Here is a 576716-nt window from a genome sequence, read left to right on the forward strand (position 1 = left end):
CAGACGGCTCTGGAGAGGCGGGCGGGCGCGGGGCGGGGAGCGGGGGCCGCGCCGGGCGCCGCGGCGTAAGCGCCGCCCGCTGTCACCGCGCGCCCCCGCCGCGCGCCGCGATTGGCCGGGGCGGCGCGGAGGGGCCGGCGCTGCCCCCCCCGGCCCGGCCCGGCCCCGCTCTTTGTTGTCGGCTGCCGAACAATGCCGGGCCCCGGCCCGCCGGTCGCTGCTCCCCCCCTCCCCCGCCCCTCCGCCCGCCCCGCTTCCCCGAGCGCCCGCCGCCGGCCCCACCTGAGCGCCGGCGGAGGGGGCTGCGCTTGGGGTGCTTTTTTTCGCGGGGGGGGGGGGGGGGGACGGGTTGGTTTGGGGCGTGGGGGGGGTGCCCTTCGCGCGCCGCCGGGCTCGGGAGCGGCAGCGCCGCAGAGCCCCCGGCACAGCCCCCGCACCGGCCCCGGCCCCGCGCCGGCAGCGCCGCCGCCCCTTCACCGGCCCCGCGGGCGGCGGCCGCGGGCGCGCGGAACCCCCCGCCGGCTCCCGCGCGGCCCCGCCCGGCGCGCGCCCCGCGCCTGCGCGCCGCTCCCGCCCCGCTCCCTCCCGGCCCCGGCGCGCGCAGTGCGCCCGCGCGGGGCCGCGGCCGGGGCGGGTCCGGCCGGGCCCTCAGCCCCCTCCGCTCCGCCCGCTCCGCTCCGCCCGCTCCGCTCCGCCCCGCCCGGCGCCCGCGGGCCCGTGCTGCGGCGGGGGGGGCGCCTCCCGGCCCCGCCCTGCCCGGCTCGGCGCGCCCCGGGGCGCTGGGTGACGGCCGTGACCCGAGCGCAGCCGGGTCCCGGCGCTGCGGGGCGGCTCCGGCCGGAGCGCGGTGCCACCTCGCTCCCGGCTCCCCGCGTTTCTGCTCATAAAGAGCCCGAAAGGTGGGAACGCCTCCCGCACAGCTGCTCCAGCGTAGTGTCACCAGTGTCTTACACCCGTCTTAGACGTCTAAACCACTAGAAAATAAATCGCCTCTTCCTTGGACCATGTATGACCAAATGACTTTCTTTCACCTCTACCACCACAGGACCCTTCAACCAGCAGAAGTGTTTTTTTTCTTAAATATTCTGTCATAAGGTCCTCCCTTCATGGGAGGATTAGACATGAAAGTGCCCTCACCGTTGTCATAAAACCACCACCAACACATTTGATTTGTCTGGCTCTTTCCCGTGCCTCTGTAAGCACTCATACTCGGTCCTTGCCAGCTGTCAGGTACAAAACACTGACTTTTCAGAGTAATCATATAATAAGCAATTGTTTTCCAGTATCAGGTGTGACAGGGACAGACGTTTACAAGTGCACCCAGATCTGTTTAGCCAGCTGCCTGTACAAACAAGTGTAACAAGTCACAGGTAATTGTTTACACACAATGTTTATTGCAAATTACTGTCACTTCGTCAGGATGTTTGAATATTGTATAACAAAGCTCCAGTGGATTGTTTTCTAGCAAGGTTACACACTGGTGATGTGCTTTCCTAAGTGCTGAGCTTGTCCCATCAACTAAGGAAACTTTTTGTATTTAAAAGATTACTTATTCTACACATTTACTTCTATGGGCAGCAGTGCTGCTTTCCATTGGGTAAACAAGAGGTTACTTATAAGTGCTCAAGGATTCATAAGACTTATAATAATAAGACTTATAATAATCCATAAGACAAAATAATAATCTTTGTTATTAAATAAAAAAGTACTTTTTTAAAAAGTCTGCTTCTCTGCCATCTTTTTAATTCAAGGAGTCTAAAATCTGTGAGACAGAACAACACTATCCAACAAAACATGTAAACATTTACCAGACAGGGGCAGGACAGGACAGAGATGAGATGAGATGAGAAGAGGGAAAGACACATCAGTGTAGAGAATTAGTATTGTTGGAGTCCAACAGTGAGAGTCATAAATACTGAAATGCAAGGATATGAGGAGAGTGATTGGGTTGTGCTTGGATATTACCTGTTCTTTCTTTTGTTTCTTCAGCTAACTTAACCATTTTTTTCTCCCTTCCCCTTCCTATCCCATCTGCTTAAACCAATCACTCTACTGTACTGAACAAAGAGAAAAAGGGAAACAAGTTATCTTCAGGTTTATGTTTCCTTTAGAAAAAAATTTTCCCAAAGAAGGATTCCAGGCAGAGTTGGCTTTATTTTTAATGTTACGCTAGAAGCACCAATTAAAAACACTTAAAATGCATTTCAGAATGAGCACGATACTTCCAGGGAGCAGGGGGGGAAGAAGATGCATTTCTGGAAAACTAAGCTTGCGCTGGTGTTCCAAGAGCCCCATGAATCCTGTGGAATGCTCCAACATCTCAAGCACTATTATGTTTTTATTATTTTGGAAGACATTTAAGAGCAAACTACAGGGAATAATAACAGTTAAAAAGTTATATTGATGTACCTTAAAAGCCCCATGCACCAACAGTGCAGCCCCCAGGGAGCACAGCAGCTATGCAGTAGTATGTTCATATGGCAACAAGCAACGTGCACCAGATTTGTACAAATCTACTCCCTCCACAAAAGTATTGCTTCAGAATAACTTAATCAGGTCTAAATTAAAGTGTTATCTATCTACAGAACGCCTTTCGTTCCATAAAACCTTGAAGCATGCACAGAATTAAAATCCACCTCTGGGGGAGAGACCAACCATCTACCTAGCAATTTACAGCAACTTAACAAAAGCAGGAAGGGAGGATATATTACAGGCAAATACAGGACTCGTTGCAGGAGGAGTGTAATTCTCAGTCCTTTTAGTTTCTGTTATCATTTCCCATTTGTGACAGAAGTAATAAAATTTCCTTCCTCCAACCTTTATTTAATTAAAGTGTAAGGTCTTTGGGGCCGTGAGCTTACTGTGTGTATATATATACAGCACCCAGCATGAAGAGGTCATGAATTCATCTCAGACCTTTAAATATTCCTCTAAATACAAAGCATTAACAATAATAAGAATAGGATATAATTTTCATTTAGAATAGATGAGTCTTCTGTTTTTGATTATCACAAAGAATAAATTACATGCATCTCAGGGAATAATTAAATTAAGGGTTAAGGGAAAGTATTTCATACCAGAGACTTGTAACTGCTCTATTCTGGTTTTTTATACTTAAGGACACTGCTGCCCACTCTTATAGCTTTTACTCAAAATTCTTATTTTCCATAATATTAAAAAATAATGTCCCAAATCCCACAGGCCAGCTCATCAGTAAGTGTAGGGGTATGGTTTATTCTGAGGCAGTGCATGTGATTACTGTGATAACATACCCAAATTAACCTTTTGCATGTGCAATAAACTGCAATTAGCAATCTGCAGACAAATGACAAGTTCCTTCGTTTCCTGTAATATGCAGCAATACACAAGCCAGATTTCCAATTGAATCCCATATTAACCTACATTCGGTGGCATTGAAATCTCAGTGCACCGTGTCAAAATTTATCATCTTTCAATGATGTTAGCTCCACCTCTTGACAGTTCTAGACAAGATGTTTATAAACAACTCATCCATAATCTGACCAATTTCAGCTGAAAATGTTTATAATTTTTTTTACCAGTTGTTCCAGCCACTTTGAATGCTTTTACTTAGGGATGGGCAGAGCTCTCAAAGCAGTGTGGTTGTGTTAACAAACGACAAGAAATAAAATGGAGATTGAGTATTGAGTGGCTTTGTGATGCCTCTCTGAGCTGGTAGGAGGCTCAGGGGTAGGGAAGCTGCAGAAGTGCCTCTTTCTTTTTTGATAAGGAATGTCACATCAAAAAATACAGAATGGGAAGATGATGTTTCCACGTGCACTTTCATCCCCCAATTCCACACCTCTCCCTGTTACAGAATTCATTTGCAAAATATTTCTTTAAAAACAAAGATCTTCTGGGACAAGTTGTGAAAAGCAATTTTGCTGCAAACCAGAAAAAGTCTCGCACCTTTAACAGTCACCATCAGTCTCTTAAAATGTTGATACAGTGCCGTAAACCTGAACCAGTTCCTAGCAGCTTTGCTAAAGTGCTTGTTTCCAGCATAATAAAACAAAAAAGATTTTTGTAATAGGCACCAAGTAACTGCACTTCCCTCATATGCCTTTGCTGGTAGTGTGACATGAGCAATGAGCATGTGCATGCATGGAGGGGATGAACTGCCTTATAAAAATGCAGTTTTGTTTAACATGAGTGATGGAAGGGAATTCAAAAAGCATAAAGATGCCTTTGTAATAAATCAGAACTAACCAGCCAGATCACCTGCCCACTTTAAGGCTCTCCACCAGGGTTGTGAGTGGCCTCCTTCAGTTACTGTTCCGCCCTGACTCCCGCTCATGAACCAGGGCTATCGCACGGTGTATCTGAATTAAGTGGTGTTTAACAACTGTGCCAAACAGAGCTCGAAATGAAAATCCCTTCTGCCTCTCCTTCGCTCTCCCACGACGTGTTTGGAGTTGCTGGCTCCTGCGAGCGGCTCTCCTCTCGCCGTGTGTCAGCGGAGCGCTCCCCGCCCGGCGGCTGCGGGATTGGAGCTCTTTGTTACCATGGCCCGTGGGCCAGCTCTGCGGCTGCGATGCAGCACTGGCGTCTCCAGCCTGCCAGGCACCCACTTGTGGGCACTGTCTGCTCAACTGGGGCTGCACTGAAAAGGGAAAAAAAAAAGAAAAAAAAAGATTTATATCTGTATGTTTAGACTGAGCTAGATAACTCATAGATCTGTGAGGTACCTCATAACCTTGAGTCTTTTTTAATCGGTTTTAATCTCTGAAATAGTAAATTATAATTAACATTTAATATAATTTTAATCTCTCAAACAGTTAATTGTAATTTTGGTCGTAAAACATGTACGACCTTTACCTCCTCTCTCCTCTATCCCTCACCTCCTACTCAGAGCTGCTACATGAGGGAAGAGAAAATAATTGTCCCTTTAATGGTAATTGTTTATAAACTCCTTTTCACAGAGACTATGTTTATATACAATGCCCAGGCAAAAACCAGGCACAAACGCAATTCCCATAATAAACAAGTGAATAATACATCCCTGACCATAATTCCAGTGCTCTCCAACAAAAGAATATCTAATTCCTGTCACAGAATTGCCTTGTAGGTTGAAGTTCAGCATATAAATACACATGGGAAAAGAATAGATTTTAATTGATAAGTATTAATCATCATTCACTGCTGTCTCTGCAGGAAGCCCCGTGTTAAGACATGTAGTTAATAGTGGATAACCTTGAGGCAGAAGCTCTTGCATCTGTCTCTATCCAAGAAAAAATGTCAACATCAGCCTTTGTTGTAGCAAAATACCCTGACATCTGAATGGAGCTGCTGCTGCTGCTGGAAAATTGACAGTCCCCAGTGTAATCCTTCCTAACGTGGGTCCAGTGCTTAACCCAGAGATGAGGCCAAATTAAAAATCTTTATCTGTGCACACCTGTACTTAGGAATATTTGAAATCTGGTCTGGGTCAGAAAGCTGTGTTTGTGGTGCATCTCCTCCTCTCTGAACAAACACATTTCTCATGTGATGCTCTCACTGTAACCACAAAGCATTAGCACTCACAAGAGCATCATTGAAGATACTCAGGCTGTTCATTGAGAACAAAGCCATTAATGATTAATACCATGCTAGGAGAAAATGTAGCAGTATTTCTTGGCAGCTGAAATGTGGCAATGTCTGTCCTACGTGCAAAAGACTCACAAATACCTTCAGCTCTTCTTACATAAAATGGTACTTATTAACTCTGTGGGAAGGGGAATCAAACAAATCCCCTGAAGTAAAGAGAAGGAGATTTTCACATGTAAAACTGGATATATACAATACATCTCTCTCTGACTGACCCAGCAGATGCAGAGATGCACTTACGTATCACAGGCATTACTGTCCCAGCAGATGCTATAAAGTTGTCACTGACACAGACGCTCACTGTCCCCACAGATCTGTATTTTGGGAGGGAATTTTCGTACCACAGACACTACTGTCCCTACAGAACCACATCTGCTGGCCGAGTTATTGTCTGACATACTCTTTTGCCTCCAGCAGATGTGAGAGAATGCCAGGACAGCAGGCATTTCTGTCACAGCAAATCTCCATCTACAGGGAATTAAACTGCAGCTTAAACTACTGTACTCCCTGAGCCCTTAGTGTGGACAATACTGATAGGAAGGAAGCACCATAAACCAATGAAAATGTAATGCTGGGCACCTAGAAGATCACCATTAACTCTTTCTAAATATGCCTGTGTTTGGGGATATATCAGGAGGAGAAAAAGAATTAATTGTACCCTCCTCCCACGCCACCTTTAACAAGTATTCCTTCAGAGAAACATTCAAAGGAGAAAGTGTCTGACACCACTCTCATATAATAGATCCAAAAAGGCAGAAGTCACTCCTGACTATAAAGTTGACAACCTTAATGCCCTGTAACAGGGACCCAGTGCTAGGTCATTTCCATTTTGCTTTTGAACTGAAAATTTTTTGAGTTTCTAATTTATTAACACCAGAAGATTTGATCCCCAATTCTAGAGGTGCAGAAATAAAGGGAAGGGCTTTGCTTTTAATCCCTTTAATTTGGGCCTTCATCTTTTGAGACTCTGCATGACCTCCTCTCAGACTTGGGGTCCAATGGCAGCAGCAGCCACAGGATGCTTTGCTCCCATGCAGCTGTGCTGCCAAGCAGAAACTCTCCAGACATGAGGAAGAAAATCCTGGGCCTGTGCTAAGACATGACTATGGCTAGACTCTCCCTCTGGAGCAAACTCAGCCTAAGGCCCATACCAGCACATGTACCTACATATAAATAATATGTATGGTATGTGAGCCTGGACTTGGGAGCTGTCTTGGGCCTTTTTTTGCCTGAGTAGATGTATCCTTCATGATTTGGTACCAGAGAGAAAAACCCTCCCCTGGTAATCTGCAGTAATGCAAACCGTACTTGAAGATACACCATCTAACTTTGGAATTCCCCTGTGGGGAGTCTGGGCATTTATCTTTATCTGAAGCATCAAGAGCTGTCCATTGGCAAAGGGAGGACACACAAACTCCCAGGGCAATAATCTGATACAGCACAGCAAAACCTATATCCTTGGAGCAGATTGTGGGAAAGCATCAAGATTTTGGTTGCTCTGCCAAAGCAAACAAGATGTTTCAAGCCCCATCATCTGCTCTGCAGTTCACACCCTTCCAGTGCTATCTTTTTCAGATGCCATGCCACACTGGTTAGTGGCAATGCTGTTGTCATGTGTGACTCATTCCATTTTACTGGAAATTAGAAAACCACATGCTGCACTGAAGAACTGCTTATTTACATAGTCATACAATCCCAGAGAGAACTCCTCCTGCCATTATTTGTATACAGATTATTTCAGAATTTTGGAAACGCAGGTTTTTACAAGGGTTCATCTAGAGGACAGATTAATCAATAGCACATTGCTCTTTCCAGGGTCTCTTATGCCCTTCAGACTTTCCAGGATGCCCCTCTGGAAATGCAAATGGTATTTTAGAGCAGAGTACCTTCGTCATTACAGCATGTGTGGGAAGCAAAACAGAACACAGGGAGCAGCGGAATTGGAGGTGTGTTAGCAGAAGAGTCTGTCATGTATTTATTTCAGCTTTAGGCAGGTGAATTTCACCCACAAAGAACAACACTATCTACTTGGTTTTTTTTTTTTTTTTCCTTTTTAATGGTGTGCCTTTATAAAGCCTCCTCAAATATTTCCTGAACACTTCACAAAGCTACATTTAGTGATTAATGCTCAGTATGAGTGAGATGAACTGGCATATTCAGGACAACAAAAATTGCAGAGATGTCAACAGAGCATTCTTTCTGTGGATTAAGAATTACTGGATAAAAACACTAATGCTTTTAACCAACATTTTATGGTGACAACAAATCAAACTGGATAATTTTGAGTTCTGAAGCACAGGTCTGGAATTACGCGTGATTCAAAGAACAATTTCCTATATTATTTTCTAGTTTTTCTAGTCCATATAAAATTGGTGTTGCTAAAGCAGCAGCACTAGGATCAAAAGTTAGATTTGATTGTGTGTTGACAGGCAAAGGTTCTAGGAATTCCTAAACTAAGAGACTGCATTACCTCTTACATGCAGAGATAAACCCAGTCTTATCTTTAGATGAAGAAACTGTTAAGAAGTTTCAGGCACCAGACATTTATGAAAAAAGAAAATAGAAATGTGAGCCATTCTTTTTTAAAGGTTAGCATAGCTTAAACATTCCTGAAAATATTTATTATCATAACAGACTGGACCTGCTGAAATGTTCTCACTTAGGATTTGGTCTCTGACATTCTCAAAAATTCTGTTCACTTCATCAAATGGTTGCCATGAAAAGCAGAATTTAGCAACAAAAAGGAAAACACAAAGTAGTTAAAGGCCATTTGGAAAAAGACATTTGCTTTTAATGTTACTGACTACCCCTCAGGACCCAGATTAGAGTTCTGTTATGTTTTAAAGCATTGCTTTCAAGCTTGTTGGAAGTGTCAGACAATTTGAATAGATCTCCATTTTAATTTCCAATCTAGCAATATGGAACAGCTGCCATAACTTTGTGCAACGTGGCAAATTCGACATCCTCATCCCTCAAATGACAATCATCAAAAAGGGACTCTGAAAAAAGCATAATATGCTTCCTTTTTTACTGCCTTTTAGTAACTCCCAGTCAAAACTGTACTTTAGATAAAGAACCCAAACCCACAATTGTACTTTTAACTTGCATTGTCTACACCAGGAAGCAAAGGTCTTGGGAGAAAGTTGATGGGATTTATAAAACTATTTTTCTTTCTTCCAGACAGTGAGCTGGAGGTTTGTCCTCATCCTTCTGACTTGCACATCACCATCAGTGTTAAACTGATGATCTCCAGTCAGGATTTCCCCCACAGCTGTAGTGGGAACTCATAATGGAACAAGCCCCAGTTCAGCCTCACCAAATCTGCCTTGTCAAAGCCCCCCAGCTTCTACAGCTCTGGCAGCTGGAGTCAGAGTGTGAACTGAAGTGTGTCATCCTCATGCTTTTCCTGCTTCCTAGCAGGATGAAAACGTTGAAAGGAAGATGGAAATAACAATTCTCAAGGTCTTTGTTTTTGTTTTTTTTCAGACCATGTTAACTCAAGAGAGAAAACTGAATCCAGAGGGAAAGCACCTTGAGAGTCAGATGAAAATCCTTAGCACTTGGGCCCCAGTCTGGGACTATCTAGACCAGGACAAAGGCAGCTCAGCCACAGCCAAGGGAATCTGTGTGTTTGGGATATGGTACATGTCTAAGCACAAACCCATGTTACATGTAGTTTGAGAAGGAGTACTTTAGAGTACTGAAGCATGGATGTGCTGGTCTTATTCCAGGAACAATGTCCCATCTAGCTTTCATTCTGTATTCATTCATAGATTATATACTGTATGCACTTATGTAAAGCTGCCTCCCACTCCTCCCCTTAATTCCAAATAGAAAACTCAAAGGAGTTTTGGGATCTATCACCACACACGGTGCTGTCACCAGTGCACCTCATAAGAAGAAACAGAAATATTCAGGGTCCAGAGACCCTGTTGCTCCAGGATGGACTATTTGTTTCTATAAAAATAAAACACAGTTTAGAAGTCTCTGGCATGTCTGATTTTAATTGCTAAATTAACATCTCTGTTCTTGTTTCTGCAGTGCTTCTCTACTACCGAGTTTGTGGTTTCTTGCCTTCCACAGGATACAACCAGCTTCCGACCCTGAGATTTCCTCCCTTCAATCTACATTTCTCATGAAACTCAAGCTCCAAGAATGAAACCAACTCTCACTAATCTGTTGATTACTTTCTGTTATCAGTGTACTCACAGGTATATTTATAAATCAGGGAGGACACACATGTGGGTAGTATGCATGTCTCTCACTTGAGTTTGCCTCTAGCAGTTGTCATTTAAACCACAGAAAGCAGAACAGAAATATTAAGCTCAGCATTTTCCAAATGGGCTTCAGCTTTGGATGGCTTACTTGATATCATTTACTTCCAGTCCATAAAAATTATTTCTTCACAAAATCAGATTTTATCCCACCTTTTACACAGTCAACTTGGATCTCAAGGGAGCAGGTTAAGAACAGATAACAAAGAAAGGCAAACAGGGCAGGTTAAATACATTTCACCTCTGTCCTAGAGTGGTTGGACATGGCTGCCTGAGACTGGAAGCAGCTGCAAGCTTATGTGATCACCTCCAACACCTATTTCTATCACTTTGCATTTTCTTTCATTAATGGAGACAAGTATTACTTTGAGACAAAACCAAAACAAAACAAAACAACTTAAAGAAGTAAATAGAAAAGCTGCAATAAAGTGAAACCAGGACTCATTTAGATATGGAAGCTTTCTGATTTGGAGGTCTGGCCACGAGTATGCCCAAGCCTTTCTCCACGTGCAGGACAACCACAGCTCCCTGAGCTCAGTGGGGATCTGTTCAACCTGACTCAGACACAGATCTCATCTGCACAGCTCCTCTGGGATCACCAATTCTGCTCCTGGGAAGGGCCAAGTACTGATCACTGCAATTCCTGGCAGTGCAGCTCATGGACACTGGTGGCACAAACACATTAACTTCACCTGGCAATGGGCAGTTCTCCCTCAGCCTGAGTGCACGCCGAGAACAGACTAATCTGCTCATGAAATTATAAACCATGCAGCTATTTGCACTGAAACCCCTGCAGAAACAGCCCTCCCCCACTTCCTTCTCTGCAACTTGCTCTAACAGCAGGCAGACATAAGTGAAAGGAAAAACAATGAGAAAGGAAACTTGGGAGGGACAGGTTAGAAGCAGAAGGAAGAAGCAAAAGGTCTGACTCTGCAGACCGTATTCATGATGAAAAGCATTTGCACAAATAACCCAATTGCATTCTGTGGGACTGCCGGGCTGAGTAAAAGTGCTGCAAGTGCAACCAACAATTGCAGAGGCAGGAAACAAGTAGGAAAAGAAAGAAAAAGGAAGCCTCACATGAATCAGACACCTGCACAGAGGAGAGCAGTCTCACACACCCCAGGAAAAACAAATCAACCACAACACTCACTGCCTTTGAGTTACTGCAGAAATATTTATAGCGCCTTTCCCGACCTCTGCCTTGCTTCCTGGCAGGCAACACCACAGAAGGAATCTTTACCACTGGCATCCCCTTCTTCTGCCAAACAAGAAAGCAGTCCCTTCCCAGAGCTCTGCAAAGGCAGGAAGAGAGACCAGACAGGCTGCATGAGTGGTCTGGTCCTCACCTGGGGAAGGACGAGTGTCAACCCAGGCACACACAGGAGGCAGCGTGGGCATCCCTTCCTGTGTGCTGAATTGGGGAACAGCATCGATTTTGTATTGATTACTCTCAGCAAGGAATAACACAGAAGCCAAGGAAGTGATGGGTTCCAGCAAAACTCCTCGTCTTTTCCAAAGGGTCGCTTCTTTCCTTTCTCTACAAAGCACAATGAGGTACTGAAGAGAATCTGATGCCCAGTAACTGAATTGCTCCTTTTCCAGTGAGCTCTTTCAGGAATTCTCTATTCAAGACACCTTCTATGACAGAGAAATTCTAAGTTTATAAATCATTAGAATAATGCATTTATTTATCAAAAGCTTTTCTCCTAAAATGAAACACTAGAGAGCAATCCAATCATTCCAATGAAGTCATGCATTTGAATTCTCCGGGCTCACAGTAATTGGCACTTTTCAAAATGTTTCCAGTTAGGTTTGTCCATAAGCATGAAAAGGAAAATCAAAATATGTCTCTCTGAGATGGGCTGATGTTTGTGAAACAAAACTATCAAGTCAGGGAAACCAGGGACTAAATTCAAAGCAATGATGGTTTGAGATCATACATTAAAGATGACAGGATCTTTCTAAATCACCTCAAACATGAAACACTTGCAGTGCTAAGTCACAAACTTATCTGAAAAACACACACTACCACCTACTGGCAATTGTTCATATATGTTATTTACATACTGGTAAGTGGCAACAATATGTGCACATTTGATTTGCATGAACTTTGCTAGAACAAAGATCATTCTTCATCTTTACAACTACTACACTTGAAGAAAAATATATTCCTGTGGATGTAGTTCCCACAGCATGTGACTAGTTATTGTTTTCTTTTCAATAAGAACTTAAACCAGAATAGCTGTTCAGTGAAACACTTCCCATTTAAGGTGCTTGTTTTTGCCAGTAATGTAATATGGGGATTTTTTGGCTCATCCATAAGTTGGTAACATGGTCCCACCAGGCTTACAGATCTTCCCATTTCACACCCACTGTCCTGGAAACAACCACTCTTCTGCCCCAACCACACAGAAGCCTCAGAAAGGGAGGATCATGGCTGGACTGAGGAGCTAACACGAAGGGAAGATGACACTGAAACATCTTTTCCTTGGGTGATTCCCCACCTTTTGCTGCAGCTCTCACCTTCTTGCCCTAAGGTTCACAGCAATGCCACAAAAACATCCTGGAGGTAAAAGTGCTGCGATTTAAAAAGAAAGAGGTGCCAGTTAAAGGCCCCCGATGTGCACACCACACACATCACCCTGGCTGAGCTGGGCGATGTTTTTCACCTCCATGCTCTCAGTGGAGACCTCTGAGTGATTGCTGAGGTGGTGCTGCTGTGGATGATGCCTAATTTTGGACATCATTCATCATGACATGATTTGGACATCATGATTGAATATAAAGTTGATGCTGGGACCATGTCAATGTGAAGCTTGACTGAGCCCTCACCTCATCAAAAAGAAAATGTGCCAGGAAAGCCAGGCCCAACTCCACTGAGTCATGCTCCAACCTGATGTGCACTCGATCTCAGTGCTGCTGCTGTCATTTCTTGCATGAGATCAGCTTCCAGAGAGGATTTTGGTATGTGGGTGGCAATGTCACAAAGAGTGGCTGGCCCTGATGTGAAAGCTCCCTGAAGGCCAAAGATGGAGATTGAGAAGAATTGCCCCTGCAGTTCTAAGGGCACCTGCCCACATGACACCAAGGTAAACCCCAGACAATGTCTACTCAAAAGTCAAACCAGCAACAGGAGAAGCTCATTGCCAGCTGTTGCAGCCCTGAAGGAAAAACACCTTTTCAGCATCTTATAAATAAACCATTCTATTCAAGAATGATATTGTAGGTATGTAATTAAATAAACATTTCAAAATTTATAAACTTTTACACATTTACAATTAATACAATTTATAGTTTAATTAGATTTTTTTTTAACCTGAGTTGATTTTCAAATTTTATTTTTTTTTTCTGTTAGCTGAATCCTAGTCTTAAGCTGTGCCAAGGGAAATATAGGTTGGATATTAGGAAAATATTTTTTAAGGAAAGAGTGATCAAGTACTGGAATGATCTGCCTGGGGAGGTGATGGAGTCACCATCCCTGGATGTGTTTAAAAAAACACTGGATGTGGCACTCGGTGCCATGGTTCAGTTGAGGTGTCAGGGCATGGGTTGGACTCGATGATCTTGAAGGCCTCTTCCAACCCAGTGGTTCTGTGATTCTAATTATACACCAGGTTTCCTGCTGGCAGGTATCAGACTAGCTCAAGACAGGCCTTCAGATATGCTGTGCTAATGCCTGACACTCAGAAAAGACACTTTTCGTTTTCTTCAATATGTGCATTGCAAGTAGTATTTTAATTGGGCTCCCAATTCAGAAGGCTGGAATGAGCTTGTGAGTCATTTTTACAAGTTGACTCACATGCTACGAAACTGAAGAACTTGGTGCAGGGAAAAAGAAAAAGCAGAGGGTGGGTTTCTGGATTTCTGCACATCCCTGCCATGGAGAAAGGGTGAGTTTGTCCCTAGCACCCAGCTGCAGCAGCACAAGGGTTCAACCAGTGCTCAGATGAGGCTTTTTCATCTCTAACTATTGAAGGAAGGATGCTCTTGGGAGGCTTTTGTTTCATGAAAGCTGTGATCAAGAGAATAAATAAAGTATTATAATTTTGAGATCCTTTGCCTTTTGGAAAAGGGACCAGTCCCAGCACCACAGGATGCCTGGTTTCAGGGTGTTTCAGTGACTGCATTTCAAGACTAGGCAACATAGAGACAACAGGGAGAGGGTTCCTCCTCTCCTTTAGATGCCAACCCTGCATCTCCAATCTCAAACTGGAGACAGGGTTGGATTAAGTTCTTTTTCTCCCTGCACATCACTAAGGAAATGTCCCACAGCTCCCACTATCCCCATGTGAAAACCCTGATCTCTTCCCACTGCACTGTCTGCATTGCTTGTGTAACCCCAGAGCCTCAAACCATTTGCATGGGTGCAAGGGATGGAAACTCAGAACAAGGCAAGTGGAATCAAACCTATCCTTCCTTTTTGCTGTGTTACCTCAAAAGGTGGTAAACCCTGCATTTATTCACTGAAGCAAGGAAGTGTGAACTGCAATACACAGAAACTGCAAGAAAATCCTCGTCCTTACACTGAGGAAAAGGCTTTTTTGACCTGTCACTTTGCCTGTCATAACCACATTTTAACATTTTTCTTTCCTTATCCTTAGAGGAATTTATACAATGCACAAATGAAAGGCAAATTCAGAGAAGGCAGAAAATGCCAGGGTGTTTTTCATTGTCCCGAGGACAAATGCCAGAGCCCTTCTGGGACATTCAGAACATCTAGTCACTGTATCTTATTCAAGGGAAAAGCCATCTGTCAACAAACTAATCACTGGACAGATTCAGCGACAAGTGAAAATAAAAAGCCAATACAAACATGCAGATGAGGTTCCAGTCAGCAACTAGCCACAGAAAACAAACAAATCCCATCCACAAAGCCTGGCATTTGGGTCCAGCCATTTTTCACTGAAGTCAAAACTGGGGAGGGAATAATGCAAAGTGATCTTCAAACAGGAACTTTCAGTGACTGTGGAAAGATGGGCATGTACCAAACCTGGATCTATACCCTACCTACGTAAGCCAGTAACAGCAGCAGAACAGAGTATGAACACAACTGAGCTCCTAACATGTTATCAATAGTATTATATATATAGTTATATATAAATATAGTTATTAATATAGTTATCAATGTTATCAAAGTATTTAAACATTCAATAATACTGAACAGTTTGACTCTAAGCTCGTGGCTGACTGCAATCTTCACTTTTGATCAGAAACACACTGCCCCAAGGGAAGGACTCCAAGTCACTAATGCTCCTAGTGGCCAGGACTCTATCACCAGTGAAAAGTGAAGCATCTTCCCTATGTGTGGGCCCAACTCTCATATGCTTTTTTTCATGAGTGTCTTCTATGACAAGGGACTTGATGATATGTGGACAGAGATCTTTGCCAGCCTTCCTCTTGAAAAATGAAAGCCCTCTTCTGGGTCACCACAAGTACACTTTCCTCAAGCACAGAGGCACGAAGAACACTCTGCAAAGGAGTTCCTTGATGCTAAATTCCTGTTGTTTCTTTATCTTCTAAGCCTTGCTTCAGGATGTGCATGCAAATGGCAAAAGGACATCAATTGTTTTGATTCTGCACCAAGTTTGCTCTCATATTGGTAAAAAAGATGGAACAGTGGAGGAAAATTGGGATATTTCAGAACATTAGTGTGTGCCATGTTAAACAAACAACTGAGTTAGACTTCAGTTTCAGCAACATGAAACATGAAAGAAGTTCAGCTTAGCACTAGCTGAAATCAACCTGAAGGAGTCCAAACGTCTGAGAGCTAAAATCGTAATTGCTTCCTTAAAGGCATCACTTGAATAAAATTAAATGCATTTCTCCAAAAGCTTCACTAGCATAGCAACTGATTGGCCCTTGAGGATTCCTATAGATACTTGTCATTCAGCATGAAATCAGGTCAGCAGCTAAAATTAAACACCCACCTCTCCCCTGCACCGCATGTGGAGTCATCACTTTTAGTATTGCTCAGCCTCTGCCTCCCCAAATGGGTAGCTTACCACAAGCTTAAAGGCTGTCTTATCAAGGAGCACTGATGGATACAGTCATTCCTGCTCCGAGATGAAACTGTTGGGAATCAGGTTTGCAGTCCCTTTGACTCCATCTGCATTGATTAGCTCTTGGGCAGCCTGCCAAGGCACTGTGCTGCCTCTTACCCTCACCACTGTTAATCCGCCTCAGTGAGGCCTGCAAGCCCTACATAAACTGCAATTTCTCTTCATTAGTGTGGTTCTGCCTGCATGAATCTGATAACATATGGGATATTATCATAAAACAGCCTATTTCACCAATTCATTTTCTCCTTTATGAAGATTATGAATGTACTGCAAGTGCATAGGCAGGATAGAACAGAGGAGTCTACTGTACAGTTTAGGTTTGATTCAGTTTCTAAAATGCAGATAGCCTTCCTTTTAAGTTCACATTTCCCAATAATCCTGTGCTAATATATTATAAAAACTGCTGACTCTCTCTCCCTGGTTTTCTCTAGTTCATTATGGCTGATCCACACTCTGTGTCACTTGCCTGGAATTAGACTTTAACGATGAACAGAGTTAGCAGATGCCACACAATGGAAAAAATGGGAGCTACAGTAACTGTTTAGTCAACCCTAATCACTGCCACAGTCTGACTAAGCATGAACATGAAACATGATCACAGTTTGACTACAGATTATGTAATTTCAAACATATGCTTTATGCCCCCTCACTTCCTGCCTGTTTCAGATAACGCGAGCCTGCTGGAACGGGCAGTTTCTGCACAGCTGAATGAGCACTTTGTCTGGGAATGACACAGAGGCAGGTAGACTCCTACCTGCTTCTGAGATTTATCAATTAGCACGTGCCCCCATTTAATGAAGTCTGCGTGCCCTCTGCTGGTACATGCATGCACTCCTAGGAACATTAACACTCATAAATGGAATTGTTACATAGAGAGCTGCTGCTGCTCCTTGGACAACGTGTGTGTGCCTGTCCTCGTGTGCTTACACATGCAGTATAGAATAAAATTAAATTAAGATCCCCTTTTCTAAACAACACAGCTGTTTTGCCCTTAAAACAGTTAGGTTGGTTTATGCCTCTGTTTTGAGGGCATTTTCTGCTAAAAGGCACCATTCCAATTGCACAGGGCATGTCTCCTGCAGAGGAGATCTTGTATGCACTGATCCCTCAAGAAGTGGGTCTAAGGGGATGTTGCAGAGGACAGAGAACAGAGGAGCCTGCAGCAACCACAGACTTGTTCTGAGCTGCCCCCAAGAAAAAAAAAAATAATTCAGCTTTCCAGGATTAATCCATTATAAAATAGTACACTAACTCCTGACTAATCTGTATCAATTACTGAGTACAGACACATGATGTAAAGGTCATTGTAATAAGCAGTTCACTCCTTAAATTGCTTCCACTGCCAAACTGAGTCAAGATTGCTAGGGATCATTACTAGGGGATCATTAGCTTAACTCATCTGACAACCTCTTCTCAGACCCTTCTAACCCCTCATACTGCCAAACAACAGCAACAGCAGAACCTCCAAGATTATGGAGCAGCTCTTTTTCTCAAGGAAACAAGCAAAAACCACAGGATGGGCAGGGTGAAAGTGGCATCAAATGAAGATAAATATGCCCATAATACTACCAGCTGGAGCCAGTGCCTGGAGAGGTGCTGACAGCTCCCTTCAGTTGCATGGTTCCAGGAGAAATGGGACATACCTGTGCACCATTCATACATGGTAGTAGAGCAGAGGGGAAAAAAACCATCTCCCTGTACCCTAAACCATGACAAATCCCATGAAAAAAAACCTTGAGAAAGAGTATTTTTGTGCCTCAGTAATGGCAATTAAAACAGTAACAAGAAGGCAAAAGTAAACAAACAGCTGAGTGTGTGGCTGACTTCCTGCCCTGGGAAGTGTCAGCAGATCTGCTCCTGGCAGTGCCCAGCAGCACTGGCACAGGTAGCACTGTGAGGCTCTGTCACAAGGGTTAAGCACTGCATATCAAGAGAAGCTGCAGGCACGAATGTCACTGAAAACTGGCTGGCTCAGGGCATATGAAAAGCTGTGTAAATTTTAAATGCTGCTCATGTACAAGACCCAACACTAGGTGTGGACTAGTGACCTGTGCCAGGAAGGTTTGCCTTCGAGAGGAAGATATTGCTTAGATGCACATCAAGGACTTCTATCTATTCTTTCCTTTTAAAATGAACAGTAGTTATTGCACAAATGTGTGAGTACAGACCTGTCTAACTGCTGCAGGACACAGAAATGTCAAACAGGCTGTCAGGAATAGGAATCAGAGTTACATTCAGTCCTGCCCAGATGAAAGCACAGCACAAAAATTACCTACAGCGGCATCTTCTCTATCTTTCTGTAATTTCACTTTATTATTAAACTCCATTCTCACTGAGGTCTCATCCAGACTAGGAGAGGTCACAACCAAACATGGAAGCAAACACAGCATTAAACCCAATTTTATGCCCAATGTGCTGCTATTTCAGCTCTCTTAAAGTACTGTGATCCTCCTGAGAAAGGAGGGGAGCCAAGAGACAGGTGTAGGCAGATATTTTTCAAAAGTGCTAAAAAGCATGAGTTTCGAAGCAGAACACGGCTAGAAAGGAGAGAGGAGGCTCATTAACCCACAGGTACTAATACATTTTGAAACATGACCTATTTTAGAGTGAGAGTACAGAAAATGTCCATGCTGTGGTTCTAATAAAGCCTGTGACAGCAGTAAGGGACACTGAACAGGTACAACAAGCTGTATGCGTAGGTGAGCAGGAGATGGAGTTAGGCCAAACTTCCTACCATAAACACACACATTATTTCTTCAAATCCAATCACAAGCTTGTTAATTTCTAATTCAAGGATGTACACACTGTACTAGAGACATTCTCAGTAACAAGTGTCTGTCCCTATATGGTCAAACTACCTCTCTACAGCTACTCCTGCTGGCTGGTGATGTCTCTGTTAGAGCTGTGTCACCACCAGTGCTGGCAGCTCCCCACAGCAACGACCCAAACTGCATAAACAACTCGTCTATGGCTAAAAACCTCATTCTGGTTGTACATCCTCATTTAGTATTTGGCTGGACTGGAAGACAAGATCATCTCACCTTCCTCTTTCTGCTAAGAAGATACAAAAGAGACACAAGAGCTAGGAAACTGACTCTATTTATATATATATATATATATATATATATATATATTTTATATATATTTATATGTATAGAAATCATGGGCAGATGGGAAATTCTGCCTGACTCCAGGAACTATTTATATATACATATATATATAAAAGTGGTTGTTCTCCATCAGAAACAAGATGCTGGCCCAAGCAGACCTGTGGCAGTCCCAGTACAGCTGGGCTGGTGGAGCAGAGGGCTGTGAGCAGCTCAGTCTCCACCTTTCTTCCCGCACTCCCTGCAGGCACAGCTGCTTGCCCTGCTGAAAGGTGCCTTTCCCACTGGGTGTTTGCAGCATAACTGTCAGAGCAGGTTGCTGAACCAAACAGGTCAGCTGCCAGAGCCAGGGCATTAATTTTCCCATCTGGCCAGGATTAAAAACATGTTAGGTGGTTTTCCTGATTTCCTCCTACCACACTTCAAGCTGAGCACAAACGAAGAGGAAGGGAACAGCACCTTTAGAATGAGGATAGGTAATAAATATCAGAAATATGATTACAGCTTTCAGCTTGTGAGGACATTAGCAAAGATCTTCAAAGAATAATACACTGAGGTGCATTTGTGCAGAACAGTAGCGGGAGCCCAAGAGACCTTTCTAGTTTGTGGCTACCTTAGCTCCTCATTACTAATGCTCTGCTCTGCCTAGTAATGGGTGAACAGTAAGATCCTGGCCAATAGAAATAACCACACTTCAGTTTTAAAGCAGGAAGATACTTATCACTTTTCTGGATTCAGTTCACATCTGGGCATTCAACTCATAAGATTAATGCTCATAAGGCTGCCTGCCAAGTCTATCTTCATTTCTCCTACATGTCTTGACCAAGGAACAAAGAGTTCTATAAGACTGGATTTTATTCTCTTAGTCAAAACAAGTATAGAAAAAAGTTTTTTATTTCCAGTGAACAGATCTGGCTCACTTAGTGTCTTCTCATGTCTTAATCCTAAGATTACAGTGACCTTCAAGCTTGGCAGTTGTTACTGCATGTATCCTCACTACCAATAATCAGCAGCAACCACAGCATCCACTGCAGAGTCAAAGCAAGGAAAAGGTTTCTCTCACTGGTATTTTAAAAAAAGGAAATAGACCGTTTCAAGATTTTAAGAGCAATTTCTATACTCAGAGAGATCTTAAAGTTGAAGTGAACTGGGAGCCCTCACTAACAGAGATGCATTGATAAGCCCAGAGAATGAAGTCCTGTTCCCATGCAAAGAGCAGATACCCTGCACAGTACAAGTTCTACCACTTCCACCTCAATCTTGCTCTGACGTCATGTCTAGAACTGAGAAAGTTGCTCAGTCTCCACAGCCATTCAATCATACTATTCTTGGAATTACATTTGTGCCTTCAGGCCTCAACCAATTCAAGATTCAGTTGTATGAAGCATTCATAACACAAGACAGTCCCTGCCCCGAAGAGCTTTCCATATAAATAGCACTTTCTGAAAGCAAAGAGCTCAGAGTGAAGATTTGCATTTCTGTATCAGCCCGTCCACGAGGATGCTAATTACTGCCAGGATAACTCTGGGTTTATGACGTGAAAATCTTGTCCACTGGGAATCAAGGCTCATATCCAGCAAAGCAGCCATCAGATGATAGTAACTATTTTTAGGCTACTTCTGACCTTTCAGAAAGTAAGGACTCTTCAAAAGATAATTAAAATACTATGTGAATTATGCAGAGAGTTGAATAGTCTGAAGAAAATGAAACTTCATTTATTCTTGCATAACGCCCTTTGTAACACGGTTAGATTCTTTTGGCCCACAAGAGTCAGATTTTCCACTGAAGTGCCAGGATGTAAGTTGGGCTGGTTATTGAGTAATAGAGAGGCCTTTCTTATTTGTGCAAACTTCCTAACCTTCAAGAGCACAAAGATTAATCAACAACATTGAAGAAGATGTTGTCATGAGATCCAGTCACAGAATTTGTAGGGACTCCTGCAGGGGTTGCAATCCTTAAAACTGTTTTGGAATAAAATCTGAGAGATGGGGGCACATACAGAAAACATTTTCAAAATAAAATCCAACAGTTATTAATGATGGAATCAAGGAAGTTCTACCATTGCTGTAAAGCTCTGAAGAGCAGAGTTCTAGTGCATGAAGAAGATATTGTGAGGTAGAAAGAAATGCAGAAGCAGCCACCTGGTACTGAGTTTGGTATCTAAAGGATGCACTGGCTTTCAAAGAAAAGTACTCCTCATTTTGAAAATTACTTCTGAAATCATTGCCAGTGCACCTTTGCACTGGCTTCTTGTGCTTCAGGCTATTTTTGTGCTAACATGAAGTGACATAAAGGGACATCTCTGCACCTTAAAGCAAGGTACTTTGGGGATTCACAGCTGTGTGGCCAAATCAAGCATCCACAAGTACCTGCACCTGGTGTGGTTCCAAGAAATCAGGGGCAAGATTTCCAAAACTTCGAGATTGCTGACCTCACCCTACTCAACACAGATGCTGAGCAAGCTCTTGAAAATGACCTCCCAGAGTATTTGGAAGGATTTGAAAAGTTGACTCTGTTGTTCACATGCTGTCTTTGCCTGAGGCCACACTGAGCTGCTTGTGACAACTGCCGCTAAAGAGAACTTAGCAAAACTTCCTAATGAAAGATGAGTTCTGAAACTCCTGAAGAAGGAAAGAAGCCCCCTCTTCTGGCTTGTCACACAAGGCAGCCTGACATAGGGCAGGGGCAACTTTTTAGGTCACCTTTTTCTGAACTGCAAAATGCCTTTAACTGTGGTTTGCAGTAAAGTGCTTAACACTACCTAGAGGTGGTGCAGCACTGACCGTGGAGCTGGGCAAGTAGCAAGCAATGCTCATGTTAGAAGATGCCTCTCACCTCCCTACAAAATCATTGTTTACCTATCAGGCAAAATCCTCAATCATCTGAGTGCTGAAACATCTGAGGCTTTGCTACCAGACCTCTCAAAACAAGGGATAAAAGGAACAAATAGCCAGTGGGAACCATAAAAACGAAGCAGCTGAATTTAAAGACAGGGATTAGCTGTCTAGATAACCTGGGGTGAGAAAGAGAACCAGGGAAAGCTGGAAGCAGCTGGGTTTGGCTTGTACAGCTGATCAAATAGCAAGTTCCTGGTGAGGAACCAATGGAAGCAGTCATCCAACTAAAAGGCTGGGTGAGATGCAGCAGAAATGCTGCTCCAGCAAGAGCAGGTAGGTCCAGACCTGCATGTAGTCTGAAAGCAGCACAAGCAGATCAGCCAAAGCTCAAAAGTCCTGGTTTCTCAGCCATCCCCACTAAAACTGAACGTGGCACAGGAAAGGATGGTAAAGCAAGTGGTCTGTATGGAATGTTTGCTGAGTTTTCCATGGGCTGTCAGCAGGTCTTGGAGCACTTGAGAGCAGCCATAAAAGCAAAAAACAAAAAAAAAGGGAGGAAACCAAAAACCACAGGCCAAGCTGAAGGCAAAGCAGCAAGGGCTGAGCACAGCAGCCTGCAAAGGGCGCCCCTGAGAAGCTGCAAATGACAAAAAATGAAGTGTGAAGAATTAAGACTTGCCTTTGCAGGATCCAGTGGCTGGGGACACGAAGGTGTGCAGGGAGGAAGGGAAGCAGAACCCGGGCTCTGTGCCAATGCAGATAACCAAGGGGACCAGAGGAAGGAAACCACAAAACTCTGCAGTAAACACAGGGATTAGGAGAGGGGGTAGATGAACCAGTCAGACAAAATAAGTGACCCAAAACCCTCTTCTCAAAACTCAGATGAGATTTGTGTTTTAAAAATATATAGTTCTTTCCTCTCCTCCTGTTTCCTATACATATATATATGTGTGTGTGTGTGTGTATATATATATATATATATTTTTTTTTTTTTTAAACACTTTCTGGTTTTGGCCAGGAATGGGTAAGAAAGTGCCAGGATACTGCTAGAAAATCTGTCTGTTCTCACAGTGTTTCTGGACCAATCAGGAGTAGGAGGGAGCTGGACTCCCAAGAGAGAGTCTGTTTCCATTTAATTTCCAGGCCAGTTTTGCAGACTTACAAGGCTAGGGTAAGGTGCCAGACTTCTGGGTGCTGCTGAAAAAAACCTTGAGCCCTTGGAAACTTTTCTTCTCAGCAGTCAGGAGAAATACTGCAAACACAAAGGGAAGAGATTTGAGGAAACAATGAGGTCACATTAGGAAACATGGAAGTTTAGAGCCTCCTATGCCACCATATCCATTCCACCTCTTTTATTCTTTCCAAGGCTAGCTCTCTGTTTTGTAAGAAAAGCTATATAAGCTTATTTAAAGCATTAAGTTAAAGACAACTCCTGAGTTGCACAGTACAAAGCAGAGACTAAATGCAAATTATTTCATTAATTGTTTAGTGTTCCTTCCACTTCTGTATTTTACACTTAAAAAAACCCAAAAAAAAGGCAAACAAATGGAGAACCACATCCTTGTGTGCAGGGAGATGTAGGTAACATCTGGTTAAAATGCCAGAGGATTTGCCTGGCAAGGGGCCCTTGCAGGCTGCTCACTTACTTGCTAGAATTCCCTGGGGTAGCTGGGGGTGTTTTGGAGAGGCCAGAGAGGAAAATGTTCAGGGGCTGACGACTGAAAGGCAGGAAAAGCCTCCCTGAGAGCGAGCAGAAGCAAAAGCAAAGCCTCGTGGGAATTGCTGGCGTAGGTGTAACTTGTCAGAGGCTTGGCTTTTGCCTCCTCCCGTGGCAGCAGAGCCTGAATCAGGGGGTTCTGACTTTCAGCTCAGTCAGGCTCTGCTCTGGCTCCACAGAACAACCCTGCAAAAAGCCTAAAGAGCCTTGTGATGACTCGGTGTCGCTGAGCAAACAGCGCTGAACCTGCCACTCCAAGGGCTCCTGGAGTCAGCACAGGAATTTGTCTGGCTTTTCTTTAGCACTTCCTTGGGATTAAATTCTCAGGCCTTTTGAATGTATTTGTTTTCTTTCAGCATACCAAAGAAACCACCCATTTAAAAATATTTGCTTTAAAAAAATTCAAACCATCCATTTTCAAAGACAAATCATATTTTCTTGAATTCTGGGGAGGGAAGAAGGATCCATACCTTAGAGTTTGAAAGAAACAGTCAGCTTACCTCTAAATGCAGTTCAGACTTTTATTTTCAGATTTTTATTCTAATGAAAGGAAGTTACTTCAGCCCAACTCTTTCTCTGCTGCCAGCACCACTTTCAGTCCAGAGGAAGCTACACCTATCCCCACTCTCTGTTTACATAACTGGCACATCCAAAGGAGAAGGATTGCAGCAAGATGTCTCATACCAGGCACAGAGCTAGCAAGAGACAGAAAAACAGGATATAAAAGCAGCTGCTTGACTTAAGGTAAGTGATGGCTACACATGACACATAAAACCCAAATTTTGAGAACTCCAAAATACTTCTCAGCAGAAGCAAATTCAGAATAAGCTCACGCTGACCTTATCAAAAGACATTGGAGAGGAATAGTTGTCATCTCTCCTAATATTGTTTCTACAGCACATTTAAGAAACAAATATTACGCTTCCCACCTCTGATTCCAGCAGATACAAGAATTTCTGAATTCAACTGCATGTTTCAGACACTTTCCAAGGTCTAAGAATTCCTGTTAACAGGAGAAACTTATTTGAAGGTACAACCAGACCTAACAGATGTCCACATTTACACCTTCTTTCCTCACTTTCTTCCCTACATGCATTCTTTGCTATGTTTATTTAGGAATTCTGCCCCCTTCCATCCCTCAGTTAAGATACACATCCAGGACTTTCTGTGGTCCAGCAGGTCTTACAAAGCCTCTCTGGAGAAATCTCCCTTCTGAAGGATTTTGGAGCTGCTTTGGAGATATCCTTGCAGGGATTCAAAACCTGACTGTGGATGGTCCTGCCACGGGCAGCCTGCTCCAGGTGACCTGCCTGAGCAGGGGGTTGGAAAAGGTCACATCCAGAGGTTCCTTCCAGCCACAACCACTCTCTGATTCTCTGGGTATGAGCCCAGGACTGTGGGTGACGGAGGACAGACCATGCATTTTACCCACACTGACATTTTTTCACACCCTCCTGCCCTCATTTGCCTCTGCACATTCCTGTACCTCTTTTCCCCAGTGTTCCTTGCTCTGATGTCCAGCCATTTCATCCCCTTTCTCCATTCCCCAACAGTGTTTACCATGTAGGTGAACCCTGAAGACAACTTTGCAACAATTCACCAGGAGTTCCACTCAGACATGGAAAGCAAAGAAAAATCAGTGGAAATTTTGTCAAGATGTTTTGGAGATACCCATGGGGAGACTGTCAGAAAGGAAATGCTGAAAAGCAGACACGCTGCTTAAAATTCATGTACCTCTTCCAACCCTGGACTTGCCTTCCTAGAAGACATCTCATATTTACTTTTTAAGAATCTAGGAAAGTTGTGAAAAACAAGCTCATCAATGCAAGAGACAAGATGGAACTTGGACTGTGAAATAGCTACAGGATTTCCAGTTGCCAGCTATGCTGCAGCATCTCTCCAGTCTTTTTTTGAATCACACAAAAAACCCTACAGGTTCTATTAAAAATTAACAAATATTATACATATGCCTGATTTATCTACAAAATTATTCTAATCTGAAACAAAGAGTGAAGGCTAAACATTCATAAATGTTACAGGTAATGGAAATGTGGGCTGTTAATTTGCAGCACTGCACAGATGGTAGGAAAAAAGGGCACCAATGGATATCCAAAAAACAGCAAAAATGACATTTAATTTAAGCTTAATAAACATATTATAATGTTAGTCATAATATGCATGAATGCTAAAAGGTGGCCCAGAGCTAGGGGAGGAACCAAGGATGAAACATTTGATGGTATTCATTATATAAGGTGCCATTTACTGTCTCGAAAGAAAGCATTTTAAAACCCTCTAAAGATACAGAGCATGTTCTAAAAACAACTTTTGAACATCTGCATCTTGGTTTTGAGATTATTCAAACAGCAGTAGCATCTTTCACCTACTTACTTCTGGGGAGAAGGACAACTACACATCATGATATGTAAAAATACATGACCTCTTTTGTGTTATATGCTGCCAGATAATTACCAGAATCACAAAGCTAGCTTAATGCTAGAATTATTTGGTTGTGTTCAAGTATTGTGGGTTTTAACATTGGCAGAAACGCTCAAGGCCTCCAACCTCCAAAAGTACAGTTTTAAGTCATAACCAGTAATTGTAAATTAACATTGTGAATGTTATTTGGTTACCCCATAAATTCTTTAGCACTGTACTACTTCTTTCAGTACACTGAGCCTTGACCTAATGACTACCCTTAGTGACTCAGGAGTGGGGTTTATGTTTGTAGGTGCTGAACTTTTAAGGATTCTTTGAGCAAAAGCTGTAAGACAGATAAATAATGCATCATTCACTGGGGAACTCAACAGAAACACTAATTCTTTAGCCAGTCATGCAGCTGTAGGCTCCAGGAGACGTAAGGAAATACCTGAATTATTAAACTGCCTATTCTTCCCAATAATTTGAAATCACAGAGTGAATAACCATTTGGGCTGGTTCAGTAATGACATTTACCTGTCTAGGAAGAGAAGAGTTAATGGACACAGCAGATGATGGGCTTTCCCTCGCCCTCCTGGCACCCCAGGGCTGGCAGGCCCTTGCCAGCAGCAGCTGCAGCCTTGTGCTGCTCCCAGCTCAGCTGCCACATTTCATGTCAGGACACATGTCCTGACACAGGGACCCCTCCTGGCTCACAGCTGTCTCTTGTGAGGGACTGCCCAGTTCCAGACACCAGCACTTTCCCCCTGCCCCAATTCTCCTTGCACATATTCGTGTTGTTCATGGTTCCAGCGTGCCCTGGGTATAGAGGGATGGTCCTGTTCCACAGCATCTCTGCTCAGGTGAGAAACCTGAGTAGCTTTGTTCTGGCATTCAGGCTGGAGACCAGGTAATCCTGTGAGTGAGCTGAACTGGTCAGTGAGGAGCTTCCAGAGAGCATTTATAATTTCACAAGAAACTTAAAAATCAATATGGTAAACACGTGCCCAAGTCAAAGACTCCTCTCTGAAGGACAGCACAGATAGCCATCTTCCTAAGTAGATTTTTACTTCCTTTAGTGGAAGCAAAATAGGGTGGATAAGTGCTGGGACGTGTCTCTGAGCGAATTCACATTCAGAAGTGAGGCTCTTATCTCTGCCATCTCCTCTCTGCGATAGGAGCAGGGTAAGCAAAGCCAAGGTTAGATCCTGTTCAGCTCACAATAGCAGCATGTGGTGCCTTTCAGAGCATGAATGCCAGTTTTTTACTGCAGGTGCTCTTGTGGTGTGGCCACGGGAGGAAAGCGATAACTGACATCCTTTTCCATTCAATTTACAGTCAAAAGAGTGTTTGTAAATTAGCAGTTGACTGGCTGAAGCTCAGCCCATATGGTAGCTGTTGTTCAGCAAAGGGAAAAAAAAAGTACAGTACTTAAACCGGAAAGAACAGGCAGTCTGTGCATCAACTGCAGGCTTCAAGGGGGTTCTGGCCCACTTGCATTCATATTTAAATGTGCACGTTCACACTGGGGACAGGGACACCGAGCCTCATTTCCTAATATTGCAAATCACTGCTTTACTTTAGGGTCTTGTGTATTGTACACAAAGAGGGGGGAAAAAACCGTGAGTGCAGATTTGCATCAGTGTCCCATGAGGAATACTGAACGTTAGAAGCAAAACCAGCTGGGAAGTACATAAAGAACACAACACACTCCAGTCTGGTTCCTTTTTCAGAATATTTCTCTCCCTTTTGCCTTCTGATTGCAGTTCTAAGAGGCCCTGGACTCACTGTCTACAGCATGCAATTCTGAATACAAAGAAAACAAACTTTCCAGATCATCTTAAATATATCCATGAGGTGAAATGTAAATCTGAATGGAAATGGAAATGTAATTCTGAATGGAATGGAACGAGAAAAAAAAAAATAAAATCACTGTTTCTTTCCTTTCAGGCTTTTTAGACAAAGATAGGCTGTTATCAGCATTTCCTTAAAAACATTAAAAGAAGTTAAAACTGGCAAATATATCCCACAGAACAGGAACAACAAACAGAAAGAATGACATTAAAAATAAAAGTGGCAGAAGGATGGTTTCAGATTAGTTTTAGCTTGGGGAGAGTACTGAAAAGAAATCAATACAGGGTACACTGGCACATGCAATCTTGCTGGTCTTCTGACTTACATTCTACAGCTATGGAGCTTCCCAAGGAAACAAGGAATAAAGGAGAATGGGCAAAGAGGGAAAGATGGAGGGAAGGGAAAGGGAAGGACCAAATTTCATCTCTTTCACTTGGATTTGATACTCCAGTCAAGTTCTTTTAAACATTTATGATACCACTGGGGACCCGGAGCTGACACATGACTCAAAGGGGAGATGTAGTTATTAAAATTGTGATTAGCAATTACAAATGTGGGGCTTGTGAAATTATGCTTTTCCTGTGTAAATGCATCCCAGGGATAGGAGCTTCACAGAAATTGTATTTGCACATCACTGTACACATTGACAGCTACTGCCAAGCAGCTCCAATTTTTGTCCATTTGCCCTTTAGTTTAGGATAGGACACAGGCCACGTTAACAAGTCAAAAAGGACATGTGCCAGCCTAAAATAAAATAAAAACCAGTAAAAAGCAATTTCTGCATCCTTCCAAGTAGTTCCCAAACTATCTAGTGTGTGTACTTTGCAATCCTATCTTCTTAGGAACTGTTTTCTCTTCCTTTTGCATGTGAAAAGCCACACAAACGTTACAGGAAACTGAATATGCAGGAGAAATAGTGAAAGTGACTGTACACAAATTGCTCTCAGACACACAAAACAGGTGAAAACACTGCTCTGATTTGGTTATTTTAATGCCATTATACAAGGCATTAGAAATTAATACCAACAACACAGAAGACCTGGATTGCTCAAAAGATAAAATGCACAAAAATCAACACATGGAAGGACTGACAAAAGAGAGAGGCTTTCTCTGCTTCAATCCAGCAATAAACCATGGCAAGAATATTCAATTCTTCACACTCTTTGCAGCTCCCACAATCTTGCACCCCCTGCAACACCCTGGATGCTGACATGAAGGTATTTACTAGAGAAACTGATAGGCACCATTCTGAGATATTTTGAAAGAACCATTTGCAAGCAAGCAATCTTGCATCCACTAAAACCCTGCTGTGTTAAATGAGAAAATTGTCTTTGTTGGTTCATGCAAAATTGGCCTTTTCTATGAATAAAGGTAATTTTGCTGTGGCTAAAGTGATATGTCTATTTTTTACAGTGTTTCTGCAATTTAAAAGTTGGTCACTGTGGAAAAGTATTTCCCATTGCTGTTGTGTTTCAGGGTAATTACTAAAGGTATTTAGATCACAGAATTAAAAGAAAACACTGAAGTTACATATGAGGAAGATACACATGTGCATACTATATGGGTTGGCATAGAACAGACATGTAAGGAACAAAAAATGATTATTCAAGGTTATACATTCAAGCTTATCTATAATTATCCAAGTTTACTACCTTTAAAAAGGAGCTTTAAGCAGCTGAAAGTAGCTACAAATCTCACAATATCAGCATTCTGTTATACCATACTGTATTTCTGCAGGTTTCATTAGCAAGGTCAGGAGTCAACATCAGTGATTTACAGTCTGCAAAAAGGATGATGTCACTGAAATATGAAGAACTTCAGAATCCCCAAAGAGAAATTATCGTAACAACAGAGTGAGATCATCGCATGCACTTATCTGCTCCAAGGGGCAATAATCAAACAGACCTACATGTAAAGCCTAAGCTGAGCATTAGATAAAAGCTACAGAGGCAGTATTTTCCCAAGGTAATATAGCAGAGTGCTGTAGATTTTGTTCTGAGCTTCACTCATGAAAAAGCTTACTCTGCAAGGGTCTCAATCCCTTTTTTATTCTCCTGAAACATTACACAGAAAATGTTATACACACATGTGAATAAAAAACCCAGTTCCATTTAAAATAGAAGCACTGATACCTACACAGAACTAAATAAAGGGACTCATTAAAAAGGAGTTTGCCTTTGACCTTTCATGTACGGTTTAATACACAGCTCTTCCCTACACTGAAATTCTGAAGGTTGCTCAAGATCCCAATCCACACCATGAATAGAATCCCCTAAAGACCCTCAACCAGAATAAATACTTAAACTTCCCTGATCTACAAGAGCTGCAACACTGGCTAACTAATGCTAGCTACCAAGACAAGAAAATTACACAAGTTTACGCTATCTGAGAAAACATACACATTTTTATCATTCTACCTTCTGCAACATTTTCCTGTGGATATGGGGGGTAGAAGTTGCTGTGCTGTGGTAAAAAGAAAATCTGTCTTTAAGAACAGATAGGGCTGCTAATCATCTGCAATAGGAATGAGCAATTCATCAAAAATTAAGTAGGCTTAAAATGAATTTGTAACTAAGGTCTCCTCTTATTTAGAAGTGGTGTCAAGTTGTAAGCTCGTCTCTTTCATCTCAAATAAACATAAATTGCCAAAGTTCAGTGCTTCTGAAGAGAAAAAGATGTCCTATCAGTACATTTAATGAAGAATTGCAATTGTGCTCCCACATGAGAGAAGCAGCTTCCTGGACGTGGGTGTTCCATTTAAACTTTTAAGAGGACATCAAAACACATTCACATGAATATAGATCAGTGCTTCCGCTGGGTGATTTAAATACATCTTACAGCTGTGGAGAACGATTTTCTCAGTATTCAAAACATCCTTCTTAAAAAGAGGAATTATTAACTTATTTCTTTCTTTTTATACACATTAACAAAATCAGCCCCACCTCTGAACTCCCACAGTTTCTTAGCAGCAACCCTCATGCTCCTTCTGTTTGCCCTGTCCCTGAACTCCAACACTTGTGCCTGGCAAACATTCCGAGGCACACTGAGCTCAGGGTGAGTGCTCCGTGGCAGACACACTTCACACCCAAGCCCACCTGAAGCCATCACACACCCCAGCACAGAAATCCTGAGTTTGTAAAATCAGGTCTTTCCACTAATAACATGGGTGTGCTGGAAGAAATGAGTAAACCATCCTCTACAAAAACTGCTGACTCGGGGTGTGTCTGCTAAAACACCAGGATAATTTATTTTTATTTTCTTTTAAACAAACAAAGAAAAAACAAGGTTGTTTCTTTAGCTGGAATAGGAGTGTAGAAAATCAGTTTTGGACTCCTGGCCTGGGTAGCTCATCTGTGAGGGTAGGGATGCAGCCCTATCAGCTGATCTGGGGAATGTGATCCATTAGAGAACCATCCTGCCCTGAGGGACCAAACAGAGGGTATGTATGGAAGGCTGCATGAATTAATGCTGCACAGACCGGTAATGACTTCTGATTAGATAATATAATACATCCCTGAGCAATCAGCACAGAAAAAACACCCCAGATTCTGCCACCAGTTTCTCCACTGCTACACGATTCACAAATCGTGCGCTTCCCCCAAGTACGTGTTTAGTTTTTTAAACACTATACAGCAAAATATGTAGTGTTCAGGAAGATATTTGCCAGGGCAGAATGAGAAGAGAAAACACATTTTTTACTGACTTGGTGAGTTTCTGGGATGTTCTCCCCTATTTTTATATCTCCAGAGAAAAGCAGCATGCTCTTTGAGACTGTCACTGGAAGTCAGTGACGAGCATCATCACCAAGAAGTTTGACACAGCAACAAGAGAAAAGGGAATATGGCATGACTGAGGAAGCCCCCATTTTTGCCTTGAAAATATAACTATAATTCATGGGATTTGATTAAATCCATGGAGTAAAAGGGACAGAAAATAAACTAGCTCCCCTTACTTTGCTATAATTCCAAAAAGAAGCTTTTTAGAGTATAACAACATAAAACCCACATCACTCCAAGTAATGGAAAATATATTTTGATTTCAAAATTAACAAATGTTGCAAAATTTCAATCCCTTAAGTATCAGAAAATCATTACTTCTGCTAACCTCCTCTGTAACAACTCCAAAATAATGTTTCTTGTAGCAAAAAGGCCTTGGAACTTACCAAATTCATATTTTCTCTTCTATAATCCTACCTCTGGTTGCACAACTCTCAAAAGTGAAGTTTGCCCATTTATCCAGTAATCATCTTTCTTCAGCCCTGATAACTGCAACAGCATTTATTGTCAACAAAAGCAGAGTGAAAAGCTTATCCAATGACTTTTTTTGCCCTTTTATTACTTATTCAGGATGATTAAATCTGGAGTCATTTCAAATTGATTTTTACATCTGAAATATCAAACACAACAACATGCCATTTCTCTCCCTTTTGTTGGAGTGCTGCATAATTATGTTATGCAAGACTTAAACATTTAATCTTTCTCTCTGTGAAAAGAAGAATGGTCAATTCACAGGAGCCGGTGAGAGGAGGAGAGCTCCAGTTCAGTTTGCAGTCCCATCTGGTATCCCCTGCCCAGACCCACAGAGATTGAGCCTGAGCAGTTCAAGGAAGTGATGACTTGAGACTTCTCCAGTAAAAGCACAGCACACACACACACACTGGTTTGCTGAGTCAAACTGGGGGTTAAGAGAGGATTGTATCACAAGAAAATCTTCAAAAAGTGAAAGCCAAGGTCTAAAACTGAAAATAGAACATATTTTTCCTTAAACATTACCCTGATAAAAAGCAGGGGTAACTCAGCATACACTAAGCAAAGAGGGAAGAATCAAGACTGGCATTTCCCTCCACAACAGCTCAATATTTTAGCAGATTTTCTGTCAGCCTCCATCCCTTCTGCTTTGGATCATGCAGACTCAGATCAAGAATTCGATCTAGGGAAAAAGGCATCGGTTCAGGGACTATTAGCAGCTCTTTGTTTTATAAAGTGACCAATGTTTCCAAAGCATGCAACATCTTTTCTTTTTCAATAAGGATTTTGCAAGAAGCTTATCTGCAATGAAAAAACACACCACCACTTTATAAAAAGTATTACAAAAGTCATTTTTACAGTTACAGTAAAAGACCACAACACAGACATTAAGAGTCTGTCCCTCAAGACCACAGGTCTTTCATTTACTTGGTGGTTTGGGATTTTTCGTTTGTTGTTTTTAAAGTAAAATACTGTATTTGGGGGTTCTTGTATGCATTTGATTTCTTCTGCCATCATGGTGAAGCTGCAAACATTTTCATGTTTTTCTCTAAGCTGGTGCCAACATCAAACTGGAAACTTTTTTTTTTTTTTTTTTTTAAATGAAAACCAAGATTCTGATGAAATACAAGACCTGTGGTTTTTAGGAAAAACAAAGTATCACAAGATTTGTCATAAAAACACAAGGCTGGCAACAGTAACAATCTTATGTACAGTTCCTCGCTATTTATAGGTGCACTCACAAGTCTGCAGACATATTTCTGCTCTCCAGTAACAAACCTAGGAGGAAAAAAAGGCTCAGCAACAATTATCACAGATACCTGTCACGTTATAAGCAAAGAACAAAATGAAAGTGGCACAAAACCCAGATCCTCATCTGGCAGAAATCAAACAGGATTCCACTGCAGTCACATAAACAACAAATTACACAAAATGAGGATTCTGCTCCTAAAACTCTGTAGAAAGTCCTAAAAAACTGTAGAGTCCTAAAAACCAAAGGCTTGGCTGTATTACAAAGGGCACTTCCACATAAAGGGCAGCACAGGGAGGGATATACACTCCTTTATATCTCCAGGGGGTCCCTCTGCCATGCCAAGGCCAGAGCCACACCAGTCCGTGGCTGCACTCAGGGTCTCTGACACTGCACGTGTGATTTGCACTCTTCAGTGATCTGTCAACTGCTCAGCAACTTCCTTCACTGAACAGCTCCTTTGTTCCTTACAAGCTGAGGTTTAAGTTAATATCCACCTCCAACTCTTCTGGTCCCTGTTTTCCTGTGGCTGCCTCACAAGACACCCTCTGGGGGTTAGCACAACCCCACAGCATGGACTGGGGAATGCAGCTCTTTCTCTGATTGTCTAAGAGTGATTCACATATAATATGACAACGACATTGCTCAAGTCCAAACCCCTAATATCAACACTAAATCTATTTATACACAAAAGCAAGAAAACTTTTCAGACATATTTAGAAGATGCAGCTATTTGACTTTTTTTTTAGTTACCTATGAAGAAATGCATAGCTTAATTCTATCTGACCATAGAAATGTGTTGCCTGCAAGCTCCAAAACAGAAGCAGAGCTCAGCTTGTCAGCCACCAGCTCTTTGTCTACACAGTTAAGTAACTGTGACACGGTGATGTTAATCACAGTTTTAGTATTTTCTCTTTGGAAGAAATGATGCTGATAAGCTCAAATACAAGTGACAGCTATCAGAGAGAAGGATGGTTACTGTACTTCCATTTTCTATAGCCCAAACTCTGCCAGCCCAGTTTAGCAGAGGCTTCTTCAAATGCTCTAGGGTGCTCAACCAAGAATCTTAAGAACAAAAGAATAAAGGAATTTCCCTTAGAATATTCTCTCACTTGAGAAAGTAAGCTCTGTCATGTTGTGATATTGGGCCTCCCACCTTCAAGCAGTCTCAGAACTGCATCCCCAGAGGATCTCAGAATACACTTCCATTCAGTTCCTCAGGCTCCACCTGTCCTAACAACAAGATTCAACAGAAGCCATGATTCACTGCGAGGTCCTGGCAGAGAAGGGATTAAAAAGGTTATTTAGAGCTGCTTTCTGTAGTCAGTGAACTGGTAGCCAGGGAATTGCTGCTGTTGGGAATGCCCAGCTCCCTTCCAACAAACTCCCAAAAATGATGAGCCTGCCAGTCTTTTTATTGAAATGATAGGACAGTGAAGGAGACAGACACTTGTTTCTTCACAGAGTCCTTTGTAGAAGCAAGGCTACACAGGAGGGCTGCTCTGACTGGTAATACACTCTGGCTGTCAAGACAGCCTATGTTCCATGGAGCACACTTGCACATTATCTATCATTGAACTCTTCTAGAGCACAAAGCAATCTCATTATGCAATGAAAACAGTTTCTATAAAGGCATCTATGCAAGTGTGATGGGGTTTTTTTCCACAACATTTTTACATTACTCTTCCAGCCTTCCCCTTTCACACCAGCTGCAGTCAAACTACTCGCTGGCCTTGATGCTTACAATGTTGGATGTGATAGGAACAGACTAGACATTGTTTTAACACAGGAAGGTTAATTTAAAATAACCTTCCTAAGCTGTTCATACTGCAAGACAGCAACATTACAAGGAGAAGACATGGATTCATAAATAGGATCAGCTTTCAATCCTCAGAGCAGTGGTAGCAGCACTTGTCACGAACACGCTGTGCCGAGTCTCCAGGGGAAGCGCAGCTTCAGCTGCCGCTAACACAGCTCCTTCTGTCAGTCATTCACAGAAGCCATGCCAGGTTTTCCTACTGAAGAGCCTTGCTCTTGATCTCCTAAAGGTAAATGCTACCATGACAAGAGATGAAAGGCAGAAAATGCTCCATAGCATGCCTGCTACTGTATTTCAGCACCAGTCGGCTTTTGATGTATCTGTGTCCCCCAGCAAATGAACCAGCCTTTGAAATTCGGCTGATTGTTATAAAATCATCATTTAAAGGAGCCTTAGAAAGATTTAAGATAAAAACCCCAGGACTTACAGTCACACCCATGACACATATTAGAGGCAATCAAAAACTACTACTTAAAGGCTGTGTAAGTCCTGCCATAAAAATTTTTTGAGGTATTCTTGTCATCTCAGTCTCTACTCCCACATGACTGACCTTGTCTTTGCCTCCTCCCCTCTGAACAAAGCAGAAATAATATCTCAGAGTGCTCAGGAGACAAGTCTAGCCAAAAAGTTACACTGCCTTCAGATGCAGCAAAGGATTAGAATTCCTGAAGCCATGATGGACTTTGTCAAGGCCTTTTTAAGCATAATTAAGTATGTCTCTTCCTCATGATCAACCTTCTTACAGGTCCACAAAAACAGCATTTAAACAGCCTTGCACAATGGCCACTCCAAACTATAAACCATAAAAGACTGCTGACTGTTGTTTTCCAAATGCCATAAAAATATCATACTGAGTTAAAAAGGCCAGGGATCATTTTGTACTACCCCTCTGAAAAGCATGCTGCTTATTCCACAGCTACCTTTCTAGTTTAACACTGTGGGCTTTTTCTTCTATTTTAAGAAAGTTATAAGCCAGAATTACTGTTTTCATGAAAATATGGCAGAGGGGACAATGAACCATGTAACTGGCATGGAATCATCACTAAAGCCCAGAAGTTTCTTAAGGCTTGTCTCTAACTCTGAGGCCTCTGCTATAGCAAAAACAAACAAAAAAATCCCAAAGAAACAAACAAAAAAACCCCACCAAAATACTCCAAGGATAGCAGTTCACACTGGCATAAATCATTCAGGAAGCAGTGATGTAACAGGGATTTATTCATTGCCTTACTTATTACAGTGCAAAAGAACCATATGAAAAATTCTGGAAATAACTTTCCAGAGATGGGAAAAAGCCAGCACTGAACTGATGATGATGAACAATCTGCCTTCCATTTATAATTCCACCTGAGAGGATGCAGATTTTAGCTGTGCTCTGTGGCCACTTCACAAAAAAATCTTACAGCAGTACTGAATTCCTCTCCTCCTCATGGTGGGGAGCAAACCTGTATGAAGACATAGAAAACACAGGGCTTCTGACTGAAGTTTTATTTTTGCTGCCTGGGAAAATTATTATTTATTGTTACCCTTTTACACCAGCAGCTTTCCTGGGAGAAAAAATGTATCCAGATAATATCACTGGAGAACAGTAAGACATGTCATTTTGTAAGGGTGAAGGACAAGGCTTTTACAAGGCCATGAAAATGCTAACAGGAAAACACTACTGAATTTTGCTTTTTTTTTTGTTCAAATTCTAGAATCAGCAAGTCTTTACAAAGAGAAGCAGTTTCAGTAAAAAGAAGTAAGGTGATAATAAAAACATTCCTCTAAAGGGTGGGGTGTTATACAGTTGGATCTTTGGTAAAATAGGAAATGAAGGAGGAGGGATGAAGGGAAGAAAGGATAAATTAACAAATAAACAAACAAACAAATAAATAAATAACTGAAGCTCCTGTAGGAAAACAGCATCTGTTGAAATAGAAAATATCTGTCAAACAGCCCAAACCACACTATTTCATGGTATCTATTTTTTCCTCCTGTTAGTCATAGTTTGCAGGAGTTTTATAACCATGGAATGATGCAGCTGTAAAAAACCAAAACCTTTTCAGTTTATTAATAGATGCTAAAAAATAAATACTAATTTTTATCTTATCTATTTTTGAGTAGATCCGAAGTAGCACAAAAACAAATCAAAAAGCACACACCACAAGAGAGGATATGACTAAGCCACATCAAGTAGATAAGAGACCAAACTTCAGACACGCTGCTAAATCAAATTGGTATTTACATATAAATATTTTATCTTGCATGTAAACTATTTGTCTCAACACCAGTAAGATCAGCAAGGCCTACACAGACAACTCATGTTAGCAGTGGAAGTGTTTTCCTTCTCAGGGCTGTACTGAAGCAGCACATCACAGATACTGCAGATTTCAGAAAAAAACTGGTGAAAAATAACACAATATGAAAACTACACACTTTTTATCATTATCCCATTATCCCATATCTATGTGTGGTTTAAAATAAGAGATTCCACTCCAAGGACCAATTTCAAAACATTTTATAAATGCCAAAGGACTATGTGCCAACATTACAAGAGGTACTAAAAAGCCCTTATCCCTGCTTTCATCACTGTCCCTCTCCTATACATGATGCAACAAAGAAAACTACACTCTTGCCTGGTTTCAACTCTTGGTTTTCACAGGCAGTCTGGCATGAACAAGAACCAAAATGAATCAGAAGCTGTGTGAGAATTCAAACTATGCATTAAAAAAAACGGTGCTGACAAAATAATCCAGCTCATTCACATCCTCTCCTCCACATGGCTCTTCTGTTTCTGCTTCCAAAGGAAACTAGCAAGAAGCACAGAAAAGTTTACACAGCATTCTGAACCAAACTGAAGTAATGAAGGGAAAAACTCTAATAAAAGAAGCAAAACTATCAGATACCTTCCCTGAAGAATTTAGGTTGATATGATCAAGGCCAGGAGAAAAGTCACTTGAGCTCCCAATTCAAGTTCTGCTGCCAAGTCGCACTGTGGGAGGTTTTAAGCAGACCTGCAAGCTTCTAGTCCCATCTGTAAATGGCACTTGTCTGGCACTAGGTTTAAAAATGAAAAAATGTTTCAGACAGATAGACTTGAGGAAGCCCTCTCTCATCAAGAGTGCTGTTTTACTTCCAGAATTCTCAAGTACAATGTACTTTATTTCCTGCATAAAGTATTGGAAAAAAATGGATGTCCAGTTTCTCATTTATAGTGGAGATACTCCCCTCACCTAGTCTGTGGAAACTGAAGTTTTTAATAAGGTGTGTTCTAAGGAGGGAAAATGAGACAAATCTTGCTCAACTCTTTGCAGTGCTGTCTTCCACACATGCTATTCTTGCCCTCTGATTTAAACAAGAATATTACTGCTTTAAGTAACTGCTTACATGAGGAATGGAGTAAAACAGATAGTTTAGAAATTCCTAATAGGCTTACATCTATTTACATATAAGTAATTATGAAAAGTATGGGTAAGAAAAAATTACAAAAATTAATTTAATAAACAGTCAGAACCATTAAAGAGCTAAATTCAGTGCATGGTTTATTTGCAAGAAGCTAGCTAACCAGCTCTTACTGTAACTACATGTGACAAATCAGAAAGAAACAAATTGAATTGGGAGTTCCTAATCCTTGTGACAGGACGTTCAACAGGGCATTAAATTTTAAAAACTGAGACCAATTGCAGTGAATACACCTCTATTTTATTTCAATAAATAAACTATTTTCTCTGTACAAAAGTTGGAAAGGCTTAAGTCTATTAAAACATAAGCCACAGACAAAGCATGTAAGAAAAATGGTATCAAAGAACAAAGTCCAGATGAAATTTTGCATCTGCTGCATATAAAATACTCCACCCGCACTTAGCTGCATCAGGACACAAAGGGGGCAGACACAGTTACTTATTTCTGCTGAGAGTTCTTTGCTTCTCAGCGTGCTCCACAATTTTTTCTTCCACATACAGCCCCTTTCTCTTTCTCACTGCATTCATGTACTTGCGGGCCTGGTTCTCCGAGTCTGCCTTCTCCCCAAAGTGCAAATATTCCTCCTCAGTTGTTGGGACCCAGAACGGGTCACTCGAAATGATCTGCAAAAGGAAACAAACAAAAAAAGAGTCAAGTAGTACAGAAGTTTATTAGCATATTTCAAGCAATCAACTGCTGAAGTAGAGAAACAAAAGTAGAGCAGATCAAGTTGTCTGGAAAGTCTGCAATCAGCTATGGAAGCAGAAAACAAGAGTTAAGATACATTCTGCAGCTCTTGCCCTAAGAAATCCACAATAACTTTTCAAATTCAGCTGCAATTATCTACAGTTTTTTCTAAAAGCAATTTCAACTGCCCATCAGCAAACAGAGCCAAATAATGTTCAGAAAATTCTCAATTTTCAAGAGAGAACTCCTTATTTAGACTATTATCATACAACAATTGTATTAGAATTTGTCAGAACTGAAGATTTCCGCTCATTTCTGTGCCCTTTATTCTCCAATTCCAATCCTGAGTTGGACAGATGGTTTAAAAATCACTGTTTCTGCTTCTAACGTATTTAGCAGAGCTGTTCTTGGAGCTTTGTAGCCCTCCTCTAAAACAGATTTTAGATCTAACATGATCAGAGAATAACTGGACATCCCTTTATTTCCAGTTCATCCTGCATACCCCACAGTTCTGGGACTACCACAGTGGGTACTACAAAGAACCCTAAATATGAACATTAGGAAGTGATGGAATTGACCATATACTGTTACACAGGTTCTACTGCAAATTTCAAAAATACTAATTTTACTTGATTGTAGATTTCCTCCCAAGATGCACTTACAGGTAATATATTTTTATTAAAAAAAACCCCAAAGGTAATACTGTATTAATTTCTTAAACAAAATCCTCATGGAAAAAGCAGTCCAGACAAGTATTAGTTACTGCAAAAATCACGATAGCTTTAACAACTGAGCACATTACTCTATAATAATTTCTGAAATATTAGCACTAGCACTAATAACTGACAAGGAGAGAACAAATTTTCCTAAATTATCAATTTTAGCTCAATGCTATAAGCTTTTTTTACTGTTGCAAACTTTTTCTTCTGAAAAATCCCTTCAGTTGCTGTATGGTACTTCAACCCAAGCAAAATTTCCTAAAGCTCAGATTACACAAACTAGCAAGAAGGGGAATTAAAAAATGATGTCTGAAGATAGACGATTTTCCCCAGAAACATCACCAATTGTGGAGTTCTAATTTAACACCTCATCTTAAATAACTCCCAACACAACCACACAAATGACACTTTATGGGGAGTTAAGAGAATGACTATGGCAGTCTAATTTGTATTAGGCAGTACTGTAGGCTCAGTCTGGCAAAAATGGGATGTAAAGCTAAACCAACAAAAACAGTTCTAGCTTGCTACAGTTAAGCACATGCATAAACTTGTAAAATTAATTGGGTATTGCTCGTGCTGAAAGTGACAGCCAATCTCAATTATTTACATGGGAAATGACTACGCACAGGGCTGTCTGGCTGAAAACCAAAAGCAAGTAGAGCTTAGAAATAAACAGTCTGAAACTCAGCTTTCCAAATTTCTCTGTGTTTATTTTTTACCATAAATGTAAGGACTGTCTAACCACAGAAGAATCTGCTTGAGTCATACCCACTCTGATGCCTTGCACAGGGCCTCATAACCAATGCACAGAAACTTAAAGGTGATTGCCTGACAGCTTGCATCAATAAAAAAAGAATGGTCCCCACTCTATGAGAGTTTGAAAGTTTCAGTTAATTTATGCACTACAAATACAGAAAAAGGGCAGTGAATATGGCACATTGACTTGATGAAGATGTAGTGATGCTCAGACTGATTATCTTAATGATGAAAGCTACCAGGGACTTCCCCTTTCATGATCTACCTAAAGAGCTGAACAAAAATTTCCAAAAATTTCCACACATGAAGAAGAAAAGGTGATTCATGCTCAGTGGATTTGTTTCAGACTGTACTACTGAGGGAGGTTATACACCTACAAACTGCTAAATTAAAGACTGTTATTATGCCCTTTGATGACTTTTTTTTTTAACTGACAAGAAATGTAACACCCAGAAATTATGCCCAGAGAGAAGCATTGAGACAGTGGTTCTTGAAAAATGAATGTAACAGAGGAGTCCAAAAGTATACAAAACTGAACTTACAGATCTAATCTACCTATAAATATTTAGATACTGTAGTGATGGATGTCTAAGAAAATCCCCAGGTTTGACAGACTGGCTCTTTCAATAATTGACGAAAGACTTGCTCTACTGAAGTTTTCACTGTATATTTCTTCCACTGACAAGAATTCTTTATGCTTCAACAGGTCTCAGGGAAGTCAGCATAACTGACTTCCAGCAGGTTTGAATGTACTATTTAGTATTTATTAACCAGCAAGGGTAAACCTATTTCAGCACAGGTTACAGAATCCTGAGTGAACCTTGTACTGCTACATGACGCAGAGCAGTGCTGTAAAGAGGTTAATTAGGTTTCAAAGAACTACCTCAGAAGCTAGCTTGGCTTATCAACCTGTCTAAATAATTCAGCCACTACACACTGCTTCTAGAGCAAGAGCTGGTGGCATCAGAGTATTTCTGCTAGAGGACCACAGCTACCTAAATGGTGTAGATACACTACAAAAGATGAGTAAATCAACATGTGTGTTACCATGCCGTGGTAAGCAGTGGGAAAGAGGAACCTGGGCCATCATCTTTAAGAAGTCACTGTAACCCTATTATGACACACAGCGGTGTTACTGACACACTGACCCAAACAAAAAAGTAGGAAGTTCTTCTTTTTTGAAAGTACAGATTCTGTGAATGAAGGTAAAGGCACAAACTAGACTGTTCCTCTTTATTCATTTCGTATTAATGCATCAAGGCAAATGTTTATAGCAGGTGGCATCCATCATTCCCCATGCGCTGTTAAAACAGTGCAAGCATACAAAAGGAGAACGGTCCCAAAGCATCATCATCAATTTCCTTACAATGAGAACTGTCAGAATGGTGGGTCTGGGTTTCCTGGAATCAGAGCTAAGAAGCTTTTTAGGTCCTGAGCTATTATTTGTATTCATGGGAACCACACAGGGATGGTTCTGGAATTTGTAACAGAAATTGAGTTTTTGTCTGGATGAAGCCCTCAATGATGAATTAGATTCTAAATGGACCATTCCTCCTGGAATATGGTATAGTTATTTCACAAAGGGCATTTACTGTGGATCCTGAAAGATCCACAGGATCAAAGCAGTACAGACATCCAGAAACATAATTTATTCTATGTTTCATGCCACTTTTAATTTAAAATTATTTTAAATATTTCCATATACCACTTTTTCAGTACAAAACCTAAAACATATAGCCTAAGACTCCTTCTAAAATCAGAAGTGTGATAGCATCTTGACAACACTTTTTGATTCCTAAACAAAAACAAATCAAGAGAACCAGACATTCAACATAATATACCTTCTACCAATGAAAAATCTTTAAGTGACTGAAGCAATTCAGTGAACTTTCTATCAAAGGTCTGCTGCTCTTTCTGCCAGTGTTCTGTGTCTGGGAACCACTGAGCGGGGGGGAAAAGAAAACTACCACAGCCAAACCTTATGTCCCACGTATAACAGGCAGAAGATGTCAAGAGGCACTAATATTAGGAATAAAACTCTGTTAAACAGATGATATTATGGTATTGTTAGCATTATGATAAAGTACATTTTCAAATACCACCATACTGTGTGTGAGTTGGTAACTGGAAAATTCAGCACATCTTTTCTCCAAGAATTTTTCTAGGACTTGGGAATTTTTCTTTTTAACAGCATGAACTAGCCAGTGGCCTGTGCTTATTTATTACTCAACACCAGAATTCTCTGACAGGGACAACATCAGCCTTAACTGCAAACAGCCCAGCACAAACACGATTACTCCTCTAAGTGTACACAACAAAGTGATTCCTCCTTAACACAACAGAGTATTTCTATACATCTGCAAGGTTCTTCTAAAAGACATTCATTTTAAAAGGTGAACTATGAATCAAGATCTGTGCAGTGGATCACTGGACCAGTATTTATTCCATTAGAAAACAGGCATTTTCTCTAAATGCTGCCATATAAAAGGCAACAAAGGAAAATGAATCAGTGCACAGCAGCTGATACAGTTCTTAAATCTGTTACTGCAAACACAATGCCTAAGTAATGGAAATGTTCCTATTAAAGGAGCATTGAAATTAAGGAACATTTTAAATTAATCTTCATTGGTTTATTTTCTAGAAGTCTTGGGTGATATAATTTGTTTAAAGTATGACTATGAACACACCCGGAGAATTCCATTATGCCTAAAAGAAAAATAAAAACTCCCAGTGAAATGCAAGAAGTGTGTCCCATCGCTCACTGCAGAACCCACTCTAGGTATAAATAAAACTGTTTATAATGTAGTCAGCTGGGATTAGGTATTTCAAAAGAAGTAAACACATTACTTCAAATATTCTAACTGAAGGGTATTCTTTAGAAGAAGAAACCATTCTAAAGCAAGATGTTTCATTAAATATAACAACTATTCAAACCAACACACCCAAACAATGAAGTCTCATAAGACTTGTTTAGTAAGAGCATGGAGAGTAGCACAGGCAAAACAGATGTCACTCTCTTTTAGCTTAACAACTACACATTAATTATTCAAGCTATAAATGCTTGTATCTCTATGAGAGACATAATCTGAATACCTGTAATGATAATCAATAAAAATAGAAATACTATGAGCATACTATGTTAATACTGATAGATGATCAAGTGTGTACTAATCCTGAAAATGATTATGTAAGCTAATCAAGCTTTTCAGTAAGACATGACTTGGAGCAGACCACTTGCAATTCAAGAGGACTTGAAATTTTAAGGCTTAATTTGAGGATGATTTATTATTTGCATTTCAGTGTCACCCAGATGGCTCCAATAGTGATCCTGGTCCCATTGTCTAGTGTATTTCACAAAATGATGGTAAGAAACAGTTTCTGCCTAAGGCAGCCTAATTAAGCAAAACAAGGTTGAGAGAAGCACCAAAAGCAAACAGAAGGGACCTGTCTAGTTCATCCAAAAGGTCAGGCAGATTTGGGAACACAGCCATGCTCCTGGTAGCATTTCCCCTACTGGTCCTTACTGTCTGATGAAGATAGAAAATTTCTTTTGAGCCAAATATCATCAATGTGGAAAATACTTTAGCTGGACATGAATAGAAAGAGCAGTCTTACATTATCTGATGGAGATTTTAAGACCAGCAAGCAACATTATGGCCTTTGTGAACTGCTCAGTAAGAAATCCCAAGAAACACTAAATTCAGTGTGACTGGCACTACCACCAGCAGCTGTCAGCAAGTCAGGGAAAACATTATGACCAGAACTTCTTTTTTGTGTTAAAAAAAAATAAAATAAAAAAAAATACAAAAAGAACTATTATGTTCTCCAGTGAATCAGAACCCTTTCTACCTTTGAAAATTTGATGGCAAAAAGGTATTTCAAGAGCATTTACAGTTCAAGTGGTGTCCATAACCTGGTAATGACAACAACATAGACAAAGACTATGCAACTGAAAAAGGTACAGCTGATAGGCACATCTGAAGCGGCCCTGAGAAATAAAAACTTTTTGGGTAAACTTACTTTCAGGTAAAATAGCAGAACCTTGAAGAGGTGTATGTGAATAGTCACCTGCTGTGTTTCAAGAAAACCATATGTAAGACGCTGCTGGTTAATGCTGCACAGTTGGTTCTGTACTGAGCATAGGCAAATTCAAGGCCACTTGGGTATTTGCAGTGTGCTTGCAGACCAGAGAATATCCTACATGAATGTACTGGGTGTGTAGATACCCTGCAAGTAAAAGAAGCATCCAAAACTATCCCATAATTCAGAGCTTCCACTCACAATACATAATGGGGACTGCCATGGCCTGGTTAGATACAAGATCTCCTCCTCCAAGAAATATTTTAATAATGAACATTTACACAGTTAGCTATAAAATAAACTCATACAAGTTTATTTTGGCTCAGGAGCATCATCCTTGTTTGTGTCTCAAACAGTGACAGCTAAACTTTAGCCTTGACTTCAGCCAGGAGTTATTAACAGGAATTTGGTAACTGGAAATAAAGAAGGAGATGTGTGGCTCTACTGCTGCATTTTTTCCTATTACTTAAGAAACATGTATTGAGAAAGATAATTAAAGCCACACCCCTACCACTTTTATTTACTGTTTCAATTAGCTTCAGATGTCCTTGCCAAAACAATGAGCTTTTCATATTTGAAAGGTTCCAGGTTACTCCTCGAATTCATTTATGTGCCTAAACTGTCACTGGTGCAATAATGTATGTAAAATTACAGTTCAAACCTAGAATAGATTCTCTCTCATTACCTCAGCCCACTTCCTGTTTAATGCAAGCCTAACAATCTCATCCAGCAAATTCTATATTAAGCCCCATATTCTGAGCTGTAAAATGACTTACAATTCGAAAGGCATGAATTAAAATTCAGAATATAAAACTTCCACATTCAGAAGTCTCATATTCTTAGCAATTATTACACACAGCCCTTCTCTTCCCTTTCTCCAGAGCCCTGGGGCACATTCTAGACACTATTCTACTTAGAAGGGATAATGACAAAGAATTCTGATTAAATGTGTTTACAGTTCACTCATGCCCCCTCAAGAATAAAAGTATGTTTAAAGCTAATCTTCATGCAATTTAAAAGATGTGATATAACAGGAATACTATACATTTCACAACTTTACAACTAGTAGATGTCTTTGACAATTTTTGCTGAAAATTCAATCACCATCTGAATAGAGCCACATGCATTTTTTTTTGCTTTTAACACAGATTTCCCAAATGGGGTGACAGTTCCATTATTCTAAGGATTGTGCAATCACAAATACCTTCTTGTTCAAAACTCTATGATTAAGATAAAATAACATGACTGAGTAAAAGATTTAACTGCAAAGAACTGAAAACAAAATAAACAGGCTCAAACAAAAACATTAAGTGAAGGTCTATTATTAATTCAAAGTTTAAAGAAATACAACCAGTTCATAATTATCTCAAAGTTAAATATTTTAAACTAATAATTAAATAAGAAAGTTTATATTGAAATCTAAGGAAGTACTGCCAAGTAAACCCAACACACCTAACATTTGCTTAACTTTTAGAATTAGTTTGTTTAAGCTGGGACTAAACTAAAAGCTCCCACTAATGGTTAATTGGTGCTGTCCTTTACAGGCAGGAATAAATTGCATAAGCACGCCAGAAGAAATTAATAAAAAAGGAGTACCTGACAAGACAGACCTCGATATATGTATGGCTCCATCCCTTGGGGCTGGAGCAATCTGAACTACACAAAATCCATTCATTAACTGAATTGAAAAAAAAAAATAAAATATGGCAACATCATTTCCACAGAGACCATAATGGCTTCATTTAAATGTAGGCTCTATCACTGACCTTCCTGTGTTCAGAGTCTACAAATCATGGTAATGAAATACAATAAAAGAGTGAACGCAAACCTCAATTCTTTAAACATACTCTACACATGTGATTTCCATGAGATGAAGTGTTTGGAAGTTAAAAAATCCCCCCAAACTGTCTCTTTCACTTTGTGTACAATGGGGCTAACAACACATTTAAAGGAATTTGTGTAGACAAATACATGTCCCAGGTACTCAGCTAATGAGAAAACACCAGCAGCACAGAGTTCATTCAGAATGCCAAGGAAGGGTTTGGAGAGTGTGCAATGAAAGCAGCAGCCACACGCTCAGTAACACAGTTTTAACACTAAGGCAAAAACATTTTAAGATTATATGAAGTTCACATTATATTATCTTAAACAATTAAATAAAATTAATTATAATGAATTAAATAGTAGGGATTCAAATAAAATGATGAATTAATCATGTTTATCATGTAGATACATACACCATAATTCATCAGTAAAGTGACAAAGTCAAAGGCACACCTAATACCTGATGCAACTTTGTGCAGAATTCAAAGAAAAGAAGAAATAGGAGCTGAGATACATTTTTCATTGTTTCTCTGTCATACTAACACTAGAGATTCTGAAAATTATATTTATTTAGAAATTGTCTTGATAGTGTAAGAGTAACACACACTCCTTCTGCCATCACTGCACAGAGATAACATTTAGTTAGTAGCTTAGTAAAAGGCTTATTTTATCACAAAAATATGTGAGCATGGCCTTCATGGAGACAAAAAACCCCAACCCTCCCCCACTGTCAGATTCCCCAGGTGGAAAGGTGACTGGCTTACACAGTAATTTTCCTACTCCCATTGCATTTAACATACCAGCTACAATTACAATCTCTCTCAGAGGTCAGTTTTAGAAAATGCTGCCAGTTGTTCAAATCTCCCTGTCCTATGCATATCTATAATGATGTGTGAATATTTTCTTATGTGAAATTCATAACATCTGAGAGTGAATGTACATGCCAAGTACAAAGAAGGGGAGGCCTGAGAGCCACAGGGTTCATGTTTTTGCTTAGTGCTGCAGCACAGGAGCTACAAGTCCTAAAGAAACTGGCACAGAGCAATGGTCAGCTGGAATTGACATCCTTCTGGCTAATATTCCTTTAGGGCACTGATGTCAAAGGTTCAGACAAAAGCCACAAAACCTCACCAGCTGCACTTCAGAGGAGACCATCCAGAAGTGACAAGATTACTGTACACAGTACAACAAATACTCACTGGTTTGAGGTACCTGAACTGTAACTGGCTGTAACCAAGTTCCCTATACTCAAAAGACACAGTTTATCTATTTTTTTGTGTGTACACCATCTGTAAAGAGTTGTCTTTTTCTTTTTTTTTTTCATTCTGTACAGCTGTTTTTCCTTTTGTGCTTCTATGTGAAGTTAGACTTAGTTACAAGAAGATTAAATAAATCAATATAAGGGAGGAGAACTAAGTCCTTGGTGCCTGCAATTACTAACACCAGTAAGGTACCATTGCCAACAAGACATACTGTACTTTGCCAAGTGTACTGTTTCAAGTACTCCTTCAAACACTCTTCCCAGCTCTTTTATTTGCATGTGGCCAGTTTGCAGAGATCCTCCTTTTCAATTATCATCCACATAAAATTCCTGACACAGTTACCACAGTTACTAACAAAGAAATACAGTTAGTGGAATATTTTACAGATACTACCTAGGGGGACAACTTAGATGTGGATGAAGAATCCACACCACGTGAACAAAGCAGCACATCAGAGAAACAATGGTAAACAGCCCATTGCTGGCAACTTCACAGAGTGTCACTGACCTCAAAAATCTACAGTTAGTTGTACTCAGAGACTTGTCATTTGAGGTGACAAAATAAATCACAGGATCAAACAAACAAACAAGGATTTTTTCATCCATTTACAAAAGATTCTATTGTTTTCTAACACTAAATAAAGGAACACTTGACCAAAACAAACAAACAAACACCCCCAACCAAACCCAGAAAAATGTAGACTTTGAGGTTCTTCTAAAAATTTAAGGTGAAAAGTTTATACCCACTGACTGTTGCCCTTGAAGCTACTTTTAGCTTCATCAGTGGAGTCTTCTGAGCAGCCCAACAACACAGGTGTGTTTGTCTTGAACAAGGAGCTCTGATTTACAGTCTTTTCTTTTTTCCCCTGAAGATCTACTCTCCACATCATAGGAACAAACTAAGCTGCACTTTCAGCTGATGACACTCCTGATCAGTTTTCCCACTTCCTACTTGCCTTATACCTTCACATTCAACTCTTCATTTCTTTAAGTAACAAGGATGACCAAAAGGAATGATTCTGAGGATACAACTAGTTACTATCAAGAGACTTAATTTCGAAAGAATTAAATCAATTTGATTTGCCTTTTATGCATGCAAATTTGGCTTGGAATATGGAAGGTGCCTGCTAGACCTTAAGAGGTTAACTTTCATATGCATTAGATTTACTGATACACTCATTTTCTGTTAGTGGCAGGTTGGGGCTGTTTTGTGGTTTTGGTTTTTTTCCCATTCCACAAACAAGTTTACCAGAGAACTCATGAAAAAGGGCATATAAATTCAGGAAAAAGAAGCAGTTTCATTTATGAAAAACTCACTTTCTATTGAAATAAAAAAGCATCCCATCTAAACAAAATATAAATACATTTCTGAACAGCATATCTACAAAAAGAAATAATTTAAGTTTTTTTTCCTCATTTCAAAAAGGAATTAATCAAATGGTTTGACCAAAACTTAACCTTTTTTGCTTATTATTCCAGTCTGCCACATCTACAGGAAATAGATTACCAAAACAGATGGAGTGAATAGATATTTTTACCTCCCAGTGGCTGAACACCAGCTGTGGACTGGCCAGGCCACTGGTTCTCTTCCTGATTTCATCAGCAAAGCCAAAGCTTTCTGCTACTGGCAGAACTGCCTTAATAATAAACACATCCGTCCCCTCTTTCATCTCCTCCTGTAGCACTCTGCCTTCCCTTTTGGACAGCACAGCATACACACGACCTGCAGAGACACAATTCTGATCAGCTCACCAACGTATTCACATCCTGCAACGTGAAGAGAAATACATCAATATTTGCTCAGGAAAGTTCAGCTTTAAGTAAAATGCTTAACTTCTTTTGGCTAAAATCCTTTTTTGTAAGTCAATCAATTAAATGGACACACTAAATTCAAACAACATATTCTGCATATAATGTGTAGAACCATCTGCATAACATTTAATATATTATTACTGCTGGATGAATTAATCTCTGTCCATTTCATACAATCGTATGACTGTTTTAAAAAGGTACTTTGCCAGATTATGTAGCCTAACTTGCTTTCTTTCTTATAACCAAATATTTGAGAATCATTACTAAGAAATATTATTGTGGTTTAGGAATTGTATCTAAGCTACTGTTAGAAATTTGCTTGGATCACCATATCCCTACATGGTACTTGTCCCAGACAGTGCAGCGCTATTCTAACCACAAAAAACTAGTTTATCTGAAATTCTACATTTTATTATGTTTTATGAGTTCAATCAGTTTGTTAATAAATTCAGTCTTAAGTTAGTCATAATAATGACTTTTAATTTTAATGACATAATAATTTCAATTTTCTTTCCAAAGTTAATATTCAGTCTACTGAAATATGGTGTATGTCATGATAGTAGTTGTGAAAATGCCCATGTATGGTAGTACATAATACTACTAATAATAATACTAATTCATAGCAGGTATCATGTTCTTAAAAGTATTTCACAGACAAAAACTAACAAATACATTAAAAACATAGTGTTCACCTCTCCCTGTTCCTCTCCTCTACTTCAGTTTGAATTATTTTCACTGTCAGAAAAGTCTGATGGAAAAACTTTTCTATTATGAGAATGCAGAAGACTTCACTTTCCCAGAAGCTACCAGCTTAGAAAGAAGCTGATCAATATGAAGATATATTAAACTTCACAGAGTATCAGTGTATAGAATGCCAAAGGAAAGAATAAAGATACAAAAGCCAGTGGTTTTGACACATGTCAACTGCCAAACCTGACTGGATAGAAGGCCTGCTTTTCACTCCTCCTAATGAAGTTGCAATTTATTAGCTTAAGTTTCCAGAATAAAAATTAAATCCATGAATTTGTAATGAATTAAGTGCATGTCCATGGCTATTACAACACAATTCACATTCATTAGACTGCACTAATTTGTTTGCATGTCTGAATCCTAATTTACACTCATTAAATATATATATATATATATATATGCATTAAAAAGCCATGTTTCCATTTGGGTTTACGGCACAATTAATGAGCCAATGTATATTTATTACTTCACTGTAAACAATCATGGGTTTTGGGTACTGAGTATTTTGGAAAACAGCAATTTATACAGTGTTTTTGAGGTTTAAAAATTGGTACCTTGCTCATAGCTTGATATAGAGATTCAGAAGTACTGTGCCAGTGTGCTTCTGGAACAGCAACATGGAACAATACACAGTCCAGTTTTGACAGCTATTAGTAATCTTACACATTAGAAAAGAGTTTGAAATGCCAAAGTTCCCTGTCACAGTAGGGGATGTTTAGGGTAATGTGCCCATAAGCCCATGGCAGCACACCTTTTACCAGGCCTGCTACAGGGTACCTCCAGAAAAGAACCATGAATCTGCACAAGACAGCTGCTCACTCAAAGGCATTTCTTTTCATTACAGCTGTAATCTTTGGTTGTTGGACTGCTATCAGTATGACTGTGTGCACAACAGCTGAGATTTTTTTACAAGCAACCAAGTATTTAATTATTTTAAGTAGGATATGCTGTAATTTGTGCCATGATCAGTACAGTCAAAGTAAAATTGCTGGTAGCTTGAATGCAACGGAAGTGAAAGAAAATCTTGGTGCATTGGATTAGATTCAGCATGCAAGCAACTCCCATGGAAAACTCCAAGAACAACTACAGTTAAGTGGTGTCATAAGTAGGTCACAAAAACAAGTTTAAGTAGGTGTAAGTGGTAAGGTAATATAAGTGACACCATTTGGCATGCACTGGGTTGAGCAACTTGCATACCAGGATACAGATGCTACTTAAAAACACAAAATTACCACTGGACTGCAACAATAATTTAATATTCCTTTTCCTGATTTTATTTCTGTATTATTGTATTAAAATATCTTGATATGGCATTTGCTGAGATATTGCACTCCCTTAATAAACAGGAGAGGTATCCCATCTCTTCATGGAACTTATGCTTAATTATGAGGCACACTGTTGATACTCATGGTTACTGAAGGTGGTCTTACAAAAACTTCATAGAAAGGCACCATTTTGTATCTTACAAAAAGGTGTGTAGCATTGTTCTTTATGCCTATGGTTCAGATAAACAAGAAGAATGCTGAATTCTTATTCAGAATAGTGTAAATATTACAGGCATTAGAAAGTCATTGGAGAATCTACTGGAGAACTACAAAAGACTCCTGACAAAACCTTCAATGAAGTTATGCCCTCTGATTCAGCCTCATTTATAAAACCTCACCTTGGGACTCAGAAGGCAAATTCTTGGCAAAGGTTTGTTTTCCGGGTCTTACCTAAAACTTCTGCAGTAGCCATGATTTCACATGTGTACATTGCTGCCATGAGTCTCTGTGGTTTTGCCTGCAAAGCATAACGACAGGCTTCCTTCATGGTGGCAATCAGCTGCCCAGAGAAAGGGCCGTAACAATCTGCAAGCAGTAATTCTCCTTTGTGTTTGCTCATCTTCTCAGGTGAGTTTGTGCCAGTTGGGTTCCTGTCCTGGTGCTCATTTGCACCAGGACCTTCATCAATGCAACTGCTTGCTGGAGTATCATCTTCATTTTGGTGATGTTCTGTGGCATCAAGCTCCCCTGAATCCTGCCTACTGTTTGACAGCGTATCTCCAGCTTTACTTATTTCCCATTTTTCCACCGTAAAACAAACACCCATGAGAGGCTCTTCACACATGGGACCTGAAAGTGTAGCCAGCTGAAATCCACTTATTATGCTGTTGTCAAAGTCTCTGTATTTACCTACTTCTTTCACAGAGCTCCCAAGGCACTGCCACACTGACCTTTTATAGCCCCCAAAATTATGTAACAAAATATTAGGCCCACACTTCCGCGGCCCAAACGACCAGATCTGATCAACAGCATTTCTCCACTTTCTTCCCTGAAGACTTTTCTCCAACTTCTGTTTGAATTCTTTGATTCTATCAAGAGTCTTCTGATTGATCTCATGTGTTTTTTTATCTTCATTCAGAGATGTGTTGAGTTGTTCCATAGTTCGAATTAAATCACTGTTTTCTTCAAGAAGTCGAGTTACCTCCTCAGGAAGTGGCATTGCTCTTACACTGAGAGTAGCTTGTTTATTTGGAGTACTAATTGTAACAAGCCCATCTGAATCAACCAGAATTCCTTCAGGAATTTTATTTTGGTCCTCTTTTGTTTGGTGTATGACAGCAACTTTCTGCTGTTTTCCTATTTCTTCATTCACCATATCGACTTTGGGGGGTCTTGTTATGGTCTCTCGGAAGGGTATGATAGGAGCAGATACACTAATCTGCACCTTTGCAAACCTGCAAAATGAAGTTTAAGAATTAGTTTAAAAACTTGAAACTAATTTTAAACTTAAGGGTGGGATGTAGGGTAATGGCCTTAACATGGAACAGATGTTCATGAAGAAATCTGATTGCAACACACATTACTAGGTAATGCTTTTCAAACTCAAATTTTATGTACTTCTAAAAAGAAGCACTGCCTTTTATGTCTTCAGAAATATTTGGAAAGGAACTCAAGAAAATAAAAGCAAAAGCATTGCTATGCTTCTGCATAAATCATTGGTTCACCCACATCTTGGAAACTATGTGCTGCTGTTCTCTGCTCTCAAACAAAACACAACTAGAAAAAAAACTGAAAATAAAGATGATCAAAGGAACAGAAGCACAAGAAGCCTTCAGATGTTCCAACTGTGCAACAGAGACCTACAAAACCACGTGGGGCATGGGAAAGGCTGACCAGGATTAACTGACAACCAAACCACAAAGGGCTCTGGACTGAAAATGACAGAGGCCTGGGAAAGCATCAGTTACTCCAATTTTACTCCTCCTGTCCCTGTTGTTGGCCACACTGCTTACTCACAGCACAGAGATGGACACCTGGTGTGAGCCAGCACATCTGCTCACACAGGGAGATGCACAGAGAAGATGAAGCACTGGGAAAGCTTAACAGAATTTTGCCTGATAACCACTATTATAAAATCTTAATGCTATAAAGGGATGCTTTAAAGTCAAGTGAAACATATTAGGTATGTCAAATATTGTGAAAGATGGCAAGAAAAAAAGGAGGAATTATTTATTATCTCAAAAGAGATAAAAAAACAGACTCAAAGATCAGAGCTGTGTATCCTTCTTACCCATCCATGAGTTCTGAGCAGGTTCATTAAATGACAACAAAAGGACTGACCAAAACTTCCTATGTTATGGTAAATTTTGGCAGTGATAAAAAAAGTTGCAGAAGAAAAGCAAATACAATTGTAAGGTTTATTTCCATGGGAGTCAGAACCAGAGGAGATTTATCCTTTTTGCAGTTCTTTCAAGGATTTGCATCATACCAAAAAACCAAATACAAACCCACCTACATGTCACCATTACCTTAATTCTCTTTGTTTCTCATTCTGAAATGGGTAACTTAATCCCCTCATGCTCAGTATTTGAAATGCTCCTGGGACAGAAATTTCTAAAAATTTCCGTTTTACAATGCAGAAAATAAAATGTTCAAAGTTACAAGGTCTAATTTCTTACTACTACTATATGTTGTCTTGATCCCTAGTTCACCACTTCCTATTCCAAATTATGTGCACTTTAGAAGTTAAATGTTTATACAGAAACAAAGAGAGTTAATTAAAACTAACATTTCAGAGCACAACTTCTCCCCTTCACACTTTAATACGTATTTATTATGACAGTTTAGCACTGTCAGAATTTACACAGAATCCATGAGGAATGGAACAGGACAAGGATCTCATTCTAGACTTTCTTTTCTACAAAATGGGGAGAGAAGGAAGGGACAGCTCTTGTCCCATAGATGCCTTAAGTTTTAGCTTTCATATTTTCCAGGTTTTGTACTGCATTATTATGTAACTCTGAACTTCATATAAAGTGTTAGCAAGTTCTCCTCACAGTTCTGTCAGACAAAACAATCCTTTTCCAGCCCAAGAATCAAGGACACCACTGCAGCTCAGGCCCAAAAAGTACAAACAGCAGTGAAGTGAGGAGAGCAGTCTGGGAGGATGGGACTTCACAACCTGAAGCTGAGTTTGGGCAATTAATCCCAGTATGGAAATGAACCAAAACTTATAAAAGTGTGAAAACTCGTGACCCATTGTCCATCTTGGGTGTAGCCTTGGCCAGGCTCTTGCACTGCCCCAGGTGTATCCTTTGAAGGCCTTTCTAATAAATACCTACTTTATTCCTTTAGCTCTGTCCAGCCTCTGTTCTAGGTGGCCTCTCAAGGCATCACCACAAGCTGGTGTGTGAGGGATGGAAATTAAAATATGCCAAATCCTGAGGGATCTAGCATGAGCTCCATAGTGAACACCTGTTCCCAGCTCCTTTTGGGAGCTGGTACCCAACTGAGAAATCATGAACCACAGTCAGGCAGGACATGGTGGGAGCCCTGCTCCCCTGGTGTTTCTTCTTTCTGCTCACAATGCCACAAGCACAGGGATACAAAATGGTCACTTTTGACAGGCTACCGTTCTCTTAACAAAAGACAAATTAGACGACAACTCATAAAAACCTCCAAAATTATGTACATGAAACATAAAGTTAGGAATGCAAATGTACATAAATGTATGTAAGTCTTACTAGCTGCTCACTATAATCCTATTACCCTGTCTTGGAGTATTATTTTACATTTCTTTTTTTCAGATTTGGACCATTGCCAATAATACAATCCTGCTATGCAAAGTGCAGCTAAAGACAGGCAGTGCTTAAACCCATTAAAATTGAGCAAAAGTATCCATAAATAATACTATACTTTTAGAAATGGTAAAAATATGTCGTGCTAAGTTGTAATGAGAATAACCATTAAAATATACATCCAGTTTTACAAGTGATCCAGTCTAATTTTCGTAAGAAATTACAGTTCTCTGATATTAACTGAAATAATTATGGTACAATAAGACAAACATTCAACCATTCATCACGTTTGCTCTTTGGTTTAGAAAGAAAATGCCAGTAAATGTATGTGGCAGAAGTACCAGAAATGTTTTAGTAAATGAAGTTACAGGAAGCGATTGTTTCAGACATCTGTCCTTCTGCCATTTGAAGAAACATTAGAAGATACTAAATATATTCACGTGTGCTTGCAAAAAATACTACTCATGAATGAGAATAGATTAACATTTGAAAAAAAAATCGGTGAGAAAAGGCACAGGATAGAGTGTGCACATACAATTTTAGTCTTGGTGCTTTGTAATTTTTCAAAGTTCATTTATAAGACATGATTCCCCTCAGTTTTTATTTTGTACAAATGCCACATTACACTCTTAATTAGACTTCTGGAAGTACTGCAATTTGGAATTTCTAGAACATGCCCCAAGTGTGTGTTAGATGTATAGAAGTGATAAGCTAGTGGCTTCTGCCCAAGTGCAAATACTTCTATAGCTACAAAAAGGCACATTTATGACTCAATGTTAAAAACTGTTTGTGGATAAAGCTCTATTTTACCAGAATATAAATCAAAGATACCCATCTGACAGAGAAATACAACAGACACCTACTGAACTAAAAATATTTCTTCCTCCTTGCCCCTCTAACCTTTCTTTCAGGTCATCCAAGCAGCGCTGAAGATGAACTTCTCCTGCTGTCACCAGCACATGTTCTCCTGTCTCCTGGATTAAAACTTGCACACATGGATCAGCTTGGTTTAAAAGCTTCATCCCTCTGACCAGCTGAGGCATATCACCTGGCAAAATAGGGGATTATTAACACAGGAATACTGGGAAAGAAATACTCAAAATAGGATAGACTGAAACTGAAAAATAGTAACACTCCTTTTTATGGAAGCCTGAACACAAATAAGTATTTTAGAAGCATGCAAAAAACTTTCAGTGGGCAATTTTCTGATTATGAGTCATACAGAGCAGCGTGGTGTAAGAGCAGCAACTGAAAACATAAGCTGCACTTAGAATTCATCACCAACAATTTATGTACTGATGACAAAATTCACATCATACAATTATAACCATATAACATCACATTTCAATGGATTGCACATTTTTTGTTTACACAGCTTTACAGCAGGTTTAGTAGAACAAGTCACCTATTGACTATGACTATGCTATGTTGCTTCCCATACAAAATTAATTTCATGCTCATTACCTTCAGCTCATGAACAGCTCACACCCAATAAAACCCCTGAATTTTATCAAAACAAAGTGATTAAAAAATTCAGAACTTCACATTTTCACAAATTATCAAATTATAACCTTTCTAATCTATTACAACTTTTTAAAGTCATCTTTGAGTAAATAATTTCCTTGCAATCTTTCATAACTAAGTAGCATAGCAGCTTCTATATTTCTAAAGCTTAAAATGCTCCAAATACATGAATAATAACATTAACTTTACTAAAATAAAAATAAAAGTATTCCATATGGATTACTCAGAAGGCATAACTGCAAATAAAGCACAGGAAGGATTTTGAAGTAGCTGTAAGCCACTAGAAAGCTTTAAAGTAATTAAAATCTGAAAAGAGGAAAAATCAGGAATGTGAGAGCTTTTCAGTGAACAAATCACAGCTGTCCCTAAAATGAAGGTGTTTAAAAAGAGCTGTCTTAAAGTTAATGGAGAATGAACAAGCACAGCTGAGTCAAATTTGGCTAGATTACATCAAAGCTATGCATAAACACCTCATGTCAGCAGCCTTTCATAATGAACACAATTTAAGGAAATTAATTATGAATTCTTTTTTCACTTTACATACGTAGCAGAGAATACCCCAGGGGTTTCCAGGAATATGGAATATATATTCATACTCAGAAGGAAGAGTGACATTAAACTTGTCATTCACTTGGAGACTATTAAAAGAAATGATATTGTTTATTTACTGCTGAGCTTTTAAGGGTGTAATACAAAAGCATCCTTGAAAAACAAGCAAAAAAATAAATGAAAAGCAGAAAAACTGCAGAGCTATTTCACATGACCAACACAGTTGAATAAAGCTGAATAAAGACTTTCAACTTTGTCTCTGCATTTAAGCTCACAGAGTGATGAGTATTTTTTTTTTTTTTCTTTTGGAGCCTATGCAATCATACAGGAAGATTTTGACATGAGTGTGAAGACATACAGTAATTTTGTAAAATGTACATAGGGAAATCATTTATATGAGCCATTTTTTCACATAAGCAGATGCAGTTTTGAAGCAGGTCTGATGTGGCAGTGCAATGCACCCATGTGACAATGTGTGAGGGCCACCTCAAGACTACACACAGCTCTCTGGGCAACTGCAATGGTCACATTTTGCTTGTCTTCCTGTTATTGCAAGCAACAGTTTTTTCAAGAAACAGGATTTTCAAGAAACTTCTGCATGTATAACCACCCTTCAGGCTTCTGTGCCCCTAAAAATTTAGTTCAGATCATAAATTCAGAAATTACTGAGGAGGAGAAACTAAGTAATGGTGTGCAAGAATGATCCAGCTTCATTTCTTAAGGAAAAAAAAAATTACCCCCAAACTGGTCAGTAGTTCTAGAATCACATTTCTTTAATATTTTGAACTTAATACTACACTCATCAGAACCAGTAATTTCCAATACTTTCAAAACTGCTTTAACAACATAGGATGTACAATATATGATTATCTGTTACTCAAAATATGAAACAAATAGCTGCCAAACCGTCCAGTAGCTCTCTAAAAAAACATGTAAAACATGTAATCTTAGTGTTAGAGTATTTTGCAACTGAACATAAACCCAGCTATTTTGGTTCTACCAATGCTACAACAACAAATGGAAATTGGGCTGAAATTCAAATAAAGCCAGAGATACCCCACTCTGTTTTGCAGGAAGTGGGGTGGGGGCATCAAGGAGAAGCAGTACTGCAAATCTGCTCCACAAGTGTAATGACACATAAAAGAACAGCAGCAGATGTGGAGAACACACAGATCTGTTCACCTTCACAGCGAAGGAACACTGAACTGTTAGCCCATGCAGTGTCTGACTCGTGAACAGCTGTCACAAAAGGGCACAACTTCTCCTGGGTCTCCTCACCTTCTGAGACAGGAGTGAGGCAGCTGGAACAACTCACATTGCCCTCCAGACAACCTATACATTTATTTTATATTGAGCAAGTCTCCGATTCAGTGGCTATCTCATAAACTAGCCAAATCACCAAGGGTGGAAGCTGCACTGCTGCCACACTGAGCTGGTGTTACCAACCCCATGCTCCTTGAAGCTTACTTGGATGTTTTGGCTCAACAGCTACTCGCACGATCGGGGTAGCTTCAAAGTTGAGAGGTGTAAATGGTGGACAAGCAGGTGATGTCGACAGTGTTGCAGATTTCAGCACAAAATCTTGCAGGCCTCCTATTCCTGGTAGAAATTGGGGGAAAAAAGGGCAAAACAACAAAAGATCACCAACTGTCATATGAAATGAGACAAAAAACATGATCATGAAGTTAGCAAAAGGAGAAATTCTAATTACAAAAGGTGGATTCAAGAACTCCTCACTGTTCATACAAAGTATCTGTTAAGACACTTGTCCATAAACTGAGTTCTTAAGTCTAGTGTGACATTTGATATTTAGTCTCACAGTTCCTGTTGCATTTCCTCAGTATTTTAAAAGGCATGTTTATAGCTCTGGAGAACAGAAAGGACATGAGGACTTTTTTCCCTTCTAATATGTCCAAGCCTTTGTACAGCTCAGATTTAATTCTGGTGGTTTGGATTTAGAAAAATTTAGACTGCACGGGGCCTGCAATGGTCATCTAGTCCAACATCCATGCCAAAGCAGGCTGAGCTTCACAATTAGATCAAGTTGCTCAGGACCTTCTCTACTCAAGGTTTAAACATTTATCACAGTAGAGACTGCACAGCCTCTGCTGGCAACCTCCTCCACAGCATTATTGTGAAGAATGCTTTATTTTTCCTTCTTAACCCCTCATGCCCATTTGGGATTCACTTTTTTTCTAACTCGATTCTTGCAAAAATGAATTCATCCCATTGTAAGTTATTAATTCTCATTCTGTATACATCATAATGCTGATAAATTGAAGAAAAGTGAGATTAAATGGTAGTGATAAGAAAAAATACAGAACAAAATATTAGCTATAAATCTGCAAAATAGCTGCTGTAAATGCATACCGAGTTTTGGCTGGCTGGCACATTTAAGAGAATGTGAAATTATTACGTTCAAATTCCTAAGCAACTGCACATCATTCATAATTTAGTCAAAGCTATTAAAACACTACTAGAAGTGTGTGAATAATAAAGACAACAAATAAAGCTGATATCAATTTATACAATCACTTTTCCTGATGCTCCTTCAATCATAAGCAATGAGCAGTGCAGTTCTAAAGCAGTATAAATTAAATGAGCATGTAACTTGTAATGCTACGAGAAAACTGAAACATTCAGCTCATAATCTATATCTGCTTAAAAATTAAATTCACATTGTAGACTGCAGTGCTTCTTTCTCCTTATTCTCTCCTACATGCCCAAGGAGTTCTTCATCCCCACTCCCCATTATCACCCTAATACTTTTCCAGGCTTTTTTTTTTTTTTTTTTTTTTTTGGCTTAGGTTTCTTTATTATGAGGCCAGAAACAAAGAGGGTCAGCTTCCACCCTATGAGATCATGCAAGAGTTTGAGTTCTGGAGAGCCAGTCTGCTGCAGTTTCATCTGCACAATCAGGCTGCTCCTCCAGCTCTGGAGGCTGGATGCCTGGCCAGCAGAGTAATCCAAAACCCAAAATGTCACTATATAGGAAAACCTGCCTAAAAATATCTGGAAGCAGAACAACACTCAATGGCTTTAAATGCAGGATTGCAGATGCTACAAAGAACATAAATCTGTATAAACTCTGTGTTGCACCTGACCTATGACCAGCATGTATTTCCTCTTTTTCACTTATTCAACATGTGGTTTGAATGAAAAACAAATGCTGGATCATCATCACCACCAGGGACTGAGAAAAGGGATGGGTCCATTTTATTCTGATCTTCTCCAGCTGGTAAAATGAAAATGATTTAGAAAGGGAGGTGAACAGCTTCTTTGCACAGTGTAATGTGAACCAGAGAAATAAAGTTACCAATTCTTACTTCAGACAGACTCACTCTTTCCTTAACACGTTCCTGTACTTTTACTATCATAAAGAAAAATGGAAGCTTTTTGCTCTCCTGTTTCACATTTGAAGGTAAAAATACATGAAATATAAGTATCTGGCACCAGTAATACACTAAAAATAAAAATCTCTGTCAGATCTCATGAAAATCTGTTAGGTTGACAACCTGAGTGTTTTAATTGCTGAAGTGTGTGAGCTAGCATAGAGCAGTGTCCAGCCATGTTGAATCTATTTTATTTAAAAATTATTAGTAACAAATGTTGGAAAAAATCTATAAAGGTTCTTGGATACTCTTTTTGCATCATGTGATTACTAAATAACTGCTAATGTGTTTTCTGAATTTTAGAGGAAGAGGTAACATAACCAATTCCAAAGTACCACATGACATATCAATGGAAAAATTCCTCTAATTATGATGATACATAAATCTTAAACTTAGTTATTGTCCATACCACTGAAATTTGCACATACTACCTAAGATCACAGATCTCAAATGTGTATCAATATGTTACTTTAAAGGTCTTAGGAAAACAACTCCAAAAATTAAGCCTTAATAAAATTCTGTGAGATAAAGGCAAGACTTTCAGAGGTTTGTTCTTTTAAAAGTAGACCAAATAACGGCTCAGGGAGAATTATTACACAGGTGGTGAAACACGAGATTTACAAAGGTTCCTCTTTACTGAGTCCCTTCTCTGACTTGCCCTAGAAGATAAGAATACTAAATCAAGTATATTCCTACCTATATCACCAGATATTAGCATAGGGTAGAAGCTAAATGGTAAAAAGAGATAAGAACATCATGACCGAAATTTTCAAAAGGAGTAGGCGTTGTCAGACAAGCTCAATTTACTTTTCATTTCTATGTCTTGCTGGTAACCACTATACCTTACACAATAATTTTGATACCTTTAAAATATGCTTTTCCAGCTCAATTCAACTATAAAGATCTGAACACATAACAGATCAACTTCAAGGTATATAAAATTAGTTTCTCTTGATGTAGAAAGATTTATGCATTTAATGTTCTTTCAAGTTGCAAAAAAATGAAGCAGACAACACCACCATGCTGAAGTTTTTTAATCAGATAACAGAATAATTTAGTTTGCAATGTGAAAAATCAAACAAAGAAGAATGAAAGCTGTTTAAATTTTAACTTCTGCCACATTGTTACTAGCCTCAGCACATTAGTTCAGTCGATCTTTATCTTCTTTCAGTGATGATATCACCACTTAAGAATCCCGGGCTGCTTTGGAATGGAGACTTGTCAAGCTCTGGACTAACACAGTAAGGAACTAAGTAAAGAAGAAAGCTAATGCTAATCTTCCCACTAAGGTTCTGTCTCCACTGAAATCTATCATTTCTTATCAATGATGCCTCCTTAGCAAGATTAGGACCTTACAGTATGTAAAGCCTCTGGTTTAAATGCTCCATGCACTTCACATATGTATCAGTGAAGACCATACAAGCTCCTACATAACTCATGAGAATTATGTAGGTGTGATGCAAACTTTTGTAAATCCCCACAATCTGAAATCTCAATTTGAGCATGTGCCTGTTGTTTCAAAGGGACTGTACAAACACAGTGACACCTCTATAATTTTCTTTGAGCAGTAATACAAATACTTTTATTATGCCCTGTGAGAGACATTTTAAAATAAATATCTTTAAAAGGTGATTTAAAGAATACGTATGAGAAAATAAATTCACAAATCCACCTTAAAAGTATGATTGGCTCTAGATGTTTCCAGTTCATTCTTGAAGTAAATAGGCTAAAGACCAGCTAAAACAAACAGAAGAACAAACTGTATTTGCCAAATAATATTAAAATAATAAAAAAACCAAGGAAAATGCTTCCATATCAATCATCATTCTTCCTCAAATCTATGCAAAAATTTCTCCTTTTCCCAATATCTAGCTTAAGATTACAAAAGATTATACCATTAGCACGCTGTTACCTATTTGACTAATATTGGTTCACCGTAGCCAGATAAACTTTAAGCATCCACCTCCAGCCTTTCATTACTGTCCCTAATTTAAAAAGAAGAAAAAAAAAAAAAGGTATTTTGTACGGGAAAAGTGGCTTTTGGTAGGATTCAACTCAGTTACAATAGTATGCCTTTTACATTTGAGGAATCTTAAAACGTTTTACTAATCACTGGGATTATATGATTGTAACTGTAGGGACAAGTAGCTACTAAAGCTTAAGAATAACTTGAATAATACATTTCTCACCTCAGATTTTAAACATGTTTCTCTTGAATCTGATGGGCACTGCAAAGAGACATCTGAGGGCAAAATTTGTATTTTTTCTATATTAGAAACTGTTTCTAGAAGTGAAGGGAATGTAAATCAAGACACAGACCACATTCTAGTTGAAATTTCATCAACTTCTTCCACAATACACACCACATGTTAGCACAGATTGCTGGTGAGCCTCCTCATCTCTAATTGTGCACCCTCAATTTTTATTTGTTTCTGAGGCAAGTGAAAGTGCTTGAATGGAAAAGAGAACATTGTAAGGCATGTGCATGGTTTCAGCTGCTCTCAGTTCCAATCATCTTACAGAAAAGTTAATTCAACATTTTCTTTTCCCGCTTTCCCAATTTTTTCTTGAGCTGAATCTCTAAAAATCCTCAGTGTCAGACAGACTGTAGAACCATTTGTCCCAATTTTTCCTGAGTTTCAAAACCACAAGTTCTACCTGCGTATGCACTGGAGATTAACATGAATTCAGTTTCTCAAGACAAAAGTGTTCAGGTGTAATTTTATTATAAAAATTTTACTTTTTGGTTCACAGCAGTTGCAGGGGAAACTGAGCCTAACTTTCTGATCAGATGAGAGTAAACTCAGCCCTATTACCAATAATGCCACGACAAAACTCCCGCCCCCCACGGGGCACAATTTGGTAAGACACTGCATGCAATAAGCACCTTTTGACACAAGGAGCAACTTTTCAAGGAACTGTAAAAAAATCCCCTTTACATTAAACATAACATCTTTAAAATGTTACAGTGAATGGCTTGAGCTCTACCTGCATTCAGTCTTCATGACAAAGCTTACATCAACACCGAGTCTGAAATTTGCTTGCTAAAATACAAATTTACCTTAAAGTAAACAGAATTAAACCAAAATCAGTTAACGTTCCAAATCTCGCTTCTGGATTTACAAACTGTTACAGTCAAGATGAAATATTGATTTTCTTAAGCTGCTTAATGAGACCAATAACTACAGAATATGAAAGTATTTCAAATAATCATGTTTTTCTTACGCTACACAATTATTTCATTTATCATGCCATACTAATTTTTGGAGCTCAAGACTAAAGAAAATGATCCCAATTTTTCAACATTTATATTTAAGCGTCATTTTAGCACAGAAACCTAGGAATTTTGTACTTAGATCTGTAATAGGCCCCATCCATCTTTATGTATTATGAAATCAATGCACTTGTAGTTCCACAGGGGAAAAAAAAAGGAAAAAATCTTTACTCCAATTAAAGCTATTTTAACCATTTAACTGTAAAGCATTCTTAATAAAGGCACTGAGCAGCACCTTTTTTGGTTTCATAAAATGGTCAGTAGCTGTCCCCAGCAGTATATATGTAATATATTTTGCTAAGCTCACACATTAAAATTCCTTTCCACACACCAGCTCAACTTGACATCACTTGAAAGCAGCGATACTGAACGACAGTAAATATGTGGACAGATCTTTGTGCAGTGTGACCACACAGGCACTGAACTCACTTCAGCTACAGCCTGTATGTCAAATTAATGCTTCCATTACTACATGTGGGAAGCATTTAGCGCCACACAAAACTCTGCAAGGGTTTCTGAAACACAAACCAAATTTTAGATTTATAATTACTTTAAATAAATTATTTTAATTTGACCTGACAGCAACACATCTGAATTTACTTATTTTTTTAAAAAAATATTACTACCAGAATTGCAGCACTAGTTCAGAATGGTTGCTGTCCCAAATAAATGGAATTTAGGAATAGTTGTTTCAACATATTTACTTTGATAATCTACAAGTATTTTGAAATGTCGATTTTTTGTTGAGGGTTTTTATTTAGTAACAGTAAATGTGCTTTTATAAATAAACAAATGAAATTTCATGTTGTACTGGAAAAGAGATCAGCTGAATTCTTTTGGAGCATCCTATGCAGGGAGAAATTGCCCAGCAATCTTCTAAGAAAAAAGAAAGTTTTCTAGTCATAGCTTTAACTACACTCTCTGAAAGACTCTGTGTATCTTTCTGTGAAGATCAGAAATGTTTCAGGTGTAGCTCTGGAGGTCTCCCTGCACTGTCCATACGTACTGGCCATCTGCTGCTGGTTCCTACTGGCAAAATGAGAAAACTACAAAACAAAACAAAAACCCCAAACAACAACAATAACAACAACAAAACACTCATCCATCAACAAAACTCAAGAAAACACTGAACTGTTTGGTAAAATACTTTAGACTTAGGCTTGATATGAATATCTAAGTTTGCAAAAGGAACATTTACCAAAAGATCCAAATTTCTTCCCTCAAGCTAGCAGAAGAAAAAGACAAATCTCCAGCACTCATCTAGCAAAGACACATTTGATATTTCTATTCTGGACTTTAAAAAGGAGAGAAAGCTATTTAAAACCTACTTCTCTGGCTAGTTGCATTAGTAAACAGTAAAACAATCCTTTGCAGGACCACCATCAAAACATTAGCTGTGCGCACATACTCAGTTCTGGAAATCTATTAAAAGAGGATCACGTGTTACAGGATCGAGAAGCTGAAGGGTTAATCAAAACAATCACTTCTCGATTTATTTCAATGTTTTTTTCAAATATTTCACCTACATGTAAAGGTACAAATATTCAGAAGGCAGAGGAGAGGGAGGCAGCAGCCTGAGAAGGGAAGCATGCTATCAGTTGTGCTCTATCCAACTGAGCATAAAAACTGTTTAACATTAAAAGAAAGGAGATGGAGGCAAAGCCTTTCTACTTGAAATAGGAAAGTTCAACATTTATTTCTATGTAGACAATGGGAAGACAAACTCACATACGATATTTTACTATTTTTATGAGTAGTGGAGCCAAGATGTAAATGCAAAAAGATCTAAGGTTCATTAGGGTTTTCAGCACAATAGAAAACTTAATTCTTCTAATTTCTTGATCAAATACTTCCTGCAACAGAGCAAAATAACTAATCTCAGCTAATAGATCAATAGCATCAAATGATTTCTTCATAAATAAGACTAGTTACAGCACAGTGTACAAACCTCCCAAAGAGCAAATGCCATTTCAGGCTTTATTCAGTTTTAGTAATGTCTCCTAAAAATGGACAGAATTCACATATATACTGTTTTCTTAAACGGATGATTGTAAAATATAACTAACATCTGTTACTTCCCAGAATCAATTATAAGTGGTGTTAAAATTAATGAGGCCTTCAGGCACTGATCTTGCAAAGAATTAATTTTCATCTGTAGAAGTCTTGGAAGTTTTGTCATGTTTGCTTAGAAAAAGCTACATGAATATATTCCTACAAATTCTGCATTACAAATCCCACGTACATGAGGAATTTAGAATCTACACTAGAAGTGTCAATTACAAAAGACAATGGCAGGTAGCTTAAAAGCTCATTAAATTTTGTCCAAACATGTGCTGATTTATGTTTAGCTGTAGAATCCAAATATATGTGATTTATATTTTATCACTTTAAAAAAGAACATAAGGCGTTTATCATTCAATATATCAGATAAATGCAAATACAGACTAACCAGTTATGAGGATATTCCAGACAGCACAGGAAGAAGCAGCACACTGATTACTAAATGTGTACAACATCCTGTGGGAAATGCTTAAGCCATTGACCATTTATCCTGTTAACTTGTAAGACATGCAAGTAACTAATTAAAATTCAATTTTCCAAGACCTGACTCAATGCCTAATGCTCTATTTTAAAGGCAACCTCCCCACCCCCCCAACACATCTGTCTAGAAGTGATTTATGCCGCCTGACTTGGCTGCCTTGGGAAATATGGCTTTGAGTCTTCCAAAGCACCATGAATAATGGACCGTTTCAGTCTGCATTATGCAGGAGTTGATGTTTACTTTAAATACAGTAATTTTCAAGATGGACAAAGAAGAATATAAAATTTTACTTCAAGCTAAAAGAAATCTTTAAGAAGTTCATTTGTAGTTACACAAGCAATAATATTTTGGGAAATAATTAATCAGAAGGATTCTAACCAAATAAAGCACCTTTCAAATGTCTCAGATTAGGACTATTTGACATAATGGGTGTAAAACAGATGGCATGAAAAGGAACATGGATGTCTTAAATACACTTGTAATATCAGCAGCCTAGGAAGTTACTGATAATGAGTTATTTATCACATGTGCCAGTTCAATAGCTAAACTAATTAAAAAATAAACAGAAAATGCACTCAAATTTTTTTTAAAAAAACCAAGAACTAATAAAATTGCTGCCACATGAAAATCTATTATGGGGCCGTTAATGCTGACCTCAGACTGAAAAGAATTCTTTTTTTTTCACAAAATATAGTGAAATAATGGATTTTAAAAGTCAGCTTCTCTTTAAGTAATACTGTCAGTTTGCCACTGAGTAAACTAAGCATACCAAAATCAAGTATATTTAAGACATAAAAATACCCTAAAAGTTAGGAATGCTGTCTATCCTCCTTATCCCCACAAATCTTTTTCCCTGAAAGGAAAGAAGACTCTAATTTTCACCCTAATTTCTGATTACTTCAGTTAATGTATCATCGAGAGTTATTACTGTAATTTGCAGTCTGCATAATTTTGACTTCCTAAAATATTGCAACATATTAACTTCCATTAGCTCTAGGACAAGAAAAAATGAGGAAAAAGATATATAGATCTAAGGTAGGAGAATTCTTAAGACTAGTACAGAGGACCACATCATTAAACCAGGCTTTAAAGCATTCCTGTTTTAAAATGAAGATATTAAATAGAACTAATCTTGATTTCTCATACCTTGTTGAAAAAAAAACCCAAACCAAACAAAACAACTAATAGGATGTAATTTTATTTACATCACATGAGTCTATATGCACTGAGAACACCCCCAACACGGCTGTCTTCATTTGCTACGAACAGGCACAAGCCTCACACTGACCAAAGATACCTGAGAGGGAGTTTGACGCTGTAACACTTCCACATCTGGAAAACCCTGTGTTCTAATTCCCTTTTTTACAGGAATATCACCAGTCACTGATCAATTCATTTGCATTCAAGGATAAAAGGAAAAGGGACCCTACCCCAACAGGCAGTCTGAGAACACCGTCTCAAATTCAGCTGGGATGATCTACAGCCAGCTGCCCCTAAAAAACCAAACCCTGTCCCCACTTCTGGCTCCCCAGCACCAGCATTTGTCAGATTCTGGGTAAGACAATTCAGGATACAAAATAAACACTAAAACTAATCAAATAAAAAGCAATTTTCCCTCTCACCCAATTTGCATTCCCTTAACTATTAACACATTAAGAGGCTGCTTCTGATGTTTTGTCCGAGAACAGGCAATTTAACATATTAATCCCAGTGAAACCCCAATGGCATGATGACACCAACCAGAACACCAGGTTAAAAAACCAGCATCTCCAAAAACTAGTTGAGAGACCTTTTCCCCCTTTCCCATATACGTAGAGGGCGAGCTAACACCTCTACAGTGTGAAAAAAGTGAACTTGTCTCCATGCTGCACCTCTGTGCCCTCCCAGAGGAGGTTAGGCTGGCTGACATTGTGCTGCCTAAGCAGCAGAGCCCACAGAAGGGGTATCAAGTGTCACCCACAGGCAACAGCAGTGGCTCGGCTGCTGCTTCAAGACAAAGCAAAACCCTAAAACATACACAAAAAAAATATCTCAGCTGCTTTTCTGAACAGAAGTAACGTGGCCATTTGGCACTGCTCTGTATCAGCTTTAAACACTTTGGAAGAGGTCCAGATAGATAAACCTTTTTTACTAAAAATGAGAGGCATTTTTGCTAAAAATGCCTGAGCACTGAAATGACTCTTTTTGGTTGAGAGGCAAGGCTTTCAACACAGTATGTCATACTTCCTGACGGGATTGCGGACACAAAAGCATCTGTTAAAAAATGGAGTATGTTTTTAGTCCCATTTCCAAAGTAAACGCAACTCCTGTAATCACACAGGCTCCTCTCAACAACTTTTAAACATGTTGTCAACTTCCACTAAGTTCACCAGTGAGAGAGAGCAGAGGGTTCAGGTGTAATTAAGTTTCCACAAGTTATGTAAAATCAATGGCTAAGTACTGAAGGGAGACCAAAATTGGTGATCTCACTGAAGAAAGGGCAGGCAAAACACGATCATTTTATATCCCGCCTGGAAGCAGCTGCCTGGTGACCAGCACGCGCAGCCCGGCAGCCAACTGGGACACAAATGCAGCTTGGAGGGGAGCTGAGGATTTTAAGGACATCAGTCCACAGGAATCCAGGCTTTGTTAGTAACACTGCTCGAAGAACTTTCTTTTTGAACATGACAAAACAATTAGTCTTTTGTGCAAAAGCTCCGAAAAATATAACCCTCAGGATTCCACAAGTTTTACATCCCATTTTGAGAGCTTCTCAATCATGTGTGCCTTCAACTGCTTGCTCCTCATCAGCTCCAGCAGGCTAAAAAAGGGGAGAAGGGTATGAATGTCTTTATATAAGTGCCATAAGTGATGGAACAAGAACTACCAGCAGGTTGAATTTTCATCTACAGTAACAGGGTTTACAGCCATGCAACTCACACCACTTGGTGACCTAATACTTCAATATTGTACAAATCTTAACATATGACACTTGGAAAACATCACGTCTTTGGATGAGTATTTGTTGCTCAATATTATGTTTCAGAAATTCAATTAGTCACTGAAACAGACTTGTATCAAAGCTGGCATTTCACTGAAACATAAAATGTCAGTAACAGATAGAGTGACTTATGTCCCATACATTAACTTAAACAAATGTAGAACTTACACACTCAGAGTAGAATTTTCCCACCAGTACATTGTCTTGTCACAGGTCTGGCTACATACATACATACATACAAGACAATAATAGTGCACTTAAACCAATATCAAATGTCTTAGAAAAACTTCCCAACTTCAAATTTATTGGGATGAAATTACCTCTTATTCTGTCCAGAAAATCACAGCTGGGGTCTTTACACTTCCTGCAGTTTTCCTACTGCAATCTCACCGTTTTCACACAGACAGGACCAGAAGCAAAGATTACAATATAAAATTCTCTCCACCAAAATAGGTGAGTTATCTACCAAAACATGCACGCTCAAAGGAAGGCTACCAAACGTAAAACCCCACATAAACCATCAGCTACAGTCCATCACAGTCACAACAGAGGAGCAGCCTTGGAAAATATAACTTTTTATTTCTAAAAATCACTCTTGAATTTTGCCCTTATACATAACAGACCTCATTGAAGGGAATTAGGTAGTAAGCAGCAATAAAGTTTAGAAAAGAACCCAACTTCTTTTAGTCTTAATTAGATGCAAAAAGGTATCTAAATTTGGTTCCAGGCATTAATGACAAAATTTCAAAATACAATCAAGTAAGGTAATCAGGTGTTCTGCATCTTAAGACAAACTCAATGTTAACAGCCCTCCAAACATTATTTCTTGTCTATCTATAACTGGAATTTAAAAATTTTTTATACATAATGTTCTTACCCATTCTGATTCTGAAACATATAAAAACTAGAACTGCTGTATAGGCTTGCTCTTTTCAAACCATACCATTTTGACAATGAAATTACAATAATTTTTACTAGCTAAGTAAAAACTGAGTTGAAACTTACACTGCTTGGTTTGCAAACTGCAGAATACTTCTAGTAAATATCACCTTTTCCAATTATTTCCTAAATCAAAAAGCACTGCAAACAATCTAAACTTTGAGCCTAAGCTATCCAGTGCTGCCCCTTTAACACTGTTGTTTAGCAGTGCTCCACAGTTTGACATCAGTTGATAATCCTAAATATAGCTCTGCCTCAAGTCCCCCCCACAGTTCACAACCCAAAGCCAGCTTCATGACTCACAGCCTGACACAGGCCAAACAACCCTCACAACACTTCTGCAATTTCATCTGAGACATGAAACAACACCAAAATTTTGAGAAAATATTTAGAAAATAAGTCATAAAAACACAGCATTTGTTAACAGTCTCTTGACTTTTTAACCTTCCCGTTTGTTACACGGGATTGTGATTCTCTGTGAATCACGTTCCTTCAGCAGGGTTGTGTGCAAAAATGACTCCAAACTGGTCTTCCCCACTCAGACTCCTGTGCTCTCAGTGCAACCCCTCACTGCTTTTTCTGACCTCCTTGAAGAAGCTTTGGTAACAACAGACAATGGAAGCAAAGGCAGAAACACCCAAAGGAATAAATGAAGGCTTCTGTGGCTAGTTTGAATGTAGAAGTAGAGGCATTTCACAGCCACAGATGGTATTTATTGTAAGGATGCTGTGCATTACAGGCACCAGGGCTACTACACAGTGAGAGGAACACTCCTCCACAGCAGGTGTGAAAGCAGGTATCCAGGTATCCTGTTCCTCTCCCCCTTACACAGAGGCCTGGCTCACATAAGGAAGTGCTCCAGCAGGAATTTAAATCACATTCAAGGAAAATGCCCTCACAGATTAGTGGTTTTGCATAAACAATGCCAGTTAAAAGAAGAGCTTTTTCCTTTGCTTAGGCTGTGGTTAACTAAAATATTGTCATATCGTCTAACTTTATTGACATGGGATAACTAAGGCAATACAAATTAAAAGCAGAGGTAGAGTAACAAATACAGATAGAAAGGTGGAATAGAAAGGGAAAACGAGGTTAATACTAAGATTTGGGCCAGGGAGCTTAGGGGGAAAAAGTGTCACTTTCAGAGCCACGGAGGTCCAGCCTAATTTCTACAGTCCAGCTATTACTCTGAGCAGAAGGCAATTAGTGTAGCCACGGAAGTTAAAGAAACATTCAGAGAGCTCTTTTTCATATAAAACAGTAGCTTTTCTCAGGACAAAGAAAGTGTCAAAAAAAAGAAGCTGAACAAGATGTTTTCATGGCAGTGCCTTTACTGAACATTACACTGCCTCTGAAACCTGTAAATTTCCAAGCTGAGCTAATAAGTAGGAACCATGCTGATTGCAGATTTTTGGCTCTCAGACTACTTAGTGAGATTGATTTAATTTAGAGTCAACATATTTGTAGATTTTCTGCATGAAGGAATGCACATTAAAAACCATAATCCAAAGTTTTCACTACACCAACAGTACTGTGAATCCATATGAGACCTTCACACAAAGTTGAAACAGCAGCACTTTCTGTATTGTATGAAAAACAGTGCCCTCTGGCTTCATATTAAATGGGAGTAAGAAAACAGTTTAAGGATAAAACAAGTTAACTGGTATAGCTGGTTCTTGTAAAGAAACATGGAAAACTGCATGACAATTCTCTAACTACCCTAACTTGTCAAGGAATCATCATAACTCAGATGCCCTGAATACTGAGATATTTGATATAGAAATTAAAATATAATTCTTGTCAGACATGTTGTTGTACATACGTTTCAAGAAACTGAAACTCAGTGAAAAACAGAAAATCACTGTATTTGTTCTTTAGAATTGTTTTGTTCAAATTATAACCATGGGAAAAAGCCTTATTCAATCAAATCCACATAAAGGAGTTTCAATTTTGCAGAACCTTAGAAAAAAAATTATACAGAAACAGAGAAGATTAGATATTGAAGAGAATTGTAAATCTTTTATTGCTAAAAAATGCATATATAGAGAACAGCTTCCTGGTGTACTAAAGCTGAAAAAGGAAAAGATTTAGAAGAAAATGCTCAGATGTGAAAAGTAGCAACAAACTAGATTTAACTAACAAAGCCTAGAAAAACCATGTTTATTTGTCCATCACTTCAGGGCACAGAGAGGATAACAGTTTGAGACAAGTAAACTAATTTCTAGATCCAGGTTTCTCCTCCCCTGCCCCAAGTGTTACACATGGCATACTTCAGCAGTGATAAACACCAGGAATGAGAGTATTTTCTATCATTAATACAATTATTTCAGTTATTTAGGTGTCCTGTTAGAGACTGCAAAGGATAAAGGAGCAGGACTGTATTTGAGACATGGCAAGAGAGAAGCTGTGTTAGCAACAGCAGTGCACACACATGTGAAATACATCTCTATGATACAGAAAACAACGATTATCCACGTGGATAACTTTATGATTTCATGTAATTTTTTACACCCTTCTGTGTCTTTGCAATTGCACACTTGAATAGAAGTCCAGCCTAAATGACACCTATGAGGCAGTATTCCAGTTATAATTGTATTTAATTACCTGCCCCCAACTATACTATGAATTGATACTGACAAATGTCCACATTTCACAACTACCTTTTAGTACATGGACTGACTACCTGTGTAATGAAGCTGCAATTTCATTCATCTGATAGAAACTGAACTTTATCTGCCAAAACCAGATAAAGGAATAGCCAGTTGAAGATGTCAGGATTTGATTCACATATGCCATCACAGTACCGAGAGATGTATTTTCCATAAATAACACTGCAAAACCCCAAATCCTTTTAGAATAGAACTTCTTTTCTGCATTGGTAATTGGACACATTCCTAACAGATGTGATTTATGGTGTCCTTTTCATGTCTGAATGACTATACATGAATTTACATGTAGAAAGGCATGTATTTTCAAACTCATTTGTGCTTAAATTATTTTGCACCTATTTCTGAAATGACACTGAATGTTCTCAGTTTGAATTTTAGAAAACCCATGGTCACATTAAATAAAGGAAATGATCCTTCACAACAGGTTTCTGAAAGTTTGAGTTCTACAGCACCAACTTCTGCAAAGGCAATTCTCTAGCATATTTAGTTCAGAAGGAAGAAAAGCTTAATGCCATTTTGTACAGGGGGATAAAAGGTTTAATTACATAGTCTAAATACAGAGCCTTGTTAAATCACATAATTTGTTTAAATTATCTGATTAATAATCTCTGTTAAAAACTGAGCCTCAAATACTAACTCCTCAACAAAAGCCTGTTTGCTGAATCTCTGGGACATGTACTCTAATGCCCTGATGTCCCAAACTGATGTTTCCCACTCTTGATACAGCATTTCAAAGCTGCACCAACAGGCAGGATTTTCTAAGAAATGGAATGCATTAACTTTGAGTAAAAACCTGAAGTCACTGTGGTTCCTCTATTATAGATCCTCATTTAGTAATGGATACTAAAGTCTCTTTAGAGATTTTCCACTAATCAAGGCAAGTTAGATGGTTTGCCTTAGAACCACAACAGAGGAAAGGAGGGAGCAAACAGCTACACTACAGACACCTACTAAAAAATGCTGACATTCTAGTATTAAAGAGGATACTGGCTTTAAAAAAATACAACACACCAAAGGAAAAAAGCATGCTCCAAGCAATTTTTATGATAAGACTGAGGGGTATAGCATTCAGGCTCTTCAAATGAAAACATGAGGTCATTTCCCCAAATGATCACTGAGGTATCTCAGTGTGCTGTAAAAAATCCCAAATGCAACATTGCAGATGTGAGCTCAGCAAATAATCTCAAAACTTTTCCTTAAGTTTTATCTTACCATATAACATTGATGATATTAACTACTTTAAGAGTATAAGAAAAGAGGCTTATTAGGCAAGTAATAAATATGGGTATTTCTGTAGATAACTGTTCTCCCTTTATTTTTACATGCATTTTCATAGAGGGAGAGACAGAAAATACTACACTGATGCTGACTTAAAGACAGTAAGTGTGAAATACTGGGGGAAATCCCTTTCTTTTCATTTTAAACAGACTTCCAAAATTACACCCATCCAACCACTCACAGAAGATCTGGAGATTTTGGAGATAAGCCAGGTAATATCTGACCTAAACCCACAGTGAGCTACTGAAAGGCTGAATAACACCTGCCCCCCAGGGCAATTGTCCAGGAGTCAATTGTCCACTCTGACACAAGAGGAGTCAGGCCCCTCTAACACTGGCCCTGAATTCTGAACAATGAATAGCAGTGTGCTAATAGGCATTGGACAAATCATGGCCAAGAATCACTTTTTTTTTGCAACAAACACTGGGATGATAAACAGACAACTGCCTGCATCTCAGACCCTGTGCCCACTCTATTTCTAGATGTTTATATTAAGTAGCTGCAGAGCATGTGCTTGCTGCTGTGCTCTGAGCTCCTTCAAGCAGCAGTGCTATGAAATTGTCTTGATTCTTCTTAGTCCCACTGCTGCTCACAGGCACACAAGCAGCAACAACCAACACCGACAAGTCTGGGCAGTTTTCCTCCTGGTATTATTTGGGAAACCTCAAGCATCAGCAAGTGGCTGTCTGCATACAAACCCCAAAGAATCAGGAGTGCTTGCCTCTTATAAGGGAAATTATATAGAAACCTAATTTCCATTCACACAAAAGCTCCGTTTTTAGAGATTATAAAAACTGAAAGTTGCTATAAAACTGACATGGAATGTTTCATTGCATTCTCCCCTTTCCTCAAAAATGTAATCATTTGCATTTTTTTGACATAATAATCCAGCAGGGGTCAAGAGCAAATTTACAGGCATTGTTGGGTAGATGAAAGCATTATGACTTCAGCTTAAATAGTCTTATACAGTTCAAATTTTTAAATATGATTTTAAATCCCCTTGTGTTTTAGTGGCAAAACTAAACACATTTGTAAGACCTCATAATCAACTCCTGACAATTAGAGCAGAGAACATTCCAGAAGTACTAGAAAATTTAGAAGTGTTTTTCTTCAGAAAGGATTACTACACTTACAATTTCCTTTTATAGTCTTAATAAGGTTTAGTTAGAAAAACAGAAAAAATACAGATACTCATAAAGCAATTTAAATTCTCAAAAAAAAAGCTCAACCAAAAAGACTCACCAAAAAAACACAAAAACAAAATGTGCTTTATAAGGAAACTAGTAGTATTATTATTAACATGCAAAATATCCTTCCTAAAAACTTTAGCTGAGTTAATAAAGACACATTGTAAAGACATAATAGAGACACAGTGCTAGAACTCTAAGACATTGCATATTTTTTCTTCTCAAGTGATATCTTGATATTAATTAGAAAACATAATGAATCACTTATTTCTTTTGCGATAAAGTTTGTCACGTCAAAGCCCCCAAAATAAACCACATGAAATGGTATGGCAAACAGGGAAAAGGAAACTCAGCAGATCATCAGCAAAATACACTTCTAATTTCATTTGGTGCTAGTTCATTAGCTGTGCACTATGTCATGTTATGCTGCCCTCTAAGCAATACAAATTTCTCAGCCTGCCTTGTTAGAAGCACACACAGCAAAGAGCAGGAACAGCAAAGGCACTCAATTCACTATGGCAAAAATAGAGTTAAAGAAAATGGTTTCAGTTTCCAGCTCTGAAAGAGGCCAAACAACAGATTAACTATTACGTCTTTAGCTCAAAGAAAGGACTTGAACATACTCAATTTTTTCAACAATTTAACTATTAATAAAACGTTAACTGGGTAAGAAAAGAATATAAATACTATGGTGTCAGGTAAATGCAACAGTCCAGGGAGATTAAATATCATTCAACAATAAAATACATTCAATTATATAGCTTTCCCTCAACAGTGCTGGATTACTAAAATCAAATTTAAAGGGCTATTTTTAGCCCTAAAAGGCTATTTTTTGACGTTGTAAGATGGCAGAGATAAAAATTGTAAGTATTCCAAAACAGAAGACAAAGGTTTGAGTTTTCTTTGTTTCATTCAGTATTTTGGGCTAATTTCAGTAATATTCTGGAGGAAGACTGCCCTCCTGCGTTCACTGACCACAGCAGGCTGAGATGAGAAAGCCCCTGCAGCTGGAATCACTTCAAGCTGGTGATTTTATTTATTTTTTTTTTTTTTTTTTAATAATCACATTAGTGATTCAGAGAGTGAAATTAGCCCACCAAATGTTTGCACAGAAATACAAGGCTGGTGAACAGCAGGCCTGTTCCTAGTGCTCTCACAGAAGGTGGTAATGCCTGCTAGTTGGCATCAGGCCTAGAAAGCCATTCTGGGCCTTTAAAATGGCATTGCTGCTTGCAGCTGCTCTTTGCTCTTAACAGAGGCTGCTTATTAAAAGCTCCTAAATTGTTCAATGAAGTCCTAAAGGAATAAAATGCTTGTCAGACACCTTGTAATGAGGTTAGCTGTACTCCTTCACACCAGTTCTCCATGCTACTGCAGCTCTATGGCATCCATCTTCAGAAAGGTACCGAAAAATCCAGAGCTATGAATTCATCATCACCCACATTTCTTGCGCCACATTGTTCCCAAGTCAAGAATCCTGTAAGTGCTTTATAAATAATTAAAACATGAAAGAACACTGTATGGGAAAACCAGCATTTTAGAAATGGAAACACCAAGGTACACAACAGTGTGTCATGTAGGAAGTCTTAACAGTGAGCTGGCAACAGGAGGGACTTCCAGATTCCTGCTTCTAACAATGTCATTTGGTATGTTAAATAACAAAATGCCCCCAATTTGGTAGAACACTTGATATTCACATAGCTAACTGCATTTGAAAACATTCAGGAAATCGTCTAGCCTCCTATGAGCCCTGCACTAAAGCACAACAAATCTAGTGGCAAGGGAAAAGCTTTGCTTTTAACAGTATTCAACAAGACACAAAAAGCACTTCAATAGTCGTATAGGCAGCTCTAAGAAAAATCTAGGTTTTGTACATTAGGAAACACAAGTCCATTGTTATGGTACTTGTGGATGAAAAGGAGCACACAGATCAGTAACTTCAGATGCATGTCATTCTGAACTCCTGTGTGTGCATGCACAACATGCCTTGTGACAATTTTACTCCAATTAACGAACATGTATCACTGAATGATCCTTCAATTATTCATTCAGTACAAACATGGAACTGAGCCAATTTTAAAAAAGTCCCAAATGATTTTTCACTTACACAAGTACCTAAAACAGTGTTTTCAAAAATGTGTGTTGGTTTTTACATCAGCACTTGTTTACATTACTTAGAAATGGTAATCAATATCCAGTATAGGAATGCTAAGCCCTTCATCAGTGTTTTTCTATCTATAAGTGATCATATCGTGCACAATCTCTTTTCCCCCATTTTTTAAATACTTTTTAAAGTATTTACTTTTTTACACTACCTCCAACAACCTTTTTTTTTTTTGCAGAGAACAAAATAGGCATTTTGTTTTCAATTATGGAACAGCAGCAAGAAAAATTAAAAAACAAAAAAAAAGGAGGGAGAAAAAAGGAAGCATTATTCTGAGCATCTGGAGGGTATGCATTTGTTAAATCTTTACTTATGAGCCCAGATTACTTTTTCCTCACATACTGCCTCATGATTTTTCCTTTGTCACTTCAGGGATCACTCAGTTCTTTTTATAGTCCTCAACCACAAGAATTTCACAATTGTTACAAAGTGATGCTTTTCCTGTAATTGTGCTTTTTCTTTGACTGGTTAAAGCAAATAAATAAAGTAAATAAATAAATAAATGTATTTATATACATAAAGGGAGGGAGATTCTTGCACGGGAACAAGCAAATGAACCATCCCATCTTCTTGCATTCCTCGTAATTCAGACTTATTAATAGTTAGTTCAAAACACTTACTGCTGTGAGACAGAGTTTTAATTTAGACTAAATTTTCTTAACATAGAAACATAATTGAAATTATTTAAAACTTGCATATCATAATCAACTCTCTGGAGCTTTCAACACTGTTTCAATTTAAGTTATTGTTTTGCCTCCTGGTAAACAAGCAACATCTTTTTCTTTCATGGAAAGATCTAATAAGTGCTGTTCCCCACAACTTTCATTAACAAAAATATGAAAAAGAAAAATTGTTTATGGTAGTGTTAATTCTTCTATTTGTATACTTGCTTTATCACTCTCTACAGCTTGTTAAACAACACTTAACACTACTTAGCAAACAGAAGGTCTTACATACAACATCCAAACTAAATCAATGTATTCTAACTGAACCATTTCTAATTTTCCTGTTTAGAAGAGAAACCAAGCACTAGTAAGAAGAGCCATGATAATCAAATTGAAGACCAATGGATTTCACACTACAGCCAGGGCTCACCTCCTGTCAAATACAGCACCTCTGGAGATGTCTACATGGCAGCAGGAACTTCCAGTGCCACTGATATTCCCCAGGGAAGTGTTCCAGCAAGAACCTAAACTATGATAATGCTCACCAAATTAAAGAAGCTAAAACCTTTGGATAGCCCAATGATTGTCTGCATTAAGACTTCCTTTCTCTGTTATATTTTTGCTGTAGGAAAGAAGGACAGGCCTTTAAGGAGCATGCTACAGTTAGAGCAGTTTGCTATTTGCACAGATGATACTATGGAAACAAAGACAAGTGTTAATTTTAGTGTCACTAAGAACATACATCAGACAAGCAGGCTTTGGAATATATTATTTAAGTACAATTTCTTTCCTAGAAGTTCCAGAAGGACAGTATTGTCAAAACAGCATTTATTGTGTCCAAGGTCTATGACACTAGACTTTCTTTCCAATGGGTATTCAGGCAGTTTTCTAAAGAGGGAGCACAAACTGTGCCTGAGATGTCTCAGAATCAAAAATCAATTATTTTGAGATAGGGATTTGGGTGGCACACATAATTGTCACATTTAATGTCTGCAAGTACAGAGTACTCCCACATTTGGAATTCAAGCATGGTTCTCGTATACCTAGCTAGAATTTACAGAGCAGAACACTGTTTCTGTTAAGATAACAAGGCCTCAGCCCAAGTGAAGCTGGTACAGAAACTGCCACGGCCCTGAAGACAGGACACAGTGACACAGAGCCAGCCAGCACTGGTATCAGGACATACAGGTGGACCATTGGCAAGAGCAGGGTCACACTCCCAGAACTCTTAGAGCTGATGCCCACAGGGAGGTTTGAATTCAGCACACCCTGCAAAGGCATGTGACATGAGAGAGGAAAATCAGCCATTCCTGAAACAGTGCACCAAGGCACATGATTGATTTTTGGACCAACACTTCCCATTTTTCCCATCTAAACCTGAAGATACCTTCATGGCCCATTCCAATGACTATCATGTTTTTCATTCAGCAGTTTCAACTCAATGCAAGTGCCATTTGGAACCCGAGGGCACATACCTAATCTAATCTAACCTCATCTGCTGCTCCAGTAACTAGATTCTCCTCCTGCAAGGTCTCTGTTCATTCAAAGGAGTACAAAGCACATTCTTGCAGTGCCAGTTAAAAAGTAAAATATCCTGTCTGCTGGCACAGGATGTCTCACAGAGGTGCTGGTGGGGAAAAAGGTGACAAATAAAAAGCTGAAAAGTAAGAGAGTACTCTCTTCTCAGAGGACAATTTATTCACAGACTCCTTTTTAGTTCTCAGAGAAAACAACAATCCTTCTATATTACAGATTCTACGAACTGGGTGTATTTGTCTAAGACAAGGATTTTATTATTTTCAAAGGATAGTCTGACAAATAATTTTTAAACAAAGATTTACAACAAAGACTTTATTACCCTTGGTCCCCAAGAACTTTTTGGTTTCAATCATATTTCACCTCCTACTCAAGGCCTACAAAAATGCATAGTAGTCACAAGTTTACAATGAAAAATTCTGATTTAGAAACAGATATATGGAAGGGTCTCTATTTTGTATTTGCCATATTACTTAAAAATGACATATTGCTTCAAGCTCTTGGACAAATGCTTTTGGTTAAACAGTCCAGCTGCAAACTTGCAACACAAATTTATCAATGCAAAACATTTTGTCTCTCCTAACTTTCAGGAACTCAAAATAATACCAGCAAATCACTTCCCAAAGTTTCCAGAATGGCTACACATATTAGGCAAGAACATAGTATCTCTTTCCAACCTGATGTTTTTGAATTCTGTTTGTATCAGCTTTGCACTTTTGCACAGTTCAAACACACTATGCTTCATTGCCCTTTCGGCTTCGGGTGTTTTGAAATCTCGGATTTTCATCAATTAAAAGGAGAGTAGTATTTTAAGGAAATATTAGTTGAGCACAAGGAATAAGGCATTAAATCTTCTCATCTTCAGTAAAACAACCTCTGTATCAATCTTTGTCTTTGATCACTAAACCTTTGCATAAGCCAGTATAAAGGATAAAAAGGCCACTTATTAGGACCAAGCAGATACTCCCTTGTAACAAACAACATATATGTAATAGCAAAAAAACTCAAACCCTGATGAAAAAAAACTGAAAAAATCTATATTATGAGTCCTAAAGTGGAAATAGGCAGTCATGATTAACTGTGTATTCCTTATGGCAATAACTTAATTATACAGAGTGAAACCACAGAGCTTTCAGAAAAGCTTCTTTAATTTACTGGATAATCCACAAGCAATCTCCTTATATGGCTGGAGAGAAATCACTGCTGTGTGCACTAAAGCTGGAAGACAAATGGCCTTACAAACAGAGATCACTGTTACTAACTGGAATAATAAAAGTCTTGCATCACCATTGTTATACATTCCTTTCATATAAATGCACTGCACTGTTTCCTAAGTGTGATAAATCATCGTCAAATCATTAAACAGCTTATTGAATTTATGTAAATTAAAAGTGCAGCCTTACAGGAAAATGGGAAAAACAAAAGAAAGGCATTTAGGTATTTTAGTCTAAAAAACAAACCTTTAAAATTACATTAGATGTAAAAATCAAACATACAGATTTAAGCTTAAATGCTTCAGGTAAAAATGAAAACTTGCTTTGTGTGATCACTTTACAATGAAGTGGTGATAAAAGATGAAATACCAAACATAGTCTGGCTAAAATGGACTGTGAATACTTATCTTAAAATTCTAGTGAATTACTCTAAATATGACCATTTAGAACTCTTATTAATCAAGTAAACTTTTCTTTATGGAAAAGTTAGACCCCACTAAAGAGCAACCTTCAGCACTAGACTACCAATAAATTCTGGTAGAATGTGATGGTTACAAAAACCTTTCTTAAAATTTGGTCCAACTCTTAACACTAAAGACATAACAAAATTTTCACAATATATTTTTTTTCTGCTGGAGGCATCTCCAGGAGTATTTACTGTTTGCTACACACAAAGACTACATCCTTTCACTTTTACTGAAAAGTGTTTTGGGATGGGTTTCTCTATTTTTTCCAAACTATTAATCATTTTTTGAAACAAAAAGACCATATACTTAATTTATTTTCACACACACACTCAGGCACACTCACACTCTGATAGTTACACACTCTCACTCACACACTCAGGTACACTCACCATTTTAGTACTGCAAATGGTCAACTACAATCAGATATAACTCAGAATTTTAATATCTTAAGCTTCCAAATAAAATTCACCAGCTGCTTATGTTCTGAATGCTAGGCCCATGATAAAGCAGACAAAGCACCGTTAGTTGCCTAAATAAAAAAAATTTCAACCTCAGAGTACACCTATTTTTCATTTACTGTGTATATAAACCATAAATTTCTAAAAATCACGCAGTACTCATTCTAGAGCAAAGCAGCTCAGAATCTGACACAAAAGAACATAACTCAATGATTAGATTGACTTTTACAACTTTGTCCATGGAGAAACTGAAAAAATTGCTACAGCCATAAAAGAAGTAATTTTTAGCACCAGGGTTCAAACAGACCCATAAATAAAACTACACTCATCCACATCACTGGAAAAGTCACATTAAGGAATTTCCACTGTTGGGAAAATATTATAAATAATCCTTGAAATCTATGAAATATGGGAATTTACTACTGCCCTTGGCAACTCCTGGCAGCAATGTTTACTGGCAATTATCCAAGCTGAAGATAATAGGCTAATGTAATCCCTACTTTTCTCCTATTCAAAGTGTACAGAAATCCCGATTTAATTACACTACATTCCTTTTTTGCACATACAACATGCTTAAAAATACTAATGGATTTAAGTTTTCTTATTTATTAATCACATCAAACCAATTTCAGTGTATTTTGGACAACATAAGGATTCAAGTTCTAGGAAATCAAATCCCAGTTCTTACCCAGAACATTTCCTGCAGGCACTTCCTCAAGATCTTCAAGCTCTCTCCCCATAAGTAAGTAGAGGTTCTCCAAAGTGCAGCACGTCATATGAGGGACTGCTGGCAGGTCATCTATGGCAGAGCACTGGGATGACAGCTACACATAGCACAAAACCAGCATTTGGATATTTATCACTCAGCTCTGATAAAAACTTCTTCCACAAAACCTCCTTGCATTCCGAAGTTTAAAAATACAATCTAAAGCATTTTCATCTCAAACCTTAGATGTTAGAAACCAACATACACTTGCAAAAATCCAGACTTCAGGCTAACACGTGAATGTTACCAAGAAGATCAAAAATAATGCTTTATTTGGCAAATTTTAGGTTTGTATTACTTCTACCTCATTTTTCATTATCACTGAAAAAAGAAATGTTTTGAAGTAAATTCAAAAGGATGAACCTTTTTGATCAGAATTCAAAACATTTAACACCAATTTTTCCCAATGCTATTGTGCAGAGAGAATTGCTTTTCCCTTCACTTTTTTTTTTAAACAAAATATACACACATATGAGTGTAAAATTAAATATGTACATTTAAACAAAATATACACATATATACTGGATTTATGGTTAGTTAATACAACACTGTACTTAAAACTATTTTGGAAATGTTACAGTTTAATACAAGTTAACAGACACAATCAGCTATTAGCATAATTCCCTAAATTACTTTGATACTTTTTGGAATTATTCATTTCAACTTTATCTCTTTTGAGTGAGACACATGAAAAGTTAGGCCATCAGTGTTTAAAAAACATCCCAAGTTATTGCAACAGTTCACAGTCACCGCTTACCTTATGCAAAGACTCAGCAGGATCATATTTTGGTCCTAAAACAAAGATTTTTTGCCCTCTTTTCACCACACCACTGAACACTCTGGCAAAAGCAATGAAATACTCCTTGTCTGCTTCCTGTTTCACTGCCTTTGAGGTCATGCTATCTCCTTGACCAGTGAGCTGTTGCTCTTCACCTAACCATTAAAAAAAAAAAAATATTAAGCATATAAACACTTTCTGCTTCATCATTTGGAGGAAAAAAAATAAATTATACATTATATTGCCACATGTGGTGAATCCTAGAGTTGTTCCAGTTAAAACAGACCTTTAAGATCCTGAAGTCCAACCCAGTACTGTCAGGTCCACCACAAACCCATGTTCTTTAGTGTAACTTTTTTTAAATATCCCCAGGGATAGAGACTCAATGACTTCCCTGGGCAGCCTCTTCTAGTGCTTTATAGCTCTGGTCAAGAAATTTTTCCTCTAAACCTTCCCTGGCACAACTTGAGGACATTTCCTCTTTTCCAACCAATTGTTACTTCTGAGAAAAGACCAACCTCCATAACTGTTACCCATAATCCAGTACTGTTGTACCAATTTTGGCTCTTTGGCATTGGAAGTTACTCAGTTTCCAGCAGAGCATCTCCTTGAAGCATCATCTCCTTTCAATGACTCAAAGAGCCGAGATCAAGCACATTCTCAGGCCAAGGAACATCAATCTGTGGCACTACTTCTCCAGTTATGAACTGTCAGTTTTCTTACAAATCCCTCCTCACTCCTCCTTCAGCCCCATGTATTGCACTTTGGACTGGCATGTGGATGATTCACAACGTGGATTTGTGAAGGTGTCCCTTGGCAATGCCAAGACACTACTACTGAACATTTTCCTAGAAAAACAGGCATTAAGGTATCACCTTTTGTATCACCAGTGTTCCCAGTTACTTCAGGTGAGTTTTCACTTGGGGGCTTTTCTGACAGCTCCTTCCCTTGACTTGCTGCCAATTTTTCTGCATGCCTTCGTTTGGCAAGTTCGCGTCGATGAGCAATTTCTTCTTGAGTTAATGGCCTACATCGTATTTCAAAACATCAGTATTTGGTCATGTCATTTATTTTAAAATAAATTAAGTAACAGTAATTAGAATACTATATTTGTCATAAGAAAAAGCTCATGCAGAATGCCTTTTGTCCCCCAATACTGTAATTTTAAGCCAGCTAAAATTAGCAAACTCTTCCTCTACCATATTAAGACTTTAATTTTTCTTCCAAATACACAGAGATCAAATACTGTCATTTTTAATTACTTGTGTTATCTTTATTACTTTAAGGTAATCTTTACAGCAAGTGCTCAAATGCAAGTCTTCACTTGTTAAAGCTCCCTTTCATAAAGTGAATAAGCCCATTAAGGAAAAAGATTTAAAATGGACAACAATAAAAAATAATTTTAATAGTCTGATGTATCCATCTACTCACTAGTACACCCTGCCTTAAAGCAAAGGGCTTCAAAGTGTGATTTAAAGCAATAAATAATAAAAGATAAAGAATATGATCAACATTCTTAATGTAGGGCAATATGATGAGACTTGTTTGTCAATGCAATCATTCCAAACAGCAAAGTGATATTCATTACACATATATGAAATCTAACAGCATTGCCCAAAACTGTCCATTTGTTTTTAAATCTGGCCCTAAATAAAAATGTTATATGATGTTATCTTCTAATTTAATCATTTTAAAGATAGAAAATAAATTCAGACACTAGTCATCTTCTCTTTTCAGTTATTACTCTGTTTCCATTAATTTCCCATGTAAATGAGGGAACCTAATAATTACAAATACTTCTATGAATAATCTATTCTGTTTACTAATTCCAGTATCAACAAATTCTCAACTAATGTGCTGTTATGTGCATACATTAAAAAATAGTCTTTAGTGCTGCAACTTAAAAGCAGAAGAAATAATTAAGTTATGTAGACAAATTTTTTATTACTTTTTATAGAACCAGAATGCTCTCAATGCTGGTTTTGTCTTTTTTTCTGCACTGGGAGCAATGGACATATATTTTGTTTTTCAGCATTAATAAATTTCCAAAATAATAACCATTATATTTTTAATAATGTATTAGTATTCTTAATGAAATCCTAATTCTAGAAGGAACAGAAGTCTTTCTATCATAAAATATACATTTCTATAACACAACTGAATACCAATTCTAAAACTAATTACCAAGTCTTAGACCTTGACTTCAGCTGAATGGTAACATAATCCCACAGCAAAACCTCACCTACACAATTTGTCCTGTGTTTGCTCACACAACAGAGACAAAACCAACAGTCCTCAGTGTTAAGATGGTTTAGGATTTTTTTCAATCAGCTGCATCAAGAACACAGCATTGAAACCAAAAATGCCCCATTAGTAGTTTTAGGTTGTTGAATAGCTTGGACAAGACACTTCCCCTCTTCAATCTCCACACTTACAAACACAGGTCAAGATTTCCTGAACAGCAACAGCAGTAATGAATGATAAGAGGAAGAAAACCACAGGAAGCACTACAGCAGTAGAGTCATTTTTGTTTACAGAAGAACCATATAAATATGATCTCTACTTAAAAAAAAGCACAGAAAAGTGGACTCACTTTGCCATATCAACTATTGCACACTGTGAAACAGGGAAAAACCCTGTTAATCACAGGGCAAAGGTTTTATGTGCAGTCAGTAGAAAGAGTCACTGGTGACCTCCTCTGCTCTTAACTGGATTAATTAGGGGCAGGAAGTCTTGAACAGATTACATAGCTGAGACCAACTCACTGCCAGTAAGATTTTTATTTATATCGTAATCAGGATGGTTTTCTGCATATAACACTTCTTCTGCAAGAGATTTAATTTAAAAAGTGAGACATTTCATTAATCAAAATTCTTCACAAAACTAGAAGAAATCACTTGGAACAGTTACCATACTTATCTTGAACCCAAATGCTCAATTTGAAAGAGTAAGAAAACTATACCCAAGTTAAAAATCGCTATAAAAATTACCTAAGAGAGGCCCCCCCAGGATAAAATGTTACATTTGGAAGCAGAGACTTCCAGAACTCAGAATCTGGGACAGACACGTTGCATGTTATAGAAAAGGAGAATGGAAGATAAAATCACCACTTCAAATTTGTTAGCAACTTAGTTTTTTTCCTTTTAAAAAAAACAAACAACTGTCTCCTAAACAGTCATGACAGAATTAAGAATATGTATCTCTAAAATTTCAAATACTGTGGTATTTCTGCTTGGCTTGTTTATTTTACTGCTAAAGAAAGTGAGGCTTAACAATACAAAATGCAAAGCAGATGGTGGAGAATAAAACTATTTTATATCTTTTTTTTTTCTGAAGGCAGCTGTTCAAAGTTATTTAAAGGTTTGGAATGTCACAAAAATTTCTAGAGGAGATAGATTGATAGGGAAAGTACAGATCAGACTGCTAAGGGTGTCATAAACACAGTCTATATATGATGGCATAGTATACATACAGGGACTATGTATGCATTCCAACACATCTGATTGTCCAAAAATACTTGTCATTTTTGTATCTAATCCTGAGAGTAAAAAAAAAAGTTTCTTTGCTTTTTTCTACTTTTATATGATATTTTTCAAAGTATCAATATATTTAGGTGTCAAATAGCCCTAACCACAAATATTAAAAGTACCTTAAGATTCTGAATGCATTGGTCTAAGTTGCAATATATATAAACACATTTAATATTCTCCTTTTGATAAAAAAGCAGATTGAGTGTAGGTGGGACTTTAACTAGCAGGTACAACCTAGACTTCCATGCTGGCTTCTGTCACCATCAATTTCTATAAAATTAGTCACTCTCAGTAGTATCATTAGAAACCACAGAAAGATAATGTTGTCAAATAAATCCTTACATACAGTTGTAACACAATCAAGCAGAACACAGAACAAGATTAATGCACATAAGGCACTGAATCTACAACAAAACCAGCTTCAAATGATACCATGATTTATTCAATTTCTCTAGTTGGCAAAACCAATCAGAAGTAAAGTCAACTTTGAACAAAAGCTGCCCACACCAAAGGAAGGGTTGGTTCTTCCTTCCCCCTTCTCCTTTTTCACTCCATTGGAAAGGAACAACAGCCTCATAATATTGACAGAAAAAAAACAACTGACAACATGCAGTCACACAAAACCAGCAAATAAAAATTCTGTAGCAGAAAGAGAGTTCCCCTGACTCCAGAGAAATGCTACAGCACCCAGACATGGGAACCTGGCACAAACAATGGAGCTGGTACAGAAGGGTGACCACATCATTACCAACTCATCCTAAACTCAAACGTGTTAAACAAATGCTGTGGAAATAATAAAACTGGAAAGGGTGTAACAGACATGCTATTGACATTTAATAGATTACTGATTAAAGGCATTAGGTTTCAGGTAATGTAAGCAAGCTCCTGCCAACTACTTCTATGATCCCCACATTCCCCCACAGTAATACATTTAGTTCAAACTGAATGACAACTAAACTTCCTCATGCAATCAATCCTCTGAACATGACAGCTCTTCTACTGTTTCACATTATCAAAGACTTCAATCCAAAGCAATTCAAAAATTCAGAGTGAATAATCAGAACAAAATGGCCAAAGATAAATTTGTCTTTGATTATTGAAGTGCTATGTTTATGTTTTTAACCTCCAGACCATTTTAAAAAGGAAACACCACAGTCAAAACATCAGCAGATTTCCAGAAGACTAACAGTCCTGCCAACAAGTGTCTGTGATGCATCTCTCATGCTATGAACAATGGTTTTCAAGCTCTGAGAATGCTTTCTCTCCATACAGCTTTTTCCAGTTTAAACTGCATGAGCTCATGGACAGACGCTGGACTCCACAAGATGTGGATGGAGTAATTCCTGATAACGTCCTTAAATCCATGTAATTTATAGAGAATCCTATTCATGGCTCTGCTCTTCACAATTAAGTTCTAGTAAAATCATTGGCTGCTGTTCTGCTCACCTGGCACTCAAAGAATCCTGTCAACAACATCCCTAAGGACAGCTTAGTAAAGCACAGTTTGCTACATTTCAGCACTGTGTATGTCCAGTGGTGTCCCTAATCCTTTACAAGCTCACCAATTTCTGGATTAAACTACTCAATGTCTATAGAACAATTTCCATTCACAAACTAATGTACATCTACTAAGACCATTTACTATCAGCTCTACTGGAATGAGACTGGTATGCAATTCACAGTAGAAATGTGTTAACACAAAAGGAACAAATGAAAATTATCCAAATCACAACATACATAAAATTTCATACAACAGTCTTACAGGACTCTTTCAACAGGGAATACTCAACTGTTTGTATTACACTATATAGCAGTTATCATTCATTCTGAGACAAGTAATGAAATAAGGTATCAATCCCAAGCTGTCACACTCTGCCTGGGAAAACACTCCAGACAGATAGAGTGACCTCTGATTTATCTCACATGCTGAATTTGCAAAGAAAAAAGGGAAACTTGTCAAAACTCTTCCACAATGTTACAAGCTTTATTCAATCCTAACCCCCAACACCAGAGATTCAAATTTCAACCATTATTCTGTATTTCTTTCTTGAATCAGCAGCAAAGGTCTTAGCCAGATTCAAATGTGTGCTAATACTGAAATCTATTTCATGATAACCATAAAAGGGGTTTTAATTTTTGAAAAGCATTTATTAGTTCTGCAAATGGATGCCAAATTCAGATGATAACCTGTAAATCTGACAGCCCATTCAGATGACACATTCCCCATTCGTTTCTAATGCACGAACTACAATTTAGAACAAGCTACTAATGAAAACAGAACATGATGGGTTCTAATCACACTGAAGCTGCTGCAAGTCATACTGCCTTAAACATAGAAATTAATTTACTTGCAAGAAGATAGTAATTTCTTACAGAGCTTGGAGCTTTATACAGGTTCTCATTTTGATCAATGTCACTTCAGCTGAAGATCTGGCACAAATCATAAGATATTTTTTTCCCAATACACTTTTCATAAAACATTAGAAAGAAAATAAATGAAGCACACTACAATCTGTTTGCTTAAGATATGCTAACAAGCTGTAGCACAAAACAATGAAACAACTATCACCGTAATTCCATGCAGAATTGTATGGGGAAGTATCTATTTCAGGGTGACTCCTAAGAAAAAAAAACAGTCCTGATTTCCTGATTTCAAGCTGACTGAAGAGAAAGAAGAACCTTCCATATTATCTGGAGGAAAATAGCAGAGATATTAGAGGCTTTATATCCCCCCCAGGCAGTAATGAAATATAATTTTAGTGCACTGTGTTCAACAGACTTTTCTTTATTACCACTGGAAAGTAGAAATAGAATTTCTTCAGTACACCATATTTATTTATATTTTTCAGGATTAAAAGATGGACTCAAGGTAACATAAAAAGGTTTGCTTCCTATTGCTCATGTGGCATTACATCACTGCAAGATTAAAACATAAAGCTTTACTAAGTAAGTAGATGATTTCATCGCAACAGACATATAATATTCAGCTTAGATTTTCGTAACATTTTACATTAAATACCCCAAGCAATTAGTTGGAAGCAACTGAAATTAACTGTTAAATATTTCTCTTTTTTCTGGGTTATATAAAGACAGAATTCTGAATCTCAAGAAAAGCAGACTGATACATTTATATGCCCTGTACCTAAATGCCAAGCTTGGCTTTTATTTCTACACCTAATCTCAAGCATTCTGTCTTAGACTAGGGTTCAATGTCACACACCAGTAGAAATGAGAGAAAGAAGCAGCATATGCTGAATGAACACCTAATATTGCACACAGCAATACTTTAGAATAAATAACCACAGGCATCACCAAATAACCATTACATAAAGCAAATGGAGGAAGGGCCCTAACTGGTTCATCTTCTCTGCCCAACCAACAATTTACATTTCTGCCTGACTTGGCAGGAGTTAGCAAATAATTTCAGAAGATCAGACAGGAGAAGCCAGAAGACAGAACACTTGCAATTCTCATTTCTTTACACAACCTGGTAAAACTAATGACATAGTGGTACCATACAAAAAGACAATATTCAGATGATTCCAAGGAAAGGTAAATATAAGCTGACAACCGGCTTTAACCTGACAATGAAGAATTTTCTCAAGAATTGTGCTATTTAAGCAGTAAATGCAAAATCATACCAGCTTTAGTATAGAATCTATTAATTTTAAAATGACCTTCAAGGAGGTATTAGTTGCCAACAGCAGTCTCAAAGGAGGTTGTTTTAATTAAAAATCCATCCTTTGTTATCATTTACTGTACACTCTGGACTTAGAAGAGCTTTTTGCTTTTCCCAACTTATGCTTAATAAGTATTACAAGCAGATGGCAGAAATAAGGCAAACTATAAAAAATGACAAAGTCAGTTTGAATCTTCTAACAAAGTTACAAAAAGGTAACCTTACCCAATACTACCTCACAAAAGAGACACTAGCATAAATCTACATTTTTTCCCCGTCTGGAAGTAGAAGACAAGTCTCGCAAAAAAAAATTTCTGGAGGAAAAAAATCTCAGATTTTTTTACATGCTTTAACATGCTTAAGTCAGTCCTTCCCCACTCCCAAGGGATGCAAATAACCTTATGTCAGTCCAGCAGTCAAACATCAAGATACATAAGAGCAGTTATGGCTCCTCAAAATTAACATGTAAGTGAAACACACAACACGGATTAATGTTCTTCAATAGGAAAATGTGAAACAACTGGTAATAGATATAGTGTAGATATTGTTTCACCCCATGTTCAGACATTCTTATGGAGCACCCTCATAGAAAGCCAGTTTAAATACTGGATCTCACATGCTCCACTCAACCATCACTCAATTCTGTTAAGCACAATCTTCACTGAGGAACTGTAAATAGCACACAATGACCAATAAAATTAAAAATATCCTCAAGGACCCCAGGTACACAATACTGTGTTTTAATTTAAAACACTTGGATTTTGTTTTGTGGAGGTTGCTTTCCTTCATTAGAACTAACCTCCTTTTCCAATTTCTTCAAGAACTGCTTACCTGTAGAATCTTAACCTATCAAGTATTGAGAAATACACATTCAGCTCTATTGCTGTTTTGCAATTCATGGAAGCCAACTGTCGCTTCAAAACAAATGTTAGAGGCTAACTAATTAGCAAAAATCACACAGTGCTAATAATGACCAATTCTCTCAAAGAAAAACACACGTGATTTCATTTGAATATTAGCTAATTAGTAGCTAATTGAATTACTTAATACAAAGGCCAGCAAGAGATACTTTTCACATAAACTACAGAGCAAGACACTAAAATTTTCAATGCACTGAATAAACAGGGAGAAAGGATAATAACTACAATATTGAAAATTTCTGTGTCTGGCATATGTAAAAGCCATCTTTGCCCCTATTTCACTTACTGATCACCTCCAAGACTCTTGATGCTCTCAACGAATATAAAACCAGGTCATTATCAATGACACAACAGCTAAAAAGTGATGGCCTGAGAGCATTGTCTCTGATAACTGGAGCCGATCCCCAGGAAAGGAGACAAAGCAGGAATGGCGCTGCTGTGCCACACCTGAACCAGAGCTCAGACACTTCAGGACAGCACTCGAAGCAAAACTGCACCATCTAGTGTCTGCTCAGCCCATGCACACAGTGCATCTTTTCCCCGAGAGAAAACAGTGCAAGGAAGATTTCTGGTGGAAGATTTGTAGTAGCTTAGTCTTGGTAAGAAAAAATATTTAAATAAATCTAGCAAGCGTGAGAAAAAGGTAAGGTGGTAGTAGTAAAACTGCTTTTCTAGAAAGAAAACAAAAGATTCTAGAAAGAAACACAAAGATTAAGCACAGTCTAATTTAGCAGGAAAATTATCATTTTCTGTGTTACTTTGCTGTACTGTGACAATCCCCTCCAAAATGTAAAATGGCCAATTAACATAGAAGTTGCCTATGAAAATGCTCCAGAAGCTTAGAGGGATGAAAAGTTAAGATGAATAAGATGAACCTCATGCTTGTAAACTCATCAGAAAAGTACATTTCTTCTGAAGAAAAAGCTGGTGGTTAAAGCAGTACACTTAAGTGTGCCAGAAAAATGAGATCTAGATGGACCTACTCCTCAAAGAAAATAGGATGGCTATTAAAAAAACAAAAGGCTGTAACAAAAAATTTTCCAAACCTCCCAGAAAAAAAATCTTTGGAAGTGCATTAATGCTCTTCAGATCACTGTAAAACGTCAGTCAAGATTTGGACAATTTTAATCAACCCATTTTGTTTTGCTGTTGCAATGGACAGTATGATCACTGAGCTGTTATGCCCATGATGGGAAGTGTTCCTTGGTACAAACACAAGCTGCTATGATCATGTCAACCTTGATGAAAAAACAAGGAATTTTTACAACTCCATCATTTCCACCAGACATCCAGAGACTGCTTACACTGCACGGATTAGAAGGATACCTTTGGACAACAGTACTGTTCTCCAACAGATTTACTGTATCTTCTAAAACTGCTATGGTTAAACAAATCACTCCCTGAAGTCATTCAGAAAATCTTTACCTGCAGAAAAGACTTACTGCATTTCAAGATTCAATAATTATTTTCTCAGGTCTAAACCAACTTATCCATGCCTTCAACAATTTTTTTTCCCCCGGGAGTAATTAACAGATCAGAAAGTAAAATGTTCCATTTTCCTACCGTGGTTTATTCTGTGGCAATGCCTTTGCATCAACAGGAAACATTTTGGAAACAAAGACAATAACTGGGGCTGTTCCTTCACTACTGCATTTCATAAAAGCTGGAAAAAAACATAAATGGAAGTTATTTTCACATTTTTTCCCCAAAAGTATGGACAAAGCTATGACTTCACATTAATTTTGTCAGCATTACTGTTTATTTCCAGTTTCAATAGATAACATGCTAAGGACAAACCAACAGGATCGTTTGAATGACTCTCACTGGACCTTCAAGCGTGTTTCACAATAAAATGAGCAAGACTTTAAAAATGGAACCCTTGATAAAAAAATACATACACCCCAATTAAACAACTTGAGTTTACAGGCTGATTTAGATCATAATGGAAAACAGAGAGCAGCAGAGGATTAAGACTGAACACTATTTTATTCAGTACCTCAAAGTATTCTCCTTCCTTCATACAAGTCCTGCAAATATCCAGATGCTCACAAAATCCTAACAACTTCACTGCAACAACAGATACTCCTCAAAAGATGAAAGATTCACACAAAACTCATTCAATACATCGGAAATTCCCATAAACCAATTTTTTCATGTTGAATCACATGAAATTCATACTAGACAATGCCACTCAAAACTTCTAACACAGAAACTGAATCATATTCTCCCACACTTCTCCCGTCTATCTGAAATAGGAAAAGACCACAGAGCTAAGGCAAACAAAAGCACAAGACTACTACTAAAAATTAGCAAAATATTTATTAAATGTGGAAGTCCACTACTTGCTCATAACCAAGAGCAGTAAGATCCGAGTTTACAGAGGCAAATTTCTTCCAATTAACTTACACTAATACAGTGTTGAATACTGTCTGGAGAATACCATGTTTTTACATGTTCAATAAAGGATGAAAAGCCAATTTTGTTACCCCTGGGAAACAATTCCTAACAGCCTATAAATATGACGTTCACATCTCATTTTTAATTGACATTTGATATCTCATTCTCTCAGATTTCTTGCAGCTCTCCTCAAAACACTGTGCTTCAATTAATAATTAATTACTAAATGCTAATCAATACACTCGCAAATAAATCCAAATTCAAACCACTACTGCCTAAAAATGAATGACTTTAACACACAAGTTAGCAAAATATTCCATTCTCAATTACATAACTTCTACTGTTCAGAACTAAAAACAAGTATTAACCTTGTGTTCTTGTAGAACTCCCATTTTCAGAGTCCTGGACTTTATATCACCTGCAGCTTAAGATGTCTAAAACCCAGGAATATATGGGATGGAAGAAAAATGCATGGCCATAAAACTATGACATGTCAATGACAAACATCAAACAAGTTGCTGGAAGTGGAATATCTATAAATTTGCATACAGGTTACTACACATCTTACAGTCCAAAGACAAGCAAAACCACCAGGACAGAAACAACCTTCATGTTAATGGGAAAACACCTACTCACCACTTTTCAGTTCCTGAGTTTCTGGTGGCAAAGAATCAAATGTTCTTGCTCCAACACACATCAGCTTTTCTACTCTCTCTGCTGTGATGTCCAGAGGACTGGGAATTTTATTACACACCATGGCTTAAACACATGGTTAAGGACACATATTTGTATTTTCTTACTGAATGCAACCAACAGCAACACAAATGCTTTCAATGCTTCTTTAATTGAGCATCATGCACTAACTGGCAGCAGCAGCAGCAAATCTGGATTTTCCAGCTCTGCTGTCACAATGCATTCAAGTCTCATTCAGGTCAGCAACAAATTTTTGCCATTTGTCAGGGGCAGAGTTAAGGAGGGGTGGCCCACCCTAAGTGCAGCTGGGAAGCTAGAAACTGCAAAACTGGGACAAGCTTTACAGAAGTAATTCGTATTTATACATTAAATTGTGCACATCTACCACAATAAAAGATATATCATATTATAAACAATGGGCACAGCTGACAAACAGCAAAGGCTGATTTTGAATTAAGAAATTTCATGCCTAAAACGTAACACCAGACATCTGCAGAACCTCATGGACAGAAGACCTATAATTCTATTATAAACAGATCAGTTTCTACTTCAGGAAAACCACTACAACTTGACTATAAAATTACATAATCAAATTACCTCCAGTTTCATAACTCTGTTTCCTAAAAATAAGATGTACAAAAGCACAAAGTTGGCAGAAATGTAAAAGTAATGGTAGATACGTAATTTGTAATGTTATAAGCAAGAAGATGGGTCCAACTAGCTTAGGCACAAGCATTAAAGAAAAACAAAACAAAACAAATTATACCAAATCACACACTGAAATACGCGAGCACACACTGAAATACGCAGCCAAACTCTGAAGTCTGAGAACCACCAAGAGAGAAAAAAAAAAGTATCTTTTTTAAGGATACAGAGAACTGCATCAGATATTGGTAGCCACTGGCTACAAATGGCATTTAGATGAACTTTTGGGTCTGCATGCCGTGACTCCCGGGCACCAATTCTCAATCCCAAAGAGGTGACTATCTTTTCTATTTTTTCTTTGTCTCTGTAAGGAAAATAATAAACATATTAAAAAGCCACAGAAGCAACATATAACCAGTATCTATTATTTTTGAGAATTTAAATCACCAAAGCACATGGAAAGAGATGCCATGAAAACTTTATAGATGTTCTCACCTTTTCATAACAGCCTCGTACAGACTCCAAATGTTGTCCAGCACCAGCTGCACAAACAAAGGTTTCTTTCCTTTTGACTGGTAGAGGATAAAAACAGCTCATTACCAGAAATTCCTCACTTTTTCAATAGGTTTAAGACTGCACTTTTCATTTAGGAACATATAAAACCTTTAGTCAAAATCAAGAAGTCTGTCTTATAAGAATAGTGTAAGGCACAAAATAAACATGAAATTTAAAAGTGGAGGACAAGGGCTTCAATTTCAGAAAAAGAACCTGATAAATATGGCACATACATTACCTTGAGCCTGCTTATCACCTCTTTTTTAACTATTAATCATCACCTATGTAAACAGCAAAAAAGTCATGATGACATGAAAACAGGGAAATTACTCTCTCCTCCCTTAACTTTTAATAGCATAATGCTTCAAATGCCTAATGCTAGAGAAGTCACCAAGGCTTTTCACACCAAGGCTTCAGTACAGCACTCAATGGAAATTCCCTATGGCAAAAAAAGTTTTTTAAAATCCCACATCCCGAGATAGATGTGAATGTATCCTAAACCATTAGCTCTGGAAGAGCTCTTCACAGAGGACCCACTCACTACTCTTATTTCTACACTCTTATTCTTCCTTTCACCTTGTGTGTTTCACTCGTGCTGAAACCTTGAAGCTGCAATGTCCCATATTTAATGAGCACTGTTAGATGAGATTTCCTCCAAGCAGCATTTGAGTGGTCAATTTTGGATTGTTCTGTGCTCCAAGAGAAGACTGTCAAGACTACCTGACAAGGCTGTCCTGGTGACTTTATACCTCCAGTAACACTGAGTCAACAGGCACTGAGGCAGAGTTTCAGAATACACTACAAGGAACAGAATAAGGGGGAAAAAAAGTGAACTCCAAAATAAAAATCAGATTATATTTTTGACACCCTCCATACCTGATCACCTTTCATTATCTTCTTTGCTTTTGTATTTAGATAATAATCTCCCCATAAAGTCTTCAGAAGTACTGCAGGCTTGATTCCAATTTTTTGGCTGTACAGTTTGGCAAAATGTTCAATTCTAAAATCAAAGAAAACATATCTTGATGGAAGTGTAATGTTTTTTGCAGTAACAGCTTATGTGAAAATCACACAAAAATCTCACTCCCACTTTTCCAATTGTCTTTGCTTTAGTTCACATTGTTTAACATTTACACCTGCAAAAATATTTTGTCATAACAAACCAAAAACATCAACAGTATTTGAATGGCTTTGTTTTGTTTCAAGTCAGCTTCAAGGCTTTACTTGAAATAAACATGTGTACCATCCCCTCATCAAAAACTCAAAAGCATAATCAAACCTTACAAATACATTAGTGATGACTCTTGAACTTATTCTTTGAAAGGCTTCCCATGACACATTTAACTATGGTCTAGGACCAGAATAGAAGATGTTAAAAACCAAGCATTCCTTTGAGTCACACTTGAGCCATCAGATGGTGGTAATTATTTTTAATTAACCACTTCTTGCAGTTTGAACCATTACCTTAATAATGAGTAAAGCCAAGGAAATTATACTAAACTGTAATTCCATAACTGTGTTGTAAAGCCAATTGTGCTGTTCAGCAGTCCCCATGAGTTAGCAAAAGCAGCCTGCTTAGGCCCAGAGAGGGAGTCCTCAACATGCTATGGTTTCCTTACTGAAAATGTTCAATAAGCAGTAATAAAAAATATCACATATTTGCTCCTTGTGCATGCAGAAAGAAAAATACACAGTTACAACTGTAACAATCCTGTTTACAGAACAGTGCTAATTATTGATAATATTTTCTTTGAAATTCAGAATTCTTAAGTTTTTACACAGCTAAAAAAAATTACCTCCATGTCAGCAACACATAAAATGTGAGTTCTGAACTAAGCCCAAAGAGATTTTTTTTTCCCAGAAACTACCCGAACTCGCAACTCAGGGAGAACTTCCAACAAACTACATATGGCACCGTACTTTGATTTAAAAATCCTGGAGATGATTTTCTTTAAGGGCTCTGCAGCACTCAAGACATTCCCTGTGTCAGCATCAGCATATCCCTCTAATTGCAATTCCAGGATGAAGACAATGCCTCCACCTCGTGGCCAGCGACCAGAACACGGGCACTCCTCACACGCCTGCTGCCCTCCAAACCGAACAATGTACCCTGAACCAGCTCCTGCCCAGCTGCAGCTTCTGGCCTTATCTGCTGCAGCCTATCCAACAGCAGCAAGTAAGAAAATACTGTTTACCAGGCTAGGCTGGACCCTACTGTGGGCTCAGAAGCTCTTGTGTAAGTAAAACAGGGATCCCTGTCACTCAGACAATTTATACACAGCTGCATATCACAGGAGAATCTAACAAATATCTTTAGAAACATGATGCAACTGAAATATTTCAAGACTAATGGCAGTAATAAATTAAAAAAAAAAAAGTCAGTAATTAAATCTCAAGCTTACCCAAAACCCCAGCCATCAATTGCACTGGCAAACACCACATTTCCATGTTCTGGTGAAAAATAGAGATGTGAATCATCAGTGTCTTCCAATCCAGTACTCCAGTCATAAACCTGATCCCCTGGTGACATGTCTGAAACACTTTCATTTTCTGTTTCTTTTTCAGCTCTTTCTTCTAATACTTTAGACGTAAAAAGTGTTCCAGTGACTGCATTGATCTAGGGAAAGATGTAAAAATACCCTCATATTCATTCACTCTTTCACAACCCTGGCAATTAAAATGTAATTTTCTCACCCTTGGAAACATAAAAAGAGAAGTTTTGTTACCAAGGTAGCATGCCTGTGATCCACTTGGCAATTAAAATGCACCTAATTCTACACATTTGAAGACCACAGGAGATTGAGACTGACATTTTTGACATAAGCACCATGAAGTTTCCAACTCAAAGTCAGCCACACCAGTAGTGAATCAAAGTACCATATGAAACACACTTTGTCTCTCAAAACAAGGAATGATGAAATAGGAACTTGTTTCTGCCAACAAAGCAAGCAACAACAGAGGGCAAAGGGAAACCAGGCAGAGATGTGCTCCTAAGAGAGGTTGGGGGGAAAGAAGTTTGAGGGCAACTTAAAAGACAATTTAAAAGATGAAGAAACTTTATTCCTACATAAATCCATTAATATCAGAAACGGTCTAACATTTGTCTACTTCCAGTAAGTTTAAGCAATTTAACAGAAGAACAAAGTATTCAGCATATTACTTCAAAAAATGAAGACTTTTCCTGGTGACCTGTCAAGAGGCATTTATTTACTACTCTTTTCTCCATCACAGGCATTCTGAATGAACCTCAAAACCAACCAGGAATAAGATGCACCTAAAAGTTAAAAATCAGACTGGATGTTATATAGTGTCACAAAGTCTGCTGTGTGAAATGACATCTCAGCACGAATACCTGTTCTAAGATATTCTTAAGGTGCAGATATGCTTCCTGAGGGGTGAGCTTCAGCTCCACAATCAAGCGGTCGATTTTGTTAATCACCAGGACTGGACGGATATTTTCCAGCCATGCCTGCCGCAGGACTGCTTGAGTCTGGGAAGGAAAGAGTTTTTAAAAAAAAACATTACAGAAAGCCTGACAGCATCAGAAAGACAGAATATTAAAAAAAAAAAATATATATATACATAAATATAAAATTTAATAAACACAGAGTAAAGGACAGATTGACACTCAAACTAGAAATTTGATTCCCACGGGGCACAGTGTTAGTTGTTAAAGAATTCTGCAGAATGGTCAGATTTCATGGCAAAAACACCCATAATAACAAAAAACAAACTATTTAGAAAAGTAAGCCATGAAAAAACCAACCTCATTATTTTGTGTATTCTTTTCCATACCCTGAAAGCTCTCATAACAATATGAAACTATTTCCCTTAAGAGTTTTCTCTATCAAAATATCCCACTCTCTGAAAAATGGCATACCCACTGCATCTCTACACCCATTCACCAGCACTGTTCAGTTTTCCAGCAGAACTATGATTTTTACTACTCACTTTCATACCTCAGGCTGCACTGTCATTTATTAAAAGTTTTGTAAAACTTCTTAGACAGCTCATCTTTTATTTCTATATAACTCACTTCAGACTTTGCCTGCTCCCCTCTTCCTCTGCTTAATACACTTTATTTCACCTGTGGACAGACTCCTTCAACAGCATCCACCACTATGATGCAACCATCACAGAGTCGGACAGCAGTAGATACTTCTGAAGAAAAATCCACGTGCCCTGGGGAGTCTATTAAATTAATCAGATACTCCTGATCACCTAGGATCAAACAATAAATTAATATTTCAGAACAGTTTTCAAACATATTTCTTCCAGCCACCCAGTTATACTGCTTCAGCTATTATTTTTTAATGTCCTGACACTAACTACACTATAAAAACCCTTACAGCACAGTGTAACAGGTATCTCAACAAAGTAGTAAGATTGTACTAAAACTTGGGAGTTTTTGAAAGAAAGTCTTGCCTTTAAGTGACATTAATTCCAGACTTAACATCAAAATACACATATTTATATCTAAAACAGAAGATAAGGCAACTACTTTCATGGCCTCCACTTGAAGACATAATCGAAGATGTTTTTCCCAACCCTGATATGGAGCTCAGTTATCTTGGCTGATTCACTTGCCTAAGTCTCTGCAGAATTACGGCCTAACACTGAGAAACACAAAAGTAAAAGTTGCACAAAAAAATCAACAACAGCAACAACGAAGAGATGGGGAAAATTAACAGAAATACACATTAAAATGTATACATGCCAGCATCAGCAACTTACCTTTCACAAAGTGCAGTGAAATTGCACTAGATTTCATTGTTATTCCTCGGATCTGTTCATCTTCCCTACTGTCGAGGTATCTCAGCTGGGTATAGAAGCAAAAGTAAAGATAGTAAGTTTGTAGAAATATCTTCACAATTCACTTATCAACTATCAGAGTATGATGGTGAGAAAACGAGGTTTAGCAAGACTATAGACAGAACTTCTTTAATGATCAAGAATTTACAATCCCAGCATGTACACACCAGAATTCTATTAAAAATGACAGTGTAACTCTACCTTTCCTGCCAAGCGGCTGGAGATTATTCCATTGCTAGATATAAGGCAATCAGCTAGAGTAGTTTTGCCTGAAAAGAAAAATAAATTACTTAGATTAAATAAATACAAACATTGCAAAAGATGCAACATATAGTATTCTAAGATATCAACATTAATAAAGACTATAAAAGGCCATGAAAAGTAGAAATTAAACTTTCAAAAAACAAATCCAGTTACTCCTGTTACATGCAAACAAATTTATTTTTGAAGAGTGGATGCAAATTTACCTGTCATGACCAGAAGACCAGTTGAAACGACAAACAGTTTATCAGAACCTCATTATAATATGCAATTAGACAAAATACGTGTTTGAAAAAAGTGCTTACTATTTCCACCTACATAACAAACTTGTTCTATTAACAAACGTAGAAAAACATTATTCTGCCTCTCAAAACATATATTAAACTCTTACCAACATTCACCATCACAGAAAACATTCAATTTCAACTGCTTCAAATTATTATAATGTGATGCTATTTTATGTAAAACAAAAGCTCAATCAGGCCAAGAAAAAGGTGCATAAAGCAGATTTACTTTTCTGAATCATGTTCAAGCCTGTTTAAAGTTAAATCCACAAAAACCTACCACTTTAGAGCAGTGAACAAAGTACCTCGTCACCATTCAAGCACACAGGTCTCCTGACGAGGAGGAGCCACCTGCCTTACCGTGATCCACGTGGGCCAATATACAGATATTCCTGATGCCCGACGCCTTCTTCTGGAGGCCAACCATCCTTCCCACGCTTGTGAGCACCATGGCTGGCTAATTCTGCGAAGCGAGCCAAGTGTTTTACTGAGGAGTCAGCTTGAGAAGAGGCTTTGCTTTTTAATTACGCAAACTGCAATTAAAGCTACTCATCGGGGAGACCTCCCGCGACACGTGGAGCGCGTCACGAACCCTCCGCCACCGCGGGGACACCGAAACCAGGGCCGTGCCTGCCCTTTGAACGCGGCTCGGGAGCCCGGCTGGGCGCATTCGGGCTGGCAGCGAACACCGAGCCGCCCGCAGCGGCACAACCCCCACGGCTCCCCCCGGCCCCGCTTCCCCTTCCCCTCCGCCCCTCCGAGCGGGCACGGCCGGCGGCCGGCCCAGGAGGGACGCAGCGCTGCCCTCTCGCTCGGCCGCGGGCTGAGGGCCGCGCCGGGGCCCGCCCGCTGCCCAGGCCGTCCCGGCGCGGGGCACACGCACCTGCGCCCGCTCCGCCGCCGCTCCCGGAAAGCCGCGCCCGCCCCGCTCGGCCGCTGCCGATCCCGCCCCGTGACGCCGGACGGAAGCCGGGCCGGGCCGCGCGCGGCAGCGTCCCTGGTTACCGGCCGGGCGGCCGAGCGGGCCGGCCATGGGGCCGCCGCGCTGCATCTGCGAGATCTGCTCCTGCGGGTGAGTGAGGCAGCGCCGAGCCAGCCAGCGCCGCCCTCCCTCCGCACACCGAGCTGGTGCCAGTACCTGTCTGCGGCAGGGTAGGAGGGCTCTGCAGAGGGATCTGGACAGGCTGGATCCATGGAATGATGCCAGCGGCACAAAGTTCAATAAGGCCAAGGGCCGGGTGCTGCCCTGGGGTCCCAACAACCCCACACAGCGTTACCGGCTGGGGCACAGGGGCTGGAAAGTGCCCGCAGAAAAGGGCCCGGGGTGCTGGGCAGCAGCAGCTGAACGTGAGCCAGCCTGTGCCAAGAACGCCAATGGCACCGGGCCAGTGTCAGGAACAGCGTGGCCAGCAGGGCCAGGGCAGTGGCCACCCCCCTGTACTCAGCACTGCCTGGCATAAGAGGGTAAAGCAGGCAATGTTTTATGGAAAATTGCTATTACAAGTCTATAAGCAGAATTATCAATGCCATAGGTGGAAAAAAAAGTGCACAAATCGGGTGTCCCAAAATAATACGGGACTTGGCCCTTCCAATCTTCAGACATATATATTTACAGGTTGGAGTCACAGCTGTTAATATTTTCAATTTCTTGTCTGTCCACTTTTAAAAGAATCACAAAAATAATCACCCTAGGATTCAAATATTAAGTTCATACTAAAAAAAAAATATAAAATCTAACAACTACATACAAGAATAGTCATCATAAGGTCACAGAGGTGTGCTCAATGTTTTTTGGAAGTATAGAGCAAACCCTATGGTTACAAAGTGCACCATGACCCACAAGTGTCATATCAAGGTCTGCAGAGCAGGTACCCTCTATGTGTTTCTGAGTGGGAAGTCTGTCTACCTGTTTGTCAGCCACTTTTTTTTCATCTGTAGACAGAGGTGTGAGGCAGGCACTGAGTAAAGCTCCTCATGTGTTTTTTTGGCCAAGCCTGTAGTGAACTTCTCCCCATAAATTTCTTATGTCCTAGATTAATGAAGAGTTGGAACACATTGTTTTCATGAGATAACAAACCTGGCTTGGGCTCAAGTAGAAAGATGATGAGATAACACAGTGGGAGAGCACAAAATGAGGTTCAACTCAACCAAAAATTCTCAATCCAAAAACTGAGTTCAATAATATGAATAACTGAATTAAATATGCATAAAGCTTGTGGTTTAAAATAAACCTCACTGAAGTTTTTACAGTCAATAAAACCTTGAGCCATTATTGGTTTAGGCAGCACATTGTGTTTGCTTCAGTGTACAGTGTTTCTATTTTCAGGGAACGGCTGCTTGGTCACTTGGCAGTGTTACCTGGACACTGGAATGCACACACAGCTTAGCAGAGACTTCAAAGCAGCTATAAATATCTAGTGTTTTGTAGACATTATCATTTAGCTCTTTGCAGGAAATTTTATGGAGGTATAATTACTGCTTAATTCTAAAAAATAAAATAGAAGGAAACAATGTCCCCTATCAACAGAATTAAAAAAACACTGAAAAAACTCACAGTGGAGCAAAGCCAGTAAGACAGAACTTCATTCTGCTTTTGGAAATACAGAATATTAAATCTGACTTCCAAAGAAGAATAAAGCCTGTGTGGTAGATGAACTTTCTGTACTCAGGAATACTACTTGTCTGCTATAAAAGATAATCACAGCCTACAAAAGTATAAAAGTTGTTTTGAGACACAAAAATAAATTACTACTTTATCTCCTTCTCAGTTTGTCAGCCTTCCCCCATTACTTCCCCTTTTGTTATTATTATCATAAAAATCTATATTCCTGAATAAATTTAAGTTGAAAGGAGATTTCTCTAAAATATGGGTTACTTAAGCCATCATACTGACCACATATAAATACAAACCCAGTAAAAACTGCCAGATCTCCTATCAAGAACAGGAATGTAAACAACTTTCAAAAACAGTGTCCACCCATCATTTCTCTCTTCCAGACCATAATGTATGCACTGGCAAAAAATAAAAAGAAATTAAAAATAAAAGCTTTGGGCTGTGTTTGTGGAGGGGTAGTAAGTTTTCTATTATGACGAATATTAAGCTTTTCTCATTAATAGTCTAGTTCTCTGGGAGGAAAATGCTTTGTGGTAGAATTTCAAGGGTCTTACTAGCATTGTATAAAAAAAAGAAGTATGTATGCCAGGCCTTAAATAACTTAAAATCTCCAGCATTCTACTAAAATAACCAGAACAAGAGCATTTGGCACAAGAGAGCTGATCTACTGTCACTTTTATTTAGCTGAGATTCTATTCAAACCTTATGCAAGACACAAGATAGTCTCCCACAAAGAATGGAAAGAATAATAATCCATCAAAGCAAATGCCAGTCAGGCATGAGAAAAGGGATATTCTTGCCAAATCAATTTGAATTATCAGTAACTCTGGGGTGGAAATTAAGATAAATTCAAGGAAGAAGTTAAAAATAAACTATCTCAAGGAGTACAGGCCAAAGTCTGAGCAACATATTTCATTTATCAGAGCTGTAATCTGTCTTCTCTGATGATTCCTAGCATTGTGATGCCTTATATAATTAGTTTTATAAAATTATTATCTAAGTTGAAAATTTTGGTTTAGCAATTGGGCAATATTGTAAATTTGACAACATCCTAAAGCAGATTTATCAGTTAACCAAAAAAACCCTAATTTCTTCTCCAATTCAAATCCACAAGGTAATTTTACATTACCCTTCAGGCTGACTGAAAACACTTTCACAACACAGAGTAGGATGTAGGAACTTCAACAATCTCGTCTGATTCCAAGTAATTTTGTGCACGATTAGGGTGTGTTCAGAATTATTTTATACACTAGAAATTATTTTTAACCACTAGAAATGAGTGGTTTGAAGGACATTTTTGATCAACAATGAATTCTAATAAAATTGCAACCTTCTCTTGCCTTGGAGAGGTAAGAGTAGATTGCTTTCGCCTCTGTTTTGTACTTAGCAAGAACTGCAGGCTCACTCTACAGTATTTCTCTAGTATCTATTTCAGTTTGTAGCATGTCCATTCAGCAATACATGGGATATACTCACAACATTGCTTAAAAATATTCAGAATTAAGTCCTTAAAGAATGGTGATCCCAGAACACAGAAGGTGTTTTGGTTGGTGCTTGGTGTTCCAGACCAGCTTATGGCAAACTGAAGATTGTTGAAGTGAAGCTTTTGCAGATGAATAATGTTTGTTTCCAACTCCTTTGAATGGTATGCCAAAAAATATGTGAAGAACATTATAATTTGATAACCTGTGTTCCAACCAGCTTTCAAACCCTCCATTCAATGTCTTTTGTTTCTGCTTATAGATTGTTACTTTTAGATGCTACGTGACACAGCATGTGCTGTTTGTACTTTCTGAAAAAAACATTACTAAGGTGAAAGAGAATTTCATGACAAATGTAATGACAGGCAAACACTGGAGTGAGAAAAAGCACACACTTACCTCCTTGTTTTCCTACGTTTCCTGTTCACTCCCTCTTCTTCCTTTTTCCTTTCCTTGCTATGTTTTGAAATGGTCTCTCAATTGTTAATGGACTTGATTGAAAAGGAGTAAACACCTGAGGCTCTGAAAGGATCTGGATTCTTAGACAGGGCTACTTTATTTCTCATTATTTGAACTACTGGCAAAATCAGGCAGCACAAACTAATAGCAGCTTTAGGATGTCCAGTCTCCAAGAACTTCTTTCAGTGTTGTTTTAATTTTCCCTTTTTTTATTTTTCTAGCAGGAGTCCTTCGTGTCTACTTCTGAATTCTATTTTACCTTGCTTTAATTTATTATTTTCCTTTATGATATTCAGTGCTAGCTAAAATTCTCTGCAGGCCTTTGAAATATTCCTTGGATACCTAGCTTCCTGAAACTTGAATTTATTTGTACTTACTAAGAGCTGTACACTTTTACCCTTCTGGGGTCTAGATATTCTTACTTTTCATTACAGAATTTTACAATACTTGTTTATTTGAAAAATTATTTATTGTTTTTTCCCTTTGCATTGCAAGTTGTCAGCCATAAGTAGGAAGAAAACCTGTCATTATATATTTCCTTGAGGTCAGCCAGAGATGTGCATTGTGGAAATTAGAATTAATGCAACAGTATTTTCAAAACAATAACAAAATTGAAATTTCATGGATCATTAACTGAAAACAACAAGGTATAAATAATTGTCATTTTGTACCTCCCAACACGTTTTTACACAATGGTGTCATTGATAGAGGCATCAATGAAAAGTAGGAGGAATTGAAATAAAATCCATTAATAAAAAGAGATGTTATTACTTCCAAATAAACATGTCTTGGATAGAGAATTTAGTCAGTCTGTGGAGAAATAAAAGGGTTGAAAAATCATAAATGGCCTGCAGAGCACTAGAAATGCACATGAGATTTCACACCACTAAAATTTTAATCAAAAAGTGTTAATCAGTACTGGTGAAAATAGGTGAGATATACAGAAGTAAAAAGATAAGTGATAAGGTAATAGCAGTAAAAAAGAGACAACATGAAACAAGAAATGAAGCATAGGTAGTTCCTTTTCCAAATAAAACGAGTAATACCATTAAACATTACAGACAATAGGAAAGTGCATCTTGGTGGTAGCATCATTTAGAGGACTGAGATCAACTCTGTCCATCCTTTGCATTCTGCACCAAGGCTGATATTTTATTGATGTGTTTTTATTACTTTTAGAATGATGTGCTCTAGGACCTGTGCCATCAGCTCAATATTTTGTGGTTTTATCACTCAGAAAAGATTTTAAACAAAATCTACTGACATTGTGCAATCTTCCCCATTTGTTATTTACTTCCAGTAGACAGAGTATGGGTTTTCCTCTTAAATGAAACAAAATTCTCTGTTCTGATGTGTTTGACCCAGACGCCATCGCTGCTGCCATAGACCCACAAAGATTTATGATGATGGAACACAGCCAAGCCACAAAACTGAGTATTTGGAGAACTACCCTGGCTATGGCAACGTCTGCCCTCCCGAGAGCTGTAAGCCAAAACCAGAGCTCCAACAGGATCAGGGGAGAATGGATGGCATCACAACATTCAAGTAAATATTTTCAAACAATGTTTTATAATTGGTCTGTAAAGTTTTTCATTCTTTGTCTTTTATCCGGGGGCTAAACATTGTATTGCAATCTTCTCAAAATGCAGTCATTGCATCCTTTGCACTTTTTGCATATTTAAAGTTTTAATTTTCAATATAGAAATACAGTTACCACAAAATTCTCATAAAAATAGCAAAGCACGCATACAGCAAGCTTTGCATTCTGTACAGCAGCCTTTAACCTGTAAAGAGAATCAAAAACTGTCTTGTTTTCAGCCTGTCAGGAAATTTAGGTCTTATGGAAAACATGGCAAGCTGGGGAACTTTCTGTAATACATATGTCAAGATAGTGGGAAAATGAGATCTTAAGAAAAAAAGAACAGAGATTCTTTTATTGATTTTTAAAATTCAGATTACTAGTTTTAAGAAAATTATTTGTTTTAAGAAAGAAAACTGTGCTGTCTGTGCACAGACTGATTTTAAGCTTACAGAATTAAAGAGCATCTTTCAAAGAATTAGAAAAAAATACTCAATGTTGTGACAGCAGCATCAGCTTTTACTTATTCCATTATTGTTTTTCTTTTAAGCTGTGAGGGCATCTGGTGAAATTTGTTTATCAAAAAAAAAAAAGAGATGCCAGATGCTATTCTGCCAGACTGGTCATGTGCTTGTATGGACTATTTAACACCCACATATATAATATATATCCTTTTAACATAATGTGCCCATGCAGAAAGAGTGAAATACTGCTTCTGATTATATTCCATTCTCCTCAAGCAATCAGTAAGTGGTACCATTTTTAGTAATTTGAGCTTTGCTCTGCTTCTGCTTTCTGATCATTTCTTTGCAAAATTATAGCAACTGTGAATGGGACTCAGCATGTTGAAAAACTTACTTCACCATCTACCTTTGAGTAAAGACTCCATAATGCATCAGAGACTGTAGATTTGTGTACTGTGGTTTTCTCTCTTTTGGGCTACCCCTCCAATATATGGTGTCTAATAGATTTTTCAGAGTAAACATTTTATTATTTTTCCATATAGTGGAAGAATTACTAAAGTGATGTCCAAAAGAGGAAAGGATTTTTTGACCAGTGTTTTCTTTTCCTCAATTCAGATCTGATTATTTACCATATGATGTTACGAGACCTTCTAGGCCACAAGCAGAATACAGACCAAAGTCGGGGAAGATTGACCTAGGAACCGTATACCGGAGAGATTACAGTCCTCATAAAGTAGGACCAGTGACATTAGCAAGGCCTCAAGAGAGGAAACACACTTCAGAGGCAAAAGTGGATACCATCCCAACCTATCGAGGTAATAATATGTGCTCCCTAGAGGAAAAGAAATAACCAAGATGAAGGTAGCATTTGGAATTACCTGTTAGAAACTGGATTTATTGGTTTGGGATAGGGAACAAAACGTACTAGAAAGCAGGTGAAGATACCCTAAAATATTCAGCACTCCAGTTGGTGAGGGGAGACCTATTGATTCTAAACTAAAAGCCCTCTCTGATGTTTGCTTGGCTAGAAGGAAATTCCAACATACACTTGGTTGGGCTAGCTCAGGCAAAACTGGCTGGAAATTAAGGTGCAGTGTATTTTTCAGGTAGTTCATGTGACTTATTTTTACACAGAGTAGGTTGAAAGTGGAGTTTAGGCTCCTGCTTGTGCATGGTACAGCTTACAAATACATCATCCTAGTGATGATCTGTCTTGACACAAATTATTCTATTATGATGGTCAGCATAAAGGTGCTAAATCTTCTACGTAAAATGGAAGATACTGTATTTAAAACAGGTACAAGGCTGTTTTCTGTATAGTTTCTGTTGAGCAAATAGTCAAAATAGGGCATCCGGTACAATTTTGGGAGTCTGTTTTTATCACACACTAAATAAAAGACAGTTTTGTCTGATCACGAATATGCATATAAAATTATCATTTTCACTTACACCCATTTTCTTTGTTTTGCAAGATTTAATACCAGAAGACTTGGTCTTCATTTTAAAGGAATGGTCTGAAGTAATAACACCTGTATGGTGGAATTTTGGTTTTGCCTTACAGATGACTATAGGTTGTGGAAAGGTGAAAGAACGGAATCCTGTAAGGTGGAGCGTGCATACGAGCCACCTTCCGAGAGGTTTGGAAATCCTTCTACATTTCAAGATGACTACATCCCTAGGCAACCCAATCCCTCCCAAAGCTGTAAACCTTGTGAAACCAAGCTGGCAGAGGGGCCTTTCGATGGCAACACCATCCATCGCACCGCGTACGTTGTCCATGAGATGGAGCCCCTGTTCGTAAGGCCAAGAGAAGAGTACAAGCCAAGCGACCAACCCTTTGAAGATCTCACAACCCACCAGAGAGATTTTAAAGGGATGCCTGGGGAACTAGCAAAAAGCTGCAAGCCTGAAAGTAGAAAAATTGGATCTGATGATCCTTTTAAAGGAACCACTGAATTTCAGGACCGCTATCAGCCGTATTTGGTCACAGCGCCCGAGTTCCACAAACCAACAGAGTATGTTCCACCCACAGACAAGATGGACCTCAAGTCCTCAAACCGTCTTGATTACATTAAACACAAGGTTGCTCCTAGAGCCCCCATAAGACCAGCTACTGGAAGAAAAAACACTGGCACTTTTCAAGGGAAGACTACTACAAAAGAAGACTACCAACCCTGGAGAATTTGTCCTCAAGGGCTTATTAAGAAAGAACCGGAAATTCAAAAACCCACAGGAAAATTTTCTAGTTTAACTACATTCAGGTCCCATTACATACCACATCAGGCCAATCCACCTCAAAGTTTCAAACCTGTACACGCTGTATCTACTGGAGTTCCTTTTAAAGATGAAACTTTGTATCGCACTGAATATACACCAAAGAAGCAAGAGGTCTGCCCAGGACATAACCCAGAGCATCTGGGTTATGTCTATGTAAATACAGATTCTCGGGGTCACAAATTCTACCGCCAGGTGTCTCCAGAACGTTCCGGGTCAGACTGTAGTCCTGTTCCGGAGGATATACCTGCTGCCTCCTAATATTTACATGCAATATTTCAAGCACTTTGGCAAAATAATTGGAAACCGGCTTGATCATTATCTTGTTAAATAACACTAGAAGCAAATTAAATACTGAAATTTTTGCTTTTAGAAATGTGAAGAAAACCAAAGCCAAACCAAAGCCAAATCAAAGCTTATTACAAGGCTAATAAAGATTTGCCAAATGCTGAAGGAACACTACTCCCTACATGGCATCTGTCCGTTTTCTGATTGTGCATTCTAGTTTCTGACTCCCCAGATTTCTTCGTGCTCCATCTCAAGCATATTTTTAACATATGTAATTCTTTGATATTTTCTGTAGTCAAGTTATTGTATTTGTGAAATACAATAGAAATAGAGTCTTTTGCTGATAAAATATTTTACACAGTAAATAAATAATGCTATTTACAATAATCTAAAAATCAGTAATAATCTCAGTTATCTGTAAGACTTTTTTTCTTTGTATTTTACTGTCCACATCACAAGGTAGCATGCCATGACACCTAGGCATTTCTAAAAACCTAAAAGCTTTAGTCATCACTACTTTAACTTCATTCAGATCTGAATTGAGTATAAAGGTCCCACTAAATTCTGGTAGCAATTAACAGGGAGTAAGGTTGCTCCTTTTTTGTACCCATAGCTCAACCACTCAACCACCAAAAGCAGGTCATTAGACTCTGTTTCCTAATTTCCCTGTTCATACTCTTTCAGCCTTATTTCCAAAGAAAACAAAACTGATGCAGCTTGGACACACTGACACACTTAGTGCATGTGTCCTCCTCAGCTGAATCATCTTTAAGACCAGTGTGCAAATTCAGTCAAATCTCATTATGCAACTGCATAGATTTACAGAAAATAAACTCAGGTTAAAAAAGAAATACCAGCTGAGATGCAGAAATCTATCAGCAGCCTGGCTTCAGTCTGTCTGCTTTACAAAGTATTGCTTGTTCCAATGACACAGATACCAATTTTTTTACAGAAATTTTATATGAAATTGTCTCTGTATGAAATATTTAGTATTTTCTCTATGCATATTTAGCTGATTTTGAGAAATCCAGATGAATCAATTTAGTTTTATTTTGGTCATGATTTAAGCAAGTCCCAGTTAATAGTTCTGTAATTAACTGTATTGTCATGCTCTATCACCCTACTCCAATATGATTTTTTTTTCTTCTCAGTATTACATATCTTGTACCCATCGGTGTAGAACAGTATTTGGGTTCTGCAGAATCATGTGGCTGAGCTTCATAAACAAAGTCTCTTATAAAAGGGCTAAGATCAACGATAGGAACATTTTTAAGAACTTGGTCATATGAAAGCAAGAAAGCTGAACTGAGCAAATCAGCTGTGCACAAAAGCATTGCATGAGAGGGATCCAGACATTATTAGAGCATCAGTCACTTTTACAGAACTTTTGTCTTTGTACTGTGTTTTTGTAGTATCACTTACTCTGTTAATGACATGGAAAATCAGTTTTACTCTTCTGTCTGAAAATTACTTCCTGTACCACAAAAGAGAAAATAAACTCCATTGATTCATTCTCTGTCATGCCACAACTGAGGAAACTAAGCCAAAACTTTCAGTCACACCTACCCAGGTCCACATTCTATACACAGTCCTGGTACCTCTGGGGCCATTTACAGAAGCTCCCAATGCCCTCCAGCTCTCCTTTCTAGGGAGGCAGAAATGCAGTCTGAATTCATGAAGTTACTCGTGCCTGCATATTCTGCTCAAAATGGCTCTTCTGCTGGGTCTGTGAGGGAGCCTAGATGCATTTTTAAATTTTCACAGCTGTTTTTTCAGTTCTGAAGTCACTTCCTTCCCTTAAGTTATGGAAAGTCATTTGCTGCCACCTACCAGCACAGTACAAACATTTTGAGAGGAAGGGAAGTGGAGAGCATATTCAGATACATTTAACAGTTCCTCTGCAGATGTGTTTGAAGGCTTTTTTAGGGTGGAGGGGCATATTCCCTTTCATTTTGTCCTTAATGTCTTCCCCTAAGTTTAATAGTGAAAGAGAGAAGCCTTTATTACTCCACAATTGAAAAAAACCCAAAACACTGATTGTGCTTCCAGGAAAAGCATCAAATGATATTATAAACCTTCAGACACTATTTAATACCTGACGTCAACTTTTTCATAAGCAGCAAATGACTGAAATGCAGACCAAATGAAGAGACAGCTGGAAAACTGTCTAATATTTTTTCCAAACTAACAGCTGTTAAAAAAACATTTTATGATGTCATGCTAAACCATGATGTAAAAGCAGGAAAGTAATTAATGGATTCCATTGCTATTCTGAGAGTGCTTTCTGTGCACTCTGCCATCCAGCAGCAGGCTCCACAGCACTGCTGTACAGAGCCTTTGCTATTTTTTATGCAATTCAAAGGAAAATTAAGCCTTTGCCAATATTGTTATCTAGGATAACTCTGAAACACCACCACTACATTAAATTGACCAATACACTAAACTGACATTTATTTTCTATTTAATAAAATTTTTTAAAGCTTTTATTTTTCATACTATTTCTTAGACTAATATTTCTAAAGACTACTTACATATAGTGGGTATTCTGAAACAATTTATTTTTCAAGGAGGTATTCCCATTATCTCACTAAAAACAAAACATGGAGCTGTTCTGTCAGATCTAAATGGATTCTGCTTGGTGAAGGCCCAGAAAAGAAATGCAATTTTATTACACCTTTTAAAGATTCTAGATTTCAGTGAATCAGAGCTGACATTTGGATTTTGGCAAATTATCTTCCCACTTTTTCAGTCAGGTTACATCTATGTTGTCTCTCAATAGCAGTGCAAAGCAGACTGCAGTGAAGTTGACAGTATGTCTGAAAGACTGTTAAGAACTAATCTGAGGCTTTGAAAAAATCCCAGAATTAGATACAAAGTAGGTTGAAAAAATAAAGAATGAAAGCACAATTACCTTGCAAATAATGGTAATAAACAGTCTCAGGGTAATCACAGTGTTGAATAATCAAACTATACTTTATTTCAGAAATATCAAAACTACGTTCAAGAAGCTAAAATCTTCAGTTACTGGAGAAGCAATAAAATAATCTACAGAGGAATGTCATGCCAATTGCAATCATAAACATTTACAGCACTGCTTCAGTACAGCATGCATACTTAACCAAAGTTAACGCAACAAAAAATGCTATGTGTTAACATTTGAAAACTTTAAATATAAAGGGAAAACATGAATAAGAAATTTTGGTAATAAGAAAAAATATATGTCCAAAAATCTTTATTAAACACTGTACAAAAAAATATTGCACTTTTAAATCAGACAATAAATATCTACAAAAGTATCTTACAAATGTTTAATTTAAAAAACTGCTTAAACAATCAAGACCCATTGCTGATTAGAAAGGTAATGATCAGGAATATCCTCTCCTTGCAGTCAGCCTTGGACACGACAATCCACCCTAAACATTTTCTATACAGTAGTGCTACCCTAATTCTCAGTGATGCAAACCCTCTGTGCAGGATGCTGTGTCTGAACTGCCCCCACAGCACTCCCAGCCCTCCACCCATCACACAGCTCAGAGATGGAACAAAAGAACCAAGTCAAAGTGAGCATTCAGGCCTCCAATATGAGCAGTAGTTTGGAAACTACAAAAGAAAAAAACATCTATTTTCTACCTCCTGTGGGCTCCTCTTTGCTTAAAGCCCTAGTCAGACAATCTGCAGTACGGAAGGTGATTTACCCAGGAATACCATGGCAAGAATTTCTCAACTTGCAAATGACTCAGTTAATGGTCATGATAGAAAAATCTTGATGCAAAAATGCTCAAAATAGATTTCTTGCACTTGCCTATCTTCACAATTGATAATTCTTCCTTGGACATTTTTCCTCATTAATGGAGAAAAATGGAATGATTATTCAAGACAAGAAATCTGACAGCTATTTTGGCCAGTTACTGGCTCTTCATTTGATTTGATGTGCAAGAGAACAGTGCTCACAAGTGTTTGTTCACAGCTCTGACAAGGAAACTTCTGTCTCATTTAGTATCAGTACAAAAGTGTAATCATGCCAGAACTTCAATTGTACTTCAGAGATTGGAATTAGAATAGAAACAATAGAACATGACACCTCATTTATTCAAAAGAGATCTATTGCTGCTTTGAAAATTGTATGAGGATCTATAGTTTCCTACTGCATACACAGAAATACAAGCAGGAAAAATTCAATGTACTTCTGTGTATCCATCTGAGAGCTAGTATCCATAAAGCATATCCTGTGAGATCAACCCTTAAGCTCAAGCTGTTTATGAAAATGAAGCTGCTGCCAAAATTTTACAGCTACAAGCCACAGCTTCTATAAATTTAAAAATGGTGTTAAATATGACGAAAAAAAACGAAACTAAAATCCTGGGAGTCAATAGTTGCTGCATTTCCAAAATTTTTCAAAGTATTTTTGTGACTCTTCCTCATAAGTTAAGGACAGTAACCACTAATTGCTGCTTTTACGTAATGTTTTTTTCACTGATGAAAGTATAAATGATGGCCTGCAAAATTTTGCAGATGATATGCCATATTATCTTGCTAATCCAGACATGTTTAAAACATTAGAAGTTACATTGCAAAGAATTCCCAGAAACAATACCTTATCCAGCACATCAATCCACAATACTGTGTTTTCATTGGCCCCACACTGCCATTTAACTGTTACAACTAATGTCTCATTTACAGGAATATACTTCAAGCAGCTTAGTTTAATGAATCTCTCATCTCTTCACTGCAGCATCGTGAACTTGCCATAGAGGACTTATATTTCTTGACATGATTGACAACATCTTTCTTTGTACGTGTTTATCAAGCACAACTTTAGCTGCTTTACAAATGTACAGTAGTGAGTTGTATCCTTGCATTCGCCTTCTGAAAAATATATTTAAACATTACAAGGCTTTATAATGAGGAAAAGAGAAGTAGCAGAACTTGCCATAGTAATTGTAAACAACTGATGGGCTCCTGCTAGCTTTGTAATTATTTTAGTGTGCATTTCTGGCAGCAAGGGATTCAAAGCTAAGCAAGGTCACAAGTGAGAGATATGATCTCAATGCATTCATTGACTCATTGTCTGTTTCAGAACACTATCCCATCTTGGAGGCATTAACAGCTCGCCTAGAGACTTTTGAGTCACAACTGGCACAGTCATGTAGGGAAGTTTGCAAAAAGCTTCCTAAATATCCTGTTTCTAAAAGTGCTTTTGAGGCTTTAATATCAAACTGGCCTACTTAGAGAAAAGAAACCCCAGGATTACGAAGTGCTCCTTGGAGAGGATAGCTTTACCTTTGATGTACAATCAAATGCTTGTAGAATCAATAGTGTACAACTGCAAGTCACTCTCTAATATAACTGCTACAAACTATTACTATGCTCATATTTAAATAAACATTTACATACTGCCACAGGATGTGACATTGCAGTGCTGCCAGGTCACTGGTCTCTTCCTCCCTCGGCAGAACTGCTCAGCCACGGGTTTGTTGCTCTGCCTGTGCATGCAGGCCACTCGTCTGGACTGGAACCCACTGCCACAGCCCGCACTGCAGGGCCTCCAGGGGCCTGTCCGCCAGTACACATCACACACCCCTGAAGAACAGTTCCTTCTGGCAGGAGGGCTGTGCAGGGAAATAAATGGCAGATAAATGTTTGCTTTTGTGCTAAACCCTTATTCACACAACAATAGAACCGACCGGCCCCCACACCCCTGCTCATAGCACGGCCAACTAGACCAGGATCCTCAAGATTGTCTCTGTTTGTGTTTTGAACATCTCCAAAGATGGAGACACCACAACTTTCTGGATAACCTGTTCCATTTTTCCTTAAGTTGAATTCCTTTTATTTAATTTTGTGCTCACTCATCATGCCTTCTCACTCATGAGAAAACATGAGTTTCTTTACACCAGTTTCTTAACCCTGGAATAGAAAAGGTATTTTATCTCTAAGAAAACTCAACTGACCCTGAAACACTGCTGAAATACTGGATGCTGTGTGTTCTTCAGGCATAACCTCTCCTGGGTTCCTGAATTCATCCAGTGTCCACAAAGGGACGACTGTCTCTACCTCCTTTCCCTTGTTTGACACCAAAGAATTTGCTTGTACTTGTCACTGCTTGCAAGAGTTACTTGTACTGCAGTGACAATCCTGTACCTTCAATCTGATCATCTAAAGAATCTAACTTGTAACTTCTTCACACTGTTTACCTCTTTCCTTCATCATAAGAAGAATTTGGCACTGAAGATCCGTTCCGAAGCTGAAGAAACTGATGGTGCTGTGAACCTGCAGGGCGGCCTACACAGCGACCAGAACACTGAAAATGGAGAGGAAAGGGTGAGGGCAGAGAAAAAGAAACACCCAAGTTAGTAACAAGAGAATTGGCTTCCTAGGGAGTTACCCAGCTACACAGCCCAGCCATAATTTTTTTCATCTTGCCTTCTTCAGTCCTGTCACACCCCAGTTTGGGTAAGGCCTACATATTTTTGGTTCTCTCTGTGCAATTTTGCCAAGAATTAACTTTCCTTCCTGTTCCTAGAGCTAAACCCATTGTCTTCTCTCATCATGCCTCATCCCTACTGCTACAGAATTCTTTCTGTAGCTCTGCCCATTACAAACTTGCTTTGCTATAACCTGTATTGGAAATGCAGCAATAGCAGTTCTAATTAATTACTTTACACATTGAACAGTAAATACAAATCATATTAATACATAATATACATATCATGTATCAAGATGAACACAAGTTTGCTGTATGAAGGAAGAAACAGAAAATATAGGAAAACAGACCTCTGTGCATTCTGTGAATTGAGCAACTTCTTCACGTGCTGTTGAAGCACATTCATATATCTTTTTTAGGGTCTTGACAAGTACAGCTATTCAAATTGTATACTAATATGACTGCAATAAAAGCAATAAACTAGCTTGGAAAATGGAATACATCATAATGGCTTAGCTTATAAAATACACTGAAGCTAATACTCTGGTTTCAGGCCACGTCTTCAACAAAAAGAAGTTGCTCAGAGAGCATAAAATGAAGAAACAAAATTTCTAATTGACTAGTCTGACAGGTAATTACAGCCACAGAGCTCCTCCCTTGTGCAAGAGGACAGATGTTCAGCCGCAAGAGGACAGATGTTCAGTCAGTGTCACGACAGCACTGTCCCACTTTTATAATATAAGAAGTTCCAGACAAAAGCTGTTCCTTACCTGTGTTTTGGCCTGTGCTGGCCCCTCTGGACAGGAGATCCCCGTGCAGGGTTTCCTTGCCACAGGCCGGTCCCTGTGCGTGCAGGCCCCCGGCAGCAGGGCCAGGGCGCTGCCGTCGGCTTTGGCTTGGTGACACGACAGCTGCCGAAGGCGAAATCCACTGCCACAAGATGCAGAGCACTCAGACCACGGCCCAGCTACCCACCTACAGGATGCACAGACATTGCATTTATAGCAATTATTGCAGTCCTGCTGGTAGTTGGCAGCAACTGTTTGCAAAGAAAATGCAAAAGAAGCTGTCCTTGTAAGTTTTAGACATGAGAATAGTTAGAATCAGCTTCATTTGAGCAAGGTCTTCTGAACGTGGTTAACTGATGACAGCACATTTGCTAACAGAGGTTACAATGCTTGTTACCAGAATCTGTTGCTAGGTGAGCCCCACAGACCCTGCTGGATGTGGCATTCCAGGAGGAAGGAGAGTGTACTTCTCCATTACTTATAAAGTGGATGGTACCAATTTAGTTGGTACTGAAGTGACAGCTGCCATAATTCATCCAAATTTATTACATCAAAATCTCATCAGATTATGGCTCAAGCAGAACATGTTATTTATTGATTAGAAGCTGCAAATATTTAGTCTGTCTTGGAAGCAAGGAGCAATACTGGGGAGGCAGCAGGTGGTAATACAATCAAGTTGACTTGCTCTTTGCATAAATCTAGGCTAGAAATATAAAATGGACTTTATGTTTACCACAACAGTGATAACAGGAAAAAATGCTATTTTGTTCAGCAATTATTTCATTTTCTTACATACAAACAGCTTATATCCATTCAAGAAGGATTAATCTTTTACAGTCTGCACCCTTGTCTTTTTCTCCCTTTTAAAGCTGAAGTACTTTTGCAAACATTTGGTGCAGTGCATGCCCAGCAAAGCTCAAGTTAAGTACATACTCAAGCCCATATTTGCTTAACTGTACCTCTCCCCTGTGATGGAGAGAAGTGATTAAAAACATGCAAAACACTGTGAATAATTAAGGTCCAGCGCCACTGACTGTACATCTAAAGCCTTTATAATTCTATGGATACTTTCTAAAGAGCTACCTTGAGATGAGAAGATTGTGCAGAAATCAGTAAGTGGGAAAATGGGAAGGGAAGCCTGGACATTCTGCATTTCCCTCTCAGGTCAGTAATTACAGGGAAAGAGAGAGGTTAGAGGCACCAAGAAACAGACACAGAGCTATTTTCCAGGCATCTGGGATGCTCTTCCTGTATAGAAAGCATGGAATATTTCATAAAAGAAAACCAATTTATATGTTAGCATACACCTATGGCTCAAGGCAGATTTAATTATGTTAGTATAGACATGATTGCCTTCCATTGGTGATTACATAAAGCCAAATTAGAAGCAGAACAAATCTAAGCATTTAAAAAGACAATTCAGTTCCCATTTTCTTTAACCATATGAAATAACCAATTTTTTTATGTTGTGAATACTCCAGGGCCAGTGATATGCAGGTCATTTAGTCATGCCCTGCACTGAAAGGCATGACCTTGCCCCAGGACCAACTGCACCCTCCTGTCATCTGCTCCAAATGCTGAGGCTTAAGAGGGAAACCTGCAGCTGAACCTGTGTACTAAACTATTAGTTTGATTTCAGTGTTTTTCTACTGGCAAAACATTAGCTTTCTCTGAGCTGGCTGGAGTTCAGTCTCACAGTTCAGGATTATCTGGTTTTGGCTGCTAATAATGAAATATAAACAATTTCTTCTGATTCATATCTGTTGCTATGTTTTCTGCATTTAGAACAGAATTTAGAATGTACTGGCAAGATGCACTCTCACAGTGTCAGCTAGGGTCTTAATACTTCCCTGCCAACATTTTCCAGTGAGGGACAGCTCCAAAGTGTGTGTATCTCTCACAAATTTTTGCTGATAGTGATGGCCAATTCTTTAAATCAACAAAAAGCACTTGTTTTTAGGATTCTGTGGGGTTTCCTGTTGAAAACCTGGAGAAACATTGTGTTGAGCTGGAATCTCAGTGCAGCTCAAATAGTCTAAAGGTATGGGTTTGGCCTTTGGAATCAGATTGTGATGCACTTGTCTGTGATATAAATATTTTCAGCCCCTTGATCCCCAGTTGACCCAGTGAGCAAACTGGCAGGGAAGAACATTCAAGGAGCACTGTGCTAAGGGGCTTTAGAGAGAAATGAGACATTGCACAGAAAGTATCTTACTCAGAGCTCTGATGGCACAAAGGAGAGGAGGTGGACACAGAGTTACCCTGGCCACTCTAAACACAAATTTTCTCTCTGTGGTGGCACAGATTCCACAAAACAGCACATCCCAGTGTCTCAGAGATCTCCAGCTTAGCTTCTGAAGAGTGGTGTGGTAGCAGCCACATTTGCTGCAGCAGCATGGAGACAACTCAGGTGTTACTTTTTCAGCTGAATCAAGCATTCCCCTACTTTCTTGTGATCCACTTCCACATCTCTCATGCTTTAAGGTTCATGATGAAGAAAACACCACATTTCACAGTCAGAGCATAAAGACAGAAACGATTTCAGGAGGTGGTGAGTGCGTTTTAATACATAAAGAGCACATGGAAAGAGAGCAGAAGGGAGGTTACCTGGGAGGGCAGTCCTCTCTGTTGCAGGGCTGGTAAACAACCACTGGCTTTGGCAGCTCTCTGCATTGTGACTCATTTACTTTCTGTTTCTCTGCATTCATGCACTGCAGGCTCCTGGAGCGGGTTCCTGAATGCCCACAGGTGGCAGAGCAAGGACTCCACTCAGCATATTCCCAGGTGTAATCTAAGAAATACAATTGGAAGCAGTGTGAGAGAGGCACTGTGCATTGGAACTGTGTCACATTTTTATTGATTTGGCAGCATGCTCTGTAAGCTGGACAGACACCACATCCTCTGTAGAAAAGCAAATATTTCAGCACTGTGAAAAGGAGCCATAAGCCAAAGTAGAATTTAGTTCTGTTCAGCCTTTACCTACGAGCATGAAGCCCTCTAGAAGGCAAATGAGATCAGCACATGAAGGGCAAAACCTGGCTCACAGTAGGAACTGATGAGCTTCCTTTAAAACTTTCATAACATTTTTATACAATGAGCATTAAAAAGAGGAAATTGTAAATCAGGCTCTCTAGGTTTCCTGCTGTTCTACAGCAAGTTTATCCTGAAGAAAACTCATCTTACTCCAGACACCTCACATAATTTCAGGATTTAAGAAAATCCTGTCCTGAACTACAGAGAATTATTTAATGTAAAAATAATTTGCCACTGAGGCATCTGGCAAGATGAAAAAGGAATTTGTTTTAAAGAGCATTTTATATTAAAAACCGATCACCTCTAACAATTACTACCTTTATATTTAGTCAAAATTCCACACTTACCCCTTCCTCCACAATTTTTTTTGACACTTGGTAAAAGATGAAGTACTATGCAATGTTGACAGATTTTTATGTGATCACAGAAGGAGTCAGGTTTTTCTATAATAACCAAGAATAATTGATAGCTACCAGCTGTGTCCACAGACTCACTCTTGCAGCACATAATGAATTCTTTAACTTATTGTTTTTCAATGTTCCCTTATTACTTCTGGATTTCTTAAAATAATACAAAAGGGCCTTTTTCAAAGTAGAAATAGTTAAATTTACTGACTGCAGCTATGATGGAGAGACTGTATTGTTTGTTTAACTAGGATGACACTGCTCAGAAGTGCCCTCAAAATGCCTACTGTGCAAAAACCACCAAGGGAGGTTTTACAGCCGCACAAATGCATGGGTATGGCAGTGATGAAACATTTACTTAAGTGTCAATCACAGTTAAAGCTCAGATCTGGAAAATGGAATCACCCCAAAATACTGCCCAACCTGACTGGAGAGGGGATTGGGCAACCCAAAGGCAGTCCAGCTGAAGACGCAGGTGGACAGCTCAATAACTGGCAGAAATTCCAACTGTAATGAGATCTAGATTAGGATCTAGGGCTGGACTCAGATTTTGAAAAATTCTTTTAGGACATTTTCTGATTTATGTTTGATTTTTTAAAAGTAAATTTTTGATAGTAGTTGCTTCTCAGTAAGACTCCTTTGCAAATGTAACCTCCTTCATAACCTCAGGCACTCCAGAACCCTCCCCAGCCATGAACAGTCACCGAGAACATCCTCATACACAGTGGGGGGATCTGACCCTACTGCTTCAGTCCCTTGCAGATCAGTCATAAGCCAAATCAAACTGCTAGGTGAAGAGATAAAACATGCAGAAAAGCTTATAGTGTCAACAGATGCTTGTTTTTAAATCTGAGTTCCTAATTATAATTGGGTTTTTTAAAAGAACATAATTATTTTCTAAACACTTAAAAAGTTTAAAACTTGACAAAATGTTTGCAGATATAGCTGATTGTCCTGCTGGTGCATATGCAAGGTTCTTTTAAAATTCATCCATTTTGAAATTCAGTTGCACATTTTATAACCTACTGATAGAAATGTGGTTTTGTGAGAGTGCATTATGCTGGGGAACCTTACAAGACATTCTTGAGAATTTCACATGGAAATCTGAGTGTGCAGTGTGCTCTAGTATACTGATGTGATTAAGGGTGTTTACAGTGAGATCATTACCATATTAATTGTGATGATCCTGAAATACGACAATTACATTAAAATTATTTCTATTATAATGAAGATATTTCCAAAGATGACCTCCAAGTCAGTGTTGTTTCAGTTTGGTGGGCTACCATGGAGAAGTTTGTTGAAGGAGAAGTTGATAAAACCTGTCTTATTTAAAACTGTTTAAGCAGAAAGATGAATTCTCTCAGCTTCTCAGATAGACCGGCAAGCAATAAGAACCCCCACATGATATTTGGATACACATAAATTGCCATATCCAGCTCTGAGTATGGGCATTGTCTATGGACAATATAAGACCATTCCCATATGTGAAGCTAAACATGTATTTCTGAGTTACTTTCAACACAGAAAAGAAGGTTAGTTATCAGGAAAGCCTTTACAGAGCGAAAGAATATATTTTACAGTTCAAGAATTTGTCATATAATTTTCAACAAACCTTCCTTCTTGACATTTACCCAAACTGACATTAGTTTTGCACTAGCTGAAGTCCGACATTGGAATTGTCCAGCAAATTGACCAGAGTTGGTGTTCACCTCTAGGATACGACCCCCAACCAGGGTTCGGTATTCCAAGGTCTTAACTTCCTCAATTGGACTCTCTCCAAAGAGCCACTGGACTGCATTTCTGTGACTGGGTAGCACCGGGCAACCTAAAAAGCAACAGCAATTTAGCAGGTTTTTCTCAACACACTGGAACATTTGTGAAGAAATATGTACGAGTGATTCCACATAAAGGACATTACTGTTCTAAATAACAGTAAGAATATGCATAAATCCACTGAAGTCCAAGCTATGGCCCAAAATCCTGACTGCCCCTTGAGGGGTATGAGCTCTCTAAGCTGATGTGTACTTACCACACTTTAATTTCCCTTTCAGTGAGCTCCTATAAATTTAACTTCTATAAGAACAAAGTGAAAGGGGGGAACAATAATTTAAATGGAACAAAGATTTCATCCCAAACTCTACAATATGCAAATAGGTCCATAATTAAAGACCTTCTTCTATCTTTTTGGGAAAGGAGTCATAAACACATTAAATGAAATTGCTGCATTTTCACTCCACAGGGCACAGGCAGGGATGGAAATAAATGCATTCATATAGACAGGAAAAACCACAGAGAGCCCAGCTGAATCCCTCCCATTTTTTCAAGTGAAGCTCAAAGAGCAATTACATGGCTTTAGTGTCAGGGTGATTCACCTCACAATGACTTAAGGAAAGCTGTTTTTTGAAAAGCTGAATAAAAGAAATATGATATCTTAATATGATATCTGCATATCTTAATCTAAGGCTTCCTTACTGGTAATTGAGAGCTGAGCTAGAGTTAAGAAATCCAGGTGGAGTCACCAAACCTGGACTCTTGGGAATTGCACTCACTTTTCCCATGGGGCCCCTCTATTTAAATAAAATAAATAAATAAATATTATTAATGAAAAAGCAGCAAAGACAACACACCTATTCTTAGTGGATTGCCAGGTACCACACTGACATTTGTACCAATCCCAGACGCCATCAGGACACGCTTTCTTCTGCTTCCCTTCAATAACTGAGTGTTACTCTCTGTAAGTCTTTGTTCTGTAACACAGTGCATATGATCTCTTCTGAGCAAGAATTAAATCATGATGCCAATAAACATTTCATATCAAAATATCCAGCATGCTAGTTATGAAGCAGAAAGGCAATATAGCAGTTTGGAATTCTTTAGGATCAACTTCATTTATGCAGTTAAATTATCTGTCTAAGAAATAAACTACCTGTGTACAGTGAAACAGAAATTATGTTTATTCAAGTTTCTGAATTAATCAATAAATCAATAAATTTATTGAATTTGTTAAAAAAACAATCCTGTAACAGTGTAAAAACAAGTTTTTTCATGACAACATTATGTATTATTTCATTGCATGCAGAAATTGTAAGAAAAATAATTCTCTCCATGGAATCTAACCAATTCCTCTGTTCCATTAGATGGAATTATGACAAAGTGTTACATTAGAAAAAAGAAGAACATCTTTTAAAATCTCATTATGCATAGAGATAGCATAATGAATGGAGAGTCAAATGCCCATCACTATAGCAACTCCTCCTTTTTATCGTATGCTGGCAGAATAACTGCCAAAAATGTGGGCAATCTGTCAGTAACACACAGTTCTTACCACTTAGTCAACATTTCTGTTTTAATGAATGTACATAACATCTATGACTCTCCTTCCAGAAGGGTTTAAATCTTTTGCTATATTCTGACTTCTGTGGGTCATTTTACATTGGCTCAACACTTTTCCTCAGTGTGCCATTTCTGAATGAAGTCTCCTGCCTGTAAACAGCAGGACAAAAAATGTCTCCACAAAACCACAGTGAGGCCAGTTCCACAGGCAAAGGAGAGGTTGCCTGGTCAGCCCTTAGGGAGTTTCACTGGAAAGGCTGCACAGACTTTGTGCTACTGCTGGACTGCCCCTGATCAGGCAGCAAGTCCTGTAGGCAAGCCAAAAATCTGGTGGGATGTTTCAGACAACACTGAGCCAGTGCAATCTGCAAGTCCTGACAGCAGAAGTCCTCCCATTTCACTGCGGTCTTGCACAGCCAAGAACTTGCAGAATTTGGCCCTCTCCTATCCACTCCAGATTTATTTAAACTAATGTCACATGACCAGGAATAGAATCAAAATTTAGACTCCTGTGAGCAATCTTCCAGTCACGTCATTATAATAATATTCCTCTCTGGAACATCCGAAGTTTTGATGTACTCCAGGAAAACTGAAACCAGGAAGACAGCTTCAGTCTACACTCATCCTCACAGAGAGGCTCCTATTATGTCTTTAGAATGTCCTCCTCAGCCAAGAGACCCAAACATCACAGCCTGCCCTAGGTGTGTGCCCAAGAAAGAGATCTTTGTAGCAGGACTGGTCACAGAGAGCTGTGCTGCACTTTGCACAGCAAAGTGGTGTGACAGCTCATCTTAGAGCCAAATGATCCATTGACTGCAGTGATTTGCAAGGCATGATTGCATTATACAGAATGACATTATTAATTTACTTAAACAGAGGTTTTTCTTTACATTTTCTATTCTGAGAGTTCAGAGCTCATAATCAGAATTTTTTCTTTTCCACTCCCCTACATTTTATTGGCCTGTATAATTAAAAATAAAAAAGAAAGCCAAACCCTAAAACCAGCCTTTGCTTTCATTTTCCTGCATTTTCCTGAAGATTTTTTGAATATCAAGCCTGCCCCGTGTCTCTAGTTAGAAGCACCGGGCCCATTGTAACTTGACAGTGGATTTAGTTCCTAATGTGGCAGGTGGTTTAAGGGCTGATTATTTGTCTCCTAGAATAAGGAAGATGGAACAACCTTGAAGTCACAAATCAAACCATCTGTACCTAGATCCACATTACAGGAAACACAAAATAGAGAACAGATCCGAACGCAATTAAAATTTTCAAATTTCTAATAAAGTGTTAAATATGCCGTAACTGTTTTATGGTTAAACTTTGATTATAAATTGGCTGACTTTTGTTATCAGTAAGGAATTCTCATTTAGCACTTACCAGTTATGTGGAGAACAGATGCAGCCTCAGCTTTTCCGAGAGCATTAGTTGCTCTGCAAGTGTATGTTCCTGCATCTCCGTAGGAAACATTCCTCAGAAATAAAGAGCCATTCAAAACCAAGAAAGAATTGATTTGTAAAACATCTTTCTTCTTCAACCATGTTACATTTGGTTTGGGAACGCCTTTAAAATGAAAATAGTTAAAACATTTATTGTGAGGCATAATCCATAGGGTTTATATTGCTAACTGCTACTGTAGCAAGCAAGAATCCTGAGCTCCTTCCTCATTTCACAGTGTGAAAACCTGAGTAGCAACACTGCAGTAAAACAAGCAGTTTTCACACTCACAAGAAAACCTCTCAGTTGTGAGTCCTATTAATAATTCAGTATCCCACTAAGAGCAAAGATCAAAGGTTAATTACTGCACGTCCAGCTCAGACAGCTTTACAGAATGCTACCAGCTCTACAAAGCAATGTGCTCATGGATCTCACTGAAAGATGTGACACCCCTAAACCCAGTCAGGACCAGCTGATGGAGAGATCTGCACACTACCTTTTCATTCAACCTGCCTCCCACAAGGAAGGAAGGACAGAAGGAAGGAAGAAAGATTATTTTTTTTTATCAAAAATTAGGAAAAAAAAAATTGGGGCAACATTATTTCTCTTGGAAAAAAATAGATTAGAAACTACATGTGGCCAATTTATGCCAAAACACTTGTGACAGCTTCTCCAAGTTGCAGATGTGATTTAGACAGCTTATAGTGACAGAGGGTGAATGGAAGGGATCAGAAAGAGCTATTAACAATCAAAAGAGGGGTTTTCTTGTTAAGCAATCTGTTACTGTGGTACAGAAGCCAAAGGGTTCCTTCCTTCATTCCTGCTATAGTGCTTGAACTCTGAGGGCCTCAGCTCTTGCAGATAACTCATCATTTTCAATTTTAATCAATAAATTACTTTGAATGCTTATTTTTAATAAAATTATTTTCCACTGGCAGACTACCAGTGGGAAAACTTCAACTGTTTTATTTTCCTCAAATATTTGCCTTTAAAAAGAGATTTTGCAAGTTGGCTAATCAGACACCTCATTGATGTGCTCTGAATGAGCTGCTGCAGCAGAAATGCTCTTTCCAAGTTCCAAAATCCTGGGGAAGTCATTGGGTAAGTCGGCATTTGTGGCACACTGGGCAGCCACGGACATGCACAAGGGTGCAGGGATGGGACAAGTCACAAATGAAAAAAACTCTTTCACCTGAACCCTTTTTCTCCCTAAATAAATTGGTCAGTGCTCACTGAAGACTCCTCAACCAGGTTCTGCTACAGGAGCTGACCCGAATGTGGGACATTTGGAAGCTCCAGCCACACTGAATGCTAATTCAGTCTCCTCTCCTCACAGATCATTGTGCAGTATTACTTTACAGATGATGTCTTCATGATGTGGAATGGCCTTTAGGAACAACTTTTACATTTCAATCACTGGCTTAGCACTTCCAATGCACACCTCAAGTTTTTCCTTTGCTGTAATAGGAACCAGATATATTTTTTGGAACCTGCTAGTTCACTGAAGGAAAAAGCTCCCCCCGCCATCTTGTCTAGAAAGGCAGTGAAGAGAAACACTCTGTCTAATCACAGATTTTATTCTAGACAATTTAGCAGCTGTTCTGTGCTTTTAAATTCATGTAGAATTGTGTTTTACTGAATAAAGCTGCATAAAACAAGTTCTGCAGAGTGCACAGTGGTCCAAAAACCAGGTTGTTTTTCAAGTTTCTAGAAGAAGCTTTATGCCACTTTGAAAAATCCATCTGGAATTAGGATAAGGTCTTGGTTTAAGGGTCTTTTTTTCCATTTTACCCAGATTTCTGGCTAAAGTATATAATTCTCAGACATTTTTCCTTTACAGTGTACTTTCCACAGCCATTCAGGCGTATATCCTTACTCTGCAGATGGGCTGAAGAGGTGGCGTGAGGATCTGAGCTGTTTTACCCTAAGGCCCAGAGGTCTGCAGCCAGACTGCCCTCACTGGCACCAAAACCCAGCAGGCCAAGCAGAGCCAAAAAGAAGCCCAAAGCAGCACAGCTGAGATGGGGCTGAAGTAAGAAGGTTTAAAGTCAAATCCCACAAAGCACAAAAACGTTTGGAATGGTTCAAATTTAAACTTTTAACCTGAGCCTCTATCAAACATCAGCCCAGTATCACCTCATGATAGTCCTCCCTCTGCTCTCATGACAGCATTTAGAAATGTATCTCATTCTCAGGATTTAACTGAAGTCAAATATTTTTCTTCCAAACGTTTTATATCCTAGAGCTAACCCAGAAAAATTGCCATCTCTATTCTTCTTAGTGTGCCTCATTCAGAGACATGTAGAGCCTTTTAAAATGCGAACTGGAGTTCAGTTTGCAGAAGACATCTGCAGAATAGCTTTGCCACTCATTTTAAGTTCAAAACTGGGTATCTGTCACACACCTTAAACTCAAGTTATAGCAAATGATTCCTCTTTCTTTCTCCAAAGAGCTGTATTTGTTTCTCTTTAGGGAAAACAAGTGAGTAATACCACACACACAAGTAAATCAGGCCATTACTCAAGTGAATAATGTGAGCACACAAACGTAAATTGTAGGTCTGAGGAGAAGTGCAGACAGAGCCCTGCACCACAGGCCAGCAGCCAGTCCAGCTGTCATGCACCAGGAATCCACCCAAGCCATCCTAGGGGTGCTGGCAGCAAGAGATAAAGAGTGTGTAAGGGGGAGTCCATGGAAAAGAAGCAGTTAAATACATCACACTAAAACCACCACCACTGCTTTACAGGGGCAGTGCACACTGCTGTTTTCCAGCAGCTGATGTTACATGGATACCCTGAGGGTCACCCATAAAGGCGAGCTGTTTGAGCTCAAAACAGCAGTGGGAATAATCACAACACTCCTGCACTGTATTTTACCTCCAAACTATCAAGGAGTCAGATTTTTATCTAGGAGTTAATTATTGTTATGTGAACTGTGTGATGAGCCCCTGAGTTGGCCTCTTCACAGCCACTTTGAGGACCCTTCAAGATTTTGCATTTCATGGTTCCATTTCTTTCCCCAGCCTTTGTATTACATGGAAACCAATTCACTATCTGAGAGTGATACTAATAAATACTGGACTGTGCGCTTAAGAACAACATTTGGTATTTGTAATCAAGCTCCTTCTCTGACCTCTTCACTGACTTTTGGTTAGGTTGCCATTAACAGTATTAAGGCAAATGCTCAGACTGAGTCCTGAACTAAGGAGAAAAAAAGAAAGATTACTTTAGAGAAGAATTCAGGGACCTACTACAGACTGGAGCAGAGCATGAAGAGAGGAAAAGAGAGGAGGACTCTGCATGCTCTGCAGCCAGGACACAGCTCTATGCCAGAAATCAGGGCCTCGAACCCTGCCTTTCAGAGGAACCCAAAACTGGAGGGCAAAAATGTGATATAAAGCTTCCAGAGTTGGGCAGCCAGACACAGTAGAGAAACCACTCAGGAAAAAGGCTGATTATCTCCTAACAGACACCCTAGAAACGGATTAAAGAAATAAAGCTGAAGAAAAAGTTATCCCTGTAGTCCAGCTCCTTCACATTCTTGGGCAAAGCAACACATGCATTTCAAGCTCTTCTGGACAGCTTCAGTTTATCTGTATGTTCATATGGCAAGTGAAAAATCCTCTTCTGCTGTACATCTCATGAGAGACAGAGTTCTTGTTTATATTTTCATTTCTGGAATTCCTATCAGGAGAAACCCTTACTGTTAGAGGACACTTAGAAAATCTAGTTTTAGGTGTGCATTTACTTTTTTGCTCAGGAGTACTTTGCATAAAACTCCATCTCATAACCCATCACAACCCCAGCACACAGTCAGCATTAGCACATTTCAGGTGCAAAACCTTCCACTGTGCAGATTTTCAGTGCTTCCTCTTTAGAAATCGGACTCTGTATTTACTGCTCCTGAGATAAGATTTCCCTTCCCTACAGGTACAGCACTGCACACTGAGCTGAATCTCATCTAGGAGCTCTTGGGAGAGAGCAGGCAAAGTACACAATTCCCACATTCCTCCTGTGACAAGGCTCTTCCAGTTGCACTGTGAAAAGCACCAATTTTCTTACACAGAAACTGAAGGACAGAGTTCAAGCATCCCATCAAAACCAAGAAAAGCTTCAACTTTTCTTCCTAGGCAAGTAGTTAAGGCCTAAAACCTCTGTTTTACTCTTTAGAACTCAAGAAAATAAAAACCCAAGAGTTTAAAGCAGTTTTCTCATCCAAATAGAAATGAAACTAAGCAAAAACAAGCCAAAATGAAGCTGCAACTTTTTTTTTCCTTAAACGAGCTGAAATAACTCTTAAGCTTTGGGGCATATTTGCAGGACTTCATGGAGGATTTTGTCCTCTGCACAAGGTTGAATTTTACTGCAGATGCTTGACTCTCACTGACTTAAAGGTTGACTTGCACAGGGACTCTAAATGAACAAAAATAACTTTCACACTGTCTTCAGGAGCCTTTTTCATTACAGAATTGTAGCAAGAACACTTAAAAGCTGAGTAATTCCTGGTTTGATCCCCAGACAGTATGAAAAGGGGAAGGAGGAAGAGGGAAGAGATGGCCTATAGCCACCTTTGTCTCCTTCCTACCCCATCTCCCTGCAGATGCAGCTGAGGATGAGCCCAAAGATTCAACTCCCCCAAACTGCCAAAGGCTCAGAATCCCTGAGGACAGTAAAGATCCCAGGGATTGAAATGGGAGATCTATCACTGGATCCAGAGAGTAGCAGAATCAAACAATTATATCCTACAGCTCCAAGTCAGGAAATCACTTAGGCATGAGACTAAATCCATCCCTATCAGGGAGTATAATTAAAAACATACTTAAAATTCAGGATGGCTGTAATTGTCCTTCATGAACAAAGATGCATTCCTGAACTCAGACCTTCTTAGTCTTAGAAAAACCTTGAAAATGCAAATCTTACTCTTGCAATGGATCTAAATCCTCTTTGAAAGTTCTTCTATAGACCTAAGTGGCTATAAAACTTTAAAATTAGTTTAATCTATTTTTCTGACCTCAAACACAGGTTATTTTCCACTAGCACTGGAGTAGCTCTACAATACTCAATGTTCCATGAAAAAAGTCATTTTCCACCATGAGTGGCCCTGGGACAGCAAATGTTATGGAAAAAAACTGTAGCTCCGGATGGGACTGCAAAACACGTGTTTTAAAAAAGAAAAAAAAAGGAACCTGCACTATAGGGTGCCCTTAAAATATTCAGTGTTCAAAAACAAATTTCCTCCAACCTTGAAAGCCCTTTGAAATATTACACACCATAAAAACCTTGGCCTACTAACTACTTGCTCTAAAACACTGGATATGTCTTCAGAAATTTTTCCCCCGGCTACGTAGAATCTCATAAAGTATTCTGAGTTCCCCATTCAAGAGCAAGGCAGAACTGTGCTGGCACAAAGCACATTTTGCTGCACTTCACTAGAACTTTGCATTATTTCAGAGGCAAAATTTGCATGTCAGCTTTCAGAGGAAACAATTCTGGGTCAGCTATATACACACAATGAATGTCATCTGATGGTTATTTACCCTACACCCACTAACACCTCCAGAGCACTGAGCATAACCTACAAAGCAATTGCTTCCACTGGTACACCTTCGTATTTTCTCCAGCAGAATTCTCAAACTGCCTTTATAGTCATCTGAATTATGGTTGGGCAATCGACTCCTAGTGAACCCTAAAAAGCCTAAACCTGCTGCTACTGAAATTACCCACGTGAATCTTGCCAGCCTCACCAGGAGTAACAGCCCTGAGCAGGGCAGCAGCAGCAGCAGCGAGACATTCTGGCACTCGGTGTGATCCCCTACCTGCCCTCTGACACTGCCCCTTCCCCTGCAATCTTTCAAAGCCTCACCTCTCCTGCTTCCTACCAGCCATGCAGCAGCCCCTCTTCCTAGGTGGTAGCAGCATCTGGCAGGATTTAGGTATTCTTACCAACATCTGGCCACCTCCTTAGACAGGTTCCCAAAGCAAGACCCCTTCCCACCCCACTCTTGCTATGGCCCTGTCGGATTCTGCTTAGCTCTCTGGCTGTCAAAGAGAACTTAATCTTTTTTCCAGCTGTAGAAATTTAAGGCTAATATTTTTCAAAATCAGGCATTTTAAATAAGGCAACTGTATTAAGCAACTAATGACTGCTAGAGTGAATTCTGCAGTTGACCCCCAACAAAGACTCGGTTGGTGTGCATTAGGGCACTTCCACAACTCAGCACTGTTAGCACAGACTGGTTTACCCAGCTGCTGTAATTATACTTTCACTTTACTGAATAACAGTTCTGCAGGGACCACACTTTATCATCAGGCATTTATCATCATAAAGCAGATCCATACACATGTACTCTGAAAATATAATTTTGTCAGAAATCAAAGCACTATACAAGAATTGCTATCCTTAGTTAGACATGAAGTCCACTAAATTCTGCACTTTCTATCAAACAATGGGCCCATGGGGATGTGTAGGCAGAGCACAAAAATCATGGCACTTATTGAATAAGCCTTCCTCAACATACCTTCCTACCTTCCAGGACCAGAATTAGCCTTTAGATCATGCCTGTTCCCTCCACTGCTCTTCTCTCTACCTCTTCTAGCTCTTCTATATCATATTTTGAGATGAGATCAGCAGATTGCAAACAGGATTCGCCACAGCTTTAAAGAATGGCCAATTTATATTTTCTATTATTTCATCCATTCCTCTGCCATTAGTTTTGACTTGGACAGTGCCCAGCTGGTGCTCCATGGAACTGAACCACCACTGCACAGACCTTCCTCTGACTGCCAGTCCTTCAGGGACAGCCACATGCATTTGGCTGCCTTTAGGGTTATTTGTTCTATATGTACATTTATTTTGCAAATATCAACTTTGAACATCCTTTGAGTTCACCTAGATTTTAAATGTTACTTCTGTGATCATCCTGCTGCAACTCTTCACAGGGAGTTTTAGATACATTAGCCTTTATAAATCTTCATTGTTCACAGTTTTAGTCAACTGACTGATCACATTCCTTTCAAGAACTCTTATAAAAATGTTGAGCATCCCAAATCCCAGAACAGCCTTTGGCGGCACCCTACTCTTTCTTCACTGTAAATTTAACCACTTGCTCCTCTCAGTCATTTAAGCAGGTGCTAACCACTGAGGCAACCTCTGCCTTAACATAATTAAAATTTGTTAAATTTTGCCTAGGCAACTTCTCAACAGCTTTTTGAAAACTGAAGTAGGAACTATTTGAAGTTTTACCTTCCTCTAACACAATCCATCTTAACCCTCCCTGAACTAGGAATTTAAAGGAAATTTCTTTTCAAATTTATTTTCTTTAGCAAAGCTGTGAGAGAGGAAAAAAAAAATCAGTGCTGTAAACAATTTCAATTTATGGATTTCTCCCCCATCTCCCCGAGGCTCTATCTGCCTCAGAAAGTAGTGGAAGGCATCAGGCATGTGTTTTTATAGAGACCTAGTAGGTACCAATGTCCCAAAAGATACCCAATATGTGTTTGGAGGAGGATTGCTTTGGACTGTGCAGTCAGTCTTGCCTGGACCCTCAGCCACAGTGCCCATTAGTATTGGCAAAGAATCAGGTACAGGCACACCCTTCACTTTAGTTATATCCAAAGGATTCAGTTTTCAGGTCCCCAGACTGTTACAAGACACAAAGCAAAGCACAATTAAGCTTTTGAACATCTTTCAGTCCTTCCTACTTCAGCCTGATCCAAACAAAAACTCTAATAAAGATGCATTTACTGTAAAAAGCACAAGAGCAAAAGATTTTCCTTCTATTATACTAATTATAAATACTGTCATTCCTTCCTCATAAAATAAATCTGTACACACTTCTTTAAACATTTGAAATGTATTATTAATATCCTTTAGAACATACAAAAAAAAACCCAAAAGAAATGAAGAGCCAAAATCCTATGCTTTAAACTTCCATATTTCTTCACTCATGTCTTTTAAAGGGGTTAAGCATAGAATACAAAGAACAGCATCACAGTTACATTTGGAATAGTGTGGGTAAATGAAGCAACAGATGGAAAATCAAAATCTTGATTTTTTCTGGATGCGTTTCAAGTTCCAACACTGACAGCAAGTACTCGGTCCACCTTTGTGAAAATTCTGTGCAAAAAGATACAACAGTCTTTGTGTTTTTCTCACAATTTTTTATCAGTATGTTATTATTAGAGAGCCAAAATGTATTCATAGGAATGCAGAATTTGGATGAAGGTGCAGATTCTACTTTTCAAGGCTTGTGTGCCAAGACATTTCAGAGCAGCAAAGAGAAGTGTAAACAACCTCAGCTCAGTGTGTGTCACTTCCCTGCTCTCTCCAGCAAGGGGCAGACAACGCACATTTTACTCATATTTCCACTTTTTCCTCTGTTCTGCTTCAACTTAGAACTTTCAAAGTTTTTTCAATAAATGGAGTCTGACAGTTTTAGTTTATTCTAGCAATAATCACAAGACTTTTTTTTCTGCAAATACAATAAATGTTATCCAAGAGCAATTTGGAGCAATCAGTATTGATATTTATACCATGTGTGTTGATTGAAAAGCTCTTGGCTGTAAGAATGGAATATGAATCTATCCCGAATGTATGAATATCTTCTAACGTATGCTCGTGTGGGAGCTATAAAAGTGAGTTTATTATAATTAGTGGAAAAATAGTCTTGTTATAAACTAAAAAGGGAAAAGAAAGAGATACCATCAGTTTGAACAGTTCAGCTAACTTTTTTATTCTGTTCTTTGATGCACTTCTGTTTACTAGGCTACACTGGTCTTCAGTAATTCAAAGGGCTTTTTTCAATCTCAATATGATTTTTAGAGTGTGAGAGAAAGGCTTTCAAAAGGATAAAAGAACCAAATTAGCAACAATGAAAAAGAAAAAAAAATTGTACCCAAAAGGCCAATGCTGCACAAAATATTAAACTTTGCATCTTCAATAGGTCAATTTCTTTGCAGAAGAAACTATGGATTGAACAACTCTAAAAACATCTTCTAGGTTATTCATTCTACAGAAAAAAATCCTCAGAGGTCACTGCAACCAAGAAATTTAAAAGCAATTAAAGAATTCTACTGCTGACATGGCACTAATACTCTTCATACACACGGACTCTTTATTCATTAGATAGTTCTTCTTGTGGAGAACTATTTTGGGGGCTAGCAGGAGCCTCAAAGACCAGATGTGACACCAGTGAGAAATCTGTGTGAGTAATGTCTGTGTGGAAGGATCCTGAAAAAGCTCCTGGCAGAATGTGGAGAGCACAAAGACTCATCCAGTGATGTTTCACTCAGTGGAACTCACAGGGCAAGCACATCCTCTGCAGAGCAGTCAGGAAGGGCAGCGAGGAAGAGGTGCTGCAGTTCCAGCCAAGGTCTCCCTGACTCTACAAGAAGAGCTCTCTTATCATTACTTTTGCAGGTCTGATCATTCACATCGTGTTTTACCAGCATTCACAATGAAGTTCTCATCCTCCTACACTGCAAATGGACATATTTTTGTGTCCCACCTATCAGACAAACGTATCAGCATAAGGTGCTATTAAATTAAATCTTCTGAAGTCAGTGGTTTATTACTTTCCATTAAGGAAAGGAGAACAGGAAAACTCTGCTTACATCATTGCAAAAGTTTTTCTGCTTCTAGACTTAGTGACATTTTAAGACATGAAAGCTCTATTTTATTCACAAACAGTAATACTTACTTCCCTGGCAATGACAGGAAATAAAGCAATTAGATAAATCATTTTCTAAGTCAACACTGGTGTCTCAGCATAACTAAAGTTTGGCTCACCAATATATACAATTCTAAAGCATTTGGTAATCTACAGTCCCATGTGAAAATATTAATTTATATTTAAATTGCTAACTGCCTACCCATCCTAACAATATTAATATTAACAGTGTGACATGAACTCTCTGCTGAATTTGAGATGTAGGTCAGTTATGCATGGAGTTGCCAAACTATAGTTGGAAAATATTACTTCATCAAAGAATTAGCCTTGGTACAACGGTGAATAGCAGAGCCACATGTCCTAATATATGTCAGCCTGGCGCCACTATTGTATGCAGAGCTATTTGCATATATATATTTCTATCACTACCCTGGTTCAGTATCAACACCCTCTGATATGCATTTCCCAGCACATAAATGTGAGCAGCAAACTGGCTGCTCTGAGGTCGTTCTGTGCACTCACTTGCAACGTTCGTGGTTATTTGCACTTTCACACATCATCTTCACAAAAGGCTGAGCTCAGCTTATTAAATGTTTGACAGAATATTGCTGCTGTGACTGAAATCTTACACTTTAAACTTCAGATAGAAATTGTAAGATTAAAAAGAAAATAGGTACCTTTTCCAGCAAAGGGTTAGGAAGATAAAATGAAGCGGTGAACTGCTTAATGCACGTTAATTCTGATTAAGATTATTCCTCCTCCACAGATGTTGAGGTAGAAAATATGTGTATTCTCTCATAGCTCGGCACTTCTGCAGCTGCAGACTGATGGATCCAAAAGGTGAGTTTACTTCACCATCAGGTTTAAAGTTCTATTAGGCTACGGCTGGAGATTTCATTTTCAGTTTTAACAATAGTCTAGACAGATGTGCATCTCCAACAGGGATGAGGAAAGTTCTTTGATGAGCAAGTCAGCTGGCCACACTCGCTATTTCAGCAAAGTACCCTGCACTCTGGTGGGCTTTAAGCTCTGTAGTGTAGCCCTCAACCACTTCTTGGAAAGAAACCCCATTTAAAGGAAACCCTGAACACACAGATGTGTATTTAAATTGAAGTGACAGGCAGAAAATAAATAGATGTGGGTGACATGAATAATAAAAGACTAATGATCAATGATTTTCTGCCTTCAAGGGTAATTTATTTCAAGATATAAGGTGAATTTCTGATTCTAACATTACAAGCAACGTCAGTGCAGTTCTTACTTACCTTTCACTGGACATTCAATCAAAACATTTGCTCCAATTCCTGCCACGATTGTACCTCCAACAACTGCAGAGAAACTTCTGGCTTCCAGATTTGTGATATTTAACACAGAAGACAAGATGACAGGCACCTCTTTGAAATTAAAGGGATAGTAAGTTTTAAAAGCTTTATTTAACTTCTAAACATAGATCTTGTATTTAAATTTATCATGTTTGGAATAGAATTCAGTCTGCAAAGAAGCAGCCAGAAAAGACAGGTGGAACACATACAGGTGGACTGAGTTCACACCTGTTGTGGTTTTAGAGCAGCAAGACCATCTTACTGCTGCCTATTAAATCAGGCAGAGTTTCATGGGTTGCCACTAAAAGAAACTATTTCACACTGCAGTGGGCATGGGTGTTTATATGCATGTATTTATACACATATATATGTATATGTGCACGTATATGTATATATATATGTGTGTGTGTGTAAAAGCCTGATTTTGTGAAATGGCACTATTTTACCTGCATGCAACAGCAGTGATGTTTCCATATCAAAACCAGAGTCATTAACAACCAGACATCCATAGGTACCAAGTTCCTTTTGAGTAGGATTCCGAATCTGCACTTTTCCCGTGGTGTCCAGGACCACCCTGCACAAAAACCAAGGAAATACAAGGGTTACTACCCTGGGACAAACCCAGCTCAATCCCCTTGTGAGAGTTACAGCAGCAAAGCTCCTTTTTTAGGAGTGTGCAGCTCCAGAGCAGTCACAGCTCTGCTTCCTCTCTGGTGGCAGGAGGGGAGCTCTCAGGGATACACACAGGGAGGATTGTTCAGATCTCCTGCTCCTACAGGGCTGTGTCCTACTTGCAGCCCTTTGAAGGACAGTGCATTTGCTACCACAAACCAGGATCCCCTGGGAACAAAAGTGTGAATAAATCAGAATACCACAATTAAAAGTATTAGGCTTGGCAAGAAATTGATCTCTCCAGAGCAAGCTTGGTTTTCAGCTGGATTGGGGAATTCACAAATCTGTGGCCTGATCTGACTTTCAAATTACTATGGGGTTGGGGTTGTTGGGGCTTTTTTTTGTTTTTTAATATCATCATTGAATCTAAAATCTTCCAGCAAAACCTCACAGGTGTTTTGAATACCTTGCCTGCCCTCTGAGGGGCAAGGTATTACAGACAGCATCACAGGCTGGGGAAGAGGCTGAAAATAACCTTCCTGCTCTGGTACCTTTCCCAGCACTAAGTGACACGACTTGCCATACACTCAGCACATCCCAAAAACCTGCAGCTGGTGTTTTCCCACACTGAGTACATCTACATAATAATAAAATAGTACTAAAAATACTTGTGTCTCAACAAAAGAAGCCACCTCATGCATGGCTCAAGTACATCCTTCTTTACAAACCTGACAGATAAAGACCATTTACCTCCTCACACTCTTTCAGATGCAATGCTAGTAACATCACTTTTGAGTCTACACACATATGTGGATTTGTGTATAAGAAACCTTACTGGGAAAAAAATTAGGAAATAAACCTAATATATGCCTGAAATGCAAGAATATCAGTCTGGACTAAAATTAGGAAGCAAACGTACTTGTGAATAAACAAAACACCATCATATCCACAAAAATCAAAGTATCACTTGCTACAAATTAATGGAAAATTATGTGCATTTCACAAAGTAAACATAACTGGTGGGAGCTACATGGTTCCAAAAACATTTGCACTTTTTAAAATGGCTTAGTTTGGGTGTCTTTGCTTTAATTGATAGCCCTGCAGAAGTATATTTTTCTTGGCAGTGCATTTAATCAGTTAAATATGTTGAGAAATATCCAAAAGTGCCTTTATCATTTCAGAACCGTTTTTTTCATTACTCAAGAGCTAGCTATAATTCCAAGAGGCTCACACACAAAGTTAATGTTAATATTACCAGGTGAGCTTCTAATTTATCAGCACTCAAGTAGAAGTATTTGCTCAGTCTTGAGCAAACATCTGATTGTAACAGCTTGCTGTACTCGTTTGTCAGCTCTCAAATGTGATGGCAATACAGGTTCTTTATTAGTTTGAATTTCACTGTCTTCAATAGAAATATTTTAAAGTATTGAAAAACATCCATAAAAGCTCGTATTTTTCTTTTTCAGTTGAAGTCATGCAGCTCCACTAATACCCAAATGGTTTGTTGAGGAATGAGGGTACCAGTGATATTTTCCCTTCTTAAAATGAGTTAAGAGCTAAGACTTCTTTTCATCTATACCACGGCAGATGTTTTTAATGTGTTCCCACTGTATTTAGTATCTGAATGAACCCAATAGCCTCTCTAATTTGAGGGTAAATCTGCTCTTTTTCTGACATAACTGAAATGATTAAAGCACATCAAAAAATATGGCCAGGACATCCAAAATACTTCACCTTATAAAAATAGTCAGTCCTCCTATGTAGTATCCTGGAAATGTCCAAACACTTGGATGTCAGTAAAGCCAAACAACGTGACAGATACTTGAAAGAATAAAAATAAATTACTTAACTAAAAAGATGGAAGGCCCAGTGGCCATGCTTATCTCATTTTTACAACAGTATGTTCTAATATTGCACAGCAGGGTGGATTTTTTCCGTCAATAGCAACATAATAAGTCATTCAAAAGTAAAAGAGAAGCTATTTACTTACTTTGCAGAGGCTTTTAATGTCTCGCCATCTTTTGTCCAAGTATATTTCACTTCACTAATACCAGCTGTTTCACACAGTAGATTGACAGCATGAGTATTCTTGGTCAGAAAAACTGTATTTCCAATTCGTACAGTTACTGTTTTGTTGAAGGAAACTTGAGGAATTTCCTTTTGCCTCATAATAACTGGAACCTTCTGGTCAAACATTAACTTATCAACTGTTTTTGTGCTGAAACGTTCAGATTCGTTTGGCGACTTGCCTGTGAGTTTTGAGGCAACTTTCTCATCCTGGGCCTCTTTCCATTTTTCAGTAGTTGGTTGTGGAGGTCTGGATAACTCAGCAATCAATTGGTAGATGAGCTGGGACGCCAAGTCATCGCTGACTTCTCCAGTTTCAATGAGCTGACTCATGTTCCCTATGAGCTCCTCAAACTGTGCTGTGTCCATGCTGTAGGCGCCCTGCAGAGCTGCAGCCTCCAGGCGTTTGTTCCTGAACTCACGAGAGCCAAAGTCTTCTGCTGAATTGCTCCCAAAGCTTTCAAGGTTCCGCAGGAGCGGCTGATCATTCACTTGCCTGTCACCCAGGTAGAGCTCGTTCTTCTTGCTCCACATTTGCCACATTTTGCTCATCTTGTGCCATTTGGCGCCGAGGCTGTTGGCCTCGTTGTGATCCGGGTTACTGATGTCGCTGGGCTGCTTCCGAAGCGGCGGGGGCTCGATGAGCCTGTTGTCAGTGCCGATGAGTTTGAGCACAAAGGTTTCGTGCGCAGAGCCCGCAATGCACCGGTACACCCCAATATCCATGGCTTCGAGACAGTGGATTTTCAGAGAGCCTGACTTAGTGATGCCAAGCCTTTTGGAGTTCTGTAAGTGCTGTCCATCTTTCTCCCAACGGATAAGGGACTTCTGGAACCTTCGCACAGGGCACTTAATTACCACAGATGTTTTTGGGAGTAGGTAGGCTCGGCTTCCTATGGTAAAATTAATGCGCTTCTCTGGCCTTGTCTGAATATAAACTCGGTGAATGCTGACAATCTGAGGTCCATGGGCAGAAAACTTTGCTGGAAGCTTGGGCTTGATCTCTGCAAGAAAACAATGTGTTGAAAAGCATCTAGTCATTGGCAGTCATGCTTACAAAATCTGCTTTTCACAGAACACTTGAAACAGCTTTTCCTGACTTTGTTCAAGTCCAGACTGCAACACACAGAGCTTTTATCTGAGTCACAAAAATGCAAAAATATGAACAACATGAAACCATAACATTCCCTTGCTTCGGCCAAGAATTCTATTCCTTCTTCCCCAACTCTCCTAACAATAAAAGGATACAGGCAACACATACCTACGTGAAGGACATAGATAACGTACACATATATGAAAGGATATATACATGTATCGTATATTATTCCATATATAAGTTCTTATTACGCTTATACTTCCTACTGCTGCCTCAGAAAAGCTAGGCATGTTGGAAATGAAAAAGCTGAATTTAAAAAATGTGAACACATTATCACTTTCCCCACATTTGAGCACTGTTGAGTGCAGAATGACTTAAATTAAACAAAATCTAGCCAAAATGTAAGGTTCCCCTTGACTCTTATTTAAAATGTTGGCTGGCTGTGCTGGTTGCCTGAGTCAAGCCAAACTGATAGCAGCGCAGGAGGTGAAAGAAACAGTCAGTGAAGACACAGTACACGCAACAGGCAAAGACACCCTGTAATCACAGGCTGAGGGTAATTCATTAGGGTTGAAAGATGAGTTGCTGACAGTGTTGTGCCAAGCAAGTAGGGAGGGAAGGGAGGAAAGAGAGAAATAAGGCATCATTTTGAGAGGCTGAATATAGTCACCAGATAAATTACGAAAGAATGCAATAACAGCATAAAGCTTTGTGCAGGCTGGGTATAGAGACACTGGGTTTTATGAAGCTCCTCCTGCACTGAACTGCAGGCACCTGGATGCTGGAAGGTTTCTAAGGAGCTGCCTGGATGAACAGCACCACAGACAGGCTTTCCCAGCAGAGCTGGGGAGGCACAGGGGCACTGCAATGTTTTGGATGACTCAGTGCTGGCAGCACCATGCCTGCTTTGATCAGCAGAGCTAATCTGGCAGGGAGGAAGAAAGCGCTGCGGGAGTGAGGGCAGCACCCCCCAGCCCTTCCATGCCAGGTCCAGTCAGCCACACGGGAAGAGTCGGGAAACAATGATGTTGGTGGTAGAGAACAGCCCAGCTGTGTTCAGTGACCCAGCGGTTTGGTACGTGACAGAGGGAAAGCTCAGAGCCCGCAGAACGAGCTGATGAGCCAGGAAATGGACACACAGATCACACAACACTGCTCAGCTCATCTGAACCTGAAATCAGTACTGCTTTCCACTTGGGAGCTACTTAAATAAAAAGACAACTGCACTGATGGCACACAAATGATACCCAAAAAAGCTGCATATACATGTGCTCCAAATATGCTGTGAAGAAATAGGCGAAAAGCTAAATGCTTCGAGCATTCAATAAGTGTGTTCACTATAGGAACTATACCCTGGAGTGCGTTCTTATGCTTATAAAACAAAATGGTTATTTTCAATGTTTTGGGTAATGAGTTCAGACCTGTGGGGATATCATGGTTTCATAATTACACAGCTTTTAAATTGGGATTTGTTATCCAGATACAAGGTTCCCTCAACCATTTCACATGGTACAACAATTAAATTGTTTTAGGCACTCAGTTTACTAAAATTATTAAAGTAGCGTCCTGTTTGTAATAAGTTATTTGGCCCCAAATATTTATTTTCAGGGAAGTGTTCCAGTTTATATCTTCCATTTCCAAAATCCAACTTACAGACACAGTAAGTGTAACTTTAAACACACAAATTAAAATACTTCAGGCTGTGGTCTGTTTACACTAGTTATTCCAACTTAGAATTAAACCCAGTGCGTACTTATAAATATGTTAACAAGTCTCATCCATTTCATTTCTTTAAAAAAGACAGACCACTAACTCTCATTAGCAGCTCAACACTAAAGGGTGTGTGTGTTTTTACTGGTGACTGGTGAGCAAGGCTGAGAGTGAAACAAAGTTCAGAGTTCTGGATGGCAGGCCATATAAATATATAAGGTCATATGAATGTATGAGGCCATGTAAGTATGCATTCTCTAGATCCTTACTGTCATTCAGTCTTGCAGCTGGTGAGGTAATGGACTGTTTGGGAGAGTAAAGGCAAATCTTAAGGAATATGTGCTGGAGCCATTGGACCTCATTATCACCAGACACAAATCCATCTGTATCTGTGACCTGTAATGGTCCTGAAGAGCTTCAGCTGGGTTTCAGATCCTGCTGACCTCAGGGCTAGTCTGGTGTTATTTCCTATTTCTCAGAGCCCAGAGTCAGGACTGTTTCTACTTAATAAGCACTACTAAGTCAGAAAACAGCTACGATTACCAGCCTCAGGGTAAAAGGTTAAGACTAAAATGACTCAGCATTGTCATGAGACAGTAAAAAAGGCACTCATCTGAGCCACAGAAGCATCACCTTGAGGAGGGAGATTTAGAAACTGCTCTCCAAGGCAAGAACCCCCAACAGCACTCACACCACGCTGCTCCTCACACATCCACATCACTCCTTCATATCCCTCACAGTACGCTCTGTTCCTACCTTCTACTCAGCCCCCGTTCAAGGCAGCCTCAACCCACGGCTGCAGGAGGAGGAGATGCCTCCTGCATGTTCCTGGGAATCCAAAGCCTGCTGCTGTCCCAGCCCTGGCTCCTTCTGCAAGACTCAAACAGGAACTACAGGTCTGGACCAGCCTCACACCTTCCCCTGCCCTCCTGCTGCACTGTGAGAGAATCACCAGGCAGATCTCAGCTGCAAAGGCTTCCTTACTCCAAAGGGTGGTGGAAATGGAGGGAGAGGACAGTGATTCTCTTTATGACTTTGATCTGCACCCATTCTGGCTGATGGTGCTCCCTCTGCAGCCCCCTGCGCTGCTCTTTAGGCACTGAGATGGAAGCTGACATGGTAACATTAATATCAGTCTGAGCTAAGCAATTTGCAAACCAGCTCCACTGCCATTCAACTATCCACAATTAATTAAATTCAGATAGATATGCAGCTCAAAATATTTTATTAAACCTTATGCCAAGGACATTCCTGAAAGTCCACAGGGCTTTATTTAAGTGGAGTTTTGAACCTCAGGATTTTGGCATGCTAGTCTGAAATGCAGGCCAGGAAAAGAAGTTTCATATTATGTATGAATCAGTAATTATTCTATTTCTTATTTTGTTTTGTGAATAATTTTTAAAGCAAAGCTTCAAAATGTATAAAGTAGCAATTTCTTCACAACACTATGAGTTGGGCCAAAACATGGCTACGTCTGACCTGTGCTCAGAAGCAGGCCATTGATAAAGGCTTTTTGTTTTTCCCCAGCTCAAAAGTAAAAGCTCTTTTTCCCCCGTCTTTTCAGCACCCTTCTCCCCAAACCTGCAAACCAATACTCTCCTTTATAAAGGAGGGGGAGCACAGGTTCAGACATAAGGAACCTGTGTTTAGATCTGCCTATTCTAAATCAGCGTGTGTAGTTGAACATCTGCATCAGAGAGGTTTTTCCATCGCTGTTAAACTCACAGTAAGTGTACCTACCATCAGCATCACAACCCAATTGTGCCCAAACTGTACAATTTCCATAGACAATCCTTTGAAAAGATTCTTATATAGACAGTTATAAAACAGCAAAATTTTTAAAGAATATCTGTACTGTCACCACTCCCTTTACAGCTAATGAGGCCAGGATTCTAATTTTTACAAGGAAAGATAGAAATTATACATAAAATTATCACTGGCACAGAGTTCCAGGTTTTGAATTCCACCATGTTAAGCAAAATGTCCAGTGTAATACAAATGTACAGTGAAAAGACAAGGCAGTAACACTGTATCCTTATCTTTTCTAATGTCCTTTGTAATTGATGTTAAATTTATGAATTTTTCTTTGTTTTTCAAACAGATTTTTTTGTTATTCCAGTTGGAATAGTGTAAATGACAAAGGAAAAATCAGATCAAATTGTGTGTAACAGTGAGGGTGAGAGATATGTACCATAACATATATTCAAAAACTGCTTCTTGAGATCATAACCTTTGTTTCTGAATGGCAGAAATAAAAATAAAAGCAATCCTGTTAATACTGGTATAGTAATTATGACACTCAGTTTGTGCCTGTTATGTTGTGATAGTACAGGGAGATGAGTGAATTAATGTGTGTAGAGATTTCTCTTTATAAACAGATCATTCCAAATCAGCAAGGAACCAGATAAAGTCACATACTTACTGTTGCAGGCATTCATCTGACAAGACCTTACAAGCAGTGAAGGAGAGAGACCACTGCACATTGATCCATTTAATGTGACATATTGCCCCTTTGCTGTTAGGTTTTGGCAGGCAAGTTTCCTTCTCTGGATTCCAACACCGCAGCTTACTGAGCACTGTGAAAGGAAGGATGCAGTCAAGCTAAACTTGGTGCTCCACACCACACATGCTAATTTTAAACTAGTTTGTTTTGTGGTAGTTTTTTTTAATTTTTTTTTTTAAATTTTTTTAATTCTGGAAGAGTACACACACTCTGCTTCATTAGGAATCCTTGTGTTATCTAGTTGTTAGATTAATATTAGTTATGAAACTCTCTCCACTTTTCCAGGCAACAAGAATATAAGATAGGCAGTTTTTTCAGCAAGCAAGTAATGAATTAAAAAAAACATGACAGTATTTATGCCCAGCCACGGGCAAAACAGAGCAATGAGATCTGGTACCTGACAGAAACAATTCAGCAGGTTCTAAACAGTCTCTGGCAAGTCTCTCAACCCTCTCTCTTAGGTTCTATTGCATGAAACTGTAATTGCAGCTTCTAAATTCAATTTTCTAAATAATTTTGAACGGGAAGTGGTAGCAAGCTTGCATTAAGCAGGAAGGGAGAAGAATATATTCCAGAATAATGCAAAGATTTGCTTTTTGGAAGCTGCACCATGAAATTATTGATAGTTAAACATGTCTGGTAGAAAGCACGCAGTGTCCTTCAGTGACTGAAGCGCTGCCCAGGAAGGGGGCTGTGATCAGTCTGGCTGCAGGCAGGGATGCACAGTTTAGCGCAGCACAGGCCTTGTGACAGCTTCAGCTGCCCTGGCAGCTCCAAAAGCTCATTCACACAGGCAGAAACCTTCAGAGCTGTTGTTGTAATGGAGGGTTTTGGTTCACCATTATTGAGGTTTACTCACCTTGGACCATTCTCCAAAGACCAGCTGAGGAGGACAATCAACTCTTGCACATGCTTTACTAGTTGGCAATTTGGGTTCCTGGCAGGTGTCGTCAGGGTGTTTCAGGAAGCTTCCATCCGTCAGCAGCTGCTTACAGGACACTCTGCGAGTCTGAATCCCTCCTCCACAGGTACGTGAGCACTAAGGAGGACAAGAATTAAGTACAGCATTTACACCTGCATGGACATCTGTGCTCTCGGGAAAATGACATCTACTTTCATTGAAAATTCAAGCAGCACAGAAAATTCATCTGTTAAAATATTTAACATATTAGAGATGAGGAGAACTGGAGTTCAAATGTCAAACATATCACCTGAATGCACAGAAGTGGTAGAAATCTTAGAGAAAAACGTGCATATTATGCACATATCTATGTCCCTCACCAGTTAATACATAAAAGAAAAAAAAAAAAAAAGCAAGTTATTGTGTTTAGAGAGAGCACAGAGAGAGAGAGACGATGTATGGAATAACAGGTATCCAGCTTTCTGAAATCCTAACAAGGACTTCCACCTCATCCTGTGACTACCCATCGGCACAGGAATCTAAAGCAGTGCTTTTGGGTTGGTTTGTTCTAATGCTGGAATTTGAAACACACACAGGAGGTCGGGAGCTGCCTCCTGTGCTGGAGAGTTTCACAACCCTGGCCAGAAGAACGCATTTAAACCCTTTCTGTGACCCAGCCATACCTGCTGCCATTCCTCAGCGTGCCAAGCAGGGGGACAATCGATCTGGTTACAGGCTTGTAAAGAGTGAGGCTTTGGGTCCTTGCAGAGGCGGGCGGCAGGAGCGGATGCTCCGGGCTGCTGGCAGGACACGTCCCTTGTCTGGATCCCCACCCCGCAGGGCGCCGAGCAGCGGCTCCAGGGACCGCTCTGCCACCTGTCCCAAAAACACAGCCAAAACTCACCTTCAGCAACACCCCCAGACTGGGGAAGGAACAGTCTTATCCAAACAGAGCCTAGCAAAAAGCACAGCTGCAGTTATTGGTCAATGGCTAGAACACCCCTTGGGTTTGGCTGGAGCACAAAAGTATAAACTGGATTTATAAACTTGCAGGTAACAAGCAAATGCAGAATTTATTAACAATAAACTGCCATTGTCAGACAAGTTTAACTCCAGTATTTACCTTTAGAGTGCTCCTCTTAAAAAGAGCCTGTTGGCAACCTGCTGATGTTTACATTGATAAATGTAAATATGTAAATAGACCTTTCTTATATTTACAAAACTTCCTTTAAATGTATATATACTTTCTATAAAACATCCTGTTCCTGTTAACATCTTCCCTAGATTTAACAAGAGCAGGTTTCTGCAAATACATAGAAACAATTAAAAAAGGATCTGGGATGTCAGAGATCAGAAAGGGCAAATAAGTCAGCACACATCAAAATTTCACATACGGCCCTTTCAAGTGACCAAATGAACTCGAGTTTTTCTTGGATTTAGACTGGGTTTGTTCATTCCCCAGAATCTCCAAATAAACATAAGAACTATGTGGGGTTACTAAAAAAGCATTAAATTAAGGTGCCTTTAAATCATAATTTCGTATTTTTTTTTTTATTCAATAAAGATAAAAAGTAAATACCTTCAATTTTTTTTTTGGTGAAATATCCTAAAAATTTTCCTTCTACCACTAGGAGAGTTAAAATTCTTTTTCCAACTCTGGCAGATATTCAACATGGAAGAGATTTATTTCAGAAAATGTCCTCTATTTCATCAGTGAGATATGAAGAGTGGAAAGGGAGTGAACAAGACCAAAAAAAGCACCCCAATCCCAAAACCTTGTTGAAAACAGAAGTGAAATTCCATCCCAAAAGCATGACCACAGTCCTGCAATCTGAACCCTTTCTGAGAAAGCCAATGTTTATTTAAGTCCCATTAACCCTTCCTTTGCCAGACATGATTCCATTACTGCAGGGTACCTCGGGGGACAGAGCTTTGTGTTGCAGGTCCGAGTCATCGGGGGTGGCCTCTTGGAATTGTCACACAGGGTTTCATTGACACCTTGTTTTGTGTCCACGTGCAGACACATGGCAATGGCTTCCTGTGTGCCTGCATTTGAAAGGAAAGCACCCATGAAACACTGAAGGTGGAATAGATTTCTGTAAAGCTTGCTCTTGAATAATACTCAGTAAAAAAGCCCTGAATTAGATACCAGGCTTAGAAGTAACACCTCAGGTGAAAAGGAATACAGAGACAGTTTACATATTTAATACTCAGATGGTATTTGTGAATTATATCTTTACTTCTGTGATATTTAAAAGTCTTGATTTGACATTCTACTACTCTGAAAACCAATTAGAAAATCAGGTTTTTCTGTCAGGCTATTATTACCAGAGGCTGCATCTGCTGGCTCTGTAATGATCCTGAACCAACTACTACCTCCATTGCCAAAATTGAGGTAAAAGTGATTCCTTCTCACTTACCTTGACTTTCATAAAGGGCTAAAGATCTGAAAAAATTGTTATAAAAATGCAGAAAACTTGCAAAGCTGTAGTCAGGAGAAACGTTCTGTGTTTAGTCAGCCATTCTCAGTGGCCAAGAGATGCAATGGTTTTGCTGAAGGCAGCAAATCTGACCCAGCCTAGAGCTTTCCTCACTCGTTACCATTCTTGGCACCTTCTGATCTGCAGTTCTTGCTACCTGGATCTTATTACTAAAGCATGCAAGATTACTAATGCTCAAATTTCTGTGAGCAAAATGAAACGTAATATAAGTTTCCTTTAGAACAAGACAGCTTAGTGAATACACATTCAGTGAACTACTTCTATTTTAAACTTATGCAATTACCCAATTTTATATATCATATTTTTTAGTATGAAAGCCTTGCTCAATTTCAAAGCTCACTCACATGCACATAAAATACAAGATGGTTGTGATGTGCCTGGTGGATTCTGTGTATCTGGGATGTTCTCTACAAGCACTGCTAATGATCCAAATCCTATAGAACCAAAGAGCTGAAATCATAAAATACCTTTATTGTTTCCAGGTAAAAATGGCACTTGAAAAGTTATCATAGAACTGTATGGAAATTCCTTTCTTTCATATCTTTCACTTATCTTCAGGGATTTTGTGAGGACACTGCTGACCACCAGCCATTCTGATTCCAGCGGGCTGGAATACCCGACACAGAAGGTTCCACCCCAGGCCAATATTTCTCTCCTTTGCACAAGCACTGTCATTTTGTTCATAAACCAAAGATGTTCCCTCCATCTATAAACAATTTTGCCTCATTCCAGTGTATCGGCCAGCCCAGGCCACAATCCCACTTGAACCAGTCCAGCTGCTTCAGACACCTCAGCAGGGGCAAACCAGTAGCGATTCTCAGAATAACACGGATTCCGATTTCCTCCAGGCTCTCTGGTACACCTTGAGACCCCCTCTGGGACTCATTTGTAGCCCAGAAAGACCTTGTTATATAAATGTTTTGACTGCATCTACAAAGTGATGAATTTTTATAGAATGAAAGACCTGACCTTAAAAATGATTGATGACCTATTCAGTTCTCTTGTATCAAAGTATTGATTATCAAAGTATCGATAATTCTGTTAACGTAGAACACGTGCATTGTGGGAAAACAATCTTACTAGTCAGACTGAGAATAGATATTTAACAACAAATACCATGACTGTAATACAGACATGAAAATGCCCAAAGATGACAAAACAATAAACATTTTTCTTATATAAGTAGGGGAATCAAAAGCTGTTGTTCCAGTCAGTTCTCAAGTGTTTGCTTAACAGGAGTGGCTTCCCTTTCCCCTTACAAAGGAAATGCACATTTGGCTGTCTACAGGAGAGAAGGAAGCATTTAGAGTTGGGTTCTGACAGAAACAGATTTGCCTTACTAGACAAGTAATCAAGTCCATGCCAAGCATCCACATAATCTATATTTTAGGTCATAATCTACCCTATGCTGCCAAGCTTTAGCTTTCCTGACCTCCCTGTGTTGCTGTGAGAAAACCAAGGTTATGCTTCTGCTCTGGAACAGGTTGCAACACAAAGAGTCGTCTTAATATCTCACACAAAGGAGGGGAATGAAATGAAATTCACCTCAGACCATCTAAATTGGCAAGAATCTCATGGGAACTTTTTACCTTGGTGTTACATAAGCTGAATTGGCCAGCCAAATGAACAAAAGGCATGCCATTCCAGGTGATGGGGTCTGACTACAAATTGCCACCTGAAGTTCATTAAGCCATTCCTGCCTTGCAGCAGGACCAGCAGAGCTTTAATCACATTAAGGGAAGAAAATATTGATGTGTGGTGTGTTTTTCATTTGACTGAAGTACAGAGCACAAACTGCTTTAGCAATTCTTCCCCACAGGGGCCTCAATGAAAGTGAACTTGCACCTTGTTTTGATGCTGTAAGTACAAAATGGATACTAAAGGGCTGTTAAAAACCTACCACGAAGTCCCTTCCCGTTCCTTCATTCTCAGTTCAAGAACTCTATTCAATAAATAACTGCACTTAATTGATGTTAAATTTGCTTGAACTTAACTGTCAAAATGTCTTCACAATTAATCAGATTTCTCACCCCAAACTATAATTTTCCATTAGCTGGGAACTTCAATCACAGATAAACTTATTCTATGTCAATTGGAAAATGGAAAAAATCTATTATTCAAACAAGCAAAGTTTTATATGTATGACTTTCTTGGCTTATAAAATAAACATAGTAGATAATTTAACTAAAACATTATGTATGCAGCAGGGAGCATTAAGTATTTTTACAGTAATCTGATGCACTATTGTAGTAATTACCCTACTATTCAGTGAAACAGAATATTTTCTATTTTAACCCAGCATTCAAACCACATACATTTACATTCTTTTACAATCTTTTCTGTGCAATGAAATATACAGTGCTTGAAGCTGTGTTAAGAGATCAAAATGTTTGAATTAAGCCCAGAATTTCTGTTCCTGCATTTTTAAAGTACAAAGAAAATGGGGGTGGAAAGCTGCTGTGCAAACATTAAGAAGGTGGATATATTCTCTATACCTGGAAGAAGAAGGACATTTATTTACATCAGATAGTCTCAGTTTGGTGGCTTATTCAAAATATGTACTATAAGCTGAAAATAACTCAGAAGAAATGCTAAATTCTGCATATCCTTGAGCCTCCCTGTGCATCTGTTTTATACTTCTCTGAGAGTAAACAACATCTGCAGCTTATGAAACAAATGATAGGAGTGACCAGTTATCAAGGTGACCCCAACACAAGCTGAGAGCAAATTCTCTCAGCTTTATATGTGACTCTCTGAACTGTCATTCTTTTTTTTAGAGCCCTTAAATTTGGCTAGAATCCACTAATATTCTAAGAATTTCAGGTTTCTCATAAATAAAATGGTAAACTTTTAGCCCTTATGGTCCAGACAAAAGCCTGAAAACACGACTGCAGTCAGTAGTTATCAAAGCCACAGAGGCTATAGAGGAAATAACAGGAAGTGCATATGTTATTTATTGCTTAATCTCATCATTTTTAGGCCAATGTAATGACTTTAGGTGGTTTTGAAGCATATGGGATGTAAATATTAATATTAATAATAATAATAATAATAATAAGAATAATAATAATAGCATTTAACAACCAAAATCTGCCTCTTACAAATAAAGGTATATTTAAACAAGAAAATGTTCAGTGATTTTTAAAATAAAAACATCCCTTTAAAATATTGTTGAGTAGTTAAATGATTGACAAGACTAAAGAAATGCTATAGATTGCAAAAAAACCATTTCTCTTCAGGCATATTCTTCTTTCTCATAATGATCATTGATTCCCAACTGATGATATTATGTAAATTGAATTTACAGCTGGGACTCTCACATGGTGGCCAGAGTTCTTTAGAAGAAATTAGATCTTTCAGATTTAAAAGAAAACAAAAACAAAAGCAAAGAAACCCAAAAAACATTCAGGGAAAATGAAGGCAAATTTTGTGATCCCCAAGCACACAGCTGGCTTGTTTTCAGTTTGGGATTTCTTCAGGCACTGAATAAAAAACCAGATCTTTAGATTTCAGACTGGTTACAGAGCTTCCTACGGGTATTAAAGGTGATGTCTGCCTATGACTAACAGGCCTCCACAACTTTTATTTACACTCATGGAAAGACTGATGAAGGAAGCATTAATTATGCTAAGAGGCATAAAACAACTCAGCTGCTCTCAAAACCTCAACTAGTTTGGCTCTTCACATGCTGTGTGGGAAGGCACAGAGGTTTGGTGCAGAAAGCACACAAGTGACCCCAGACTGGTGGGACTGCTGCTCTAGAACTGGAAAGATGAGGTTTAGATAATGCCTTGCAGATCACCCTTTGTAAGCCTAATACCCAAAAAAACCCAATGTTTCCATCTGCATTTTTTCATCTGCTTTGCAGAGGGACCAGAGGAGACTGAATTACAAGTCTAGTCTGTGTGAGGATTAAAAAAAAGGTGCAAGTGACAAGCTCTGAAAGAGAGATTCGGACTTTGCTCAAATAGTGGCTATAAAAGCTTCCAGCCTACTTAGACCCTGCAGAATTTTCCCTCATTCAGAAAGAGTTAAGCAGTAAGAAACGGGGGTAGGGAGTTCCGAGGATACAGAAATCCACAGGAATTTGTTTTAATAGCCACTGCTAGATGCATACATACTAGAGAAAAAGTACCTAATATAATTTACATTGCACTGGGTTATTCCAAACTCAGACAACATTTATTTCTTATAATGAAAGAGTTCATCTAATTGAAATGAGATTTGAACATAAAACTTAGCAGAAATGGATCAGCTCCTTTGAACTACACAATGGAAAAATAGTAGACAGTGAGATCATTAGTTAGTACATTGCAGTGAGTTGGAAACAGAAGAGATGTCTGGTTCCCTTAAAACTATTTATCGGCAGGTAATTTTTGGTCTGTTTGAAAGCCTTTGCCAAGGCAGCCAGAAAACCAGAGCTGATAGAAAGGAAAAATCACCTAACTAGCACAGCAACATGGGGGCTTCTGAAGCTGCTCATTGATAAAATACCCTGACAACTTCCCACATTTCCCAGGAGCATCATGTAAGGAAAATGTCTAGACACAGTACCAATGATACCACAGAAGTCTTAAAAACACAAACAGATATTTTCTTTCAAACTTCTTCAAGTGAGTAATTTCTACTGCATAGCAAAAAAATTGTTAGATTACTTGAACACCTTATAGGACAATTCTGGGTCAGGGAACCTCACAAATCCGTGAAAGGGTCAGAAGTCAACAACAGAATTCATACTTGGCTCCCTCAGGAACAACATTAAGCTGAACATGAGATTCTGCTCATCAGTCATTCTGAAGTTCCTTCCAATCAAACTGCTGTGTTTAGTGCAGGCTCCTTAAATTACCATCAGCCTGCACACCTAGTGCAATTTCTATGGGGATGATTTTGCAAGGACAAACACACCCTTGAAGATGCAGAATGCAAACATGTACATGTGAAATAGCAGGCAAAGACTAGAGATTATTTCAGACTACTTATCTCATGATATCCTCAAAATTCAAAAACCCTGGGCTTTTAGAACACCTCTGGCAATGACATTGGCTAAAAATCAGTAAAGTGGATTTAAGATGGCAAGAAAATGGTTGTATGCTACAAAAATCAGTTGAGATACCAGAACTACAGATTTAGAAATAATGAAAGTTTTCTTTTGCTTTGCAGTACAATTTCCTTATTTCTGAAAACATTTCTCTTATTAAAATAGGAAACAGACACTCAGCCACAATAGCTGTCACTACCATCTCATGCTTCTACAAACATACTTGGACTACAGTCTCTCCTCCCTAGTCAGTCTTGATGCCCACTGCAGGGAATGGGATGTTCCAGCTTTTGTGATCACAGGTGCTGCTATTCCTGTGGAGCAACCCCCTCGGTAAGCAGCAGTGTTAAATGATAAAGGAGGAACTATCAGTCACTTACCATCCTGCTGAGGGCATCCCTCCCAGCTTCTGTCTTCCAGCTTTGAGCTGGTGAATAGCACAAAGCAGGCTGCTGTCTGCAAGCTCTATCTCGCTCTCCACTTCCAATTGTTTCTGTTTTCCCTTTTTCCTACATTTTTTAATTCTTCTATGGGTACAACTGTCTTCACTTCCCACTGATGTCAGCAATCCTGTCATATATAGGTGTGTTCACAATTCCACTGCCTCCACTTAACACTTCATAACTCACTTGTGCTCAGTCCCAAAGTACAGTAAGTAGTAGCAACACCAGCAGCCTTGTCTGGTAACATGTACTTACTACGACAGGGAGATTCGATTACATCCAAGAAGGAATGTGCCTAACTACTTGCAGACAGATGTATGGCACAGAGTTCCTTTGCAGTGATACAGTGCACCCAGACCCAAACCAGCTCCCGTTTGATCTTCACGCCGGCCGGGCTGGAAGCAAGTCTCCCTAATTACAGCTCTGTATTCGTACTGTTCGGCAGAAAACGGCAGCATTTTGGAAGAAAAGGAATAAGCACGGGAATTTTTACTCTGAAATCACACAATTTTGGTTCCTAGAAAAAGGTAGCTCATCTAAACACTTCCACCACTGATGCATCAAATGCAGTGGTACCACAGACGGCCTGGCACTCCTGCAGCAGCAAGGTTAAAGCAAGTTGCTGTATCAACTTCCTGCACCTTACTTAACCCAGTGACTGTTTGCTGAAGGAAAGAAAGTGGTTTGAAATGCTCTATTGATAGCCAAAAATATGTTAAAGCTTGTAGCTGTGGGTTTTCCTACAGATCAACATAGTTACTTTAGGGCAGTGCTAACAGGAGATGCAACAATGCCAAACAATGCCAAATTCTTACAACACAGGATAAATTAAGAAAAAATAAAAGGTACCTCCAAGACACGTGGCTGAACATGGAGTGAACCCAATATATTCCCAGTCATAAATCACACTGCCATCTTCAGCATGAGGGAATTCTGGTGTGTAGGGGACAGGATCACTGTCACAGGACACCTGGTGACAGACTCGTTCTGTGGCTGGCTTCTCATCTTCACATTCCTCCTCAGGCAGCTCAACCTCGGTCTGAGTAAACGCGAGAAGAATCCGGCACTTCACCTCTCGCACCTGGATGCCACTGCCACATGTGGCACTGCACGGAGACCAGGGCTCAGGGATAAACCTGCAGATCATCACAGCACTGTCATTTATTCCATGTAATGTGTCTGCCTGTGCACAGCTAAAGCACAGCCAACACACATAAATGTGTGTTTATACACAGAGCAGACAATACATAATACTGACGCTTAAATAGAATGCATAATCAAGTATCTTAAGTCGCTCACTTGACTCTCACATCCCAGACCATTTAGCAAAACTCACACAAGAAGATGTAGGAGAAGAGGAGAAAGAATCACGGGGAACAGGGAAAGCTGTACCCTTTTCTGAGGGAAAAGAAAAACACCTAAATCTTCTCTCAGTCTTCTCCAGCAGTGAAAAAAGAAGAGACTCAAGGAAGATGTATCCATACAACATAAAATAGCTCCCCAGGTACACAGACTTGGGCATATGCCAAAAGTATATTTGCAATCTGCTTAAATCTGAGAGGTCCTCACCTTATTTCATACTAATAATCAGCAACCAGAGAGAAGAGAAGCACTTTTCAAATGGAACCATATCCAATGCACACCACTGCAGGCTCTCTTCAGATTCAGTCCTGCAAGCAGCCTCTCATCTTCAATAAAGAGGTCTACCAGGCTACAGTTTATCATTTTTATTAGAAAGCATTTATGATCCTAACGAACTACAGTAAAATCTTGTTTTACAGGTCATGAATTTGTTATAATATTCTCTGACTTTGAGGGTCACATTAATACCTGATAGTAATTTTCAAAATAGCACTAGAGCCAAGGGGTTGAATTTCATTAATAAAGTCATCCTGTGTGACTCTGGGGGGTACTTTATAATAAATCAAATACAGAATTTCCTAGAACTTTTTTCCCCCATGAAAAGGTTGCAGTTGCTCTTTATTATGTGTCCAAATGTAGCTGATGATCAAAACACCAGCAGGAGATATTTGACCAATAGCAGGAGGATAATTTGATCAATGTTTGGAAAGAAAGATCCAAATTAGGATTCAAAGATTTGGCCCTTATCTTGGGTAAAGAATTATTATTCCCTTACTGCAGGAAAACTGCCCTTACAAACAAAAGAACAGTTGTGTAAGACAAAAATCAGTATTTACACACTGCATACACAGTAAGCACAGAAAAATATCAACAGTGTGGTTTGATTCTGTGCAGTTTATCATCTTGCCAATAATTTCTTGCCAGTATACACAGAGGAAGAATCTAATAGAAGAATAGAAGGCTGGATAACCTGCAAGGATACCCTAAGTCAGTCCTTGGGATAGTCACCCAGGCCATGACTGGGACAGACCCCAAAAGAGACTTTTTCCTGTGGAAAAGAGTACTCCCATTTCCAACAGAGGTTAAAAGATTAACTGGTTATTCTTTAAGGAGATGTCAATGAAATAGCTTTACAGCTCTGCTACAAAGATAAATATATCTAAGCCCACCAAAACTTCCTTGAACTGTTTCAGAATTTTTGCTAGAGCTCACAACAGACTTCAGGAAAAGGCGCACTATCCCCAGCTCCTCCTGACACCGAGAACTCCCAGTGCTCATCCCTTCACAAGTCTGAGCACCTTCCAACATGGCCAGATTGATTTTTATTGGAAGATACTGTTAAACAATGGATGGCTGTGTCCTACAGTGATCAAATCTGAGCAAATGCCAGGTCAGGAACAATCTAACAGCCCGCTGAGTCCGATGGCACAGCTGGTGGGAGCCAATGTCCAGATGCTTCTGATATAAATTCTAATGACCATTCTGTGGGAACAGCTGCAAAGGAAGGCTTCCTCTTACCCCAACAGGCAGAATGAGCTTAATCCTGGAACATCAGAGCTCACAGTCTTTTCAGACAGCCATGCAAACTACCTAGGGTGGCAAGATCACCCTCATCCAATGAAATGCTGAAGGATGAGCCTAACTTAAGCATGTTAGCTGTGCTTTGAAGTCAACAGGATGTCAATGTGTTCAGAGGGAAACTTGTGCTTAAGTGCTTTATTGGATCAAGGCCAGTTTGCATAGGCTTAACAGAATGATTACTTTCTTCTTCTGTGTTAAAAAAAAATAAAAAATTAGGTCCATTTATACTTATGTACCTAATTGGAAAAATAAAATGGATGGACATTTATAGCTGAAAATATTTGGTTGGTCTTCTAACCATACCTAAGTTTATAGTCTGAAAGTACTAACTTCTTTTGATAAAAGCATGACAGCGTCATGCCAGATGTTAGTGTACTGTTAGTTGAGTGCATTTAAACATTCTAAAAAATAATGTATTTCAAAAACATTCTTTTGAAATCTTGTATAAATTAAAGGAAATTTTGAACCACAGAAATCATTTCACTTAGCAACCAACTGATTTATAAAGAAAATCAGAAAATTCTAAGCATTTTTTTCTTTGACTTATAGCTAGGCTACATTAGAATTGAGGTTTTTGTGTTGAATATTAGTGTCTGGTATTTTTTCAGTGAAGTGCAAGATAAAAATGAACAGAAAAAATACTTTTTATTGTACCTTGGCATTTGCTAAACCTGTCATGTGACTATTTACCTACTGAAATCCTAAACTATAAAACTTCTCCAAGGATGATCATGTTCAAGTCACACTAAGTACCTTCAACAGATGCCAGTGGAGACTGCTAAAAGCAGAGCAAGGAACTGACTGAACACTGAGAGAGCTGATTTTTATCTACATTTTGAGCTCAGGCAGATGGGGCTTTTTTTATTTTTACTTTATCTTGAACATGCAAAACCAAAGCCTGTGACAGGTCATTAAAGCAAACTCCATCAGCCTCAGATGTGAGGTATTCATACACATGGTAATGCTTTGGACACAATACTTCCCTGAAGTAAACTCAGTCTGTCTTGGGCACACACTCAGAGTCATCTCAGGTCAGGATTAAGGGGCATCAAAGTACTTGTACCACAATCCTTTGTAGATCATCAGCAAATTATAATGGACAGGATAGTGGTAACTGAAAATTCTCTGAGGTCTTTAAGTACATAGACAAGACTCCTCTTTTTTTTTTTAAAAAATGGAAAATGCAAATTTGAGCAGGTACAACTTTTTATAATCAGAATTTTTACCCAGTCATTCTTCTCAATGCTACATTAAACTAAATTGCTCCTATACTCATCTGAGCAGGTATAAATAATGAAGACAGTACAGCTGCAGCAGAGGGCATGTCCATGCTGCACTGTTATCAGTCCAGCACTAATGGAAATGTGCATTCACCTGGCACATGCTGTAAAAGCAAGTGTAGGATGACCTGGGAAATGAAGCAGTGACCTAAACTACTGATGACAAAACTGGGACAGAGCAGTCCAACTCAACCAAATCAAATCTGAACTGAAAACTAAACTCAGTGCAGTCCTCTGCAGCTTGCTAAAGACTTGGAGAACATGGTGTCAGTTTTTTATTTTCCTCATGACCATTTTCTTGCTTTCAGTTAAGACAGGAAATGCCTAAATAATGAAAAAAAATAGGCTGCTCTAGCAATATTTCCAGTCCAGTCCTAATGCACCAAGGTCCTGGATAAAAGTCTAAAGAGGCATCTAAAATGTTGGCTGTTAGTGAGCAGAACTTCCATGAGAAACACTGCATTTCACATCACTTCTTAGCTCATATTGCTGAAAAAATATATGTTTTTAAAAGTATTTTTGGTTTTCCCTAAGCAATGACAGAGAAAGGCAGCTGAGGTGCCTATTTCTTTAACTTACAAGTAATAAAAAGGATGTAAAAACTTGCTGGAGCTTCTCTGCGAATCCCCCTGTAATTAAGAAGGCTCAAGGGAAGAACATTTAAAATAATGATTGGTATCAACTGTCATCACATTTCCACAACTAAAAAGGTCAGATGTACATTTTTCTTGGCCTCACTTTAAGGACAGTCATTTTTTATTTTGCTAATAATAATGAAAAAAGAAGCTTTTGAACATTGCCCCTCTATGTAAATTCAGGACACCAGCCGTGGTAGACCACAGAGGCAGAACTATTTATCTTCCACAAGCTACTTTTGGCATATGCATCACTTTGGGCTCTAAAACACAGCTGCATTTATTCTCTTATTCATTATCAACTAAAATATCACACAAAAACATAAAGAGAAAGTTGTCAGAAAAGGATGGATTAGAAGTTGAGACTTCATATTGTGGTTTAAATTTGGATGACAACAGAATAACTTAAATTAAAAGTGATGGCATTTCACCAAGGAAATCATAAGTGTCCTGCTAGGCAAGGGTGGGCTATGAGTTATCACTGTGCCATGTCTAAATTACAGAAAACAATCAGATCTGAACAAGAGGGAAATTTTGTTATAATTTATTCTGGGAGAAGGAACAATTTATTGTCACAGATTCTTTTTAAATCTTAATCCCTGACCCAAAAAATCTGACTCTAGCTGGAAGGGACCAGAGCAGTTTGGGCATGAGGTTTAAAGCACTGATGGAGAAATTCTCTGATTGCAAACCATTATTATCCACATGACCAACAGACAATCTACAAAAAGGAATGAAGTCAGGCATCACTTGTTTGTCATTTCTCCTTACCTGTCACCTTCCTTAGAAGACTAAAGAGAGAGCAGTTGGCAGCACAAGACAGTAAAATGAAACTAATGGGGAATGTGGCTACAGTGTTAGAGCTGGGTCCCAGGAGAGTGGAGGCACAGCCCCCCAGCACAGAGGGGAGTCATCAGCAAGAGGTGGCTGGAGAAACCTTTCAGACTTAGGTGAAGGTGCTTCTGGAAACTGTGAAGGAAAGTCTAAGGACAGCATGAGGCTCATGAATCAAAGATGAAAACCATCTAAGCCTCCAGAGTCAAGTGGAGAAGAAAAAGGCCACAGTGGAATATATGGGTCACAGCTGGGAGGAATGAATAACTGCTGTTGCTGTCAGGACAAGGCACAAGGCAGCCCATGACAAAGTTTCCAGCTCAGCTGGGTTAAATTCTGCATATCCCCTGAACCAGCAATTCCGTCCTCCCTGACTGTTCTGTCAGACTGATGCTGAAGGATCCTAAAAACCCAGAAACTGCATTAGCTCATGGTTGCCACAGCAGGATTTTTTAATACTAGAGATAATTTTCTTTATAGCTTCATGCTGAATCCTCTCTAGAAGTGACCTCATATACCTTCATTCTGCTATTCTGACACTTAAGAGACACATTTGATTGCATCATCCCCCTTTGACAATCACACTTTGTTTTTGTATCTTTGCTACTACCCTGCCTGAATTCAGGGCCACTTATTCAGAGAGTGAAATAACCACTGACAGTAGGTTGACACTTGACTTGAGAGGCTAGAGCAATAAAATTTTAAACTACAGTCACCATAACTACATAAACACCTGTTTGGCAAGAAGTTTCTTCTGTGAGTCATTGCAGGTGTAAAGATTTTATTACTCATGGTCACACCTGTTGCTGCATGGGTGCCAAAAATCAGGAATAGCTTGATGGAAGAAGAAAAATAAGCATAAGGTACACTCCACTATCAGAGCAATATAAATCCCAACTTCATTAAGCTCATCTAAATGATTTCAAGCTGACTTTACTACAAAAGAGTGCAGAATTCAGCAAAGCACAATAAAATACTGTTGAAAATCTCACTGTATACAAAGTTAATACTTTTTAGAAATTTAAATACTTTAATGCCTATATATTGAATATATTACACATATAAATGTGTGTGTATGTGTGTGTGTATGAAATGTACACAGGGGAAATAAAGAATTGTGTGGGTGCCCTAACATACAAGGGTCAGGAACAAGTATAGCTGGATTTAAGTTAAGCTTTCATCCCCGGGACTTGCAAGGCTTAACCTCATCAGTTTTTAAGAGGACTCACAAAATCCAGATGTTATTTCACACATATACACATGTAAAATAGCACAACTTACCCCCATAGATGCGGCTAAGCACAGAGATCAGCAGCTTTTTCTCACTTTATGCATTGGTCTCACCCCCCAAGGAAATCCTGGCAACCCTACAAAGCACCTCTTCAGCTTTAATACTACCACTACATTCTTGAGGTAACAGCTATGACCAGGATAAAACTAAAGCTATTTAATTTATTTCTGCTGAAGCATCTCCACATGCATTAATTAGGGCATAATTAGGCTAAATCAAGACCCCTTTGAATTCCTGAATTATATAGGGGCACTGTAATAGTGTAGCTCTGTCATCCAGAACGGGAGCTCCAGAAGCAAAGTTATTGAGATGTAAAATCAGGAACAGCTCACCACAGGACTCATCACCCATGGAGGGCCAACTGTCAAAGCAAACTGCACAGCAACAATCATTGCAGAGATCTGCAAAACACACTGGAAATGTTTCTTCACTGTAAAAGGCAGTGTACTTACGTTGGCTCTTCTGAGACTGTTATGGTCTCTTCCATTCCATGGGCCTGTTTAAACCATGGCAATTTTGCTTCCACAGGACTTTTTTCTGGTAGAGGAAAAAAACCCAAAACATTCAGTAATTTCTCCAAAATCAAAGCAGTATGTAGATGTTAGCATTAGTCACCTCAGAACTTCACAGTTTACATTGTTTATTGATCAAACGCTTTTGTAGATGTACAGGATAATAAAATAAAATTTACTAGAAAGCTTCATCATGCTCTTTGAGCTCCATTCTTTGTTTTAAATATGCAGAACTGGAGAAGGAAAAAGGAAAGTAGTTTGAATATAACTTAATGAGCTGCTGAGTCACACTGAGAATGCTGACACATTTAATGAAAGTAAACAAGAGCATCCCAAGTGTCACATGGAGTTTCATTCCCATTTCGTGTTACTGATCCACTCTTCCTCCCTGTGTTAACGTCATTTATTCTGGTATTCCCAATTTGACCAGACTATATAGATTTAGTTGGCACACTCACCTCATGACAGTCTGGCCACATTATCAGCAAAAAATATCAGCAGGGCACTTTTCCTAGCACCAATAATTAAAGTGCTTGTTTCTGCCAAAACTGAAAAAAGTCCTAGTAAATTCCAGCTTCTGGCATTTCTGAAAAAGGTTACCAGGGGCTTTTAATACTCTGAACAAAAATGTAAAACAATAACAGACCCAGACAAAATTCCAGTTACCTTTTGGCTTGTAACACGGTATTGGCACGATGCACTCCTCTTTTATGTGCAGTTTGAGTTGTGGATTGCAGCCCCCGACGTGCTGCCCGCGGTGGTCGATGCACAGCACGACGCGGTAGCGCAGCCCACGGCCACAGGTCACGGTGCACTGCAGGAGACAGCACAGCCAGCTCACCCTGCTGCTCTACTGCACCTGCACACACTGCTCACAGGATGGCACGGGCAACAGTGAGGTGTTCGCTAAAGTTCTCCCACAGAGACGTACGACTTTGTCCCTGCATTGCTAGGTGGGCAAGGAAAAGGTTGATGCTAGAATAAAAGTCTAAGTGTTGGGAATGCAAGTGATTTCTTGGGGTTCTGTGAAGCTTATCTGATTGGCAGCAGTCTGAAACAGAAGTGGCTATGCACTGAGAATGCACTGTCTCACTGCGGTGATTTTCAGTTAAGGCTAGGTCAGGGGAGCTGCATTTTCTACACTCTTGTGTCACTGATGTCATCCAGATGAACTAAGGAATTACAGGAGTGCTGACCTATCTGACTGTATCGGATAACTACAGCCAGGAGAAGCTGGCTGATGCTATTGTTACTATAATGAAAGGTAAGAATGCTGGAAAATCACCCTTGCAGACTTGCCAGACCCTGAGACAGACATGCCTTTAACTATTACAGCCAGTGAAATACTACATTTATCAAGAACTGAGACATAAATGACCTGACTGCAAAGGGGCCTGACCTCTGTCTCTAACTTCTCTTCCATGCAAAGCAGGAATTTAACCAGCACAAAGAATTCTACATGCATTTGTCTCCACACAGACACATTAATGTTTTGATTATCAGGCACAACTGCTTAGAGCAAACTAAACCCAGTACTATTGATTATCTTTCAGGGCTATACTTTTCTAACAGTCTTGTGCTAATAAATACATGGTAAGACAAGACCAGAGGCTTTCTTTAGAAAAAAAGACTGAAGGTCCAAATTACTTCTTAACTTACTTGAGACCACTCCATTGCCACCCATTTAGGACAATCAAACAGATTGCAGGTCTGAATGACTTTGGGCTTTGGGGCATACATGCATTTCCATTCCTCCACTTGCAGTATCTCTCCGTGAATGGTCTCCTCCACACACACAAAACTTCTCCTCTGAATACCACCTCCACAGGAAACCGAACACGCAGTCCACGGGTTATGTTCCCACCTGGAAAAGAAACCTCATAAAGCTCTTTCTTATTCCACTACCCTCTATTAAAAATGCAAAATATTGAGTCCAACCTTAGTGTCAGTTAAAGCTCACTGGTAGTTTGGTTGCTGGATTCTAACCACATGCAAAAGCACTGGCTTACAGACCTATCTTGCATTATTCAAGGCTTAAATTCATGTGCAAAATCAGAAGCAGAACTGCAAATGTAAGTATATTTCTAAACATAATTGAAATTCTTATTCTCATACATAAGTTAGAAACAGTGAATATACCGAGTTTGATTACTAGAATGAATTTACTCTCAAATAGTCTAAATCACCTAAACAGAATATTTTTGATCATTAATTTACATGATCACATAGACACTTATTACCATTGTCAGAGACCAAGAAGCCCCTGTATTTAAGATCCTGTGAAGTCTGAAAGACAAAGACAAATCTGGCTGTCCTGACTGAGGGTGTTATTACTTACAGGCTCATCACTGCTCCCATCACTCAGATTACACTTAAAAATATGCTCCTGAAGGAATTTTTATGGGTTTTCTAATAATTTGGGTCAACCCAGCCATTTCATACCAAACTAACTTCACCTATAAGGACTGTGATGAAATTAAATTGTGGCAGGTACCATTTGGCTGGCCACGACTGCAGTTCTACAAGAGTTTTCCACCCTCATTAAAATGCCATTGAACGACCTTGTATTCACACTTTCCAGCTTGCTTGGAGCAAAAAGCAGCTGCTCATCCATCTCAGCTGCTTTGGCTAACTCAGCTGATTGCTCCTACAGCAGGGCAATGCACAGATTAAGGAAAATTTAGGATTAAGAAAAGCCTGTGAATCAGCAGAGCTCTAGGGTAGTAGCCTCCAACAGAGAGATAATAAACTGCTGGGAAGAAATATCCTCCAAATGCACATCTATTTACAATCTTAAACCTAACTACAATAAATATGGAAAATGTTGCATCATCTGAAGTGAGAATAACATGGGTGCAAATTCAATTTCATTCACCTTTTAGCATGAATGCACATTTAAGCAATCACCTCTCAAAAAACCCTAATTTCAATAATGTCCTGCTCCTGTCACATTTAGAGGTAACAACCTTCTATCAAAGCTTTTGTCTTTTTGTGGTTCCAGTGACCCACACACAATATCTCCTCACCCTTTGCCTCCTATTTCTTGCTTTCTTTCCATCACCCTCCTGAATGAAAGCCAAGCCCTTAGAAATGACTGAATCCTGCAGTACATCTTAAGGCTCATCAATGTCTTCTTAGTTAAACCTTATCTCTATTCCTGCAGAGGCTCAGAAAGAATCACCAAAGTAGTTATATCTCTTCTGAACAAGGGCCTCAGCAAGTACTACAATATCCCACCAAAGTAAATTAATCAAGCGTAATTAACTTGGCTATCATAAAGGAAGTCATAATATCAGACTCAATGAAGCAAAGGCCTATTTACAAGGGTAAATTTAAGCAATCTACTTTTTATGATGCAGCAGGTAAATTAAGGACACTTCCTATTTTAAGCAATTCATTAAGCTGCCCACAAAAACATATTAATTATGCTTAAGCTGAATAGAAGAATGAGTATGAAACACAGAGCAAGCCATGGGACATTAACTATGGAGTCTATACTCAAAAGCACTCTGAATAAAGCTGTGTGCTCAGATACTGATATCATCATATCATAGTATCATAACAAAACACATTTGAAGAGCAAGAGCTATACTCTTCTTTGACTTTAATGAATGGCCAGTGTTAACTAATTTTATTTAAAAAAATCAGGAACTAAAGAGCAATTAACTATCTAATGAATTAGCAGCTCGTTGATTTATATATGAAAGGCTCACTGTGCTGTATGTAGCATAAGGTTTGAAAGTGTTTATAGCATGAAGCTTTATAGTTGTTTTTCTTTATCTCATCAGTTTCAAACACACTCCAGATCCCATACTCCCACAAGCATTTTCAAGATGGAGTGAGGTCCATGGCTACTGGGGAAAAGGGGGGTCTTGGGCAAGCAGTCAAGGAGATACTTTCCAGAACCCACAGCTGTCAAGGGATCCTCAGCAGTCCAACAAGTCTGAAATAAATGGAGGCATTCCAAAAGCTTTAAAAGAAAATTTTCATCCTGGGAAATTTTTCTATTTATTTCAAAAGAATTCTCCATCTGTAAAAATATTTCAGAGGGGCATTTACAACTCTAGCCACACGAGAACTCTTTCAAGATCTTGTGGTGTGCACCACGACTTTCCCACAGCTTCCTCGTGCGAATGGGAGAGCGCGGTGAACACCACAGGACTGCAGGGCAGCCTCCACATGGCCCTCGTGTTATGTAGGAGGTGTGATGTGGGACTGCTGGCAGAGGTGAAGGAGTCTGTACAGCTTTGCTCCAGTACACATCCAGTATTTTGGTTTTCCATCTGCTTTGCAAGAACAATCCTGGGTCAGCACACAAGAAACAGGTAAGAAAAGAAAGCAGAGCCAGCACAGGGTAATGCATTCCAGTTCCCTGCCAGGCAACAGCACAGACAAGTCCTGCAGCACTGAAGCAAGGCTTGCATCCACACTGGACCAGAGTCATCTCCTGATACAGGTAAACCAACTTTCAGCTGCTGTTTTCCTTCAGCAATTCCTGCAAGAAAAGGTGTTTCTACATCTTTTTGGTGTTTCCTTACGAGCCCTCCCAGTACAACAGAGCCCATTTCCTCTCTCCTTCCTGCTGGCACCAGCTCTGAGCCCTGCTTGGCTGCCTGCTGTTTTACACTCCTTACTCTGAAGCATCACCCAGGAAGACCATGATACTTTCTGACAGAACACACCGAGGTGCTGAAATGAGGTGGGCCTCTGTCTGCAGTTCTTAGGGTTTGAAACAAGAGAACCTGCCCAGAGCTTTATCACAGACATAATCTATCTGACCACAGTGTCATGCAAACGTGCTGAGCACAGTAAAGCACAGAAAGGGGGATTAAATTTCTCTTCCTAGTGGTCTCCAAGCCCTAAGTGGTTCAGAAGATGAAATACTCCTGTAAATACATTAAGCTGAGTTCCAGGAGATATCTGAAGTACAAAAGCATTGGCAGAAGAAATGGAAAGGGAGAGACACAGAATATAATTAGAGAACTCTACAGGATAAAGCTGTAGAGAAAAAAAAAATCCCCATCTATACATGAAAGCCAAAGAACAGGACAGCAGATCCACAAGGAAAAATTGCTACAGAAATAAACTATGACATTTATATAAGCTGTAATCAGTAGCTCCACTGAGCTGTGCAAGTCTATGATTTCATTCTTATTACTTCATATCTTTACTTCTTTAGAAAAATACACATTATTCATTACATGACATAATAAAGCAGAGGTTCAACTCAGATAAACATGCAACTAACTCATCAACTATAATTCTTTATATTAAAAGCAAATGTGGCTCAATACTGTTTAATCCTAACATTCTTTATAAGGCATCTAAGGGTTTCTGAGAAATTTTAAATCCTTGTAATTGATAAAGGTGTAAAAAGAAAAAAAAAGTTACAAACTGTTCTCTGATGATATAATTTAAGAAAACATATATTCCAACAATTTGGTATCTTGAAAGTGACATGTCATCTTTGATGTCAATAAATAAGACTGTAGATCTAAAGAGAAGGATCAGACCTCTCAAGAGAAAAAGAATTCCCAGAATCCTGTACATAGCAAGATCTGTTCTATAAAATCTCATACACTGTCAAAAGAAAAATCTTTCAACACAAGAATTCACATATGCCATTTAAAGATGATGCTCTTCTCAGCACTACAGCCAGAGAAGGCTGAGGGGGACAACTGTTTATTTTAAAGGCTTCACATTGGTATTTTCAAGAAGAGCATATTAACCTCTGACTGTTAAGCTAATCATCCAGAGCACACTAAAATAAATCACAAGCTTCAGAGATGTTTACAGGACTGTTGTAAATTTACCCTCCTGTATAGAAAAAAAAATCCAAATATGTTCCATTATCTTAGTACTGAAATGGTGTATTTGCAGTGAAAATGTGCTAAAGCTGACACATATGCTACCCTGATTATACATACCGAGGAAGTGGCTGGAAGTGATCATAGGGCATGATTTCTTTAAATCCATCACTGTCAAAAAAAATAAATATTGCATCATTATTTCTCATACCCAAGACTGTACATCAAGTACATTTATGTGATCACGCTTGAAGTAAGCATTTCCCAATGTGAAATGCAGGAATCTTACTTCATTACACATGAGCATTATGGCAAACCTTATGACTTGTATAATCTTACCTTTTCTGCATGGATAAAGAACTATTCACCATACAGCTTCTCTATTTTATACCACCATAAAATATTAAATGAGCAAGCCTCCAGCAGAGAAATTTATTATCGGTGACCCTTTAGGTCTGTGTGACTTCATTAACAAAAAAATACTCACTTACTTGTATCTGTAACAAAGACTGCTGAGGGACACGAGTGCCAGTGAAATAAATGCATGACAGGATTCATCCTAGATAGGTCTTGAACGCTGCTTAGGTCCCTTCTAGAGCTGTTTATTTGAACTGCATAGCACAGAGCAAGCATAAAGCCTTACTTTCAGTGCTAGGAAATATGGTATTATATCCAGTAGTACTTTCCTTTTCCTGGCTGTATAAACTAAATTTGCAAGATAAAATATAATTACGCCTTTTTTTTCCCCTAATTTTCTCATTCAGCTTTGGAACATTTGGCACCCATTGCCATCAAGCATTAGTGAAGTCTTTCCACTTCGTACAGTGATCAGCTCTCCAGGAAAAACTCTTGAAAGTCTGCACATCTATAACTGTTAGAGGTCACTATCAACAATTACGTCCAACAGGAACGAAAGGAAATGGACAGTTTAGCTATAGGAAATGAAATCCATTGAGAGTGTTTCCTTTTCTTGCGTATAACTCTAGCTCAGCCAGCTGGCATATTAATGTGAGGTTCTGGGACTTGATACTGTGATGTTATTTTAAGATTCTTTAGCACAGCCAGGAAACCTCACCAGACAATCCAAAAGTTAGTTTGAAATACCGTAGTGCAATTCAATACAATTTATGTGTACTATAGCCTTTACAATTTGGCATCAATATCCTGTGGCATTTGTACCACAAGGATATTTACTTTGAATTTTTTTTTTTTTTCAATGCCTAGTTTTAAAAAACCCAAACAAATAGACCCAAGCTTTAATTATTAAATTGCCAACAATACAGTACCACTGAAAAATCAAACTTTTATGGTAGGTAAATAAATAAACCAAGTTAAACTATATGCAAAACTTGCACTGACTGGAGCTTCTGTCTGGCTGTTGAGATGGCAGCATCAATAAATCCAGAAGTAGGCAAACCCTCTGTCCTCCTCACACAACCTCACAAGATCCTCATACTAGTGCTCTACTACTCAGCAACAGACAAAGCAGAATTAGCCCTTGAACAAACTGATATTTACAGTATCTCTGTATAAGCAAAATCTTCTCTTCTGCAACACTGAAGTGCCACAAATCTACTGGCAGAGGTATCAGCCTTTAACACATGCAATAACCAACCAAGATTAAGTAACCTTAAAGACAAAAAGAATTGAAATTAAGTAAATACAGTTCCTTCTTCCTTATTAACTGCCTGTGTCATACACAGATTTATTTGCCATACAGACCTAGAAGGGCAGGGATCCATGTTGCATTCTTTCAGCTTGGGCTTTGGTTTCTTGTTTTCTGGATGATAATGACAGTAGTGGTCAGGAACAACACGCTTCAAACGAATGTCCACACATTCAGCTGAATTGAGCTGATAACCTAGTGCAGAAGCAAAGTTAATTTTTGAAATGGAGAGAAAGTAAAACAGCCTTATCTCCCCATGGAATTAATTTTCTGTCTTACTGTTTTTTGGTTTGCTTTTAAAGAATGAAACACTGAGCAGAAAATGCACAAGCAGACCTTTATTTAAGGAAATTCAGCACAGCAATTATATTAACCTGTCTTAACAGTAGATGAGCTTCCAGCTCTTTATTCTACTAATATTCTAAGAATAAAGGCACACATATTGCCTTGTGATGCAGGAATACTTGTACTGCACCAGCTCACCTGTCACAAGGCAAAACTATGAAGCCATATGGTTGTAGTACATGTTCCACAGTTTATAACTTCTCTCCTCCAAGGAGGAGTTACCAGTACGTTGGAGAGCTACATTACACAGTCATTCATGCTAAAAGAAATAAATACTTGAGACAGAAAGCCAGAGGAATTGAAGATGAGGTCCAAAAACATTGCTAAAGAACTGCAGAAAACCAAGAAATAGGTTCAAGAACATTCCGAGTTGAAGAGCCAACTAAAGAAGACTTGAACTAACTACTTGGTGAAAAAAAATAATAAAATATGTGTGGAGACTGGTTGCAAGAATGGATCTGAGTTTTATAAACCACTAGGTTATTTTTTGGCTAAGAAAAAAAGAACCATTCAAAAAAGCTTACTTGGACTTAAACTGAGGAGAGGAGGAGGATGTTCTGGTATGTGCAAAGAAAAAAAGTTTTAGACCACAAGAATTAAAATCAAACCAAGTCAACTAACTAACAGCACAAGTCCCAGTGCCTACTGAAAATGTTAAGTATCATGTATCAGTGGCTTCAGTTGTGTGTCTCTTGGCTGATCCAAAGTGTCATCATGCATGAGAGTGATAACCATAAAGAAAGAACTAAGCAGTTCCAGTGCTCACAGCATCTATGTTTCAGTTCTTGTGAGTACTGAAAGGACCCAGAAGAAATGTCACTTGCAAACAAGAGAAACAATTTTTAAGCACTCCTGTTCACTGAAGCTTGACTGTGCTTTCTGAGATGCCCCTTCCAACACATGGAGATTACAGAATTAAAGATAGAAGCAGCATCCAAGTGAGGAATGGCAATGCACTAATTCCAAATCTCTGTCGTGAGGAACTTTTTCTTTTACTGCCAGTATCAGACGCCAAGCAGACAATCTGGACACTAAATCCACTTTCAGATAACAGGTTAAAGCCAGGCAGCTGCAATACATCTTCCCTGCATGCTCAGTAACATGCTGTTCTTAACACTACTACTGTCATGGCTGAGCAGCTCCTTTTTCCTCTTCTTCAGTTCCTGTCCTCCCTGAGGACTGCCAAGCCTCTCTGATAAAGGTACCAGTTTTATATTATAGGCAAGCAGCCACAAAGGAGGGCTTTGAACACCCTGGATGATTTCAAAAAGATTGACATGTAGCTATAATTTTCAAACCATAACAGCAGTCTGAATAAGGCTGGATTTGAGCCAATATCTTTGAAGGTAAATATGTCCCTTGAGCTATCCAGTGTTTACATGCAGTCCTCAAAAGTAACTGTGATGCTTTATACTTCTTTCCTTGTCAGACAAGTTAAGGAAAAAAAATTATAAACACAGTGTGATGGAATCATCAGAGGATATGCATTGCCACTCACAACTCCAGCAAGAATCACACTTCATGAGGCCAAGTCTCTCGTAAGATACAGTAGTTTCCTGTGGGACTGCCTATCATACCCATATATTGTCTGCATTTCAGATTACAGGGAGGTGCAAGTGCCAAAACGGATGGTCCTTCAAAAGATCCCCAGACTCTGCTTGTACTTTAAACATCTCTCACTCTCTTTATTCATGTCCCAAGTAACTATTTAAACCATATTTGCACTCTCCAGAAAATCCCTACATCAGTATCACCAACATCCTGGTCTGTTTTCCAGGTGACCTGGGAAATGCTAGCTGAAGGGAAACTGCTATCTGCAGTGTCAAACACTCCTCCTACCATGAGCTCACACTTTTTTTGCAGAATCAGACATGACAAGCAGTGGGCTGGGCTGGATGAGTTGTAACAGAGTGAAGCTACACTTCATCTAAGCTGTGTGCTTAAACCAGGATTAGATGCTACGGTACCACATGTGCTGCTCTAGCCACCATCAGGACTAAATGTCTAAGATCAGACAGTCAAAGGCACTGCTAGCAGATGTTCTTTAAATTCAATTTACTTATTCTGCTTTCGGTATAACTAATTTCTCAACTAAATGTTCAAAAACTCTCCCTCATGCATACTACTGAGGAAATAAATGCTTCTTAATCTCTTGATTTTTCTTATTTTAAAATCTCATCATATTTATTTGCCTAATTTTCCCAAATATTCACTATGAGTTGCAATTTTCCATTTTTACTTCTTAGCCAATGTTCTTACTTAAACAAAAATCTGTTATGGAAAAACATGACTTCCAGTAACAACATGTAAAAACCCCAATGCTGATACCAGCTTTACCAGCCTGCTTAGCTGCTACTCTTTCGTTTATTTTGCTGAGGAATTACCAATGTGCAGAGAAACACAAACATCTAATCACTAAAAATGCAGAACAAAGGCTGTAAACCAGCTCATTTTAATCTTGAACTGTTATCACTCCTGAAGAATTGACGTTACTTACCTCCTCCACACGTCACTGTGCAGGGGAAGAACTCTGTTTGTCTCCACTGATGACTGATGGGTTGATAGAAGAAGAACTGAACCACACTCTCTTTTGATCCAGAGTACCTGGTCTGAAGAAATTTCCATTACAACACATGTGTACACTATTCTCAACTGCTCATGCCATTTCAAAACAGAGTTCATACATAATAGCAGTACAGAGTAAGATGATAACAGACATAAAACCTATAGAAAATCTGGAGTAGCCATTAAATTGACGTTCCCAATAGTCAAACACTTGAATGTTGCTTTGTTTTTCAAATTATTCAAGGCATTAATGTGACCATTTGATTATCTATCCTCAAATAGCAAAGTTCTCAACTGTATTCTTCTGGTTTATCTCTTTGTTAGCAAAACATTTAAAATTTGCTGCAGAAAGAAGTCTGTAAGTGAGCCAAGCACACTGACTCATAGTCAGGCATGTCTAGCTGGACATGATACTGGAGATGCAAAAGGAAAATTACTGAAATTCTATTTCTACAGTGTGACAGGTAAAGACAGGTGGTCTGATAATACTGAAACTTCTGTCACTTCCAATGACAAACTGTATTAGTGTCTTCCTTTGGCAGTCAAATATTGACATGTTTCTACTTATAAATATCTCAATGTGTGATGCAAGCCACTGGTGTGTGTTCTGGACAGAAAAGAAATTTAGAAGAGCTAGAAATGGTCAGTGACTGGATTGGAAATGACTGAGGGAGATGGTAGGGTGCTGCTGGAAGCAGTGCTCAGGTTCAGTAGGTGGCAGCCTGCAATTGGATTAGCTCAATCCACTGCACAGGGTCACACTGTTATTCTCCCAGCAGTATGTAAAACAAAAATCCTGCCCATTTTTACCATTAAAGATCCTGTGGTACTTTCCACACAGGAAAGACATTAATTGCATAACAATTTGATGGGATTTGCTTAGCATAAATGATCTCTGGGCTGCAATTAGGATTTCTTACTTGCTAGCCAAAAGATTTTTGTATTGTTACAAACTGATGGACAGCCACCACAGTGTTGCACCTATTTGCAATAACTTTGTAGATTTGTACATTCACACACCCCACCTTGATAATGAAATCTGCTCCAAGAGGCCCCATGGTCTTTATGATTTCCCTGTCTGTACTCTTCTGAAATTCAACAGTTGTATTTTCAATGACAAATGTTCCAGGAGCATTGAAACTGTGCTCTCCCTTTTCTCCTTGTAGTGTTTTTGACTCTATAACTAAAGAAGAAACATGCAATTAGTAAACTTAAACAGGTTTTTATTTTCAAGAAAGTCATTAAGTAATGTTTACAACTTTGCCTTGCAAGTACCAGCTGCAAATATGCAGAAAAAACACACCCAGAGGATCTGTGAGAATACTAACAGCTTCAGATTATAGGCTGATAGATAATTGCAAGACAAGTCAACACAGGAATATCTGTCTGAACACACTATTCTTTCATGCCATAAGCACTTCTGAGACAGTTTTTCCTGCTCCAAGTGCTCTGTAACACTTGATATAAGCAATAGCTTGAGCAGGAAAAGCTGAAAGAAACTCAAAACTGATAGAGTCAATACAGAGAAAAATACCTCATACTTCCATGCAACTCAAAAGCCAAGCAATCTGAGCAATCAGTCTCCAGAGAAGTCTGAACGGTGCCAAACCCACCTGACACTCCCCTCAGTACCTGTATCACTGTACCAAGATCATTAACTTGGCTCTGGGTATTTCCCATGTGAGGAAAAAGCAGGGCCAGGAGGTGGGCAGCTGCAGCACGGCCGGGGGGAGGGATGGCCCTTTCCCAGAACAGGTGGTGATGAAAACCCTTTCTGAGCTGTTCTCAATCCCTTGGAAACAGATTAAACTAACAGCCCACAGCCTCCAGAAGACAGATGAAGCATTTTAAGGTTAAATCACTTCCAGCAAACTGACTGAACTGTAAGTGGACAAAGCTAAAGGAAGATATTCATAACGAAGGTAGAATGTTGGGCTCTGTGTAATACAGCACAGAGGCACAGCAAGATGCATGACTTGAAATACACTGGTCTGGTTACAATCTACCAGAGCACTGCATGAGAAAAGCATGAATCTCAGATGAGCTCAGGCCAAGCTAAAAGGAATCTTTTGATGAGCTATAAATACCCTCTTTCTCCCACTACCTTGCCTTTTTTGGTACTTTAAACAAAGTTACCTAAGTCAGGCTAGACCATTTAGGCTAAAAGCATCTGGTTTTACCTGCACTGAAAACATGCTCTGAATGCTGCCATCCATCATTAACTGTTTTCTTCCTTCATATTTTTTAAACAAACATGCATTCTGGAGCACCCCAACAAAGAGAATAAAGAAATTATAGAATGAATTAAATTCCTTGAAAAGGTACCACCATTATCCCAAGCTTATAAGCATTAGGTTCCACTGTGCTCATAGGTATAACAAAGATCACATACATGGCTGGAAGGAAGTTTCAGGAAGGATTTGTTTCTAGGAAATGACTTTATGTTAATCACAGGGTATGAATCTAGTGGTAAATAAAATCTACTTTGTCAAAGAGAAAATATAAACCTCTGGGAATCAATGTGCCCCACTGCCCAACACATTTCCATTAGGAACAAATAGAAACTAATCCCAGAAAAAAAACAAGTATTTAGATGATTACTACATATTTCTGTTTGTCACTTTTACGGAAGTGTCCTTTCCTGACTGCATTACAAAATATCCCTTTACAATATATGGAAATCAGAATTCTTGGATTAAGCTTCTGCAAGCCTTGATACCAAACTTACTGCTTGATCACAAACACTGCTTAAAAGTGAGTAATAATGCATGGTGCCTGTTATCATCTTATTTTTTTAAATAAGTGTAAAGTCAGATTTCAAGTACTTCCAACTCAAAATAAATTAAGATTGTGGGGAGTACAGGACCCCTTTGAAACTAGCATTTAAGATTACAAGGCAAGGCATCCAGCTGGTGCAAAAAGATGATGAAAATGTTTATTTGGTGACCTCAGCTGCATTTCTGAACAGTCTTTTTGCTAATTTTCTTAATAAAAAATACTTTTGATGTTTTTCTAAGCAGAAACCAAGAATACTGTTCAGCAACTGAGGAGACAGTAACTCCCTGAGAGTTGGCACACATTTATATTAGAGATACACTAGATGTGGATGAAAATCATGTGTTTATTTGCAAGGTCCAGCTATGGAGCCATGGCCTGTATCTCTGGAGGTCACACCTCTGAAGCTCAGAACAGCTGCTCAGATTTTTCCTGTGTCACACAGGGAGATGAGGAGCTACTCTGCAGCACAAAGGATAACCTCTGATGCAATACATTCCTGCTCAGCAGTATCTAGTGCTTGTCATCACAGCTTCTAAAACAGAGCAACACCAAGGATTTGGTGCATTTAACATACATAACACAATGATGCTTACTGGGGAGAAATTCCTCCCTCAAAAACTGTTCATTTATACATTTCAGAGAAGTAACTGAGAACAAAGGTATGATCAACTGGTTTCACGACAAGGTTAAGAAAATAATTCAACAAATATGTATTTGTTCTGCAGAGTCCTGTTATACTAAAGACCTGGGAAGTTTGACTTCAGGAGTAAGCTTCCCCATGCTAAATCAATTCCTTGAGACTCTGGTTGTGAAGGGTCACATGGACAGGGAATTCTCTTGAGTGCTCCCTTGTTTCTGTGCCCAACAGGACAATCAGCAGTGCCAGACCTGTAACTATCCATGCTTAGTTACTTCCTCTCCCTTGACAGAAATGGCAAATGCCTTGCCCAGCTAAGGACAGAAGCCCCATGGCTGAAGCCTCCCATTCCCTTGGTGGCAGGAAGGAGCAGGGCAGTGTGGCACAGGAAACCCACTGCAGGTACCTCCCTGTGTAGAGAGATGCATGGAAGAGTTCCCAGGGAAACAGCTCCTGCTCCCAGTGCAATAAAGAGCAAGTATGGTGCCCAAAAGCTGTTTCTTTGCTGTGATTCATTTGTAGGTAGCACAATAGAAAACATTCTTTTCAAATTGCAATCAACAAGCAACACCATGCTCCTCTGAGCATGTCAAAGACAGAGCAGTGCACAAACCACAGCTAAATGCTGTCACCTGATGCAAATCGCTGTGAACAGAGAAAAAATTGACAAAAAGAAAAACATTTCAGTTCCTTTCAGTAACGTTTAACCTCCCTAAGTTCACGAACTCAGTTATCTAGCATTAGCCACTTGTAAAAATATTAGCTTCTGGTTTTCCTGTTTCTTCTGCTGGAGGATTAATTTCAGGGAACTTTCAGTCTTTCTTTTGATTCTAATGCTCTTAAAACAACTACGAGAAAAGTCATAATACAGTCCAAATCAAAAACAAAATCAACACAATGAAACACATTTTATTCAGACCCATTTTTGTGCTAATTACTTGGTTATTTTCCACCAAATCTTTCACCAAACCCAAGTAGGCAGAAGTACAGGGGGGCCATATTTGTTGAAAACTCAAAGTAACATCTTGGCTCTCTGACGAATCTGTTGCCTGTCTTAAAGTGCCTGGAGACACAAAGGAAGTACTTATTCTAACTAGCTACAAAGAAATACGGTCCTTACTCAAACACTAACTGCTGGTTGCAAAACAATGCTCAGAGCATTTGTTTCAAATCTGTTATGTGCTACATCTCCAACCACATTTCCATTTTTGATTAGTCCAGCAGCTGTGCTTTCCTGGAACCAGACCAGATCATAAACCCAGGATGAAGCACCGCTGAACACAAGATAAAGGGAAAAGCGCCAGACACTCCGTTGTGCTCTTCAAGGTTTTGCTGTTGCTGCTGACTTTACTTGAAGGACAAATATATACTGGCAACAGGAGGCAGTATAAAATGTCAACAATAAATAGTCTCTGCTTCACCTGTTAAATTCAACTCCTTGCAAGCCAGGAAAAACATCACTGGCAAATGGAACCTGTAATAATAGGGGATTGTTTTTAAAATTCTGGCTTTAATTATGCCAGCACACTGACACTGAAGTTGATGAAGCTACAGACAAAGGATCATTTGGAAGCTTCTGTAAAGTGACAAGCACCCATGAACACATACAGTGGGAAGGTGGAGAAGGACCCCTGAAGCATCAGCTCTGGGAGACCTGGCAAAGAAGCCAGAAGTCATTGTCACCTCTCTCCCCACCACAGCTCTCAGTTGTTTTTCACCTCTGCAATTTTAATTATAGGTAACAAATGTCTAAATCCTCGCAGATTTGCAAACAGATGTGCTGGTGGAAGTGGTTAAAGGAACATTTCACAATTCTCTTCCAGCTAGAGAGTGAACTAACAAAGGTAATGCCAAGCCACAGCTTCTTTACGGAACCACCCTGGGTAGGAAGCCAGGAGCGCTCTGTACTTAGTTACTGAGTTGCTGCTGCATTCCTCAGGAGCTTTCCAGAAATCCCCCAGGAGCCACTCAATCTAGTACTTTTTCCTCATACAAAGCTGAAACAACAACTTCCTTCTGCAGAACTACTTAAAGTCCAAGAATCCTGACCTGAACTGGTCAGGATCACTCCTTCACACAACCCCTGCAACAGTTTTAAAGGAATATTATTTATTTCAATATAAGTTCAGCTTTGTACATTTTTTATATAAGCATTATATCTAGAAGTTATTGTCACTCTGGAGTTGTTCTGAAGAGTGAGTTTTATTTCAGTTTTTTTTCTTTGAAAGGATGTGAGTATATTTTTTGAAAGCAAACAAACTGATGAGAAATTTTTAAATAAAATGCATATTTTATTTCTGTTTACATATCTCAGAGCTGAAGTTCTTTTTATTTCTATGATCCAGACTACATCTACCATTTCTACAAATAAAAAATTGTTCAAAGTTAAATGAATAGTTTATTTAATTGCTTGGTATGGCAGCACCACTTACCATTGAAACCATTCCTTCCCTATGCAAACTAGGCCTATGGATAAAGAAATCACCATAAATACTGCCATCAGCCTTATATGAAAATATTGGAAAACAACTGTCTTACAGAATAACAAACTGTTTCTCATTGGTGGTATGTAAGGACTAAGAGAATGACAAGGAAATAGGACTTCTGTAGTCATTCACCCTACTTTATTTGTATCTACATCACTTGTCAGAGGCTTCAACTGAAATCTGGTGCTGAGTTATGCAAGGATTGTTGATTCCACACATAATCCTCTGTAAGGATTTTTTTTTTTGCATGTTGTTTAAGAGTGTACTGTATTTGAGATGCCTTGTATTGGTTTAAATGGAAGGAATAGAAACCACCACTAGGTATTCTATTTCGTTTTACCAAGAAAACTTTCCAGTGTTCTCTAGGATGGTATCCAGGCTGGGTATTAAAGATGGGAAGAGGAATCAAGGTATCGAAGTCATGATCTTATCCACATTTTCCAAAGTTTGGATGAGTTTGGATACAAGGTTCTGTTTTTATCTTCTGCCTATGTATAAATACATAAAACGGCTCAGTCATACCAAGGTGTGCTGGTCCTTTCAGGGTAATTCTCACACTGCGACTCCCATGTGGTACAGCAATCACAGTTTCTTCCCCTAGGAAAATTAAACAACTGTTTTAGAAGTTATCTTTCATCAGGGAATTTGTACATCACATAATTAGACTGAAAACTGTCAAATGTGTCTAAGAAAATATTTCACAGCTTTCACAATTTTTCTATTAAAAATAATAAGCTATTTTATTAAGTACAGTGTACTGAGTCTGTTTGCTACGTTATGCAACTATTAAGACCTACAAATGGACTTGTAAATCTTGCTTTCTCTTGGAAAATGATTTTCTCTTAACAATAACGACTGAAATGTCAGTAGTGTATTAGGAACATATTTACACTCCTTTGTCCTAGTTTTATTTTCTAATCACTGAATTGACATAAGGAATCTGCTAAGTAGTCCTTCCCCCTTACAAAAATCTGCAGCTGTTCAGTCCCGTTTTGCCCACACCTCATTTCCTGCTGCAGGTCACAACTTCAATAAGTGGCAGGACTTACAGGAAATAAATCATCTACTTAACACTAACCCTTAACCAATTACAGACCAGTTAAGAGAAAATATATAATAGCTATAAGGTATATGTTATAACGGTGTCTGCATCTAACTTACCATATAAGATCATTTCTTCCAGTAAGAGGCTCAATTTAAAATGAACTATAAACCAAACCAGCCCTTAACAGGACACGTCAATACAAAACAGCTTTGGGCTGCCTGAAAGGCCTCCTCACATATAAATGTGCAACACACTTACTTCAGTGCATTTTACAAAGGCAGAAAGCTATTACTTCCCATTTCAAATGTAGGAAATCTGCGATTTGCCCGAGCAAACTGAGTTACCAGTCAAACCAACAGGGTAGAGACCCTCACACCAACAAAAGCAGTGCTCTCAGCAAAGGATATCCACAGGGATATCCACAAGAGGAAGAGAGAAGCATCCAAGGAGCTGTCACCCACTTCCATCATGGCCCAGCTGTGTATCTTCTGCAAGGCAGGCCCTGCCACATGTGCCCTCTGCAGCGACACCCCACACAAGATGCTCTGCTCGGTGATGGAACTGATGCACATTCAGTGCCTGGTGCAGAGGAAGTTCCATTTTGCAGATTCAAACAGTAATGTGTGTTGAAGGTCAGTGATACACTGGCTCCAGAACTACCCATAAAATATTTAGAGGAAGAATAGTTGAGTTTAGTTTTAACTAACAAATAGTTGAAAAATGTTTCTTTCCACTTTAAACAGGACCCCTTTATAGTAGATGCTAAATTATCAGCTTCTGGTTTACATCTCCTTAGCATAAGTATGATTTCCTGCCAAATGTTCAGAATACTTCAAGCAAATACTGCAATTATTTTTTCTGAAATAAACACCTTCTTATGTTACAGTTTTTATATCGTCAATTTCTAGGAAGGACATTTAAATATAACAACTTATTTTGGATGTAATAAAATATGAGCTTTATTAATTTCATTCTTGTGTATTCCACCAGAGTGAAAAATACTACAGTAAAACAATAATACAACTAAGGAGTCCTGGAAAAAACATTAACTACTGAACCACTTAATATCTTTTTGCATCTTGGTTTTTCATCAGAGGAATTGCTAAAGATAGCCAGGAGGTAGTGGGTGTGTGTATCTTTAGAGGAAATAACTACTGAATTCACATGTGCTCGACAGTATTTGAGGGAAAGCAGGTTTGAGAGGCCCATCTGTCCTTGCTTGGTGGGGAATTGAATCCCATCCTGATAACAACCAACAATCAGTCACAGCACAAACCCTCAAATAAAACCAGACTATGACCAGCTCAGAATGCATGAACTGCTGCTCTGAAGGAGCACCAAGGGCAGCCCGTGCTCCACGGCCACAGCCCTGCTGTGCAGATGTGCACAGATGTGCAGGGCTGCTCCTCTGGAGAACAACCAGGGTCGTCCTGCTGTGCTTCCTGCACCTCCCCACAGGCAGCTCCGCTCGCCCCGGCAGACCCTGCAGATCCCTTTCCAGGATGCCTCACATTCCTTTAGCAGTACTACAGACATTCCACCCTCACCGAAGCACTCTCTGATATGGTCCACAAGTCTCATGGGGGTGCTAAATTTGGTGTTTCTCTGCAGCAGAGACAATATTACCAGAAAGTGTTTTATTTGCATTAGAGATGACTAAGCTCGCCACCACAGCAGCAGTCAACCTCTGCAGCCCACAGACCTGTCAAGAAGTCTGACAGCAGGAGATTTTTGTAACCTGACTGAGATAATTATGGCCTAGGGCAGTCTTTCCTTGAGATGAAGTAAACTATAGGGGAAAAAAAAAATAAAAATAAAAGGTTTTTTGATTTCTGAACAGAAATGAAGGTTTGGAAGAAATGGGACAACAAACTGACCATAAAGGACTCCTCCTTCTCCTAGGGACATCTTCAAAACAATAGTTATGGTTGTCCAGGTCTGGCTCCAAAACTATATATTCCAAAGGTCTCCAGTTCACAGCTGAATGTAATTCATATTCTTAAGGAAACACAAGGCTCTGTAAACCCATTTAAAATGGTTTTGCTGTACATTTCCCATTAAATCAGTAGGGTCCACACTGCTAAAAGCAGTGAACTCTTACAAAAGCATAAGGGGAAATCGCTACCCTGAAATCCACCCTGAGAATTTTTGATTACTCTTTTTTTCCCCCTTCCAGTATTTCTTTGAAAGTTAATTGCTGACCTTTGTCTAAAGCTGAAAACAAATTAGCTCAAAATCATCTGGAACGTGCAGAAACACTAGACTCTAACATCCAAGCTGAGATTAAGGCTCACCTGAGCCTTAAAAAACTGAGAAATAGGTGAGATATTGTCTCTCTATTCAAACGCTCCTTTCAGCATAGGGGTGCCCAGCAGAACGTGAATCATCTCCCTCCACTCTCACCCAGACACTCTCTCAGCAAATGTGTGCACACTATACACAGCACTTGCTGATTAAGCTCCTGGATTGCTTTTACTTTAGATGGCAAGGTTTGATCCTGTTTCTATGGTGTTAATGTGGATTTAGATTTTGGATCTCAATGAGAGCAAGATCAGACTCCCTGCTATGGTAAGACTGGGAGCTAATCCCCAGGATCAAAATAAAGGAGCCACATTCCTAAACTCAATCCAATTCAGCAGGTTTTATTTATTTTTCCATGTGGGCCATGGTGGACCCATTTACTGTTTCACATATGGGCCAGTTGGGATTTTTCCCTCTCTCCTCTTATAGCAGGCCAGAGGCTTTATTTCAGGTCTATAAAAAAGTGTTTCTTTCAGTGTATTTGCTCAGAACTTATTTGCTGGCTCCCTGGTTCTGATCGAAGACCTTTGTGCTCTCAAAGTACAAACAGTAATCCAGGAACTACAGCACACAGGAACTAAAAAATCTCAAAATATTTGGAATCTTATTGCAGTGACTTCCTTCATCCACTCTGGCATCAGGCATGATTTCAGAAGGCACTGCTGCTGGGCTTTGTGCTGACCTGCCTAATGAAAGGAAGGCCAAATACATGCACTGGAGAAAACATAGAAGACATACAGTAAACAGCCCCTCAAGAGAATGGATCTTAAGGAAATGCAGTGCAAAATAAGTAATGAAATAGCCAATGTTCTTACACAGAAATTTCTTCAAGACAAAAGGGGCCATGAAAGTTCAGAAGGAAGCTTCATGCTACCTCTAACAGCCCCAAGTAAACCAATCAAAGTAAAGGGATGTCTAGACTGAAACAGTTGGTGTTGAAGACCCAGCATCCACACTATAAAATTGCAGGTGCCTTGTTGGGACTAATTCTAGTCTGATCCCAGGGACTGGATATCCTGTAGCTGCTGGAGAACACCAGGTGCTTTTCTGGAACTGATCTTCTGGTTTACCTTGATCCAAAAAATTCCAGTTTATGCTCTCCAAGACCATCATCTCTGTGATGTTAACTGCTGAACAGTATGTCTGGGCCATGATGAAATTTGCTTCAAAAAACATACTCCTTATCCATCCTGGAACACTATGCACTGGCATTCTATCCCTCCCCACACACAGTTTTCCTGCCAAACCAGTTCCAATTCCCTCTTCTGGCTCTACACATAGTTGATTTTTCCCCTTCCTCTCCAAGTGTTTTTGACAATCCCCCACCCAGATTCTTTATCTAATCTCAGTCTTCTCTTCCTCTTTTCCTTGATTCAGTGTGTCTGTCCAGCCAGTCCTACATCCTCCACCCACCTTCTCACATCTGCCTTTCCTTCACTGCATGAACTAATGGCAAATTTTTCTGTTCAGCTCATCTCATCTTTCCCTCTCCTCATGTGATCTCATCACTCCCTGTCGTAAGTCTGAAGCTCAGGAGATTGGAGGTTTTCCACAGAATCTCTTCTGAATGCCTGAATGTGAGGTAGGAGGCATCATAGAGGTCATCCCATGGCACCTGGTTCACACTGCAGTAAAGCAGAAAGCAAGAGCAACCTCAAGGAAAAAGTTGAATAGGTTATTTCTGGAAGAGCAACACATTAATGTATTCTAAGGAGGCTGCACACATGTGATCTGTTTGCAGTCAGAACTTGTTACAATCCAGAGAACGCTTAAAAGGATAAGTTTTCAGAAATTTCAGCTGTTAACATCCAAGAAGATTCCACAGAAACTAAAGAAAAGGTTGGGGGGTTTTTGTAAAGGTTGTAGTAAAATATGTGTTGATGTTCAAGACATTGCAAAAGACTTATCCATGACCAGAAGACCATTGCCTGCCAAATTTCAAATCCCTGATCTGCGATCAAGTCCAACAATGGGGGGATGTTAAAACATATTAAAGAAAAGGTTTCAAGAATGTTTTGACAGTGGGAAACAACATGTTTTTCTCCTCTGTATCCTTGGAATATGCCGAGCTGTTTTGGCTGAATTTTCTCCAAAACACATAGCACCTGGCGTGAGAAGTTTCTGACACAACTGTCTAATTTTGGCAAATAATCCTTCATATAAAATGAAGTATCAGACAATTGGGGTTGCTAGGTTCATGTATATTGATTTCAAAGAGGGAAAACAATGTGAGACAGGAAGTTGTTACAAAGTTGAGCTGGCTGATGACACAGAAGAGGGAGCTGTGCCAAAGGTCTCTGTTTAGATAAATGACCAAAGAGAAGTTAGGATTTTGGTTAAGCATGCTTGGGGATGATGACATACATCATGTGAGAAGAAGTGACCAATGGTGTATTACACAAGTGCCATAGGAAATAAAGCACACGGCAAAAGGAAATCCAAACACTTACAAAGCCATCGCCAGTGGAAGCTTTCATAAGAAGCTCTTTAGCAAAACATTAAGAAAGGCAAAACTTGCAAGTATCTTGCAAGTAAATTGCAAAATCTTGTTGTGTGGGAATTAAATAAAACCAGACTGGGACAAGTCCGTGCCTTCAACTTCACCCCGCATTGAACCAGCATCTTTTCTTCTTTGCTGGTACCAGAACCAGAACACTTTCCTAGCATTTCTTGACAGCAATGGTGCAGAAAGGAGATATGAGGGCCCAATCCTAAAAGATTTCCAAGTGCACCAGAGTTAATGGGAGTTCCATGCATTTAGTACTAGAAACTTCAGGCCCATGATATCTCATTTCCCAGTGGGATGGTACATTTTACAACCTATTACACTTTTTGTTTGAATATCGTTAGTCAAACCTTTAATCATTTTACCAGAATGTTAGAACCTGGCTTGCTGACAGAAGTTTAACTTACTTTGTCTTTCAAAGGCAATTAAGTGTTAGTGGAAAAAATAAACTTTTGAAATAACTGTTCATTTCATATTTGCAAAACAGTAAGCTCCCTTTCACTGCTGTTTAACTTTCTGATCAAAGACATTGATTTAATGTAAAAATATATAAAAAAGATAATAAAACAAAATTAGTCCTTCATGAGAAATCATTTGCTATCAATGCCTAAATTTCTTTGTTTTAAAATACAGACTAAGATAACCAAGCACTTTTATTTTCCCTTAAGCCTCTTTTTTATACTAAAATCTTTGGCTCTTGCCTTCCTTCCATTTCTTTAATTTGCTTCATTGAACAGTAAAATTTACATCCTGCTCACAGCCTTAATCTCCTTCTTAAATACATGTCTGTCATGTGTCGGTATTTTCTCAACACTGGTTCTGAAAGCTTCCAAATGACTCTTTGGAAGATAATGTGCCTCCCTTCACTGATATTTTACCACAAAGAAAGGGTGACCTTATTTCCACATTTCATTCACACACACAGGATGATTATATGGAACTCACTGCATAGTGTTGAACAACTTGACCCAAAAAAATATTTTGGCACCATTGCAATAACCAAGAAAAACATCAAGTTCTGAATTTAGTAGCACGTGTACTGTTTTGCTTATGCCAGTGGTAATTCATTCATATCATCCAGCCTACTGCAGTGCAAGATAAACTCAAAACTTGGCAAAACTGACATCTCTCCTCAGAATAGTCTTTCTTGGTCTTTAACTGTAAAGACTCTTAAAGAGATATTGAATTATGATGGAGGAAACAACGAACCATGGGAATTCTTCATAAACTTCAAGGCAATGGGAGACCTTCCACCAAGTGATGTCAGCTGTAGTCAACTCTTACCTGAGCCAGAATACCACAAGTGAAAGTAATATTTTCTGTCACAAAATGACAGTTTCAAAACCAGATCCCTTTTATCACTTTGTCTTTACTATACTAGCAGCAATTGAATGTGAAACGTTTTATTTCATTTATCATGAGCTATCCAATCAGAGTCACCAATCCAACAAGTTTATTTGGGCTGCCTTAGCACTAGCTATGGTGTCCCCAGGAATCATCCTTCTTCAGGAGAATCTCTGTTGCTGTAAAGCTGGAATAGACAATGCAATTCCTTTCAATTCCAGTTGACCTTCACATCAGAAAGGGAAAGGATATTTTGTGCCTATATATCTGTATCTATCTATACATAGACACAAAACAAATACAGCTTGGAGACACTACAAAAATATTTGCTTTACAAGTGCTTTCTCTATGCTGACCAGAAGCTCTGAGTCTTTGATATGGAAAATAAATAAAAAGTGGCCCTCCATGGAAATTCTTTTTCAGCTCATTGTAAGCATTCAAGACATTTTTTCACCCTTTCATGATGAGAAATTTTATGAATTACTGAACTACACTCTTCCATCAATAAAAAGACCTCTAGTCAAAGCAAGACAAAGGCTAACACTGATAGATCATCTAACATGTGAATAAGGCTTTTTGACCTGTGTAAAAATTATCCTATGAGTTTTGCTGCTACACAACCAGTCACTTTTTAATTTAGGTTGTCTTTGCTATACAACTGCATTGAATTACAGAAATTATGCACCTGCACAATGGTAGCCAACACCCTTGCAGGGCAGTACCACAGAGAGACACCACACTGCAAGGCAATGAGCACTGAGGTAACAAATAAACTACCCCAAGTTACATCCAAACTGAACCAAACTGCAAACAGTGGCATTAAAAACCCCATGGGAATAGTTATTTATACTGCAATAAGATTTTAGCATGATTCAATGTACAAAGCTCTTTCAAAATCAGGGCACAAGTGAAATCTTTGCAGGCTGAAATACAACAGTATTAAGATAGGCAGCTGTCAGAGGCAGGTGCTTCATCCATTAGAAAGAAAACCTGGTTGCATTTGAACTTTGAGCACTGACTTGAAGAGCACCCTTCTATCTGGTGACTTTGCAGGAAGGCAATTAACCTCAGAGGCCTCATCTCCACATGACAAATGCTCGTGAAAAAATACATACTGTGAGTTCAGAAAAGAAAAAAATATGTGAGGCAACAATTCATATGATAAACACATGGGACATATGCTGTGAAATTCCAGGGAACATCATCTGTGAGGGTGGAGAGCACCAGTGTCAGAGGAGAGTCTTAGTATGGAAAACTTTGCCTGCATATCAAAATAGCCAGACTCTTCAGACTCCAGTAAAGGACCTAATTCTAATACTCTTCCTCCTTTATATTTTATATTTTCAGTATTACTGAGACCTACAGAGTAACTCCCAGTAAGATGTTAATTATTTTGAGAAAGAATGGTGAAATTTGAGCCAAACACACAAAAAAGAGATGGAAGTATTAGTCCCTTTCACTTCATGCTTTTTGTACTATACAAGTAGTAACTTGCCCCTGAAGTTCAACTGTCTTCAGACACCACCAAAAAAAACAAAACAAAACCGAAAGCTAAACAAAAACCAAAAACAACAAACCAAAAAAAAAAATTAAAATCAAAGTTAATTTGAAAACCAGCTACTTTCAAATACAGGCCACTATTTCAATTAAACCATCTGTAAGATGTTTCCATGATTTAAAAACTTTGCTCCAGCATCACATATAATGCAACATGAGGATACCCTCTAAAATAAGATGTGCATCTTGATGGTTATTCCTGATAGAATGAATTTAGTAGCTCTATAGAAAAAAATGCATATCTCAAATTCTTTCCTAGCTATACCCTAATGTGTGGTATCCCTCACGGAATTTCAACAGCCTAATCTAGCACAGACTGTAGAATAAGTAGCTTTGTAAAACTGCAAACAAGTACACAGTTAAAAGGTCACTGCAATATGCATGCTAATATACAAGCAGAAAACACAGTCAAGGAGAAATTACCATAGCATCAATTTGCAACCTACTTTTTTCTGGTGAGACATGTGCCTTAGCTTGTCCCCTCACAAGCCTGCATGTTGAGCCATCTCCTGCACAGATTCCACAGTTGTCTTCCTTGGCATTGCTCCCAAGTTGTCGATCACAGCCTACTGCCTGCCAAAATCAACACCACAGTCAGAAGGAGGGCAAAGCTGTAGTAGACATGCTCAGGTTTCTGGAATTTTATTTATTATGTTATCCTTTTGATTTTATGAGTTGGCCTCGTTCTATCAAAGCATATCTTGCCATTTAGGATTTTAAAAGCATGCTGTCATTTCCATGATTTTAATGATGAACCACAACAACTGATATATTAAGCTATTCAAGCATAGGAAATACATGAATCTGTTTCCCACTACTTATGTGAATGAATACCATTGAGCATTATTCTTTCCAACGCAAGGCATAACTATGTTATTTACACTTTGGTTTTCATCACCTGTTTAATTATGTCTGAGATAGGATAAATGCAATTGAATAACCCAAGTTAAGAATTTAAAGGGCACTCAGCCTCCAGCTTCATGGACAGGGAACTGAGGGCAGTGCTAACATTCTAGTGTCTTGGCCATTCAGAATTTAACTGGCACTTCTGCAGATCTATTTGCCATTTACATCAATGTCAATTACATACACATTTGCTAACTAGCTTTTAAAAAACGTGGACCATTCACTCCTCACCTTTTGATTTTTTTTCTGGTTTATGAATATAAGACCCATTCTATAAAAATTTCCAACGATTATTATAAAAACACCTAAACTTAGACACTGCCAAAAATTCAAAAGAAGAAATTTTAAAAAAAAACCTGTCAACTGAAAATCCTCCAAATTATAATGAAAACATTTTTCCAGGTTTTTCTTTTTCTGCATATCAGTCAACTCCACAAGAAAGATGGGAGTGAGAATGGAAAGACAAACAATAGACAAAACTGACTAAAAGCACCTTCCTGATGAATGGAAGATAAATATTTGGCCTCACCTATCTTACTCTTCACCATTTCATAGAAGAATTTTTCAGGGAGTAGCAAATGCTGAACAATGTGATAAAAAGCTGATCTCCAGCTTCAAGTTTTCTCAAGTCAACCTACATGCTTCTTACATTCACATTTCCCTGAGAAGGGCAGCTAATTTGTCATGGGTGTACGTATTTAACAAAAATCCAAACTGACAAATGGATAGAAAACCCTCTGGAAACTCACAGTTAAAAGCAGTGCTAGAATTCTGAAACTGGCCAGCACACACCTCTTCCTATATAAAAATGCTTGGAAGGGGCAGTCTCAGCTGCCAAGATCCACTGCATCTGTGCTGTGCCAAAACTGACACACGATCCCCTTGGAGAGGTGAGGATCCAGTCCACACGTAAGAGGCAGGGCTGGGTCTTCCAGTCTGAGTTAACACAGACACACAAATCACACACATCCACTGCCAAACACGGAGAAACGCAATCTTAAAGTTTCACATGTCTGTGGAAAAGAAAACAAAGCAGCCCCACCTCCTCCTCCTGCCCCTTTCCCTTATTTTCCCAATTCCCTACAGCCTGAATTCCCTTTAGAGGAGGGCATTAATGGGGACAGTTTAAATGCTTCAGTTGAGAGAGCTGCAGTGAAGGCATCTCCTTGCTAAGGACTTCAGATTTACCAGAGAAACATACATTAGCAGTAGGAAATTATTTTATTCCTGCAGCTGAAGGGGATCTTCATCCTATGTAGCCCAGCAAGGAATTAATTTTAAAAAGAAATAAGCCACTTAGCACTACCAGTAAATCATTTCCATTTTAAGAAAAACTCAGTTGTAAAAATAAAGCAAATTTAAACGTGTATGAACAGATGCTTATTTACCACAGAGAAAGAATGTGGGAACACTGCACTATAACATAGGCATGGATTACAGATTGAAGTATTTGCCCTTGAAGTTGTCTTGAGCTTTAGCTCCAGGTTCATTATTGACATCCAGAAGAATATAAAAAAAAAAAAAAAGGTTGTAGACAGATGACTTTAAAAAAAGTCTGTCTTCACACTTTATAAGCAATTAACATTGAGAAATGAATGAAAATACCATTTAAGAAACAGCAACTGACCGGGCCACTCTGTGAATCAGAAATCAGATGAAATTTCATGGGACATAACAATACACATTTACCTCAGCACTGACAACTCTTTCAGTTCCCAGCTCCACAACAGACTTTCTTTTCTGACCTTTGAAAACTCCTGTTCTTTTCCATTCCAGTCCATGGAAGGGATCTAACTGCAGATCCCCAGCTGATAGAGATGTTGCATGAATTAATCTCCTAGAGTTTGTGAAGCATGCAGATGGAGACCACACCAATGGTTGAGAGAGTCCATATTTCTCTTTGGAAGACTTTAAAAGTAGTTACTGCTCTTCACCGATTCTCCTGCCCTTATTCACATAAAGATACTACGAGAACATGGAGGCAAATTCTATCACTGCAAGTGTAATGTCTCAAACACATCTCCATTTCATACTGTAATCTCCTTTTCTAAATACTAAAAAACTGTTTATCACTCATCAATTAATTTCAAAAATAAAAATAAGTTGCACAAAGTGACACCCTGTGTGGAAAAGTGCTATTTTCCTTAGTTTAAGCTCTTGCATATTTAGCAAGATTTGCATATCATAGCCGATATCTTGCATATAGGCTAAAGATGCTGCAAGTCTTTAGTGGGAGGAGGGCACTGAGCAGGCAGAGCAAGATCACCCCATTAGGGCCCACCATGACAATAACAAACATCCAGACTGGGCTCTTGCACACAGCCCCTGTGAAAACAAATTCCCTTTGGGTGTAACAAGAATTACACAACTGTGCAAACACAAGGCATTATTGTGTCCCACACAGAATGTAAGAGAAGACAATCAGCACAGCAGCATATTTCAGAGGACTGTTTCATATAATATTATTGCTTATTTTTTAATAATACACAAATGCCACAGAAATAAAACAGGAGTGCTAGCTGCAAGGGACTTGGATGTGGGAAAAGGTTTACAGCTCTCCTGACAGCAAAGGTGGTTTGTTCAGCTAGATGCATTCACCCTCTGCAGGTTTTCTTCTCAGATTATGTTTACATCAGCTGTTGCAAATATGAATATCAAGCAATTATATCTGGGAACACAACTTAGAAAACAACTCAAATTAAAATCATAATTTTGACTTAAAGTTAGCATAGAACTCCAGATTTTGTTTAACATGAAGCACCCAAAAATTCCACGGGTTTTTAGTGACAAGCCACAAATTTAAAACTAATTCAAGAAGGAATCTTCATGAGTGAACATTGGGATGGGACATATTTCAAACCTCAGACTACAGCCTGCCTTTTTTATCTGTTTGTAAACCCTTGATGGGCAATTTCTCAGGTGTGCTGAGCAGCCACAGATCTCACCAGAAGAGGAAGGTGTGAGGTTTCCAGCTTGGGAAACTGGGTCTCAAAAATATATGGCATTGTGACACCAAATATTATGAATTTAAGGTGTTCATATTTTGGCCAGTAACTACTGGAAAAAAAAAAAAAAAAGGTGTTTGATGAAACATTTTGAAGACAGTAAATACGGTTTTTGCAAATAAAGCTGCAACAAGGACAAGAAAATGATAAATGGCAACAGCCTTCCTCTGCTGACCCACCACCTCAGCCAGCCAAAGGAGCTGATGATTTTCACAATTAAGGCATTTTCTAGGATTAATTTACCCCACATTGCTTGCTGTTTACAGAGCAAAGGGATAAGCTATAAATGTTACAGGCAGACTGGGAAAACATCTGCAGGCTTTTAGGGCATAGTCAGAAAGAGTATTAGGTGATTTTAACATAGGCTGAATAAACGAAACAAGTGATAACACAAACTGTGTAATTGAAGAATTGGGACCCTGTGAATTTAAGAAATTTGTTATCATAAATATCATCATCCCAAAAAATGATACAGGTATTGCAAATGACCAGGTTGTAATTGAGCTCCTCAGACAGCAGGGAGAATATTCACCAATAGGTAACTAAACAAACAGCAAGCAGAAATTTAATATAAAAGGATTATTGAAGAAATGAGCACTTTGTGAATTTATAAAATTGTCCATGATGGGGTATCAGTGAATTTGGATATGGATATTTTCAGAAACAGGTCTCCAATCCATTACTATTTTTGGACAGAACCTGAATATGTTACTTGTCTGTTCTTACAAAGGAAAAAAAATTAAAAAATAAATATGTAAAAGAATTATATAGTTTATAGAATTATATATAGTCTTCTCCCAGGCAGTCTTACAGGCAGCTCAGATAGAAAGCATCTGGTTAAGCAGTGAACAAAACCACGCATCTGCTTCAACAAACGCTAGCATGGCAGTGCTGTTGTGAAAGACAACCCTGAAGGGTGATAAATACTTGGAGCATACTTAAAACAGGTCATGTAGGTTCAGAAAGGCAAAGGAAGAGCAAAAGGTCAGGGTATAAAATACAGTAAAATAGATGAAAGAGAAGAATTAAATCACTTCTGATATGTTAAAAGTGACTTTGGAACATTACAGATATTTTTGCAAATATGAATCCAAAAATCACTCAGAAGCTCATGTAAAGCTGTTTCTTTAGGTCATATCCAATTAGTAGTGCTTCAGCTGAGGAAATGGACTTAAACAAAGAAATTAATGTAGCATGTTAATTTTGATTTGTGAAGGTCCAAGAATAATCTGTTAAATTCAAGAAGATTCCTTTGTTTAAGATGTTTACAATTAAGTATGATAAGGAAATGGACAGGACTGCAAGGTGACATAATTTTACCTAAAATTCCAATATGCTAAAAAAGCAGCATAGTAAAACACAAGGCAAATCCTCCTTTTTGCCCTCCTTCTCTCCTTTCAGAAACTTCTCTAAATAAATACAAGTGCAAACTTGGATTAGAATTGCCAGTGCAGAGTCTGATACAGGATCCAGCTTTAAAATTTCAGCATTTGCTTGTTAGACCATTGCTTTAGACCTCCTGAACTGTGGCATTAGCTCAGCTGGCCACCCACCTCCAGCTGCAGGCACTCCCAAAATATGCACAGCCTCTTTTTGTAGAACTCATTCTACAGCAGTGAGTTGTCAGTTATAAACTCAGATATACACGTTTCAATTATTCAAGGAGGTTTCAGGAATGCCAATGACTCAAGATTATATACTTCAAATAAGTAAGGCGAAGATACACCTACACTTTATAAAATAAAAATATTTCAGAGATGAGTAAAACCAGACATCTGTATAACAAGCATCATATAAGTGTTAAGTGTCATTATTACTATCAAAAGCATAAAATCATATACAGCAATATAAATAATGATTAATATTTCTCTTTCAAAGTGAGCTTTCCCCCTTCTAGGGTCCTCTGGAGCCAAAGATCCAGGTATAGCCAGAGAAAACAAATATTCTAAGCTCTCCTAAGAGAAGCAGCCACAAAAGAATAAATCACTGCTATTTTTGTGACAAATACATAAATTCTATGAAACATTAAAACTGAAGCTGCACTAGTGCCATTATTTTTCTATCTACCGTGTCTTAGACTAAGCTCTTTAGCAGACATGCCATTTAAATATTCAGAAATGTATTTTATAAATACTAAATAATTTTCTACTTTGACTAAAAAATTTATTATTGATACAGACTCTAATTTATCAGTAATTCCATTAAAATTATTAGGCAAGCTTTTTTTTTGCAGTGTTCTATGTTTACTAGAGGGACTGGCAGCTCAGTGTCAGGAAGTAATGCCCTTTATTAATGTGATTTGGTTTAATAAAATGTAAGTAGAAAATCAGTTCAACAGTATCTCAATATGACATAACTACCATCCTTCTACAGCTGCTGAGCAAACCCCCAGCTGTCAGGAAAAGCCAGTTGAAGGCTACTCTGGGTACATTTCTCTTTGTGTGCTTCCATTGGCCTAGCTATTTCAAAGGATGCACACAATGTTTACTCCAGGAACAACCTGCAAGTGGAATTTCAACACAAACATACAGATGGCATTTAGTGAAATTCAGCTGAAGCAGAAAACCCAGAAAATCATTTAATGGGAAGTGCCCAACGTGCTTAAAATGTCAAATAAGTACTGTATTTCTGCTGAGCAGGGAACTGCTCTGCAGAATGCACAAACAGAGATGATAATTGTATTTCTCACATGAATGTGATAGAGTTACTGCACTGGAGATCCTTCCCCTCAAGGGCTGAACAGTCTGTAATTATCTCAGTACCTGTTGTCCAGTGGTTTTTATTTTCAAGCTGGCCACCAGCAGCTCTGCTGAGGGGTGGCAAAGGCTTTGTGTTCCAGGTGCAAGTGCTTTCCACTGCCTTTAAAATTTGTCAAGATTTGCAAAATATAGTGGGAAAGTAAACTATTACACCAAACATATCCAATTAAGTGATCTGACTGCCCAGCCACTAGGATAGCAGTATTTGGACTGCTATAAATCAAGTTATTTATTTCAGGCTTACAAGAGATGAAAACTAAGATAAAAATGGAATAAGAACATCTACATACTTTTAAAGGTTATCAGCATTGCCCAAAACACAATATAACCTCTAAATTACTTCTGACAAAATTGCCTTTTCCAAGTTTGTGCCTTGACTAAGAAAGGACATGTTTTATTTCAGCATTTAGTAGCAAAGGAAGAAAACAGTGAAAAACCCTTACATGCTCAAAAAGACAAATCTTTATTGTAGTTTATTAGAATCACTCAATAGGGAAAATTGAAATCCTCTGTGTCTTGCTGAGAGAAAAGATATTTCTATTTCCAAAAACACAGACACTCACAAAATCCAAAACTCAGATAAATTAAGGTTGTGCTTCACTGCATGTACTATCACAGTACAGAGATCTCATTGCATCAATGTCAGCTATTTGCTGCATTTTCCCCTCTACTTGTCTTAGCACAGAATTCAGCACAGGCAGATGTCAGGACTGACTCTATCTACACAACAAACAACTAATTTTAAATATGGCTATGGGAATTCATGGTAATAAAAACATGAATAAAAAATCTGTCATGTGAAAATCTTGCTCTCCTTTAGTCAATATTTTCCATGTCTCTTTGCCCTGCTGTAAAACCTTTCTGTCATTCAAAGCCCATCTATTCATGGATTTTGCAATCTCTGCTCACATCCTTCACTTTGTGATAGCTTCAGCTAGCACTTTATTCCTACACAGATAAAATATGTCCCTGGAGAGAGCATAAAGAAAAAAGCTCCCACTGTCTCTTTCCCATGATCATCATCCACAAGTAATTGATTCTGACAAGCAGAGGGAGAGATACCAGAACATCCCTCCAATCAAGCAACTTACTTCTTCCTTTTTTTCTTTTAAATTTACTTTTAAAAGTAGTGTGGAATCTTAGCTTTCAAACAGCACTTTCAAACCCTAGTTTATCCACACTGAGGATTTATCTTGGTCTGAGTCATGATTTTCTTCTCACATGGTCCTGTCTCATAACTCTTCAGTTATGTCTGAGCTAACAAAGGCCCGATTGTGGCAAGGGTTCTCACATCTCTGGAATCAAACCAGCCCAGGACAGTAGCAGCCCAGACAAGCTGACACAGGATTCAGCATGTGTTAATTAACAGAACAAAGCCCCTCCAGGGACCTTGTGCACGTACTGAGGACCAGCCGCGAACACCCCAGCCCATCTCCTCCCGACCCATGGAGCTGTGGTCCCAGCTGCCAAGGGGCACGGGCAGCAGCCGTGCTGGGAGGAGGAAAACTTCCTCTGTTCAAGGATTTTCAGTTCCTCACAGGTAAGAAATCAGGCAGTAAAGGCAAAGTGTGTCAAAATGCAAATCTCAGAAGGGAGGTGTAAAATAACTCAGAATGATGGGCACAAGGAGACGCTCCATGATGTTCGAATTCCTGAGCCATCCATATGGAGGAAAAGAATGTAAAGCAATAAAAAAACCCCAGAAAATAAAAAAATACAGTGCATAAAATTCACTGCATACTAACGGGCTCCTAAAAAGACTTTCCACATATTTCTGCTGACATTTTATATCTGAAGGCAAGAGGCTAAAGAGTGTTCCACAACTCTGTAAATCCACTTCCATCAAATAAAACAAAGTGTTTCCAAAACCTTTAACTCTTACTACAGGATCTGTCACATGCTAGAGGAGCTGAGAGATTATAGGACCACCCAGCAGGAGCAAGTACCCTTTCCCACATGGCCTCTATTTAAAAAAAACACACATACACACAACCAGAGGATAGGACACAAACTCCCAGTGAGCTTCTTGTTTGTGAGAACGCTTTCAAAAAAGAAATCAGTATATGAAATCAAATTACTTTGCTCCTTTTCTGGCTGGGTTCAGCCAAATCTGCCTTGCCTGGTGAAGTTAGCACTGGGAGATTTGAAAGTTACTAAGACTCTACTTCAAGATGACACCCAAATCATGAGTTTTTCTGCTATCACTGCTCACATGATTTAGGTCCTTGCTAGCCTGGGAAGTAAAGTCACATTTGCACTCAGCTCACTAAAACAAAACAAAACTTGGCAGAGAACCACTTAAGGCCAAAGAAGTATAGATAAGAAACTGGAGATCAGAAAAAACCCACTACTCATCTGACAAGAAACAATAAATTTCCACAGCAAGAAATCCCTATAGAGTGCATTCTCCATAAGAAACAGTAAGAGAGAGAATGAGATAAGAGCTGAAAAGAAAGACCAGTTTCTAGCAGCAGTGGGAAACTGCAAAATAAAAACAAGTGATCCCAAGACCTTTTCAGTGTCTGAGAGCACCCTGTTATTATTATTTTATTTATTTATTTATTTGTTTGTTTGTAGAAGTCCACCATTGAGTTGCCAGCAATGTTGCAAGGGAACCACCAGGCCAAGGTGGGCAGTGGCATTCAGAGTGGGGCAAGTGCAGCCTTTGAAGGGTGGCTCCATCATCTGCTGGCCTGCCAAGAGCTTCCACAGATGAGAAACCAGCCCCTGAAGCTAGGAAGGGTGACAGGTCACGTAGGATGTGGCAGCCCCTCCTTAGCTCAGCCTCATCCTCCAGTGGGACTTCTGGAGAGCCACCAACATCTCCCAGCTGAGCTGCAGCTGGAGTTCCCCACTCCCAGTTTTATCACCCCTGTCACACGTGTGCAGCCACATGAAGTTTCTCATATGCAGCTCTGAGAGCCAGAAAGTTTTGTTGGATCTCCCTGAGCCACTGCCAGTCTTTCTGGGCAGGGTCCAGCCTGCCAGCTCTGGTGCAGTAACATGGAGACAGAGTACAGCCATCTACACAGGGGTTCCTTCATGCTCCAAAATGCACTTTACTCTGTGCATGTGATAATTAGTGGTACCCAGGAAAGAATGCCAGGTTTAATACAAGAGCTGGCTTGACACAGAGCTACCTCAAAATCAATTCTTCCTATGAATCACTCAAAGGATAAAAAGAAGAAAAAGGCAACACAGACATTTTTTTCCTAATTTTTAAGTATTAAAGAAGAAGATCAAGCGTAAGAATCAATTTTGGGAAAAAAAAAATTGTTTTTTTAACAGCTATTCAGGAATTAACTACTCAGATGAACATGTGTTAGAAACATGTCTACAGTAACACAGGATGGAAAGAAAACCTTCCTCTCTAAGTCTCTGCACACCAAATCCCCTGTGCATCTTGGGCTGTCTTAGAACATATTTACAGGAAAAAATGTATCTGCAGGAACCAAAAGAGAAAGTACACAAAACAAGCAGTTTAAGAAAGCAACTCGGGATAAAAGGAGTCAAGATTCAGAAGAAATTAATAATCTGCTATAATTTTAAGCTTAAAACACAAATAAACCTTATAAAAAAAAAAATAAGTGCAAGAGTCTTCCAAGAGCTTACAGAAACTGTTTTCAATGAAAACTGACAGATATTTACATCAGGCATGAGAGTGTTTTGGTGGTGATACCTACTCGCCATATGATGACATGTGACAGAAGAGAACTGGCATGGCAGAAGTTGATGGCGCTCCACTTGACATGTGGGATGTGTTCTGATGTCAGCTAAATTTATGCCATATGCTACAAAGCACAGTGTAGTGTCTGCCTTTTTTGGAACACAAACAACTTGCTGACACTAAATGGAAAGTTCACTGCAGGATTTACATCATCCTTGACCTAATTGTGACAGCCTAGGACAGAACTACTCAGGCTGCTCCTTAGGACTCCAGATTTTTTGGGTGATGCGTGTATTTGCTGTCCAAACACATTACTCCATATTAGGAAAATTATCATTGTAACCATTTCAGGTGCTGGCACAAGTAACACCCCATTCTGCATTCTGGTAGAAAAAAAGAAGGTCTGCACAAATTAAAAACAAACCCCAAGAAGAGGCAGGGCCCCAAAGCAGGCAGAATAACTGGGTAAATGTTGCCCACATATGTGTCTGACATGCAGATGTTTCTGAATGTCTCCACCCACATCCAGATGGGCACAGCAGGAACACATAATATGAAAAAATGTTTTGGGAGTTATGCAGAGACTAGAAAAAATATCAAAAGTGTGAAAATCCTGGCAGTGAAGTTTTGACCTGTCCCCATTTAACACAACAGCCCCAGATATTTGGGTTGGTAACAGAAGCAGGACGGTAGCAAACTAAAAGATGATCAAATGGTTTGACTGAGTTAAGCCTCAAGCAACCCCAAAATACCTTACTAACTTTCCCAATAAACCCTTTCCTGCTCTACCATCTTTAGATTTCACCTCCTGTAAAGCCTCACACCTCCTACTCAGAGTGCAGCTTTGTTATCTCACAACTTTTTTTTGATAGAGCTTATTTAGCTTGATTTGCTTGATAAGGGAAGTGCAAAAGATCAGAACTTTGGAGAACGAGAATTCACCATCTTTGTAAATTCAGATGCTGCCAAGGTGAGAGCTTGAACAAGAGGCAGAATTGGTGATGGAGCCCTACCCTAGCAGGAACCAGAACACAGATCAAAGTGAAATCACGCTGGGGAGGAGGGGAAATTGAGCCAATTTAGAGACAATAAATGAGCAAAACCAGCACCAGTCTCCTTTATATCAAGTCTTTGGTGCTCCCAGGCACAGAAGTGAAGATACCCACATCAGCAGTGCGATTTAGATGAGTTACCTGTAAAAACCCTTGCCAAGTAATTTGCTGGCTGTGCCGATTACATGTCAGAAGCCACCAGACGGATCTTACAGCAACAATTGTGGAAAACCACGATGTGCTGTCCCTCTCTTAAGAGCAGTTGTCTAAATTATCATCTTCTTCTGGGAAAGACTAGGAATCAATTTGTTTTCTTTTCCTGCTCAAACAGGAGTAGCACAAAGCTCTGTGCTGGTTCCTGAAGAAGACTCCACCTCCCACAGCCCCTTGCACAAGTAAGAAATCTTTCACTCTGCTCCCAAAAGAGTCTGCAAAGTGGAAAAGGTTATTTAAATGTAGCTTCATTTAAGTTTATTGAATTCTACTTCAATTTTTTTACCTTAATAATATTATCCGACACTAAATTATCAAATATATACTTTAAAAAGCAAAAAATTTTCCAATTGTGCAAAAACATCTCAGGAATAGCCAGTGACTTCAAGAACATAAAGAGAAAACAGTTCACTCTTTATGAGTTTCAACAATAAATTTAAAAAAATTAATAAGTTGCAGCACAGGACACATTATAAACATGTTTGTTCTAGGCTTTTTTCCTGGAGATGTTACCACACACTGAAAAATATTTTTGTGAAATTGGAAGAAATAATGAAAAAAAAACAAATGACAGACAAAGAAAATAAACTGATTCTCATCAACCATGTAAGAGTTCCAGTTCCTGCTTCTGGAAAGATTAATTTCTTCTGCACCTCTTCATTTATTCTAAAAATTAATTATTTACATTTCCAAGTATTTAATATCTTATGTACACATGAATACTACAAAATGCTAAGAAGAAACATTGAAAACACCCCTTTTAAATATACCTCCCAACTGTTCTTCATGATCTTAGATCCACTCTGGGCAAAGAGAATTTTATGCCATGTGTGAAAGGTGTTTGAAGTCACTGTGGGAGACACTGGCAACCCCAAGCCCTTGAGAAGCCCAGAGCTGCCTTAGATCCAGCCTGACACTTAGGCTGCTACAGGCACAGACAGCAAAAGCTGCTGTAAACACACCTCCTAGAAAAGGCTGGGCAATCCTCCTGGCTAAAATCCTTTTTATTAGGATAGGAAGCGTCACAAAGAACAAGACACAAGAAATATATTATTTGGCAAGTGCTCCCAGAGTTTCTAGAAGTATATCCTATTTCAAATAGAGGGCAACAAACAGTGCTGAATCCCACAGTGAAGTTCTATTGACAATCGAAGTCTCTCTGTGAGGAATTCTATTTCAGAGGCAGCAGATGCACCGTGTGTTGACATGACTGGCATTGGAACTGCAGCATACACAGAAGTCACATAAAACCCACAGCAAGGTCCAGATCATATTTTAATGTTGCTATAATCCATGCACCAGTCTTCTGCCAAATGTGTCAAATTTTCCTCTATAATAGAGCTATTTTTCTCACTGGGCCATATCCTGCATTTCTGAGTCGCACACATTGTAGACATTTAACAGAGCAACAACCACTTGCAGAGAAAGAAAATTAATTGCAATAACATGTCCATTCTCTATAAACTGCTCCGTTCATAAAACAAGTTTGCAAGATTGCTTTGTTAATGAGACATGGGCAAGGCAAAGCAAGCCTCAAATATTACAACTGTCTGCTTTTATACTAACAGTGTAAAGTCAATAGCATAACTAATAAATAATAAATATACCTAGATATGTATATCGCCATTTAAAGATTCAAACAATCAGTTCATGCAACCACAACATATAGTCACTCACCCATACAACAAGACAGGCCTATATACTCACACCTGCCATTTTGGGCTGGATCCCATAAAATGTGCAATTTTCTCCTTAACAGAGATTACATGAGACTCAGAAAATGAATAAAATTAAATGGAAGGCTCTGCAATTCCATCACATCCTCACAGATATACTATATTTTGGAAAGCTTTAGCTTTCATTAATTTTTCATTAATTTTTATATGCATAAATAGAAGAGTGAATGAATTTTATTGACCTTTTATCTATATAGATAAACATTCATGGCTAAGGCAGTCAGGAGGTTCTGTGTCTTCCTGAAAAGGTAAGTTACAATCCATTTGACAGCATTTTCAGATACATCTAAAATGATAAACAGAATGAAAAACAATCCCAAGCGTCCACTGAAGAGCAAAGTGCCTCACAACAAAGACCCCATTTAGATTTACACTGTGAACATACCTGGCAAATTCCACTGATGCACATATCCAAGGATTCAATATTGCAACGAGTACCATCTAGCACTTTTGGGGCAAGCTCCACAACCAAGTTCTTTCCCAGAGCTTGACATTTCAGGGCACAAGGTGCAGTAGGATCATTATACACAGGGATCCACTCATAAAAGTGTCCCTGGTATTTGACATCATTGTAGGCAGAACACTGCTGTGCTCTAAAGTCACCAACATCTGAAGGACAGTCCTGAAAACAAACCAAATATTAATTCTTTTTAAACTAGGGTAAATTTATCTGATGAATAACACAGAAGCTCTTCAGGCAGGCTTGGTTCAAGAACTGATGTGCTTTGACAAATATGCCACACTACAAAGTTTTACCGTGCATATTAAAAGAATTTGTTGCTTAATTCATTGCTTGGAGTGTAAGTACAGAATATAATGCATATTCCAGCAATAACAACATAACTTATATGAGAGGATAATTTAAAATGTTAATTTTTATGACACCAGGTAGTACAGTTAAAGTCTGGTTCTATAGTAAGAATTAGCTTCTAAAGAAATCTGTATCTTTTAAGTAACTACAAGGTGATATCTGATATATTAAATATTTCTCTTTTCAGTAGCTCTTCCTACTAAAGGATTCCTGAGGCCTCTATACTCATTCATCAATTCATGTGTCAGAATAATGAAAGAGGTATTAATGCTACATATAAATAAATAAATAAAATGTGTCAAATTAATTGTTCAATATTGCTTGAAAAAAGCACAAGATTTAGGAGGAAACACCAGAACTTTCAGTACTTAGTCCTTTAGTCTAATTACAAAACACCTCCACCTCATGGAAGCAGCAAGGCTTATTTTGTTGGAATAAAATAAACTTCAAACATGTAACAACTGGTTGTTTATTTCCAGTCCTAATGAGACAATTCCCTACGTTCTCCCACACAGAGCTTCAGCATACACAGCTGAAAGACCAACTATGAGAACTGCTTGAAATAAAATGTTCTAAAATATTTTTTTCTACATAAAGCATTGCACCCAAACAATGATGTTAATATTAAACTATGGTGACAGGAATGGAGATGAATACTGAGTGATTTGAAAATAACTTTGGTAAAGTACTGGCAAAGGAGTTATTGTGTCAAACAATTCCTCACTGCAGACTTCATTTGAAAGAATGTCCAGTGTCAAGGAGTCCATACACCAGACTGAAAGGATATTCTTCCAAGAATTCCAACTGCACATATAAGCCAGATGTGAGGCTGATTTTAAAGTTTTGTTTTCATTGGATGGAAGATTGAAAGATTTTGATGTGTCAGGCGAACTCATGGAACTTATTACAAAGTATTAGTTAACAACACTGATCCCAAGCACAGCTTCAACCTTATCAGCAAACTGAACCTTCCCCAAATAAAGCTGACAAAATAGTAAGTGAATTATACAGAACTGGAGAGTAAAACACACAGGAGAAAGTTTTGAATTTCAGCCCAATGCCCCCAACAATATTGCACTCATTCTGGTTTTTTTTCACCATGACAAACAGTAGCCTAGAACTATCTCTGAATTGGTTGTAATCTACATAAAATACCTTCTAAAAATCAGTATTATATCTACTGACCAACACATGGAGCTTTTGCAGCTGAGCAGTGAGCCGGTCACTGAACTTCCCCAGCAAAACTTTTCAGCTCTGTCTAATGCTACACCTTACAGTGACAATAATTCAAAATGATACTAACACATTTTGTATTACTTTTAATCTGGGATAATGCTAGTTTTAGCCATATTTTTTGAAACTATACAGTGATGGAATAAGACATGGAGTATTTTACCTCTGCAAAATCCCTCAAGTGAGAGCTTCTACAAACATCAAGTAAATACTGTGAGAAGCCACACATATTTACAGCAGTGTCACTCCCCAGAAATTCACCAAGTTTGCACTGGTGTAAATGAGAGCAGAATTTTGGCTCTGACTTATCTGTCACCTCTCGTTTTCCACAATAGCAAGTCTAAAAAGCAGAGAGGACTTCAGAGTTCATATGGATACCATATGGCTCCCTTCCACCGATGCAAACAGAGGAGCAACTAAGGATCAAAAAATATGAAGTGGACATTAGATTCAGGTAAAGTTAAAAGCAGTATTTGGGAGCAGTGTTACTCAGCCATGCACAGCTCCATTTTCATCACAAAGAATGAAAGAATAATCTGTAGAGCAGGCAGAGTGACGCCCTTCAGCTGAGGTCTGACAGGCTGTTGTTACAATCCTTTATCACAGGGTGTTGATGCGATGCCAAGACACAAACACCACAAAGTCAGGATGTCAAACCCTTGGTTACTGTATGTTTCTCATTGATTCAACACAATGCAGCTCCTTCCTTCCACTCGCCTCCTGGCTGCTTCAGAGCAAATGAATTCTCATCTCCCTATTCTCTTTTGGCATCTTCAAAGAACCCAAAGTGATTCTGGCAGCTCGATTCACATGCCAGCTCCACCTGCTTTATGTTTGAGCTCTGTTCAAAAGCAGGAGCATAAAAAGAGCATCACAGAGAGGTATCAAAGAGCTGAAATTATTATCATTTGCATTATATCAGAGTTTGGATGGCAACCAAGTCCAGATCCCAGTCTTCCAGGGAACAATAAATATTTGTGTAATGAAAGGAGTTTAAAGAGAAAGACAACTAAGCACAGAATGAACGCAATCAAGACAACAAGTAAACTTGTAAACATCAGTTTAATTCCATTAGAGTGTGTTGTAAAAGTGAAAGGGAGCTTAAAAAATAGAAAGGAAAAGGCAGAGCAAACATGTGAGTGGTAGGCAAGGATGAACCATGTTGAGGAAGTGGGCACGGTCATAATATCAGACAATGGTGTGGGGGACCCAGCCCTCATCCTGTTTGTGTGTCTCTGCTTTTAATCTATTTCAGACATCACTTCATTCCACCATTCCCTCTTTCCTCACAATATTTCCCATTTTTTCTTACTTGTTAAATTTTTTTGCTACTAATTTCAGGATTTCTCCAATTTCTTAATTTCACCAATAGCTTTTGTCTCACACTCAATCCACTGAACCATGGCCAGGCCATTTGTAGGTTCATACACTGCATAAGGAGCTGAAGACATATCTATGAGGTCTAACACATGAAAATGTTGGCAAAAATAATCACACCCAGACCTTGCAGTGGAATGAAATGTATTTATGACATGACTTATGAACATATTAGACAGATCTGAAAAAGATGCTTTAGACATGACTACCATGAAGATTAAAAACACACATATATATATATTCCCATTTTTTTGGTGACAGATGATTAAAAGCTACTGCATCCAAGGGCTGGCTTCTTATGAAATGTATCTTTGAGTTTTGGCAATGAGCACCTTCAGCCTCTGAAAACAAAGCTGACCTGGGAAATCTGTATCTTTGTAGGCAATGTTCATGTACAAAATATGAAGGTTGCATCAGACCCTGTGACTCTTGCCAACAATTACTCCACTGAAAAAAGCACAAAAGAGAAGAAAATTCCCAGTAAAAATGATGACACCAAAGAAAGTCTAGCCCTTTGTCTAGTTTTATTCTTTGAATCTCATTTTCTTGAAATCCAGCCAAATGTGATGAAGTCATTGTTTTGTTTTCTTTTTGTAATTAGCTTCAGGTTCTGTGTTTTTCCTACACAATTTTAAGGCCACTTCTAAGCTGAATCAAGACACCTGAGCTGGAAACCACCCCAGCCAAGGGAGCCTTATGGTACATCAGCATTATAAATATAAACTAAATAAATGAACAGATTAGAGAGAAACTATGTAACTCAAGGTGAAATATTATAGTCTAAAGTAGACGCAGTACAGCCAAGATTTTCTGAATGGGATAAATTAGCTGGTTAAGTGGAGGCTGGGACAATTATAGATGAATGTGTTGAACAAGTGTGAGCATTATCTGCATATAATAAAAGTTTACAGTGGAATTAAACATGGGGCTATTTTTTTACAAAAAAAAAAAAAGTGTTTTTTCTGACTGTAAAGAATCACTCTGGCAAAAATATAAGTGACTTTTTGGCACACAAGAATGTGAAATTTATGGGGAAATGGCCCAAATAACTTGTTCTGTGAATAGGACCCTAAAGGATTAACTTAAACACTTCCACATAGTGCACATCATAGCATTAGAATGTAACACTATATACAAAAATTGAAATTTAAAAGAAGGGGGCAAGAAAGACTGAAAATCTCATTGAACAACATACAATGGATAGTTTATTTCTCTAAAGTCTCTATATGGAAGGCTGAAAGCATACATGCAGGTTTAGGAAATCATGCACCTGGCATCTCAGTTATGATAGAAAGATAAGCAGGCTATACATAAGCCTTAATCTTAGCAATTATTTTGTTGCTAAGACCTTGAATTAATTTTTATTGAAATATCACTAATATTATTCTGGAGCTATGCTTGAGTTCAATGAACTTACTACTATTCCATTACAAATCCACATGAAACCAATTTTCTGGTAAAATGATTCTTGTTCTTTTCATTAGAATGACACACATATTAAGTTGTGCTTCATTTGTACTCCCCAATATAGATGTTAGTGGTGTAATGTATCATGTAGCAAAATTACATTTGCAGACAGCTTTACACTATGTATTTATACCAAATGTCTCATGTGGTTACCAGTAATACCTATTAATATGGAAAGAAGCTAGTATAAACTCCTAATTTTCAAACTACAATTTCACTCCTAAAGTGAGAAGCCTTGATTAGAAATAATGCTTTTGGGAAAATTATATCATTTGAATCTAAACTGGCCCAGTAGTATCAGATTTACATTAGGTGTAAGGTCCTGTTTCAAGGTTAACTCAGATCTAAATTGGGTTTTGAATTCAAGGATGCCAATTTCAGAGATCAACTCTATATTAACAGTGGAAATCTCATTAAATATATTTTTCTCAGGAGTTCTTCATTATCTGACCTATAATCTAGGAAAAACCATTCCTGAGAGATTCTCACTGTATCTGAACTGAAATGGAAACCTGATCCCTTTCAGACATGCCCCAAAAGCAGAACTGTAAAGGCAGTTTCCTGTCTGGAAATTAACATTTGAATCATCATAAATTCAAACAGATTCACATACAAGGTGCCTGCCACTTATCACTTAAAACAAGTCTTGAAGTCAGAAAACAGGCTCCAGTGACTCAGATAAACTCTCTGGGAGTTCAGAGAGGATATGAGAATCATCTTAATTTTCTCTATGATGAAGCATAAAGTGCCTTCATTTCCATCAGATTCCTACTGCATAAATCTTAAAATGAACAGGGTCCACAGCTGCCCTTTGATATGCTAAAAGCATATAGACCTGTGCAGAAAACATGCCCAGATGGACCCCACCATCCTCGCTCTGTGCACTGGGCAGCTGCCCAGGCCTGGGGCTGGAGGAACGAGGTGCACTGAGGTGGCCTCTTTGTGCTCCTGGAGGAAGCTGCACTCTGGAAATCCCAGCATCCAGAAATCAGAGGTGTTACTGCACCCAGTGCATACAACCAGACATTTAGATAAGCACTGGAGCACTCAGGGACTGTGTGTTCATTGCTTACATCCTGACTAGCTGCAAGTTGCCAAGTTACCGCACAGCTTTTAAACATCGGGGAATCTTTGCAGGTAGCATTTCTATTTATGAGCTCAGGCCATCGTGCACCAAGATGCTGGGTCTTTTCTTCTGAAAGGGCAAGGGACAGGGTTTGTCTCCAGAATCTGGTTTTTGTATGCCCTGGGACTGATTCATTTATCACTTCCACTTGCTTCTGCCAGCGGGAACTTCGGCTGCGAGCTGCTGTGGTGGGAAATCCATCCAACCCTGAGGAATGAAGCGTGGAGCAACCCAAGGTGTGAGCAAGCCTTGTTCTCAAAGAGGGCAGGAGCCAACTGGCACAGCAGACACTGGAGGTGTGGCAAACTGAAAAGCAGGAATGGTCAGTTCTCCTAGGAGATGCACTAATACAATATATTTACTGGGCAACTTCACAGGAGAACATGTCACACTCCACAGCTGCCTGCTGCTGGCAAAACTTATGGGATTGCTAATGACTGAGCATCACCTGAGCTCAGACACCTTTGGGTGTAATCCAACCCAAAGGAAATCCAGGCCTCACCTTGTAGTATTATTATTAATTACTTATCTGCCTGCTGTCTTTTCTGGAGTAGGACATATGGAAGGTACTGGAAGGTAAGCCAAGCAAGGGGGTGAGTGCAGACCCTAAACCTGAATGACTGTGTCTGCACACATTATACAGACCAGCAGTGCCACAAAGTCCTGCCTGAGCTGCTCAGCTTGGACAGCCTAGACCTGGGCTGAAGGGCAGCAGTTTGAGCAGCACAAAGCACAGCTACAACTCAGTGGAACACGAGTCATGAAGTTTGCTGCGCGTGAATGGTTTTCATAAAAACCTGTCTGTAAAAATGAAATGCGGCTGCATCACAGTAACAGCAAGTGTACTGTCAAAACTCCACACTCCCTCATGGCGATGGTCTGTGCCAGTGCACCTAAATGTGCGTGTTCCTGCACACAGACATATAAACATCTGGGTTTAGGCAAACAGAGGGAATACAAGGAGTAATTAGTCTATTTAAGATCTGACAGGGACCAGGCACCTCTGTTCACATGAAGAGCGTCACCATATCGGTCACAAACGATCCAGAGCTCAGTTTAATGTTTCACCTACAAGACAGCACCCCCAGGAAAACCACCTGCTAGTTTAAGATGAGAATTGATCTGTTAATCCTCCAAAATGTGCAACTCCTAATAAGTGATATAAAACATTCTGAACCACAGTTGGCACTGTAATTTCAAAAGAAAAATGTCCATCTGGGAAGTCTAAACTTGAGACCTCATGGTGTCATGCAGACTGAAATGTTTAAAAATGGTAATAATGATGGAAAGAAAATTATGCACCATAAGGTTTTAAATAAGAAGCAGCATTTCTTAAACCTTAACACGTTTTTTGAATGAGTTGAACAGGATTAAAGGCCAGACTCACATTACTACTGCAGGTTTTGTATCGAATATTCCGACCTTCACAGTTCCTAAAAAAAAAAAGAGTAAAAATGGTTACAGTGTACAATAGCAAAACACAACCTCTCCTGTTTTACAGCTAGTTATTCTCTCAAAAATTAGACTTTTATTGCTACTGCCCTACCATAATCTGGACTCAAAATACAAGGTTTAAATACAAAGGGGATCTGGGGATTCAACTCTTTACACTGCTGTCTCCCTTCAGCAAAGAACGTCTGACTTTCCCTGTAAGCCAAATTTACTGCAAACCTTATGAAAAACACATTTATTTTGTGAAAAAGGCATCTCTAAGCCTGATCTATGCTGATTGCAACCAAGTTACTTCTAATAAATGGGATGTGACCTAGAGGAGAAAATCAGATTATCTGATTCATAATTTTAAATTAAACAGAATTTTCATAGTCTGCATGCAAATGTTCCCTATGTATGTGAATCCTGACATCAAGGCAATTCAGATCCTCAGTCTGTTGTTAGTAGCTGAAATAACAGGCATGTAATAGAGTCATGGTTATTTATTGTGGTCTCATAAACCTGGGGAGTTTGGGTTTCACACTTTTTTTTAAAGATACACTCTGCCAAACTTCTCAATAACAAACCAGCACTTTTGCACAGCATCATATATTTTTCTATGTTAAAAATGGTAATACCAAGCCTTTGAAAGAACTTAAAACATATTTCAAATGACTGGACAAGAAATTGTAATTAGTGATTTCTCTAAAATCAGGAATAGTGTTCTGGAATAATCCCTTTATACCAAAAAGATGTGCCTTACATTAAAGAATGTGTGAATATATAACTGATAAATGGCACCTCTTGGATTTAATTTTCTTCTTCTTGCATGAAAATTGATAATATTTTTTTTTATAATGTGTGAGAGGGACTGAAAAATAGCATTTGAAAAGGAAAAAAATGGATGCCTGAAGTAAGAATTCAGTTCAGCTGAAGGCAGAAGTGTTAAAGCTCAAGGTATTACAAGCCTCAAATTTCCAATCTTTTCCAAGACTTACTGCATCACAACACACAAATTAAAAATGTTTATGATACACACAAATGTGAAAACTTTGTTTCACAATTGTGTGCTTCCCAGACATTATTACAAAAATCAAACATAGAAAAACCTTTTAAACTATGCATTTGTCAAGGAATGGAAAACACATGTTTTTCACAGGGGAACACATTAAAAATATTAATAAAACCACAGTGGAATTTATACTGCTACAATTTATTGAGCTTGTTTCACAGTCCCTAACACATTGGTAGAGTATCAAGGCTTCTTGCTGTAACTATTACTTTTCTCCAACATCTTTGCACATTTTTCACTATAAGAAACAGGCAGTGCTTTAATCAATCTTCTTTAGCTCTGTATTCCATACAGTTTGCCCTTAAGTAGCACATCACACTCCTAGCCTTCTTTAAGAAAAAGTGACTTCCTCCCTGATACCACATTTAACTTAAAAAAATCCCAACTAAATATAAATGTAAACACAATCATCAGTTTTAAAAATGCTTAAGAATAATTCAAGTAAAACAAGCAATTATGGATGCCAGTACAGATGCCTCAAAGCTGGCTGGGATCTCTTTTTGCCTGACTACAGGCCTAGTGCATTACTCCTACTTTAAGGATTGTACCAACAAGTCCTACTTTAGTCCAGTTTTACTTCTGAGTTTAAAGGCTTTCACTGCATGCCATGCTCTCTACAAGTCACACTAAGACTTATACATGAAAACATACGGCTACCAGGACCACTGCATAGAGAGAACTGCCAGGGAAGAACCAGAGAATCAATTTGGTTGGAAAAGATCTCTGAGATCATCGAGTCCAACCTGTGACCTGACACCACCGGGTCAATTTAGCTGTGGTTTAGCCATGGAGTGCCAGGCCCAGTCCTTAAACACTTCCAGGGACTGTGACTGCCCATTCCAGTGTCTAATCACCTTTCTGTGAAGAAATTCCTCCTAACATCTAACCTGAATCTCCCTTGGAGCAATTTGAGACTATGGCCTCTTGTCCTGTCCTTCCCTAATGTAAAGCAGCACTTGACACATCCATATGAGCAGCAGGCACTTAAACATTATGTCAAGACATGTCCAAGTGCAGGCTGATTTGTGCACAGGTAACTCACCATTTGATTTGTATTACAGTGAAAAGGACTCTCCTCTCTATTTGACGGTACTGAATAAATAATTCCTGCTATTCTGCAATTGTATTTCATGTTAGAGTTCAGAGTTAAAGCCAAAATTATTTGTCTATTACAAACATGTATTAAAAGCAGTATTTTATAACACTTGATCTATCTTACACAGCACTTGGTCTCAGAAACAGAAGCAACCAGAAGAGGATTGGAAATGTGCCAGAGCTGCAGAAGAGCCCCCACACAGATCAGCACGTGGCTTACCTGCCATTTAAGCATCTCCTCAGAGAGTAGGAGGCTCCCCCTCCACAGGTCCGTGAGCAATCACTCCAGGCCCCCCAGGCATCCCAGGAATCATCCTTATCTTCATCTGAGCGGGTAGTTCTGGAGTTCTAAATAAAAAAAAAGAAAGATAGAAAAGAGGGGTAAAAAAATGTTCACAATATATTTTACTGCTTGGCATTAATATTACCTATTACGTTACTTTGCTGCTTATTTACCATATTTCAAATTTACTATTTTAATGCATAATAATTATATGGGGAAAAAGCAGAGTCTTTGAAGATCCAGTGGATATGATGTGTTGCCTCCTGCCAAAGGACTGCTATGCCCTAACACGCTATTGCTCCCAGCTCCACAATGTGCTGGGCAGGAGCTGAACAGTCTCAAGCACACAGACAAGGCATCACGTTCAAACACATGATGGGCCTGTTACAATGAAACTAAGGTTTTTAGAATCCTATATTACACCCATCTTAAGATTAAAATACCGATTTCTCAAACCACCATGGTGATAGTTTGCACATAAAAATACCACTAACATAAAGTAATGGCTTTTGGTATCATTATGAAAGTCAGATTGTGGATAAAAGTGAGTTACTTTTCTTAGGTGGCAGAGCATATTGACCAATATTTACTCTGCCCCAAAAGAATTACAACTGGGGGAACATGAAAACTCAATTCAAGCTTTAATAAAACTACTATTTCCAGCCAATTTTTTTATTCTCGTTGACTTCAGTGGTCAGCTTGTCAAAGAAAAAAGAAGGGAATTGTTTATAAGAGGGTAAACGTCTTTATTTGATCTCTGAATTGCAGAAGCTGGTCTAAAAACATCAGTGGCTTCTTAACTTTCTTGCTCTTATAAATTGACAAATTTTACAACACTTACTGTAAAGCTTTAAAAGCACTCTTAGGCCAATCTACCATTCCAAAAATGATAGAGCCCAGCTCTGCCAAGATCCCCGAGGAATTTTCACACTGATGCTGGGTTTACTTTATATCAGAAGCCAAGTCTGAAATGTCTGACACTGAAAATGGAACCAACTGCCTTTAGTCTTGACAAAAAAATCTCAGCACTTCCCAAGCCACTCCGCACACAAAAATAAATCAAGACGAACAAAACAGTCACTCCTTTCAAATTTATGGGTGCAAAATTAGTTTGTTCTCTGCAAGCCCAAAGCAAATGGTTGGGGTTTAGCATGTTGAGAAATTGTGACATTAAAAATAGAAATAAACTTGTGATAATAAAAAAGCAACACATGCCACTCTTTTTTAAAATAGCTAGTTTCTTTTGACAAAGCAGTGACAACGCCTAAAATAATCCTAACTTCATCATTGTATTAAAACCAGCCACATGATATTAACAGACAGAATGTCATCTAAAGTCCTAAACAAAGTCCAGTTGTTCACTTCCCAAACTGCTTTGATAAAAGCCTTTGTTCTGAACTGTATCTAATTAAAAAGCTGTAAATACTGTGATGATCAAAGCAGAACTTTATGCCAACAAAGCCTTCTTTAGAATCATTGACTAATGCAGTGCCCACAGTGTTGATTTAAGCTCCAGCTAGTTCAAGCTATTTGTCCCATGGGAAAGAGTTAAAAGCAGCTTGCATTGACTTAGTAATTTACTACCAAAATAATATTGATTTACTAGCTGTCTGGTTTCATAAACTCTACACATTACATTTGTCTTCACCATGGTACTAAATTGAAGTAAAATAAAGAAAAGATCACCAACATCATGATTTACACCAACAAAGCCTTGGAAACTCGTTTTGGAATTAAATGGAGAGCTAATTGCAATTGGACATAGAAGGATATTACTGTACATCACGACTGCATTCCCAGCTTGCTCAACTTCAGTTTTTCATGTTTTTATTGTCTTCAGTGATAATTCTAACACAGTTCAGCAGTGAAACATTGGACCATATTAGAACAGTTTTTCATTTAGTGCCTTAATTTTACAACAGATGAAGTGCAAGACACATATCTGCATATTCACTGTGGAAGAATTTATGTATCAGCACAAATGTAAATGTGTGCATGGACATGCACATGTGCACCCATGATGTTACACAATAAAGCCACAAGTGCTGTAGTGAGCCCAGATAAAATAAAGCAGCTATAAACACAACCTAGATGGTTTGCTGCTCTTTACGTAGAGCTGGATGGGAAAACACGTCACTGGAGGGAGTTATACCACATGTGAACACAGGGCTGGATGCAAACATTGCAGTCAGAGCAAAAGAACCCACATAAACTTTCTGAAAAAACCCAGTGTATATGATAAAGGTAAGACTCAAAATATTTCATCCTAATCTAACTCATTTTGAAAGCAAAGAAAGTCACAACACAAAACACGGACCGGGGCAATGATTACTTGAATCAGGGGGTAAGGGAAAATAAACTTTTGAGTTTTGAATCACGTGGTGACAGAGCCTCAAAGATTGGGATGACAGTTTGCCAAGGCTTCCTCGAGGTCTGAGGAACCAGTAATGTGCAATCTGAGTTCTGTGCTGACAGCCCTTAGCTGACAGCGCTGTCTACAGAGAATTTTACTGGAGTGTGGAGCTGGTAGATTTGAACAGAGAGGAAAGTGTTAGTGCCAGTTTCCCTGTTTCCATCCAGGGCTCTGTTTTTGCTTCTGTCACATATGGGCACATACTGCACCACCACGTTCTGCAAATTACTGGTGTGCATACTCTCATGCATGTTCTCCAGCCATATTCTCCTTGCAACATTCTGCTCCAAGTAACCAAGTATAGCAGAAGTGGGCACTGAGGTAAAAGAAATGAGATCCAGATGTTAACAGGGCTGATCATTACTCCAAAACAAGGGGATTTTTACTGTCACTCGTAGCACCCAGTAAATAACAACAGCTACATTGACACACATTACAAAAATCAAACACAGTGCTGTCAGATGGAGAAAAAAATGATTTTTTGGCCAAACTTTTGTTTGGCTGTTATGAAGGATGACATAATTGTCTTGAATTTGGTCATGCAGACTTCAAAGGAGAAGTGGTGCCAGAGAATGAAGGTCAGTTTATGCAGTTTTATTATTATTCAGACATCTATTACATAAGGCTTGGATATGTAAATGTTTAGCATTCAGTGTAAAAAACATTCAGCTTCTCAGCAGAAATTCCCTGATACCTTAAATGTTTGTTTTAGAGTTTTTAGCATACAATTTTTCTTTAAACACAAACACAAGGCAAGTCCATAGTATTTGACACAAGAGTTATGCCAGCAGTACGTGCAATGAAAGAAATGTAGAGACCTGGCACACAGCTTCTTCTGCCGGACTGCCCAGGTGACAGTCCCTCTGCCATGCACACATCAACACAAATCCTGCCCTGTGACAGCCCCTGAGCACCTCCCCAAGGCAGGGAGCACAGCTCTGTCAGGTTCCAGAAGAGATTCAGTACAACCTCTGGGCAGCAGATGCAGCAATGTTACACTGATCATGCCTGGGGCTGGGTGGACACACGAAAATCTATTCAAACAGTTAAAGTGATTTGAAAATAAGCCTTTGTTATTTCATGTGAGGACTAGGATACAGAGGAATATTTACCAATACACCTGCTATCATGCCAGTGTCACTGCAGCTCTCTGGGTGGCAGTGCCTCTGTTTTTCTCACGACTGGTTACTAAAGTGGTTTGTATTAATTCACTAAGGCTTGTCAAATCTAAAAGAAACACCAAAAGGAGATAAGGCACAGTTATAGCATATTGCTATTCAATAATGCATTCTTTATAATTGCATACAGAACTTAGGTTCTTTGGATTAAACTCATCCAAGGGATGGAACCTGTTGAAGAGTATAAACATCACTTCTGTACCACTGAAGGTGTAAATTAAGCAATAGCCAAAGCTCCATGCTGGCCTTTCTCCCAGGAGTGAATTTCATCCTTGATGGTGTTTTGAACAGAGATGAAGCATTTCCTTTTCATTGCTTCTGCCCACTCTCACAACCCATAAATACTTTTAACACTGTCCTGACTTTCAGAGTCTTCCAATGCACAAGGTTATTTTGCTCTTCACTAATCTTCATGTGCAGCACTGCACTGTGCCATTTGCTTCTCCTCATACCTACAACAGCTCCAAAAGGAGGTAGCACAAGGAATTATGGCACTGAAGGGAAAATATCCTGCCTGAGTAGCTCTGTGATGCATTTCCCAGATTCTCATTTCCAGACACTACACTTGGTGGAAGAGGTATCAAATTGCACTGATGACTGTATCCATGAGCAGGAAAGAACAAGTATTTACCTGCAGATAATCACTGGATGTGCTATTCAGCCTCAGAACTGTATCCTTCACTTTTAACTCTGGCTGCTATGTCTAGAGCTTTGCAACAAGCTACGCTAGAAATCTCTTTCACTGCTAAGGTCACATACAAAAATTATTTACACCTCTATTCTGTGTTCTAAGTGAGGTGTAGAATGCAGATTACAGATCTAGGAGAAACTATTTCACTTGTAGCAGCGACTAAACAGAACAGTCAAAACATATTTCCAGACAAATAGGAATTATTATTAAAAGATCTTGCACTGCCTGGTTTTAGCTTAAAAACTCCTCTTGTTTCCTTAAAACAGATTTCAAGACATTTCCTGATATAATTCTACTATTGCTGAATGGATTATATATTACCTAATTGTGCACTGTATAGGTCATTGAGTTTAATAAATCTTTTACTTCTATGTACCAAAGTAAATTATGTATTACTCAGTATGTTAAAAAGAACATATCTGGAATTTTAAAATCCTGGAGAAAAAACAATGCATCATTATTTTAGACTGATAAAAAACACCTGGGAGTAAATGCAGCTATTTTAAGCAGATGTTTAGAATTAATTAGTTTTCAAATTTTTAACATTATTTCAGTTACATTACCTACTCCTTGCACTTGGCCTCAGCACTGCAAACTCACTGCAAAATGGAACCTGTGCCCCATAACAACATTTCAGAAACACAAGCTGGTAAAGCTCAGTAACAAGGTGAATTACCAGCAAGGAATCAGCCAAAAGGCAAACGATGGACTTACTGAGCTACATGAAAAAATACATCTGGGGGCTCAGATGGACTTTAGACCTCTCAGTGCTGAATTCTGCAATATATTTTAATTCTACAGAAGTTTTGAGTAAATTCAAATTTTGGAGAATAAAGCATGCGCAAGTGTCACACACAGGAAATATTTACAGCATAATTCATTTTCATACTAAATTGAAGGCGAATCTCAGCATGTTTTTCAGTATTATACTGCATCCAAGTTTTTCCGTTGTCGGAGTGTTGCAAAATTTCATATTGACAGCCCAGGCCTGCTCTGCAGGAGTTGTCAGGACAGAGTTGGATGTTTTGGCAGGTGGAACAGGGATACTTGAGGCTTTTGGCATCCAGGAAGGGATGAAATGTTGCTTGGCTGTTTGGCACCTATAAGCTAGTTGAGGCTTTTGGCACTGAAAAGGGTCTGTATCCCCTCCTTCCTTCTCTGTAAGCAGTAAGAGAGGGAGCATGGAATTTGTGGGCATGGAGAAGAAATTGTGGATCCATCCACAAACTAGCCCAAACAGAAAGCAACTGCATTAGAATACCTGACACGTACAGCTCTTCCTGCATCTAACCAAGGACAGCACCTACACATTCCTGCGAAGAGGAATCAGTATTGAAGTACTTCAAGCATAATTAAGTTGCTATTTTTCAATTTCTGAGTTAATGACAGTGTTCAGATGGGTTTACTAAAACTCCACACAAATTCTATTTCACTCGCCGCTGACAGATTTGATGACCTATACCAGAGTCCCAGGATACCTTTTTATTCCATTGCTGACTTTGACAAGAGAAGCACTTGCTTCTGGCCTCTCTGAACAACAGCAAACTGTTTTATTTTCTTGGGTGATATTCCATAAATTACTATTTTAACAGAAAATTGTCTAGAAAAGAGAGGACCTTCTTAAAATCCTGATCAGCACATCCTGCAAATACTGGTGCATTACATCACTGGCAATGCACCTGAAAATCTAGACTGAGTTGCCCAGGTTTACAGTCATGCTTGTCCAACCAGAGCCATACAAGCTCTATATCTGCATATCTGCAGTGGTAAATATTGTCCCACATTCACCAGCATTAGAACATAGAGAAGATACTCTCCTGAGAACAGGGAGGAGGGCTATTCACTAACTTTGGGGATAGTCAGGGAGCCAGACAAAGTCTCTAATCAGCTTTTAGGTCCAACCATCCAGGACAGCTGCCCAGGATAAAAAATATGAAAAACTTGTCCCTGAGTTTCCAGTATTTACATGTCTTCCAAGATTTAAAAGTACATGTGACTACATAGATGGAAATATATAAATCTGAACTCTCAATGCATATCCATTCCCCTGCCCCATCTGAAATGGAAACCACACAGAGAAATGTTTAGCATCATTCCAATTCCCTCCATTTCTAAGTGGTCTGGAGAATTAGAAGTTGAATATTTGCACGTGTAGCTGGCAAATGGCTCAAAAGCCACAGACCCTGGAAAACACACAGAGGTTCTGAAAGGAAACATAACCAATAAACCAATATAAATTGTAGCACACTCTACCACTTTCTCAGTAGCCAGCCTGAGGCAAATAGTCGCCGGAGTTTGGAAAAGAGATAAAGGCAGAAATTTAAAATGGGAAAAAAAGAAGGAATGGGATGCTTTAAAAAGTTTATTAGAAACATGATATTCTCTTTTAAAAAAATCATCGATTACATTAACATTCCCAATGAAGAACTTAAAAGTTATATCCTAGCATTTAATAAAACAATTTATAAATTATCAATTAGAAAACATTCTCCACAATATGGTATTTAAATACTCAGCCCTTGCATGCAGTTGTTCAAAGAAAACTTGGCACAGACACAACGAGAGCATTTTCATAATACAAATACAATAAATAGTCTTTAAACTTTTTCTCTGCAGCTTTTTAAGGTTATGCATTATGTCCATTTTACGGACGAGAATCTGACCTCAGGAAGAAGGATGAAGTGCTTTGTCAGAGCAGCACAGCTGAGAATTTTATCTCAGTGCCCATAGGCAGATTTTCATGCCCCTTATAGAGCTCTTCCACCTCCTGTTTTGCAACTCTCAACATTGCCCTTTCAAATATGGGCATCTATCTACAGTAGGTACAAAGCATGAAGGGGAAGACAATCTTCAAAACATTTTGACATGTTAATTATCTCTGGGCCTACTTATAAATTTGCATTAACAAAATATAAAGGTCTATTTCCTGGAGTTCATAAAAGAGTAATAATGCACTAAAGCTTTACTGAATGCATATTCAAAATTTGCACCTGGATACAGTGGATTTTTCCACCTTCACACAGCACAGCACATGTTCCCCATCCAGCACAAACAGTGTGACAGGTCAGCCAGAGTCCAACACGCAGAATGCCTCAGGTGCATAATAGAAAAAGAGATTCCAGTTTCTGGAAAGTATATCTGGAATTATTTTTATGAAATAACTTATTAAATGTATTTGCAAACATCCAAATGAAGGTTCTTTTAACTGCTTTGCCATGCAATTTTTAAAGCTGGTCTCACTTCAGCGCATGCAGTGGAAAAACAAAAGTAACATGGAGGAAAGGATGGGCATTATGTCTGTGAAAGGAGAGGACCATCAGCTTTCAAAGATCACACAAGGGCACATTGGTGTCAAATATGCAAAATCTTTCCATTGAGGCTTATTTTTCAGAGGTTTTTTCCCTGCTGTCATATGAAATTGCAATCCTACTTCTGTGATGATATATTTTTCAATGCTTTTAAATAATGCTTTCCATGTAAAAAGCCAGTAAAAAAAGGAAGAAATCCTACATATTTCTCCTGAGAGTCAGGTACCTATCACAGACTCATCTCCTTTCGATAAAATTCCTGTGCTAGTTTAGTAGTCCTCACGTCCTTCTTGATGTGTTCATTCACTGGAGACACACTTGACAGTATTTGAGGAAGTCATTCCAGGCTAAGGAGAGCTATGGCAGGAATGCTATCAGCTGCTGAACCTCTGGATTAAAATCAATAAGGCAGCAAAGTGACACTTCACTGTAGGAGAAAAGTGACAGGGGAGAGCACAGGGGGACTTGTTTCTGAGCCTACAGGTGAGCTGTAAGAACCACAATCACCATCACAATCTGTCCTGCCGATTTGTGGTGCTCCAGGTGGCCCAAATTACTCTGAAGTATGAGAAAGGCTGTTCTGCTTCCAGGAATGCTCACAAACCCGAGTGTACTCCCCCCACACAACGGCACCACCTGCTCACACAACCTGATTAATTATTGCATTATGCTGAACTTGCTGAAGGGCTGATTTTCCAAGACTCTTGTGTACAAAACTTACAGACAGGGTATGGAAAAGTAAATCAAGAAGGAGTGTGGGCATTTAAAATTACTTATGGTGCATACTATTTTCCCAACAGTTTATATCATAAACAAGCTTTATTCCATCACAGTGACACATGAGGTATTTGATTTAAAGCAATACCTAAAAACCATCAATTAAAAATACACAAGTCTTTGACACTTATGTACAGTACCTTCAGACACACGCTTTTGAAAGAAAAGTCATGTTTTCACTGTTTGGTTAAAACATTTTTTTCCCCTTTTTTAGGAAAATGTTTAGAGAATTTGCAATTAAAAAAACCCACTGAACCCAACCCTTTTTCTCAGAAAAAAAAAATAAAAATTACTGCACCTCTAACTTTTAAAAGAGCCCCAATACATGTATTTTAAAAATTTGTTTAAAATAATTTTCCTGACTCAAGACACTGTCTGCCAAGTCCCTGCTAGAAGTGAAATTTTATGGCTAACTGCCAAGCCTACGTATAAAAGGAGTTTACAGGGGAAATACTGAAAGAAGAATAAACTGTAGCAAGAGCAGCCAGTATAGGAAAGTCTTTCTTGTGCATTTTGTCTATGAATAATCTCCAATATTCATAACCCTGGACACTGGGATATTGTACTCCTGCCTGCCTCAATTTCATACCAGGATTATCCATAGTGCCAGACCAATGATTTGATTATGGGTATTTATACCCTATTGCTGATATGAGGCATCCAAACTCCTCATTTGTGAACAAGTGATTCTACTCATGTCTCCTGCCTCTCCCTGTTATTTAATACTACATGTAGCACTTTTAGTGGTAATATTTCTATAAACGTAATGCAAAGCAGATCACAAACCATAAGCAGATAGAGCCTGGCAACAGAACAAATGTCAAAAGGAAAAATATTAAATCCATATTGTTAGATGACAGCCATTATATGAATCCTAATTTCCAGTTCTATAAATGGAGACAAATTCATAAATTTTGAGTTTCAAAGGAATTATTTTATGCTAATGTATTTGTTAACCCTGATTTTTAAAGTAGATATCACTTTTTGAAGAGCCATTTTAAATTAATATATTGAAGGATAAGATTTACTAAGCCTTTAACTGAAAAGTAGTCTGAAATTCTGCCCAAAGTAACTCTAAAACTTGTCAGCCTGATTACGGTGCCTCTTTACTGTGGCATAAATCAAATTCAGCCAGATGAGTTTTCTTCTCAGAGAAAGCAGTTCTTGCCCCTTTAACCTTGAGCTGATCTTTGAGTTATATTAAGCAATGGCATAACTGATCTAAAATCAAAATATAATTTCAGTGTTTCTTGTTATTATTCCACTTAGAGACAAATTCAATTTTTAAGTTTGTTCAGCCCCACTGGCTCCAGCTGATTTCCTGCCCTTGAAGAACAGTTCCATCATTGTTTGGAAGGGGTTGCTTTACACAAGGGCAGCCTGACTTGAAGATGTTGGGAACCTTCCTTGGTGGGCACCTGCACCACTCAAATGGGTCCTTAAGCTGCTTCTGCCTTAAGCTGTAACTTCTGTTTGATCTCTGGTTATTCACAGTCAAAAAGCTTGTACCATTTCTGACATCTCAAGCATCCTCCAGCTATGTTCCCTCACAAGCAGCAAAACAGACTTAAATTTTGTTAGGAAGGGTTTTGGGGTTTTTTTTTAGATAATTAAAAAATAAAATAAAAAAAACCCAACCAACCGAAAAAGCTCCCAAACATTAAAATCTCCTGCCTATATCCCATCTTGCAGAGCATTTCAGTATGCAGAAGTTCTGAGGGCAGCTTTTTAATGTAAGTTACATACAGGTTAAAGAAAGACTGCTGCTGAGAAAAAAAAGGTCCATGTGCAGAGAAGTTTCCCAGAAATGTATTTTATGTGGGATTAAAAATGTAATATTCTCTTGTCATTCCTTTCCACTTTAAGTCAAATAAAATATAATCCACTGAAACTAATTTGATATCTGGTGAATAGTTTTCCTTTTACTGATTTTCTAGCTTCCAGCTTGGGGAGAAAAAAACCTGTCTGGGGAACAGTTACAATGGCAGCACAGGTCTAGATCCAATTCCCAAAGAAGCAAGAGCAAAAGCCACTGACTTCAAATATAGGAAGATGAGGGCTTAATTACACATGTGGGGTAAAGACATATATTTCCCCACTTGGAAAAATGTTAGCACAACTTGCTTTCTCTTCTGTGTCCAAGTTCCTGGCTTTTAATTCTCCAAAGACAGAATTATCCAATGAATAGCATTCATGGGAGAAAAAGACAATTTCATCTATCTTGAGTTCGACTCTGATTTCGTTCCAGATCTCTACTACTGTGTATGTTTCACCACAGTATCTTTAGCACTCGGCACAGGGCAGCAGGACTGGATATGGAATATTCGCATGACTCTTTCCATATCTGTTCAGTGCCAGTGTTTCCTATTATCAGTCCAATATTTTATGGTTATTGTATTAGCTTCCCAGCAGTACCTTCTCAAGTTCTGTAGCCTGAAACCTCCATTAACAGATGCTAAATACAATAGTTGTTTTTCACTTTTAGATCTTGTGAAAGCCCATAAAAATGAGTGGTCAGTTTGTCCAATTTTCTGAAGAAATTTTCCAAGATTTGAATGGGCAACATATAAAACCACTAAAAATACTCTTGGCAGCTCATTCATTTGGATTATGTTCCTTCTGCCAAGCCAACTAATGAATAGCTTATTCCAAGATAGGACTTCCGCATGAATTTTTTGTAGTAAAGGTAAGAATATCTATTTATAAAATTCCCTAGTTGCTTGTATTTGAAGAGTTTGGAGAAGGGAGGAGTTTGGGGGGATTCTGAGGGTTCTGGGTTTTATTACTAGCATTTGGACTTAAGGAAAATGTGTGTAAATAAATTAACTAATAAATTCCTTTTTTGCTTTTCATTCTTCTATATGCTCTGGTAAATGAAAGATAACCAAACTATCACTGTCAGGAACTTAGTGAATAAAGCTTGATATAAAAGCCATTGAATTTCATGGAAAGTATCTCACTCACTTTGTTGGGCTTTGTACAGGACCTACAAGAACCCCTGAATTCCATATCAGATACAGCCAAACTACAGACGTGGATGTGATTTCTTACACATATGGGCAGATAAAGATCAAAGAAGAGGAGAAAATCTCCTGCATTCTTTCCTCACTTCATTTCTTTTACCAGTCTCCCCTGACTATAAAGTATTTGTTTACAGTCTAGAATTATGCTTCTTCAAATACCCTCAAAAAAGATCCACTTAAGAATACATTTTTATACACACACACAGATTTTAAATGGTGTTTTGTTCAACATATTTAGTATAGCAAATTCCTTTTTTTTTTTGCCATGAAAGAGAGAGATATCTTTTATGTCTTTTCCCATATTCCATATACAAATTTATTTTGAAAGCCTGAAACAACTTCCTGCATGGTTGCACACATCTTTTTTCCACTGAAATATATAAAGTTCAATTAAGTGAAGCTTTCCAGAGAACTAGGAGATCAATGAGCTATGCAGTCCTCAACACACAGTTAACAGATTTTATACGAGTTTATCCACTGTCAAATTTCAAACACTTTTGAATGTTCCACATTTTATGCCATTACTTATTTCTCTTCTTAAAATAGATCCTCAAAAGGGGCCTTTTTTCCTTAAGAAAAGATCTTGCTCACCATTTATCAGTCAACTCAAAGAACACAACACAATTAGTTTATTATATTTATCTTGCCAAGCACAAAGGCAGATCAGCACCCATGTTTTTTCTTCACTGATGCACTACATCTATAAATTCCATAGTTTTTCCATGGACATCATTCAACTCTATTAAAAATTATCTGAGTAGCAACTCATGGGGCGAAAAACAAAGAACAAGCTTCTCAGCCTTTGTAGAGATGACAAATAGCTAATGGTAAAAGGTATAAATTTGGCTGGTGATCTCATTCTCCTTTCCCCTTTGTGTGTTCAAAGCCACAGCAGCAGCTAGAGAAGAATAACAAACAATAAGGGAAGCTAACTACAACAATAAGGAAATGCTGGGTTTGGAAGGCTTTGCAATCCTGGTCAACAAATAGATTTAAAAACAAGCTAGACAAATTTCCACCAGGAACAGTTCACTTGGATTTGATCCTGCATGGAAGCCAATTACAGACCACGGTGTCTTCCAGTGCCATTCTCCTTTATCTGTACCAGATACAGTGGTGGGGGAGGAGGTCTAAGGTACAGCTGCTCTGAAGAAGAAATCAGAATTCAGAACAAAAAAGTAACAAAAGGCCTCCACTGTTTTAATCCTAGGCCTTGCAATGTCTCATGTTTGGCTCAGAGACAAGGTCCATCACTCAGCTATCTGCTCTTTCCGAGATGTGTGTCCTGGTTTAGGCCTGCCAGAGGGAGGCCACTTCCAAAACACACTATCCCACAAAATATTTCCCACTTTAAGCAGCATCCTTCAAATCATCTAACTACTGTTTTGCTCTATTCTTTTATCACAAATCAACTTTGTGTTTCTTATTTAATATAAAAGCAGCTTGGCTGAATCAAGTCTTCTGTCTTCTGGAGGCTGGCTATATATACCTATTCCCAGATGGTCTGTCTGGAAACAGATGTATTGCACACCCAAAAAACTACTTCTCTTTGGGGGCTTTTAAGCTTGCTGATGAACAGTTCCTGCCCCATTTAGACCATTAACTTAACTCCCAAATCCTCATTTCCACTATAAATACCACCTATTGTACCAATATATTTTCTCATTCTCTTGGCCACCATGGATTAACAGCTTTCTTTAGAAACTACTCGTGAAACACTAGGAAACATCATTAACACAGACAACAGTTGCTATAAGCACATTCTTCTTCACTTTGCCTCACCTGAGCTCTCAGCATTTGCATGTGGCCATGTGTAAGGTATTGGGCCATATTCTGTGTGATACCAGAGAGCTACAACAGCCCCAGAGGAAGCAGAAAGAGTGAAGAGGGGTAACCACCTACCACTCATCTATTTCCTGAATCTGAGCTGTTGTAGGGGCCAATCCCTCCCCCGCCCTTCTGACACCTCTTGTTGCAGCAGGTCACTGACCTTTCTGAAGGCTGCCTTACAAAGGATCTGACCTTAAATTAGGCTTTACATTTGTGGTGTCCACAATCATAAACCTATAGCACTACTGGGCCAAAGACATTTTCCTCAGCCTCAGCACTGCTCTTCTGTACATTCTGGGGCACCAGGTAAATCTGGAATAGTCCCACTGCTTTTATTTCAGGTCACTCAAATAGTTTATTGCTTTTGACAACTGGGTCTCCTGCCTTTTAGGCATCCATACTGCTAGAGGGACAGTTTAATACCATCTATACATTGTTGGTCTGGGTCTTACACAATCAGAATTCATATTAGATGCCAATAGAGGGTTTTAAAAACGTAACTATGAAAACATGAGAAGGATCTTAAATCTGCTTTGTGTAATTTGGCTGAAGTTATCATGTTGCAAGGGGATCTATTCATAGGCAATCCTATGGGGTTTTTTTTCGCCTAGTTCTCACTAGGGAATGTTTTGGAAGAAAAGTATAAAAAGACATTGTTTCCTTATTATATAATACTCCTGACTTATGCCAAGAATATTCTCATCATAAGCGCGTTCATAATCTCAAAGACTGAGCTATTGCATTACTTGTGTCTATACAAATAATAAGCTTCTAAAAATATGATTCCTTGACAGTTTTTGAAAGGTGACTTATGTATGATTAAAAAGCTGTGTGCTTGTGTTTGCATTTCTGATTTGTAAATCCTATCCAGTAATTAAAATCAGATCTCAAGTGTGTCTGCACACATACAAAGCGAATACAAATCTAAGTCAGAGATGCATTGAGGGAAAATACAAAAAGCAAATTTTGCTGGCATATAACTCTTTAGACACTACCAATAATTTTCCCAAGTAAGAGGAAGTTCCTCAGCTAACAGTAAAACTGATCATGTTTTAAAAGGAAATCTCTCCTAAAATTATAAATATAAAATGCTAATAAATGGATTGACAAATAAAAGAGCACTGAAATGTACCATCACACCAGCCATATTTTGATACAATGCATAAACATAACACCTGAAGCAGCTAATAAATTCTCTGTTGGAAAACAGGAATAAAGCACTGATTTGCTGTTTGAGAAAAAAGATGGGCTGATCATGTACTCTGACCTCTTACAACACCAGCAACAGAATTTCCTCTTCCTGCTTTACTGAGCAACACAACTCAAATACGGGTTTTTTTTCCAGTTTTTCAAATGGAGAGAAAGAAATACATCCTGGGTTGGAGTTAAGGGATACTTTCAACTGCATAGCTAAAAATTTTTATTATATCCCCAAATCCTAATTCAGAACCCAAGCTATTCCTTAGTTCTTGACTAAATCAATCACTCAGTACAATTTGCATTTGTCTCTTAAATGACACATTTTTTTGCATTTACAGTTATGAACTCATTCAAATCTGCTCCTCACAAACAAGTCTGCAGTAAAGAAGTGTTTTACTTAACTGACACAGATGTCAGTAAAAGATCTCAGTCCATCAGTACAAAACCTTTATATAAAGTGAGAGAACTGAAAATTTACCCAGATAATAAAGAAGTAGCAAAAAAAAAAAAAAAAAAGAAAAAAGAAAAAAATACTTTCCTGGTTTTACCATGTTTAATTCAAATGTTGTCCTTGTCCACTATGCAGAATAAGAGGCTCGTATATTTTGATGGAGCCTGGCAAAGGACATATTCCTTAACAAGACTTGTGACTAAAAAAATTGGATAGGATGTGTAGACAGTTAATAATACTTCTGTAAGAATGTGTGGCAGCTTTAGAGGACAATATTGTGTGAGTTATTTTACCTCTTTAAAGGAATAATCTTTAACTGGAAAAAACATGCACAGTTTGAAGGCCAGTGACCTCGCCACCAGTCATGGTTGGGTACCCAAGGGAGAAACAGAGTTTAAAAAATGCTTATGCTCTACCAATTCTCCTGTTTTATCAAGACCCTGGAGTAGGGGCACTTTGTAACAGAGCAAGCCTCTGCTTCCATCATGCTCCTGGCTGAGTTTGACAAAAAACTAAAATAATAAAATAATAATAGTAAAAGTTAGACTGCTTCTCCAAAACTAATTTTCCACCCCTTGCAATGCAAAAACCTGTGCATGAAGAGAGAGTTTCAGATTTCACTCTTGCTGCAATAACTGCTCCCCCATTCAGTTTCTGGGCCTAGCTGAGAAACTGGGAAGCATCTTCAGGAACAGAGCAGAGATCTCTGTGCTGTGATCATACCACACAGTGCTCTAGTAGTCCATCTGTGCCAGAGAGAGCCAAAATCCCCACTCAACACTGACTGTAAACCCAGCTTGTCATAACGTTAACCTCCCAAGTGAGAAAAAGAATTGTGTTTAAAAAAACATGGTCCTCTCTGCCAAGCAATCCCTTTAACTGGCCCAGTTACTTTGCATAAATCCCAGCAATGCTAGGGGAAAAACTCTAAAGATGGACTACGCCCTTCAGTAATTCAAAACCACAGAGCAAAGATATCCTGTTGTAACATACATGGTATTCCAGGATTATAATTTTTGCTTTGAGCCACCTTTCAACGTAGACCAAATGGAAGCAAACCTCATTCCTGAGTGCTACGAAGCCAGTTTTGTGTCTCTCACAATTATGTTTGAAACCATAATGACAGATTACAGGAAATGAACATATGGACAGGGTGATTTATAAACACTTTTAAACAATGTAACTTTTATCAGTTCTGCTACATCAATCACCAATCTAGGAACAATTATTTTTTGTATAAGATACTCTCAAGAGTGGTCAGGACAGGATTTGCTGACAGCCTATCTTAAAAACAGAATTATAAATTGCCTTCACTTTCTGTGCCAAGTAATGGTTCCATACAGATAAGGGAAATCATGTGCTTCTCACAAACAGGAGAGCATAAGCAGGGAACCAAGAAAACTTTTCTGTGCACACCAACAGAGAAGCAGTCCTGTCAAACAAACCTGATGCCACACCCTGATACCAGGTGTGCCTGGGAGGCTTAAGGGCAATTATGAAACAGTTTAACTTTTGCAGAGCATTTGATCTGGTAGGCACAGCTTTAAAATCAAGATTTTCATAATCTATAATTCATATGATAAATTAATGTGAATGAGTGGCAGATTTCAAGTAACTCTTGTTAAGGAATCAACAAAGGGAACTAGGAAGTAGGTACAATTACTAATTAATAAATAAAAATAGCTAAGGTGTGCACTCAGTAAGAATAAGAAAATAATTATAACTGCACTTACAAATGATAAAACTGATTTTGAAAAGCCCTCCACAATTTTGGTTGTTATATTTTTATAAATTTTTGAATTATAATAAAAATGGCCTAAGGGCTAAGACAATGTCTTACCTATGGGCCTTCATGAACAGAGACAACACAGAATTACAGCATTCAAATATCTCCCCATGAGTAAATCACAGTTACTAGAAGTTTATTTACATCCACTAATTGTAAGACAGTATAACAAACCAGCCACTGGAAGCTGAAATTGGACAAATTCAAATGAGACACTGGGCACACAACTCTCACACTAAGCACAAAGAACAACTGCTTGTCTTGAGGCAAAGGTAAACTGGATTAATCAAATATACATAAGGTCACAAGCATCACGTAACAGCAATTTTCCTTTCAACTTCTGTGACTATCTTAATAATATGGAAAACCAGGTCTAATGTAACGTTTTATTATGGGTGTTCCTGAGAGCTAGAAAGAACCACTGAAAAAACTGAAACTGCAGGAAGGAATCTTAATCCACAGATTTTTAATACAAAGATCACTGCAGCTGGGACCATACAGCAACAACAGGCCTCCAACACAGCAAAATGCATAGGTTAATAATGGCTTTCAGCCTTAAGGCTACTTTCTAGAGAACAGGAGTAACCAGGGGATGGATCTACCAAACTAACTGATATAAAGCAAAAAGACTTAGAGGAGGAGAACATAAAGAAAAATAAAAACTAAAACCAACAAAACCACAGGAAAAGAATAAGCATCTACAATGCAATTCATAAACTACTTCAAGATTCCAAATCAAAATTTATAGCTCCTTATATCAGGCTCTCTACTTTTGAATATCAGATACTACATGTTGTCTAGGTAGAAACTTAAGAAAACAGCAATAAAAACTAGTTGTATGTACATATATACATACAACATAAAACAAGAAAACCCCATGATCTTAGTCTGAATCATGTCAAAATTTCAGAAGTGAAAAAACGTCTTCAAAGAAAATAATTTTCAGCACAGTCTATGTCCCTTACTCTAATCCTTGTTACTAGCAACTTCTCAGCAGAGGAACTACTGGGCCAATTAATTTATAGAAAAAAAGAAGTGTCGAATGAAATTATCCACGCTCCTCAGATAGCAAGGAGACAGCAGTATTTTAACGGAGCAGCAGAGGGCATCGAAGCATAGTAAAGCTCAAACATCCCGGAGAAGGGAAGCTGCCTTTAGGTGACAACATATCCAGGATCCAGGCACCTACTCTGATGCCTGATGAGGAGCAGCTACGAGTGTTCAGATAAATAACTTCCTGACTCAGTTTCCCAAACCACAAGTGAGATTATGTGCAGCTAATCCTGACCTGCAAGGCAGGTTTGTGTTTCAAAAGTTGATGTGGAGATAACACTGACCTAAGAGGTAGCTGGAGATAGTCCAGTTAATAATCTTTGAGAGAAAATGTTAATTAGACAATAAATAGTATCACTGCAATATATCCTTTACAGCTAGCACAGTCTGTGCTGCACAATGCAAAACCAACTGTACCTCAAACCATACTTTGAGTTTTACCACTTCAAGTAGTCAAATCACAAGGTCTCACATATCAGGGCACAAAAGCCAAGTGTGTAATACTTCCTTTGGAGAGTTTCCCGAGGTAGAATGGCCTCATTGCTCTTCTCTTTTGCCTTCAGACATGTTCCAGCACTTCTCTTTTGCCTTCAGACATGTTCCAGCAACATCCTCTGCCTGTTCCAAGATGACCATCAGCTAAGGGGAAATATTTAACTGCAGCTGAAATGGGCAATAAGAATATAGCTGGAGAAGAAATCTAAAGAAAGCTGTCATAAGTAACCTAGTTGGAGATTCGGATTTTGGTTATAAACTTTTAAGAGTAAGATTCTGGTCTTCATTTTTTCTCTTCAAATGCTATCACACACAAAAATCAAAATGCAACAGCTTGTAGTTGGCCAGTGCTTTTCTATATTAAACCTACACACACATAAAAAAAAAGAAGAGTAAAATATGATAATCTGTTTTAGCAGGGAAGTGGCTAATAACCTACACAAGAAAGGGTGAGGAGGAAGACAGATGTTTCTTATTTTCTTTAAACTGTTTTCAACCTTTTTTTTATGTGCTTTTTTGGAAAAAAAAGAAAAAGCATTTTTATTTCTACAATGTACAGCAACCTCCCACAGAGATGGGAATCCCACAGGAAATTTCTATCACTTATCTGCTACCTAGATTTCTGTTCCATGAACTTGATTTACTTTGGATTAATTTACATTTTCTGAAAATGAATTATTCTGACATTCATTTTTCAGCACTCCAATCATGGACTGCTACCCTGCAGCCACCACAAGCAGGCTCACACAGCCCCAGAGCAAAGCTGTTGGGTTGTTAAGACTCTTCTAGGACTTTATACAGTGATACAACACCAGTTTACCCATAAATGAGGGTTGGCACACAAGAAGTTGTCACTGACTTTGTTGTGAGGCCTCACCAGAAGTGTAGGGAAACAAGCAGACAGTAGAAATCCTTTTACAAGTCCTGTCTGTTCTGGTTTTCACTCTTAACTAACTCATGCTTCTGGGCCAGGAGAAGACCCTATCCTAGGCCAAAAAAGGAGATTTCTCAAACAACACACTCAAAGGATAGCCAGGTCTGCTCTCCATCATCCACATTTTCCTCTGCAATAGTAATGAGGTGAGAGAGATTTGCAGCCTCTCAGACCCGAGTGCTTAGCCTGTCTGGAGGCCTTTGGCAGCAGCAATCTTGGGGCAAACTGGTAAAGAATAAAGCACCACGACTGTCTTGCAAGATGGTGAAAACAAGTGTTTTCTCCATGTGTGAGGTAGGGGCTGTAATACCCTAGTGACACTTTCCCTGGGAAAGGCTCAGTGAGGAAAGCCTCTAATAATCTTTCCTGTGCTTGTGCAGTGAGCCACACATCAGGGACTGTGTTGTTGAGTTCGTTTGCTGCATATTCTTTTCATTTGACAAGGGCAAACTACTCCAAAAAGCTATTTGTTTTCTTGCTCTGCATACACCCAGAATACATTAGCTTAGTCTTCCCAAACCTCAGCTGAACTCCTGAGTCAGTTACCAAGGTTGCCTACTAATATTTCTTCATTCAGAAGATAAATTGTACAAGCATGGTATTCAGTTTTCAATGAAAAATCAGTTTACCTACGAAGCCGCTCCCTATTCACCAAAGGAAGCAAGAGCAAAATTGAATCTTTTCCGTTTTACAAAGACCATCACTGACCTTTTCAAAGCATATTTTGGGATTGAATATTTTTAAAATATATATACAAAACCAGTTAATTTCAAATTCCCATCTATAAGAATTTATCTAAATTTTTTAAAAAAAGCATTCTTATTCAAGAGATGCCTTTTCCAAAGAACAGTGACTCTTATCCTTCACAGGGCAAAAAAGCCCATGAACTTCTAAAAAGCCAACTGTTTTGTTTCAGGAACAATGACTCCAAGTTTGATCAGGTGAAAAGAGGTATTTCAGAAAGTTGCCTAGCTTTATTCTAATTACACACAAAAATTGCTATATGTAAGTGGAACAATCTGGTTTTGAGCCATTTATGGTAACCTATCAGCCAAAGCCTCAGCTGAATGCAAATCATCCACAAGACAGAGCACCAGAAGTGGAGATACGAGATTAAAATAACAAACTGGGTTATTTCACTTTTGTACTGTCAAATAATGCTTCTTCCAGAAGCTTGTTTAAAAGCTGTGCCCCTAAAAATTGCTCTGGGTTATGTTTCTGATGATTTTTGGCACCAAACCCAATGTTTCTCCACATTAACTTATTAACAATGAATAGAAGTAAATCACCAAGTTAAGGGAAAAAGTACTTAGTATGTATTTTGAAAGTTTATAAACCACCTTGATTCCTTCCCTTGGCTTTTCTCCAGAGAAATTTACTGGGGTAGCTGAACTGATTTACTACCTGCAGGGGATTTTAAGGTAGGTCCAACTTAGACACAAACATGAAAGGTATCTTGGTCTCATCGTAAGAACTGTACTTGTAAAGGAATGTACAAAGGTGCTCCTGGCACAGGGAAGAAAGGCTTGAAGAAACTCCAGGAGAGGGAAGACTATCAGTCCTGGCACAAGGACAAAGCAACTCTTCTGGCCTAATGCTGCTTTCAGAGCAGAAAGAGCACCTTTTACAGCAGCGGGCTCCTCCTGCTCATTCAGCACTACACCATACCTGGGCCAGCAGTGACAACTCCAATGTCATCCTCATCATCAATGGCATCTGATATGGGGGAACAGAGAAGGAAATCAGGGGCATTATATAAAAAGCTGAATTATCTTCCATTGTGAATGGTGAGAAGACGGAAAAGAACACAGATGTTTAAAACAGTAAACAAGAACAGCTCTTTACAGAAGAGACAGAGGAGTGTCTGGGTCAAAGTATGTCCCAGCAAGGCAGTGAGTGTTAGAACTTGCAGGAATAATTAAGGAAAATGATAGTATTGCCAGGTTGAGACTCCCAAAAGCCTAAACCTATACCAGAAAGTCTCTACAAGTTTCACAACTGACTCCAATGACAACAACATTTGTTTCTTAAAAGGAAAAAAATGAGAAACAGCTGTCCCTGGCTTCAGAAGCAGGTGTGATGCATCACTTCAGACAGAAAAGAATGAAAAACCTGATGGGGAAAGTTATATAACTTGCAAAAATACCAAAAAAAATCCCCCCAAAAAATCTAACCAAAACAACACGAAAACAACACGTCAACCAAAAAACTATGAAGAGAGTAGAGAATATTTCATTTCAACTCTATTAAGTATGTTATATTTTTTCCCTTCAGCTTGCACATCTGACTCAACTTTTAATTAAATAGCAAAAGAAAAACTTTCCATTCTTTTAAATGTAAATTTTAGTCAAAATTTATGTTACCATATCTTAGTTACAGCTTCCATAACTTCTTTATTACTAGAGTTAATTAAAATTAACTTTTATAAGGAGGGTAACTTAATAAAAAAGAACCAGTGAGATAAAAATGTAATTGAAATAAGAACCCTGAGATGGCCAACAGCAAAAATTACAAAAACACAAGAATGCTGAGCTAAATTTGGTAAGCTGAACTTCAAGGTGACAGAGCAAACAAAGAACCCACAGTGTCCACAATTTGGCTATGAAAAGCAGTACAAGAGGCATTACAAATCTTTCCCTCTAACCTATTAAATTACGTGTTTGTCATTCCTAATTAGTTTTGTCATTGAATATACACATGGAGAAAAGATTTATTAAAGAAAAATAATCTTACGTACACACTGGATCATTTATTCTAATTAAACAGCATTCCAGACAGAAATACAGTTTCAGCTATAGTCCATTTCATCAATAGAAGATGAAAACAGTTCAGATGAAAGGAAAAACAGAAATATAGGCTCAATTCTACAACAAGAGCAACATGGGGGTCACTAGAAGGAACAAGGGTTTCCTGAGCACAGCAGGAATGCAGCTTTTACTCCGGCTATTTCAGCAGCTACCAGTGGGTTACAGGAGGTTTTTGCAGAAAAGATGTGGTGCACAGCTATTCCACTCACGTGCAGTTTGTGTCCAGCCTGGGGACAGAGCTAGGAGCAGCTAGCAGGAAGGGGCACTTCACTGGGAATAAATCTTATGTGAACTAGGGCTCCCCCCTCCAGTATCCTCAGTATTTTGTGGTCTTCTGAAAATATCATAATTTACCAACATGAAAGCAACTACAACAACATGCTTCAGGCACATTCATTTTAGAAGAGAAACCTGAAATCTGATCTCTGGTCTCAAAAACAAAAATTAAGGTTTCCTGCATTTCACTTTCAAGAATTTCCTGACCATATTCAAATCTTAAACATCCCTGACTGGGATGAAGTATTGTTCCACCACGTCAGAGAGTGATAAGACAGCAGTGTTGAACAGAACCTCCTCTGACACCCAGCAAGCAGAATGATTTCTGCTCAGACTATTAAAGAGCTCTTGCTCTAATGGGCAGTGTGACAGCACCAGAAGCAGTCCATGTTCTGGAAGGCACTTGGAGAGTTAAAATAATAAGCTTGCATTAGCAGCACTGATTCTTCTGTCATTGCCACTCAGTTTTAATAAAGTACTGCTCACATGTCCACCGGTAGCTCCAGCTCCTGCACAACCTGACAGCAGGTCCTTCCAGGAGGTACTACTGTAAAGCAAACCAAAGCCAAATTATTACTTCACACTAGTTCATTCCACCTTAAATTAGCAGGATCATTTTTTTAATGAAAGTTTTCTTAGCTTCTCTTGCACTTGGGAGAAAATGGATACAATAAGCTGGTTAACACACAGCATGGCTTAAACACTGGTGCATGTTAAAACTTCCAGGCTGTAGTAACAGCTCAGTCCACAGAGCATCTACCAGAAGTATCCACCAAAATAACTTTCAAGGGTTTTGTTTTCATTTTGCAGTAATTGCAGCTTTGGAATCATTATAGGTCAATACAGTCATCCCTATGCAAAAAGCCTAAGCAGTTCTGGATGCAGCAGACCCCACAGATCCTCCTCAGCCTCTGTGCGGTTGCCTAAACACGCTGCAATACACCATTAATTCAACCACTTTCACTCTGTAATACCAGTCAGGCTATTCCAAACATAAAATAATATATAGTGTTATTAGCTTGGAAAACAATTAATAGTATATAATTCTTCAAATTTGAAAGGCTTTTGCTTGCTTGGGTTTAATTGTACCTGTGGTAAGCATTCACTACAAAGACCTGTACAAGTTTCAAAAGATGACACAATATATTGACACAAGACTCATTAAAATTAAGCTGACAGAAATCAACACCTAAAACTGGTGAAAAGCTATTTTAAAATACAGCAGAAGTCAGACAGCAAGAGAAAAAAATGCAACCAGTTTCATTGGTAAGCCCAATTGATGCAGAGCACTGTTATCAGGGCAAACAAAAATTCAGAAAGGGAAAAGTGGATATATATTTGGAGAAGCTGATAAGTTAGTGAGTACAACTAGAAGGGCATCTTTCCCACCATATTAACAGCTCTTTAAAGGTTTTAAAAATTGGACTGAAGTTGATGATCACAGAAACAGAAGAGGAGGTGATTTTTTTCCTGGCACATCTTTAGATGTGCACAGATTTTGCTTCTTCAGTTTCACACATGTTCAGAGAGGAGATATCAAGGCAGAGGAGTCAAATAACAAAATGGTAAATGAAAAGACTTTATGAATTCTGGCTGTACAGATAGCTTTGTGCATCTACTAGCCTCTTGCTTTTTTTTTCCTATTCTGCACAAATTTTTCTGCTCTTCAAGCCATAGTGCAGTATTCCCAGATTTCAGCCCTACATCTTACAAGTAAGCCCTCCATCCCTCCAGCACAGAAATAGGTTTTTTCACTGTGCTTTAAGTATTACAACACATAATTATTTGCACTATGCTTTGCACAGATGTGATAAGCCAAACGTGACTTGTAATCACACACAGACAGTTCAAGGGTATAGATGTTGGTATAGCAGAAATTTACAAAGCCATGCCCACTTCAGGGAGCAGCACTGACATTCTCAGATGGTCAAATAGGAACACTGAACTTCTCTATAACTCCTTCAGTGAATATCTCCATTTCCAAGTAAATGTAATTGCCAAAACTGACGGACTCTCCAACTCCCAATGGTCTGTGCCTAAGGGGAACCATAAATATACCACAAAGGAAGGCACTACAATATTAATGATCTGGCCTGTCTCCTCCTATTTCCTTGCTTGGGCTCTTACTATGTTCCCCAAGAAACACTTACAGAGGCTGAAGTCATTTCAGCCACAGAAGAATACTGCAAGGATGCTCAGTTTGGTTCAGCCTCAACTTCTGCAGCACAATGTCTAAGCACACTATAAGCACTATTTGGCAAAACTCAGTCACACAGGTTTTGAACTTGGAACATTTGAAAGAGTTTATAATATTAAATTTAGAAAGAAAGCCCAAGGAGCAATGAAACAGTAAATTAGGATGGTGCATATTTTCCTATTATATGTGAAACTATTTGCTTTTGCCATAAAAGGGACTTTGCATATAGCTCACAGGGAACTTGCATACAGCCATACTCTCCAATGTGCTCCAGCCAATAGCAAATTCCCTGCAATCAGAGATGAGTCAAAGGGAAAACGCTATCCAGAACCACGTGCCAACAGACGACTGATTATACATCGATCCCACCGGCTGCTTTGCAGCCAATTTAAAAACCAGCAGCATCAGAGCCAGCCAAAGCAGCAAACCAGTGCCAAGTCAGTACTATAATTGTTTGTGCCATTAAGCATAAAGAATGCCATTGCTTCCTAATCTTATAGAGAAAAATGCAGCATGGGAATGATGACAATTACTGCATGATAAATTATTTTAAAAGCCCTGTGCTCTCATTACATCACTGCTCACACATGAGAAAAGGCATTTTGAGAGTAGTCTTATTTTTAAATCTCCCCCCAAGAAGTGAATTATGATGTCATGGATAAAGCTTATTTAAAAAAAAAAAAGGGTTTTCAGGGATGGTTCCTGCTTTGTTTTCTCCTATAACACACAACAGCATATATAAAAATAAAGCAGGAGTGAAACATGGGCACATCTCATCTCTGAATTTGGAGAAGGCATTCAGCCCTGCCTGGTGCCAGGCCTCCTAACAGAGATACTCCAGTAAGCCAGGACAGAGTAGCAGTGAAGGACCCTTACTCAATGCAGTAAAAATACTCGAGAATGTTCTGCACCATGCACAGAAACACCTGATGTGAGAAGCTCTTTTGCCTTCTCTCTGCTCTGCTGTTACACGTACCCATTATGGGTGCACTGCGCTATTATCCCTATGCCTGGTGGGAATCTGTTACAGATATCTGTTAGAGTAAGTGTGTGCCTATTAGTGCATGTGCTCTGTGAAGTGAACCAAAAGCATTGCTACGTTTTTACATGTCTGTGAGTCTAAGACACAAACTATAAACTCTTCTCCAAAGGGAAGATAAGATGAGAAAATTTTTGATGCCATAAGCTGAAGTCAATTATGTTACCTCACCCTTCACTATAAACAAGAAAAACATAAAAAGAGCAAAGGGTCCCAAAGAATCTTGGCAAATTCAAGTTTCATACAGAATACTTATTTACTTATTTCTTATAACTTAGAAGTCTACAAACTCTAAGGTGACATAAAACATTTAGTATTGATTCTTCTTTTTAGCATCTAAGGGGATAGAAATCACTACCTCATTCTCCTCCAATTCATTCAGGGAAGTACACTATCTCCACTCACTTTGAACCAATAATTCTAGAATAAAAGATTAATCCCTATCACTAGGAGTCTTCCCAACCCACATTTTTCAGCAGTTAGGTGCAATACATGGTTTGGATTTTTTCCCTGTTCCACTATCCCTTTGAAAGGTTCCACAAAGCCTACTCATTTTTTAAAGACTACATCTTGATTCATTTCCCTGCAATGTATTTTTATAGGTGTACTAGCACCACAGTTCTCCAAGCTCCATAGTCAATGGACTTTGGAAGAGGAACAGTTTTGTCTTCTCATATTGCAGGAAACCCTATCACCCTTCAGAATCAAAATATATAGATCTTTAATATGAACTCCCACTAATTTCAGTGGCTATTTTTGTTCTCTCAGGAGCAGCAGCACCCAGCCTTCAGGTACCCAGACCCCAGTATCAGTCCCTCATCCTACTGCCGGAGCACTGTTCCTGTCCTATGGAAGAGGTGCCACATACAGTGCATTTCCATCCTGCCTGTATTAATCTTTATTTCAGCACCTACTTAAGCAGAAATGTAGATAAAAGCATTGTTTTTGCAAGGAGCAAGAACTCCTTGAACAACCTCTTCTTGTACCAAGTGAGGGTAACTTCATACAACTTTAATTATTCCAAAAACAGAATCCCCAGCCCTCAAAGATCCATGCCTTCCTTTCACTCCGAAGTCTTTGGTAACATCCTATGCAATACAGAGGAATTACAGTTGAATTAGAAATTTGCAGAAATATTTTGCTGTCTCTGGAAATACCAGGACCAATTTGACAACACTTACTTTTAGTGTGTAAACACTGCAATTTAAAGTACTTTCACAATCAACAAAAGGCTATTTTCCAAAGGTTACTACCAAGGACTTCAGTGTTTAGTTGTTCCTTACGAAGGCAGAAAAATAGCAACTATCTTAGATGTTATTTGTGAGGGTTTGATGCCCATATATGCCATGTACATAGGCAAATTCTATACATCTGCTCAAGCTGATAGGATCACCCAGTGAAACCTACTCAGGCCAGTTAACATAGAGATTATCCCTAAACTTCAAGCTACTTTTCAAAGCAAAAGAGCAAAGGAGAGCTCTCCCCTGAAACCCCAGGTCCTTAGCACACCAAATTCAGCACAGCAGCCGATCTCAGTTGCTGGATCAGAGCTGATGCCTACTGGAATCTCCCTCTACAAACCTTGGAACATGGACTTTAGAACCCAAAAGCCAGGACACAAACTGTCAGCCTGGAACCTTCCCTGCACTCTGTATCCATGCACAGTACAGCCACGCACAGGGATGTGTGCAGCTGAAAACCCCTGCAATCCCACTGTCAAGTGAAAACCAAGAAGGAAAATAACATCCAGAAATGCACGATGATCATAAAAGTCACAAAGGCTGCAAAATTCTTTAACTTTGGAATTCCTGAGCCTATACATACTACTTCCCCAATCATTTAAAACTGCCACATTGGGGTTCTACAGCTCTTTCACACCAACTTTGTATGTTCTTATTCACATATTCAAACCAATTACTCAGAATCCTTTGGTCTAAAAAGCAAATTATTTTCTTTTAAATTCTGAAAGCATTACATCACATTGCTTATCTAAATTCCTTTATGAATTCAAACATTAGCCTAGTCACAATCACAACATTTATATTTAAGACTCTTTTCAGTCATAGCTTGTTCATTTTGTTATTTCAGTAGTGTTGTCTCAGTGAAAACTGACTTCACTCATTCAGTTCTCCATGAACAAAAGCTAACTATTAAAGTTTGTACGATAAGAGAGAGCTGGTTTATAAATCAAACTGAAGCCCATTAGTGAGTGGTTTTGAACAAATATGTGAACAACTATTGCCTTGAAGTCAGTTCTTATTTTCCAATGAAGTCAGACTATCTCCAGGTGATAGTTTTAAAAGTAAATTACAGAGATAAGAGAAATGTGTTCTTTAAAAAGGAATCATGAACAATTATGTACTTTCTTCTTCATAACACTGCATTAAACAAACCCCAAAGCTTACCCAATAATCACTCATATGCAATAAAGGCCTGCTACTTATGAAAACATACTACCAACAAAAGACTGCCCCATTTAATTTTGCCATGGACTAATAACCTGGCAAGAAAGGAAGGTAGCTCTAAAAAGCTTCCTACAGATCAGTCAGTGGGCTACATTTCTAGTTGTGCCTTAACAAAAGTCTTCTCACAAAGCAGCACAAAACCATTTGTCATTGAAACTGCTGCAAATCCCTAAAAACACATATGCATATACACTGCCTCTGGTCTCCCATCAAGGACTCCTAACATGAGCCTGAAATGAACTTAGCATCCAAGTAGATTGACATCAATTCCTTTCAGTATCACCTGAACTCTTTGGTTATCAGACCATACCTTGGCAGGAGGGGGTGTGTTAATGCCACATCTGTTTCTAACTGACATCTAGTACCAATCTGACATATTTCATTAAAGTTTCCAACAAATACATATGAATCTTTTAAAATATCAGTTTCAGAAAAGTTAAAGATCTCCCAAGTCCATTACTCTGCCATTTAGAAACCACAGAATTTCCAGATTTATAATAAGAAATATACACTGATGTTTTTACTCTCATAATATAACCCACTAAAAATCTTAAAATAATGTCAAAATAACAAATACACAGAAACCAGTTCCATTGTCCTCATTTTTGTTTAATGGGGCATATGCCTCTAGAACTCTTCAAAGGGCAGTGTTCAGAGAATGGTTTAAGTATTCTGTGATAACATAAGCAATCTATTAACTTTGTGATGTTTCACCCAGCCCAGCATCTCACAGCACTTCACAAAAGCACTATCTAATTACACAGAGGAGATAGGGATTAACAAATCCTTCCCTACCCTGAAGTCCTGCAAGGCTAAAGCATGCAGAGTACAGTTTACAGTTGTTTGGTTCTAAATCTGGAAAGCTTAGCATTTATCACATAACATAGGATCCAGCCCTCAAAGCTCTGTATCAACATGAGATGGGTCATGCTGAATACATGAGGGAAACTTAAGTCCTAGTAAGAGTCCAGACTCAAAAAGGATCTCAGCAGTGAGACACTGAGAGCCAGAGAAGTCACCCAGACCAAAGGGGCACACAGCTAATTTACTCTGTCCATTCAGAGCAAATGTGAAAGCCCTGGGCATTTATCTGCAAACACACAGAGGATGTCTCAAACCCACTCCTTCTTCAGGCCACAGATAAAACCTAGTCATAATAGCTGGCCAAGTTTTAAGCCATCCATTTTATGGCTGGCAAACTCTTACCTCAGTTCAGCCTTAACAGTGATTTCTGCTCAAATGTGAGCAGACACCAAGTAGCTCAAATGGCCTTATCTACAAAGTGAAGATTTCTAAGCAGAGGAGTTCTGCTACTTGTGCCAAGTGGATCATCCCTTTTTCTTCTGAAGGTGAATGTTGCACAGGTCAATAAGTTTCTGAGTTAGTTAATAAATAATCCAAAAATATAATTATTTCCAATTAAAAAGAAATACAAGTGTTAACAACTATAAAGTTATATTAAAGCATTAAGAATAGTAAAAAATGTTTATTTTAATATGATTCTCTCCTTGGCAGAAATGGGGAATACCAAAATCACTCCTATAACTAGTCAGAATTATATGAGAGCAACTCACTGGCAAAACATCTAAGATAAACAAAGTCTTTTTGCTTCCATGCTTCTGTGCTACCTTTTATCTTTGCTATGACTTTAGGCCAAAATACTGCCAGGTAAAGTAGAGAGAACAGCTCCTGCACAGGACAAGGTAATTCTGAATGAATGCCTAATGCTGTCTCCCTGCAGTGTTATCAAGGACCTCTTCCACCTCAAATCTGTTCAAAATTTGTCTCCAAAGTAAGAACAAAAAGGCTTTTTCTAGGAGAAAAGGCTGTTGCCCATGCTCCATCAAGCTCAAATCAGCAAAAATATTTGAACTGTTTTAATCACTCTTCACAAAAAGTCAGATTCAGCTGACACATAGCTAAGCTTTAATGTCCCATGGCTATGAGCTGTCACCCTCCTGCCTGAAACCTGGTGCTTAACTGCACCTCAGAAAGGCAAAAACAAGCCTCGAGACCCTCTGGATTAAAACCCTAAGCATAAAGCAAAAATGACATTCAAACATACATGGGGGCATAAATTTAATGTACTCAGCTTATACCTGATGATACTTTCATGGCACTAAGTACCATCAAAAAGTGTAATGTGTCTAATAGAGTCTAATTTAACTGGAAATCAGCAGTGCCTCACTTCAGCATCCAGTCTCAGAGGCAGAATTGAGTCAACTCAACTCTGCTTTTCCAGACTCCTAAGGGCAAAATCCTGTAATCACTGCACATATCAAAGCTGCATTGTAACAGCCTTCAAATTGTGAGCTATAAAACAACAGACCTTCATGTAAAGAAATAGAAAACTGTTTCATTATTTAAATAAGTCTCATTGAAGTCAGCAGAAGCATTTCCACAGTCACCTCCCAATGCTTTTAACTTTCAGTATTTGGGACCAAATCCTTAGACAGAAAACGTAAGGCCAGACAAAACAACAGAGATGGACAAAAGGAGGGAGTGGACAGATCTGCATAGTACCATCCTTAATGAAAAGTGGAATTTAATTTTAATAAATTATATGTATTCTCAATACCTTCTCCTTTTTATTGCTCACCTATTTTTGTGTGCTGTGTGTAACCTTTAAAGAGTAAAATAAGCATTTTCTTGATCCACAATGATCTTTCAACATGGTTGTCAAAAATTTACCAATCAGGAGGTTCAGAAGTTGAATTTTATTAACATTTCCTATTCCATACAGGGAAAAAGAGAAATTGATACCTTCACTTGTCACACAAAAAATGAATGGCTTCAAGCAATTTTCATTTAAGAAATTATATCCTCTGGACAATACTTACAACAGCAGGAACCGTCCTAGTGTAAGCATATAAACCTATAAAGTTACAGAGCTATTGCCAAACCAACTTGAACAGTATATGGATGCATTTGCATTCCAGCTCACTGGCAAAAAAAGGCTGGAAATTTTCTTCATCTATGCATGTCGTCCATGAAATGCTGGGTAAATGGAAGGAATTTTATTCCAAACAAATAGGTTAATAACCATAAGAATTGCTAAGAAAAATTATTGTAATGAAGGAAAAAAACAGCCAAATGAGCAATGCACAAGTAGTTCAGCAAGTAATACAGGTTAGGGATGTCCCTGAATCTATTATAATTTCATATATTGTTCAATAAACATTTATTAAGGCACACAAAAACTCGTTAAGTGTTGGAGATACCACTTCTGACTGTCCATGTGTTAAACACAAATATGTGTGCATGACCAGCATGGCATGCATTTCCCCACAGCTGGTACCCCAAACAATGCAGTTCAGGACGGGAGCTCCTGAGGCTCACAAATACAGACGTGTGGCAGTGTCACATTTCTGTGAGTGACTGTGCATCCTAATGAGGGACATCAGCCTGCTGCCCCTCCCAGTGCTGCTGCTGGGCTGCTGCTCCAGGACTTCACTCAAACTGTGCCTAGAACCAGTCTCTGATTTCCACACTGAGATTAACTGAAGGCCCACACAGCTAGTGGTGTGCCTAGAGTGTCCTGAAATACTATTGCTTCTCCTTTCCTAGCCTCAGACAGTGACAGGCAGAAGTCCTTTCCTCAGCCACTACAAAAAAATCAACTTCTTAAAAAAGAAACTGTTCATTTCCCCATTTAGGCTGAGAAACTTTCTCCGTTATTTTCAGAATGTTTTTTTCTGTACTAGACCTCAGAAGCACCAGTAAGATAAAAGTGAGTTCTACATTATCTTGTTTCAATAATTACCTCCAACAAGAAATACTTGCTGGTGGCCCCTATGTGCATGACCATGCACTTCGTCTCACCACTCCTCTCTTCTGGGTCATGCAGTTATTATTGTATTATTCTCATACATATTCTCTGTTGACAGTTTGTTCCAATTTTATCTTATCTTCATTTATAAGAAGTCTAATGAGCCCAATCCTAATTTTTGTTTGGTTTTTTGTCCAACACATTACTGAAACTCTGGTCTCAGGCAACAGTGTGGGTAATGTTTTCTAGGCTAATATTCCTCTTTTGGCACCGCCAATTATCATCTTCCTCTCCCATTCCTTATTCATATCCCACTTCACACATGATACCACATCTCCTCTAAGGTAATTTTCATTATGGCCTTATATCAAATAGCTTTACCAAAGTCTAGATAAATGAGGCCTCTCTATTCCCCTCATTTAAGGAAAACCAAACCAAAAATAAACCCAAAACCAAACCAAGCCAAAGAGGAAAAAGCCTGTTCTCTTCAGTTTTTACTTACCTTTCTGTTAATTAAAAAGCATTCCAAAGCCTTACACACTTAATACCAGACAGACACCACTACAGTTTCCCGTCTCTGTCTCCTGTGTATTTCCGTACCACATTAGTTATTCCATAGCCACTTGGGACCACCCTTATTTTGATAGACTTGTTAAAAACTCCTGCTATTAGAGACATGATTTCATGTGCAGTTCTTCCAAAATTCTATACAAAATTCTCATCAGATACCCCCAGTGTGACTGCATTGAAGCTGCAGGAGTTTTGCCACCTTCTTCAAAGATACCAAATAATAACCAATTCCCAAAGACAACAGTACACATTATACCCCGGTAAAATTTGATTTACAGAGTGGTTTACATGATTGCTACTAGCATTGTTTCATTTAAAAGTAAACAAGTATTTCTTAATAAACAAGACAGTTTTTCACTTCAAAATAATAGCATCTGGGTAAGTGTGTGCAATGAATACAAATGGCACACAAACATTTTGTCGTGGTACAAAGTACTTAGATCTAGAAACATCATTTTAATATTGCACAGTATAACTCATTTACCAAAGATACATAGGGAAGTTAAATAGGGAGTGGAAGAGTAAATCCTTCTGTTTCTGGTACTATTTCTTACCCAAAGCTTAAAATGTTACAAAATCTTATACAAAATGGTCTTTAACAGATAGAGCTGACAATAATCACAGATTTCTTCTAGAAAGCATAGAGCTGTGTTAACATGATTATTATGTTCCAACCAAGAACCATGCACATCCTTCATTTTACATCTGAGAATATGCCTCCAACTAAATCCACACTATTTATGTAAACAAGTATCTACTCCATATGGCTTAACTGAATTCACATCATCTCCAACTGTACAGATAACAGGGACATAACAAGTTCAGTCTGCAGTTCAAGCACAGGATCAGATATTACCCCAAATAAGCAGTAGTTTATGCAGACAGCTAGCAGTCTTCAAGATTTGTCAGTTAGACACACCCCCCCTTCCTTTTTAAATCCCACTGTATTTTTGCTTGCTTGTTTCCAGCATATTCCAGTTTTAAATTTACAGCAGTGAGAGACTGGGCAACATGTTACTGTGCAAATCACCTGAGACTGTGGTGCTAAAATCATGTTTCGCCTTAACATAATGTTTGCTTTAGGTGGACACTTTGTTGTTCTAAATATGCTTTACTTATAGTCTGGAAAAAATGAAAATTATTCTAGTAGGAACACAGCTGTCTGCCACTGGGGAGACCCATTAGGCTACTGGAGCTCTGGAAGACTTGCCTGCAGAACACGTGGCACGGGCTGGGCAGAAGAATCAGGGAAGAACTGAGATCAAACCAAACAATGGCAGCAACTCCAAAGGCAAAGCGCTACTCAAGAAATTCAGCCTGAAGGACTTTGAGGTAACTGTTAATAGCCTATAACCAATATATAGGGAGAGAAGTGAAAAGTGAGCAGGTTGGCTAACAACCCATCGAGACAATCTCTTCAGAGCCCTGCTAGAAAGTATTGTAATGGCAGATACCACAGAAGAGGAATCAAACCAAAGGGAAAAAAAAAAGTAGAAAAGATCACATCCTGTGACAAGAGGTACTAAGTTCCTCTCACAATAATATCTGTTCTTTTCAAATATGTTAATTTTTTAAGCACTACCTAGAATTAGATTTTTTCACTAATATTTTGCATACCAGAGTAAAGCAGTAGATAGCAGTAGGGATTTCACTGGCTATCCCCAAACTCACAAAGATACAGTTTGGCTAAGCAAAAGAAAACATAAGAACGAGACAGACATTTTTGCAAGGCAATCGCTTATTTTCTCTTCTCCTATTTATAACTATTAAATATTTCTATACTGTTAGTGCTATCAAGGAAAGAACAGATTATTCTGTTCTTGTTCTCTATGATCTCAGCCTCCTAAGCTTCAGTTGCACCATATGCACAGACATCTGCACCACACACACAACTTTATAGTAAGGTTTTGTTGTCATTCCCACCAGCTAAACAACAATTAGTGACACCACCCTGCAGACAAATCAGCTTTCTTTGTCAGCTGCAGTCATTTCAGATCTGGCCTTTCCACCTCCAAATCCAAACTGCTACCAAAATGCAGCTGCAAAAATCATCTGTCCTCCCTCTCTAGGTCCATCTTCCCCTGGATTCTGTTGGCCCTATTCCAAGCCATATTCAAGTTGCTTGTCTTCACCTACAAGATCTAACATAGCAGTAAATAATATAGAAATGACCACAACGTGCTGAGGAACTACCAAGTCCTTTCTAAAAAAAATGGAGGAATAAGACCTTCAATTACACCCGTCTCCATCAATTACAGCCCACTCACGATTCACACCCTGTCCCCCTCCCAGTGCACACTCCCTTGCCCATGCTGTCACTCCCAATCACAAGCACAATTTCTCAGACTCCCCCACTCCAGCACCCACAGGAAAGAGGCAGATCAGAGGGAGAAGTCCACAGTGCCACAAAACAGAAAGGGAACATGTGCAGAGCAGCACAGCCCCACACGAAGATGTTTCAGCAGCCTCCCTCCTGGCTGCAGGCTTCCACCGTGGCCTGTCCCCAGGCACCCGAAGGGCTCTGCCCACTGCAGGACACAGCAGCCTGTCCTCCTCGGGGCTGGGCTGCCTGCAGAACAGGCAAGGTTTAACTTTATTTTGGGACAAGTGAAGGCAATCTGAAAGCAGCAGGACCTGTGAGCGCTCTGTGGGACTGGTGCACTTACAGGGCTGCAAACAGAACGTGCCTTCAGCCCATTTTCAGACCTTCTTGCCATGCTCAGGGCTGCTCTTAGCAGGTGGCTCTGTCCTGATCCCTGCCTGCAGCTTTGTTGGGCCTGTCTAGCAACACATTCAATTACAATTTGGAGATTAGATGACCAAAGATTAACTAAACGCTAAATAGAAAAATACTCAGGCCTTCTGAGACATAAATCTTGCAAATATGGCTCCATAGAGCACAAGTCCAGATTCCTGAATAGTTTATTATTCTGTAAAATCTTCACTGTAAAAGGCTGCATATACTTGAAATTTGCAAAGGTAGCAGCTTAAGTTATTTCTAGTCAGCTCATAAAAATCTGTCTTTAGCACTTTTTTCCGAAGAAAAAAGAAAGAAACCCAGACATACTCTAAGCTTAGTGAAAAGATAAGACTCTGGATATAATACCAATATGACTTCACCTTTTATTTTTTAAGGGTTCGAAACAATACTGGATGAAAGTTTATATGTAAGCATAGGGGATCTGCCAAAATGAAAGTGAAAACCCAGCAAATTATATTTCAGACACCTTGACATATTATGCACCATACATGCTGTCAGCTTCACTGTCCTTTCCTTTGCTGTAGGCCGAATGCTTGAATACCAATCTTATTAAACTACAACTCTGAATTTATCCACTATATATAACATTCCAGATGTCGTACCAGCTGGGAACAGGCCCTTAGGCCATCTTTGGTTGATCTCTTAGTCGCTTTCCAGCTTTTGCCAGGCATTCATCCAAAAATATGAAGGAAAGTGCTAAAAACAGATGTCAGAGTTAATGTTTTTTTCTTTTTTTCTTCATGGTAGGAAATACAGAAAACTTGCACCCTACACCTATTCTATGAAATATGAATGTTGTCAAAAAACCCTAAGTTAATTTTAAATTAAATCACAATGTAGCAGAGTTAATTTTTACACTATTTTTCTGACTACAGGCCAGCCTCCACCAGTCTGTTCTTTGAAAATATTATGTGGTCATTTGGATTTTTTCATTAAGCTGGAAAATCTTCTGATGTCGTCAATCTGCAAAAATGGTTTTGAGTCCCTCATTTAACAAAAATAATGGTTAAAATGTAAACTAGATTGATTGCAATTTATGGTAAGCTTTATGACAAGGCTGGAGTAATGGGCGTTATTAAATCAGTACACATCTGAGCTATGAAAGGGGAAGACCTGTTGGCCCCATCATATTAGAACAAATTATTTCAACTTCCACTCACTGCAATACCAGCAGGAGATGTTCAGATCTTCCCAAGAGGTGTTGTCTCTCTTTGGGGTCCTCACAGGAGTTTAAGCACAGAATTTCAAAGCTGAGGGCTGTAAAGGAGGTCCTGATCCTGCTGACACGTTGGAACGTGCGGCCCCTTTACTCACAGGGTAGTTCTGACGTACGTGGAAGTCCTCACAAGAATTAAGTTTTCTCGTGCCTAAGTGCTGGGCTGTAGACTCCAAGGTCTGTGCAAGAGGTAATCTATTTTATCTGTGCTAGACAGGGTCCCAAATCTTCTGTCCACACACACCAGAATATTAGCAAACATATGCAGAACCAATTCTGAGAAAGGCCTCGTGGAGCTGCGGCAGAGCCTCCCCTCAGCATGCAGGGCCCTGGTCTCTCTACAGCAAAGTACAGGAGGTATTTCCATTATCATTACACCTTACAAGGATGATAATCTCTTCTGACACTCTAAAGACATCCCCTTTAAAATTAATTTTGGGGCAATAGCCTTCGTTTAAAGGAAGTCACTTAACTGCATTGAAAAAGGACAATTTCTAAGAATTTCCTTTTCTTTGCCTCACATTCATTAGAATGCAGAGCTGAAAGTATGAGAAAAACAGACTATCCTATAGCTTCAATATTGAAGAAGCAGGAGAAGAATGAACGTTAACTGGCAAGTGCACTGCAAAGTATAAAAATACCTGCGAAAAAAAAAAAAGAACAAATTTTTTTTTCAAATGGAATAAAAAGGGCAGGACAAGTTTAAAACTTAGTATTTTAATAAGAAACTTAAGATATAATTGTGATTCATACATTAGACTGCAATACTGCCATGAATACTTACCACTGGAGCCAGCACTAAAAGGTGGTAAAATTTCATGGTTTATAGTCTGATATTTGAACATATTTTATGTCATCTATTAATAATATCAAAAAACATTCAAGCCAATGCAATACTTTTCTTTTAAGTGAAACTGATGCATACCAAGCCCTTTTTTTATAAACAGTAAAAAAAGGTATTTTGCCATATGTTGTGTTGATGTTATGAGACATTTTGCGAGCTGCCTGAAAGACCACAGCTTGTTTCTTCAGATTTATACCTTATACAATCATATTACTTAGACAAAGGAAGATCACTGACCTATATGCTACACATAAAGAAAAAAAATGTGTATTTTTAGCAAAGATTTTGCCTGAGAATGGAGCAGTAAACTACATCTTGTCAGCATTTTTTTTAAGTGATCTGAGCACAGCATAATTACTGAAACAGATCAAGTATTTTGAACACAGGATTAATTTCAACATTCATGGTGTGTAAATAGGTTTGCTTGTATAAATCACAGAAAACTCTCTGATCCTCACCAAATCCAGAAGCTGGGTAAAATAAAAGAAGTTCACTGTACAAGTCTTCACACATCATTTGGACACCAGATTTGAAACAAACAAACAAACACCACTGAACTTGTCTTTTTGCAGAGAGCCGAGGCTGGAATGATGCTGGTGCTTTGCAGCATCAATCCCATTTTCCAGTAGTTCCCTGATTAAACAGTCTGTAGGATTTCTTTTGGGGCACCTGAATGCAATCTGCCTGAAATCAATGGCAAATCTCTTTTTGCAGTAAAAAAAATGAAGGGCTGATCCAAAGTCTATTGAAATTAGTATGATTTTTGGACCAAAGCCTAAATAATCAGGTAAAGGAGAACATATCTTGTATTTACAATTGCAACCATCTCCCAAGGGCTATTTTAAAAACTACAAAAACATCCCACATCATACAGCAGCCTATTACTACTAATTTTTCTCACCCATGTGCAAATACTCCAGTCTGCTTCATGAACCTGTAAATCAGTTAAAGGCTTGGTGCCATTTTAAGTCTTTTTTCTCTTATGCAATGTAAAAATGTTAAATGAATAAAGGCTTATACCATCAAAGCACAAAAATATCTTATAGCATTATAACAAAAACAAACAAAAAAAGTTTACTACCAATGAGATAATTTTATAAAGCTAGATTACATAGGCTCAAGTGGAAAGAGGTCAGGTTTTACAGTCTTAAGAGTATTAAAAAAAGTCCAGATTGTTTCCACTTCTCAGAGTTCTGACTGCCTTTCCTTCCAGACCAAGAATCAGCATAAGAGTTGCGTCTATAGGAAAGTGAGGGGGAAAACACAGGGAATAAAAAGGAATGTTTGATTTGCCAATCATTCCACAAAACGTGGAACCTACAATTCGTGTCAAGTACATTACAGTACTTAAGGCTAATGTTCAAATACAGCATTACTCTTTATCAAAGACGCTTCTAAACACTCAACCAAGCACTGAGCACCTTCAGCTATTGCCTCAAATCACATGCAAGCATTTTTTTCTGTAAACAGTTTCAGACATGCAAAAAAATCCACTGACATTCACAGGACATCCTGCACACTGGAAGTAGCACCCAAAGTTTGAGTGTTTTCTTGGGGGAAATGGTTTAAAGGGATTAGTAAATAGCAATAGGTTATGGTTCAATCAGCAAAGCAAGCAACTGTTTTATATAAAACAGAAGAAGAATGAAGAAAAAAAATCAGAGCTTCCATAACATGAAAAAATGAGTTACAAATTCCATACCCTTTTTTTTTTTTTTTAAATACAAACTCTCCCAGCTCTGCTTCTCAAAGCCATGCACACCCTCTGTACCCCTAAGCCTCCAAGCCAAGGCTCAGCAAAAGTGCTGGTGGGAAGCTACTCCTGCTCCTGACACGGACAGCACCAGGGTGTTTCCCATTCAGAGAATTAAAATGCCTCAGAACCTACAGCTGCACAACCTGCAACACATTCTAAGCTCTGAAAATCAAAAATACAGTTGTCAGCAGTGATCCTCTCAATGAACCTACATTTACCCTTTCTCCTGTTATTGCAAAAATCGATAATTAATACTTCTCATTTTCTTCTGTGTAAGCAAATAGCATTTGAAGTCTAATAACTAGTAGAAATAAGTTAGGTTTCACTGGCAATGCTGACAGCTATTTTGAAACACTACAGAGCAAAATAACTGTTGGAATCATCAAAGAGATTGTTCTTTAGTTGTCCTAAGCCTGGGTCACTATGCAAGTATTAATGATATCAAGAACCTTTTTATCTATTTCTAGAAAGAAAGCCAAAAGATGCAGATTTTTAAAAGGTTTTTCACTTCATATTCTACATTAGTGGCATACAAATCCAAAAAAAATTTAGGTTCAAGTACATCTCTACTAAAAGGGTCCTTGTGACATTCCACCTCTCCTATAAATAATTTTCCCATGCTGGACAGGCCTGAAAGATGACTGTTAAGGAAATGTGGGATATTATCTACATGCTCAACAATATAAATCCTATTTAAATTACCCACTGCTTTGCAAAACAATGTAATTCTAGCAGAAACACTTTAACATGGGATTAATCATTTTATCAAGCAAGTATTTTTCTATTCATTATTCTAGGGACAGTATAAACTGGAATTTCTTTCATTTTTCTACTAAGGCTTTCTATGTTACATGGAAGAAGCTGCTATAAATTCTCATAGGGCTTTAAATGTTATCTGTGGCAGAAATGGCACAGAAAGAAAAAAAATCTGTATCGATCATATTCATCCTTCATGAAAAATTCAGCAATACAATTTTATCTTCTCATTTGTGCAAAATTTAACAGGAGCTCAATAAAATAAGAAGTTCAATAAATTTAGCTGAATAAACTAAATTCAATCTGCTCTTTCCTTGATTAAGACCAGTGAAAAAACATGGTTTCAAAACGTTTGTGGTGTATAAGCAAAGTGATTAATGTACCATTAGGCTTTATCAGTCTGAAACATCCTCTCATCCATGTATATCTGAAGAATGACTTTCCAGCTCCAAGCACTGCATTTCCCACAGTACTTGAAATATATCTTTTTGATTTAGAAGCACTTCTCTCCTGTATCTCAATGAACTCTTATTGATAGATGATAGCAGCACCACATCAGGGCTGTGTAAGCATGGGATTATTTCTGTTAGCTCCAGACCTTTCAGTCTTAATTTAGAAGGCTGAACCTAAGCCTTTATCAATGTCAAAATTCTTGGATAAGAGCATGTGCCAACTTCTGGAGGTTCACTAGGGGCATGAGGAGGTCAGTGTGAAATTCACATGGCATTGTATCAATCTCTCATGGTTTAATCATTGGGCTCCCCTAAAGAATGTTAAATGAGCACCTACTCTGTATTATGTTAATTGTTCAGGTGTCCTGTTACTAGTCCAGTGTAGCAAAATTGAGGTAAAGAATTTACAGTAGAATATTTGCCCAAGAACACATCTTTCTGTCTGCTCCTTGCAAAATGAAAGTTAAAAAAAAAAAAAAAAAGACAAAAACCACATTTAATCTATTGCTAGAAACTGAAGAACATATTTGGGAAAACTGAGAATTGTAAACATTAGAACATGAAACACTGAATGTGAGTTTAAAAATTTAAATCTTTTATGAAAAATATGCACAGTAGAGGTGCTAGAAAAATAAGGTGCTTAGTATTAAAGTGGATTTTTCAATATAGCTCAACCTCAAACAGAATAAACACCAATTTTTGGCCCCAGAAGTATGTCTAAGAAAAAAGGAAGAAAATCAGTACCCCCTGCATAGCCTTTTATCATCCACCAGAGCAGCTTCAATATCTGTCCAGCACCCAGGGGAGCAAGAATAAGGGAAACAACTAAAAGTTTTTGTCCATTCTCTTTTCTTCCTTGAGAAATCATTCTGGGGGATGACCTTGTAAATGAGGGGTCACTTCTGCTACCGGAGAGTCCTCTGCCAGCTGCTGAGGTCAGAATCACCACAGCCACAGAAGGGCTCCAGGCCCAGGGCAGTGAGTTTCACCACTGAATTTGGTGGAATAGGATTACAGCTTTGGAGAATGTATTTGACCCAAACTGAAATGATATAAAATGTGTTTTCTGCAGAAACTGTACAGATTCCCTGTGAAGGCTGTAATACTGCACAAGGCGAAGACCTGCTGGCTTCTGTAAGTATGATTTACACACAGAGACCTTTGGCAGGGCTGGGGCTGAGGCAGTAATAGAAAACAAGTCTTTAATTCTTAGTGCACAAAGAAACATGGACTGCAAACAGCAATTCCACTATTTTCTCTGAACAACAAAATGCTCAACTAAAAATGGTAGTGTTTAATAAGTGCCAGTTCCCCATTCTGTTTGCCAATAAACAAAAGTACTTAAAAACAGTTCTCAGTTCACTAAGCAACCTATCACACACAAGTAATGATATAATTACTCATGCATATGCTGCTCACACACTTCCAGCCAGTAATTAGCCTAAACAAAAGTATTGTTTGAATAGGATCATGCCTGACTTATGCAGTACCAGCTTCTCTAAGAGTAGTTTTGCCTGAAATTGTAAGTGGTTTTCATTTTCTCTTAATCCTTGCCTCCTTTCCACTCCAAATCAGAAACACATTTCACTTGATTATGGAGCTAACTTACTTACCCAAAAGAAAACAACCAAAAGACATAACCTGAAAAATATGGACCAAAATTAAACCTGTGAACAAAAAAAATAAAGGTATACATATATTTAAAAAAAAAAGGAATAGAATTAAAAATATTAGGTAGCACCTAACATTGCCTTTAAATTTTCAGAGAAACACCAAATGATGCCTTTTATCTTCACACAGCCTTACAAACACATGGCTGTAAACTCCTTAAATACAATTTAAAACTCGTTACAGACATCTGTGGGATTAGCATGGAGTACCACAAACCTGATCTAGCAATTTGTTACTTACACAAGTTGTCCCAGCTAAGAGAATGGAATGGCTTGCAGGATTCAAGTCAGTGAAATTGGTGTTATTCTAATACCAGCAGACTGGCTGAGCGAGGACTGCAAGGTCAGTCCTGCACACAGCAGAGAAGGAGCATTTCTAACCCAGTGCTGAAATTCCCACAGCCATGTATTAGTGGTTGCAATTCTGGTGCTTGGATAAAATTAAGTTTATCGGTTCATTGTCCAAATACACAAATGAAACCACCAAGTGTTCGGTACTGGAATGTTTTCATTATAGAAGAATGCCTGAAATAGTTTGTGGCCACTTGAAAACAGTTTGTTTATTCAAAGCAAGAATCTCTAAATGAAGAGCTAGACATTGAGATTCAAGATGTTAAGTCTTTTTAATAGTTCTGAAAGATTTTTCAGGGTATCAACAAAAATGGCTTGTCAGAGAATAACACAAGTTTCAGGCTCCCTCTCAAATGGAGGGTACTGAAGCTTCATGTGCATGGGTAGCAAGTGAGCCACCAACTACAAATCTTCCTCCCTTCTCAGGATTAGGGCTTGTCTTCACTGACGTGTTAATTTGCAGTAATGTCCCTTACATGACTCATCTCCAAGCCTGAAAACATGTGGCTCCATTTCTCTGGTGATTTAGATGCAAACTACCCGGCAAAGGAAAAAAAAGGCTCAGAGAGAAAGGCAGAAGCCAGCAAGCAGCTGATTCTCCAAAGCAGGCTGTGACTCAGGTACCACTCTGGAGGGTGGCAATCAGCAGCAGGTGGAATGGGGAAAGAGATGAAGGAAACTGTGGGAAAATGGCTGTCAGCCCAGCAGCACCCATAAAAGAGCTTCTGTCCACACAAGAGTTTCCTTGGTGTAATATGAAAAACTTACAGGACAAACACAAACAGGTATTGCTGTCCGACTACAAATAAAAAGGTGGAGTAAGAGGTTCCATCAGTTTATTTTGATATTAATTTTTGAAGGAATTCAGATCTTGGGTTCCACTGCATTTTTTCAAATTAATAATTTAAATGCCATGCTCCTTTTTCCCCTGAAAAAGCAGAAGCCAAGACAGACTATTTCTATTTGTGGAAGACAAAGCTTAAATGAGAATATTTATTTTCCCAATTTTGGCATTCACTTTATAACAAGGCACTTTTCTAGCAAACCCAAAGAAAGACTAGTAATTAGATGAGGTGTAGCAGTTGCAGCCTGGGTATTACAGGTATATAATGGTACAGAATTACAGGTATTGCACATCTAGTTGAAAACAGACTGAGCAGTTTCTACCTTACCTTGCATAGCTAAACACAAGTCTGATAGGACAGATTTTCATTAATACTTGTTTAGAAACATTAGATTTCTTTGCCAATATTGAACTAGTTAGGACCATATATCTAATTCCAGAATCAGGCTATCCTTGTGAGTTTAAACTTGTAAACATCATGAAATTTAGAAGAAGCAAGGTCAACTAGAAAGATAACTGCTCAAGCAAACATTTTCTCACTTGAAAGATAAACTTATTTTCTTTTTTCTTTCCCATTTTTTACCCACACCCCCAAGAGAACTCCTAGCCAGCCAATCAAAGTGGAAATGTACTTCAAACACATTCAACCCAACCAAGCTTTCACTGCTGTCCTTCTTGGTGGTCCGTCATATGGAATGGTTTTAATACTTGGAAGCAATACCTTAAGTGTCAGAAAACAAGAACATTTTATTTCTGCAAGAAAGCTTTCCAGTACTACTAGTATTTTGGAAAAGAAAAAAAATTCCTTGTAATAGATTAAAAGGTGAAAAGCCAAAAAAAAATCAGAAAGAATACTAGGAAACAATTCCTTTTGGCAAGGTTCAACATGTATCTGAAAGTTGGAGAAAGGGCTATTACTTGTATATTTATTTCATAATTTCTTTTTTTTTCATGTATTTATTCAGTTATTTAATTATTTTCATGAATGGTAGGAGGAGTCTTATTTTAATCTCAAATTTCTAACAGCAGTTGAAGTCTTTGGTTATGCATCATAATCTATTTGGTACCAAGTCAGGTTTAAACTGCATTGACTCAGCAGAATTTCAGAAATGCAGGATGCAATGCACTGATACAAGACATCACTTGGTGAACAATACAGGAGCCTTCAGAAAAGGTTCAATTTAAACATTTCTACATTTCTGTCCTTTGGGATCCCTCAGAAGTATTTGCTTTGAATCACTGTTTTTCCCTGAAGATACAGCAATAAATGTGTCAAAACTCAATGTCCCACTCCATGCAGGTGTCACCCCAGTGAATGAGAGTCAGAATTGAATCAGATCTTCAAAGGTATTTTCCTCTATAGTCATAGAAGTGGTAAATAAGATAGTCACTGAATTTTGAAACTATCTATCCAGAGAATTTCATCTGCATGTAATTCTTAAATACACACAGAGCAACAAAATATGCAAAGAGGTTAGTGCAGTCCTGTACAAAAATGAGAGCACAGTCTTGCCAGATTAAACCAGAACAAAATGTACTATCTTGCATGTACAACACGAATCTGTGTGTAATTCTGCTGGGCTAGAGCAGAGTACAGTGTGTTCCTATTAATATTTACTCATCTTTCATTTCAAACTGTAAGCTTGTCATTTCAGATAGCAAATACTTTTGAATATTTAAGTAACAGCTAGTTCTATTTTACTGAGATTACTTACTAACAAAGGAATGAATGATTCTGATTAAACTGGCTCCCTGCTTGAAAAATATCACACGCAACAGCCAAAGAAAACCCCTTTGAAACATTCGTGAGTTTGGAGGATGTAAGGAAACTAATCTTGGATCATGACGATGATGATGCTGCTATATAAAAATATTATCCATCTATCCCTGGAAACTGTACTGGCCTGGATAAAAGGAACAGTGCAAGGGGGAAAAGGGCACACTTGGGAAGATAGGGATAGATGGTTTTCCCGCAGGTGTCTCAACACTGGTTAGCCAAAAGAACAAAGGTTGTGAGCCACCCTCTTCTCCACCTCCATACCACAGTCTCAGGGACCTCTCTCCCCATTTATGTATTCTGTTCCTTTCCATGTACACAGGAGGAGGAATTGCCTCCACAGCAGACGAGATCAGACTGACCTCTTGTTTTACTGGAGTCAGTGCACAAGGTTACTACAATTTTCCTATTTTCAGGTGTAATTTGGGATGTACAAGAACACCAGGAGGATTCTGTAGGGATGCCCAGAGGACACTTCTGGACATCAGGGAAAGTCAAGGAATGTATTTCCCAAAGGCCAGCAGCCCTTCACAGTGGGACAAAACAGAAAATGAATTGCTAAAACTAAATTAAAGAATTAAGGTCTGTGAGAAGATGCTGCTGCATTCTTTATGTGGTAAAGTTCCAGTGCTGATTAAATTTCTGTGCTAGATAGGTTAAAATGAGCTTTCAATGTATACACATTCCCCTCTTTTTATTCACCTGTGTATTCTTATCACATTTCACAACTGTCAAACATATCCATTCCAGCTTATAAAAATTCAAGAGATTATTCAATGAATGATTCACCCTCTGGTTTTAAGACTTCCATCTATTCATACCAGTAAATGTCAAAAGAAAGAGTTGCATATAACACAGAAAAATCTAGTTTTCTAACCCAGTTTGACCATGATACAATTGAGTTTTGTATTAACATTTCAGCAAAAGTATAATTATAACTGTATATTACTACAAACTTATGATTACTTTCCTAGAAAATCAAGGAAAATCTTTCTATTCACCAAAGAAATCCTGGTTTACTTGCAGGAAGGTAAAGCTAGAGATAGGGATCAGTTCCCATCTGCATTCAATGTATTCATAACTTTTAATAAATAATGCTTAGGGACTGAATTTTCTTTCAAAAGAAACTACTGCTAATACAGTTGCTTTTACTTTCAACATTTTGATGTTTCAGCACCACTTTCAGTTCCAGGAATTCAAACTTAATTTCATACTGCTAAGTGTCTGGGAAGAGCAGGCTTCAAAACTAAATCACATTTATGAAAGAACAGAAGCTGGCCATATCCTAGATCCAATTCAGATCTCAATGGAATTAATGAAAAACTTTCCAGCAAATGGAATTCTTTCCATCAAATGGAATTGGGCTTGGAACTGGCTTCTGTATAGAGCTATGCTGGTATTTGAGGGTTTTTCAAGGGGATTCATTTTGTTTGTTTTTTAATCAGCTATATTATTCACATAGTTCAAACAGTCTAGTCAAAGACTCAGACTAAGCCTCTGTTATATTTGATTTATCATATTTTTGAAAATGTGTTCCAATAAATGGAAACTATTTTGATCAAAGTGTATAACCTTTACAGTATTTTTCAACTACTGTCATTAAATGCAGCCTGAGTTGCAGCTGCATTTTACTGTCCTATAAGTTATTGCTTTCCCAGGTGTTTGGTCCAAGGAAGGTCTTATCCAAGAACTTTTTCTGTTGATAATCAAGACCCTCTAGGGAAGCAAAACTATGAATTATTGTAAACAATCAAACTAAATTCAAATAGTTCACAGTGGCTCAGCATGCCTTCTATTGTAGCTTCTCTGCTTCCTTTTATCTATCTAAAAACATTGTCAATTTAAAGCTTAAATAAACTCACCTCAGCTCTCTCTTTTAGGATTGTGATGAGCAAACTATTTTCTTCAAGTAGCTCCTGCAAGGAGCCCATCTTTCAAAATAAATCTGCCTATCACTGACAGAACCATACCTTGTGATGCAGGGAAAGTTTGGCTCTTCTCTCACTTCTTCAGGGAGTGTTTCCTAACAAATTCCCTCCTCTTACATTAAGAAATGTACTGTAAGTGTCTATGAATGTAATTCAGACAGTTTTGATGTGAAATTCAACTGACTCCTGGAACACATTGTGTTATGAGTAAATTTCCACAGCACACCACACATTTCCTAGGTTTACTTCAGATCTTTTGCCAAGATGAACAGCATTTCTTTCATGTTGCTTTCTTTACATTTATGTCTATATTCCATGTTTAACATAATGTTTCTATGGGTCTGGAGAAAGCATTAAAAATTTTTAACTTAAAAGAAAAAATTGTTTCTTTCTAAACACTGTTCCATCCATTATTACATTTCTATTTGTTTCTTTATAATTCACTCAACTTCCCCATTCAAAAACTTCATAAACTAATACAATATTCTGACTTTTCACAAGGTGGAAAATGCAAAATCTGCCTAACACAGCTTTTTCCATTAAATAAAACAAGTTAAGTCAAGCAATTCATAGAAAGGACAATCTACACATTTTGCAGATTTAACTATAAACATCTATTAACACATCACTAAAATATTGCTGCTTTTGCCTCCATCACAATCTATTAATATTTCTTAAAAGTTGTTTTACTTACTATTTATGCAACTAAGTTCCTTAAAATTGGATTTTGCATGGTGTGTTATCATTCAGCTTGCTACAAATTTGATGTGCCTTCAAAAGATAACATCTTTTGATAACTCTCCATCTTAATCTGTTTCACAGTAATCTTTGTCTCAGAGTTACATGAATCAATCCATCTCTGTAATTTTCACACATAGCACACTAACCTGGTCATCATAGCGGTAAGTGAGGAACTGCTCCCCCGTGGTATCCTCAAGAAAACTCCCCTGTGGAGAAAGTGCAAACTCAGGCAAGAAGTATGCACCTTGGGACTGCTCTGCTCTTGTCTGTAAGAAATTCAGAAAGGTCATGTTATACCTACTACAAACACAAGTAATTTTTTTTAAAAAAACCTATGCATACAATTACAAAATCTAACTTCTGGAGGAAATAATAAAAAAAAAAGTGTTGTGTTTTAATGCACGGTATTTCTGGGTGGATATTTTGCTGTGATGGAGACATGCAGAGGTTCAAACCAAAACAATATTGCCTCAATAGCAGAATAAGCAACTAAACCAAAGGAGTGGTGGCTTATCCAACATCACTGATCAAAGTCATTCAAAAAGCAACATTACACTTTCTTTTTCCTTGTACGCTTCACCAGAGAAGTGGCTGCTGCAGGTAACAAACTTTTTGGTTAAACACAATGTATTTATTTTTACAGGAAGAAACAAAAACAGAATCGTAGACTAACTCAGCTTAGAAGATGTCTTGAGGTCCCACCTAGTCCAGTAGGGTTACCTGTGAAGCCATCACGCTATGAATTACTTTGCTATCTTGCAGGAAGATATGACTGCAAAAAAAAATGGGGAGTGGGAATAACTGCAGTGAATACAGGCAGTGCTCCATGTTAGTTCAGGATGCTATTCACAACTCGGGAAGAGCACTTGAGAGCACGCTTGGAAACAAAAAAAAAAGGCTTCATTTCAAGCTACAGAGGAGTTAATTCTGTCAGAATCATAGCTGGTACCTCCAGCTGGGCTGTCTGACACCCAGGCTTTGATTAGAGAAACAGCTTTTGCTTCGAGGATCTGTGCCTGGTCAGCAATCACAGCACACCTGAAGTGTGCTCAACACGCCGAGCACTCATCTCACTGCACTGGAGGTGTCTCAAGAAACCCAGAAATGTAGAAAATGTTCTGCACAGACTCTTCTGCCCTTATTCCTCCTGCATTCAACACTGCCCTGAGAAGCCAGCTGGTTTGCATACTAGAGAAAATAAGCAATCATCTTTTGAATGCAGAATACTGAGTCCAGCAATGTAGTGAGGACAGGGCAAGGAGATAAACATTACCTTTCAAAAGGCTGAAACCTTTTGGGGCAGAAGAAAGAGGCCTGAAATGTGCAAGCTACTGCTGGACATTTACCAATGAATAAATAGGGGTGTAATTAAACTGTATATTTTGACATTTACACAGCAATTTCACAAGAAAGCTGGCAGTTGCCATCGCCCAGTTTCTAGACTTGGCTAGAACTGTACCAAATATAGGTGCCAGCTAACTAAAGATTTCTAAAGTAACCAACATAATTTAAACCAGTTTGTGGTGGAAAAGGAAGGTAAGACCTACTGCACTTTCTTGCAGTAAGTTCACCTTCTGAAGCTCTCAACTTATCTCATGAAAAGCAGATGGCACATCATTTGCAAGATGGTCTGGAGAAGCTTACAGTGCTTTTGCTCACTCTGTTGAGAGCTGTCAGCTTCTCAGACTGCAAACCCCATCAGTCATGACAGCATCAGATTAACATACTTGGTTTAAATCAAGCAGTCTTCATATAAACTAGAAATAGCTTGCAAAGGACATGTCTAGACTAGGGTAAAGGTCATATTTCAGCATGCAAGACTGAACAAGATTGTAAAGAGGATTTTTTTCATCAGGCCTACGTAGGAGCGATTCACATTCACACCATATTATCCTTACATTTCTATAAAGCTTACTGCAGCAGAGATCTCACTTTTACCCTTTAGCCAACAGATCTTATTTATGCATAATTAAGCAATAAAATATGGAGAACAAATTTACATTTGTAAAAACTGTTTGTTTCCCCATAAGGCCACCAAAAGAGGTCCACAGTTGTGCTTCCTGCTGAATCTGAGCTGGCTGCAGCTGATGTGAGCCTTGACATGTGAGGCATAACCCAGACATGAAAAGGGCTGACATAATCTGGCATCCTTCCCCACTGGTTTGAATGGGCTATCGATAGATCCTGTGTCAGGGAATAGGGCAGTGATGTAATCCCATGATTTCAGCACACTCCTAATGGATAAGAGATATGCATTCTAAATCTCCAGTGGCCTGGGTTAAAGTGTTTCTCATTTCTACCTCAGTTCTGCCAGGTGTAAAACAATTACAACATCTACTGATCTATCTTAATATTGCTAAGTTTAGTTTATGTTTGTAGAATAGTTTGGGAAATAATCCTGTTAAGTGCTAGTGCTTTATAACAATATATTTGGAAGATCTGCCTCATTTACAGGCAGAAGAGAATCAAAATTACCCCACCATACTTCTCAGCTAATTGTATGTATCACACTGTTGCCTAATTTCTCATAAACAAATTTGTCAGTAGCAATAAACTTGCTTGTATTTCTCATCTTTTAATTTAAACATTTCAAATACAAAGTCTTTGGACATTAATCAGTGTTATGCTTTGAATAAACATGCTAGTATTTGGAGCTGAAATAGCAATTAACAAGAAAAACTAGGGATTTCCAACACACATTCCATTTTCTTGTGAAAAGCTAATGAGCAGCTAGGCACTTGAGGAGCAAGAGAAATGCTTGCTAGATTCAGACAAGCAAAATCTGGCTTCCAAGTACAGAAAAATTCAGTGTAAAATGCAGCTATTTTGTAAAGTTACACATGAGGGTACAATGGAAACTGATTGTCAGCTGCAGCAATAGGTACTGCTGCCTGTCTGGTATAAGTTGAGTAAGAAAGAATACAGCCAAGCAATTAATTAAAAATAAAAAACAAACACTAAGAACACACTATCAGCTGTTAATGTTGAAACCAATGAATTTCATCTGATAAAAAACCCAAACTGAGAAGTTAATTTTTAAGAAACCAACTCTTCAAATGTTCAAAGAACTTTTTTGTATCCACTCACCCAAAGAGCAAAAAACCCTCTTGATGCAGGCGCCTTCAGATAAACTGCATGTTCCCAAGGCACTGTCATTCATACATTGTACTGAACACAAAATACAATGTTTCCACTTAGTCCATTTTATTTCCCGCTGAGGAATCTACCAATGCTCCTTATGAGGCTTTTATATTTCTATGGGTACTTTGGCTTAAACGTAATTCAAATTTCAACAGTCTGTGGATTTATAGTATATTTGAGATCATCTCTGAATGACTTAGCTAATCTGATATAAATTCATGCTTTAAAGTAAAGACTACAAGTGCAAGTTTCAGAAAACAATTACATTTCATACTAGTGTTTTAGATCTGTTTAATGGCCAGTTTAATCTCAATAGTTTTAAATTAAATGTGTCAAGTTACAAGTACACTTAAGATTTAAAGCAGGCATTTTAAACCAGTTTTTATGATCTTAAGTATATGAAGACAGTAGAAGGTGATAACGTAGCCAAAGCAGATATAATACTAATCACTACATAAAATTCATTGAAATTAATACATCATGTAGCAAGAAAGTATGTATTACCTACTGACAAAAAAGAAAATATAAAAAATTGGAAACAGATCAGTGGTTGAAAATCTTTCTAGTCAATTAGGACATGTAACTTATTAGTCAGAAACTGAAAAATTAAGGTCTTCCATGCTACGTTTTTCTACCTATGTGATCAAAGAGAGCTATCCTGATCAGCAGAAGTGGGAAGTTTGAAATGGCACTGGGTTTATTCAAGCCTTGGGCTGGAGCACAGCTTTGATCTCAGGCTGTGGTTGCTTCCTCACTCACCACTCCCCACCTGAGTGCTGAAAGACCAAATTACTCTTCCACCTTCAATTGCACAAGACACAAATTGCCTGTATCCAAGCCTCTGGTTTGTAGATCTCTTCCATCAAGAGCTGCACGTTGTTTTTGCTGCTGCCCGGTTCCATTGCTCTGTAGAGCACTGACTAGAAGCACCTGAGCTGCTGGATTTGATGGTTTTATTTCAATTTATTATTGAGAGTAAGAGGAATGGTCACTGAGTGCTTCCCAGCCAATACTGCCATATTAGCAAGCGGCAAGGCTGAGAAGGACTGAACTCCCACACACAGCCGAGCATCTCCCAGTGACTGAGCGCAGCAGGCACTGCTGGGGCACAACTTCTGGTTCCATTTGATCCAAAATGAATCCCATTGGCACATTCTGAAATGACCACACAATGCAAAATACTTTAACTGTTCTTTTTTTTTTCCTTGATACCCATAATTCACATTAACTATTGCCATTCCATTCCAAGGGAGTGTCAGCTCACTGACAATTATCAAATCACTAAAATGTAGAGTTTTCCTATTACTAAAAATTATAAATATTAATCATTGGTCATTCCTTCCAAGTTAGAGAGTAACAATTTCATCCAAGGATTTAAACTGGTATTTTCATTTCAGATAGACTTTAAAAATATGGTTTAGTCTACAGATCTTGGAGATAATTTGATACCAAGGCCAAGACAAAGCTCAATCAAACCTTGTAATTGCATGCTACTATTCTACTTAATCACAACCACCAGTGGACTTGAAAGTAATTGTTCCATATTTATATATAGACAGCAGCAGCTTAAGAAAGAGAGCTTTCTTCTACAAAATCCAAGCTGTGAAGGTCGAGAAGACAAGAAAACAGAGATGCAATGTCTCAAATAAATGACTTGAACATAATTAGAAACAAAACATTAATATTTCAGATACAGAAAAAAATTTAATTTTAGAGTTTCTTGGCACAAAGGACCACAACCAAGAGAAAAGTAACAACTCCACTATAATGTACGTTTAACACATATAAACATCACTTATACTTAAATCAGTCATTCCCTAACTAAGTCTGTGTCCTTTCTAAAAACTGGGAGCACAATGACAGCAAACTGGAGTAATGCAGATGAAAGCTCCAAAATTATTTGTTTCAAATGCTGAAAATGAAAAATACCATGTTCTTCCTGAAACTGCCTCAATATCTTGCTTTTAAAAAGAAACACAGACAAAAGACAAATGGTCCAATCAACTAAAGCTTTACAGTTATGCACAACTGCACTACCCTGCCCAAAGTAAATTCTATAAAGAAAAGACAAATACAGTGAAGGCAGTTTGCTTTCCATAGTTTTGTGGCTTTTTATTAGTTCTTGTTGGAAGTGGAAAATGGGCAGCGTTCATTTCCAAAATCATTGTTTTAGGGAAAAAAAAAAAGATGGGAAAAGCAAAATGAGAAAAACTATCTGCATTCATAATGACTTGTAAATACATGCTTGTCAGATTAATATGCACAGCAAGTCCAATCATATACCAAAATGCATGTATTCCTATTTAATTCAAGTTAAATATCTGTCTCCTAAGCTGCTGCAGCATTTGATTTACGCCCCAGGGAAGTAATATACCAGCTAAGTAGCAGTTTAGTTTAATGGATTTTCAAGGACTCCCATACAAAAATGTCAGATAGAGCACAGCACTCCAGCTTCATCACAACATGAAAAAGTCTATTTGCAGATAAACAATGTCACATCAACAGTTCAGAACTTTGGATATCTCCAGAGCAAGCAATTTTGACAAATAAATATCTAGTAAGAGTCAGATTAGCTTTTGTCATGGCCAAGATCTACAAAAACAGCTTCCTAATGCTAGACACTCTGAAACATTTAAAGACCCTGCAAGTGAGCCGAGTTTCCACAGAAACTGCCAGCAGCTCAGCATTTCAGCAGACCAGGCCAATTATTTAATTATTAATATTAAACTAAGAGACCAGCATTTCAAATCAGAACTAAAGTATAAATGTCATTTCTCCCAGAAAAAATGGAGGACTTGGCTGAACTGAAGTCAAGCACTTCTTCATAGAAGAATCCTGGAAGAAGTTGTTGGCTGTCAGATTTCATCAGGGAGGTCACAACTGAGACAATCTGAACCACTGAGTCAAAAGCTCTCATAAGGACAGAGTTAGAGTGGGAGACTCAAGGGTTTTTCTTCCATGTTTCATGCTCTGCATTAGTTAAAAGCAGACTTAAAACTTTAAGTCTGATTTCAGCCCAAATCTAATGACTTTTCCTCTCGTCTCTTATTCTAGGCCTGCATGAACATGAAGAAATAAAACAAGTTTGGAAAATGTGCCTCTGAGTTGAAGATGCAAAGATAAGCAAAAGACAATTCTTAAATATTTTGGAAAAGCCACCATTTTTCCAACACAGTAAAATACTGCCAGCAAGCAACTTAGAAACTGATAGTCCAGCTATTGTTTGAAGTGTCTATCACTGAAAACTGAATCTAAGCTGTAACTATAATCATATTCACAGCTGCAAGAAAGTGACTGCCTTCATCATCTCTGCTGCTCCAACCATCCTGTGCCCATTCAAGCACTCGGAGTCATTCCAGTCACTGGAATGTGCTTAAGATCACGTCACCAGAACAAAAGTGCTCAGCCTAAACTTTTCTTCAGCCTCTCAGTTTGTACAACCTTAAGCCAACACTGAAACAGGAAGAACAATGGAGATAATTTAGTTTTTTAATTAAGATCCCATCTTTCAGACATTTCTACCACCATTTTTCTTGATTAAATGTAAATACGTTTTCTTTGGCATAGCTTGGGCTGCAGGCTGAGATCAACACGTTTTGAAATCTTTTTCTGCACCCTCTAAAATTTATACTAGTGATTAAGCTTTTGGATATTTATCAACAATTACTTATGTTTTCTCTTGCTATTGTCTGGCTAAAAGATTAAACATTTCACTGAAAGGCTGCAGTAGGATTTAGCCAAAACTTCATTTACTTTCAAAACCCAGCTTAAATATCTGTTTGGTTCATATTCCTAAAAGACATATGAACACTGATGTTTTCCTTCTTCCAGTGAAGCTTCTTCTAAACTCTGTGTTAGGCAGACTCTGCCTTCTTTCCAAAGAACTGATCAGATGTGCCTAAAATTTGCTCTAAAAAGAGCAGCACCAGCAGACTGAAGCTGCTCCCAGTGATATCAGTGGCAAAGTTCCCAGGGACCTCCTCCCAGAACCAGGGCCCAAATCCAGCTGCAGCAGGACAGCATCCCCTGCAATTTAACACTGCTAGGTCTGTGAGCAACACTGCTTACTCAGTTCTCTCTAGTTTTGTACCAGTAAGAGCCAAGGGGGAAAATTCAGTGTCCAGACAAGATAACCCCAGAGCAGCTCACTTCCAATTACTGTCAGAAAGTTAGTGACTGTGGATCAGATCCTGCTTTCAAAATATGCAATACCCAATTATTTCCCCAAGTCTTTAGCTTAGCCTTGGGGAATGGGGAAGGGGCACAGCCATGTTTTGATCCAACAGAAAAGCCATTTTAATAACGCATAGATAAAACAATCTATGCTGGTGAGCGGAGTTTCTACCTGCATGTTCCTCAAAGCTTGTGCTTTGGGGGAATGGGAAGGGTTGGGGGATATTTTCACTCTTTTTTTACCATCTTTATTAACTCGCCTCTGTGATATAACAGTTAAAGGAAGGAATATCTGGAAATGAGATAGAAAATATTATTTCACTTAAACCTCTTTTTAAAATCTTGAAAGACAGACATAGGTGACTGAAGTCTAAAAAGATTTTATCACCTCTTCCACCATCTGTTCCACTATTCCAGACAAAATCTTCTTTGTATTCTTTATTAAGAAACCTAATAATTGGTAAAATTCTTGTCCTAAATAAAGTCCTTTTAGTATTATTGGAGTATATTCTCATGGAGCTCTATCTTTTATTCATTGACAGTTTCTAAGGGTTCTCATGATCTCCACAGAAAAAAAATATGCTACAGAAGTACTATGAGCATCCTTAGCAGAGAAACCAGGATAATCTGTAATTTTTTTTGTTTTTTTTTTTTAACTTGCATGTTGCAGTTTAACCTGACAGGCAGCTAAACACCACCCAGACATTCCCTCACTCATCCCTGCAGCCAGATGGGGGAAAGAATCAGGAAAAAGGTGAAACTTGGTGTGAGATAAAGACAGCTTAATAGGACAAAAAAAGGAAAAGAAAACAGTAATGATGATAAAAGAATATACAAAGCAAGGGATGGCCAGTGCAATTGCTCTGTATTTGCTGACTGATGCCTGGCCAGTCCCTGAGAATCAGCCACCCACCCCTGGCCAACTTTCCACAGTTTTATTGCTCGGTGTGTCCCCATCCAGCATGGGACATCCACTGGGAACTTGGAGTCACCTTTCCTGGCTGTGCCCCCTCCCAGTTACTTGTGCACCCCCAGCCTCCTGGCTGGCAGGACAGTGTAAGAACAGGGAAAGTCCTGGACTTAGAGAAAGCGCTGCTCAGCAATGACCACAGCACCATTGTTCTCATCCTAAATCCAAAATGCAGCACTATACCAGCTAGCAGGTGGAAAATTAACTCCATGTAGCCAAATCCAGGACGTTTTATTAGTGTCCTTTATCATGAACAGCACGTGGTAAAGGATTTCTCTTTTGTTAAGCTGACAAGCTGCTGACACCTGCACTCCTTTGCAGGAAAGTGAGAACTCTGCTTGTCTATGACCACAATTGCAGGTCCACTTACATACTGGAGGAGACTGGAAGAACAGTCTTTGAGGAACTGCAAATCTCTGTACAAAAGGCAAGAAAGAAGCACAGTTTAAGGCTATGTAGGATCAGTGTCAGAGCCAGTTGGATAATAAACCTCAACAAATCAACACATGCAAGATTCACATTGCTTAAGGAGCAAAGGAAAGAATGAAATTAAATGAGAAAGAATACAGGGTCATTCCTGTAATGGGTGGAAGAAACCCCCACCATGAAGGGACAAGACACCCTAGTAGCTTTGGCAGGCCATGCATTAACACAGAACTCAGCATAACTCAACACCACCACCAAAAAATGATGAACAGAGGCCTCAAAAGAAGAACAAGAGGCTGTGGAACTCTAATCCTTTCCTAGTGAGATAAACAGCACCAAATTGACTTGCAAGACCAACATCACCCTTCTCTAATAAATTAATTCCTCCTCATCCCCTTTCCCAGTATCCAGACTGGATAACTAATAATGCTGAAGAAAGGTTACAAGAAAGGTGTGAGAGCTCCTAGGTATCAAAAAGTTGCAGTTAAACAAAAATCCTCCTAAAAATTAACATGAAGCAAAAATTTTGGGCAGGTGAAACTTCATGGCACCATTTGTCAACAATTCTGCACAGCACTTGTAAAATGCTTCTTGGTTCTCACCTGGCTACAGTGACATGCTCACACTGGTGTGACAGCAGATTTCAGGATTTAATGAAAAAAACCATCCACTACATATGACCAACTTTTCTTCATGCAGGTCTCAACAGCCCAAGGAAAGCAATACAGGTGGTAGCAATTTGTATATTTATATGTGAGCAAAATGGGACCTAGAACTGTGAGGTACAGCAGAAGAGTGTTAGCCACCATCAGATAAACAGGATAAGGATGAGGGAAATTAGGATACAAGACTTCACACAATACTTATTTCCCACACAGTATATTATACAGAACTAAAAAATACATTTAGTTCTTATATACTCCAGTATTATTGCACTATTCATCAAGACTGTGATTCAAAGTCATCAATATCCTCATTTACAATGGCTGCTCTCAGGAGAGTCTGGGACTTCTGACTCAGATTTTCCCAACTCTTTTTAATTTAAATTATAACCTTAATGTTATTAATATTATGTTAGTATGATTATTTATATTTAATTTCCTTTTGAGTTTTTTCTTTAATAGTGATATAATTTGAACTGACAGAGTAACACGCTTTTCATATACTTCAGTTGAAATTGTGCCTAAGGGCAGTGAAATTCTCATCCATAAGCTGTTTGAAGAAAAAAAATCTCTGGCACTCAGGAGCCAAACACCTGCTAGAACTAGTGGCGGATCCAGATTTTTAAGAGAATTCCTGTTGCATAATGAAAACACAAAGAAGGGAAATGTGTGGGGTGATGGAATGGCATTAAAACCACAGCACTTAGGGGGGGAAAAAAAGAATCCTAAACTGCTATACACTTCAGAGCTAAATGCTGAAGATTTTGACATTAAAGTTGTTCATGAGTGCAGTCAAAACCAGAGACTTCTGTCACGTGAGGAAACCTGAACTGTGATTCTATCATACATTGCAGGGCACTGCCATGCCTCTCATTGCTAATGACAGGGAATTTTCTCCCTGCCCTCAATCTCTGTACATCTGCTTCTGATTCAGGTGGCAGGGAAAAATCAGCAAGTACTCAACCCCCAGAAAAGGCTGCCCTAGCACTGGTAATTTTTCTTCATTGCATACTGTTTATACAATGTTGTCATCAGCAACAGTGTGGTGTTTATCATGAACTAAACAGGTAGATTAAATGGATGGAATTGCTCTGCTACTGTAAATTACTTCAAATTCTCATAATAAAAATTGACATGGAAACGGGCAAACTCTCAGCCACCAAGAACTGGAATCATTTCTCGGCAAGAAAACACATCTTTGGCACAACTCTTTTTAATAGCCCAAAACTGAAGTAGGGGAACCCAAAGGACATGTAACTGAGCAACTCTGACAGGTCAGAAAGATAGAAAGCTTCTGATAATCCATATCTACCATCAGAAAGTTTCTCAATGACTGAATAGTCCTGTAAGTGCCACAGGAGAGCTTGGGCTAACACTACTCTTCATCCACCTTTCTCAGCAGAGCACCGAGCGCTACATCTTGTCAACATTTTTTAAAAGAGGGGCTGCAGAGAGGGGTGTATCCCAAAATTCTACTTACAAAGACAGACCACCCTGAATAAGAGTGTAAATAATCAAAGTGGTTCTCCCCCCTGTTACCTCTAGCTGACAAATCCTCTCTCACCTGGAAGAAACCAGACTGTAGAGAAATGCCCCAGCCAGATGTTCACTCCCAGGCTCACTTAGGATTTCCAACAACTCAGCACATGAATGCGTTCACCATATGGTGAGGAAAATGTGATTTTTCCACTGTTAGTTTTCCACTACTTCTGATAATTTTAGTGATATTAACCCAGTTCTTTGTCTACTCTTCTTTCTCCACTGCAATAAGTCCCTTTGCAGGGTTTATGGACTGAGCAGCCTTGCACATTGAGTTGGTCAGGCACATTTTCACAATGAGGAAGCAGTTAAATGGTCATGGTTCTGCTGTAGGAATGTTGGTTTAAGGCTATTAATAAGGCACATGAGGTGAATGCCTTTCAGCCAAGCTCCCTCCACGTGTGCACACCTGTTTCAGCATGATTTTAAAAAGAAATTCCCGAAATAAACTGTTCATAGCACGCAGTTTCTAAGTCTCAAACACATTTCTGAAAATACTCTAAAGGTTTTAAGCTTTCTGTGCTTTACTGGTGTCAGGAATTCTGATACACCAACCATGAGGCAAAGCATGCTACTTCATAGTAAACCACTTTTCCCTAAGAAATTACTTCTGTCTTATCATTCATCTGCCACTTTGAGATTATTGACAGTGACTTCCAGTATCATCATTCCCACCTGATGTGCTGAAGCCTGGGAAAGCTGAAATGGTTTCCCAGACTGAGGCCCAGTGTTCAAACACTGCAACTCACTTCTCCAAGCACTCTAGCTACATTTAAATCTCAGCTTAACTACTCCTTCAGTGATGCCAGTCTTGATATTTATAACCCATCCATTTTTCAGCTTCCTCTCACTTTTTGCAAGGGAGAAAGAGTGGTTGTTCAAGTATATTTCATCTCTCTCTCTTGCCAGTGAAAGCATCTCAAGCAGGGCAAAGTTTTAACTCCGTTGTACTGAGCCAGACACACTATGCAGCGTTAAAAATTAAATGCTAACTAGAAAAAGGTTCAATAACTGAAAAAAAAACCAATAATGCAACAGTGTAAGAGGACATACCATTAATCTGAAGATTGTTCCCTTCCTGGTCACAACTCATTTACCAGCATTAACTGACAGCATTTCACGTGTACACTCACTAATAAGCCACCACTTAGATTACTCTGCTTTAGCAGCAAACCCCAGAGCAATTAAAAGCTCACATGACAGGCACTGCAGGCCTCTGTTCAGTGACAACTGTTAAGACTAATGGTCATTAGTTTAATGACTCATTTTTGTCCTTCTATACAATGTGTACAGTAATGCTGGAGGACTGATATGGTGAAGGGGAAAGGGCTCTTACTGGGGTGAGAAAAGATAAACACAGACCCTGCTGCTGGAAAGAATGAAATAAATCCTCTGAATGAACCAGAATTGCTGAAATGTTAAAAGACACAGCTGAGCAAGTCAGACATAAAATGAAAATAGAAATTTCTAATTCAGAACAGGGTGCCTACTCTAATCAGGATAGCTTCAACTCTACAACTCTATCACCTGTCTTCCATGCCCAGCAAAGAAATTATATTAAGCAATTTTAAAATGATCCAGGTGATTACAGAAAGACATTCAATGAGCAGATAAAGGATAAGAAATGGACAGCACTTAGGAACATCCGTAATTCAAAGGCAAGACATTGTCTAGAGTTTTGGAATTTAAAAATGTATGATGCCCTATTAAATGCGCTGCATTTTCTTTAAATATTTTAAGCGCCATGTCTTCCTTGTGACTGATCTCATTATATAGTAATTTTAGTCTTCAAAGGTCAGTATTTCAAATGCAACAAGTGGCAAGTAGAAGCGAGTGAAACAGTTATCACAGAAGGAACAGGGGAAGATGGGCCCTGCAATTGTATTCCTACTCACCCATCTTGTATTCTCATTCCAGCAGCTGAGTGAATTGCTTCACTCTGTGTGCATTGCTCTGGGAACTTGGCCCCCACATCCACAATACGTGATTTGCCAATACATACCACCTGCATTCTGAGGGAACGGAAGATCTTCCTGTGGAGGAATATCTTCCCATCCTGTGTGGGTGTACAGAAGCAGATGTGTGTGTACAGTGGATAGTTCCCAGGACAGATGAACTGAGACATGTCATAAGTCATGCACTGCTTTCCAATTATGATTATCTTTCTACAGGAAATTTAACAGAATAATTTTACTCCAAATATCACTCTGGAGTTTATGATGGCATAGCAGATGGACAGTAGGATAAATGGTCATTTCCTTCTCTGTGCCAGCAGTTTGAAGACGCTAACTGGAGGAAGTGATAACTTTCCAGCAGATACCAAGATATTGGCATTTCACTGGACCTACCAGCAGCTGAAACTTAGAGATCCACAACTGAATACGAAGCACAGACTAGTTCAGCTGCTGGGAAACCCTCCTGGTTGAACAGTAAAGGCTGTGGAGGGACTGACTCTTATTGCTGCTGCTGGTACAGTCAAATCTCTTAACATATTTGCCTTCACGCAAAACAAGCAATCAGCTCTAAGTGCCATGGACATCCTTTACAAGATGACCCATTCGGCCTCTCCTGCTCCAGCCAAGTGGAAAACACCACTATTTTGCTCAGAAGTAGGATGACTACTAAGGAAAAGCTTTTCAAAAAGATACTGAATTCTAAAGAGTACACATAATCTCGGTTTTTCCCCTTGACCTTGTCTTTTGAAAAACTCATGCCTCTTGTAGGACATGGGATACTCTGCTGACTACTTTTAAAACCGTAAAGGCCAGAGGAAATGTCGAGTCTCCTCATACATGCCTCATGCCCAACCAGTGGTGAAACATCATCTACTCTTGTGTATCTAGCAGCTGCTCTTTTACCACCAGCATTTGCACTTAAGGTTAAACAGAACTCTTGACAGCATAGTTTAATTTTAAAGATTTACAGAGGGGCACTATTCCTACAGAATATTTTTCAACTACTCCTGAGCACTTTTGGAAGGATCCATGGCAATAACCTCCCCTGAATTTTCTTATCCACAGTCAGCTCTTAGTTTGCCAGTACAAGCTAAAGTGAGCTCGGAGGCCAACCCTAACAGCTCAGTATCTAAAGCTTTAGCATGGTTCCAGATTCTCATATGTTTGTCTTTAGCATTCTAAGACTTTTCAAAATACAGACAGCATCCAAGAACAATGGACTGTGCAAAGGGAGGGAAATAAATTCATCTGTCCTTTTTTTTAATTGTAGAAGATTCCTTTTGCCCTACACATCTATAACTTCTCAGACTAAAGACAACCACAACACAAGAAACTACTGAAGCTGGAACCTTCACAACCTGGTGAATTTGCAGCGGTGTGAAATACTGTGATCTTACTGATTCAGCTGATCTATTCTTATCCTGAGTAATTATACATTTCTTCACATTATCCACTGCTTTGCAAACTGAAAACAATAAGAGTCTCACTGTTAAGCCATGTTGGAGTTGTCTGTGGCAGTATTCCTATTTTCATTTGCATGTTTTATAGGCCTGGTTTCCTCTGCACCCTACACAGAGTAAAATGCTATTATAAGAAGCCTAAACAGCAACCATTTTAAATAAAAAGATCCAAATATAAATATTAACCTGTGTATTTCTCTGCAAGATTGGCTGCACTTGGGATTATCAGTCCAGAACATCTCTATTTCAGAGCCCAGTTCTTTTGGCCAAGATAGACGTTCTTTTATTGTGATTACAGTGAAAAAAGCCAACTTGCTGGCCTGACTCAGGCTGTAATTATTCTGTGTCTTTATACAACCTTTTTATAGTTCCTGGTGGAAAGGCTGAAGGAAATCCTACACAAGGTCTAAAATTTTTTGCCCTCTAACAGAAAACCATTTAAATATGACTGAATGAGATTTATCCCTTCCCTATATGATTGCTCTTTCTTAGAGTTAAGATAATTCATGCAGCAATTTCCCACATTTTGTGTTACTCCAATAAAAATTGTGTGTACTTCAATAAAAAAGGTACTGACTGCAAATTGTTCTATAAAAAATACAACCAATTTTGTTTTTAAAAACCCTGATTACCTATTTATATAAAACCCTCTAAGAAACAGCTACACCCTTTAAAAGGAAGTGTGGGGCAATAATTAAATCTCTAAATCAAAAGTTCTAGGCCAAGAATATGGTTTCTAAATCTCAAAGTAGTCTAAAATTCTATATTTCTGCAATTTACAAACACAGAGTCATTCCAAATTACCTAAAAGTCATAAGAATCCAAACCAACATCTATTCTAAATCAGTGTGTCCTGTACTACTACTTTCTGGGAGGCTCGGGGCCAAAGACATGTAGGAAAGGGGGAGTCTCCCTCTCAGTTATTTGCAAGGTACAGAAATTACATCTTAAAAAATCTAGTAATGTAACAGGAAACCTTGTGCTTGAATCCTCAAGTCTACTGTGAGCAAACAAATAGAAAATCAGGGCACCCCACTTAAATAAATAATCCACCTACTGCTACTAATTATATTTTTCTCTTCTCATGTAGATGAAAAACAGCCAATTTGTACTATTTTCAGAATAATATTCAAGGAGCAGAGGAAGTTATGTACAGCACATTTTAAACTAAGTCAAAATACAGAAACTAAATTCAGATCAGTTGAGAAAAGTTTTAAAGAAATTAAAGTTAATAGAATAAACCCTCCTCTGTAAATCTCTTCTTATAATTTCCTTTAGTTAAAGATAACAACATATTGGATTTAAGTCCATATATAACATATCAAATGCTTTTTTTTTCTACAGAGGATCTATTCATAGCAGTTTGTATTTGCAACATATGCAGCAAATTATACTATTAAACACTTAATCCCAATAAAGTTTAAATTTCACCCCTAACAATAAAGCTTGTACAGTTCTTGCTCTACTTGAAATCAGATTCTAGAAATAAACAATTAAAGTCATAGGTAGGGATAATGACAATTACAAATTGAACATTTGAGTTATATTTGAAATACAGCTGCTTATGTGGAAATGTTCTGATGAAATATTAAGAGTAACCATTAAATTCTTTGCAGTTGGCAAATAAAAAATCGAGTAAAAATTACCAAGATGTAGGATATCAATATCAGCTAGCTGAGAGCCCTGCAATTTGGCTTACATGCCTCTGAAAAACTTCAGAGCAGCCAGGACTGACCCCACTGAGAGCTCTCTGCAGCTCCAGAGCCTTGGGGAAGGGCTGAGTACCTCACCAACCCTCACCAATATCCACAGAAGGAAAAGTCCCTTCTGCAGCAGGGATCCTCTGGTACTGACAGCCCACAGGAGCTGCACTGCTATTGCAGCTCCCCAAAAAGAGCAGTAGACACAGATGAGCTACACCAGCATTTTAAAAGCTGAACAGAGCAAGTATCGATGAAGAGAACTGGATAAATTTCAACACAAATACCTGCACAGAGTAATAAGTTGCTGAAAGCAAAACCCATTAGAATCAAGAATGCCCCCAGAAATCTAAATTTTCTTTCTACTCATGTGCTCCATACATTATTTCTGACCTATCTGGTGTTAATTATGCAGCTCTGAATAGGAATTTTTTTCTAAGCTACTTTATTAAAAGAGTCATTTCCAACACAAAACGATGCAAGCAGGCCCCTATTTTACAAAAGCTATCATGCCACTGCAAGACCCAGAGCAGGCATTCAGCCTAGCAAAATGCATCACCCTTAATATAAAGCATCAGTCCTCATTTTTCTCAACCCATGTTCTTACTCAGCTTTTCAAAAAGTTCTGATTGTGTCTAATTTCTCAGCTAAAAATAATGCTGGGTTAAATCATTGTTTTATGCAGCAGCACTGTAACTTATACATAGGGAAGAGTCCATGAGGAACCTGCAGGTTTCTAACACTTGATTCAGACTAAAATCCAGCTAGAGACAATCTCAGTTTGCCTGAGACTTTGTTAGTGCAATCACATATGCTACACAGGCACGTATTTCCATATAGCATACACATAGGAACAAAGTTTAAAGTTTCAGCAGTGAATTGAGACACTGCACACCTGAAACAGAGAGTTGTATTTTTCTAGGGTTGTTAAATGCCCCTCATGAAAAGACGTGCTAACTTTTCTCTGCAGGCGAAGGAACAGACTCTTTGACAGGTCCTAGGTACTTCTGATTTCACCTAAAGATGCAGATGTAATTTCTCAGAGTACAGATGTCTAACTCGTTCAAATCCATCTCTCCCAGACACTGAAAAAAGAACTGGGTCTTTCAATAAAAGAACAGGTTAATGGAACTGGACCTGTCTCCTATCAGCTAGGGAATCCCATTATTAAAGTCAGTAAATTGCTTCAATAACATGGAATAAATTCATGAAGGTGTTCAGAGCAGTCTGATTTTGGGAAGAGCTGGGGAAGAACTAGCAGGTGCAAGGATGTTGCACTTAGGAAACTTTCTCAGGAGACTGGACAGAGTCGATGACATGGGAAATTTGGGTTGCCAACTTTCTACATAGTATATAACTCTGGGAAGATTAATTGGATTATGAAGGTCAAAGAGAGAGGCCAGTGCATTATTGAAAGATAATCAAATTGATCTTTGCTAATTTTGTCTGAATGATTAGTCTCCAGATGAAGAGCTAGTGCCACTTTTTTATTGCTGATAGTCTTTTTTTTCTTCACTTCTCAGCTCATTTATCTCACAGACTCATCTGGAACTAAGAAATCACATTAGTGTAAGTTTCCCACAACCAAAGGGTTGGTTTTGTGCAGCCAGCTAAGCTTTCTCCACACTTATTGCAGACTTTTCCTGGGAACGCACACTTTCCTTGGGAGAAGATCATCCAAACTCAGCATCCTTACTCTGAGAATAAGGCATTCTTGAACAGAGTAAGACAATGCTGAGTGGCAACAGTGGAACCTAAAGGTTGGCTGTGACTACTCTGACCCAGACATGCGCATAACTGGTTAACGTTTGCATAATTCATTCACATTTTGTGCCAGAGGAATCTTACTCCATGAGTTAAATTTTATTCATAGCTCAAGTCTACATGCAAAATAAGACTGGGCTATTATGGAAGCAAAGACTTATAAAAATTGAAAACTCCCTTTGAAACACATGCTTTCCAGTAAGTGCAGCTAGCAAAATGCAAAACACGGTCAACATTCCTACACCATGATGTCAATTTTCATACGCACAGACAAAATGCTGCTACATGTAGAAATCAGCTCTGTCTTCCTCACTGGTGGTGTACTTGTGTCTCACTTGTCACTCTCAGAACTTCACCATGCAGTGAAGAGAGCAACCCCTTAAAAGATTCAGAGACATCTTCTGAAGACAATAATTCTGACAAAAACCTGCATTGATTTTTTAAAGAGTTTCCATGTTCTGCTTCAGTTCTCCTGAAAAACAATGCACTGGTCTCTAAGGACCAGTTTTGATGTTTCCCTCTAGAGCAGTCCAGAGGAATTCCTGCCAACAGGGATGGAGAGTAATGCCTGATAAAATGGTCTTCAGTGACACAAAATAAAAAAGTGACATGTAAAAAAGTGGAAATCACTTCAAGTCCTGCAAGGTTTATAAGCAACAAGAAAATTATCTTTATTATCTCTGCTTTTTTTTTTTTCTTCCCAGAGATACAAATACAGTCATTTTTCAAGAAAGCAGCTGCAGGCAACATTGAAAATGCCATCTGTCCTTATGATGAAGAGATGGACTGATTCACACCACACAACAGGAAATATGATAGCCAGCTAGTTAGCACTAATAAAACTCAGCCTCTGTTTGCTTCCTAAGGGCAAGTCTTACTCCAGAAAAACTCCCACTGATGTCTCAGGCAAAGTGTCTGCAGACTTCACTTGTTACTCAAGTGCAGAATGCTGTACTGTTGAAGTAGAAAGCCTGAATTTTATAAAATAACGTCTCACTTGTGGCACAGCAACCTCATGAATGATCTTTTTTCAGACCTGAGATCTTGTAGTGCCTAGAGTACAAGAGCCCTCATACTATCACTGATTTAAAGTGAGCTTTTAGCAGAGAAGGGATGATGAGACACTCAACAGAACAGCTGAAGAGAACTAGGTCTTTTCCTCAGTGTTCTCAAAGACTGGCCTTTACATTTGAAATAGCAAAAAAGAAAGTTTATAATTCTTACATTTCCCCCATTTCTAAATAGTGGCACCTACGTGACACATTACAGATGGCTCACAGAGGTCTAAATTCAGCAAGAAAAATATGCAATTACAAACAAATGCATCACCAGTGTCTGCTAAGGACATAATTCAAGCAAGTTCAAAAGATCAGAACAAAACCCACATGTTTTGTTATCCCAACTAAGGCCCTTCTCAAGATGGTTATCTACAGGAAGAAATTTTCTCCAAGAAAAGCTCAGTGTTCCAAGAACCTCTCTGTTTCCCTTGGAGAAACCAGGCAGGTTGGGGGTTTTAAAATTAAAATTAAACTCTTAATTTTTACTTAGGAGTTAAACAAAGTTTTCCCTTTTATTGTCACACTGCATAAGGGAAAAGCTTTAAAAGGTTGAGTGTTAAGAACAGGTGATGCTAACAGGATATTGGAATGGCCCATGAGACTTACAATATTAAGTAAAATGTATCTGCCCACTGATCTAATTGCTTACTAATTTTCAAATCTATTCCCACCAGATAACTAATGGCATTTTAAGCCCAGCTCCTGGCATTAAAAATACATTTATAGTTCCCTTCTAGCAGAAGATAAACAGCTGCATGGTAAAACCCCATATGTTAAGATAGCATTCTGGAGCTTTTCCTTATAGTTTTAACCAACCTATTGTGTTCCAAATTTAACTGAAAGAGGGAGGAAAAGGAAACAGGAAAAGCACTTGGGTATGCAGTTTCACACTGAGGGGAAGGCAAGTGCTCTCTCATGCAGAGAAAATATCTGAAATATTTGTGTTTTACAGAAGAACTGATCACATAATGAAAGTGGAACTTAAGCCAAGCCCTATTTAATAAAATATCAGAAGCTGTTTCTCTATTTGTCTTCCTCAAGAAAATACTAGTGTTTGTTCAAAAATAAAGTTTTTTTCCAGTAATTAAGCCTGAATTTCCTTCCATGCTTGAAAAATCATTCTAAAATTCTAACATTTGAAAATATATCAGAAATATCCTAAAAATATTCACATTAAAAAATTAATAACAATATAAAAATAAAAAAATATTCCCAGCAGACACAAAGGAGCTCAGAATGTAGACACCCATTTAAGTTTAGAGCAATTTCTCACATCCAGGACAATCATCCAGATACTCCTGGAGTTTGGAGCATGTTATTTCTTTGTTAATTTCTAAATGACGATTCATAAGTGCCAGTAAATCCAGAACTGGTTCTAGTTCAACGATGCTCAAGTGTAGCCCCAAGGAACACCAAAATAACCTAAGAACAGCTGAACTGATTCAGACCAAGGAACCATTCAGTCTATCAGCTTGCAACAGCAGCCAATAACTGGACACCAAAAAAAGCATTTCCAGTGCAAGAATGCTGCAACACCTTCCTGGACTCACCTTCCCAGCCTGCTGGAGTTCATCTGTATAGTACTGTGAAGGGGATCTGCCCACTATACATCCTGTCTCCCCTGACATCCATGGAACCTTCTATTCAAAAAGTATGGGAAGGAGTGCCAAATATCATTATCCTTACATGGAAGAAACCCACATTTCATTGTTTTCCATCTCCCTCCTAGTACTTTTATTTAAAGGCACTCAGTTCTTACACTGAAAGAAAGAAGTCATCAGCTGATTCCTGCCTAACCTTTTCACCCCATTCATAAAGGGATTTGAACTGTATACAGTGCACCAGCACAGGCAAACCAGGAATTCCTACAGTGAAAGAATTATGCTCTTTGCTTTATCTTACACCTCCCTTTCACATCAATTCCTAATGTTCAATTAGCACTGTTAACTACTGTTCTGTGTAAAGACCTGAGAATCACCAGTCTAGAAGAAACATGCAATTTGTTAGTCACATAAATCACCTAATATTCATATAAATAAAGTTATAAAATCAGGGGACAAAACCAGAGCCTGTTCAAGCAGTCCCATCCTTTAGTGGCTTTAGCAAAATCCCCTACGTAGCATCCAGCTCACAGCCCACCTCTCCATGGATAGATGGATTCTCTGTCCTGCTTTCAACACGAGTGTTGATGAGACCAGCTGAAGAATCCATAATATGCCACATGTACCTGGCAGTTTACAACTAGGATATTACCTAGCAAGCAGACAATACTCAAGACACTGTGCTATTGGGCTTTTCAGCCCACATCCCTATTACTCAGCCAGGGAACAGTTTAAATGTATTTTAATACTCGAGAAAACAAAGCACCAAATTAGTAATGAGACCTTGAAAGCATCTAACAAGAGAGGACTCTCAGGAGAGGAAGACAAATCATATATTAGCATATTTCATTCATTATACATCCACAGAGAGCCCTGAGCTTGTTCAGCCTTCTGCTTCCACACCACTGCTACACCACAAGAGGCTGCAGTAGTCAGAAAGAAAATATCCATCAGAAGAGGCAAATCTGCATTTATCAAAACCAGAACTTGTCTCTTCACATTTCTCCATCCCAGCAGACAGCCTGGAACAGCCACGTATATAAGCAGGGAAATTGCAACAAAAACAGGGGGGTTGGAGTTAGTTAATTTCTTGCTGAATCAGCCAGCTGGGATTAAAGCCAGCAATCTTCTCAGAGCTTCAGCAAGGTGCAGGCTAGGAAATACTTATTGCCAGAGCCTGAGAAAACACAATCCCTCACTCTTCACATTCTGTAGCAGTGCAGGTGTGTCCGTGTCACCTTACTTCATTGGTTCTAAAAGGCAGAAGATGAGGCAACCAAAACTCTCCTCCACACCTTGATTTACCATGCAGCAAGCCTCTATAGGTCCTTTCACATTTACACGCTGTAAATGTTGCCCTGTTTTGCTTGCATGCACTAACAGGTGACCGAGTCCTAGAAATTTTAAGCAGCTTCAATTTTTGGCAAAGAACCTGATGACAGAGAAAAACACCATTACATAAACACAGAAATATATGATTCTACATATAAACAAATGTTCCACTTACTTAATGCTACAAATCAGCTTTATTAACCAGTTGGGACCTCCCACCAGGACACCAATGACAATCATTAGCATACAGCAACAATCTAGTAACTGCAATCATAAATGCAGTTTTAATATTGTTTCACAATTTTGTTGAGCTTACTTGAATTCACTGTGTTTCCAGTGCATCCAGAAGCATGACAAACTGACAATTCTTGGAAACCACATTTCTCAAAACAGACTGAAAATATTGTTCCCATTTTCCCTCCATAATGATGTTAAATCTAATAAATACAAAATTAGAAACAGAAATAACATTGTTGCTAAACACTTTATGTAATATGCTGTCTGGAAGGGATTTATTAGGCCAAGTTCACAAAAACTGCCCTCCCTTTGTAAACACGTGACACTTGTACTTGCACTTCTCAAATATTATCAAATATGCACTTGAGAACTAGAACCTACACATCAGAAACCTATTATTTCAAAGGAATTTTAGGGTGAAAGTTTTGGTTTGATCAGCTAAATATGATGAAAAATATTTAGCCAGACTATTTAGAAGTGCCTAAGGCACCTAATGCCTGGCTCTCATTAGGTTAATTGAAATTTACCTTGCTTTGAAAAATCCAGCTCAGCACTTACAAATGCATTTGAGTACTTAACAGTGTTTGTGTTTAATGACTCAGGTCTTACTTAAAGTCATCAAAACAAAGACTCCACAAACCCTTCTGAAAATACTGCTCTGTCTGCATTAATTTAGCACTCTTGTGTGGCTGTCACCATCCAATATGGAGTTATAGAACTGTCCTTCCTCCTCCAAGTTGGAGTGAGGGCATTTTGAAAATCTGACTCTTAAAAGCAGGACCACTTGACAGTCCACAGTCTTCAGCTAACATCAAGTCCTCCCCTTACAGGAAAGAAAGTTATGTGCATGATTTCAAAACCTGAAGCAGCTATTTTCTATCACCTGCAGTAAAGTGAGTGCATGGAGCATACCAGAAGTGCAGTGCTGTATGGTTCCTACCTGGCTCTTGGTAGTCTCTCTGCAGCTGCCATGGCTATCTCCAGCATCCTTTCTGGAATGCTGTGCTCACTATCAAACTGTACTTCAGAAACAAACCCATTCTTTAACCATGCACAAACTGACCCTGTTGTGTGGAGATTTTGCCTAATAAGAATTCTACTGGAATTGTTCAAGTGTGGCTGTGTTGGACTGCCCACAGCCACAGAATTATTAACTGTACAGAACTGTAATAACACTCAGATTTGACTAAAGTACAATATTTGCACAATAAAAAGGAGTCTGATTTTAAAATGTATGTTCTTTTGAAGCAAAATGCATTATTTTGAATGGCTAAGTCTTGAATTCTGGATGAAGAGTAAGAACTTTAATATCAGTACAATCAATCGCGTATTTTCTGTGATGCAAAGAGAGGAATGGAATTTGGTGCACTGTGCAAAACTGCCACCTCAATGCCATTTATGGCCCAGTTTGGTAAGGAATATGAAGGATGCAGCCACATCAAGCAGACCTGAATGAGTAATTATCAGTGACTAAGAATTCAAGTGTCTTCTAAACCAAAGATCATCGTAGAGCCATTCTTTTGTTTCTTGACTACTCTTTCAAGAGAAATTAGAAGTCACTGGCAGTTGTTAGAAATAATTCTTATTCTTGAAGCTTCTCTAAGCGTACCAGACTCATGGATATCTGGTTTTGGAAACAAAAATTTGCAGCTCTACACACAACTTATCTGAGAATTTCTGTCCAACTTTCAGTGTAGCTTCACAAGAAATTATCATTGTAACAAATAACTTCGATAGTAAAGGGGTGCCTTCATTGATGACATCTGTACTCTTGGTCCTCTCCCATAGCTGACTTTTTAATAACACATTTTAAAAAGTAAGCATTGATACACAGTTTGTGTCTCAAGTCACAAGACACATGCATCAACCTTTCAGGCAATTCCACTATTGGATTGTAAACTGAGGGTAACAGCAGTTCAGATTCTATGAGCACTGGCTGAGCAATCATTATCTGTCATAAATTTAAAACACATTCAGAAACTTAAACAAGTTTTCTGGTAATGCAGTCACTGAGTTGCAACCTTGTCAATAGCAATGAATATTTTAAGTCAGAATACTTGTACAGAGTCTCAGATGTATTATTTGTCTTTAGAAGCAGCAACTCAATCTCCACACTAAGAATAAAACCACAGGCCTTTTGAGGCTGATGGTAAAACTCCAGATGGGTGCAAAATTGCCACCTGCCTACAGAAACAGAAAACTGCTTCAGATTTAATCAGGACTTGCCAATCTCACCCTGATACTTCTGATCAAGGTTACTGGAGACTTAAGAATGTTGTATGGCATGCAGTTCATAATCTGTTTTCTGGACATCAGTGTGCAATACATTCAGAGACTGTAAAACAATAATCCAAAGGTTTTCCACAAAGATGGTCTCCAAGTCCACTATGTCATATAATGGACATCAGATTTTTGGCCTTGCAAAGCTTAGTTTTAAAGACATTTACTATGTTGGTAGTTTTTGGCAGATTGGTTATGGCAGAATCATTTTGAAGACAATAATGTTTTCAGTATGTATATCCTTCATTTCCAAAATATCACAAATAGAAAAGACCATAATGCAGGCAGGAATTGCAGGAACATAAATCATGGAAGCAACCAACAGTTTATTGAATGAATATATGACCTATGAAACTTTCTCTCCCACAGAAACCAAGACCTAATGCTTCTTAAATATCCAGACATGGTGTCTTTGCTGTTACTCCCTCTGCACACATTACCAACCCCATGGTCTTTGGGGGAAAAATGTACCGACTTGTAGAGGGTCTAATTTGGACTATAGGAACCTAAGAAAATATCAGCATATTCCTGATTTGAAAGCAACATACCAGAGAATAAATCTAAAATGAATCCATGTGTAAAATTTTTGATATATATTTGCCCATACAAATCTGCTAGCCATCATTTCTTCCTGCCAGTAATCCATTCGTAAGACTATAAAGATATACAGTCCTACATACATTTCATAACAAATATAACAGCATCTAGCTGAATGATGTAATAAAATATCATCACAAGGTTAAGAAAGAGTTGATTACCAGGCTGAACATACTGCCTTTTCAATTACCAATATGAAGCAATGTGTACTCAAGAGATCACTTCAAAACAGCAGAACAGCGCTTGGACACTTCTACTTTGTTAGTTTAACCATCTCCAAAAATCTGTAGAATTAATAGCCCTCCTGCTACAATGTGAGGAAAAATGAGGAGCCTTTTAAACAATATTTAGCAATAAATTCAAGGCTAGGGATGTAGTTAACATTCCCAAATACACATAATCTGTAGAATACAGTAATTTCTTTGGATAGAGTCATCATTTAAATCTTTATAAACAATGAGTTACTCCAAGATGCTGCTACCATTTGATAGACAAGTATCTTGTTTGTTTTCAAGAAAAAGATACATACATAATCTGCTTGTATTACCACTGGCTTTAGACTAATGTAGTTACATTAATTTCATTTATATTGGCACATACAATAAAAGGTCAGCTCTGTACTTGCAAAAGAACATGGCCAAGCCTTATTCAAAAGTGATCTCTTCCCAAGTGATTTATGTCACTGCTCTTGGTCACAGAGCAGATTTAACAATTGGGCATCTCAACAATGCTCAGGGGTAAACAATTCCCTGGGTTATGCGAGGAAACCTAATTTACCTACTGGTATAAAAACTAATTTGCCATTGACAAAATAATTCCGTCAAATTTGAGACACAGCACATCTGCAAGGGCAGATAATTTTGGAGCCCAGCTGAACATCACACTGCTTGTTACCACATTGAGAAGAACCAGAAAGGGCTCCTATAACCAAAGTTAAGTTCCACTGGTTCTCAGGAACAGCAACCTCTTTTTCACAGCTTCTCATGGTAAAGTTTTCTTTGCATTACATTCATACCACATTCCCACCACATTCTTTTCAAATGGTCATTTTTTCATTCTGTACCTGCCTCAAGCAGGATGAAATTAATCAATTGCACATAAGTGATATGACATAGACTTGTGACCTTGCCCAGCATCCAATTGTTTCTAATTGATTAGCTCCAGACATAAGCACTTTGATAGCCAAAAACAACAGAAGTGGAAGTTATGGTACAATATTAGAGTAAAATGACTGTGTGTGGTCCATTTAGTATGGCCCCAAGCAACCAATTAAAGAATTAATGGTTATTGGATACCAAAAATGTTATGTTAAATAATATAAGCTATCTTTAATGTGCTTAAAATTGTGATAAAATATCTAAAATTTAGGAGCAAAAAGGCTTCCTACAAGATTGGGGTTAAGTGCTAATGACTCAAATATGCCTCACAGATTACAGTATTTTAAAGGACAATCAAGACCATAAAATTTGACCTGGATTGAAGTGTTCATAAAGCTACTCACAATAGCCAATTGATTACTACAATGTGTTTGGGTTGTTTTTATTATAGAGAGACAAGTGAAGCTATGCCAAACCATTTGTGGAGAAGAGGAAACTATGCCACTACTGGTTCCAGCTCTGCAATAAGAAAAATATGAAAGAAAAAATAAACAAAAAATTCTGCAAAAGCAAAAAAAAATGGTCCCTTCATAACCAAGAGGTCCAAGACCAAAAATGACACTTCCCTTCTCTGAGCTTCTATTCTTATATTGAACAGAACTATTAAGGGAACTTCATGAACTATTTTCTGAGTGTTTTATAGGGCTGGTTATTATGGCAACACTCAATTGCTTGCACACAAAAATACAAGCTGAACAGGCATAGCAAATCTGTAACATTTTTGTCCTTGCATAAGAAACATGCAGGCAAAAAGCAGATCCCACTGTGGCCTTATCTGCTCAGACATGTGTTGAATGCACTGTGTTTTACTGCATAATTAATACAGATGTAAATTTCTACTTTAATGGCAAGTTCTTTACTCAAGTAACCAGTGTACTGGTTAGCTGCAAGCATAATCCACAGAGGAGTTCACCTGCTGCCAAATCACTCACAGCACACAGAGCACTCAGCTCTGAGGATGCATTGGAGCCCCATTCCCACTATCTTGAACTTCAAAGTCCACCATAAACTGATCACAGCTTACTCAGCTGTCCAGTACAGTCTCCTCAGTTCTTCATACTCCTTTTGGTTTTATTTTTGCCCTCTCTATTGTTCTTCAATCCAAAATTCTTCAGGATGTATGTGTATATAATGCCCAGAACATCAGGCTCCATTTTTTTAGCATTGCAATACTACCAACGGTACACAACAACACTGATTTTATGTAAAGATTTTACCTTTTTGTTGAAAACTACTACAGTGCTTAAAAAAAAGGTTCCTATTCATTTAAAAAAGTAAATCTCAGTTTATTTAGCCAATTTTTTTCCTAAGGATTTATGGATTTGTGTGCATTTAAGACTGAAGAATCCTTGAAACATTTTGTGCTGTGGGAACTCTCAGTATAGAGCATGACATACTGAAACAACATCTTCATGGCACACCAGCACACGATATTTCTTGAAATACTCACTTCTTGGAACTGATCAGGCTCATGTGTCAGGCAATAGATCAGATGGCTGCTATGGTTTTTCCTCTATCGTTCCTGCACTCATTGAACACGGAGCAAACACCATTTTGGGCCACCTTCCCTGCCTTCCCACTTTCTAATGCTTTAGATATTTCTACCCAGGTATTTCTACAATCCTTGTCACTTACACCACCTTAACATTTATCAGGTGCTTAAACTCCTGGGGGCAAAGAACAATTGTCCTGCCTAGAAAGACCCACAGTATTACACATCTGGCAAGATCTCCCTTTGGTCACACTTTGGTAAAGTCAGGTACAATATATTGAGCAAGGGAGAGAATATTCATTTCCCACATGGATGCCTTTGAAAGTTTGGTAAAAGGAAAATGCTCCCTTTGGGAGACTTTCCATTACAGAGCAGCTCCTTCAGCAGTTTTCTGTTTTAAAACAGCAATGTGAAATGTGCAGGAAGATCACCTGATGCACGACCAGGAATGACAACAGCAACAAGTTCATGACCTACCTGCAGATGAGCATAGAGAGCAAAAGCAAGCCAAGTGATCTCCCAGGACAGCCCAGGGGTTTTAGGGCTGGCCATCCTCATGCCTCGGGGCTCTGCTGAGAGAAATTGTTTCAAGTTACAAACAAAATCGAGTAGGCTCCGCCAGAATTTCAATGACTAAAGCAAACTGGGCCGGCCGCTGGAAGCAGTGCAATGCAAACACCGGAGTGCTGTGCTGGCCAGAGCAGCAGGAGCGCAGCGCATGCCATGAGCACAGCCTGCAGGGTGAGGCAGCTCCAATTAGGGCACAAAACAGGACCAAAATGAGAGGTTCGGGGAAGCAGGCAACAGTGGACAAGTTTCAGTATCTCCTGAAAGTAAAAGAATTTATCAAATTGGGAATCTCTGACATCTTGATCTCTAGAAGGTAAAATCCAAGGAGCATAAAATTTCTGATGTACTTTCCAGCGCTTTCACCCACTCAAAGATGAAAGCCCAGACCTGGGATTTCAGCAGTCATTTGCACTGCCTTTGAAAGCTCAGTGATTAAACAATCAGGGCTTAATAAGAGTTTAGGAAAAAAAAAAAAAAAATCCGTGGTGATCATCAAAATTACAATGTCAGCATGGGCTTAAAAATTTAAAATTGCCAAATACCCTATCATGTAATAATATTACTAATTCTGTTAATTCCTTGTGTCAATGCACTTTATCGCCTTATACTATACACGACCAGAGTGATCTCAAAACAGTGCAAATTTTATGCACCCCGATAAACACAAACAGCCCTCCCCTCAGCCAACACCCCGCAAGTTTGCCAAGTCACACAGTGAATGCAAACTTCTCCTCCAAATAAAGTGCTCCTTTCTAAAAAAGCAGGCATCCCAAGGAAAACTATCTATCCAAACAGCTCTTGCACCTGTCAACTGAACATAATTAAAATTCCTTACAGAAAGAAGCGTTTTATTCCCTCCCTCCAAAAACATCCTCGAGTTCCCCTCCCTCCCAAAACCATTAGCACTCCTGATACTTTTGTCATTCAATATAATATAACTATGATAATAAAAGAAGGAAGGTTTCTAACTTCCCCTCCCCTGTCCAGGCAGTGCCGAGAGCCCCGAGGGCCGAAGCCAGCGGGCTGCGGTGTTTCCCAGTGCCGGTGTCCGGGCTCTCCTCACTCCGTGCCCTCCCGGACGCTCCCGCACAGCGACCCTCGCCCAGCACCGCCCCGGCCGAGGGAGCCCGCTCGGGGCAGAGGCTCGGGGGCTGCCCTGCCCTGTCCCCGGAGCTCACCCACCTGGTGCGGCTCGCCGGGGAGCCGGGAGGGCGGCGGGGAGCGGGCCGGGCACCGCCGGCGCACGGGAGAGCCTCGCCTGTCACGGCACCGGGGATGCAGCATCCTGCCCCGCCAGCGGCGGCCCCTCCCTCACGCCAGGCTCCAGCCCACCGCCGCGCCTCAGCCAAGGTCCTACAGGCTGCTGGCAGGGGCCCGCCCCCGCCCGCCGCAGCCCGGCCCCGGCCGGAGCCGCCTCCACCTGCGGGGCCCGGCCCGGCCCGGCTCGCACCCCCCGCACAGCCCCGGCCTCCCCGGCCAGCCAGAGCGGGCTGCCGGCCAAGCGGGCCCGTCCTCCCTCCCCCCGGCTGCCGAGGCACTGGCGACGCTCCGATGTCGGGGGCCGAGACCCCGGCAGCCCGGGAGTAAGCGGTTCGTCTTCCCCCGAGGGGCGAAAGCTACCGTGAAGTCAGCCCCCGAATCTGATGCAAAGCAGCTCCCAAAACCACAACCATCCTGTGTCTCATCTGCAAGCAACTCTCACTATACATCTGCAAATCTGCTCGCACACCGAGTAGGTCTTTAATCATGCTGCCCTCTACAATATTTTTAGGTTTCCTACTGTAAATCTGGCGAATATGTCTCGTACGACAGTTTTGCTCTCGTTCTCCCTCTCAGCTTCGAGCTGCTAAGCAGGAACGCCAAAATCCTCTACCTTTACACTACGGCTTCCACTGATGTTCCAAGCTTTCGTCGAGTCCGCTAAGAGCAGCACGTAGAGAAAGGGCTCTGATCCCTGCCACTGAAGTTAAAAATATGCTCCAGTGAACTAAACATAACCGATGAAGAGTTTGTTCAAATATGTTGCACTGGAAACTTTTCCAATCTGTTTAGGTTTCTCACCAGCACGGGAAGGCGGCTCCTCTATGGTTAGGAACAGAGCGCCCTCTGCTGAGCGCAGGGGGAGCCGCACGCCCGGCCGGGAGCAGAGCGGAGCCTCCTCGCTGCTTCCTCACAGAGACATCAGCGCTGCCCGTGCCGCTGCAGCTCACAGCCTGCTCTGTGCCAGGTGTGCCCTGAGGCGAGCTGTACATTACATCCCAGTCTGTACATTACGGCAATGGGCTGTGTAACAGGCAAGAGTGCTGCTAAGGGCCCGACCTTCTATTTTTCTAATACGGCTCAGCTGAAAGTGTATCAGCTTCCCGTAAAGCCTGGCTTTCCATCCATTTCAGTTGCCACAGTTACTTGAGCAGTCCTTTAACTATGACATCAGCTATTGTTAACTACCTACAAGTATATTAACTACTAACCCTGCAATTGTTGTCTTCCAAAATTATGCAGGCAGCATATACTTCAGACTTGATCACAGGTGATTTTAAAGCCAGAATTTAGTCATTAGATCATCTAACATAGAAAGTGCATTTTCCTTTGCAAAGGAGATGAAGCAAACTCTCAAGACCTGCTATCTTCTTAGGAATGTACCCAGCTGGCACCATCCTTACTTAGAATATATTTTCTCTTGTAATTAATATATGCAAGTGTTATAAACATTTGTCCATCTGCAATAAATTTAAGTGTAGAAAAATTGTGTACTAGAAAACAGTAGATTAGCTCACATCAGATTCATCAACTCGAGCGAGGCTGCTGTTCACACACATATGTAATTCCTCCTGTAATCCTGGTCCCAGGTTAGAGATCCTATGTCTGAATTTTTACAGCACATAAAGAAACTGGAGATAAGCACCCACAAGCATTAGCCCCCAGGGAGATTTCAGAACGCAGTGTTACAGTAAACAACACAACTAACTCGTGGTACCTACCTTGGAAAGTAGAGATCAGGAAGGTCTTACCCCAGCTGCTGAAATGACTGAAGTGTTGTTAATTCTATTCTCCCCCATAATCCATGTGTCTCATTTTGTTACACTGAAATCATCCTTTTTGCAAGGAGGATGAGCACCCAGAAAATAACAGTATTTGGAGCATAGAAGTAGCCTTAGCCTAATACTAGAAACTGTACAGTTTTGGACAGCACTTTCCTATGTGAAAACAGGGCATTTTCCTGTGTGAATCTCATTCTCATTGAATGCTGACTTCAATCTTTTCTATCCAATTTAATTTTTTCACCTCAGTCTCACTACACACTCCTGTAATTTTAGTCTTCTCTCCAAACTTCCAGTGAATCTGGAAACTTTGAAATTTTGACTCCTGTTGGAGGTCTTCATAACCTCTTCTGCTGAGCCAAGCAAAAACTGAATGCAACTCGGGTATCCAGGCAAGATGTGATTGAAAAGAAGCACTTCAAAATTCACAGCACCTGCAGCTCCACAGCAGACTCTTTAACACACACCCTAAAGTTAAAAGGGACACAAATTGAAACGTTCTTGTTGCCTGATTTTCAAACCTGGAGAAGTTTGTCAGCAACTCTGCAAAAATTAATTAACCACTTGAATTTAAAATAAAACCTTTTTTTTTTTTTTAAGGAAACATTTGACTTCCTTTTTGCTTACTCTGTCTTGTCTGTATGGATTACAGACTCCTCAAGGCAGAATTTCTGTTCTTTGCCTATTACATTGTTTGTACACACCTGGTCCAGTGTCAAGTGCTTTAGGTATTACCTTAGGAGCAGTTTTTACCACAGTCTTTAATTCCAATTCATGCCACATTAGCCCAGCAGTATCAGTATAAGATTTTCAAATAATAAACTGTAGAAATGCTTTTAACACTCAGTTCAGATTGTATTTGTCTTTTGCTTTTAGCAAGGCTTTTTTATTCCACATGTGCTTTGTTTTTGCTGGTCTCTGAAACATGTATAATTTAAATTACATGGAAAATGACAACTCTAAAGCCTTTACTGTTCATAAAGTTGTGAAATATGGGCATTTGCAATTATTATTTCATTGAACACAACGGCAATGTCATCCATCTGTACAGCTGGCATGGGCTCTCATGAGGAAGAGGGTTGGAAATATGATGGTATAATCTTTTGTTTTAAACAGACTTAAGACATGTGTCTTCACTATCAAACATAACCAAGAAGTATTTTGTAATTTCTTGATTTATATTCAATTGTAACAGAAAATTTCAACTTTCACAGTACAGGCAAGTGTACAGTACTCAACAGTACAGACAGAAGTGGCAGTGAAAAAAGATTCTGCAAGATACAGCTGCCGAAGGGCCAAACGGAAAAAAATAAATCTCTGGTCTGGCAACCAAAAAGCCTATGCTAAATCACATGATAACCACCAAATTTCACTCCTTGAACATTAATAGAAAACCTTCCTATTGAAAAGAGAAACCAAACACTTCTCTCTTTATCTTTGTTCTGAAATGCAGGTACTCATACCTCTTCAACAGATTCCACTTATATATAATTATTTCCCCAAAACAAATTCAGGTAAGAAAATCTGATGATCATGGAGGCCATTCTTTTATCACAAGTCTTTGCTGCTCAAGAGAAAATATGTTTGGCCAAACTACAAATTTAAAATCCATTGAAACAGTGCAGAACAATATTTGGCTCATAAATCAGCATTCTGAATAACTTATAGCAAAATTGGAAGTATCCTGCAGAGGCCCCGTGCAGAAACTGCGTTTCGGTTCAGTGTCTCAACATTATCAGTAATAGAGTTGCACCTGATTGATTAATGAAAGCAAAATGTTAAATTCTCTGTAACTAGAGTAATGAGAACCCTGACACAGTCTAATCAGTTCTTTGGCCCCGCATTGTATGTGCACAGGGTGCTTGTTTACCCTGAAATAACAAGCCCTCCAGGGCAGAGAGCAATCACACACTGTCACCCTTCACAAATATGTTATACACTATAAAGAGTAAAGCCTCTCTGAGTATAAAGGTGCAAAGTTCAGCCATAGCACCCTGTCTTTTATTTCTTGGTGTTATGGAACCCATTGCATTCCATGCAGATCCTTGCCCTGGGCTTTGGAAACAGCTCCATCAATATAGTAAGTGGAAAAAAATCCCGAGGCTAACAGAAAGAAAAGCTACTTATGCATAGATATAAACATTATAGAAGTATCATCTCCCTCTTGGTTTTTATTCAAATGACTCTAGAAGTAACCAAAACAATATATTCAAATGGCCATTAGTTCAAGTATTTTAATAAATACTTGCTCTTTCTTGTCTTTCAAATTCCTTTTGGTGCTTAAGCAAAACAACTTGTGGCTCATTTGCATATTTATGATCTGATACAGTAGGAGCAAACTAACACATCTTCAAATGGCACAAACTTACTTTTTGTCCTAATTCACAGCCTTAATTAAAATGTTAGAATCAACATTTTTAAATAAACTTATAATACACTTACACAATAATTTTTTGGGTTTTCAAAATATATTTTCAAAAGGATTTAGGTGATTATGTTTGGCATAATTATAAAATATGAATTTGTATAGATAAAGGTTGAATGCAGATAAGGCAAAATTAAAAACTTATTGCAGAGGTAAAATATTTTATCTACAAATAACTATGTGTTAAAAGATATTCTTTCTAGCTTGCAAAATGACATAACTGTGTGAGACTATGGATATGGCATACTGAATCCTGAACTTGTCTGCCATTTTCTTCTCATGCACCAGTGAGAATGACCTGTTTTCTTCATTCTGTGATGGCCCTTACCTCTGTGATTGTGGAAAACAAAATGTCATTGAGTGCTATGTGGAAGAGGCAATATTTGGTGAATAAACAAGGGCTCTGAGGAAATCAATTATATTGCAAGTCATGAGCAACAGACAAAGGTCAGCAGGACCTGCCCTCACTGTAATGGCTCACTGGGGAAGAGCAAGAGCAAAGCAGCTGGCCTGTGGGCCACAAGATGACTTGTGCAGGTGACTACACAAACATCCACCACGATGCACACCAATGTGGAAATGGAAGAGAACATAAGCAAAGAGCAAACAGGGAGAAGGAATAGAAAAAATAAAAGGTTGGAAGAAACACTGATACATCATTGGGATGAATACTAGTGGCACACAGAGTGAGGCTGTGGAAAAAGAAGATGAATGCACACTTTATTGTGCACCTTCACACAGCGAGCCGGGTGCTGGGCACAGCAGCACCAATCCAGGCCAGGAGTAACAACTGCTTCTGTGTTTGTAGCCAAGAGCTGAGATTGGGCACTGGCAGTGGGAAACCAGGACAGCCTGAGCAAGGATCTTGCCCAGTGTCACCTACAGGCTATTATCAAGTGTATTTTCTGCATTTCATATTCTACCAAACAAAATCTATTGTTTACTTTTGCATCAGGTAAGGGCACAAATAATTTTTTTCCCCTGTTACCAACTTATAGAATGCTGTTGTTCCAAAGCAGACAAAAGCCATTCTAAGCCAACTGACTTGCCCTGCTTAATTTAACCAGGCAAATAGAGGCATAGGCTGGAGTACTGCAGAGGGGGACCACTTGTGCAGTGATGTGCCCTACAAATGCCTTTCCCATCTCCGTGTACCACCACCAATGACACAGAAACTGCCCTTTAACCTTTCTGGTGGGTGATCTCTAATTTTATCATGGAAAACTACCTACTCTGGCACCATGGCAGCCATTAGCAGAACTCAATTTGTCCTCATTAGCTCTGGTCACATATGAGTCACTAACAGCTCTGTGTAAACAGACTGCTTAGGAAGGTATTTATCAATACATTCCAATACCTCAGGGTAATAGCATTTGAAACAGTATTACTGATATATGTACTAGGTCCTTAAAGTATTATACTGCCCAGTGATATCTTGATTTGCTTCCAGTGGGTGTTTAGGAAAAGACCCTCATGACTTTCAGAGCAGAATAATATCCAGAGAAAAACACTAGAATGCTATACAATTTTCCATTGTTTATGCTGATTCTGCATCTATGCCTATATTTTTCAGCACAATATTGTCACAATAGTCAAGCCTGACTTCTTACTATGTACAGCCCCAATTGCATTTAAGCCTTGAAAAGTAGATATGAATTCAAGCATTTTGTATTGGGTCACAAAAATTGAATTTTAAAAAGAGATACTACTATCAATAAACTTCACCTTACCAAAGTACGTAGCAGTCATGGCTGTAACAAACTGTCATCCAAGGAGTGGCGAAGTCCAGCTGCTTCCCAAGGGACAGAGAGCCCAGAGGGTGGGCAGGCTGCAGGGCAGGAGCCACTGTCCCATTGCTCCTAGGTGAGACACACAGGAGGCTAGAGGGGACAGTCAGGGTGCAGAGAACACAGGCAAAGTTCAGTAACCAGGCTGGTACAAACCAAACCAGAAAGTCAGTACATGGGCCACCACTGCCCACAGCTCAGCAGAGCAACAAAGAGCTCAAAAGAGAGGTTAAGGGCCAGGCCAGAGCTTAAATGGAGATCCTGCAGCCCTGAGCAGCAGTGTGGGCAGAAGCATCAGCTGAGGCTGGGCAAGGTCCTGATGACTGTTAGTGCCCTGGGAGCCCTGACTAAGTTTTGGGACCAATACAGACACATTGCTTACACCTGGCTGGAGTTAGTTAGAAGATACTTATGGAAAAAGCTAACAAAAATTTACATTATTTTTTTTCCTGCTTTTTATTGTACTACTTCATTGCTGTATTCTTTTTTTCCACCTAATTTCACCAACTCAAGATCAAGGACTTATTAAGATACTTGAAAAAAAAATCCACAATGTTTTTTATTCCAACTTTGTGGCATCTACTAATACTATTTAAATCTCCCATATCTACATTTTACTGTAAAAGTACTACTTGTAGAATAATTTTTAATGTGATTTATTCTGGGATATGTACCTTTTCCCACATTCCTACCCCCCCATCTCTTAATCCTGGAACATTCCTAATATCTTTATACATGAAACAGTAGGAAAGGATGGCACAGACTTATCTCCGCAGGAATTCCTCAGCTATATTTGTGGTCTAAGCAATACAGACTATCAAAGAAGATAAATGTCACAAAGAGAAGAATCAGCAACAGACTTCCATTATGCTTTTCTTAAGTTGCCTCCTTCTGTTCTCACACAGGGAGTGTAGGTAAAGAACACAAAAGATAAAACTAGCTCAGACTATTTTTGAACTATTTCTTTCAGCTATTTTTGTTTGCATTATTACAAAGCCTTGGCAGACAAGAAAAAGTATTCTTAGAATAGCAGATTTCTTGCTTTGTCCTGCATCTGTTCCAAAACCATACAATGTATTTGAACAGCTGGCCAGTAACATGCAATGATCAAGCATGGCAATGACACACAATCACAGTGTTCTTTGTAGATGACTGAGGTTTCAAAGCTGAAATAAACCCTCAGATGTACACATCTTTCAGGTCTTAGAGGTACATGTTCAGATTTAAACCATGCTTTTTATTTTTCTTGAATTGAGCTTTCTATTGGCAACGAAGCACAAACAAGTACTCATATCAAAATAAAATGCTGGAACAGCTCTGCAGGAAAGAATTTCCTGGTGGTGTTGCTCGGACAAGAACAAGAGTAGCTTAGTCTGGCTCTGTGTCACTCCCATGCTGTATATAGCTTTAGAATCTTGAAATTATGTTTTGAGTTTTCATAAAATTGTGTAAAGATGCTCAGAAAAAAAATCTTTGTTGGGGATTCACACCTTAGTCTGTATCTTTATCTACTCTGGAACTTTGTATCCAGAGGTATAAATAACTTAACTCTGAACTCCAGAGCTACACTCTTGGGACAAACTATGTTGTTCTCCTATGTTACCTGCCTGTCTACCTATAAAGAAGAGCTTGAATTTATGCCTACAGTCTTCATCACAATCTATCTTTACATTTAAAAAACTCTAAGAGGATGCCAAGATTATCTTTCTGTGTAGAAAATAGCAGCTTAAGACAAGATCTTAATTGACATTTCTTCTAACTGCTACAACACTGTAATTTACAGTTATAGCAATGTTCAGAGATTTTTATGCTCATACTGAATAAGTTTCCTACAGTATCTGCTCAAAAATGGAAGGGAAAAAAAAGAAATCAATTAGCTGGTGGAGAAAATTGACAATTATCACTCTTCTCATCACTACTAAAGAAGTGCTGAAGCAACCTTCTTACTAAATACTGATTTTTATTAAATGTAATTAGTGTAAGGCTTTAAAGACTGCTTCATACATTTGTCTTCATGCAGGTTCTCTTTCTACCTCTATTCTTCCTTTTGCTCACACATCAGATTTTAACCAGAATACTATATTAGTGGGATGGCTTCTAGGAAAGCTAAAAACGCCCACAAAGAGCAGAACAAAATCGGTTATTTTCATCAGCTGAACAATTTGCAAAAAAAAAAAATCCCAGACACAACAGCCTGACGCAGCAGCATGCTGGAGAGCGAGCATCACTGCAGCCGTCATGCATCTTCCTAAAGCTGCGATTTTGGGTTCGCCCCGACCCCTTGTACCGGCCTGTGAGAACGTAGGGCTGCGGTAGGTTTTTCCTTCCCCGCCTTCTCCAGGAAACACTATTAGACTGATAAGATGCAGCAGGGCATCTTAAGATAAAGCAGAGAGAGAAGAAAAAAAAAAAAAAAAAAAAAAGCAAAAAAAAAAAGCGTTCTGTACAGGGCTCGGCCGGGCCGGCCGCGAGGTGCGGCCCGAGCCCTTTAAGCTGCCCACCGTGGGCGCTGGCCGGCGGCAGCTGGAGGCTATTTATACTGGGCGGCGGCGGGCGCTGGGTGTCCTGCGCGGGGCGGTCCCGGCGCGGCGGGGCCCGCAGCGGGGGCTGCCATGGCCACGGCGCTGCCCCCCACGCCGGCCGGCGGGAGCCGCTCCGCCAGCCGCGCCGCCGAGTCCCCGCTGAGCCCGGCGCGGCTGAGCCGGCTGCAGGAGAAGGAGGAGCTGCGGCAGCTCAATGACCGCCTGGCCGCCTACATCGAGCGGGTGCGGGCGCTGGAGGCCGACAAGTCGGCGCTGCAGCAGCGGCTGAGCGAGCACCAGGCGGGCAGCGACCGGGAGCTGGGCTGCCTGCGGATCCGCTACGAGGCGGAGCTGGCCGACGCCCGCCGGGCGCTGGACGACATCGCCATCGAGCGGGCCACGCTGCAGGTGGAGCTGGGCAAGATTGGCGAGGAGCACCGGCAGCTGCACGTCAGGTCGGTGCTCCGGCCCTGAGCAGGCCTCCCTGCCCGGGGACACCCCGGGGAGCCGCCTCTTCGGGGCTCCTGCAGGGCGAGGGGAAGGGGATGCTTCTGGCGGGAGCCCTTGGGTTGTGGGAGGAGCGCGCGGTGATGTTTTATGTCCAGGTCGTGCAGGCTTGATAACCCCGAAGGTGTTGCCCTCTGGGGTTAGGAGACGTCTGGATGCTGAAGGTAACCATGCTCCATGCTGGAACGATGTTACTGAGTACCTCTGATGCTATGGGGTCACATCAGCACCTGCCTGATGGGCATGGGGCTCCTGCCAAACGTGGGGGGCTGAGTGCCCTTCTGGGCTATGAATACATGGCTGCATGGGTTTGGGCACCACACCTGTGTTTACAAACACTCAAGATGCTGGCAAGTATCTAGAAAGTTATGAAAAATGTTTATATGGAGTCAGAGTGCATCTTTTTTTGGCTGTTTAGTTCAGACTTTGCCCAGAGGGGAATACAGGGAGAAGATAGTTCTGGGAGCAGTATGACTTACCTGGTCTAGGCTGGTACTGCTCAGAAGTTTTTGTAGTTGCTTTTAAGTCTGAGAAGAGCTGCCTGCTGTTTTAGCTTGACTTTCTTGTAAGCTGTGTATCCTGAGGCTGGAATCATCATATTATCTAGGCTTACCAAGCTTGAGCAAAGGCACTGTAAGTGCTGTCCCATCCTCTAGAAAAAGGAAGAGATGTGTGAACAAGTGCCTAATCCCAACAAGCTTCCTCTATAGAAATACAGAGCCTGCTAGCACTGCTTTGTACCCCTATATCAGTTATAGACTTGTAATAATTTGGATGTCCACAGGCCCCTTACATCTTGTTATAAACCTGTATCAGAGCAAATTTAGGCACCAGCTTCTTTTAGTGCCTGGAGGAAGTATTGCCCCTTCATAGACTCAGTAGGACTCAAGTAGCTGTTCTAGTTGGGAATAAAACATGTTTTTACTGTAAGCTTCTGTTTTCAGCTGCATAGTTGTTGGGCTTGTCTCTGTCATGCTGGGTTTTGGCTCAGAGATATGTTTCATAAATCTAACCAGCCACTTGAGTGGACAGTGAGGAGAGGGGTAATGCCTGTTCTAAGACTTTTCTGCTGCTCTTTGTGTTTGTATAACTCTGGCTTTGTTTGTAAAGCTTTAGACTTGGCAGATATGCAGTCCTCTAGACCATTGGGTTGGGTTTTTTTCCTTTACAGTAACTAGGTCTTAGAAGTGGTTAACTTTACAGCCTATGGGAAATGATACATGGTACATATTGGTTTCTGAAAGGACTCGACTGAAGTCCTAATATTAATGTGTTTTGTATCTGGGCTGCCTAACTGCAAATGTCTCAGATAACTTGGAACAAACTTTGAGGGTATTGTGTCCTTAGATATATACACCCTTTAAATAACCTGGTGGCTGTTTAACTCTTATAGAATGAAATGTCACCAGATAATTTCCCAACAGCAGTAACTATTGGTTCTTAATAATAACTAAATAAGAGACTCAAGGTTTTTGACAACAATAAACTGCATTTGGCTTTTTCTTAAACAATGGTGACTGGAAGCAGGCCAAAGATGTTTGAGGAGGAGAAGTTGTAGATAAGCATATTGGTTGAATTCACAGCCTCAGGAAGGTCAAAGCAACTGCACTAACACAGCAGAGAAAGACAAGACCAGTTCCTTTCTGCGTCCTAGTGTGGATGTGCATTTTGCTCCTGAATGTGCCACACACAGTGTAGCAGCTGAGGTTGTAAGAATGGATTCTGTACATGCTGCTGACATCCTCTGGCCTTGACAAATAGGAGTCTGTTTCAAACATACCTGAAATCTTTTGGTAGTTATTTAAATTCTCCAGATCAAGCCTATGTGACATCCTGATTTACAAGGAACATGATTGGCAGTGCCTCAAAGTTTTGCTTGTAATTGATAGTCTGTAGGCCACACTTAGCTCTGGCATGGTTGGTATATGGAATGTTGCAGAGTACTGTAACTGTCACTGCTTGCTGCATAGGGGTGTAAAGTGGTGTTCTGAACCCCAAACTTGGATTAAAAGGGTAGTAAATGCTCTTGTCAAAGTCAGACTTGTTGCGTTGTTGTTGTTATTAAAGATGAAATGTCTCATTCCAGGCTTCTTTGAAAATAATATTTTTCAGGAAAGAATCCAGGAAACCTGAGCCTGGCTGTCAGATGCTTACATTGGAAAGTGAACTGTTAAAACAGATACTAATGGAATTTCAGTTTTGCACACACTCTGATTGCAGAATGAAATTTTTATTACTGTAGGATGAAACAGTCAATATTACATAGTGTTATTGACATAATTAATATCATATGTAATATAGTAAATGGTAGCAGACACCCCAAAAGGAAGGTAAATAATTAGTACCTAGAAAAAAAAGAAACCATAAACACTAAAACTGGAGTGTATTATCTTGTTTTTCACTGTTAGCAGAGCTATGTTTCTCTTAGAGTCTGAGTAAAGAGTAAATAACTTCTAGCACAACACATTCAACAAATGCCTCTGAAGAGCAGGGCTGGAAAAGGCCTTGAGCAAGCACCTGACGTTGCCCCATGCCCCAGGCCTGTGCTGGAACCAGCCATGCCTGCATCTCTTCCAGCAGATTTGTGTAACCCTTATTTTAAATTCCAGATGATGGAGATTCCAGAATATCCCCCCCTAGGCAGTGTGCTTCAGTGGTGAACTGTCAGTTTCCTCTCCCTAACATCTAACCCAGGTATTCCTCCCTGCAATTTAAGCTTCCTGTCTTTTCCACAATAGACATGGAAAACACATTCCGTAACTCTATGCAGCAGTCCTTCACATATTTAAAAATGCTTCTGTCTCTTGTCACTTTTCGCTTCTCTAGACTAAACAACCCTTTGTATTTTCCAGTCTTTCCTTGCAGTTCAAGCTTTCTAGAGTTGATCAATCCTGCAGAATTACTTTGGACTCTTGCCAACTGGTCTCAGTTGTCCACTGGAAAACTCATTGTAAGAGCTGACACAACTTTGCCACTTGGCAGAACTGATGTGGCCAAAATAGAGAACTTCCTTTACTCTTTGTAATCTCAAATATGAGTTTTGAGCAGGGATTCTGACTCTGGATAGTGGGCAGGCAACTGCAAGGATATTAAAAGTTGGAGCAGTCTGGGGAATTATCACGGTGTTCTTTCCTGACAGGAACTCGTTGTGGGCTCTTCTCGCACTTCTCCACTGTGGGGCCAATGGCAACTGAAGAGTGTTGGCCATCCAGGGGTACCTGCGGTTCCACTGCCCCGCTGTTGGTCTGGGGATGGTCTCGTCTCTGAGAGCAAAGCTCCCCTCACCCTTGTACCTCCACGGCTGCAGGAGGGAGGGAGTCGCTCGCTGCTGAGGGGCTGCAGGAGGCAAAGCCGCAGCGGGGCAGCTCCCCGGGCTGGCCGCTGCCCGCCGGGGGACAAAGCTCCTGTGTGCTGCGGACAGGACATCCCGGGGCACGGGGAGGAGGAGCGGCACTGCCGGCAGTCCCAGCCGCGCTCCGCCCCGTCAGGGACCGGCGCGGCGGCCCCGGCTGCCCTCACGGCCCTGCCCGGCCAGGCCCGGCCTGCCGGGGGCGTGTGGGCTCGGGGCCCGGCTGCCCTCAGGCGCTTCCTGCGGGGCTGGGGCCGCCTCTGCTGCGGGGGTGGCCGTGAAGGATCGGCCGGCCCCGGTCGCTGAGCGTGCCCGGCCCTCCCCGTGCAGCCGGGGGCCTGTGCCGTCCCTTCCCTCTCCCGTTGGGAATGCCGTGGAAAATAGCTGGCTTCCGCATGGGCTTCGCACTGAACGAGCTGGAAAATGGGTCAGGAATCTCTCTGGTATAACAAATAATGCCTGTCGGAGGGCCCTGTCTGGTTTGTTTTGTGCTCTCACCGTGAGCCTGACAAACCTCTCCTGTGTTTAACCGCAGACCCCTCTGAAGGGAAACGCATTAGAACAAACTCTGCCTCACTAGCTGCACTTAACAGCGTAAAACTCTCCCTTGTAGGAATTCCAAAAAAGAAAGTGATTTAAACCTGGCCCAGGCTCGTGTGAGAGACCTCGATGCCCAGCTAAATGCAAAGGAAGCTGATTTAGCAACAGCCCTGAATGAGAACCGGACTTTGGAGAATGAGCTCCGTGAATTAAAGGATCAAGTACTCAGTGTAAGGCTTGCTATTGGAAGCTGAACTTTGCTTTTTGCTCCTGGAGTTTTTTGCTTGATTTCTCTCAATTAGTTACTGATACTTAAAAGCAGAGAAAGCCTTGTAACTATGACAGTGACAGGCAGACAGATTTCCACAACCTTGCTAACAGCAAATGCTGCTGGTGGTGGTTTCCTTAAAACTTCTACCTGTTGTTGTAGGTACCTTTAATTCTATGACCATAGGATGTACTGTTTCTTGTTCTAAAGTTAAAGCAAGATGAAATGTACTGCTATAGTCCCTGTAGCATTTTCTGACATATCAGGGAAGTGTATAATACTGAAAGTGTATACTAGTTTGTCAACATAGGCTGTATTTGGAAGATTAAGTGTCAAAAAATTTTATTAGAAGTTTGGAATAATTACAGTTTTAAAGGGGAGGAATATATATGGATAGTACAATTGATTCATCAGAAGTCTACTTTGAGGAGTCCAATATAGGTGGTAGGATTAAGGGCTGTTCTGTATTTGCCTTGTGGGAAATCTGGTACATAACAATTAAATAGGATTCTATCTGTTGCTGATATTTTGATCCCATGACATAAGAAGTTACAGAGAGTAACCTACTTCACTCAACCAGTGTGTTTTGATTACTGTAATTAAGTTGAATGACCTGTAACAAATGGGCTACCTAATTTGAAAAAAAATACCTCTTAATTTTGATAACCCTGTTGTCTGTCTTTTCTAGCTGAATCTGTCACTGGAGGATACTAAAAAGCATCTCCACAGTGAAATGTTGAGGAGGGTGGACCTAGAAAACCATATGAAAACTTTGCAGGAAGAAATGACGTTCCAGAAGCGCCTTCATGAAGATGTATGTTTTAGCTTATTAACATGGCATCTTTTTAGGCGTCCATGATCCCTGGATGCACTTAAAGCCCATCTTAACATTGCTATTGTCTCTAAAAAGGTAACTAGTAACCTATGGCAGCCCATCAGCTCGTAAAATCCACCTAACTAGGAAGGCTCAAGAAAGTACCCAACCTCATGTTAACTGGGATAGTACCAATAGGTATCTGGGATATAAGAAATTTCTTAGGCTGCTCTTCTAAAGATAACTGAAATTCAAATATATTACTCTGTGTAAGTGATAGTGCATATATTAGTTACTGTTAAATGATTCCAGATGTTTACTTGAAGCCTAAAGTAAGTGAAGAAGTTAAATCTCCTTTAAGCAGCTTGTTTTCCCAACTTCCTTAACACTTCTCAGAGGTGTCTGGTAACCTTTGTGAGAGAAGTCAATACATACAACTAAATGAATAGTTTCCATATGAATGTAAACCAACTTCATTCTCGCTGGTAGGAATCTCAAAGTGTATGGCTTGATAGAGAATTCTAATTTTTCTATCTAACTGCTATTATTTTTTGAATAAAGCAAGAATAGGTGAAATAAGTGCTTGAAGAAACTGAACTGTATATGCATGTGTTCTAAGTTAAAAAACAAACTATCTAGTTCAAAGAATCAGTCTTACAAATTATTTACTACATTTATTAGTTTAAGCAATATTGGCAGTGAGGTGGAAAAACAACAGTGAGGCAGCAAGGTGGATGTACCAGATTTAACAAATTAGTAAGATATGCATAAAGATGAATTACTGTGTAATCAATGATAAATCTGCTTCAACAGGGAAGGACTTGTGAAGCTGGTACACTAAATCCAGTTTCAAACTGTATTGGCTTGTTTATTCTGAGAGATTTCTCCTCTTAGGAGCTCAAAGAGACAAAAAGAGTCCATGAAAGCAGGATAGCAGAAGTAGAATCTGGTCGTCAAAGGGAATTTGAGAGTAAGCTCTCAGATGCTCTGCAGGGCCTCAGAAAACAACATGAAGAACAAATTCAAGGTTACAAAGAGGAGATGGAGCGAACATTCAGTGCAAAGGTGAGTTTGTAGTAGATGACAGTAAAACAAAACTGAAGTTCTCTGCACCTTGACATAATTAAGGTCACAGTGGCATAGACAGCGGATGGATGGAGCCTTGCATTCGCTGCAGAGCTTCTTGGCATAAGTTAAGGAATTTCAAAGCAGTGTTGAACTTGACAGTAGGATTCTGCAAACTTTTGATCCCAAACAAAACTGGTTCAAGCATAAATACAGGGAGTGATTAAGAGAAGTTGATCATATTTCAGACTTCTGACAAATTCAGGACCAAGATGTGTTGTTTGTATTAAGCAATTTCAGTCTTGAATAAAACTTAACTTTTCCTACACACCAACTTGCATGCCAACTCAGGGAATTCCTTTGGATGACTGTGTTGCTGTTTCCACTGAAAATTCTGTAAGTGCCTCTTGAGCACTTTATCCTTTCTTGGGACATTTCAAAATTGAAGTATTTGTAGAGCAATTCAATGCTCCTTGTAAAGATGCAGGAACTCTTTAATAGACCTTTTGGAGAAGAGTGATAATAGTTTGATTTGTACACCCAATATCCTGCAGCTCTATGCTTTGACAAGCAGCTTTTAAACATATTCTCCATTGGTCTTCTGGAGAATCAGTTTACTTAATATCCATACAGAGTCCTCATACATTACTAACTGAAATATCCTAATCCAGAAATTTTCACTACCTGATTATTGTTGACTTTTTCAGAAAAAAAAGTCCAACTTGTGTAAACCTCCCTGGAGAGCAATACAGAACTTTCTGACCTGGACTTTATTGGTATCTGCACACCTCAGTAAAAGATAACTACTTCTAGGTGTAAAAGGCAAAAATTACTTGGTTTTCCTTCCTCCTTTATAATACATGCTAATGTGCAACTCAGAACTAACAGTGACTTATCCACAGGTGGAGAATGCCCAGCTAGATGCAGCAAGAAACAGTGAGTTTGCCAATGCTGCTCGGGAGGAGCTGATGGAAACACAGAAGAGAGTTGATACTCTGGTGTCTCAAGTTAATCAATATCAAAGCCAGGTTCTGTCTTTATTTGTATAACCTTATAATTACTTTAATTTACTCTTAATTCAAAATATTGGCCTCTTCCCTCTAATCTTCACTTACGGTTTGATTTATTTATTCCCACCCCCCCTTCCCTAATTTTAGAATGTTGCTTTGGAGAGCAGAATAAAGGAGCTACAGAATTTGCTGGATTATGATCGTGATCTCCATCGAAGGCGTATGGCTGAAAAGGAGGAAGAAATGGCACAAGCTCAGAAGCAGGCACAAGCACAGCTAGAAGAGTATGAGCATCTCTTAGATGTGAAACTGGCTCTAGACTTGGAAATAAATGCATACAGAAAGATGTTGGAAGGAGAGGAACAGAGGTAGGCTATGATAAGACCTTCATTATGAGAACTTGCTTCATTCAAGACCTCTAACTCTTTATCCTTCAGAATGTGGGGGGGACAAGAAACAAACACTGAGCATGTAATTAATATAGTAATTCAGTTACTGAAGCATCATCTTCTGTAAATGTTATTTATATCCCATATGTACCATATGGTATAATAAGACGAAGTAGCTTCATAAATCCACCTGATAAAACTCAAAGGTCCATTAAGCATTCCTCAACTCTCTCAAAGCTTTGTGCTACATCTTAAAGAGCATTCAAGTTCCAAGAATGAAGCTGGGAACTTGGATCAACTCCTGTCTATGCAGATGTGGTATCTTGCATGCATGGTGAGAACATGAACTCTCAGTACATGCTAAGAAGGGTCAAAAAGTTAAAATTACTTTTGCTAAAGTTTGTGTCTGCTGAGACTTTAAAGGAATACTTAGTGCAGTTGTGAATCTTCTCTTACTGAAATAAGCTTGCTCTGAACTCTGAGGCTATCTTCCAAACTTAAGAAACCACTTAGCTACTCTTGCCAAAAAAGGTAAAATTTTGTATTCAAGACCCCACGGAAAGCTTGGATATAGGAAGCTGTTAGGCTTGGATGTAGTGGGAGGGTAGGCATGAGAAGAAACAAAGCACATCAGATACTCAGGTGAATGTTATCTGACTCTCTTCTAGGCTAAAGCTGTCACCCAGTCCATCTTCACACAGCACAGCAACTCAAGCAGCAAGTCAGGGGCGACGATTCCTGCATGGGAAGAAAAGGAAGATCAAAGAAACCAAAAAGAGAGAGCATAGTGCTGCATTTAAGACAATTCAGCATGTTTCAGCTACTGGAAATATATCTATTGAAGAGATCGATGCAGATGGGAAATTTGTCAGGCTTAAAAACCACTCTGCTGAGGTACTTCCATTTTCAAGACTGCATTGCAATGTATGACTGCCTGGGGATGGCTTTGGTTTAGCGACAGACTAGACGCTGACCTTTTGGTACTGCAGGTGCTCTGTTCCCAGGGATGTCTGGAGGTGCTTTTGGGTGGAGGTGCAGGGGGTTCTATTATGCAGAAATTGAACACCTTCAGCAGTTTGTCATCAGATTCAGGCTAGCACTACCAGCATTACTGCTTACCCTTGATGAACTATATAGGGAGCTCTAGTAAATTGGATAATGATGGCTTTGTGTTAGTCAAAAATACTTAAAGCAGCTGAAAAGGTTTGAATAGAGTTGGTGATATCTAATCTATGCAGAGGGTTTATCTGGCCAATTAGCTAATTCTTCCACTAGTTTAGTTCGCAAATCCAGAACTATTAGAATTCATCATCAGGACTTCAAAACATATGGATTGTAGTTTAGCCATTTCAGCCTGAAATACAGAATGACCTGTGAAGTTACAAGGTGTTTATATGTATAAATAGAAAGGTGGCCACGGCAAACTTTATTTCAGAATCTCCCTGGTAAAGAGTACCATGACCCTCCCATTAATGGAAGGTAAGAGAATAGGTGTGGCTTAACTTGACTAAGATTAATCCTAAAGTATAGGGAGAAAACAGGGAGGTTTTAATGGAAATGCAGCTGCTTCCTCAAAATTGTCAAGATACTTGGATGCTACACGAGTGGGATTAAAACTGGCCCATGAGTCTGGAGAGAACCTTGTATTTGTATTACATAGTGTTGCTCTGTAATGCTGAGAGAAATTTCTTGTCCCACAGGATCAACCTCTACATGGCTGGGTGTTGAGACGACGAATTGGAAGCGTGGCAGATGTTACTTACAAGTTTCCTTCACGGTTCACTCTTCAGGCAGGCCAAGAAGTTACAGTAGGTATTGGGTTTGTGAAACTTCCTCAGAGCTCTGTTCTTATGTTACATGTCAGATTCCTGTAGAGATTCATGTAGAGATTCCTGTAATATGGAAAACTAAATAGATACTCCAAGTGTCGAAAGAAAAGCTTTTATGTAGAGATAGGTATGGAGAGTCCCTGTTTCAGTATAGGTATGGGGAAAATCCTTAAAGCAACCTGATCTGAAATGCTAATTACATTTCCTTTAAAGCTTGGATAATCTTGGATAATCCCAGACTGGAGTGTTCTCTAATTGTAAACAGAATTGTTGTATTCTAGATTTCTAGATTTTTCTTAGGGTTTCCCATACACCTGTGATTTGATAAAAGTTGTGTAGAGACTCACACTCTTACTCAAGTCTTTAGTCTACTCCAGGTTAGCAATGCTGAACTCATTATTTGTAGTACTAAGTGACATACTAGCTCTAAAATCATACTCCAAGTACATGTAGATGATGATCAAAGAGTGAACTCTATACTTGCTGCTCCAAACTGTGGAGGAGTTTGTTCAACAGATCTGAGTGATCCCAGGTGAAAGGCTCTTGCACACACAAGTTGCTGCCCTGAGCATGTCTGTGACTGTGGCTTGGCTCTGTGACTCAGATGTTCTGTATGGCCAACCAGGGCTACCTCTACATTGGACAGAAGCTGTTGATAGCCTTTTCTGTTTTACAGTCTTCAGCTGGGAAAAGCTTTACCACCATTCTTGGTAGTCCTGAAAAGAACTAACTTGCCAGGGATTACATGGTTCAGTTTCTCCTACTGGTTGTCTTTGGTATTAAAATACTTACATAATTATTACGTTAGACTGAATTGTAATCTAACACAGAAAAAGATTCTTCAGAAGCTCACTGTAAATCGGTTGCAGATCTGGGGTGCAGCTGCTGGTGTAAGCCCAGGTCCTAGTGATCTGGTCTGGAAGTCTCAGAAGTCTTGGGGAACTGGTGATAATATTGGTGTTACACTCATCACAGATGACGGTGAGGTAAGTGAAACAATAGAACACTTCTGTACTGTCCTAATGCTAAATTTGTCTGTGTTTAATTCCTGAGGGGTCCTAATGGCAATTCAATTGTATTCTAGGAACTCGCAGAGAGGAAGATAATGCTTGTACCCAGAGAAGAAAGTGAGCATGATGATGATTATGAAGAAATAACTGGAAGTGAAGCAGAGTTTGCATCTCAGGTAAGCTGCCTGAAGTTTAAATACATGCTGTCAGCAGTCATTCAATGGCCACTTCTTTTCCTTACTAAATGAAAATACTGCTTCAAGTACTCTTCACATCCCGCAACTCTTAATGTTTTTCTTGATGTCAGACCAAAAGAAGAAGAAAAAAGAAATGTTGTTTGGTTTCATGATAGTGGTTCCTGTGAGCATCCTTAAGCAGGTGAGATGGTGAGAATCATGCTTGTCACCTCATAGAAAACTTGCTTCATCAGTAGTGCTGCAGTCTCTTGTCCCACGTAGGATGTAGCTTGCATGGCTTTGCATCAGAAATGCAACTAAAGTTTTGCTTATTCTCTGAGTATGATCAAACTCATTAATTATTTAATATCTTATTACTGACACACTGGAAATACAACCTTTAATGTCCGTTTCATCTAAATATCTCACTGTGAGTTAAAGCTGTCATCCCAGAACAGAATGCAAACACTAACTACATCTCTGGGACAAAATGACTTTACACTCCAGTGTCCCTGGCTTGCTTTTAAGATGATTGCAATGTGAACTTAAGGTCAACATACTTAAAAACTTTTGGCTACAAACTTGCATGGTGTAATACCCTGTGCAAGACTATCCAGCCCCTGCAAATGGCTTTTGACTGACCATAATACAAGTCTGAACTGATGCATTTTGGATGCTCCTACTGTACTTTGATATGCTCATTAGCTATCTTTAATTGCTGATGTAGTCTAAACCAATTAATAAGGGCTTTAAGTTGGTCCTAACCAAACAATTATAGACTGTACTTGTTGGTTTGTGTCTTGACCTGAAATGGTACTATAGTAGAAACTCCAAAGCCTGAGAGCAAGGGGATGCTTAGCTAAAAACTGTCCTTCCTGCTGACAAATGTTCAGCTACCACAGTTCTTCCAAAAACTGATGCTACACAGTTACTAGGAGGAGTCATATCTTACTGAACTAGGTTAAAGCCCCCACCACCCCTTCCTAGATATTTTCATAATGTATCTGTCTGAAAACTAACTTAAAAGTACCTTAGACAACTGTCTTTCTGGAAAAAAATGTACCTACACAGGCAGTTACTGCCTGCTGTTTATTTTATTGTCCTTTTAAACAGAAAATCTGGATAAATATCTGTTAGTACAATACCATGTGGCTTAAAGGATGTTTATCAGTCTCCTGACTTGCATGCACATTCTTGTAATATTTTCAGTCTCATTTAGGATGGTGAGACCGCATTAAACAGGCTATTGAGAAGGTCTATAATGCTGTTCTGCCCTTTGGGCTCTTAGTGATACAAGCTTCTTTTCATGCTCAAGAGTAGGGCCTCTCCTCAAGGGTGGCTTCTTTTTATTTTAAAAGGCATTTTTTGAGTTCACTTATGACTTCTTTAATAATCAGTGATGGAAAGCAAAAGTAACTTTTTTCCTTACACTTCTAATCTGTTTTATCAGCAACTTTACAATACAGTTGTGTGCCATTTATGGTAAGAGTCAGTTCTCATACTTTCAATCAAATTTTAATGTCATTCCTGTTTGCTGAATTTCTATCAAACTTTTGACATTAGTACCTATATGCTTCTGCTGCCTTGGTAGTACTGAAATGGCTGCTTAGTAAACAGAAGTTAACTTACTGCATGCAGTAAAATAATGGGAAGAATGCATGCTGTGCTTTAAAGGAAGGCAGCGTTTCCATGTTTTGCTTCTGCTTTTACCATCCTAATGAGAGCAGCACATATCTGCATGCCACTTGGGTCCTGATGCTTGGGAAGTGAGATAGTGATGGGCAGTCTGACAGCCTTCCATTAATGAAGGCACAGGCTCATGTATTGCATGGACTTAGACTTGTGTAGTTTGGTTCATGTACTGCCTCTTGAAAATCTGCTTTGCTTTATTAATAAGTAACTAAACCTACAAAGTGCTAAAAACCCTTCCTGCCTATATGAGGATCAAGTAGGTAACCAGCAAGAAATATTAAGTTTGTACACATGCTAATTAACCTAATGTTTTCATGTTCTCTCTCTGCAGCAAAATGAAGATCCCAGCTGTTCTGTCATGTAACATGGACAACCATCTGAAAACACCTCTCAGTGCTAGGTGACATAGACTGTATGTGTGTTGGTATCTTCTGAAATTTGGAATTCACATATTCCATCTGATGTCTTTGTGAGAAGCATTGTCCATAACATGATGGAATTTCCTACCTTCTGATACTGGACCCTGGCCTTGGATTCACTGATACACAAAGAGCAGTAGAATACAAGCTCCATGTGAAGTTATTTTTTATTTTTACTTTTACACAAGGATCTGGTTTCCCTGACCTGCTGAAACAGAGGAGGGTACAGAGTTTACAAAGCTTCTAAACATGTGCCCTGACAGGATCTTAAACACTTGACAATGAACATGAGGCTGCCTCAGCTTTCTCAATATTCTGATAGGGTGTTCTCCAAAGGTAACTTCTCTTTCCAGCCTGAGTGGGAAACATGGGACTGATGACACCCTTGCACCTTGAGCAAGTCTGAAGTAAAACATTGTCCAGAAGAGTAATGAGTGTCTGAAATGTTTCCTGCTCAGCTCCTGATGCAGAAATACATACTACATGGTCTGAATCACTTCCTAGAGTGAAACACTTTAGAATTAAAAGCAAATTGTAAAAAATATACAAAAGTTAAAGTTATAAAATTATAAAGTATAAAGGTATTAAATGTACTGTTTCTGTAGCCCAGCAGCTGGAAGTCCCTGTTTCAGTATTGTATATTCCTAGATGCAGGGTATCACAGCAGAGCTGTGCCAGCCTTAACTTGGAAAAATGTATCCTGGAAATGTGAAAAAACATCTCATTCTGACAGAGCAGGTACTGAGACCAGTGCTGCTAGCACTGTTTGATTGGTCCAAACAGCTTTCTAAGGGGCTAGAGAGAAAAATATGCTAGGTAAAAAATCAGAACTAGAAAGCCCCAACTGCAGTGAGAAACATCAAACTCCTTGCTCTGGGAGCCCTTATGTGCTAAATCTCTATGCAGGCTGCAGCTGTGTCTAATGGGACTGCTGGGGAAAACTGGTTATGGGCCAGTGTGCAGCTCCCTGTCACTCTGGTAGCTCTGTGCTCCATGGAAAGCCTGTCCTGTAACCCCCGGGAGGGGACAGTCAGCCTCGGGGCCACTGCAGTCACTCTGTCTCTCCAAACTGCTCCCCCACTGGCCCTGGAGGAAAGAAAGGGCTTTGAGCCACATGAAGTGAACTTCCACCTGAGAGCAGGAGGGAAGCAGCTGAGCCTGCAGCTTTCTCTCAATGCTGGAATAGTGTTTTGATTGTCTCTTACCTTGCCAAAGTGTTCAGTTCCAAATTCAAGACCTGCTTTGTGTTAGGATGCAGGTGTTAAGGTGAGGTTTTCCTTATGCTAGCTTAAACTCTTACATTATTTAAAAATTCTAATTTTGAGACATCAAGAGTAGATGCTGGTTTAAGACTTGGATTTTAGCAGATCCAAATTCTTGTTCCACCTCAAACAATATAAATAGCTGCTGCTCTAACTTTGCTGTATTTATCTTCATTTCTTAAAACTTTTTTATCTATTAAAGATATTTTTCATGTATATAAAAGCAGTCTTGGATTTAAGTATTTGTAGATTAAATAATAAAGGTCTGTCTGTTCAATTATTTCTGTTGAGTGGTTTAAAACACTGTGAAGTAGTAAAATTGGTAATTTTAGAGACTGTAGAGTGAAGAAATGTTGAGCAATGCACTCTGCTCTCCTGTTTGTCACTTACTGCAACTGGAGCTGAACTGCTATGTGCTTAAGAGGAATCTTCAGTAGCAAGCTTGGCTGTAAAGAATTAAGTTCTCATCTATTTGTCTTATATAGAGAACAATTAGCAAAAGGCTACATGTTCCTCCAGGGCTGCTCACTTTGTTTGGTCACTACTCCATTACTAAGCAAAGCAGAGATGGTAAACAGAAAAACAGTGATTCTATCTTCATTTGGGTAAGTACTTCTGATGCCAGAATTCTTCCTTAATTTTGAAGCTTTTCTAGTATTTTTTTAGTTATTACATGTCTTTCCATCACTGCCTATTCTCCCCTTTCTCTTCCTTTCCATCCCTTTCAACTAAATATAAGAAATAGAAATGTACTAACTTCATTTGTGTGCAGCAGGCACCAGTGCCTTTCTCTCACCCCTTTCTCTCACTGGAATCCCATACCAACCCTATGGAACTAGGAGCAGTTTATACTTAATTCTGAGGAATGTCCCTCTTCTGCTAGAAAAAGATGTTAACAGACATAAATGCTGAACTATCAATAGAAAAAGGGCAAGATTATTAAAATTACAGTGCAGAAGGTGTCATCAAACTAATACTTTCCTTATTCATGTATTTTTTAACTTGGCATTGTTTTTGTCACTGAAAGCTGATCTGTTCAGCAAAAGTGGCCTCCTGCTCAAACAAGTGCCAGCACCACCAGTAGAGAAGCAGCAACCACTCTTCTTATCCCACAGAAATATTTATTCAGTTTGATCAGTAAATTATACCAATTTTCAATGCTGAGAACTTGTACTTAGTACAACATCATCTTAATATTGACAACAACCATTTTGCCTTTTGTCAACATACAATGCAAAAAATGAATTAACTTGTGCACAATAAATTACGGTGTGATAGATGAAAACAGCTCAATGACATCAGTAACTTAGGAACTGGTTACAGTTAGCTTCACTAACAGTACTTTTTAAAATGGTTTTCAATAGTAAAATCATTGCAGCCAAAGATAAAAAAAATCCACATACAATAATAGCAAGGAAATGCATTTTTGGAGCAACAGTGAGCTACCAGTAAACACTTCATACAGTGATCTTCAAGGCACAAAGCAAAAAAACTGGGTATGGGTTTTTTTGCAAGTTGACAAATCAGGGAAGGTGAAATTTTTTTGAATATAAAATAAATACATTTTAAAAAGACGCATACAAAAGTCAGTAAGTCAGTCAAACAGCAAGGCTTTCACAGAATGCCACACTGACAGAACATTTGTGAATCCATTTCAGTCATGAAATCATGTTCACAGCTCAAATGACACAATCACTGAGGCAAGGGAACTATCACTTCAACATAATTAATGGGGAAGAAGCCAGACTCTCCATTTAACATCCCCTCATACCAATTCTCATCAATCTGATTGGTCAAAGTTATGATGTCCCCTTCCTTAAACCCAAGCTCGCCTTCATTTTCTGGTTCAAAGTCATAGAGAGCTTGGCAGCAAGGCTGATCCATGTGCACTGAAGAACCTGTCCCAGTGACAGAAAAAACAACCACATTAATTCGAGTTTCACAGCATCCCACCATCCACTAGGCACAAAACAAGGGGTCAAAAACGCAGCTCTGCTGTCATGTCAACAGCGACAGCTTTTCCATTGCTTATATTCATTAACATCTGGTGCTTCTACATATAAAATACAAGACTACTGACAATAAGTTTCAAGCATAATTGTTTGTCCCCTAAGTTCAGATGCTACTCCTTTCATCCCTAGTTGCCTTCCCTCTCAAAAGGATGTCTATTTCCAGCTGAGGGTTTGAGTAATCTGTTGTCAAAACCCATGTGCTCTCTGTGAAGCAGCTGCCAGAGGAATCGGAAGGGCAGGAGTTGAGGAAGCAGAAGAGTCAACAGGGGAAATGACAAGGAATGCTTTAAACAAATGGCACTGCAGCACATTGATCCTGTGGGAACACCTACCAGAGGGCAGGGGCCCCTGTTCTGTCCTACAAACACAGCCCTGCAGCCTGAGGCAGACACTTGGATTTTCACACCACATGTGCCCTGGCAGGAGTGAGGCTTCCACCCTCACCTGAGCAGTGACAGTTCTGGGTTACTGCTCCCTGAGCTCGTGTGCCCCAGACCTTTGTCTTATACCTCCTCCATCTGAACTAAGGCAAAGGCTATGGCAGGAACAAAAGCACCTGTCAAATTATTTTAGGGATGAAAACAGTTTTCTGATACAGTATCTGGCTGTTCTTGTGATTATATTGTTTATCCTAAAAAGATCTTAATTCCAAATCACACATTAAAAAAATACATGAATCTTGTTAATACAGTTAATAACTTTTTAAAAGATATTCTCATGGAGGAGTGTTTTTTAGCTTGGATTTGTGGTACCAATGTATATGTAGCATTCATATTTATGAATAATTAGAATATATTAGAATAATTTACGTTCAAATTGTACAGCTCAAAGCTGTGGTCAAGGACTAGTCCCTGGTTCAACTGTAGTTCAGCCATAACAGATTTTTTAACAACATATGTAATGTATCCAAGTACAGGTCTGGTAATTTGAAATACATTTATAAATCAAGAATTGGAGAAAATGTTGCTGCCTTGTAAAGAGAAGTACCACACCTTATAGCATGACACTTCTAGAACACTAGTACTTAAATTATTCAGGTTGTCATATTGGGAACATTGCAGCAACATGCAAATGTTCCAGTCTTGACTCTCCCAGCTATCATTTTTTACTGGGTAAACCTGAATGCAATTTATAATGCAATACAGATATAGCAGCTAAAATGGCAAAAATGCATTTTTATCTGTTAATCATGGTAATGCATAGGAAACTATTAAAAACTAACTGCTTGGGCATTTTCTAGCTAAAGGAATTAGGAGAAGTCTCTAAAGGAAACCAGGTAAGAACCAGTGGTGATCACTTAGTGAGAACAGGCAGGTGAAAGCATCTTTTTAATTGACAATAATACAATTGGCGGCAATATCTGGTGTTAAAACTGGAAAGCAGGAATTGCTTTTTTCTTTTGTGGGTACATTTTACCCTTGATAGCAACAGAAGAGCGCTTTTATTTATAACAATGGAAGAGAAGTGCCAACAGAGACTAAGCAAACCTTCCCAGAGCAGCACTGTCACAATGTCAGACTCATCCTCTCCCAGTGGAAGGCTCAGGGTAGTGACAAAGTCCTACAAGAACCAACTAAATTAGAGCTACTCTAATACACTGGTACAGGTGAAAGCTTGGTTGTCATATATTTGCTGAAGGACTCCAAGCAGAAAAAGAGATGATGAGCCAGTTGCCCAACAAAAATGGACTTATGTTTAAAACCAAAGATGGACTGATTGTGTTTAAAAATAGCCAAGTTACTTTCAGCCTTTGCCAAGGTAGAACTGGTACCAGCTCTCTGGAACTGTCAACAGCAGAAGGCAGCGATGGCAAAAATTGACAGAGTTCCTTGCCTTCACCAGCTGCTCTGATGGGGCTAATCTGTTACTGCAAGCCCGTTAATTTCTGACAGTGAGGTACCTGATCTGAGATGGATCACATTTGGTTCATTTTAAGCTCCAAAGAACTGCAAAGAAATGTCTGGCAGCCTAGAAAGGTTTTTAAATAATGGCCACAGCCAGCACAACCGGTTTCACTCCAGGCTGCAGGATCAGTCAAAGTCTTCATTAGAGTCAGGCAGCTGCTGCTACTGTGTAATCCAATGAGACAAAGCTTCCCTGACAAAGGTAAGGGGGCAGCACTGCCTGACAGTCTGCAACACACACTGCTTAACATCACAGAAGTGCTGGCACCACTCCAGCCTTTTGCTGTCTACTTGCAAAAATGTTGCAGAGGTTTCAGCTAAATAAATTGCACTCTTCTATTTCTGCCAACAGAGTTTATGTTAATTTGCAACTCCATATGCACCTCCTTTATTTCTCCAGTTTACTTCCCTGTCACAGTCAAAAAAACTGTCATTAATTTCCAAACCACTCAGATCTGGACAGCACATAATCAGGGTAAGCAAGAAGCTGTCTGTGATTCCTGGAGTGTTACAGGATGAAACCAAAATGCCATTCAATGATGGTTTGGGTTTTTTGTCTGTTTTCCCCAAAGGGAGTGTGCTATTGCCTGTATTTGCATCTTTTTTGCCTTCTATACCATGCTGTATACATCAGGTAGCAAGACTGTACTTTAATAATCACAAACTGGAAGCTTGCTAAAATAATTAATCCCAGTCTCCCTCATTGCTGAAGTGAGTAAACACTTAGATGTTTATGTTAAATTCCAGCATGTGGCAAGCAGATCCATGTATTTCATATCACAGTCAAACCTGACAAACAAACTGAGTGAAAGGCATGATGTAATACAGCAATTAAAGAGTTCTAAAATGAGCCAGATGATGCTCACAGCTGCAGCTCATTAATGAGGATAACAATGAATTAGAACTAGAGATTTTTTTATCTGCATTTACTTGAAGCAGCCAAAAAACTCACAACAACATAAAAAATTAAGTTTATGTGAGTGTAGCCCTGCAAATGTGTGCAAGTCATAAGTAGTAAATAATCCTCACATGTTAGAGACTATACAAAGGAAAATACTAATTCTGGTCCAAGAAGCTGATGGTTGAAAAACTTTTGTGGAACATGGGAAAAGTAATTTCCATGCTCAGAACTGTACCATGGCAGTTGTGCTGAATGTGTCACATCTTGCTTTGAACAGTCCTGCAGATCATCATGGGTTTGCTGAATACCAAGACACTACTTACCCTGAGGGACAGTGTCAGAGAAATGAAAGATCTTTATTTAGATAGGGTCAATATGGAAGCAGAGAAAATGAAGCATGGAAATACTTGTTTGTGTAGGATGGGGAGCTCAGCTTCCTAAGAAAAAAGAAGGTGATTATAATGCTATCTCCCCATCTCATGGAGACTTTAAGACATTTAGCAGTTTTGCTTAGAACTGCCTGGTTCTCATATCTAAATCACAGATAATAAAAAAAAAAAATCTGTTTCATGATTTCAATTTTAAAAAGGGACAGAAAGGTTTTCCCATTTATGAGGAGGGCATATTGAGCCCACTGCAGTTCACAGATATGCATATGGACAATATTTGAGTAGGAATAGGAAAAGAAAAGAGAATGAACAGTGATTTCAGTGATGATTTGTACCTGCTGGGGAGGTTAAGTACAGCATCCACAGCTTTTTCAGGAGGAAAAAAACAAGCATACATTGTCTTTCTAATGTTATTAGTAACACTTCAGTATGGCAACAAGTATTACATATATACTATTTCTCCTTGTCATCTCTTTTATGGTGGTTTTATTTCTTTTCCATTTTGACAGCACTGAGTGAAGCAGTGACAACCTCTCATTTAGTGATATGCAAACAATTGGTGCAACAGTCCATGAATGGAGTCACTGAGTGGAAGTGCCTCATTCCTTCCCTGTCTTAGTGACCAGGGGTCATTTATTTTCCCATTTTCACTGAATTTCAGCTGAGATTTTCCTTTAACTAAGTGGGCTGGAAGCAACCTGGAGAAGTCATCATCTGTCTTTCTCCCAAAGGCAGGATTGATTATCCTTAAAGGACATCTTGGAACAACTGCTGGATGGCAATGATAACCACTGTAATGTGGTTTGACACACTAGTTTATATATATACAAACACTGAATCTGAATCTCCTTTCTCCCCTGCACATGCAAAACAGGCAAAAAAAAAACCCTATATAACTTGGTAAGTAGTTGATAGGGCCAAAAAGTTTTAGGGTGATTTTTAACAACGTTGCTGTTTTTGCTACTTTCATCCAGATGTGCTGGATGAAAATACCAAGTTTACTGATCCCTGCAAACATCTCCAGTGCTTTGGATGAAATGTGACCTTGTGTCACAAGTCTTAGGAATGACTGGTGTGACCTGAGAGAATGTGCAGAGGGGGTTGTCTCCCTCCATCCCACATTTGACAGCAACACAAAAGCTCATCTTAGCATTCAGGCAGCACAAGGAACTTCAAACAAATCAAGGAATTAGATTGCACTGGGATTTATGCTGCAAACTGCTGAAAATCCCCTTCAGTATGGATTGTTTAATGGTTTCCTCTTCTAGCACAGTGCAAGAAAATTGAAGACATTAGAAGGAGCATGAAGTTACAGCTCCAAGCTTTATTCTTTCACTTTTAGTTCTCTCATTTCTCTCCCAACAACCTTTAAAAAAGGAACATGACTGGAGGGAAAAAGAAATTGGAGAGTTAGGAAAAAAAAACAAACCAACAAACCTTCAGGAAAAGATCCTAGATGCCATGCCAAGCACAGAAGGGAACCTTTGGCTTACTACTTCTCCTCTCTTTTCCCTCCAAACAATGTTTCTAGAAAAATCTCAGAAGAAAATCTCTTCTCTTTGCATATTGTCATATGGGTTTTGTTTGGGTTTTTTTGTTTTTAGGGGGGATTTATTGGTTTGGTTTTTAAACTGGGCTCATCTCATCATACAACGTAGCTATCAAGGAGACAGGGCAACATAATTTTATTAATGAGATGAGGAAAAGCTATTTCAATAAGTAGTGTAACACTACTGGTTATTACTATTTGCACAACTTTCAAAATTGGACTTTTGTTTTTTTGTGAAATCAGGGCCTAATCAAAGGAAAGGGTCCTAAGCCCCCACCAGCAGGTACCTGAAGTACTTCTGTTCACTAATGCACAGACTTCAGTGCATGATTTAGGGGACAGTAAAGATGTTAAAACCAGTAAGGGTGAGAGTCATGTCTCTGAATTTTACATAGCTAATATTTGAGATCCTGTACAGATCATTTATGTTCTGAGACTGTAGAGAAAAATTAGCACCTGGAGATACTCCAGCCTGTGATCTAACACACCCACTGCAGGCATCTGTCTTTGCACTAAATGAACTGTTTTCTGCAAGTGCCTCTCCCTCTCTCTCCTCCCACCCTCAGTGGCAATTCAGAGACCTAAAAGACTAAGGAGAATACCACACCTAAATTACAGATGGGTGAGAGTCTGTTGAGAGGAACCCTGCTTCATAATTCTGTTTTGAAATCTGGGAAACAATCTGGAGTCAGATGTACAGATACTTATGCCTGATGGATCCACTGTTCTCACGCTAGGAGAAATGACTCAAGTAAAAATCAGGCTAAACATCTAGAGACATTAATTCTGTGGTGACAGACTCACCTGATGATTTTATGGAAGAACTATAGGCAATCCCATTGTGCTGCTGATTATCACCAATTTCCAGAGTTGTAGTTATTACAGGCTTTGGCTTATATTCACGCTTAGGCCGACTAGATGCTACATTTATTCTGTAACAGAGAAGAGCAGCAAGAGATTTACTTAAGAAGAAAGAAGAAACAAATACTTACAAAACTTAAGCTCAGGTTATGTGCTTTGCTGTTTGAAAGGTAGAGTAAGAAAATCTGCTGGTTTTGGTTTCAGGCTTCTTTTGGTCAGTTTGTGTTTTGGTTTGATGGTGTTGGATTTTTTGGTTGGTTGGTTTGAGTTTTTCTGGGGATAGTGTGTGTTTTTACTAAAAGCTGCGCAATTCTCATGCAATACTTGAACTTCAACAAGTCCCTAATTTATTTAATACTTTGTTCCTGTTGACAAAGGCATAAAGCTTAACAGCCTGAGTTTGAGAAGTGATGAGCACCCACGGCTGCCACTGAGTTCAGCACAAGTTGCAGGAATGAGCTCTCTGGAAAGCTTAACTGCAAATGACATACGGAAAAACACATCCAGGACAGAGGCCCAGGGACTGCATCTCACACATAGCCTTCTTATTAGGGAAGACAGGAAAAAACCATTTAGCCAGCAAAACTGTCTAGCACCCCTCGCTGTGTGTGCCCCAGCTGAGAGCTCCTTGTCCTCCCAGCCCCTCCAGCTGGGATAGCACAGGGTGTCTGCAGACACAGCTGCCCTCATCCCGTGCTCACAGCTGCCATGGCCACCCTGAGCTGAGAGCCCCCAAGCAGTTTTCCTGACTGCCTACACCACAGTGGCACTCAGGTTCTCTGAGTAACACATTAATGACAGCATTTCTCCCTTTTTTCAGGCTAACACAAAGTACCTGGGCCTTTCATACGTGTGTTACATCACAGCTCTGTTCCTGGCCAGCTGGCTGGCTCCTTACTGCACTGCAGAATTTTGTTATACCCCTTAATCTCAATAAAAACAGGCCAACTTCCAAGCAAATCCTCCAAAACTCAACTCGTAACATCCAAGTTGAAATAAACCTCTAAACAAAGGGAGGCTGTCCCCACTAACCTCTACAGATGGGAGAGACTCTGCACACACTCGGATCTCCCTGGGCAGATCCTGTGTTACATTAAAGTCTCCCAGCACAGCGAGAAGCTGCCAGGTGGCAGGAGTTTAAAGCCATGGAGCTCAGTCTGGCACAAAGCACAGCAAATGTGCATCTGGGAGGTGGTGCTACAAGATCTCTTGCTTCAGTGACTTTCCAACATTATGAACCTGGGCTGCAAAAAGGGTTCAATATTTTCTGAGGGGCTCCATCTTACCGGTTTTGCAGCTTGCTCTGCAGGTCCTCCAAAATGTCTGTGGATTGTTTATGGTAATCAAGTGCTGCTTCTACAAACACAGCCAACTGGCTGACTTGTTCTACCTGAAAGACAGAGAGGAAAATAGCTGTAAGGGCACTGTAGTACATTCAGCAGAAGGATAAACAAACAGAACATTTAAAACAGACCTGGTATCTCAAAAGACCACAGTACCTTGTAGAGGTTATTGGAAAAGAGCACATGTGATTCTATCAAAGAAACTGCCAGTTGGAAACTGAACAAAACTGAGGTGTAACTTCTAGTTCACTAACTTGGGGCTGGGTCCTTGAGTCATTTCCTTTCACAATGTGCAAATCCCTTCTGCTTTCAACTTCCAAGCCAGCTGTCTGTCAACACCCAAGCCCAAAACATTTAATAGGACATGACCCCTTAGCAGGTGAAAGTGGAGCTTTTCTGATCAATGCTGGAAGAAATTACACTGTGACAGCACTTATGACTCAGACCCATTAGTGTTTATTATCAATGTTTACAAAGTGCAGTTCTGAAATGATCTGGACTTACCTCACTAGATGGCAGCATTTATAAACTGATAAATGAGACATGATTTATCTACTTGGATTTAAAACATATTAGCCAATCATTCAAAAATATGAATGATGAGGAAAGGAAGAATATGAAGGAGAAAGAAAAAACAAAAATTTTTATTCATGAGGTAACAAATAATCTCATTCCCCTAACACAAGCTGAAAAGTTCAAGCTGTATGGGGTATGGAGCAGTAACAGATATCTGTCTTCCTCAAGACAACATTAAGAAGACAGACCCCAAGAAGTCTGACATCTTTCCATTCCATCATGATGTCTTCAGACATTGGATCATAAGAAAATATCTGAGTAAACTTTCTACAAATGTTTTATGGAACCATGGCAGTTTTGTGTTATACTTTGTCTGCTTTTACTCAGTTAAAAAGATCATTAAAAATTCTGCCAGGACTCCAAGAGCGCCAAACACTGTCACATAGCACAAAGAAATGAAATTTCAGAACCAAACCAACAGCTGATACAATCCCATCACAGTCAGAAGAGAGTAATATAAACAGCTGAGGACAACACACAGAGTGCCTGGGGTTTGGATGTGTGATCAGAGAACATGGATAAATGACTGTCCAAACAAGACAACTAAGAGCCAGGAGAAATATGGAGCTGTGGATTAGAAGAGAGACTGGGAAAGAGCCAGAGAAACTTGAGGGACAAAAAGCTACTTAGGAAGATGAACCTGGGACTGGCTGTGTGGGAATGGCAGGAAGATGGATCTGATAAGAAGTGCATGCAAGTGTCGATGTGGGAGGTCTGGAACTGGCTGTGCAAAAACCTGAGAAAGGTGGGGATCGGATTGAGCCTGGGAAAGGCACCTGGCAAGATGGCTGGGAACCAGGGCTCAGAGAACAGACTTCAGGGCAAGAAGACCAAGAGAGGGAGACACTTGGGGAACTGGAAAGGATCAGAAGGAAGTCATTGCAGTTAAGATCTCTGCACACATAGTGAGACCATTTGGGGTTAGACAACAAGGCGGTAATGAGAAGTTCTGGGAGGACAGACAGACTGGGTAGCATGAAAATGGAAAGAGCACAGAGTTTTCTTCAAACAGAAACAATAGGAAATGGGTACAGAAAAAACTTCAGAGGGATATCCAGTTCACCCCCTCCCAAAGGCAGAATTACTTACACTAGAATATGTAACTCATCCCTCTTCTGGTGGCTGAGCTCAGTTGAATTCCTGCCCTCTTTTATCCTCAGTTTGGTGCTCTGACTAATGATAAACAGTACCTGAAACTTTTCTCAGCTGCCCCTGCAAGACAGAATTCTAAAACACACATCCACTGCAACCAGGCAACTAGTAGAGCCTAGAGTGGAACACTGCTGAAATTGCTGATAAGAGCATGTTCCAGCTTTTGCTGCCCTCATTAACTTACACTAGTAAAACAGCAAGAGGGATAACTGCCTTATGCTATACACTGCTGTAACAAATGTGTCCCACTTACAAACAGTTCAGGAGCTACAGGCTGCTTTATAACTGGGTGTGCATAAAGAGAGAAGCTGCTTGCAGTTAAATATTCCCACTTTACAGCTCCTCACTGTTGCAGTTTGCTAACAGAAGGCAGCACACTTTTTTGTGTGTTTTCTGTGATGCTGCATCCACATGAGAAGAGAAAACTTTGGAATAGGCCCAAATAGGCCCAGCTCTCTTTTCCTACAACCCCATGATTATGCAGGAGAAAGCACATCCCCCTATTCCTCTGTGTGTGGACAGAAGAGAGGATTATCCTGAATGGCCACAGCTGCTCCATATTCAGACACAATTTCATGATGGACTTGGACTCTGAGCCAAAGCCCACATACCTGAGTCCAAGCCACAAATTCACTCTATGGACTTTGCAGAGCCAAAGAGTAATAGTAATGATTTTCCGAGGTAAAATCATTCAGAGACTCTGTATCAGCAGTGAAGTTTTGACTAAAAGTGAGCTAAAATTCAAAAAGCTCAGATGATACATGCCCTTGCTTATACTTTCAGCAGCAGGTCTTGCCTATATTAATTTCCCAACCTTCGCCCTCTCACTGACCAAACTTCATTTTACTCTCAGCTAGTCCTACTTGAGACCACTGTGGCCATCTTGTCTGACTCACTGTATTTCCAGAAAAATCCCCAAATTCTAGAGTTCTCACATTCTCTGCTGTACATCATGTTCTTCTTGGACAGGGGATTTGAAGTGGGAAGAGGCAGAGTTTCTGTCCTGTGAAGGATGGGACTGGCTTTAACCAATCCCACACATTTGCCCCTCCAGGATGTACTGCAGCAAACAAAGATGCAGCACAGACTTACATCATTTTCTAAGAAATTGAACATGCTTCTTTCAGCCAGTTCCTTTGACTCTTCAAATTTTTCTACTGCTTGTTTAACTTCTTCATCCGGTATCTTTCCGAAACGCTTCTTCTTATAATCATAATCCAAGCGGCGCCCTTCCAGTTTCTTCAAGTGATGCTAAAAGAGACAGAACATTTATGAGAAGGACCAAATGGGACATGCCCAAACAAACACATTGTGATCTAAGGAAATACCAGTGATGGATGCAAACATATGAAGTCTTAAAGAAACAGAAGGCTCAAGGACTTGTATAGTCCATCCCTTTTACCCAAGGCAGCACCAGGTAAGTGTAGGGCCACATACATGAATGAAATTTTAAATAAAGAGCCCTTTGGTAGCACTTGGGGTACTGGCAACCTTGATTTACCTGTCTTAAGACATCCACCTCACGGAGTTCACTAAATGTGCAACAGTACAGATTCTCTGAGCTGTTCAGAGATGCAGGATCCAACCTAAATATTTGTGTGTTCCCATATTCTACATGCAATACAATTTTACATCTTGAATTATCTGCAATATGACAACTAAAAGTTAAAAGGCTTATATTCCCTCATAAAGCAGTGCTCCAACATATCATGTATTCTTGCTATCCTTGTTAGGTATCAACTTGACACTTCTATCTGATAAAACTATGCAAGCTTTTCTGTTGCCAAAAATCCTGGGACTGACAGACTCACAGAATGGACTCAAAGTGACAGTACAAAATGCTCATTAAAGCTAACATCAAACAATTTCCTTTCATCAGTTCAGAAGAACACAACTGAAAACAGCTATGCTTCAAAGGAGACAGCTACAGACATTACTGCTACCTTTTCACTATGCTTTCCACATTCATTTATGTGTAAACAAATAAAATAACTTTAATTTCTGCCTTTAACTTGGGTTTTAACTTGCTTATTACCCAAATCCATTGGAATCAACAGACTCAGAATAAGACTGCCTGGATTTCTTTGAATTGTCACTTTGTAAACAAAAACACTGAAAAACTTAACTCTAAAGGTTGAAAATGTGTTCTGTAGTGTCCTATATTTTTCCAATAGTGGCATATGGCACTTCAACATTTTATGACACTATTCAGATGATTCTGTGTTTGCCCTGAAAAGCCTTTTTTAACAGTTATATTAATTCTCCATTATAAACAGCTTTAGGCTGACAGAAATGGTAAGGTAGGATAATCACTAGCAGTATATCACAGCCCACTCATGTGTTCATAAGCATTAATAAAAAATGTTCATTAAAATAAAACAGCAGAAAAATAAAGAATATGATTCTCTTCACTATGATTGTACTGCATATATTGTAAGCAATATAGCAAATTGAGTAAGTTAGACAAAGGAGAAATAGTCAGGCATTGATTCTAAGCAGATTTTATCACTGTTTTGCTAGAGACAAAATCTATTACAATAAAATTTATTTACCTTATTGCTTTCAAGGAAAATATCTCAGGGAACTAGGGTTTGATTTGACTCTGATTATTGCTAAGTGAAGCTCTACTCTGGAAAACTTACCCCAATCTCTTTTAAATCTTTGTCCTGCAATAATTGTAGAGGATCAATAAAATTTTGTTTGACATTAATATCAAGAGAGTCCTTCACTTCTGCCATTTGCTTCATGCTCTCACCAGCATCCAGCAGTGCAAGGCCTGTGGTAAAAGAATAGGCTCTTATATCTCAAGATATGTAAAAGCAGAAAATTTGTGTTTTAAAACAGCCCTTTCAAATAGGTATCTTTGTATCTGCTGCAGTCCCAGGAAGAGTAAAAAAGAAAATAATGCAAGCTATACTTGTTCTCTATACAAAACTGGAACTAGAAGATTTTTGTTCTGAATTGCATTTTGGAGTTTCTTTTTCCCCGACAGATATCAGGGGAAAAAGATTTTTTTCTCCCTACTGTATTTGCATAGGTCATTACTAAAAAAAAAAATAAATAAAAATTATTCAGTGTTATTGTTTATTTCTTCCTACAAGAATTTTTCCCCTTAGTTTACTTTTCAAATTGAGTATAGCCATTTTTATATAAAGATTAAAAGAAATAAACTGCATTTAAGAATCACCCTAAATTATTTAGGTTTGGCAACTTAGAAACCAAAATGCTTAATAATAGGGATGATCAGACAGCATCAGTAACAGTGTTATCAAACCCACCTGCAACAGAGGCAGACAAATGTGCAGGAGCATTCTGTTTCTGAGCTGTATCAATCACCCCCTGATCCCTACACTTAACTTTCCCTCTTACCTGCAATGGCCAACTACACAGGTTATGTCAGTGAGTAATACTTTGCAAAGGACTTTATGCTGAAATATTGGCAGAGGAGATGCACAAACTCACCAAACATAGAATCATCGCCCAGCTCTCTGCCATACCGTATCATGCAGTCTCCCAGGAGTCCCTCTGTCTGGGGGTAGCCTGTGGTTTTAACTTGTCCTCTGATCTTTGACATAGTGTTCAGCATTCCCAGCTTGGCTCTGTATGCTAAGAGGAGCATAGAAAAATAAAAACATCTTAAGAAGTGATAAAACCAGTTTTAAAATTAATCTATTTAAAGCAATAAATCATTTCAAAAGCAAAGTCACAAAGCTCATCTCAGACTGGTAATTTTAGTCAATTAGTCCACCCATAGTCCAAAGCTGAAATAAGACCCCATTCAACAATATGGGTCATATGAAACTAGCTTTTATTCCCAACTGAAAAAGCATCATTTCTCCAGGCAAATATTCACCAACACTCACGTTCCTTTAAATAGTTCTGCTTGAGAGCGCCTTGATTAGAAATATTGCAGAAAGCAAATGCAAGATACAAGCAACAGCCAAAGCCAACTTCCTCTCTCTCTCCCCCTCTTGCTTAGAAGAACTTAGAACTCCACACAGAAACATCACAATAATGACCTAATTAGCTTTTATTTACGTAAAATTAATTTCCAAGTAATAAAATACCGTTCATCAAAATCCAACACCTACTGTTCCTATCCTACCTGGATTTGGCTGAAGATACTCTGTGGATTTGGACAGAAGCTCTGTTACAGCTTTATTAGTAACATCAATTTTCTGAAAAAGAAAAGTAAGTCTACTATGAATGTTAAAAATATACAGAAAGGCAAGGACAATTAAAAAAACCACATAATAATTGTAAAAGCAGAAACTGCCAGTAACATTGTTTAATGTGCAACACAACTCATCAGTCAATTTAATGTAAATTTCTGAACATGGATTTAAACTAAAAATCAGAATCTTTTACCAGGAGATAATCTGGCCCAAGTAGTCAGACCTATCATAAATTTTATCAGATGCAAAGGCTTTGTGATATTTACAAAGCCTCACTAACACCACAGACTTCTCTAAACTCCCCCACAGGCAGGGGAAGGTTCCTTCTGATGCTTTGCACCCTTCTTGGAGGAATTTCTCTTTCCTGTTGAGTGGTATCAGTGGAACCTGACCCTCTGTTCACACAGCCTTTGTCGATGTCTCTTTTCCCTTGGCTGAGCTGACAAGGTTTAAGGAAAAATTCCTATTTATCCTTTTATCTTTCTGTTTGGAAGCATATTAGAGGATTTCTTCCCCCAGGTAAATCTACATTATCTTTCAATCACTTGAAACATGAAATATTTTTGATTCTGTAATAGCTTAATATTGAATAAAATAACTTTCTTACCCTTTCCATCTCTTGGAATTCCTCATCTAATTTTGTTCCTTCTGCTCCACTTATTTTTTCACTGAATAACTGTAAAAAGATAAATTTAACACACAAAATAAGGGATTTTCATTTAATTACAGAATAAATATAACTGAGAGGAATTGACTCCAGATCAGAAAATAGCCAGCATCCATTTGAGGTAACAATGCAGGACAAAAGCAAACAGTCTTGGAAGTGAAGCACTCCCTTCAAGAAACAAGCAAATAAATGATTTCTCATGCTTGAAGAATTTGTACTCTACTGGCATGAGGTACACTGCAGATTCCAGCACAGAGTCTGGCTGCAGGTAAATCCACAGGAACCTTTCCAAAGGTGTCTCTGCAGCTCTGTGCTTCTGAGCACCTTCTGCCCTGTGCACCAGCAGGCTCAGGGATGTAACTCCCATTGCTGCCGCTGGAGTTGTGTGCAAGTCTGTGGAAGGAACAGACTTGTGAAAAATGCTTCACTGTGACTCACCTGTGAGACTGAGAGCCTTTATGATCAAAACAAGAATGCCAGCTATTCTTCAAAAACTAGAAGCACCAGTTTCAGGTGGATTTCAGCAAACCTTCTGAAAAGGCTAACCGACTTCTGTGTGAGAACTCCAGGCTGTCAGACCTGACTGTGGTCCTCACTGAGTAAACCATGGCCAGGAATCAGCCACGGAGCAGGACTCAGCCATCTGCTTCTTGCAGTGCATGGTACCTGCACTGTGACAACATGAAAAGAAAGCCAGATCCTCACCCAGTGTGAAACAGCCTTTGAAAGCATCTCTCCACTACAACAGTGATTTAACTCATATTCAACATTAAATTCCTTCAAAAATACCTAACATTTCTCTGTTTTAATTGGCTTTTATCACTGAAAGTGTAACTGTGTAGTGTGAAATCCAGGCCTAGCTCATTGACTGCTGCCAGTCCGCAAACCTGTTCCAAATAAAGCATTTTGTTTGTCCTCAGCACCTTCTAAAAGGGAATTCATCTCACTGAATTAGAAGGGCCTTGGGGACTTGCATAACCTGAAAATGGGTCAGGGCTCTGAGCAGTGCAATGGCTCCCTGTTCTCGGTCACTGCCTGCACGGCACAGGTGTGGGGGGAGGACACTGCCCTGCCAAAAAGCAGCAAGGAGTTGATGAAGCAGAGCTGGGAGCTCAGCAGTGGCTGACCTTGCATCAATATCACCGCTACCACACAGTCAGAGAACAGTCCTGCTTAAGGGAAAAGGTGAGTTCAAAGAAAGACCTACAGCTAATTATTTCCATTGGCGTTACAGCAGCACTCACAATCTTCATGCTTAATATGCCAAGCAGCACACACACTTGTCAGGATCATTTCTCTTCCAGAGCACTGAGAACGAGCACAAAAGCAGATAAAACAGATGGAGAAGCCCAAGTATCAGTGAGTTCCTGTGGGTCATCATCTTGCTGCTGTAAGACATGACAGCAAGAGAAGTGACCTGAGGTCACACATAAAGCAGGACACTGCCCTGGTCTCTGCAGGAATGTCTGAGGAGTCCTTGAGCAGATGGAGAAAGGTACATGACAAGGCAGCATGAAAAGCAGGAATTCCTATCAGTAATTCTGCAGCTCCTATACAGTAACAGTTTCTGTCTCCTTTCTGTGTACTGTTAATTAAAAAAAAAAATTCAAGCCATTTTCCACAGCTTCACACATGTCTTCATTCTCCAGCAGGCAAGGAGGAGATCTGTGGTTTCCCAAAACCCTTTTCAAAGGCTGAGTGCAGTGGGAGAATTACACTTAAGTTGCAAAAGCCACATTCAGTAGCAGCCCATAGCTGCCCCATTACAGATTATCCATTTGGTGGAAAAAAAAAAAAATTTAATTTATTTTTTTTTAATAAACTGAATTTTTTGTGAAAAATAAACCTGAAGAAGTAATATGATTGCTTGACTGTGAAAGTGTAATCAATAATAAAGTTCTAAATCTATTTTACAGTGACTTGTGGATGAACTCCTCAGAGCCAGCCACAGGTTCTGCAGATACCGTTTCATAGACTCTGAAGACAACCTAATACACACCTACACCTGAGGAAAAAAGAACTGATCATAAAAAAAAAAAATTGTTAACATGCTTTCCCAATTCTATGCAAACACTAATGATACTGCAATTTCTGGCCCAAGGACACATTTCAATGACATTTACCCTAAGCTCTAATGTCCTTTGAAAAACAACGCTCCATAAAGAACGATTCCTTAAAGTCTGTATGTTGTCTGAGCTACCAACACTAAAAATTGGTGTAAAGTTCTAATGGTTATAATTAAATTTTACACCTCTACAGTTTATTTCGTATTGGTATAATTGGGAATAGCTGTATTAGTCTCGCATTTAGGAACAAAAAAGCTTTTGTTCTGATCATACTGAATTTAGGAGCTGTAAAACTAGCATCACCCTTCTCACAATTAAAAGTCACAGGATACCCAATTAATTATTGAAAATGGATGCACAAAGGAGACAGCTGCTGAGTTTTAGTTCCCTGACAATTTGCTGAGCATCGTTTACATGCATTATATCAAGTTGCAAAATGCTTTGAACATAAGCAGAGGATGCCCAGCTGAGGGGCTGTGTAGTTATGTGGGAATATCTATCAGGCTTCACAAATCACCCCATCAAAGACAAAACTGCTGCCAGCACACAAGATGTGTACTTCAAGGGAGTTTGGAATTCCTTCTACAGGAAGAATCCTTCACCTCCAAATTCAGAACCTGGGCACCATGGATTCAGCACCATTTCACAAGACAGGGCCACAATTCACGGCTATGAAAAAAACCAGTTCCCACCAGGGGGGCACCACCTCTTTACTATCCCACTGTAGGTCAGAAGCTAAAGCCTTTCATTAGTCCTGCTTCTGGTAAAGCTAACTAGGCTTCCTCTGGATCAAAACCTGCACTCCTAACAGCTGCAATAGGAAAGATTTCTTCCTGTCAGGTACCTGTTCAACTCCCTCTATCACACTTATGTTAGAGTTAGTGAGAGGAAGAAAAAAAAGCAACAAAGATAAATTATGAACATGAAAATACTTTCAAATCAGCCATTTGTATAATCACCTCTCATTTCAAGTTACATATGATAGCAGACTACCTTCAGTGGTAAAACTTGCATGCTCTATATAATAGACCTTTTTGCCTGAAGAAACATTGCTGTTTGTACACAAATGCTCCTTACTTGTTACTTCTTGCTAGATCCTACTGTTCTTTTTAAAATTGAAAAATTAAATATGATGTTGTATTATAAACAAGCTGAAAGTCTCTGGTGGGCTTATGTAGAATTTTATATGAATAAAAATGTGGAATAAAACAAATAGGCTTTGAAAGAAACCCCTCCAGATATTATGATTTCTATGTTAGTTCTGTATATCCAGCTACAATTCAAAATGTGACCTGCAATTTTGTTACAGTCTTAAAAGACTAAATATTTAATCTGCTAAGGCATTTATATTCCAAGAAATTCTCTGAGAATTTTTTTTATACAAATCTAATACTGAGATTTTGTTCTCATGATAGTTCTTTGTTATTCTATTTTTTTTCAGCTAATATAATTTTCTTTTGAAGTGTTTTGTTATGATGAAGCATTGCCTCAACCCTGACAGCGTTCAAAACCTGGAGATGGCCTTGAGCCATCTGGTGTAGGGGGAGGTATCCCTGTCCATGGCACGGGGTTTTGGCACTGGATGATCTTTAAGGTCCATTCCAGCCCCTTACCACTCTGTGATTCCATTAACACAGAACATAAGCTGTCCATACTTTAAAGTAAAATATACAGCTCACCAAAACGCTAAACTAAAAATGTCTCAAGATTTAAAATAAAAATACTGAAAAATTATGTTAAGAATATTAATATTTATCCCTATTGCACAGGAATAGTACATTTACCCATTGTTATATGGATTAGAACAAACAAGCTTCAGAAAAAATGCCATATTTTACTAATGCTTTCTATATCATATCCAGTAAATTACACTAGTTTTTCATATTTCACTATAGAAGGTTACTGAGTATCAGAAGCTGCCAAAAATATCCCAGATCAACAGAGAGCTGATAAAACTCTCAAAACAATTACCCTATTTTTTTTTTAATATATCCACTGGGTATTTCATAATACAAGCCATTACTTGCACACATGCTCTGACCTTCTGTTTTTTGCCCTTCTTTAGCAACACTCACGAACAAGGATTGAACAATCACAGTTCTTTTGTTGTTATTCAGCTACGGCTGAAAGAAGTGGCTGGCCAGCAAAACTCTCTTGTACATACCTGGCCAGGAAATCAGCCCATGCTATTTAAAGGCTGAATGAAATGTATCAAATTCTATTAAAGGCTTAAGGGCTTTTAATGACTCTTTACAAAGTTATAGCATATATTTTGTTCTGAAGGACTAGCTGCTGAAATTATCTGTTGAAACTTTAATGGGGTAGAAAATTCCTACATTTGTCATAAATATGCACACTGTCAAACCCATGAGGCAAAACCTAGATTTTTTTATTCTGACAAAAAAGCCAAGGCTATGAAAAGATTTTAAATTTATTTCCCTCTCTCTCTAAAAAGGAAGCAAGCAATCTACTGGGAAAGTGAATAGATTCATCCCAAAGTTAACACATGGAGAGCCAGGAAATAATGTAACTGTATGGCTAGGTTTCCCCTAGAAACAGAACAGGGCCAAACTGCACAACTGCATTAAATACAGCTTAGATACAGTACTTAGTACAAAATACTACATTCCAGTATGGTTAACGCATAGTAGTTACACTTCTCTTAATAAATCATTAAAAGTTCCAGCGATTTTCCCTGCTGCCATGTAAGTGTTTGATTTGGTTTAATGCAATGTGACAATACTAACAGCTTCCTCAAGGATCTTATTTAAGCCTGTAATAAACAAAGGGAAGAATAAGGTAGCTGGAAGACAAAGTCAAATCTCCTTGCAATGTTCAGCATCCTGAGGGGAGGGAGAGATTTTCTTCTTTGTCCTCTTCCAGAATGATCTATCAGATTACAGACCAACATTTCATCTTCTTTTCTTGATCAAAAATAGTTTAACCTCAAGTATCTGTAATTCCCTGTTTTGTCCTTCCAAATTCTACTACAATGCTATGCATATTACTTGTTTTTGTTCTTTTCTGATTGCTATATTTCATATAAATTGCTAACTCTCGCACTCAAAAAGTGGTTACCACTACTTCACGTATTGCAGACCACCAATAATTTGACCTACAACACTTACACAACTACTACAGCTTAATGTCTTGCATCTTAGTAAGCCTTTAAAGGAATACACAATGGCAGCGCCAGCTGCACAAAGTTTGCCACCATGATAGAAAAATATTCTTTAAAAAAAAGAATAAAATATTCTTCTTTACCAACTAGGTGAATGGGCAGCTATTAGGCAGCCCTGTGATTGACTTCTAGAGATTTTCTAAAGGTCTGGATGCTCAGAAGAAAAAGCAGCACCCCACACTGAGAAACTAAACTAAGATGCACATTTTCAAACACAGATCTAAACAAATGGACCTTGGGTACAAAATCATCTGCAAAGGAAATTGGGCAATATATACCTAAATAGGTATTTTCTCCTAAAATACCCCTACAACAATAAAGGAAAAAAATCATGAAAGTGTACTGGTATTTGGACCTCTTCTTTTAATTAAACTGACATAGCTCATTCTATCCTAATGCTTTGGAGAAAATACAAATCCCTCATTTTAGAGGTTAAGCACTCAATGATGGCAGGAACTCTGGAGTCACCTCAGTACATTGTGTTTTCAAAGAAAACAAAAATTCTCTTGCTCTGATGTACTTTAAAGGAAAAAGATTTATTCTTCCCTCCAAAATAAATAAAAGGTCTACTACAAAGTGCAGATGTTTCAGTCACACAAGTACGGAGCACTCTGGCTCTCCTCCACCAAATCATTTAAGTTCATCCTCAGTAGGTACTAAAGTGCTTTTCTGGATGAAGCCACGAGTGCTCAGCACCTCACAGTGTCAAGCTCAGTGTCATCACCTTCATATGAAGCATTTTGTAACTTTTTCTTCTACTAAACTTTCAGCTAACAGCGGCACAGATTTCCCCATAGCATTTGGCAAAATGGTAGAAAATATTTCTGACAGCAGCAGTGGGAACTGGGGATTTTTTTAAAAAAATTAATCAAGCAGCTGAATTGGGTCCTACTGCTATTTAATCAAAGGTATGGTGTGTAAGAAGCTGTGCCCGAGAAGTCAAATACTTGTTATTGCTCGCATGGCTGCATAAGTGTTAAAAAAATATCTTAATTTAACAATGTGTATGCACAGGTATTTCAAAAAATGCAGCTTTCTCTTTTGGTAACGGTTCATACATAATTATAAAACTTAAAAACATTTGGGAATTTATGTGAGACATAAACACATTAAAAATTATAATCATATTGAGGACACACAGTTCAAGCAGCATTCTGTCAGTATCCATGGCAGAGTACACGTCTATAGAAATTCAGGGAAACAAAGAAGTGTTGCATAAAATTGGATGATTCACCCAGAATTCATTACCTATAACAAGCAGCTGAACCAGAACGACAGAAAACTACATCCATGGGTAGAGGAATTCACATCCTAATGTTTCACTGAAAATATCTATTCTCAGATATTTAAAGTAGAAACATAAAGAACTGTGGGACATGCTTGTACTTCAAAGACACCTCATGACTATGCTCATACTATCAACTTCCTTAGGGATTTCTGATGGACCCAATAGCAAATCTTGTCCCAGCAGCCAACAAAATTAAAATACAAAAAATATTACTATTTTTGTAAACTAATAAGGATTTTAAATATATGTAGAGAAATGTGTTACATTTAAAGACACACCAAGATAAATATTAAAATATTTTTTACATATTTTCTCATGTTGAAAATTTCATACAACTTATGAAATGTAAAAATTGAGCCCCATCTCGTTTTTTAGAGCCCAGTTTTTGGTAGGAAATGCCTTTACACAAAAAGAAAAAACAAACCAAAACTCAGGCCATCTAAAGGACACCAGGAATCTCAAGAGCCTGTTTCCCAAGAAGGAAAACATACTTTTTCTACCAAGAGATCTCTGAATCATACAAACAAAGTTAAGAAAATGCATGGGTGTACTGCCAGAGTGTTTATATTCACAAGAACATTCCTATCTCACTAATACTTATGAACCCACTACTACTTTATTACTTGTAACTTCTCAGGCAAACAGGAGCACCGAGATCACAGAATATTATTTTTAGGAAGACAGATGAACTGAGTTACACAAGGATGCGCCAGCTAGAGAGGAATAGAAGAGAAAGGTGTTTGCAACGTGGCTTGCCTGGGAAGGGGGATCCAAGGGTACCCCCAAACACATCTTTCCCATATGGAGATGTTCTCTGAGCTGCCAGGGGAACACGAGCTCGGCATCAACACCTCACTGTTGAAGGGTCCTGTGCAGCTCTACACCAAGCATTATTATTCAATCTACTTTCCAACATGGAGCAAACTCTTCACAGCCGAGCATGACCCGAAGAAGCCCAGCCAGGCAATCAGCTGAGACCTCTACAGTCAACCCTCAGCTGCTAGCATCAACAGGAATGGACCCAGTCCATCAAAACTCCCCGTATGCTCCCGCAGAGAAAAGTGCCCATTGACACCGGGGAACATCAGGCCTGCAGCTCCCACACGGAATCAATGAACAGCCACAGCTGGAGAGTAACAACAGCACAGCCCTGGCAAAGGCTCAGAAGTTCTGCTTAGTTCTGCCCAGAACAGAAGCTCCAACAGTGCAACCCATGTATTCTGGATTACAGAAAGCCCTGACAACCCTGGCACATACAAGAAGACTGAACAATGACAGCACTCACCACCGATGGAGGAGTTTCAGCAGGCAATCCAGACACACCTCACAATCCAAGATGTCTTTCAGCAAAATCCCCCCAACCCATCAGCTGGAGGTTCTGCTTTCCCACTGATTGTGTGGGACACCCATACCTATGCAGACAAGAACTTCTGCTGCTTCCAACTCTTTTACAAACAGTTGTGCTGTACCATTTAGTGTGAATTCTCCTAACTTAGATCAACTTGTATGAATAAGACTGCTGAAGACAACTGGGGACATGTAAATTAATCAACTTAACAGCCTTTGCTTGGGAAACCCCATCAAAGAAAAAGGAAAAGGCACAGACCCCAAGAACATGACAAATGAGGTTACTGGTTGAGGAATGTGGCTTTTCTTGAAAAGGACTTACACAATCCAATTAAAAAAGGAAGAAAATAGTTTAGATTGTTATTAGTCGAGCAGCCTGCTTTTACATAGTCTAAACAAAAGATTCTGCCATGTGGGAGGATTATCACAACAGAAATTTTTCAAAAGAGAAGGGTGGCCATTTTAACCAAGCTAATGAGGACTTTACACAAAGATCTGCCACACAATGTCTGTGATGTGGGTGTCTGACCAGACCTCTAAGTTCCCAGCATCCTTGCAATTCTTTCTGCTGACAGGAACTCTAGGATGCATTAAATAGTTTTCGATTCCTGCTTTTTCAAGGAAAAAGAAAACAAAAAGGAAACAGACCTGAGTATATTAAAGGTCTTGACAGACTGAAAAATTCTGTGCATGTACTTTAGAAAGTCATCATCTCTCAAGAAAGCAGCAAAAGATATAGTAACACCTCTTGGTCTCAGAAAAGGTCTACAATCAATTAGGTAAGATGAAGTACCTGGCATTTGATAGCCAAGTCATCTGTAAAAACAGGTCAATATGCCAGACATGGTCCTGCATTTTATAAAAGTCAATAATAACACCTCCTGAAAGATTTATTAATCAATTTGATATTTGCTATATCTGTTTAAAAAAAAAAAAATCTCATTTCTTTGACAGCGATACTGAGAACTTACCACATATGATTCCTGTACTCTTCCTAGTTTATTTCTTGTATGTAACTTTTTGCCAGAATTAGGCACAAAATTACATATGGCTTGGTTTGGGTGGTTTTTTTTAAATTAATTTAGTAACAGAAACATCAGACACTGAATTCTAGCTCTGATACCACTTAAAGTTTTTCTACAAGTAAGTCTACGCCAGAAATAGAATTTTAAGTAGGGTAAGGAATGCTGGGCACTTGATGTTCCTTAGTCAACACTCAAAATCCTGTACCCAGCTGATCTAGTCTGCACACAATCATGCAGCCTTTTAAATTAACCTTATTAACCAAATCCAGCCAAAGTATGTGTAAATATAGACTGTGTAATCTAGACTTACAAAGACGTCTGCACATTGAGAAGGGCACTGTCTCTTGCTCTAAAGCAAGTATGTCCTTTGAAAGGTGTTAGCATATTTCAGAATATTTTATCCTCACAATGTAATGGACAGCTTCACTCTTTCTGTGACACTCCAAAGGTCTCAAGTGTCTCATTAAAACCAAGCCTGTGCTACTTGTGCTGCTTTTCCATGTCTGAATTCCAGACTTTCTGCTCTCAGCAAAAGCCAGTTTTTAGCCGCTGCTACAGCTTTGGATGCTTCAGGAAACATGGGGAACAAATTCACACAGGCTGAAACACACATCCAAGCATCCAATACAACATTAATGTAAGGGAAGAAGTAAAAGACTAAATACTTATTTTGGGTTAAACTGACTTGTCCTTGGCCACAGAGTAAACAACTGCTAACTCTGAAATGAGAATGCCAGAGTCCCAGATCTTCACTCTTTGCCCTGAGGAATGCAGTCTTAAATAAAATATTCTATCTCCATTTCTGAACAGGCAAAACAAGGGAAAGTTTATGGGACACAAATTATGTTTACAGGACACAAATTGTGAGTTGCACAATTATTTATTATGGGAATAGAATTTATTTTGAGAATGTAATTCCAGATTTTGTCACCAAAATTAAGAGATGAATGTACAATCTATGCAAGAGAAATTTTATAATTTAAGTGTTTATATTTATTTTCCATGTTAAAATATGTATGACTAGATGGTCAAGTTTTCAAACTTTTGAGTGATAGCACTTAAATTCTGCAAAATGATGTGTCAAAGGACATTCTTTTCCATGCAGGTCAGAAGGCCCAAGGATTAACAACTTTTGCTTCAACAAATACAGGCAAGTAATGAAAAACAAGAATAGAACATAAAAATTATAGGAAAAGAAGATACAAGCATAGTGGTATTTGTGAAATAACTCAGTGTTTGGAATGCTATTGCCTGTTGAATTTTATGTGGTTTTTCTTCAAAATGACAGAATTAATCAACACACACATGTGCACATACACGAGACCTGGATGCTTTTGAACACCCTACCAAAGTGCTTATCTAAATATCTGGGCATGTAAATATTTCTTAAGAGTCTAACCCAAGAGACACATAGAAAAGCACACAGGGCTCAACACTGCCAAGATATGAGCTCTGTTTCATTTCAGATTCTAGTCATAAACAGCTGAGAGCAGCTAAATTACTACTACTGCATTACTATCACTTAATGTCTTCATTTCAAGAAGTATTTTGTCCTTGAGTTTCATCTGGCACAGCAGAGCAAAGACTTCTGTTATTTACATTCAAAAATAATTGCCGGAGAGGTTGTGGGTGTTTTCTTAATCAATCTACACATCCAACTCACAGAATCATCTACTGATGACTAGGGAACATGCAGCTTCTTTAGGGCAGCTTCTGTGTATGGTCTACAGTTATCACAAAGCAAACACTACAGAAATTGCCAATATTTAAACTATTGCTTGGCTATGGACTTACCTGTGCATCTTTGGACCCATCACTTGCAAACTACAATGTATATGGCAAGATCCACAACACTGTGGCCTAATACATTTCACACAGGATTATGAATTTTGAAAATCAGCAAATACTTTTTTCACAAAAATGAGCTAGATGCTTAAAAAGTACACAGAAAGTTGAATACTCTAGAAAGAAGGCAGACTTGCACAACAAAGCTCAGATTGATGGCTCCTGGCTTGGCAGCACTCTGCCAGTGCAAATGAAAAGATAGTTTTTTCAAAGAAACACTGCATGATTATTTGCAAAGCAATGGCAATCCTACCTACCCAAAAGGCACATGTAATAATATTAAATTATACACAGAAGTCCCATTTTTACAGCATTCTTTTTTCCTGCAATGAATGCACTGATTTCTTCCCGGAGTCCACTATATGCCTCCTTTTGTTACTTCTTAAATCCCAGTTCTCTGCACTTCCAAAATTAGTTCAAGCTGGCACATCTCTCACCAGTATGACCAGTGCCAGAGTTTGCAAAAATGAAATTTTGAAGGAAACCATGGCAGATCTTACTGCTTTTGAAAGGGTATATTGAATGTGCCATAAAAATTTAATTCCAAGTCCTATTTAAAACATTAGCACTTTAAATTCCTGTATTTCATTTGTGAACCTATTTGAATTTAGCTCTATTTTCAAAGGGGTTTTCTACAATTTCTTATTTTAGCCTGAAGATCCCAGTTTCAGAGCCGTTGATGAGAGGTGGCCTGAAAACATACCAACCACCACAGTTCAGACACTGGAGAAGAGCTGGAATGGAACATGCCTCTGGCAAGAAGGGGTGTAGCAACTCAGAGCATTCCCTAAGCAGCCACTTAAGGAACCAGTACCAATTTAAAGACTGCTGAAGCCCCTGTGCAAGGCTGAAGTACAAACACTGCTTGCTTTCCTGGGAGAGGCAGCAAAAGTGATGCTCCTCTGTCCCATCAAGGTTAAATCAATGCCACAGGTTCAAACACCAGGACAAAGGCTGCTCTTTGTTAGGCTATCATCATCTCTGAGATTGAGAAAGGGAAGAGTTTGGCTTGGTGCTCAAAAATTGAAACAAGAAGGAGGGAAGGGCAGAGCAAGGAAATCACTTTGCCACTGACTGTATCACACACACCTCACCTGCAGCCTTTCCTGGCAGTGCTCTGGGTATGCTCAGCTCACCTTGCAGCACAGGAGTGCAGAGCTGTCACTGTCACCCATCTCTTGAGTATTTCTACTAAGCTTTGTAAGTTTTTCTCTCTCACAGAGACATTAAGCTAGCTGTGTATGTTTTCTCCTCATTCACTCATCACTGGTACCTTAGCACCTTTCTTTTTTCATTTTAGTCTCTTTTCACTAGTACTGCTTCCCTTTAGTTTCTCTCAGTTGCCTCACTGCTCATTATCACTTACCTCTCTTTGCCTTAGGTTTCTTTCAGTTTTCATTTTGTTCTAACATACCTAGTTTACATACAGTAAACTATATAGTTTCATACATATCTAGTTTCAATGTTCTAGCATTGTCTCTCCACCTCTGCTGGATGTATGGCCTGCTCAAAACCTGAGCAAATCTCATACATACACACACACTATTTCCAGAAGAAGGTCTAATCATGATGTTAGCTCCAACACTCAGCCTAACTCAGAGAGACCAGAATTATCCAGCTGTTGTTCCATTTTTGTTGCATAAGTATCACAAAAAATGTTCCCACAGCTAGGAGCAGTGGCTTGATAAATTGTTCAGAGAAATGATACTTAGGCAGGAAATGAAACATTTTAGAATGACCAGTTACTTTGTGCATCTATGGATAATAACAACTCTTTCAATCTTCCATCCTAAATATTCTCTCTCATAAGCCAGCCCCTCCTTCCCTTTTTCCTGATAGTGTCTCTTTTCCTATCAAGAGATGCATATACTTTTGTTCTCTTCAGTGCTCTGTTCAGGAGTCATTTATTGGTACACACTCTCATGTTCTTTTATCAAAGTACAAGGCTGGTTTATCCTGCTAATTTATAATTTCAACTCAAGGTTAAAAGAATAAAGAGTCCTAGGACAGAAATACTGTAGAGAACAGCCCAGAGAAGATCATGTACTTGCTGTTATTTTGAGAAGCAGAAAATAACAAAAGGAGCAGGAAGAAAACAGCCAGAAAGAGATAAAAACTACCTTTGCTTTCAAGGAGGATTGCAATAAACCTTTCCTTGAAAACCCACTTTCTATCAGCTTTTCTTCTTATCACAGGTAAGATATGTACCCTTTATGACTCCACATTTCATTAAATTTGACCTTCTGCCTTCAAATTGCAAAAACACTTTCCCTCAGATGCCCGGACACCTGAACTTAAGAACACAACAGATAAGCATCACCACTTGCACTGACTGTGAACACTTGCCAAATGGTTTATAAAGTACTGAGTGCCAGGCTTAGAAAATGCAATACACCTTAGTTCCACCTGCACCATTTGAAAAATTTTGAAGAGAAATCTATCACTTAGACAAAATATCATCAGCATGTATTAAACCCTTTACTTTGTACATGGGACGGTACAGGAGGTACAGGGTCTCCTCCTGCCTTCAGGCCTGTCAGCAACAAAACACTTTTTGATTTAAGCTTTAGGTGAGACCTATAGCTCTACCAGGCAATGTTAAATACATGAGCTAAAAATATACAAAATGCTTAATTGTATATTTTAAATTTTTTTATTTTAATTTTTTTTTAATTATATGTTTAATTGTAGCAGAAAATGATTAAAGGAATGTATTCCACCACTTAATAAACCTAAAGGGCTAAGTTTTTTCTCTTAGAATGCATACAATATTTGTTTTGAGATAATTTTCTTTACAAAGTTTTTTGACAGAAAAATATTAAGCAATCAGTAATCACATGCAGCTTATTATGGCAGGACTCTCAACTGTAGTTGTAAAAAGTGTCTTTTATTTCTTTCCATAATATAGAGCAGCTTTCTCCACTTCCTAATTATACGCATTCCTTATTCTTTTTAACCACTAACACAGAGTTTAAATATTAGCCACTGAAGAATGTGAAAGGAAATGTGTTGTACATTTAAAGGAAAAAAGAGCAGCTGTCATAAAGCAGACGCCTGATTCCAGCCACAGAGACCAAGAAGAACATCTCAATGGCAGTGGCCCAGCGCTTGCTCCAATAAAGAACAATTCCAATATAATTCTTCCCCCTCTGTCCCTCACAGTCTCTTCACCCAGTGATTAATGGAACTTGTTATGAACTTGCCCAGACAATCTGCTGAAGTAATATCATTATCCTGAAATTGGACTTTTACCTCTGAGTCCTACAGGCTCTTAAACCAGCTGAACTGGGGCACAGCCACTGCTTCTAGCTCTGTAATTCTGAGACACATAGTGATTGTCTAAAGTCTTAAATGCTTTAAACTCAAAATCCCTATCAAACTTGGCATCCTTCCCAGGTAAGTACACTGGCTTTCTGAGAGCACCCACTAACACTGCAATTTTCACTTTAACTGCTTGACCACACCAGTGAGATGAAAAGGTAAGAAACAGGCTTCACAAAGGCACTTCTAAACCACAGTGCTTTTCCACTTGATGCCTGTGGCAGCTACTAAACTTTGGAGGCAGCAAAAACATGGAGAAATACCTGCCAGAAACTGCGTCCATCTCATGGCAAACTCAATTTTTCAGGCTACCTACATGCCACCTATTCCTCCTTGCCTATAAATTCAATTTGTGGCAAAATCCAGACACATTTCAACAACAAAAATCATATTCCTAAATACAGCCTTCATCTCTGTGCCATTGCATAAACCATGGAGCTCCAGTAACTCTCTCATACTTTCTCCAGACTTGTTCCAATTCTCTGCACAGAATGATTTCCCACTGCCCTTTGATGACTTCAAATGTGGTCCTTCCAAGCAGCACTAAGTGATCTTTCCTACTTATTGTAACTGTTCAGTCAGAACATAAACAATTGTTCTGAAGCAAGTCCAAACAAATACAGCTCTGAGGTGAGTATTTCTACATATGACAAAACAGCCACTCCAGTTTGACTATACTTAAGTCTTTAATCAGATCTAAAAAAGTACTGAAAAAGGAGAGTAAGATTCTGAACCCTGAGAAAATGGAGGCAAATGGCACCAATCACACAGATCATTAGCATTAAATGGTACATACACCAATGCAATGCTGTCTAAGAGCTTAAATTAGATGCATACAGATATTGAAGAAAACCATTATCATGGACAAAGGAAAGTCTTGTTCATATATGAATGAAGTACAAGACTCTAGACTCTATAATGTGATTTTGCATTTCTATAGAGAGTGACTCATTTCGCACCAGGCGGCGACACGTCACACTGTTAATGAGCATTTTAGTCCAACTTGTCTGCTACAGCTATTCTTTAGCCCATGCATTGTACAATAAAAACTACTTTGTACTGCAAAACCTTGAACTCTTCCTGACAAACTTCCACTGTTTCCTAAAGAACTCAGCAGTGATGCTTACACATGCATTTATACATCTGGAAATTCAAAGTCATCATTATTGTACACACATCTAAGGAAAAACATCTTTGTAAGAATTCAAATCTAATAAACTAACCTATCTAAATTTTTGGACACAAACACATTATTTGCTATGACAGTCTACTTAAAAAAAATGTAAGTGTCAGATTCAAGACTGTCCACTTTTCAGAAGAAAAGACACAGGTGCCTTTAATGAGAAAATCTGATCACATTGAAGTCTCTCACAGTAATTTAGATTAATTGACGTAAGAGTTCAAATAGCCAAGAACAATGACACACCTAAAACCATAAATCTCCATGCTGACAGAATCCCACTTTTACTTCCATATTTCATTTTTCAAATCTAAAATACTGTGGTTCCCTAATCTGTTTAAAATCTTGTTTGTGAAGGTGAGCATACCCTAAAAAAAGAAATCTAAAGCCATCAAAGGGCCATAAAAAGATACCTGTAGCGATTATCCTTCCTCACTTTTCAATTTCACTGACCCCTCACTCACTTCCAAACTCTTGGCTTAAAAAAAAAAATTCTAAATTTCTTTGAAAAGTAAATTTTGGGATTTTTTACTCTAAACTATGGTCTTCCATCTCATTATACTGGCAGCTGCTTCTCCAGCCAATATAGTAAGACAGAATGTGCAAGAGCACTGCAGACAGGCAGAGGTAGTGGGTGCATCCCACAGAGACAGCCCATCCTCCCCAGGGTGACGAGGACAAAGCAGCACCTCAGTGCCTGTTGGAACCAATTTCTGCCTCTCTTTCAGCATCTTGTTTCAGGTACAACTGGGCAATATTTCATCCTGTTTGCTCTGCATGGAGAGGAGTTGGAGCTGTGAATGACAAGTTACACACTGCATGCATTCCACTGGCTGTTACCACATTAACACTTCTTCCCCCCTCCACATGTTCCAAGTGCAAAATTTCATTTGGCAGCAATACCATTCTGATTTGGCCTTAAAACAATCCCCCTTTCTGAAGTTGTTCCCTGTGCTTTTAAGGAAGGTGTGGCTTCCTTTTGACATACTCATATATACCCAATACAAATATGAGAAAGGGCGACTACTAGAAACCAAAATCCTTAAAATCAGAGATTTAAATAACCCCTTTATACACTTCCTTTCCAAATAATATAAGAAACTTTCATTTTATCTTCTTAGTCCTCACTCCTGTGTGATTTGTTTCTATATTGAATGTCTCTCATGACAGTATTTAAAAATAGCTTTTACAGATGCTAATAAGTAATTGTCATAGAAGTTCCTTAAAACGTTCTGTTTTGCCCAGAGTATTGAGAGAACCACATTTTTTACTGATTAGCTTGCCTCTTGCTACCTTTAACATCACCCTAACCTGTGTCTCTGCTGTACATCTTTTGTCTCAGCAGTACTTACCCCAGCTGAGCAGAATTTCCTTCCCCAGACACTCTTCTCAGGTGAAATAAAGGCACTCTTTCCTCCACTGAAGAAATGTGCTCCCTCTCCAACAGCATTCTCAGCCTTTCACTGAAGCCTCTCAGACCTCACTGTGTACACCCCCACATAGCTTGTGGTGCTGCTTTCATCAGGAACATTGCTTTTACCTACATCCAGGTTGATCAACATTTGACCTAAACCACTCAATTGTCCTGTTTGGATTCTGGGCTTGCTGCATTAGAGATAGATCTCTTTGCCCTCACATGATATGTTATCATAATCTCAATATTCACCATTAACCCAGGGTAAGCTGGGGTGAGGGAGAGTCATTGTGGGCTCATCATTCAGAACTTCAGTGAGATACAAATCCCTTACAAAGCAGAGTTTATTCTACTTTCTGAACAAAACATTCTAATAATCATTAAGGTACTTTTCCATAGCTGCTTAGCCTTCTCTAAAACCTTTTCAACCCTGTAGAGACATTCCCTCCATCTCCCTTGAACTGGTAGTAGCAACTCTTGTGTGCTGTGAGCTCTTCAGTGGGTTAATCCACCTCAAAGCTGCTCACACATTGCAGCTGGGTTGATTTTGAGATGGATAAGCTGCCTCTAACAGCTCAGTGTGTGTGATCACACAAGCACCCAGAGCTGACTCAAGGAGGTGGACAGGACCTTACCCTGAAGGTAGAGCAAGGCAACCAAAACCTAGAATTAGCGTGATACAAGTTGCCATGGAACTTTATGCTGCATCTGATGGCTTCCAGCTGTTAAAGATGACTGCACATTGTTCCTGCACATGCAGTGGAAAGGTGTGTGTACAATGAGGGGGTCTGACTTCTTTAACAACCTCTCTGCTCTAAATCAGTATGCTTTACTTTACCTTGTCCATTCAATACCTCTTAATTTCTGCTAACTTCATATGACAGCTGCAACTGTCACCAGTCAAGTGGAAATCTACACTCTGCCTTGTTCTAGAGAATGTTGGCATATTGTCGTAGCTCTGGAATAGAGCACTACTCTGATTCACAGCTCCTAAGAGGAACTGAATACACTTCGTGTTCCCAGAACATTATGTGACCAGTTCCAGCACAACACCTTGGAATTAAACCCAGAAACTTCACTCTGTTCTCAGGTTAAACTACCCTAGCTTATTTAGGAAGATGGCTCTCACTGGCCCTTGCAAAAGTTAACCTTAAATACATCACTGATTGTAGCACAGGCCTGAACTCAGGAGGGACCAGTCAGCTTACAGCACATCAAGAGTTACAGACCTATCCACAGATGTAAAGCTGTACAAGTATTTTACAACTTACTGTAACCATAACCCAGCGTGGCACCCTGTACCTGGGTCCTGCAATAAGTCTGACTAGGTTAGAGTTGCACTAGAATAGCCAATTGCACCAGTTATCTGTGAAAGTAACACGATTTGTTGGTATTTCTTTAAAAAAAAAATTAAGAAATCCTAGTTTTTCAAATAGGAGAGATCAAGCAACACAAAGATCATAGCCTGCATATGCAGAACAAGAAATTAAAATCCTTAAAACATGTAAATATTTTTTTCTTAAAACATGTAACTGCACTGCATAATTCATGACTATCCAACTTCCTTCCTGCATTCCCACCACCAGAGATTTCTGCTTATTTGATGGCTTTACTGAAAATCCATTTAAATACAAATCAGCTGATCTAAAAGTTAATTTATTTTTTTTTAGGCTAAATACATTGGACCACCTTATTAGGACACCAGGCATGATTAGAAAGATCACTTACACACAAGTGATGTCAGAGAGCCCTGTCAAAAAGCAGGAAAAAGTCATGGATAACCTAATTTGATTTCTGTAAAGCCAGAATATACTCACATCACCTTTGCTGAAATCACACCTATTCATTTACATTCATTACCAAAGCAGCTTATTTGAGTCTTAGCAATTTCTTAGCAAATAGTTTTAAGAACCAGTGCAGACTAAGTACAGGAGAAATAACACCGACAAGATGTGAGCATTTCTAATAGTGACTTATAGCTTCAAGCTCAAAGCTTATGTATTTGGGACAAATATTTTTAAATCTGTCAAAGTTCAAGAGCTCAATACCAAAATATATGTTGCAAATATTTAGGAGTATTAGTTTAAAAAGTTACTATATGACCATATATTTATCTAAGGGAAAAACTTCCTTGGCAGTGCCATAGTTTTAAAGTGACAGTTTTAGTGAATCCATTACCAGCAAAAATGTGGTCAAGATCATTCACTACTGAGCCCCAGGCGAGCTGTGCAGACGAAGCAGAGTAAGACTGTCAACAGAAGCTGTACACAGCCAGATACACCAACAGTCAAAAATTGTAATTTTAAGTTGATTTGCTTTACAATTAACTTCTCCTCACATTAGCATGCTATTTCTCATCACCACGTCTGCATGTTTATCAGCAAGTCTGCTTTTTCTGCATGAAAAGTGACAAATAAGCTGTTTATTGCTCTTTCAGAAATTACTTTCCAAGCAGTAATTTTCACAGAATTCCATTCCACATAATCAAGTCAAAAATTTGTCCTTCAATGTTATTAAACTGCTGCTTACGTGTTTTACCACTTAGACAAGCTGTGTGGATTTTAAATCACTATAAAATGGACCAAGAACTCCTTCTCCTATTCTTACTTTTTACTGCACACTATGTTGATTAAATGGCATCATTTCTACTTATCTGAGCTGCCAGTCCCATAGCTTCCTGTGCTTTTGGTACAGTGTGAAACACCCACATTCTTCTGCCACACAGTCAGCCCCCATTACTTGCTACTCAAGGCAATCCACTTGGTTCTGCTGTACTTGGATTGCACATTTTCCCTTTGAATCAGCAAGCATATTGTCTGCACTGCTTGAGAGGTTTCTTGTTTCTTTTCTTTTTTTTTTTTTTTTAAGGCATTTTAGTTCAATGTTTTCTCAAGTCTAAGTTCCCATCCAGTATAAAAGCACTGTGTAGTGCTTCCAATTCCTGGGTATACTACAAATGCAACTGAATTTTTAATGGTCTTAAAAGTCTCATTCCTCAAATATTTTGAAACATCTATCTATGTGCTCCTAGAAGCACTGCTCACATAGCTAGGATCCATGGAAGCCCTTAGAAACACTTCCCATGAGAAAAAAGAAAGAAGATATCTCACTCTTTGCTAATGCAACCTATGCTCATCATGAATTGGAAAATCTAAAGGGAACAAGTCTCAAGCACTTTCTTATATCAGAAAGTTTAATAATCCATGCTCCTTTCATTCACTTAATAGAAAACCTCTATGTATCACAGTGAAAAGTGAAGAAAAAAACCCACAACCATTATTTCATCACTTTGTTCACCATGACTAGTTTGGAAAGGAAGTCACTGTACATTTTTGCCTTATTTTCGTAACTCCATTTCAAAACATGCCAGTGGTTTTAGGCAGCAAGACATTGTTACACATAACACCACAAACTCAAATGCAATTGGGGATAACAGGGCTCCTCAACTCCATTTCTAAGAAAGACACACACTGTCCTGGATCTCCACAAGGCACAATTCTTTCTGCTAGTAAGAGTAGCACTGCAGAAATGCACCACTGACTTCATCCATGGGGACAGAAAAGAGCTTCCCTCAGCATGCATGCAGAATTGGCTTACATTGTTATCAAATTAAACAAAAGACAGAGAAAACTGAAATAATTTCCAAGTATAATTTACACACAGAATACAGACCCTTGCAGAATTCCCCAAAGAGCTAGAAATCACTAGTGCAAATGAGGTTAAAAGTCTCTGTCCTCCTCTGGGAGGGCACATGGCTTTGCAGCAAGAAATTCCTACAAAAAAGGCAGTATATCCATCAGTAGCAAAACAAGCCAAATCCCATGAAACAGAAGCCTTTAACCCCAGCTGAAGAGATCACTGAAGGGAAACTCTTAACCATCAAACTCACAATGAAAATGCCATGATTCTTGCATTCTCCATACAAAACAAAGCAGTAGATATGGTCCTTTGAATCCTAGGTAGTTACTACAACGTACAGGGGAAAAAGGCAAGTATGGATTATTCAGAAGCTAAAGCCATAAAATGACAAACAGTTAATCTTAAAGGTAAGTAACAGCTGCTATGTTCCAGTGCCTCAGGCAGTCATCCAAGCAGATCACACAAAACACAGAATTCATCCCAAGATCTTTAAAAATATAATTTTCTTTGGAAGAAATTTCAGAAGAGGAGACTGGAACTGCTGGTTCTGAATTGATGAAAGGTCTTTGATTACCAATTTCTTCATTTAATGGGTCTCCTTCCCCCCTCACCCTGCACACATCTATTGTGACCCAGATGCCAAGCTGGCAGGTGCTACATTCTCTGCAGGAAAGAAAGACAAAGCGTTCCCGTGTTTGTGGCATTCTCTGACCATACAGATGGCACAGGCACCAAATTTCACTTTCTAGCTCTCTCAACAGGATTGCAAAAGACAAAATCGTAATTTTGACTCAAAACATTGACTTTGTGACTCCAAATCCAACATTTTGTTTATGGCACAAAGAACATTTCATACACACACACACACACACACACACACACTCATTCCCTGCTGAGGAGATACTATTACCCCAAAATCCCAGTTTCTAAAAGATTTCTTGCCCATTCTAGAAGGGTATTAAATACAGTAAGGGTAATTGAAGATACCATGTTTCAGCCTTGCCAAACTTTCAGTCAATGAAATTACATCACATTTGTATGGAAACTTTAAGCCAAACTCATATCTACATGTTGCATTCATCAATGCATTTGCAAAATAATTTTAAAAAACAATAAATATTTAAAAAAAACAATAAACCCACAGTGACTGAACATTGCATCTGTCCAGTCTAGAAGCACATAATTTAATTTGGTTCTGTCACTGACCAGTTCTTTATCCTATGTCACTTTCTAGTACCATATTTATTGGCATCTGTAAGAAAAAGAATGAGAACAGTAAGACCTAACAGCATTTGCAACACACAAGGGAATAAAGGGGCTGTTACTACCTAGGACCATTAACACTTGTTTTTTATATTTAATTTCTTTTTTTGCTTGATAAGAAAAAAAATTTTAAAATACCTTTTCTTTTTCACCTTAGATCTGTAACATGACTGCATAAGAACAGAAACACTGGCAATCATTGAAAACAGAATTTTAGATCCCCTTGATTTCCTTTGAGTCCTGGATTCTTAAGTCATGTTCAGCTGTCAACCAGCCTAATTTCACTGTAGTCATTACCGTTCATTAAACACAAGTACAGTATCAAAAATGCACCTTAATTAGGGTAGTAAAGAAACAGAATTGATTCTCCTCAGAGGCTTGGCATTGTCCTCTGAATAGCAAGTATGTAAGGCCAAGTTATTTTTGTGTTTCACATGCACAGCCGCTGCCATCTGACATGTTGTAGGAAATTAACTGGTATATTCTCCCATCAATGCATAAAACCCTTAGTAACTCTGATAACAGAAACAGTGAAAGGACATTAGGGCACTAGAAAATCAAATTGTAGGTGTAACCTATTTGAATAGCTCTTCTCTAAGTGAACTTGTGAAAAATATTGTTAAAATCCACAGCTTCAACTCTCAACTAGTTATAAAACTCCAGCAGTACCTTCCTGTCCTTGAACAGAAAAGAGACCAACAATGAGAACTCAGCACAATATAGAATTAGACTATGGCAATAAACTGGGGTGAAAGTGGCATTAACATAAACAGAAGCACTTTGTCCTCAACAATATCATTATAAGACCAAGTTGGGGTTTTCGATGGTTTTTACAGAAGCTGTGAAGAATGGGATGCATTTTCTATTTGAATTACATGTGTGTTTACACAAAGCGCAGGTGCACTACAACTTCAAGTAACTCCAAGTGCTGCTAAATAAAATCTCAATGCAGTGCTGCTGCTGGGCTCCACTTGGCTGTTTGTTTTTCAGCATTGCAGGAGTCTCAGGAGCCTGCACTGCAATGTATTACCCAGCATGTGCCGCAGTGACTCAGGCAACAGCAGGAGTTTGGGATGGAGTGCCAGCTCTCAGTCGAACTTCCACGATGCCTGTGTAAAACTCTACAGCAAAGCCAAGAAGCTATAAAAGGAGATGAATTCAAGGAGAAAGTTCAGCTCCCATTCTATTATGCCACTCTCTATTCTTTTGCAACGCCATTCAGACTTTCATGTATTAAATATTTTATTTATAAAATAAAAATAACCTCCTACCAAATTGCATCTGAATCTCTGCTAGGTTTCCAAGTTACTGCATTATGATCTGGCAGGCTCTGGGAGCTGCATTGTTAAAGGCTGCAGAGCACATGACCTCTACCTTCTGCTAACTTGTAATATGCTAACTGAAGCACTCAGTTTCTTTTTTGCTACACTTCTGCCTTACTGCCAGGCTACCTAAACAGCTGATAAATACAACTGTAGAAGTACACTTATTTATTTTAAAACATACTAGACAAGAAACTAAATTCTAATGTCCTTTTCACCACTGTCCTTCTTCCACAATTCTGTAATATTTAAAGTGAAGTAATTCCAATTATCTAATAAAAACTAGGAACAGGACAGAAGCTTTCTCTGTACTACTGTCATGGATTTATCATGCCCAGCTCACAGTGACTGTGAAAGGACAGTATTTCTAACAGACAGATAACAGCTTATAGTCCTAAGAAATAAATACAGCTGGATGTAGGCAATAAAGTTTCCTTTCATGTCTCATTGTCAAGTTTAAGTTCTCTTTGTATAAAGTTTACGAAAGCACTTCCTTTCCTATCAAGCATTTGTGTAATTGAAGTCTTTTGTGTATTAACTCCATGTCAACACAGACTTTAAAAAAGGCTTAAATATTATATCTAGGCTAGTATCTACAACAGAAAACAAAAATAGTCAAGAGAGGAAAAAAAAATCACCAAAATACATCACCACCACCCCTAATTACCTAACAACAAAATCCAATGACACAACTTATTCTGTCTGGGGAGCAAGGTGGTCTTGATGCTGATCTGGTCTTCACTCCAACAGATTGGATGCCACATAAATCAATAGAGAAAAAGCAAAAATCTAGGACACGGGAAGCAGAATTCTTGCAACTGTTGGTGATAGCTGAAAGTTTAAAAAATAATAAAAAACATAAAAAGGCCATTTAAAATTGCTTTAAAATTGCTTAAAATTGCAGCACTTGAAAAGAGAAATGCCATTCAGGATACACAAGAAATTAAAACAAAGAGCATATTATTAATATATTTATTACACTAGGTTAAATCACTTTCAGAAAGCAAAATAGTAACAGATTTTGGTTGTTTTGGTTAGAAAATCTACTTCCCCTTAGGCTCTATCTATAGACAATAGAACCAGCTCCTGATTCACACTCTCTTGGAGCCTCTTTCTTCACTGACAATAGCAGATGGTTTAAGAACCCAGTCTGCTGAGGCTACAGTAGCTGTTGATGACCACATTACAAATAAGACATTCACAATAATTGTGAATATTGGCAGTTGTGTTTCCTCAGAAAAGCATTACTTTCTACTACCTCTGAGAAACCAAGCCTAAGAAATACAACATGAATAAGCTGTTGAGAGTGAAACTGCTTCTATACACAGCCTTCAGCTACAACTAATTAAAAAAAATATATGAAAAATGTGTGAATTCAAACTCAACAGCAGATTTCCTATGCCAGTATCATGGCTGAGCTTTCAAAACACCCTAAGGGAGTGAGGTTCTGAGCTCACCAGCCTCCAAGAACTTTGAAAAAACTACACATCTTTACACAGGGATCCCAGCCTGGCTGTGGTTTTAGAGCACAGCAGAATCTAGAAATGCATCCAACACCTATTAAGGCTTTCTTATTCACTCTCTGTGCTTCCTGCTTTTCTAAACTCTAAAAACACTCCCAGTATGCACCAGAAGATGCAGTCATCCCACCACTGGGTTATCCCACAGGCACAGCCACCACGAGAACAAGGCCTGCAGAACCAGCAGAAAGAGATACACACACCTACATCAAAAGCTTTCAAACTGAAAACAGGAAAACAGATCAGATCTGGCAGAGGCTGAAAGTAACAGCACACAAACTCTCATTGCAAACACACCTCCACAAAACTTAATTAAAAATTATATCTGAAAACATATATATTAAAAAAAAAAGCTGAATTTCATGGGAGTTGGACATGAACTAATCAGCCCTGAGAAACAACCTGCCCTTGTTTATCAGCCAGTGAGAGGTGGTAAGATACTTCATACATTGTGCTTGGTATTTCATGAGTCAAATGAGTTATATTCAAGGTTTCATCACTGCTATTTAATGGAGAGAATGGAAGTGATCCTCATTGCAGTGCACTTTCAACTAAAGAACTTCAGTTAAACTTATAACCTAAGAAGAAAGCATAGTAAAGGAAATTCTAATAACATGAAGGGTGTTATCACTACCTAACAGACACACAAACTTTGAGATACATCCAAGCTTCGGGTTTATCCATTCCATGACACCAGGGGAAGCAATCATTAGGGGACAGATAATGGAGTAGCACTGCAGCTTTGTACACTGGAATGTACAGAAAAACAGCTCAAACTCTACTCCCTCTGGGGCACGGACCTCACTGCAGTAATTTCAACAATAACACAAGAGCTGCCTTCTAGATCTCACCACCTGACACTTCAGTGAAAACCAACAAACATGCAATTTTCAGTGGGAAAAAAACCCCAATTGGGTAAAAAATTCTAGGGGAAAACCATCCAAACTTCATTAATGGAATTCACCATTCCAGCTCATGAATTACTGGATTACAAACAGACAGACCCATGGTGACTTTTTACTACACCAAGTTTGCAATAGCTTGTCATGCCTGATTTTTGCAAGGGCATTGGTAACCATGAAAAGTTAGTTACTGACCTTTCATAAAGCAAACATTCATTTGCTTATGTGTAACTTCAGACAAGCCAAGCTGACAAGCACCGGACAAACATCACAGAAACCTCAACTACATGTATAAAATCATAAGCAATTTTTGTTTTCCTGGACTCCTGCACTTAGAATTTAGGCCTACACACAAAGGTGATCACCACTAGTCAACACAAAAGCTGTACATAGACACAAAGGCTTTTTACAAGAAAAAAAACTGAAATGCAGTTCTTTTGCAACAAAAGCTCAGTAAGAGTAAACAAAGTTTAGAATAACTCTGATGAGTTCTTGAGTTATATGAGTTATATGAATCTTTACTACTCTATATTTCATTTAGAATTGTAATTTATTTCCACTGAACAGAAGTCTATTTTAGTGTGGAAATAGTATATATATCTTGTCAATTTTTGATATTTATTCATATTTCTGAATGAACTGTTAAACACAGACTGTCTTAATACACTTGCTTCAGCCTTCAGATATTTTTGTCCTTAGGTTCTGTCAGCTTTCAAGCATTATTCTTATTGCTTAATCACATGTCCTGACAGTAGTCTCATTCCCTCCAGTATTCCTCAATGTCCTCTGGGACATTTGCCAGTTTTTGTCATCTGCCCCTATTCTCCTTTGGGAACACTAAAGGAATTAATTTCATTCTTCCCCCAAGCAATGCCTGTCTCTGCTGTTAACAGTGACCACTGGCATCTTTCATCCACTCAATACACAAAGGTCCACGTCTCCTTAAGTGATCCCACAGTACTTGGAAATTTAACGAGTCTTCTGTCGAGAAATACCTCTCACCCTCTGCATTTGCTTGCTTTAGCATTTTGTAGAAGAATTCTCCTAAAAGATGGAATCCCAGTATCGCCATTTCTCATGTTCCACCTTATTTCTGATAGTTCAACAACTTTATATATCTAGGCACGACTGTGTCTCTGTGTGTCACAGATAAGCAGTTTCATTGTTTAGACATGGCTGTTTTGATCCACTACATATATATATATGTGCTATTTCTTCTGTTATTTTCCCACTTTTATTTTGCCCAACATCTTGTCTGAATTCTTATAGAATGAGCTCTTAAGAAGTGTGTTATGTTACTTTATGTACAAAAAAAAAAGAAAAGAAATTCCAGTATCATATTCCTGAACTTTAATTTCCTAATAAATACATTTCCATAATGACAGGCTTTTTCAGTCAACTGATTTAAAACTTCTGCATTTGAAAATAAGTTGAAACTTTACCTTTGACCCACCCTGAGAAGAAGAATATTCTTATGAGTTATGCATTGCAGTTCCTTACTGTAGTGAATATTGGAAGTCATACCACACCTTTCCAATAAATGCAGTAAAATTCAATATATTCTACAGCTCCTTTCTGCTATTACTACTCCCTTTATCAGATCACATCCATCCTTTTGTTTGTTTGTTTACATGTCATCTAGGCAGGATTAAGTAACCTGCACTGTTACCAGCTGCTAGACAAGAGGATTCTTGCTGTGGTTACCTCTTGAACTTCCTCAGTTATGTATCTTCTGCTTCCTGAGTTACAAGCTCACTAGAGCAAAGGCTGCATCACTTTTCCAGCAATAAGATGCAAAACAAGCCAAAATCTTTAATAAATTGTCCTTGAATTTGTTTACTCTACAGGTCCAGCATTTTCTCAAAGGAACAGTGAAAGTTAACCAAAAGATACCAATTCACAACATTTTTCAGGATCAGGACATTCCATGAAAGAGTACACTGCTGAAACATTAGATACAAATATTTAGCATCTCTGTATCCAAACAAAGTGCAGATTCTGCACTTGGGCTGCTGACAAGCTACACAGCTGAAAGAAGACCTAGAAAGACAACAGCCAAGTACTCAATGAACCTTTATTTTCTTCACTCTCATCAAGACAAGAGCAGTTGTCAAATTCTACTGAATAGGTTAGGAGCACTAATTTTGATATTACCATTATTATTAATGACAGCCAGCAGAAATACGTATCTCTTTGATTTGGAATGAGCAAGAATAGCAGCTGAGACTTCCAAAAACCTTCAGTGGAAGAATCCCACTGCAGCCACATCCTGAAGCCCCTGCATCAATGCAGGGTTTGGTGCTGGCACCATCCTGCCATGGAATTCAACCAGTCTACCTGCTTGGCAGAAAGGCGTTTCTCTCTTTAAAAAAACACATAAACTATTAAAGCAAAGCACATACAACAGAGAAAAGAGATAAAGGGATCAGAAGAAAAGGAAGATGCACTCTAGAGAAGATGAAGAGTACAGCAGCCGGAAAAGGAGGGAAAACTCTAGAAACATCTGATACCCTCTACAGGACAAATACATGGCATTCCAGGTAGGATAATAAACCAGCAATTCGTGGAAGATCAAAACAATGAGCTCTTTAGGAGAAAGCTGGTACCAGACAGGCTGTAGCTTTAATGAGGCCTCAAAACACGAATGCGAACCCATCACTAAATAACAAATGTTAATAACTAAAGGAAAGACCTGAAGCCCCGAGCAAAAGAATGGAGCGGGCAACCTCCTCTTGTGAGAGCAGCACAGAAAGCTGACAGGCAAAAACACAAGCACGGCAGCCGGAGGTAACGCCGAAGGAAACACTCCCCGGAGGTGCCAGGGTGATGCTGCCACAGACGGAGGAGGGACCCGCCGCCTCGTGCGGGAGCGGGCACCGGGCGAACCGCCCATCAACAGCAAAGCCCGCCCGGGCCCCGCGGCCGCCGCCCTACCTGGCTGGCTTTGTGAAACTGCTTCTTGAGCCCCGCCACCGACATGGTCCCGCCGCCGCTGCCCCGCGGCCGCCCGGGCCCAGGGCCGCCCGCGCCCCGCAGGTCCCCGCGCCCGGCCCGGCCTCGCGCTGCGCCGCCCGCGCGCCGCCGGCAGCATCGCCCTCCGCGCGCCCGGCCGCCGCCGCCCCATTGGCCGCCGCCCGGCCACATGCAAATAGCAGCGGCAGCGCGCCCGCCCATTGGCCACTCGCGGGGCTATGCAAATGAGAGCGCTGGGAGACGCCCACGCTGCACTGTCGCATGGAGACAGCGGCGGGAGCCGGGCGGGGGCAGCGCCGGCCCCGCAAGGGCACGGCGGCGGCGGGGAGAACCCCCCAGGCCACCCACAGGGCACCCACGGGGCACCCTGCCCGCGGGGAGCACCCACAGGCCACCCACAGGGCACCCACGGGGCACCCTGCCCGAGGGGAGCACCCACAGGCCACCCACAGGGCACCCTGCCCGCGGGGAGCACCCACAGGGCGCCCTGCCAGTGGGGAGCATAGCTCCGGCACCAAAAGGCCAGTCAGCTGCCTGGTTTCATCTGTCTTATTTCTAATAAGCTGAAAATGTCTCATTATGGGTCTGTCTCATTTCTTGTGGTTCAACGTAGCTTCTCTGTCTGAGCTCATTAACCTCAGGTCTTTTATTGTAGGTGGTAATTTAATTATAGCTCTTAAAACATGGGAGATCTTGCTGCAGTCCAGAGCACACCTGGCTGGTGCTGTGCCCCAGAAAAAATCCACTTGGTAGTGTGGCTCCATACCTGCAGTGATGCTGCTCAGGGCTCCAAAGGGCACAGTCTCTCACCCAGAAGAGCAGATAGGCTAGAAAGAGCTCTGCTGAAAGGATGTTGTAGTTGTTTGGTTGGTTGTTATATGAGGGATTTATTAATGATATACTGAAATATGACTGTGTATCAGGAATGTGCTAATATAAATTAGAGATGTGGTTCTGCCCTCATGGTAAAGCAATGCCAAGCGAAGCTTAGATTCTGGGGAAGATAAGCTCTATGATAATGCTGCTTGATCCTGGCTGTAAGGATACTTGGGGGTTCTGATTCAGCTGAAACTTATGCAGGGACCTGGGGAGCAGCTCATAGATAAGCTTTGCTGGCTGCAGCAGGGCTCTCTGTTACTCACTGTCATGCTCACTGCATTTTGATTAGGTTGGGAAAGATATTTTCAGAGTGCGTTAGAGTTACTTCTTTAGAAGAAAAAATATAAGACCTTTCATACTGGTTGTTATACTGTAATCTGGGAGAAAGGAATCACTGTTCCCACTTCTTAGAAAAAAATAATAATAATTTTATTATTTATTTATTTTATTTATTTTTATTTTATTATTTATTATTACCACTAAGAAACAAAGTGTAAAGACAAACACATTAATAAGTTAAGGATCTGGCTGTTACTTGACAAAGGACTCTCTGTAGAGGAGAGGTGGAAGAGAAAGCAAAGGGGAAAGCATCAGTAAACATTTGCTCTGGAAGACAAACTGTTAGGTGAAGACCTTCAGGTTTTTGGAAATGTTTGAAAGAAGCCTGCTATCACCATGTTATCTAGTTCCACCTGTGTCTAGGGAAAAGAGCATTTTTTTGCCTCCTTACAAGTAAACATGTTTATGTCACAGACACCTGATTTCAGCAGTTGTTTCTCCTCACTAATTGAAACTGGCAGCAAGATGTTAACTGTCAGGGCCAAATTAGTTATGGCTTAAATTAGTGACATGTTTATAGACACTTCAGGTGAGGAAATAAGGCCTAAACTAGGATATTGGAGCACCATAAAAGGAATTAAAGCAAGCTCTTACTGTGCTATGGAATTAGGGAGACAAGGCAGCTTTGGCTAATCTTCAGCTTTAGGAACGGCTGGACCAGAGTAAAGAAGGAAGGAGTTTGAAATAAATTGCTGTGGAGGGGAATGAATGGATTATGGAGTTGCTGTGGCTGTTAGCTGTAAAATTGGATTAGATAAAGAACTTTAGTAAGGCTGTATGTCTACAACCTCTGTTTTTTAACAATCCTGCTTATAGCCCGAGGATAGCAGCCATGTTGTCTCTGCTGAAGTACAAGAATTTGTAAGTGGGAAATACCCTGTGGAAACTTCACTTCATAGCCTAATTGCTCAATGATACAGACAAGGTGAAAATCTAATTAAATTAAATGCCAACTTGCATAGTCCAGGTGTTGATGTCTTGGTGGAGGTACCCTTAAAGACACTGGTATTCAGTTCAGATACAAGTAAAAGTTATAGCTTGTAGCCAGCAATACATAGTGGTTGAGGAATGTCTAGAAGGCTTTATAATCACAGTTATATCTCATGGAAAAAAAAGGATTGTTATTCATGGATGAAAATCCTTAAGTTTTCTGCAAAGTTAGTGATTTAGTTTATAAAATGAGAGAAATGAGAAATAGTACAAAAAATTTGGGAAGTGATTCAGATAAATGCTGATATGATGAAAAAAAAAGCTTCTATTAAAGTTGTAGAAGACAGGCTAGGGCATAGTACTACAAGGACAGAGTGAAAAATGCTTCACAGAGGGGGCCTTCAGGGCAAAAGTTCTAGATATCTGGATATTTAAACAACAATTACAGTTCTACTACTCAGGAAACATTAAAGTGCATGAGAGGAATTCCTAATGGCTTCAACATGTTACTGAATCAGGTGTGCTAAAATGGACAATGGAATTTGTACAAACTGAGGACGCCTAATGGGGCTCAGATCAAGGTAGTGACTAGAAAACATGCACTGACTACTTACATGGGCATACTGTGCTTGAAAATTAGTCCTGCAAAATTCAAACAAGATAGAGTCTTTGATAAAGGTTAAATTTATAATTCACTTGCATTTCAGTGTAGCTAATACTATGGGAAAAACACTGTCATCAGAAACTCAATCTAAAGATATGGCAAGCAATCTCATAGGTGTTTGGTTTTCAATGAACAAATCATCTTACCTGTAACAGCTGAAATTGCAGCAGCAACCACATGAAGTATTAGGTTTCCAGCAAAATAAAAATTAGAAGTATTTTTAAAATTCTCTAGAAGCATCTTAGCATTTGAAATTACTTAGAATTTGAAGCCAACTACATCCACATTCATTTGAATGTCTCTTAGAAAAAATGAAAACTGTCACTAAAATATAATCTAGGTCTTTGGTGGTTACTGCCATAAAAGAAAACATAAAAAAGGGAGGAAAGATGAGTTTACAATGAAACTCTATTGTATTTGATTCTGGGCCATGCTGACTACATTATTAAAGCACTTTTTTTTTAATATTTAGGCCTTAAGGAAAAGATAAATTTCAGCGCATCAGTAATGAAATACATTTCAACACAAGGCATTAGAAGGAGACTTTGGATGTACTCATCTGGACATCCAGGACAAGTGCAACTACAAACAGCAATGACCAAGACGATCAGAAGTGATGTGATATCCATTTACGGTCTGTAAGGATTATCAGTATGTAATGAAAGTGCAGATTGCCTAGTTAGTTTTCATGTTAGACAGCAAAATTGTGGCAAGAGAACATACTTGAAACTTGAAAGTTATTGTTTAGAAAACAAGCATTTTGAAAAGATGATCCTCTAGGAAAACTATGCCATTTGGAAAGAACAGTTGGCCAGTAACCCACTCTACCAGAGCAAACTTAAAGAAAGCCTTCAAAATAAAGCAGGCTCAGATTCATCTAGGTTGACAATCCTAGGAAAAAGATGGGTTACTAAACTCAATCGACACTGATTCTTAAGTTTTGATCCAAGCAAATGATGTAATATAAAATATAGTATTCCAGAGTGAAATCCAAAAGACTAGAAGAATTGGTGAAATTAGTCCCAAATGTCATCCATCTCATTATTTTACAGATGTCACAACTTGGGAGCTGACAGTGTGAAAGCAATGCCAACAGCAAATGACCCCAATAACCGGAAGAAAATCCTCCTGCAAAACATGCCCAGGATAGTAAGGATATCTCATGTGCCTGTTTCAGCAGCCTTTCTTTATATTCAAATGAAATAATTATTTATAATTAAACAAAAAGAATTGGTGATATGAAGATATGTTCATGTGCAGAAGGCAAACAGTACATTTTTGTTTCTAGAACACAACCAAGCAGTTCTGTATATCAGCACATTCTGCACAGATCAACTGGCTCAGGTATTTCTGACAGGGCTTTACATTGCAGTATACATTTCATAAGAAATCATGAGAAACGGAAAAGAACAGACAGTTTTCTCTCCACAGCCAGCACTGGCCAGCACTTGGAAAGCTCCTCATTCCAAACGGCCGCTGCTGGCGGTTAGAGCAGGAATATGTGACCCTGGGGCCAGCAGACACTCTGGCTAACCTACTGCCGTTGTTTAGGATGCTTATGTTTGCTCCCCAGATCTTCTAACTAAATGTAGCTAGTGAATTATTTTTGGCATATGTGACTGTTCTTCTCAAGCTGACTTTCCATATGCGTTGCTTTACCATTATCCAGATCTTTGCTTTTCTTGTCTCCTTCCTGTGTTTGTATTCCACATGCTTCTCCGTGATACTGCACATACCTTCTGTCCTCACTTTGCTAAATCTCTGACTGTTCTGCAAGTGTCAATAACAAAACAAAAGTTTGTTAGGTCTTATGCCATTAAGTAATAAAGATGGTTCTAATTATGTATTTCTTTTAAAAATACATATAAACAATATAGGTGAGTTCAAAATCTAGACAGAGAATTTTTTTTTAAGTTACATATGCCTATACTATAAGTAGATACTCTAATTTTAAAAACTCAACAACCTACTTTTTTGTGTATGCAGCTCTGTCATTCTGAAGCTTCTAAAAATTAGCAATCCTAATCTTGCAAATGATACCATGTGGATGGACTCCTGGACAGCTCCAACTTGGAGGTCTTGTAACTTTTAGGTGCCTATGTTGTTCCTGTTCTTATTACTAAAAAAAAAAAATAGTTTTGTAATTAACATATACCTGGCACTCAGTGCTCTCAGATGATGCTAGACTGCTCAACAAAAATTAGTTATGTATATAAATTGAAATAAAGATGTGACTGTCCAAAATTACTCCACAGTGGAGACAAACCTGAAAATACTGGAGCATTACTAATCCAAGATACCAGAACATTTTTATTTCCTCCTTACTTGCAGTTTTCAACTTGATAAACCATTGGAAAAAACCTGTAAGATGTTTTCTTTTATATAAATCTATTGCCCTAAATGGAAACATTTCTATTTTCTGACCAAATCAGAGAAAACATCACTTAAACTTCAAATCTCATCGTTGTCAGTGAAGCAGCAGTACTTCAGATGAGCAGCTGGTCTGGCTGTTTGATCCCTTTGTGGATGTGTTGTCTCCAGGGACTGCATTCCCCCAAGCACAGATCCCTGCGTGGGGCTGCTCCGGGAGCAGCGTGGGAGCTGCAGTCTGAGCACAGCAGTGGGAACCGAGCCTGGGTGCCAGCGGGAGCTGCTTTATGGAGGTACAGCAAGGTAACAAATCCACCAGGAAAGGCTGGGCTGGAAAAATACAAACCCTTCTTCTACTGGAAAATACCAAAAAGAAATGTGTGGCCATTTCTGAACTGAAATTTCTTAACCTCTTTTCTGGGGAAGGAAAAAACCAACCTTTTGTAAAAGCCTATTTAAGAGAAAAACAAATGTTGATGGTATCATCAATAAGCACGGAAGGAACATCTCTCTTTGAGGTGGCCTTTCTAAAGTAGCTATGTTCCTTCATATTAAAGAGTAAGGCAAAATAAACTTTTGATGAGTCATAGTAATGTGGAGAAACGTTGCTTTAATTTAAACAGATGGCACCTGAGTTCTCTGTGCTGCTGATTTGCAGGTGACAAAATAAAGGTACTGATTTTTTGCATACAGCTGCTTGTGTTCATCAGAAAATGCTGAGACTGTCATGGCTGAAAATGCTAGCACAAAATTTGAATTTGAAATGTTGCTAGAAGAGTAGCACTAGCTTCAGAAAGGTGTGAAGGATATTCATAGTAATGTTAAAATTACTGTATCATAAACTACTGTATCATTCAGTTTCAAAGCAGAATGTCGTACCATGCTGGTGTAAACTGGATCACATTTGCTGTCTGAAATCCAATCTAGAATTTCATGTCACTGTTATTCATGTACAGAACAAAGGCTTAAGTAACATCTTAATAAGTCCTGATCTTTATAATGATGTTTTTCAGTGGAAAAAGGCCACATTGAACAACAGCACATACTGCCTTGCCTTGCTTAGAAAATGCAATGCAAGAGCTTTTAAAAATCTTTATTTATTCAGCTTTATCTGAGAAAAAAGTATATAATCATCAAGAAATCTGAGTAAAAATTTGCAAGGACACAGATTTCATGTATTGAGAGGAGACAAATAGTAAAATTAAGTGAAAACTCCAGTGGTTTATCTTATCCCATGGGTAAGTAGATGCTTAATTCTATTTTAATTGATTTATATTGCAGAACAGAAAATTTCATCTACTCTGTGACACACAGTCCTTATATAATACACAATGTGGACATTTCAAAGAGTTTGACTGATTTTTAAAAGCAATTTGAATATCAGTAAATATCTTGTAGCAAGTTTGTGAATATTCAGGCATACCTGAATTTAACAAAACTTTTACAACATAGATGTTGTTTTGCTTTCAGTGTAATTTAATAGGTCTTTTGGGATCTGCCGTGTTTGAACATCTGGGAAACATCACATGTTGTCTGTTGATCAATGAGGCAACAGGAAAGGCATGATGTGACACAGATGTTAAATATGGCAATACTCCATAGACCAACTGGATCACAAATGGGAATGATCAGACTTTGAAAAATCTGATTAAGATTCATTGACTGGATAAAATTCAGCTGGGTTTTTCCCCCTCATTTTTTCTAACTGTTCTTATAACAGTATTATAGTGGGTACTATTGTGGTCAATGAATTATTGCAAACTGTCTTATTTGGAGGAACAAAACGACATAACTGAAGACTAGGACTTTTACTATCAAATACTTTACAGGAAGATGAATATAACTTGCCAGATCCCTGCTGTCTCATCATGAAGATTAATGTCTACTACTGGATAACTCTGCCACTTCTTGTAAAACAAAGACTATAGAAAGCAAATTTATTGCATTAGTTTAAGCCTCAGGTAATTGACTAACTTCCACTAAAGTAAGAAACCTTTTTCTCTCTCATATGCAAAAGAGAAATTTTGTGTATGAGTTTCTTTAACTTTTACCCAGGAATGCCACCTCCTGGTTACATATAGAAACACCCTTTCAGAGGAAGAGGAGAATAAAAGCAGCTTTCATTCTGTAGTTTCCATAAAGCCATTTCAATTAAATATATGTTAAAAGTGTGTGAAACACAGGCATGCCTCCTGTCAGACTTCCTATCTTGCTCAGTGAAATGCAAAGGTACTCAGATATTTACTTTTCTAAAGAAATGGTGTGGTTTAAAATAATAAACACACCTGACACTGACTTTCTGTAGAAACAACCTTAAAACTGTTGTATCTAAAGGTAGCAGCTGAATCAATATCAGGAATGAAAATCTGACCTTGCTGAAAGCTGACAGAACTTTTGCCACTGACTTCAGTGGGGCCTAAACTTTCAGCCTGTATTTTTTAAAAGTTGCTCTTATGAACTGGGTTCAAACTAGACGTTTTAAAGGAAACCAGCCATATTTTCTGCAATTCAGTGGGCACAGGATTTTAAAGAGAAAACTGCAAAACAATGATGGTAAAGGTTTTCAGAGTCAGGGATATCTCCTTCCCTATGATCAGACCAGATTAACTGTTGCTTTTATTCCTTGTACTTGTCCAAAAATAGACTTGCTTGGTGTTGCTACTACAGGAATATATTACTTGAAACAATCATATTATTATGCTGCAATGGATTCCCGAATCAAAGCAGAATTCTACTCTGGCTGCTAGGATGATATACAGACAGCAGGACAAACAAGCTAGGGAATTTCTCTCACCTGGAAAGCAAATAAGAAGCATTTCTCCAGTGCATGAAGAAGATTATTTGGGTAGACAGCAAATGAAAGCCCCTACAATTACAGATTACTTTAACTGTACTGCATATAGCCTTCTCTTTTGGTTTTTGGTTGGTTTTTTTTACCTAAATATTACAGCTGTGTGATCTCTTGCAGACTTAAATCCTCAAGTTAATAGATAAAAATAATTTCAGTTAGCCCAATCCTACACCTAGGTATTTCAGAGAGAAATAAGTTCCTTTTCGTTCTGCCCATCAGTTTCTTTACTCCATCAAGTATAACGGGGTAGAAATGGAAATGAATGCTGCCAAATCACTTACCCTTAATGGGGACACTGGATTGCTTTTAATTTGCCAAATCTGTGATTCTAATATGTTTTAATGTTGTCAGAAAGGCAGTAATTTCAAAAATTCAGTGAAACAGCAGCTATTGGAAGAGGTTAAAAAATAATGCTGTTGTATCTTAATAATGGATATCTGGCATGTTTGATAAACATTTTTGTTACAATTAAAAACTTCCTATTTAAATACAGAAGATACAGAATGGAGATTATGAATTTTATTATTTTTCATTTTTAAAGTTATATTAATTGTAATCAGTTTTGATAGGCTGCAGATGTGTGGCTCTTCTACAAAAAAATAAAAATAACATGAAGCTTTATCAATTTTCTTACTCCCTTCTTTGGAGGAAGAAAATAAAAGACAGATTAAATTGAGATTAAGCTGTATCTGTGCTGTTCCTACAGTGCCATACTTGCTTGTCTTTCCTGATGTGTCATCTTGAAACCCAGGCAGCGATACGTGGAAAGCAGGTACCCACTTACTCAATCCATCTATACAAATGTCCACAGAGTTTGTTATTTCTCTCGGCTGCCTCCTGAGAAAGCTGTAAGAAGCCATTTATAATTTTGACATGTATACTAAATTTTGACAAATATTATAAGTAATGGAAATCACATTTGTGAATCCTGCTATTTTTTTTTCTTTCAACTTTGACTTAAAATATTACAGGGCTTCTAAGATTCTTAAAGTACCATGCTTTCTCTTTAATGAGGGTGATTATGATCATGGTGCCAAAGAAATGACAGCCTGTGTTGGGTGACTTTGTGTGGTTTTTTGAAGAGGAAAGCGGGGTTGAGGAGACAAGTGCTCAAGGGAAAAAGAGAAAGATGTTCCAACATGAAACCGTTCCAACAATTTGCTCTAATATTAGTGATACTATCTTCTATCTGTAGATGGCAGTGATCTCCCACTGCCTGCTTCAGGAGGAAAGGGGGAATGGTGGTGGTGATGAAATCCTGAAATTAAAAACCACTGTGCAAAACAGATGTGGGGAAGAGAAGTCATAAGGTATGGGAAAGTATATGCTTTATTGTATTTCATTTGTGTGATGAGAAGATGTGTCATGCCATTTATAATCTATAAATTTCTTTACCAAAGGATTTTGAGAACAAATTCCAGAATACTGTGTTTTGAAATTTATCTATGATTAAAACCCTTTGTTGGCTTTCTGGACTTCTTGTACGCACCTTATACACTTCTCATTATTTTAAACATGTTTATTCAAATAATACCTGCTGTTTTCCTTCCAAACCCCTCTGGGTACTTAGCTACCTCCTTCATCAGTTGTTCAGCAGGTCTATTACCCATTTAATTTTTAGCTGTTTTTCTCTTGACACTTGCATTAGTTTTCACTTTCATTCAAATAAAATGCAGTAAACAGTGTAAGTCTATCTGGATATACTTCAATGAAGGGTGAGATGTGAAGCTCACTGAAATCAAAGAGATCTTATTAATTTCAGTAATCTTGCGATCTTGCCTCTCAAAATCTAACATGCTTGGTGACCAGCAGAGATAATCTTCAAAATACAACATAAAGTCACTATTTTCAGTTATGAATTGTTTTTATCTCAACAGTTCTGCCTGAAGAATTTCAAAATATAATATTTTTATGAAGATCAGACTATAAAAACTACATTTTAAAAGTTCTATTTCGAGTGTCACATGGGCTTCTAGCATCAGATTTTAAATGGAATCTAGACACACAAATGCAGATGAGATGTTTAATAAGATTTCAAACACCGTCTAAATAGCATTTTAAAATTTGCTTCTGAAGTTTATAAATATCAAGGAGATTTTGGGTATTGTGGGGATGAAGATGCCTACAATGCATGTATATGCACAGTGGACACAAAGTACCTAAGCCAGTTATTTCTTAAGAGCCATTGTTTTTAGTAGAAAGTGAATCACTGCAAAGACAAAAAAAAACCCCAAAATATTCATCTGCTTCTAAGGCAACCCAGCCTAGTTGGTATGAGCATCAGATAGCTTAGAGTGACTTTGAGACATTCCTCAGCAAATCATGAGCAACTCTCTGTTTCAGGCCCTTCTATTTAACGCTAAGCCATTTCATTCCTTGCTGCAGAAAGATTTTGCAATATCAACACACCTGATCTGCAGCCACTGTTGTTTCGCTGCAGTCGAGCAGAGGCTTGTCATTAGTATGACCAGTGGCAATTTTGACCTCTAGTGCAGAAAGCCCGCATAAATTACTGTGCATTGCCTAAATCCTTTTTGGAAAGCTTAGCTGGGAGTTTTTCCTTCTGCACAGGAATGTATCACATCCAGTATGTTCTGGAGCAAAAAGGACACACACTCTCCATCCCAATGGCAGGGTTTCCACACCTTCCAGTAGTAAGATAAAACCATCTACCTGGCATCACTGTATTAAAGCTTTCTATGAATGAATCCTACATTTTCTCCTCTGAGTTCTGTCACCTCTTTCTTGCCATGCCAAATGGCTTTTCCTCTTCTTTACTGTCTACACTCTTCAGTTCTTTGAAAAGCAGCAGGAGTTTCTCTAACTGATCTGTCATATTGCTAAACTGCAGTTCTAAAAGTTAGTTTTTTTAATGAGTGAATGGTTGATCTTTATATTTCATTGTCAGAAAAATAATCTATTAATATGTTTCCAGTAGTTTCATAATATGAATTCTTAAAAAACAAAAACAAAAAAACAAAAACAAAAAAAAAGGAAGGAAAAGGCCAGCTAAGGAATTGTGTATGGCCTTATTACCTATTATTTACAGATCCACACATGTCTATATCCATTTTTTTCCCTCACACCACTGGCAGGGCACAGTACAGAAAATTCATTTTCTTCACCTGCTTACATTGTTGTCCATCCAAAAAAGAAAATTGTGAGATACTGAATGAAACCTAGGTTTAATATCTCTACTCATGCTCTAGATACACACAGATCCCTTCTTTGGGAGTTACTTTTGGTCACTTCACAAAAATGTCAACATTGGAATTTTTCAAGAAACACATTTAGTGAGCTGTTGGCTCAGTTTGCTTTATATCTACTTCCAAGATTTTTCACAGTTTGAACTCAAAGTGTGCAGGGACTCAGTGGAACTCTGCCATAGCTTCCAGTGACACTGCCTGACTTGCAGTGTTTCTGTCTATCCTTCCTCCCTTCTGCTTCTTCCCATTCTCATTCTTTTGCTCCCTCTATTCATCTTTCTAATTCATTCCACATGCCCTTGAATATGTACCATGCAAGCTGCTGTTTTGCATTCAACATTTGTTTATCCTGGGATTTATCACAGTATCTGACAATCTCATAACTTTCACAGATTGTTATCCTCCTGAAGCCTTTGTGAAACAAGGAAGTGTGTGTCAATTTACAGGTGGGGAGTGGTCACACTGTAGATTAAGTGAGGTGCTCAGAGCCCTGCTTAGCCGTGGGAGCTCTATTCAAGTATTTCTTGGCTCCTGATCTGCTGTATAGATTGAACATTCCTGTCGAACTACATCTCCTGCAGTGCACCACAGTCTCTTTTCGAAGTGAGGACAGGCCATTACTCCAGTATTTTTGGCTTCTGGAAGATACAAATTGGCTGGGGAGACTCTTCTTACATTAGAACAGGGACATGAGACACAAATTCAGAAATTTCAGAAAATCCCATTGCAACTTTTCAAAATCAAAATTAACGGATGGGTAGAAAAGAGAATGTGTGTGGGAATGGGTTCAAATGTCTGAGTGTCTGACCTACATTTCCATTCCCCCAAAAGAAACCAAAGCATCCTAAAAAAAAAAAAAAAAAAAAAAAAAAGAAAAAAAATGCATGCAAAACAGATATTTTACTCATAAACAGTTAATGATCTTGTTAATGATCCAGTTAAAAATGCTGGGTTCTGAAGAAAATTCTGTAATCGCTCTAGTTGTATCATAGACTGGAAGAAAAGCATGTGTCTAAGATTTTATTAGTTATCTTGTACTTCTCATTTCACAATATCTACTGTAGATGTAGCCAGCATGCTTTTTGCAATAAAATTCACTTACCTGTACATCCACACAGTAAGTCTCTTAATGCTGGTCCTAAATTAATTTCTTTGGAGTTGTCAAAACCTAGGACTGTGTATCCATGTTTTACAGCTCAAAGGGGAGGCTTCCAAAGCAGTGAAAGGAAGCCTCACATAAGGACTGAGACTGGCAACACGTGAAATTTGGGTGCCAGGTTTTTAAGTATTCTGATTTAGCCACAATGTGAAACTCCACAGTGAGCTCTACAAATAGCTCTGCTGATACTGAGGTAGTGACCTCTGAGGCTTTCATGTGACTGTGCTGCCAATGGGTTGCCTGGTCCACTGGGGTGCCACTTCCCTTTGATTTATCTTTGAGTCTGAGGATTTTTTTTTTTCTGTAGTAAGAAAATCCTATTTCAAATTATTAGAGCTGGCCCCAGTGAATAAATCCTAATAACTAGATACTTATTTTCCATGGATATATGTACTGACTTTAAAACAAGCCTCATGCAGATAGATGTCTGGATTTTCTTATTAATTAAGGGAGCTGGGGAAGGGAAGAAAAAGGGGAATATATAATATATAATAGCTCACTTACCTGAGGAAAGCTGTGCAGCTGGGTGTGATCTGTTGTATAATGCAGAAAATATGCATCTAATCAATTGTACTCTCTTGGAACCTAAAACAATTGGTTTATAGCAGACGTTATCATACAAACTTGGTGATAAAATAAACATTCTGATTACTTCTGCACTTTTCTGCAGACCAAATACAGTCACTATATAAATTAAGTCTAAAAAAGGATGGAAAAAAAAAAAAAGAGAGAACAGAAAAGTAACAAATTAAATGTTTGTGTAAAGCTACTCTGGTAGTGAGCCTATATCTCCTATTCTTGGGATTCAAACTGCTTTGCCTAGTGAAAATGTTTCAAAACTGGCATGCAGAAAGAGCCTGAATTCTGCTGCAAGCATAACTTCCACTGAACTGTGTAAAAATAAGGCAAGATACAATGTCAACACTAAGAAGAAAAGGTTAAGTTAGAGTCCTTGTAAATTTGATGGGTATTGCACAAGAAAGCCTTTTTTCAGTAAATCAGTTTAGTGCTTTCTTCTGTTCAGTGTTAAAAACATTGCAGCAAAATCAAAAGTTTCTAGATCTATCAAAGAACTGTGAAAGTAGCATTTCTACAGGCTACAAAAGATATTTAAAATCTTATCAGAAATCTCATCAGGGACTTGTTCTGCATGCTGAAATTTTGCAAAAATTGGCTCTATCACCTCTATGCCCAACTACCTAAAGTCACCCACAAAACTAGAGATGTATTTTATTTATGTATTGTATTTATGCTCAATGTTTTATACTAGAGAGAGGCAGTAAAGGAGAGTAGTGTCATCACCACCCTCTCAGCAATTACAGCTGCAGACTGCACAGTCAGATGTTCTGCAAGGAGCTCAGTCCAGGTAGTTTCAAGAAGTGTGTTTCATGCTAAGCACTAACAAAAATAACCAGTATTAGCTGTTCATACTCTGAATATAACACAAAGGCTATCGCACCTCAGTGGATTTTTCCTCCAAAACTTCCTCAAAAATTACCTTTTGCACAAAGAAAACGAGCAATGCAGTCGGTGTGCAAAGGCTGGCAGTCTCCCACACTGAACTAGGCTTGAGATGATGCCAGTTACTTCCATGATGGGGTTTTTCCTTATTTTTTTACTCTCTGAGCAATTCTCTTTCTCAACATTTTTGTTAATCTACTTTTTGCATCGTATTTTCAAGTACATAAATATATAGAAGCATTTTACAGGAGTTCCAAAGCTTCCTGAGAAGTGACTGACGTTTCTAACTCTTGGAGTATGCACACTTAATTAAAAAGTTCTCCCCTTAATATATTTTCTCTAAATAATGGAAAAAATATCTATGTTAAACCCCATCCAGGTATGTGTGTAAACTTGAGAGAAGAATGCAAGGGAGCTATTTATAAAAGGATGAAAATATTAAGTATTATTTATTTAGTGCCAACTATATTCTTGGTTCTTATCTGTTCTTACAAGCAGCACTCTGTTCATATATGGAAGAAGCAATTTGAAGCCACAGCATCTGAGCTACAGTAATTTTGATATAATGGCAATGAAAAGATGCCAGCAAAGTACGTTTTATGTGTATGTTAAACTTAGCTTTGGTTGACAGTGTGCCCACTGCAAAACATACACAGTACCTATAGGAATGATAAACAGAGCTTTCTCCAAAGAAGATTTTATTCACTTCTGTTGTAACTTAGTTATTAATTTAGTGTATAATTTAATCTATCAATTCCTTATCTATAAAAGGGATGCATCAGGACTTCTCTGAGTCGTGTCCAGGCACATTTCAATGTCTTCTGAGAGGAGCTATCCTGCTACTGGTGTTGCTCCACCCCTGCTACTCCGCAGCCCTAGTCAAGACTGGGGGCTCAAACTGTAACTGTTATATCCAATATAATATGAAACATTAATTTTATTATGGTAGCTGCAGGCATTAAGACTTTAAACAAAGAATAAAAAAATACTACTATTTGACATATAAAGAATATGAAGGAAAGGCTTCTGGAAATGATTTAAAATACCTTAGTAATAATTTCTGAAGTTCTAGACATATTTACTATGATCACATCCCTCTTTAAGTCTTGTAAGCCAACACCAGCTTATTAACTTTTAATATATGAAAAATATGCACTATAGGAAATGTAATGTTACTAATGAGGTAAAGATCTCCCCCCTCCCTGTTATTTCCTGTCCATCTCCGTGGTAAGTAACCATGTATCTCTGTATATGGACACGTACAAGATAAGTGAAATAGCTACTTACCCATCTCCAGTCCCAGTGGACCTTGATTAGCCAGTAAAAAGGCAGAGGCCACATCAAACCAACACTCTACACAACAAACCCAAAGAAGTGCATTAAGATTCTGCCCTTGTAATGCCAGCTAGTGAGATTTTCACACATGGGGAATACTGAATAAGACCTTCTAAAGCTAAAAGATCTTGCAATTGCATTTTGTCCCATCAACTAGTAGTTCCCAGTCAGATAAATACAAAGAAATCTGTAGTGAGAACATAAAGAAATACTCCCAGAAAATATCTCAGATTTTTAAAATCACAGCAATATTCCCCTTGTTAAAAAAGCAGATGAAATGTATTTTCTTGTTAAATATTGCATTCATAAAAGAGAACTTCTCATAAAAGAGAATTGCACACAGATTTCAACTACTTTTCTGCGAGCCAAATACAGACACAATTTTTTTTTCTGATATAAAATGCAACCCTTCTGCAACCTAATCAAAAGTTAGACTGCCAGATCCCAAATGATACTAAAAAAAAAGGTTGCATTACATTTCTAAGGGTCATTATTAAAAACATGTGGAATGTGTCCTCCAGTACCTTTGGAATTTAATTGCACACTGTCTGGACACTCAGGGTATTCCTCTTAGGCAAGGAACAAAACATGCTGATGTTAGAGGCCACACTGAAAGCATTCCTCCTGCCCATCCTCTTGTCTCCAGCCCTCCCTACTGCTCTGGCCAAGCCCTAAAGAAAATCAGCACAAGAAATAGCATGATCATAGAGGAGTGCTTGAAAATACTGTTGAAAATATGTTGATTTCTCAAGAGTAAGAAGAAAAACTCAAGAAAAACTGGCTTAAGTGACTAGTCCAAATTTTAAAAACCCACCCAAAGCAGCAAACCAGGCAGAGCAAACCAGGCTCTGAATTAAAGCCAACTCATGTGAATTTCAGGTCAACCAATGGCTTATAGCAGCTCCACAGGGATTAGAAGCGCTGCCTGCTACTAAACTGAGCAACCCTAAATGCAAACTCACTCATCCATTGAAGTCATGTTGAACATCTACTGGAGCGTGACTTAAATCAATACATAGAATTCCAGGTACACTGGCAAAAAATTGTTTGGCACATGAATCCAGTAGGAAATGATTGAAAGGGGTAATTCAGAACTCCCTGGTACCTCCTACTGTTTAAACTTTTCTGCAAAAGCTGATTCAGTACAAAACTTGCAGCAGTTCCACCAGCTTTAGATTTCCTGACCTCCAGCGAGTGGGAAGCTTATTGCAGTTTCCCTGGAAGTCTTAAAACACATCTTTTTTTGGAATGGCACATGGAGCATTTTGTCACTATGAGAAGAGCAGTGCTGTCTGTTCCGAAATTTAGTTTCCATACATGAAATAATATCTGGTACATGCCAAGAGTGTCAGGGAATGTCTATGCATGCAGTATTACAGCATCCTTGCTCTGATTTACTGATACTTAGTTTCCTAAGATTAGCCTATCCAGAGGGATATGGAGTTTATTTATAAGCTGTAGTATAGCTGCTCATTATTTATTTAAAAATCATTCCAATCATTTATTTTATAAATCAATTAGCTTCTACTGATTTCCTTCCAATTTACAGTGAAATATCTTCTGCGTGTTGCTATTCTGCTTATTTAAGTTGGGTAAATGTCCTTTAAATCTAGTCTTATGCTGTAGGATGATGCCCAGAATTTTTTCATATTAACATAATATTATTTTTCGATAACAAATATATTTTAAAATTCCCTTGAAAACTTTAATAAAAGGACGATGAGAAATCAATTAGGGCCATGTTGATGAATTAGGAATTATTATTATCTTAGCTTTGCTTTGAAACAAACAGAAAGAATATGCAACCAAATGGATGAAAATACCATCCATAAGGAAAACAATTTTAAAAAGGTAGAACTAGTACCAATGTACAGACTGTTCTGTGAAATCATATTTCTGAGCTTAAGGAAACTCACTGGGATCTGGGTCACTGGGTTAGAAAGAATCATGTTAGCAAAAGAAAGATTATTGTCTTTCTAATTTAGTATGCTTGGCAATTAGGGGAACTTGATTTCAATAACAATGCTTCTTATATTATATAGCATGGAGTTATGCACACTGCAGCTAAAAACAAGTTAAATTATTAACAAATAAAGGGGGAGAAATGTAAATCTCTGCTTCATGTCTTAACTTCTTCTGCCCATGTACCTCACAGTGGGAATTCTACATGGACATAATATATAACATATATCTACATAGAAAAAATAGTTTTTAAAAGCAAAAATCAAATTTGCTTTTAATCTCCCTTTATGTCTCTTATTTAAAAAAAAAAGGAAAATTTGAAGACTTCAAAAATTAATGTAATGATATCTTAGAGTAAAATTAGCTCACTATAAAAGACACAGTTAAACTATAAAATATATAGCTAAAAGTCCTGAAATATTTTATGGTTCACCACCTATCATAAAACAACAGCAAACACACTCTGCTGCCTTAACAACCAAATCTGTTCATGTAAAATAAACCCATGCCATGAGTGCTACACTGGATTAATAGACAGGAAAATCAATGAGTTTCCTCTTCTAAGCAAGAATCCCTTGTAGCTCCATGACAAAATCCATTGCAAAGGAATTAATATTCCCATAAGAAACTTCAGATGGCATAACAGCAGCATTGCAAGGACATTTGAAATAGGCTGGAATGGCAATTTATTCCCAATGAGTAATACTGGCTATTCCTACTGCATGGAAGGTTTTGATTTGATTACCTCGTATCTGGATTATATTTTACCTTGCAAGACTCTATGATCTCACAGTGAATGATTACAGGAATTCATAAGTGTTAAGGCTGATGAGATATTTAACTGTTCATGTAGTTGGGGAATATGATCCATATTTTACCACTGAAGGGATTGAGGTACCTCAAAAGTTCTTCAGAAATGGGTACTGCACATCTCTCTCAGGTTCCACAACTGCGCCTTAGCCAAATGACTTGCCCCTACCTGGTGTTCAGACCACACCTCCCTAACAGGATTTCACAGGGTTTCACTCTTTTGTCCAGAGTTTCACCCTAAACAAATGTGAAATTACAGGTACAATTATCACTTTTTGAGTCTGCAGAGACAATTTTGTAATGCATCTTGCCTCAAAATTCCTTTCACTGATATTTAAACTTTTTTATCTTTTCCCTAGAGTGGAACACAATCATACTTCAATATAAATTGCTACACAGAGCAAAAGCAGTAATTTCTCTTTCTGCATGAAATCACCTCTGCTAGGATATTCAGATACAACTGCTATATACTTACAGGCCTAAATAAAACTACTGATATATTTCAAACAAACTGGTAAAATTATTTTAATGTTGCTTGTATAGACACGAAAATCAGATGCACAGGTAGTTCTTCTGCTCACTACAGGTGAAAGGCTGCAGACGGGTGTATGTTTTAAAGAACTCTGAGATTATTGAAAGAAACAAAGATTTCAGCTCGCACTAGATCAAGTCTGTGACCAACAGGGTGAAACTGAAGGTATTCAACTTCTGCAAAGCTGCAGGGGCACAATCACTAATGAACAATCTAGTCCACCTTGGGCAGCTGGGGATTTTGTAGTAGTCCTCACCAGAGCCAGCAATTTTTATGATTTCTCTTTTCTTTGGTAAGGTCCCCAAAAACTTACATATTTTGATATAAACCCAGTCCCTTCTGCATCATCTGACTTCTGAATCAGCCCCTCAAAGAACACTGCATTGGCAGTAGGAACTGTGCACAGAATAATCTTTGTTCTCTGCCATATGCCCCATGTGGGATTTTAGAAAATGACTGATTGCTGCATGATTGTTCTGTTTTCCCCTGTAGCTCTTGGGCTATATATCTTCAGGTGTGTTAAGGTACCATGGTAAAATGCCAGACTAAAATTTGCCTTAAACAAATTCCCAATAGCTCTGATATCACTTTTAATTTATATTATAATTTCTAAATTCTGGTTGTTCCCTTGTGACTTTTTTTTTTTTTCCACAAGCGCATCTGGAGCTGAGAAGCAGTTCTGTGCAGGAAGCAACCATGTGTATTAAATGACACCCTTCTGTGGGACTTGTGTCCCAGTGCAATCTGACCCCTTTCACCAGAGTGGCCAGTTGAGTCCCACGGGTTCTGGGCAGTTCTTACTGTTTTACCTAAAGCAAAAAATTCCTGGGAGTGTCCACAAATCTAAACCGGCATCTGTTCTTTTCCTGTTGTTTCTTCTTTGAAAATATAAACAGAATGTTAATTACTTTGCCCTGATTTTATCCTGCTGCTCAGTTTGTTTCCTTTTAACTTCTGAATCTATTACCACCTGCCAATTTGTCTAATCCTCTATTCTGGCAGATGTAAGATTTTAGCTGAGATTCCTGCAATGATCCTGAAGGAAAATGAGCCATATTCCACTAGGTCAACAAGACTCAGAAACGCAAATCTGTTACAAACATTACTTCATCATTTGCAAAAATTGGAATCTGCATACAGAAACTTACTTCATGATTTTGTTCATGGATGCATTCAGAGGAGCTTGACGACCTCTCACATGAAAGAAAGTCACAAGATTTGTGCCTCCAACACTTTCAGTATCCTTTTCATTTTTGTCATTTCTTAACTTTAAATAATTTGAGATTCTTCCCTAGTTCTCAGCACACACAGAAGAAGAAAGCTGAATCAGCGTTTTCACACGTGCTTAACTCCATAATTATGTGCTGTGCTAAATTAGAGAGCTGTGCTCAGGTTTCATATTACAAGGATTACTTTAATTCTATAAAGGAAAAAAAGAATATTTTACACTATATTTTAATAAATAATTAATATTAACCTGCATCTATTAAATAAAGGTTCAAACTTGCACAGTGCCGTAAGCTCCCACTGGATGGTGTTTATCGACTTGCAAAATCAGGACCTGGTACAATGGTATTTGGAGAGCACTTCTGTTTCATACTGTGCCAGTTCAATATTGCTAACTACAGGTGTTTAAAAAGCATAAAGTGGTCTACCAAATATCAAAAGATTAGCTTTATCCTTGCCAGATCTTTAAGAAATAAATAAATAAAATTTGGGCTCTGCTTATTTGCCTTCTGGTTTTTGATACTCCAGGGTTCAGCTGGCTCATGTTTTCATGTTTTATCTCTAACCATAAAGGCGAGAACTCTTTTTTGATGGAAGCTAAAGTTTGCATCTACTCACTAGCCTGCAGGAGCAGACTTTAGGAAAACATCAAATATCATTAACGCTCATGGGAAAATCGTGAAAATGGGCTATGCTGGTTGATAACTTACTAATTTACAAATTTTAGTAATAGACATTGGTGCTTTGAACTACTGATGTGAATTAGCCAGGTTCTACCACTTACTTAATAGTCTATGTTCCTTGTGGCATTGAAATTACTGTGGCTTAGAAACAACTGAACTACTCTACAACTGAGCACAGCGCTGCTTGCCGTGTGAATCTGGAACAGATTTACTCATAGAGCAGTGGGGGATTTACATTTTATGCTGGAATAGAAACAGTATTTTAAGAGTAGATGGAGTATCCTTAGACTAGTTACTCCAATTGTTTCAATAATGAAACTGCTGGTTTCCTCTCCTTTTATAGTTCTTTGCCTTCAACAAGAAGCTCCACAAGGTGCAATTTCATGCCACAGATTTTCATTGTTTGCTATTTGATGGGTGAGACATAGTCAGAGGTGTTTTTTGAACCATTTTTAAGATGGAACTTTAAACCCCTGAACATCTACATCTTTTGGTCTGTCTTAAATACAGGAGCTACTGAAACAAGTAGAAAATGACGTAGATTTGCTGGAGGAATGAATAACTGAGTAGACAAGAACTAATACGCAATTGGGCTCTACTGCTGATGCATCACAACATTGTTCCCATAATGAACTTCTGAACTTGAATGAAAGACTCAAGAGTTCAATTTGAAGGCTCATTCCCTGCCATTTTTGCAACTGTCTAGATTAATTACCTCAAGAAATGAAAACAAATATGAAGATCTAAAAAGTTTGGACCCATTTTTACTCTGTGTGCTGTGAAAAGAGTAACTGAGTTCTTTTCCTTCATAAACAGATTTAGGGCTGTAATTGGCTGTTGAGTGACATAGAAAATATAAAATCTCATTCTATACCTCATACCTTACAACCTATGACTCCATCAGTTCAAATGAGACTGCTGTGGTAATCACAAATCAAAATCAGCTGAAAATGAAAGGGAAAACCTTTTTCTCATTATCTTTTAAAAATCTCTTGTGTTGCTAAGTAGCTATAGAAAGTAGAGAAGAACTACACATAAACCAAACTAATTTAAACACGGTGCTTTTATAAATTGAACTAATAACAACAAAATGCATTTCAACTTATGAGTTAATTAAATGTCTAGATATTCTCTTTACTGTTGCATTCATTTTTACCCAATTTTAGGATGCACAAACTGCCATGCTTAAAATTACAATTGAGGTACCAAATCACTATTCATGTACCTCATACTGTGACAGTGCTTTGTGAAGCAGTCTCAGTATATATTCCTCTATTGATAGGTGCAGCATATTTGTTTCTAATGGTTTTTAATTACTATTAGCAGCTGAATAAGCAGAAAACTATTCACTCACCTAATAACATGTTAATATTTAATATTTCAAATATTAAGTTTTCTAAGTATCAGTGACTGAAAACCCTGGTACATTCATTTCATGCAGAATCATTTCACTGAGGAATGAATACCCTTGCCTTCAGTTCCCCTAACTGGCTCTGCTGGACTCCCTGGCTTTGCAGCCAGACATCTTTAGCAAAATGTGTCATGGTCCATCACTGCAATCCCACTGGAATTTCTATTAATAACCAGAATCTTTTGTTGCTTATTTCATACTACCTATGCTAACACAATTATTAGTAATTTTATATGACTATTGTATTAGAAAGATTTATGCTTCCTTACACTATTATAAAATCTACATTTGTTCTTTATAAGAAAGTAGGACACTTTAGAACACTTATGTTCGCATGAAGTCAGCAGTAGATTGGAATGTGCAGAGTGCAGGTTTGAGCTTTTGCTTTAGTAAATGCTAATTACACAGGTATTTCCTGCATGAGGAATTCCTCTCTCAGAAATACAGAGCTGGGTTTTGGCAACTGATATTTTTAAGAATTTGTTTTTCACTTTCCTAACCAAAAAGGATTTTTTTCCCTCAAAGTTTATTTATTGCTTTGGTTTGTAAAAAAACAAAAGTACCCATGAAGTACATTCCCAAGATTTTGATTTTCAATCTGGAGTCCTACTGGGTTTAGAATTTCACTGAATATTTGAGAAGTGTCCTGGCCAAGGAAGGCTTGCAGAACTAGACACTTAAGCACAGAAGTATGTTCAGTTGCAAATATTAAAAAAATGCACTCGCAGCTGTTCACACAGCAGTGGTTGGAGTACTGGAGAATGATACCTTGATATGTTTTATGACTGTAATGTAGCTGTGCTTCAGGCAGAAATTCTTCAGAAGAATGAGGAAAAAGAATACAAAATTAAATGGTTTAAATTAAAAAAAACCAAAATTAGTTACTTCTTTGTTTTTTTTTTTTTAAAGGGGAAGAAATAGTACTGGAGTTCATAGACATATATACTGAAATAGAAATATATTTTCATTTGGGTACACTGTGAAATTCTGCTTTTATTAAAATTATCTCAAGTAAATGCCATAACATGAGAATTAGATACGATACTAGTTTAGAATTGATTTTGTTTCTTTTTTTTTTCATAGCACTCATGATAATCAAGCTGTCAATTGTGCACATTGAAAAAATGAGTGCAAGAACTCAGGCAAGACTAGATTTTCCAGAGGGCTTACAAAATGGAATCTGCATGTCTACTTGCCCAGTGCCTTCTTCCACTTTTCCTTTCACCCATTTGAAAGGAGCACCTGCATTTCAGCAGAAATGTGTTCTACCAAAACCCACCCTACCCCAACAGCAACCTCGTTGTGCATCTGATCAGTGTCCCACCAAGCCCAGCAGCCCTTCTCCCAGAAAAGCCAGTATTGACTACAGGGTTTTGAAGCCAAGCAATTGATTTCAGCAAAGACCTCCTGAACTGAAGTTGGCTGTTTCCATGCAGTCTTAGAAAATCTGGTTTCAGACTTTAGAGATTTAAGACGTAGAAGTTGGTTCAGAGAAATTTGTTAATGTTTAGGTACTTTACACAAATAGAAGTCTCAAGTTTAATTTATTTTTACTTTTTTTTTGTTTGATTTCTTCAATACCTGCTTGGAAGAAATCATGACTGCCAAGACTGAGCACTGATACTAATTAATAACTTCCAATGCAGTATACATCAAACACTGCAGTTAAAGAAAATCTTCTGGTTTATTTGCTTTTATTTCAGGAAGAGAACACATAAAATAACTGAACCCTGTAAATAAAATAAAATTATAAATTAAGATAAAATACCACCCTTTTTCTTTTTCTCTATAGCCTCATGCATTCCTTTCAAACATGAAATAACTTCTGAAGGAAGGATGGCTGTGGTGAAAATCAATATTTTTCCTCTAGCTGAGCCTACTTCAGAGAAAAGTCAGATCCTGCCTATGCCCTCTGCTTGCATCTAAAAATTTTAGGTTTCATTCCCTGTGGTAACTATCATAACTATACAGCTACTTCATACAGTATATATTGACTTTGTAAACTGTGGTTGTTCTCTGGTGCGGGGATCAGTATTCTGGACTGAGCACTCAAGTGTGGAAACAGGAAAAGTCTGACATGTTATTAGATGCGTCCTTACTCATGCTCTTTGTAAGACTTCCTACATATCCCTGGATAGAAAATCAATGGTTACGTATGAAGTAGCTGTGGTTACCTATTGGAAAGCAGCAATATGCTTCTTGAGTTTGTGAAAGAATCTTGGCTTTCTTATATAGCAGTGAAGTACTGCAAAAGACAAAAACAAAGTTGACTAAAGAATATAATAATCCTTAGTTTATTGCAAGAAGCAAGAATGAGGAGGAGGTGAAGACCTACATACAAACAGTCCCCTGCTAACTACAGCACAAAGGTTTGCCTTTGAGCAGAGCAGAATCTACTTCTGCAAAACAAGAAAAAGCTAAAGGGTAATATAACTAAAGCTTAAAAAAAGTGACTGCAGAGGAGAAGAGAATTAGAGAGAAAGGTATTTATACACAGCAGCAATTAATAAGTCTCAGCACTTAAAGGAAGCTATGTACAGTGTTTGCACTATTCTAAGTTTTAAAAAGTCATTAAACAATATTCTAATTTTTCAGTAGAAAATTCAGTTAGAAATGGGGCTTTGTAAAATTGTCAAATAAGAGATGATTTCCTGCTCCAAAGAGCTTCCTATCTAAGCATCATTCAAAAGAGTCAGACAAGAATATATTACTAAGTGGTCAATTGGGTTTGTTTAAAGTTCTTAAATCAAACTGGTCTTAGCATCTGCAGGTTATCATGAACAGCACTGAGCTCACATATAATTGTCACAGAGTAGGCAATTACAGCTTTGCAAGTCAAGGTCTACTCCCTCGCATTTCAGATGTAAAAACAAGGCAGAGGATGAGCCTTGCCAGCACTACGAGGCTGTAATGTCTAGTTGAGGAATCACATCCTAATAAATATGATAGGCCAGATTCTGCCCCTGGTTATGAGCCTTTGTCAACCCACTGACAACATTAACTACAAAATAATATAAAGTGACACAGGGATTAAGCATTTTTACAGCTTAGAAAGCAGTGAGCTCATCTTAGAACATCCAGGTATTCTGGGCTTAAAGTACTTACCTCTTGCAGCTGCGAAATGCTCTTTCTGTAGAGGATACACATTACATAGCATGCAGGTGGCAGTCATATCCTATCACTATTGAAAAAGCAGTTTATTAAGCATACACAGTGTGACAGGGAAATGGAAGATAGCCAGGAATTTGATCTTACCTGGTGCTCTGTGCTGCTGCTTCACGGTCTCTTGCCATGCTCAGAAGTCCTATGCTTTGTATTTGCTTCAGGCCCAGAGCGTCAAAGTGTATCAGTTCTTTTACAAAGCCACACAGCATCAGTATGACATGTGAAACTAGCCAGTTCTACAGCTCTTTACACTTCAAATGTTTTCATGATATTGAGCCTTACAAGAAGAAATGTCAACCCAGCCTGATCTTTAAGCCTTTCACCATTGAATCAACGTACATGTGTCACAGATATTTAACAGTAACTGTAGAGATGGATGAACGAGTTTGTGGAAAATCCTGACCCAGCATGCATTTGTTCCAAAAGCCCTCCCAACCCTCTCTAAAGCTCCTGTCACATCAGTGAAGATCTTATTTCTTTGTTACTCCTTGCTAATTTCCTGGTCATCATGCTGCAGATGTAGTAAAACCACATCCATCATCATAACCAAACCCTATTGCTGAGTCTACACAGCTTAATTATAAACCTTCACTTTGGTAAGGTAGATAAGCAAATACCTACTGTAAGGAACAACACACATCCTGCTGAAACAAGCAGCACATGCTAGAAGTGAAGAATGTGCCTAAATACTCTGCTGTATTTTTAATCTTATAAAAAAAGCCATTTATTCACAGGAAGTAGGTGAACTCTGAAAAGGAGGAAAGAAGAGGAGTCTGGTGTTTTGGGAAGCATGGGCCATCAGTGTATTTGCTGTCATTTCTCTACATTCTCTGTTTTACCATTCCCTATCTTTCCTTTTCCATTACTTTTTTTTCCAGGTTGCCTTCCCCTTTACTTTCTGCTTCTCTCCTTTCGCTTGCAGACTCCATATCTATAAGGACTTTGCTTTGTCACTTTGTCTTGTGCAGAATTAATTTAGTACTTATCAATTATTTTATGTTATTCTGCTTTAAATGTGTGAGTTCCACTGTCCAAGCAGGAGCAAATGACCTGTGTGAATGCTGGTGAGCACCTTGTTCTCTGTGGCTGGCAGGGTATAAAGCCTGTCACTCTTAATTGCCACCATAGATGACCTTTAAGCCTGAGTTTTGAAGTTCAGTGATGAGATATATGGTATTTCCCGAGCTATTTGCACATGTTTTAACTGAAGATTGTGTATATGTGTATGCAGCCATGGGTCATTACACAAAGTGAAACCACCAGCTTGTGTCGTAGGCCACCAAACAGCTGATAATGACTCTCGGCTATTACTAACCAGGGTCACATTCATGCCAGTGACCTAGAAGAAAAGGGCTCCATATCTCATTGCTAACATTCTGAGCTCTCCAGTCCCTCTGACCACTGCATTCAGGTCTTTAAGTAAAAAAAAAAAAGAAGAAAGAAAAAGCATATCAGGAAACTAAACCAGGTATTTCAGTAAAATGCATATGTGGTATATGACCACAATAAACACCATCCAGAGAATGAAATAATTCCACTCACAATCTGATAATGCATTCTCAGCATACAGATGCCTTCTTATACAAAACAGCTAAAAAACTAGCAACTAGAAATTAGTATGATAGAGAAGCATCTTTAGTCTATTGAGCAAACAACAAACATTTAAAGGAATTCCTAAATACTTTTTTACTTGGCAGCCCCTAACTTTTCTGAGTGAGTCACTCTGGTGTGCTCAGTAAATAAAAAGATTCACAGAAGCCCCTCAAGTGCTTTTTAACAGAAGAAAAGGCATTTCAACATCTTCATTTGGTCATACCCAGATAAACTGTAAATTTTAAAGTAATTTCTTTTTCTTAACTTCAAAGATAATAATGAAGGGCATTTGCAAATATCAAAATAGGATCCCATTATTCAAAAATGAGATTTTAAATTCTTTTCCCCCATTTCAGGTTCTTGTGCAATATTTTTGTTTTGTATTTTGGGATTGTAAATAACTGTTGTAAAGTCTCAGGATATTTAGACAGAAAGGACTCAAATCTGCAGGATACCTTTAATGTGATAGTGATCCAGCAAAGAAATTGCAAATGCATGCTTCAATTCAGTTAAACTGCGGATTGCCAGAACACATTTTAGGATTTAGTTCTAACAGATCTAGGAATTCAAGGTCTTTAAAGTCTATCTAATTTAAATAAATGTATACACTCAGCTTTTTATTTTCCTTAAGATGATAAATAGTACAAAATCAGGAACTCGAAGTTCTTTCCCACATTATCTGTACTAGAATATAAAAGATTTCTAATGTAAATGTCCTAAAGTTGACAAGATACTCATTAAAGTAGGAGAATTCATAGCCCCTAGCATAGCAGCTATGCCACCCTTGTATTTTTTAAATACTAAATCCTAAACTCAGGCTTGGTATGTAAGCAGAGAAATTAATTTTAAATATTTTGGTTTACTATAGATTTCAATTATTTGCTTCATGAAGAGCACATTTTTCAGGTATTTATTTGGGCTTTTTGATATATTCCTTCTGTAGCAGGCTATTAGCTACCTTCAGTGCAAAAAATGTGTTGAAATTTTGTGTCCAAATTAGTTAATTTGCCTGAAAAGGAGTGGGAGGGGAATAGTGATAGTAAGAAAACTCTTCATGTGTGTTGTTCCAGGCATGATAGCAGCCTTGCCAAATCCAGGTGTTCAAAAACCAGAAGACAGTTCCCAAAACACAAAATTGGATCAAACATCACAAGACTAATATCTGTTTGTTTTTCTTTTGATTTACTTTATGGCTTCTCAGATTTAATTTTTAAATGAAAGCGGAGATTCTTACCTAACCACAGAATTTTGGAAGCTGTGAGTTAAAAAGAAGAAAATTACACTGAGAAGTTCATCTGCTCCTGCTTTTGCCCACCCTCTGTTGCTCAACATCTACAGCAGACCTGCAAGGAAGGAACTATATGAGCCTGTGAACCAGAGCTGCACCACCTGGACTCCCCAGCACATTGTGAACCTCTGGGCTGCCCGCTAATGTAGTATCAAGCATGGTTTGTGTTGAGGAAGTGCAAATGAAAATTAGTGGCCCATTGAGATTGGTCCTGCAGGAATCCAGCAGCACTAGCACACCATCCTGAACCTAGTGTGATTATTTGGGTTATTAGATAATAATAATATTAATAATATTATTAATAATATTTAGATAATAATAGATAACATAATAAATGTGATTACTTGGCTTATTCAGAGAATTCATTGTATTTCTTCTGCAAAGGAAGGTCTGTGAACTCTGAGTCTAAATTTCACACATTTGAATGATTTTGCCTCTAGATAACCTAAGCTGAAGGAATAGATGCATGAAATCTCAGAGACTTCCCCTGAGTTCAATATAGGCACCTACAAGTTTGTGATCTGCCTATGAGGATTCCACTGCACATCTCCACAATGTCAAAATTTTTCCCTGGATGCTGGTGTAATTAGACTTAAAACCGTTCCAGAGTCAAAGTCATTTCCATGATGCAGAATGTGGAAGGAGAGGCAGTGTGAATATGCTGACACAAGCAGGTCTCCTTGACCCATTCCTGGGATAGCATTATTAACAGTGTTTAGGAAACTATCTGATCTCCAAATCTGTTTGTCTCCTTCAGTCTAGTGAGTACACACCTAAATAGTGCACTAGTCTAGTCTGGCATTCAGAAAGCATTACTTTGTTCCTAACCTGATCATCCCAAGCTTATGCAACCGTGTTTTCTGTCTTTCCCACTAACTTTTGAATCTATTGGCCAATCTCAAATAAATTTGATAGAAGAGCAGCGATCTCCAAGATATTAAGTTCTACCCAGCTACATGAAAACTGATGACTAGATAGATGACTGGCCTCATTAAGAGAAAAACTGCAACGTGAACTTAAAAGTTCTGTTTTGTCTGGCTCACCAGTTGGACAATCAACACACAAACAGCCACAGGACATGCTGCCTCTTGCCCAGCTAGTAATTAGGTACAGCACTGAGACCTCAGGATGCTGTGTATGGACAGCAAGAGAGGACAAGAAAGCACAGGTGGAATATTTGAGGTCCTGGATAGAAGAATCATAAGGTACATGAGAGGAAGCACCTGATGTCACTATCGTGGAGCCTTACAGAATCATAAGATTGAAAGACAAAAGTGTAGACATTGACTCATGACAACATTCTTCATCACCAGGAAGGTGTGTAGTTTATGATTATCAATAATGTGCAACTCTTCCTTTTTGATTTTTGAGACAATAATGCATATCTGAGAATCAGATCTGTTAGATGCTCAGTCAGAAATCAGGTCATCTATATGCAACTGCAAAAACCAAAGACGGTACGGTGAGAGCTAAGACAATATTCTCCACAAAACATTTATAACCTAAACCAGAGATTTTTCACAGTGCATTTTAAAGGCAAATCCTTCACTGACCGTGCTATGTCAACCCTGCTGCAGACTGTACCATTTCAAAGATGTCACCAAGAACAGGACTGGGATTTAGAACATTTTGCAATGGCAAAATAGGGACTTTCCACTGGCATTCATTGTGCTGGACATCATATACACAGGTTACCTTCTAGGTTAAACAGATGCTTGAAGCTACACTACATCACGTATCTAGGTATTTTAAGAGAATCAAACAGAGTCTACCTGATGCCACTGTAATGCTCTACGATAATATAGATGTAAACACTGTGGGAATTAATAGCTCTGCAGCAATATGTGACTATATTAACTTATTAAGGTATTTGTTGTATAACCTAAATACAGGGGTCACAAAGAGAAGAATAAATTCCCCTCTTCAACTATTATAGCACTGTGCATACTATTCTTTACTCTCTGACAACCGTGGATATTCTTACCATGACCTCTAGTTGTTAGTTTTCAGTGTGCTGAACAGAACTGAGGAAAATGCACTAAGATCACAAAGGTGAAGTTACATTTTCATTTGTTACCCTTTCTCATCCAAAGCTTCAATTCTTCCCAATAGAATAAGGAAAAATGTAGAATTGTATTATTTTCTTTGCCCAAAGATCCCAGGCTGCAGATGAACTGCAATATGACAAGCAGAGCTATCATAAAGGAAATGGTCATGCAGGGGTTTCTTCTGAAAATAGTTCTACTGATTTTGACTGGGGTACCCAAGTACCTACCTGGATACTGTAGTCTCTGAGTGCTCTTGAAAAACATTTTTGATACATGACACACATGGGTAAACCCACTATACTACATGACTAAACAACAGGGATACTTTTCTTATGATGACTTAAAAAAAATTATCATCATGCTATTTTCTCCATGTAAAAGGAAAGCAATGACTGTACAAATACTTCAGCATACAGTAAGAGAATAAAGGCAGGAGTTTTGATCTACATCTCTGACTCATGTTCATGAATTCATTAACCTCAGTGGACTCATTCACCTCTGTTTTCAGGGTAAAAACTATTCTCAGTGAAAGATTAGTCTGCAAATGGTAACATTTCCCCAAACTCGTGGCTGACAAAAGCCATTTCATTGTCTGGTATATATTAGAGTGCCGTCAGGGTTGCTGTGAATTCAATCCCTCCACCTATAACCATCAAAGGACTGATGTTCCAGCTGGAGATCAGCAGCCATGCACACCAGTGGCACTGCTGGAAATGCTGTATAGGAGAAATTCTTATACAATAGGAATCGACATCTGGAGGTACCTCTGAACTCTGTTCCTTTGTGCCCCTGGAACAGCACATTCCACTCAGAGCTCTTGAGCAGGAGTTAGCCCCTGATTAATTTATCCATCTCAGTATTTCTACTGGGTTCATCAACAAGATAACTTGTTAAGAAGTGCTTAACTGCTTATTCAGTTGAGCATTATTATTGCCATCAGCATTTCTCATGGATCTTTCAGTGAATTTACAATTAACCAGTGCTCAGCTTGAATCCACAAAATCTTGGCATGTACCAATAGCAATGGGGACAGCTCAAAATCAACAATTTTAAATAAATATCACTACAGTGCACAAAAATCTGTATTTTCCCAGAGCAGAACAAAAAACATAACCTACTTGTTTCTTTTTATAGTCCATTAAGTTATATCTACTGTACTTCCTTATAATAAAAATACAATCTGGTAACACTTCCCCTAATAAATAGCAATGCCTTCAACAGTCTTTACTACTGTAAATTCAATTCCTGTAATGACCTTAAGAAAACTAATCATGCTGTAGCTTAAACACTAGTGTCATCAGTCACTTCAGTCCTGGTTTGCAGCAAAAGCATCTCCTCAAAGTATGGAACACCACAACTCCCACTGAGCTCAGTAAGGCTGGCATGGTTTTAAAATTTTTGTTTATGTGTAAGAGAAAAATAGATCAGTCTATCCCACACACATATATTGTTTTCTTGAGGAAAGTTCAGCTCACACAAATAAATGTTTAAATTTGCAGGCTCTTTTCTAAACTATATTAAAGCAGATCATATTCTGACATATTTGCTCTTGGAGCTTCCTGACCCTTGAGTGTTATTTTTGATACACAGCTGCAGATTTCATTTATGCAATCTCAGTGTTTTGGGTTTGTATTAATGAAATCTGTTAGAAGTAATCACCTGCCTTTTGCTTTTCTTCATCTTGATCTTGTAGATTAGCAGCATGAAAGAGAAAATACTGACACAGAACTACTAATGCAAGTGATTTTTGCCATAAAATGTTTTTTTGTCATCAAGAGCCATCAATCTCTTTCTCTGCAATAAATTCCTGCTGCTTTCTAGATTGTGACAATCAGGGCTTGTCAGGACTATCCATGTATAAAATATTTGTGCCAGTCTTTTGCCAGCTGGCAGTTCAAACCAACATAGCTCATTGTGAAAATGTTTTGCCTGGATTTTAAAATCAGATCTAGGGTTAAACTAAATATTGTACCAACTGTATGTCTTAAATCCATTCATTCCATCTGACCTGCAAGTACACATCTGCTGCATGTTAGCCTTACCCTGCTGTCTGACAGTGGCACACATTTGAATCCTCATCATTTTGATTAAAGACTTGGTTTTGTTAGGATGTCATGTACAGTATATCAAAGGAGATCAGTAACCAGTCTGAAAGTCAGATGACAAAGAAAACAATCAGCACATGCACAGTTAAGCAGAGTTTCATGAAAAGAAGGCTTAACATAATGAGTCATAATTTGGAAAAGTGTCTGTAAGTGGTCTCAGTACTCCAAGCTCATAGCAGACAGTTTAGGATTTTAGAAACAGTTACTAAGTACAGACAATAACAAGAGGTGTGTTGTCATGGGCTCTGTACTACTATGAGTACAAATTGGTTATCTCAGATCATCAAATTGTACAACATTCAGATTTAGGACAGGCGAAATACAATATATTTCAAAACATTTGGTAATAATCTTTTTTAAGTCTTGGAGATTTGTTCAGCTGTTCAGTAAATTAACGTAGAATAGAAAACCACCTTTCCTTTAATCAATGGGTAATGAAGAGCATTTGTCTCTTACTTGTAAGACTATCTAAAATACTAACTCTGTCTTTGTTTAGCAAAAATATTCTATTCTTTTGCCTATCACATTAAAAAAAAACCTGCTGGTTAGCCTTCCTGACTGATTTCTGGTTTAAATATCTTAACATATTATGTTTCCTATTTGTGTTTATTAATGTATATATAAGTGCATCTGTGTCTGTGCTTCAAGATCATTATCAATCATAGTAATGGCAGGGGAAAAAAGAAAACTTCTAAGCCAATTCAAGAGCAATAGTGTTCCAGTAAGTTCAAGGTCTGCTAGGATTAAGGTTTGGCTGATCTGAGCCACCTGTTCTTCAAATGGATACAGAAAGATGCGAGTGTAGTTCCTGAAGAAGAGAGCACGGATTAGCTGGTCTTAGGAAAAGACAGATCCAGATATTTGCTGAGCAGAAATGGTCAGTGTTAGCTGCCAATCCTACCAAAACAAAGTTTAGGGTCTGCTGTTTGTAACACTTACTTTGATGGTTACCTCTCTACATGTCTTTATGTGGTATTTAAAAGGTAACAATTATTTATGTAAGCTCTTTATATACATATACTTTTTTTTTTTTTCCTCAAGGTAGACAGGAAAATTGGTTAGAAATCTTTCAGCTAACTTTAAAACTTTATTATAAAATGAACTAAATTGTTTTAAAAAAAAAATCAGTTTTTTTAATGATTCACCAGTCCTTTTGTTTATATCACTCCAGGATTTCACAAGTGACTAATTCATAATCACTTGAGCTGTCCACTGAAGGATCAGGCTTCCATCCAGTGTACATATGGCACTTGTGCCCTCAGGCTTAGGGTTTTAAAGCCTGTAAAGAAATGCAGTCAGGCATAACATAGACTACCTGTGACCGAGAAACATGTGCTCATTAAAGAACACCTCTGCAGGAGAGGAGCAGCACAGAGGCTGGGAAAGCTGCAGCAGGGTGGATTTCCTTGGATCACTGTGTTAAATGCATTTGGAAGGCAAAAAAGCACAAGTAGAAAGACGTTACAGGAACACTCCTACTAACTGGAAAATGCTGATCTTGAACATATGACCAATGTATTTCCCAGGTTTCCTTTTAAAATCATCTGTGTTCTTTTAATGCACTTAAAGGCATCCTGTGTTGTATCTTCTGCACTGACGCCACCAGAAAATTTTCCATGGTATGCTAGTATTTGTGCATGATCTTCAGCAGGAAGCTCTCCTTTGGTCTCCTAAGCCATGTGCTATTTATTATAGAAGTAGCATAGGAGCTGATATTTTCCCAAGCAATTATGTGAATGGGGACCACAAGCTCCTTAGCCTTTCAGTAAAACTCCTCTGAAACACTTAAATATTTTGAAAATTTCAGCAGCTGAGTTTTGAACAAGCTTTTTAAAAAAGCATGAACACAACCCTGTACTTAATCTTTATGAAATAAATATTTTACTTATTTTTGATACTCCATCCCTCTGCATTTTAGACCAGGCTGTAAGAAAAGATAACTCTTACCAATTTGAGCTCATGAGGATTTGTAAACATTAATTTACTAAGACAGTAATAGTTTCACTGTGATTTCATTGTAAGGACTTACTGAACATCTTCAGTCATAAGAAAATGCAGATTGCTATATCGGTGAGACCACCATATCATAAGTGATTTTGACTTGTCTTGTACATTTCACTGCCCTAAAAAAACACTCAAGTATCTTATCAGAAGAGAATCCACTGATTAATAGGATGGCTGTAGTAACTTATTTTTCTGTTAGTGCTTGTTTAAGCTCTGTTAAATCATTCTCTCTGTCTTCAGTCACTGTATTGAAGTTTGAAAAAGACAAATTGCTCTTATTAAGCATAGTTTTCTTTACTGAACATTGCAAAAGAATTAAGGTGATCTTTATTGCAATGGACAGCATCAAAATTATAATACATTTTAGGCTCTTATTCACTGTACATTCACTAGTACTTTTCCATTCCTCCTCAAGTTTTTGTTCCTTCATAGTGACCACAATCAGATGTCTGGTATATTCCTCCAATGTATATCCTCCTCCAACGTATATCCACCTCCAACATTGTTATTTTCAGGATTTTCCTTTCCCAGGCCATTTGACAGATTTTGTAGAGAAAATAGTTTTAAATATCACTGAAATCTAATAGTCATTTGCTGTATTAATAGACAGATAAATCACAGGTTTATAGTAACAACACTTTTTTAGGGCAATCTGCAGAAGCAACATCAAATTTGTGTCAGTTTCAGTGATGTACAAGAAACATGTGCTCATATTCTTTAGCTATCTTATACACTACTTTCTTTACATCCATGTAGAACAAATAGTACCATGGCTGTACATGGAACATGAAAAGCTTTCCCTCAAAAAGCAGTACAGAGTAGTTCCATTTAAAGAATGAGGGGATGAATCAAGCCTCCCTCATTTCTGGGAGATCTGTCACATCTATTTCCATTAAAAGAACACTAGAACATGAAAATGAGCCTACTGAGCCACATCAAGAGTCTCTCCTGCCCTGTATCCTACCTTGTACACAAATGGATGCCGAGGGAAGAGTAGCAATGAGACAAACTCCAGAACACAACAGTCTCAATGCTGCTGATGTACTGCCTCTGAAGGCCAATCTTTGATTAGCTCCTTTCCCAGTGAGCATTGCCATTTACATTTAATCTCATATTTTCTTCCAGTTTCTACAGTTTCATGTAGAACTTTAGCAAACTGAAAATTGTTGTAGGAAATTAAGTTCCCACAACAACAAAAGCAAACCTTTATCATTAGCAAAGCAGACTGACTCTGGCAGAAACAAAGAACTTTGCAAACACAAAATTAATTCCACAACATTGTGAGATAATATGCATCTATAAAATGCAGTTTTCCAATTTTCTCTCTTTTGTCCCACTTAGGAAAAAACCAGAACACTTCAGCAGCAAGTTTATGGAAGCCCTGTTACAACAAGAGGCTTTCAAAGGTACATGCTCGTTCTCGTACCTGGTGCTCAGCCAGCAGATGGGGCTATTAAAGTCACAGGAATGAAACAGAGAAACACTGTAATTTGCAAAATTAATGAAAGTCTCTGAGTACTAAAGGTCAGAATAAAGTATACTTTACAGCTTAGAAGAGATCTGAATGCAGTCAATGGTACAATAATTTACTGTATTTTTTTCCATGTGCATATGCTGGAGAGTGAACCAAAGGTATTGCACATACTAATTTCTTTTGTATGGGTGGAATTTTATTGCATGTGGTGAGGTCCACTTATATCAGTGTGACATTTTGCAAGTAAGATCTAAAAAAAAAAACCCGACAAAAATGTGTCATAAATGCACACCAAGTATTAAATCAGCATAATTTCAGTGTTTTGAATTGCCATGGGAATAGCTGAGTTCCCATCAAGTTAAGTCTTGCAGAGGTAGCAGTCATGCTTCTCTTTTCCTAATGGTGCTACCATCACTCCCTTCCCTGTTGACTATTGTTCAGGTATAATTACAATATGCCTGCAGAAATCCCATTAAATGTCTAGCTTTTGTTTGTAAATTATATGTATCGTAAGGTTTATGAACTGATTTGAGTGTAAAAATTCACAGAAGAATTCCAAGTCAAGAGCCTTAGAATATTATTTTTCAATAAATGAAAATAGCATGTCAGTATTTTAAAATGGAGATTTGGGCCCTTTTCTCTAGCTCTACTGAACCTGCCTTTCAAATATTACAAAGGACAATTGGGCATTGCCCAAAGGATGTCTGTTTGCAAGCAGCACAGCCAGCGAGCAATTTATTTATTAAGGGCACAGCAAACATGTCATTCAGCTGTAGACTTTGCCCAAATCTAAACACAAAGATGCTGTTGAGGATCTTAAATTCTTGGATTGCTCCTCATCCTATCAAAATATATTGCTAGAGTACACTATTTAATCAAAATTGATTTGAGAAGTGATAGAAGCAGAAAGAAGTTTCTTGTTTAAAAATAAAATTTCATCTGCTCAGAGATCTCAACTCACATAGGATGCTGAAGAAAAGCATTAAAAAGAAAGCAGCCAAGGAGAAATGAAGTGATGTATTTCATAAAGTATGAGGTCACCCTGCTGTCTCAGCAATCTTGTCTGTCTCTTTTTATCACTGTACTTAGGTATTACTTTTCCATATATTTTATGTCTGTAAGGTTAGGATTAAATACTTGCTGAAGGGTGTAGGGTCCACCAAACATTCAGACTGTCCAGCTGCACAGTAGTCTGCAGCTGAGATTTGTACTTTTATAAAATTTAAGTTATCAAAATTGTTACCTGGTTTCTTAAAGGGCAAGGAATACACGACAATTTTAAACCCTGCTTCTAATGTCTCTCCCTCATGTGAGTTTCAAAAAATTTGGCTTTTATACATCAATTAGTGTCTGTATATTGAGATAGAGAATTACATCCAATAAATCTGGAATTAGTACATTATTAGACATAAGACCAAACCCTGGATTTTCTGTAGTGTTCTAAATTTTAGCTCACTCTAGAGCTGAGAAATGTGGAAATGCTAGTGCTGGTACATCAAAGCATTGGAAAAATTTAATCAACAGCACCTTCAAGCTATTATGCATATCAAGTGGCAAGATAAAATCATGAATAACAAAGTTCTGCAAAGTGGTTGCACAAACAGTGTTGAAGCAATCTTATAAAAGCGTATTTCTGCTGGACTGGACATGTCCTTTGCATGGAGGACACCAAGCTCCCAAAGGAAAGAACGTGTAGTAAACTTTTAATGTGTGAAAGATCAAGAGACCAACTCAAGCAGAAGCAAAAAGATGCCCTGGAAAAAAAGAAAAATTAACCTCACCCATTGTGACACAGGTAGCAACACATGTGGCAAACAAAACATGTCGGCGAGACCCATTAACATCTGGTGCAGAAAGCTTGGAAGAAATACACACAAGCCAAGAGGAGAATAGGGTAACTGGCAAGCAGAGAGAGTGTGAGAGTGGGAGCACGTGCAGGGAAACTGCAGAAACAGCCAGGAAAAACGATCCCAACGTACGGAAGTTGATGTCACACAGACTCGTGCTTCTTTCGTCTTCAGAACAACAGGCACTAACCGACGATGACAAATTCACATTTGGACCTTCATGCCAACCCTTAATCTGTGGTGCGGCAGCTAATGTTATTCTTGGAGCTAGACAGAGTCTTGCCTAACTAGCAGTAACCTAAAGGAGTGTGTTCACTTCCATTAAAAAATGTGGGTGGGGTGAAATACATGGGAAAGAAGCAATCATGAAAGCGATCCATAAGGAAGTTCATTTCTTGCTTCTAAAAGGGTTTGGCAATAAGGAATTGGGGATTTTTTTGATCAGGGAAAGATCCTTGTACTACAAAAAAAGAGAGAGACCATTTACTACAGTAGATTTGAGAGAGAAAGGGTTCCAAGTCATCCATTTTTATAAAACAAATAATCTAATTTTTTTATTTTCTCCTTTTCCCCTGGCAATGTCTGTTCCAATTCTTTGTTACTGAGTTTAGGAGACTCTTACTTTCATAGGAGACATGAAAGAAGGACATTAAGTTCACGTCACATCTGTGAACATGTTGCCATGTCAACAGGCAGTACTTTGTGGCTTAATTATTGATTGACTCATGTTCCTTTAGGACATAACACAAGCAATAACAGCACACTGAGCAGCTTTTCTAGCTTAGATACCTCTTTATGCCATCTAAGAGGTGTGGCACTCCCAAACCAGGCATGGGTAAGGTCTGTATTGGAGCTTTAGTATAAAAGACCCTACCACAGCCAACTTGCATAAAGAATATGGTGGTCCCAAACATACATAATTACTTTAATGACATCAATAAAGGGATTAGAGACTTTGTCTTTTAGATAAAAATCCTTAGCATGCACAACTCCAGCTCAAGAAGAGCTTTTATAGGTAATACACAGATGAGTTCCTACAGTCACTCGGTCATTCAACAAGTCAGATACAGCAACCAGAACAAGTTATTTCCAGGCATAAACTGTGAAGTAAGAGACGGTAAAAATGACTGCATTACGTAATCCATGGCAGCTGTTCATGCACACATTGTTTTCCTGTGGTGGGTACAAGGTTGATTAACCCACTTCCATTGACCGTCAAACTACCTAAACTTACCTTATGTTTACCAAGATGTAAAAGCACGTACCCTAATTATTAAGCATGCAGTATCTCATCTACAAACTACCACCCTAACTTGCCTCACACAAATTTGTTCCTACAGCTACATTCCAGTTAAGTTCTATATGCACAAAGCAAGGGCCTATAAACAGGCAGAGAGGAGCACTGAGTAGTTCCAAGAACCCTCAGTAAATTTTGAGGGAGATAAGCAGAATGGGAAGAGAGACAAGACATTTTTAAGATGAAATATCTCAATCTGTTCCATTTCACAGCTGGGTAAATCAGTATTATCTATGCTGGAGTCTTATGAAGCCTCCTTTGCAAGAGTAAATTCAGATCTTGTATTGGAAGTACAGTCAGGTAAGACTCCTAGGAACTCAAAAACAAAGTATAAGGGTTGGTTCTGTGAAAGAGGATATTTAAACTAGGAGAGACATACAGAAATGCAAGGCACATTTCTGATCAAAAAAGAGATTTTTTTTTACAGTATAGGTAGTTCCTTCGAAAATTTCATCTACCACTTACAAGTTTAAGCTTAGCATCCTGGGAAGTGGATGCACAGAAAGAGGTGGGCAGCATCTTGGAACATCCTTTTGATGTGTGTGGTCATTTTCTCAACTTGGTAAGCTTAATATTTCAAAGTTGTAGACACGGTTGTGCTCACACACCATTTGTCACTACTGTACCATTACATATATGCCGTGGGCCAAAATAAGTGCTTCTTTCTACTTAGTTCTTTTTCTGTAACAGATAGAAATAATTAAGATAGAGCTTTAATTTATTAAGTTATATTTGAACTAAGCAAATTTTAATTAGGAATATTGCACCATTTTTTAAGGTTTTTTAAAATAAATCATGGAGAGAGAACTCTTCTATGTTCTTTGAAGTAATTTCTATATAAAATAGTATTTCTTACAGATACATAAGTTATGTTAAAAGACATGCTTTCACAATAAACTTTAAATTTCTTTTCTAATTAGACTGTATATTTATTTGGAAATGCATTTTGCATTTGTTGACCTGGCAATATTTGCTATTCATCACTTCACTGATTTTTGGAACTTACTGTTTCCTATGAACTATCATCTCCCAGTCAGAAATCTCATCTCATGACTAAGAAAATACATTCGCTCCTCAGATCTGCTGATTATCCTCCGTGGCTTGAATCAAGTCTGTCCAGGCCTCAGAATCTCCTCTGTGAAATCAGGAAAAGAACACTTGCCTTCTGCTTTTGTTCCACAGTGTCTAGAAGGGGGCTGAGACAGTTTCAAAAAATACAGCATTCAGCATAGTGGGATTACAAACGCTGTTAAGAGTTTCTTAGTGCAATAAATGAATAATAATACTCCTGTTATAGTTTCAGAAGACTACATCCATCCAAGCCATTTATGTAAATAAGTTAACTTGATACACAGAGGTGCTGCAACCTTAAAAATTCTACTTCCCCCCCACCTCTAAAAATGACACTTCTAGCTCCTCATTGCTCTTGCTTAGAGCTACTTTTCAATTTAATGAGCAAACTTTTCTCTTGCCCCTTCACTCCCCTCTCTTTAAGCATTAATCTCTGGGTGAAACATTGTCAAATGACTCCTGAAAATCTAAAAATATAATGTCCATGCTACACCCTATCTTGGCAGCGTTATCTTCAAAGAGTTCCAGAAGGCTAGTGAAGCATGACTTTTTTTTTTTCCCTAAACCATGTGTATACAACTAATCAGGCTGAAGGATGCTTTTACAAGATACTCCTTCCCCTAATCTGTTAAAATTCTTTCAAATGTCTTTCCTACAGATGAAATGAGCCTAGCTGGTCTAATGCCACATGGTAAGATCTTTATTAAAGCAAGCTTAAAGTGAAATAAAGTAATGATAGAGAAGAGCATGTAATTTGTGAGGGCTTGACATACACTGCTTGTGGAGATGTAATAGTCAGAAAAGTCCTCATTTGCCTCAGAAAGTGTTACCATGTCATGATGACTCAAACTTGCTTCTGTCTTTTTAAACATTGGAGTTACAATGGTTCCTGGCCACCTTTAAAGGAGCACTCTGAGTGCCTGGGCAGAGAGAAGCCCCCAAGGAATCTCAATTGTTTTATATGACCTGAAGAAAGCTATATTGCAGAGTACTCCTGTTTGCTACCTTTGTTACAGAGATAGCCAATAGAAAGGAAAAGGGCCACAAACCTGCTCCCCACAAAACTAATCACTAGAGTCAGCAACTTAAATGCAAAATGCCTTCTGCTTCCTCTGGATTAATATACCATTGACATTAGCAAAATCAAATCAATATCATTGAAAAGAATATATTCATACACCTTAATGAAAAGTACCGTTCATTCATTCATATTTTCTTCTTATGCCACCTTTTTTCTGCACTTAATATGGTCCACTGTATGATGCAGTTTTCCATCTGCCAACAACTAAATATTGAAGTAAATACAAACAAAAAGTTTGTGCTCCTGCAATTCCAATTTCACCATAGCCACTCACATTAATGGCCCCACAAAGAGAAGAATCTCTCAGCTGGCTCAAGACAGAGACTGTAGCTGGCATGGCCTTCCTAATGAGTGATAGCGTAGCCTGACATGTTCACTCCTTAACAAAGGTACAAGAGGAAACAAGATGAACCAGAAGTGAAACAGAACCGTATCATTTTCAGCAGTATGATTAGATTGCTTATTTCTTTACAGCTGGACATGTATCCTTCTTATCTACTTACTGTGCTGAGCCAAAATGCCAAAAGCATAAAACATAGCTGTATGAGGTCACTGTGGCACTAGTCAATTTTTTTACTGAAGAAAAAGAAAGACATGCTGTTCATTCTATTGAATTTATATACTGACAGATGATAAAAATCCAACCTCAACCAAAGATTCATGCAGGGAGACTCCTCAGTGGCTGAACAAAAACGTGCAGCTGGCATAGATCACATGATTTTTTCCCTAGTGAAAAGTTCTATTGGTTAGAACTGTGATTAATTACTCTTAAATGCATTTTCAAAATATTCTAGAATACAAAACATTTACAACTTTGCTTATCAAATGCTATAGCTAAAGTTTATCATAAAGTTACAATACAATAATTATTACATGACAAGGCTAACTGATTCCCAACAGAACTACCCCTGTACCTTTTATTCTTCTGATAAGTAGAACTCTTCTTTTTTCTAAAGTAGCTCTAAACAAATTATGGACAAATGTTTCTTCTCCCATATGCAGTATGCAATAGCATCTGAGTGACTATAATTGAGCAAAGTCATCAGAGCTGGAGAATAGGAAATAACATGAGGGTGAATGGAGTCAGAAAATTATCTGTTCTAGGATCCAGAAGGTCTCCTTGGCTGCTGGGGTCTGCAGTGGCAGTGTATGAATGAATTAAAACAAAAGTAAGAATAAAAGGCAATGCATTTGAACACAAACTAATGAAATCTCTAGCCTTAGGTTTTATATATATCCTTGTGTTTTTACTTCAAAGTAGTATTTAGTCATACTTAAAACTCAAAGACCCCCAAAAATAAAGAATACTTTACCCAGGATTGTATTTAGTACTGTGTAATTTGAACCTCAACACAACAAAAAAAGGTTGCAAGTGATTACTGATGAAACTTTCTGTGAGTATAGTTCTTCATATTTCCTCCTCAGCCAAATATTAAAATGAACTGTGAAGTTTGGTTATTTATTTGATATTGAGTGTTAAGCACTCCACTAGGCCCAGCTGTTCTCTCAAATACTTTTAAATGGGCCTTCTTTGGCTTATCAATTTCTTGATTTAGCAGTCAATTTGTTTACTTGTGCATGTCTCTAGGTGTGTGACTATGTTATATCAACAGCTATAACTGTTGCCTGTGGATATTTTCTTGGACAAAATGGATGACTCAATGCCTCTTCTCATATGAATTCAAGGTGTGGTCACCTACTTCAGTGTGTTTCTGTCTGGAGTAGCAACCTCTTGTGACATGCAGCATAAAATAAAAGATGCTTTTGCTCTTTCTGACCATTCTTTCACATTCCAAATATTCATGGTGTCCTATGTCAACTATGTCTGACTAAGAATGTCATTTAGGAAGTGATAATTTTTTCAGGAATATAATTTACTCACAGTTTTGCTTAGGAAAAAAAATCCTCCTTCATCATTGTTCTTCCTGCTCAGTAATCTAGACTGAACTCAGCATACTGCAAATTTTTGGCTTCTTTTCCAGCTGACCCAGAAAAGGCATGGAGAAGTCATCTTCCTCACAATGAATGACAAATTGGAATTTTCCCAGTAGGATGATCCAATATGCAGATTCTGGTAGTAAAATGCAATATACTGGACCAAAATACCTTACAGTGATCAATAATAAAAAGGCTTGGCTTTTGTTTGCTGGTAGGTTTCTTTTTTTTTTTTTTTTTTCCTTTTCCAGAAATCCATTCTGAACAGTCAACAGTGAGGTACAGGAAGGCAAAAGCTAATTTAATAAAACTTTTCTGGAAACCTTTAAACAAACAGTTTTCAAAACTGGTCTGGAACTCTGAGTGTCCTCTCCTAATCACTGCTGGATTACTCACTAATGAAGCTTGTGGAAGTAGATCCATTGCCTTGCCTTCACTCTGTCTCTTTTTATTGATCAGGATCCCTTGAAAAGTAGAAAGAACACACCTGGAGACTGCAGCTGTGGCTATACCTCAGGCAGAGCTCTCTAGTGATGGGATTGTGGTAGCTAGCACACACATCTCCATTTTAATATACGCTTGTTTCAAAATAAACAGAACTGCTCATAACATATTTGCATTCCCAAATATTCACATTGATTTTGGCATAACAGCACCAGTATTCAACATAACACTGGGGGAAAAAAATGCAAGTAAGCATCTCAAACATCCCATTTTGATTTACTTTCTTGTGGACTAACATCTGTAGGTGGTCCCGGTGCTGAATTGAGACTCTCTGTTGTAGAGGCTAGCTCATAACTCCAGGGTTTAACATTACATTGCACCATGAAGGAAACTAGTTCACATTCCAGCCCTTTCACTAAATAGCATGGAAACTGTATACACTGATTCCAGGTATAAAATTAATCTCTTCCTAGGGCTCACTGGACTATTAGTTTGGCAGCCTTTCAGCACCATGCTTTTAGAGCATCAACACATTTCAAAGAGGAAAGTAATGTGTCTTCAAATTCCTGTTTACAGAATTGAAGATTCTTTGATTCTGTTTCAAAATCATGATGATCATGACATAAAACAGGAGAGCTGTGTGTAAAATGAGTTGCCTGTAAGATCTCTATTATTCATACATATTTTAAACCTTTTGAATTTGAAAAGATCCATTTACTTGAAGCAATATTTACTTCAATATTTTGGTAATTGTATGCTACACATTTACAAAAGATTCATTTAAGAGACTTCTTCTGTTTGTATTTCCTACATTATTATTGCAAGACCAAATAAAAAGTAGCAGTAATAAGTTCACGTGTAGCATTAAATCAGTATGATGTTTTTTTTCCCCAAAGGTGCTTCCTTTCTTAATAGTTATAACACTTGGCACTATAGAATTTCAGTATAGACATTATAGATACCAAAACCTCATATTATGTTCTCAGATTGCCCGTTGTAATATGCTTAATTTATTTAATTATTTGAACTGATTAATAAGTTGATTCTGTAAACAGCTTTTTATGTGATTAACTGCGGACAGTTGGTTGACATTAGTTACTGCTTCCACTAAGACTCAATAAGATTGCAAAGCACATAAAGTGATTAAAGGATTCAAGTTCTATGCATCATATAAGCATCTAATTATATTTGCTTGTTGCTATATGAAACCATATACAGTGGTAATAATTGAACTGTAAGGCTGTAACCACACCTATTCAAACTGCTCTTCCAGAACTGCATAACAACCTTTTAGCCTGGACAAAAAGATACTAGTTATTTTGGCAAAAAAGGTGCTAAAGTATTTTTTCCCCTGTGCTTTGTGTGTATAATATGCACAGATATAGTTTGTGTATGTCACACAATGAATACACCATAGTCTCTTTTTATACAGAGTGATTTGTAGGATCTGCATCTTTGAGTCACTATTAAATTATTTTATCTTCTTGGGAAGATAACTCAGATTCAGACAACTACTAAATTTTCTGTTTCTTTCACTGATGGTTCTTCTTAGCTGTGGAAGCTTCTAGAAAAAGAGAAGGAAAAGGTTAATTTTCTTTTCACTTGCCCAAGTTTTACACTGATGTAGCTTCGCACATTGCTGTGGGATGACTTCCCCTTTCCACCGCGCTAGAAGTCCAATTCAGACTTTCCATCGAACTCTTGCTATGCTGGCTGACAGGAAAGGCCACCTCTTGACTTCTTGGAGCAGTCAAGGACTGTTCTCCTCATGGTGCCGGAGCAGCGGCCTCCTCCAAGGCCGGAGCGCTGCCTCCACGTTCACCGTGGCCCGCCAAGCCTGGCGGGGCACCCGGGGCGCGGCTCCTGCCCCTCAGCCCGCGCTGCGGACACCGAGGGATGGGGCGGACCCGGGGCGCTGCCCAGGTGTGGCGGGGCGGAGCGGGGTCACAGCCCAGCTGTGACAGCCCACCTGTGACTGCCGGCCCGGGGCGGCAGCGTTAAATAGTGAGGGGGTAGAGCTGCCCGTCCTGGGGCACCGGGGGCGCCGCCGGCGATTCGGGTCGCCTCAGGGCTAGCACCAGCGCCGGGCGCCTTTTGGTCCCGTCGGACATGGAACCTGTGAGTACCGTCCCGGCGGGCGGCTTCGACCCCTCGGGGTTATGTAGTGTTGGGATGGGAGGAAGCCCCCCTGGAGCCCTGGGCCTTGCTGGAGGTCCCCCGCTCCTGAGGGGCCCGTGCGGCGGGGCCGGATCGGCCGCGGCCTCCCCGCTCCCACCGGCCGCTCGTGGCAGCGCCGCCACACCGGGGAGGCTTCGTGGGGCGGCGGGGACAGAGCGGCCCCGGCCCCGCGAGAGCGACGAGCTGGCCCTGCCCGAGCCCCAGGGAGCACGGGGCGGCTTTTGGCCTTGACTTTTTGTGTGTATGTGTTTTGGGGTTTTTTTGTAACTACCAGGGGGCACGATTTTTTTGCCCTTTCCATTACTAAGCTTGGGCGTTGCGCGTTTAGGTGATGGTTAATTGCTGCCTTGTAAAGCTTTTGATGGCAGTCGGGGAGGTGTTTCCGTGGTACTAACTTATTGAAATAAACACGTATGTTTACAAGATCAGTGAGAAATTGGCAGTAGTACCACGTTATCATCTGAAGCCTTCTGGAAGACCCTCTGGTTTCATTTTACTCATTCTGCTATTTAGGGTAAATTCTCAGGTTTAGCTTTGATTCTTGAGCTTTCAATGAAATACACCAACTGTATTTTTGTGTCATGTGAGTTAGCTTTTTAAGGTTGATTTCCTCCTCCATTCCAACATACCGTCTTGAGGTTTGGTAGTGCCTTTTGTTTTTCAATTACCAAGAGGCTGGAACACAGTAGAGCTCTTGAGAGCAAGCCTTCTTATAATGCTTATTATTTACAGGTGAATATGATTTTTTGTCCTGTATAAAGATGTCTACAAAAAAGCAGCTCTAAAGGATGTGCAAAAATGCATTAATACCTTTGTTTCCCCTTTACATCCTAATATATTTGCTCTTAGAATATTCTCTGTGATTCTTCTTGTGGCCAAATCAAGGATAACATGTTACCTTCCAAAAAATGAATGGCTTATCTGTGAAATAGATGGTCTTAATTATACCATTTCATTTGATGTATGTTTCTGTTAGTCAGTTTTTCAGTTGCTGTATGTTTGCTTTGAGGGACAGTTTTGAAATAGTCAGTGTTTTTAATCTTTCAGGGATGCTGGATGCTTCTACAAAAAAGGGGGAAAAACTGCCACTCCTCTGACTCCTTTATAGTCACATGTGAGTAAAGGAGTGGATAAAAGATATTTAATTAGCTGTTGGTGTGCATAATGGCTGTCTTCATTCTATTTTTTTTAATTCTTTGTTATTTGTAAACCATTGTAATTAGATTAAGTGTGATAGTATTAATTCCAGCTGCAATAGCAAACAAAAAATACAAACATGTGCAGGATTTAATGATTTTAGGTAATAGAGCAGTCTGATAGTCATATGTGCAAATTTACAGCTGGACAAGAGCCTATGACAGATAAATCACAAAACTCTATTGTTCAAAGTCAGAATGACAAAGACAGCTTTGGAAGCCTTCCATGAAGGGAATTCTTAGTTGGGAAAGAAGACTGGATGTAAGTTTTGAGCATTTTGTGAATGCCACAGACCATTCCAAATTTGTGACCATCTTGCTAATGCAGAAAGTTTTGTTTGAGGGAAGGCAAATGCAAAAGGTGGCAAAACCAGGTTCTCAAGTTAGAAATGGTGTTTGCCTGGACAATCTTGAGTCTGTTACCTTCTGTATTATGGAATTCATTTAATTTTTTCTCATTATGTGCCTTTCCAGGGACATGGTTTGCTCATCTCGCATAAAAGGATAATGCTGACTTACTGCAGATCTTTGGTTTGTCTTCTGCCCTCTGTAATGGGATAATCAGATAATCATACTGTAAGACATTAAACTGAATTGTGGTGCACAGATACATGCAAGTCCTTTGGCATTTCTTAATGGGAAGTTTCAGTTTTGCAACATGTTTTGTGGAGTTTTTTTTTCAATGTGTATTTTGATGTTATTTTTCACACAAGGAACATACTTTAGTAAAACTCATAGAACCATACTCCTTGGCATTATGATGGAATTCAAAGGGCAGAGCCTATTGAAGGAACATCACACATTGGATCTTCATTTCACTGGGCTTATTGGTAACAAAAAACAGACTGCTGAAAGGATAACTGGGGAGAGAGAGCAGACTTCTCTTTTGTAAATGGGTTTTGTAGCTGTTTGCTGACAACTTGTTTGAGAAATCTCTATTCCTGAGCTCTTTACCCTTTTGCATCGGCCCCCATCTGTTCTTGTCCCTTCAAATCTGTCACCCAAGTATGTTTCTTGTCCTCTGTTCTCCAGGGAGGGGGGAACTTGCAGAAGGAAATTTATTTTTCTTCTTTTACACCATCTGAATGTTTTGAATCTGTTGTGTGAAGGCATTCATTCTCCTCTCTGTTCTGGTACCTGTTGTTACACTGGCCACTTCCTTCAGCCAGTAGAAGTATTTTGATTAAAATTTATGTTCAGTCACAGCATACCCTGCAGTCCAGAGCTTCTGCAGTCTCTCCTCCTTTATAAATGTTTGACTTAACCCTTGCTTTACCACTGGGGTAAGGAACTATTCATTTTCCCACACAGGGAAGAGAGGGAGGAAGGTGCACCGATGAGTCAGAGGTGTGAAGCACTGGCAGGACCTGCACATGAAACCCCTGGTGTCTTGCAGACAAGTTTTTCTAAGATCACAGAGGGAACTGGGCCAGGGGCTTGTATGCATGTGTTCAGCTTACATCTAACAAACGCTTCTAGTGCAAAGCACTCAATTACATTTGCATTTCTTTCATTTTAGTCCAGAAAAGTGTCTTGTCACTCAGAATATTGATTCTCACAGTTGGCATTTTATTCATCTTAGTATGCATAGAATTTTTTTTATATATACTTCTGTGCCTATTTTTTAAGTACAAGCATGTTTATATGTATCATTATTTTGGTGTAGACTGTTTAGTAGATCATGATGTAATTCAGTTTTTTTGGTCTATCCAACATTGCTTCATACTTCCAAAGTATCTTACACCATGACCAGAAACAAATGCTGGTTCATAATGAAAAGTAATGTATGATACATGAAGTGTCAGGCAATTCATCAGGAGTAAGGAGGAGATGGCCCTAAGGCAAACAGTTTGCTCTTTAGAATATAATGGTTACTTAACCCTTTAACTCAGTGAACACGTATATGAAGGACAAACAGGAGGAAAAAAATCCTTCTCAAGAAGAAATACTAATTCTGTCTTGAAATGCTTGTACATGAGAGCAAACCTTCATCCCATCACTGCTGATATTAATGAGCAATTTATTTAATTTATAAAAACTGCATCTGAATTTGTTTCTTGTGAACTGTGGATAGTTATTTCAAGTGTTTTTAACATTATTGGTGGCATGTTCCCCAAATGAAAAATAGTTGCAGACATGTTAATGTTTTTCTGCCCAAGTCCAACCTTGATTATTGGATATTTGTTTTCAACAAGAGCTGCAATAACTGTATTACTCTGTGTGATTTCTTCCACAGATGGGAACCTAAAGTGTATTCCTTAAACCCTTTAATGAAATACTGATACTCAACTTGCATCTTAACCTACAGGAAAGCAAATCGGAAATAGTCTTAGGAATTGCAATAATCATAAGTACATTTGTTGATAGTGCAAGCCTTACTTATTACTGCTTTCCTTTTTTTTATAACAAGCTACACACAAACTGGAAATTTGAACACATTTTGCACAGGAGTAACAAATGCCTATATATCTGCATTCAAATTCACAGAATAAACCTGATGAAGAATAGGGGCCAGTCCTACCCTAAGGGCCATGACCATTTGCTTGCTGCTTATAGCCATGGATGCTTTCAACTGCAGTAGTTTACAAAGAATCTTTGATACACTTCACATCTACTATTGTTATTATTTTGAAATAAAATTGGTTTTGCCTTTTTATATGAAGTGGCATGCATTTATATTTGCTGATGGTTTTTAGCTGCCGTTTAACTACTGGTAGGTCAGTATATGCTTCTAGGAATCAGTATGTTTATTTTGTTGCATTTTTTCCCTTTGGTATGATATTTACAGAGGAAAAATATTTTTAACCATGTTATTCTTTTGCATGGCTGCTGTTTTTATTTTAAAGTAGCTGGTTTAGACCCAGACTGAACAAAGTACTTAAACACATGTGCAACTTTGAGCCCAGGGACTATTCACAAACTTAGAAGCTGCATGCAAATTTATGTCCCTGGGGCCAGATCAGACCCAGAGAAAGAGTTGTGGAGTTTGCCGTATGCCTTTTGGATTAGAAATTCTGTTGATTTAAGGCCTGAATAGCCTGTTTGCCTGAAGGGCAGTTAATGGGTATTCTGATTCCAAGAGGGTAAAGCAGTGTCCCGGGTCTGAAAACGTGAACATAAAACTGTTAAGAAGTTTTTACTGTGTCATGTTAGGTATGGGACCACAGCATGGTATGAAAACTGGAATGTTATCTGATGCTAACCCTTAACTTCTAATTCCTGTCTTTAAGGAAAAATAAGGATGGATTTGCTAATTGTCACTAATAGCCCTCTGTCTGTGCTTTAGTTAGTCAAAGTTCCTGGAAGAAAAGTAAGTTGGATTTTTTCCCTCTGACCAAACAAAAAAAAAAGTAGAGCAATTATTTAAAAAAAGGTTCAGCACAAAGTCTTCAGTTACTCCTGAAGGGGTTAATGCAGCAAAACTTTTGGAGACATCTGGCAGAAGCTGTGGGTGTTGGGTGTGGCAGATCCCAGGGCCGTACCAGTCTCTACAAGGGAGCTGTCATCCTCCTTGATTTATCCTTCCCTAATGTCACGGGGTATGGATGTTGAAACTGTGGCTAGAATGTGAAATACGAAAAACATGAAGATTATGATTTAGTGTCTGGGGAGGCTCATTGTTGGCCTCTGTTCACAAGTTGTAAGCATTGGAGGTAGCTTGACACAGGTTACAAAATCTGGTATGTAGCACAAAAAAAAGGCAAGAATATTTTGGCGTTTGGAACTCCTACATGTGTTAGTGCACAAAAATGAGTGACGGCAACAATTAAATCAAAGACTGCGCTGATGATATATTACATTGGAAGCACATTGAAGGTGCTTGTAAATAACATTTATTTAAATGTGCTTTCTGGTCTTTCATTTGCAAATAAATATAACAGGAACAGTAGATGAAAAAATAAGGAATTAACTGTCTTCAGTAAAGATAGTTTTGATAAATAACTGATAAATTAACAGAGCTCAAATATAACGATATTGTGTTCATGGTTTGGCATCTCTTTGAATCTGACATTGATAAGAAGCTAAGGTTCAGAAAAAATTTGCATTTTTTCATAATGAAATTGATTTTTTACTTTACTTTCTTCTATCCTGACACAGTTAAATACTCTGTAATTACAATAGTTGGACCAAAGCGAGTACTGTGGATTTTTTTGTCAAAGTATCCCTATGTAATAAATGTTTACTAACTGAAACAACTTTATTGCATAAAATTGTTTTTCTTGTTTCACTTTCTTAAAGCATAATGATGCATAAGACTGTACTTTCATGATGGTAGAATATAGATGTCTTAGTCATAGAAGCTGTTAATACTTGAGTGTCAACTTACAAGTATCAACTAATCATATCTAGCATGTAAAACATTTTCTAATATACCAGATGTGATGTGTATAAAGTCTCATGGGTGAAGTTCTATTCTTTTGGAATATATGTATTATTTGGTTGGATGATAATTCTGTTATTATCAATAAATGTTGTTTATTTTGAATTAAACTGCTCTCTGCAATTCAGTTTCTAAAACAGCATTTTTTTGAAAAATATCTAAGAGCTTAATGTAATATGTATGCTTGAATAAGCTGTAATTTAGCTAGTTGATGCAGAAATTCACGATTAATAAGTACCAGATTAGGAAATGCATTTTGTTGGATTCAGGTATGAATGACCAAAGGATTAAAGGGTATTTGTGCTAGGGAGAAAAAACAGTGCTAAATTTCTGTTGAGGAAAAAAAGAATTAGGTTTTTAAAATACAATGTGTAACATATAAAACAATATGTTGTTTAAAGCCATATTTATGGGTTTTTTCCTGTTTTTTGTTGTAGTTTGTTTTTTTGTCATCTGATTTGTTGAGTTTGCAGTTATTTTAAAGGACAGAAGTAGTGTTTTGCTGTTAATGATGTATTTTAAATCGGTTGGATCTTTGCCAGAGACATTTCCTCACACTGACAGCTGGGAAGGTGTTTTCATCTTAATGCACCCGGATGTATGAGAAAAATGCTACAGATGAGTTTATACACTCAGGAATATCTGTGAAACTACTGGCTTTAGACATGATTTATCAAATGTGTATAAGAAATTTGCAGAATTTTCTGAGGTTTGGAGTAGGATTGTGTTTTGAAATGTTGCTGACATTGTGTTCCCTCAGAAGTTCTACAGCTGGAATTGTATTGGGGTTCCACATTAACCTGCTTCAAAGCAGAAAGTAGCTGCTTTTCTGATACCTTTATACATTAGTCTGTCTTGTCATTGCTTTATATTAACTTTGCACAGATCTAGCTGATGCAATAGAAGCTGAGAGGCAGTGAAGATTTAGGTATCAAATATGTGTTACTCAGTGAATTATCTTTCTGAATATCTCTGCAGTCTGAATCTTGTTTGGGTTACCAGGTCATTTTGTTTCAGTTAGAGTGTTGGGATCTTTGTATAATCTTACCTTTACCTTCTTATGTTGTCATGTAGTACCATCTGAGCTCATCAGCTGTAACTGTATGAGGAAGTTTGGAATAGTGGAATATGGAGCCAGTAAGATTTTCTTGTAACAATGTACTGGTTGTAAAAATAAAAAAGTAGGATCACAGTATTGTAGGTATTCTCTCAAAATAATATATGTTTGGACTAGTCAGGACATCTGGAGAGAGTATGAAGCCAGAGAAAATTGCTCGGCTACACAAGGCTAAATGAAAATAAGGAAGACAGCTACATGGATTCATTATATATGCATAAACCAAGTGAACAATGTGATGAGCTGTAAGATCAGACAATGATGTGCTAATAAATACTGTAAGCCTACCCAGCATCTCTCATAAACACAGTGTGTTTATAATAACATAAATATTGGCATTTTTTGGAAACAGAAGTCCTAGTTTTGGTATCTTGCTGTCTGCATGAAAGTAAAAGTTTGAGAAACCCTGTACCAGCAGAGTCTTCTGCTTCCTTTGGTGTCTCCACAGTTGTGTATATGAGTGGCACTACTGTCTGTCAGACACAAGTTGTTACTCATGCCTTGTCATGATCAGTCAGTTGCCCTTTTTCATGTCCAAGGAGGGTTTTCCTGTTAAATACAGGTATGGGTTTCTAACAACCAGGCTTCTCTGCTGTTTTGCATCATACCTACCTGCAAAAATGAGATCAGATTCCTTTCCACATATGGATGGCTTCATTTAGGAGATAATGTTGAAACAAGCTAAAAATTGTCATAGATAGTAGGATTGTTCCTGAGAGGTACAGAAAGTCTATAGGCTAACAGTTTGAAAGGCCATTTTAATTATAGGAAAGGATCTAGGCAGACACAGAAATTCAGACATGTTGGAAGTTGGTTTCCAAAATCACCTATTTCCAAAGTGAGTACACCTCTTGAGGAAGTTTTATGTATTTATTAAGAGCTTAGTTTCAGATTATGAGAAAAACATTTGTACATCATTTTTCACTGAGTTGTTTTTATTTATTTAGTCTACTCACTGCCTTACACACTGCTAATGAAGGATCTATAGACCTAAAGTGAGGGTGTCTTAATTCTTATACCTATCTTCATACAGATACGAAAATTTCAGAAGGATGACAGCTGAGAAGAGTTTTTCATTTTTAAAAGTATTGCACACATCTCTGAATCTTGCTCTACTTAGCAAAGCAGCTTTATTTGTGCAAGGAAGGTAAAATTTTTTTAGAACATGGGTTTTTCTCATGCAAAGCCCATTCAAGACCACGAGTATTACTGCTGGCTGTGAATAGGCTTTCGATCATTTGAGTCTTAAGAAATTAATCCTGTTTGGTTTATTCATCTTTTTTATAAAGACACTGAATCACATGCTTAATTTGGAGCATCCAGTTTTGTTTTCTTTTTTCATAATGATGCTAAAAACAACTTGTTTTGTTGTTGTTTAGAGTACGTCTGTGGGAAAGTATACAGGAAAGTATAGTATATAGCCTACTTCAAGTCTAAACATGATTGCTAGCATATATACAGTGAAATGAAACACCTTCAAGATTTGAATCTAACCTGTCTGTCAGTTGCCACATTACAATAATCTAAAATCCATAGACCTTCCTTGGGCCAGTTACTATTAATAATCCAGAATTTGCTGTAAATTTAAGATGAACATGTTATCTTTGGTTTTTTGGGGTTTTGTATTTTAAGATGCAACTTCACCATAACTGAGAATTCTGCATTTTTAGGGAATAACATTTAAAGTGATAACATTTTGAACTTAAGTGCAGGCTTTTGGGACCTTCTGGTGAGCCATGATGTTCGTGACCACTGTGATAAATAAGATTCAGGTTGGAAACTACTTACTCAAACTGGAACTGTTCCTCCATTGAATCAGGGAAATTACTCCTTTGAGTAGCTGCTCAGCAGTGCGGATAAGAGATTCACAATCTGTCTGAAAAACCACATGCATATTTTCCAAGAGTGTTGCACATTAGCTTCTGTTCAGTCAAGCAGTTGCTTTCTCTGTGGCTAAATCCTCCTCGGTTTAAAGGTGGTATTCTTTGCTTTCTGTCTTAAATATTACATAGGAGTTCTGTCTGCTGTTAAAAAGCTCTTGTTCTCCACGCAGATGTATCTGTATTTCAGTGAAGAGGGAAGTGATCCTTGCGTATCTCTTTCCTCCCTTGCCATAGAAGTGGTTGGGGGGGTGGGGGGGTAATGAATTGCTGGTAGAGGAGTTTGCAGTGCTTACATGAAGTGTGCCACTATGGAAGTTTGAAGTTATTTACTTTCAAGATGAATAGTTTTTAAAGAGATGGGTTAAACATTCTGGCTAATATGCAAGACATTAAATCTCTAAAAAGTCATTGTACGTATCATTTGAAACAGCATAACCCCCCCCTCCTCCATCTTAAGTTTATAGCAACAATAAGCCTTGCAGATGCTTTTCCTGGGAATTAAGGACCAGCTGGGGTAAACAGACCTCAAACTATCCTCTTAGCCAGTCATTAATCTTCAGGGAAAGCCTTTGCTTTGATCATTATTGCTAAAATATGCCTAGTGCAGCCTGGGCTTACATGCCAGTAAAAGCAAAGTAGTATTTTGCCAAAACATGAATATTCTTTTGTTAGTCAAGTAGCCCTATGTCTTGGACTCATTTTTGATGTGTGTAAACATGCTTGTGTATACGTGTGTGCACACAAACAGCCGTGAGGGCATGAGTTTCCCAGTTAAATTATTCATTCTGCATTTATAGCACTCTAAATGAAGTGGGGTGTCTGACTCAATGCTATTGTATCGATCAGCTTTTCGGTTAGCTTTGCTTCGTCTCAAAACTTGTGAAAGGTCTTGGATCAAGCATCTTTGATCTTAAAATTGTTAAGAAATACTTTGCCCATTTTTGACTTTATGAAGATAGTTTAAGCTACCTCAGGATATCTCACTGAGGACCCGAAAGGATCAGGAATTGTGCAGCATGATTCACCCCAGCCTGGCCTTTCCTGGTGCAGGTTGATTGAGTGTTGTGTTGGTGCTCAAAATTAAATAGCTGACAACTATAAAACTAATTTTTTCTTGTCTTTTTTGGAAGAGACTTGTTGCTATGCAGTGTGTGTAGTAAATAATCACAGTTTTCAGAAGTTAGCTGTGGTACAGTGTTTCTGTATACAGGTCACAGAGCTGAAAGTCCAGCAGACAGCCTTCCTGAACTTCCAGGCTTCAGATTTCCTGAAGTGTGGCAAATACAGAACTCTGAGATTGGAGGTGCCATGAATCACTCTGCTTTCCTGATGAGCTTGCCCATGTTATCTGTTAGGCAGTGTCTTCTAGTCAACAACTAACAAGAAAACAGTGTGCATTTCAGGTATTTGCTGCTTTTTGCAAAATGGCCTGTATATACTTAGTCATCTTGAACCTGGGTTAAGAAAGATATTCAATGCTTGCAGCATTGAAATGTAAAGTTTCACTAGAGACAGCAGTTCTTTGTGAATGTCTAAAAACATCCCAGAATTTAAGAAAATATTGGTATTTGTTGAAGGAAGAAAATTCCCTCTTCTGTAGTTAACTCTGCTTTCGGGGTGGGGGGTATTGTTTATTTCCTCTTGTGTTGCCTGTCAGAAGTAGAGGTTGTGTGGTGCCCTGTTCCATGAGGCATCAGGCACTGCAGCAACATAAAAGAAGGTGCATAGAGTTGACAATTGAATTGTATTGAATAGATCCAGAAGAAGGGAGCTGTTTCACAACCTGTGTCCTTTGCCCTAAAAGACTTTTGGATCTTCCCCACTACCGCCAATGTTGATTTTCTTTGTTCTGTGTTCCCTAAGGGGAATCATCAAAGTAGCAAGAGAAGGAAATCATTCTTATATCTTCTTGCCAACAGCATTTTTCCCTATTTTACTATAAATGAGCACTGTGAAGGAAGTGGAGCGGGGGGAAAAATAATTCTGCAGATCTTAAACACCCTGAGCAAAATCTCAGCTGTGGCAGAGTGTGAAGCTTATGGTTGCTTTTGAGAGCCCTGATGGACCTTCTTGCAAGAATCAAGCAGCTGGAATGAAGGCTCCTGCTGGTAGAGGGCTGGGTATAATCAATTACTGTATGATCTGATCAAAGATAAAAGTATATTATATACAGCATATGTAATGTGAACTTAAAATACTTTTTTTCTATGTTTAAGCCTTATATTTTAAATTGCAGGAATTCACCTCTATGACACACTGCAATGAGCTTTAATGGGCAGAAACCATTGCACTTCATTTGCTCCCCAGTGCAGTTGCCCATGCAATTTTTCATTATTGCATGAGAAGAATATTTCGGAAAAGCAGTCGATACAGTTGCTTGATCTTGTGTCTTGGTATCAGATTTTTATTTTTTTTTCACAACCCCCTCTCCCAAAAGTACAAAGCAATAAATAGCTAGGCATGGTGCTCTGTAAAAATAGGTTTTTGACCTCTCCATTTATTGGTATACTTTTAACCTTGCAGGTTTCTAACAGCCTCTGCTTGGTCCCACTTCACACACTGCAAAAAGAGAAGTTACTGTTAGTGTAGCAGCAGTAGTGTTACTTTATTTTTCTGAAGAGTTTTTAAACTGTTTCTCATCTATTAATGGAGGCTAATCAAAGTTACTGGTTGCAATTTATCTCTTTGTATTTCAGCTCAGGCTGACTACTTTCTATTTAAAAACTTGTTTCTGCTGTACAGTGTAGATGTGCAGGCTCCTAGTATTGAAGTAACTTCTCTGCCTCTATAGACACCTCAGCTACAGTAGGTAAGTAAATCCAAGTGTCCAATTTAAATTCATTACAAAAATTGCATTATTATTGTTTAGCTCATTCCCATCATCCCTTGAAGTTACTTTGCTTTTCTTATTAGTAGACATCCCTGGATGTCTCAAGCCCGAGAAGTCATTTGAGAATTCCTGTCTGTTTTCCTGTGCTGCAGGAAAACTGTCTGCATGTTCCCCAGTTTCACAGAACCATTGCCAGCATTTTTCTTTTGCTTCCTAGCAACTGCCAATTTGGCAAAAATGAATGTGTGGGACCTGGAACTTTCTAAACTGCAGGAGATGCAGAAACAAGGGTCTGTTTATATTGCATGGATGTGTTTTATAGTACTTGAATAGCAAAGAGGTGTCAGTGTCACCACTCTGCCAGCATGATAGATCAAGGAATAAATTTTCAGGGCAAAAGATATCCCTTCTCTGTAAGAAGTGTTTGTAGAAGAGAGCAAAGGCAGCATGGAGAAACCACGACTACGCAATGTGTGATACCATTTCTGTGTTTAACTAAAGGTCTTCCGCCTGGGACAGTGTGCCCTTGCTGCAGTCAGGAGCAGGGATGCAGATTTAACAGGGATGGCTTTAAAGAACTGCTTTATTCAGATACAGCATTTTCAGATAGTCATGGCAAGATAATCTTGTCACTATAAATCTGCCTGCTCACTTGAATTTTGCAGCCCACACTCAGCTTTGTGCATCTTCCACTACATTGTTTTTGGTTTAAGATTAGTCTGAGGAGTGTTGGCGCTCATTGCCAATCCCATGGAATACAGTGTGCACGTGTGAAAACTGTCACACCTGTGCCTCATCCCTCAGTCCAGTGAGGGAAGCCTGTGCTGCTCTTGTGGTCCTTGCCCTACTTCTCATTTTTAAAAGGTGGTTTTTCCTTCATCCCTAAAATTGCATAGATAAGTCTTTGTGATCAAACTAATCCCAGTTGCTTGTTGCTTTTTTAAAAGGAAAAAAAAAAGAAAAAATAGGAAAAAACCCAAACAGTACAAAAACACCCCCAAACATATGGGCTTTTGTTCTCTGCATTCCTCTTCTCTACTTGCCTAATCTGCAGACATTCTTCTGCATAGTATTTCTGATAGGAACTGGGAAGCAACTTGCTCTGCACTGAGAATTTATAACTAAATGTTCTTTTTTAGTATTTTGCTTCTTCAAGCACATTTAAATTTTAACATTTGAAGCACCTGATTAATTTTTTCAAAATGTTGGAAACAAATTGTCCCCTGGCTGAGATCTTATACAAAACATTTCAGCCTGCAGCAAGCTTTTCTGTTTAATCTGGAGTTTTAGTACACCCTCAAAAAATCAGGTTTATAATTGAAGTGACAGCACAACCCTAATTGTAGCACTACTGGCACACCTCCACAAGCAGAAGCATACATTGCTGCCATTTTTAAGAATAAAATTAAACCCTAGTATGTTGGGCAGTGGACTTTATGCTTCCTGCAGTTTTCTGCAATGTTAGAGAAATCTGAGAATTACAGTTTGTCGCATTAAGGATGGGCTATCTACAATTGGCATAAGGCAGTGATTCAGTTGGAGGCAGTGGTACTGTGTAGATTAGCCTGAGGTAACAGAGTGGCATAATAAATTTTAAAAGTGTGTTTGTAACATGTAGGGAGCTTCTGTTTTTTCAGGTGGAATAGATGAGTATGTTTGATAGGTTTTGGGTTTGTTTTTTTATGTACAATAATACTGAAAGTGTCTTGAAATTTCCAGTCACATTTTGTACTAAGAAACATCTTTCAGTAAAAAAAAAAAGAGCAGCTTCCTTAACCACATTTCATGCCAACTTATCCTTTCTGTGGGTTGTTGAAGAAAAATAAAAATGCTATGTAATCTTACATCAGACCTAGAGGGCCTGAGCTGCTGGGTAGTCCCAAGGACACGATATCCTGCCAGTCAAATTTTACATTGTATAGTGACAGATTTGGGTGAGAATAGACCAGTGTCCTCTTCTCATGTGTGTCTCATGATACCTGTTAGCATATGAAAGTGCAATTCTTTATATAACCACCTGTAATTCTCTATGGTGTAACACATCTAGCCTTGGGATTCTAGGTCCTTGGCAGGCACATATTGCACGTTACATACTGCCTGTTATTTTCAGTTGTCAGGAGTGACAAGTGGAGCAGAGTATCAAAACAGTCATATCTTAACAAGTGGGGGGGATGAAAAAGTCCTTTGAAATGGCTTGTATTCAGCTCAACAGCCAGAAGTTATGGCTGTGAGCACAATTTAGGGATCTCTGCTAACTGTTCTCAATTAGTTGAGGTCTAACCAGGCTAGAAAAAACACCTTTCATGCTTTCCAGGTCTGCTGACCTTTGCCTTGCACTTCTGTCATTATAAACCTTTGCCACTGCCAGCAAAGCTTCTGCCACCACTGGTTCAGTGTGAGGAGCAAGATGCAGACACTCCCAGCCTGGCCCCCTGTGAAGCCAGCACAGGTCCAGCAGAGCTGGCTTTGTTTGGGCTGTACATGCACGGCAGGAGATGCCCACTGCACAGTTGCTGGAATCTGCACATCTCCATGCTGTGTCCCAACCCTCCATCCTGTTTTTCTGGAGATGTGCCAGGGACACAAAGGCACAATTCTGTGCTATCAGTTGGACACCCCTTCTCCCTGTGACGGGAGGGAAGCTGATGTGTGAGTGTTTGCAGATGATAAATTGTTAACATGTCTTGGAAGAGTCTCTTCTGGCCTAGACTGAGGTCTGCCTGTGCAAAGAGAAGCTAAAATTGCGGATACTGTTGCTTGTACTGCTTTTGTTATAGGGACTGATAAATATTTTGTCATTTAACATCTGCTAATCTAAGACACCCCACAGGTATCCTCTTAAAAGGGCACATAAATGACAATATAAATTCATGTGGTTAGCACTTAAGGTAAATCTGCATGTATTTAATAGTTCAGTTGCACGATTATGTATTTAATATTGCATTGCCTAACATTCTTGATAGTTATGCAGTAAGAATCCTGCCCTTCAGATCAAATAGCTCTGTATTTCCACCATCGTCCCCATGGGGAGTTGTTCAAACCATATTTGGCTTTCCCTTGAAGAGAAAATGGGGGGCACACATGACAAAAATGATTGTAAACATACCAGTCTGCATCACTTCCACCAGCAGTTCTCACTGGTGTTATCTCTGACACTCAGGCTAACTTTTTGTAACCATCATGCAACATCATGAGTAATAATCTGTTGTTAACACACTGTCCATCAGAAATGTTTACTCACAGAGTGACAGCTAAAACATCTGGACTACATACCATGTTTGATCTGAAATACCAGACTCACTCTGCTGTAACAATGACAAAAGCATGCCATGGCTGGGCAGTTCAAAGTAAAAAATATAATGACTGTGTGATGTCTGATGTGATTTAAATATTTATAAAACATTGGCTATTCTGAAATACATATTAACAAATGTTGTCTAAAAATTAGTTTTTAACATCTCTCATAAGTGCATTTTTATGGTGTAATTGGTACTACAAAGTTAGAGAAGCCTTTTTTGAACTAGGTTTTCTAAGTGTACTGTTTAGTGAATGGGCTGTACAGTAGAGTGTAAAATATACATTAAGTCTATCTTAGTGCTTCTAAGCACCTCTACCTCTAGTAGAGGTCTTGTGTCAAAGCGCTCAGTTTTGAAGCACAAGTATCTCCACTGTCATCAAAGCTGTATTGATGTAAATCAGGGATAGAAATTGCTGTATCCCATGCTTTAATGCAGTGAAGGCTTCTCAGACATGGACTAAATCTTTTGCAGATGTAAAGGGGGACTCTGTAGACAGGCTCTTTTACCACCTGGGTGCCTCACACAGGGCTTTCTGTGAGATGCAGTATTCCTTAGGGAATACTGCATCCATCCTCTGTTATTTGCCTTTCCGGGTGACACCCAAAAGGGGAAGGGCAGCTTAGCCCCAGCCTGCCTCAGTCACTCTTACAGTGGGTCCAGAGCAGTTCACTTTGCCAGTGAAAATAACCTGCTGTGGATTTGGACCAAACAGAAGACATTTGCCCTCAAGCTTATTGAGTGGATAAGCTAACTCTGACCATTTACCCTATTCATACCCCTGGTACAGTCAGAGTTGCAGGTGCATTTTCCTCTGGGAAGGAACTGTAACCTGTATCTTATCTTTTCCAGTAGACTAATGTTGTACCTACAGAATACAGGTGTAATACTTGACTGTGTGTACAAAACAAAGCTTGCAATCTTAATAAGATTTATTTTTGAAGAAATTTTAGCACTTAATGAAAAGATTGTTTTGGATCAATTCATTCACTAAACTGTTTCCAAGGACATAATGGGTTTGTTTCCTTCCAAAAATCTAAACCATTTGTATGCTTCAAACTGAGAGTTTGTGTAACTTACCCTTAAGTAAAACTCACAAACAACAGGTTTTTCTTTTAGATTCCTCATGAAGGTTTTCCTCAAGATTGCCAACCAAAAAAAAAAGAAAAGGCTCCTCAAGTAGGTATTTCTTTTCAGAATATGAGTGGAGGAGATGACAGTAAAGAAATAGCAATAACTGGCGTGGGCCAAGATGGGAAATAATGATTATTTCTCTGTATCAGCTTTCGCAGGATGCTGTGTAATGAGGTTTTTTTGTAGGCTGAAGAAGACTGAGATGCAGATGTTTCTTGTTTAAGGTGAGAAATCAAATAGTGCTTGATGGTTTATTTAGAATGATGCTGTAAGGCAAGAAAAAGCACTCTTGCATGTCACATGAAGAAAAAGATCAAATAGACACTTCATGACTGGAAAAATGAGTGCTAAAGGAGCTTATAAGACAGAAAAAGTAGTTATACAGAGTTTTCTCTCAATTCTTCCTTTAATGATCACCCTCCTTGCTAGAGGAGCTCCACCTTTAGACAAAAATAATCATGAAAAGACTGTAAATTATATAAAATTATCCTTTGAATCTACTGTTCTTCATAAGCCTAAGCATGTCATTTTGCAATTATTATTCATCTGAAGAGGAAAGGATATTTGGGTGGGTTTTCTCCTTTGGTCTTTTACACCCTAGGGGAAGAGCTGTTTGAGGATTTTTACAGCATTCAATGGTCTACAACACAGTGCACAGGAAATACTACGTTAGAGACAAAAATTTAGAGGTAATTTTGGCATCTAAGGAAATTAGAGCATTACTTTTAAAGTGATTCTGAATTATTAAATATCAACAAAGATATTTCAAAATTTAGAAGTAGTGTGTAGGTATTCCCTGGAAGGATCTGGTTCATCTCACAGGCTGAAATGAGATCCTTGGAAAACTGGAGCCCTTTTTCCTAAAGAGCCTTGAAGCAGTGTCATGGTTTTCCTAACTGTAGTCACGATTGCTCTGGCAGGAACCTTCAGCCTATCTGCCTTCTTCTCATTAGTACATAGAAGAGGATGTTAGAGTGAAAGCAACTGGGGTTGTGGATCCTTCTGCATCAGAGGAGCAGCTGCGCTCTAGGTTGTCTGCAGGTGAAATGTTTCCAGAAAATGCAACTCTTAATTGCTGTCTTAGTGTCTTGTAGTTCTACAATTATAGATGACTGCATGTCTTGTACTTGCTCTGGTTTGTGCAAGGAGATATCTGTGAGAAAAGCTGAAATACAGTGAACACTTTGACCTTGAAGTTCCAAAATCTGAATTTGTAATATGAAAATGGAGCACTGCCACAGCATTTTCATGACCTCTTACTTGCTTTCTGCAGGTTATAGTGGTTAAAGTAATGAGGAAGCTGAGAGATACTATCTTTTAGTTCTCTGCACAGAAGGTACTCCTCAGCTTGTACTCAGCTGTTCACTATATAAATTGGTGGAACTATGTATGTGTTAAAGGCATACATTTGATAAATATAGTAAACTTAAAACTAGCCTTGAGAAAATGACTGAATTCTCTGGGCTAACAAGAGTCCTCTTGTTTATGTTTTCATATATTTCATTGGACAGTTTTTCTTTTAAAGCCAGCTGTCACAACCTGATGTTTCACAGCCTTCACTGTTGGAACACGCGTGAGTTCTGGCACCAGTCTACGTGGAATATCTGTTTGAACAAATGTAGTATCAGGGCATGCCAGCTATGGCCAGTTGCATTTAGTTAGCAGTTGCTGAATGTACCTGGAGGGTCGGCATTCAGCAGGGAGTGAAGTCAATTTTGGCATCTTTGTAATAATGCTTTGACTTCAAAACTTGTACCTCATCACGTATATGAGAAAAAAATGACTGTTCTCTCAAAGCCGAGATAGCTTTCTTGGCTATGGGACCAACATAACTGTGAGGACTCAGTTTGCACTTGGGTCATGAAGGACACTGTAAAGGTTTAAGTGAAATGCAAGTCAAGCTGAAACACTGATCCCTAGACCACTGTAAAAGCCCCCAAACCATTATCTGCTCCCTGGGTTGTTTCCTTCCACAGATTCTTTCTAGTTACAAGAGCATGTCTAAGACAGTTTCTTGTTGCCCGCAATTCAATTCTGACATTTTGAGGGAGCAGTATGTACATAAGGAGGCCAATAATGTATTAGAAATACTATAATATATATTGTGCCTAAGTGCAGCCCTAGCATTCAAAAGTGTAGAAGGTTCCCTGAAATAACCCTGTGAGGTCACAGCTTCTTTCTTAGGACTTAATGCAACTTGTGTGCTATGGCATAAATAGTCCTTTCTGAAATAGGCAATATGTTCATCTTCTTTACAGCTGTGCAAAGTTGTGACACTTCAAACTCAAGTTTGAAGTGAAAGAATCCAAGAGTCTGTACTAGACTATTTGCACACAGATCAATTTGTTATTAATCACACTCTGAGGGACTGTGCCCTATGTGGAGTAAATGATTGTCAGAAAGCTACAAGCACATCCAGATCATTTTGCAGGAATAAAAAAATCTAAACTGTAACATATACTAAATTTAAAGAGTAACATATAAAGTATTTGGAAAATCAGTAGATTCCAGTCAGTGAGTTAATGTGGGTTTTAAGAGAAATACTCTTAATTAATTGATTCAACCTGTTACAGATGTTATGTATACACGTAGGAGAGATAAGTATTAAAGAAAAGGAAATATTTCCTTCCACAAATGTAGGAAGGCTGGTCCTGACAACTCCCACTGACCTCATGGTCACATTCAATGAAATAATGGATCACAGTTAATTTGGGGGCCTGTCTGGTGCTGGGAACAATATGGAGCAGAGTACCCTCAGGGTGGTTCTGCTGAGTGTTGTTTGAATACTGACATTCCTGGGAAGCACAAGTGTTGCTCCATCTTCTGTCTACTTTAGTAGTTCTGGTTGGATGAAAAATTAGATGCATTTATATCTGATTGTAACACTCCTCTTGGGGTGCAAGAAAGGAGCAGGGATTAGTTTGTGTCCTTGGAAGAGTGCAAGGGTTGTAAAATCTTGACTGGCCCATTAATGTGACAGAAGGCTAAAAGAAGTCCTTGTTGTTTTCTTTCCATTCTATAAGATAAAGGAAAAGCCATCTTGATCTAAGCATGTTGAATATGCTGAATCATGACCGTTGTCAAACCACCGCAAGGGAAGAAGCTGAAGCTTCAAAGCAAACCGTGGAATTGCAAGCTGCAGGCACCAATCTGTATCCAAAGATGCCAAATCTGCTTTATGTTCTGGCGTGTAGAAGGACCACTTACAGCAAAGTTACAAAATTCTGCACAGTTACACATAGATAAAATCTAAATTTGAATACCAATATACTGCTCCTTGATATTTGGCACTGCCTGAACCAGTTTGGGGCTGATTTGCTTTGGGGAAGTGGCAGAGCTACCCTTGCATAGTTTTGTCCTGGCTTAAACCCTATGAGGAAGACTCAATGCAAATGTGACTTTACTGCTTCCAGGCTTCATCTGGTACCTGCAGAAAGGTCTGCAGAGCTGTGTGAAATCTTGCTGTGTGAGTCAGCACTCTGCTCCATGCACTACTATGCACTTTTGACATGAGCTAACATTTATGTGGAGTCCATGGGCCAGGAGCTATTTTGCAGGAGTAATCCCACCAGTTTGCTTGACACTTGTGCTCTAATTACATCCTCAGCACTATTGTTCCTATGCGAGTGCAGACCTCCATGATACACCTTTTGTGAGCAGCAGTTACTTATGGAAGAAAACATTTGCTAGGATCAAGCACAAAGACAGGAAACTGTGGTCACGCTGAATGTAAGCTATCAAGTGTGTATTTACACCAAAGTTGTATTGAATATGGCATTACAGAAGAAAATCTCTGGAAAACAGAGCACTGAGAGGTTCCAAAACTGGCAGCAGTTGGGTCTTATTTCATTCTTTAACCTCTTCCTACATAGCTCTTCCATTGCCATGTAGAAATACTGGTTTACATCCACAAGTAGGACAGGCCCTTAAAATATTTATTTGGGATATTTCAGAGCCCTCTGAAATAAAGCAGGACTGTGTACACACATCACCATGTTTTGACTGGGATGCAAGAGAGACAAGTTTTGAAAGAACTTTTTTTTTCTCATGGGTGGAGGGAGATTTCTTGCACTGCAGAGCTAGAGGATTTTGTTGGTGGATATAACACACTGAGTGCTACAGAATGGCTTATTCTGAAGAAGCAGGAAAATTATAGATATGGTTTTTTTTATATTGACATGTGTACATTGCAAATAAAATCATACAGTGAAATTTTGATGGGAAAGTGAAGAACTTTGTCAAATACAGTTTAGATTTCTGGCAATCATATATTTTCTCAAATTCAAATGACAATGTTGTGTCCAAGGAGAAGTCTTTAATTTTCTGTCTATCTGATCTGACTGATTTGCATACAAAGGATTCATGGCAAAAAAAAAACCACTTAAATGTAGGTATTTTTATTGGTTTAAAAATACTTGTGTCTGCACCCTTCATTTCAGAAGATCAACATCTCTCTCAAGATCTGTAGGTAGATAGCAATTACAAAAAGTGGTTTGCCCACACATACAGTGGCTTAACTCTTTAATAACAGTTATTTTTGTAAAAATAAAAAGGCCTGAACATATCTCAATCAATACACTTTCATTGTTCACAGAATTTCTTATTTTCTTAAGCCCTTCAGGAGCATGAGCTGGTAGCAGGATCATAGCAGTATATCTGTGATGCTCCCTCATGTCCACTCACTTGGGGAGGAAGAAGTTGTAAAGCCTGAAGAGCTCTAGTTTATTCTCTCCAGATTAGTCCCAAGAAAGAAATGAGCAGTGAATGCTTCTATAGCACATAATACAGAAAAACAATGAATATCTTATGAATGAATAATAAGTTAATTTTACCCTAGCTAATACTGAAGGAGGCATATGGTTTTACATGGCTTTATATGGTTTTATGTGGGGTTTTTTTAATATGGTTTTCTATGGCGTTTTAATATGGTTTCATATGGTTTATATGAGGTAGCATGTATGGTTTTATATAAGCCATGAAAACAAATGCTATCATGTGAGCTTTCAATGGTATTTAGGTAGTGCAGAGGTCTAGTTTGTCTTAGACTAAAAAAAACTTCAATTTGATACCTGCTGTTTCATTGTGTTCTGTTGTTTCACTGCTGTCTTTTCCCTTCTAACTCTGTTTACACTTTTGTTAGGTTGCACAAGTATTGATACTGTTATTTTGTCTCCTGTGGAGCCCACTCTTACCCAGACAGCCAAAGACAAAACTTTGGAGCACCACCAGGGATGTCTTGAGCACCCTTTACTTTCGTTCCCCTCTTAGTCTCTTAGTTACTCTTCCATAGGAGTCACAACACATTTATTCCTCTTGAGGAGTAAAAGCTTTTTGAGTATGGAAACTAGCATTCAGCAATTTTTTCACAAAAGACATGAGAAACGGAGTTGTGAAAAACCGTAGTTCTGGAGCCCTACTTGTCTTATTCATTTTCTCTTGGAACATTCAACTGTTCTCTCCTATTTTTTTTTTCTCACTAATGCTCCAGTACCAGAATCAAAGAATTTGCCCTGAAACCACTCCAAAACGTGCTTTGGTGGAGGAAGAAAAGCTTCTGAAGCTATGGAAATGTCAGATGGGTGCTCTTGAGGTGAAAGGGCAAATTTGCTAATGAAGACTATGGATGATGCAAAGTATTGCAAAGCTGATATGCAGGAGGTATTTAGTGTAAGGGTAGTTGCCAGAAGTCTTTTTTAGCCCAGTGTAACTTCCATGTGAGGACAGCAATGAAAAAATCAAAAAACTGAAAGAACCCCAAAACACAACCCAATTAATTAAAAACCTTTTTTATAAACATAATTTAAAACATTCTTCATTATCTGGATAGGATTAATACAGAGGGCACAAGTACATGTGTATGTCTGTTTATGTGCATTTTTTTTTTGCGTTTTACCTCTGTTCCTGGCATTGCTATCTGTGCCCTGTGTCTCTTGTTGCCTTTCATCCTGTACTTACATAGATTTTAGTTTTGTGACCTTGTCTTTTGTGATGCAGATGTTTGATTCCTGATGCAGTCTCTTAGTCCTACACTTAGTCCTACATAGCAGGGAAGCCCCTGCTATGAATCAGTGCTAATAAGCAACACTTGTAAATGGAGAAAGGGGGGGGGGGGGGGGGAATGGGTTGTGACAAAACTTCAGATGCACTGTGGCTGTTTTCCCCCTTTAATCTGGCATGAGTTTTCATAACTCTTATCTCCAGTGGTTCCTAAGAATTAACTTTTAAATGACCAGCTATCATGTCTTGCAAAGTGGATTGCAAGATGGCCTTTTCTTAAGGCAGAAGAACCCTGCTTATTGTTTGAACTTGAATATTATTTGAAGTTGGGCTGGTTTGTTGTTTTTTTTTTTTTGGCCTCTTGGGCATAAATAGAGCAGGTGTGTGTTTGCCACAGGCCACAGCTCGGGAAAGCTGTGTCAAAGCACAATGAGGTCATTGTGAAACATCAATATTCTTCCAGAGACCTGGCTGTTACAGACAGGAATACTTAAGAAAGATCTGTAGACTGGATTGCAGATGATAGACAGAAAAGACTTCAAGAAAAATCTTTGTCTGCCTAATTGTGTTTGCCCAGTGAGAACTACATCTTATCACCCACCTCTGAACAAGCTGTTTGAAGCAACTGTGTTGACAGTGAAGTGGGTTTGCACACGTCCAGTGTTGGGTTGATCTCTGAGTGCTAAGGAGATCTGGTTTCTTTAAACAAATCGTTCTGCATGTGAACAAGGTGAATATTTTCATTGTAAAGTGTGCTTTGACTTGAGTGTGTCGGGAAATACTGTACCCACTAAATGATTATTAAATGGAAAGGAGGGAGGAGTTCCCAGGCATTATGGAGCCAGGTTCTACAGCTGGACTCCTTGCTGACACCGACAGCACTTAGCCAGGGGTGGAAGAATATGTTGTATAACTCACTGGCTCTACCAAGTACGTCTTGGTACTCTGCAAATAAACTTTCTATCAAGGTATTTTTGGACTTCTGCCTCAAACCAAGCGGATAAGGAGCATTTATGGCTCTAGCAATAAAATTCTGCAGATGTTCTTTTTTGTATGTGCAGTACTAAAAAGGAAAGCTGTGCTATGCTTTTATCAGATCAACTTGAAATCAGTACAAGTGTAGCTTAGGGTTGGGATTTATGTTTTCGCAGCAACATACCTTTTTACTCCAAGAAGGCTTTCAGTGTTTGTGCTTAAAGTCCCACGTTAAGGCCCCCAAAGTGACAACAATATGGTTTTCTTTGTGAGATTTGAATGTCTGGATTAGGTCACTTCACTCTTTAATAGTTTTAACCAGCTTCAACTTGTACTGTGGTGACACACATCTGCTGACTCGATGGATCAGTGCATTAAGCTTCAGGCTGACTGGTGGGCCATGCTTGAAAGACTTTTGGCATGTGCTGGTGCCTGCATTTTTCACCCTTGACTGAAAGCATATGCTTCATACAATTGAGACAGTGTTAGCATGTGGGTCTCAGGCAGCCTCCTACACATCTGGCAGAGCCTGGCCCTCCTTCCAGGTGAATCATCTCTCCTGGGAGGGTGGCTTGCAGCACTGTGGCATCTGCAGAGTGGCAGGAAGTGTCTGAATTCATCTGAGAGTGATTTTTATCTTCACATGCTTTTCCAATTTCATCAGGCCCCTCATGCTACATTCCAAGTGACATGATTAAACCTGCCAAAGACAAAGGGAGGCTGATTGATAAAAATTATCTCTGACCCTTCACAATCTGTCATAGCTTAAGATAGTAGTAATAATAGTAGTAATGATGGAATGAAATAAGTGTTATGCAAAGGAAGTTATTATTGTTTGAATAATATTCTGTAAAACAGGATTACTTCCTTGCTTTTTGTTTCCCTTTTATCAGCCAAATTAACTTGTCAACAGCATAAAATAAGAATGGACTGCATAGGATTATAAACTTTACATTAAGTGGCACTTTACTGTGATTTCTATTGTCTTGGTTTTATTTTAAGGTTTAAGTTTGAAGGCACAATAAAGATGCAGACCAACACCAAAGGATCAGTTTTCACAGTGGAGGTCAGGCATTTAGGCAGAGGTGTTTTTTAACAAGGAGTGTATGGATCTATTTTCTCAATATGAAAAGAAAATCTTTAAAGGGAGATCCTAAACATGACTGGTACTACACAGCAAATAGAATATTTTATAAGCACAGAACATAAAAATATTTTTATTCTTTAGTCTGCTCTACTGGACCAGGCACTTGGGTTATATTTCCTTCCAACCAAACATCTGGACTGATACAGATGATCTGTAAGAAAGGAGATTAACTCTTTGTACCCTGAGATGTGTTATAGATCTATTGCATTTGCTGTCATTTCAGTATTGCCAGCAACAAAAAATTCTTATAGAAATATCATCAGTCTCATCTTCTTTAGAAACTACCCTTTATTTTGCCAGAGGAAAATGAAAAATACTTAGGCGAAAAAGCATATAGCTATTTTGAAGTACAAAAAGTAGCACATCTGTGTAAGTTACAGTGCAAAGACAACTATGCAAATTTAGTTCTTGGTTACTGTAGTGTTAATGACGGGTAATTCTGTTGATTTCATTTGAGTTATTCTGAATTAATGTATCTAGTGAGGGCAGAATCTGACCCACTCGGCTTTGATGTGTGCTCTGCTCTGTCAGGAGCTGCGAGGTTCTTTTGAACAGATGCCTGTATTCTGCTGATACGCGGGGTCATTAAAAAGATCAAGATGACCAAGGCTGAGACGTTCAGATGGTTGCAGACAGCTGTGCTTTGCCTCTGCTGGCTACACGGGGTGGATTCTCTATGAATTTTCCCTCTGAGGTTAGATGTGTGGGAGCATTTTGCATATTGACCACTGCCAAGCCCCAGCCCCATGTCTGGATGTACAAATCTGGGCAAAGAGTACAAGTTATGGCTCTTCCTGAGAAAGGTTCCTGTGTATCATGTAGAAGGAAATCCATGCAGGGCTTTGGCTAGGGAGGCTATGAGAAAGTTGCAGGGCTTTTCCCAGAGAGACAAGGTGGCAAATAAATAGTTGCTGAGTGTGTTGTTTCTGTACTTAACAAAGGTTTGGTGTTTAGTGTGTTCTGTAAGTACAGGACTTTGCTGTTTACTGCTACCACAGCAAAGCAGCTGGTCACCAAGCAGCTGAGTCAATGTAAGCCTGAAAGGTTTTCTTCCAGATATTTTTATGGAGGAGTTAAAATTGCACAGGATTCTAAGATAGCCTCAAATGATTGCAATGAATGCTAGCTATCAATTTAATCAAGATATAATACTTCAAATCCTCCCAGCTTGCTAACAACAATCTTCTTCGGGGCTCTGATAGTTGTACCTTGCTAAAACCCAAAGGTTTATTTTTACCTGTGCAGTGTTGTTTTCATGCCTTTTTATCTCTTTACTGCTGTAATAGGTACTTTATTTCATTGTATGCTTCAGTAGATTGCACCAGTGTGCATTTGTTCATTTTGTGATTTTTTTCTTTCTTTCAAAGCCTATTGGAGATAAAAAGTGAATGATGTTCTTGTGTATATACAAGTACATATGTAAGCAGAATGGAATCATCCAGCATAGTAAAGATGGGGTTTGTTTCTTAATGCAAACAAAGTTCTGCAGCTAAATTTAGCTCAAAATACTGACTGCTTGAAATGAGAGCAGAATAAAGCTGTACTTCACTGTTTGGGTAGTGAAGCACAATCTGCCTTTTTTTTTAAGAAGTCATTGCACACTTGGAATCTTTCCCAAACATGTTTCTGATTCATGAGCTCTGTTGGTGAAGGCATTGGGATGGAGCTCTAAAGAGCAGAGATAGATGCAGCCATCATTTGGGTATAGGTTGGCAGAGCTACTTAGCTGTGACTTTTCCAAGTGAGCCCAAACACAAGCAGTGCCCTCAGCAGTGCTGTGGGGTGGAAGGAAAGGCTGTTGCACTTTCCCCCAGCAAATCCCTTCCAGCTGAAGAGTTGACAGCCCAGTGATGAAACTGGGCCACATCTAAAGCACTGCAGTAGAGCCCTGTGGCAGGGCAGCTAAACAGGCTCTCATTTGGACCTGTATGGTTTTCCAGAAGAGGAGAAGGATGAAGCTGGCTGACACTTGATCCTTCTCTTGGAAAGCCTCTTTCATTAAGTAGCTGCTGATAGGAAGTGTCATTTGGCAGTTCTAAAGGCTGGCAGTTGCAGATAGGTCTCTGTGAAGGCTGTAGGCCAGAGGGAGCCCAGGAGGGGATGCAGGTGGAGGCATGCTGAGGCAAAGCCTGACAGGACAGCACTCGGCAGGCAGACCCGAGTGCCACTTGCCTGTCTTGTCCATTCTGCAGCGAGACAGGTAAATGTCTGATCTTTAGAAATGCTGCAGTGACTTGCACTTATGACAATCTGTCCATGTAGTAGTCATTGCCTTTTTTCCCCCCACCAGTTACAGTGCAGGGGATTTTTTTTTTTAATGAGTCAGCGTTTAGCAGCTTACACAAGAATGTAAAGACATACAAGTGCCGTACTTCTTGCATTCATTCAAGTAATTCTCTTTGAGATAATTGTAATAAGTCATAAAGATACACTCCATTTGTAGCAGAATTGTTCTGTACCTGTAATAAAAGAAGTGGAACTGCACATTTTCTCTGAGAACAAATAGAGCTGTTTCAGAATTCCTGTTTTCAGTGTTCCCTACCTGGCTTCTGTTTTCTTTTGGTCTTGTGCTCAAACTTGGAATCTCGCTTATACAACAGGGCTTTCCTTCTTTTCTTGAATGCTTTAAGATTGTCAAGGTAAGTTATTTTAGATCAGGAAAGGTTGGGATATATACAGTTGTTCATATATATTCATGTGTGCATTTAGATGTCCAACAGTACATGCTATTAACAATGAATGTATGCTTCTTTTTCTTACTCAGTTGCATGGGTTGAGAAATGAGTGGTTGTGAAGTGACACTGCATGTGTAATTTTAAGGTAATGGAGAAAAATGTAACATTTTTGATGTATTTCTTGGCACTTGTATTTAATTGTAACCATAACAATGAATTGATTACTTTGCTAAGTGCAAGGACTGTGCTAAAACTTACTCTCCCATGTCTCCGAGTGCCTTTGCCACTAGGCAACGGCCTTTTTCCAGCTTGTGTTCTCCTTGTCTGGTAAATAGGTCTGACAAATAGGTGCTGGGTGTGTGTGTGCATGCATGCACATGTGCATGTGTTTATTTTACTCTCATTTAGAGCCATTAAGAACTTGATCCCATAAGGTTCTGAGCGTTTTTATTTCCTGCCGGCTTTTCAGGGGGAACACCTTGTAGAAGGCATTTGGTCTTGATGATAACACTCATTGCAGAATGAAAAAATAAAAGTGGTGAGGGTAAGGGGGGAGATGGGAAAGAGTGAGTGAAGGATCGTGACCAAAAGCACTGAATCCACCGTTTTCTGCCTGCCTGCCTGGTGTGTTTGCTGCCATTAGATTCATGGCAGCCAACCAGCCTGGAGACAGGACTTTGCACAGGTTAATAGGCATGCACGGCTTTTATCTGCCACTGCCCTCTACTGAATAGGAGAGATGATTTTTCACCTATCTGTTTCTGTAGTAATTTCAGTCTTGAGGTGTCTGAGACTCCATTAGACCAGACAGTAGAGGTCACATACTTCTGGACATCTTTTATTTTTTGCAGGAAGTGATAAACAGCCTTCTGTCATGTAATGCAAAGGCATGGAGCTTGTAGAAAATACTCCTACTAATGTTCAAATCACATCACCATTTAAACCCCTTATATTCTGTGCATGGAGAAATAATAGCTCTCAAGTTAATGCATGCAATGTATGCCTTGCTTTAGGAAATGTCACCAATTCTTGTTACATAAAAAAATCAAAACAAAACACTAGGCAGCCTGTAAGTAGAACAAAGTTTAATTTTCATGTAATGTTCCAGTTTTTAAGAAATTATTTTAATCAATTAAAAAGAGCAGCAGTTGTAGTTCTTAATTTCTTTGCTTTAGACTGTTCAAGACAAAAAACTGTATTTGTGGTTTTTAAACCTCTGACATGGAGCAAAATAGTGACTGAAGCTAAATGTGGTCTAGGCCTCTCAAATACTGGGGAAAAACTCTTTCGGGCTGTCTCACTATTTCATCAGCTTTCCCTTTAACTAAAGTAAGGGACACAGTTTCATGGTGAAACAACAGAAAGCAGTAAGAGCTTAACAGGGCCCTCCAGGTAACATGAAAGAGTGCCTCAGTCATCCTCTGTCTTGTTACTCTAAACACCAACTGCATTGTCTCGAGTCGTTTTCCCTTGCGGGAACACTTAGCCTTACCAAACACAGCTCAGCCTTACAGGTACATTCCCACCAATTAAAGAGGAGGGGTTCCTCACAAGTGCTGCCAATGCACCCACCTAGCTTGAGCGAGGATTGCCAAGTACAACAAACAGTGCCAAAGCGTGTGGTGGTTTTGGGCTCAGCTCCAACGGGGACCAAGATGAGACACTCAGTCACAACTTAGCCTTTACATAAAGCCAAATCTTTGTATATTCCTCTGGATTATACTTGGAGCCATCCTCATAATGTAAGGTATACCTGGGCGGCTTCTGGCCTCATCTCCTGGCAGAGCTCCAGCCTGGGAAAGACTGGGCAGCGGTGCATGCTTTGGGTTGAGGCTTAGTTTGGGGCTTACCAGTTAGGTCGGCAAGTCTAGTTTGTGGCAATCAAAATTGAGCTTCTCTCAAGTTTTTCAGCTGAGAAGCATATGAATTTGAGGCTGTGCAAAACACCAGCCTCCCAGAAGAGAAAAAATAGGTACCTTCCAGTCTCGGATCTAACAAAGAACTGAGGGTGGGGTTTGGATGAAGGTTCAGATCTGTATGGTCTGTTTGGTTTCAGCATTGTGGTTTTGGACCATCAGTAGTGGTAACATACGAATGATTTTTCACTCTAAAGAGCACAGTAAAACACTATTATACTTGGTAATCTTCTTTTTTATATCTTGCCAAGTGAGGACTGCTACACTGCAGCTGGCATAGTGGAGGTGCCTGTGTTTTTGCCACTCTTTGTTCACAGGGGAATGAGGACAGTTTTCTGTACACAGTATTCTGCCTTTCCCTTAAAACATCTGAGTCACACAGCTGTTTCCCAGTTAAATCACAGACTCAATCTCACTGTACATTAAGTTGTGTTATGCAACACAGACTGGCAAACTTGTCCACTGATACAAATTGCACAGAGGAATCTGAAGATGGACAAAATCCCATTCCTCTCAAGGGTTTACTCTTCTTTGTGTCAGTGACACTTCCATTATAAGCCCCTGCCTTGATTTGAAAAAGGTTTGGTTATAGCAGGCTCTGCCAAAGAGTGTTTTAGAATCTTCTTAAACCACTGTAACAGAGCCTAGAGTAAAAGATGTTCCCATGTATACACCATGACACCTTGGGCTGCCACAGCTGTGAACCTGCCTTGCCAGGCCTCTCTTAGTGCTGCTGCCACTGCATTTAGACCCCCAACAAAGAGGAAGGCACTGGGTGCTTTCCACTGCTGCTGCCTCTCCCTGCTTTGCTGGCAGAGGCCGCGTGTCCTGGTTTACATTGGCAGAAGCCGGCATAGCTCAGGGATGAATTTAGCCCTTGGCACTCCTTAGAGAGCTGACTCAGATGACTGCACTTGAAAACTACAAGCTGGTCTCTTATTTAATTCTCCTGAATGTCCAGATTTTATTATTTAAAATGTTACTTCTTGTAAAGCTGTTTTTGTGTTTAGTGGGACAGCCTTGCTGTTTGACTCCCTGGGCTGTCCTGGAGTTATTACAAGAATAGAGTAGTAATAGTTTTCACCTATACAGCACCTTATCCCAAAGGATCTCAAGTTCTTCACAAAAAAGAAATCAGACCTGATCAGTGGACCAGATGATAGATAATATCCATTATTTTTTATATGAGAAAAGGAAAGTATGGAAATTTTAAGTGGTGTGCTCAAAAGCGTGTAGCAGATTAATTTCAGAACTCAACTAGAAGGTAAATACCACAGTTCCTTCCTCTGAAATCTGTGGGCAAAAGGATGACCTCTGGATTTCTTCTGCCAGTTGCTTCTGTGAATCACATTAATGTGCAGCTAGGTCAGTTTGTGCCTTGGACTTCTTTTGAAATTGAGTGATTATTTCTGAATTTCAGCTCATATTCTGAATTGAGTGTCCTTTTGGTCTTTGCTTTGAGGGGGAAAAGTTTGAAAATGCCTCCTGAGAATAGATTTGGAAGGTATGGTAGTTTCCATAGCAGCGATTCATAGGCAATAGCTCTGGAACATACCTGCACTGCTCAGTGTGCTGCTGGCAGTGTCCAGTGCTACTGAGGGCTTGAGCCACGAAATCCAGAAGTGGAAAGAAGTGGTCGGAATTCAGCCAGCCTGTCTGAACAGATACCCTGTATCTGCTGTGTATGTGTTGGTTGGGGCTCAGAAAGGACAAAGGAACCTGTGCTGACAAATCTACAGCTAGAAAGCAATCCTCAATTAATTATCAAATACCCTTAAGTATAAGCTTGGGAAGACTTGTCCTGTCCCAACTAGGTGCCAGTGTCACGTTGTATGCATGGTTTGAGAGGATTATACGTTACGTGTTAGGAGGTGTCTTTTCAGCAACCAAATGTTATCTGTGCCTGGGTCTCCACAGAAACAGAGACTCCTTGCACTGTTTCTGCTTACTTGCAGTTTTGCAGCATGCAGCACATTCCTTAGATTTTGAGGCAGAAAAACTGGAGTTTGCCTTTCATACTGTGTGAATTCTTTGGCTGTGGAGAGAGCCCTAGACAAAGACAGGAGGAAATAGAGATTAGCTTCAGAAATAAAATTCTGCTGTCCTTGTTGCCATTTCCCTATGAAACTGCCTCCTGCCAACTCTGCATCTGACGCACAATTTATATCGGAAGCAGAATTGGTTGGGGCAAGTTTGTGACTGTAGCTGGCATTTCTGTCACGCCTTGTGCTGAATGCACAGCCTCTCCCTGCATCCTGGGTGTCTGAGCACATTAGGAACATTGAGGGGAGGAGGGCCTTGGCAGTGAGTGCCAGGGGGGAAAGCCACAGGCACACAACTGCGCAGCCTTTGTGAGCAGAGTTCCCTGTGGCTCCTCTTGGAGGACACCTTGTTAAAACTGTGGTGGACATGCCTGAGAGACACCATTGATCTATGAGTTATGATCTAGCTGCTAATGTGAGACTTCTGTGAAGCTACAGAAGTTTTTGTCTAAATTGGTCTTCCATGCAACATGCAAACATACCAACTTCTTAAAAAACCTTAACAGAAGAAACCAAAATCACTGGATTAGTTTGCAGTATAGGGACTCCATTAGCTGTTCTAATGACATTTCACTGAAGAATTACCCTGCTATTCAGTAGTGCTTGAGTTTGTTTCTTAATCCAGTTACCTTGTGATTGCTCTTTAAGGTTTCCCCTTCCTTTTCTATTCTTAACATGCAATTAAAATGAAACTCTCCTATATTATTACTGTAAATAACATGGAAGTAAGAGAACATACTTTTCAAATATCACTGCTTTGCTCACTCCTGTTAGCTGAACTGTATTGCTTTGATAATTTAGTTGACTTTATTGAACTTATGACAGGACATGTTTTTTCCTCTTAGTAGCAGAATAAGTAAATGTTCAGTAATGAATACATCTAATTGTGTTTGTCACTGCCATAAAGATGGGGTTTGCTGTTGCTTTAAATAGCCATGCAGGTCTCTTTGCTACATCTACTGAGGAAGACACAAACAGGTTTGGGGAAGCTGCTAAACTACAGAAGTCTTTCCATTTTGGAAGTTTCCAGGTTTCTGCTACAATTCATTCTCAGTGTTAAATATAATCTATAATATTAAAGTACAAATTAATTGGGGAAAAAAAGGCACTTTCAAAACAAAATTTCCATTCAAGCTAAGTGATTAATTCCAACTTTTCAATAAGGCTGTCTAATATCATGCTGCTAAAACATTTGGTTTAGACTAAGTTCCACTAAAACTCTTGCTATTTAGAAAGTTTTTGATGCTTCTGTGACCTGCTTTAGAAACTTACTGAAAAGTTTTATGACTCTAAATTACATAATTCTATTGCTCATGAAGTTTGAACAAATGACAGTAGCTGGATCCTAGGCAGGCTATGCTGCCAAACTGCATAAATGTCTTCTGAGCCCAATAAGCCGTGACTTGGACATCCATGGGCTTTGGAGTAGGCTCTTTGTGCCTTAATTCAGGGGCAGCAAAGCCTTTGCAAAACTCTGAATTGAGGTTCTGTAAAGATGGCTGTACACTACAAAGCTGGCCAGATGTTTTTTGTGATGAGAGTAAGTATCTGGGACAAATTAAGGTGGATTAGTCAAACTACCTTTATACAGTTGCCAAGCTTTCAAAAGTGAGGGGCTGCCATTAAGCTACAAGACCCTTACCACAGACAGCACCATGCTACTGTAACTGTTATTTAAAGGATTGCAGTGGGAGGTATCTCTTTAATAACCATATTAGTACAGAGTTGCTTAATGACTTCAGAGGCAAATAGATAATTAAACCATTAAACACTACAGAACTGAGAACCATGTCCCCAGTGAACTTCAAAGTTGTCTGTCTTCTTAATGGACTGTGAAAGCCAAGCCTGGGTCTGAATCACAATGTGAAGTGGAAGGAACCATTGGAGAATATAGAACTAGATTCTTCAGCTTGAGCCATTCTCCTGATTAGTCAGGTTTTTGAGTTACCTGTTTTGTAAACATACCTGTAGATGTTTACACAAGAATAACAAATTTCCGTCAAGTCTTGCACTATGAAGGGCATTCTGCGTATATAGTGGTTTCTGTCTTTGCTTTCATGGGAGAATAATATGGAGTTCAATGGGAATATACTGTGAGATAGAATTCTAGTGCAGTCCTGCTTCTAGACTTAAGGGCACAAGATTTCTAGTACTGCCGAGTTTTTGTAGTTTTTTTGTTAGCTTCATTTGTGTTCTGAGATAGGCAAAAACTATTCAGAAACTGTCTCACTGTAAGGAAAGGTGGGGGTGTCTGTGTGTGTGACACTGAGAATGGAAAAAGGTGGAGACTTTAGTGCAGTCTCCAGTACTCCCTGCAACTTCAGACATATGGCATACTTTATCTTGTGAACTTAAAGAACACAAATAGCAACAAGAATGGCAAATGGCATAAATCTCAGATTGCAAGATTTGCAGTAGTAGGGATTTTGTAAGAAAACAAGAAGCCATGGCCAAGATTTGATCATGTCACTGGAACACATATTATTAAATGCACGTTTCTGTTCTAGTATATGCATACCTCTTTTTTTGCAGGCTAAAATTGAACATTTTGATACAGTTTTAGCGGACCACAGTGTTTGTAAGATTAAAAGGCAAGGTCATCAGGCCACAGGGAATCTTCAATTTCATTCTCTGAAAATAGGTGAACATACTAAGAAGTTGTAGGAGAGTTTTTATAAGTGAGTAAATTTTACCTCTGTAACAAGACTTTTATTTCTTGACACTAGTTTTTATTAGATATTTCAGTTTTCAAATAACATTTCAAAAAGAAAAAGCCTCTGAAAAGGACCCTTGCCTGTAGCAGGAAGCATAATCTCCCCGTTTCTCTTTCTCTCTCCTTCTCTCTCTCTCATTATATGCTGGCATGAACACTCTGACATTGCTAATTGCCTCCACATTACACTGGCTGAATTCCAATAGTAGTGGCATAAAAATTAATGAACAAGACAGAGCTCACACATAAGGAACATATGGTGCAATAGCGGTCAATTGCATTCGAGTTTAAAATAATGTCTTGAGAGAATCATGATCAAAGCAGTTTCACAAAATGAAAAGGGCCAGATTCTACTCGTGCTATGTATCTACGCTACCTCACTGTCCTCGCTGAGAGTGTGAATGTGAACAAGGAGATTCCCCAAACTGTAAATAGAAAATGCCAAAAAGTTGTTTCATTTGCAAATGTAGTAGGAATTTCCCCCACTATTACTGTGAAAAATAGTGTGAGTTAATTTTCTGCTGGGAAGCAAAGCTCGGGAAAAAATGTTCTTTGAAACTGAGAGAATTCTTCAAAGATGTTATCACTGTCTCTGCTAACAGTGCCTTCACAGTGCAAGCTATGCAGTTTACAGAAAGGTGACACAGTTATTTCCCATTATCCTAAAATGTGCAATTTAAAGTTAACACAAGTTAGTTTTATCTGTATATATGCTTCTCGCAAAATCCAGATTTCAGGGCAATTAAGATAGTGTTAATACAAGGTACTCTCAAGATTCTTTCAAGTTGAAAGCTTGCTTAAGATTAATGTTAAAATTCAGGTTTTATTCTCTTGCCAAAGTACATGCTAGGTAACCTCTTGTTAACACTAATGGGAGTTAAATATTTGCACTCAGAGGAAAATAGACCCTAGATATGATACAAACTGCTTATATTACATAATATAAATAAGCATTGCTTGTTTAATAGCTTTTACTGCCTTATTGTGGAACTAGCTGGTACAATTGCATTACAAGGTCTTACAATATAAATTATTGATTTTTATTATGCTGCTGATTTCCTGTCGTGTTCTTTGTCTCATGAGATTTGAACACTAACTTTAAGTTATATGGGACAAGTCCTACAAGAGTTTAAGGAATGACCCAGATAAATCACTGTATCAGTGCAGAGTCTGTATCCACGGAAAGGAGCTTTGTATCACTTCAATGCCCGTTTGCTCAGCCAGATGAGGTACTTCCGCCCATTCCCCAGGTTAGAGTAGCCTGGGTGTTGCCCAAACTTAAATGTGGCTGCAGATGGCTCTGCTGGGTCATTACTGCCACTGGAGAGAGCTGGAATGCAGAAAAGCTCAAGCCAGTCCCCAATATGCCTCCTGCTACTCTGCAGGAATTTCCTTGGGGCTAACTCACGCTGGCTCAGAGCCATTTCTACTTTAACTCCTAGAAGGATAAAGAAGAGTTAGGACAGCTTACTGGGGCACTGGAAATGAATGGTAGACAGTATTTACTTGTCTGGATATGCATCTTACCTGTATTTGAATTTTTCTCTGCTACTTAAAGAAAGTGTTTCTCTAAGAATTACTGAGCTATCCTTTTGGTAATCTAATCCTGAAGCAGTAATTGCTTCTCAACTGGATTCTCAGAATATGATACAATGTTGATTTCAATTGAGCTTTTATTTACTTATTTGAAAGTTAAATAAAATAGTTGCTTTTAAATTTTGAGCATAGTTCTGGATTTTGCTTATGACACATTACAAATCATATTTTAAAGGAAGAATCATGCAATAGCTGAGAGCAGAGTTCAGTGCAATATAATGGCTTCAGTATAACCTTTACCATTTACAATACAATTAGGTGCTATTCTCCCACAATTAATGGGCCAGATGACACTCCCACTTATTATAGTAAGCTTCCTGATATGCATCTGAGATAGCTGAGATTGATACTGAGACTTAGGGAAATGCCCTGTTCAGCAGAGATGCAACAGGGAGAGAAAAGCACCAGCTGAGTTGCTCTTTCTGCTGTTCTTACCCCAAGCTGGTTTTGGCCCACCTTGTCTTGGTCTATACTTGAGGAAGCAGCCTCTCTCTCTCTTTTCTCCCTTTTCATAAAAAGAAGGCAAAGGGTACTAGATGGCTTGTGTTACAGAGCTTTTCCTTCTAGCACAGAATTTATTTCCAAGATGTAGAATTGTGAGGATTCCTTCAGTCATCCCCCCAGAGTCACAGGTTTGGTATCTCGCCAATGGCATGTAATACGCTTCCTGGCATGCTGTAGGAGAAGTAAAATTAGTTCAGAACTTCACTTTACTGTTGCGGCTTTTTTTTTCCCTGTGCTATTTGAACATGCCTGGAAAAGGATCATGTTTAAGATTTATTAACCATTTCATTTCTGAGTGGGCCATAGGCTCTCAGCCTGGTTGTGGACTTGTACAGTTGTCAAAATCTGAAGACTGGGTCTTGTTGCTTAATGCCAAGTGCAAGTATCTTTCATGCTTTGTTCTACTTCCTTGGTATGGACTAAAACATTGAGAGATAACTGGAAGTGACCTTAAAAAAATCCTTCATTTATGTAGTTTTTCTTACAAAAATTTATTTTTTGGGAGATGGGACTTCCAGATGTGGTTTCAAGGTTGCTTTTGTAGACAAAAAATAAAAACTAGAAAATTCAAGTAATTATTGTAGGTTGTTTCCCTTAATGTTTTCAAGTGAATGTAAAGCTACATGAAAAAATCCTCATAAAAAAAATTATTACAACTCAGTGATTATTTTATGCTAACAGATAAGTGATTATTATATACTAATAGATATTTCTCTAGTTTGCAAATTTAGGTGCAACTTAACAAGTTTAGTGGCAAAAGAAAGTTTATCTCAAAGGACTTCAGCAAAAAACTTCATTTAGGTATTGGGACATCGCAACTAAATTCTTTGGCATTTGCTTGCTTTTCTTTCCTTTAGACAAATTTTTTTAGTTATGTTATGGGTATGAGTATTTGTTTAATATTATGAGGAAAACTTTTTATATTTTTTTTTGCTATCCTTCTTACACATTCCCTTGTCATTTTATGGTGTGCTGCACTGTTATCTCAAGAACAATACACATCACACTGTATGCATGTAGTTGAGGGCATGTTTATATGAGAAAGGAGATTGTTTCTGTCTTGCTGTAATCCATGTTTGTACAACTCTTTCAATGTCTTTTAATTGTTTTGAACTCTAAAATGAAATGACTTCTAGATAAAATGAGCTTTCAGCTCTCTCCTTTTGTGACAGATTCCAGAGCATCTCTACCTCAAGGCACGTTTGGTCACCATTTTGCCTTTGTGACCCTTTCTAACCTGTACCACTCAGCAGGCTAGCACTAATGTCAGTACTGTTTACTTGGGCAAGACTGATAGCATCCAGGTGGATTTTCCAGTCCTCTTTTTTTTTGCTTTCCTTTTTTTTCTCCTTTTCTTTATGCAGCCATGGAATACATACCCTAACCAAAGAGTCAAGCAACAGAGTGTTTTGCAGATCTGCCAGGTTTTTACTTTACAAATTAGTTAACAATATAATTTTCTTTTGCACAAACACAGGGCAAAACCTCTACTTAGTGGGAAATGGCATGGTTTAACTAACTTTAGTGGTGTTATACCATTCTGAGGTGTACTAAAGATCTGGCTTGTAAATCTGAATTTTTCCTTTTATTTGACCTTTTCTAAATAAATTTTCTTTACACTTTGTGGTCAGCTTGTAGTCCTCATTTCTCACTGAAATACTGAGACCAGCATACTTCATTGAGTTAATCACTTGTATGCTGGTTTAGTGACACCAGTTACTCAAATGCCTTTTCCCTGCTTTTGTTTCATTATTTCATCTAGATGAACAAGCTTGTTCAAATTAGTATAAATCAGTCCACTTACAGTTTTTGACACAATTTAAGTACTGAATTACTGTCCTTGACAGCTGAAAGTTGCACATTCTCTGAATTTAAGACTGGAATGTAATTCTTGGCAATTAATAATAGATCATTAGAAATACTCTGAAAGTATCCACAACTGAACTCTAAAAGCAGTATGAGTGATCAGAATCCTACTGAGTGCTGCAGCAGCGCCTGTCAGGGAGAGAATATTTAACAGCGAGTGCTTGCCTTCCTCTGCAACACCAGCTCCTCCAGCCAGCATAAAAGCAGGGTGGGAAAAGTCCCCGGTCACATCCTTGGGGACCAACCTCTGCAAAGAGCTTAAATACCATTAGTGTGGCAAACTGTGCTGGGTACTTCTCATAGTCAAGTACAGGAAGTCCAGCATAACCCCAGTGTTCAGCTGAGGTTACATTTCTTTAATGCACAGAGATCAGGAGCTTGCCACTGGAATGCGGCGGGAGGCTCCATCCTTTGGCTCCAGCTGCAGAGCTCGTGATCTTACCTCATTTCCAGATAACAGCTAATGTGGTGGCTGTTTTTCCAAACCTTTAACTGGAGCTCCATACTGATACCTGTGTAGGTTCCTGGTGGAGATGAACAGATGCAGCCCACTGAATTTGAGAGAGAAGTTGCTGAATGAATTACTTCCCCATTCAAAAAAAAATACAGATTTGTCAATAGGCTCAAATCTCTAAAGATGAAGATTTGTAAACATATTTTACTTCCTCCCCTTTGGTCTTGAAAGTGATTTCCTGATTGTAGGAGCATTCCTTTTTGTGCTCATCTATTAGTGCTGCAGCATCTTTGTAGTGCTGTCACTGAGGGTTTGTGCACTGATGGCCTAATGCTGAGATGTAGAAGCACCCCAAAAATAGCAATTTGCTGCTCGCCAGCTTTAAACTAAAAGGAAAATGATTGAATTTGTTTCTGATTAAAATTGCAGAGCTGTTTTACACATAGATGAGTCTTTCATTGTCTGTTCTACATTACCTTGGTAGCTGGTCTGTTTAGAAGCTGAAGTTTCCTGCAGTAGGAGAAAAAAACCTGTTTATTGTGTCTATTTTCTTGTGAGTTACATATGCTTTTCTTACATTTATGGCAGTTTATTGAAATGCAAAGTGAACCTTAGAATTTCTAATGTTTGTAGCATTTGTGGACTTGTTATAAAATACCCATCCAAGAAAATAGTTAATAATTAAGTCTCAAACTAAAATTTATTTACCACAAAATAACACTGTCTTGTTATTACTTACTGTGTCTTTGTGTAGGCACACAGTCACTATTGCCACTTTAGCACTGATAATGTACTAGGAGCTAAATTTAAATAAGTTTGAAAGGGAATTTAAACTAAGAAATCAGAAGTTTTATGCTATTACCTTGATCTGCTAGTGTTTTCTTCAGTATGTCTGGAGGCAAGAGAGAAGGAAGGGAGAAAAGATGATGCTTACTGAAGCTAATCTTCCTAGGCCCCATGTATCAACATTTCTGTAGAGTCCTGTGCACAACTAGGCAGAATATCTGCTTTAGGCTCCTGCTTTGAAACACCCACAGAAGGAGCCTCTCCCTCTGCCCTGCAGATAGAGGAAGCCTGGACAGAATAAACTTTCAGAATATCCTCTGCTGATGCTTACTAATTGTTAAAGAAGTCAGGAAACTGTTGTCCTAAAAAAAGCTTACTCAAGTTGCATTCATTTCAATGTATGGTTTTCAAAACTTTACAAGCAGTTAAGTAATGGCACAACAGCGTGAGGCTAGCTGGCTCTGAAACAGCCCTTAGTGCAGGCCAAGGTATCTCTTGATTCTGCAATAGGGCAGATCCCCACACAGGCAGTAGGGTGGAGAGAGGTATCCCTGCCTGTAGTCACATAATTGCCTGGCAGAAGGTTGGAAATATGATCCAAAGTCAGCATTCAGCTCATTAGGCCAAATCCTTTGGAAAACTGTCTAATAAATAGAAATAGGTCCAAAGGTATTTGAGCTTAAACTTGCATTAAAAATTCTTCCTTTGTTATGTAGAGAACCATTCCAAAAGTTTTGTAGTTGACTGCTGCTGAGGTGAGTTACATTTTCACATGTAAGATGGATTCAGATAATGTTTCTGCAAAAGTTAGGTGTTTACTTGCAATGCTAAAATGGGCATTTTCTCAGAAGAGGAGATAGTCTGGTTTCACTGCTACTTCAGAAACTAAAAAAAAAAGAAAAAAAATTTAAATTACACCAATAAAAAGGTCTTGCATCATGCCTAAGGTCATTAGCGTCTGGCTTTGGGAAGCTGCCAAAGGGAATGAATTTCAAAGACTGAGACTATTAGCTGAGAGCCTGCCAGTCCCAGGAGGTCTTACCTCAGTCTTAGAGCAAGAGCTTCCTGGCAGATCTTAATAGCTGTGACAGTACTTTGAGTGCAAGGATATCACTTAGGAGTGAGTCTAGAACTACACAGGACTTGGAAGAAACTTTTGTAGCGCAGTGAATGGCTCCAGGAAGCCACCCGAGCCGAGCAACCGGGCAATGTGCAGGTGTTGCCTGCTCACAGAGGTTCTCTTTGCTCCAGAGGAAAACAGATGCTTTTCTGCACCTGCTCTACTTTCAGCCCAGCTCAGAGGAATGCACTGCATTAATCTTGTACAGAGGTGACCAAGGCAAGGTGAATCGGCAGGGTCTCTTCCCCAGCCATGAACAGGCATCTCTCTAGATGAGCGCTGCTGTATATAAACCCTCAAGCCAAGAATAGGCAGTGCATATGTATATCAGGCAGTGTTCCTGCTCAGTCCTCCAAATACTTCTCCAGCCAAAAACCCCAATCTCTTGTAGCTAACATGAAATTACTCACAGTCAGATTATTTCATAAAGTTCCCTGTCTTTGTCAGGCACTGAGGAATGGATCTATGGCTGCACATTATCTGCCTGTTAATGTGGCACTGCAGATGAAAATAGGTGCCCATCCCTTTCAGTGGCCTTTGACAGACACAGTAGGGAGGTCAGAGGAATGCAGGCTCTTCTGGGGTACCAACAGCTGCTCAAGGGTGTGCTTTGCAGCACATACATCCTTCTTAAAAGGGGAATGTGTGTGCATGTCTGTATGTGTTTTAGCACATACGTAAAACCAAAAAGAGCTTGGACTGAGGCATCCAGGAACTACCAAAAAAACCCCCAAGTAATAAACCTCCCAAATAAATAAATGAAGCAAGCCTGCAAGTCAAATGCATCACTGTTGTAATTCCTTTCTTGCAGTGCTTTGTGTCCCTTTTCCAGTGTACTCCTCTACTCAGTGTCAGTTACTGTCCCCAGACATTAAAAAGCTGATGCTCTCACCATGTTACTGATGGAAGTGATGGAAGTAATTTACTGATGGTAAAATGGGTGAGCATAAGCACAAAGGTTCACCAAAACCTGCCTTGCTTCACTTTCAAGTTCACCCTGCTGTTGTTCTCGCTTATTTTTGATAGATCATTGGCAATCCAGGTGTAAAAAGAAGTGCATAACATCCCTTGCATGGCTGTGTAAGTGTACAAACATGAGACATATGTTCCAATAGTCTATTGGTGTTGCAATACATAGAGATGAAATACATCTTCCTCAAATAAAATCCATTGTTGTTCTACAGAGAACCTGTGGCTCATCACTCTTCCACATGAGATCATTGAACAGCAGAATGAATTTTGCGAAACATAATGCAGGTGACTAAAATGGGATGGATTACTGAGTTGTTCTAACCTCAGTAATGATGACTGGTCTCAGTTCAGTTCTCATATGGATTCATTTTAGCTCTCACATTGCTAAAACTTGCATCTTTTTTCTTGGATTTTTTTTTATTTTTTCCTGATAAATGGAATAGTGTTCAACAGGATCAGGGAAAGCAAGGATTTGAGTGAGCTGTGAAAAGAAAACACATTTTTCTTCTAGTTGGATCTCCAGGGCAAGATTTGGGTGGTAGATGGGACAGGGTGGGAAAGCATGAACTGTCTGCAGGCTCCTCAAAATGTCTGTGTGATGCCTTTTCTCAATAGCTAAAATAAGACATAATTTTAAAATACCTGCTTGTGCTATCATAGGCCCTGTGGATTTTGTTGTATGAGTAGCCAGAGAACTTTTTGCAAGAAGTAGAGAAAAACTTTCATATTGTTTACATTTGTTCAGTTGGGTTTTAATTGCAGGTTCAGTGGCATCCTTTATGCAGTTTCATCTGTAAAGTAAAAATTTAAAAGTGACACACAAGTCAATTACGTAGTTAAAAAATGTTGACAATGTTTATGCATAAATTTAGCTTTAAAGAAACCATCTGAATCTGAAATAAAATATTCTTCACAAAAATGAAGCAGTTTGATCCAAAATAAATTGATGAAGAGGTGCTCAAATACCTTTTCCAAACTGTAACTGGAAAATAACTTGTCTATCTTTTTGCTGTTAATATAAGTCTAGTTCATTGTTCTTAAAAATGTAATTATTATAATTTTCTTTTCATCTGAAATACTGATAGGCAAGTTAGAAGGAGATCACTCCTGCTGTAGCTGCTTGGGGCCAGGTACTGGCTTTGCTAATTGGGTGCAGTTTTGCCTAAGGCAGCACAGCAGGATGCTGGACCTAGTGTCCCCTCCATGTTCCCTACATGTGTGCTTGAGTGTTGCTTGGGCTTTGATTTCAGAGAGGAGGAGCAAATGCTCTTTAGTGTGGACGTCTTTCTTTTCCCATGATCACTGTTACTTTATCAACTCATTTATTTGTCAGTCATGTTTCAAAGTCCAGCTGAGTATTTAGAGCTTGGTAATTTCCAGTCCTGGGTATGGTTGTTAGACACCTGAGATTTGCAAGAACTGCAGGTCTTTGGTAAACACTTGTTTCAAACTGCATTTATTTAGTAGAGAGATAATAAAGCAGGTATCTGTACTGTACTCCTGGTCACAAATGTTGTTTACATAGACTCCTTGGGCCAGTGTTTCTGATAACTGGCTAGGTGCGATGCAGCACTTTAATTGGTACATAAAATAAGCAGCATGTTCCATTGCTAATGGTTGTACTGTATTGAGCAGTTCCTAATTAGATTAAAGAAGCTCTAAATACTGGCATTATCACAAACTGGCTTTCCAGCTACTTGTCTACGTCACAAAATGTGGATATGAAAGTAGCTTGCATCCCCCCTTCCTTGTAAACACGTGTTTCTCATTCTGTGAGGCAAACACTTCACAGTGAATGTCATCCAGGTAATGTATTTTGGAGAAAGCATCTTGATAAACAGAATATAAAATTTCTATGGCTAGAAACAAATTTTTAGAGCTTTCTAAAGAAGCCTATTTTTTAAAATAGATGTATTGTGAAGGCTTTTCTATTCCTCTTTACAAGCCAATATAATATGATGGCTCAGGACAAAGACATCTTTTTCTAAGTGTATAGAGGAAGAGAGTTTGTAAAGGCAATTGGGACTATACCTGTACTCTGCTGGTTTTATAAGCAGCAGTTGCCACTCACTTCCTAAAATGGAGCTCTGGAAAAAGTCCTATTCTTGGGAAGAGGATGAAGCCACAAAACTGACTGAATGACAGGCTATCTCTGTCCCAGGTTTATTGTATAAATTTGGGTAAATCACAAATTTACCTTATTGATCAAGGGAGATCATGCTTTCAGTGAGGGTTGTGATGTTTTGTTAGTGGGATTTTTAAATAAAATGTGTTGAAATTACGTGAAAAGAATGGTGTCAGAGGTATATGGAGTTTATTACAGATCTGGTATAAATTGTGCTTCTGGGAACAAAACAGATTTATAGCAATGAGGATTTGAATGTATTCAGAGTATAAAAGGGTGCCTCTTTAGTAGTCTTTCTTTACTATAGGGAAAATTAAAGATCGCACCAAGTATTTAATTTCTATTTGAAATTGTAACAGTTTTTTAATAGAGGTTGTTCTGACAATACCACAGCCTCATTTTAGCATGAGGGATTTCAGAAGAAGGTAGCACTAAATACTCAGGCTGAATTTAGTGTTTCTTCCCTCTTCAGGTTTTTGTCTGTGGAGTTTTAGTGCTCCTTTAATCAGAAGTCAGAGGCTGGATGCCAGCTGCATCTCCTGTTTGTGGAAGAGACAGTTCAAAAAGAATATTCTCTTAATAATCTGTTGGACAAGGAGCTTATGTTAGAGCCATATCTGGGTGAAGAGTTTAATGCAGAAAAATTTATGACAAGCTAGGGGCTTTGGAGCAAAGCATGTGGCTGGACTAATAAAAATGTCTCACAGTTACTGCTGGAGGGCTTGATCCTGCTTCACTTCAAGACAGCGACACAAGTCGCTGTGCAAAGGCAGGATAAAGTCTTTCAGCTTGTGGACACCCTCAGCAGGAGGGGACACCTGTCCCAGCCATTGAAAAAGGCATCAAAAGTAATCCTGAGCTGCCATTAACCCCATGCTGCTCTGGTAGGGCTGTTGCAGGGTAGCAGCCTTTACGTGCTATAGGGCAGTGACCATTCAGCTCTTCTCTCTAGGAGCCCCAGGCTCCTTCTCACCACCACTGTATGGTTTATTTTAACACTAGGACAACATAAAAGAGCAAAGGAGGTTTGTGAAAAGTCACACAAACCGTGTGTGTGTTTAGTATACCTGAAGGCTCGTTACTTCCTTGTGGTAATCCTGCCAGGCCTCCTCCTTCAATCACTTCTGTGTTGGTCGGGCAGTCAGCTTCCTGCAGATATTTTACCCCAAACCCCTGCTCCATAAGAGACTTCTGTTTTACACCTGCCACCCTTCTAATAATTGTATGATTTCGCACCTTGTTCTAGCCCTGGCACTCCTCCAAACAGTTCCCAAACGTGCACTAAAAAGTGGTTGGTCTTGGAGCACTTTTCTTCTTTTCCACTTTTCATGCTATGCATGCTTCCCTATTATTTTAAACCACTGTATTAATGGAGGGAAAGCCCAGATAACCAGTCCAGGGCTTGAAAATTATTAACAGGGCAGCTCTGGTTTCACCCTAAAATAGGTTTGTGCTTGCTCAAGTGCATTTCAGGAGGCATCAGTGATAAAATTTAAGGGACTTGGTAGCCAATACAATACATAATTCACATCAGGTTTGTGTTTCTTCAATTGCTTTTCTCTGTTGCAACACTCAAATATTCCCACAAGTTATTTACTTCCCAAAGTTGCTAGCTGTCTGTGGCATCCCAGCCACTTAACCAAGTCTAGTGTCCAGATCACCCAGATAGATACAGCTTGAGCTGACAGTTTAGCTCCAGTCTGAACACATTTAAGCTGATAATTTCTAGTATGCAAGTCTGTTGTTAATGCTGCCTAAATACCAGGTAGGAGAGGTTCTGTTTTTTCTATACAGTCTCCTGTCAGAAAGCTGAGACAGGGATTGGCAGAAGGAGGAAAGGGGCTGGAAAGCCTGTAAGCAGAGAAGGGCTCTGTGCTGGAAGTCTGCTCTGTATCCTGGGTTCAGGGGAAGGCAAAGTGGTGAGGAGATGAGAGGAGGGGAACTGCGGAGGCTGCCTGGGCAATGGGGCAAGGCAGCATCGGAAAATAAATGAGAGCTCACGGCAGATGCCAATTCCTCAGCCAGCTATTCTTGGCAAGGAATACAAAGCTTAAAGCAAGGCAAAGTTATATTTATTTATATATGTGCATGTGTATGTATATATATGTATGTATTTTATTTTTTAAAGGTTTCTCTTATTTCCAGGTTTTAAATTATTTCAGACGCTGCCTCTATTGGAGGTGCCACAATAACTCAAAGCTTCACAGAGACAAATCTATTATAGCTTATATCACAGGAATGCCCAGAGGCTTCTTGTAGGGACAAAGCCCCATTGTGTCAGATGTTATGGAAACATCATGTATATCTTTGATTTACAGTGGATTTTGAATCACCCTTAATAGTTTAATATTTTTCCCATCAGTAAGTTTCAGTTTTCATGCTTTGAAAGGGGCTTTGAAAGGGCTTTTCTAGGTTTGGGCAAAAATTTCTGTAGATCACTTCAGCCACTTTAGCATACAATTTCTATATACCATCATTGGCAAATACCAACAGTAGGGAGTAAAACTAGATATAAGTGATTCTGAAAATGTATCACGTGGGAGATTTGAATGTAACAGTAACTGTAAAAAGAGTAGGAAAATGAGAATTCTTTTTTTGTGATCTTGGAATTGAAATGTCCCTTTGCTAGCAAAGTATTTAGACATTCTGTGACCAAAAATGAAGGAGGCAGAAGTGTGATGAAAACACTGAAGGATCTTTTGGAAAAACTCAGTGTAACATTTTCAATTAAATATTACCTGTTTTAATTTTTCCCCAGTAGCAGTAGGATTTGTCCTAGCTGTTGCTAAGCTGTTTTTTAGGATATGATAATCTAACAGACACTACATTGACTGTACAGTATAAAATTTTCCAATTAACCATACCAATAGTGGATGGTTGCTTGCACAATTTAACAACAAGCTCTGTAAATAATCTTTGGAGGCGACTAGGACTGTTAATTTATTTTAATAAGTGCTTCTGCAGAGTTACAATTTTGACCAGGAATGGTAGTTTTATTCAATATGTGAATACAGTAACTTTGAATTTGTTCAGCATAATAAAATAGCATCTGCTATGCATGAATGTTGGAAGACATTTGGACTGTGACTGCATAAAGTGATGGTTTGTGTTAGCCAGAGTTCCAACATTTTTGTTAATGCCATTCACATCATCAAGGTATCCAAAGCTACCATCTAGTAGCCAGGCAGCTTTCACTGCAAGTTTCTCACATACTATCCTTCTGCACTCCATTTCTAAAGTCTTATCTCCCTTGTCCATAGCCAAAAGCTACTAACTTGGAACAAAGTTCAATCATGACCCAAACATAATGAAGAAGGAGAAATCACAAAAGATGGAGTTAATGGCTGCGGCTACCGCTGTGGATCCTTTTGCCACAGGCTCTGAAAGTCTGGAAAATTAATCAAAGTTCAATCAAGGATGTATGATATTGCGGCTGCTGCTGCAGCAGTGTCTGGTGTCACCTGGGAGCTGTCCATTAAAAACAGCTCACTGCAAACCGTCCTGGTATCGATGTGCTATCCCGGTTGGAGGGGGTAGTCAGATGCTACTCCAGGACATTGCTATACCTTCTGTTTTCACTCTTGGGTAAACTTCAGAAGTTTAACACATTCTAGACATAAAAAGAACAGGCATATGTCTGGAGTAAGTTAGTAAAAGAGGCAGCTTTGAAGAAATCTACTAATGGCGGATGGGTAATGCTTTCAAGGAAATTTTCTTGGAAATGGCACCGTAAAATAGGAACTGAAATTTTCTCCCAATCAATTAAAAGAATATGTAGATGAGAAGATAACTGAGAATTAAGGTTTTGGTTAAAGCATAAAGCTGTAAGAAAAGTCTTTAACGGAGTTGGGGGACCTGGTAAATAAACCTCTATGACAAGCATTGATTGTCATAGAGACAACAGTACTTTAAGTATGGTTGTTAAACTCAACTGGTCAGAAATTTGTAGCTGATGAGCTTGCAAAAGAATCTAGAGTAGATAAATTAGTGACTTTTTTTTGCAATAATTCTTCATCCAAAATTTGTTTAAAAAATACAGACTGTTTGCTTTTTATTTCATTGTCTGGGAAAAATGTGTCCTGTAACTTGTTTGATGTTTACGATTAAAACTTGGCAAGAGCTGTAGGCAGGGAAAATTCATCTTTCCTTTTATCAGTCTGACACTGAGACATGTCCTAGTCATCTCTCTAATACTCTAACACTCCCATGAAACAAACAAAATTGCCACCACTGGTATTACTGCTGTGTTACTCATCAGTTATTATATGCCGTGGTTTAAACGGTTAAAAACCACTACCTGGTATTACAGACCAAGGACAGAAAAAAGAGGAGAAAATAAAAAACAAAGCCATAACCAAAAGGAAGGAAGAGGCTGGAGGCTTTGAAAATAAATACAAATCTCCATAGAATAGGTGAAGGATCTTCTGTATTGGTAGGATTCATCATCTTTTGGGAAAAAAAGAACAAAGAACATTACTGTTTCAGGTGTTACATTGCCAACTGTCTTTAACCATGTGAATGTGAGTGGCTACCAGTTTTATGGCAGGCATTTTATTCTGACTTTGACACACCTCTGGCCCAATGTCACACCCTTTGGCCTCAGGGCACAATCGTGGTTCCTGACTGTTCCTCTTATGACAACACCAAGTCTCTGGAATTCTGTCTCAGCCCTTTCAATCAGATAGCATAAACATGTCTGTCTCCCCATTGTATTTCTGCCTGGTTCATCAGAATGGTTTGACTGAAATTACTGGTATTCTTTTGATAAACCATTAGTGTTAGAAAGGGGTTTGAATTTTTTTGTCAATACTAAATCTTGGTGACAGGCAGAAACTGCCTGTTAAAACTTGTGTTGTAATTTGAGGATTAAACGCTGCACCTCTGAGAAACATCAGTATCAAAACTGATTTGCTTTAAGATCTGCAGTTTGACAGGGTAGATTCCTTAATAACAGAGTTAGCAATTAAATGTTTTAAACTCCTCACAAGATTTGCAAGATCAGAGGGCAGTTGGTAGATTTGTGCAGAAAGGGACATGTGCAGCTGATAGAGCACCCACCTTAATCCCTGACAGTGAAAGACTTCAACTCCCATTATTGTTTGGTTATTAGATAAAATTAGAAAATTGCATTTTACTTGCTAACACCTTTCTCATCATTGGGAAGTTCTCAAAGAATTCAACTTCGCATATTCTTATTTTTTGCTAGCACTTTCATGCAAACCCATCCCAAACTAGACTGATCGTTGAAAAAAAAAAAATGGGCAGAGCTGCCAGGAACTTTTGGAGTGTTCTTGCTGCAGCATTCCCATCTCACTCTTTATAGCCCTATCTGTAGCTGGGTGGGTATCTCGTACATGTATATGACATTGTATATGGAAAAATTATGCAGTCTTACGCCACCCATTTAGACAGAAGCTGCATGCTTCACAGCAGGTAAAAATATTTAGAAAGGTAGAGAACAGAATGAATAGTTAAGCCTATTTTCTGTCTCAGCCCAGAGTGGGGGGCAGTGGAAGGAAGGAACAAGAAAGAGTCCTTTAATGCAGACTCTCCAAAATGACCTAATAAACCTAATTTGGAGACTTTATAAATGCTTTCAGGTCCTAGAATGAAATTGGAAGCATTCAACAGAAAGGCCCAGTTATGACAGAATTGTGTGAACACACCACTGTGGCATATGTGAATATGCTTTCATTAGGAGCAATAAAATGTTGTACTTGTTTGTCATCAAGTGTCTGCTAAATGTCTTTTGTTCAGTGCAAAGCAGCATCAAAGGGAAGAAACTGGAACACCAGAAAGTGAAAGAGTGGAATAGAGTAATACTTCAAGGTTAATGCTGTCAATGGGTGAAGTGGTTTAGTATATAACTCTGATGATCTTAAGATACCTCAAAAATTTTTTACACAAAGAGTGAATAATACGAATTGGAGAATCAAAATATACAACTGCAGAAATCATTGGAAGCGGAGGAAGACTTTGGTAGGAGGATCATCAGCAGGACTATCTCAACTAGTAAATAGTAATAAGATATGACATGAACAAATGTACTGATTAGCTCAGAGGAGTCTAAACCAAGTCCTTTGGTTTATTATGTTTCATGGTTTAAAGCTATATGCTTTAACACCAGTATACTAAAAAGCTTTTGTTGTGTGATACATAATTATGCCACATTGTATACATATGCTACTATTAGTGCTGAGAGATTTGCCTTGAAAAAGGCTGTAACTTAAAACCACCAAACTTTATTAGATGCAAAAAGGATTACGTAATCAAATTTTTCAGAGGCAAATACACTGTGACATAAAGCAACCATTAATAAGAGTTAAAAAGAAACTTACTCTCCAGGCCAGTCCTAATTGTTAATTGCAGTTTCTTGATCTTAGTGGCAGCCAGTGGAGAGGCACCATTTCACAGGGATGGGTCAACGGTACTGGTGTCAGTGATGTGTCTCTGGGTTTGTCATATACACTATTTTAAATGTTAGCATTTTGTAATTACTTCACTACTGTTTTGGGCTACAGGCAAGTAATGCAATGAACAGATGAAAATTTGCTGAAGCAGAGGTGCAAATGCAGAGAGTTCAATAAACTTATCTTGCTGGATTGAATATGTCTAATTACCCTAAAGGGGATAGAAGCATCAAGATGAGGTAAACATTTAAGCTTCAGTTAAACCGCTAGCAGAAAACAGTTTTGGACACTTTATAGCTTAGGCTACCTTACAAAATCAGCCTGTGTGAAAAAACTGAGCAAGAAATCTGTGCTTCTCTGTTGCATAGTGAGAACTGGAGTGCCCTAACTGTCCTTCCACACATCTTAAGAAACTTTATCAAGTGCTTTATGCCTTGAGCAGGCTTGTTTGTAGTTTGACTAGTGGTCAAAACCTGTGCTGCAGCACACTCTTTAAATCTCTTTTCATCTTCATGTACATGGGTTTGTTGGATTTTAAAAAACATTGAACTTGTAAGTAGTTTGAAACCCACAACTCTTTGTCTTGCTGACAGGTTATCACTTCTCCTTATTTTCAAAGTCTGTTTCTTCTTTCCCCTCCTACTTCCACAAAATCTTGTGTCCCTGTAGTCCTGGACAGCAATTCCTACTCCTGTTGGCTTTTCTCCCTGAAAAGTGACCTGGAGCCCAGTGGTATGATCATGGGGCTTCACATTTCTTCTGAGAAATATTTAATCCACACATCTCTCCAAGGCAAGTGAGCAAAGCATTAAATTAGTGCTAAGATCTTTGCCAGCACTGATTTAAGTAAGAGGGACATAGTGTATTCTGTGATTGGAATTTAGGCCAAGCAGGCAGGACATGGAGGTTAAGGCCATTGTGCAGCAAGCTCTGGGAGGAACAGCATGAGGCAGCAGCATGTGGTTGGGGAATTTAGAATTTACATGCCTGTTTGCCTAGAGAATGCAGTGGCAGAACAAACCTACTCCCAGTGTTTAGTCAATGCTTGGTAATTTTCCTGATACTCTCCTTAGAATGATTTTTTTGAATCAAACACCAAAATTCATTATTGAAATTTAAGAGTCGGGAGAAATCTATTCTTGGGGATTGTATTGCACTTTGTGCTGTGTGACTCAGTTTTGTTTGTAGTGATTCCCTACAGTTAGTACCTATTTTTAAAGTACCCTAGATAATAAAATCAGTTAAGAGCAGCAGCTTTTTGTTTATAGTCAGTTCCATGTGTTGGAACTCTTCTCAAAACCATGAGTACCTCCTCCTGCATTTGGTTAAGAAGCTTTAGCACTTCACAGTCATCCCACTACATTCATGCTGCTCTGAGCACACAGGCTGGGACATGGAGAAGAAGGAACAGGCTGGGGCAGGTGGGAGGAGAAAGCTGCTTTCCTTGGGCTGCCTTGTTACACTGTGATTTTTGGTATTTGTTATGACATACATGGAGTTCAGACCTGGGGACCCTTTTCCTTTGCCCTCAGCGTGGTTCCTGGGAAGAACATAATGAGATGCTATAGTTTCCACAAAGAGCTTAGGATTTACATAGATTTAAAACCAAAAAAACAGTAATTCAGAAGCAAGGAAATATAAATCAATTTAAATAACTTGCCTGAGGTCAAATAGCACTTCAGTGGCAGAGCCCCAAGCGAAGTCCAGGACCTCTGTCTCAAGGCTGGTGCCCTGTCCCAATGTCTGTTTCTTTTCACAAGAAGCTGGTTTTTCAGGAAGCTGAAGATTTAGGGAAGTCACCCTCTGCTTTCCATTTTGGTCATTCTTAAAGTACCTCTTGATAACTGCTCTGTACAAGTAAGCTTGAACTATGAATCAGCTGAAATTACTAAAAAACACTCATAATGTACCAGTATTCCTTTAGAAGTTGACCTGCAGATAAAAATGGTGCCTTGCACATGTCACATTATGCTAGGGATCACTGGATTCTGCTAAAAGTCACACAGGTAGTAAAACACTGAAAAATTACTAATCAGAAGTAGTGAACAGTTTAAAAAGAGCATGAATGTGCTCCCATTAAATATTCATTGAAAAAGCTTGAATAATGAAAACAATGCTTAAAATAAAAGACTGTTAGTAGATAATTAATTAAGAAAACAGTAAATTGGTCTTAAATTGTTTGCTATGGATAGCTAGCCCATTTAATAAGAATTATCATCATCCAGGCAAATGGCACATAGCTAGTAAATAGGTTTTTCTTGGGAACTCGCTAGAGGGGAGAGCAGCTCTCCACACATCTAAGTTTTAGTCACTTATCATTTTGAAGTCAATTCAGAGCTTCTGGCAGTTTATGTAATCTTAAGCTACTCTTCTCACCTTTGTTGCAGAATTCTCAATCATGTTGAGTCCTTTTTAGTTAACATCACTGCTTGATTCATTAAGAAGGAAATACAATTTTAGTAACAAGGTGTGCCTTTGGCTTTGAGTTAACATCTTGAGAGAGCAGCTAGGTTTTGTGCCCATCACAGGGTAGATGCTTTTAAAACTTTGCTATTAAGAATCAGTTCAAATAACATGGTTTTGGCTGGGCACTTTTCCCACAGTTTACAAGGCTGGTGATAATCCATGTGTCCTGCCCTGTGTCCCCAAGAGAGAAGTGCCTGGGGCATCTTGCTAGGCCCAGAGGTGGCACTGGAGCCTCCATGTGGCGCTGTGTTGGGAATGGACCAGTGGCTGACTCTTGCCACACTTGAGTGCTTTTTGCCAGAAGGATCTGTCTGACCATTCTAGGAAACTCCATCCCCCTTTCTTTTTTTCTCTCTTGTTCAATAGTTTAGCAGGAAAAATAAGGTATAGAGTGGAGAAACCTAAGGATTTAGGAAAGCATATGCTTCCTGTCATGCTCTGTAGGACGAGATTCTGGGATCACGTTGTCCTTACCCTGGTCTGATTCCAATTACTGCCACACATTTAACATTAACTATACTCCAGTATTTAGCTAAGTGTGAATTAGGTTCTCCTTAAGCCTTGTGCATTTATCAAGTGAAGAGTAAACAGGATTAGTGGAAGACAACTAATAAACCAACAATAATAATATGTTAGCTGCCTTCTCCCTACAGCCATCTTATTTCCTGCTGCCTTTCCTATGGGATTACAGGTATTCATCAGCATTGTCAGATGTTGTCCTGGTATGTTCCTACAGGGATTCCCTCTGAGTTCAGTGCAGCTTGCTCATGTCTTTAGTCTGCAGTGTATTCCTGAGTTAGGAGAGTGCAAAGAAATTATCTACAGGAATTAAAAGGAGAGAAGTGTTTTGTCCTGGGGGGGTTTTTTGGGTTTTTTAATGGGTGAGAAAGGACTATGACAAAAATTCTGCTCTAGCTCATGAATGCAACCCAACACCTGAATAACTGAAACCAGATTTTGGCCCAATTACTAGAAAGTAATTCTTGTCCTGTCTTTATGACCTGTACTGCTGTTAATAGGAAGCTTCAACTTCATAAAAAGGAATAAATTTCAGCCCTAACTCAGAAGTCAGTTGATAAGGGGAAATGTTTTAACTTTAAAAAATACACACCCCACTCACTGAACCTTTGAGACCTGCAAATGTTAAAAAGAAAAAAAAAAGTGCAGCAGCTGCAATTTGAAAAACAACACTGATGCTAAAAACAAGTAATTTTACTCATAAGTACCTCATAGCTTATTTGCAGATAGTTGTACACTCTGAGAAGAAGAAAAAAAAAATAGTAATAGGCCCTAGGTCAGCTGCATTGATTTAATGCATTACTTAGGCTGCCAGAGCAGAGGTAGAATCTCCTCGCACTGCATTAGGAGCGCCTCAAGCCTCCGTGACTCCTTTTGATCAAATCTCTGTGAAAGATGAGTGTCATGCCCTCTTCAAGCCAGCTGTGAGGGGACTGCCCTGCGACTGGAGGAGCGCGCTGGAGCACAGCACTCCGGGGCAGCGAGGTGAGAGCTGGCTGCAGAGGTGAGAGGCAGACACAACTTCGTACTGTAGGTCTGGAGAACACCAAGGGGGAGGATCTTATTTCACTCCCCTGTGCACAGCCTGAGCATACATCAGACCTTGAGGTGCTCAGAGTCAGACAAGAGTAAAGAGGCGTGTGATGGTTCTTCTGCCTTAGTACTTGTACAGGCAGGAGTCTTTCCAGTACTTCTTTGTACAACTCACTGAGGGAATGGGAAACTGTTTTATAGCTCTGGAAACATAAGCACAGTAAGAATGTCTGAGGTAAGGAAAGTTCTTTGCAGTTCTATATGAATGTATGTTTTTGCTGTGCAACTTTTTCTTGTGGCTATGCACTGTGGAGATATAAAAAATGTTGCAATGGTGTTGTTTTGGGTAATGAACAATGGAGATGAGAGCTGTAGGGAGCTGTGCTCTCCATTTCTTAATTATGAAAATATACTGTAAAAGTAAAAAACTAGTTTCTGTAAAAATCTGGGGGTTTTTTCTGCTGTACACTGTAAACAACTGTGTGACTTTCCTGTTCTACAGTAAGTAATGCAGAATTACAGCCTGATTATAATAAGCAGAGCCATCACTTGTGTAATTGTTTTCCAATTGAAGTAGTAGCATGTAAATCATAAATACTTGACAATGTTTAATTGTACAAGTCCTCAATATACATTAATAGCAGTAAAATCTGTGATTTGTGACTCAGATGTGTTTTGAGTCAAGTGCTTTAACCAGATACATTATCATTATCATGATGTATAAATGTACTAGAGAGCAGACAACAATGTAATCTCACTACCAAGTTCTTTAGAAATTACCACTGAAGTGGAGTGTAATGTATGCCCTTTATATACAATTTATTTTTGACTGTTTAGCACCCAGAAAATAAGGCCAGCAATTCTTTTCTTAGGATCAGTCTGTTTGTATTTTGGGGCGGGGGGGGAAGGGGGAAGGAGGTGGGTGGGTTTAAGTATGAGTGTGTGTGTGTATGGGGGGGATCTGGGTTTTTAAATATATTGTTCTAATTAAGTGTCTTGTATTGTGATGCATTTAACTTATTTATTTGGATTTTTTTTCATCACATAGAAAAATAAACATGGATTAATTGTCAGCTCATACATAATGAGGTTTTGTTAGATGTGTTTAAGATACAGCATTTTACTTTCTGGTTTATTAATTGGTCAAATACTTCCAGTCCTCTGTGTAACGAATTCTTGGTTTAAAAATGAGGAGAGGGCAGATCACTAACCCAGGGGAGGACTACTGATATACACAGGCTGTGGTTTATCCTTCAGTAAAATCCTACGGATAAAAAGTGACACTATTTTTTTTTTTTCTTTTTCTTTTCTTTTTTTTTTTCTTTTCCTTTTCTTTAGATATTTTTCAGTTTGAATAACCTGGGAGCCAGGCAACATTCTGATATTTTGGGGATGTGGGAGAGAGAAAATAAAACAGACTAGTTTTGTTTTAATTTAAAACAAACCATTGCTTGAAAGGCATTTAACAGTCAATTTTCACATCTGATCCGAAGTTGGATTTTATTGTGCTCATTTAGTTGAGATTGTTGTTCAAGCAATTCCATATAAATTTTTGTAATTCATGTAACTACTTGGCTTCTTGAACCTCGGGAGCTGATTGTTTGTCTTATCTTTTGGTGAGCTAACTCTGCGTTATGTTGCAAAACCTTGGGGCATGTTGTGTTTCTTCGTGTTCCTGCAGTCTGCAAGTGAAGTCAGCTTCATTAGTTTCATGATGGCACATCAGTACACATGGCTGGTGTTGCCGCTTCCTTCAAGCTACTCCCGGAGCATGATCTGGGCTGCCTTGGTTTGGATAAGCTTGTAAGGATTTGTCAGCCAGATGTGACAAGATTGTCAAGAGGCAAGTAAAGAAGGAGATCTGATATTAATCAGTGCATAGCTTGGAGCCAAACTTTCTCAAATGCAGTGTAGTAACATGTTCTTCTCATTTACTGCTTCTCTTTGTGGCTATAGAACTGCCACTGTCTGAGTTTGACGGTTAAAAGGGATGCCAGCTAATAGTCTTTAATTGTAAGGATACAATTCTAGGTGGGAAAAGATCATATGCTTCTATTTTTAACATCCTTTTGGAAAATAAGTGCAGTTTGTTGTAAGATATGCAAGCGTTATGTTAGACAAGAGTCTCTGTTTCTGTCCTTTGCTTTTAAAACAGGGAAATTGTGGCTCAGGTCTCAGTGCTGGAGGTGGGGGAGTCTCACTCCACTCCAGGTCATGGGGCAAAGTGGGTCCACCATTATTTTAACTACTAACAACAGTGTGTGTTGGTTTGCTTTGTTCTAGTGATTAGAAAAATATACCGTGAAGAATACCTTTCTGATTGCTCCTTTTACAGAAAAGGGAAAAATACGGACTTTTGAAGAACATATCGCGTATTCAACTAGATTTACCATTATGTGACTAGTATTGATAGTGGGGTTTTTTAATGATCAGTATAATTGTGCAATTCTGTTTGAATTAAGCACTAGAATTTTGAGCAATTTGCAGCTCCATCAGACTTTTAACAATAAGTGAACACATAAGAAAGTAACAAATCTTATGGAAAATACATTTTTGTTATACTTCATATACATATGGATTTTTGCTTGATTGATTTCTTAAAAGTAGTTATTCTGTTTATTCTTTAAACTACTGAACCAGTTATAACCTATTCAGTATTCTAAGAATAATGGTATCTGCAAACATATCCAAACATTCGGAAGAGCTGAATTTTCACAGAAATAGGAAAAAATTATTACAAATATAGGGTCACTTCATGGGCTTTTACTTGAACTTCTGCCTTCTGAGGCTGCAGCGAGGTTTGGCTTTTGATACCAAATGTCTTGACTTTCAGCTTCCGTGTTTGTTCGTGATACTGTTAAAAGATCTGTTCCTACATATTGAGCGTGTCATTCCATTTCCAATCCAAGCCACTGAATTATTTGCAGTAATAAGGACTTCATTACAATGATGCTAAGTACACCTCTGATAAAAACAGAAATGTTCTTTTTTTCATTTTAGATTACAGCTTTCGTTACAAATATGTGTTCCAAAAGCATTTTGGGGTGATTTGGCATTTACTAAATATTTTTCATGCAGATTTGAGCTGGAGTTTAGGTACGGATCTTGAATTCATTATTCCGCAAAATATCCACCAAAAGTAAGGAAGAAAAACTGGGTTTTTTCCCTCTGGGTCATCTCCTGTCCTTTCTGGTTTCAGTGGTGCAGGAACCCTCACAGTTCCTGTGTGCTGGAAGCCAACAGGTTTTGTCCTAGCAGATGCTACCGTTGAGGTTTATAGCAAGTGTCATTGCTGGTCTTTTTAGTTTTTATTTCTTATTGTTTTGTTGGTGTCATTTAAAAAATCCTAGAGATTGAAATTTCCATGTTCAGACTAAAAAAAAAAAGTTTTCTCGAGCGAATGAGGAAAAGTGTCAGTTTTTAACAGACTTCAGTCATTTTAGTATGAAGAACAATATTTCATTCCACACTTTAAAACCATTATAGAATTTAAACAAAGAGAAAAAAATAGAGAAAAGAAAAATGCTATTTTTTTCATCAGATTTCAAATATAGAGTATCATCAGTGAGAAATAGGTATTTTTTCATGTAGTAGCTGATGCCTGAAAGCCAGGTGAAAATTTCCTCACCTGTGTTCAGTAAAAATGAATACCGCGTTTTAAATTGTGAAATTACCAATGGAACCACACTGTTGCGTAAAATATTGCATAATTGTAGCACCATAGATAGTATCGTGTGTGTGTGTACAAATAGTGTTTGGGTTTAAAATTTATGAAATTGCATTAAATGCAATTGTGTAACACTAAATATTTCAGAGAGTTATTTCACTATTATTCTTTAATCCATGTCTTCACTCCATAACAGAGAAAAGGAAGAGATTTTAAGCATGTATATTTTATAGCTTTGAGAGTTAAGCAGCAGTGCGAGGAGCTGAAAAATTTAGGATTATCTTTAAAACATTAACTCATCCACATTTCATACATGCACCATTTTATAAAATAGGTAAAGAGTTAAAAAGCTTATTTTAAAGTCCTTGCAATGTTATATTCTAATATTCCTCATTTCTCTGATACTTATGCATTTGAGTTAATAACACATTTCTTGCTGGCATAGGGGTTGGAGTTAAATATTTAATTCAGTTTCAGTTCATAGCTAAATCTGTAGCTTCAGCATTTAGTATAGCATGCTTAGCATGTCAGTATGGGTAAGTAATATGTGCACAATTGATTTGTTAGATTAAGTAGCATCTAGTGCTGTATCGCATAAAATTTCACACCATTTCTGTCCAGTGACTTATCTTTACCCCTAAAGTCTGACCAGTTTTTCTATCAATATGCAGCAATCTGTTACTCATTTTTGAAATGCACTAATAAGAACAATTTTTTTCCTGTAAATTTATTAAAAAGGGGCAGTACTTTAATATCTTGTGATAGATACGCTGCTTAAAGCCAGCAAAATGTTTCTGACCTATGCAGGCTAGGGCAGTTATGCTGTGGGAACTGTAGTATCTCAGTCTGTTTCAGAATCAAAAGTAAATAACTCTAAAATAATGGTAACATGATGTTTTTCCTTCCTCAATTTGTATTTCCTGTTTTCACTTCCAAGCCAAACGGTAAAAGAGGATCTGCCTATGTCCCTGAGGTGGACCGAGCTGTCTGTCAGCACTTACCTGTTGTTAACAAGTGAGATGAAGTGCATCATAAGCCAGTCTATCTACAGCCGCACTGCTGAATGGCAAAATGAAGTTTTACTGTCCAGTGCTTTTTCTTTAGAGTAGCACTCGAGTGTGTGTGCTCACTCACACTCACACACACATTCTTCTCTCTTTATAATTATTTTGACAGCACCATTAACAAGAGTTGCCTTAAGGGGCCCCGTAGGGTAAGTGACATGCACGAGGAGAGATTTTCATCCCACAAGTTATGCTGTGATTAAAATTTGGCCTTGTGGCGTGGCTGCCTTTTTCAGAAACAGCTCCTTGTGCTTCCTCGCCCACTGCAGTGCCCAAGACTGCCCCGAGCTCCTCTCCCTCAGCCGCCAGAGCTGCCATGGGGATCGAACCAGCTCTCGGTTGTGAGGCTGTGTTTAGCTCAGTCTCTTGTCTCAGCTCCTCACTCCTAGGACTCTTCTCACATAGAAAAATACAGAAAAACTTTTAATGAAGTGATGACATGGGGACTGTCTTCTAAATCCACAAGAAAAGTTGATTTGACGGAGTGGTGGCATCCTGTGAAGGTGTTACCTAATTTCACTTCTATCTTACTGAGCTTATTCACTCTCCTCATGTTTTTGTCTGTTTTTGAGGACATTTTAGTCAGTTTTTACAAGGACAATTAAACATTCTTAACTCAAAGTACTCAGCTGCCCCCACAAGAGAGAGATTTGGTCAAATTCTAGGCCAAAATTTGTTTTGTTCAGCCCTACTGAGGGAGAGGGTAATGGGGCAGCAACTTGCTGCAGGTTCTGGGTTGTAAATAGCCTGATTATATATATTCTTAGGCTGTGGATGTTTAAAAGGAGGGCAGATTTTGGTATCTGACCCCGAATAAACAGTATGGATATATACATAAAGGTCCAGATAATTAATGGGCTGTATTCCATCGTCTTATCAAGAAAATGTATTCAACTTGTGGCCTTTGTGTACTTCTAGAAGAAAAATCGTAACACAATTCTCCCACAGCACAGGGGTAAGTGGGAGCTGAGCGGCAGCTGCACCAGCCAAAATTTTCTGTAGAATAGGTGTTAAGTTCAATTTAGAAATCCATGGTTGGCTTCTGAAACAAAAGTTTTTTGTCTGACTTTTCAAAGGTTCTTGCACCTCCTCAACTTGGTAGGAATAGATGGTTGGTGTGAATGAAAACCAGCCAGATTGCCGAGGAGTCATCATCAGTTTAGGAACTGAGCTGTGAGTGTAGCTTTCTGTTTAGTGACACTGTACAAAGCAAATTGTGGCCCACCTCCACCTTTCCCATCTGTCTTCTAATTGCTCTCTTAAGCAGGAGACAATAATTTTGCTCAATTATTTTACTAATAAGAAGTTTGTCTTATGAATTGTCTCAGGCCAGCATTTTTAATATGTCTCAATGGAGAAGGTCGGAGCTATTTGGTCAACTGTTTACTCTGTCACACCTGTGTACAATTTTTCTCTACTTAATTTGAAGCTCAAAATACAGAAGATACCATATGTTTTCTGGACACTACAAGCTGCAAAGCTCGTTTGCTTTTTAGGAAAGTTGTTTGTTGTTACTTACATTTATTAGATAATTATTAGTAGCAGCTGTTACTTTGTAAGAAACAGGTTTTTTGATATAAGGCTGTGGAAATATGTTCATTCAGTCCAGTATAATTAAAAAACTTATAATGACATTTTTCTTATTTTAATAATTTAGTGTAATTATTTAAATATTTCTAAACTTTAGAAATAACAGAACTTGCAGCAACCAAGTGTAGTGGATTAGGTAGAAATGTACTTGAATGGAAATCCCTTTGTTTTGGGGGCTCAGACTGTGAAAGGCAGGCAGTGTTTCTGTGCTGTGGTGGTGGGGAACTTTCCAGGACCTTAAACACATGACAGAAGGAACCACCACAATGCTGAGCTGAACACGTGCAAGTTGCAGCAAGTTGGGCCAAGTCTTTGTGCAGAGTAACTCTCACTTGGGCCTTGCTGTCAGACCTGTGCACATCAGTGCTCTGCAGCGTGCTGTTCCTCCCTTTTCCCATTCCCAGGGTGTCTTCCCAGCTCCATTACAGGCAGCAAAGGGCTTCCATATTCTGTCCATCCTCCAGGCATCTTGTTACCTCTTTGAAGTCAGCATGTCAGGAAGAAGAAAATGGCCCAGAGCCTTTCCTTGAAGATGCTGCAGGGGCCCTGCTAATGGTCTCCACAGGCAGATGGGATTCAGAACTTTACTAAGCTGGGAGTACATTGAAACTTTCAAGAAACAATTAGAGATACAAGGTGCTTAATCTAACAGATTTAATATCAATGTGCATTTTATGTCTAATTGTTGGGCTATGTCTTCAACAAGTACTTACACCATCTAGAGCAGCCCAGCACATTTTGTGATTATACATGGAACATGCTGGCATATATTCTAGTTCCAGTACACAACAGAGAGCACAACAGTGTATCAAAAACTGAAGTCTGTTTTCAGGAAGAACAGACCCAAGGGCTAAATATACACTATAGAGTGGACAGGGGGGATACAAATACATGTGGGATGGATAAAACCCCAGATACTAGTCTGATATGAATAAGCAGGATTGTGATACAGTGAAAGTAAGGTGAACAAAATGGGAATTGAGAACCTGTTTTAAATCATGACAAAACTGACAGACAGTGTTATTTATCAGCAGAATATATCCCAAGGGAAAGTGGCAGAAGTTGCCTGACAAACAATGGACAAAGCAAAGCTTTGCTCATTGTATCATGTGGGAAAGGATGGCACTGAGAAAGATGCTTATGATAAGGGGTTTTTGATTTGTCTCTGCTTTTAGTGGTTGTGCAAAGGATTAAAACACAAAAGTAATCAAATGTAACTCAGTGTGGAAAAAGGAACTTATTTAAACTCTGGAAACACAAGAAACCTAGGGGATTATAATAAGAACAGCAAAGAAAAGAAGGAACAGAAGGACAACTTCACACTCATTTATAGTTACTGTTCCCTGTGAAAGGTGCACACAGATTTGGATTTGGCCTTTGAGTTAGCTGTGGCTGTCCTTTTAATTTAAGGATGGTAAAGTATCTATCCCTTTACTTCCCTTGCAAATATTTTACAAGGAGCAAGCAGGAAAAATAACCTGACATATGTCCCATGTTTAATTTTATTTCTTCCCCACTGTAAATCATTCCTCTTCCTCCACAAGTGTTGTTACTGTGGAGTCACTGTGGTTCTATTCTGCAAATATGGGATATATCCCACTTCTTTCCTATAGGATTAGTGCTCACCAGAGCACATACCATGGTGGATTACATATATTCAGTGGGATTACCACTGATGATGATGAGATGGCTATAGGAGATGCAGTTTGTTGTTGGAATCCCTCAAGAGAGGGCAATGAAAGTGTTATCTGCTATAGCTCATCTAATGAACGTTTGTCTCATGTATTTGTTTCAATGTAACTCCTGTTGGTAATCCTCATAGCGGAGCAGAGAAGCTCTCAAGCTCTTTGTGTGATGGCAGTAGCTTGAAAAACAAAGCAGCAGTTTTTAAAGTGAGGAAAAACTGTGCAAAAAAGGCAAGGGTTTTTCTTAAATGCCAGAAAGTGTCAGGAGTGAGGGTGCTGACCTGTGCGTTTCTGTTGTTAAATAGCACCAGGGTAATCTGGGACTTGCTCTTCCATGTTACTGGTGTCTGCACTTGCAGCCTCTGCATGCAGAGACTCAGAGCAGCTTTCCAGCATGAGCACATATGTCCAACTCAGTCCTGACAAGGTCTTCAGTATTTCCTTGCTTCTTAATTTATTTCCCAAGCCAAAGTGCTGTCAAACCAGAACCCACTTAACACTGAATGAGATTGGATACACTTACAGTGCCCTTCTTGTCTTCCTGCTTTTTTTTAAACCTGTTGTATGTTGCAAGTGAGCATAGGTCCTAGGAGACTTCTTCAACCTTACTTTGTGAAGTGATTATATACCCAGAATCGGCATGAGTATGTCCTATTAGCCTGGGCTTTTCCTTAGCTGTGAGGGCTGTGAGCATGTTGCAAAGAAACATTCAGGAACTTTTGAAGCATAATTGAAGCCACATCAATATCTGGCAAAAAAAGAATGTGAGCAGGCGTGACTTTCAGGCAGCAGATGGTAAGATTCAGTGATTAGTAGTTGAAGTTTTTCAGTGACCAGTTGAATGGTTAATGTCTGTCTTGTAATGAGGGATCATTTTTATTTAAAGTTCAGCATTCAGATTCTCACGGTCATGCTGGTAAAACCACAAAACGTTTTGATCAGTCTTTTCAACTCTATTTTTTTAGGAATTAAGAAAGTTGGGCTAATAATGGATTAGGAAAGATCCATTTGTGAAAGGGAGAGTGGCTGGAAAGCAATACCAAGATCCTTGGTGATAGCATAAGATTTAGTTTTTTTAGACCATCTGCCTTCTGTTTCTAGAAGATGAAATTAAATAATGATGTGAATGAAAGGATTGTACTTTAAAAAATTTCCACTGTAATTTCCTTCTACATTTCCAATCCTTTAATTATAATTTTCAAGCTTTGCATCTATGCAATACAGAAAGTTATTCCTTTGTTCTGCAGAGTGAAATTGTGTGTGCATTCCACTGGCTAGGAAAATAAAGCTTATTAAAAGACTTGATATAATTACACTACCTTAGAATAGGCGTATTAAGGGTAGTAGGATTAATGGGCAAAAGACAAGGGTATTATTTTCATGAAATTTTGCTAAATTTATTTTCAGTAAAGTCTGCTATGTGTTAATTTGGGAGATAATCAAAATGCATCTTTTACAAATACCTTTTTGAGTTGAACAGTGACAATTTAAAATTGTAATTCACTGATTATTTCAGAAGTTAATTTTTCTCTCATATATTCTCTATGACTATATTATATAACATTATTATAAATATTGCTAGAAAAGCTTTAGGAGACACAGACTGTGACAAACACAAATGAAGGGAAATGTTAAAAACCTGAAAAATCACAGTTGTTTCTTATTAGGCATTCTTTAAAGTCATTTTTTAAGTCAGCAACGGATCCCCCATTCAAGGGCAGACCTTTGATATGTTAGCAGGATGCAAGCTAACTCCTGGTTTCCAGAAGCAATAATGTGACTTGAGAGAGGTTCAGTTCAATATTTAGAATAGAGGAGAAACTCTATTCCCTTTGTAACAGCTGCTTTCATATATGTAGAACAACATGCCCTCCTTTTACTTGTTCCTGTTTTGGCATGTGCAGTCTTCTACACATACACAGGAAAGCAAAATAAACACGTGTACCATACAGAAGAAGTCTCTTACAGAAAGCTATGAAATGTAAAATTTGGTGTGGTGTCCAAGTACACAAATTAAATAGAAAAAAATAGTTTTAAAGGTCAGTGGTTTGTGGAACATGTCCAAAGGAAAAGGAATTAAAAAAATTTTGGAATCTCAATTAACTTATCATCATGACAGCTTTTTTCATTGTGCAGATTTCTGTTACTTCTTGCAGAAAAAGGAAGTACCCTTTTGTAATTTTGTCTGAAGGGAATGTAAAAGATGCATTTATGGAATGCACTGTACTTTACTCAACCTAGCAGGGTTGCCTGTGGAAGGGCTTCAGTCCAGGCAAGTCACAGAATATTATGTATGCAGAGAGGCAGAAGACTCAAACTGCTTTATTGTTTTATAGCTTGTGGTAGAAATGAATCCGCAGTCAACTATACCTTTTCTTCCCCCAACCTTTCCATAAGAAATTTATGGTGTTTTATTGTTAGATGGAAGTATTTAGCATCTGAGTGAAAATATATCCTCCATTAAAATGAAGCAATTGACACTGCGTAGGGTATTGATGTGTATTTTATGACTTTATGGGGAGCACAGAGCTTTTCTCAAGAACACAGGATTTTGCAATGGATCCTTTAAAAGATTAGAGGCAAAGTGATTCAGAGATTTCAAGAGCCCTCTTGCCACTTGTTCCAATTCTTCAAATGCAGGCAAATCTCAGCATCAAGTCACTGCAGTTTGGAGATGTGCATGTAAGGTAACTCCTGGATAAGCCAGATACTGAAATTTTAAAATCTCACTCCAAATCCATTACTGTGAAGCACTAGACATCCAAATGTCAGAACATGCTTGTTTATAGTAACCTTTTGTATGCAGTGTCCTCTTCTGCCCCGAGTCAGACAGATTCTTCAAGTCTAAAGAAATGCCCATTGCAAATCTCAGTGAAATTAACTTTATGCCATGTACTTTTGAGTTTAAGTGTTTCTTGCATCCATCTTTCTTAGCAAGTTTTTGCACAATCTGGCTTCCTTGTATGTTTTCTGAAGTACCAGTGTGGGAATGCCATGTTTCCTTTTTACTTCAAATCTTACCTTAATTTCCTATGGGTATTTTGCAGAGTGGAAGTCCCCATTTTGCATAAAACCTTAGGAGAGGGAACATTAATTTAAAAGCAGAAAAATGCAGACATTTTACAATTGCATGATCTGTTTTTCTTTATTATTTCACTGAAGACTTTCTGCACATCAGTTTCTTTGCTTTCCCTCCCTCAATAAATATTCTGTTTATGCAGGAACTATACTCAGTGCCAGATCCAAGCAGTGCAGAATCCTGCAAAAGCTTTGCTCTGTAGCAAATCCCTCTTGAGCTTTAACTAGGACCTCCAAGTTTTCTGTTTGCCTTCTCCAGCAGATGGGCACATACAGAAGAAATTCTAGGAAGCGAGTTTGTATCACCCCATTGATTAGGGACATCTGAATACTAATTTGGTTTGCATTATAGATGACCTTGGTGAGAGTAAAGTGATGTACAAATTGAACTGTGCAACTGGTTGCTCTCTGTGTGCTCTATTTTGCTTTCAAGTATTTCCCTTACAACGTGTGTCTGTTTAGTCTTTGAAGAGTTGGGGTACTCTTTGGTGAACTTTGTTACTGAGGAGCATTAGTGAACTCCTGTGTCTTTGACAGAATACAGATATTCCATGTGAATTCTGGGTGTGTAGGGTATGACATCTGTGCAGAGTTGAATTGCTCGTTAGAACTTGCTATATTGCAGTGGAGTTCCAGGAAAACCGAGAGAGGGGGTATTTTCATCTGTACATCTGTTTTTAAAGCTCCCTGAGAAAGTGATCCTATATGAGGGTCATAGCTTAGATGAATTCATAATTTATAACAATAATTATTATGAAGGTACTTCAGCCTAAATAAATCCACAGAAGTGTTGCTATGTATATTGTTAAATATTCTGCTTCCATATCACTGGTGTTTCTGCTGGTGACTTGACTTTTTCAGGCAGAGGTAGCCTTGTATAACTCAGGCTTTGCCTGGATTACTTATATTGCACGTTGATAGGTCTGTGCTGGTATGTTAACTCTGTCTTCATGTGGATTTTATGGGGGTACTGTAGATGTATAATGTGCACACTCTGAACGGTGCTTATATATTACCTATCATGCTTTCCATTGATCTCCAGGCTATCCGGTGCACTCTCGTGAACTGTAGTTGTCACTGTTTCAAACCTGGGAAAATAAATCAGCGACAATGTGACCAATGCCGGCATGGATGGGTAGCACATGGTAATATTTGTTTTTACAATCTATAGAAAACCATTTAGGATCCTCATAATTATTATATACTTCTTGTGTCACTCCTCAGCCCCCACCCCAGTATTAATTGCACTCCATTTTCTCTTTCTCGGGACTCAAGTTTATTTACATTTTGTGATTTTTATTTTCAGCCCTGAGCAAACTAAGGATTCCAAACCTCTACCCATCAAGCCAAGTAGAAATAGTTCAATCCAATGTTGTCTTTGATATCAGTAGCCTCATGTTGTATGGAACCCAAGCCATTCCTGTGCGCCTTAAAATTCTGCTCGATCGGCTTTTCAGTGTTCTGAAGCAGGAAGAGGTGATACAGATTCTCCATGCTCTGGATTGGACACTGCAGGATTATATACGTGGATATGTGCTACAGGTATTTAAAGTGGCTTTTAAAATAGAAATAGGACAGTCAAGTGGTTTTCTAGCTTAATCTTCTCGATGGTTCACAATGTGTTAAGAGTGGTGCATCTGAAAGGCAGTAATAGACTGTACGAGCTTAATGCCAGAAAAGAAAAAAGTGTATTTCTGGTGATAGCTCTCTTTTTAAGTTGGACTTAATTGAAATCTTTCTACTTGCTCAAATATAACAACAAAGGTAAGCAAAAATAAAAAAGTTACTGGTAATGTATCAAAGTAAAGGCTTTAGAATTTGTTCCAGTATTATTTAAACAGAGAGTTTGCTTTTATCCAGCAGAATAAAACATTAAGAAATAAACTTACCATTATTTAAAACACCAGGGACAGTATTCGTCTCTGGTAGTGCTACCAACCTTACTGGAGCTGCAGCCAGAGTGTATTTGGCCCTATGTGCTTACACTGATGTTAGTCCTTGCTGCTGTGGAAGTTACCTTTTATGTAAAGTAATATTATGATCTTACATTATGACATGAATCAATATTTAATGGTCTTGATAATCTTGCTTTTTAGTGTTAGGATTAAAAATATGGAATCAATTACCTTGAACCTCTATCACATGAAAAATTTATAATGTTACGTTCTGCATCATCTTAGAAACTCTTACATGCACTGTGAAAAATCTCAGTAGGCCATCAAATACATGTTCTGTGATAAAATATTTATTGTAGTTATTGGGAAAAGTTAGGCATAGCTAGAGTTTGAAAGAACTCCAACACTGGTGTAATTACAGCTGTGCTCTGTGAAAACTGGCAATAGATCAATATAGGTTCATTTGTTCTCTGATCTTAGTTGCTTGGAAGATTATTAAACTTGCAATGAAAGAATGCTTGACTTAAATGAGGACCTAAATCTTGGTCTGATTGCTCCATCTCTGCTGTCTGTGCTTACAGGATACTATCTGTTGTTCAAATAACATGTCTTAATTTTTGTGGAAAAAAATATTTTATTGGAAAGTATTACTGTCAGTTCAGGAAGAAATAATATCACCAATGTGGTACAATTTGGAAGAAATTATCACAGAATTTGCATTAATCTCATTAAATGGAATGTTTTCAATTTTTGGCTAGAGAAGAAGTTTTAGTCCCTGGAAAAAATGAGAGATTTGAAGGGAGGTGGTTTTTGTTTGCCTTAACTAATGTCTAACTCATTTAAATATTTTTGGCTTTAGGATGCTTCAGGAAAGGTGCTGGATCACTGGAGCATAATGACCACTGAAGAAGAATTGGCTACTTTGCAGCAGTTTCTTCGCTTTGGAGAAACTAAGTCCATTGTAGAGTTAATGGCAATTCAAGAGAAAGAAGGGCAGTCGATCATAATACCACCACCAACTGCCAATTTGGATATTAGGGCATTCATTGAGAGCTGCAACCCACACAGTCCTAATTTTTCTGCTTCCTTGGACAAAATGAGTCCCACCAACATTCATCCCTTTGAGAATATTGTAAATAACATGGCTTTCATGCTGCCATTTCAGTTTTTCAGTCCGGTGCCTCCACCTTTGATAGGTTCACCACCAGAAAGACATTTGATTGAGCAAGGTCAAGACCATAGCAACGAAACCAAACAAGATCTTCAGATACCATTTTCTGAAAGCAGTTTTTTAACTTCTAGTTCTGCACCATTTCAAGTTGAAAATGAGAGGAGCATAAATGGTCCAGATGTCACTAAAACAGAAGATGATGCCCTTTTGAGTGATTCCAGTTCACATAATGTAGCAGCCAAGCTTGAAATGACAGCACTATCTCCAGAAAACAAAATGAAATCTGTTGAAAAAAGTGCTGGGCCAAGGAAAGGGCGTGTCTTCTGCACTGCATGTGAAAAAACATTTTATGACAAAGGTACTTTGAAAATACATTACAATGCTGTTCATCTGAAGATAAAGCACAAATGCACCATTGAGGGCTGCAATATGGTGTTCAGCTCATTGCGTAGTCGAAACCGTCACAGTGCAAATCCTAACCCCAGACTCCATATGCCAATGAACAGAAATAACAGGGATAAAGATCTAAGAAATGGTTTGACCATTGCTGGACCTGGAGATAGTAAAAGGACAGAATTCACAATTTTAACTCCAGACAGCAGAACTATTTCCAGCTATGCCAGCTCTTGTACAGATTCAAAAGGCCAGGCTGGATTTTCCAGTATTGGACATAACGGTGTCCTCTTTCCAAACCTGAAGACGGTACAGCCTGTTCTTCCTTTTTACCGTAGTCCAGTCACACCAGCTGAGCTTGCCAATACTCCAGGTACTCTTCCTTCTCTGCCTCTTGTTTCTTCCTCCATACCAGAGCAGCTTGTTTCCAATGAATTGCCATTTGACATGCTCCCCAAGAAGAAATCTCGTAAGTCGAGTATGCCCATTAAGATAGAGAAAGAAGCTGTTGAAACACCCAATGAAAGTAGTGATGTTGCCAGTTCTGAGGATGAATCACGTCTGCAGGGGGTAAGCGATGGAGAGCTTGAGACCTGTGAGCATAAGATAGAGAAGCGGGTGACCGACAGGGTGGAAAAGCACCCCCATTCAGGTAATTCATGGAAATCTCTCTCTGGGGTAGAGGGCCCAAAGTATTTTGAATCTGTCTTTGCGCCAAATAACAAATACATCGAGGATATCTCTGAGAATGAATTGCAACACTGTGAGAAAGAGGTTAAACCAGAAGAAAACCAACCATTAAAAATAGTTTCCCATGAGATTATATATGAAGATCCAAAACACCACCACAGTGATGTTATAAAACCAATGACTGAACCCCCCATGTATATTAAAGAGCAGTCAAAGCACAGGATTCCTAAAAATGACTGCCCTGAATTGCAACACCACTTGCTGACCGGGGGCTTTTTCAGCACTTTGTCAAACAGGGGTGCTGCCATTCCTTGTTTTGAAGACTCTAAAGATATGGATCATGTCAGTCAACATGCACTAGGGATTCAGAAGGAAGAAAGCCGCTTTCATTGCGACATCTGTAAGAAGACTTTTAAAAACCCTTACAGTGTAAAAATGCATTTCAAAAACGTACATCTCAAAGAAATGCATATTTGCACAGTTGAGGGCTGTAATGCTGCTTTCCCTTCTCGTAGAAGTCGAGACAGGTAAGACAATTATAAACAAAATTGTATTTATTTTGCCATCACAATGGAGCCTAATTTGAAATTAAAATGAGTGTTTGAGGAATGGAGCCTACAAATATTTTCTGTGTATCCTCATATAACAGGTATGATAACTTATCAGAACATTCTTGAAATGGAAATCCATTGAAAGAAACATTTCCTTTCCAATAGACTACAAGGTACTAAATAAAGTCATGAAAATTTCCTAACTGATAAAGACTGCAGTAGTTGAAAGAATACATGAGTACATAAAGGGAAACCCATAAGGGTATGAATTCAGCAATTTTCCAGTAGATGTATGTGTGGACTTACACGTTTAATATGTAGTTTCATGTGTATTTTGATGTATACAGTGTTTTTAAATGAAAAAGCAATGAGATCAATTCAGGAAATCTTCACTTACCCTTGTCCATTATTTACTCAAGGATTTCAAACAGACCGGTGTGAAAAAGCCCATAAGAAAAGCAAGATTAGTCTTTGTCAGCCCAAAATTGACATTATGCAGTGGTAGTCAAACACTATCTGGTGTGTATCCACATCAGTAGTGCTTTTCTGTGAGATTAAATACTGATTTCTAAACTAAAGCATAAGCTTGGTTCAGTTTAATGTTCATTTCAGTACTGTATTGCTGTAATTCATTTTATTTCAGCCTATTAAGCTCATCAATTTAGAAAGGAGAGCTGAAGCTTTATTGTTGACTATCAGTAATGTATCTGAAGCAGTAACAAACCTATTCAAGTGCAACGAAGTGTTACAAGTTTTCCAAGTCTGTAGCGGTGTTAGAGCAGCTTTTGGCTGCAGGAAGCATGCCTGGATAGTAGTTCAGAGTGACACGAGGTTTAGATTGTCTGTAATCTGCTAGGAGTGCTGGAGCCAGCTGATGCAATCCAGAGAGAGGATGAGCTGGTCTCTGAGGACTGGCCACTGCATCTGAGATGCACAGATTCATCTGCTGTTGGCAGGGCTTCATACCCTGCTGCCTGCATCTTCCCAGATGTGAATTCCTCTCCACTGTAATTGCGATACGGGCCACAGAAAAGAAGGCCAGCAGTAAGATTTGTATTCACATGCCAGAAATTCCTTCCCACACCAATATGCTGAGATAAGTTTTAACATAGGTGCTTTTGGAAGAGGGGTTAAAAAAAAAAGGTGAGCTCAGAAGACATTTCACATGCTTTGTACAAAACAATAGTTATTTGGAACAACTTTGCAGAAGTTTCTAGATATTAACATAGAGTAGTGTGACTACAAGCACTAAATATTTCTATGCCTTTTTGAACAATCCATGTTTCTAATTAAACCATGATGGCAAGGAGAAAGACAAATGTTTTGCCAATATTACAATAAACTCTGTCTTCTAGACAGAGCCTGTAAGTTACCAGTGAGCTGATTGATAATATTCAGTGAGGAGCAGTGATTCTGTAGGTTTTGATGGTTTTAAACTGAACATAGAGATGCCCATTTGAAAATTGCAAGCTGTGTATAATTCAATTTTCATTTTTCAAGGAAGCTCCTGACAAAAAAAAAGGCTCTGTACTGATGTGTACAGCTTCGTTCTGTACATGGTTGCAGTACTTGAGATCATCAACATTTTTTGCAGACTCAGGTGTCAGTCCTTTTGTTCTTTGTCCATTGGGAAAGAAACTTGTTTTTTACCCATCTCAGTTCAGTTTACAGGTTTTTAGTCTGTCCTCCACCTCTTTTAGGTTTAGCACTAGATCTAGCAGAGAAGACAGCTATCCCCAATGCAGGAGAGAATCTGAAACATTGATTGCTGTAGAGTTATTGCTTACAATCTGATATATGCCAGTGCAACCAAGTTCAGAAACCCTGTCATACATGTAAATTGTCCACTTGCACTCCCAGTGTGGCAATTGGTCAAATCTGAAGTATACAATTCATGCATGCTACTAAATACTGATTTTCCTTTTTTTGTTTATGATCATTATGAAACAGCTGTTAAGTGAGGTGAAACACTTTCTTGCTAAGCTTGTCTTTGTTCTTCTAGACATAGTTCAAACCTAAATCTTCATCATAAGCTTCTGACTAAAGATACACTGGAATTCAACAACCATTTCAATGCAACATACCTCTTGAAAGACATGGCTAAGGAGTTTTGCCAAGATGTCTCTTTAAAACAACATGTTGGACATACTTCTGTAATCTTCAAAGGAATGAACAGAACAGGCAGCTACGTTTTTCCAATGAGCAAAATTGCAGAACCCTGTTCTGAGAGCTACGGATACGATCCATTAAATGATGGAGCTGTTCTGGATCTAAGCACAACTTCCAGCGTTAAGTCTGAGAGCAGTGCTCATTCTTCTTGGGATTCTGATGGAGGAAGTGAAATATGCACAATGCCCTTGGATGATAGTGATGAAAGCTGTGAAGGACCCAGCCTAATGCCCAATGATGAACTCTACCAAGACTGTACTTTAATTGAGAAAGCTAATCAAAACTTTATAAATTTACCTTCCAGTTTGCCAATAACTTGTCATATATGTCAAAAAACATACAGTAATAAAGGAACTTTTAGGGCTCATTACAAAACTGTGCATCTCCGCCAGCTCCACAAATGCAAAGTCCCAGGTTGCAACACAATGTTTTCATCTGTTCGCAGTCGGAACAGGCACAGTCAAAACCCCAATCTGCACAAAAGTCTGGCTGGGTCACCAACTAGCTTACAGTAAGATCAGACTGATCTTAATTTATTTCTGCTAAGAATTAATCATTTCAATTAAGGAATGTGTTAACATTAGTTTCATTTAAGCTCATTTGACTTCTAGCTCACTCAACAGCCACAGTCAAATTTTCTCCTGTGTGTGCTCTCCAGCAGTTTCAGTTAGCAAAGCTTGGTGCTGTAGTTTTTGTGCAATTGTTTGGTTTGATGTTGAACAGCTACAACTTCTGTAAGGAAAAGAAAACATCTTAGAAATGGGGGAAATATGGAGACATTAACTGAAGTGTTTCTGATACCTGTGAAGTATTACTTGCCACAATAGGAGCTTCAAATGAGGACTGTCATTGCTTGTGTTTACATGTTAAATGGGTTCTTGTGTTGTGTAAGAAATGAGTAATGATTGGGGTGAGTTTCCTCTGGTTGGGTTGAGAATTTTGAGGTTACCATTTTGTTCCTGAGACCTTAATCTGAAGCTGACTTGCAGTCTTAGTAGAACAGAATATATGTACTTAACCGTATCCCAAAATCCAAAGGAGAGAATAAAAATTTGGGAACACTGCATACAGTCCAAATCTTCTGAAAATCTTGCAGTCCTTACTCTGTGAGTTTGCATTTCACTTCGGTAAAGATTACAGTATTTTGGATTTCTTAAAATTCAGTACCATTTTCTTTGCATGAAAAGGGGCTACTTAACTTGTTTGCAGAATAGCCTGAGTAAATCTGAGACATTCTAATAAATTGGTAGAAAGAATGAATAGGTTAAGCTAAAAGTTCTAAACTACAGCAAATGCATCCATAAAATAGGGGGGAAAGTAAGCCCTTTAATGTAAAATGCACTTTTTGAGTTCTACTTTCAGGAAGATAAAAGTTTTGTTAAAAATGGGGCAGGGGGTGGGGGGGAAGAGAAAAAAAAAAATCCCCAACCAAATATCCAAACTGCTTAGGAGTTTGATGGTGCAATTTTAAGCCTCTGAAAGAAAGAGATAAAATGGACGCAGTAGATAGATACATCTTTTCTGAGGCAGCAGTTAGTTTCTCTTACCAGTGGGGGATAAAATGTGTTGATCTTTGTAACAATAGAAGAACGCTTATTCTCATTCACACCTCTTTTTTTTTATAAGAACGTTGTTCAGTATCTGTTAAAATGTTTCATATCTTTGTAGTTGCCCCTGTAATTAACAGTATTCTGCATTACATTCTATGCACTTAAGAAGACTGGCCTTGCATTGTATTTAAAAACCCTTTAATATTTAATTTGTAGTCACATCATACAAATGCTGTGTGTGTACTTGTGGTGTGTCCTCTTTCAATCATTTGCAAAGAGGAAAAGAAATAAGAAAGCAAGACTTACAGTACCTTTTTTACTTTATTCCACCAGTGGAAATCTGTTGATCAGTTCAAGTATGCAAGCATGACATTGACAGCACAATCTGTACATATTATACCAAAGTGCTTACAGTATTTGTGGTTTCTAGAACTAGTCTAGTTTTCCAGTATAACTGGATCTTAGTCTTTATTCATTTTTGTGACTTAATAAAAATAGACTGAAATTCAGGATTTCATATGTATGTAGAAAGGATAGTACAATGCTATTGCCATATGTCTTGATGTTTAACTTATTCTAAAAAATACTATGGTATTGTAACCATTTCATATTGTATAAAAGAAACAAATGTGGACTGAATATTTCACCAATTCTTTTGAAAACTGGTTTGTGTGTGAGTATGGGTTATGCAAGAAAAAAACATGATGCAGTTGTAAATGTTTGTGCTCACTCAAAATGGTTTCCATGCATTGTGTAAAGTAATCTTCTATTTTTTTAATTTACTGTAGGTTTATGTGATATTTAAAATAATCCATTTGTGCTTGAAGCCGTCAGGAAAAAATATTAGCGTGCAGAAAGTTGTGCCATTGCTTTGAGGTTTTGTGTTCTGGGGGGAATTGGTGTTTTGGTTTTTTGGGAGGAGCAGGGTAGTGTTTGTTTTGTTGAGGTTTTTATTGTTGTTTTCTTTGGATTTTTAATAGAAACTCCTATCAGTGGGGGTCATAGTTTGAAAGCTAAGGGCACAATCACAGGAGACACAATTGCTCCCAGCCTTTTGATAGTATAAATCAATTATTTCTTATCCAGCTATTTCAAGCTTTTTTTTTTTATATATAAATATATATATATAAACCTCTTTGTTTAATCATTAACTTTTTTTTTGAAACAAAATGTGATGTAAACAAATGTTGTAATGCCCATTTATTTAGTTTTCACTGTGTCAAAAAAAAAGAAACACATTTGTATACCCTAATAATTTTGTATGTGTTAATAAAAAACAATAATAATGCCTCTGGTTGATTCAGAAAACTAGGTCTTTTTGCTTGAAATTACTGCTAGTCTTAATTTTTATTAAAAAAAAAAAATCTGAGAACACATTCTGTCTGTAGAGAGCACTGGTTTGACAGTGGTACTAACTTATTCCATAATAAGGAAGTGTCATTATTTTAATGAGCCATTAGAAGTAATGTAATAAATGTTGTCAGATACTTTATTGATTTTTTTTTTTTCTTTGTGCAGTAGGCAAGGGTAGAGGTTCATTTAAAAGCTGTCAACTAAACAGAAGGTAAATGTCTCATCATTGAGAACTACACTGAAAATATTTTGTGCCCGCTTTATTCTTTATACTTTGGAAGGGTTTGGTAGGTTTTTTTCTTATTTTTCAGAAATCTGGACAGGATGGGAGATTTCTCAGAATAGGCTAACTGTTAGTACCCCTAGAGCAGCATATGTATCTCATGAAACATTTGTGTAGCTCCCTCCTCCTAATGACCACAATGTGGCTGGACCAAGCTTTGACATCTCCTGTTAGTTTTAAATACGTGTGATGCTTATAGCAGCCCGTATCACATATTCACCACAGATGTTGAAGGAAGTCACCTCACTTCAGAATAGTAGTACCATTATTTTTGGAGCTTTTCAGAGTCAGTCTGGAAAGCTGCAGCAGCTTCCCCTGGCTGGGGCTAAGTTCCAGAGATGTTCACATCTGCTATCTGTGAGTATGTGCAGTTGGGGGCTCAAATTTTTGCCTGAGATTTGAACTGGGCTGGGCATGCCCACCCTTGCTACTCAAGTATGTTGCGTCTTTTTTATTTTTATCTTTTTTTCTTCTCCCTTAGAAAACAAGAGCCTCAAAAACTAGATCCTGTCATCTTTCTGTGACTCCAAAGGAGAAGGCACGGGTGCACACTGCGGGGTAGCCAGTCCAAGCATCCAGTTTCAGAACACAGGTATTTTGAATAGTTTGTGGTAGCAAATCTGTGTCCCTCTGGAACAATGAGTGTCCTGGTGCTTACAGGAGTATTTGCAGAAATCTGTTTTGAATGGAGTGTAAGGGATCTGTTTTTATAGCCCCAGTTTTCTAAGTACTTTGAAAAGAACTGCTGCAAAACCAGAGCCTGTTGTTTCTAGTGAATCTTTACTGAAGTTATACACTGCAAAACCCAGCAAAGTGGAGAAACAAGTTCTGAAAATACCTGTCTGATGCCCTGCACTGAACAGGGAAGCCTAAAAAACAGCTAAACTACTTGGACTTAATCCAGGGATTTTTAAGTAGAGTGCCAGGTCCTCCTTGAAAAGGGTTCACAAGCAATTTCTGATTAATCAGCAAGCATAGATTAAAGAAAAGCAGCTAAAGTGAAAACACCTTTAGAGTTTGAGATACAGCCCATAAGGATTGCATTCAGCCTGCAAGTGAGCATTCATTTCTAAGCTGAAATGAGAGTTCGAGCTGGGAAGGAGACAACAGTGGAATGAGAGGAGGAAGGTTGGATCAAAGGTTTTGTTCAGAGCAGCATTTACTGCTGGTCCCCCCCCGATTTGAAGGGAGGGCAAGACAAGGTTTGAAGCAGAATTAAGTATGCATAGCATGATTGAGTCAGCTTTGGATGACTTGGAAAACTTTTGGAAAACTCTTGAACTGATCGCTGCCTACAGAGATTTCCACATAACCTCAGAAAGCATGTTTCTGTTTCTGAAGGTAGACTGGCTTTTAATTTCCCCTTGCCTTCACCCCTCACTCCCTGGCTCCCCTTGCCTTTTGGCAGTCCTTGGATTATAGAGGTTGCTAACTTGGAAATGTACTGTTGAAACATCACCCTGTTAAACTGTAGCCCTGTCAGCTCCATTCCCTGTGAGCACCCTCCAGCTTTTACATGTGGTCTGTAATGAGGCAAAGGAAAGGTAAAACCATGAAGTGACAGTCCCTCTCTGGTGTGCACTTCATCTAATTCTGCACTGGTTTAAAGCTTCATGGAAGCATTTGTAGCCTTTTATATTGTGTCTCTGTAGCTCCTACACTAAACTGTTAAAACTGACTGTGAATTACTATCCATTATTGCCTGCAGATGCTGGTGTTTAATAAGCACAGAAGTTGCTTTGACTGCTGAGTGCAGCACTGAAAGAGTTTGTCAAACTTGTGCTTGCCAAAGTCTCTAGCAAAACTCTCCTTAATTTGGACTGTGAGGAGTACCATATATCAGCATCATGCTACGAATTTTGATTTTTTTTTTTCTTTTCAGTAACTTAAGGCCAATCCAAACATGTCTTAAGTGTCAGCTGATTCTTTGCTTCAGTCTTTTAAATCGTTTGTCATTAGTCTTCTTGTTCTGTAGTTTCTGCTCATTCAGTGTAGGGATTTCTAAAATGTTATTTTTATAATATTGCTGCTATTAGCACCTGCATCTGCCACCCTTTAGAAGCTTGCAAATTTAGGGAGAGGCAGTCATTCAACAACTGTATGCTCTGCAAGTAATTTTAAGTCTGAGAAACTGTCAGGGTCAGACTGTGGAATTGGTTACCACTTTTTGGAAAAGCATGTTGATGGCTGCTTGAAAAAACATCCAAATGGACACACTGTGTCCTAGAAGAAGCTCAAGCCTTCTATGTCATACGATGATATGAGAGGGAGCACTCTGTACTTTTGAAGCTTCCTTGCCCTTTTTCAGTCTTAGAATCAGACTGTAAGTTCTTAAGATGTGTGACACATTTCCTATTCACTCCCTGTCTGTACATCTCCTACCACAGGCCAGTGTTTCTCAAGACCAGAAGCCCTGTCTGCCCTTCTAACTTAAGCCTAAAGCCAGTGAGGTCACTGTCAAGGATGAACTGAATTATCCTGGATTGTTCTCACCTCCTCTCTGTATCCCTTCAAATTCAGAAGCAGCTACTCCTAACATTTGTTCAGTCACAACAATAAACTGCAATGGCTTCTTGATTTTTTAGAAAAGAGGATCCCATAGTTGCAAGTAGTGTATTACTGTTATGTACTGTGCAACTTGCACTGCAGTAAAAGTTAGCAGATGGAAATATTTCAATCTGAATTCTCATTTTAATCCCAAAATGATTATTTTTAACTATAGTCATTATACAAGCTGTTTTCTAGGAAAATATCTTATTTGAATCTGCTGATTTATAAGAATGACAATATGTATATGTACTTCATGCATAGGTGATTTATGCACACATATATACCAATACATAGTAAAATTGCATATGCACAAGGCTGCATATTCATGTTAAACCTAATTCTGTTCTCATTTATGGTAATGTAAGTTGGGAGCAATTTCAATGAATTCTGTAGAAGTGGGCTTATAATACTGGAATCATGTCTCAACAAGGATTGTTAGTTACATGTGTGAGTAAATGGGCTCATGTTGGCTGCTTGCAGTGCTTTATAACTGCTAACTTACTAAAACAAGTCAAAATGTTGCACTATGAAAAAAGTCTTTACTCATTTCTATGCCCCTGTCTCCACTACAAATGATTACTTTGCAGGCAATATTCCTGCATGACCAATGTAACAACTGTACTAGTGTTATCTTTGCTGGTAAGAGAGCATGAAACAGATCCTGCACAGATATAAAACACTAACTCTGAGTGAGCTTGGCCAGTTTAGGCAAGTTCAAAATCTGGACAGATATGCCTTATGACATTCCGACAGTCTCCAGCCAAAAATTCTCAAAGAGAACAAAATGTGTGAGTGTATGGCATATAGAGATGTGGAAGAACCAGGAGCAGCCAGAGTGACTTCAGAGGAGACGCTAGGAAAACAACATAACTTACTGGAGAGGAGACATGTTATTGCTGCTCTGGGAAGCCAACATCTGCACCTCTGTGTGGGATGATATAAACCTTACGTTGGATTCCTGAGCACAGAGAGGCCAAGTGCGAGAGGTACACACAGGCTTCTGAGGCTGCAGGCAGCTCCAAGGGAGTGTGCCCCAAAGCAGCAACTTGCCTGGTGCTATCCTATGCAAAGTAATGCAAGGCTTGGTAATGATATCTACAAAAATGGGGGCTTCTCTCTCTTCAGAAAGTCAGTGTGCAGCATTTCCATGTTTTGCTAATGGCCTATAGATTGTGAGCCTCTTTGCCTTCCTCAGCATATCCAGGAAAAACACCTTTGAGTGAAACCATCTATTTAGCTTTCCCAGCACTCTGCTTCCCCCTGCTTTAGCACAAAACACCTTCACCCTCTGACTACAAAGGACAGTTGACAGTTTGTTTTGACGGCTAAAGCTTCTGCTGTGCCCATCCTTATATCCTTCAGCTGCTTCATCTCCTTCATTTCCAGGGGAAGTGGGGGGTTGGTGGTGCACCTAAATTTTTCTCACTTCTGTGGAGTTTGACAAAAATCTCCAGTCTCTGTGTTTCTTATTCTCCATTTTACCTTGCACAAACAAGAATGAAGAAGAGCAGTAGCTGAACAAAAAAATGGGGGACTGCAATTTGGAGAGCAGCCACAGGGTGCTTCCAAAGGGAGAAGGAGTGCATGGAGCACAGTTACTATTGTGGGTGGCATTTGTGCACATTTTTGGTTACCACCTTCCACAGAGAATCTTTGATGAAGAGCTCCTTCTTGAATATTATTTGTTTCAGAAAGGGAGATCTTTCTTTGCTGAAGGAAACAGTAGGAACTGAATGGAGAAGAACCCATTTTGGAAGCTATGCAGGCATGCACAGCTACTTCTAGTGACTGGATGATGCCAGTGCATGGGAGATGAAGCAGAAACGGAGGAGTATCTGCATATTAAAATGAATGGGGAAATTTCTGTTTTCTCTGTTCCTAAACTTTTCCTGTTGCATTTGGGAATGCTACTCTACCTTCTTTTTCCTGTATTCTGCTATGATTGTACGAAGAAACCTCTTTAAGGGTACAGTTGGAAAGCAGTCTGTTTCTCACCTGTATCTTTGTAACCTGTATCTAACCTGTGTCTGTGTATCTTTATCTTTTTATGATGAAGGGGTGGGGGGTTTCCCCCTATTCAGACCATGCAGTTCAGCTGGAAACAAAACTCCAAAAACGGGTGTCTGTACTCACATGGAGCTGCCAAGACACAGTGTGTAACACACACTCTGCTCTCTCGCTAGTGCTCTTGAGCAGATGTAAGATGAGTCTGGTGCATGCTCTTCATGCAGAGAAGGAGAAGGCTGTCCACAGGTAACTGAGCTGGTTGGCATGAAACCTCCAGCTATAACTCTTAACTTTCTGTTTAAAATTAAGCAAAGATCAGCAGATGATGAATTTTACTGCACACTCAGAGCAGTAGTTTTTGACCTTAATAGAAAATCATGACAGTAACACAAAGGCTTGGGTGTACACTGTGATTATTGCAGAATATTTAAGAATCTGGTTCCATAAAACCCTTTCTGTATCCCTATGGAAGATTATTGCATGACTTTATATTCCCTCAGTCTTTAATTTATTTTTAAAAAATCTTCAGTATTCACAATCACTTCCTCCATTACTAGTCTTCTGTTTACAGCAATATATGTTACTGGGTTTAGAGTTAAGGAGTAATAGCCACTATTTGGTAATCTATTCTCTTCTTTATAATGCCCTTTTCTCTGACTGAAAGAAATCAATTAACTGGCAGTTATTTTGTTTTGCATGTCAGGCAATTATTGTAGGGAGTGGATGATATTTAAAAAATTTTTGGCCATTTTCTAGGTCTGCCCTATGAGGACATGTTCAGCACAGGTATATCCTGCTGCACTCTTCTGGCTGGAATTAGAACTGGCCAGAGGAACCTTTTCATTGCTAACAGCAGGAGATGATGCTGGTTCTGCCACATGGTAGATGCCTGTGTAAAATCTAACAGAGACATGCTTTAGAGAACTAAAATCTAAATTTTGTTTCGTTTCAAGTGGTTCCTAGCAACAGTACCCCAGACAATGCCTCATTAATATGTATTCCTTACATCACCCTGTGTTTTGTCCTGTGAGGCCTGCTGGACATTGTACCAGACTAAGGTCATGGAGTGTGCAGCACAAACCAACTGTTACTGCCTCAAACATCGGGGTAATAAATGCACATGATCATGTTAAGTAATGGAAATATATCCAATGTTGCACATCTGGTTTCAGGGATGCATTAACCAAGACAAAAACAATAGTCAAATAGGGAAAGGAGAATAATTTCCAGGTCAGTAATAATAACTGTTCACACAGCACTCAGGGGAAATCAAACACACATATTTGCATTCAGATATGTACTACAAACACAAGAAGTCTGCATATCCTTGTAGAAAAGCATGCCAAATTTTCTTTGAAAAGTTGTGGTTTTAATCACATTAATTACATGTTGGATTTGGGCAGAAGACCACCATCATGACATTACATCAACAAATTTTTCACTAATATAAATACCACAAAGAATCCTGCAAACTGAAGTGAGTACACTCTATCCCAGAAATCTCTGCAGGACATGGTTTAGCAGAGCACACAAGCGATGTCACCCTACTTGGCACCCTGCTTCTGAAATTTAGAGTACTTTATGGAGTAGCAATGCTTTTCTAGAAGGGAAGATTTCTGATTTCCAGTTTCTCGTTTTGTATTTATGATTTCTATCTTCGTATTAAATCACAGCTCTTTCTTGGATGTATTTCTCTTGTCCTTTAGCATGGATGTAAGTAGAATCCCAAAACTGCACAAATTCTGTGAACAGTAAAGAGTGCACCTTTTTCCTAATTTAACATCAAAGGATAGTCTCAGGGCATTTTTAATGAAGATAAAAATGTTTAATTCTGCATACAGAAAATGCTTTCAAGTGAAACATACATTGCAAAGAGAATGCTCCCTCCCCAGAGTTTTGGCCTTGCAGCCTCTCAGAAGGCCCAAGACTGAGTCACAAGGACAGTTTGAATGCTGTTTTGTTGCTGTTCTTGTTAGAACAATTATATGCTGCCATGTTAGCAGAAGGAGGTTACCATATGGAAGAAGCAGCTAGGGGTAAGTGGATATTCAAGATACTTGTAAGCTTTATAGGAGCTGTATTTGACCTGGAGGGTAGCCCAAGTTTTTGGATCCAGGTGGGTGACCCTGTGTCTGTCCTGGTGCAAGTTTCGGTTTACAGCCTCGTTGTGTCTTAAGGACTAGTGCCTTAATGTATACAAGGGCATGCACCCAGGGTTATTTTCATTGCAAACTTCAGGGCTTAAATGCACCCACAGTATGGTTAGGTGGGGCATACTTTGAGGTTTTCTCTGGGTGATACAATGACTTTTTCATCCCCCTTTTCCAACCTAGGAGCCTGGCACAAAGTGCTGTACACTTCTTAGCAGCTATGTGGCTTCTTTACACCAATGCAAAACTTCAGAGCTATAATTCAATTAAATGAAGAAAAAGGGGTTTTACTTTTAGTCCTGAGAATTCTTACAGAATCTAAAGCCAAGTAGGAATTAAAAATGTGAGAAAACGATGCAAGCTTAGAGAAGCTAGTGCCACCAGCACATTACAGTAAATGTGGTTTGGTAAAGCTCAGGTATTCATCATCATATTCTACCAACCAGCCAGCCCAAAACATAATGCATTATAATTCCAAGTGTTGTTCGTATTCCATTTTTATCTGTTATTTACAGTGTGAAAACCAAGTGCAGTGTTGAATCCTTACTCAAGGACCACATTGCAACATCTTTCTCATGTGGACTGTGACATAAGGAAAGATTATTCACATAATCAAATCATGGCTTTCCTATTCCCTCAAGCCTTTTGCCCTGAAAAGGTGACTCCCGCTTATAGAGTGCTAACTTTGAGTAGTAGCACACAGCAAGAGTACATTATTTTTTAATCTTTAAAAATGAATACTTTCTGTGCAACACCATCATGCATGAATTGACAGGGACTGTTAGAATTAGTGTCCCATCAGTCAAAAGCCTTGAATTCACTCCTGCAGGTAGCTGAATTAATGGAACTCATTAATTTTGTAAAAGAGTTAAATAATGGCAGCATTATGCCCAATATCTGACAGGTGGAATAAATATGAGTTCTCTTCTTCTGAAAGTTTTAAAATATTTGCTGCAATCTTAATATCTGTGGCTTCAAAAACTGAGAGCAAAGAATTTTAATCTCATTTCTCATGCATTTCTCCAAATTGTTTGACAATGTTTTTGCTATTCTTGAGCTTTTTTTCTTCTGTTTTATTGTACTTTGTTAAAAACTGGACCACATTCCAAGTTTTGAAGTGAGGATCTTGGATAACTTGTGCACTTCTGTCTTCTGTTAATCTCATATGCTGCTCTCACATATGTATTTCTGCTGAAGTCAATATCTAGAGGGAAAAAGTCTTCTTTTTTCCAGGCCAATCTCTCTCAATAGAAGGACACTTCTAAATGTTTTGCTGTATCAGATATAAAGCAAAAGGACAGATGTTAGGGAAATATATGTGGTAAGATGGGTCTGAACCTCTCTGCTATAAAAGAATTTTCCTAAAAAGACCAAGAAAAAAATACTCATAAACCCTTTTTACTGGTTGGATTATAGCTCATCTTCCCTTGTCCATTCTTGCCTAATATTAATTTCATGGAGGTAACTGTAGGCTACTGAAAGTCCATAAATTTTAGAGCAGCAGAAAAGGAGGGCCCTGGCTCTTATTTAGAGACTAAGCCAGGACAGAAAGTTCCTCCATCTCTCTGCTTCTTTCACATGAAGTGAACAGAAGAGTCACAAAGCAGGACGAAAGCATCGTTTAGTTGATACATTTCTTCATTCTGGTCCATCATATGGGTCAAAGCTGCAGAGCTTTTGAGCTGTAAGGAAATAGTCTTTGTCATTTTTTGCTTAAAAGAGAATACTGGTGTCCTTGGCTTTAAAGAAGGGAGGGACAGTCTTCTCAGATGGAATTTCTGATACTGTTGTGACTTTTAGATAATGTTTAGAGATTCTCTATGTCCATAGCTTCAAATTAAATGTGTCATTCCCAGACAATCCTTTCTCCCTCTGTAGCTTCTTCCAGGGCCTTTCAGTTATAATATGCTCTGGCAGGGTAGAAAGAGGAGGGAGTTGCATCTTCAATGTCATCCAGGCCTGCAACAGCTATGTAGGAGGAAAGAATCAAACTACAAAGTATCAGAACTGGAACTGAATCCTGATAGCCAGGTCTGCCTGTCATCTCACCATTATCATAATCACAACACATTTCTTCAGCTAAATGCAAGGTAGAAGGAGGGGTTAGATTATGGTGCATTCCCAAAAAAATGAACATACCATCTTAAATCAGAGACAATACTAACAAAACAAGGATCAGCTTTAGCTGGAATGTGGGTATTTGCTGGAAGAGAAGGAGCAAAACATGAATCAAAATCTACCCAGAGTTTGCAAATCAAAGAACTACTGAATTACAAGTGATTTTTTCAAAGGACTGCAAGAATTTCTTCAAGATTACCAAGGGACTTCTGTCTCATGGTGAATTATAAGCAGAAGACAGGTGCAGGCATTGATTTGACTAAAATATTCCGTTTCAGACACAGTGGAACTTTCTGCTGTTTGGTTAAAATTCTTTGCCCTAAATCACAAGCAGTTCCTCCTCTTTCACTTATAATAATTCACTTATAATAATCCAAAGGGATTATTATAGCAGTGGACACTGAGTAAGTGAGCACATTATCAGTCTGTGTATCCAATAAATACCCCTTCTGCTATCTGTGCATGAACAGAAGGGAGTGTGTCAAAGCTAAACAAAGAATTACAGTGCTCTTGGAATTCAGCCTGAAATCACTTCCATATAATGCCACCTTAACTCCAGTATGAGTTATGTTGTAGGTTCGAGTAAATTTTGCTCCTTGGCTAAGGTAAGTTGTAGGCCTTGTGACAGGTGTTGCAAAGAGCATTAATAACTTTTCTTATCTTGCAACTGTTATTTCTTGTGTTCTAAGGCTGAATTTGTTTTCAGAATTTTTCTCAGTGCAATATTTGCACTTTTCAGTACTGCCTCAATGCCCCAGCTTGTAATATTTTGTGGAAATTAAGGTGCTGAGAGCATGTATATGGTATGTTTTATGACATGAGTAGGAGCTGCTAAGAAATTGTAGCTTGTAATTCTTCAGGCATTCCCCACAAAAACTACTGCTGTGAGTCACCCCACTGAGATGGGTAGGATCAGACATTGCACATGCTCCCATGGTATTTGTCTATCTATCTACTTTCTCTTTAGAGAGGCTGCTGGTGGTGCCACAGATGTGCTGGACTGGTCACTGGCCTTGTTTCAATTTCAGATATGGAACTGTGGCTTTTGAACAGCTGGAGAGGAAAGGAATGTGCACCTTTCACATCTCAGTTGAGAGACTACACCAGGATATATTTGAGATGATTTCAGGGTGAGCAGCCATTAGCAGCATTTTGTTTTTGTACCACATTGACTGTAATGTGCCACACAAGTAGGTGGTGTGGTTGTACTGTGAGCTGGGGAAATCCTGGTGGTTCTGCTGCAAGATTCTCATGTCGCACCATCCTCTGCCGTAACAAAACACCACTAAGTGGCTTGGCACAGAGAAGGGTGTAAGGTTCTTTCCTGAGGTGAGGGAAGGGAATTCACCCCACCCTGATGATAATGTTTGAGCTTCAAAAGAGACTTCTTAATGTTTCTTAGTAAATGGAGGTGCTGCACAGAGCAATTAGAGACCAGACCTCAAGGTAGAAATGTTTAATCCTTGTTTTTAGCACCTTGCATTTTTTGAGTGCATCCCATAGAGTGAAGTAGATTAGTAAGTAAAATAAAGATAGGGGAATGTAGGCATAAAAATAAATAATTTTGTCATAAGCAGATGGTACACTTGTATTAAAGCCAGATGAGATGCAGAGATACTGTATCCTGAAAGCTAAATGTCTCTTGGAGCAGTTCCCCTGAGCATAGTTAGATGTCAAGTTAGGAATCACATACACTCTGGGAAGACAGAAGTTTATTGTCCTTGCTTCAAATGAACTTACCTGTTTTGCATGCAAAAGCATATTTACAGTTTAATAATTCTCTCATGAAGCACTCTTAATTCTCAAATTCATTGAAACATTGGTTTTGATAGATAGGCTGAAGAGAGTTATTTAAATAACTTATATAAGGAAGCCTTTCTTGAAAATCTGTGTATGTAACAGCTGGGTATTACTGCCCTGCAAAGTAGATGATGATTTCCCAGGCACTCAGATTTGGGAAATCTTGGGTTTGTTTCTTACTCCTGTGAAGAGACAAAGCCTAACACTGACTTGGGAACCCTGCAGTGCATAAGCAATCATACCAGACTGTAAATATTAGTAGACAGAGACCTCTGGTGGAAATTGTTCAGTACTTCAGGGAAATACAGATCTCTGTTTTGGAACAAAGCTTGGAAAACCCTGCTGGTGAGAAAGGTCAGAGGCCTGAGAAGGACTACATTAACAGCAGCATAGATATTTTTTTATGTGGCTTTTCTTTCTGTCCTTTCCAGAAGAGCTGAAAGACTCTCTTTAAAGAAAATAAACAAACTAACTTGGATCTGTAGACAAGTACAGCAATGGCAACCCTTCCAGCTGCCTCTGGGAAGCAGCAGTCCACTTGAGCCAGCAGTGCCTTGGCAGACTGCAGTGTGTCCGTGGTGCTGGGGGTGCACCTTTGGCTAATGCAGGGACCCCAGGGAGAGGAGAAAGTCCTTCTGGCATCTCCACCATGGTATGGCACCAGCATGTGCTGAGGAGCTTCAGGGAGAGCCATTACTATCATTGCATCAAGAAATGATCAGCAAGATGTTGAAACCACAGTTCCTGTACTAGTCTGCAGAAGGTTCCTCATGGATATTTTATTTTTGTTTTTTTATTTTTCGTTTTATTTATTTTAAATTTTTAGAACTATTATTTTTATTTTTTTATTATTTTTTACTCATTTTTAGTTGTGCTGTTGGACACAATGGACAGCTTGCAGTACAGTGCCAGTGCCTCAGCTCACAGCAGGTTGAATAAAGCTAAAGCAGGGCTTGACCCAATAGTTTTTCCTAGTAGGTTGCAAAATTTGGTAGCTGTCGTAAGTATTGGCTTCCCCGTTCTGAAAAGGACTGGTTTTTCTCTGGGACAGCTGGAAAGAAAAAAAAAAAAACAGCAAAACCCCCAAGGTTCAACAATTGTCCACCACACATAATTCTGAAGAGTTCCAAGTTCATCTCTTAACAACAAGATTCAAGCTTAAAAATACAGGAACACTTCTGAACATCCAACTCGCAAGCATGTGCTTTTATTTTCTCCCCAAATTCATAAGTGTTCCCAACAAAATGTCTAGAAGTATAAGCTGATCAGTCAGAACATTGATCTGGTATGGTACAGAGCTACAAGCAGTATAATCAATGCAATTTCAGGTAAATTAGGCTATAAAATGGCCCCTGTGAAAAGTTTAGAAGTTAATGGAAAGATTTCTATTGCCTTCAGGTTTTTGATTGTGCTCTAAGAGAGCACCTCCACCAGCTGCGTAGTACACATACATTGTAAATACATTTCAGCAGTTTCCCTGGGCATTTACAACTGCAGTTTTCTCTGCTTTAAACTCAGCAAAGTGTAGCTGGTGCCCATGTGTACAAGGAATGGTAGTGTACTTTTCAGTGTGACAGTTTGACAGACATCTTGTAGAGGTTGGGATATTATTTTCTAAACTTAAGCTTCCTAGTGGAATTCCCATTTCTCTTAAAAAGAAAAAAAAAATCTGCAAAAACTTTCTTGTCCTACCCTCAGACCAAAGCCCAGTTTAGAAATCCCAACTTGGTAGTATTTTATAGTTACCCTGGTTAAAGTTTCTGTTTAGTTAGTTTTCATACATATTCTTGCTCCTACTGACACAGTCAGTACTGAATACTTGTGAACTAGTTCAGTCCACACATGTCTTCATTTAAAAGAGTATCAAGAGTCACAGATTTTCTGTTTAAAGAAAAGAATCAGATAATCTTGGCCTAAAGCTCTCTATCCAGCATCCAAAGTCCAGCCTCTATGTCTAATTGCTTGTTCAAAATTCCTTTTCAGTCAGTTTTCAGACTTCAGTTCTACCTCATTATTTGACAAACCACTTCTCACACCAATCCTAAATATATCTTAGGAATTCCTGGGCTGCTTGGCTTTTGATTTTCAGAAGAAAGCATGGGTCTTATAACTTTTGTCTTACACAAAGAGCCTATTGACCTAGTCACTGATGTTTAATTACATTCTCTTAATACCTCCTTCTGAAAACATTGTTTGACTCTCCTTGGATCTACACGAACACTACTTTTCTGTGGCAGATAGAATATGCAGCCTGGAATACTTAAAATAAAAATAATGTATTTTAGGGACTACAGAGTTGAATTCATACAGATTAGTTTCCCTGACATGCCAGGATAAGTCACTCAAAACTAATTTACATTATTTCCTACCAGTCATAAATAAAATTCACACTGTGATAATCCATGCTGTGATATTTGGCCTGAATGCTGTTGGTTTCTTCAGATGCCATCAGTTTTTATAACCTGTCTGTACTTAGATTTTGTGACAAACCTTTGTCACAGACATAGGCTCCACTGGGCTATGTGTTAGACATGTGCAGAACAAACAAAGTTTCTGAATTTTTTATGCACTCCACCATAATATTTTCAAAACCACATCTTTACTGAGTTTTGTATTGCTTATTCCTGGAAGCATTCAGATCTGCATTGACATTTTAGGTAACTTAAGTACTCTGGTGGCCATTTTAGTGTCAAGGGAGAAACTATACATAAAAATGTTCCCAGTGTTTGATTTCCATGTCATCCTCAAAAATATTCTGAAAGGTCTGTTAATTCAAACACAAAATAATTTGAACATATTTTGGCATTACAATCAATGTTCATAAAGAAACACGTGGCCAACTTAGGCTAGTCGGAAGAAAGCTGCAAACTGACTCCATTATTTTACAGAGGATCAAGCTCTAGGCAAAAGTTTACTTACATTATTATGCTCAACTCTGATGAAATCATTGAGATTCCAGATGGAAGGAACATGTAGCCCATCAAATCCTTAAAAATACCTGTTGTTTTTATTAGTATTTTTACCTGTTATGTACATCATTAGCATTGTAAGGAAAACAAGAGTCATAGTATATATATTCCTGAAAGTAAGTCAGCTTTAGAGAAAGCCAACATTATCTTCCTTTCACCCTACAATTAACAGGATTAGAAGTACAACAGAAAACAAGAATGTTTAGAAAGTATTGGAGGCCACTTTAAAAGCATTTTTATGTTACAAATGATCACAGAAGTGAATATTAAAAGATACATAGCTGAATTTTGAAATTGTAGAGATTTTGGCAAGCAAGCAAGAGAAGCCCTTTTCACATTGTGTCATCTGTTTTTACTTTTACACTAAAACAGCCCTGCGGTATCCTTTTAAATAGTGCAGGAGCCCTCAGCTGGGCCTCCCTGACTTGTAGTGCAAAACCCACCAAAATGTAGAAAAACCTTACCTTCTAAATGGCAAGAGCTGTGGGTTAAGAGTGCATTTATGTATGCCATAATATAGGGCAGAGTTGTGTGATTTGTATAGATTTTACAGATTAGAAATGAAGCCAGTTTTGTCACCATATTGACACCTTCTCCTAGATGAAGAATTCAGGGCAGCCCGAAAACAAAAGCCCAGCACTGGGATTAATCAGCATTTATAATGGAATAAATTAACATGTTAAAAGCAAACCCATCTCCAGCAGTTTTGTTAGCCAGGAAAGGGAAGACTCCACTAAATCCAGTAGAGATTCAGCTGTTGACACTGCCCAGGCATATCCCAATGCACACTGACAAAAAGTCAAGGGATGGCATCTTTCAGCATTTTGAAGTCAGAATGTCTAGTTTGCCTCCATGGGATGTTTCCTATGGAGATGTCTCTACTACAACATTTGTTCTACTCAGTCATTTATTCTTGGAGTTTCCTGTAGGACATCTGAGTGATTCAGTCGGTATATGGAGACAATATCAATACAGCTCCAGGCCTTAGGAGCATGACAGCATAACCTAGATTCTCATCAATTGCAGTAATAATTTCACATGTTCTGACTTGGCTGCTGCTCATTTCTGCAGCAGCATCTCCCAATGCCACTGCCCATTCCATGAAGGACTGGAACATACCATGCTATGTGGTGGGGCAGCAGCCTTTGACATGCCATGAGTCTGAAAGCAAACATTTAGGGGCTCAAAGCCCTTAGTTTTTAAGTGTTCAAATCACAAGTTTCAAACAAATGAGCTTGCAGGAGTACTTCACTGAAAAAATGAGGGGAATGGAGCATTTGTCCTTAATCCAAACCAGAGTGGTTACTGACAGAAGGACACTTGTAAAGGATCAAAGCTGTTGGCAAAAAAAAAAAAAAAGGGGGGGGTAGATAAAAGAGAGGGCACTGCAGTATCCTCATTCCTACAGATACTTTCCTGTCTGCAAAAAACTGAGAGACTTCACATAAACATTTTTATTGTCATGTCACATGATGGTGCTGCACTGAAGGTGATAGATTTCCTGGCAAATGTTTGTGTGGAAAGGCAAACATATGGTGGAGTGATCTACTATGAGATGGCTCTTTGGACCTTGCCAGTCCCCCAGGAATGCTCAGGATCAGTGAGAACCAGTAGGTGTGTGTGAGAACATGTGTGAGAGAGTAAATTAGTTCATATTCAGTGAAATAAAGGAATGTCTGATGTCTGAGGGTTTACATTTGTGTGTATGATTTGCTGCATACCATTTTACATGATATATGTATACAGTTTAAGCAACATGTAGTATAAATTTCATCTACCAGTTTTTCATTAGTATTCTATAAATGTGCAGAACTACATAGTATTTTTAAGACTGAAATTCTGTCCAGAGAACTCAAAAGCAGAATCTTGCTGGTCGTACAAGAGAGCAGTGAGCGTTTACAGGAGCTTCACACTCAGCAGGCTTGCATGAGTCTGTTTCCTTTCACTGCCTTGTGCAGCAGAGAACCGCATACACCAGATACACAGTGGCCAAATTATTTCTTGCATTGCCGTCAGCAAAGTTTCACCAAGACAGGGCCATTTGGTCTATTGACCTTTGTTACAACTACAATTAATGTAAACTACATATTTGATGAGAAATTAATTCCTTGCTTTAATTTGACACTTTATTAACCTGGGGAAATTAACACAAAATAGAACCATCTTTTGCCTGTTCATTTAGAGTGCCATTGCTGAAACAAACAGACAAACAAATTACACAAAGTTTATGTAATGGCCAGTACTAGAAGTAAAATAACTTACAGCTTATGGTTATAGAACATCCTGCTGTTACTTGTTTCTATTACTACCCTGAATCTCAATTCTTCTTATCCCCTGTTAATGTTAATTTTGTGCTATGTGGACAATACTGACATCTATGTAAATAGTTTATATTGGTTTGAATCCTTCTATATTGGATGCTGGAGTCTACATCCTATGAGCTCCCTAAGCTACCACTGTAAGGTAGAAACTGTCCTGGAAGAAGAGGACACTGCATGGGAAAGCAAACTGCAGCTCATTTCAATTTCATACTATTGCTGCCTGAGATTTGTCCTTCCCACAGAAGTATGGAAAAGTAGATCTTTTCCTGTGGCAGGTCCAAAATAACATGTAGGCCCAGAGCTCTGCTTAAACAGAGGCTTGTGGGACAGCACAATTTAACTAAAAGTCTGCAGTGCCTAATCAGTAGTCTCAAATCTTGCCTTTCTACTGATCTTCTACTAGCCATGCTCCAGAAGTTCACTCTTGATCACTGGATGACAAAAAACAGCTCTTAATGTTCAAACTATTTCTCCTCTTTAGGCTCCCACTTGGCAACAAACTCTGACCTTTATCTTCAGAGGGCCAGCATCTGCCCAGTAGAGCAAGCTGCCAGGCCCTCCAGCTGCCATGCCCCATGAAATTGCAGGGGGAGGATACAGAACAAGCAATAACAGAGACATTACATGAATGGACAGAAGATTTGGGTCTTGCTTTTGGTTCCAAAGTTCCTGCTCAGCTCTACACTGGCATTACACCCTTTGAAACTTTTAGTGTAAGACAGGAGCATCATGTCCAGTGGGAGTAGCAGTCTATTAATACCTCTCCCTTATAAGATTACCTTTGCCAATTCTGTTTGGCTGCTTCATCTCATGATATTCACTTTGACTTTCTTAATACTAACCAGCCTAAATATTTTATGCTTGTCTTCCAGCAATATACTAAGTCCTTTGCTGCTACTTCTCAGTGAAGATAGGTTATAAATTTTCTTCTGAAAACATTTTTCTTCTGAAACACTGTAGTTCTCTGAACTGCAGTGGGAAGGTTTGAACTGGAGTTCATGTTCCATAAGATAACGTCCACTTGAATGTGACAGCTAAAGAAAATAAACAAGTGGACAGAAACAAGCTATTTCCTTATGAAGCCTCTTTGTTCTAATTACATAGTAATGCTGACACTTCTCTAGAAATATATATGTTTCCTGGCTTAAAATGATGTCTCTGCAAATCCCTGCAAATAATGCACATCTTCTAGGATGTGTATTACTTAGCAATATTCATATTGTTTTTGTATCTTACTGCAATTTTACGTTTTAGCAACTTGGTTTTTCAATGATATAAATCAGGAGCAACTTCACTGCATCAAAGTAGATAAAGTGGCACAAAGAGCAGCAGAAACAGACCTCTGACTTCTAAGAGACCTAGTGCATATTGGCTGTTTGCTAGCAAGTGCAGTAGCCCTGATTTTTTATTGTAATATTTATTATTTATAAACGTGTAACTTTCCAAACTCAGAAGAAGAAGAGGCCTTCTTTGAAGAGGGCAGTGTTGAGAAAAACAAAGTCAGACTGTGGGGAAAAAGATACATTATACAACAAAGGATCACTGAAACACTGGGCAAGGTAATATTAATTATACATTTTAATCGTAATTGTTATTAAGGATGCTAACTTCCTTTCCTCCTCCACAATCTACTCCTGACATTTTCTTTTCAGCCGCTGTACCTCTTAATTCCAGGCTCCTATGCTAACCCTCACTGAATAGAGGTGTGGCAGACCTAATCAGCTGTCCTAGGTTTTCTGGGAGGGATGGAGTTTTGAGAAAGGAATTCAAAAGAAATGAGCTTACACTTCTTAAAAGGACATGTCATGAGCAGGAGTATGGGCTGCAGATCTCTGAGAGACAAATAGGTGAGCAGGATATTCAATTTGATTAATGGAGAAACAATCAGCATATGGCTGCCACATGACAAGATGTAAGTAGGGAGGGGCAGACTTACGGGCCATCACAAGAAATATGATCTGGAGGTAGAGGGTATGTGGAATGTGTGAAGAAATGTGTTTTTAAGAAGTTCTCACAGGAGGCAGCTGGAACCAGTTCTTGCATCGTGCAGGGTGGTGTGCTGATGTTTAAAAGTACACATGAGGTTTAAGCAATAGCATGTCAGACCAAGTGTGGTGATGGTGGATTCAACCACTTCGGTCCCTGCATCCCAGCCTCCCATCATGCCCTAGAGAGGAAAGGAATGGCTGCCCAGAGAGTGGATTCCTTATTTGTTGGAAATGCTGGAGGGAGAGAAGGTAACTTGCCCTGTTTTCTGCCTGATTAACAATAACTTACTTCCCCTGCAACCCATCAGTTGTAACATCATCCATATCCACTTCCCCAGGCACTTCTTCATGGCTGTTTTTGTCCTGGCACCCAACATGGTCATCACCCTCAGCATCACCACAACCACAGAGCCTGAGCACTCTTCTCAATGCTTCAAACCCAGTAGCATCTCAGTCCTTACCCCTAGGTCCCTTTGAGCTCATCATCCAGAAGCCAGGGAGATGATGTAGTAAATCTGGGCAGGATGGGGGTGGTAAGGTGAGGAAAAGGTTCTGATTTTGGCTGGGATATAGTTGGTGTGTTTTGGATTTGTGACCAAAGTGGTGCTGACCACACAGGGATGTGGGGGACTTGGCTGCCCACTGGAGTTAACCCACAGCAAAGAAGGAGCAGGATGCTCAGTCCGGTGAGGCCAAGGTGTAAAACACAGGTATGACAGGAAGAGGATGTTTCCAAGTGACTCTTGAGCAAAGCAAAGTGCTTATAAAGAACAGCCATATCCTCAAAGGCACTGCTTCACATGAGCTGCAGAAAGCAGGCATGTGGATGGGAAAGGTCAAGAAAGATCTACAGAGGTCATATCTACAGAGAAGTGCCTTCAAAGAGATGAAAAATGCTCATGGAAAATGGAAGACAGAGACATTTGTATGCAGCCTAGGTAAAAGACGTGGAGGGGATGGGCATAAGACCCTGTTTTGCAATTTAAGTCACTGAGAGTTTGGGGATGTTGCCCATGGAATAGAGAAGGATGAGCTGAAGAAAGTTTCAGAGGTGACATGCTGAGAGTTTTTCTGCTGATTTCAGCACAGTTGGGATGACAGTCTTGTGTCATTTAGTTTGACTTCTATTAAACTCTTGCTGATGCCAACCTACCCAGGAAGAACCTCCTGACAGAATTTTTTTTTTTTTTCCCTGTGATAACATTTACACATTAGACTGCAGCACAACAGATGAGATACAGGGGTTGGGTTTTGGAAGTGTGAATCCTTGAGCAATAGATCCATCTCATAATCAAACTCTGGTGCTCTTGAGAGGGGTTTTATGGTACAAAGCAGAATCAATCTCCAGAAATTGCATGCTAGCTGCATTATTTCTTTGTTTCCTGGCTTCTGACACTGTCATTCAGGTGATACAAAAGTGAAGTTACAAATCTCCTTAAATAAATATGTTCCGCTGTCCATGTTTGGATGTAATTATTCATTAAGTCACATTTCAAAAGGCATTTTGATGAATGTACCAGAGGCCATGTGAGAGAAATCCTTTTCTCCAGTATTTATGAGGGGAAACTACAATGGGGTTAGTGTCATGAATCTGGAACTAAATTTATTGTTCTTGTCAACTCTCAACGTACTTCTCACCCAATAAATCTCTGAGACTTTAGATGACACATCTGAAATACTTCTCCAGAGGAGAAATATCTGTTGCAGGTTTTCTTTCTTAGGTATTGTGAGTTTATAGTTTTAGAGGTGGAGTTTCTCACCTGGCCATTTGAAGAAGCATTTTATAGTTTAGCGTATCAAATGGAAATGAGAGTCACTAGTTTCATTGTAATGAATTATGTCTATAACAAGCACATAAAATTATGGGAAAAGCAAAGTAAATTGTGCAACTTCTGTCCATCAAGATAATCTTCATATCATGTGTAATGTTTATGGAAGTACTAGATTTTGATGAGTGTTTCTCAATAAATGACTGCTAAAACATTTCACATGCCACAAGAGAAAATTCAAACAGTGAAGTTGCAAAGTCAGGTAGTTAATGTTGTGAAATACTCAGGTTGCTGTAAGAGTTTGTGATACAATCTTTAAAAAATTTCATTCTGATTTGCCCCACCACCACTACCCCCCCTCCCAGAAAGTCTCAGGCTGGTTACCACTGAAGAGACTGGTAGGTCATAAATGGCTTTGAATGCAGTGTGGATTTCCACATAAGCTGATGAGCTGACTGACAGCACAGTGACAGGTCATTAGTCTCTGTATGGAGAACTTGCCAGCAGAGAATGAGATGTACTGGGCTACAGAATTTTGTTAGATAATGTGCAGGTTTTCTTGATTTATACTAAGATACTCTGAAACCTTTGTCTTCTTATACACATATCTGCTTTTACCACTCTTTCTTAATCCCTTTCTGCTTTTCCTACATCCTTTCCAGGCTTTAGTTCATGCTTCCCTTTCCGTTTTCCCCAGTTCTCTCACAGGGAGCCATTTTTCCTCTCATGAGCTTCACTTCCACAATCATCTCCAGCATGAGCTGAATCACATTCACTTTAGCCTAGAGCATGTTTAGTCCAGACAGAACATGAGACTTGTTTATTAATCCCTGTTGAGTGTGTAGAAATGCTTTTCAGACACTTGAAACTCAGCTACATTTATATGGTACCTGGAAATTTGGTAATTTTACAATTATTTATTTTACTATCATTGTCAGAAGAGTTTATATTCATTGAAATTACAGTTCTAATGGTTAAATTATGAAAGATATGCAAGAAACTAGAAACAGAGGTTTGAGTTGGAACATGTTAAGCAGCACTGACTGTAGGCATCTTTTGCATTCTGTAGCTTTAGCTGAAATTCCTGTAGAGAACAAGGAATGGCAGCAATGCATTCTTGCTAATAACATTTCCATCCCATACAAACCTTTCCAGCTTAGAGTGGAAAACTCCCAACCAGAGAGAAAGTTAATTTTAACTGAAGTGCTTCTATCTCTCCTTCCTCTAGGATACATGTTCACACCTCTGCAACATGTAAAGCAATCACCTTAAAGATTGTCTAATTTAATATGATTAGGAGTGTATAACATAAGAAGATTCATGAAACTGAGTATAGATAACTTGCTCCAGCTATGATACACACCCTTCTCCCTTCTAAGCTTATTAAAGAGAAAGCTTGAGATCCCCTGGTGAGCTGCTTATCTCCAGTAATTAAGAATATCCTAATGGGCATGGTAAGTGCCTTTCTATGCATGTTGGGATGGACATAAACCATCATGGCTCTTTCTGCCTGACATGAAGTAGCTCTGCGATTTCCGACTGTGCTCTCAGACATGTCTTGCACAAGGCAATGGCTCAGTTGTGATTCAAAACAATTTCCTATTAAAATATTTAACAGAGAAGCACTACTTTACTGTGGTCATAGGCAAAATACTAATCATGGTAATCATTACTGACACATTTTTACATATAAGAAAAGGAAATGCAGAAGGAAAGAAAATCATATCAGCCATAGGTAAGAAAAAGTAAATAGCTTTATTTCATTACCTAACAGTAAAGTTGATTGTACAGGTGGCCATGCTGCAGAGCATTTGCAGTCTGATCTCAGAAGAGATTTCAGCAGGGAAAGCAAAAATTGTAAGGTGTCCAGGAAGAGAATGTTAGAGGCAAATGTAATAATCCATGTTTCTTCAGTGGACACAATATAGGCAGCTTCCCCAAAAATGGCATGTGCAAGATACCAGCATGAACAGGATTCACATTCCAGACTGTCTGCATGCAAATAGGTATGTGCAAAACCATGAACATGGAGAATTTAATCCAAAACTTAGGTATGTTTAAAAATTTATTCAGGACTTTGGAAGGTTCTTTTGAAATTAGGCCTTTTTTGTCCACATGCTCTTTTCTTAAAGATTGATCTACACTTTCAAATCAATGAAATCCTTTCAGTATGAAAGTTTTCAACTGGGAATGTGTAGTTATTCTTTTCCTCATATAAACTGGGGAGAAATGGTAAGAACTAGCTGAAAGCTTCTCAATGACAAGAATACTGTTTCCTGGTAATTATTGGAAAAGCAAAATTCAGTAGTGTGGTAACGACTTCAGAGCAGTTATATCCGGCTCCTTCTGTCCTGGGTGACTCAGGGTTTCACTGCTGGCCCTGCCACCTCCCTCGTGGTCCTGCTGGGCCGCTGTCATTACCATCTCCTTTGCTCATACTTGTGTATACTGCCCTGCTCTGGAAATAGAGCACCTGTCTGGCAGGGGGAGAAGTGAGAGACAACTTGCTATGATCATTCTGGGGAGATTGAGGGAGAAGGAGACACCCATCCCTGCTGCAGGTCTCCCTTGCTCCATAAGGACATGGCTATTGCTGCCTCTGTGACCTGCTGATCTTTATGCCCAAAGCAGACATAGCTCTTGGCTTCTCTAGACTTAGGACCTGGTCTATGTACATGCAGTGCATATTTCAGCAAGCTTCTGCACCCTCCACTCACTGTTATGATCTGAAACTGCTCTTGAAGTGTTTGGAAGAAGCTCTCTTTGCTCCTTTTTTCCACTTCTGTATGGAAGGAGTAGATGAGCTCTCCTTTATAAGAGAAGAGAAAGGAACAGCATAGAGGTGACCTAGCAGGAGCTCTCAGGCCTTGTATGCTGTGAGGGGTGGCTGAGGGGGTTATGCACACTACCAAATTCCTTTGCGTTTTGTGCCAATGTTCTTTACTTTCCTCTTAATGTGTGGAACATTTGATTTGTTTTTTCATTTGTCAGCATGGAAATTTGTTTCTTCTTCTCTACCTTTTCCTAGCATCTTAACCATAGCTTGATGGAGGAACTACCTGCTGAGTGTTTTAAGAGTTTTCAGCTGGCCAAACCTGAACAGAGTTCTTACCTTAGCAACTCATTTATCCTTTGGAGTCTACTCATGAGGAAAAGTGAGCTGCATCTTTGCATGTCCATGGGATGAGTTTTCTTTGGAGCTCTAGTATATGATTGTCTTCACTGAAGACCAGAAATGTTATTCATTCACTGCATTCTCTGCAGATACCAATGTTGGGACAAAAGGAAACAAAAATGTGCACATTGCAATGAGATGTTTCAGTTCTGTATCTAGTCACTTCGAATGTTGCTATTTTGACCTTAGCAATACATTGTTGTTCGGGTGTGTACATAGAGTATACAGTTTCCTTTTGCAAGAAACTGGCACGCATCCTGCTCCTTTCTGATTTAAGGTCACTAAATAAGTTACTAGAAAGAGCTGTTCATACCTGAGATGAAAAGCAAACAATGCATTAAAAAAAAAAAAAATGCAGCTCCACCTCTCTAGTAAGTATTCTGGAGGGAAGGCTGGTTTGGGAAGGTAATCCTGTGTGTGTAAGACAGCACATAGGATTATTCTGGAGAGAGTCAGATCAGAGTCCCCAGCTCCTCTACTCAGAGGTTTTATATTACATTTTTATGAAGGGAATTAGGTATCTATTTAAGAGGATACAAAATCCTATTTGATGTGAAAGTGTAAGTGAGATGTTTGGCCAAATGTATATACTGCAGGTGGCTGCATTGGCCACCCTGTTGCTGGTAAGTACTTCAGAACAGGTAAGAGCACTGAGCACAGTGATGGCTAATTATCTAAATGCTTATCCAGCCTCTGGAATTCTTTTTCCATTATTAGTCTGTACTGATACCTGAGCTAATGATTTTACAGCAGTGCTTCCACCAGCAGTGAAGTGCTTATCCTTTTTTATGACCCAGAGTGAGAACTTTCTCAACTTACATACTAGCAACAGCAGCATTTGGGCTCCAGAGCCGCATCTGGGGGTACCATAAAAAGCAAGTCTTTTTGGTCCTGAGCCAGCCCAGGAACAGGTGCCAGGAGAAGCATTTATTTATTTTTCTGCCATTACCAGCCATTGCAGACGGGAAGTGCTCTCTGTGGTCCATCTATTCCCTCCCCAAAATGTGACCCTGCAGTCTTCAGCCATCTATTCCCACCTTCATCAGCCGGAACTGCCTGTGGCCAGATGCTTTCCTTGGGAGTCAGGGAAGTACCAGGCAGTCTCCCTAAACCCAGAGGACAGTTGCTATCTTAAATGCAGAAGTGGTTGAGGAACCTATTGCTAGAGTTTCAGCCAGACCTGCAGAAAAACCTTTCCTAAACTTTGCTGCTTGTGGCCCACCTTGCAGGTGCCTACCTAGTTTTACTAGGTAAGTAGTACTTGAGTATAATAAATGTCAATAATAATTGATGTTTGAACATTACAGCTGAACTGATAACATTATGATAAAAGCAGCAGTATCTGAGATTTGTGAGTTACCAGGACTTCCACGGAGAAAAACTGGCATCACCTGGCAAGCAAGAGATCCCAAGCACCCTGTGAGGGGAAGTCACCATTGTGAAGCTCCCAAGATCTTGGGATGTGGGTTTTAGTTTTAAGCTGAGAAGGCAGATGGAGGGTCTGGTGGGGAAGAGGCTGGTTATAGAAATTGGGACAACCTTGTTCTTAGGAGCCAGGCCGTTGCCTAGAGGCTGCTCAGGCTGCTTGGCATGGGGAGGGCTCAGGAGGGGTGAGAAGGCACCTGGAGAAGCCGGTCCGTGCTGAGCCTGGGCCTCAGTGACAACGGGGGCCGGGGCACTCCAGGCCCAAGGGCCGGGCGCCTTTGGCCGGGGGAAGCGGGCGCCCTGCTGCCAACACCGGCCGGCTTCTCCTCGCCGCCCTGCCTCCATGTCGGGCGCGCATAAAGAACCATGTCATGCTTCAGCGGGGAAGGGAGGGCCGGGCGGGACTGGAGCGCTCTCTGCTCTCCTATTTTCATAGAAACCGATCTGTGTACCTAGAAAATAACAGGAAGGGAAAGCGCGGGGGGAGGCGCGGGCGGAGTGGGGGGGATAAGAAGATCCTGTTTTCGGTCGCTGCCCGAGGAGTAATTCGTCGGAGACGGCTCCATATTCCCGGGGCCGCGGCGGCTGCGGCGGGGATGGAGCGGGCGGCGCGGGCGGCGTAGCCCAGCGCGCACGGGGGGGCCGCGGGCAGCGCCGCGCCCGCCGCCGCCGCGGGGCGAGGGCTCCCCGGCCGCCCCCGCCCGGCCAGCCCGCTCCCTGGTACCGGGGGCTGCTGGGGTTGTGTCCAAGGCCTCCCCCTCCCCCGCGTACACACTCACACACACAGACACACGCACACACACTCACACTCACACACACACACACACCCCATCTCCTCCAGCCGCCGCCGCCGCCGGAGAGATCGGGGATCGCCCGCGGCCCAGCCCCGCTCCCGGCTGCGCCCCGTGCCCGGGCGCATCGCACCCCGCGGGGGCTCGCCCGGCTGTCCCCGGGGCGGCGTGCGCGGGGCGAGGGGACACACGGCGGCTCCCGCGGCGGCTCCCGATGGCTCGTCCGCGGCCCCGAGAATACAAGGCTGGAGACCTGGTGTTCGCCAAAATGAAGGGGTACCCGCACTGGCCGGCCCGGGTGAGTACCGCGGCGCGGGCGCCCGGCCCCGCCGCCGCCCCCCCCCCCCCCCCGGCGGGCGGGCAGCGGCCGGGCCGCGGCCAGGAGCCGCCGGAGGCCCCGGCTCCTGCCCCGCCGGACGGGGGGCCGTGGTGCGCGCCCACCCCGCTATTATTGTGCATCTTTTCTTTGATCTGTAGATTTCTCCCCGGCCCCCCGGGAGGAGGAGGAGGTGGAGGAGGAGGAGGAGGAAGGGGGAGGGAGGGGGGCGAGCGCGGGCTGTACCTGGGTTGTTATCGCGGGGAGGAGGCTTGGGGAGCCGGCAGCCCTGCCTGCATGAAAACGATGCTATTTATTATGCGCCCTCCCTCGCCCCGGCCCCCGGCTCCCCCGGGAGACAGAAGGGCCCCCGCCGCGGCCCGGGCAGGGTAAGGCAGGGCAGGGCGGCCGCCGCCCCCGGGCCACCGCGGCCCAAGGACCGGCCGGGACCGGGGACCAGCGGGGAAAGGGCACGGCCCGGGGGCAGGGACAGGTCCGCAGGGGGCGAGGCCCGGTGTCAGGCTGTGGGTGTCCCCAGGGCGGCGGGCTCAGCTCGGCTCGGGGAGGTTGGGTGAGGTGAATCGGGGTCTGGCCCAGGGCAGCTCCCCGGCCCTGGTGCCACCCCGCTGCACCCAGGCTTTTTGAGTCTCCCGCACCTCCAGCCTCACCTTGCCCTTTCCTGGGCTGACTTTCTTTCATAGGCCTTTGTCATTTTTTGTTGTACGCTGCCGTGATACAACTGAGGTGCAAAGGCACCGTGGTCATTTGACGGTCAGATAAGCGCTGATTGTACTTGAACATCCATTTCTGGTGTTGCTACAATAACGCAGGGCAGAGCTTTCCCTGGGGGGTCTGGTACTGGAACACTTGCATGGCCTGTCCCTTCCCTCCTCTTTGGTCACTGTTGTGTAAACTCTCTAAGTAACACGTGTTGTGGGAACTCTTGGCAGGCACCAAACAGTGAGTCTGTATTGACTTGTGTTCCCCGGCCTTGCTGGGATGGTTGGGTAGTGCTTCATGCCATCATTCGCTAGTCAAGGAAAGTTGCTGTTCTTTGTAGACTACAAAGAGCATGAAGATAGTGAAGAGTTGTATGCAACCTGCAGGGAAACATGGATGAGCAGGGTAGAGATGGACTGACATTTAGCATTACCCTTGGCAAGACAGCCCTGGAAAAGGATGGGTGTAAGTGCTGGAAAGGTGTCCTGAGCAGAACTGGGAAGCAGAAGAAGTGCTGTTGAACAGCAGACATCATACAAGGAGGGAAGGCCAACACAGCAGGCTTAAGCAAAGGTTGGTGAAAAAAGAATAGTGACAGGGTTCTAAACATCCAGAAGCCTGGTAATGAGGTGGTGCATGCAATTATTTTGGCAGAGCAGGCTAAAATTAGCATGCAAAAGGCCGAACATAATCAACAACGGGTTGTGGTTTTGTAATTCTATCATTATACAGGTTGGTGGATATACTACCTAAAAAATGGCAATTTATGTCAGTAGAACAGCATGAGCCGCTGAAAATTGACTTCTTTCCTACCTCTGTCATGGTTTAATTTACTGTGAAAATTTTAATGTGAACAGTTGAGACCATTACCACGTTGAAGCATGTTAATCCCTTTCCTTTTTGAGCCTTTGTAAAACTCCCATTTGTTTACTCAGAAGCAGAACAGGGCCTTTTGTTTTAATGGCATTTTCTTTCCTTTTAAAAAATCATTATATGCCATCCAACTGGTCATAGCTTTTGACTGCGTTACTAAATAGGTACCTGAATGGCAATAATATCCAACAAAGTACATCTTGACTAGGACAAAATAGGTGTGCTGTTCACATAACTCACTTCCTTTGTGCATTCTAACAGGATGTAAAGTTCAAGTGAAGACAAAGCAGTCTCTAGTTTTAACATGACTTAGCAAATAGAGGCTGAACCTGTAGAGAGGCCAGTCTACCATCAGGTAGGAAGAGAGCTGTCAGGAGAGGGGAGCATTAGTACTGGGCGTTAGTTCAGCTGAGTGTGCACAGGACGCGCTCCTGTACCTTGTAATGCCGTTACATACAACTTCATGGTAGATCAGGCTGATGTCTGCCTGAACCTTGTTAAAATTACAGTTCATGCCACCTTTGCTAGGACTCATCTTGGTTGCCAAGTTTTGCCTGATGCACTTTCTTCAGTGAAGGAAAAACCTAGTGAAAGCATTAGTCTTTATTTTGCTTCTCAGAAAACATTATGGCAAACAAATAAGGAGAAAAGAAATATTTGAGTTGAAAATGCAGCTCAGATACTTCTGATTAACTGAATGCCTTTTATCTAGGGGATTCACTTGCTTCCAGATCCTTGAGTGGTTGCTAGCTACTTCTCTATTCATTATGCAATTAGCATGTTTGATCTTTGAATTCTCATAAAAACTTATCTGTTTCCTGCTAATATAGTAGCTTTAGTAATATGAGTAACAATACATTTAAATGGCAGTGTTATTGCCCCTACCAAGTGGTGTTTGGCATTGATGAGACCTTTGGCATGAATTTCCTGTCGAGGGACAAACTTCTTAAACTGTGTTTAATAAACCTGCAAAGTGTTAGAGCAGGACAGAAGTGATCTGCCTGCCCTTTAATGAAACACACAGACATAACTGACCTGGCTCAGAATCAGCCCTGTATTTCTGTGCACATGGGTAGTGTCCTGCAGAGGAGGTACCTCAGATCCCAGAGGCTCCAGCTCAGTGACTCCTGTCTCACAGGGACGGTGCTTGTGGGCTCAGCCAGTTCCACGTGCCACAGCACCGCAGACAAACCCAGCACAGACAGCCCTCTCATTCCCTACATTAGCTTCCCACCCCCTCTTTTTAGAGCTATGTTGATCCAGTGATCAGAAAGAACAAGCCTGGCAAACCTGACTTCCCTCTCTGTGAGTAAAGAGAGAAAAAACACGCAGAAAGTGGCAAAATAGCGATGAAATGCACCATTGGAAAATTGCGTCTTATAACTGATGGAGTGCTCTGGCAGTCAAACTGCATTTAAAGTTTCTTTGTGGATTGGTCTTGAATTCATTTGAGAAGGACAGAATTTGCCACACTTAGCTAAAACAATAATGGCCAGATACGTGATGGCTGAAAGAGGTCACTTAGGTCTTGTTATCTGGAAGGGCTGCTTTGCATTTTGATATCACATTCTCTTGTGCGAAGCCAAAATTTACTTTAGCTTGACTGGAGGACAACAAATAGGTTTAGAATTATATTTTAATTATTTTAATTATTATTTATATAATATTAAGTTTAATAATAATGGTAAAGTTAATACAGTTTGGTTTATCATGGTTTTTATATTTGTCTGTGATGTCTGTTTTCTTCAGATGCTCATCAAAAAGGCAGAATAAATACAAACTGGCCAGGTCATCAATCCAACAAATAAGCAAATGCGTTTCCAGAGAGCATGCAAAGAAACAGGGAAGATGCCATTGTGGTTAAAATATAGAAAATAAGAATTTAATTAGTTGTACATTTGATGAGTGGTCTTTGCCTTTGAAGCACTAAATCCCCCTGTGTCTTTCTTGCTTGTTTGTAAAAGACAGTTAACAACTCTTGTCCCTTTAAAAAGGTGTTGTGGAGACAAAATCCCTAATGTTTATGAGTTTCTTTGATACTGCTGTGATAGGAGCTGTATTAGAACACATAGACAGAAAAATCTCTTTCTTCAGATGCCCTAGTTTATCTAGTATAAATGTCCTGATTTATTGAGAAATTGCCCCTTGAATAGTCACTCAGATGAGATAAAAGGGAAAAACTAGTAGTAGATTCAGAAAGATCAATAATGGTGTTTGTTTTATGAGTGACCCTGAAGAAACAATAGGCACTTAGTTGCTGAAATTAGCTGCTGATTTAAAAATAGGAAGGAAGCTGTTAATGCAACTGTAGGGAGCAGAGAAAAAGTCTGGAATGACCTCAATAAAATAAGAACATGCCCAAATAAATGGGTGATGCCATTATTGAAAAGAAGTCTAGGACTGTGCAGCTGGGGAGACAAGAACTGTATTTGGATAAGCAGCAGGAGGTTGTGTAGGGATGGCAAAGTTTATTTGGGATAGTACAAGAGACCCAAGCAGGTAAGACAATGTATTTTGATGTAAAACACATGGATGTTTAAAGCTGTTTAGAACATGTTGTGCTGGGAGGAGAGCACAGCATTTAAAGTGTTGGTGTCACACCATTATGAAGGTGTATTTCCTATCCTGTCTGGGTGAAGTTCCTATTTCCTGGGCTCCTGTTTGTCTTGTCCACTTCCTTTATTGTAACTCTGAATTAACATGTACTTTAACTCCAGATTTGCTGCTTAGCTAACAATACTCCTATGAATGCCGCTGTTAAAAAACATCTGGCAATAGCAATGGCAGAATGAGATTTGGGGCACTTCAATGTATTAGTTGCAAATGGATGTGAAATTTTCAGTATATTGCTTGGAGTAATACATAGTAAATGCTGTCATTTTAATGGGAACCAATTGCAGTGGCAGGCTGAGCCATCGTAATGTACTGATTACATGGTGGTTTTTAGCTCAGTATTTTCAATATTGTTGACTGTGTCCCCCTTCCAACAAAGCAGGAAAGTAAGGCACATGAAAGTATAAACAAAAATAATTCAAGGGAATGGTTTAAAGGTAAGCTTATGCCTAAAGACTGTTAGACGAGAGCCTAGAATGGCTCATAACACTACGGTATCATAATGTAATATAATGTTAGACACTATTGAAAGAAATAACTACTAAAGAGAAACAGAAGACTTTCAGTATCAGTAAAAAAAATTCAAAAATATATTTTGGTCACCCCTATGCAGGCATTTTAGTAAATAAACATCTGCCATGCTATTCAGTGAAGTGTGGATGGAGCCAGCGGGTTGATTTTGGTTCAGGCGTAGGTGCAGGACCAAGGCTTATGTTCTGACATCATTTGATAAAGTACAAGGTACAGAACCAACTTTGGTTTGTTATAATGGCCAGTATGACAGCTTGCAAATATCAAACTCTCCAACACATCATAGAAGAAAGGTTCTGCGTTTTAAGTGTTTGATATTTAAAACAGACCATTTGTTTTTGTATTAATAAAAGAATAAGGGAAGGTGGGTTTTTCCCTGGCAGAGTTTATCTTTCTTGGCAAAGAATGACAGACAAAAATCAGATTAGATCCAGAAAACTTCAAAGGGTCCATTGAAATAGACAACAGATCTTTCTCTGTGTTTTTCTGCCAAAATTTGGTCTGCAGTCTTTTGAGCTTTTCTTCTTGGCCATTTGGGACCTGTCCAGTCCTTCACCATGTGCTTTCCTCCTTTCCCCCTTCTGGTTGCTCTGGTTTATGACCTCACTTTTGCCATGTTACTAAATATGAGTCCCCTGTGACTTCTCCTTTACCAACTCAGAGCTTCTTCAGTCTCTCTCCCTCTTTAATTATGTACCTCACTCGACATCAGTCCTTGGAGATTTGCAAGCATTTTTTCCTGGCAGGTCTCTGTTTGTTCCTTTCTGAGATGCTGATCACTGCAAAGGTGTGGCTTATCCTAGGAACTGATGGTGAGGTCGTGGCTTCTTCAGGCAACACTTCCATGAGTTCTGCTCTGGTGCATGGGAGAAGAGAACATTTAAGGCAATTAGTCCTTTAGGGAATTGTTTGTAATTTTTAATTCTTCTGCACCACATTGACACATGTTGCTTAGACAGCATTTAAACTTATTTGCAGATACCTGGTCATATCCTAGAGTAGGGATGAATGCATTTTCACTGACTTAATCAATTCATTGAGTACTGATTCCTTAATTTCATAAAACAAAAATGACAAAAAGTGAAGTATTAATTCTCCTACTGTTTGGAAAGTAGGGAACTTAAGTAGCTGATAGTCTTTTTCTGTCCTCCTGCAATCAGTTTTAAGTGTGAATTAAAAAGATTTCATCTGAGGATTGTAGCATAAGATGTCATCCTTTTTATATATGAGGTTGAACCATAGCTTATAGTAAAACCTTTGCTCTTGTTTGGCAAACAAATAATTTTGGGGCCAAGATGTTCCATGTTTGTTATTAGCACAGCAGGGATATATGGGGAAACATCTTTAAAATTCAGTTCTTTAAATGTCTCTACTGGTTTTTTTTCCCCTTTTTAATTAGTTTAAATAATTAGCCCCAAATGTGCAAGTCTGATCTTTTTGTGCATATGACAATAGATGAATACATTTTCTCCTGCAGTGTCATGATTTTAAGTCCAAATGAAGCTAGCACAGAATAAAGACAGTTGTCTCCGAAATTTTGAGGCAATAAGCAACTAAAGTTTTTCATACCCATACTCTGCAGACTTGATAGATAATTTTCCTTGTTACTTTGAAGCCACTGAATAATTTTCATCAACTGATCTCATGGAAATTGTTGGATATGTATTTTGAATGAAGGAATAGTGCCCCTTTCAGTGAAATCTGTAGCCTGTCAAGTCAATCTGTATGTTGCTATTACAAAAAGATAGGAGAAATATTTTTTTCCCCTCATTAATTGACAGATCTCTTTTTTCATTGGGTGAAGAAGCTTTTAGGGCCCCCAACCGGAATGAACGTTTTGTAGACAACAAAATGAAGACAGAGTTTTCAGGCTTAACTCTTAATTTCCTGATTTTCCTGTCATATTAACACATTAACAAGTCTTCCTGCAGTCAGGGTAATAAAAATCTTGTAAGCAAGTGATTGCTGACAGTAAGTACATAGACAATTGTCATTTGAGGATAGGTGAAAGAACTTCCTGATAATGCTGGAGAAGTGATAACAGTGGGGAGAGGCTGGACATTTTAACTGTTCCAAATGATGGTGCTTGGGCAGCAAAAACCTTTCCACTGTGTACTTGAGAGGCACGAGGGAGAACAAGGCTGCCTGAGGCCTCTCAGTAATACTGTAATTTGAGTGATAAATATAGCAACAAACACTGGGAAGTAGTCGTTGTGGAGCAGGCAGGAAGAGGTTGTGGAGATGGGTTTCTAAAGGTGTTGGGAGTTAGCTGACCATCAGTAATGTGCTGTTTCTTTAGGTCTCTTGGTACTTTTCAAGGCTGCCCCTGTGCCATCCATCTCTGATCCCTACCTCCCATGGATGTGTCCGTGCGTTTGAGACATGCCTGTCCTGTGCACAGGTACACATGGTCCCCTGGAAAAGATTAGATGTTTAAAACACAGGTGTAGCACATGGGCAGGGCATCAGCTGACTCTGGACTCCAACAGAGGCAGCATCAGCAGCCAGTAATTTGGCTGAAGCACAATGGAGCAATGAGAATGAACCTTTATTTGAAAGATTCCAAGAAATATTTGGCAAACAAGACAGTATCATGAGGTAAAGCTTTTAAAACTTAAAGAAGGAAACAGATCCTTGCTTCCTCCTCTTGGGAAGGTCTCTGCAGCACTGGCTTTGCACATCTGAGATTGTTTCATTCATTTGTGTAGCAGCCAGTTCTAAACCTGATACTGAAATTGGATATAAACTGCAGATTCATTTCATTTTCCTTTCTTCTACTCAGACTGTTTGACATGACAGGCTTGATAATACTTTTGCCTGAAGGGTATGTGAGACCTGACTTTGGGGATTGGTTTTGTTTGTTTGTTTGTGGGTTTGTGGTTTTTTTTTGGTTCTAGAAAACAAAAGGAAGGTAAGAAATTTAGGTAAATACTGCAGTATCTTAACAAAACAATGAGCTTCCCATGTTATGAAGTAGCTCCTATTGCCCCAGTCTGAAGTTTCCCCATCCTTCAAGCGGTCTCAGGTCAACCCAAATATTATCCTTGGCATCAGTGTTCCTCCAAAAAGACAAGTAATGTCCTTGAATTTCTGAAGGATTTTATCTCTGCCTCCTGGCCTTTTGTAAAGCTCTGCTGAAATCTGAAAATGCCTTCAGAGTCAACATAAAGGGAGGACATGATGTACTCTGCTCTGGGCCACACAGAGCCCAACATTAGAAAGGACAGGTGTCCAAAGACTTTGGTCTCTGCCTTAGAAAATACATTTAAATCTCTTTCAGCTTTCCAGCAGCAGATTGAAAGGTTAATTAGCATACATCTGTAGCTCTGACAATGCAAACTGGAAACAACTGTTTATTTTGCCTTGCAGCAATGTGTAAAAAACCTAGAGAGAGGCTGTTTGCCAGCTCTGGTTTGGCTGCTTGAATATAAGACATCATATAACAAAAGAAGAAAAACAGGGCAAAGAATTATCATACACGAAAGAATTTCCTTAAGACCATCAGTTAACAAAACATCCTACATGCAGCAGAGTAAGGAGGGCCAGGAGGGAAGGAAAAAATTCCAGGCTGTAGGGACCTTACAGATGTCACTGTGGTGTCACTGATATCAACTAGGAAACAGTGTGTCAGCCTTTAAACTCGGGAACTTTGACCTTCTTGGGCTTGGAAGGCACCTGCCTATGAAGCCACTTAAAATACAGAGTAAAACTACACTGAAGGCAATGAGTAGAAGAAACTTTAAGTCTGGGAGAGCTCAAGATACAATTGCACAATAATGCAAACTATTTCTGGGAATCAATCCCATATCAGACTGGATTACTGAATGTACTAAATATAAGTACATATTGAAACTTAATAATAACACAGGGAGTGACCTTACAGAGATCTGTAGCATCAGTCTAGAGATGCAGTCCAGGTGGGAGAAGCAGTTCAAAGAGAGGAACCAAAGCTATAGTTGCAAAGAACAATTCTGGAGTTGCTGATTCTTGATATGCTGATGTGTTTCACATACAAAGTCATTGGAACCAAGCAGCTCTTTTTTGCTAGTTTGTCTTCAGCTTCACAAAACTTATATTTTACAGCATTCAAACCTCCATAAAGGGTTATGGTCAACTCTTTCTTTTAATTCTTGGAGGACAGTGTATCTTCCTCAACTGGATCTCTTCCACGTGTAGAAAACAAGAATCCAAGTGTCCATTCCTGACTGTTTCCCTAGTCTCTAAGCTGTTTTTTGGTAACTAGGAGGCAGGTCCTGCAGCTCCTCTTCCACTTAATCCTCTGGGAGATGTTTGGATGTAGGGCACTTACAGTTCACCTTTTCTATGCACTGTGGGTATCTTCTGTGGTGTGGGACCAAGGGAGGGAGGTGCCCATGGAGCAGAGTTTGGACTCACATGTGCCATGGGTTGTCTGTCCTGACACAGCAGATAAGGTGATGCCAGGAAGTGCAGCACTGTACCTTGAAAGGAGATTTGTATCCTTCCTTCTCTTGAGTTTTGCTTTTCTCTTTCCTACCTCTGCTTGTGCAGAGACCAACCAGGCACAGTGGCTGAGGGGAGGCTCTAAAGCCAGCACACATGGAGGGCTGTGTTTGCCACCCCATAGGAAAAGCAAAGCTGTCCATGTATGGCCTCCTTCCTTTCTTGGGGCCAAATTGGTTGCTGAACACTGAATCTACCCCACCAGCCTCGCTGATTGTTTTTGGTGTGTGCATTGCCCTAATTATCTGTGTATTTTTCCTTAGCTCCATTTAACATGTTCCTAGTCTGTCCATCCCTGTCCTGCACAAGGGCTGGACCATTCTCCCAGGTGCAGTGGAACCCTTGGGGCTCTCTGCCCACGCTGGCAGGACGTGTGTTTGTATATGGGATCGCTGCAGAGTGCCACGACCTCTGCAGCACACTGGCTATTCAAATGTAACTTGTTGTCCACTATTGGCTTCCTGTAGTATTGCTGCTTCCAGCTTTCTCTCTCTGACATTGCCAAGCCTTTTCCCCAGCTGTGTTGTGTTTCTCCTTTTGCAGACTGAATTCCAGTTTACGTGCAGCTCATATTTCTCCCAGACCCAGGACTGTGAGTCAGTTGTCACTGGGTTTACAATCACTGGGTGTAGGGAATGCACATTTCTGCATACACACCTATGATCCTGAGACTATTTTTGAATATCTGCAGAGGTTTCCACCTTGCTTTCCCAAATGCCACTTCCAGAACATGGAAAAAGGTGCTGAGGGAGGCAGATCCTGGCAAGAAATACACCTAAGCAAGGCATCTCATGCTAGGCACTGCTAGGTCCTAATGTTTTTGTCATCTTTTTCTTAAAGTAATTAGTTGCTTGTTGGTTTTCAGCCCAGATATCATAGTTTCCATCTGAGCCAGTGTAAATTTGTATTTCTTTAAGGATTTCTTCAGACTCTATTATCTGGAATCCAATTAAGTAGCGTTCATTCAGGATTAATCACATGTGGAAGTGTTTGCAGAACTGAAGTTCCTGTGTTCTTAGCGGCCTACTATTACTGCTGTATTTCATTATCCCCCAGTAGGAAAGGGCTGGAGAATTTTATGTGCTAGTTTCCCTGCACAGACCCACTGCAAGGCTGTCCTGGGTGTTGTGGAACAGCAGGAAGAAGATGATACCTTATCCCAGTACTTTGCTCTCTAAAGACCATGTCCCAAAGGCAGAGAATGAGTTTGACTGCATAAAGATTCCTTGATTTCAATAAAACTGCTTACATATGTGCTGCCATGCCTGTAGAAACATAAAGTAGGACCATAGCCTACGGGAGAAGGCAGACGTTCATATTAAAAAAGAAAAAATAAAATCTGACATTCCTTACTGCAATGCCTCTCCAGATACCAAGACTTTTGAAAGATATTAGTGGTGCAGCAAACTCAAAAGATAATTCTTTTCGTATGGTGTCTGGATCAGGTGACTTGCATATGTGCACATTTTCAGGTACCCCTTTTGCTGCTTTTTATCAGAAGTTCTTTTTGAAAATCTTCCTCTTGTGCAAATTTTATTTACCTTTGTCATGGTCAGTATTTCGATCACAGCTTGTAGAAGAAGGTAGCACAAAGCTATTAGGCCTCACGGTTAGAATTTTAATGTCTGCAAAGTAGTAAGTTTGTTCTGTCTGATAATATTTTGTTTTCTTTGCATTTATTTGTGAGATTCTGCTTTTGGAGCTTTTTAATGTTTGTAAGGTAGTGGGTCAGTTTTGTGAACGGATTTTTTGAATTGGTACTTCTGGTAAAATGACAAGAACTCCTTGTTAAAAGATGAAAACAGATTAGAGAAGACACATTTGTCAGATGGGGCTCTTCAGCATTAAAATGCTGTGAATGTTTGCTCCTTATCTTTTAGAAGATGCTTTATGCCTTCTCCTGCCTTACAAATGAATGGATTCACCTGTGTATATATAATTGCCATGTTATTGTGCTGGATGGGATCTGATCATACAAAGACAATGGCTTTGTTTATGCTGCCAAACTGTATGGCCAGCTGTGCTTGCTGGATCAAGCCTCTAGCTGTTAACGTTCTAGAAGGCCATAATAATAAAGATTTTAGTGGCAATATGTTCAGAAGAAATGCCAGCTTCTTTAGCATATGTGGGAGCAAGGGGAACAATTTTTTAATGAGAAGCTTATACTTTTTCTGAAACATTTGCTGCTAGATGATGGTGTTAGTTTGCTTGTCAGATGTCAGATAGGCAGTGACCTGCTATAATGGCAGGGGTGTTTGGGTTGGAACCAAGGCAGATTTATTGAAAATGATGCCATCCTGAATGCTGCATGTGAGGCTGAATTGGGGATCTTGACAGGTGAAAGCAGTGTGAACTAAAGCACTGTGGTTGTGGAGCGTGGTTTGGACACATCATGTGTCATCACCATTGCATTAGAAGGTAAAGGCAAGTGACAGAATTAAAATTTTCAATACTGACAGAAAGGCTTTTGGTCTATATAAACACTCTGTCTGGATCCCAGTACAAATCTGTATGTGCAGTGTTCCCTAATGTCCTTCCTAGTTCCAGATGTGTGTATCACTAACCAAGTCCTCTTTGTTTGTAATTGCCTTTTCCATTTATTTGCACAAGATGAGTTAGAATAATACGCTGGTTTTTTATAGCTGCTTTTTAAAACAAAATAGCAACCTGATTTAAAACGTGCTTAGTATGGATGCCATCCCTGATTCATAGGTTTTAAAAATTTAATATTAATGTATGTGAGAAATAGTACAGTTCCACATATGTAATTTGTTCCTTGACAGCCTGGATCCTTAAAATTAATCTTCTGGTTACCTCTCCAAGACTGGGATAGAAATGAGCAGCAGTGATGGCCAGAAGGTATAGAGATGGAAAGGCAGAGAAAATCAGAGGAGGAAAGCAGGTTCTGGAGTAAACTTTGTGACATAACTGCGGCTGAGTTACTGGGCTTTGTAGGTAACTTGTGTTCATGGCAACACCATATTCTGAGAGGTTCTTTGAGAGTAACACAAAATATTGACATCATACATCATTCAGCTTCATACATCTATTCAGCTTAACATACTGGATAGAAACAATGGATATTAAAAAGTAACTCTTCATCCTACACAAATATAAACATATAGGCAACTTCAAGCTCATGATTAATCCATGTGAATTAAAAGACTATTCATATGCTTAAAAACTTGTATTAAGTGGTTTTGATGTAAAATATATTCCTTATGATGGGCTGTCACCCTAGAAAATCTGGCCACTACCATATTGATGTATTCATCTTGTCTCTGACATTAATGCCACTTATGTTTCTAAAAATACATCTTTTTGTCTTTCATGTTTTCATTATTTCATTTGAGTTATATTTTTCTAACATGGTTTAGTAATTAGGATTTAAGTTCATAGGTCTACAGTACATAATGGAGTGCTTTGTATGATTTAATATAGTTTCATTCCTGAAAGCTGCTGCTTGAGTTTGGGGGGCTGGGTTTGAGAAAAATGTTCATTTTAATAAATAAGATTGTTATTATTTTAGGGACTATCTAGGTAAATTTCACTAACATAGTATTTAGAGTCAAAACTAAATGAAAATTCTCATTCTGAGGTTTTGGAAGCAGAAAAATGGGTATGACTTGACTTGGAAAACTTGTTCCCGAGTCTCTTTAGACAGGAGGATTAAAATTCCTAAGAGTTTAATCTAGACTGGGGGACTTTGCAAAGAAGGCATTTTACACCCTAACAGCAGCTCCTGGAAATACGGGTAGAGACTGAAAGCAAACCCAGCAAAAATACCAAAGCTGGGTCTGAGTGCTGCACAGAGACCACTGTGACTCCGTGAATCTTTTTTCTATCCATGGTTTTAGCAACCCAGATGACACAGGCAAAAGTTCCATCTTACCAAAGTAGTGTGGGGGTTAATGGCTTGTTTTGTGGCATAGAGGGTGGCTGAGGCTGGGAGGGTAATGGGAACAATTATTTACACACAGTTGTTAGGTTTAGGGCAACCAGGGGCTTTCAGAGACCCTGAGCCCTGCTGCAGGTACAAGTTTGCTGTTTGACAGCAGACTACACAGAAAAACCTGCCTTTGCAAAATTATTGCAAATCACTCCATTTCATTGCCTTTGCAATTAGATTTCATTGCTTCTCATTGCCCCCAGCTCACATACATGTTGTTTTTTACGTGTCACTTGCATCACAGCAAAACACCTGACTGCGTGCCAGTGATGCTCGGCCATGAGGCTCGTCCGTAGCCCCAAATACGGGCTGAGGCCTCTCCCAGTCCTCTGTCGACCCCTGGGCACTGTGAGTGCTGAGGTTTGGTGCTGTGAGCGTGGCTGTGCACTCACAGCAGGCTCCAGATCCACCTGCACCACACCGGTGCCTGCAGAAGCGTTTGTGTGGCTGCGGCGCCGCGCGTGCAGCTCGGCCGCACAAACGCGTCTTGTTTGTGCCTGCAGAGGGCTGGGTGGGTAACAGGGTACGTCAGCCCAGCATCCCAGGAAACACAACTTGATGTTTGAAGGAGGTTCTTAAATCCTGCAAATAGATGTCCTGGTGTGAACACATTAAGACTGTGAGTCTTTATGTTCTTGGGTCCACAGAGAGCAGCGTAATGAAGACAAATACATGCTCGGCTGTGTCTCCATTCCCTCTGGAGGACTGGTAGGACACTCATCTCATTTCTGCTGTTGTACCTGAACCTCAGAGGGTTGCAGTATACTTTGTGTGGTATTTTGTGTTCTTTTGCCAGGTGACAGGAAGCATTTTCTGTATGCAGGCACTTGTTCAGTGGCCAGGAGTGTTTCAGGCCCCTGATGTTATATCCCTTGTCACAGAGGAGACAAGCAGGAGGGTTTTCTGTACCCAGAAGCCCAGATAATAGTGGAATAGTGGAATTTCCAGTCTCAAGCTTGAATCCACCCTAGCAGGAGCCAGGGGCTGCAGAAAGCGAAGGAGACTGTTCCTTTCTTTGGTATGTGTATGTCCCCCTGTCACAAAATGGAGGGTTGTGTTCTCTGTCCACTGATCATGTTTCCTTACCCAAAACAATCTTAGCCACAAGTCATAGTGTCGTTAGGGTTCTGTATATTTTTTTGGGAAGATGGACCCCATCCACAGGGATGTTCTGTATTCTTCAGCCTGGAAATATTGTGTAAATCCAATTTTTTCAACTGACTTTTTTGGGGTAGAAAATAGGAAAATAAATGGTAAATTAAGCCAGCCAAGTTTAGGGAACTGCAGTCTTTTGGAAAATTGCTTACCTTTTGCTTTTAAGTGTGCTGATAGGGGTTTAAGGACTAGCAACATTTCTTTTAAAAGCTTGGACAGTGGAATATGGAGCTTTGGGCGATACAAACGAGCCTCAAGTATAAATTCAGTTGTGTGTAGTTGACCAAATGTCAACGCTCTAGGCCAGCTGCATCTTATTGAAAGTGTTTTGATCAAGTTAACTGGCAAAAAAGTCCTACCTCATGAATATAGCATTCTTCCTTAAAACCAAACAAAATCAATGAAATAGTAGCATTCTAGTGTAAATATTGAGAAGCAAAAAAATGTTCCTCAGTCTAAAGAGTTCTTTTACCATCCATGCACTCCTTTGAGCAGATGAGATACGGAAGGTGACAGGGTTTATCTGAACATTTTGGAGAAGGAGGTGATGTGATTTTTCATGTCTCCTTGGCTTTTAAGAAGAGAGTAGGAGGACAGAAATACAGTGTTTGTGAATGTCCAGTCCCTGAAATTTCTCACTTATTGATGTTTTAACTGGTTAATTAATTTTTATCTGCTGTATGTCTTCTAAACACATTTTTATATGTGCATTTCTTGCACACTTGTATATTTCAAGACAAAAATATTTGTGGTAAGATGGTAAAGTAGGATAACAAATTTTGTCATCAGAAACTGCTTTCATTAGGTGCTGGTGGGCTCACTCTGATTTGCTTTGGTGGATGTACATTGCAAACAGTATTTTGATATCTGAGGAATAATTCAGATGAAGGAGAACCAAGCCTTCACTGTGCTTAAAGGGAAGGAAAGTAAATGTTAAATACCTCAGAGCCGGCAATATTTGTTTAAAATAAACAATCTCTCCCCATCCATACACAAATAAAAAGTAATTTTGTGAGCCATGAAACTTAAGAAGTTTACTTTTCTCTGGCTTGCTTTTGTGTGGATTTCCCAGTGTCTGATGTTTTGATTCAGCCTGTGTTGCAAGCTGTCTCTCAGCATATGGACTACTTGTCTGCCTATCTTCTGTTGGACAGCCTATTTATCACAAAACATGGGAGAAACTTAATATCTCTCTGGCCTTTCTCCTTTTGTCTGCTTTGGCAAAATTGTCTGATGTGTCCCTGAGTTATTGCAGATAAGAGTCAGACTGAAAACAGTGTGATCACATCCTTTTCTTTCCTTAGGGAAGATACTGGGGGGAAAAAAGAATCCTAGTGGTAGCACCATTGCTTCATTCACAGTAGCAGGGAAACACTTCACTTGGAGAAAACAGAGCATTTCTGCAGCAGCCCGACTTTGGGGTGTACACTGGGAGGATTACAGTTTGGTAGCATGAAATGCAACACTGACAGAGCTGGAAGTATGTGTTATTACTAATTCCTCTCATTTTAGCAGTGGCCCTCAAGTGCTTTATAAGGAGAAGAATCCCATAGTCTCCATTCATAAAAGTGAGACCAGAGGAGAGGCAGTGATTTGTGTGGCCAAGGTCATCCCAGGGGCCAGTGGCAGAAAGAGGACTTGTCTTTGTATCTCCTTAGTCTCCCCTGACAGTCTTCTGTCCACCAGCCCCAAAGTGCAGAGAGGACTTGAATCACATGAATAGATCAGTTATCTACAAAGTCATGCATATAGATACCAGTCACGCAGAACTAAGCTCTGGCCCCATTTTCATTCTGGAGATTAAAGCAGCTCTGCAGAAAGTGTATTTCAACTTTCTGTCTTAAAAATATGCTGCTAATTAGGGATGTAAAGGGGCTGAACTCAGCTACAAGACTGCTGATCTTTCCTAGTGAGACATTGCTGCCAGCATTATTTGGACTCCAACTAACCCTTCATTGTCTTCTATCTCGTTGAGGTCTTGAGCATGCACAGAAAAAAAAGGAGGATTGATGTCTTTATATTGTCATTTCTGGCTGTCTGCAGGATACCCTTCAGCCATTTTCAGCAGTGCTCAAAAGTATGCTCTGCTGGTTTTAATCTTGTTTTGCTTTTTGTTTTTGCTGGTGGCACTCTTCTGTGCCCAGAGACTTTTTTAATTTTTACTTTTGTAGCTGTGCAATTCCACCTTATTAAGTTGGATTCTGCTTCTAGTCTCACCCTTCACAGGGTTATCTTTTTTAATGGGTGAAAAAGTGCATATGCCAGCATTCCCCACTACGAGTTCAGGTATGTGATGTACACTGGGGAGTAGTGCTCTGCTTCAAATATCAGTCCTGATACATGAGAGAAGAAGTCAGCAGTCTCCAATCAGCTTTAGTTGGATTGCTCTTCAAATTAAGCACTATGGAATTTGAGTCACCGTTTTTAGCTTGAAGCAGGTTGGATTTTTTAATTTATTTTTTTTTCATTTTAGGATCCTCTGGGAAAAAAAAAAATTAATATTTTACATCTTATAGAACAGTATTTTAAATAATGGTTTAGAAAAGATACTGCTATACTGCTGACTCCCAGTCGCATTAGCTATTAAAAAGCATAATAAATCCATTGGAATAAAAATGTTGTAGTAAAGCAAAATATCCTATTTTAATAATGGATTTTGAAGAGTATTGCTTTTATCCATCTAGAGTTCTGCTAATAAGCTAACTGCAAAAGATCAAGCTGCTCACATGTGTTGGGCAATAATAAGCAACTTGAACCACTTTTCAGCAAATACCACAGGCCTCTGCTCGACTGCTGTGCTGCGACTCCAGGGATTTCAGTGGGAGATACGGATCTCAGCAATGGTTCTGTGTGCTTTTGCCAATCACAGGCACTCACACTATGTCAAAACAATCAGTGATTACTGCTCTGCAGTCTTAATTCCCTCTTTTTGCAAAATAAAAGGACTTGTTCTTGTGGTTTTGATGCCCAAATAAGCATCCCCCAGATGCTGATGTAAAGTTTTCTATGCTGTAAATAGGGACCTGATGGGTACTTTTGCATAACACCTTTTTAATTTTGGTGTAAAATTCTGTTGCAACGCAGTAGGACAGGGTCTGGTCGAAAGCCACCCCGAGAGCCTGGAATTCCTGTTTCTGAACAGCAGCCTATGGACAGCACAGAGGTTTTGTGATGCCATAAAACACGACACCTGCTGCCCCTCCAGCTGGAAGGAGATACCTCTGAGCTGCCCTTCCGCCTTGCTGGGCAGAGCATCCCCTTCCTCGTCCTCTGCAGTAACATCAGCCCCCCAGAGCGGCTGTGCAAGCACGGCAGAGACAAAGCGCGCAGGGCTCTCCGCGTCTCGCAGAGATATGGTTCCCATTCTGCAGGGAATGTAGAGCTCTGCAGAGCACAACACCCGGGAGGGGGTGCAGCTTCCTCTGCTTCTGCACCAGCCCTCCCAGCGAGCTCCTCCGCCTGTCAGGAACATGCCACGTTATCCCGCAGGCAGGCACGGGGATGATTTGTGCTTGCGGGAGCCGCTGCTGTCCTTTCTCGCTGGGCTCCGGCTCTGCAGAGCCAGCCCAGCCCACCCAGCAGCTCCCCAGGGTCCCCAACCTCTCATGGCAGCCGGGAAGGGAACACTGAGGTGTGAGGACTGCCAAACCCACCCTGTGACAGCCGGTGGGAAATACTCCCTGAGAAGTCAGCGATTGCCCGGCGCCGCCGAGAGCAGAGCACTTGGGCTGCACACACATCCTAAGCGGTGAACTACAGCGTAAAGATCCTGACACGTTTCTTGCCTCCACGTTGGTAGTCACTAGCAACACGGCTTGATAAAGCCCCGTTCTGGCTGGAGAGGACCGAGGTGAATTTTCTCTTCAGTGTTCTTGACCCTAGAAGCCTGGCATTTGTTTACTGGAAAAAACCTCGCAGTTCCATCTTTAAAGCTCTGCTGCTCGGTTGGCAAACAAATGCTGGGCAGTGCAGCTCTGCTGAGGTCGTGCAAAAAGAAAGCAATTGTTATTCATTAAGCAGATGACAGCAACGGGAGCTAAGGGGATAAAACTGGAAATCTGAAACCACCTGCTTTAATTTTAGCCATAATTGAAGCGGCTGCCCGTGGTGTTGCTGATGCATATATCAGATTTGCACGCCGTGTGCTGCTCACACTGATTTCTGTGGCAGCAAGCTCCAGCCCGCTCTGGTTCAGGCAGGGAAGGAGCTCCTGTTTGATTGCAGGTTATAGCGGGTACTTGAGAATCTGTTTGTTTCCTTCCAGGAGCAAAACACAGTCGCAGTCTGGCTCTCTGATAGACAGATGCTTTAGTCATTAGTGAGGTTTCTGTGACTACAACACGGTGTTCTAGTATGGGTGCTCTTCCCTCTTTTGTTCCTGGTTCAAGGCAGCGATGCTTTTTTTGCTCTTGTGCTCATGCGCTCATTCTCTTCCTCTCCCTCCCTCCCTCTCTCTTTCTGTCTTTGATCTTGCTGATATGGGGGAAAATATCGGATCCAAATCTGCAGCATATTTAACCAAAACATCCTGTAGAATGGGAATAAATTGTGACTTGAGTGCAGCAGCAGGAGATTGCAGTATGGTTGCTCATACTGCTTGCTTTCTGCTACAACAAAACAGCAGCAATTGTCATGGAGTGCCGGAGTTGTTCTACAGCTAAATAAGCACGTAGGGACTCCACATTCACAGAGGGCTAAGGTGGCTTTACTGGGAATAGGGAGACTGAGCAAAGCTCTCCTCTCACAGTCTCTAATGCAGGGATTTGTGTGAAAGAGGTAAAACGGGAAGAGATCTTTCCTAATGGCAGAGAGGGTCTCATCCTTCACTAAATTCCCTGGAGTTTTTGCCACAGAGTTCAATGGCCCTAAGATAACACTGTCACTTTATATCCAACCTTGTTACAATACTAGCAACATAAGCCCCAGAGCTGGGGAGCTCACAGCAATGTCAGTGAAGTCAGGAAAAGTCTTGACCTCAGCTGCAGAGTGAAATGTTAGAGTGGGAGTATTAACAGTCTCTCCTTTAGCTGTTTGGTGCAGATTTATACTGCATGTGTTTATATGTGTATGCCAACTCCCAAAAGCTATGAAAAGCTTTTTTATGGTTTCCTGTGATGATACATAGTCAGAAGGGATACTTGGATGAATAAAGAAATACGCCACAAAATGGGGAGCAGGTGAGCTGTGTGACAGATGTATGTTCTGTCCTTTGTTGATTTGGTGCTGCTCCTTAGCTAACAGTATAAAGTGCTGGGAATGAGACAGAAGGCTTAACTCCACTTGGGATACTGCTTAGAGATCCTCACTGCTTTAGAGCATAGCACATTGTGTGATGTAAGATCCCCAATCCCTTCTGATCAGCATTCCCTAGTAAGCATGTCTTCATTCCCCTCCTTTGCTGATCATTTGCAGCTGTTTACTTCATTTCATGAGAGATTCTGAGAGGGCTGAGGCAGTAACTGGGCTGTGCTGCTCTGTAATGCAGCCCAGAGCTGGCGCCGTGTTTCAAGTGGCCAAATGAGATTTGCACTCAAGTCCCAGCAGACACTGTTTGTCTCAGTCAAAGGAGTCCACATTTTTCTGGGGTCTGGTATCTGGACATCTTCCTTGTCACAATAAAGAGGAGGATGACTATGGCATCCAGACAGTTGATGTTACCTCTTCCTTTACTTGGTAAAATCTTGGTAAAGATTCTAAAGTTTACAGCACAGTCTTTTTTTCCTCTGCCATGTAGATACCTCCATCTTTAAGGAGGCATAAAATGTTTTGCAGACAAGCAGTATCTCCCTGACTGGCTATCAGTTTGGGAAGGGACTTGCAGTGTTTCTAACCTTAAGTCTTTTTATCACTCTTGTAATAAGTCTACTACCTGTATTTAAATAATGAATTCTGAGCAAATAGCAACACTATGGGCGCTTCTTTAAAAAAACAAATAGTTAATGTTAGAGCTCTAAAGTAATATTTTCAACAGCCTTTCCTCTATGTACTCCTGATGACAGAGGACACCAAAAAGCCTGTCATGTTGTTTCAGTTTCTCCCTTCACACAGCTGAGCTGAAAGTGAATGCACGTGTTCATCCTTCACCAGTGTGCATCTTCCTTCTATGTGCATTTCAGTAATAGATTCTCCTTTCATTTATCAAATTATTAGCTTCGTTAGGTACAAGAAACAGGTAATTGCTGTGGCCACAAGGCATGTGACACTTGTGACAATCCTGGATTGTCTCCTGCAGACTGTGCTGGGCAGTGGGTGCATGGTGACACATGACCCAGTGTGCCAGAGCCCCACCACACACACCCTGAGGGAATGGTTTGGAAGTCCTCTCAGATCTCTAGATTTTGGTGCAGCTTCAGAGAATGTTCTGGTTAGACCTACAAGATAGGCATCCATTTCTTCTACAGAAAGGAGTCCTATGATGTTACAGTTCCACATGTGGCTCTCGTTTCTCCATCCTCAAGGGGTGTCCTTGCAGAAAGACCAAAAGGGTTTGAATTCTTACAAAAGCTCATACGCCTTTGAAAGCTACGTAAGCAAGCAGATGCTTTACTGTGAAAGAGGACATCCTTTCAAAACAATCTGATGGTTATTAATCAGTAAGAATTCAGTGTTAGGGGTCCTTCAGCAAGAAAAGAAAAGGAAAGCACATGTGGGTCTGGCCTCCTGAGTAAAAACCTGCAGGTTCCATCCCTGTGCTCTGCTGAGGAGCAGATTTTGTATAGCAATGTTATGTCAGCACTTTGCTCTCAGTTGCAGTGACATTTGGCAGGATTTGATATGCTTACGTTGAGGCTGAGTTGCCTCAGACCAGGCACCAAGCCATTCACCTGCTCACTGGTGCTGCCCTGTAGATATCTAGATTCATTAGCCAGAGAGTTCTCTGGACACTTAATTTCACACACCCACATATGCTCAGAAGTGCCATTTCTGGGAAGGCAGGCTCTTAGATCTTATTTAAAGCTTTGTTGTGTTTTTGGTTTATGTGGGTAGGCACCTGGACTCTCTTATTTCTGTTGCAGAGGACTACAAAATTAGACATAGACAAGATTAAGTCCTGGCCCTCACCTCCTGCGTCACAAACAATGCTCACCCAGACACTGGGAGAAGGGGTCTGGACACTGCTCAGCTTGAGGGGTTTGTTCCAATACCAGCTCTGTCTCAGGAGAACACCCTCAGCACCCCTCCTGTCACTGCTCTACAGCTGTATCCTGAGAAATATGAGGCCAGGATTAAAATGTGAAAGAAGAGAGAGGGTGGAGAGGGGAGTGGTAACCAAAGCCAGTTATCAGGGTGCTGCAGGGGAAGGAGAGTCTCTGGCCCTTCTCCCTGGTGTGCATTACACATTTTACGCTCTGTACCACCATCACCACAGGAAGCACCACTGGGAGATTGTCCAGTGTTCCAGCTGCAGAGTCTCAGAGATATCATCTGTTCCCTATCCCTCAGAGATAGCATCTGTTTGTTGCAGAAGTTACTGAGGTGGCTGTGTGAGACAGGCAGGATTACCCTCTGGGCTTCAATGCCTTTGGTGAGGCAGCATCTGAAGTTAACACTTAAATTAAGCAGACTTGATTTTATTGCCTTTCTGTATTGTAATGCCCATGAAATCATTAAAATCATTTGTGTGTGCTCCTGGGTCTTCAGTACTTCAGTCATATTCTGACTTTGTATGACCTGCCTGCCTGAAAAACCAGCAGCTGTCTTCCCTTCCCCACCCCAGCACACAGTGGGACTTCCCAAGGCTGCAGGATACCTGTGCTTGAACCTCCATGGCTTGGAAGGGACTCTTGGATGAGGGACACCACTTCTGGGAATAATCTTTTTTCCACTGCTTTCTTTCTTACAGATTGATGAACTTCCCGAAGGAGCCGTGAAGCCTCCAGCAAATAAATACCCCATCTTCTTTTTTGGGACTCATGAAACGTAAGTGAATGAACGTGACCTGTTCCTTTGAAAATGTCTTTTTCCACTGCAGCTGACAACATTTCCTCTGATTTTATTGGAACAAATCCTGACTGAAGCCATTGGGAGCCTAGAGATAGGTCCTGCAAGCCCAACTCATTTGTATTAACAAATGGGAGTGAAAGCTGAAAGTAGCTGGGAATGCTGCTGCCTTCATGGTCTACCATGAGGTAAACAATAAAAGCCTGTGTTTCCTATCAAGAAATGTGTTGCCATGAATTCATTAAAGGGTCAAAAAAAAGCCCTGAACTCAGAGGCAGGGGCAGACATTTTTTACTTGAATATCCACGACAGCAGAGATCAGGCTCTTGTCTTTGGACTGTGTGAGAACTCACTTGGTAGTCTGTGATATGAAAGGAAGCAGATCCCAGAGTCTCAGGCAGTCCTCACAGAGCTTTAAAATATGTGCATTCCCAGGAGATTTGTGCTGGGGATATTGTTGGATGGAGCTCACAGATGTGATAGAAGAACTGAGCTGGCTGAGCTGATAGGGAAAGAAAGGAATCATAGCACAAGAGGTAAGTTAGGTCTCATCATTATTGCTACCAAGTACAGAGCTTCAAGATTATAATGTACATGTCTCTAGTTTGAAATATGTCTGAGTCACATTCCATTTTACATGAAATATTTTAATTTTAAAAATTTTCCTTCCCCATTTTCAGGTAACCTGTTTTCTAGAATTCATTTAAAACTGGAAAAAATGAAATTCTGATGATATTTTAAACTCAGTGTTAGAGGCTTGAAGCTTTATTAAAAATTTATTGTTTATTTTTGAATTTTAATATTATTCCAGAACACAATAAGCTCCATAGCTCATACATCACATTTTATTAAAAAAAAAAAAATCTTTAAAGGCAGTTTCTGGTTTATAGAACTCATAATAGCATTTCTTTAGTTAAAATAGTTCTTCCCATTGCTAGAATGAAACAACCTGGTATTTTGATATATTGTGGTCTACTAGTACTGTCACAAAATAATCTGAGAAGGATAAAGTTCAAATAAACTTCTGATGCTTTCAAATCAGAAACCAAAATACAATTATTTTTTGAATGGAAACATCATTTTTGAGAAAAATTTAAGAAAAAAACTGACCACTTTTATTCCAAAATGAGTGAATCCCAAACTGATAATCTCTTTTGGATTTTGTGAGCTCATGATCTTACTGTAGCATCTGAAACAGGAAAACATTTTGTAGTTCCTACCTTGTAAATGAAAAGCCAAACTGTTAAAAATGAACTGTAGATTGCAGCTCCTTAGTTTTATAGCAGAGCAGTAGATACTTATACTCTCCCAGTGGCAATGAATGCATCTCAAGCAAAGATGTAGACAGTTTTTCAGTTTTTACTTTACACAAAAGGCTGTAGAAACATTTCCATACATTACTGTTGAGCTAAGGTAACTCATACCAAGTTTCACCCAGTTTTCCTTTTGTGTTAGAACTGTTTGTTTATATTTTTGACAACAAGGAGACATCTCCTGGTATTAGCAAAAGTGTAGATAACATAATTTTTTAGTGTAGCATTTCATATTAATATGACGTAGTTTGGAAATCGCTGTTTGGTTTTCAGGTAGAAATGCATTCTTGGCTTTGAAATTATATAATTAAGGTATTTCTTAATATCCAACTGAGTGTGGATCCCATGCTTTCTCACGTGGAGTTAGAAGGAAGCTCTTTCCTCAGGGACTTGTCATCTGATGCATTTTTAGCGACCAGCTGGCTCTGCATTGGCAAGCTGCTTGGCCAGTGGGATGATTTAAGTGAATGGAACTTTGCACATCCATAAATGCTGGGCATAAATCAGGCATTAATCTGAAATAATGATTGCAGAAAAGAAGAAATATGATTCTGTGATTAAGGTATTAGACTGAGACTGAATAGAGCTGATTTTTCCTCTCTGCTATCAGTTTGAGTTTGACCTTGGACAAATCTTTGTGCTTCAGAAGCCCATCTGCAAAAAGGGCAGATTCCCAACATCATGGTGAAGTTAAAACAATAAATGTGTTGGACATGGTGGAGCTCCACAATCCCACAGTAATGGAGTCCAGAGCGTTAACATGAGTTGTGAGGATCATCAGGAAAGTAGGACAGTGATTATGGTGAAGGATACTGGGACTTGCTCAGCTCTGGTCATTGATGACACAGAATCTTTACTTGTGGGAATGAAGGGGTCCTTTTGCCTTCATTGTTTTAATTTAACTTGCGATTACAATTTCAACATCATGATGCAGAATACAGTAGATGTAGGCACCCAGCAAAAAGAAAGTTATACTTTCTTCAGTTTAAGAGCTAAGAAGAAGTTAGTGTTTTACTGTAATGTGTGTAGAAAAAGCAAGACAAAACATTACTCTTCTTTTTTTTATAATTATTTTTCCCTGCATTGTGGTGCTTGTTCCTGAAATTAGTTGGCCCAGTGCATAGCTGACTTAGGCAGCAGCAAAGCACAAAATCTGTCCTTTGCTGTGCTGTCTAAAAAACTATTTGGCCACAAGCACCCTGTGTGTCTCATTGTTTCCTTGTATTACTCATCTGCCTATATTCATCCATTGTTTTTGTTCTTATATGAAATTATAAGAGTTTTGGGAAAGAGCATTTTTATTGTGTTTGTACAGAATTTAGTATGCGGGGGACTAATTTCAAGAAAGCAGCTCCCAGGCTTACTGGCAGTATAGATAATGATAAATGCCACTGCTTTTTTTATCCCAGAGTACAAGGGATAAATTTTGGCTCATGGGTCCTAGGCACTACCTTACATGCTTAACTGTTCATGGGGCACTTTTGAGGCCTTTCTGGATTTAAAATACTAGGATTGGAAGTTTGGTCCCTTACTATGGCAAGCAATGACATCATAAACTCTTTCATAAACTTTCATAAACTGTTCAAGTGTCAGTTCCCAGCAGGAGTTAATAAAATAAAGATGTTTCAGTTGTTTCTAGAGATACTCAGCATGATTTTACTACATCAAACATTGGGATGGTGAGCTAATCCATTAAACCAGACTCACAGCAGTAACTGAAAGGCAGTGTGACAAATAAATAAATAAATAAAACTAGAAAATAAATGATGGAATGAGCAGAAAAATAGGGAAAACATTTGCACTGTTCATGTTTTGATTTTTTTGAAGAGGAGAGTGATAAGTCCTTTTTTGAATGTTACCTCTGTTAAAATGCAGTGCGTTCCTGGGGCCCAAAGACCTTTTCCCATATAAAGAATATAAAGATAAGTTTGGGAAATCGAACAAGCGAAAAGGATTTAATGAAGGCCTGTGGGAAATAGAAAACAACCCTGGAGTAAAGTTTACTGGATATCAGGTAAATGAGTTTCACACCTATTCCTCCTTATCTTTCTTGTTTTCTTCTTTTACTGCTTGTCAAAGTGAGCATTTTAAGAGTGATGTGTAAGGTTTTGGTTTTGATGGAGGAAGAAAGTCTCACAGCTCTGGTAATTGTGTAATGTAAAGACAACTGTGGTCTCACACTCTGTGACAAATGGAACTTCAGTCATACTGCAGAGCCTTTTGCTTTCAATGATATTCTGGGGTGGTGAAGTGGAAAATTCTGCAACACATTTAGTTAAATTAAAAATGGATGGTTTTATTTACTCCTGTACAAACATGAATAATTTCTGACTTCTTCTTTCTGTTGTTTATTTTTATATCAGGCCCTGTGTATTTTACACAGATCTTAAGGTCACTGCCCTTTTGATTTTTACATTGGTAATGTATAACACAGAGTGTCAAAGCTAAGAGGAGTGAGGAGGTGGAGGGTTAAGCTGCTGTTAGGAGACAGCTGCTGCTGTACAACAGCTCTCCCTGTTGGGTGTCCAGAGCAGAAAGTCAGTGAAGCTGGAGGGGGAGAGGAGTAGTTGGTGGGCTGTATAAAACAAAGAACTTTTCTCATTAAAAAAATGTGGTCCTTTGAAGGCAGGAATCACCTCCAAAAGAAGGCAAACACCTATTACATTATTATCTCAAAACCCTACAAGCCAGAGATACAGACCACCTGCAGAAAAGCTGCTGCCTTTCTCAGTTCCTGTTTCATATTTTCAGCCTAACACATGTTTTGCATACACTTGGGGATTTTAAAAAAATCCAGTGAATAGTTTGTGGGAGATGGGCTGTCAAAGAGTGCTCAGCCTGCTGGTCAGGGTTTGCTTTCCCAAAACACAGAGATCTTGCCCTTTGAGGGGAGTGTAACAGCCATCTTCTTGCACAAAAAAGTCTCTCCTATTGCAGCCAAAGTCTAAAAGTTTCTGTAGTTTTTCCCAAAGCAGAACATGCCAGGTCTCTCCACTGAGCAGCCTTTAGTTCTCCTCCAGCAAACACATTTTTGTTATCAGATCTTCTGTTTCTGTGTAAACCCTTCAGAACATGCTATCCCAGACTCTGCATCTGATAACTGAGTTCAGGTGGTGACTGAGAAAATTGGCTTTGCAGCCCGTTTTCCTGATAATTGCAAAAATAACCTGAGCTCTTCCTAACTATAGCAATTAAAGTGTAAGATGTCCATTTTGACTATTTCTATCTTCAGTGCAGAACAAAAATCAACTGTTAGGTATTACTGATATTTTTATTGTTTATGTTATTATTGTTGTTGTTATTTTAAAGGCGATTCAGCAGCAGAGCTCATCAGAAACTGAAGGAGAAGGAGGAAATACAGCAGATGCCAGCAGTGAGGAGGAAGGTGATCGGGTAGAAGAGGATGGAAAAGGAAAAAGAAAGAATGAAAAAGCCGGCTCAAAACGGAAAAAATCCTACACTTCAAAGGTTGTCTTCTGACTTTTCCTGTTGTTACCCATGGGCATTTATAATTGGAATACTCTTCACCTCATGGAAATTTGTTCTTCCTCCTTTGGCATTTTGATTCTGAAACCGCAACAGTGGTGCTGAAATAGGCAGAGGGGAGTCTCTTTCTTGGTAGACAGCCTTGGTGAGACCCCAGTTGAAATACTCTGCCCTGTTCTAGTGCCCACACACTGAGAAGAAGGTGAAACTATGGGAAGGAGATCAGAAAGGCTGGAAAGAAAACCCATGCAAAGATGGATTGATAGGTTTGATCATCTCAGATAGATCTCTCCCCAAGAAAAAGGAAAAAAGTCTTGAGAGTGGGCCTCCTGAGAGTCATGAGTTCAGGTTTGTTTCCTGTCCTGGAGAACTGAAGCTTCCCTCTCCCATCTCCCAAAAAGATCTGGTATGGTCAGATATGTTCAGCTGCTCCTCTTGTAGCTGAGAGTAAAATACTTCAGTCCAGAATAAAGAATGGGAAGGAGGAAGAACTAATTCATTAAGCAGGGAGTAGGATGTTCAATTTGTATACATAAGATCTGCACTGTAGTACCTACCAGCCCTTTAATGTCTTAAGTAACAGTGTAGATCACAAGCTAAGAGTAATGTGTCTGTCTCACAGTGGCTAGTAGACATAATCCCCTGAGAAGTGCCACCTTTGGGTTCAGATAAACTTCTCACTTGTCACCTGGGTGAAGGGGAGCAGCATTATAGTCACCTCCTCTGGTTCTGTGTGTGCCTCCAGAGTGGCACTTTGCCTGAAAATTTGTGGAAAGTGTGGCAGAGTCAATTTATTCACATTCATGTTATTCCCTTCTCTGAAAGTGAAAACTAATTGAAATGAGAAGAAGCAAGCAAACAATCTGATCCAGGCACAGTTTGTGGGAGAGTGTGAATTTTTTGTGGTTGATCCACCGAACAAAATGTATTTTCACCCCTTTTGTGTGTTTTACATTAGAAATTCAAGTCTGGTCTACCATCTTCTTTCCAGAAGACTCTGGGCAAACAGAGGATTATGAAAATGGTGGCTTAATGCCATAATTTATCCTTTTGTACTGTAGAATTGCATAACATAAAGGGAACAGAAAAGATGTATCAGTTCCACATGGCTCTAATGTTAATATATTAAAGCTGACAGCACTAAAAAAAGTATGGAAAGCAGCTCTGCTAATGTTATTCTCATTTTACATCTCTGTGTTTAATCAAAACTTTTGTCAGGCTGGCACCATCTGTTTCATTAACTAACAAAACCTACAGGTGACCCAACACTAATACCCAGCTCCTATTACTGTGTCTGTCTTTCAGTCAATTGAGCTGCCAACCTGTGCTGAACACAGAATCTCACAGAAATTTCCTTCACTTGTGGCAGTAACTCCAGCTACTTCACCTGAAAAATGCTTTTCACCCTATGTATCCTCCCCAGTATTCACCTTGAACAGGGAAATGCATGATCAGACAACATTCCACATACATTTCAGAAGTGCCTTTCTATGGCTAAAGCTTAGGTTTTAATTTTAACTTTCTTGTTGATCATTTCAGAAATCCTCCAAGCAGTCACGGAAATCTCCTGGAGATGAAGATGATAAGGACTGCAAAGAGGAAGAAAATAAGAGCAGCTCTGATGCTGGGGACGCAGGCAATGACACAAGGAACACTTCTTCAGATTTGCAGAAAACCAGTGAAGGGGTAATTCCTGTAATTCACTTCCCATACACTTTGCTCCCGGGGGTCTTTGGAGCCAGGGATGACCTGTGTGTACCACATGCCACCTTCTTGGCTTACATTTCAGTGCTCAGAATGTGTCTAGAACAAAAACATGGACTTGGTGCCTGCAGTAGTACAAATTTTGCTCTAGAGAAATGACTGAAAAAGAGCATTATTTTTGTTCTGACACTTGCATAGATGTCAGCTGAGAGGAGCTACTGAAAACCATGAGCTGGAATGATGCAAAATTGATGTGAGAGCAGAATCAGACCGTTTGCATAATGCATGTTGGCTCACTAACAGGGGGAGCCTACTTACCCTCTCACACTTGTTTAATTTGTGAGGTCCCAGTGTCCTCTTCAGAGTTCATGGGGGTTCATGTGCACATTACAGACTCTGCACACTGCAGCTCCCAGAGCAGATGCTGCCCTGGGCTGTGACCTTACAAGGACAGGATATACAGAATGTATATCCAGAGCAGCTTCATACAATCTCCTTGTGTGTTTGTGTCAATTGTGTGTTCATATCAATATTTCTTTGTTGTGACTACAACAAGACAAGAAGGCTGCTGAGCAGGGGGATTAGCATGGCAACTGGTTACTCAGCCACCTTTAACAACCTCTGCTGTTTCTGAGCCTTTGGAGCAGCAGAAGCCTCTGCTCCAGCACTTACAGCTCCAACTCAGATCCAGTCCTTGTGCAGTTCCCATGCCAGGGCTCTGCCACGTGGGCAGCAGCCGGGCTGGGCTGTAGCAGGAGCTGAGTGACACGAATCCCCAGGTGTGAGAGGCAGCCAGCCAGCACAGGCTATCATCTGACACTGCTGAGGTGCCCTAGCACCCAGCTGCGTGCTCAGCCACAGCCCTTGCTCACAAAACACAACCTCTGGGGAGCTGCTGCTGCCTCCTGCTAAAAGATTCCTCCCAGAGCTTCCTTCCCCCATATCTCTCTGCTTTATAAAGACTTTGATAGGTAGCTCATGGGGTCACGAGGAAATGTGCCCTGAGTGTCTCCTATTCACTCTGAACAAGCTGCTGGCTTGAGGCAGAGACATGCAAGGAGACACTGCCCAGCTGTGCCCTCCCAGCCTGTCACCCACAGGGTGTCAGAAGCTGATGAGTGTGGCCCATGTTCTGCCTAGTGAGCTCTGTGACACTTCCATGTCTTCAGATAGGTATTTGAGTGGGAAAACTGTTTGTGAGATGCATCTGAGGTAACAAGAGATTCAGCAGGGCCTGCTGTGTTTCCTGTGTTTGTAGCAGTGACAGGGGATATGTCTGTGAACTTCAGACACATTTTCCATGTAAGGACAAAATGCTTACTGAGTTAAGTCAGTCACAGACTAAGTGGCTAAAATGTCACACAGGATGTTGGCTTTGTGGCTGTTAACATTCATATGGCTCTTTCTTCTGGGTGTGACATGCTTGGGAGGTGGAATCCAGTATGCTACAACATTGTGATGCTTCTCAGCATTTTTAGGATTACAGGTATTTTAGCCTCTGTGCTGAAATATTGAAATACTGAAACACTGAAATACTGTCAACAATCTTATGCTTCCTGCCAGCACCAACTTGAAGAAATACTCACAATCGATACTGCCGTACCCATGTGGGGAGATGGCTCTGCTCTGAGTTCTGCAGCCCCAGCACTCAGCCTTGAACTCATACCAGAGCAACCACTCTGTTACTAGGTCTTGGATGCTTTTAACATTATGGAAAGGTGGAGTTTTAGTAATATGGATTAAAGAGACAATGGGCATGTGGTTTTAAGGGCAGAGATAAAAGCACTGATAAGTTTGGAAAAGTTCACATCCTGATCCACATATTTCACCTTGGGTATTTCTGCTGCAAAATCATCATTTCACACATGAATCTCCAGCATTTCATCGAGGTTTTGTCAGTAGTGCAATTCTCTTTGAGGACCAGGAGGGGACACTCCATGTCCTGCTGCTCCTCAGAGCCACACCAAGTGGCTTTTTTGAAGGTCTGCCTTCAGAAGACACAGGGCACTTGGGGGAAGAGCAGCAGGTTCTCTCAGCTGGTGTTAAACAGCAGTCCTGCAGCGCATCCACACTGGCCAGCTGGGCCACGGGGCTGGCTGTCCTGCTGGACACTGCAGCCACGTCCTGCTGGACACCCAGACTGAGGCTCTGCTGCAGGGCTCTAAGCTCCTCCAGCCCACACTCTTGGACTTCTCTGCTGTAAAAAGGAAGGCTGAAAAAGACCGACATGTGCCTGCAGAGTTCTGTTCACACACATGAATTCAGAAGAATGTCTCGATCTGCTAAAATTCACCACCATAGATGGGATGATGGTCTCTTTAGAGTCACTCAGCTCATGAGAAGAGCCCTGGGCCAGCAGCAGGCAGTGTGAAGAGAGTGGGCTTCCTCCCCTGTGGTGTGCAGAGCCCACTGCTCCGCTGCCCCAGGTCGGCTGCACTGGGACCTTGGTGAGGGTGAGACAGCGCCAGGACCCTCCGGAACGGCACGGGGTGCAAAGCAGTGCTCACTCAAAATAAGGTGTAGAAAGATACCCTGAAGGCACAGACAAGCAAAACAAGGGTTCAGGGCCCTGATCTCGAGGAGAGGCGTGTTTCATCCCCATGGTTTTGCCACTGTGACCAGCTGCTTGAGAGCTGCCTGCTCATGGAGGCTGGGCCACCTCTGGAAGGCACATGGGGCTGGGCCACCAAGCTCTTCTCTTAATAATACTATTAATAATGAGGTAGTAATTATCTTTTATAATGCCTGGACTGTAGGCTGAAGACACATTTCTCCTCCTCAGATCAGATGGAATCTTGCCTTTTAATCACACTCTTACCCTCAGCATTATAGGGATCTTCTCGAAGGGCTAACAGCTGAAGTCAAATGATTGCAGGAGCACCTTCACCTATATTTTTTAATGAAAATTCTAACCTCCAGGTGGTAGAGGTAAGCTTGAAAATGCGAAGTGATGGCTTCCTGAAGACTCAAACCCAGAGCAAATAAAAGTACTTTCAGAGCTATTATATTTTTTTTTCAGACAATTTCATACTGTTCAAGGGCTCAACTTGTGATTTTCTTTTTATCCCTTGGGTAGACAAAGGTGCTTTCTGTTTTTATCTCCATCCCTTAATTTCTGAGCTGTTCTGCAGTAGTACTACAGGCACTCTCAAGAAAGAGACATTTTCTCAGACCCAACCATAGTTGGTAATTGTGTCCCATTACTACCTGTTTTTCAAGCTCTTTCCTTAACTGCTGTTCTTTGTCTGATTCCTTTCCCAGAAAGAGGCAGAGCCTGAGCCTCAGGGGTTAATCATCCAATATTAATTAACTAACTAACAGCTAAGACAGCCCATCCCAGCATTTGCTCAAATCTTGGTCATAGAATCACCCCAGAACTGTTGTCTGCTGTTTAAATACTAAAGTGTTTTGGCTTTCTCAGAATACCATGTAAAGAGAATTTTCTGTGGAAAGGTATTCATGGCTCTATGTTGTTTACTTATTAGTTAGCTCATAAATCAGTGAATTCATGGCAGCAGATTTACATTCCTCATTTAAATATCTGGTGACTTGTGTCTTTAGTTCTTGACTGGCCTAACTCTGAATCTTTGTAACTAAACACCTAAACTGCTTTTTACTTTTACTCTCTGGATGGCCATGTACTCATGTTTGAAAGCTGGCTGTGGTCCTGGCCTTCTTAGAGAGTTTGAAGGTCAGGGTCAGCACACAGGGTATGTGGCAAGTTTTCATTTTGCTATTCACTGTTTCAGTGAGTCTGGGCAGTGTGCTGGTAAAGGAGGCATTTGCTTGGTGTACAGGTGCAGGAGGTGAATGATTTTACTGTCTTCAGAGAAGAATAAATTTGCTGGAAATGAAATACATTTTCTTGCTCCTGGTACAGCCTGAATATTAAAATGGAGTAAAGGACTGTGATCCTTTTACTCACACTGACAATCAGTTACCAACTGAGTCAGTGGATCTATTTGTGGAGGCAACTGCCAGCATGAATAAGGGGATCAAAATCTCGTCCAAAGTATTGCCACCTGACACCATTGCATTTGGGAGAACATACTTAAAACAGCCTGTGTCTAGGCTTTTTTGTTGTGGTGTTCTTGTGGGGTAGCAACAATCCCAGTTACTGCTGTGAAGTACAAGTGCAATGGCCAGAGAAACACAGGTTCACTGTGTCCTTCTGATGTGGTTTTGAGATGTTTGGTTACTTTGCTCTTCTTCACTTACCAAGAATAACATTGGTCAGGCTGCATAACAGGTGTGGGGGGCTATCAGCATTGAAAGCATAGCATTTAGGGCTCGGTTCAATGTAAAAGCATTTTGTACAAAAAATGAAAACAGAGTATGTTTTTCTGTCTGATTTTATTTTCCTGCAATTTGAGGCATGCTAAAATTTACCCTTCAGAGCAAAAGATAACATTTGTAGGAATGTGTCTAACTATTGCACAGTAAATATTTCTATGTAAAAATCAAATAGTGGCATAGTATATGGTGTAAAGAGTTGTGTTGTCTGCTGCCTTCCAGTAGCTCAGAATAATAGCACTGCTGGCTAAGGACATGGGACATAACTCAGAGGAATCATAAATGTCTGAATGCAAGTTCAGATTAAAGCAACCAGTACAGATGAAATATTTGCAGCTCTGTGTACATCAAATCCCATAACCACTTTGACCTCAAACCAGCATGGAATAGCAATTATTGTACAGAGCAAGTAAACAATTATCCTTCTGCCCATGCAGTTTTAAAGTACAGGATGGCTGAATTAGTTGCCAGACACTGTTAAGGAAGAAATTTTCAGTGCCAGAAAAACAGCCGGCAGTTTGTGGGTTTAGTTTTGTTCCCTGCTCAATTTTCTCTGTGCTGTCGTTGATAACAGAAACTTTACACTCGAATCAGTCAGATCCTGTGCTCTTTGTGTGCAGCAGCGCTGGGCAGCATGGCACACATACCATAGCTTACAGTGAAGCCAGGAGACTTGTTCAAACAAAGATGTTTGAGAGTTGATCTGTTTCTGAAGAGATGTGAAACCATGGAGACCAGGGGATGTGCTCAGCTCTGCCGCATGCCCGATCAGCGGCTGCGGCAGGGCCGGCAGCGGGAGCTGCAGGGCACGGCTGGCAGCGAGGCCTCCAGGGGTTCTCTCTGCTTCTGGGAACCAGGGACCTGCTGACTTCTGGGGCATCTGCACTGCACCCAGGAGGCAAAATGTGTGTCATGATGGAACATGGCACTGGAAACTGTGAAAACCCTAAAGAATGACTTGCATTATCTCTCTTTGTCGTCCCTCCATGCCCAGCAGCTGTGTCTGTGAGACAGTGTGGAGGGAAGTATTAATGTTCCCAGCACCCCACGTAAGAATGGTCCTACCCAATCTTCTGGACATAGCCCAGAAGGGAATTGTGGTTAATAATTGCAAAGGTTTCATAGTCTAAAAGGACATCTTTCTGTGCTGGATCTGAGAGTTGCAGCATAGGAACCAACTGTGTTAGCAGTGGGAACCTTAGCGGAAAGCAGGGCTTGATTGACTGATCATGTGTAGTAGTTGTAATGGTGTCTGAATCTGAAGGGAAAGGAACAGCAGTGAACCCCCCCCAAAGCATCTCTAAGTGTGATCTCACTGACTCTGAAACAGGAGAGGCCTCTGGAGTGTGATGTACTGGATGGGCAGCATATGGTTACACCTTTTGGGGGAGTCAGGGCTCCGGTAGTTCCTGTAAACCATGGCTGCATGCTGAGCACTTGCTAATAACCCCTGATTGTGTGTTGTTAGTCAGGATGTACCAGGAGCTCCCACACAGAAAGCACAGGTTTCCATTTTTACTGTTCACAACCACTTGTCATAGGAGAGAACTGCACTGTCCAAACACGGGGTAGTGTTGTATTGTAGTAGTTGTAGTGTTGTAGGAGAAGGGATGCCTTGGTCAGAGGTGGGTGGTGATGGTACACTGCATGCTGTCATGTTGCTGGCTAATGTAACATGTCCCAAGGCCATCAGGTGAATTCTGCCATCTCTGTTCAATTTGAGGAAACTGAGGCTCATAGATACTCACCGTGATCATGCGCAGAGTCTGATCCTGATCCCACTAATGTCGGGGAAAGCAAGAGCTGACCTTGACTCAGCCGTGGGAGTTCCTTCCTTTTCTGTCATCACCTTACAGTGAACTGGAGCCAAACTGTTTCCTTTTCAGAAGCAGCATTTGAATCCCTTAGAGATGAAAATGTTTATCTTTGCTCATGCTTGCTAAGCTTTTGTGTATTTGAACAAGAGGGTGTTCCTGTGGCTGGACATCCAGGAATGCAGCAGTGCCCGAGCTCCTGCATGAAGCCCATCAGTGATTTAGTGCAGTGAAAAAACCCACCTACATACATCATTGGAGCTGCCTATTGAATACAGCCCTAAATGTTTACTTTTAAACTGTGCTCCTTAATATTTTGTAGTGTTATGTTTAGTTGATGTAGCAAAGCAGTTTTCTCTAGAAAAAGAAAATTGTTTGAACAGACCAGGTGGTCACTTGTACCTGTGACTTTTAAGTGTGGAAATATGCCATCAGTTGTATCAAGTTTGATGAGGCATGTTATTTCTTACATTAAATGTGACTTTTTTCTCTTTCTCTTTCAGACTTAACCAACAAAATGACTGCTGAATATTAAGGGAAAATACAAGAAGGTTACATGTTTGGTTGTCTAATATTCTTGGATTTGATATGAGTCACCACATCTGTTCATTAGTACCATCAACAGCATCCCAGTTTGTATGCACATTATTCACATTCCTATCTGTTGTGTTTGCAGAAATTACATTTTTACCCTTTTTTCTAAGGGTTACTTTTTGATTTTCATATTATTTGGTTGCATGAAGTTGCCCTTTTTCCAGTGGCTGAGGTTTATGAAGATATTGCATACTTGAACATGTTTTAGATTCCTTTTCTAGACAGAAAAGGCATAACTCTAAATTATATCATTCTAAATCAACATTTTTTAAACACAACTAAATCTTAGAAATTAGTCCCCTGCATACAATGCTACAATAATCTTCCACACACAAACATAATTTTAAATTTTCCTATATCCATTCTCTCTTGGGTTTTGATCAGTTTACAACATAAAAGAAAAATTCTTCTTCAGCTGAAATCACCGCCAAGTTCAATAATATAATAAAATACCTTTCCTTATTAGAAGTACCTAGCTAGTTATACTCTTAATACTTCTCCAAACCATGATGTAATGTACACTATCTGACTTAGTTCCTATATGTGGAGTTAGTGAAAGTCTTTTTGTGTTTCTTTAGATTAATACAAGGATTTTTCCAATGCCAACACAATTTGAAATCATTCATTTGGATGCTTTCCATTTTTAAGCTTACTGTGATATACAGCCCTATGGGAAACCAAAACAAAACATCAATTTTAAATAACGAAAGGCTTAAAAAAGGATGCTGTCATTCTGGCTTTTTTTTTCCTTTTGGAAATAGAACTAGACTAGTAAGTAAGCATTCCAAATCCATTACTCTGTGTACATTATTGTTGCTATTGTGATAATAGAGATTTTTATTTATTTTTATGCCAGCTTTTATTGTGAAAACATATTTAGTCTGGTTTTATCAATCCTTGTTATGCTTGTCCTTGGAACATCTTTTGCGTATTCAAGGTTTGTAGTTGATGAGTTTACTGTAAAAAACTAAAAAAAAAAAAAAAACAAAAACCACAAGGGAAAAAAAAAAACAAAAAACCACCAAAACAAAACAAAAAGGAAACAAAAAAAATGTATTGTTTTTACAGAATAAATTTATTGGAATGTGTATTGGGAGTAAGGTTTGAGGTTGTAAGCAACTAAGTTAGCGTCATATTTGGCTTCATACGTGTAATAATGTGAGGTATTAATGTAAGTCAAGTATTAAAGCAAAACATTCTGTTAACATGAGTTGACCATAATAGATACAAGTGCAGGTGAGATCTTTATTTTTTCTGTACTTTGCCTTTTCTGGATAACAGGAGGTCATTAAATTCACCTTGAATGTATTCAAAGTTTCTTTAAAGACACCAGAAGTAACATCAGAGGCTCGAATACCTGTTTGTGAGCCAGCACGTCCTGTGACAGCCCGGCAGCGCTGGGTTTGTTTCCGTGGGAAGAGGCACTGGGATGGAGCTATCCCAAAGCCTGAGGAGCTGCACCAGGGATGCTGGGTGCCAACAAGCATTGCCTGAGGTGAGCTGTGGTTGTTTTGAACCTGCCCCTTTGGCTGGAGGTGTAAAACCTGGGGCGTCTCCTCTGACTGCTGGTGGGAACTGCACGGCGGTGTTCAGCAGGAGAGTGTTACAGCCTGAATTTCTCAGTGCTCTGAAGGTCCCCTCATGCAGGGTGCAACACACAGCCATGTGAACTGCTTCCTTGTTACTGATTAGGCTTAAAAATAAAATTCTTTCAATCAAAACACCAAGAAGTCAACATACCCAAATAAAGTGTTTCCAGTTAAAATGTTTCAGCTAGTTTCATCTGTGAGAAAGGCACTAGGTGTACTGCTTTTAATATAAATACACATAGAAGGCATAGAAATAGCTGTAATTGCAAATAGAAGCATAAGCTGCCCAAACCAAGGTCGCTGTGTTTGCTGCTGCTTGTTTCTGAGCCAGCAGCATTAGCCAAAGTAGCTGCAGAGACACAGCCAAAACCCCTCCTCTCTGGAAATGCACGAGCCAGAGCCCAGTGGCTCACAGCCCTGAGCCCTCTGTGCCCAGCCCACAAGTGCTGGTGAGCACCTGCTCGGCTTCAAGCAGGTGAGCAGTCCTTGCAGAAGTGAATCCTGAAGAGAATTAACAAAACTATATGATTTGCTTATCATATATGGAGTCTTACCATAAGAGTTGATTGCTTCTTAAAAGATTTCTTGGGATTTTTAACAAGGTTGACCCACAAGACATACTTTTTGACAAATAAAACATGTGCATGTGACAGAGTTATGTATGTTAATTTTTCATGCTTCATAATGCTGACCTTCATGTTGTGCAGTAGCTCTGTGCAGGGACTGCTAGCACTGCTGTTCTTCAGCGTGCGGAGGCTAAACACTGACATCATTATTATTATTTAACTTCATGCAGTATTTCTAAAACTGTCAAAGCAGCTTACTTAAAAATAGCTGTGGAAACTGGCAATCCACTGCTGCGCAAAGTCACAATGTTGAGAAGTGGTGCTAAAGGCAGTTGTCTTTATTTTCCCTTTTTCAGTAGGATAAACAAAGCAGGCCGTGCGACTACACAGTTGTGCAATTTTACACATCTTACACTCTTCGTCTGGGTTCCATTCGAGCAGTTCAGTTACATCCCAACCCAATTATATACATAGCCAAGGACAGGAGCTGGAAACAGTTCTGCTATTCTGTTTTTTCTTCTTGTTTTGGTTTCATAAAAAATTCTGGCTTGTTGACACATCTGTAAGCGAACAGCTGGGGAAGAATCCCATACATTATGTTCAATATCAGGAAAAACTCTTTTGCTTCTTCAGGGACTCTGTAGATGTAAGGAGTTCGAGCATGAAGAGAAGCACCAATATGGGAAAATTGAGCCTGTGGTGTGTATATAACACATATATTAAAAAAAGGTAAAGTTGATGTATATTTTTGGAAAGATGGCATAATCTGCATGCAAGTCTGCATCTCCAGTGACATTTTCCAAGCCAGCCCTTATTCTTATTTCAGAATTATCCATCATACTTTTGCACAGTGGTATAAAAATATAGTCTAAACTAAAATCATTAATATCTTGGTGTATGAAGCATAACTGGAACCATCAGTGGCATGGTAAAAGGTTTGTCTTATGCACATGGTGTCACTGATCATTTCATCAGGATTCCACCCCGGCTTTCTGGGTCATAACTTGTGATAGAAGGCCCATGATCCTTCACCAGAAAAGTGGCCACTGAAGGGCACATCCCTGCAGAGCCCAGACATGGGTAGGGCTCTCACCCACCTGCTTGGGAGGGATGTTGGGAGTTAGGCATCAGTGGGAGCAGCCAGACACTCACTCTGAGTAAAGTTAGAAAGGAAAGTCTTGGAATCTGTGTTAGTTCTGGTTTGGGCTTGGATTTTTTAATTTTTAACCCAGACTGCTCCAGATTCTGATCTTAGAACTCCTGATGATTTCAGAAAATGTCTGCAATATTTGGGTTTTGGGCTGGAGCTGTTCTGAAGTATAGACTGAGCATACAGTGAAGGTTATAGGCACAGACAGACTTGATGGCCTGAAGCGTATTTTTAGCATAAACAAACATTTAAAGATAGAAGTGTCAGGATAGTTGGTGTCTTTTGTTTCCATCTGTTACCTGCTATTTCAAGCCACAGCTCATTCACATTAACTATTGTATGTCCAATTTTTTTATTACTATTTAGTTAGCAGTGGAGGAGATCTGAGAAGATAAACATCAGTTTGATCATAAGGAGAGCAGTGGGACACCAGGAATTTAGAACACAGAGGAGTACACTATGGCCAAATCACATCCTCTGCTCTGGCTTCAGCAGGAGTCATTTTGGCCTCACATAGAGCAAGATTCTGGTCACAGCAAAGTAGAAAGGGAAATAAAGTGCAGGTGTTTCAATACACCACCCTAGCAAAAGGTTAGGCTGAGACCATCCATCAAAAGAGAAACGGAAATTGGTTTTCAGGTGATTCCAACCACCTCAACTGAATTGGGAGAGCTCATTGAGCAAACCTGAGCCAGGAAACAAAGTAATCAACGAAATCAAATACAAACACACTTCAGCAGAGTGCCACTTAGTATGTTTCTGTAAATAGCTATTGCACAGCAAACAGATGTTCAGGGGCACACTGTCAGCAGCCTTTTTATATCATCCTGGTGATTCACTCTGTCTCTTGCAGCCCATTTGTTCTCACCTGCCTCGGGCAGGCCCTGCCTTTGGCACCTGGGTGGGCTTGCTCAAATCCCTGCTCCCTCTCCTGGTGTGGGAGCCTTCTCAGCCCGGGCAGAGCAGAAAAGCCCTCTCATAGCACAGGGCAGCAGATTCCCAGACAGAGCAGGCTGCAGACAGGAGGCTTGGGCTGTCTAATGTTCCCCCAGACACTGAGAGCTTCTAAGTTGCATTTCAGAGCCTTATCTGGGGTGAAGAAGCTGCAAAGCTGCTACTTCTCTGTGGAGGATTGTGAGGCCTGCCTGTCTGTGAGAGTGGCCAGCTGTGCATCAGAGTAAGTTGATAGTAAATTTCTCATAATTCATAGTAAGCTTTGTCCAAAGGGGCTGTAAGGGATTGCTTCTGAGAGACCCAGAACTCCCAGAGCCTCCAAGATGCCCGAGTATCCAAGCCTTACTGTGTGGTCTTGTCTCTTACAGGAGTTGTGGCACATTGGTGAGCTTTAATTGTTGTAAAACCAAAAAGCAGTAACATGATGTCCTGTCTGTAACCTACAAAGATTTTAGTAGTTAATGATGCACCATATAATGAAGTTATTGCTTATTAGGCTTGTTTTTCACTGTAACACATGGCTTCTTTCATTACCAAGGAGGATATTTATGTCTGTAAATTCTTTTTGGTTTTTTTTTTAATTTATTTGCCTCTGCAAAAATTGTGTTATGCCTTTAATCTCCTGTGTTTCTCTTCTATTACTGTTCTCTGCTGCTACTTCTTTTTTCTTTCTTTCACCTCTTTTTTTTCTTACTTGGAGCAGGGGATATGTCTTAAAAGTAGATCTCTCACTCACCAGTAGCCCAGGCCTGCTCTTCCTTCAGGTATCAGGCAGACTGGCACCAAACCCCTAATTCTGAGCTGTCAGTCCCTGCAGAGCTCTGTGCCTGTGTGCAGTAGGGTGGGCACAGTGAGAGAAACCTTGAGTCTATTACCTCACCGTGATTGGGGTCTCTCAGAAAATAAGCCATTCCTCGGTGCTTTGTTACTGATCCCCTCTCCAAGTGGAGAATTATGAGGCTCCAACATACCCCTGAGCCTTGGCTGAGAAATCAACCAGATGAGATGCTGCAGGTAACCTTCTAAGGTAACCTTACATGCCTGACATCCAGCCTTTGTTACCCCGAAGCCTTGGCTGCTCTGCTCCTTGGGCATTCCCACAGCAGCTGGAAGCTGCCTGGTGCTGGATGTGGCACTGCCCAGCTTGGCAGCTGCAGTCTGTGTCTGCCTGCTTCTCATTCATCTGCTTCTCTGTATGAAGCAGTCTGAATTTGGATTTTTTACAATATTTTTTGCCTTCTTGCCTAATCATAGGCAATGCTTCCAGTATTTTTTACCCTGAAGTTAAGGACAGAGAAGGACCCAGAAAAAGGTTAGGTGTCCTTCTTCACTCTGTGCCTTCTCTCTAAGGCTGACTAAAATCAGGCAAAGACTATAACTTTGGAAGGGTTTGGACCTGGTTTCATGAGCCAAGAAAGCCATCAAATAGAGGGGGAGTAACCTAGAAAAATCCATTCCTTGGGTTTAGGGTCTCTGGTAGACAAGAAGCACTGCAGAAAGCAGCCACCAAAAATGGCAGGGTTATGGAAAACACTAAGAGGGAGTAGAGATAAACTTTCTACGTTTGAGAAAACAGAGAAATGGGCTGCAGAGAGTTGGTGAGACAGAATGATTTTGGCTAGCAAGGCTGTGACTCTTCATCCCTTCTCACGTGGCTCACTTGCATAGGGAAATACCAATTTCATTAAGTTCAGAGGCTGTCCCAACCTTTTTGTATCATCAAAGCTCCTGGTACTTCACTCATCTGAAATTCAAAGAGCTCCTCCTGAAGCTTCAGAAAGTCTAGTAATTATTGGGTCACAACTGATTTTGGAGTCTGAATGTCAGTAATGGAGTCATTCAAGCTGAGAGTTGTTTGTAATTCTGGAAATCAGTAAATGTGTGTCTGTGTGAAAGGCTAGTAGGCACTTTGGAGGTTCTTAGTTTAGATGCATCACATGGTATTTTGTGACTTGTTTTTGTAAAACGTACATCATAATGATAGAAATAAAAATAATTAAAATCTCCATGTTCCCCATCTGTAGGAGCAGTGTTCATTCCCAGGGAGCAGTGCCCACTGCTTCCACCATCAGATACTTGCCTTTTTTGGACCTTTGTGTGTCAGAGGAAGCAAAATGTGTTTTGGTAACTACATATGTTTTAATTATCAATTAAACAAGTGTTTTAACTTAAGATAACAGTAGACAAACCTGCAAATGTATTTTTTGCCTCAAAATGACAAAACACCCAAGTAATCTAGAAAGAACCCTCAATTCATTCTCACATTTTACATTCCAGGTTGGTCACAGTTTACCAAGTCAAATCAATTAAATCATGTTTCACTTGTAGGATGACTGAGGTTCATCCTGCAGTGCATTAAAGTAAAAATGACAAAAAAACCCTCCCAAATGTCAACTACTGTTTTTTGAAGCAAGAAAAAATATGAAAAGTACACAGCAACATAGAGTTCTCTTAATCAGTTTCTGTCAGCCCACAGCATTTGCTGGTGCCAGGATGAGCTTTAAATAGTGAAATGGGAAATTTTGGGTGTTAGTCTAATGTTCAAATGGACATCCTGAGGCCAAACCACAAAGAACAACAGAGGGATTTTAGACTTCAGCCACAAAGTATAGCATTCACACATCTAAAATGTACAAAGGGCTGTTTTAAAAAGTGATTATTTGTTACAGGAAACATATAGAAGGGGAAAAAAAAAAAATAACCCCAAACCAACAAAAAAAATCACCTCCAGACTGGGAGGCTGAGCCTTCTGGTAAGTTTGCAAGGTTGTGATAGTCGGCACACTCTGACTAATGATTTACTGTTTGTTGAAAAAAAAATCTTTGAAGGAGAGGTTCCTTTCCCAATTGTCTGGGCAATTTACAGAACCTGACAAATCTCAGTAGAGGACGGTTCCTGACACAGCCTTGCCTACATAGCTAGCTTGTGCTTTTTTTTTTTTTATTAGATTTTGGCCAAACACAGTTGTAGAATATTTGATACCTTTTGATCATCTAAACTTCCTCATTAATGTTTGCTAGATTCTGTTTTGATATTACATGATAGTTCAAGATTCTCTATAAACTGACAGGGAAGAAAAAAGTCCTAATCTCTGTTAACTGTTCCCAGATAGAAAATGTCACTCCACCCTTCTTATTGGGCAGTTAAAGTGGATTGTAGTTTGTATCCATGATTATCTCAGACCTGAGGAACCAACTGTTGGTTTGTGTTTGTCTCATAGTGGTATTTGAATTACAGTTATTGCTGTATCCCTATGTTGTCAATATTGTGGCAAGATTATTGTGCTTATTTTCTGCATTTCCTGGATGTTCTGAGCACACACATTTCATTTCCTATGTACAGAACAAACCAATTGTCCCTGTGTCTCATCTGTTTAATGCTCATCTGTCTGTCATAAGTAATTTACTAGTTCCTGTTGAATTGTTTTGTTTTGGTCAGCCTTCTCATAAGCATCAGCCCCATTTAGTAATTAACTGCAGTTGTTTATTTAAGAGAAACAGAATGGAATGAGTAAAAGAAATATGATCACTGTCTGCCTTTGGCAACACAAACACATCTGGGTGGTTCGTGGCCCAGGAGGTTCCCTAAGGTCTCTCAACATCATCCACTGATGCCATACATTTTGTGTGACAAGGAGATCTTATTTCCATTTATATATTTCAAACTACCTACTTGGCCAACACATATTATGGAAACAATGTATCGTGCTGTTGTGTCATGTTTGGGTTTTGTTGGTTTTTTCTACAACTGACTGTCACAGCTTTAAGATGGGCTTCCTTCATGATCCCAGCTAAAGAGTGTGTGGTGCTTAATAAGGTTTAAATGAGCCCAATAAAAGAGAGAAGGAGAGAAGTCTGCTAAAGCAAGGATGTGGTCATCAGAGGGTAGTACATTTGATTCTTCACCCCCTTAAATTAAGGGGTTTTTGCAGATACAAAAGGTGGTCTGGATTACATCAGCACAAAACCTGCATGGGCCCCTTATTGATTCTATAGGTCTCTACTTATTATTATTTAATAATAAGTAATTTAAAAGTGTACATTTTGCAACAAAATACCTGAGCTAGTCCTCCAGCATGTATAAGGGTCAAATCAGGCATCCAGGAGCAACCAGGCACCAGCAGGCCATAGAGAGCAATCACATAGTATGGCACCGAGTAGAACATGTACGCCAGCATCTGCATTTCAAACACAAATATTAGTTGCTTTGCAGTGTGAGGGAGATGCATTTAAAAATCAGTCAGCTGCTTACTGAGAAGTTGAGACTACTCAAAACTACACTTCTGGCAGCAATGATTCCCAGGCTTTTTTGTCACACCTGGATACCATTGACTGAATCAAGCTACCCTAAGGTCTCTCCTAATATTGGTGGCTGTTGTCTCCTTGCCCCATCCATATCCACTTCATCCAGGACATGTATTCCTGCCCCTTACCATCTTGAGAGCATGCCAAAATCCATGGCCTGGCTTAACTCCTTGTCCATACAACACAGGGAACCTTTGTCAGGCTCCACTGCACTCTCAGCTGGGAGACACATCCACGCCCCCCCTTTCCCAGAAGGAACTCATCTAGCAGCGACACTTGGTTTTTGCTCGTTTCTTTACCCCTGTGTCCTCTGACTGCTTTGGGGCCTGTCCCTGTGCAGCAGCCAGGCTTGCAAAAGAGTGTCAACATCAAATACTACAGAACTGGAGCAACACAATCCCTCATCTGCACTGCTTTTTGTATGAAGTGCCCTTTTTCAAGAGTGTGCCAGTAGGGACAGAAGTGCAATATGAGCTTAAGGAATCTAGTCTTATTACACTCCTTCTTGCTCCATAATTCCAGACTGAAAGCCTACTTTACCTTTCTAAGGAAGGGTAATGAACATAAAAAGCATGCAGATCTGTTTCATGGGCTGTATTAAAAGAACCCTGAGTAATTAGATGTGTAGCTCCATGTAACCAATTTGAACCTAAGTTAAGCTTATCCCAGCAAGGTGTTTGTATCCTACAATGGCTAGAATTGGTACTAGAAAATACCCTTTAACTTGCCATGAATGAGAATTCCCATATTGATCTTGTCATCTCTGAAACCCATGGCTTTATCTTTGCAGCAGTTTACAAATCACTCCTTACCACTCCACAGTTGGTGCTTTACCTGGAGCTTGGGATAGGCAGCAGGATCCTTTATGTAGGGCTCGTGCAGTTGAATGTACAGCCGGCAAAGCTCAGCAGGGCAGTCCAGGGCAATCTGAGAAGAAGTTTTAAAACTTCCAGTGATCAATTTGTTCTGAAACAGCCAACCTGATGTGTGTTACCATCCTGAGAGGTGCATTCACAGTCTGCAGCACAGCTACCCTGGAGCTTGCAAAGGTGATTCATGTGATCATCAATTAAAAGGTGAAATGCAGCCTCCTCTCAGCCCCTGCTCAGTGGGCTCGTGAGGAAATGCTGGCAGCCTGCAAGAAGATTTTGACTGGAAAAGAATTTAGTCAGTTGGCTATGCTGCTGTAAAAGTATAATTGCTATTGATTTGCTCTGATAAATAGCCTTTGATCCCACCAAATGAACTTTCCAATGGAAAATTGCTCTAAGAGTGGAAACTTCAGGATAAGCACCCAGCTTTTAGGTTAGCAAGCTATGGATGTAGTCCAAGAAAAGAACTGCACTGGGACAAGGTAGCAGTGGAGAGCAGTGCATGAGACAGGTGTTACTTAAAGTAATAAATTTTGAGAGTAGAAAAGCAGAGATTATTTGATTTTACATTCTGATAGGAAGAAAAAGCTCCAAATGAACATGGAAAGATTGCAAAAACAATTCCTTTTCATAGTAGGCCTTAAAACTACTACAGAAAATTCTGCTCTAGATTGAGCTATCCACGTGAGCAGCTGTCCCTGGGCGTGTCTGTGGCATCATTAATGCCTGAGCTACAGGGCTGAACTGTGAGTTTTGCACAGCTTAATTTCATGTGCATTTATTGTGTGACTCTGAGGGGGCAATGCAAACCTTTACAGTCAATATTCCTCTCTGTTCTTTCCAATATGGACATCCAAAAAGGAGGTCTGAGTGGACTAAAATGGATTGGGTTTTATGAACTTTTGCACAAAATTATGGTTCCTGCACCTTACACAGAGATGTTCAGTTGGTCTCTGTATGTATAAGCAAGGCCAGTAAGCAATTCCTGCTTGGTGAAGGAAATATATTAGGAAATTACCACAGTTTCAAAACCAACAAAAAAAATTCCTCTGAGAAATTAAGTGGGACTACAGAACCAAGTAAGACCATTTTCCACAGTAAAATTACAGGTAAACCAGCTGATTTAACCTGTATCTGTGGTGTTCTGAAGTAACATAATCTGTAAGATCAATAAGAAATAAAGCAGTCTGACAAATTAGAAGAAAAAAATGTTTGAGAGGCAAGTTTTAAGAGAGACAGGAATGTGAGCAGCACAACTATAAAAGGACAATCTGCACTAGGTAAATAAAATGTTGCTGGGTATTTATCATCACCTTCTACTTGAATTATTCTAGAAAGGATCAAATCTACAAATCAAGCAAGCAGGCAGTTATCTGAGATGCTTAAACATTTGAGCTGTGCTCACTGAATGATACACAAGTTTCATTCTGCTTAAGACAGAAAATGCATTAGAGCTGACAAGGGAATAGGTTTACCTACTACTGGATTTACTCCTGAAAGCATTTTCACTGCTGCTTCCTTCCCTCAGAAATTTTAATTCAATCTACTAAGCTTAGAGAGCAACCATTTTTAAAACTTGTCTCTTGGTAAGTAGAAACAATGTGTTGTTCAGGTAACATGGATAATTTTTTTTCCTTTTAGGTGGAAATGTTCTCTCTCTCATGCAGTGTAAGCTAACTTGGTTTTGTATATAATTTTAAATATGCATTACTGCTTGGAAACACATGAATACAGAATTATGTTAGTTGTTTTGTCTCCATGTTGGCCATAAATGGAACAGACCAGAAAACAGTTTTAGGTGGTGTTGATTTTCTCTTGGGATGCTATTTACCCTGGTGATTGTGCACCTTCTTTTGAAAAACATGCTGCACACAGCACAAAATGGAGAAGCAAAGCACCAATAGTTACCATGTATAATTTATCCTTTTATATCTAAGGCCTACTTGAACCTAAATGTTACAGGCTTTCCCCTGACCACAATGTATGTGCTTTTTCATACACACTCAAATTTAAAAGTTCAACTGAAAATTAGCTTAAATTATTAAAATATGTTCAACTTACCATGCCCCTAAATATGCAGAACCCCGTGGCTAGGATGAGGTATGCAGCTAACATTAAATCTATTGGTCGTCTTAAGAGTCCTTTCTTCTGGACTTCCTGAACCACCTGCAACACAGAACGAGTTTAGGCAGTACATCCTGGTCCCATGTCACTCCAGACAAGTATTTCACTCCAGATCAGTCACTGCAAAGAAGGTGGAGTGGTGGAACATCATGAAACATCACATCTATGCACTGATTTCAGAGACAGAAAGATTTCCACCTAAAAAGGTGGCTCCAGACTTTACAGCATGCAGTGAAGAAAATTAATCTGAATAAAGTCTAGAAATGGATGGATCCAACTGAAGCCATTTCAATAATTAGTGTCATTTCAAGCCACCCAAATCAAATGAACACTAACTGTGCAATCACCTAAGGCTTTAAAGCAGAGTAACTTCTTCAAAGTTGTCTTTTTGTAATTGGAAATAATTTGTTTTCCTGAATGTCCCTCTGTAGAAAAGCCTTAGAGAAATGTAGGTTTGTCTCAAACATAGTGAAGTTAAATCTGGTATGCTTTGTAAAAGGACTGGGTCCATCTCATTATTGAATGCTAGTTTTCAGCAGCTTCTGACACTATTAAAATTAATGAACTATCACTGGCATAAAATAAAAGCTTTTCTGTGGCTGGTTGAGTCCTCTGCTGAGTTCAGTGAGCAAACAATGTATCTTGGTGTGCAATGCAGAAACAGAGAATGAAAGGTGTGAGTATTGAGCATGTGGAAACCTTTCCTTTTCTTCTTCTGCCACTGAAGGCTGTGCATTCCTGGGCTGGCACTGAGGCACCTCCAGCATCAGGCTCTGATCTCGTGGCTCCTTTCCTCAGCACAGGAATCCCCCCTGCTGCAGGGCCAGAGGGGAGGGGATCACACTCTGCACAGCCAAGGCCATTTCGATGTCTAACGGGAGCTTGGGGGAACCAAAGGCATCTCTTTGCCTACACAGTAAAACCTACAAGGCCCATGGAAATAATTTGAGCTACACTTTCTGCACTGTGTAGTCACAGACAAAATTATAAGCACATCAGAGTATCTTTCTGTAGCTCAGAGGGAAAACTTCCCCAAGAATATTTGTTACTCATTTCCTTTTCCTTTTTATTGGCCGTTTGTTGGCATGTAGACAGCAAAAGAAAAACCTGCTTTCCTTCCTGTTATACACTTGTGGAATTGTCTCCAAAGTGCAAAACAAAAATTAGGATTCAGGGGCACAGTTACAAGCACACAGGATCAAGATACAATAAAGTTATTGAAACAGGAGAACCAATCTTGCAAGCGCAATTTCGGAGTAAATACTACAAGATCTGGATTACAGATTAACAAAAATAAAGCTGTGGCAAACATAAGCCATCCCTTTCATAACAGTATTTTCCTGATTTTCTTTTAAAGGATCTTTTCCAGAAAATAAAAGTGACACCTTAGTTTGATTTTCAAACACAAGTAACAGGTTTTGGCAGTATGGTGTCACTTCACAGTATTCAGTGTACTGGTGTGGGAGTATTTTTAATATTACCTGCAAAGAATGTCTATATTCAAATATTTCTTCCTATAAAAGAAAAAGGTCATTTATGGATGAGATTCAATAAGAGACTACCTAGGATAATGGAAAGTTGATACATTTTCTTTCCCTTTTGGACTATGTATGAATCTTATAGATACATGTAATCTCCTCTTTTCAAATATTTCAATATTCCTCTTTAAATGTTAAATGGATGTGCGTATTTACTGTAGCCACAAAGCTACAATAGAACTTTGTGCTTAGAGGGTTTTGAGACAAAGCCAATGTAAGTGGAATCAACCTTTGGTGCAGTACTAGTTTGTGGAAATTGCCAGGATACAGAAAATTCTTCTTTATGCAGGTGTGCAAACAAAATAAAAATGCAAAGCTTAAAAATAAAAAGGAAAAAAGCAGAAGTAAGGATTTGAAAGACAAGATGCACTTTGCTGACAGGCCTCAGCTACAGAGTAGTTTTTCCTTACCTTTCTTTTATCCAGCAAAGCCCCATCACCCCATGCTAAACTGAATTACGTGTCAAGAGCACTGGCCAAGCAGAGCTGGCCTGCCACAGGTTTCCCATGTACCACAAACAACGCTGAACTCTGCACAGATCTCCCAGGGGTTCTTTTGTGCAGCAAGGAAGTGGGTAGGCACACTTGGAAATTTCTCTCACTTCCAGGAAAAAGCTATTTTCCATAACTTCTGAGAGGCTTCTTACATCATCAGTTTTAAGGAATTGGAATAATCTTGTGTGCTGTCTGTAAAAGTCAGTCCCTTCAGAATTCATGTACAAATCTGAGTTTGTGTATTCTGTTAAAGAATTTTAAATTATATTAAACTTTTCTGAGCTGATATACTTGCAGATAAATCTGTTGGGCTTTACAAAGACTGCAGCACAGCTTGGCTTGATTCCAAATGAGGGCATAGCTCCATTCCACTCCCTTGCACGCTCTCCTCTACTAGAAAACAACCAAAATTTGAATAACTCTCCTCCACCCCCACAGTGATTATATTTTTTAACTAATGGGTTTGTAATAATATTATAGCAACGTATACCTTGGCCAACAGAATACACTTCGCTTTTGTTGCTTTCATGTATGTATTTTCCTGTATACTAACAACAGCATGTTTAAAACCATTGTTATATTTTCTTCCTAAATCTTTTAATACCAACTCTGAATAATTATAGTTAAAAAAAGTTTAATTTTACAGCTAATTCCAAATGATCTACTGATATGTTCAGGACTTACAGTGATTAGCTCACTGATTAGTAGCATTAAACACAATTATTTCCTGGAAACAATTCTTAATTTGGGACTGAAAGAGTCGCATGAAAAATTCATGAGTAGTCACATTAAGATTTAAAGGCATGCTCAGATATGGAGCATAACTTATCTGTGAAGATTAAATACAACTTCTGAAAAACAAACAGCTTGTGTGGGCTATGAGGTCCCAGTAAAAGGAATCAAGGGTTTTTCTACAACCTTCTGGGCAAGGAAGTTTAGGTTTCCAAAAAAGTATTCACAAAGAAGTGTAATCTTAAATTTTCAGGTCACCAGCTTTTCCTGCACTCTCTTTTTGAAATAGACTATTAAATCTAAGTTCCTCTGAAATACTGAATAAATTAAAATATCAAACCTAGGTAAGCACTTTATCTCTTGGCAAGCCCAGGAGACATGGCTGTATTTCAGCAAGTAATCAATCCATCACATATTTTCTATAATTTCTATTTCTACAGTATTCTTAATACCAGGAAAACAAACTGAAACCTTCATCCATGCTCCACACAAAGGCTGCTCTCACTAATGTGTGCAGTAGAAGTTGCCATCACTACCTTTAACTACACTTGATGAGTCTAAAGAATGTGCTCCTGGCCAGAATTAGCGACTCCTTCAAATAAACCAGCTCAAAAGGCTTTGGAATGGACATGTGAATTCCTATAAGCCTGTGCAGAAGGTTTAGCATCTGAAGATTCCTCTAATTTGCCTTCCATTGGGATTTCCCCTAAAAGGTGTGTTTCTGCAGGTATTCTTCAGCCCTGAGGGGATATGAACATGTCTCTGTGCTTCTCTATCCTCCTGAAGAATGGGTGGGTGGCTGGCTGGTGTTTCACACCTCTCTGGGAAGGTCTGTCCTGCCTGGCCTGCTGTCACTCTGTGCCACAGGCTCTGCCACTCGCACTCTGGCTGCCTGCTGCCTCTGAACAGCCACTAATCCTTCATCTCTGCCCGTGTTTGCAGGTACAGAATGAACCTGACTGAGACTCAGGAGCTCTTGGGATGCAAAAATATTAATTTATTATATTGCTTACAACCGGTACAGAGTGCTGTGGCAATAAACTGGCTTGCTTACAGCCACTAAAAGTTAAAATATCTGTTCTGTGCTATGTACTGCAGGGATTTTTAGACTTTTTTTAAAATAAAACAGTGCATAAACTATTAATGCATTGTTTTGATGGCTCAGTTAATCTGATTAAAACCCATCTAGTTATTTCAAAGGCAAAACTCTAAGAAGTTTTAAGTAAACATTTTTACAGATTTTTTTATAAGGAATTTGTAAAGAATTTTCATATCAATTCATGTACAGTGTGTCACCTGTAAAATCTTACATTAGAAAAAGCACATACAAAAATTATTAAATTACATTAAATCTGTAAGTCATCTGCAGAAGAGTACTTTACTGCAGTGTTTCTACAGGATTTTGTGGTGCTTTATGGAGCTGGTAAATGCCAGTATTTTCATCAGCTAAGAATCTGAGACAGAAACTGAATAGACAGAGGGTAGAAATACAATTACACCTATGAATGGCTTCTTTACTCTAGACATGAAATTCTTTTGCTTTTTCTTTATTCCACCATAATGAAATAGTCCTGCAGTATAGACATTTTTGCAGTATTCAGAGCCAGACAACAATTGTCATAAGAGTGAACAGTGACAGCCCATTCCATGCTTGCCAAGGGACCTATAAAACCCACCAGAATCAGCCAGCACATTTCAGCTGCCCTAACAGTAGCCAGCACTGAAATACAACAGATTTACCTTGACTGGAGTGTCGTGAGTCACTGAAGGTTGGTTATAAATCCTAAACCCAGCCCATATGGGGAGGCACACATATGGTATGCTTAGGAAAATAGCAGGACACACTTTTGCTCCATATTTACCTGTTAAAAAATTATTACAAGATTTATGAGAATTTGTAAGCTCTGTTGCAGAGGAATTAAAAAATACGCTATGTAACATCAAACCTGAAGCAACTATGGTAAACAAACATAAAACATTAGAAATCACTGTTAACACACAAATCCTCTTGAAAATCACGTGCTCAATTCAAGTTGAGATGCAGGTAAAAGACAGCCTATGAGACAGGAAGCCATTTCAGAATTAGGGACTTTTTGAGAAGATGGGAAGCCACATCTGTCACTCTGCATTGGGTAATCCCATAGGATGAGACAGCTTCCAAATCTCTCAATGAAACCTGCTTCAAATAGAGACCTCATTCTTTCTAAAATGGGGGGGAAAAAATGTATCCATTTTTCAAGATCTGATACTGCGTTTGTTTTCCCAAGTGCTGATTTCTCCCAAAGGGCTGTATTGAGGACAAAACTTTCAGAGAGCTCTCCTCAGCCTCAGGTAAACCAGAGAAATGTGCTGTGGGTCAGAAAGGAAGGTGGAAGGCATGCTCCTGAGAGGCTTTCTAAGAGGAGGGAGGAAGGGACAGTCCCACTAAACCTGCTCTTTTCTCTGTGGTGAGTGTATCTGCAGAGAAGGGAGCTGGGCTGGCCCCAGCCTGCACCATGAATATTCCTCCTCTGGCATAAAAAGCAGCACCAAAGCGACCTTCCCAAAAGCTGACTGCAGGATTCAGACACATCAACTGTGTGTGTGTTTTTCTTAGCTGAGCATTTGTCAACTAAAGCTAAAAAGTTTAAGCTCAGCTAAAAAGGAAATCTTCAGAAAGGTTTCACCCTTAGGATCCATTAGGATCACCTGCCAGTAACAATGATGTAACTATTTTTATTGCAATCCTCACCTCTAACAGTGCCGCTATGCACAGATTTATGTTAGAAATCTAGGAATGTTAAATTTAGTTTGAAAACAGAATAACTTCCAGATTTTACTTTTAAAGGTGATTTGGATGCCCATTGTAAGCTGCTGAAAAGTCAGACTTCTAAGCAAATTGGAAATTTTATGCAAAGTAAGATTTATATTTTTATGATACTAAGAGACATTATTGTCTCATTACTTAAACCTGGTTTAGATGAAAGCCTTATAGATATATCAAAACACAATACTTTCTTTTTTCCCCTTGAAAGTAAAGTAAATTTAAAGGTATATTTTTTTCCCCCAGTCTCCATCTTTTCTTCGTCACAGTTAAATTTTAGAGTATCTTGTGTCTCTCTACTGATATTCCTAAAATTCCTCTTTCATGTTATTACAGAAATGAACCAACCCTGCACTAAAATATAAATAGCACAATGCTGAATTTAGAAAATGTTTCACAGGAAAAAGATGGTCATATAGATTACTTCCTTACCCACAATATTTCCAGGCATAAAGACAATGATGCTCATTATAATGGAACCCAGCCAGTAGAGACCAATGGTTCTATAGCTTTGTCTGTTTACAAAAGAAAACAAGACATAATTATTGAACTATTTCTAAAAATTCCCTACCCTAAATATTATACTCATTGCTGGGGTTGTATTTTAGCAAGCAGAGGCTTTTAAAATCTGTGCCACAAGTCAAGAGTGAATTTTGCTTCTGAGAGAGGTCATGGAGAAATCCTGCATTGGTGTGGGACAAGGTTATCACATGGACACCACAGGCTTTGGGCATACTCAGTTATTTGCTGTTGTGTCACTCCTCTGAAGTATGACTGCATGAGTTTGCACATCACATTCCGTACAGGACAATAAAACAATTAATAATTAATTTCATACTGTTAATGCTACTATTACCAGCATGTACATTTGCCTCTGGAATTTAAGTACTTATTCTCTCAAACTCTTTATTCAACAGCAAGAAGCATAAGAATCTTTAGAAATAACCATTTTCTCTTAAACTTCCCATCACTTTCTAACAGGGATAAGAGATCATCATGGTGCTAAGCAGTACATGATTCTTATCATAAATTTTTTATTTGAAACACAAGTTATTTTCACACATGCTTTTAACGGACATTATCTTTTAGCTTTTAGCTAACACAAAGCCATGTAGATGTGATACACTCTGCTGCAGGGTGAAGACAGGATACATCTTCATGCATGTTCTGGGCTCAGTCAGCTGAGAGGAAGGGTAACTTGGCAAGGGTAGAACCCCTGAAAGTAATGAAATTTTAACAGCGTTGTTTCGGCCTATGACACGAAACCACCCCAAAATAAAAATGTAAATAGTGCATGGAAAAGAAAGGCCTTTGCAGATGATATGAGAATGCAAGCCAAGTGAACAGTGCCCAAATGAGACTCACTCCCATGCAATAGCTGCCACCATCAGCAGGTACATCAGGTAGTGCGCGGAGCCGTCCCAGTAGCAGATGACGTGGCCGTAGGCGGTGTTCAGGTACGGCTCACCCTGCCATGGTCATTTGGGAACAGATACAGTGCTTAGAGCAAGAGTAACAGTTAATAAAGAACAGCAAGAAACAAGTTCAGAAAAGTAACTGGAGATCCTTCTAGCAGTGGTAGGCTTCAGACTGACAACACACATTTCCAAGCAGAGACCTGACCTAGGCAGGACCAGGCATAACTGAATGAGTTCTACATTTTGCAATAAAGGGTGCAAGATGGAAGGGGAAACTCCGGTGTGTGACTGCCAGCATTACTCTGCCACATTATGAAAATACAACTTTTCCATATTTTAGTGATTAAAAACTACAAAATAAAGGCAGATTTAGCATAGAACAAACACAGATATATTTAGCAACCTGGAGATCTACAGCAGTACTGAATATATGGATGTCGACATATAACCTTGTAGGATCCAACTCATTTCATGCTTAAGTTCATGGAATCTTTTCAATGACTTCAGTGACTTTCCTGTCAAGCTCTTACTGAGCTATTTTTGGTGGATGTTGATATTCAGCAGCCAACAGATTCTGCTGACTAGGTATCTGGCATCATCATTTTTTAACTCTACTTCAATTCCTTTTGGTAAAGTGATTAGGCAAAAATAAAGGAGTAATTTTGTTTTCTTCTTGTTAACACATTTTGGTGTGGTAACTCATCCACTCCTGAGTGATATCTGTGGATTTCTGCAATCATGTGCAGTCCCTTCAGTTCCCACAGAAATTTAACACAGAATGGTGTTACTGAAGTTAGGTGTGACAACAATGGAGCTTGAAAGCTACATTATTTCTCCTGGTAGATTACAAGGCAAGATTACAAGTTTTATCCATAACAATAACGAACCAGGTCCACTACAAAATTCAAGAAGATCATTTTGAAGGTATAAGTGGCTATTTTTCTGTGACAAATACACAGAAAAGTTATTTATAGTGAAGATTTTATTTACATTTTTAAGACAAACTATTATTTACCTCTCTCAAGTAATGAGTCATGAATCCATCAATAATTCCATCTTGTTCCAGCCCAATTATTAGATTCACTACACTGGTAAAGGCAAATACAGCATAAACTGTAATAAGAAAAAGGAAAAAAATTAATAAATACTTGGAATCACACAGTTTCTTTACAGTCCAATAAATTGTCAGGCTATTCAGATCTATTGAACTGGATGAACTGTTGAACTGGATGTGTCAGCTTTGAGGTCACAGATATTTAACACACAATATGACTTTTCCATATAGCTCAGGATTTTTTAATTAGAGATTGGTCAACACAGCTCTTAGGAAGCTTTTCTGAGGAATGTGAAATTCTGTAGAGCTGTAGGCACAGCCTCCACAGAAGTTCAGTGTCTGTAGAAAGGACTGTGCAACCTTTCAAATATCTTGGGCACATGAAGTTTACAGCCTTGACTGTTGTCATCACTTGCAAAGGAGAAAGGACAACCAAAAGGAGGTGGAGAAGAAAACACAACCTGTCATTTTTGCAGGTGAGCAAGGCAAAGTGCACGAGCCATGGCAGCCTAGAGCAAAGCTATGAGTGAGCCTCACTGCTGTGAGCCAGGACATTCAGCTCTCCCAGGACATACCATAAAACAGAGGGTCTTTGGGTGGCTTTCTCTTGACAAGAACACGAGCCGACAGAGCAATAAGAACCAGAACCAGCAATCCAACTGCAACGATTACCCAGGAACTGTAACAGTATGTAAAAAAAAAAAAGGGAAAAAATGGAAGAATTTAAAAGATAAACAGAATTTTACTTCTTCAGCCAGCTCTCTTCAAACACACATACTCATAATAAAGTAACTTTGAATAATTTAAAATACAGATATTAAAGTTTATTGCCTAGTCCACCATAATATTCATCCTATAGTTTTGCAGAATACATGTGCCTCTCTTTTCACATGTGATCAGCTAAAAAAAGAAAATATGAAAATAACTACATAAACAACATATCCAGAAATCTAGATTTATCTGACTAAAATCAGTTTTTATACTAAGATAAACAGAAACTATGGGAAAATTAATGGGCAATAAAAGATGAGGATCAAACCCACAGACATTTCAAAGCCAAAAAGGATCACTGGGGACATTTTGTCTAACCTCAGCAATAAATTATCTACTCAGGAAATTACAAATTCAGAAAGAAACTACATCAGTTCTGTGGAATAGGAGTAGCAATGTGGGGCACCTCTGATGGATCTGGGCTTAATGGTCAGTTATGGAAGTGCTACCAGAGGTCTCTCCAGCCCTACAAAGCAGGACCACTTGAGTAGGTTCAGTGATCAGTGCAGGTGGGCTCAGGGAAAAGGATCTTTTCCCTGGAGATGGAGCTATAATGTTACTGCATTTACAGTGGGAGTGGCATAAAGCGCAAAAAATCTTTGGCACAAAGCAAATTTGTCTCCTTCCCCAAGAAAATGAAAGCTAGGAAAATCAATTTAAAATCGTTTCATAGATCTAAGGGTGTAAATTATCTTTAGCTCTCTTTAAGGTAAGATTCTCCTCCTCAGTCTTCACTTTTGTCCTTGTGCAAGGGAAAAAAATGAAGGGGAAAATTTGGTAAAGTCCAGAAGCATAAGCTAAAAATATCTGGTACATCATTTCATGCATAGTACCACCCTGAATCAAGAAAACAAGTTGTGTATGAACGTATTATATTATGACAATATCAACCTTAGTGAAACTTCACTTAAAATTATTGCGAAGAATTCGCAAGACCAAATATTTCATAAAATATACACACATACTTTCTAAGTCAGGATGAGCAGTACTAGCTTGTTGATTTATTTTATGCTTTGAATCTTCTGCTAGTCTGTTTCCCAGCGATGAATTTCTTCATACCATTACAGCTGTTAATATAGCAGTGACTTTTCACTGCAGTCTATCAATTTGAAATAAATATTGGCAGTTAATCAAGTCAGTCACCATGTGTTATTTAACATTACTCTAGCAATGAGAAACAAAAAATTCAGTTATGGGCCAGAAGGAGGAAAATGAGGAAGGAACAGATGTAGCTAAGCCCTAAATACAAGAAGCAAATATTTGTGCAGTAAAGTTGCAAAACACCCCGGGCTGTGGGATCACAAAATACCAGACAGACCTTTAAGCGAAGCGGTTTTTGCTATGAGGAAAGACTTTCCTTTTCTAGACCTGCGGTTTCTCCCGGGATCCTGGTTTTTGGCAGAGCGAGGGCACAGGGTCATTTCCAGCGGCACTCGCCGTGGTGCCCGCGGGCAGCCCGCGGCTCGGGAGCTCTGCGGGGCCGGAGTTCTCCCGCCGGCTTTGACACAGAGCTGAATTTTGCTGCCGGGTGTCCGGGGGAGGCTGGGGGTGCCGGCGGGGAGCGGGAGCCGCCCTCGTTGGCAGCGCCGGCCCGGGAGCCCCGGGGGAGCGGCCGGGACGCGCTGCGGGCGGTGGCCACCGGCGGAGACAGGGTCCCGGGCCGAGCGGCCGCTGCCGCCGCATCCCGGCTCGGCTCCCGTCAGAGGACGCGGGCAGGACCCGGCCGCTCCGCCGCCCGCCCCGTCCCGCTCACCCCGCGCCGCCGGTACCGACCCCGCCGGGCCCGTCCCTTCTCACCTGCCGGTGGCCGCCAGGCAGTTGAAGAGGTACGTGACGGGGATGGCGGTGAGCGAGAGCACGAACACGCCGGTGGCCGCCGAGGCGCTCATCCCCGCGGCGGGAGGCGGCGGCCGCCCTGCGCGCCCAGCCCAGCCCAGAGCCGTGCCCGAGGCGCCGCCTCGCCCCGGCCCCTGCCCCGGCCCTGCCCCGGGCCCTGCCCGCCGCCCGCCCCATCGCTGCCGCCCCCCCGCCCCGCGCCGCAAAGGTTAAATCCGCCTCGGAAACCGGAGCCGCCCGGCGCTTCTCCGGCGGCTCGGGGAGCGCCTCCGCCCGCCCTGGGGCTCGCCCCGCTCCCCCTCGCCCCTACCCGGGGACCGGGGAGCGCCCGACGGGCGATGCCGCCCTCTCGGGACAGGGGGTGCGGGTCCAGCCCCGAGGGGACGGACGCTCCTCCGGTGACCGACAGAGCCGGCGCGCCGAGGGGCTGCTGTGACAGCCGCGCTGAGCAGCGCGACAGAGGCATCGCGGGTTAACCGCGGGCTGAAGGCGCGGCGAGGAACCGGGGTGGCCACGGCCCCGCGAAGCGATCCGCTCTCATGAGAGGTGGTGGATGGAGAGAGGATCCCTTGGTCCGGCTAGTGCGGAACTCCCTGAGAAACCCGTAAAAAAATTATGCATCTCTTTTGAGTCAGTATTTAGCTGGGTTATTAAGAAGATGGACATTAGCGTTTTTAAAATATTGGGGGAAAAAAGACTTAATCTTTTCCATTTAAGTGCCAAAAAAATTTTAGCAAAAACTAGGTATATATTTGACCTTATCCATCAGCCTTTTCTTTCTGGCTTCAAACTTTGCCTCTACCTCAGTATCAACACTGAAGTGTCAGTGGTGGAATGAGCCTTGTGTGCAAGGCAAACAGAAATGAAAACCGCTGTTCCTAGAAGTTACTGAGTGTTTCATTCCAGGACTTTGGCAAGTGAGAATGTGTTGCCTGAAGAAAACAACAAATCCACTTCTAGCGTGCCAGGCAAACTCTTTCTGGAAGAATTTAACACCATTGTAAAAGCACCCTCTGCAATAATGGGCACAATTCAGACTCCCTCGTGTTGAAATGATACAAAGGAAGACTGCTAAGGTGGCTGAGGCTGACCTGTCTGTCAGGAAAAGCTGAAGAGCTTGGCTTAGAGTGCTCTCTGTAAATACTTGAGGAGTTAACACCAGTGAGAGGAAGAACTCTTTAATTTGAAGGACGAAGCTGTGAAGAAACTGTCACTAATTTTCAGGAACAGCTACGAGCAGTAAAGAGTATTCTAAGTATTTTACAGTAAATTTGGTCAGTTTAAGCAATAGACTAATTGATATAATACTTCTCACAGAAAGAAACTTGGTGACCCAGAGTTTAGCTATGTCTTACCTATTCTATACAAACAAATTCTTGCATAGTTATTTCAAGTGAGAAAGATCTAGAATCTGGCCATAGGTATACAAATGGGTTAAACCATGCTCAATCAAACTATCTGGTAAAAACATAATGCAACTCCTAAAAGTAATTTAGTCCACCCAAGTGTCAAAATTGCCATTGGATGAGTCAGGGCTAAATTTACCACCTCCAAATGCCTACCTTTCAATGCACAGCCGGTTTACTTCTCAAGCTTTCAAATGTATAGGCTGCTTATTTGTATGTGCTGCTACAGCGCAATCTCAAGATTCATGTCTCAAGCTTTGCTTCTCAGTTCCTGTGTCTCTGAAATCAAACACTACATGGGAAACTTCTTCCTTGCCACTCTGCCAGCATATTCCAGCTGATTTGCATCCAGCTTGTTCCTCAAGTCCTATTTAAACTTCAGCATAGAAAATGTCAAGGCACATCCTGTGGTAATCACATAGCAACTCAACAGCAGAGATGCATTGTTTGAGCCTTTTGTGTTGAGATCTATCCACTTTTGATTTGAAAAATAATTATGAGCACCTGATAGCAGGAGAGACCCCAGAAATACTCTGTTTGAAATGTTTGTTCAAAGGACATGTTTTCCCCTTTCATTTTCATCTCTCACCCTATGAAAGAAACATTAGTGAGCCTTCCAGCTCCATTGCTCCTTTCCATGTCCTGACAGAGGAGGCCCCCAAGTCCACCAATGTTCACCCATGATAATGCTGAACATTTGATTGAGTGGATTCTGGTGTGCCACACTTTCCATATCAGAAACCCTATTTTTTTTTTTTTTTTTTTTTTTCCTCATTACAGTTCCTTCTAACTCTGGCCTTCCTGCTCTGTGCCAAAATATCCTGGCTTCTATTTTAGGCTTTAGGAAGAAAATAAAACCACCAGCATTCTTGTTAACTTTATTTTTACAGATGAAACCTATTCTAGAGGAAAAGGAAAACTTGCTTGGTTGGCACAGCCCAAAAACCACTGGCCATATTCCCCAAAGGCAGATAGTTCAAAATTTCGCTTAACTTAGAAATTAAGTCAAAGAACAAACAATCCCACTGATCAAACAACACCTTCCCTTGAAAACCAGGAGTCCTCAAAAACTAACACATGCATTTTTTGACAACTCCGAGTGTTCTTGTGGGGGAGGAAGGGGAAAGAAGAACTTCAACTTCAACTGCTTGTAACACCACCCTCTATTCACATGTACCAGAACAGTGATATAAAAATGAAGGTAGGAATAGGGTGTCTTTAACAACATAATTACTAATCACAGTGTTATATGAAAGCAGTGTTGATAAGCTGCTGTCACCAGAATAAATGTAACCTCCCAGCTCCCTGTCACATACTCAATTATATTCATTTCTTGATATTACAAAATCTTTTTCTCTTTATTTTTCCCCCAGATTTTATAAATGGTAACATCAAATTGAGACATGTGAATGCCCTAGCTTGTAGAAAATCAAACAACTATTTAACTGTTTAGCAATATTAGATGTCAGGATAAGATAGAAAAACACATATATCCTACACAAACTGCATTGAAGCTTAGGAAAGCAAAATGGAGTAATGAAATGTGACAACATGAAAATGGAGACTCCTTCCCATGCAGAAATTGTCAGAGGATCATATTTACAGACAAGAGATTCCTAGAGCTCTGAACTTTTGTTTCATGGGAAAGACAGTCCCTTCAGCAACACAGTGCCAAAACTGGTGATCCTTGACCACACTGCAACATTCTTGTGTCAGAAGCTACATAATTTCTGTCTAAACAGCCATTTTAAAATAGGCAACCCAACTCTCTGTCAAATCACAAGTATCAGCCTTATGCCACATGTCAGATTCCTCACTGGGGATCCTGACCACAGCAAGAAGCCAGTTCCACTTGTGTGGCCCCTCAGCTGGCAAAGCTCAACTCACGAGCAGTAAATATGCTTGGGCTGATGTTTGTTTGGTTCTTGATTAGAACATTAATCACTTCTTATCATATGGAAGTTGTTTCTCTCCAGTCTCTGTACTAAATGGTGGCAGATCAGTTCTGATGTCAGGACTGAGAAGGCATTTGTAAGTGTGCCAGCAAAAGAACACTGTGGAGAATATAAAAATAGGTAATTTATTAATTGTCAGCTACAAGTAGGAGATTAACTTGCCATTAGGTCTTTGTGTCTACTTTCAGCCTGAGAAACAGCTCTTACTTTTAATTAGTGCCCATTAAATCATGACTACTTGTAGGATTTAACATTATATTAGAAACATAGTTGTCTTAATTTTAAGTCAAAATCACAGTAATCTAAACAAACATAGGTAGCTGAACCTTAAGCAAGTTCATGAAGATCAATGCAAGGATTAAGAGACACTATTTATAACTCTTGGAAGCACTGCTCATGTGTTCACACAGGCCTCTGCCAAGCAGCAAGCTTTCATTGCATTATGATGCCAGCTACAAAATGCCATCCTGCTACAAAACAACTTGTGTCACTCAATTTTTATGGAGCTAAGCTGCTACATTTTGGAGGTTCTGCTTTCCTGTATATGCAAGTGAGTTTCTAAGGCAAGAGAAGTCAGTAAGCAATAGACCAGATAAAGATTGTGGATTAAAAGGTGAATTAAGAGATTAATTAAAAGCTTCATGTTTGGGTCTTTTGTTAATGTTTTGTTAATGTGTTAATTTGCTGAGGGAACATCTTAGGCCACACATAACTGCCATCCTCTAACAGTTTTAAAGCCAACCTCTTCTGTTTCTGAATTTCTTGTTAGCTGAGGGTGTAACAGGTAATAAGGGATGATGTATTGTAAATCTCAGACTGCATGGTGTATCAGAGGCAACATAATGCAGCTCACACGGTACGCACTGGGGGTCAGGAGGCCATGTGCTGATGATCTGCTGAGGATTTGGGGGGATTCACCAACAGCAATCACAGCATCAAAGTAGAATCCAGAGAGGAATTAGTGATCTGACCATTACATTTACAAATCTGAGTATCAGTACCTCAAAAACAGAGCTGATTTTTGTGCTACAACCTCTCTATTTACCAAACAATGATGTTAAGAGGGAAAAAAGACATGCCAGAGTAAAATTAATAGGCATTTCATTAAAAGGGAGGATTAAAATTGTACTATTTGTCTTAAACTGGAAATGGCAAGTGCAATTTCTCGTTAATTATGTGGAAATTAAGCTGCTAGCTAAATACTCTGGTAGAAGTGCAGGAAATGAGGATTCTGTCTGGAACACTGCAGTGCCTCAATGCATTTAACAGGGATTGAAAGGTAAATAGCTTCACAAAATAGCCACTGCTCAGTCATAAAGACATGAGGGTAATAACAAATAAAATAATTTCCTCTACTTTGTTTCTTCAGCTATGCAGTAGCAGAATATTTTTAATTCTTCAAACTATATGTCAAAGTATAGCATTTTTCATAGAATCAGCCACATCAGTATTTGAAATTATATGTAAAATAGGCATGTGGTGAGTAGAATTTTCTATGGCTTAAATAATTGGTTTTGCATTTTCAAGAGAAAAGATGTGATGAATGTTGCCGTTGCCCCTTGTTGTATGTTTTTGAAATGTGTAAATGTGCCAAATGAGACGTGAAAGAGCCACTTCCACAACTGGAGTCCTCAAAAACTTCCTTGTCACATTTGTATCAGATGTACACATCTCTAAGCCACAATTCTGAAAAAATTCACAGAAATTCTTTGATCAGCAGGAATGTTTACGGTAACAGTGTACTGTAAGTTATAATTACTATACAGTAATAGAAATTAAAGTACAAACCATTAGTACTGTCACTAAAAACGAGAAAAGTATCACTATAATAGAGGGCACAACATACATTACCTTAATACTCCAGGACAGCTAGCCAGCACGGCTGAAAATGCGAAATAAAATGCTCAGATACAAGAATTACTTGTAGAAATGACAGCCAAAGAATTATTATGAATTTTAAAAATTCTGAGAATGTTGCATTCTTATGGTCAGTTTTAGAATGCAGGTGAATTGATACCACAGAAAAAAACCACCAGTTTCTCTTATTATGCCTTTTTAAAATCAACATTATATAAGCACTTTACAAGACATAAGAATAAAACTTAACCCCTGCCCTTAGCATTACTCAGATCTAAGACTGAATTTTCTGTGCATGAGTGGATCCTGTGCTCCACAAACTGAAACTGTTATCTGCAGACCCCACATCCCAACAGTACAGGCTAATGCAAGCCAGAGAGAAGATAACCATAAATACCACAAGGAAAAGCCCAAGGATACAACATTGTTTTTGTGGTTGTTATTAACCGTAGTTATTAAAAATTACACATTTGAGCAACTGTAATGCTACTGGTAATTCAGTGATGGAAACAGTAATATGCATGTCTGTCATTCACAGCAGTGGCATGGATCAGATGTAGGCAATTTTAAGAGTCTAATTGAGCATGGAAAGGAAAATATGTCATCAAATGGCCCCAGCCAGGAAGCTTAATCAGAAACAAATCTGTGATTTACTCTGAATTATTCCCTTCCCTCCTGAAGCAGAGAAAGGATGCTCACTGCTTGTGAGAACAATTGCTAATCACTGTGAAAATATCTGCCAGCTCAAAAACTCTGATCTTAACAACAAACAGCTCCTTGGAGCACACACAAAGCTGAGTTCATGTGGGGAAAAGAAGGAAAGGGAGGAGAATTTAAATCATTTCAGGAACAAATGGTTGAAAACAATACTCTTAGTAACCTAAACCTTTTTGATGGCTCTCAGAGCTGGCCCTGTTTCAGGGGCAGGGGAGGCCAGGGCCACTGGGCAGGCATTCCTGTGTCCCTGGGACACCCCTGGCATCACAGGTATCTCAGAAATCCCTGCAGTTTGATCACGGCATTCTCTGCTTCTTCTTCAGTACATGTAAACACACTTTGTCCTCTCTCTTCCTGCTGACAGGTGAAGGAACCTCAAGACTTGGAGAGAACTTCTTTCATGAATTTCCACAGAAAAAAGGCACCAGGTCAGCATGGGCTTGCTCAGGCTATTATATAGACCTTGAAAATTAGCTGCTCAAAAAGTGGAGACACTCCCTGACCTTCTGTTTTGCTGGCTAGAGATCAGGACAATCTTCACAGCTACATAATATAATACTGTTGAACTTTTGTTTGCAGCCCTTGATTTGTAACCATTTTGATATGTGAGATCAAACATAAAAATGTCTTCTTGAACTGCTTATATAAATATTTTTTATCCTGTACTAATTTCTGCTATATTTCCTAGACAAAACTCGAACACATCAAGAAAGCAAATAATGGGATGGCATTTTAGTGACATTCATGTGTAGCCCTTTTGGGAAAAGCATTGTGTATTATTTCTGATCTGGACTGGCAAATACAATCCTATGACATCACATTTAAAAATGGCTGTGATCCACCCACTGAGAATGCCAAAGAAAAGCTGGCTGATTTTTTTTTTTTTTTCAAGGAAGCTAGCACAAAGATTACAAGGTGAAACAAATGTCTGAGGCTCATTGTCTACATGAAGAAAAGCTCAGTGTGAAAAGGAAATATGTTACTTAATATTTTCTTAGTTGTCACTTGCAAAACTGTTTCAATTAGTGCATTTGGCATTTAGCTGAACAGATCAGATGGACATCCTGGTTACATTTCTCCTTTTCTTTGTCCCTTTGCCTTTTTTTCCCCTCATTTTCATTCTCCATTTTCTTTCTCAGACCATCACACAGGTCCTTCCAATTTTTTCCTACGTTGCATAGCCTTGCCTTCTTATGACTGATTTCTCATCCCTGAAGCCGTCTTACACTTTTTGTCTGCCCCAGCCGACCTCCTTTACTTCGCTGGTGTACCTTTCCCTTTTTCCTCAGCCCTCTCCCATCCCCATTAACTTCCTCTAGAGTGTTACCGACACTTTTTGCAAACAAGGCTCTCTCTAAGCAGAGCAGTCATGGCTTGTTGGCTCTCAGCTGACAGATTAACCTGTGAGTGAGCACAGAATGATTAAAAAAAAAAAAGAGCAGTGACAGAAATGCTCATTAATACGCAGGCCATCCCATCACTGAAATAAAAGGTCCCATTTAAATGAAAATTATCCATTTGTGCCCAAGGTGTCAGTGTTTCACATCTCTGTCCCTAAGCTATCAAGGGTATGTGGGGCTCTCCTTCCTTCCATTCTTTGTCCACCTTAGGACAAGAAAAGTGCAGAGATGATACCTTCATTCTTCTAACTCAGCAGTATGATTTTATTTTTAAATATAGCCTCTGTGCAAAGCTATCTGCTGCTTTCTGGTTGGTACTCTATATCTTCTGGTGCTCTTTCCCACTATAGTTTACCCTATTGAAATTGCTTCCATCTTGCTAAAGGTTCTCAAAAACTTGTTCTGCGAAACGGACCACATTTGCTTGGTCTCAGTTTTGTCCTAATTATAAACCTGAACGCAGAGCGGTGACATGTTCTATTCCTCTTTTAGCCACACACTTCCATAAATGCTGACAAGCCGGGAGCGGTGACAAACATCCCCCAGCGCCGCCGTGGAAATCGCCGCTGTGGTTACAGCACAACCCCAGCAGATGGCAAAAGGAATCGCCTCAGTTCTGCAGCGGTTTGACACGACTGGGAAGATGCAAACACCTCTTATTCCTTTCCCTTCTTTTTCCTAAAAGCCAGCACGGCAGTGCACAGCCCCCGAGAGTTAATCCACCTGCCTACAGCCCTGCTCCAAGGGCAGTGAATTGCCCGAGGGCTGCGGGACACAAGCGGCCTCTCTGCTTTGACTTCTCCAAGTTAAAACACGGAATGTCCAGACACACGGTGCGTGTCTAAGGACTGCGAGCTGTACGTGCCTAAAAGCCGCCGATGTATCAGCTTCACTTCACAAGTATCTAAAATAGCTCACCAGCCCTTGTTCTCCCTGTTACCACAAGGAAACGGGCGTTGTGAAAGTGAATTTGCACTTCACGTTCCTAAGCACGATCGATGCAATTTATTCGCTGCCACGGGTAGCGTTATCAGCTCCGCGCCTGCCGCGGCGCTCGGTGCCCTGCCCATCCGCGTGTTCCCTCTCCGCGGCTCTGGCAGCGCATTCCCTGTGCACGGCCGGTCCCAGACGCCTTGACGGGCCTGGCGAGTGGCACAGTCCCGAGGTACATCCCGGGGCTCATCCCCGGGCTCATCCCGGGCCCGTCCCGGCTCAGGCCGGGCGGCGGCTCCGGCCGGGCCTGCGCGGGCAGCGGCGCGTGCGCGGAGCGGGGGCGGGCCCCGCGGTGACGCGGGCGGTGCTGACGGAGCGCCCGGCGTGGCCCGGCCCGGCGCGGCCCCGAGGGCGATGGCGGCCGCGGGGGGCGGCCGGGGGGTGCCCGGGGAAACCCCGCCCGCCACCGTCGCGGGCGTCGCCGCCGCCGAGGCCGGCGCGGTGTTGCAGCGGGAGCCGCTGTACAACTGGCAGGCCACCAAGGGCTCGCTGCGGGAGCGCTTCGCCTTCCTCTTCTCCAACGAGCTCCTCAGCGACGTGCACTTCGTGGTGGGCAAGGGCAGCGCCCGCGGCGGCGGGGCGGCGCCCCCCGGGCCCGGCCAGCAGCGCATCCCCGCCCACCGGTTCGTGCTGGCGGCCGGCAGCGCCGTGTTCGACGCGATGTTCAACGGCGGCATGGCCACCACCTCGGCCGAGATCGAGCTGCCCGACGTGGAGCCCGCCGCCTTCCTGGCGCTCCTCAGGTCAGCGCGGGGCGGGGGCGGCCGCGCACGGCGGGGGCTCCGCGCCGCGGCCCCGCTTGGCCGCCCGTGCCTTTTCCTCGCTCCGCGGCCCCTCCCGGCGCCTGTCCCACAGAACCCGGCCTGTCCCTACTGCCCGTCTCTGGAGGGACATGCACGGAAGGCGCGGAAATACCTTGTGGGCTCCACGCAAGGTCACACCGCCCCTCAACGTGTTTTGGTCCCTTCTCGCTCTTTACCCTGCACTCTTTTCCCAAGAGAAGTGCCCTAATTCCATGGCAGCTGACTGTCCGTTTAGGGAAGCACTCGGTGGGTGTCTGGTTGGGCTCTTGGATTCAGTGTTTTGGTTTGTTAAAGTAAAATGATGGGAATTAGTGGGCCCCCTTGGTATGGAAACTATCCAGCCATCTTCTAATAGCAACTAAGAAGAGACGGAGGCTGTTGTACCAAGCTTTTAGTTTCATTTGATACTTACTTTGAAATTTGATACTTACTTTGAAGTCTTAGTCATCTTCCTGTTCACTTTTCTTTGTCAGTGATGATAGTAAGTTGTTATATCTTTTTGCCATAATGACACCCATTGTAATCATACTTGGGCAGAGAGGGAACATGCAGCAGAAGGCAGTAACCAGCTGATTTTTACTCCCAGAACTTCCTGAGTATGAGACTGGGAGCACAGTGATAGCAAAAAGGATCTAAAGTGTGTTAGTGATTTCTAATTTGGGCAGAATAGGAGCCGCTAGTTTGCATGCTCACAAAACTGATGAGTTTACCTATAATTTCTCTTTACTCAGTGTAGTGGCAAATAAAATTTATGGTGTTCGTAGAAACAATTACTAATAGTTTATTTGTACCTCGGGCTGTGATGTGGTAATACAACTAAACTGCATAACTTTAAGGTTTTTATCAAAGAAACCACTCTTCTAGGCAAAAAATATAAACTATAAAATATATAAAACAGTTCTCTGTAATGAATATTAGGGTGAAAAGTAATACTGTCTGGAAATAAATATGTAGTGTCTCAAAGATTTTTGTAATAGGAATAACTCCAAAGTCTTGGCAACTTTCTTCTTCTGCTGAGGCCTAGGAGATAGGAAAAATTAGAAAGGTCACCTGGTCCTTAGGTAGTCACAGGCACAGGAGTTAAAGCAAGTGATGTGCACAAAACCCAACAGACCCCCCATGCAGATGCAATGTCCTTCTGTTGCTGTTGGCATTCTTTGTGGATTTTTTTGTGCAGAGGAGCGAGAGGTAGTGGGAAGTATCTTTCAAGCAAATTGGTTTCAAAGGTTAAAAGTAAATGACAGTGCACATGTATGCGTTTGGCTATATATATGTGGCAAAAAACACTGGACGGTGGAAAGTGGATGTAATAAGAGAAGTTTGGGTAAAAACAGAAACACAGAAACGGAGATTTCTAAGTAAAGATAAGAAGGATGGTATTTGAACACTGTGGAAGTGCATGAAGAGATGCTGTTAGAAGCAAACAAAAGCATCTTGTGTTGGTAGGGCTGCCAGTGCGTAATGGCCAGGGGACTTGCGTCAGTAAACTGATTGTGCTTGTATCTTGTCAGAACATCACCACACTGGTGCACTGCTGAAGCCTCTCAGGTGTGCTGTCTATGCCAGCTCTTTAGGACATTCTTCCACGCTATGTATATTTCTTTGAATTTATATTGAAATAAATATACATTGCAATATGTATAATGAAGGGAGAACTTCTGTAATACATGCCAGTAATAGACTTTTTCCATGGTGGGAACAACCTGGGGTCTTTTCTTGACTGAAAGGGGCAGGAATGATGCCTTGTACTGTTGGCCTCTTTTATCTATCATTAGTAAATCACTCAGATAATGATAGTTACCTTTCACAGGGCATTTCTTTAATGTTTGTAAATACCAGTTTGAGGTATATTGGCTAGAAATTAAGTCAGGATCTTTGAATACACATAACAAATGAGCATCAAATAAAGGAAATGTTTAAGTAATGCAAAACTTTCTAGGCATAATTTACTAATTATTTAAATTTAATATTTAATTTTAATATTAAATTTTAATATTAAATTTCCATTTTATTTACTCGTGTAGTTTGTTAAGTCATGTCTGTAGTTTATGTGTTTCATGCAGATCTACTGACAAATGCTACTTGTAAATTAAAGGGAAATATTTTTTTATAAAAAAATGAAGTAGTTTGACAGATAAATCCTTAAGAGCTGAAATAATATCAAAGTCACAAGATTTGAATCTATTTCCCAATGAAACAACTGTTTCTAACTACAAATTGAATAGCAATGATCAAGAAAATTCAAGTTGTCTCAGTAGGGTTCTGCTTTACAGTTTCTTTTTGCTGATTTTACTAAGTTTGTTATTTTTAATTTTCATTCATATTTTACAACAAGCTAACTTGTCCTTTGATCACAGAATAAAGGAAAGTGATGATATGGCACAAGTTAGCAGTCTGTCTTCCAAAAATCTTTTCAGAGAATTTTGGCAAGCAGTAAATAAAGGGGCAATCATGAATAACTTGAAAAAAAGATTCCTCTGTGCTTTTATAATGGTGAAAACATTTCAGCTACTGAGAGGATGCTCACACAAGGGTAACCTGAGAGTAAAGAAAAGTAGCATAAAATGTATGAGAGGCTTATATAGAGTGAATGATTGATTGGTCACTTGGAAAAATTGTTTGTTCTTGTCACTAAAAATGTTCCTCCACTATGCACTTACACCCCCAGCTTCCCATTCCCTCATCCTGGATGCCAATGAAATTAGGTTGTTTCTGTCTCAAGGGAAGGAAAGAGGGAAGAAGGCAAGGGGGAAGGAGAAGCGATTGTCAGTCCCACTGAGTTAAGTGGAGGAGGCACAGTGGTGAAACATAAAGCTGTGCTAGTTCAGGCGTGCCACAGAGGGGAGAGTTAACACAGACACAACTCGTGGCACGTACGAGCAGGGGATTTTTAGAGGCAAGACACACCTAGGACTGCACCCTGTTTCTTTGGAAGGTACAGCAGAAAGTAAAACACAAGGCAGATGATCCCCTCTGGTGTGTCACTTCATTGGATTCTTAAGGAATAAAACCAAAATCATGTTCCAAAACCAATTTGGGATTTGGGTTTTTTTTGGTTAGGTAAAATGCATACTGTAGTTTGTATGGCAGTATTGCTTTTTTTTACAGCCTGATAATCAACTTTCACGTGATTTGGACTTTAAGCTCCTATAAAGTCATACCACAAAAGTTATGGCATTTTAAACTGATTATTTTAAATATTAGAACCAAAAAGTAAATGTACTGTTTTAGTGCTTTAATGAAGAAAACTTGTCAGTTTAGTATGCAAAAGTGCACCTGTGAAATATTTGTTTGTTAAAAGTAAATTTGTCAAGAGTTCTGACAAACAAGTCAGTCCATCATTTTCATTAACAGGTAATAAGTAGTTCATAGCTTTCATAAATCAGTTCTAATTGAACTGTGAGAAACTTAAAAAAAAAAAGTTAGCATTTAATTAAATTAATTCTTCCTAAACATTGTTTAATTTAAATCCAGTTTAAAAAAAATAATTAGAGCATCTTTCACATCTCCAAAGTGATGTGCAAGCTGGCTGTTTGAATAGACTTGAGTCTCTTAATGGTAAATATGTACCTGTGTTGTGGCAGCAAATTTAATGCTGAACACTATATTTAGTTGTGTGTTCGCAGCTACTGAGAATTAGAGTTTTCTTGGAATATAAGAAATATAAACAGTGATATTTCAGTTGAAACTTTAATTCTGGGTTTATATTACTTCAATTTCTCCATGATGCAAGGAAGTTTAAAGAGTGTTATTTTCACAGGTTTCTCTTGTTAGATACAAACTGATTGCTACATTTAAAAACCCTTGTAAACACACCTGTCTCTGTGTGTAATTCATTTTCAGGATGTTCTGAACAACAAATACTAAGAAATATAATGGAAAGACTTGGTTTTCATTGTGGAATTCTTTCATTCGCTAGTGTGCCCTGATTTATTATGTTTAATGTCGAATGTATGTTGGGGACAAATGTACTTTTGTAAATCATAGATTACACTTGATTGTTATCTGAAAGGCTGATGAAATTTTGCTAAAATTATCTTAAATGTCACCTGTAAGAAAAGTTATTTTTAAAAAGTTGTATTTTCCATACACAACCTTAAAATAAATCTTACCTTGTCTAGTCTCAAATAACAACTGCTCAGGAAACAGGATTTTTTTCCTGGTATTGGTGGAGGTTCCTATCTTGTGGTTCACAGCTGATGCTAAAATCTCAACCAATCCTCTTGCCTCAAGCAGTGGAGACAAGCAAGAGTGACAGGAATAGAAGAGTCAAGGTCATCTGCTAGAATGTACTCCCTTTTCTCTCTGAATACTACAGAGGGGTAACTTTGACATAAAATGTTCTCACAGTCTAAGTCTTTGACACTATTCCCTTATGGAGGGGAAGCCAGTGTGCACTGTCAGTAAATTAATTTCAGGAACATTGCCATAGAGGATTGTGCATTGATATTTTCCTGATAAACTGAGAGCATGCATTCATAGTAGTGCATAAGTAATTCTGCAGCTCAGCTGTTGTTTACAGTTGGGGAGCTATGTATAACTAGTACAGCCAGATCAGTCCTAGGGAGTAATACATATTTAAAACAAATGTATACCATTAGGTTATCATAATAGTTTTTCTTGAACCTTTTAACTTACCTTCTTTATTTATAAAAAAGCTATGAGGTCAACTGTTGCACTGTTCACAGTGCAAATCTTTGGCCTGTTTTCTAAATGCAAAGAGACTGTTGTGTTTGGCCGCTCCTCTAAAGATATGTTTTTATGATCTGTATTTGTGTATTGATTTATAGGTTTCTTTATTCAGATGAAGTTCAGATTGGTCCAGAAACAGTCATGACTACTTTATACACTGCTAAAAAGTATGCAGTCCCTGCCCTGGAAGCGCATTGTGTGGATTTCCTAACAAAGCATCTCCGAGCAGATAATGCCTTTATGCTGCTTACTCAAGTAGGTAAATTTAAGCTTAGTTTTGATTTACTAGGAGAATTCCTAATTGGAGGGAAATTACTAATTCTCCTTAATTATGTACTCCTTTGAGATTTCAAGTGCTCTTTAAGGTATAAAAACAAAGAGTGCTTAGACAAATTAACTTATTTTAATTTATATCTATACTAGAGGTAAAATGCTTGCTTTTTAAGATTAGCAGTTTGTCAGCTTTATGCTTAAGATGTATTTATCTTTCCAGGCTCGTTTGTTTGATGAACCTCAGCTTGCTAGTCTTTGTCTCGACACAATAGACAAAAGCACAATGGATGCCATAAGTGCAGAAGGCTTTACAGATATTGACATAGGTAAGTCAGTCTTTGTATCCTAAGCATGAAATGACAGTACCCCAGGATAGTTCCTTCCTCCAGCTGAGTATGCAGAGTCCCAAGCACTTCTTCCCTTCTTGGCCATCCAGCTCTGCAGTGCTTTCCTTTGAGTTTCACTCCTGAGCTGGGTTCCACTGCACTGTGTCCCCATTTGAGTAGTGGTGGTGTCCCAGGGCTCACACTGTGGTGACACACTCCATTGAAGCCAAAGCTTTCACTTGCTGAGGGTTTTGCCACATCCCTGAGGCATCTATACCTGCTTTTCATGTGCAACAGGAATCACACTGTTCTGTTGCCACATGGTGATTATCTATTCAAAGTTGCACAGATCAGGTACCATAAGTGAAATCTGCTTTGAAAAATGGATGCATAAACTGCTGGTTTCTCTGTTTAATCTTCTATCAAAAGCTAGCAGTTGTAAATTTACTGACTCAGTTTCATTGCTACTATATGTATCTAAGATTTTACTCCAATTCAGCTAGATTGTGGGAAAAATTCAGACTGGAGGAAGGTGTTTAACTGCATAAAGAAGTTTTAAATCCATTGTTAACTCATGTTCAGTAGCATTTGTACTTAGATTGTGAGTGATCTTTAGTCTTGGTATGACTCAATCTGTTTTGACTTTCTAATATGCTATTTTCTTTAACTGCACACGTCTTACTTAAATTCAAGGCAGATAAAAATTCCCAAAGACAGAATATTCAGAATATAAAAACCCATTAATTTTTTGACTTGTATTCTGTGATAATTTGTGCATACCTCTTATTCAAAGAAGGCCAGAAGGAGTAATAAATACAGGATAAGTTGCTTTAAAATGTACCTTGCCTCAGATCTTGTGTTTCACTTTCAGGCTTTGTGGATAGCAAATATATCAGGTCTTAATATGACTTCCTTGTATCTTTCAACTGGTTTTTGTGTACCACTGCTGCTTGTGGTACTTACTGACGTAGATGGGCAGGTGGCTGCCCAGATGAGAATATGACACTGTCATCGTGAGTAACTTGGTTTTTTAGTGTCATCATGAGTAACTTGGGTTTTTAGTAGTGTGCATTCACTGGTCATTTTCAGTTTCGATCTTGCCCTAGCAATGGGAATTCTTCAAGATTTTTGTTATCACTATGGAGATTAGTTACACTCTTAGGAAACAAGAAGAAAGCTCATATCCTGCCTTCATAGCAGGAAATTGAATTTTTAATTTGAAATCTCTGTGTCATTGAAAGATTACTTTTTATGTAGAATAAATTATATGTAATATGTACACACATATAACATATAATAAGACAAAGCTAATAGTTTTGTTATGAATATTCTTAATGTAATTTGTATTTTAAGCTTACATAATGTAGCACTGTTACTGGCAACTGATCTAAAGCTGCTAACTTTTTTTCTTTAGACACTTTATGTGCAGTTCTAGAAAGGGACACTCTCAGTATTCGAGAAAGTAGGCTCTTTGGAGCTGTTGTTCGCTGGGCAGAAGCGGAATGTCAAAGACAACAACTGCCGGTGACATTCGGGAACAAACAAAAAGTCCTTGGAAGAGCTCTTTCCTTAATCCGTTTTCCATTAATGACTATTGAAGAGTTTGCAGCAGGTGAGTTTTGGAGTTCTTTGTCTTACTGTTAGACCATCTCTCAGTGCTGTATAACTGTGTTTAGATGCTTAACACTCAATTCTGTCATTAATATTGTACTAATAAGAGTTGTCATGCACAAATGAGAGCAAAACATTCTGCAGATTATGGTCTGGCCATTGGAAAATACTATTGTTGTCTTTGATTTGTGAGTATTTGTGGTTTATACACAGCAACTGGAATAATCCTTCAAATAATTTTAGAAGTTTTACAAGTTTTATGTTTTCACAGGCCCTGCTCAATCTGGAATCTTGTCAGATCGGGAAGTAGTAAATCTCTTTCTGCACTTTACTGTCAATCCTAAACCTAAAGTAGATTATATTGACCGACCAAGGTGTTGCCTTAGAGGAAAAGAATGCAGCATTAACAGGTTCCAGCAGGTGGAGAGTCGCTGGGGCTACAGTGGAACAAGCGACCGGATTAGGTAGGACTTCAGAACCTATTTGAAGGAGAGACAGAAGGACGTGGGGAGAAAGGGAACAAATCATTCAACTTTGACTTTTTGGTATCAGATACAGTAGCAAACATGCTGGTTCTGTTGCACACATTTGATCTTTTCCATTTTTTTTTTTTATAACTTAGGCTATTGCACACATAAAATACAAACAAGAATGAGGTTTAGGAGGACTGGACGCATTCTGGAATGATTGAGTGTTATATGTATATTTCTTTTTGAAATACCAAGTCTTGATATATTTTTATTTTGGAGATACTGAAAAGAATCTGGTTATGTTTTGTTTAGTAATACTAAATATCTTGAGGAATTAGCAAAGCTTTAACCTATAAAGCTGACAAACCAATTTTCTTAGTATTGAAATCTAAATAAAAAATGCTATTTTAAAAAATATGCAATGCCATTCTCAATTTACTTCCCTACTCTTCAGTGGGAGTTTTTTTCCCTACTTGAAACAAGGTAACACACCAAAGTTGTTTGAATTCCTTTCTTGTGTTTTACCAGGTTCACAGTTAACAGAAGAATTTCCATAGTGGGATTTGGATTATATGGATCTATTCATGGACCCACAGATTATCAAGTTAATATACAGGTACAGCATATTAAGTTTAAATAGGCTTGTACACTTGTAGGAATTTGCAAAAGGAAGCTACTCTTGTAGCATTAGCAAAAGGTTTGGTCTATATTTGGGAGGGAGCTATTGATAGGCCAGGAGTCTAAACTGTGTTTTGTCACAAGTGGCCGTAAGTGGGTGATTAGGCAAAAGAAGGACACTGTGGAATTCTGCTCCCTTTCTCTTGTATTCTCCTGTCCTTCGATCATTTTCAGTGTAGGTGTTTCCCAACATCCAGCTTTTTCTCCCTTTTCTCAAGCCTTTCCTAATATGAAATATGTACTGATACTGTACTTGTGTATGTTATGTCCTTTAGTAGCCTGCATGCCTCTTAAAAAGATTTGATTTTTGTAATTGTTCCTTTTAGTTTCTTTTGAACAAGCTTCTTCACTTTCCTCTTTTTGAAATTTAGCACAGCTGTGGAGGATTTGCTTTTGTTGTTCATGTGGGAGTGTTGTCTCTAAGTATATTATGGACACTGTTACATAGTGTTTCCATTATGAAATTTTGAATCTGATCCTGCTCATCACTCAGTACCAAATCAAGGGTTGTGTTTCTTCCTGCTGAGCAATTGGTTAGCAGGCTCATGAAGTGGCCAGTGATAGCATCTAAAAATGTCCCCCTGCTTCGTATCCTGATGTGACCCTTGCCTGGTCCCAGCAGGTAATTGAAGACGCCACTAAAATGGTATTTCCTGCTCTTGTAGCCTGTTAGATCCTTTAGCATGTTGTGGTCAGGATTGTCTTCTAGTAGTATTGATCCAGCACTATATTTTTTTCCCCTTTTTGAGTGTGGAATTTCAATCTATTTGAATTCTCTTCTTTGAATTTCTTGTAGAGATCAGTTTGTTTTGATTCTAAGCTTTCTAACAAGATATTAGGATTCCATGACTGGCACATCATGTGCTTTATCCTGTGCTGAGCATTTCATAACCTGGTACTATCATATCACATTAATTTACTAGGTGCATGAGAAATTTTGTGAAATAATCTGAGACTTCATATACGGGCAGAAATTCTATTGTCCCTATCTTTCTAGATTTCTAGCATGTGCTGGAATTGCTGTTTCAGTTCATTAGTGGACATTCTGTTTAAATGACAAGTTGGCTTCTGATTCCTATTTGATGATTATTATCTGACTATTCTGTACTTAAGGATAGGGATTTTGTGTCTGTCTCCTAAGGAAAAAATGTAGTGCCTTTCCTCTTAATGATGTTCCAAACAGAATATATCTGAAATGACATTTTGAAGAAATTTGGCTTTTCCACATTCCTCACTTTAAAAGCTCACTTGCAAATTCCTCTCTTTGAAGTGTCTTTAGTTTGTGTTTGTCAAACCATACATCCATGTAAATAAGTAGCATAGTGCACTAGACAGGATCTTTAGAACAAAAGAGTTGATCTTGGGAACCTAGCAGCTACATACCTGGGGATTTTTACTTCACTTTTTTGAGCCTCTCAGCTGAATTCTTGTTAGCAGATGCAAGCATTTGGTGTGTTCCCGCAGGATGTTTGCTGGATTTATTTAATCTGAAAAGAATTTAGATATTTTTAAATGCAAACCAATGCATATTAAGTGGGAATGATTGGAAGATTCACTTGAAAAAGATCCTCCCGATTCAAAATGAAAGGCTAAATAAACCTTTATGGTTCATATTAAGGCCATCCATCTTATCTAGGTTCTCTTTATCTTGGAAGGATCCCTAATAACTGATGAATCCGAAACTTTCTTGTCACAGTCTTTTCAGACAGTTATTTAAGTCTTGTGCCTCTAGCTCTGCAGCAGTACTGTCAGAGCTTCAGAGAGATAAACATTTAAAACTTGCCATAAAACAGTGATAATGTATACTGCAAAAACATCTGTTATGTGAAAAGGGCTTAACTCCTCAGCATTTTAATTGTTAATATCTCTATTTATTGTGGGTGGGGAAAAAAATTCAGTACACTTTGCCTAGAATAAAGCTGCTTCATCTCGTGCATGGGTAATACTAAAAAGTATATGGCAAGTTAATAAAAAAAATATAAAAACTAATAGGATTCTTCTTAGTGCAGGAATCACAAGAAGTGCTCTGCTATAGAGCTCTGATATCCAACTTCTGCAAGAGGTATTGAGCAGCATGGATCCAGATTGCAATCCAAAATGGGAAGCAATCTGCTATTACTACATTGGAACTAGTGATTCTTACTTGCCAGTGAAATTGAAGGCAAAATAAATACTGTGTCATCTGAATAGGATTTTTATAATGAATCAAGAGTAGAAATAAACTGTATAAGACATAACAGCACAAGTTCTTGTTTTGTTTTATGAAGGTGTCATTGACTGCCTACATTATCTGTAAAAACTTGTTTTCTAAACTGGCCACAGGCAGCAAATGAGATTCCCTCATGTGGGCTGTGAATGTGCACAGAGATCAGCAAGTCTAAGAGCAGGATTACATGTTGTTTATGAAGGTTAGAAGTGAAGGCCTGAGAGCTATTCCCCATCTCCCAAGCACAGACTTTAGCCTGGCTGGAGCAGTGCCCACAGCCCGTGTAGAAGTCGCGAGCCATCGTTCGGAGCTGCTGTGTCAGCTCCAGCGGTATCAGGAAATCACAGCTCCTTTCCAGCTGAGATTGCACTGACCTTGCAGCTAGGCTGGGTGGGGTAGGCAAGTGTTTGCTTGTAACCTTCTCATGTGCATACAATCAGAACCGTTCTCACGCTTGTAAACATAAAAATACAATGTTCATGCTTTTGTCCAGATAATTGATTACGAGAAGAATCAGACGCTGGGACAGAACGACACTGGATTTAGCTGTGATGGAACAGCCAGTACCTTCAGAGTTATGTTCAAAGAGCCCATAGAGATCCTGCCCACAGTGTGCTACACAGCTTGTGCAACTTTGAAAGTAAGAATGTCTAGCAGTGCAGAAGAAGGTGTTACTTTGATGCAAGAGTTATTCTTTTATCCATCTTCTGATGGGAAAGTGTCTTCTAGATCTTGAATTTATTTTAAGTTTAGGGCTAAAGAAGGACGTAGTTAAAATTCCACTGTAATTTGTAAGGCTCTTATATCTCTTCTGTGCCACAGCATGGAATTCATAACTTGATCCTTTGTGCCTTCCCACTTTTTTGGTTGATGTAAGAGTTAGAATGAGTTCTAATGGAACTCTCTAGTTCTGTGGGGGAAAAAAAGCACTATCTAGAAAAGGTAATCTGGCAGTTCTCTATCAAAATTTAAGTTTGATTTATTTTATCAAGGATATTCTAACCGATAGCTAAATTCAAGAAAACAGCTTTTTTTTTTATCTCTTTTTATATACTAGTGCTGAAATGTAGGCAAGAATTACTTGTTCTCAGAAAGTCTCCCCATAGTGTTGTGGACAAATGTATTTCTCAAAAAAAAAAAAATCTAATATTCATCTAAATAAAATTCCCTCTACAGAAATCAGAATTTGGTGAGTTGTAAAAAATACTGCACATTAAAAGCAGCTGAGGCAGGGAACTATAATAATACAGACAGCCTGTGTGATAAGGAGAAATTCTAGAAAGTATTCATTACTAGTTGGATAAAATCAACTG

The 576716-nt window shown here is 39.2% G+C and overlaps 10 protein-coding genes and 1 long non-coding RNA gene across 26 annotated transcripts in view; 6 read left to right on the forward strand and 5 right to left on the reverse strand.

Moving 5' to 3' along the window:
* The window catches only part of MEX3B (mex-3 RNA binding family member B), a 4408-nt gene extending 4384 nt beyond the window's left edge, over positions 1-24 (reverse strand). The window contains exon 1 of the mRNA XM_005521553.3: positions 1-24. This exon is cut by the window's left edge and continues 755 nt beyond it. The gene's annotated coding sequence lies outside the window, so the exon portion shown is untranslated.
* A 38820-nt stretch (positions 25-38844) lies between these two features.
* Positions 38845-102724, reverse strand: EFL1 (elongation factor like GTPase 1). The gene is made up of 20 exons (XM_005521550.3): positions 102616-102724; positions 102093-102195; positions 101389-101456; positions 101110-101194; positions 100463-100596; positions 99728-99865; positions 98778-98992; positions 97252-97375; positions 96316-96392; positions 96048-96184; positions 95119-95241; positions 93649-93748; positions 84832-84983; positions 83936-84111; positions 83101-83236; positions 59118-59249; positions 56478-56625; positions 52231-53234; positions 49492-49676; positions 38845-39249 (listed from the first exon to the last, which is right to left on the reverse strand). Exons 2-20 carry the CDS (start codon positions 102181-102183, stop codon positions 39061-39063), a joined length of 3414 nt encoding a protein of 1137 aa, XP_005521607.2. The 5' UTR covers positions 102184-102195; positions 102616-102724; the 3' UTR covers positions 38845-39060.
* A 33-nt stretch (positions 102725-102757) lies between these two features.
* Positions 102758-111114, forward strand: SAXO2 (stabilizer of axonemal microtubules 2). 2 transcript variants are annotated; one of them, XM_005521767.2, is made up of 4 exons: positions 102758-102804; positions 107652-107831; positions 108945-109144; positions 109891-111114. In XM_005521767.2, the coding sequence occupies exons 1-4, from the start codon at positions 102764-102766 to the stop codon at positions 110862-110864; spliced, it is 1395 nt and encodes a 464-aa protein (XP_005521824.2). In that variant the 5' UTR covers positions 102758-102763; the 3' UTR covers positions 110865-111114. The 2 variants fall into 2 exon arrangements, with proteins under 2 accessions (XP_005521824.2, XP_087919370.1); XM_088063244.1 differs by lacking the exon at positions 108945-109144.
* Positions 111115-113873: 2759 nt separating this feature from the next.
* Positions 113874-292804, reverse strand: ADAMTSL3 (ADAMTS like 3). 8 transcript variants are annotated; one of them, XM_088063221.1, is made up of 31 exons: positions 292601-292804; positions 285312-285403; positions 257437-257496; positions 209870-209997; positions 207439-207484; positions 200423-200659; positions 187146-187272; positions 178469-178543; positions 173071-173228; positions 171978-172089; positions 169192-169330; positions 167590-167640; positions 163322-163526; positions 162329-162476; positions 161603-161687; positions 155017-155303; positions 148102-148231; positions 146869-147061; positions 146144-146323; positions 145204-145357; positions 139899-140979; positions 137743-137870; positions 137240-137368; positions 126251-126433; positions 124168-124287; positions 123153-123365; positions 120711-120894; positions 118086-118290; positions 117086-117192; positions 116286-116500; positions 113874-115757 (listed from the first exon to the last, which is right to left on the reverse strand). In XM_088063221.1, exons 1-31 carry the CDS (start codon positions 292617-292619, stop codon positions 115648-115650), a joined length of 5301 nt encoding a protein of 1766 aa, XP_087919347.1. In that variant the 5' UTR covers positions 292620-292804; the 3' UTR covers positions 113874-115647. The 8 variants fall into 8 exon arrangements, with proteins under 8 accessions (XP_087919347.1, XP_087919343.1, XP_087919346.1 ...); XM_088063217.1 differs by having other exon boundaries at positions 257437-257556; positions 292601-292803; XM_088063220.1 differs by lacking the exon at positions 292601-292804 and adding an exon at positions 287278-287417 and having other exon boundaries at positions 257437-257556.
* Positions 292805-295253: 2449 nt separating this feature from the next.
* Positions 295254-309789, forward strand: LOC102101024 (lamin-B3-like). Of its 5 annotated transcripts, XR_001331373.2 has the most exons (13): positions 295254-295634; positions 299649-299805; positions 300532-300657; positions 301552-301722; positions 302625-302750; positions 302880-303100; positions 303790-304015; positions 304822-304929; positions 305820-305936; positions 306035-306136; positions 306268-306338; positions 307587-307618; positions 308160-308211. XR_001331373.2 is itself a non-coding variant. In XM_005521766.3 (12 exons), exons 1-11 carry the CDS (start codon positions 295270-295272, stop codon positions 306307-306309), a joined length of 1761 nt encoding a protein of 586 aa, XP_005521823.1. In that variant the 5' UTR covers positions 295254-295269; the 3' UTR covers positions 306310-306338; positions 308160-309789. The 5 variants fall into 5 exon arrangements, 4 of the variants coding, with proteins under 4 accessions (XP_005521823.1, XP_087919367.1, XP_014106503.1 ...); XM_005521766.3 differs by lacking the exon at positions 307587-307618 and having other exon boundaries at positions 308160-309789; XM_088063241.1 differs by lacking the exon at positions 306268-306338 and having other exon boundaries at positions 308160-309789.
* An 821-nt stretch (positions 309790-310610) lies between these two features.
* SH3GL3 (SH3 domain containing GRB2 like 3, endophilin A3) lies at positions 310611-353396 on the reverse strand. The gene is made up of 9 exons (XM_005521548.3): positions 353286-353396; positions 324979-325047; positions 324302-324374; positions 323659-323802; positions 322839-322972; positions 321289-321447; positions 318412-318515; positions 317069-317196; positions 310611-311407 (listed from the first exon to the last, which is right to left on the reverse strand). Exons 1-9 carry the CDS (start codon positions 353328-353330, stop codon positions 311202-311204), a joined length of 1062 nt encoding a protein of 353 aa, XP_005521605.1. The 5' UTR covers positions 353331-353396; the 3' UTR covers positions 310611-311201.
* A 1765-nt stretch (positions 353397-355161) lies between these two features.
* On the forward strand, positions 355162-357948 carry LOC148183022 (uncharacterized). Its single transcript, XR_015773967.1, has 3 exons — positions 355162-355467; positions 356609-356770; positions 357189-357948. It is a non-coding gene; the product is annotated as an uncharacterized LOC148183022 (long non-coding RNA).
* Positions 357949-398536: 40588 nt separating this feature from the next.
* On the forward strand, positions 398537-472471 carry BNC1 (basonuclin zinc finger protein 1). 3 transcript variants are annotated; one of them, XM_088063110.1, is made up of 5 exons: positions 398537-398613; positions 463952-464054; positions 464216-464451; positions 465664-467585; positions 469612-472471. In XM_088063110.1, the coding sequence occupies exons 1-5, from the start codon at positions 398605-398607 to the stop codon at positions 470291-470293; spliced, it is 2952 nt and encodes a 983-aa protein (XP_087919236.1). In that variant the 5' UTR covers positions 398537-398604; the 3' UTR covers positions 470294-472471. The 3 variants fall into 3 exon arrangements, with proteins under 3 accessions (XP_087919236.1, XP_087919237.1, XP_005521604.1); XM_088063111.1 differs by lacking the exon at positions 398537-398613 and adding an exon at positions 451643-451777; XM_005521547.3 differs by lacking the exon at positions 398537-398613 and adding an exon at positions 451961-452060.
* A 25464-nt stretch (positions 472472-497935) lies between these two features.
* HDGFL3 (HDGF like 3) lies at positions 497936-536054 on the forward strand. The gene is made up of 6 exons (XM_005521546.3): positions 497936-498325; positions 520510-520586; positions 523796-523934; positions 525230-525388; positions 526946-527092; positions 533721-536054. The coding sequence occupies exons 1-6, from the start codon at positions 498242-498244 to the stop codon at positions 533724-533726; spliced, it is 612 nt and encodes a 203-aa protein (XP_005521603.1). The 5' UTR covers positions 497936-498241; the 3' UTR covers positions 533727-536054.
* Positions 536055-536289: 235 nt separating this feature from the next.
* TM6SF1 (transmembrane 6 superfamily member 1) lies at positions 536290-556118 on the reverse strand. Of its 2 annotated transcripts, XM_005521544.3 has the most exons (10): positions 555978-556118; positions 553985-554088; positions 553371-553468; positions 552303-552406; positions 551370-551452; positions 549875-549996; positions 545308-545412; positions 543209-543301; positions 542128-542247; positions 536290-536660 (listed from the first exon to the last, which is right to left on the reverse strand). In XM_005521544.3, exons 1-10 carry the CDS (start codon positions 556067-556069, stop codon positions 536469-536471), a joined length of 1113 nt encoding a protein of 370 aa, XP_005521601.1. In that variant the 5' UTR covers positions 556070-556118; the 3' UTR covers positions 536290-536468. The 2 variants fall into 2 exon arrangements, with proteins under 2 accessions (XP_005521601.1, XP_087919075.1); XM_088062949.1 differs by lacking the exons at positions 536290-536660; positions 543209-543301; positions 545308-545412; positions 549875-549996 and having other exon boundaries at positions 542133-542247.
* An 8580-nt stretch (positions 556119-564698) lies between these two features.
* Positions 564699-576716, forward strand: part of BTBD1 (BTB domain containing 1) — a 13117-nt gene continuing 1099 nt past the window's right edge. The window contains exons 1-7 of the mRNA XM_005521543.3: positions 564699-565087; positions 569938-570094; positions 570333-570438; positions 571853-572050; positions 572321-572513; positions 573048-573135; positions 575897-576043. Coding sequence (XP_005521600.2) covers positions 564699-565087; positions 569938-570094; positions 570333-570438; positions 571853-572050; positions 572321-572513; positions 573048-573135; positions 575897-576043 — 1278 coding nt within the window. The remainder of the gene's footprint in view (positions 565088-569937; positions 570095-570332; positions 570439-571852; positions 572051-572320; positions 572514-573047; positions 573136-575896; positions 576044-576716) is intronic.

This window comes from Pseudopodoces humilis, chromosome 16, assembly GCF_049639895.1.
Source record: "Pseudopodoces humilis isolate 2021_Gansu_Grassland_sample_001 chromosome 16, ASM4963989v1, whole genome shotgun sequence".
In the NCBI taxonomy this organism is placed as follows: Eukaryota; Metazoa; Chordata; class Aves; order Passeriformes; family Paridae; genus Pseudopodoces; species Pseudopodoces humilis.

Coding starts and splice junctions, on each gene's coding strand:
- SH3GL3 (XM_005521548.3), bottom strand. CDS start 353,330: ATGTCGGTGGCGGGGCTCAAGAAGCAGTTTCACAAAGCCAGCCAG. Junction 317,197..318,411: donor CAGAGCAAGCTGCAAAACCG/GTAAGATGGAGC, acceptor TCTCTGTTACAG/AATAAATGTAGCATCTAGTC. Junction 311,408..317,068: donor TTCTTCCATAAAATCATCAG/GTGAGTCTGTCA, acceptor TCACTGGGACAG/GTTCTTCAGTGCACATGGAT.
- EFL1 (XM_005521550.3), bottom strand. CDS start 102,183: ATGGTGCTCACAAGCGTGGGAAGGATGGTTGGCCTCCAGAAGAAGGCG. Junction 96,393..97,251: donor AGATAATGAAAGGTGATCAG/GTATGGAGGGTG, acceptor ATCCTCTACCAG/TCAAAAGGAAAGAAACCTTT. Junction 84,112..84,831: donor GAACACTGGTGATACAAAAG/GTGATACCTTAA, acceptor TTTAATGGTTAG/GTGAAGAGCAACAGCTCACT.
- HDGFL3 (XM_005521546.3), top strand. CDS start 498,242: ATGGCTCGTCCGCGGCCCCGAGAATACAAGGCTGGAGACCTGGTGTTC. Junction 520,587..523,795: donor TTTTTTGGGACTCATGAAAC/GTAAGTGAATGA, acceptor GTTAAAATGCAG/TGCGTTCCTGGGGCCCAAAG. Junction 525,389..526,945: donor AAAAATCCTACACTTCAAAG/GTTGTCTTCTGA, acceptor TGATCATTTCAG/AAATCCTCCAAGCAGTCACG.
- LOC102101024 (XM_088063241.1), top strand. CDS start 295,270: ATGGCCACGGCGCTGCCCCCCACGCCGGCCGGCGGGAGCCGCTCCGCC. Junction 295,635..299,648: donor CACCGGCAGCTGCACGTCAG/GTCGGTGCTCCG, acceptor TCTCCCTTGTAG/GAATTCCAAAAAAGAAAGTG. Junction 303,101..303,789: donor TTGGAAGGAGAGGAACAGAG/GTAGGCTATGAT, acceptor ACTCTCTTCTAG/GCTAAAGCTGTCACCCAGTC.
- TM6SF1 (XM_005521544.3), bottom strand. CDS start 556,069: ATGAGCGCCTCGGCGGCCACCGGCGTGTTCGTGCTCTCGCTCACCGCC. Junction 554,089..555,977: donor TGCCTGGCGGCCACCGGCAG/GTGAGAAGGGAC, acceptor ATACTGTTACAG/TTCCTGGGTAATCGTTGCAG. Junction 552,407..553,370: donor TGACTCATTACTTGAGAGAG/GTAAATAATAGT, acceptor TGACCATGGCAG/GGTGAGCCGTACCTGAACAC.
- SAXO2 (XM_005521767.2), top strand. CDS start 102,764: ATGGGGCCGCCGCGCTGCATCTGCGAGATCTGCTCCTGCGG. Junction 102,805..107,651: donor TGCGAGATCTGCTCCTGCGG/GTGAGTGAGGCA, acceptor TGTTTGACCCAG/ACGCCATCGCTGCTGCCATA. Junction 109,145..109,890: donor TACCATCCCAACCTATCGAG/GTAATAATATGT, acceptor TTTGCCTTACAG/ATGACTATAGGTTGTGGAAA.
- BNC1 (XM_088063110.1), top strand. Junction 464,055..464,215: donor GCATGGATGGGTAGCACATG/GTAATATTTGTT, acceptor TTTTATTTTCAG/CCCTGAGCAAACTAAGGATT. Junction 464,452..465,663: donor TACGTGGATATGTGCTACAG/GTATTTAAAGTG, acceptor TTTTGGCTTTAG/GATGCTTCAGGAAAGGTGCT.
- ADAMTSL3 (XM_088063217.1), bottom strand. Junction 207,485..209,869: donor AGGAGATGCTTAAATGGCAG/GTAAGCCACGTG, acceptor TTTTTTTTTTAG/GAACTGTGAAGGTCGGAATA. Junction 137,369..137,742: donor ATCACTGCTGTTGCATGCAG/GTAAAATAGTGC, acceptor TTAATTTCAAAG/AGGTGCCTGTCATCTTGTCT.